At 43.7% G+C, this 576,716-nt stretch overlaps 1 protein-coding gene and 1 non-coding gene across 3 annotated transcripts; one reads left to right on the top strand and one right to left on the bottom strand.

Moving 5' to 3' along the window:
* Positions 1-131,434: 131,434 nt before the first annotated feature.
* TRNAE-UUC (transfer RNA glutamic acid (anticodon UUC)) lies at positions 131,435-131,506 on the top strand. Its single transcript has one exon. It is a non-coding gene; the product is annotated as a tRNA-Glu (tRNA).
* A 37,423-nt stretch (positions 131,507-168,929) lies between these two features.
* Positions 168,930-538,690, bottom strand: GRIN2A (glutamate ionotropic receptor NMDA type subunit 2A). 2 transcript variants are annotated; one of them, XM_065893444.1, is made up of 13 exons: positions 538,634-538,690; positions 536,812-537,243; positions 323,893-324,485; positions 286,410-286,524; positions 254,515-254,720; positions 249,403-249,571; positions 249,137-249,290; positions 244,360-244,485; positions 240,240-240,469; positions 231,284-231,444; positions 207,883-208,070; positions 177,602-177,840; positions 168,930-170,729 (listed from the first exon to the last, which is right to left on the bottom strand). In XM_065893444.1, exons 2-13 carry the CDS (start codon positions 537,223-537,225, stop codon positions 168,930-168,932), a joined length of 4,395 nt encoding a protein of 1,464 aa, XP_065749516.1. In that variant the 5' UTR covers positions 537,226-537,243; positions 538,634-538,690. The 2 variants fall into 2 exon arrangements, with proteins under 2 accessions (XP_065749516.1, XP_065749518.1); XM_065893446.1 differs by lacking the exon at positions 538,634-538,690 and having other exon boundaries at positions 169,193-169,211; positions 169,555-170,729; positions 536,812-537,225.
* Between the last annotated feature and the right edge of the window lie 38,026 nt (positions 538,691-576,716).

Below are 576,716 nucleotides of genomic sequence, written 5' to 3'. Positions count from 1 at the left end.
TCTGAGTTTTGAGAAACAGACAAACCCAATACATTCGTTTGTCTGTTTTTCCAATGCCCCACGAGGCTGATTTTTCTTTAAAGACAAAGAATCACATTGCCGCTTAGATGTTTAAAAATGCTTGTCTCCTTCCTTTTTTCTTTCCTTGTCATTTGTTTCTCTCTGAGCTGGTTGGTGATATTCTCTTTCTCTCTTTTTCTTTTCTTTTTTTTTTTTTTTTGTGGTACGCAGGCCTCTCACTGTTGTGGCCTCTCCCGTTGCGGAGCACAGGCTCCGGACGCGCAGGCTCAGCGGCCATGGCTCACGGGCCCAGCCGCTCCGCGGCATGTGGGATCTTCCCGGACCGGGGCACGAACCCGCGTCCCCTGCATCGGCAGGCGGACTCCCAATCACTGCACCACCCGGGAAGCCCTCTTTCTCTCTTTTTCTAATCATCATCATCGTCGTCATCCTCTGCCTTTCTAGTGAGTACATTTTTCAGGGAGTCATATGGCATAATTTAATACTCTTTACAAATGTACATCCGAAGTGTGGGGGCATGACCTGAATGGATTTGCTGGTGCATTTTTTATTTTCTCCTTTTTCGTTCCTGGATGTTTGCCAGGAAAGAATGAATTGCAGCTAGGAACAAAAAGAAGAGATTTGGAGAATATGCTTTTTCCAGACTCATAGACAGAACTGTCTACTTGGCCTCTCCCGAGGGATGTCCGACTGGCATCTCAAATCCGAGGAGCCCCAAACTAGACCTCCACGCACCTGCTCCACCATATCTTTCCCATCTTTGATGACAACCCCGTCTTCCCGGTTGTCTGGACTCATCTTTGATTGCATTTTCTTTCACACCCCACATCCAGTCTATCAACTAATCCTGTTGGCTCTACATTCAAAACATATCTGGAATCTAAGCAATTTTCACTGTTTCCTCTGCTCCCACTGTGATCTCACTCACCATTACCCCTCACCTGGATTTCCATCAAGTCTCCCAAATCATCTCCTTGCTTCCTCTTGGTCTGTTCTCAACGCAACAACCGGAGGGAACCATTTGAAACATAAGTCAAACTGCATCTTTCTTATCTTTCCTTTGCTTGCAATGTTGCTCCAACTCACTCAGGCGAGAAACCTGATTTCTTACAACTGGTGTCGCGTTATCTCTCTGACCCATTTCTCATTCTCTGTGGTCATAATAACTGTAATACCTAAAGGTGATCACGTGCCAGAGGCTAAGGCTGTAGATGTATTGCTTGCTCAATTCCCATAACAATCTTATAAGATAGGTACTATCGTGATCCCAGTTTTACAGGTGAGGAAATTGAGTCACAGAGCGATTAGGTGGCTTGCTTACAATCTACTTCTTGGGAGTGATGGGCCAGGATTCCCACCCACACACTCTTTTGTCATCCACTATTTTTAGCATCACTAAGTGAATCTTGCCCGCAGCAATTACCACTGTGGTATAAAAGGAACAGGATTTGAGCTCCAGCTTCACCACTCACTAATCATGAGACTTTAGGCAGGTCACTTTACCTTTCTGCATCTTAGTTTTTCACCCATAAAATGGGATTTATAATAGCGTTGGTATTATTATATAATAGGGTGGGTATTATCATCGTGATACGTGAGAGGGTTGGAAAAATGCCTCTCACACATTTAGGATGCCATTAGTACAAGATCTCTCTTTGTCCCTGTCTCCTCCCCTAAAGAAATGGTGAAATGGTATATTCATCCAAGGGACAAGACATTGAAAAGAACATCCTTCTGATGCCAGCTGCCAGAGTACACAGAGATTTCAAGACTCCCAGAAACACAAAGCACTCTATCATTTCAAGTAGCTTCAGGATCCTTATTATGTCTTTGACAGAAGGACATTTGGAGTTTCCTGTCCATGTCCAATAATTCACATTTTCTATGGGGCATATCAATTATGCATCCACTTACTTCTATTAATATTTCAGGCTTCATAAGCATCAGTAAAACATACATTAATTAGAAGTTTGCAATCAGATCATCCTTCCCCCATCTCCTCCCGCCACCAGCCTTATTTCCAAAGCCAAGCATTAGAGTGTATGGTCCACAGCCATAAATTATTGAGTACCATCCTTGCAGGGCAGGGGTGTGCCCCCCCACATCGGGTCAGAACCATTGGTTCAAAGAACCCTGGTAAGCAGTCACTGAGCAAAAAAGGCAACCAAACTCTATTGTTTTTCCTTTTTAAAAAGAAATTAAAATTATTCATGAAGTACGGCTCAGCTGAACTCTTGGATCTCTTTCCCTGACAGCAGGGACAGATTTCCTGGCCAGCACTGGCTGATAAGGAATTTGTTAAATTGGTTAAAAGCGAACATCTCCTCCAGGGGAGGACGTTATTACACTTAATGTTTAGGGAGTCTTGGCAGCCCCTGCTGAGAGGTTGCCAAACAAATTACGTTAGGTCAGTACTTTTGCGCTTGACAGGACGAACAGGTGGCCCACATCTGTACTGTACACATCTCTATTCACCCGGATCAAGTGCAATGCAGGTGTACACTCTTCAGATCTCCAAAGCATGGACTGACCAGCACGTTCAATAGGTCCTCTGACAGCACACGTGCAGTCACCGGGAACAGCAGAATTGGGGCACTGCTCTCACTTGTGCGGCAAGCTGAGAGCCAGGGCACCTATAATCGTTTTCTCCCAATTAGCAGATTAGGCAGAGGACAGGAAGGAGGCTGATGCTAGCTCTCAGAGCGCCCCCTATGTGCTCAAATGCCCACAAGCACAATGAGAACAATGGAAGCGGGCTGAGAGGTTAATGCGAACAAGAAACCCAAGGCAGGACAGCCGGGACACACAGGTCTTAGTGATGGAACCAGGCTTTGAACACACGTCTATCTGGCTCCAAAGTTTTCAAAAATCCTTTCGTTCATGACCCAGATCACAAGATAAAGTGTGATGAGCTTTGTCAGTCAACAAATGGCCAGGGGTTTCTGTTGTAAATCGATCCGTGTTTCCAACTTTTCATGGACAGATAAGTGGTGGTCCTCTCCATTCTAGAAGAAAAAGGATTTTGGTGGCTGCAGGATTCATCCCATGTGCTTCTACTTTTCTTGCTCTTCTAAAGGCTTTTGCTCTAGGAATTCCAACAAAGGCAACGCCATCACCTGCCATGTTCCTCCCTAATGATGCGCTGTCTTTTGAATTCTTGGCTTCCCTTCCCCTCTGTACACAGACCTTGGCTTCAGTCATTCCTGCCCTGAGCGCAAGTCGGATCAAGCCTGAAAGGTCCTTTGCAAATTTAAGAGTTGCCGATCCAACCGCAGAAGCTCGACAGCACTCTGCACCCACCATTAAAGGCAGGGGGTTTCGACAATTGCCCTGTGCCCTGCACTTCGGTTGAACGTGACCTGTGTGAATCCTTTATCAGTTCATGAATCACCCAAGTTTACTTGAAACGTGATCCTCAGTTTTGGTTTCTGACATGCCATCCTTCAGCAACCTGTGCCAACTGGAAAGGATCTGGTTAAAATCCCTTATAAAACAGGTGCTTTTATAAATTGCCAATGGCTGTGAAAATTGGTGCTACCTTTTAGGAAAAAAAGTTGGGACACTAATCAAGAATTCTTAAGACTGTTCCATGCTGTTTTACTCAGTAATTTGACTTCTGTTGATTTATTGTAAGGGAATCCTTCTTCTTTTTTTTTTTTGCGGTACGGGCCTCTCACTGTTGTGGCCTCTCCCGTTGTGGAGCAACAGGCTCCGGACGCGCAGGCTCAGCGGCCATGGCTCACGGGCCCAGCCGCTCTGCAGCATGTGGGATCTTCCCGGACCGGGGCACGAACCCGTGTCCCCTGCATCGGCAGGCGGACTCCCAACCACTGTGCCAGCAGGGAAGCCCGGGAATCCTTCTTATATCCTTGTATTATTTATTGAGTGCCTTCTCTGTGCCAAGCCAGAGTTGACATAGACTTCTCATTTATCCTCAACACTGCCACAGGGCAGGTAAAAATATCGTACCCACAGAAACATAAGGAAACTATAGTTCAGAGAGGTTGAGTCACTTGTCCAAGTCCTTCAGCTGCTGGGCAAGAAAGGATTCAGGTTTCAGCCCCAAACACTTTCCTTTAGACAAATTTTGCCCATGCAGTTGGCCACACTCCAGAGCAATGCTATTTTGGAAGCTCCATTTAATAAATTAAAATGAGTTTTACGGGTAGATGAGTAATTATCTGACTTGAACCCAATTAAAAATTGAGTCCATTCTGCCTGAGTTAGAGGGATTCTTTTGATGAATTCTGGACAAATGGATTTCTCCTTTTAACCAGAACTCCAAAGTCCAGATGGCCAGGCTGTCTTCTGTACAGAGTGTCCACATGGGTTTGCATGACGGACCCACCCACACCCACTTGTCCGCATGACTACATGGCATATATGTGCACCAATCAGGGAAAAGACTCTTGACTCCTGCAACCAGACCTTACATTCTCAACAGCTAAGTTGTTTAATTGGAACATATTTCTTTTCAGAAGTTCAGTGAAATTCAGAGGGCCTGAGCTTTAGAATTTCTAGACCTGAGTTTGTAAACGGGCTCTGTCATTTAGCAGTTGTGTGACCTTGGGCAAGTCACTTCACCCCATCAGCATCGTTTCTTTCATCTATAAGTGATGGAATGAGTGGTCGGGGACTTTGGTAGCAGTTAACAGAAGCTAAGCCTGGGTGTCATAAGGAAGCTCACCACCAGAGGACCAGTGAGTCATTTTCAGAACCATGAAGCAGCTTCAGCTACCCAAATGTCCCAGCAGAACTAGTCGTCATCACTCCCAACATCACTAAGAGCCTTCATGGTCCTCAGCACCGGCCCTGGACATTGGGTGTGCTGTTAGCCTGGGAACTTGAAGGAAGCCAGCACCACAGCCATCATCCGTTTTCAAAATGGATTTCACTTGTCCGCAGTTTCTTGATGCCTACAGCTCCAGTTCCACTTTGGAGTTGGTGCAACAGATTGGCAGAGCTTGGCAGCCACCGAGACCCATGAAAGTGGGTATTTGGCATTTTTATCTTCTGAAGTGGGAGGTGGGCTCTGCCTCAAAAGGTGGGAAAATGTTCTGGGTGAAGAAAGGAGCTTCAGGTGCTGGGTAGCTAAAAAGTGAACTCACTACCAATGTAAATAATCGTTCCCATTGCTTTGTTTCATTCATTCATTCCACAAGTGTTTACTGAGTACCTATTATGTGCCAGGCACTGTGCTAAGGCTGGGCTACTGCTGGGAAATAAAGACTTATTGTGAAGATTTACATTGCTGCTCAAAACAACAATGTTACTGACATGGATTTTCATTTTTTGAGCTCATGGGTTGTGCCAGGCGGGGTGCTGGTCACTTGATGTCTGTTTGTCTCACTGTACAAGTTAATGAAACGTTGTCTCCAAAAGATCACAGTGCTATGATAGCTACAAGATGATACCCAATAGCTGGTGCACAACAAAAGTGAATTTTCTCTCTCCTCAGCCCAACAGTGTCAAACTCTGATCCCGAGAGATTAGATTTTCTTGCTTTTCTTTTAGATATCAATGAGCTTAAAAATCAAAACATGGAAACCTGGCGATTTTGTCTAAATGCATGATGTCAGCTGCTCCAGCTCAATCACGGAGTACCAGCTGCCAAGCAGGTGACAAATGGGATGAAGGGCTCCGGGGCATTGACGTCCTGTTTGAAAAGGCTTGCCGTGTGCAGCCTTGGATCATCTGTCGCCAGACCCCTCCCTGTGCTAAGGGATATAATTAAAGGCACGTTTCTATTTGGGAAGTGACAGACCGAGCCGGCTTTCGGGGCTGCCACATCGGTCATCCCAGCCTGTTGCTATCTTGGGACCTGGGCTCGGAGCATGGTTCTCCCTAAATCCTTAATGCCCTGACACTCAGTTAACTCAATTCTACAATTGTCACAAAAACAATACCCAGTCCTGGGGTTGATGAGAAACTTAGACAAGGCTAGCAAAGCGCCTGGCTTACCATATTATTGCATGATTTTAGTCAAGTCACTTAGCCCTTTGGGCCTCCGTTTCCTCATCATTAAGCAGAGATACCTCTTCCAGCCCATCTCATGGGAACGGTATAAGGCTAAGCAGAGAAAGCAGATATGCCAACACTTTAAAAATTCCCTTCTGAGGATGGAGCTACTCCTTTGCTTGATATAACAGGAAGGGAAAATGCCATCTTGGACTGTGTCTTCACTCCAAAGCCTGCCTCTTGGTAACGGGTGACTTGTTATCTGAGCACCACTTGGTCTTCTGTAAAACAGGGCTCTCTGCCTACCTCTTAGGGTTACTGTGAAGATCAGGTAAGGAGATGCATGAGAAAGTTCCATCAATTATTGTGTGTTCTCCCAACGACACATGGTAGAGTGGTCAAGCTCCCAGACTCTGGGTTCAGACCTCACCTTGTTTCCTCACTGGCTGTGTGACTTCAGGCCAGTCACGTAAGTGACCTGGGCCCGGCCTCAGTGCTCCCCACACTCTGACGAGAATTTGAAACTCCTGGGGATCTCGTATAAAATGCAGATTCTGCTTCGGGAGGTCTGGGCAGGGCCTGAGATGTTGCGTCTCCAACAGGCCTCCAGGGGATGTTGATGCTGGAAGTCTGAGGACCCCAGTCTGAGTAGCGTGGGGTCAGGTGTGGCAGATTCAAGCCTTGGGCCATCGGGGAGTATTCAGATTTGGGAGCAAGTTGACAAATTAATAGGCTGATGTGAGGATCAAAGGATACCGTGAATTTAAAGTCCTGAATCCACAAATCTTGGCTCAGCAAAGCGTTCCTCACATCAGCTGTCATTCACGGAGCCGCTCCTATGAGAATCAATGGGAAGCAACTTTCTATATGTCAGTCAACGTGCTAAGTACTCTGACATGCAAGCATCTTATTTACTTGTTACAACAGCCCTATGAGGTGGGAACAACTGTTCCCCTATTTTGCAGATGTGAAAATGGAGGCTCAGAGAGGTTAAATTATTATCAATCTAACAATTCTTTTAATGGACATGGTAAAGATATTCCCCTTCTTTGGCTTTCTCATCTTCCTCTTTTAATAAAACCACCAAGGGTCTGAGAAGATCCAATCTGTCCACAGCCCCTGTTACTGCCACGTGGGAGCAGATGTGAGGGCACCAGCTATATTCACCCTCCTTTTTATTCCTTCCTGCAGCCACGGTTTCTTTAGCATCCACTATTGCAAAGCACTGTGGATAAAGTAGGGGAAAAGACATTTTTCCGGCCCTCATGGAGCATACAGTCTAGGGGGACTCAGACATTAATCAAAGTAATGCCACAGATAAACAGGATTCCAATTTGTTGAAAGGAGTTATGAAAAAAAAAAGATGTGGGTGTTAAGAAAATGGGGAATTTGATTGAGACTCTGTGAAGGCTTCTGTGTGGAGGTGACGCTGAAATGATATGAAAAAGGTGAGTAGGAGTTAGCTAGTTCAAGGGGAAGGGTAATGGGCACTCCAGCCAAAGAGAACAGCTTGTGCAAAGGCCCTGTGGCAGGAGGAGCATGGCACATGAAACCAAAGAAGGCACATGTGGCAGGGGCAAAGGGAGGTGTGAGCTGAAACTGGAGAGGTGTCGGGATCAAATCCCAGAGGGCTTCACAGAGCATGTCAAGGATTCCAAGGCTTTGTCTAAAGAGCCGTGGGCAGCCATTGCCTATTTTAAGCAAAGGAGGAGTGAACAGATCAGGCACGAATTTTGAAATTGCTCAAAGGGATTAATCAGAAGAATCTGGGAGGAGGAATTGAGCAGAAAGAGAAAGAGGAATGAGGAAACTGTAGCTGTAGTCCGTGCAAGAAAAGATGGGGACCAGGCTGGGGTGACCCAGGCAACAGCAATGGGGAGGAGGGGCCTTCTGTAGAATGTACATGGGAAGTAAAGAAAAATGATGGGGCTTGGTCATGAGGTCACTGCTAGAAGCACAGTAACAAAGTTGGGGGGCTTCCTGAGTATCCCCCAATATTAGGGGGGATGATCCTAGTGATCACCTTGTTCTACATCTTCCTTAGGGTCCAACAGGTCCCAAGAGGGGACTTATCCAATGTCATACAGCTAGATGGGCGAAGGCAGGGTGCAGGACCAGTTCTGAGATGATGTATGTGCTGAAATCGGTTCTCCCTTTAATGATGCTGTTAGAATCTCTATTCTCAGGATTCCAGGTAATCCGTCTTCCCCTCAGCTGTGACCTTTTGCTAGAACCACAAGCAGAAGCTTGAGGTTCAATGCAGGAAGACTTGGGTTCAAACCCCAGTGGTGCTTGTAAGTAGCTGCTCTGGAGAAGCGCTTGTCTATATGAAACTAAGGATGTGCACAGGAATCTTCATTGCAAAACTGCTCTTGGTAATAAAAAAAATTGGAATCTACCTGAAAGTTCATCAGTAGAAAGAATAAATAGAATATGGTATATTTATACGATGGAATGAAACATGATCAGCAAAAGGAATGTATTTACATCAGCCGGAGAGGTAAATCTCAAAGGCATATTGTTGAGTAAAAATGTGAGTTGCCTAAGAATAAATTCTGCATGATACCATTTATGTAAAAAAAATCACAGAGGATACCATATATTTCATGGACATATTTATGAGCATGTGAAATAAAAAAAGGTCTGGAAGTTCTGAGGTTCTTAACATTGTTTGGAGGTGGGAGATTTTTATCTGCACATTTTAACTTTATAAAAGGGAAATAGATTCATTTATTATAAGAAGAAAAACTCTGGCTGTATGATCTCAAACAAATAATATAAACTTTTCTGAGCCCCTGTCTTGTCACTTTATAATTGTACAAATGTTTACTGTGTTGTCTGTGTAAGTTGCATGAGCCCCTCCCTCGGAGGAGCCAGTCTCCTGGACAGAAAATGAGTCATTGAACAGAGAGAACAGACAAGACAGGTATCAGGGGCCCCAAAGAAGGGTCACCACCCAGCCTGGGGTACAGGGAAGGGCCCCCTGGAGACTGGATTGAACTGCACTTTGAAAGGCAAGAAAGTATTAGCCAGTTTCAGGATGGTGGGGACAGGTGATGCAAGCAGGAAAAACAGTGCGCGCTCAGTGTCAGGCTGATTAATTACCATTTAATGTGAAATGAAAAAAACATGCTGCTACTATTCTAAGTTTGTTTTATTGCTTTTTGAAAGCCAACACCATCAGTAGGGCGGGAATTTATATTTAGCACAGCAGGCTGTTTTGAGGAAAGCATCCAGCATATAGTAGGTGCATAACAGATGCTAATTCCCATCTCATCTGGTGTCTCATGTAACCCACTGTAGTGGGCTGAATAACGGCCCCTAAAGATAACAGGTCCTAATCCCTGGAACCCGTTTATGTACTTTATTTGGGATGTGGTTAAGCTATGGGTTTTATGATTAAGGAGGTTATCCTGAATTATTCCGGTGGGTCCTAAATGCAATCATAAGTGTCCTTGTAGGACAGCAGCAAAAGGAGAGAACACAGACACACAGGAGAGGAGGAGGCAATGTGACCAAGGAGGCAGAGAGAGGTTGAAAGATGCTGACCTTGAAGACCGGAGTGATGCAGCCACAAGCCGAGGAACGCCAGCAACCACCAGAAGCTGGAAGAGGCAAGGAAGGATCTCTCCTAGAGCCTCTGGAGGGAGCAACAGCTTGAGTTCAGCCCAGTGATAGTGATTTTGGACTTCTGTCCACCAAGTTTGTGGTAATTTGCTACAATAGCCACAGGAAACGAATGCATCCACCTCTATTATCTGCAGTTTTCTTTATCCTTACTGCATTGTAGCAAAGATAGCCAATAAATGCATTTGCAGTAAGAATGTGAATTCTTGGTCTCCTAGGAGAATGATGCTTAGTTCAATTGAGCATTTCAGACACTAGAACAGCGTTGAGTTCTGGCCATAAGGCCAGTTTGAAATATTTGTTGCATTATCTGGAGGAAACTGACAGCCGTGGGGGAGGTTCCTGGGGTCTTATCCAGGTAAAACCATCATCTGAGGCTGTCTTAAGGACTGGACTGGGATGGAGAAGCAGAGGCATCCACAAGAGGAAGATGAATTCAGCTTCGTGGAGCAAATACAAGGAGTAAGACACAGATGGAATAGAACAAGCCATGACAGATAAATAATTGTTAACGAATGTGGACTGTTCAGCTACTGGGTGTGGGCCATTGTACTAAGAAGCTACACCTGTTCGATCATCACATTCTTATTACTCTTAGGGAAGCCTGTTTTACAAATTAGGGATCTTAGGCTCAGTGAGTCTGCCCAAGGTCACAGAGCTGGAAGGGGCGGTGCCAAGCTTTATACCCAGGTCTTCTGGATTTCAAAACTAGCTTTCTCGAAGTTGGCTGAAGGCTGGGGAAGGTATTCCAGGTGTACCTGCCTGGGGGTCGCATTTCTTACGTCCTTTCACTTTATGTCTTGCAGATCTGCCTGCTACCCAGAAGCCTGATTCTCATGCCAATGTTTTCCAGGTTTTTTTGTTTTTTTAGGTAGACTCATGCCAACCAGAGGTGGTCCAATTATTTCTGGAAGTTCATTTGGGCTAATTCATTAGACTGGAGCTGAGGAGGAGTGAGTGTGGTGTGTGTGTGTGCGCGCACACATGTACATGCACACATGAACACATATTTGGTCTTATCAGCTCCCTTGTCTACGGCTGCGCTAAACTACTGTCTTTTGGGGAAGAACATTGCCATTTGGTGTCAAGCTGATTAATTCCTGCTGCAGCTCTAATGAAAAACCACATTTCTGTCCCAACCTTGTTACCTTCCATATTTTCTGTGAGTTTTTTCTTCTTTATCTAGCTTCAGAATCTGAACAGCTTTTGTAATCTTCGAAGAAGTCTGTAGGACTTTCTTAGGTGACTCTTTCTGAGAAAATGGGGGGGAAATTACATTGCTCCGGCTTCTCACGAATATGAGGTTGTGGGTAGCTCCTCAAATTATGGGCCATTTGAAAGGTAATCTCTTGTTATCATAATTTACTAAATCTTGAGTCTGATTCTGGCAGTTCCTAATGTAGTTCATGGAAAGATCGTCATAGCTAATACCAAATTGGCTTTGTGTCAGTCGCATTTTACATATATTAACTCATTTTAAACTATGCAACCATTCTGTGAGACAGGTACTATTATTAACCCCATATAAAAGATGATTCAGCTCAGATTCAAAGAGGATAAGAAAACTTCCGAAGGCCACACAGCTATTAATGCTAGGATTTGGATTCAGCGGTTCTTTGGAAGTGAAAATAGCTTTATTTATTTATTTTTTATTACACAGAAAATTCTTGGTAATAGTAGAAACTTCAAATAATACCGGAAAGAATAAAAAGACAAAAAAACTCACCGAAATTCCCAGCAGTCCTAAATAACTTATTAACCACTTTCAATATTTTAAAGAGCATATTTCCAGACATCTTTCTAGTGCTTAAAGAAACACACACCTCTGTACTTCACAGGAGCGGGATTATATGATACAGGATGCTCTGTCATTTGCTTTTCCGCCCAGATGATGGTGATTATAATGGACAAGTAAAGCAGAACCAGAATAGGAGAAATATATCCCGCATCAAAGTGATGAATACAAGCTCAGTGTTCTCACAGCCTAAGTGTTAAGTGCTAACCCCGGGGAGAGGGGTGTTGGAGGGGGGGGCCGTATGAGAACAGAAGGAATCTGTGCTAATTCCCTGGGCCTTACTCACTACATTCCTTGACCAGAATTCATCCAACCAACTATCTGTACCACAAACAAACATGTTCCCAGCTGCCCTCTTTCCATGGCCATTCAAGCCCAAATACTATTTGCGTACAGTCTACGCATTGATCATCTTCTAATCAGGGAAAACCGCTTCCAGAATAACTCTGAGCCATCAAAGGCTGGAATCAGAGGTAAAATGATGGGGGCGGTTGCTGTCCATTTGACTCAGATGAAGCCTCCACGTGTTGTATCATTTCTAAGTTGAAGTAGAAAAAGTCAAAAATGACATTAGGGAGGAATATTCATTTAGGCCAGTTCCTGGATTTTTCTGTCTAATGGAATTCCTCTCTGCACACTTATTACCTCATCTCCGAAAAAACTAGATTTGAAAGTAGTCCTGACGGTGCTTCAGGAAACAGGCAATTTTATCATCTCAGGGAGGTCACGTGGTATGACTATCTGAATAACTAATGTCTGTTGCCACGTATCAGGCATCAGGCACTTGGAAGCAGCTTGCATTCCACCCTGAGGACACCCTGGTGTGGTAGTACTGTGGTCATGAACATTGAGTAGGTGAAGAGGCTAAGGCTAAAAGTGGGTGGGTGACCCCTCTCCCCCAGGCTACCCAGCCAGCAAGTGGCAGAGCCAGGAGTTGGATCCAGGGCTCTCTGAGTCAGATCTGCCCTTGGAGTTGCTATGCTGCTATGCTGGTATTGATACATAGTAGGTATCATCTCAACACATTTTCCCTTCCTTTCCCCTTCCATAGGGGGCTTTTAATGAGGAGAAACTTTATGTCTTCATCATCTGATTTCATTTTTTCAAAGCACTCGATTGAAATATGATTGACATACAAAAATCTGTGCATACTATTCGCAATAGCCAAGACATGGGAACAACATCCACTGACAGATGAATGGATAAAGAAGATGTGGTATATAGATATATACAATGGAATACTATCCAGCCATAAAAAAGAATGAAATAATGCCATTTGCAGCAACATGGATGGACCTAGAGATTAGCATTCTAAACGAAGTAAGTCAGAAAGAGAAAGACAAATACCGTATGATGTCACTTATACGTGGAATCTAAAATATGATACAAATGAACTTATCTATGTAACAGAAACAGACTTACAGACATAGAGAACAGACTTGTGGTTGCCATGGGGGAGGGATTGATTGGGAGTTTGGGATCAGCAGGTGCAAACTATTATATATAGACTGGATAAAAAACAAGGTCATACTCTATAGCACAGGGAACTACATTCAATATCCTGTGATAAACCATAATGGAAAAGAATATGAAAGAGAATGTATGACTATATATAACTGAATCACTTTGTTGTACAGCAGAAATTAACACATTGTAAATCAACTCTACTTCAATCAAATAAATTTTATAAAAAACAAAACCAAAAAGCTGTGCATGTTTAACGCATACAACTTGATGAGTTTGGAGATACACACCCATGAAACCAACACCACAATCTATACCATAAGCGTAACCATCATTTCCAAAACATTTCTCTCACTCAATTAATTACCACTATTATTTTGCGGTAAGAACATTTAACATAAGATCTACCCTCTCAGCAAGTTTTCAGCTATACAGTACAGTATTGTTAACTCCAGGCACGACGCTGTCCTGGAGATCTCTAGGACTGATTTGCGTTGCGTAACTGAAACTTTGGACGTTCTGACTCATACTTCTCATTTCCTCCTCCCTAGCCCCTCAGCATTCTATTCTCCGCTTCTATGAGTTACTACTTTAGATTCCTCATATAAATGGGATCATGCAGTATTTGTCTTTCTGTGTCTGGCTTATTTCACTGAGCATAATGTCCTCCAGGTTCATCCATGTTGCTGCAAATGTCAGAATTTCCTTCTTTTTTCAAGCTGAATAATATTCAATAATAATATTCAACTTTATATATATATATACACACACACACAGTGTGTGTGTGTGTGTGTAATACATACACCACATTTTCTCTTTTTTTTGAGGGTGTGTTCATTTTTAAATTCAGGTATACTAGATGTACAATATTATATAAGTTGCAGGTGTACAACATAGTGTTTTACAATTTTTAAAGAATTATATTCCATTTACAGTTATTATAAAATATTGACTATATTCCCTGCATTGTACAACATATCCCTGTAGCTTATTTATTTTACACATTGTAGTTGTACCTCTTAACCCCCCACCCGTATCTTGCCCCTCCCCCCTTCCCTCGCCCCACATTTCCTTTATCCATCCGTCACTTAATTGTCATGCCACTCTTCAGTATTGATGTGCAAATTATAAACGAGCAGTTTGAGATCCCCAATCACGTTACCTGCGCATGGTGCCTGATCTCTGCCCGGGCAGAATAAGACAGCACTGGATCAAATCCATACTTAGCAGCCTTGTTCACCTGTAACTTTACCTCTCTGAACCATTTCTTCATCTGTTAAATTGGAGCGATAACCCCTGTGCCTCCATCAAAGCGTCTTGGTGTGGATTAAATGAGATGATGCATAGTTTAGGGACTTGCATATGGTGGGCGTGAACTAGATGTTAATACTTAATCTCTTTGGAATCACAGAGGCCTGTGCATTCATCACAGGATGGGGCTCTTCCCTGGAGGTCAATGCAACCCTGGGGAAAGGATTTATCCAGCACTGGGGCTAAGGTTAGAAATCAGAGACTCAGAAATCGACGACAAGGCAGTTATGGCCATAACTTCTCCACTTGGTTAAGGCATTCAGGCGCTTGGGCCTCAGTTAACTCACCTATGAAATGGGGAGAATAAAAGCTTCCTTGCAGGGCCACTGAGAGGATAAAATGAGGTGACACTCGTACTAAGCCCAGAACTGTCCCTCAATCTTGACGGCTTCTCTCCTCCTCCTTATAAGTAACTGATCTTAGTTGCCAAATACCTGTCCTGGGATTTGCCCTCACATTTCGTGTCTGCTCCGGGTTAAAGAAAATTATGCTCCTGTCTTCTCGCATATTGGAGCTGCAGCTAGTTCTGAGCCTGGGGATTTAACGTCTTTGCAAATTGCCCGATTCTGACATTTACCGTCCTCTGCTTGTCTGCGGCTGGTTCCTGTGCAGAGAGACAGCTGCGGACTTTGTTCTGAGCAGAGGCCATGCACGCTGCAGCCTGTTTGTGGGGCAGGAGGGAGAGAAGGTCTGGGCTCTCTTTTTTTTTTAAGTCACAAAACTGTCAGTAGTGGGTCTCATCATTGTCTCTCATCTGGGATGCTGTAACTGGTCTCCTGAGCCCATGCTTGCTTCTTCCAGTCTTTTCTCCATACAGCTGCCAATTGCTCTGAGAATCCTTAAAAATGCCCCATCGCATCTTGTTGCTGCTCAAAACCTTCCAGTGGCTTCCACTGGTCTCAGGATAAAGATGAAATCCTTCCCAGGGTTCATAGTGAGAAGGAGAAACTTTCTCTTTCCTCTTTAGTCAAGCCACACTGGCCTGCTTTTTTCAACTTGATTTTGCGTATTTCCTTCCACTACAGGGCCATTTCACATGCTAGTTTTCCTTTGGGTGGAGGTGCATTGGGGCATTTTGGGTTAGAGGAAGAGGCACAGTCAATAAGGTAGGACATGCAGAGGCCCAACGCCCTGAAAACCGCACACGGCCGCCATATGCAATTTAACAGTAGGTTACAACGTACAATTTTATTTTTCCAAATTACACACATTCAGATGCTCAAATCAATATACCTCTTGTTTGCTTGCTCTCACTCTCTCCTTTAAGATTTTCTAATTCATTCTCTTTTGCTCTCTGTCTCTCTGGGTCCCCGTTTTTCTGATCCCCTAAACCTGTACTTAATTTGCCAGTCGAGAATTCTGGAGTCAATCATGGGCTTTTTAGAAAAAAGAAGGAGGAATTGAAAAAGAACAGAACAAGGAACATTTAAAGAAGACAGGAGGTCTCTGGAACAATACCACCATCATCGTCATGATCATTTTTTAAATAATAGTGACAATAATGACAAAATCACCCACATGCTGGCTATATAGAGTGAAGCAGGTTCTTCACTGGATCCTTCTCAGAGCTCTTTAAGGAAGAACTCTTATCATTTTATAGGCAAGAAAAGCTAAAGGTTGTGTTGATGCCCAAGGTCACCAAGCAGCTGGAGACGGAATTCACATTCAGATCACCTGACCCCAAAGCCCAGGCTCTCAACCCAAAGCTTAGCTCAACATGCACATTTGGGTTCCTGAGACCAGGAGGTCCCTCTAATAAATATTAGAGATCCGCTTTGACCTGGAGCCTCGGGTTGCAAGGATGGGAGGATCTCAGACACATCTGAGTTGAAGACCTTGCATGTTACAAAGCAAGAAAGGGAGGCGCTCAGAACAGGCCTGGGGTGCACCGGGGTGTGTGTCAGTTTCCTAGGGTTGCTGTAACAAATTACAACAAACTGGGTGGTTTAACACAACAGAAATGTGATCTCTCACACTTCAGGAGGCCAGAAATCTGAAGTCAAGGTGTCAGCAAGGTTGTTTCCTTCTGCAGGCTGAGGATCTCCTTCCCACCCCTCCTTCCTTCCCTCTCTCTTGTCACAGGGGTCAGATCCGCACCATGGTCTGAAGACTCTCCACACCTACTCCTGCCCTTTTCCCTTTATGCTTCACAGGCATCCCCCCTCAATAAATCTCTTGCACTTCTAATTTCATCTGGGCATCTGCTTCTCAGAGAACTCAAACGGACACAAGAAGAAGATGAGAATAGAGACATACATCTTCAACTTTCTTAGAACCCCTGATGCTCTGAAACTCAAGAACTCCAAGATTGTAATAACCTATAAGGGAAAAGAATCTGGGAAAAAATACATATATACACATATGTAACTGACCACTTTGCTGTACACCTGAACTAACACAACACTGTAAATCAATTATACTTCAGTTAAAAAAAAAAAAAGAAATCCAGGCTTCATGGTCCTCCATCCACGTGGATGCCTGGGCTTTCACTGCATCTGGAGCATGTAGCAAAGATGGCACCAAGGGTAGCTGGCTGGCTGGCTCCTCCCTACCTATTCCCATCCACTGCCTTGCTTCTTCCTGCTATGGAGCCTGGAAAACCTCAATACTCATTTCCCAGCCTTTTTGGGTTGAGAATTGCTTTCCCGATAAAGGAAGACAAGATGAAGCCCAGCTCTACCTCTTTCGCCACTTTTTTCAGCCTTGAATATGGACAAAGTGCCTGGACCCCCAGCAGCCACTTGAGAATGCGAGATAACAATCATGAAAGAAAGATGTAGAGAGTCGCTGAGACCCCAGCCTTGGCAAAATCAAGCCACGAACGAAGAGCAGCTGCTGCTTCACCGCTGGACTTCCTGTTACATGAGAAAAATAGACTTTTGTCTGTGTAAGCCACAGTGCGTCACTTGCAGGTCAGAACATGCCTAAATGATGCAGGTGATCTGACTTGGAATATGTGCTCTGTGGATTTGAGCCAAAGAGCTCCGGCAAGACTAGCCGCACCTTTTGGTACAGGCAGAATTTCACGGACAGAAGGGTCAGCAAGTGCCCAGATCCCTGTGCACTTGGCAGCCCATGGAGAAATACACCTGGACTTGGCATCACAGGGCTGTGGAAGACCCTTCTTTCCATTACTTTCTGTCTTTGTAGGGGATGAGCGAGATATTTGGGCTCAGTTTGTCTCTTCCCGACTTTATCTGATGAGCAGGAAGAGACAAGAGACAGAAGCTGATGTGACAGTGGGAGTTTATAAGAAAGAATATAAAGCATCACTTACCCAAGTGAGAGGGGGTGGGACCCACAAGGGATGGTCCTGGGAAGATCCCTGCAAGGGAAGACACAAAGGATCCAGCCACGCACCCCCGTGTCACGAAGGGGTTAATCTTTTTTTCTATTTAAAAAAAAATTCAAGTCCACTTTCCACGTCCCCCCAAAAGCCCACATCTCCACCAGCTGAAAGTGAATCACCCCCTCACACTCAGAGTACAATTCGATGTCATGTTTTTCACTTAATATCAGCAGTAGTAACACTCGAGCACCAAAAAAGCCCAAGTAATTATACGCCTGTTTTCTCCGCTGTTATTATTTTCATGGAACAAAGGCACCTGTCACGTTAATTATGCCCTTTTTATAAACATCTCCAGCCAGCCAACCAAAAATGCATTTGAGGGGAGGGGTTATGTGTTGGACGGAGAGGATTTGTATGTACAACAGATTTTCAGATTTTCCTTGAGTCCAACGATACCCTCGTTCACACAAGGCTGCCAAACCTTCACCCAGACCATCAGGGAAGATGATTCGCTGAACTTTAAAAAGATGAGATAAAATAAAGTATCCTTGGAGAAACAGAATCAAGAAGGAAGTCAACCAGACCTCCCTACCTGTGTTCAAAGTCACAAAAGTCACAGCATGACATTGAGGATGAGGTTTCCTAAAGAAAAATAGAAAAAAAGAAATGTGGACCTCACAGCTGTATCATCTAGGCATTGTGAAATACTCCTTGACAGGTTTTTTTTCCTACTTACATGTAGAGGCATACCATACAGTAAACGGCACACATCTTAAGCGTACAGTTTGATTAATTTTGGGGGAAATTTTTAATTGTGGGAAAATATATAAATCCTGAATTTGCCATCTTTATCATTTTTAATTGTAGAAGTCAGTGGCATTAAATTACAATCGTGATGTTGTACAACCATCATTACTACTTTTTCCAAAATTTTTCATCATCTCAAACAGAAACTCTGAAACGTTACGTTTGGTGAATTTTTACATAACATACAATGTGTAGCCAAAATCCAGATTGAGATCGAAAACATTCCCAGCTTCCAACTGGCTCCCTTATGCTCTTCCCTGGTTAATGCCTTCCCAGAGGTAACACCAGTCTGACCTCTATCACTGTGGATTAATTTTGCCTGAAACTTAATATTAGTGGAACCAGAGAGTATGTATTAGGCTTCTTTCAATCAACACTGCCCATAAGATTCATCCGTGTCATTGCATGAATCAGTAGTTTGTTCTTTTTTTATTACATGAACATATGACAATTTATTTTTCTTCTCCATTCATTCTCTTATGAACAGACATTTGGGTTTTTTTTTTTTTTTTTCCAGTTTGGGGTTATTAGAAATAAAGCCTCAGACTCATGGTCATAGAAAACAGACTTGTGGTTGCCGATGGGGAGGGAGTTGGGGGAGGGATGGAGTGGGAGGTTGGGGTTAGCAGAGGTAAGCTATTATACAGAGAATAGATAAACAACAAGGTCCTACTGCATAGTTTGGGGAACTATACTCAATATCCTATGATAAACCATAATGGAAAAGAATATAAAAAAAGAATGTATAATATATTTATGTATAACTGAATCACTTTGACGTACAGCAGAAATTAACACAACTTTGTAAATCAAACATACTTCAATAAAAATAAATTAAAAAAAAGAAATAAAGCCACTGTGAACATTACTGTGTAAGTCTCTTAGTGAACATGGATTCTCCTTTTCCTTGGTCATAATATTAGTCTTCTAGGGCTACCATAACAAAGTACACAGACTGGGTGGCTTAAACAACAGAAATTTATCTTTTTACAGTTCTGGAGGCTGGAAGTCCCAGATCAAGGTGCTATCAGGGTTGGTTTCTCCTGAGCTTGTAGAGATGACCCTCTTCTCTCTGTGTCTTCACAGGGTCTTCCCTCTGTATATGTATCTGTCCTAATCTTCTCTTCTTATAAAAACACCAGTTATGTTGGATTAGAGTCCACCCTAATGGCCTCATTGAACCTGAAATCCCTCTTCAAAAACCCTGTCTCCAAATACAGTGACATCCTGAGGTATTGGGAGTGAGGTCTTTAATATATGAATTTGGGGGGACACAATTTAGCCCATAACAGCCACGTACATGGGACTGACATCACTTGGTCACAGGATGAGCATGTATTTAGTGTTAACAGGTATTTCCAGTTTTCCAAAGAAATTGTACCAAAGTCCCACCACTGTGTGAATTCCAGTTCCTCCACGTCCTTGACAACACCTGATGTTGTCAGTCTTTTCATTTTAGCCATTCTGGCGGCAAGGTAGCAGTATCTCATTGCAGTTTCCCAGGTACTTCTTTTTTTAAAAATAAATTTATTTATTTATTTTTGGCTGCATTGGGTCTTCGTTGCTGTGCATGGGCTTTTCTCTAGTTGCAGAGACCAGGAGCTACTCTTTGTTGCAGTGTGGGCTTCTCATTGTGGTGGCTTCTCTTGTTGTGGGGCACAGGCTCTAGGCATGGGGGCTTCAGTAGTTGTGGCACGTGGGCTCAGTAGTTGTGACACATGGGCTTAGTTGCTCTGTGGCTTGTGGAATCTTCCCAGACCAGGGCTCAAACCCATGTCCCCTGCATTGGCAGGTGGATTCTTAACCACTGCACCACCAGGGAAGTCCCCAGGTACTTCTTGAATATTAACTCAGCATCTGATTTGATAGTTCCCCTCGAGTTCATATACTCTCAGAACATATTTTGTGGTCGTACCTTGGGCGCTGTTTAGCTCACAGAGATTCCTGTGGTGCTTTTGTCTACATAAGTCTGGGAAGCGGTGTTTATTCGTGGTGGATGGAGAAATTGTGGGTGATCTAAACTGACATTTTTATACCTTTACAAAATGTCTCAAAACTCCTCAATTTGTGTGTGTTACTTTTCTAAGAAAAACACAGCCTGATTTTTAAAGGGGAGGTGGAAACGTCAGGAAATGTGTCTGCTTGGGCATCCCTGTAGGAGTTCTGGAGAAGTGATTCTGGGGTGCAGTTGTAAGTGTGTTTTCTGATTGGTTTCATTTTTCAAATAGTTCAATCATCAGAGAGACTTGGGGTCACCCACATGCTGTTGGGAAGCTTCTAGAAGAAGACAGAGGATGGGGCTTGATTATTTGAGACATGCATGCACAAGTACAGATATGTGTGTTTGTGTGTGCATATACACATACACATACTTCTTTTTTGAGTGACCTGTACCAGAGGCTGCCCCAAGAATCTTCTCAGCATCTTAATGAGATTGGTGGTAGCACATCAACAACAATACTAATAGCAATAATAATAATAATCACTCATTTATTGATTGATGTTCAGAGAGGTTAAATGACTCACCCAAGGCCACACAGCTTAAAAATGGCAGAGCTAGGGGTCTGAACTCAGATCCACCTGACCCTTACTTGTTGACATCCTACTGCCTCTGTTATGGTCCGGGCTTCTCCCATGCTTTCCCTGCAGCATCCCTAATGCTCATGATTCTGCAAGGTGGTTGTCGTGATGGCCCATTTTACGGATGAAGAAACAAAGGCATTTGCTCAAAGTCATATGGTTAGCTGACAGGGCCGGGATTCAAACCCCGTTGGTATGACTCCTATTTCTATGATTGCTATTATTATTTCTATGATTTCAAGTCTCTCTCAGGCAGGCTTTGCATTATCTTTGAGTGACAGGTCCATCTACCAGAAAGTTCACACTTGCACTGAGCTGAAATTGGCCTCTTTGAAACTTCACACAATTGCTTCCAGCCCACAGCCCAGCATTCGGCACTTAATAACATCTTGTCTTCTATTATGCAGTAATTGTCTCTTGTGGTTCCTCCCTTCTCCCCTGCTCATTTGCCAACTCCTCGAGGGCAGAGGCCAAGTCTTGTAGTCTGAACACCTTGCAGAGTTGCAGAATAAGAGCTTATTAAATAAATACTTGTTGATTGAAAGTTCCCACCAGGATTTCCTCCTGGGGCCTCAAACCAGGTGTGTGGAAGACAGTGTAGGAAGATCGCAAGGGATTTGCAAGTTAAATATGCATAGAGTTTGTATATAATTTGCATACTCCCGCTGTCAACACTCAGCAATTTTACATTTAAAACGATATTGCTCCCCTGAAGGCTGTCATTACTTCAACTCTCTCTTCTTTCCTTCTTCAACATTGTGTACATATCAAATCAGAACATGGGGAGTTTACACCCTACATGTAAAGTGAATAGAACCTAGGTTGCAGCAAGAGAAGGTTAGAGTGAGGTTGCCTGGTTGAGACTTCATTTGCCCTTTCAAGGGTAATTGTCACACGTGTTTACTGGTGCCCTCAGACACAATTACTCACTCTTACATTACTTTTTTGTTCCACCTGCAGTGACATCACCACTGTGTATCCTAGCTAGAAATTAGTCTGCCTTCTTACAGTTGCAAGTGATTGGAACCTTACTCAAAGCAGTTAAAGCCAAGAAAGAGAATTTGAACTCCTTGGCTTCTGTAACTGAACAGTTTGGGGACTTCAGACACAGCTGGAGGTGGAGACTGAAATGATGTCATCAGGGGTTCATCAGAGTCTCTCTTCCCTTTTCTCTACTCTGCTTTACAGTCCCAGCCCAAAGAGCTTCACTTACTCAACAGATGAAGTCAAAAATCCCAAGGCTGCGTCTCATTGGTCTGACCCAGGTCATGTGACTGTCTCTACACCAATCACCACGTTTGGAACAAAAATATACTGATTAGCTAGTTCTTGGGTGAGTCCTTCTCCATGCCCCAACCGTGTGGTCTGAGAGTGAGGAAGAGGAGCTGTCCAAAGAGAAGTCTAGGGGCTTTCATTAAAAGAAGTGCAGGTACAAGCACAGACACCCTTCACCAGTAGGTGCTGGGTAAGTCTGTCTCTCTTCCTAACCTGGGGACTCCTCGGGGGCAGGAAGTTGGGAGACTCCTCATGAAACTACATGTGTAAAAAGGGGTAGAAAAAAAGAAACCTTCAAGGCACTAGAGAGTTCTTCCTTTCCCAACTGTTTATTGAATGGCAAGCATTGGGATGACAAGGATGAGCAAATGCAAAGGTGGTCCCTGCCCACCGTGGGGCGTACAGTCTTGTTGGCGAGACAGAATACACACACCAGACTTGAATAGTAAGAGAGTGATGTTCATATACTAATTGTTGTATGAACAGATTCTTCTCTGCAGCCTAGAACACTCAAGATGATAAAAGAGTAATAAAGTGACATCTTACATCCTTCTCATAAAGCCCTTTTAAACACCTTTATAGCAACTTCTAGGACAGTAGATGCAATGCTTCCCCCACGTTATAGATAAGGGATGGAGACTCTGAAAAGGAAGCGTACCTACAATGTGCCAGTAACCAACCACACTACGTGCCTCTGTGTAGAAGACCCTATTTTCATTAACCTGCCCAAAAGCCTTGCGAAGTGTGATCTCATTTCATAGACGAAGGAAGAGCCCCTCAGAAGTGAAGAAACTAGCCTGACAGCAAGTGGCGGAACTGGGGGCCCAAGTAAGTGACTTAGCATCACACAAAACCCAAGGCTAGGTCAGAACTCACTGCTGGAACTCAGGGCTCCAAGTCCAGTGCTCATCCCCTGACCTAGCTGGGTGCTCCCTGTGCCTTCAAGCCATGTCTGTCATCCGGCGTTACTCTGATCCGTTATTAGTCTGTGACTCTTGCAACTGGACAGATAGCTATCATCAACCTTGACCCCGAGGAAGAACAAGGTTTCCTTTCTGCTTTCCTTGCCAGAGCCTTGCAGCCCTGCCCCAGAAATGCCAACCTCCTTTTCCCCGGGAGTTATTTCTGTCCCCTCCATCACTCATCACTAACCCTGTTCCAGAAGCTGGGTGGTGACGGCGGCAGTGGCGTGCAGCCAGCCCCACCAGGGCTTGGCTGGGTGTGTGTGGCAGCCGAGATCTGGCCTATTTTGCTCATGTGATGAGCAAAGGCCTGCTTGCTATTCTGCCAGTGTGTCGTGAGAGAAAGGGAGGGGTCGAGGATGCCTCTGACATTTTTTGTCTGAAGAACTAGAAGTTGTCGCTGACTGAGATGGGGAGATGTTGGCCAAAGCAGATTTTGAGCAGGGTGGAGTCCAGAGTTCAGGTTTGTATCCGTTAAGTTGAAGATGCTTGCTTGACATCCAAGAGGAGACATTAAGGGGCAAATGCATATGGAAAGAGGATGAGGCTGGAGATAAAAATGTGGGACGCGTTGTCATAGAGACAGTAATAAATGCCATGGGATGGTTGAAACAACTAGGGAGTGGGAGTTTCAAAAAGAGAATGAGTTAGAGGACAGCATGGAGCACTTCGACCTAGAGCACAGGGGGATAAGAACCAGGGAAAACTGAGAAGGCGTAGTGAGTGGGTAGGAAGTTACCCAAGAATCAAGATGGAGGCCAAGCGAAGAAGGGATTTCAAGGAAGGAGCAATTAATTACATCAAATGCTACTGCGAAATTGGGTTCGGTCAGAACTGAGGATTTACATCAGTTTAGCACATCAGATGTCACTGGTGACCTTGGGTGGAGTAGCCTGGTGGGGAGGTGGGGAAGAAAGCAGGAGAGAACGGGCAGAACATTGAGTGGAGACGATTCTTTTTACAGGTTTGCAGTAAAGGAGAGCAGATGGGACAGTCTCTGGACAGACCAGGGATGATTTTTCTCAAGCTGGGAAATATTGTAGCACATTTGTGTTTTGATAGAAATGAAAAGCAGAGGGATAATTTTATGATGCAAGGAAAGAAATGGGGCAGTTGCAGGAATACTCTCCCAGAGCGGCTGGAGCAGGTGGGATCCAGAGGACCACTGGGGTTTTGGCCTTAGTTTCCAAACCCAGGCTCTCTCTACCCTGCCAGGGAGCCTATCCCCATCAACACGGTGCGTTCTTGCCTTCTCTGCTCAGAACCACTGCAAACTTCCTGAAGAATGCTCCTGTGTGAGAGAACAAAGCCTAGGATGGAATACTTGCTATTTCTGCTACCGATAACCATGAATTAGAGAGAAGAGAGAAACAGGAGGTGAGAGAAGACAGCTATGAATTGAGGTGTGCATGCTGTGAGTGCGCTTGCAAAATCACCTTGCTTGGCATGTTTTCAAGGTTGGGAGGCCATTTCAAAAGGAAGCTGAGACAAAATGAACAAACACCACTAAAATACAAGTGGTGGCGTGAGCTAAGAAGTTTAGCAAAGATGTGACGGTTACCACGGCTTCCAACTTAAAAACAATTGGTGTTTAATAGGTTCCTTTCAAGGTCATTCAGGCAGCAAAGGTAAATTGACAACTGGGCAAGGCCTTGGAGATGGAGAGAAGAGAGGACCGTGGTCTTCAGGGAGCTGGAAGGCCAGTAAAGTATTATTAACACGGGATGTTCACAGTACAGCAAGTCATGGATGCACAGAACAGGGTTAGGTAACCTAGTAAATCTGAAGGAGGCAAGGCTTAGGCAAGTGTCAAGGAGGAGTAAGCTCTATGCTGGGAAGTGTAAGGAAAAGTGTGTCTCTAACACAGGGAACAGCATGTGCAAAGCCTACGTGGTGTGAAATACCAAGACACACTAAGACAACACCAAATGTCTCTATACGGATGGAGATGGAACTTTACCCTGAGCACCATGAGGAGCCACTGAAAGATTTTAATTGGGGAACAACTGCAGTGGATGTGTTTAGAATTCAGAACACAAAAGAAGTCAAAAAGCAGTGGTCAGGGGCTTCCCTGGTGGTGCAGTGATTGAGAGTCTGCCTGCCAATGCAGGGGACACAGGTTCGAGCCCTGGTCTGGGAAGATCCCACATGCCACAGAGGAACTGGGCCCGTGAGCCACAACTACTGAGCCTGCGCGTCTGGAGCTTGTGCTCCACAACAAGAGAGGCCGCGACAGTGAGAGACCCGCACACCGCAATGAAGAGCGGCCCCTGCTCGCCGCAACTAAAGAAAGCCCGCGCACAGAAACAAAGACCCAAAACAGCCAAAAATAAATTAATTAATTAATTTAAAAAATTGAGCTAAAAAAAAAAACAAAACCTCAAGCCCTCTTTAAAAAAAAAAAAAAAATTAAAAAAAAAAAAAGCAGTGGTCAGGTTCCAAGGCATTCCCTCAATGAATGAATAGGTTAGCCTATTTATCACATGTTGTAGTTGAATTATAGCACTATCCAGGGTTTGGGGGTCCAGAGGCAGTTATGGGAAGAGGAGGAAGGGTGTTCTGTTTCATGACTGTGTACCATGCCAAGGTCTTGTGCATAACTGTAAAACAACTGTTCTTCAAATTAAGCTTTAAAGAACCAAAGTTTTCCTTTTTTTAATGGAAGCATACTTGATTTACAATACTCTATTAGCTTCAGGTATACAGCATAGTGATTCAGTATTTTTGCAGATTATACTCCATTATAGGTCTTTACAAGATAATTTCCCTTTTCAATGATTTTGCCATCCTGTTTTACACTTCAATGAGAAATGCTCAGTTTGGTGCTAATGGATCTTTAACATAGTTTTGGTTTTTTTTTTTTTACTGCCTACGGTACACTTTGCCTTAGATTGTTTGGACAATGAAAGAGTATCTTAGGATATTCTCAAAATTTGGGGAGACCAATGGAAAAAGAAGGCCAGATTAAGACATGTGGGAGCACAAAGTAGCCCCTTCAAACCAGTGTTCTTCCACCTTGTTTAGCATCTATTTAGAGGAAAGGTGTGTAAGACGTGAGGGAGAGTGAGGCGCTGTCCCGAGGAGCAGCTATCATTTCTCCTGCTGGAGGAACTCAGTCATACGGGAAACTCCAACACTCCATTTAGCCAAAGCAAACAAACAAAAGTGGCCCCCAGTATCTGAGATTTGCCCTCCATAGTGTACACTTTAGTTCATCTGCCCTTCCTACAGTAGGCGGCATCCACTCACTCCGATTTCTCCAACCATCTTCCCACCAACATTGCTCTCTATGACCAGAGTTGTATCACGCATTTCACTCCATCGTGTTACCTCTCCAGGGATGTTTTAGCTTCCCTTAGAGATTAGGGGCAAGTGTCTGCTTGTCTCATTTTGTGTGTGTGTGGCTTAAAACAACGTTTATTTTGTTCCCCAGTCTGTAGTTTGGGCAGGGCTCAGGGTGGACAGCTTGCTAACGCTCCTCCTGGCATCAGTTGTGCTGGCTCAAAGGCTGTGGCAGGAATCATTTAAAGGTTCATTCACCCCCCACGTCTGGTGGTAGGTGCTGGCTGTTGATCAAGACCTTAGGGAGGGCAGCCAGAACACCTACATGTAGCCTCTCCGTGACTTGGGCTTCCTCCCAACATGGCGGCTTGGTCATGAGGATGAACATTCCAAGAGAGAAAATGGAGTGGAAGCTACATCACTTTTATGACCTAGCTATATGCCATGCAGCATCACTTCTGCTACATTCTCTTCATTAGAGGCCAGCCCATATCTGAAGAGAGAGGAATTAGACTCCATCCCTTGATGGTAAGTTACAAAAAATTTGTGGGCACATCTTAAAACCCACCACAGTCCACCCTCTAGCCACGAGTCACTTATATTCCTCCCACATGCAAAATAGAGAAACTCCCCCAAGATCCTACCTAAAAGTTTCATCTATTTAGAGCATTGGGTCCAAGAATCTTGCCATCTAAATCAAGTCCAGGGAATACCCTGGCAGTCCAGTGGTTAGGAAACTGCGCTTCCACTGTAGGGGGCACAGGTTCGATCCCTGGTTGGGGAATTAAGATCCCTCAAGCCTGTGCGTGGTGGGAACAAAAAACAAACAAACAAATCAAGTCCAAATGACGCTCATTAATCTCTCCTTTTAACACATTGAAACCAGGTCTCAGGCTTAGAACCTCACAAGAGGTCGGTAACCCACTAGTATTAAATAAGGTTTGATTGACTGATTGATTTTTATTGAGATAGAATCCACAACAACATTTTATTTTATCTTACAGCTCCCTTCCATTAGTGTAAGAAGTATTGGTTTTCCAGTCCTAGTGCTAATGCTTAGTTTTCTTTCAATACTGCTTTTTAAAAACAGTGATTTTAAAGAAAATAGTAAGTAAAGAATAGGCTAGGTGGCACTTGGATATGGAGAAAATTGTGAGAGTGGGTAGTATAAAGGAAAGAATTACGGGTATTTGTTACAATGTGGATAAACCTCAAAAATATTACCCGAAGTGAAAGAAACCACCTACAAAATGACACATAGTGCTTGAGTCCATCGATATAAGGTGTCCAGAAAAGGCAAATCACTAAGCAGATTAGTGATTGCCTGGAGCTGGACATGGAAAAGGGAAGCGACTTTTTTTAGGTGATGGAAATGTTCTAAAATTAGATGGTGGAGATGGTTGCACAACTCCGTATATCTACTAAAAATTGTTGACTAGTACGCTTAAAACGAGTTCATTTTATGGTATGCCTCAATAAAACTGTTGAAAAACTGTGAGAGCTCATGTGAACGCTTGGAGTTTTTTGTTGTTGATGGTTTTTTTTCTTGTTGTTGTTGTTGTTTTTGCAGTACGCGGGCCTCTCACTGTTGTGGCCTCTCCCATTGCGGAGCACAGGCTCCCGACGCGCAGGCTCAGCGGCCATGGCTCACGGGCCCAGCCGCTCCGCGGCATGTGGGATCTTCCCGGACTGGGGCACGAACCCGTGTCCCCTGCATCGGCAGGCGGACTCTCTACCACTGCACCACCAGGGAAGCCCGTTGATGTTTTTTATTTATTTTATTTTATTTTATTTAGTTTTGGCTGTGTTGGGTCTTTGTTGCTGTGCGTGGGCTTTCTCTAGTTGTGGTGAGCAGGGGCTACACTTCGTTGCGGTGTGTGGGCTTCTCTTCATTGCAGAGGCTTCTCTTATTGGGGAGCACAGGCTCTAGGTGCACGGGCTTCAGTAGTTGTGGCACACGGGCTCAGTAGTTGTGGCGCAAGGGCTTAGCTGCTCCACGGCATGGGGGATCTTTCTGGACCAGGGCACGAACCCGTGTCCCCTGCATTGGCAGGCAGATTCTTAACCACTGCGCCACCAGGGAAGTCCTGATGCTTAGAGTTTGGGAGACATTAGACAGTAACAGTAAGAGGGTTTTCAAATTACCTTCAACATAGCTGCCCACTTTGAAGGACAAAATATGAGAAGGGCCCATCAGGGCTGGCTCAGCAGCATTCTGATCTGCCCTTATTTGTTTTAGAAGCAGTTCAACGTAGAAACATGGCAATTGCTAGAAATGAACAGAGCTACCCACCAGAGCAAAGGCGGGTCCGCCCTGCCCAGCATCAGCTGATGGCATGAACCGTTGTATGGGACAATTTAACCTCTAGGTCTCATGGATTATTTATGAAGGTGACTCACGCCTCATTTATGATAAAAAGAAGGTCAATGTGTAAACAACTTTGAATGAAGCTTCTTTGGGAAAGGAAGAGACCAAGACAACTCAGCAGATAGAGCTTGGCTTTATTTATAAGGACGTGCATCTGTCACTCATGGCAGGGTCTTGGGATCTTGGCACAAATGGACCCACAAAAAGCTTCACAGAACCGAACCCATTTGTAGGTCGAAGACTGCCTGATTTGGACTTTAGTAGATGATTTCTTTGGAGGACAAGATCCATAAGCTGAAAATGCCTGGGAAGCGCACTGGGCCAGAATATGCAGGGTGGACACCAGCATCCCAGAGTCTGATTTGGTTTTCTAGACTTTCCACTAATTGTAGTAATTACCATCTGCGATTTCCTTTATGGGTCGGCAAATGAAGACTCTGAGATGAAGACAGCTGAGCAAATGACGGGGTAGGCCAGCCTCCCTCATGGAAATTCCGTTTGCAGGAGGTCAAACACCGCCCCCTACCCCCAGTGCAAATGGAGGGATGGGATGGGAACGGATCTAGGGTAGGTCATCCCAACTGAGAGTCCAGCCACCTCTGCATTCAGGGACAGGGGTTATTTCCTGCTGCTTTTTGTCACTCAAGCATAGCTTCTTTTTAAAAAAAAAAAATTAATTCATTTATTTATTGAAATACAGTTGATTTACAGCCCTTCAGGTGTACAGCAAAGTGATTCGGTTATAGATATATATTTTTCAAATTCTTTTCCATTATACGTTATTACAAGATATTGAATATAGTTCCCTGTGCTATACAGTAGGTCCTTGTGGTTAATCTATTTTGTATATAGTAGTGTGTATATGTTAATCCCAAATTCCAAATTTATCCCTCCCCACCCTTTCCCCTTTGGTAACTGTAAGTTTGTTTTCTATGTCTGTGAGTCTGCTTCTCTCTGTTTCCTTCTTTGATGCCTATAGGAGAAAATCTCTGTTAAAAGCCACAGCAATCCTTTTAAAACAAGTAAATGAATCCACACTGCTGCTCAAATCCCTCCAGTGGCTTCCCATCTTATTAAGAATAAAAGCCGCACGGTAGGTTCTATATGATCTTGTTCTATACTGCCCACGTACGGCTACTGAACACTTAGAATATGGCTAGTTTAAATTCAGATATGCTGTGAGTGTGAAATACACAGTGGGTGTCTATTCCTGTATTTGAAGGCAATCTGAAGAAACTAATGTGAAAATGCTCATTAAGACTTTCAAATATTATTTCAGTTGAAATGATAATATTTTAAGTATATTGACTCAAATAAAATATATTAAGGTTATTTTCACCTTTAAAATAAAGTGTGGCTACTAGCAAATTGGAAATTACATTTGTGAGTACATTGTGTTTCTATTAGGTGGCATTAATCTAGCCCCTGCTCATTTCCTGACAGCTATACTGGCCTCTCCTTTCTTTGTGAACAAGGCAATCATGCTCTGGGCTTTTGCACATACTGTTCACTAATCTTGGAGAGCACATCACTTAGCACAGATATGGCTCCCTCCTTTGCCTCATCCAGGTCTCTGTTCAAATGTAATTTTATCAGAGACGTCTTCCCTGAAACACACTTTCTGAAGAAGAACCTTAATCATTCCAATTACCTTTTCTTGTTTTATTTCAGTTCCTAGTACTTAGCATTGATGTTACACTGTGCCCTCGATTTGTGTGTTGCATGTAAATTTCACAGGGCAGAGGCTTTGATGTACTCATCGCTGGATCTTCCAGTGCCTGGCATGGACAGGTGAACTGTCTGATCACACAGAGCTCTGTCTCATGAGGGAGACAGAGGAGTGAGCAGATTTCTTCACTGCATTAGAATAAGTGTTATAAGAGGGAAGGATAGCCTGCCAAGGGATGCAAAGGAGGATGCGGTTCTTGGTGGTCCACCTTTCATCCAGTCTCCCTCTTCTTTACTTACAAAATCTTAATATCCTTCAGGTACCCAAGCCTCCCCTGTAGCCAAGTCCCTCACGGGGCAGAGACCCCATCCCCATGTAGACCTGATCTTCCTTGCCAGTGATTTGTTCAGGAGTGGGCATGTGACCCAACTCTGGCCAATGAGGATATGAGGGCTTACTGAGGGGATACTGGGAAGGTCGTATTGTTTCCTAGAAGAGATGGTCTCTCTTTTGCTTCGAGGCATGGTCGTGTATAGGTGTGACACAGGAACTGCTGCAGCTATCTTGTAACAGCTTGAGGATGAAGCCAGCACTTCAGATCCGTTGAATGGAGGGAGGAGAAGCATCTGGGTCTCTGAAGATGCCATTGAGCTCATGAATTGACTAACCCTGAAGCCTGTACTTCTGATTCTCCATGGAAGACAATAAATATCAAAATGTTTAAGTAATTTTGAGTTAGGGTTTTGGTGACATGCAGCTGAAAATTTCCTGGACCTGATATCTGACCTAGTCTTATGGGGTGTTGAGGGAGGCTTCTGTCTCCCATTGTGTTCCCCAAGAAGTAGATTCTGAATTGCAGATTTTCATGCAGGAGATTTCTCAGGGAATGCCCTTGATATCAGCAACTTTGGGGAGTGAGGGAAGTGGAATCAGGCAAAGGAGGAGTTGAACTGTGATGCAAGAGCGCTAAGGCTTCAGATGATTCCTCTGGATGAAGTGAGCTCTGGAGCTGGGACGGCCCCAAGAGTTGTACTTTCTCGAGAGGAAGAGGTCAGGTTGATATCAACCATGTGGAATAATTGTTGGGTGTGGGTTGGCCCCAGGAATGTGGAGTGACTTTGGGTGGGATAGCTGTCTTTGGCTGAAGACATTTCCTGGACAGTGACTTAGGTGAGAGCTGTCAGCCACTTGTATCCCAGTAGCTGGAAGTGAATCTGAGTAGCTTACCACAGCCTCCTAGAGGCGGTGCTATCTAAGCTATGGTCTAAAGAGGTAAGTAAGAGTTAACCCCATGGAGGGCTGGGAAAATGGAGACCATTCGAAGGACAACAAACAGCGTTTGAAAATCTTGGTGATAATAAAGAGCATGGTGCATTCTCAGTGTTGGAGAGGTGACCCTTTTCCTCCCCACCATAAGTGAGCTTCAGTTGGGTTTTCTGTTACTTGCACCCAGTGAGTCCTGACTGGGATGTACAGGTGGCAGAGCCAAGATCTGAACTCTGTCCTCTGTGATTCAAGAGTCCATGAGCTTTTACTCCACGTGTCATACTGTCTCCCCAGTTAACAAAATTTCCCTGAATCTTGAGACACTTGAAGCGTCTCTAGGCAAGATCTTCACGGTGACCACTCTTTGGAAATGAGGTTATATAGGTCATTGCCAAGAGTACTGACTCCCCCGTACTTTTGTACATTTCACCTCTGCTAAATGTAATTTCTGTTTATGAGCTTTTCTTTGTCCCACCCCTGTGCAGCAGGAGTTCCAGGAAGGAGAAGGAGCAGGGCCATGGGAAAGGCTGGAAGGGCCGGCACTCAATCATAGCAGGAGTCCCATAAACTAAGTCCTAATGATGGAAAAAGATTATTTCATTCACAGTAAATCAGTGGCTTGCAGGCAGGGCTTCTGTCACCACCGCTGAAGGCCATATGTGTTTCTGGAGTGAGTTCATCAAGTGAAAGGAACGGCTAGAGACCAATCAACATAATGTTGAGGGAAGCAAACACCCAGGGTCTTGGGGCCCCGTCAGCAAGAGCTGCACCATATTCTGTGGGCTCATTAGCTGAGCACTTTCTCTCCAAAGCAGCCACACTCCCAGGTCAAAGCAAATCAGGTTATAACTGGGGAAAGAAGACGTTGCTCTCTTAAATGTATACCAGGTTCCGATATTTCCCCACCTCTAGATTTTGATCATGCTCTTCTGTCTGCCTAGAGTGCCTGTCCCTCTCCTCTGCTTAGAAAACTCCTAGTCACTCTTCAAGACCCAGCTTGTGAAGCGTTCTTCATTGCTCCCAAGGATGAGTCCGTTGCTTGCACCTTGGAGGCTTCTCAGCAGTTTGCATGGACCCTTTCCACAGCATTTTCTCTCGGTACATAACACAATGTATTATAGTTCTTACTTTGAGCATCTGATTCCCCTCTAGACTATGACCTCCTTTAGGGGAGGGATGTGGGCCATTTGTCTCTGTAATCTCAAGGTTGCCTGATACATGGTATGTCCTCTGTGAGGGTTTGAAGAATGAATAAGTGACTGCGTGAGTATGTGACAGAGTGAATGAGTGTGAAAGTGGACAAATGAGTGTGTGTTGCCTGAATGGTGAGTGAACAAGACGGCAAGTGTGTGATGGTGTGTGTGTAAATGAGAGCCTGTGTTGACTACCGAGTGGGCAAATGAGTGAGTGAATGAAGGAAAGCATATGAGTGGCATCAGATTTCAGAATTCAGTCTTTGTCTCTGTTTTTCACTGAGTTATAATTAACATACTATATGATCTCAGTTTCAGGTGTACAACATAGTGATTCAATATTTTTATACATTATGAAATGATCACCACAGTAAGACCAGTCACCATCCATCACCATACAGAGCTGTTACAGTATTATTGACTATATTCCCTGTGTGTTCATCACGTACCTATGACTTATTTCTCTTAGAGCTGGAAGTTGTACCTTTTTTTTTTTTTTTTTTTTGCGGTACGCGGGCCTCTCACTGTTGTGGCCTCTCCCGTTGCGGAGCACAGGCTCCGGCCACACAGGCTCAGTGGCCATGGCTCACGGGCCCAGCCGCTCCGCAGCATGTGGGATCTTCCCGGACTGGGCCACGAACCCGTGTCCTCTGCATCGGCAGGCGGACTCTCTACTACTGCGCCACCAGGGAAGCCCGGAAGTTATACCTCTTAATCCCCTTCACCTATTTCATCCGTCCCTCCACCTCCCTCCCACTGATAAACACCAGTTTGTTCTCTGCAGGTCCATCCATGTTGCCACAGATGGCAAGATTTCATTCTTCTTTATGGCTGAGTAATAGTCCGTTGTATATAAATGTACACCACACCTTCTTTTTTCATTCTTCTATGGATGGACACTTAGGTTGTTTCCATACCATAGCTGTTGTAAATAGTGCTGTGACAAACATAGGGGTACAGAATAGAGATTACCAAAATGACAGGAAACAAGTGTTGCTGAGGATGTGGAGAAAAGGGAACGCTCATGAACTGCTAGCGAGAATGGGAGTTGGTGCAGCCGCTATGGAAAACAGTATGGAGGTTTCTTAGAAAACCAAAAAAGGAACTACCATACAATCCAGCAATTCCACTTCTGAGTATTTATCAGAAGAAAACGAAAACACTAATTCAAAAAGATATTTCTAAACTTTTAATGGTTTAATTCCTTTACTACCCAGACTTGGGTACCCTCTGTACCCACCAATCACTGCATTGTTTAGCATAATTTCCCTAAGGACTGGAAGACTTTGTTTCCAATGGTAAAGGAGTAGGCATGGAGGCATGGCAAAGCAGGGTGTACTGTAGTTGGAGAAAAGCAAGAACCTCGTGGGTGTTGAGATGATAAAAATCCTGGAAATGGCTCCAAAAGTCCTTATGGTGAAGGTAGATACACCGATACTCCTGGATTCATAAGTTGTTTTTTTTTAAAGGGAGAGATCTTTGACAATAGGGTAAACTCTACGGGCCTTCTTCCCAGAAAGTACGTACAATCACACATAAACACACACACATACATGCATAGTTATGTACATGATTTTAGACAGTTAATGGAGCTCCTTAACCCAACTAAAGGCTACACAGACCCTAACTTGGGGATCGCACATGTCTGTTTCAGCTTACCATGTATTCTCACAATGCAATCCAGAGCCTAACACAGAATACTAGGTCTGTACACATTTCTATTGAATTGGGTTGAATTGAAATTCTCTAACTCGAGCCGAGAAGCAGAGCCATGGACCTGCCCACTTTCTCAAAGTCTCAACTACCTCGGGAATCCTTGAACTACGTACAATGTGGCCCCAGGAACTGACTCTATACTGATGCAATAATCGTTCCAGACACTTTCCATCTTCAACCCTCACCAGGACATACGAATTGTTCCTTCTGAAAGCGTCATAGGGGAAAATACAAGAGTGTAAAATAGGATTCACATCTGGATGAGCAACCAGAGCTCTGTGTAGGAACAACCTAATGAATGGTGTTGCCCTAGGCCTTGTTCTTCAGTGCCACAGGCTATGCAAATAACACCCGAGCTTCTAATCTGAGCGGAGCTCACTAAGCCCCAACCTAGAGAAGACAGCCCAGACCCGTGAAAAAATTAACAGCTGAGATGGTACAGAATTTGGATTCAATTTACCCTGAACCTGGCCCTTCATGAAAGGTGTTTAATTTCATGAATACAGCTTAGAATGTCTCTCTTGTTCAGAAGGATTTGTATGAGGGCATGATGAGTAACTGTCAAATCACTAAGGGGGCAGAATGGCAAAGGTTGAAAATGCCCGTCATTTGTGGTTTGACCAGGGTGCGAAGAAATAGGCATCTTTACCTACTGTAGGAAGGAGTGTGAAAAATGCAAATATTTTGGAGCGCGGTTTGATAATATCTGTTAAAACTGTTGTCGAACCCAAGTTTGTGTGCCCGTTGCACAGTGAGGCCAAATAAACTGAAACCTCAGAGTCTGGAGCAGAGAAACTTATTGCAGGGTCAAGCAAGGAGAATGGGCAACTTGTGCTTAAAAGACCCTAACTTCCTGGGTCTTTTTATAGGCAAAATTTGGGGTGAAGGATGCAGGCTGTTTGTTGGTGGGGAGGTAACATGGTGTTCCAGGAATCTCAGTTATCAGCCTTCTGGTTCCAACCAGGCTGGGGTCTATGTGCTTGTGCTCAGTCTGAGGTCAACATTCTCCACCTGGGTGGGGTCCTTCCTTCCTGGAGAAGAACTCAGAGATATATGGTTATGTACTTCCCTTGAGGAGGGACTAGGATGCTGCTTTATCTCTGCACTACTGTTTCTTGACTGCCTTGCCCCTGTTTCTGCATTCCCTGCCTTTTCTGATTAGCAACTGTTTGAATCTGCCCTTTGGAACTCGGGGAAGGTCAAGGAGGCTGAGTGAAGCCTTTTTTCCTACAAAGAAGAAATGGGGGACACAGAAAGGATTTGTACCCAGGAGCGCCCCACAGGTCCTACTCAGTTTCATTATTAATATGACTATTTCTAGAGAGAACTGAGGAGGGGATCGATAATGGCATCAATACTTAATTTTCACTGTATATACTTTGTACTGTTTGAATCTTTACTATGAGCATGTATTACTTTTATTCACTAAATTTACTTTAAAAAAATAAGAAATTTATTTAAAAAATAAGCACTGATATATTATATTTATTTGTTCATTCATTTACTTAGTAAATGCTTACAGAGCCCTTCTTAGGAGCCGAGGTTTGATCATCCAGCCTTCAAAAACATGTGACCCAACATTCACCCATTGAGAGGATTGAACAGAATGATATACGTTTTACAAAGCTCCCTAGCCACACCACCCAGCAAGCCTCATAGCTCCCAAAGTTTGCTGGGGGAAGAAAATAAGAAAAGAAAGGTGACGATGATGTTTGAGCATCTGCTGTTTTCCAGCCACTGCACTGGGCACTCTGTTTCCCATCCCATCCGATCTGTTCTTCTCATCACTGAATTCCTAGCACCTCGGTCCAGGCTTGCATCTGACAAGCAAATGCAAGATTGAATTTATAAATAAAGAAACAAATCAATTTAGAGGCAGGGTCCCTCTAGGAAGACGGAAAAAGTAGCCTGTGGGAGGGCAGACTCTGCTTCGCCCAGGGCCCAGAGTCCCCACTGAGCTGCTGAGGGCAAGTTGAGACAATTGGCTTTTCTGTTGCTGCCTCTGGGGAGAAGTGTGCAACCACCACTCAAGATGCTTGCCCAGGGTCTGAACAGGAAATAGCAGGAAGTGTGCCCCTAGGAGGCCTGTTTAATATTTTAATATTATGTATTTTAAAAATCTATCTCCAGGACACACTAGTCTGTTTCTCTCTGCTCTTAGTATATGCTTTGAAACTTAAGGGTTTCTGGAACTTTTTCCTCGGTGGGGAAAAGTCTTGATTCTTTTCAACAAATATATACTAGGTACTTTTATTAAGAATGTTGAGAAATCACAACTGATCCTTTCTCTTTTTAGGGAACACTTTACTCCATTTGGGTCTCAGTGTTCATTCTGTGTGACTATGTTTGTTTCTCATAGGTACAGTGGATCATGTACGATGTTGGGGTTTTCTTTTTGCATCAGCGACTAGGAAGCTCAGAACCCAACTGTGCCATCCATTTTTAGCACCGTTTCCATCTGGTCTGTGTAGATGGCTCTTAGCTCCATCTTTTCTACTACTCTCCATGTCCTTTTCCTTAAACTTATTTTTTCTCGTATTAAATGAACCCTATAAAGACCTTTTGGAGCAAGTCAGGTATACCAGTTTCCTAGGACTGCTGTAATAAGTATCCTCTAATTTGGTGACTTAAAACAATAGAAATTTATTAGCTCACAATTCTGGAAGCAAGGGGTCTGAAATCAAGATGGTGGCAGGGCTGGAGAATTTGTTCCATGTCTCTGTCCTGACTTCTGATGGTTGTTGGTAATGCCTGGTGTTCCTTGGCTTCTAGATGCATCACCTCTGTCTCAATTTCCCCATCTTCAAATGCAAAGAATGGATAGGATGTCCTAGAATCTTCTGGTTCTAAAGGTCAGTGGCTTGCCCAGTGGGGAAGGGTTGCTGACCATCATTGGATTTTATGGGTTCATGTCCCAGAAAGTGGCCCTCAAGGTGAAGTGGGGAGGACTATTGGGGTCACATTCTAGATGGGGGCCAGGACAAGGTGTTCTGGTGACCAAGGGATGTGGATCAAGATAAGCAGAGTGATGGGAGGGAGAACAAAATCATCATCAATAGCAATATCCTTGACATCTTTTCCACAGGCTTGCCACACCAGAGGGAGTCCCAGAGCAGCACCGAGTATAGATCCTGGGGCTGGGGTGGTGTCTGTTGTATCCCCACACGACTGCGTGTCTCAGAGCCTGGCATGGAGGAGATTTCAAACAGTATCTGCTGACTGGCAGTCCAGGTAAGTCATACAGATCTGGTTCACATTCTGGCTCCACCTCTTGGACGAATGAACTTTTGAGCCTCTGGAGATGCATCTGTAAAATGGGTACGACATTTGAAACTTAAGGGTTTCTGGAACTGTTTCCTTGGTGAGGAAAAGTCTTGATTTTTTTCAATAAATATATACTAGATACTTTTATTAAGAATGTTGAGAAATCACAACTGATTCTTTCTCTTTTTAGGGAATACTTTACTCCACTTGGGTCTGCCCCGCAGGGCTGTTTAATCCTGGCATCAAGAATTTGCTGGTTCAGAGTCTGGGTTCTGAGGTTGGATGCTGAGTTCCAATCCCACCTCTTGTACTTATCAACTGGTAGGTTTTAAGCAAGACTCCTGAACTTTCTGTGCCTCGGTTTCCTTATCGATAAAAAGGAGATAATCCCACTTCACTGAGTTGCAGGGAGGATAAAATGAGATATGCTCAGCACAGGTCCTGGGTCGGTAATTCTTTTCTGTTCTTTAATAATCTGCGAGGATGCAGGAGGGGCTTCCCTGACTGTCCTACACTTAACGGAAGCAGAGGCAGTGTTGTCCCCTTGCAGCCCCCAGACCCCTGGAGACTCAGGATTCCCTGCTTGCCAATTCGGGAGGCTGGGCAACACCCTTTTAATAAAAATAGAAAAGAAAGGTTTTTTCTTAGATGGGCTGGCTTGCTGAAGAACTCTCAGAAATCCATTAACTCCAGTATTACTGAACATCTGAATGCAATTTACAAGCTATAATAACATCTCTCTAGTTAGCAAATGTTTATGCCTCTCTATAATTTTCTTTTCCATATGAAAATAGACCTGTCATACTAACGTGGTCGGCCAGCTGCCTCTATAATATCGTTAATAAGCAGGAAGGATCATCCACTCTGCAGTCTGATGGGCTTGGTGTACATTTTTGTTCCAAGCGGGCTCAAGGAAGAATGGGTCTCCAGCTCTGGGAGCTAATTCACATGTATCACTCAATAGGTAGAAAATGTGGGACCCGAGAAGAAAGGAATTAGGAGGCAACAGACCTGCTCCCGACTGCCAAGCACAAAGCTGGGCTCATCTATATTGTAATGGTACCCCAAGTTGGGTGGGTGGGTGTGTCAAATTCCCCCATAGGACTGCTTACGAATATAGATTCCTGGGCCTTATCCCAGACTTACTGAATTAGGATCCCTGTGGGTAGTGCCTGGGCATCTGTATTTTTTAAATGTTTCTTTGACCACCTGGTGGTTTGTATGCATTTCAGATTATGGAGAGGCTAAATCGTTATAGCACAGAAGGAAAGACAGTTACGTTTCAGAGGAAATGTTCCTTTAATACAACAGATATGGGTCATTTAAGCTTTCCCCTCAAAGTTTCCTTCCCTTCAAATAACTGGATACTTTAGACTCCCAAACCAGCCTCCTAATTGTATTGTCTGAGGCATCAATTCAGCAAAACTGAGTGCCTACTCAATGCACTGGTGTTTGTGGCTGGAATTGAAGAAAGACGTTACCCCTGCGGAGGTTGCATCTTAGCAGGTAATTACAAGCACCATGAGTGGGGGAGGGGGAGCATGGAGCCCCAGGGAGGGGCGCTGACCTAGTCTCCGGGACACAGAAAGCCGTGAAGAGGGAGTGACAGCTGAGCCGATGAGAAGGACAAGTTAGTGGAGGGAAAGGGGGGGGTGCCAGGTGGGAGGAAGGCCATGTGACTGGGTCCCAGGGCTAGAAGGAGCTTGGAAGGTCAGAGGGGCTGTGGAACTTTCTGCTCTGCTGGCATGTAGCGTGAGAGACAGAAAATGCTGAAACTGCAATCAGACTGCAGAGGGAAGTTGGGTGTCACATTAAGTTCAGACTTTATCCTGAGGGCGGTGGGGAGCCACCCGAGGCATTCAGCGAGGGAAGACCACGGTCATGTTCATGTTTTATAAAGATCACGGTGGCTGTGACGTGAGATATGAATGAAGGGGGCAGACCTCACGTCTGGGAGACCAGCTGGTGGGCTGCTGCCATTGCCCAAGTGAAGGTGAAGGTGACCTGGGCTAAGGTATTGACAGTGCAAGTGGAGACCAGGCGACAGGCCAAGGCACGTCACAGCGGTAAAAGCCACGCTTTGGGTGAGTGATCAGACACCAGACAATATGGGACATATTTAGGAAGCAGAATAATCAAGTGACCCCCCCCCCAGCCCCAAAGCAATGACTATGGCCTCTATTAGTTTTGAGTTCTGATTTTTTTTTTTTAAAGGAAACAGAATTCGGTAGTCCCAGGAGCACAAGAAAGGTTTTAGCTGAAAGTAGAAGAAACGCTTAGTTTTGTTTTGTTTCGTTTTGCTTTGTTTTGTTTTTTTGGCCCTCCAGAGAGCATGCCGGTCTTATTTCTCTGACCAGGGATTGAACCCGTGCCTCCTGCCGTGGAAGTGTGGGGTCTTAACTGCTGGACCACCAGGGAAGTCCACTGATGTTTTTTTTTCATCTAACATTACCTCACATGCAGTTCCCACTCCATGACAGACTTTTCACACACATTATTGAGAGCAGCTGCATAATATCCTGCTGTGTAGATGCACTACGATTTTTAAACCAGCTCTTTTGAGGCATAATTGTTACGCAGAGGACTGCACATATTAAATGTGTACAACTGGATGAGTCTCGACATTTGCAAACACCCGTGATGCCATCAATATGATCAAAGTAATAGACTCATCCAACACTTCCCAGAGGGTCCTTGGGTTGGTTGGTTGGTTGATTTATCTATTTATTTATCTATCTATCTATTTATTTATTTAGAACCGATTCATCTAGCATAACTGAAATTTTATACCCATTGAATTCTCCCGCCCTTCAGTCCCTGGAAACTACCATTGTATTCTCTGCTTCTATGAGTTTGGCTATTTTAGATATAAATGGAATCATGCAGTATTTGTCCTTCTGTGTCTGGCTTATTTCACTTAGTATAATGTCCTTCAGGTTCAACCATGTTGTCACAGATGTCAGGATTTCCTTCTATTTTTTTTTTTTTTTTGCGGTACGCGGGCCTCTCACTGTTGTGGCCTCTCCTGTTGCGGAGCACAGGCTCTGGACGCGCAGGCTCAGCGGCCATGGCTCACGGGCCCAGCCGCTCCGCGGCATGTGGGATCCTCCCGGACCGGGGCACGAACCCGCATCCCCTCATCGGCAGGCGGACTTTCAACCACTGTGCCACCAGGGAAGCCCAGGATTTCCTTCTTTTTTAAGGCTAAATAGTATAATAATTGTATACAGACCACATTTTCTGTATCCATTCATCTGTCGATGGATACTTGAGTTATTTCCATATACCACCACAATATATTTAAACAATCCACATGGCTGCACATTGAATTGGTTCACATATTATTTGTCACTATTATAAAAAATGCTACAGTTATTATATATTGACTTAAATCTTCTCCCATATTTTAGACATTTTTGGAGAATAAGTATTAGAGAATATTAGAAAGTTTCCTTTTTAAAAGAGAAGGTAGACTGAAAGGAGGACTCAGTGCTGGTTTTACTGGGCAAGAGCCTTCTCTCAGTTCAGTTTACTTGTCTGTAGAATGGGTTCTAAATGCGATGATCTTTGAGCATCTACAGGCACCATCATTCTTTGGGGTGGCTCAGACTATCAGCATAGGGCAGCTGACCCTGACCCGGGACTCTTGGGAGGTCATTCCAGTGAGGGCCCCTCCAGCCAGCAGCTCCTTTAATGGCCCAGAGGGAGCACCGAGGGAGCAGAGCCTGTCTAGTACTCCAAGTAGCAGAGGTTGAGAACACAGGCTCTTCACTCAGACATGGATCTGAATCCACTTACCAGCTGTATAATCTGGGTCAAGCTAATTAGCCTCCTTGGGCCTCAGTTTCATCATCTGTAAAATGGTAGTAATGACAGGACTTAGTTTATTGGGTTATAACAAATGAGCTGAACCACGTAAGGTGCCCGGCTGATTTCAAGCAGTAAGTGAAGATCAGCTCTTGTTATTTTTCCCATCTCAGTACCTCCAGTCTTAAGCAGTAGAATCATTACAGTGTCCTGTTTGAGAGCGGAGACCCTGGGGTTCAAGGACGGCTCTATGACCTTGGGTGACCTCTCTGAGCCTCAGGTTCATCATATGTATTGATAAAATGGAGATGATAACACTTCCATATGAAAAGGTGGCTGTGGGGACTTCCCTGGTGGCGCAGTGGTTAAAAATCTGCCTGCCAGTGCAGGGGACACGGGTTCGAGCCCTGGTCCGGGAAGATCCCACATGCCGCAAAGCAACTAAGCCCGTGCGCCACAACTACTGAGCCCGCACGCCACAACTACTGAAGCCCACGCGCCTAGAGCCTGTGCTTCGCAACAAGAGAAGCCACTGCAATGAGAAGCCCGCACACCTCAACAAAGAGTAGCCCCCGCTCGCTGCAGCTGGAGAAAGCCAATGCGCAGCAACAAAGACCCAATGCAGCCAAAATAAATAAATAAATTTATAAAAACAAAAAAAGACAAAGAAAGAAAAAGTGGCCGTGAATTTTTAAATGAGCTAAGCATGTGAAGCTCTTAGAGCAGTGCCTGGTGCATACTGAATATCAGAGCAACACCAGCTAAAAAGAGCGAGTTTCTTCCAGCTAACGCAGACACTGCCCCAGGAGCTGCCACTCGGCTGAGTGCCCACTACGGGTCAGGGACGTTGTGGACACCTCACACACAGTGTTCAGAACCCCCACGACAATGAGTCAAAGCAGGACTTATGATTCATCCCACTTTACAGATTGGGAAGGTGAGGTCCAGGGTGATGACCTGATGAGCCCAGGATGCTGGCTTCAGAGGAAGGAACTCCATCTAACTGCACACCCTGTGTCCGTCCCGTGACATCACCTGTCAGGCTCCTGGTGATTTCTGACCATCGACTCTGAAGAGAGTGGAGACCTGCCAGATAAAGGGTGTCCTTCAAGCCACGATGAAAAATGATCACTTTTTACTCCAAAGAGCTCGGATTCTAATTAATTTACCAGCTTCCTTTGTCCAAGGCTGGTCCAGAAAAAACTGGCTTGATAAGGGACACTCTGTGCCTGAGGGTCAATTTGGGGCTTGGAATCTGTTATATCTTTTTGAATCAGTGCCAGTGGTCTGATTTGCTGTCATGAACTTCCTAGTAAATGAGCCATTTGACTCAATTGCCCGTGAGTGTGCCAGGATTGGGATAAGGGAGACATTACAAAACGAATCCCTGTCTTCTGGAAGGTAAAAATTGAACTCCTTGGCATGGCTTTCATGGATACAAGCTGCCGACAGCAAGCGGAATAAAGCCAAGGAGAAACAAGGAAAAATGAAAAAGGGCCAGGGAAAGGGGCACATGGGGACATTGCTTAAGCTGCTTCGAGTTTTTTTTTTTTTTTCTTCCTCCTAAATTCGCTACTGAAAAGTCCCAGGTGAAGTTGTCATCACGGTAAATAGTTCTGGAAGAGTTTTTGTGGCAAGAGCATGGGTAGGAGAAGCATTTTGTAATTCATGAGGTGAAGCCAGCGCCTCCCATCTGCCACCCCCTCGTCCCCATTTTCTTGACTCTATCCCAGCACCAGGTGTTTTACCCAAGTCAAGGCTCAAAAGTAAGCAGATGCCGGAATCAAGATTCAGATCAGTAGATGCCGTGCAAAGAGCATGGCTTTGGAGCTGGGCTGACTGGGGTTGCATTCAGCTGTGTCACTTACTAGTTGTGTGGTGTTAGATAAGCGTTTATTTATATTTTCTTCTGTATAAACCCCAGATATTCATACTAATCCTTCTGGGTTGTTCTGAGAATTGCACAAATGAACAACATGGATGGCATAGGACTTGCCACACAGCAGGTGCCCAGTAAATGCTAACAAATACCAAAGGATGGACAGGGTCCCAGATTCTAATTTTAAAATGAGGGGGTGGGACCAGAAATTCTCTAAAAGGCTGGCTGCTTCAGTCTCCACAAATTTCATGTCTCCAGACCCTCCTATAGAAAGGACTTTATGAAATACCTCTAAAAATTTGGGAAATCTATTGCCCTTCTACCCCTGAACCTCTTAACTATTTCTCCATCAGTGTCTGCCAGGTTGAGGTCCAGGACTGAAAGGTTGCCAGAGAATGGCTCTTCCTTCTAAATGCAGTGACAAAACGGTTCATTCAGCAGGGGGAACATCCCTGGTTAACTGCTACCCATCCCCCAGGCCCCAACTCACCCATCGCTGCTTCAAAGTGTGGCCTGTGGACCAGCAGCATTGGCACAGTCTGAGGGCATGTTATAAATGCAGATCCCCCTTCCCACCCTAGATCTGCACCCCAGAATCTGCACATTCACAAGGTCCGTGCTGAAGCGCACATACACCTGAAATTGGACAAGCAGTGCCCTGAGCCCTAGACAACGTCAGCTCCCCATCCCATCCTCTCAAGGATCCTGTATGTCTTCTTTGCGGCATCCTTCTCTCCTGTAAACAATTAGCTACAAGTTAACCCTGCTATCTGAAAGCAGGGCTTTCCTATATAACCTTTCATAAGCTGAAATGGCATAAAGGGAAGAAGCAATGATACACCTTTTTTTGTAAAAGCAGAAATCCTCTTGGGATTTCTTTCAGTTAGCAAAAACAAGTACTGTTACCGACTCCAAGCTTGTACTGCCCGCCACATGACAGGTCAGTAAATTGAGAGATGAGTCATTAGGCAAGGAATAGTGACTATTTGGAACCCAGCAGACTGAGAAGATGATGGACTGGTGTCCCAAAGAACCATCTTGCCAGTTTCTTTCCTAGAATGAAGGGGGTGGGGGGAGGGGAGGAGGTAAAGTAAAAAGGCAATAAGTTGTTGCAGATACTTCCTGGTTCCAACCAGACTCCCAAGGGGAAGTGTTAATTGCTTCTTTTCTGCAGTCATTCACAGGTGGGTCAGGTCAAGATGCTTCCTGTGGGTTAAACAAAGGTATTTTAGCTTAATCCTCAGGCATGGGAGGCAGGGTTCCCAGAGATGAGCCATTATGTATACTTTAAGCTACAGTCAGCATCCCTTTAGTGACTAAACATGTAGCAAAACAATAGAATACAGAAAAGTAAAAGAAACCAATCCAATATGGAGTCAGATCTGTTCTTCTCTATTACAGTAGTGATGTAGGTCTTTCATAAAAGCAAAGTGGTGAAAAGCAGTCTTTTGAAAAGTGGGGGATACCTGTGTCTGGTACATTTTTTTGCTTGATTTCAGCCTTTTCTTCCTAGAGAGTTGACTCCTCAAAACCAGGGTCCGGGTTTATCGTGTTCACCTCTATAACCCCCAACTGTGGTGTGATTACTAGCGGTTCTATATTGGTTTGATATGATGTCAAATTCACTTTTTAAAAAAACGGCTAAGAATGCAGTTGTTTTGTTCTAAGGAGGAAATTGTTTACGCTGCTGTGTCCACTGTCGATATCTGTGGTTGTCGACAACCGTGCAGTAGCTCAGCTATTGGGAGCCCTGCTGGGGGCTTATGGATGAGACCACGTGGAGGAGTGACTATGACCAGGAGACCTTCACTACCAAGAGGTTTGACCCTAACTCGAGAGTGTTACGTCTGGGCAAGGCGACGCTTTGCTGATCTAAATAGCTCTCTAAAGACCTTGGGGCATTAGCTCCTGCTTGAGCAAAGCGACTCTTTGTCGGCAGTGGTGAGAACTGTGCAGCAGCTCCAGGAGGAAATCACCTTGCCCGCCAACATCCGTGTCTTTGCTCCCTAGCAACGTGCTCTAGCAACAAGGGACTTTTTCTTTTGCCCCAGAAGCTGGAGTCAGCTTGCGCTTGGCTAAACCCCTCTCCCAAGAACCAACTCATAGAGAGGGTACCCCTCGACTAAATTTGGACTTTATTTCTTTCATCTCCCCCTGGCCTGGAAAAATAGTTCACTGTTAACCTATTATTAGTTTGGAGTATGTTATTTCTTTATTGGCTTATTAAGAGACATTATCCGCTATGCTATCTATTATAATTCTCACAGTGAAACTGCAGTAAATAAATTATTGGCAGAGACAATCTCAGTCTCTGAGCATAATTTACTGCTGGTCCCCCGCCCCAGACCAAACACTAGCACCACAAAAGAAGCCACTTGATTAGTATTGTGGAATGAATGAAAGAAGAAATGAAGGAAGGAATGATGGCCAAGGGCTTCTAAATCTTCATAAGTGGGTAATAAGCAGCCACCAAGACATAAGGGTCCAAGAGGCCAGCCCTTTCCTCGGCTCCAACACAAGCATCACCAGCGCCCTGGGGGGTCTGTCTGAGCTTCATGTGGGTGTTATTGAAACAAAAACGGAGGGGAGAACACCCCCAAATTATAGAAGAGGTTTATCTGTTGAGTCTGGTCAAGGAAAGGCCATGTAGTGATAATACCACTGGCTTGGGGAAAAAAGAGTAGACAGATTTCCTGAGATTTTGTGCACATCACATTCCCTGAGTTTCTCACCTTTGAAAACGAAAATACAAACGTGTGCTCCCCCAAACATCACATGGTGATTGTGGCGGGTAGTATTGTGATGGGGGAAAGATAATATCCCCTCTGCCCTTCTGGATTCTTGGCTGAGACCTCCCTGTAATAAAACACATGAACAGAAGAAAAGCAGAAGTTTAATAACATGTATATCTCCTGTATGCATGGAAGAGACCCAGGAAAACTGAGCAAATGCCTGAAATGGTTCAAGCCATCGCCTTAAATACCATCTCCAGCTAAAGACAAAGGATGTTGGTCGGGGGCGATGGGGGAGCCAGTTTGCGGAGGTGACCAGGAAAAGCATAGAAAACAAGGGTCTGGTTGCGGTGCAGATTTAAGTCATTGCTTTCTTCACTGATAGACTTAGGGTCGTCCTTCTCTTCCTGATACAGAGAGGGAGACGCCCTCACAACTGGAGATTTCCCTTATACGTGTAAACGTCTCTTACACAAGGGTAATCTCCACTCAGCTTTCAGAGCTGCTCCTATATCTGCTGTCTCTCAAAACGAATCAGCCCAAAATAATCCCTCTGCCAAAGAGACACACCCTGGGGTAGTAAATCGTGCTCCCCTTCAGTACACGACCGCGATTCTCCATAATCATGGCACCATTCAGCCATAGAAAGGAATGAAGCTCTGACACATGTCACAACCTGGATGAACCTTGAAAACATGATGCTAAATGAAAGAAGTCAGACTCAAAAGGTCATAGATTGTGTGATTCCACTTACATAAAACATCCAGGATAGGCAAATCCATAGAGACAGAAAGCAGACTGCTGGTTGCCAGGGGCTGCAGGGCGGAGGCGATGGGAAGTGATGGCTGATGGGGGTGCGGCTTCCTTTACGGATGATGGAAATGTTCTGGAACTAGGGAGACGTGATGGTTGCACAACATGGTGAATGCGCTAATTACCACTGAACTGTGTGCTTTCAAATGGGTAACCTTATGCTACACAAGCTTCACCCCAGTTAAAAACAAAAATCACACGACGGGCTTTTCAAATGCCGTCCCTCTACCCCATTGATTCTCATTCTTTTGATCTGAATAAAGGCCCAGACGTTGGTTATTTTTAAAAGTTTCCCAGGATGTTATAATGGGCTGTCAAGGTTGAGAACTACAGGCTTAAAGAAAACTGGTGGGAAGGGTGTGACTATGGTGTCCAGCCCCCCAGGGTTTGGATTCCTCTCCATGTCCTAATTGCTAATTCCCTGAACCTGTTTCCTCAACTGGGAAAATGCAAGCTATAATATTTACCACATCGGAGCTGCTGTTAAAATCACATCAGGGCTTCCCTGGTGGCGCAGTGGTTGAGAGTCTGCCTGCTAATGCAGGGGACGTGGGTTCGAGCCCTGGTCTGGGAAGATCCCACATGCTGCGGAGCAACTGGGCCCGTGGGCCACAACTACTGAGCCTGCGCATCTGGAGCCTGTGCTCCGCAGCCAGAGAGGCCGCGACGGTGAGAGACCCGCGCACTGCGATGAAGAGTGGCCCCCGCTTGCCACAACTAGAGAAAGGCTTGCACAGAGACGAAGACCCAACACAGCCAAAAATTAAAAAATTAAATGAAGGCTCAACATTAAAAAAAAAAAAAAAAAATATATATATATATAAAAAATCAGCTCATGCTGGTAAACACGTGGGCTTGACATCTATTAGGTGCTAAAAAAATTATTGTTACTATTATTGAGTAGATATCAAACTTGATTGTAAAAGTTAAGAACAGCCATTCAACTGCAAGGGAGTGGGATTTTTTTTTTTTTAACTGTAATTCCAGGATGCTGGGCTTTGTGGGGTGGGAATGGGGAAAGAGAAGTAAGATGAAAAGTTATCTAGAAAATTATTTTCTCTGCATATCAGCATGTCTGTATAACCTCGAATGAAAAAAAAAAAGGTAGCTCCTCATCACAGAAAGACCCTTTGAGCTTTTTTTTTCTGTCTTTGGAAGAATAAAATGAAAAAGCAAGCAAAGGGGTCTAGGACTCCTTGGCACTGAACTGGGTTTTATTTTATGGCCTTGAGATGTGGTTGTTTTATCTCTACTGCTAAGAGCCTCAATCTAGTGCATTATGTCCTGTAGTTGAGTTGATGGCAATGACTGATGAATTAAGCTTATTCCCTAGCTTTCATTGATTCTCTAGCTTTACTTTTCCTCCACCTCGATTTCCTGGTTAACCCAGGCTTGCATCCATTCTCTTCTTTCATTGCTTTCCTGGGAGTTGCCTCAGTGTCATGTGGCTGTTCTGACCTGGGGCTCTTACCTCAGACAGTCCCAGTGGATTCTTTCCCAGTTCAGTTCCTTCCTGGCTGTGTGACATCAGGCAAGTTTCTTAACCTCTCTGTGCCATAGTTTTCTCATCTCTACAACAGGGATTCTAACAGTATCTGCCTCGTGGGGTAGTGAGAGGATTTAATGAGATAGTATATTTACGGAGAGCTTAACATAGTCATAAAGTTAGTGCTGAGTGATGGATGGTAGCACTTGTTAGCATCCGTTCAGCTCTGATAGTATGAGATCACCTTACCTGGGCATGTTTCTTGGTCTCTGGCATTTGGGGATTTGGGGGCCCAGGGAAGGCTACCCCAAAGTGTGCCTCAATGGCATATTGATTATTTTGAACTAAAGTTACTTAAGAGAGAGTTGATGTGAGAGGGTCACTCTGACCCCCTTCTCTGTCCTCCTGAAAGCAGGAAATACATCTCCCACTTGAAAATTTCCCTCCATGTACCGGGAGGTACAAAGACATCCGTATCACCAGAGATAAAGAATCCAGTGCTGAGAAGCCTGTATAAACAAACCTCCTTAGTTCTTTACAAATTAACTACCCAAGCCCAAACCTGGCTTAAACTACTTACCAGTTAAGCACCCAAACCCGATTTCTGTGTCAATTTCTCACAAATGTATTTCTTTGTATAAAAAGCTGCCTGCTTTGGCCACTTCTCAGGTCCTATTTCTGTGAGATTTCCAGGCACATTTTCTCTTGTTACTCTGTCTTGTGTCAATTTTATTATTAGTCCAGGCACAAGACCTCTAGAGGGGTTAGGGGGAAATTTCCTCCTCCCAACAGGGATCATGCTTCTTCAGATCCCCACCCTACAAAGCATCCTTCCTTCCTTTGGGAATCTGAGGTTGGTGTCTTGACCTCTTTGGTTTCAATCTGCCCCACCCAGTGGGATGCAGCTGTGTCCACCCCGGACACTCTGCCCGCGCAGAGTCTGTGGAGGACAGTGTGGCTGCTGGGGGGTCTTTTGCCCTGGCCCTTGTCAATGTTGCTCTTCCGATTTAAATTCCATTTTTAATGCCTGCTCTTACCCCCTGCTTTAGGCTGAATGAATTCAATGACAAATCAGTCTTTCCTTGCGTTCAATGCCAAGTGCTCAGGACTGTTCTCTAAGTGGTACACACGGCTGTCTGTCATGATACTCATCTTCATGTAAAGATGACATGAAACGCCCAGACACACGTGGGGCGTTTCTTAGGTATTGGATCCACCATGATCCCGTTGTCCCTCTCCAGGGCTCTCCCAGGGAGGCAGGGACTTTTCTAGGCTAAGTGGTAAGGCCTGAGATATAGGATATCTCAGCAGATATAGGATGCTTTTTTTTGGTGAATCCCAGATCTGGTCTGTTCATGGATTCCCCTCTTCTATTGAAAAGTATTTATTAGCAATAGCAATAGATGATATTCACCAGGCACACGCAATCAGTCCAGCATCCTACCAAGTGGTTTATACTTAGCATCTCATTTAAGTCTCAAAACCACCCCATGGAATAGGCTCTTTAGTTTATCCTGTTTTTAAAATGTAAGGAAACGTCACAGAGATAATATGTACCAGATTAGGTTTGAACCTGGGCTTCTCACCCCAGAACCCAGGTTCTAAAGTATCATGTGAAGCTGCCTCTTCGTAACGATGATCTTTTTGTCCAACCCTGTAGTTTGACAAAAGAGGCAACAACTTTTCAAAAAGGAGGTGTGACTTGCCTGATCTACAGAAAGAGGGACAGCCACAGAGCCAAGGCTGGGTCTCACAATCTTCCTGTATTTTGCCCCTTGGTATCATTTTGCAGCCAAGTTCCAAAGTGACGTGCCTTGTTGTGGCAGTTACTCTTTTCTGCATGTTTCTGAGAATACTCCAGACCCCAAGAAGTCCCCTCCCTCTCTGACTCATTCCCTCCATGCCATAATATGTGGTCCTTAGATCCCAAGCCTCATATTTGGAATTTCAGCTCATTTTTCTAGGATGATATGTCTAAGACGATACTTAAGGCGAGGGCTTGCACCATTTCAGGGAGTGACTCAGTTTTTCTGAGTCTCTCCCATCTATACATGTTATTAAATTTTTGTTTGATTTTCTTCTGTTAATCTGCCTCAGGTCAATTTAATTCTTAGACCAGCCAGAAGAACCTAGCAGTGAAACAGGAGGGAAGGGGGCAGGGCACAACCTTTGAAAGAATGACAGCCCGAGGACGTGACATAAACTGATTAGAACCAAATGGGTCCAAGATGGCGGACAAGTAGACTTCCGCTAGACCGTGAGCCTCAGTATACGCTCACTGTAACACATCAGCAAGCGAAATGACACACCCACAGACGCCATGACAGTTCCAAGGCCGACCACAAAGATCAAAAGTGGGCGCTGGCCCAATTTCTGGAAATCCCCGCCCCTTCCACTAATACTCCTCCCATACATTAGCCTATAAAGTTTCCCACCCCTATAAAAACTGACAACCCCATACCCTGGGGCCCGTCTCACCTTCTGAGATGGCCCACGCTCTGTCTGTGGAGTGTGTTTCTCTCTAAATAAATCCACTTCTTACCTACCACTTTGTCTCTCACTGAATTCTTTCTGCCATGAGACATCAAGAACCTGAGCTTCATTAGGTCCTGAGACCAGGTGTGTGATCTCAGTTGGAAGACTGTGGGTTTTGGCCGGGTTCGAGTCCTGGCACGTGGGTTCAAGTCCCAATCTGAGGTGCACGTTATCAGCAGGGCGGGGAAAAATTTCTTCCTTCCTGACACATGTAATAAGTAGTAAATGCTGGCTACTTATTTTTAACAGTACTGTGAAATGTTTGCAGACTTTGGGGGAAACAGACATAAAAGCTCCTTGGGGGACGGGGCTTGTGTCTTTTATATCTCTTGTATCTTTCCAGCACTCAGCCCTTGACAGCATGGTGTCATGGGGAAATGTGATCATTCTTTCCTGTATTTAAAAAATAACTTGCCTGAGGAGTAATTTTATGAGAAATCTATGCATCCTTGCATTTTATGCCTTGGAGTTTCTTCTCCTGCCTGCTGCCTGGGCTTAATAAAAACAACTGAATAGGAGCAGCATCTGGACAAACTGAGGAGGGCTTTAACTTTCCAAGAACAAATGCAACATCACAGAGCATCTGCCTAGTGTACAAATGGGCAGGCAATTTGCTGCAACTGCTGCAGCTGTGACCCCGCGACCCCCCCGCCAAGACCTGCTGCCCTTCTCAGCTACTGGGACAGGGACGCTCAGGTGTGACACAAGTCTCCATGGAACTCAAAGCCCCATAGAGAAAACAATATTCAAATGCAGAGGAGAGGTGGTAACTTAGCACACCAGGACCTGCCATTAAAACAGATTTGGAGATGAGCTCAGACCAAAAACTTCAAACCCACCATTGTCCCAGAGTCTCTGCTGGCCAGTGCATTTGTGCATGCATTTCTTTTGTTCTTTCCACTGCCCAAATTAGTTCTTTTAGAATCCCTTGCTGTGGCTAGTATTCCCCCACCTCCATGGGACCGAATCCATCGATTTGTAAATCTTAGATAATGCATCTCTTCAAAAACTACTTTGATCTTAGAAAAAAAATCACAGGATAGGGCTTCCCTGGTGGCGCAGTGGTTGAGAGTCCGCCTGCCGATGCAGGGGACACGGGTTCGTGCCCCGGTCCGGGAACATCCCACATGCCACGGAGCAGCTGGGCCCGTGAGCCATGGCCGCTGAGCCTGCGCTTCCAGAGCCTGTGCTCCGCAGTGGGAGAGGCCACAACAGTGAGAGGCTCGCGTACCGCAAAAAAAAAAAAAAAAAAAAAAAAAAGCCACTAGATGAGATGCCATCAGAAATCTGCTTAAAATGATTAAGCATAAATGAAAATTTTCAAATATGAAAAAACTTTTTTTTTTTTAATTACTGGGCTCGGAACCAATTTTAAAACTTTAAGCAACTTAAGTTCCACCGGGCTGGTTCAAACAGCTGCTAATCGGGGAAGGGAGGGGATGCGGAGATAAGGGAGGAGCAGTGGAGAAACAATAGTGCAGCCTCGGGGCAGGGTCCTGGTTTCCCCTCAGGGGACACACATAACAGTATCTTTGAGCTGCTTTGCAGATACTGAAACCCCTGCCTTGTGGAAGAAGTTAACTATATGCTGCCCACAAGCACGTAGACCCCAGACCAGCTGGAACCGGAAGGTTGATGATGCTGACTCCCGCTTACCTCACCACCAACCAATCAGAAGAAAGTCCACGAGCTGATCACGCCCTCCTCTTTGAACCATGACTATAATACTCCTCACTACCCTTTCCAGGTCCGGACACTCAGTTTTGAGAGCATTAGCTCTCTGTGGCCCCCTTTGCCTGGCAAAGCAATAAAGCTATTCTTTTCAACTTCACCCAAAACTTTGTCTCCGAGATTTAATTCAGTGTCAGTGTACAGAGGCCGGGTTCTGCATCAACATTTCTGGGCTTAAACATCACAGAACTTGCTACAGAGGAGAAGCCTGCTCAGTTGGGAGGGGTGCAGCCTAGTAGCTTCAAGCAAAGGCTGTGGAGTTAGACTGCCTGCTTCAAATCCAAGTCCCATCACTTAGCAGCTGTGTGACCTTGGACAAGCTACCTAACCTCTCTGAGCCTCAGTTCCCTCACTTGTAAAATAGGGATAGCAACAGTATTTACCTTTTCAGCTTGTGGGGATCAAATGATATTAATACATTGTCTGGATGTTAATCCGTTGTCTGTCTCATGGTAAGTATTGGCCCCCAGGACGTTAGCTTTTGTTATGCCTGTCCACACTGAATAAGTAACTGGATTAGGTGATTCAGGACCCTGAAGATGTTACTTATCTTCACTTTGGAAAAGTCCTAGGAAGGGCTTAATGGCCACAACCCCAATTTATTCATGCTTTGCTGTCAAATGATAACATCCAAAACAAATCCCAGAGCTTAACACCCAAAGACAGTCAAGAAACATGAAGGAGAACCGTGGTATCCTTGTTTGGGGGAGACCCTAAAGGTCACTTGTTTCTCCCATGATCCCAGTTGCCTGCCCTCATTCTAACAATGGAAGCTTCAATTCAAACGGGTACATTTCATTCAATGAGACCTAAGATTTCCTGAGTGTCTGCCCCGTGATAGGCACCCTGCTAGGTACTTTTAAATTCTTTGTCTCATTAAATATCCTTCCAATGCCATGCACGGTAGGCATTTTCCTCCTATTCCCAACAAGGTGACAGGCAAATAGAAGCAAATTTTCCTATGTTGCACAGCTCATAAGCAGCACATCTGAGATCCATCCCCAGCCTCTTTGCCCTCGAAGCCCTTGTGTATCTCACTACATCCCACTGCCTTCAGGAAAGTAAAATGAGATTTGCTGAACTGAATGAATAACCTTTCCTCCCTCTAGAAATGGAGGTGCGGTAGTCAGAGCCTGGATTTCAGGCGAATGCCATTTTTAACGTCCTCTTCTGACCACATTTAAAGCCTCTCTCCTACAGTCTCCACTTTCCCAAAGGCCAGGGGAGCAGTTCATAAACCGGCATTATCCCATGTGACACGTCCCTCAATGTAGGGGTCAAAATCTTTGGCCTCTGGGAAATAACCTGCTAAAGTGAGTCTCTCTGTGAAACCCAGTGGATAATAAATAGCCTTTTCTTCTTTCTTTGCAGCTCTTGCCTCCTCGGTTCGGCAGATGGCAGCTGCCCCTGCTAAGGGTTTTCTTCGGGCTGCTCTGAGTTTCCCACTCCTTTGAGGAGGAGGTGGGGATTCGGGAGAAGAGAGCAAAGACAGAAGAATCCAGAAGCCTTTTGCCCCAGCTTTGCTGCTTCCTGGCCATGCGACCCCGGGCAAGACTTTTCCTCCCCGAGTCTTACCTGTAACTTGAGGGATAATTTATCCATTCGGCAATAGGTCTGTGGAGGTCTATCTATCAGGTGTCAGGTGCTGTGCTGGGTGTAGGGAGTAAATACCATCCCTGTCCTAGTTGAAAAGTCCCCTTTGCTCATGACAGTAGAGTTAAGAAGAAAAGGAAGAAGAATCGCACAGATGAGCCCCACAGATGGAGTGACACCTGCTGAGAGCGCAGAATAGAGAGAAGGGACCTGGAGGGTGTGTTCGTGTCCCTGAGGTTAAGATGCTAAGGATGAATAAAAGCCAAGACCATGCGGAAAGCATTTTAAGCTGAGAAAACAGCAGGTTCAAAGGCCCTTCTGGGCAGTTATGTGGGGAGGAAATGAAATGATGCACAGAGGGCTGGGCGTGGCTCTGGGGGCAGGAGGAATCTTGACACTTCCTTGACCCAGGTCCTCTCCTTCCTCTAAATCAAACAGACGTGGGTCTGTCTGGGGCTCTGTCCCTGTGATGGGGCAGTCTCAGGGTGGGTTCCATACGTACATTTAGGTCAATTAAGTTCTTTTTTTCTACTCTCCCTCATATCACACAAAATTAATATTAATCAATTTTAATAAAATATTTTATTTATTTATTTTGGGGCTGTGCTGGGTCTTCGTTGTGGCATGTAGTTGTGGCACATGGGATATTTAGTTGCGGCATGTGGCCTCTAGTTCCCTGACCAGGGATTGAACCCAGGTCCCCTGCATTGGGAGCACAGAGTCTTAACCGCTGGACCACCAGGGAAGTCCCTCAAATATTTAATTTAATTTAAATAAAATTAAAAGTAACGAATTAATATTTTTACTAATTATTTATTCTTAAATAATAGCAATAAGTATTAACTTATTTCACAGTCATTTGCACCAGGTAATGTAGCTAGTTATGAACATGTCAAACCAGAAATATATTAATTCTTTTATTTGACAAACATCTATGTGGCAATCTCTATGTTGGATGTGAAGGATGCAGAAATAAAACGACACTCTCCACACCCTCAAGGCATTTGGAGGATTCATCACATGTGAGAATTAAATGCTTGACTGGGAAAATGCCTTTGAACTAAGGGAGCAAAGAGATTTCACAGAGCAGTGTGGTTCCCCGCCTCTACGGACTGGTGCCAGGCTAACCCTATTAGAATCAACCAGAGACTTTATTAAAACCAAAGAGTAGACATTCCTTGACGTTGACTCCTAGAAATTCTCCTTCAGTAGGACTGAGAAGGGGTCCAGGCGGCCGTATGCGACAATACACATGGAGCCTTGCCAAGCAGGGAAGCCCACCCAGGCCTCAGGGTCCTGGGGCCTCAGTATTACTGGGGCTCAATTTCATAGGCTTGGTTGACCATCCTTGTGTCTGATGTCAGTCTCCAGTCTTCTGGAGGTTGAGCTGATATCAGCCTCCACCCTAAATCACATGGTGTGACTGAAGGCCCCCAAGCAAACAAAGACATTTTCCAGGCTTGCCCTTCCAAGGGCTTAGAGATTACCCTTCAGAAGCCGAGGGCAAAGACCACGCCTCTCTTTGGGCAAGGCTGAATTCTTTACTCCACACCATGTGACTAATGGCAACTTCCTGACCTTCTTGAAGCCTCATTTTCCTCACCTGTAAAATAGAAATAAAGAGAACAACCACACATGACTGTCACGGTAATAACCTGAGAGAGTGGATGTGACGACCCAGCACATCATAAGTGCTTCAAAAATGGTACCTATGGTGTTGACGATGTTCCTCAGAAAGCTGTACCTCCAGGGAGGATCCTGGGTAGAAGTCGCATTTTCACTGCTCCATCCTCACCCTTCTTATGCAACATCCATCTCATCCTTCTCAGAGCCAAGTGCCTGTGGGCTATTCAGAAAGCTTCCCTCTTTATCTTGTCTTCACCTAACTCTGTGCTCAGTAGCTGTTTGCTTACCATGGTCCCTGTCCCCATATTTCAATGACAGCTCACCTAACAAAAGGCGTCTCAGAGAAATGGCATCTTGTTCTTCCCCAGAGGAACATTGTTCCCTTTCACCAGCCTAGGTTATCACAGCCCATTGCTGGGCCCACACAAAGGAAGGCTGAATGGAAGACACACTTGGCAGAGGGAATTCTGTCTGAACGGGGTCTTTCTGTTGTCTTAAATGGGTCTGAGGGGCACTTTCAAAGTTCTTCATTCACCATCACGAATGGGCTCGAAGACAGTCTCTGTCTCAGCTGTTTCTCTCCAGTGACAGCAAAGCCCTATCAACTCTCAACATCCCTTCCTTGTGGCTCAGAGGAGGTCCAGACACCTGAGCAGGGAGCTCAGCCCAAGGCTGAGACACAAATGAACACCACACAGAATGGCTTTACTCCGCAGCCCATCCCACAGAGAGCAGCTCCACAAGCTGTCAGAAGGCCCTCCAAGGAGGGGAGGAGACAGGGAAGAAGAAGGGCACAGAGGAGACGTGACCAGCTTTGGAGTCAAGACGGGGCTGGCTTCCCACCCAAGTTCTGCGAATAACTCACTGTGTGACACGGCCAGATCACCTCACCTAAGGCTCGGTTTCCTCGTCTGTCAAGTAGCAATGTCTCATAGCACCGTGCTAAGTGCTCTGCACGGATTATTACATTTGATCTTCACATCAAATGTATGATGAGGCAGGTACTATTACCAGTCCCATTTTATAGATAAAGACACTGAGGCTGAAGAGGTAAGCAACTTGCCCAAAGTCACAGCCAGTCAGTGGTGGAATCAAAATTTCAACCCAGAACTCAATTCACATCCTTTGGTTTCACTTTCACCCATCTTTCCTCATAAACTCTAACTCCTATCAATCCCCAAAGTAGAGGATGCTATGTTGGGTCAAACTATCAATGGGAAGGCTCTGAGACTGCAGGGCTTTTGGCCAAAGTTAAAGGGACAGCAGAAGCCAGTCAAAGAAAGATTTTGTTATTAACCCACGTATGGAAACATACCAGTCCTCAAACTGACTTTGTGCTTCCATATCGATCAGGGTAATTGAAGTTGTTGTTATACTAGATAACTAACGTTAGCTGAGATCTCAGTGGCTCAGACTGCAAAAATTTTTATTACACGAACCCAGATGTATCAAGACACACAGCCTCCATGGGTACTGTGGCAGGGGAAGAGAGTGTTGGAAGGGTCTTAAATGCCTCAACCTGGAAGTGTCATATGTCTGAACTCCAACACTGCTAATCATTCTTACATTTCATTGGCCGGCACTAGGCACATGGTCCACGCCAGCTGCATGGGAGGATGGGAAATGCAGAGGGTTGCTTGGATACTGGAGGAACACTAACAGGTTTGGCCCCAGGCTCTGCAAAGGTCCTTTGATTCAGTCATAACCTGGATCACCTCCAGCCCACACCTCAGCTAGCATTTTTATTCTCTGTAATTTCTGGAAGCTGGTTGATGGAGCAGTTGGGGTTGAGATGCCCTTCAAAAGAGTTAAGTGACACATAAGGATACCCTGGTAGTTTAGTTAAGGTCTCTGGCTCAGGAGGGCAGATATGTCAAGAGGAATGTAGCCCAGCAGTTGAGATAATTTCTGAGCCACTGGTTCTTCTTGAAGTAAGTTGCTCACGGTGGGAGGTGAGAGGACGCAGGACCAAGAGGTTCAGGGAAACCTGTAGGATGCAGGTGGGAAAGTCCAAAGAAAGCAGCTTGCAGGAGAGAGCAGGTGTGTGTGTTCAGAAAAGAAGGAAGTGATATTCGAGGCCAGCAGCAGGTCCAGTTGCAAAAATGACTCCCCCCACCTGTCCTTTTCAATACTTTTCTGAAGGGCTTTAGGCAATATCTGGTGCATAGTAGGTGCTCAACACATAGTGTTGAATTGGTGGGTGATGCATGGACATGAGGCAACCAGAGCCACAGTGCCAGCCCCTGAGCCCAGCAAGACACCTCTGTTAACCCAGGAAAAAAGGGCAGATAAACCCCGATCCCCTCCCTGTCCCAGTCACCCTTGTCCCAGCATCTCAGCTTCACTTTTAAAGGGAACCCTCTTTTGTGGAATCATCCCCATTGCTGCGGATGCGTTCATTAATTTTGCTACTTAAAGATCCAAAATAATAACTTGTCTTTTCCACTTAAGGAGGTTCATCCAACCCCCAAATACGTGTGGTTTTTATTTGTTCTTTTTTCAATTATAAAAGCAATATGTGTTTATTGGAGGACACCCCTCCCCTCCCCTGCCCCCTCTTGGTGGCCGATTTTATGGCTGCCCCAGTACTCAGATCATTCTGAAAGAATCCGCCCCAGGCTAACAGCATCTTCAGGGACTTGAGGAAATTACAAGACCAATGTGAGCATTTGATTCTTGCTCCCCAACTCCATCCTCAGAGTTTCCCCCTTTCTACAAGCAAAGACAGGCAGAGGGTTGAGACATCCACCTGAAGACCCCCTTGGGAAATCTGGTCTTGTTCTTCCGGGATAACAGTCCAGGGGATGTGGGGCATCTAAGCATGCCAACTGGGATTCTGCTGTCAGGGACCAACAATGCTTTTTGAACACTTCCCCCAATTTTTAGAACTCTTCCTTTTAGCCAAGGAGAACAGTTCCCATTAAAAGGACGAAGAAACAAGAAAATGTCATTTACAGATATCATCAGACTCTCCATAGGCAACAGAAATTTTTACAAACATTCTGAAAAGCAGCTAATATACATCCTGAACTTTAGAAATGTTCTTACCTGTTGACACAGTAATTCCACTTGTAGGAATTTATCATAAGGAAATAATCACAAGCGAAACCAAATTTAATGTATGCATCTGTAAGATGCTCAAGAAACCATTATTTGTAATAATGAGACTTTGGTAATAAGCTACAAGTCCAATAGGAGAATAAAATGGTACATAATACTCCATGCGATGGGGTACTATGTAGCTGTTGAAAATAATGTTTTCAATCCTTTTTCTAATGTAGACAAGCACTTACCAGAGCTCTCCAACTTACGAGCTGTGTAAAAAAAAAAAAAAAAAAAAGAAACAACCTAATAAAATAGGGTGGCAACAGAAACACTCAAATGATAACAACACATGGAGGGGCTGTGTTTGATGTGTTTACTTCTTACACTTGTCTCTATCTCCCAAATTTTTTCCAGTAAACACATATTGCTTTTATAATTGAAAAAAGAACAAATAAAAACCGCACGTATTTGGGGGTTGGATGAACCTCCTTAAGTGGAAAAGACAAGTTATTATTTTGGATCTTTAAGTAGCAAAATTAATGAATGCATCCGCAGCAATGGGGATGATTCCACAAAAGAGGGTTCCCTTTAAAAGTGAAGCTGAGATGCTGGGACAAGGGTGACTGGGACAGGGAGGGGGTCGGGGTTTATCTGCCCTTTTTTCCTGGGTTAACAGAAGTGTCTTGCTGGGCTCAGGGGCTGGCACTGTGGCTCTGGTTGCCTCATGTCCATGCATCACCCACCAATTCAACACTATGCGTTGAGCACCTACTATGCACCAGATATTGCCTAAAGCCGTTGAATTTCAATGATGAGTCACAGATTGGGAAGACTTTTTTATAATGAATTTTTAAAAATTGGAATATAGTTGCTTTACAGTGTTGTGTCAGTTTCTGCTGTAGAGCAAAGTGAATCAGCCACATGTATGCATGCATCCCGTCTTCCTTAGATTTCCCTCCCATTTAGGTCACCACAGAGCATTGAGTAGAGTTCCCTGTGCTACACAGTAGGTTCTCATTAGCTATCTATTTTATACATAGTAGGATATATATGTCAATTCCAATCTCCCAATCTGTCCCACTCCCCCCTTCCCTCCTTGGTATCCATATATCTGCTCTCTATGTCTGTGTCTCCATTTCTGCTCTGCAAATAAGTTCATCTATACCATTTTTCTAGATTCCACATATATGCATTAATATATGATAATTGTTTTTCTCTTTCTGACTTACTTCACTCTGTATGACAGTCTCTAGGTCCATCCACATCTCTTCAAATGGCACAATTTCATTCCTTTTTATGGCTGAGTAGTATTCCATTGTATATATGTGCCACATCTTCTTTATCCATTCCTCTGTTTTATCAATGTTAATTTCCTGATTTAGATGGCTGTACGTAGTTATTTAGGAGATTATGTTTTGGCTTGGGAAATACTAAAATATTTGGGAATAATGGGACATCATGTCTGCAACACATTCACAAATTATTCAAATTAGACTACTTCTACAATTTTTCTGTTTAAAATTATTTTGAAATATAAAGCCCAAACACATATTTTTAAATTCTTAAATATAAAATATTTCATATAAACCAAAAGAGGTGCAGAAAATAATTTCACAGAAAAAACCCCAAAAAGGAACCAAATAAAAAGCATGGTAACGTGAAATAAATATTGAGGCACGTAAACATTATAAACAAATTTCCTGGGTTCTAGTCCACCATCAGCCTTCATTAGCTGTATTATCAATCTGAGAAAGTTCCATGAACTCCCTTTGCCTCAGCTTCATCAACTGTAAAATGAAGGTAACATTAATATCAGCAGTCTCCCAGTCTATTTGAGAATTAAGTAAAATAAACCATACAAAGTGCTTATCATGTTGGCTGATCCATAAGGCAGCTCGGATTAGTGTTTGCTGTTTAAAAAAATTACTAATTTTTTTGGGGCTTCCCTGGTGGCGCAGTGGTTGGGAGTCCGCCTGCCGATGCAGGGGACACGGCTTCGTGTCCCGGTCCGGGAGGATCGCACGTGCCGCAGAGCGGCTGGGCCCGTGAGCCATGGCCACTGGGCCTGCGCGTTCGGAGCCTGTGCTGCGCAACGGGAGAGGCCACAACAGTGAGAGGCACGCGTACCGCAAAAAAACGCCCCAAAAAACAAAAAAACTAATTTTTTATTTATCAAGTTAAATATTCTCAGGTAAAATTTTGCATGTCTAAGTTTTGTCAAGACTATTTGAGTCTTCCAACAGTTTTTTGTTTTTCTTTTTGGTCACGCTGCGCAACTTGTAGTACCCTAGTTCCCTGACCAGGGATTGAACCCGTACTCTCGACAGTGAAAGTGTGGAGTCCTAACCACTAGACCCCCAGGGACTTCCCATTCCAACAACTTTTAATCAACAACAGACTTTGCCAGTCAGTTCAGTTTTTGCTGCTATCAGTTTTACTTTCTTTCAAGCGTTCTACCCGTTCTAATTTTTTCCTCGGGTCATTTTGCTTTTGCAGATTTTCAGTGTTACCAAAAAGCTGCGATTCTTCAATCAGTTTTTCTACCGTAACACATTTTACCATGTGCAGATTTAACAGTTGTCAGTTTTAGTTTGTGCTGTATATTTCTACGAGTAATATGTATGTTTAATTAGATAAAAGACCATTGGCATTTTATCCATCTCTTGAACTGGAGAATGCTCGTCTGGAAACCAGATGTGTAGGTATGGCTGTACATACGAGTCAAAATGGCGAGACACGATGCTTGCCCCGCATCCTACCACTCATCTGGGATGAGTTTGAAACACGGTTAGCAACTGATTTCAAGATGCCTATGGGAGATTTCACACACACATAGCAAGGTGTGCAGTGAGAAACAAATGCTCACTGCAGAAAGAGCCCTGGTTTTGAATCCAGTGCCTTGGTCTTAGATCACAGCTCTACCACAGCCCAAGCAGCGTGACGCTGGGTGAGTCACCTGACCTTTCAAAGCACTAGTCCTCTCAGTTGTAAAATGGGCAGAGGGTACTGTTCACTTCTAGAATTTCGGGGATTGAGGGAGATGATATATGGAATGCATTATCCCTGGTGCTCAATGGACAATAGGTGTTCAACAATTGAAAAGTCCTTGACAAGAAGAAGTCCTTGAACCATCGTGGTGATGGGATTGAGCAATCAGATGTTGGTGACTGGAAGCCCTGCCCTGTCCAACAGAACTCTCTGTGGTCATGGAACGTTCTATATCTATGTTGCCCAATAGTGTTCCCACTAGACACATGAAGCCTTGAGCACCTGAAATGTGGCTAGTGTGAATAAGAAACTGAATTTTAAATTTAATATAAATTAATTTAAATGTAAGTAGCTACATATGAGTTGTCTATAGTATCGATCCACATTGTCATAGACCTATACATTTTCAAACTTCTCTCCAACACACATAAGTCCCCCTGAATATATTCAGCTGGAATGAGTCAAAACCACGCGCTGTGTGTCTTTCTGATTTCTGCCCCAGGACCTACTCCAAGGGCTGCAGAAAACTGCCTGGCCCCGGTGCAAGCAAAGCCTGGGAGTACGGGGGATTAACACTCCTAGGGGCAACCCTCAACCACTGGGGAATGGGAGCTAATGGATAAAGACCCCAACCAACCTTTCTTTCTGAAAAAACAAAGGACTCTCTGGGGTCTTCAGAAGGTTCTGCTGGAAAAGGTCAGTTTGAGAAGTTTTGTCATATTCTATTATAGCTGCACGACCTTCACCATGCCACTTGACCTCTTTAAGCCTCGGTCTCCTCATCTGTAAAATGGGTGTAATGAAATAATCGACCTCATCGGATTGCTGGCAGATCATATGGGATGATTCATGCAAAACCCTTTGCACAGTGCTCAGCACATAATAGTTCAACAGGTGCCTGCTGCCATGATATTGATCACCCCTGCCAGTCTCGCAGTTTGGAAATAGGCACAGCTCATAAATACCTGTTAAGCGAAGGTCAGCAAACATGAGCACTAGGAAAAAGCTAACTCTCTTTCCTGGTCCCAGACTGACGTCCTCATATCTCAAAGAAGCAGGAAGGGGATGGCTGGCTCGCAGCAGTGACCTCTAAACTGGATAGGAAACTTAAAAGAGGCAGTGTCACCCTCCCTTCTGCCCTGGTGCCCTTCTGTTTGCTGCGAAGGGAAAACTTTTCTATAAAGATAGGAAAAAGGGGATTTAGTATCCACTCTGATAGGCTCTCATGGTTTTATAAATACGTTCTCTATGGTAAGCAGTAGTTTATCACAATGCTTGGATATGAGTAGCTGCTTTATCAGGTAATGCCTTTTGCTTGAGCAACATTTAATATTTCTGCTACCGGAATGAGGTGTCTGCATTTCAAAGATTTTTATAACCTGAGAAGATTATAAAACCATATATTTTAAAAGGTCTTGCAATTGACCAAACTGAAGGAGGGAGAGTGGGGAAGAGGGTTGCGTCCACATCTCAGACATTCTCTGTGAGCTCTGTGACCTTGGATAAATCACATGGCAGCTCAGTCACATGATTTAATGAAACGACCAAAATTCCTTTAGAAGTAGAAAGGTCTGTTTCCAATGTTGGATTCACCGCATTCCAATTGTGTGACCTTGGGCAAATTATCCAGCCCTTTTTGAATCTCACATTTGTCATTGGTGTATGGAGAACGAGAACACCAACTTAGTAAGATTGCCCTGTGGGTGAACTGAAATCACATGGGCTAAATGCTACAGCATTTGTCACCAAGTGGGTGCTCAGTTAATGTGCGTACATTTCAATTGTCTTTCCCTTCATCCACCCCTCTCTGTTTCCTCATTGTAAAAGTGGGGCAGCTTCTACTTTTCCTTTCAACTCAAAGTAATTCTGGTTAATGCCTGGGGCTAAGTACTAGGATACAGATGGGTCAGGTACAGCCACCTGGAAACTAAGACAGGTGGGCAGGCATGAGGTCTGTGCAGGTGTGAACTTGAAAGAAGGCAGCAAAATCAGAGGAGCACATAGGTGAGTAGAATCAAAGCTACACTGAAATAGCAGCTGTTCTTTCATGGGATATAATGAGTGCTTCAGGTGAGGAATTTCAGACCTGGAGGAGTCAGGGGGAAAGGGAGTTCAGTGGATTGGTCATTATAGATTGAACGAGGGCCTTGTGCCTATCGAGAGATGAGGCATGTGCTAGACAGGCAGGACTTGGAATGGATCAGTTCTTCATCGATAAAGTGCCACAGACAAGACTCACCAACGTGAGGCTACAGACTCACAGAAGAACAGCTAGATTCTTTTGTGCTTGTGCGAGGCCCTGTCGTAATGTGTGTTAACTCATTCCTGACAATCATGTTATAAACACAAGTACCGGTGTTATACGAGGTATAGGAAACTAAAGGGCCCAAGTTTACAGAGCTAAGAAAAGGCAGAGTGGGGATTCAGATCTTCAGGTTCCAGGGACCCTGCTGTTACTCACTGCTTCTGTAAAGCATCAGGGGGACTTGTACATGTATTAGAGCCACAATGGGCTTTGTCTCCGACAGGTCTTTTGGCCCGGGGACGGGTATGGGTGGACCTGCTCCTTTGAATAGATTGAAAACCTGTGATAGATGTCAACATACTTGGCAAATGTTAGCCAATGCTCCTTAAGTTTTAATGTGCATGCAAATCACCCAGGGATTTGTAAAAATAAATATTCTTTTTCTTAAAATGTACATCACATTAGGCTTCTACAGTCAAACTTTTAATTTTGGCTAAGCCAAGTGTTTAATATCTGTCAGTAAGAATATTCTTCTCCTGGGGCTGCTGTAACAAAGCCCCACACACTGGGTGGCTTGCAACAAAAGAAATCTATCCCCCCAGGGTTCTGGAGGCTGGAAGTCTGAAATCAAGATGTGGGCAGGGTTGGCTCCTTCTACAGGCTCTTGTGGAGAATCTGTTCCTTGCCTCCGTTCTGGCTTCTGGAGGCTGCCGCCAATCTTGGGTGTTCTTTGGGCTGTAGATTCATCACTTCAGACTCTGCCTCCAACTTCCCACGGCCTTCGTCCCTCTGCGTGTATTTGTGTGTCCTCTCCTTCTCTTCTAAGAACACCGGGATATATGATTTCATCTCGAGATCCTTTAGTTAGTATAATATGCAAAGACCCTTGTTCCAAATAATAACAAGAAAATAATTTCTGTAAAAAAAGAAAGAGAGAGAGAGAGAGAAAAGTCACCTCCTGAGGTACTAGGTGGACATGCCTTTTGGGGTGACACAATTCCACTCATTATAGAAGGTCTGGGGTGGGGCCTGAGACTGCATTTCTAACAAGCTCCCAAGTGCTACCGGTGCTACTGGCCCACGGGCTCTAAAAGGCCCATGGGTGTATACACACAGTGGAGTATTACTCAGCCATAAAAAGAATGATATAATTCCATTTGCAGCAACAAGAGATTATTATACTAAGTCAGAAAGAGAAAGACAAATACCATATCATATCACTTACATGTGGAATTTAAAATACGGTACAAATGAACCTATCTACAAAACAGAAACAGACTCACAGACGTAGAGAACAGACTTGTGGTTGCCAAGGGAGAAGTGGGTGGTGGAGGGAAGGATTGGGATTTGGGGATTAGCAGGTGCAAACTATTATGTATAGACTGGATAAACACCAAGGTCCTACTATATAGCACAGGGAACTACATTCAGTATCCTGTGGTAAGTCATAATGGAAAAGAATATGAAAAAGAATGTATGTATATATATAACTGAATCACTTTTCTGTAAGCAGAAATTAACACAAAATTATAAATCAACTATGCTTCAATAAAATTAAAAAAAAATACAGGGCCCACAGGATTAATTACTTGCAGGATTTCAAGTGGGTTATATATCACATGGGTGCACACACAGACCTACGATAAGTTCTAACTTTTATTAGCCAAAATCCTAGAACTTTGCAAGAATGCAGAGTGAACGCATAGGGCAGGAACAGTCATAGCATAACCAGGGCAGGGATTTCCTTGGTCCCTGTCCCCCTAATGTGACACTTGCCTAGTAATGACAATGTCTCAACAGGTAGGTCCCTGTCAAAACATGAAAACAGCATGACCATCTTGGTGCCATTGTCTTTGTATTCTTGGGGCTTACAGAAATCTCTCCGCCTCCCAGAATAACTTATGCTGATAGTATTATGTGTTTCCATTTAAAGGGATGTTTACATATATCAGAGTCTCCGTGTTTCTTACCTACACTCACATCAGCAAGGCCACATTTTCATCTGGGAGAGAAGCCAAGGTCAGAGGCGGGCTGTCTCCAGACTGGAATTAGCTGCCTGGGTTCGAATCCTAGCGCTGCCACTTATTAGCTGTGTGACCTCGGGCAAGTTTATTGTCTTCTCTGTTTCAGTTTCCTTATCTGAAAAATATGGAAAATAATAGCACTTATTTCACAGAATTGTTTTGAAGATTTAAGAACTCATATATGGAAAGCATGTGGAGTGATACCTAGTACATAGTAAACACCCAGAAACCTTAGTCATTGTTATTATATTTACCATTATTACGATTATTTTCTTGTAAGCCACTCATGACTCTGATTTAATCCCACCTTCTTATCTGGGTGTTTTTAAATGGAAAGTTTGGTCCAGGGACCGTGATAACAAAATCCATTTCCTCAGACCTTTTAATATTTCATTTCATTTTTTGTATCTGTTGATTTAACTTATGTCTCAGCTCATGCCCAGAAGGATCTGAGACAGAAGAGAGCTCTCTCATCCTAACACTGACTCCTAACACAGGGACTTTTCGGGATTGTTTTCTGACCTTATTCTTTTGCATGTGTGAAACGCCCAAAGACGTTTCATCCTGAGAAGTGCTACACAGATGAGATCAGAGTGTCCCCAAGCCCTTGGGCTGACAGTGAGAAATGGAAGAAATATGGCTACAGACGTTCCCAGAGCTGGTCTGGATGGAGATGTTGAGACAGGCCTTCCCTAGAAACCTCTGTCTTTAGAGGAGCCTGTGGTCAGTGACAATCAGGAGGAGGCCACGTTGCAGTAAAACTACCCAGGAGACACACAGCCCAATCGCTCCTTCCCTCCGGCTAAAATCTCCTTCTAAATTGTAAAGTTTTCTATTTACCCAGCATTCCTTCTTCCAGATAGAACTCTTTGGAAAACAAACTTTAAATCTTGATAAACAGCCATATGATTTTCCATAATAATCAAATCTTTACATTTTTTTTTTTTTTTTTTCTGGCTGTGCCTTGCTTAGCTCCCCGACCAGAGGTCAAACCTGTGTCTGCTGCAGTGGAAGCGCGGAGTCCTAACCACTGGACGGCCTGGGAATTCCCCGCAATCTTTAATATATGGAGCACAAATCATGTGTTGGGCCCAGTACTAGACATCTCACGTATTGTTGGCAGGTGGGAATTTCCCCCTCTACCCCTCTTGCATTCTTGTGGCTGGACTGATAATAAGATAGGAGAAAAAGAAACCAATTTTAACTTGTGCACACTGATGTCTCATAGAAATAAGACCTAGGAAGTGGCCAAAGCAGGCAGCTTTTTAATTTTTTAGACAAAGAAACAATAAATTTGTGAGGAATAACTTAGGTTTTGGGTGTTTAATTGGTGAAGAATCTAAACAGAGTTAGGGCTTGGGGAAGTCAGTTAAAGAAGTGACAAGGTTTGTTGTTGTAGGCTTCTTGGATGAAACTCCCTCTCTCTGACGATAAGGGTGTTTTTCCACCTCCAGAGGGAGGGAGGATACCTTTCGCAGGGATTTACTTCCTGCTTTCAGAGAGACAAAGAGGACGGTCAGAGTGTACCTCTGCATTGGCCATTTCTTAAGTAACGTTAATTCAAAATAATCAATATGCCAATAAGGCACATTTTGGGGTGGCCTGCCCTGGACCCCAATAATATAGTTTCACACTTGATCCTCATAACAACCTCTTGAACTAGACATCATTGCCTTCATTTTGCAATGAGATAAATGAATTTTAAAGAGGATACATACATCTTCCAAGGTCACAGAATTAGTACATGACAGAACCTACATTTTAATCTATGCTGTCTGACTCAGAAACTTTTATGCTGTAATACATACTGTAATACATAATATTCAACATATTATGGATAACATAGATCATAATATGCTATGGATACAGTGTTTTGAAGCTAGGGAAATTACAGGTAATTCTATGCATTTTATAGGATTGTGGTTGTTTCATATTTGCCATCATGCATACTTGTTATTTTTCTAATTGTATTTTAAATGTAGCATATTTCTATAGATATAATTACACACTTTGTAACACTTTAAAGCAACTAATACAAGGCTGGCTTGACAGGAGATGATGATAAAAGATGAGCTTTTCATAAAATTCAAGGCAAATGAATCTGAGTTAACCTATGGATTCCAGAAATCATCGGAACAGGCCATTGGGTTTCACGGTCTCCTCAAAGTCAGCTCACAATGGGTGATGGATGCGTTTATATGTTTGTTGCATATGAGAAATCAGTGGCTAAATGGTAAGAAAATTACCTGTCAGTTTCCAGAAAGAACAGATGTCGACAAACAAGCCATACTGTTGCACAAATTGGGACAACCAGGACTTATTAGACATGTTTTGGACAGTTGCCTTCTCTTGGAGCTAGAAGATTTTATTCAAAACATTTTTTTTGGATTAGTTTCAATCTAGTCAGGTGGACGAGAAGGAAGAAAAGAAACACGGTAACAAACATTCATTGAGTTTTTATCATATGTCAGACAGTGTTCCGGGTGCTTTATATATGATAAAGCATTTACTGCTCATGAAGGATCCATTAAGTAGGTACTATTCTAATCCCAGTTTTATACATGAGAAAAAGGAGGCATAGTGAGTGTGCTGGATATTCTCCGTTTGTCCCTCCAGATTCATTCTCCACCCTTCTCTATTCTCTGATCTGGTGACTGCATTCTATGGACTGCTTGAACCAGGTTCCCTGGCCATCTGGCTTCTGGTTAGGGTCAGCCAATAAGAGGCATCAGCTGGAGATTGGGGTGTGAGAGGGAAGAGCCATTGGAGAGATTTCTTCCCGTCTCCATCCCTGGTGGGCTGTGGGTTGGCAGGGACTGAATTCCTCTCTGAAGACCACAGTCTGTGTCAGGTAGTGCTGTCCTCCAGCTCTTGCTGAATTCTGGAAAATGCTCCCTCATCCTATGCCTGCTGTGATGATGACTCTCCATAGTTGGTGGCCCAGGGTGCTTCAATATCCCTAGCCAGTTTTGCTAAGCCCACCCATACCTTTGCACAGACTTCCACCATTAAGCTCTTTCCCAATCCCCTCTTTTCCATGACTGTCTTTTTCTGGCCATGGCCCTGACAGTTAAGATGAACTTCAGGTACCTTCCCAAGGTAGCACAGGTAGTGAGTAAAACGGGTAGAACACTGGAGGATGAGCAGATTTGGAGGAAATGAGAGGAAAGCTGAATTAGGTTTGGGACCTGGTGGACTTGAGATGTTGGATGAACAACCTAGTAGGGGGTCCAAGAGACAGCTTCAAATAAAGATCTAGAGCTCCAAGAGGGGACTGGGCTGAGGATACAGATGGAAACGGAAGGGCAGCCATGGGATCGTGTGAGATCTCCCAAGGAACACGCTCAGAATAAGAAGAGTAGAGAGGAGAGAGCTGAGTCCTGAGAAAAAGCAACATGAAGAGCAGAGAAGAGGAACTGGAGAGATGGGGGCTTTGGGGAGGATAATAAAATGATGGGTACCTTCAGTCCTGGAAGTCTTGGGATGAGAAGATGTCAAAGAAGAAGGAGAATGGGTAACACAGCAAAATTTCCCTGAGAGGTCAAGGACAATAGGAATTGAAAAGTTTTCATTACATTCTTTTTATTGTGGTAAAATACACATAACATACAATTTACCATTCAACCATTTTAAAGTGTACAGTTCAATGGCGTTAAGTACATCTGTGATGCTGTGCAGCTGTCACCATCTATCTATAGTTCCAGACTTAGTGGACTGAAAGCTACTTTGTAACACATTGTGATATCGGCAAAATGAAAGAATATTAAATCATTGTCCAGAGACTCCAAAAACGGACTCATCTTAAATGGTTAAATGATTTTAAACAAAGACCCCAAAGCAGCTCTTAGGGAAAGAAAAATAAACCTTGATTTCTTCCTTACACTGTACCAAAAAAATCGATTTGAGATGGACTATGGACCTAACCATAAAAATCAGAAATACAAAATTTTAGGAAAAAATATAGGTGAATAGCCATACAACTTGGGAGTGGTTAAAATTTTCTTGAGTAAAACACAAAAAAAGGAGAAAGAAAAAATACTGACACATTCGACTTTATCGAAATTAAATAATTTTGCTACTTAAAAGTCACCATTATGAAAATGAAGCAAGAAAGCATAGATTGTAGAAAAATATTTGCAAAACACATACATGACAAATGACTTGCATCAGAATATACTGTATAAGGAACTCCTGCAAGTCAAGAATAGAAAGATGAACAATCCAATTAAAATTGGACAAAACCTTAGATATCCTCTTACAAACAAATATGCACATTTCAAATGAACACATGAAAAAGTGCTCAACACCATTAGTAACCAGGGAAATACAAATTTAAAACAACAATGGCGTATCACTATACCCTCACCTGAATAGCTAAAACTAAAGAAGACCGACAACACCAAAGTTGACAAAGGTGGGAAGCAACAGGAACTCTCATACATTGCTGGAGGATGTGTAAAATGGTACAACTACTTTGGGAAGAATTGTCACCTTCTACCCAATAACTCAGCAATTCCATTCCTAGGTATATGCCAAAGAGAAATGAAAACATACATCCACCAAAAAACTTGTATAAGAATGTTGAGAGCAGCTTCATAATAGCCCCAAATTGGAAATAACCAAAAGAAGAATTAACAAGGAAATGTAGAAACGGTTTGTAGCATCCTTATTCAGCGGACTAAAAATTAGCAGTAAACAGGAATGAATTATTTATACACATAACGACATAGATAAATCACTTCTATACGCTGGGAGAAACAAGCTGGACACACAAGAGAACATAATGGTTGATTCCATTAAGTTTTGTAACATGTAAAACTCATTTATGATGGAAAACATCAGAAAAATGGTTGCCTCTTGTGGGGAATTGACTGGAAACTGGGGCACAAGGGAACTTGCTGGCATGATGGAAAGCTGTACATATTGACAGGATTACAGGTTACACAGACGTATGCATTTTCCAAAACTCATACATTGTACATTTCAGATTTGTGCGTTTCATTTTATGTGAATTTTACCCAAAAGAAGAATTAAAAACAAAATTTGAACTCTAGTTAATTGGTTTGTTTTCTATAGCGGCATGAGTTAGCAATTCTGAAACTACATTTTGTGTATCCTGGGCTTGAGCAAAAGAGTAAATATTTTGAAGATAATGAGATCTAGTTTTCTCACTGTTAGAAAAAGCAGCTGCAAGTATAGAAAGGGGGAAAACTAGAATGTTTCTTGTGCCACTGGATTAGATTTAGAAGTATCAGTACAAGCTCTTGGTTTTTATTTAATACAGAGATGTGTGTGTGTGTAGACATATATGTATATTCTAGCTCTATCTGCTGAGTAGATGCTATAGCAGCAATGCTATAGTAGCAGCAGTGAGCACGTTAAGACCTAGATCTTGGTTTCCAAGTATCATTCTCTTCTGAAAGGCACTTGGATCATTTGGAGAAAAAAGGCCAAATCCAGGGCTGGGGAAGGGAGAGTATAAATTGAGCCCGGAATTCCTTTTTGTGCCAGAAAGTAAGGAAGTGCTCCAGGATGATGTGGCAGTGTCAAAAGGAAATGGCATCGACATGAAGGAGTTCCTATTGGCTCAATCTAGTACAGCTTGAGTATGGAAATAAATAATGATAATAGATTACAACTCATTGAATAAAACAGGAATCCATGATGTCCATAATGATACAGATGGTAAATGAATAAATAAGCCCATGGAGAAGAAAGAAAAGTTCTGCCTTATGGTTAAATGTCAACTAATAAATACAGAAGGATTGATGGAGTTAGAAAATCACCAGTTAACACTAAACCATTGCTGTGAAGCTTTGGTAAAGGAATGGGATATGTACAGAGTTTCAAAGTATCTATGTACAAATTATTTATTAATTTTAAAGGGAAAATGGTGAAGATACAGAGGAGAAGCCTGGTAGAAATCACATTAACTGAGAGATTTTGAGGACTGTTCTACAAAATAACCCATCAGAACTCTCCAAGAATATAAGGATCAAGAAAGGCAAAGAAAGACTGAGGAACGTTCTAGATGAAAGAAGACTGAACAGACATGATGACTAAATGCCGGATTGGATGGTGGTGTAGAGTGGGGTGGGGACCGTAAAAGACATTTTGGGTAAAGTTGACAACATATAAACGGTGGATTTCACGATCGTATTAAATCAATGATAAATTTCTCAAATTTGATGATGCTGTGTTTACAGAAAAGAACGTTCTTGATTTGAAGAAACACCCGCTAAAATGAACGATGGACACGATAATCTCCAATGTCTCAAATCCATCGTATGTAGAATGATGAATAAAATGGAGCAAGATGTTATGAAAATGGGTAAAGGGTACTGGGATTTTTGGGGCACTCATCTTGCAGCTTTTCTGCAAGTTTGAAATTATATCAAAATCAAAAGTTGAAGGAGGGGCTTCCCTGGTGGCGCAGTGGTTGGGAGTCCGCCTGCCGATGCAGGGGACATGGGTTCGTGCCCCGGTCTGGGAGGATCCCACATGCCGTGGAGCGGCTGGGACCGTGGGCCATGGCCGCTGGGCCTGCGCGTCCGGAGCCTGTGCTCCACAGCGGGAGAGGCCGCGGCAGTGAGAGGCCCGCGTACCGAAAAAAAAAAAAAAAAAGTTGAAGGAATGAAGGAAGGAAGAGAGTGAGAGACCCAAGATATGATTCTGGGAGAACAAGGCCAGGCTGTTAAGCTCTGAAGGTCTTGACTAAACAAGCCAAGGCTGTCCCTGGGCTGGCAGGGGCTGACAGGCAGAAAGGGATGATTACAAGTTTGTAAATCAGAGAGCTGGTGGAAACCATAAAACTGAAAGTTAAAAAAAAAACACATGTTGAGCCGTAGGTAATTTAATTCCGTTGCGTGTATTATTGTGGAGGTTACTTTATAATTACAAGCATAACAAATATGAAGTTATATACTTTGTTATTAAAGATTTTGTGGGGTAAAGAGAAAAAATCAGGAGCTAGAGCTGTAGTTTCTGTGTATGTGTGTGTGCCAGGCACCGGGCGTGTCGTACTTCCCTGGATCTTCCCAAGAACCCTCCCAGGTAGATTTTATCGCTTGCATCTTACAGAGGATTCACAAACTGGCCCCTGTGCACAGTGGGCAAAGACAGAACGAAGCAAGAGGCAGCCACTCCAGACTGGTAGGTGGCAGGGTTAGTAAACAAGGGAACTTACATATATGGCTTTTCTTGGATGGTGAGTAGATCTCCACACCCACCCGCCAGAATCTTAACAGTTTATATACAGGTCTTAACAGGGTTCAGTCATGTAAACCATCCAGATGGTCTCCACACATTTTCTCTCAAGGCCGCATCCTTGAAAACGGCTCCCACTGTGGGAACGTGGGCAGAATGTACATTCCAAGGACGGGGAGGGGCAAGGAGCCTGTGATTACACAGGTCCTGGTCTCTTTCATGTCCTTTCAATGATCTCCTCCAACAAGGAGGGGAATTAAGGCATTGAAAGGTTGTCCTGCCCAAGGTTGTACAGTTAGAAAGTGTTCCAAGAAAACGAAGTGCTGTGGAGAGAATGGAAGAAATGATGGCTTTCAACCTCTTTACTCTCCTCTGGAAGGTAAGCTCCAGGAAGGTAGGGAACTTTGTCTTTGTTCAGAGATCTATGCCAGAACCCAGAACAAACTTCTAGAAGAAATGGTCATAAGTAGCTGTTGAATGAATGAACGGATCCCCACTGGCTTTGGCAAGATCTAGGTCATTGTCAACGTTTGGTAATAGTCATTAGTGGGGAGTGGGCTGAGGAGAGGATGAAGAGTTAGGAAGAGAGGATGGTGAGTAAGGTCAACCCTCTCGAGGAACTTTGTTCGGAAGGACAGAAGAGAAATTGGGTGTTATCTGGAGAGAATGAGAAGGACTTCCCATAGGACCCATTAAGTCTAATTTATGAACCAGTGGAGTGATCCAGTTAAGGTGGAGAAGTGATGCAGGAGAGAAAGGGGGTGCCAGGGTACAATGGGATTCCGTGGCAAGTGAACTTGGTCAGAAGGGACAGAATGAGAGCAGAGAGTACCCGGTGGGAGACCCCAGATGTAAACTATAACGGCGTGTGTATTTTGTTGGTGTCTACTCCTGCAGGAGACACAGACAATAGCCATGACTCCACAAGTCCTGGGGAGAATGTTCAATGTCCCTGGGTTAGAATATGTCATGGAATTCTTCCCTGAAAGTTAAAAGTTTCCTTTAGATCTTTTCCCTGGTAGAAAAAACCCATACAATGTGTCAAGTGCCTCACTGAAACCTCACAGTGTTATGAAGTCTGTTTTATACAAGCCACTTTATGATGTGGAATCTGAGAGCTACAACTCTTAAGTTGCTTTCTAAGTGTTACATAGCTAAGAGTAACTTCCAGGAACTGAACCCAGTTGGTCTGTCTGGGTTCAGGCTTTTCTACTACATCTTGGTCTGTTTCCTTGTTATTTGTTGGCAGCTCCCTGTACCCAGGGTCCAGCTTAGAGGGAGAGTCCCTTGCGCAGCAGTTTGGCTTCAGACCCTTCTAGCCAGCCTGCTTCTACAGGAAAAAATCCCAGAGATGTTGTATACATTTCCCTGCCAACATACTGAGATAGAATAAGACAGGTGCAGCAAGTTTTGATATCACAGCGGTGACAATATTTTTGCTTCAGTAAGATGAACTTTCTTTCTCTTTCTACTGAGAATTTTCCAGATATCAGCACTGCACCATTTAAAATGTGACCTCTCTCAATAGAAAAAAATGAACAAATCGTAGTATGTTCCTTCCTAAAAAAAAAAAAAAAAAAAAAACAACCGAATGACTGCTACATGCAAAAATATGAAGAAATCTCAAAACCAGTATGTGGAGCATAGGAGGAACGCACAAAAGCATACATAGGGTATGATTCCATTTATATGAAGTTCAAGGACAGGCAAAACAAATCCATGGTGGTAGAAGTCAGAAGAGTGATTGGTACTGACTTGGACGGGGACAGCGGTAAATTTTCTGGTGTGTTGGAAATTTTCAATATCTTGATCTCATTCTAGTTTCACAGGGGTTTGCATATGTAAAAATTAACCAGGCTGAGCAATTAAGAATTGTGTGTTTTATAGGTCAATTCAAAGGTACCCTCCCCGAGAACACGGTTTTTGGAGAAGGGTGAACAGCCAGAAAAAACGTGGGGTGGAGAGTCTTCCAGCAAAGACGTTGGATGGACGGGCAGGGTAGATCAGGGAACAAGCAGCAAGGTCTGCAGCAGAGATGAATGAGAGGGGATCTCTGCTGGCCACCAGGCCACTCGAGGAGCCTGGGTTCTTCGAACAGGGTTTGGGGGGCTGTCCACGCCCTCAGCTTGGTCACTGGCTAGACCCAGAGGCTGGCTGGGAGAGTTTTCTTGCTACCCACCCATCTAAGTTGCTGGGAAAGGAGGTAGGCTTGGTGCTCAGAGCTCGGCAGACATCCTGTCCAGTTAAAATACGTGTCTGTGTTCAATCAGCCTTTTCCCTAGGAAGCCGTGGTGCTCGCCCCAAGGGGAAGCCTCAGTTCAGTCCTGTCAAAAGCCTGCACCCAACACACATCCTCTTCCGCACCACCCCCAACCCCCCGCCCCTTCTCACTTGGAGCCCCCGAGGCTGTCGTGGCTGGAGCATCAGTGGATGTCCTGGCTTCTTCCACCTCTCAGAGCCATTATTTGTGATTTCATTAAAAAGTGTTTTTCGCAGAGCATTTCAAACAAAGAGCATTTCAAAGGCTGGACTCATGTCCCATGCAAGGGAGAGAGGAGGGAGTCAAGAGCAGGGGAAGCAGGGAGGCAGGGAGGAAGCAGAAATAGAAGCGAAGGGATGAGAGTGAGAATGAGAGACAGTGAGATGGTGATGTGGGAGGAGGGAAGAAGACGTGGGAGGAGAGAATATTGAGTTTAGAGATGAGATCTGCTTCTCCTTTGCTCTGGTCCTCTCTCCATTCCCCCCTCTAACCTTGGCATCCTCATGTCCGTCAGAGAAGGTTGCTAGGAAGCATGGAAGAAAAAGGGCCAAAGATGGATTGATGGATGGATGGATAAAGAAGATGATGACGTGGTATGTACATACAATGGAATATTATTCAGCCGGGAGAAAGAAGGAAACCCTGCCATTTGTGATGACATGGATGGACCTTGGGGGCATTCTGCTTAGTGAAATAAGTCAGACAGAGAAAGACAAATAGTGTATGATATCCCTTACATGTGGAATTAAAGAAGCCAAACCCATAGAAACAGAGTAGGGTAATGGTTTCCAGGGCCTGGGAGGCTTGTATAGCATCGTAATGTTCCCTGAATTTTTAACCATATTTATTAAGGTTTCTGGACAAGAAACTCACTCCTTCAGCCTCTTTAGAGGAGAGAATAAGAAGAAAAAGATGCAAACCTCGGATACCCTCACCTTAACAACTCCCAGGGGCTAAACAATGAACGGCCCAACTTTGCTTAACTTAAAATCTTCTCTCCCAATTGATGTTGACCATCTCCCTGTGACAAATTGTTCACCGATTACCTGCTGTGTACAGAGTTCTGACATGTTTCACTACGCAGAGGTACAAAAGAAATAAAAGAAAGAACAAATACACATAAAACTGTGTATCAGCTATGACTATAAATAGATGTATTTTTCTACTATAAGGCAAAAACTCCTTATAAAAAACTTCTAAGAACTGTCTTAAAAATCCAAGTGATGTTGTTTGTAAGTGTCTTAAATGACAAAGCTGACAAAAGAAAAATCAGCAAGCGAACCTCAGAAAAAAATCAAAAAGGAAAGCAGAGTTGGCCACATTACAATCAGGCAAAGTTAAAGTTGTGTAAGATAGTGAAAAGAGTCTGGGCTCTGGACTTAGACCTGAGTTTGTATATTAACTTTGACTGATCATCAACTACCTTACTGAAAAAGCTGAGGTTAAATGATACCTACATTTCAGGGCGATTGTGATCATTAAAATGAATGATACAGCATATGTATAGAACTCACTAAATATCTGACTCATGGTAGCTAGCTCAATATAGAGGGTAGTATTTGTTGTTTTTATTATCATTATCTTACAATAGATTTCTGCTCCAAAAAACAAATGCAATAGATCACTGGTGGCTTCAAGATCTAAGTCCTGAAATACATATGAATCCTTAAATTCAAGTAGAGCAACAACGAAATGACTGGCTCTGATTTGTTATAGATTTCCCTGATTGCTCTCAAATAGACTAAACCTCACATTGACAAGACCCCATGTGCTATTGGGCCACTGAAACTGACTGTCTAGACAAGGGGCTCAAAGTCAAATCCATACAGCGATCGAGCTGGAAATGAAAATGAGTGGAGCTGCCTGGGTTAGATGCACGCCTTTGACACAGACATACTCTATTTATGTATTAAATGCATAGGATATATTTCAATTCCACAATACCAAATTATTTTGAAATGTGTGGTCCTCTCAGTCTATATTTTGTTTTACTGTGTTTGATAGGGATGAGTATAATAAATAATTAACCTTTTCCTTCATTATCCTGAAAGGAAAATAACCCAAATGCAATGATAAATGTCAAGGAGCATTTGGATTTAGACTCAGAGAGGTGATAGGGAGGAGTGGGGAGTGCAGCAAATCAGAGAGGACAGATATTGTCAGCTCCAACAGAGGGTTGCCAAGTGAGCCTGGCATTGCTGCATTTCTCAGTCTTCCCAAAGTCACAGGAAATTTGGATTTTTATGCAGAATATTCCAATATTTAAATGTTGTAATTTTATTTTTTAAAACAGTATGTGGGCTGGCTTTCTGTGGGCTAAACAAAATACATTTGTGGACATACGACCAGCAAAGGCACCTAATCAAAATCACCTGCCTGTGGGGACCATCTCATCAAAATCACACAGTCATTCATGTATTCCACACATATCCTTTTCCTACTGTGTTCAAAGCACTCCTGCTAGATGCTAGGAGAAGTAGAGTGGAGCGTTTGCAACTATGGGTTTTGGAATCGGACATCTTTCTTTGGAATCCCAACTCTGCCACCTTCTAGCTATGGTGCCATTAGGCAATATTCCTAACTCTCACTTCATCAATAAAGTGGGGATTATTCCTAACTCTTTAGGTTGTTCTGAGAATTAAATGAGATAATGCATTGATTGTTCACAGTGAATATATATTTTCCGACTGTTCCTAGTGTGGCACAAATAAAGCCTGGCTTTTATGATCACTAACAGCCCTGTGATACAGTCCTGGAATTTTATCCTGCATGTTTATAATCTCCTTCCCTGGACAGCTTCCTGCCTGCCAGCTTTGGCTAGGGCTCCTTTCCTGATAACATCCCCTCAGACAGCTACCACCCAAATTAACACAGCTGATGTAGATACAAATGCTTCTTCTCTGGACATTTCAGCCGTCATGTTGAATTATGGGGCTGAGGCTTCATCATGCATGCTGTCTTGTAATAGGATGCTACATTGGATACCATGAATCACCCAGTTCTGTTAGACCCAATTCATGTCCAACTGCAGAGCTGTATTTTCATGTGTCATGTCTTGTTATATGCATCCTTACTGAGTGACTGAGACAGTGGCTGGAAAACCCCTAAATTCGGTGTCCTGGACTCTGCTGCCATATCAAGGACCTTCTTTTTTTCCCAGCCCTGTGCATCCATTCTCAGCCTCCCCGAAGACTCTGCCTTATTCCTACCGGAAAGTTCACTTATTCACGCCCCCTCTTTCAGCCTATTTGCCTTTTCTTCTTCAAGCCTTCTCCAAATGCTTGCCCAAGCTGCTCTCTCTCTTTGATAAAGAGTTGACGCTGGCTGCACTCTAGACTGGAGAGTTACATCCTCTTGAGTCCTCTTTGCTGCCCTGTGTATTTTTCCCTCTACTCTTACTCAGTTCTGAGGACTTCTAAGACTCTGCTCGTTTTTATATTTCTCATCATTGGGGATAAGTATCGTTTTTGTACTCGATGTAGAGAAAAGTCTAAAATCTCTGGGGTCAGATGAGCATGCATTTGAGAGTCACCTACCTGCCAGCGATTTGACTTTTAGCTACTTCCTTTGCGCCTTGAGTGAAGATTCATCATCTGTTAAGTGAGGTTGTTGATGATAACCGATTCATACCCTTGCAAAGACTGAGTAGACGATGAGATTGGCCATCACCATTTCTGGCACAAATTAGCACTCAACAAATGTTTGCTCCTTCATTATATGGTAAAAAAAAAAAAAGCTTACTAATTTATAGGAAAAAAAAGCTTATTAACATCACGCCATGGGATTTTAACTCTGGAGGGTAAAGACTGTGTCTTAATCGTTTCTGACCCTGCAGGGCTGTCACAGTGCCGAAAGTGTAAAGGAAAGAGGAGAACATTTTGGTCGGGGAGGCACTGCCAAAGATGGGAGCCCACGATGCAAGTTCCTTGTTTCCTGAAGTGAAGAGAGCTCTCCAACCCTCCCACCAGCACCCACGACCTTCCCTCCAAATCTGGTTTGGGTCCCCCTGTAACACTTAGAGAAAAATCTAACCACCTGGAGGGCTTGTTCACACACAGATTAATGGGTCCCACCTTCCACAGGTCTGGATTCAGTAGGTTTCTAGGAGTCTAATAATTTGCATGTCTAACAAGTTCCCAGATGCTGCTGCTGCTGGTCTGAGGACCACATTTTGAGAAACACCGACTTTTTTTATTACCACTCCAGTCTACCTCGGTGGTTCTCAGCCGGTGGTGGTGGTGGGGGTCTATTTCGCACTTCTCAGGGGATGTTTGGCAATATCTGGAGACGTTTTTGGTTGTTACAACTGGTCTGGGGTGGGTGCTCCCAGCATCTAGTGGATAGAGGCCAGGGATGCTGTAAAACATTCTACAGTGCAGAGAGAATTGTGTGGCCCAAAATGTCGATTGTGTCCAGATTGAGAAGCCCTGTCCTTCCTCCCCCCATCCCAGGAAGTACTCAGAAGGATGACATTGGTCTGTCCACCCGGAAGTCAGCTTGCCCCCACCTGCTGCCTTTCCCCTCCCCTGATGCTTCACAGAAACAGCCTAAGGGTCTCAGTCCACCCCAGGGCCAGAACTGTCTGATCACATCACTACCCTGCCTAGAGTCCTCCCATGGTTCCTCACAGCCCTTTTCAAAAAAGGCTGAGACCCTCCCTGGGCCTGCAGGGCCCGCTTGTCTCCCAGCTTCCTGCGCTCCATCCATCCCCCTCTAACTCCTGGCCCCCCCGACTCTACCCTCCAGCCACTCAGATTCTGACGGTGTGAAGCTCTCTCTCACCCTGGACCTTAGCTCATCTGATCCATTGGTCAGGAATGTTTTTCCTTATCTCTTGCTATATTAGTCTGCTAGGGCTACCATAATAAAGCACCACAAACTGGGTGGCTTAAACAACAGAAATTGATTTTCTTATAATTCGGGAGGCTAGAAGTCCAAGGTCAAGGTGTCGGCAAGGCTGGTTTCTTCTCCTTGGCTGGCAGATGGACGTCTTCTCACTGTGTCCTCACATGGTCTTCCTTCTGTGTGTGTCTGTGTCTTAATTTCCCCTTCTTATAAGGATGCCAGTCAGATTAGGGACCACCCTAATAACTTCATTTATTTATTTATTTAAACATCTTGATTGGGGTATAATTGCTTTACAATGTTGTGTTAGTTTCTGCTGTATAACAAAGTGAAACAGCTATATATGTATACATATATCCCCATATCCCCTCCCTCCCACCCTCCCTAACCCACCCCTCTAGGTGGACAGAAAGCACCAAGCTGATCTACCTGTGCTATGCAGCTGCTTCCCACTAGCTATCTGTTTTACATTTGGTAGTGTATATATGTCCATGCCTCTCTCTCACTTCATCCCAGCTTACCCTTCCCCCTTCACCATCTTCAAGTCCATTCTCTATGTCTGCGTCTTTATGCCTCTCCTGCCCCTAGGTTCATCAGAACCTGTTTTTTTTGTTTGTTTGTTTAGATTCCATATATATGTGTTAACATATGGTATTTGTTTTTCTCTTTCTGACTTACTGCAGTCTGTATGAGAGACTCTAGATCCAACCACCTCACTACAAATAACTCAATTTCATTTCTTTTTATGGCTGAGTAATATTCCATTGTATATATGTGCCACATCCTCTTTATCCATTCATCTGTCGATGGACACTTAGGTTGCTTCCATGTTCTGGCTATTGTAAATAGAGCTGCAATGAACACTGTGGTACATGACTCTGAATTATGGTTTTCTCAGGGTATATGTCCAGTAATGGGATTGCTGGGTCATATGGTAGGTCTATTTTTAGTTTTTTAAGGAACCTTCATACTGTTCTCCATAGTGGCTGTATCAATTTACATTCCCACTGACAGGGCAAGAGGGTTCCCTTTTCTCCACACCCTCTTCAGCATTAAGTGTTTGTAGATTTTTTGATGATGGCCATTCTGACGAGTGTGAGGTGATACCTCATTGTAGTTTTGATTTGCATTTCTCTAATGATTAGTGATGTTGAGCATCCTTTCATGTGTTAGTTGGCAGTCTGAATATCTTCTTTGGAGAAATGTCTATTTAGGTCTTCTGCCCATTTTTGGATTGGCTTGTTTGGTTTTTGATATTGAGCTTCTTCTATATTTTGGAGATTAATCCTTTGTCAGTTGCTTCGTTTGCAAATATTTCCTCCCATTCTGAGGGTTGTCTTTTTGTCTTGTTTACGGTTTCATTTGCTGTGCAAAAGCTTTTAAGTTTAATTAGGTCCCATTTGTTTATTTTTGGTTTTGTTTCCATTTCTCTAGCAGGTGGGTCAAAAAGGATCTTGCTATGATGTATGTCATAGAGTGTTCTGCCTATGTTTTCCTCTAAGAGTTTTATAGTGTCTGGCCTTACATTTAGGTCTTTAATCCATTTTCAGTTTATTTTTGTATATGGTGTTAGGGAGTGTTCTAATTTCATTCTTTTACATGTAGCTGTCCAGTTTCCCGGCACCACTTATTGAAGAGGCTATCTTTTCTCCATTGTATATTCTTGCCTCCTTTATCAAAGATAAGGTGACCATATGTGCGTGGGTTTATCTCTGGGCTTTCTATCCTGTTCCATTGATCTATCTTTCTGTTTTTGTGTCATTACCATACTGTCTTGATTACTGTAGCTTTGTAGTATAGTCTGAAGTCAGGGAACCTGATTCCTCCAGCTCCGTTTTTCTTTCTCAAGATTGCTTTGGCTATTTGGGGTCTTTTGTGTTTCCATACAAATTGTGAAATTTTTTGTTCTGTGAAAAATGCCATTGGTAGTTTGATAAGGATTGCATTGAATTGGTAGATTGCTTTGGTTAGCATAGTCATTTTCACAATGTTGATTCTTCCAATCCAAGAACATGGTATATCTCTCCATCTGTTTGTATTGTCTTTAATTTCTTTCATCAGTGTATTATAGTTTTCTGCACACAGGTCTTTTGTCTCCTTAGGTAGGTTTATTCCTAGGTATTTTATTATTTTGTTGCAATGGTTAATGGGCGTGTTTCCTTAATTTCTCTTTCAGATTTTTCACCATTAGTGTATAGGACTGCCAGAGATTTCTGTGCATGAATTTTGTACCCTGCTACTCTACTAAAGTCATTGATTAGCTCTAGTAGTTTTCTGGTAGCGTCTTTAGGATTCTCTATGTATAGTATCATGTCATCTACAAACAGTGACAGTTTTACTTCTTCTTTTCTCGTTTGGATTCCTTTTATTTCTTTTTCTTCTTTGATTGCTGTGGCTAAAACTTCCAAAACTATATTGAATAATAGTGGTGAGAGGAGGCACCTTGTCTTGTTCCTGATCTTAGTGGAAATGCTTTCAGTTTTTCACCATTGAGAACAATGTTGGCTGTGGGTTTGTCATATATGGCCTTTATTATGTTGAGGTAGGTTCCCTCTATGTCTACTTTCTGGAGAGTTTTTATCATAAATGGGTGTTGAATTTTGTCGAAAGCTTTTTCTGCATCTATTGAGATTATCATTTGGTTTTTCTCCTTCAATTTTCAATATGGTGTATCACATTGATTGATTTGCATATATTGAAGAATCCTTGCATTCCTGGTATAAACCCCACTTGATCATGGTGTATTATCCTTTTACTGTGCTGTTGGATTCTGTTTGCTAGTATTTTGTTGAGGATTTTTGCATCTATGTTCATCTGAGATATTGGCCTGTAGTTTTCTTTTTTTGTGACATCTTTGTCTGGTTTCGTTGTCAGGGTGATGGTGGCCTCTTGGAAACTAGCAAAACTGATGACCTATCCTTTTTCAAATAGGAATGAGAAATCATTTAGGGCCACTCACTCTGATCAGAGAGCAGCAGAACAGACAAATCATCATCCACTCAGGATTGAGGCTGACCCTCACTAGCCAAGATCTCAGACATCTAAATCTTCATAAATAGCTTTCAAAGGGTTCACTACATTTATTTTATTCAAGGCAAAGATGGAACTTGACTTGGGGAGAATTTGTTGAAATAAATTGGAGTTTAAAAGACCCAGTTGAGATTTCTCTCATTGTTGGGTCAGTCTGGATGTGGGCACCAATACCAGTACTCACCCCTATATCCATACTAAAGAAGGAGATTGGCCTTAGATTCTTTTAGCTTCTGGAAAGCACACCATACTTGGCTTCAAGCCAGACTCACTCCACATTACAATACTCTCTCCAGTTTCTTCCCAGCGTTGCCACTTCTAGTATTATAATACATAGCCGGGGGTCCCTCACAAAATAGATGCTAGTTTCCACCTTTCCAGGACCTCCTGACTTCAATGAAGACAGAGTTTCCTCCTTCATCCCACCATCTTTTAGGCCCTGTTATTTTACCTGTATCTGAAGTGCCCTTATTTGTCCATTCAGACATATTTATGGTGTCTTTTTTTGTGCCTGGAACTGATGTAGATTCCGGGGTTGGATAGAATGGAGGACCGATTAGACAAGCTCCCTGTTCTCCTGGAGCTCGGGCTCTGCATTATAAAAAAATCATACAATAGAGGGACTTCAGAGAACAAAGAAGGGAAATTTAGGCCCCAGTCAAGACAGCTTTAACATAGTAGATAAGAAGAAAAACACAGGTAGTAAAACATATTTTACAGCACTCAGCTGGGAAAGCAAAGAGGAAAAAAAAAGAATCAATTATGGAAATAAAGGGATTAGTTCTTGAGAAGCATAGAGATGCTTGTTAGAACACAAAGACAGAGGGAGAGGGAGGTGAGTTGTTTTTACTTTATTTATTTTTTTGTCCTTTACCTTAGGTCACTTCAGTTGCGTTTGAATATTAAGCCCATTTCTGGTTAATGGTATTGCAGCTATCAATGGCTGATTTTTGTACTGAGGGAGGTGGTAGAGCAAGGTGGGCAGGAAAGATCGAATCTGGCCTCGCCACTTGCCAACCCTGTGATTTTGACAATTTCTCTCACTTCTGTATACCTTGATTTTCTCATCTGCATGTATTTCCACAAAAAGAGATCCTTTAAAAAGAATAACCTACCACACCCGGCAGCTGTGAAGGACTAAATTAGAAAACGCGTATGAAATGCAACCAGAGTGGTTGCCAAGCGCTGTGAGAGATGATTTTCACAAGTTGTAGATGAACTGTTTACTAATGACAGCTCTCCTGTTTGGCAGTTTTGTTGGCCACACTTGGATACACAAGGCCCTAATTTGTTTTCCCTGCAGGGCCCAAGTAGCACCTTCCATTTCGTTTTTCTCACCTTGACTCTGGAATTTGAGATGGGCAGCTTCTTCTCTGTGGCTTTTCTGTGCTTTATTTATCCAACAGATATTGGTGGAGTGCCTCTTCCTGGGACTGGGGACAGGGCAATGAACTAAAGAAACAAATCTCTGTCTTCTTAGGGCTTAAATTCTAGTGACAGAGAACATGAAAGGCACAAAAACTAAGGTCAGGAGGTGTTAAATGTTATGAAAGACACACAAAGTGTTATTAACCAATAATTGTTGGATATCTGTTAGACACATCAAGGGCTATGGAGGCTGGGGCTGCAGCCACTGATGAAAATGGAAGTGGCCATTACAAGCCGGACTAATGCTGTAATACAAGAGAATGCATAATCTTTGTCTGGAAAATTGAAACTATCAGAGCCTAGAAATTACCACAGGTGTGCTGATCAACCAGGACACATGCAAAAGGTGAGGACTTTGTCCCAAACTCCTGTAAATTCTATCCTCTAATCCTCAGATACGTTTACTACCTTTGTTCTAAACCAGAGATGCAAATTTGCAAGAAGAAGGAGAAGGAGAAGGAAGGAGGGGGAGGCTGCAGCTAGAATGGATATAATGGAGTAAAACTGGCCTTGATCTTTCTAAAAGGCCAATGTGGGATTTTAGTTTCTTCTCTAAGCGGGAAATGGAGACGGTGTTTGCCCCAAATAATTTGAGAATACTGCTTCTTCGTTTAATTAGGAAATTCCTCCAGAAGTGTTTTCACTGAAAAATTCAGTTAAATATAATTTAAAAGCTAAGGAAATCCCAACAGAGGAGGAAACTCAAAGCTTTGGAGTGGAGGGAGCTTCTCAATGCCCTGGGAAGGCTCCCGAGGGACCTCTCTATTTTCTTCCTCTAGGAAGCTCTGCTCTACAGTGACAGTCCTCTCCCAGCCAGCTGCAGAGACCAAAGGCCTCTGACAAAACAGCACGTTCCAGGGTGGTCAGTCTTGCTGGATATTTTTTGTGTGTGTGTGGTACGCAGGCCTCTCACTGCTGTGGCCTCTCCCGTTGCGGAGCACAGGCTCCGGACGCGCAGGCTCAGCGGCCGTGGCTCACGGGCCCAGCCGCTCCGCGGCATGTGGGATCTTCCCGGACCGGGGCACGAACCCGTGTCCCCTGCATCGGCAGGCGGACTCTCAACCACTGCGCCACCAGGGAAGCCCTGCTGGACATTTTGATCAGCCCTGGGAAAAGAGGCCCCAGCAGTGCCCTGCCCTGGTGCAGACAGCTGACCTCCTTTCTCCCCACCAACTTTGTAGCCCTTGGAAAGTACAAAACGGTGCTGCCCTAGCAGACAGTGAGCTGTGAAACGCCTTCAGAGTCAGAAAAACATGGGCTTGATCAGCTCCTCCACCAATTATCAGTGGTGTGGCCTTGGACAGTGAACTTAACCTCTCTGTTTCCCTTCCTGTACGATAAGGGTGTGTCCATAGAGCTTAACCACTAGTATGTGTGTTAATTGTCTGGCACATGATAAGTGATCAGTAAATGATCTCCAGGACCTTTATTATTGACCTCAGATCATGAAAATCCACACAGAGCCTGTGGGTCCTGAAAGCAGAGAGGGATTTCCAGCTTGGTTGAGGATGGAAAGGTGATTAAAGTGAGAAGAAGAGAAGATGTGGGAGTTTGGGATTCCAGTCTCTCTGTCCCTCTGTTTACCTGGGCTCCCTCTCAAAAGTCATTTTAGCCCGCGTCCACCTGTTCTCATATGTGAAATGAAGACTCAAATAAATAGAATTAATCTTTCCCCTCCTTCTCTGAGATTGTCGTCTGACACTCACTGGTGCCATAGGAAACACCTTGAAGTTCAATTAGAACAATGACCTTCAGAGCAGTACTTTTCACCCCGTGGGGGGATTTTCACACATATCATCTCATAGCATGATGATGACTTGATCATGACAAACATTTTTTGAGATCTCATTTTCCAGTTGGATAACCAAGGTCCAGAGCTTCCAAGGGACTTGTGCCAGACCACAGAGAGATGGAGATTCAGACTTGAACCCAGTTCTCACAGCCAAGGTGTGAAGTCAAAATCCCACATGGATTCTCCTCCACAGAACCTGCAGCGTGCCCAACTCATAGTAGGTCCAGACCCATGCTGAAACCAAGTGAGTTAATATCCATGAAGGGCTGTTGAGGGCAAACTCCAGGAACATGGAGGAAAGCCATCAAACAATGTTATGGAACCTACTTTGTGGTTCTGAGGCCAGGAGAGAGCACACGGTGTGGGTGGGTCAGTGCTCACGGGGCTGGTCTGCTCTTCCTCAGTGCAGTTTCCATACTTTGAGAAGCTGCCCATCCTATGTCTTCCTTCTATGCCTTTTGCTTTGATTAACCGCAACTTTCGTGATTTATATTGCCTAATTACCTTCCAAATGGGTTATTCCTGGGTGGCAACCTTATAAGGGGAGGTTTGTGGGTCTCTGGAGTGTCTTAAGTATGATATTGCAAAGCTCCAACTAAACAAGGCATGATCTCCTGATAGCACAAGGCAGATACAGGAAGGGTGTAGCGAGTCCTCTAGAGCAGCTCTGTTCCATAGAACTTGCTGGATGATGGAAATGTTCCACATCTATACTACCCGATACAGTAGTTACTGGTCACATGCGGCCATGGAACACTTTGTGACTGGTGCAACTTGGAACTGAATTTTAAATTTTATTTAATTAACATTTATATGTAAATAGCCACACATGTCTGGTGGCTACCATATTGGACATTGTAGCTCTAGAGTAGTCCAAAGATTAATTTTGCAGAATGAGATTCGAATCCTAGGTCTACCGCTCTCTGCCTGCATCACCTTGGATGTGCCAGTTGGAGCTTCGGTTTTCTCATCTATTAGGTGGGCTTAGTATGTTGTCTTCCTTGCAACTCTGCTGATAGTTTAATAATATGTTGTATATTAAGTGTCTAGAAGAGGGCTTGGCACGGAAAATGGAAGCCAGTTCAGTGAGAGCTATTAATATTACACTTACAGTTGTGTGAATGGGACTTGAGTAGCATCTTTTCCTTCGTGTTAGTGCTATGGGTGGAAGAAGGAATCCAGGACCGTTTACCTGGGATTTATCCATCTAATGTTTCTATGGAGATGATGGAGTGAGGCTGTGAAGACAGCTTACAGCAGAAACTTTCACCTACTTAGAATACATGTTACAGCGTATTGAAGACCAGGAATCTTCTGTGGCCGTGAATGCACCTTAGCAATGTTCTGAGGGGCCATCAGTTCTGCTCACATATCCCTGATCAGGTTTTGTGCCGGGTCATATAGCACCCTGATTGCACGTTGCAGATCAGGGTCTCCATGCCCTTCCTCTACCTGGAATGGTATCTTGCACCGTACACAGCACCCTCTCGTCTGCCTTACCAATTTCTTCTTCTCTTGGAGCTTCTTAAAGAGTCAGTTCAAACACTGCTCCCCTTGGAAGTCTTCATCTATTTCTTCTCTGTGCCCCTTCCCTTGAACAAGTGTTTGTTGCAGCACCTGTGGATGTCTGCATGCCCAACTTCCTGTTAGAGGATCGTATCTTTCAATCTCTAGAATTCTCTGAACCTAGTATAGAACCTGGTATGCAATAGGATCTAAGTAAATATTTGACAAGGCAATCATGATGACAATAGCAAAGATGATGGTGATAACGATATAGTGATGATGGCAAACATTTATAGAGTGGTTGCCATATTCTAGCACTGTTACAAATGCTTTAATAGCATTCATTTAATCCTCACAACTCTACGTAGTAGCTACTATTTTTGTCTCCATTTTACATGTAAGTAGAATGAATATCAGGGAGTTTGAATAATTTTTCTAAGTTTGACCAAGCTTAGAAGTGGATTTCTTACTGAGGTGGCTACACGTCCAGGGTGCTAAAGCACCTACTCTCCCAGGAGATCTGGCCCCTCGCATCTTCTCCCTGTGGGCCCCACCATGAGAATGAAAGTCACCCCGCCTCCTGTTGATTCGGGATCCAAGGGACCAAGACCCCTGCATTTCAGCAAAAAATTGCCAAGCTTCGGAAAAAGCCTGCTTGGCTCCCAAGGGCGGGAGCATGTCCCCACAACCCTTCCCAATTCCCAGGCACTTAACACTCGGACAGCTGCATTGGAATGATTTACAACCACGTCAACTACTTGGTGCTTTCCAGCAAGAAGCTGAAAAATGGCACATACTGTGGAATACCAAGTGCAGAAACCGCTCATGGAGAGCAGCCCCTGGTGACTTTCTGCAGACATGCCTGCCTTTGCCCCCAACCCCACACACACTGTTTACTGACTCACCTGGCCCCGTGGCAGCTCTGCCTCGACTTAGCTCTAAGCAGCAGGGAGGAAAGACATTGAGATCAAGGCTGAGTGGGGTGAAACGTATACCTCGGTGGATTTTGTGTGTGGTGAAAGCTCCCCATGCCTCACGGAGCTTCAGGGTTTGTTCCTTCACATTCTCCTTCTTGACTATAAGAAATTGATTCATTTAACAAATATTTATTGTTCCCCCTTTATGTGCTACATGCTGGGGACACTGGGTTGAGAAAATACCCACGGTCCACCTAGTCTAGTTGGGGGGTGCAGGGGATAGAAGTAAATATTTGCTGTGCTGTGTGATAAGTGTTGTGACAGAATTGAGCCTCGGGTGCTATGGGGGTCGAGAGAGGGGGTCTCACGGTGCTTGGGAAAATCTGGGAAGCCGTCACAAAGGAGGGGGCGTCTGGGCAGTGCCTCTAAGGCTCACAAGACTGAGAAGGCTGGGAGGGACGCCCAGGCAGAGGGGACAGCTTTTGAAAGGGCATGGGGACATGAAAGGATGCTGTGATAACAGGCTGTGGTACCCAGTTACTTAATCAGACACTAATCTAGGAGTTGCCCTGAAGGTATGGTGTAGATGTGGTTAACACAATCAGTTGATTTTAAAGAAAGGGGATTACCCTCAATAAGGTGGGTGGGCTTCATTCAATCAGTCGTAAGGGCTTGGGACAGAGACGGAGGTTTCCTGAAGAAGAAATTCTGCCTCAAGTTTGCGGCATCGGCTCCCGCTTGAGTTTCCAGCCTCCCAGCCTGCCCCATAGATTTCACATTTACCAGCACCCCCCACATCAAGCCAATTCCTTGAAATAAATCTCTTAATACGTATATGTATATCTCTATCTCTAGCTTGGCTCTGTTTCTCTGTAGAACACTGACTGCCACAGATGCCATAAGTGTAGAGATTAGTTTATGCTTCCACGTGGCTGGAGCTTGGGGAATCTGGCTGGCTGTGGAAGAAGATGAAGCTCGTGGAGGAGAAGGAAAGAGACTTAACTCTTTCATGAGGACGATGGGGAGCCATGGAAGGAGTGGGTGTGAGGCAGCTTCAGGTACGTGTCTCAGAAAGATCGTCCTGGTGGCTAAGTGGAGGATGGCCCTGTCACCCCCCTCCGTGTGTCCTGTGCCTCTCCTGCCTCATCCTCTTCTCATGAGATCATCCCAAGGATGCCGATCATCTCTGACAGTTAGCATCGCTAACAGAAGTAATTGTGAGGATGGCTCCTGATTCACACAGACCCAGGTCTGAAGACCAGCTCTGCCACTCACCGCATTGTAAGTTGGATGAGGCTCCTAAACTCTCTAGGCCTCAGTCCCTTCATCTGTAAACAGGGGTACAGCAGCCCGGACCTCTAGGCCATGGCAAGGATGAAATAAGACAAAGCCTGCAGAGTTGTGCTGGTGATCTTTTCACCCTGCTCAACCCTCTCTGTGCTCCAAGAGCGGAAACCTCTCCAACTGCATCACCCTTCGCTCCGTCGCCCTCTGGTTTTCAGTGGGTTTGGCCCTCAGGAACCACGGCAGAAACTGGAAAGTGCGTTTGTTCCCCTGGTCCCTTCCCGCAGCCTTGGGAGTTTCCAAATTAAAAAGCTGTGCTTCTGCTGGGCAGCCCTTTCCCACAGCCACGGCCGCTCCCTGAGCTCCTGGAGCCCGTCCTTCTCCTGACCCTGGAGGCTGAATAGTTTATGGTTTCGCACTCTTGCCAACTCTGGGGTACTTCACCATACACCGTAACCTGACCCCCATCTTTGTAACTATATGCCTCATTAAACTCTCGTCGATTACCTCTTTGTTGTGTGCCCACCACACACTAAGAATCCAATACGTGGTCTTCATGGTTAGCTATTATCACCATGTTGTTATTATACTGATTACGATAAAACCGAGGTACCAAGAGACCATATTAACTTGTTAAGGTCATACAAATAAATTTAATTTAGCAAGAACCCTGGGTTGCTAGCTGCTTTATACCCACAGCAACCCTCAGCAATCATTACTATTCTCAGCTCCATCCATAGGCGAGAAAACTGAGGCCCAGAGAGGTTAAGACACTAGCCTGAATGAGCACAGCTAGTAAAGGGCAGATCCTGGATTCAGACCCAGAACTTTGAGACTTACCCTGTCCTATGGTGATGCCACCTTTTTTTTTTTCCTGCCTGACCCTAAAATCCCACCACTGGTGTCCTGTCCTATGTTCTTGCTGCAAGAGTCAAGGCATCCCCATCTCTTGTGACAGCCGCCTTGTCTGAGGAGATAAAATCAGACTGTGTGTTCATCTGTCTATGAAAGCCAAGAGGGGCTGGGACCTGAAGATGGGTGAATTTCTGCCACATGTGTAATTTATTGCCAGAAGCACCCCCTGGAATCAAATCAGAACATGGTCTCCAGATCTCACCCATCTGCCCTCAATCATTTTGGATTCTGGGGAGGATGTATCAGGCAGTCAGACATGTCAGCTCCCCAGGATGGGGGCTCGCAGGGTCCACCCCAGCCCCACTGGATTGCTGACAGCCCCAGCTGACAGCCTCGGGTACCGGGCTTCTCAAGCAGAAGAGTTTGGGTCAGTGCGGTGCTGTCATCAATTATGGCCCACGGCTGGGCAGCTAGTCATCCATCATGCCTTCGCAAGCCCGCTGGAACTAAATCATCGAGACCCTGCAGCCTATTCTTCTATCTTAGGGTCTGAGATCTTATGGTCAGAATTAAAAGACATCTGTTCTACCCTCTGTTTTGAAATTTCTTTGTATCTAAGTTGTTGGTATTTCTTGGGCTGTAGCTTTGTAAGTGTTTAATGTCGGAATAATGGGACTTTGGGGTTCAGAAAGTCCTTTAGTTTCATTTCAATTTCTTTTGCTTCTATTACATCTAGGGAAAAATTAATTTAACATTGTATTTCTAAAAGTCAGGATACAATGATCCTGTTTTTTATAATTTTCTTTCTGTCTGTTGATCTCCCATCTATTAGCACATGACCTTAGAAAGATGTCTGGAGTGACCTTCATCAAATGTGAACTATGGTTATTTCTGTATGGTGGGATTTGGGGTAAGTTTGCCATTCTTCCTTTGTACTTTCCCACAAAGACACTCATAAAATTTTCTTAAGAGAGAAGGAGGTATATGGAAACTCAGAACTAAAGAGAGGACCCTGAAGATTTTCACATCCAGATGAAGAAACAGAGGATCAGAGGGGGCAATGGATTTATCTCAGGTCACACAGTAATTTGATTGTTGAAGCAAGACCAGAACCAAGACATAGATCTCAGAATAGGTTTTCCCCCAATATTCATTCATTCATCAAAAATTTAGCAAATGCGTACTTGGAAATAAGATGAATCCAATGCAGTCCCTGCCTTCAAGGAGACAGAGAGGGGAATCAAGGCTGATATTGTAATCAATGAACTTATGGAGGAGAGAAAACACAGGGGCTGTGAGAGCACAGAGGAGGCAGGACAAAGCCAAGGCAGGGGAGGAGAGAGAGCTTCCAGGAAGCCCCCTGGAGGAGAAGGTATTAGCAACTGTTGGTTAGATCCAGAGCAAGCAGGGAGCAGGTCTCAGGCAAGAGAACAGCATGAGCTCATCCGTGAATGCAGGAGAAAATCGGAGCCATTTGTCTGCTAATGACTTGTTACCACGTGGTTAAAACACAGGTGAGGTGTAGGGTGGGGCTAGAGGAGGCATCGTGCTGGAGGGGTTGACAGGGGCCAGTCACAGTTCCCTAGAATCTGCTTGGAAAGCCCATGAGAATACAGCTTTGATCTTTTTTACTCACTGCAGCATCCCAAGCACCTATGAGAGATGCTCAGTAGATGTTTGTTACATAAGTGCTCAGCTAAGACGGCATCCCCTCCAGGAAGCCTTCTCCAGCTCCCTCCCCACCCCAGTGCTGAAATTAACCTCTCCCTTATTTCTATTTCATAGACCTTTGCCCATTTATAATAATGTGTCTGGTAGAAGACATCATTTTTTTCCATGTCAGTCTCCCTCCATTTGACCATAGGCTCTAGAAAGAAAGGCAGCACCGATTCCACTCTGCATCACTCCAGAGTATCTGGCACGCAGGAGGTACTCAACAGAGGTCTGATTAAAAGACATCTATTAGGCTCCCCTTATTCCAAGTCTTCCCTCCCAATTTATTTGAAGCCTTTCACTACACCTGGACAGAGTATCTAAAATTCTAAACACCTAAAGGGCTCACTAGTGTCTGCAGGAAAGATCCTGGTGGGATGGAGAGGACCGTAGTGGATATCTATTGGTTCCCCTTGTTCAGGAATCCTTCCCCCTTCTTTTGGTTACAAACACTTTTGTTTTCCTTTGGTGAGCTACTAACTGAATGCAATTTCCGTGGGAATGTCTCTGTCAAGGTGACTCATCCAACCCTCAAATAGTAACATTTTGCGAGAACATATATACAGAAATGATATCCATTGACTGCACTGGAATGCTTGTCCATGGGAAAGGGGAAGTGAAATGGAGAGTGGGATTCAAGTGGAATATGGAATAAAACAGAAGAGAAAAGTTGACATTGTTGCATCTTTTACCAAAAGGCATTAGGGAAGGGAGTTGACTTTAAAAGGATGCGATGGCAGGACCTGGAGAAGCTGGTGGAATCTGATCAAGGACAAACTTTGGCATCATCCAGGGATCAATGGGGCAGCACCTTGCTTCCTAGAGGGTCTATGGACATGTCTTCCATGAGTAAGAGGCTGTTTTCTGAAAGCCTGTGAAGGACTGACCGAAGTAGTTCACTGCAATCTGTGTCTCCTCGGTACTACATGTTCTGATGTCAGGGAGTTACTACCACTCACACTGTTGGGACCAGGAGAGAGACACCTTCCTACTTTGGTTCCATGAGTCACTGTTTCTCAGAACAGAAGGATCAGAAGTCATTAGCAGAAAGCCACTGCACTAATATGCGTTATTTGGTATTACTAATTAGTTCGGGTCAACTTATCATAAATTGTATATAGTTTTAATTTCTTAATCTTTTAAAAGTCCTGAATAAAAGAATGTGGGGACTTCCCTGGTGGTCCAGTGGTTAAGACTCCAAGCTCCCAATGCACGGGGCATGGGTTTGTCCCCTGGTCGGGGAACTAAGATCACGCATGCTGCACGGTACGGCCAAAAAAAAAAATGTAAGTATTAGTATAGATGAGTGGTTGGAGGAGTGAGAAGTCCTTAATAAATATCGTGGTCGAGATTCTGTGGTTCTCCAGCAATTCTACTCCTATGTACCTGCCCAAGAGAAATGAAAATATATTCCATATGGATTTGGGCTTGCACACATGTTACTGAGCAACCTTATCCACAACACCGAAATACTGGAAACAGCCCCAGAGTCCATCAAACATCGAACAGATAAACTCTGTTATAGCCATAAAATGTGATACTACTTAGCAATAAAAAGGAACAAACTACTGATACACAGACACATAGTTGAATCTGGAAAGCACTCGGCCGAGTTAAAGAATCCAAACACAAAAGAGTACATATTACATGATTCCATTTATATGAAATTCTATACAAGACAAATGTGCTCTGTAGTGACAGAAAGCAGGTCAATAGTTGACTGAGGCTGGGGGAGGAGGATTGAATGGGAAGGGATACAAGGAAACAACTGAGTGTGATGGAAACTTTCTGTATCTTGATAGTACAGGCATGTGCATTTGATAAAAGTTCACGAACAATACACTTAAAATGTGAGCATTCTATTTAATGTTAATTATGACTCAATAAAGTCGATTAAAAAGTTGCTGGGGGCTTCCCTGGTGGCGCAGTGGTTGGGAGTCTGCCTGCTGATGCAGGGGACACGCGTTCGTGCCCCGGTCCGGGAAGATCCCACATGCCGCGGAGCGGCTGGGCCCGTGAGCCATGGCCGCTGAGCCTGCGCGTCCGGAGCCTGTGCTCCGCAGCGGGAGAGGCCACAACAGTGAGAGGCCCGCGTACCGCAAAAAAAAAAAAAAAAAAAAAGTTGCTGGGATATTAAGTGAATAGAACAGATGACAATATCCCTCTATTAGGGTGCTAGAATAGCAAGCACTATTCCTCTCTCAGTGGGTTATACTACTTTAAATGATGCTATTCCTTTTATTACAGGCTGCTTGAAAAGATCTAATGAAATAGCATATTGAAAATAATAACAACAATAAAAATAATTATAATGAGAAGGAGGAGAATGGACAGGGCATTTACTGAAGATTTAATATGGACTAGGACCTCTGACAACTCTACAAGGTAGGTACTATTATTAACCTCATTTTACAGATAAGAAAATTGAGGCACTGAGAATTTAAGTGACTTAAGATCACAAAGAAAGTAATAGAGCTAGGGTTCAATCCCAGATAATCTGAGGACAGAGGCACACCTTTAAGCTCTAACCTTTACAGGCTACAGGGCTCTGTATGAGCTGTAAAATGTGTAACTGTCTTAAATGTCTTTACCCAGAAGAAAAATGAAGAATAGAAAATTCACGCATTAAGGCAAGCAAGGAATATGGGGACCCTCATACCTTACAGGTAACAGCTATCTTTAAACTTGGTCACGTGGTCCTTCATATGTTGAGAATGAACAAGAGTAACTTCTATTTTTTTCTAACCTTCTTTATAGCGAAATTCTCTTATTTACTTTAAATCTGCCACCAAAGTTACCATAAAACCAATTAACAAATTAACAAAAGAGATCAACAGTGGGGCCATGAGTAATGGCTGTCTTTCTCTCATGGTGCACAAGGGTAGACAAGATAAATGAGATTGAAGGATGACTCTGATTATCTGGACAAAAGCATGAATAATTATGTGGCCATCAACAGCCCCTGAGCTCCGCATTCATTGGAAAGTCAGTTCTCGGTACTAACACAGTAGATCTGTGCAGCCAGTGTGGCCAGGCTGGTCTCGAACCTGGAGGTGCCCATCTTCTCCTCTGAGGCCAGGGAACTTATGGCATTTCCATGTTGTACTTGGTATGGCATGGTAGAATTGAGCACAGAGGGCAGAGAGGAATGCCCAAGGGCATGGGATGTGTCATTGGCTAAGGACTGAGCCCCCTTCAGCTTCATCCACTGACACTCAGCTCATCAATTATCCCTGAAAGCAGCTGTTGGAAGAAAAGCCCATCTTGGAAATTGGAGCTGGGTCAAACATGTAAAGCTTGGTCATATGTAGTGGTTATAAAGTTCTGGAGCCAGACTGCCCACATTCAAGTCCTGACTTGGTCAATCCTAAAAGGGTGACTCAGGGAAAACAAGTTAACATCTCTGTGCCTCAGTTTCTCTATCTGTATTGTCTAAGTTTTAAATTAAGAGTGCTTAGCAGTGCCTGGTACATAGTAAAAACTCAATAAATGTTAGCTGTGATTGCCATAATCATAGAAATTGGTACAATTCCAAGATGTATCTTCTTCACATTTTGAAGTTCTGAATGCATCTTAAAATTTATGTGTTTTCTATAAATCTAAAATTATTCAAAGACTCCAAACAGCCAAAGCAATCTTGAGAAAAAAAAGCAGAGCTGGAGGCAACATGCTGCCTGTCTTCAGGGAGCATGTTCTATACTACAGGTTCTATACTTCAGGGAGTTTTGTCCTACACTACAAAGCTACAGCTATCAAAACAGCATGGAACTGGCACAAAATCAGACACATAGATCAATGCAACATAATAAAGAGCCCAAAAATAAACCCATGCACTTATGGTCAATTAATCTACAACAAAGGAGGCAACAATATACAATGGAGAAAAGACAATCTTTTCAAGTGATGTTAGGGAAATTGGACAGTTACATGTAAAATAATGAAATGAGAACATTTTCTCAAACCATATACAAAAAATAAACTCAAAATGTATTAAAGACCTAAACATAGGACCAGAAACCATAAATTCCTAGAAGAAAAAGTAGGCAGAACACTCTTTGACAAAATCGTAGCAATATCTTTTTTTGGATCTGTCTCCTAAGGCAAAGGAAGCAAAAGCAAAAATAAACAAGTGGGACCTAATTAAACATAAAAGCTTTTGCACAGCAAAGGAAACTATTAATAAAACAAAAGAACAACCTACTGTGAATGGGAGAAATTATTTGCAATTGATATGACTGATAAGGGGTTAATCTCCAAAATATATCGATATAAACAGCTCATGCAACTCAATGTCAAAAAAACCCCCAAACAACTCGATTAAAAAATGGGCAGAAGACCTGAACAGACATTTTTTCCAATGAAGACACACAGATGGCCAACAGGCACATGAAAAGATGCTCAACGTGATTAACTATCAGAGAAATGCCAATTAAAACCACAGTGAGCTATCACCTCACACCTGTCAGAATGGCTATATTAAAAAACACAAATAACAAACGTTGGTGAGAATGTGGAGAAAAGGGAACGCTCGTACACTGTCGGGGGAATACAAATTGGTGCAGCCACTGTGGAAAACAGTATGGACATTCTTCAAAATACTAAAAATAGAATGATCATATGTACTAATACTTCTACTCTTGGGTATATATCTGAAGAAAATGAAAACACTAATTTGAAGAGATACATGTGGGACTTCCTTGGTGGTGCAGTGATTAAGAATCCGCCTGCCAATGCAGGGGACACGGGTTCGAGCCCTGGTCCGGGAAGATCCCACATGCTGCAGAGCAACTAAGCCCATGCGCCACAACTACTGAGCCCACGAGCCACAACTACTGAGCCTACGTGCCACAGCTACTGAAGCCTGCACGTCTAGAGCTCGTGCTCCACAATGAGAGGCCACCACAATGAGATGCCTGCACACCTCAACAAAGAGTAGCCCCCACTTGCCACAACTAGAGGAAGCCCGCGCACAGCAATGAAGACCCAATGCAGCCAAAAATAAATAAATAAATTTATTTTTAAAAAAGAAAAGATACATGCACCCCAAAGTTCATAGCAGCATGATTTATAATGACCAAGATATGGAAGCAACCTAAGTGCCCATCAACAGCTGAATGGATATATACGTGCAATGGAATATTAATCAGCCATGAAAAAGAATTAAATTCTGCCATTCGCAAAAACATGGATGAACCTAGATGTTCTTATGCTTAGTGAAGTAAGTCAAACAGGGAAAGACAAATACTGTATGATATCACTTAAATGTGGAATCTAAAAAGTAAAACAAACCGGTGGATATAACAAAACATAAACGGACTCACAGATATAGAGAACAAACTAGTGGTTACCAGTGGGGAGAGGGAAGGAGTAAGGGGCAAGATAGGGATTGGGGATTAAGAGGTATAAACTACTTTATGTATAAAATTAAAAAGCTACAAGATATATTGTACAGCACAGGGAATATAGCCAATATTTCATAGCTTTAAATCTATAAGAACATTGAATCACTATGTTGTACACCTGAAACTAATATAATAGTGTAAATCAACTATATTTCAATAAAAAATCCAGAATTAAAAGTTTATTTAGAAATTCATGTACTAATTTAATGTGGTAATGAAGCTCTGACTAGTTTTTTTTTTAATTCCTAATTTTAAAAAAAAACAATGTTACTAAACCAATGGGGTAACTTACACTGGCATCTTAAAATCAAAGTAGCTAAGTATTACTAGGGCCCAAATACATGCTATAGATGAAGAAACAATGATAGGTTTTTGCTCAATGAATGGAGCAATGGCTTTTGCCAATTCTTCATATACACATGCTCTTCTCACCACAGGACCTTTGCACATGCTGTTCTGTCATGTTCTCCATTCTACCTTCTTCACCTAGTTAATGTCTTATCATTCTTTAGTTCCCATCATTTCCTCAGGAAAATCCTCCCCAACTTACCTGTCTAGGTTAAAACTTTCTAATATCACTTGCCATTTCATTATAGCCCTTGTCACAGGTGTGATTTTATATACATTACACAAAACTGAGTTACTATCTGTCCCTTTCAATAGCCTCGAAGCTCCATGAAAGGAAGAGACTGTATCTTCCCTTACTCATCACTGTATCTCCAGCTTTCAGTATGGACTCTGGCATACAGCAGGAGCAGAATAAGTATGCTTTGTAAGAATGAATAAATAAATGAATGAGTTTTGGAGACATCATAGATCCAGTTGCAGAGCCTGGCATTTCAATTTTTTGTGTCCATTTGAATGAAAATTTGATTCACGTCTATTAAATTGCACTAAAACCTAAGCTCCATGAGGACAGGAGTCTTGTCTGCTTTTATCTGTTGTGATTCAGCGTTCGCATGTTTTATATTGTACTATAATTATTTCTGTCCTCGCCACAACTCATCTCTACTACCTTTGAGAGTCACGAAAACAAGTATCATATCCTGGCCCCTTGTACGACAAAGAGTCATAAATCTGCAGCCAAAGCTCAGATTGGTTTCCCAAGCTTCAGCTCAGTGAGTCCATCTCTCACTGACATTGCATCTTAAATTAGACAGTGCTACTTGGCTTCCCCACAGACAATTTAACACGTAGATAATGTTCAAAGTTGGACTCCCTGTCCCCCTAAATCCCCACAGGGCTCACTCTCTGAACAGTGAATAAATGCAGGTTCCTCTAGTACCCAGGATCTCCCTCTCTGTTTTGCAATTTACAAGAAGGCATTACCTCACCCTTGCATGGTATTATCATAGTGGCAGAGGGTCAAGTTTCCAGGCAGCATGAAGAGGTGAAAAGAACATGGGCTGGGTGATCAGTTAGTTTGGGTTCAAGTTCCAACTCTATTCAACACTATGAAAAAGGGGGAAAAGAGTGGATTATTAAGCAGTATATATGATGTTAAGACCTTTTCACATACGATTTCATTCAATTTATAATAAATCTATGGGGTGGGTATTACAGTGCCATTTTAATAACTAGGAAATGGAGGTTCAGAGAGGTGAAACAGTTTACTCAAGGCCACCCAGTTGTTAGGTAGCAGAGATTAGAACCCAGATCTCTCTGACCTCAAAGTGGAGCTCTTTCCTTTAGACCGTCTTGCCTTATGCCCTGGCTGTGTGATATTGAGCAAGTTGCTTCACCTCTCTGATCCTGCATTTCCTCATCTGTAACTCAGATGATTACCACACCTACCTCCAAAAGCTGCCCTGAGGATCCAATGATAATGCACATGAAAGGCAATATATAAATGCCAGTTATCACTGCGCTCAATATCCAGAAACAGGTAGATCAGAAGGAATAAATTCTTTTGTTGGTCTGTTTAAGACTGAAGAGAGCTCTTATTATTCCTGAAAGAGTTATCACAGCTGAAGAAGCAGCCATGCAATTCCTGCAATAAAAGTGTATGTGGGGGGAATCAAAAGGCAACACAACTGTCTTCCAACCCAGGCTGTTTTTATCTTTACCAAAATACAATTTCAGGTTCGATGGCTTATTCTTCGTCTGAAGTATGAGCATTTATAGCCCAGCTATTGGGAGCAACAGCAGAGCGGTTAAATGCTGCTCCGCACACTGGCCCTCCTCCAGCCGCCTGGCAGAGGACTCAGCACACTCCGCTCACAGGAGCTCTGCTTCCCCTAATCGATTTTCCCAGTGTCACTCCCTGCCTTTGACCCCATGCTCTGCCTTTCCCTGTACAGGCACCGGGATGCATGAGAACATATTGTCAACTCTGTACTGTCACCTGTTAGAATGGTCCATCCTAGCCACTAGGTTAGCAGTTGGTGTGACACGCCAGTTGGCCCCAAATAACCATGCTTTTCCCACAACTCCAGCCTCCTACCTTGGCTCAGTTCACCTGTTGGCTGAGATTTGCTTCTGGATGAGTTGCCCCATGATGAACCCGGGGATTGTTCATACACACGTTGCTCAGAAACCCAGTTTCTTTTTGCGGTAGACGGAAGAAAAGAGAGCACATAAACACAGAGGGAAGAGAGGGGAAGAAGCCACAGCACTGCCCTCAAAGAGTCTACAATTTACAAGGAGAAAGAAATGTGAATGGACAAAAACAACAGCAGTTGCTTCTACAGTGCTCGGGATGTGCCAGGCACTGCTCTAAGTGTGTTAGATCACCTACCACATTTAAACCACACGATAATTCCAAGAGGAAGGCATGAGCATTGTCCCCCCATTTCACAGATGAGGAAACCGAGGCTGACTTGACCAAGATCATGGCCAGTAAGTGGTAGAAGCAGGATGTTGGATTTCGAGGGTCTATGCTCTTAGGCACTGCATTATAGCTTCTCTCAGATGATTATAATACAGTGTTGGCCTAATGAGGGGAGTTTTAAAGATTGTTCATGGGCAGAGGCAATCACATGTGCAAAGACCCTGAGGTACCAGAGAGCCTGCACATGAAGGGGGCAAAAAATATCTCATTGCAGTTGGAGCATAACAAGCCATGAGGGAAAAGGAGAAGATGGAAAATTGTGGAGGACATGTGACTGGAAAGGTGGGTTCTGGTTGGGCTGGAAAGAGCCCCGAATGCCAAGTTAGAACCTTGGACTTGGACCTAGTAAAACGGGGATCCACTGGCATTTAGGAAGGGGAGTGACATGAGCAGTTTAGAGCTGGGAATTACCTCTTAGCTGGTAATGTGGAGGATGGACCTAAGACAGGAGGAAACAGGAAGAGGGAGAGAGGCTGTCCCAGGATGCTGACGGAGAACAGAGTCACCATCTCCTTCTGTCTCCTTTTTTAGGAGGGTTATGGGGGCCCCTGAGGATCCCCTTGCCCCAGGTGAGCCCATCGGCCTGAAAGCTTGTGTCTTGGCAGTAGCATGCTAGCATGTAATCAACATCTGCTTATAAACTGGATTGTAAGGCTTCCAAGGAGTGAGATTTGGCCGATGACACCACTGACAGAGAAGCCACTGTGCCCTTCCAAGTCTGAAAAGTCTAATAAGAAACTCAAATTTCTGGACACTGGCAAAGGATAGGAAGCCACTCGTAGTTGAAAGGCATTCTGGAGGGCATTTGGACTTTGCCTGCCTTAAGGAAACTCCTTATCCTCCCCTGGGAGTAGCTTCATGGTGCCTGCCTGCCCCACCTCCCCACAGTTGCAAAGATGGCCTGGACTTGTCATAGAGCTTCATTTCTTCAACTGTGATCACCCAAGGGATGGACTGTACAGGCAAGTAGGAGTGACCAAGGGTTCTGTGAAATTTGACATATGGATGCAAAGTCAGAGAAGGGCCCTGCTGGTGGCCAGCATTCCTGCCCTATGTAGAGAATGAACCTAAAAATGAAGCAACATCAAGAGAAGCAGGACCAGAGATGGAGAACGACAGAGTCTTGATTATACAACCGAGCCTATGGATATAGTTGAGCCTGAAATCTAAGGGATCTATCCGCAACTTACATACTTCTCTTCCCAGCATTGCCAACAAATTAGAATTGAATTTCATTGGCTTATTCCCGAGTCAATCACTGAGCCCAAGGGGATGGAATTTGCTGATTGGCCAGGTTTGAGCCACATGACCCTTCCTGGAGCCAAGGTCTGGGATGTGAGTGGGATCCCATCAGAATCACATAAACTGAAAGTAGGGATGGGTGGCTTCCAAGGAAAATCAAAGTCTTATTACTTATTGTTTTTGGACAGGCAAAAAGTAATAGATGTACTCTACAACCTTTTGCAATACAAATGTTAAGATTACATCAATCTTTCAAACCCACTAGTCCTTGAACTGGGTTGCTTAGAGAATAATTCCACCAAGGTGAGAGCTCTTGGGATGGGAAGTACATGGGAAGTGGCTCTCTTCATTTCAGTCCCTGTTCTGAACCCCATCTCCTTGTCACTCTGCCCTACCAAAAGCCATTGGGTCAGCTAAAACACAAAATTTTGTTTCTGTGAGCCCAAGGCCTCTGCTTCCAAGTTCTCATGACTTTGCCCTTACATTAGCATTCATGAACTCAAACTGTCAGAGAGTCTCAGGTAATTAGAAACAATACAAAAATGCTAATTAGCCCTCTGGCTGTACCCAGAGGATGACATAGGCAGAGACCCAAGCCCTACGTTTGTGTTTCCAGGACTCCTTGAATTCCCACATCTAAGAACCCTTTACAAAGCTTCTTGATGAGAGAAAGAGCTCATAGATAGTATAGCATTGGGTTCAAGGCATTGCCCTTTCAGTACGATGCACTTGTTTGCATGTCAATCTCAACTCTGCCACTTACACATGCTATATCCATCGGCAAATTACTTCACTGCTGAGTCTCAGTTTTCTCCTCCATAAAATGGGAGTAATAATCATCTCTATTTAACATGTTTTTGTTATGTGAATGAAATAATGAATGCAATATGTACAGTACCTGGCACATAATAAGGGTTCAATAAATGAGTTTCTGTGTGTGTAATACACAAGGGGGGAATTATAGGAGGTCAAATATGAAAATTGGGTTGTAGATTCCTCTTGGCTCCAACCATTCCCATCCCCACTATTTGGTGTGGGGCAGTCACACCTCATGTGTGGACCAGTGCAATGTTTTCCTGTCTGGTTGTGGTCCCTTCTCTCTCTTTTCCCTCCAAATCATTTTGCGTTAGTTTCCAAGGATTGTGGTGAGAAGTTACCACAAAATTGGAGGCTTAAAAGAATGTAAACGTATTGTCTCACAGCTCTGCAGGCCAGAAGTGTGAAATCAAGTCATTGGCAGGGTTGGTTGCCCCGGAGGTTCTGAGAAAGAATCCATCCCGAGCCGCTGTCCTGGCTCTGGTGGTTGCCGGCAAGCCTGGTGTTCCTTGGCTTGTAAATGCATCCTTCCATCTCTGCCTCTGTCTTCACAAAGCCTTCTTCTGTCCTTCTGTGTCTTCTCCTCTTCTGTCCATCTCATCTCCCTCTAGGCTTTGCCCTTGTAAGAACACCTGTCATTGGATTTAGGTCCTACCTAAGTAATCCAGGGTAATCTCATCTTGAGATCCTTAAGTTAATTCTATCTGCAAAGACTCCATTTCTAAAATAGTTCATAGTCACAGGTTCTTGGAGTTAGCATGTAGACATATCTTTTATTTGAGGGGGTGGTCACCTTTCAATCCACTATACATCCCAACACCACATCACCATTTCAAGGTCAATCTTCACCAAACACACATCAAAAGGCCTACAAAGCCTTCTCATTTTCCACCTAAAAGTCTTCCAGCCATGCTGGTCTGCCATCCAAGGCTCTCTCCCAGCAGGTCCTGAGCTTCTCCTCCCTTCAGGCACCTGGTTCTGGAGGTGCTGAGCTGCTGGCCCTCATCATTTTCTCATCCTCCCTCTTGCACCGTCCTTTCACCCATGTTCCCATCTTGGGCTCTGTATCACTTTTCTATTGCTCCATAGCAAATTGCCACCAACTTAGCAGCTTAAAACATCATGGGGCTTCCCTGGTGGCGCAGTGGTTGAGAGTCCGCCTGTCGATGCAGGGGACACAGGTTCGTGCCCCGGTCCGGGAAGATCCCACATGCCGCGGAGCGGCTGGGCCCGTGAGCCATGGCCGCTGAGCCTGCGCTTCCGGAGCCTGTGCTCCGCAACGGGAGAGGCCACAACAGTGAAAGGCCCGCGCACCGCAAAACAACAACAACAACAAAAAAAACCATCATGAATTTCTTATCTCACTCTGTGAGCCAGAAGTCCGGGAAAAGCCTAGTGGGGTCCTCTGCTCGGGGTCTCACAAGGCTGCCATCAAGGTATCTGCCAGGCTGTGTTCTCATGTGGAGGTCTGACCAGGGAAGAATCCCCGTCCAAGCTCATTAAGGTGTTCATAGAATTCGTTTCCTTGCAGCTGTGGGACTGAGGGCTCAGCATTTTGCTGGCTGTTGGCTGGAGGCCCCCTGTAGTTCCTAGAGGCCACTTAAAGTTCCCTGCCATATAGGATTCCTCCACATGGCTGCCCACCTCATCAAGCCAGCTAGGAGGAATTCTCACCTCAGGGAGGGCCCTGTCTCCCTTTTAAAGGCTTTTACCTGATTACATCTGACCTATTTAAGATAACGTCTCTTTTAATGAACTCAAATCAAAAACCTATATGAAACCTTAACTACATCTGTAAAATCCCTTCACCTTTGCTCTATCATTTGGCTAGGATGTATCATAGGTCCAGCCCACACTCAAAGGGAGGGGATTGTACAGGATGTGACAACCAGGAGGCTGGACTTCCAGGACCACCACAGAGTCTGTCTGCCTCTTTGAAGTCTGTGCTCCAAAGAGGAGCTTCCCAATCTACCTCCCCCACCAAAGCCATTGCCATTCCTCTCCAGCTGGATCATCTCTCCTTCTTCCTAATTCTTGGTGGCTTCATTTTTAGCCCTCTTACAGCACTAACTGATTTATTTGAGAGGCAGCAACGTGGTACCACACAGGGGTAAAGAACAAGGACTCAGGAGTTAGACCACCTGGGTCCACCCTGGCCCCTCTACTTACTATCAGTGTAACCCTGGGCTACTCAACTTTCAAAGCTCAATTAGAAACATACGGAGAATCTTTTCATGGGGTTATTATGATGATTTTTCTAATGCAGTTAACAGGGTCTGGCTCACAGCAAGGATCTGATATATGGCTATTTTGTGTGAGTCAGGATAGGCTAGGTTATATTGCAGTAACAAACAGCCCCAAACAGAGAAAAACTCAGGGGTTTAAAACAAATGTTTCTTTCTCCCACACGCTGCGCGCCCACTGAAACTTAGCAGAAGGGTTCTGTGCATTTTAATCACTTAGGGTCCCAGACTGATGAGCAACGATCATGTTGAAGAGCGCAGGGGCCGTCTTACCCGGCAACCGAATGGTCCAGCTCAGAAGTGAAATGGGACACGTGCTTTCCACTCATTGGCCAGAATGAGTCACATAATCCCACTGGGAGGACGGGAGAAAACCTCCCAGGAAGCTGAACGGGGGAGACCCACACGTGGGTGCTCATCGTGTAATTTCCATTAAATTACCATGAACCTCATTTCACCTTAAGGAACAGTACGATTTCATCCTCCTTTATCCTCAACAGCACTAGATCACAGTGCCTAGCGCAAGGTAGAACTTCAGGACGATATGTTAGAAAGCCTAACTCTAAAAATAGGACAGCTGCAACGCACATAGAAAAAGACTTGATCCTCTTACAATATAATCTGAGGAGACAAAAAATTTCCATCCACACTCAAATATTTTCCCTGTTCACCTGCTACCATGTCTTATATTTCTGCCATTAACTTGATCCTTTACGGTCTTAAGAGGTGCATTTTTAACAGCCCAAGGCATCGGACTGCCCGGGCAGGGTAAGATATTTACTAGTGCACCGTTTACTCTCTGAGCCCATTACCAGGGCTGCTGTTCAATTCAACCAGCATTTTCTGAGCGCAGTGCCAGGCAGCACACTCAAAGCCTGGTGGGTCCTAACGTGGACACAGTTCTCAAAGAACTCACCATTTAGAAATCTTAGCATGCCAGGCAGAGTCTAGAGAATGGGACAGAAGATGAAGGAGGAAATAATTATGCCCGCTAATAATTATAAAGTGCTTTCTGGGTGCCTGGCTGAGCAAACTTAGACTTGGGAGATTTAATCCTCAAAGCAGCACTAGGAGGATGGAGACTAGAATTTCCTTTAACAACTGGCAGATTGAAAAGGATTTCCACTGCTCCTTCTCGGGATGGGTCTTTGCAGGAGATATTAGTATACTATCAGGACTCAAAAAATTTGGAGCAAGAAGACAGAGGCAATGACAGCATTAGAGTTTTCCAGAAGCTGGTTCTGTTAGTAATCCTGCCTCTGTCACTCACTAGCAGTGTGACCTTGGAAAGTTGCATAACCTCTCTGTGCCCCAGAGCCTTCCCTTGTTAGCGTGAGCTCCTGAGTCCTCGTCTCCAGGGAACTGGCACAGGGTAGGTCCCCAGGCATCACTTCTACCTCCTTTTGCCCCCTCTTCTCGAGGTAGGAAGAGTAGCAGCAGGGGCACAGAGACGCTGGGCAGGCTCCCAGCTGAAAACTAAGACAGTTTTGAATGAATGGCAAATTTCTTTGAATGGAAATTTTTTTTAAATTTATTTTTAAGACAATTTTCAAATAAGTTGAAACCATTATTTTCAGAGGCAACCAATAGCACCGACCAGGACTGGGAAGGGAAGAGATAAAGTTATGGAAAATGCAAGCAATTAAACTCTATTAAAAACCCGTATGTGCTTTTTTTTTTTTTTTTTTTTTTTTTTGTGGTACGCGGGCCTCTCACTGGCTCACGAGCCCAGCCACTCCGCGGCCTGTGGGATCTTCCCGGACCGGGGCACGAACCCACGTCCCCTGCATCGGCAGGCGGACTCTCCACCACTGCGTCACCAGGGAAGCCCCTGTACATTTTTTTAATGCGGAGAAAGTAAGTCCAAGAGTTGACAAGTGAGCAAGGCTGGGCTCCAGCATCTTGGGGTTTTGGAATGAAAACCCTGCGAAGGGCAGAAAATCTGCTCAGCGGCACAATCTCGCCCCGAGCAACACACACATCTGTGCGCTCGACTGTTTGGGACTTGGCGGCAAACAGCAGTGGCAATAATTCTTTGCAAAGGAGGAGGATCAGCAAAACACAAGGAAAAAAAGAGACAAAAGAAGAGAGCACGTGGGATAAGAGGAAGATGGCGGGGAAGGGGTCAGTTTTCTCTGCCTCACGCGGCTTTGGTGGCTTGTGGTAAATGAGTTTCTAATGATGTTTTTAAAAAGCGGGTCTTATTTACTGGGGCTGACGCAACTCCTTCTGCTTCTTGGGCTGTGTGCTGGGGAAGCAAATGAGGCAGGAGGGAGACGGCGTGAACCCGGGGTTTGCTGGTCTCTTAGTCCTACTGGGAAGGACCCCAGGCCATCGCTCCCCCTTCCCCACTCCCTGCACTGGCCTCCGCTGTGCGCCAGCAGTTCTGACCTCAGAGGATCACAGTCCTGTGTGAGAGGGAGGCACAACCTGGCTGTGAGAATCCTGTGTAATCAGTGCTTCTTTGGGTGCCCCCTGTGTGCCAGGCACAGTAGTTTTTGAATAAACAAACAGAGGAATGAATGAATGAGTGAATGGAACACTTGGCGCTCTGTGGGCCCAGGGAGGGAGCACCCCAACCTTTGGAGTGGGGAGAAGGGAAACAGGAAGGCTTCCTGGAGGAGGTGACACAGGAGGATTCAGAAAAGAAGACGTAAAGGGGAGTTTGAGGCAGAAGGGAGGGCGTGAACAAGTGCCTGGAGGACTGTCAGAAAGCACATTTCGGTGTGGGAATGTCAGGTCATTGGATTTAGGAGGAGGGTTTTACAGGCAGGTGTGGGAGATGAAGGATAACCCTAATTGGGCCCTTACTGTGTGCCTGGAACATTTGGTGATACCTAGAGCTACTTTGGGTTATCACAACTGCAGTGGGGGTGGGGTGCTACTGGCATCGAGGGGATGCAGGTCAGGGATGCTTCCAAGCCTCCTGCAGTGAGTGCACAAGACAGCTCTCCTCCCAAACCCTGCTGTATGCTGACCTTCTGCTGACCACTCTCATTTCCTCCTCCTCCTAGCCCCGTGAGGTGGTACATTTATCCCCATTTCTCAGGCAAGGAAAACGAGGCTCTGAGAGCTTCAGTCCCTTGCCTAAGATCATACAGCGACTAAGAGGAAGAGTGGGGATTGGAACCCAAGCAACCAAGCTCCAGCTCCCTGCTAATAACTACAGGAAAGAAATCCATTGGCCACACTGTAAAGGTCTTCGGATGCCATGTTACAGAGTTTGGGCTTGTACCTGTTCTGCAACACACGAATACTTTTCATCTACAGATTTTCCACCTTTTCACGCACTAGCGTAATTTCCCCTGAAGAACCAAATGTTGGAGGTCAAACAAAATTCCCATTTGCAAGCAAAGACAGAGCAGAGACAGAGCAAAGGATCTGTCACTGCATTCATTATGTCGCTCCCTCCCCCGCCCCACGTCAGGCAAGCTCTGGCCTATTACTAAATACACCGTTAAGAGCAATTGCCCTGCTTTATTCAGAAAGAACCTTAAAATATAATTAACGGAAGTCTCCCCGGATGGTTTCAGATCTTCCCTTCTCTGCAGTAGCAATACCAAGTCCAGTGATGTCTGTTACTCTGAGACTTCCTTGAAACCCTAATCATGTACACCGCGCTTTCTCTGCACCTCTTCGCGGAGGTGCGGTATCCTCAGCGCGTGCTGGTCAGGGCTGCTTTTTCTCCTAATGAAGTCACACTGGGCGCTTTCCGTGAACAGCTGGACCGCCGCAGCTCAGAGGAGAGGGAGCTGCCTCAGCCTCAAGACGACCCAGAGCCAAGCTCAGAATATTTGCAAGCCGATGACTGGAAAATTGGAGTTCGGGACGATCGCCCCTGTAGTCCTTAATTGGATGCCAGCTTCAGAGCAGGACCTTCTCATGCTAGAAATATCCCTAGACTTCACCAGAGACTGGTGAGGTAGGAATTAACCTACCCAGGATACAGATGGAGAAACTGATGCTCAAAGAATCCAAGGTGTGAACTGTGGAGCTGGAATGCAGGCACTTCGATTAGCACAGAGTGTAATGAAATAATCACTTTGCGTTTATTTGTTCAATGGCTTTAAAGCAGAAGCTACTTCTGATTCTGTATCCTACCTAGCACAGTGCCTTTGCTCAATAAGACTAAATCAGCCACACAAAGTGAACACATCACAGACGACCCCTGCAGGGATGCTCTTGACTGATTTCATTCATTTTTCTCTAAATAACTCTAATGGGGTGATAGCTTAGAGTGGGGTCCCTCTGCAATTCATTAAGAAGAACAGAGGGTCTGGAGAGAGTCATGTTTGGGTTTGTATCCTGGTTCTGTCTCTCCCAGGCTGTGTTACACAGGGCAAGTGAGTTCACCTCTCTGAGCCTCTCTTCTGCTGCCTATAAAATGGGCATAATAACACCCACTTCACTGAATTACTATGAGAATAAATGAGCCCAGAGCAGAGGAAATTCTTTTATTAAACTTTTAGTACACACTTGAGGTGATCATTTAATTCCCCAATCATTTTTTTTTAGGCTCTTATTCATTTCAGCACTAACTTAAATTTTATTTTCTCTTTGATATTTGAAGAAAGTTGGGCTCAGAGAGGTTAAGCAATTTGTCTGGGGACACACAGCTGGATGGTGACACGGCTGAGATTTGAATGCAGAGCAGTGAAACTCTAAGTTTGTCTCTTTCTGAGGTACCTTGATGCCTTCTCAGAGGGCTTGAGAATCTGGCTTTTTGATTCCAAATTTAGAGTGTTCTGGGGGGAAGAGAGGGGACAAGGAAAATATTTCAAAGAATGGGAAGTAGAGGAGGAGAAATCTGTCTTTTGAAAGTGAGCACTGGTAGGTCTGATTCTGAGGAAAGCTGATTCTGCTCCAGGTCTGTTGTGTCTGGGGTTTTGCCCTCTTGAGGTAGTGAGTGCATCACATCAAATCCCTTCTCTGATGGGGAAGGAGTATAAAACAAGAGAAAAAGTACAGGCAAGATGAAAACAGAAGTATATATTTCCTGGAATTAAACGCTGATATATAGCCTGGAGAGAAAACAGGCTGAGGTGTTAAATGGATGGTCTATAGGAACTTGTACCCAGAATATATAAAGAACTCTTACAAATCAGTAATAAGAAGATAACCTGATTTAAAAATTGGCAAAATATTTAAATAGACGTTTCTCCAAAGATGACATACAGGTGGCCAATAAGCACATGAAAAGATGCTCAACATCATTAGCCATCAGGGAAATGCAAATCAAAACCACAATGAGATATCATCTCACGCCCATAAGGATGGCTGAAATAAAAAAGATAGGCAGTAAGGAGTGTTGGAGAGGATGTGGAAAAATTGGAATCCTCACACATTACTGGTAAGGATGTAAAATGATGCAACCACTTTGAAAAATAACGTGACGGTTTCTCAAAATATGAAATACAGCATTACCATATGACCCAGCAATTTCACTCCTAGGTGAATTGAAAATATATTTATACAAAAACTTGTACATGAATATTCATAGCAACATTATTCCTACTAACCAAAAAGTGGGAACAGCCCAAATGTCTAACAATGGATGAAGAGATAAACAGAACATGGTCTATCTGTACAATGGGGTATTATTCAACCATTAAAAGGAATAAAGTACTGACACATGCTACAACATGGATGAACCTCAAAACATTTTGTTAGGTGAAAGAAGTTTGGCACAAAAGACATTCTATTGTTTAATTCCATTTATATTAATTTTTCAGAAAAGGCAAATTTTTTGAGACAAAAAGTAGATTAGCTAGTTGCCTAAGGGATGAGGGTGATGGAGTGGGAGATTGGGAATGATTGCAAATGGGTGTGAGGCTCCTTTTGGGGTGATAGGAATATTCTAAAATTAGAGCGTGGTTATGGTTGCACAATTCTGTAAATATACTGAATATCATTGAATTGTAGACTTATAATGGATGAATTGTACGGTACATAAATTAAATCTTAACAAAGCTATTAAAAAGGACGACTGGTCCACTGTCCCAGCTAGTAAGGGTCAACCATTGAATCCCAAGCAGTGTGACCCTCTCTCTCTTGTCCACTACACAGCACAGACTTACTCCAGTATGAGGGTAAATCCTAAGCTTACGAGGTCACAGATCTTTTTCTAACGCGGCCCAACAACCCAGCTTGGAAAAGACCAGGAATAACCAGCCCCCAGCTTTGTTGCTGATGAACGTGGTACCCTCAACGGCCCTTGGTGTAGTGTCAGCCACCAGCCAGCCCAGATGCAAGGCGGGGGACCTGCCCCTGATAACACCTCAAGAGTGATCAAGTCAGCGGTATATTCAGCTCGTCTGCTGGATTTGTATCATGGTTCTCCCTGCGAGGCCAGCCATTCATCCAGAATAAACTTCGCAGGACTGGGCAGCCAACTAATTAATTGTTGCATCAATAAAACTCAGGTTTGGCCGTCTCATGATGGATTACATTGTTAAAATGAACTTAACAGCAGCATTAAAGAAAGAAAACAAGGGAAATCAATATAGGAGAACTTCCTCAGCCAGAGTTTGCACTTCTCATGGACCAGATGTCAGTGGTGAGACAAGCACTTATCACAAAGCAGAGATGATGTTTATTAGTGGCAAGACCATCCCTAGTTTACATGCAGGATTTTAAAAGGAGAAAAGCAGAATACTGGAGCCCTAGAAGGAGTAGAATGTGGTTGGCACAAAGCCCAGTCCCTAGAGTCTGTGAGACCTCAGTTCAAATACCAACTGCTCCACTTCCTAGCTAGCCAGGGATTTGGGCAAGCCATCTAATGTGGGCCTCAGTTTCTCTTATCTGCGAAATGGGGATAACAAGGGGACCAATATCTTAGTGTTGTTAGGAAGATTAAATTAGATAAAATGGTGTAACATTGCAGTTCTTGCTAAGAACGTGTTCAGTAAATGTTTGCTATTGGTCATACTATATTTTTCTCTTGTTTAGGTATTTCCAGAAGCAGAATTCTCATCATTTCTACCCTTCTCCGTGACAGGTGATATAGTCAATTGCTCTTTAAATTTACACATTTTTAAAATTAAATTCGCCTCCAAATACCATCACGTTGGGGGTTAGGACTTCAACATATGGATTTGGTGCGGGGTGGGGGGGGACACACAAGCATTCAGCTCATAATGATCAATATACATAACAGATCTATCACCTGCCCCAAATTCATTCACGCTTTCATACCCCGCCCTCTTCCTACCCCCTAATCCTGGCAACCACTCATCTGTTCTCCATCCCTGTAGCTTTGTCTTTTGGAGAATGTCATATAAATAGAATCATACAGTATGTTACATTCTGAAACTGGCCCGTTGCATGTAATTCACTTCTTTTTGTTGCTGAGTAGTATCCCAGTATGAGTGGATGTACCATCCAGTTTATCTGTTCATTCATTGAATAACATTTGCGTTGTTTAGGTTTTGGCCATTATGAAAAGAGCTCCACCTAAATATTCATGAACAGGGTTTTGTGTGAATATAAGTCTTCATTTCTCTAGGATAAGTGTCCAGGAGTGGGAACTCTGGGTCATATGGTAAGTATGCATTTAAGTTCATGAAGATCTACCACCCTGTTTGCCAAAATAATTTCCATTTGCATTAGCAAAGTATGAGAGTTCTAATCAGTTTGTGCGAATCCAGTGTTTGATATTGGCAGTATTATCTACTTTAGCCATCTGAGTAGGTGTTTAGTAGTATCTCATCATGGTTTTAAGTTGAATTTCCCTAATGGCTAATAGCGTTAAATATCTTTTCTTGCGCTTATTTGCCTTCCATCTACCCTCTTCAGTAAAGTATCTGTTCAAATCTTTTGCCCATTTTGTAACTGGATTGGTTTTTGACAGTTGAGTTTGTGAGTTCTTTATATATTCTGGATACAGGTCCTTTCTTTTTTTTTTTTAACATCTTTTTGGAGTATAATTGCTTTACAACGGTGTGTTAGTTTCTGCTTTATAACAAAGTGAATCAGCTATACATATAAATATATCCCCATATCTCTTCCTTCTTGTGTCTCCCTCCCTCCTACCCTCCCTATCCCATCCCTCTAGGTGGTCACAAAGCACCAAGCTGATCTCCCTGCGCTATGCGGCTGCTTCCCACTAGCTATCTCTTTTACATTTGGTAGTGTATATATGTCCATGCCACTCTCTCACTTTGTCCCAGCTTACCCTTCCCCCTCCCCGTGTCCTCAAGTCCATTCTCCAGTAGGTCTGAGTCTTTATTCCCATCTTGCCCCTAGGTCCTTCATGATCATTTTTTTTAGATTCCACATATATGTGTTAGCATACTGTATTTGTTGTTTTTCTCTTTCTGACTTACTTCACTCTGTATGACAGACTCTACATCCATCCACCTCACTACAAAAAACTCAATTTCATTTCTTTTTATGGCTGAGTAATATTCCATTGTATATATGTGCCACATCTTCTTTATCCATTCATCTGTCAATGGGCACTTAGGTTGCTTCCATGTCCTGAAGAGCTGCAATGAACACTGTGGTACCTGACTCTTTTTGAATTATGGTTTTCTCAGGGTATATGCCCAGTAGTGGGATTGCTGGGTCGTATGGTAGTTCTATTTTTAGTTTTTTAAGGAACCTCCATACTGTTCTCCATAGTGCCTGTATCAATTTACATTCCCACCAACAGTGCAAGAGGGTTCCCTTTTCTCCACACCCTCTCCAGCATTTATTGTTTGTAGATTTTTTGATGATGGCCATTCTGACCGGTGTGAGGTGATACCTCATTGTAGTTTTGATTTGCATTTCTCTAATGATTAGTGATGTTGAGCATTCTTTCATGTGTTTCTTGGCAATCTGTATGTCTTCTCTGGAGAAATGTCTCCTTACGTCTTCTGCCCATTTTTGGATTGGGTTGTTTCTTCTTTTGATATTGAGCTGCGTGAGCTGCTTGTAAATTTTGGAGATTAATCCTTTGTCAGTTGCTTCATTTGCAAATATTTTCTCCCATTCTGTGGGTTGTCTTTTCAGCTTGTTTATGGTTTCCTTTGTTGTACAAAAGCTTTTAAGTTTCATTAGGTCCCATTTGTTTATTTTTGTTTTTATTTCCATTTCTCTAGGAGGTGGGTTAAAAAGGATCTTGCTGTGATTTATGTCACAGAGTGTTCTGCCTATGATTTCCTCTAAGAGTTTTATAATGTCTGGCCTTACATTTGGGTCTTTAATACACTTTGAGTTTATTTTTGTGTATGTTGTTAGGGAGTGTTCTAATTTCATTCTTTTACACGTAGCTGTCCAGTTTTCCCAGCACCACTTATTGAAGAGGCTATCTTTTCTCCATTGTATATTCTTGCCTCCTTTACCAAAGATAAGGTGACCATATGTGCGTGGGTTTATCTCTGGGCTTTCTATCCTGTTCCATTGATCTATATTTCTGTTTTTGTGCCAATTAGAGGTCCTTTCTTGATTACATGATTGGCAAGCTTTCACCCTGTCTGTAAGTTTGTATTTTCATTCTCTTAACAGCATCTTTCACAGGACAAAAGTTTTAAATTTTGACGAGGTTCAGTTTATCAACTTGTCTTTTATGGTGTGAACTTTTAGCATCATGTCTATTAATTCTTTGTCTAACCCCAGAATATGAATACCTTCCTCTATATTTTCCTCTAAAATCTTTATAGTTTTGCATTCTACACCTAGATCTATAATTCACTTTAAGTTAATTTTTGTATAAGATGTGATGTGCAGGTCAAGGATCTTTTTTTTTGCACATGCATGTCCGATTTTTCCAATACCATTTGTTGGAAGAGTATCTTTTTCCACTGAGTCTCTTTTTCACCTTTCCAAAATTCAATTGGACACATTTATGTTGGTCTATTTCTGAACTCTTTATTCTCTCCCATTGATCTATGTATGCCAATCCGTTTGCCAATTTCATACTGTGTTGATTATTGTACTTTCTTATAGTAAGTCTTAAAACTGGGTGATATGGTTCCTCTAATTTTATTCTTTGTTTTCAAATTTTTTTGGCTATTCAAGGTCTTTTGACTTTTCACATAAATTTTAGATTTGGGTCAAGAGATTATTTTTTGGAAGGCTTTTCTTATTCTTTCTTTTTTTTCTTTTCCCTATGGCACCTATGTCCATTCAGGTTATCTATCTTATCTTGGTGAGTCTGATAGTTTGTACTTTCTAAGGGATTGGTTTGTTTCATCTAAGTGCTCAAATTTACATGTATAGAGTTGTTTGTAGGGTTCCAATCTTAGCCTTTTAACAGTTGCAGGGTCTGTAGTGTTAGCCCCTCAGTGCTAACATTGGTAATTTGTGTCTTTTCATATTTTTATTTTCCAGTCTTGTTGGAGATTTTTCAAATGCAGTGATTTTTTTCAAAGAACAGCATCTTCTGGTTTCATTGTTTCCTTACTCCTTTTCTGTTCTCAAGTTCATTGATTGCTACCCTTAATCATTTCCTTGTTGGAAGCAAATATAGTAACACTGTGCTCTTTGCCTGGGGATAGCTCGCTCATTATTTTCAGATTTCTTAAAGTGGAGGCTCAGAATATTGATTTGAGGACTTTTTCCTTTTTTAATGTAGGCATTTAATGTTATAAATTTCCCTGTAAGCACTACTCTGTTTCTACCCCACAAGTTGTTATATGTTGTATTTTATTTTCATTTGGTTCCAGATATTTTCTACTTTTCCTTGAGGTTTCCTTTGAACCTCTCTTAGCATCCCATTTTAGTTTATAAATTGTGTTTTTAAAAAATTGAAGTAGAGTTGATGTACAATATTATATAAGTTACAGGTGTACAATATAGTGATTCACAATTTTAAAGGTTATACTCCATTTATATTTATTATAAAATATTGGCTATATTCCCTGTGTAGTATAATATATCCTTGTAGCTTATTTGATACATAATAGTTTGTACCTCTTAACCCTCTACCCCATATTACCTCTCCCCACTTTATAAATTGTGATTTTGACCATATTGCTTGTATAATTTTTTTTTGTAGTGATTTCTTTAAAAATGCTAACTTTTCACAGTTCATTTAGATTCAGTTTTTACCACTTCAAGTGAAATTTAGAAATATTACTGCCATACAGGCCTTTCACCCTTCCTCCTTATGTTGGTATTATTGTCTTATTACATTTACATACATCAAAAATCCCACTAGACAATGTTATTATATTTGCTTTCAATGAATCTATTTTATGGGCATACCCATGGCTTGGGGCTGGACAAAACCCATTTGGTGGGTCAAAACAGAAAAAAAAGAGTGTGAACTATTGGTGAGATCCACCACATGGTTGGTATCTTCCTTGCTGCTTGGAAATCTCTGAATATTTATAATAACTATAGGCATTTCTAAACATCTAACTTTTTTCTGCAATTAAGCTAAGATTTTATACAGGTAACATTAAATGAATTCACTTCTTTTGAATTAAAAAAAATCTATTTTAAAGAACTCAAGAGGAGAAGAGTAGTGTATTGTATTTACCGATTCACCATTTCTGTTGTTCTTCCTTCTTTACCAATATTCCAAATTTCTTTCTGCTGTAATTTCCTTTAGCCCAAAGTTACCTTTAGCAATTCTTTTAGAGAAGATCTGCTGCAACAAATTCTCTTACTTTTCCTTCGTAGAAAAATGTCTTTATTTTACTTTCATTCTTGTAGGATATTTTCTTTGTATATCAAATTCTGAGTTTGACAGTCCTATTTTTACACATTAAAAATGTTATTCTACTTTCTTTTGACCTCCACTGTTTCTGATGATAAATTCATAGACATTTAAGTTTTTCCCTTATAAATAATACACATTTTCCTCCAATGGCTGCATTGAAGATTTTTCTTTGTCTTTAATTTTCTGAAGTTTGACTATGATATCTGTCTGGCTAAGAAGTTTTCGGGTTTATCCTTTTTGAGGTTCACCAAGCTTCGGTACATTTATGTGGGTGTGGGCGACTTTTTCGTCAATTATTACTTGAAATATCTTTTCCCACTCCATACTCTTTCTTCTGTTCTTCATGACATGAATGTATTGTCTCTGAGACTGTGTTCGGTTTTTTAAACTCTTATCTCTCTGTTGTTTGGATTGGATAATTTCTACTAATCTATCCAACTCTGTCCTTTGTTAATTTTCATTCTGCTATTGCATCCTTTCAGTGAGCTTGTTTATTTTTGTTATTATATTTTTTCAGTTCCAAAATTTCCATTTGGTTCTTATTTATACCTTCTGTTTCTTTGCTGCAACTTTTAATAGTTTCATTCATTTCAAGAATGTGTGCCTAAAAAAGCACTGTTTGTCATAGATGCCTTAATGTCTTTTTCAGATAATCCTAACATCTGTGTCACCTGTTGGACTGTCTTTTCCCATGTAAGTTGAGTTTTTCTTGATTCTTCATAACTGAGTAATTTTGGATTGTATCCTCATATTATTTTACAAGACTGAACGTTGTTTAAATCTTATTGAGGATGTTGATAATTTTGTTTTAATGAACAACTGAGCTTGTTGGGTTGAGGCTACAAGTTCCTACTGCCCTTTTCTTGGTTGTTGTTTCAGTGTAACCTCCGCTCTTAAAGCCTTTGCAGTGTTATTTGGCTTTGACTCTTGCGTGAGCCACCCGTTAGTCAGTCTGGGATTTAGCCAGTGGTCTATTTCACTGGAAAGAACCAGATCCACACATATGCAGCTCACAACTGAGCCCAGTAGTTCAAACAACATTATGGAGATGTTTTCCTGAGCTTCTATCCCTCTGTGATCTTCCCAGTACGTCTTGATTTCTTGGTTCCCCCCAGTTTGCTCCTCCATCCAGAAGCTGGGCTTTATTTCCCTCACTGTGTTGAACACTCCCATGTATGGTAGTATGAGGATAGAGGGGAAAAGAGCAAGTTTTTTTTTTTAACTTTCTTGGGACCACAGCTTCTTCAATCAGAAAGGAAATTTCCTTCTCAAGAGCTTTAAGCTCTCTGTTGCTGCTGCTGCCCAGATCCCCCCTTTCCTGTCCCTAGAGCTCGACTTAAAGGACTTCTCCTGGAGCTCTCTCTGTCTTCACTGATGCTCACATCCTGGTTTGGGGGCTACTTTGAGCACACGCTAGGGGATTCCAGAGGAAAAACGTGCTAAACTTATAGATGATTTGGTGGTACTTCCTATTATAGTCTATCCTCCCATCTGCCTGCCACTTTTTACTTTTCAGAGTTCTCAAAACCTGATCCCTACATTATGCCTAGGCTTTGTCACTCTATCCAGCCAGAGAGGCAGGGTACTGTGTACTTACCCTATCTTACCTGGAATTGTAAGAATCCGGCTGTTTTTAATGCAAGGCAATAGTCTTATAAACTAGAAATAGTTATGGGCTTATTCGTTGAAGTCAGGGTAACTCAGGTTTGAAACCCTGTTCTTACTTTACAGGTTTGACCAAATAACTTATGAAATAAGTATTCTCTCCTTTCATGAGGGCTTCCATAAATTAATCCCTTAGGAGCATCAGCTGGAGATTAGCATAAGCGAAATTTGAACCCAGGCCCATTTTTCTCCCAGTACCATGTGCCGATATCATATAATCACTTTATTACCTGCAAGCATAAGGCTTACGCTCTCGTTTCTCAGATAATGGTGCTTGATGGCAGCTCTTAAAGGCTGGAATTGGATCATCAAGTCCCAGTACAATTTTGATCAATAAAACAATAAAAACCTAAGCCAAGTCATTGTTTCTAAGCCTTTGTTCTTTCACAGTGATTTGTGAGGGGAGTCGCCACCTTCTCTGGCTTCGTGCCTTAGAATCCTGACCCATCACTCCAATTTTACAGATATAACCATTTTGGAAAAGAGACAGAACTGAAGTTACTCATGCCAGATGCAGGTAACATGCTTAAGGAAAATAATCTGTATTCTGTACTTGTGAAAAATGAGGGCCGTGTAGCTGGCAACTGAGACTCAGAGAAGAATTCAGTAATTATATGCACTTTACTTCTGGAAGACACCTGCCCCATAGTTCAGCTCCCTTTGAGGCCAAAGGGTCTGATAAACATTGGTCAATTTTAGGAGAAAAAGTTTAATTCACCCAAGCATCTTTCCAACCCACTGGAATAGCTCAGTGACTTGATACCTTTTCAACTGATGTCAAGAAAGTCCTATTACATTCAGGCTACAGAGAAAAGGGTGACTAAGATGACTACGGAGCTAGGATGGAAAGCTCTAACATTATTACAGAAGAGAGTGGGGCTCTGAAGTCTTTAACTGTCAGTGAGTTTTAAAATCACAAATGCAAGGGATAGAGCCCTAAAATAAAAGTCAGGAGATTGTCTCAGTTAGGATTCATTTAGTTGATCATGTTAGAAAGCGTCTCAAATTAGGTTAAGGAGTGGAACAAAAATGTATCGGCTTAAAAATGTATTGTCTTCAAATTCTAGGAGTTGCACTAACTTCAGGCATGTCTCAATCGAGGTGCTCAGCGACACCAGGAGTCTCTCTCTACAAACTTTTCTCTGTATTGGCTTTATTCTCAAGATGACTCTCTGCATATGATGGGGGATGGTCCCCAGCAGCTCCTGACTCCCATCCCAGCTCTTTAACGACCTTATCAGAAAGATAGTCTGCCTTCCTTAATAATTCCAGAAAAAGCTTTAGGGCAGATTCTCACGAACTCTTATTGACTTAACTTGGGTTATATGCCTACTTTCAACCATCACTGTGGTCATGAAGTTGCATTTCTCTGATTGGTCAAGCCTAAATTGTTTGGTCATTTCTATAGATCCCTAGGAAGGACCAGCTCAACCTGAATCACAGTGACGGAGAGGAGAGAAGAGGTGTTATCCAAAGGAAAATGAGGTTTTGTTGCCAAATGGATGGAAAGGGCAATGGATTCAAGGTAAGAAAATAAAATAAAGGGAGAAAGAAAGAAAGAAAGAATGAATGAATTAAGAAAGCAAGCTTATGGTTACCAAGGGGGGAAGGGGGGGATAAATTGGGAGATTGGGACTGACATATACATACTGCTATATATAAAATAGATAACTAATCAGGACCTACTGTATAGTACAGGGAACTCACTCAACTCAATACTCTGTAGTGACCTATATGGGAAAAGAATCTAAAAAAGACTGGATATATGTACATGTATAACGGATTCACTTTGCTGTACAGCAGAAACTAACACAACATTGTAAATCAACTCTACTCCAATAAAATTAAAAAAGAAAAAAAGCAAGCAAGCAAGCTGTGTCTGCTCCATCTGCTGTCAGCACTGGCTCTGGCCCTTACTAGTTCTCTGTGGCCTTAAGCAAATCCTTTGCCTTCTTTTTTTTTTTTTTTTTTTCAGTCCGGTTACAGTTTAATATAAAACCACTACCCTCAAGTGGTTTAAATCCCAGATGAACTACTTTTTCCTTTCCATATGGTTTTTCATTTTAGAAACTGAAGAAAAAGTTTAAAACCTTTGCTGTTTTATTTGACTTCTTGGCGTTTGCTTTAGTTGAGAAATAAGCTTCCAAACTTTGATCGGATTAAGTGCCAGTCCTTACAAAGTTGAAATAAAGGCCAGGATACATAGGCTGTAGCTAAGATACCGTGCAAACATTGGCTGAGATACTGTGCGAAGATACTGTGGCTATACACGTGGCTAAGATACCGTGCAAACGTTGTTTACACAAAAGAGGTCCCGAGTTACAGAGTTAAAATCAAGGCTCTCCATCCTTTAACTTTCTACCCACAGGCAGGTGTGGAAACACCCTGGAATTCCTAGACACTGTTCTTAGGCTACTGCTTGGGCTTGAGATGGTTGAGCAACCTTGGCAGGTATTTAAGCCTCAGTGCCTGCTGTGTACAATGAGTGTCATAAAAATACCCACCGTAGAGAGTAGTGATGAAGAGTACGGCGAACAGAATTCCAAGATGACCCCGTGATTCCCACCTCCTGGCATCCACGCCCTTGCAGAATCTCTTTCCTTGAGTGAGGAGGAAGCTGTGACTTGCTTCTATGTAACAGAACATGGCAAAGGGGATGGGATTGTCACCCCTGTGACTGTGTTATGTTATATAAGGCACCATCTAATACATAAAAAAGGAACCAATCTAAAATTGTACTATTTATTTAAAAAAATAAAATGTATGTGGTCCAACAGGTCCAGCCAACTGGAGCTAGAGAGTCTCTTGCTCATCTTGGAGAATTAAGTTGCTCTTTTATGACAGGAAGGGACCGTGGTAGAGATTAGAGAACAGGTTCTTGGACCTTAAAGAAGTCCCTGGCTGACAGGTAGCAAGGAAACAGGGACATCAATCCTACAACTACAAGAAAATGACTTCCTCCAAATGACCTCAGGGAAATAGGAAGTGAGCTCTTCCCCAGTCAAGCCTCCAAATAGGAAGGCAGCATGGCCCAATACCTTGAGCGCAGCCTTGAGAAGAAACCCTGAGTAGGGGAACCAGCTGACTCATGCCTGGAATCCTAGTCCATGGGAGATGGGAGAGAATGCATGCTTGTTGTTTTAAGCCACTAAGTGTGTGGTAATTTGTTACATAGCAATAGAAAACGAACACAAGGGGTAAAAGAGATTATGCGTGTAAAATGCATAGGCTTAGCACTATGCCTAAGTGCTCAATATTACTTATCCTCAGTATTATAATGAAAGAGTTAGGCATTGTAGGTTCAAGAGAGTACAAGGCTGTAAATCTCCCTGTGTCCATCAGAGATAGCCTTCTGGGTTGGATGGACCCCAATCGGGGGCTATGCTTCCGTACAATAGAGGCCAGCGTTGCAGACATCTATACAGCCAAATGATGACCAAGCTGACGAACCACTTATTTGAAACACAACTTATCATCATATAATTTCAGCAGAAATTAGTTTAGTACAATGGGAACTGATCCAGAGTGTTAGCGTTGGAAAGACATCGAGCTTACCCAATAATGACTGGCGAGCAGGCAAGGAGGAACAGGTGTTTCAAACAAGATCAGGTTTGAAATTCTGCAATTGGGTTCATCCAGGATTTGGAAACTGAGAGAAAGGAAAATAATATGTTATTGAGCACCCGCCAGATAGTCTCAAACATATTTTTGCCTTTAGTATGAGTAGTCTATAGGGAAGAAATTATCTGCTTCATTTTACAGGTGATGAGGGTGAAGTTAAGGAAGATGAGCTCAGAAAAGGTAAGTGACCTGCCCAGGACCCCCAGGGCTAATCCAACCTCTGGATGAATTTGGTAGCTGGGAGAGTCCTAGGCGTCTACCATGATGGGACTGTAATATGTGTATATAAAAGGAATCTCACCCAAAAAGAAGGAAATGAGGAGAATGGATGAGTAAGAACAGGAGCCAAACAACCTTGATTTAAAAACTTTGACACTTGGCTCAACTTGTATCACATAATATGTTTCCGGACTTCCCTGGTGGCGCAGTGGTTGAGAGTCCGCCTGCCGATGCAAGGGACGCGGATTCGTGCCCCGGTCCGGGAGGATCCCACATGCCGCGGAGCGGCTGGGCCCTTGAGCCATGGCCGCTGAGCCTGCGCGTCGGGAGCCTGTGCTCCGCAACGGGAGAGGCCACAACAGTGAGGCCCGCGTACCGCAAAAATAATAATAATAATAATATGTTTCCAAGAAAAAAAAATGTTTAGGGAGATGTATCCTGAACCCCCTAATGGGAGAGAAGAAATAAAAGGCGGACACCTTCTTCGTTTAAATTTTACTGTGGTAAGAACACTGAGTATAAGCTCTACCACCTTGCGAGATTTCTTTCCAGGATACATTCAGTATAGTCGTGTATAGACACTGTGTTGTACAGCAGATCTTTAGGACTTATTCATCTTGCATGACTGAAAGTTTATACCTATTGATCAGCAGCTCTCCGTTTCCCCCTCCCCCGGGCCCTGGCAACCACCATGCTATTCTTTGCTTGAGTTTGACCCTTTTAGACAGTTCGTATGCATGGAGTCATATGGTGTTTGTTGTTCTGTGACTGGTTTAATTCACTTAGCCTAAGGTCCTCAATGTTCATTTATGTTGTCACACATTGCAAGATTTTCTCCTTTTTCCGGGTGGGATAATACTCTATTGCATGTATATACCACATTTTCATTATCCATTCATCCATCAATTGGACATTAGGTCGTTTCCCACATTCTGGCTACTGTGAATAAGGCTGCAATGAACATGGGAGTGCTAATATCTCTTTGAGATCCTGATTTCAATTCTTTTGAATAAATACCCAGAAATGGGATTGCAGGATCATGTAGTAGTTCTATTTTTAACTTTTTTTCTTTAAAATTTTTTAAAATTTAATTTTTAATTGTATATTGGGGTATAGTTGATTTACATTGTTAGTTTCAGGTGTACAGCAAAGAGGTTCAGTTATACGTATACATATATTCACTCTTTCAAATTCTTTTCCCATACAGGTTATTACAGAATATTGAGTAGAGTTCCCTGTGCTATACAGTAGGTCCTTGTTGATTATCTATTTTATATATAATAGTGTGTATCTGTTAAGCCCAACCTCCTAATTTATCTCTGCCCCCGACCCTCCCCCTTTGGTAACCATAAGTTTGTTTTTTATGTCTGTAAGTCTGTTTCTGTTTTGTAAAGAAGTTCATTTGTATCATCCTTTTTAGATTCCACACATAAGTGATATCATATGATATTTGTCTTTTCTGTCTGACTTACTTCACTTAGTATGATAATCTCTAGGTCCATCCACATTGCTGCCAATGGCATTAGTTCATTCTCTTTTATGGCTGAGTAATATTCCTTTGTATATATGTACCACATCTTCTTCATCCATTCATCCATCCTTGGACACTTAGGCTGCTTCCATGTCTTGGCTACTTTTTGAGGAACCTCCATACTGTTTTTCATAGTGACCACACCATTTTGCATTCCTACCAATAGTGGACCAGGGGTTCTAATTTTTCCACAAACTTGCCAACACTTGCTGTCTTTTTTTTTTAATGACAGGCATTTTAACAGGTGTGAAGTGGTGTCTCATTGTGGTTTTGATTTGCATTTCCCTGTTGATTAGTGACATTGAACATCTTTTCCTGTACTCGTTGGCCATTTATATGTCTTCTTTGGAGAAATGTCTATTCAAGTCTTTTGTCCACTTTTTAATCGGGTTATTAGAAAAGCACAGGCAACAAAAGCAAAAATAGACAAGTAGGAGTACATCAAGCTAAAAAGCTTCTGCATATCAAATGAAATAATCAGTAGGATAAAAAGGCAACGTGAGAAATGGAAAAAATATTTGCAAACTATGTATCGGATAATGGGTTAATTTCTAAAAGATACCTTCCATTTTTAGAGTGGGCATTAATCATTTTCTTGATAGCCTCTATATTGATATTTTTCATTCAGATTTTTAAAATTGATCACTTAAAATTGAATGTCAGAGGTTGCTAAGGTCTTTCTTTCTTTCTTTCTTTCTTTCTTTCCTTCCTTCCTTCCTTCCTTTCTTTCCCTTCCTCCCTCCCTCTCTCCCTCTCTCTCTTTCTCTCTTTCTTCCTTCCTTCCTTCCTTTCTTTCTTTCTTTCTTTCTTCCTTCCTTCCTTCCTTTCTTTCCCTCCCGCTCTCCCTCCCTCTCTCCCTTTCTCTCTCTCTCCCTTTCTTTCTTCCTTTCTTTCTTTCCTTCCTTCCTTCCTTCCTTCCTTCCTTCCTTCCTTTCTTTCTTTCTTCTTTCTTTCTTTCTTTCTTTCTTTCTTTCTTTCTTTCTTTCTTTCTTTCTTTCTTTCTTTCTTTCTTTCTTTCTTTCTTTCTTTCATTTTGTATTAGAATGTTTCTATCTCAGCTTACTCCAAACAGGATTTGAGGCAGGTATGAAAGATATATGCAATACTTCAGGTATAATAAATTATAATCAATTAATTAAAATATGCAAACAGAAAACACCCCAACAGAATAAACAATAAAGGGAGAGAGAACCAGGAGCAAGATTTGTTACACAAAATCCACACCAAGGAGTCCTAGACATTTGCTGGAGATTTGCTTCTGTAGCTCCCAGCATCTAGAAGAGGCAAAGACAGTTATGAGTTTCATGTCTATACACAGAAGCAAACAACAGTGGCACTGACCATCAATCATGCACAAACTAAGTACCGGGCTTCTATATATATTACCTCATCTAATCCTCACAACAAAATGCAAGCTAAGTATTATCTTATGCGTTGGAAAATGAAAGAGGTACCCAACCTGAGAGCTGAGAGATAGAAAGTGGTAAGGAGGAAATTCACGTCCAGGTCTGATCTCTCCAAGACCTGCCCGCTTCTCGTTGCACTGAGCTTCACTTCTCCACTATCAGCTGCCCTGCAAATGTACAACCGTCTCTCGTACCGAAAGCCGAAAAGAATTTCTCGAGGGCTTCTCAGAGGGAGGGCCCTGTGTTAAGTAATGAGCGTGGCTGTCAACAACAGCCTTCCAGTGAACACAGAAACAGTTTACGGGTTATTTCTCACCTTGTATTTTGGTCCCTAAATACAAGTGGGTGGCACCATGCCAAGGTAAAGTTTGGCAAGAAAGCGTCCTATAGGGAGATATCCAAGACATGACAGGTCATTGCTATTTTATTCTTTAAACTGATGTAAAGTACTCCAACAGAGAGGCTTCTGGTCAACAGCACTGTCACGGAGGCCCCAGCAATCCTAGTCTACATTCTACCTCTGGCATCTGACTAATGAGCTCCTAAGAGGAGCTCTGCTTCAGTTAGTACCTGCAGGGAGATAATGAGCTGCAGCCTGGACTGAAGTTAATTACCCAGGTTAGAGGCAGAGGGAGGCTGGGCTGAACCCATTTCAGCCACAGGGCTGTCAAGAACAAGAGCGAGACAAGCTGTCGCGAGGAACCTGCAAAAGGGAAGTAGGAACAGTGAGATGTGCTTGGGAGGTTGTGAATTTCAATCAAGCACGGTCTTTTTTTTTTTTTTAAAGAAGATGTTGGGGGTAGGAGTTTATTAATTAATTTATTTATTTTTGCTGTGTTGGGTCTTCGTTTCTGTGTGAGGGCTTTCTCTAGTTGTGGCAAGTGGGGTCCACTCTTCATCGCGGTGCGCGGGCCTCTCACTATCGTGTCCTCTCTTGTTGTGGAGCACAGGCTCCAGACGCGCAGGCTCAGTAGTTGTGGCTCACGGACCTAGCTGCTCCGCGGCATGTGGGATCCTCCCAGAGCAGGGCTTGAACCCGTGTCCCCTGCATTAGCAGGCAGATTCTCAACCACTGCACCACTAGGGAAGCCCCAAGCACGGCCTTAATTAGGACTGAAACAGCTTAAAAAAAAAAAAAATCCTCATGTACTCCCATAAGTACCAGCAAGACACATCACAATCTCAGCCTGATCCTAGATCCTGGTACTCTTCAACCATTTATTAATGAAACATCCACTATGCAGCAGGGCCAGGCTCTGGGAACCAGACTGAACCCTGCTCTCGTGAAGTCTGCTTCTAGGATGTCTGGGCTCTGTCCCTACTCTGGGCAGCTGAGAGAAACGACCTCAGGAAGGGAGGAAGTATGCCCCAGTGGATGGAGGTGAAGGTGTCCAGCTTCCTTGAGTGGCACGCACTTGACATCCATAAGCCTCTAAACCCCAAATTCTGGGGACGAGGGACTAGCCTCCCCATCGTGTTGGTGGGTAGCTAAGGAAGGAATTGGAATCTGGTTCGGCTATAAACCCCAATTCATTCCATAGCATCTCACTGCTCCTTGACTAGACGATCAAGGGATCTAAGTCATTGATCCCGTTCCTGCATTGAAAATGCCTCTCTGGAACTATTTGTAACCTTTTCCTTTCTTGGGAGAATCTCAAATGAAATAAAACCCCTGCCCTTTGTTATACAAATATGACATGATGTTCACATACCAGTGGTTATTTTTACACCAGCCTTGCTTATTCAAATCCCCAGTGAGGAGTAGAGATGGCACCAGCAACCTCAACATCAAAACACAACAGAGGATCCAGAAAACAATGTCGCCAACATTGCTCAAAGCAAACTGTAGCCTCTGAGGTCTGCGTTGGAGGCGAATTATGTCACACTTTGCACCCAACTGAAGAAGGAGACGAGAAGAAGCGTGAGGAAGCAGGTGAGAGAAGGGGAGGCTGACTGCCCAACTGTGGAGGATACAGAAAACCATGAACAGCAGACAGGGCTCAAAAGGCTCGTCTTTCCTACAAGCCAGCCTACTCAGCTGGATATTTCCAAAGCCTCACCGTATCATTGAACTTGGTGAAGTTCCCAGAGGTGCCGTGTGCTGAAGAATATTAATAAGTCAGGGTTACCTGGGTATAACATTATTTGTATCGAGGTTCAATATTCATAAAACACGATCGGTATGGGGAAAAATCTTGCTTTTTTTTCCTGCAGTGTTGACCCTACTTACCAACATTCTGGCAGACATTTGACATTATCTCAAGGAAAATGGCCATGAATGCCCATCCACTAACATAATGAATTTTAATTTTATTTCTTTGGGCGTTTCTGTGGTCCCAACTACTTGCTTTAACATACCTGTGTTATTTCCATTCATCCTTCAAATAGGTGCTTAGGGCCATTGATTATGAAAAATATAGACTAACAAGGCATCTTCAAAGCAGAGTGCTGAATGGAATGGTGGTGCCGCAAACTTTGGGAGCATCAAAGGTGAACTCACCCCTGATCCCTTTTGTTACGTGGGTTGCCACAGTGATGACAGCTTAGGGTGGAAGGAGACTGGATAATGACAATAATAGATACCATTTCAAGAGAACTTACTACGTGCCAGGCGCTATGCTTTCCACCTTTAACCCTCAGAAAGACCCCATGGTCTGCTAAGTTGTTGAGCAGACCATGTTGTTGTGTCCAAGAGGAAACTGAGACACAAGAAGTTATGTGACTTGCACAAAGTCCCGTATCTAGAGAATGACACAAACCAGGATTCATAATCCATGTGGTCTGGCTCCAGAGCTGTCACTGACCTATTGAATATTTGCTGCGTGGAGAAGGTGGTCAGATTTGAAGATGCTTACAAAATGGATGCTTATTTTCCTTTCTGATTCCTGTAATAGGATAAATATGCCGTGAGCCTGTCCCACCCTTTGGAAACCAACGTGGTCTCTTATAATGTTAACCTGGAACCACAGAGAGACATCCATTACTTGGAGGATGGCTCCAAGTACACACAATGCCTTGAGACATGAAGAAAAGTTGGATTCTTCCCTCATAAACTGTTTTGAAGGCAAGAAGCCAGCAAGGCAGAAACCTGTGGGGTTGAGGGAAGGATAAAGAAAGAAGAAAGTATATGTTTTGTGGTTCCATGATGAGCACTTGGAGGCATCCCACAACTCTATGTAGAAGTTCACAGGTATCATCCTTTCCTACAACACAATATCGAATTGTTCAAGATCTACTCAAAGATAATATATGACCATACGACCCAGCCATTCCACATCTAGGTATTTATTCAAAAGAAATAAAAATGTATATCCATACAAAGACTTGTAGATGAATGCTCATAGCATCTTCCTATACCATAGCTCCAAACCAAGAACAACCCAGCTGTCCATCAACAGGTGACTGGATGAACACACTGCTAGATCTATTACCCATATGATGCAATGCTGTGCAGCAATAAGAGGCAATGAACTTTTGATATCTTCAACAGCGACAATGAATCTCAAAAATAACTATGCCAAGTGAAAGAAGTAAGACAAAAAAAGAGCACACACGGTATGATTCTATTGATCTAAAATCACAGAAGATGCAAACTAACCTATAATGACCAGTGTTTTCCTGAGGATGGGAGGGAGGGAGCATGGAGGGGATTGCAAAGGGACAAGAGGAAACTTTTGGGGGGATTCATGTGCTCATGATCTGAATTGTGGTGATGGTTTCACAGGTGGATATGCATGTCAAAACTATTCTAACTGTGGGCTTCCCCGGTGGTGCAGTGGTTAAGAATCCACCTGCCAATGCAGGGGACACGGGTTCGAGCCCTGGTCTGGGAAGATCCCACATGCTGCAGAGCAACTAAGCCTGTGTGCCACAACTACTGAGCCTGCGCTCTAGAGCCTGCGAGCCACAACTACTGAGCCTGCTCTCTGGAGCCCATGAGCCACAACTACTGAAGCCCGAGTGCCACAACTACTGAAGCCTGCACGCCTAGAGCCCATGCTCCCAGCAAGAGAAGCCACTGCAATGAGAAGCCCATGCACCGCAACAAAGAGTAGCCCCCGCTCGCTGCAACTAGAGAAAGCCCGCGCGCAGCAACAAAGACCAAACACAGCCAAAAATAAATAAATTAATTAAATAAATTTATTTAAAAAAACTATTCTAAGTGTACACTTGGAACAGTGTGGTTTACTGTATATCAGTTACATCTCAATAAGGATGTTAAATAAGAGAGTGCATAGGTCTTCTGATGGAGGAAAATGCCAGACCAGGAGTTATGAACCCAGGGGTATGATGGCAGAACCTTAACTCGGAATGATTAGGTTAGAGGAAGGAGAACAAATAGAAGAATAAATAGAACAAAGCTAGGAGACCAGACAGAAGGCAACGCTGTAACCTGGCTGAAGGATGCTGAAGACTGAACTAAGCCAGAGGCCACGAGGAACTGGGGGAGGAGATAGAAGTCAAGGGACAGAGTCCAGGAATGGGTGGTGGGAGCAGTCAGACGAGGAGCAGCAACAAAGGTGCAGTGGGGGACAAATCAGAAGTGCCCCCGTGGTTCAGAAGTTTCCACTGATGCTCTTCATAGCCGGTGAGAGCTAAGTCACAAGAAGATCTGACTGTGGGGACATACAGTTTCCACAAAGAGCTTTGCTCTTCCTTTTCATACTAGAGCTTTTGTGTCATTTAACTGGGCAGTGCAGGCCACCAGGATCACCTGAGCCAGGAGAGAACCCAAACATCACTAGTAATTCAACCAGCGTGCTCTTCTTCCAGTTAATTCCACAGCCTCTTGACAACCTGGCATTCACAGCTCAGAAATCCTCCCAAAGTCTCCTGCCACTCCCCTGCCTCATGCACTCTCTCTGTAATGAACACTGCTTCCTTCCTCGAGAAAGTCTCCCTCACAAAGCAATTGCAATACTGCCAGCTACTCCCCAGAAATGAGAGAGACCGAGGGAGCAGGCTGGGGGCATCCAATACCCCTCGGTAACCAACCACTCCTCAGCCCCTGGAAGAGAACAGAAACTCAATATACCTTATGACCACATCTCCACACAAAAGAAACTCTCTAGGCAACTTGTCTTAACACATCAATGTTACAGATATGTCTCAGCAAAGGAGGGCAAACAGTTCTAATGAAAGTGGGGACTGACACGGAGCTCACACATGACAATGGGTTTGTCATTGATCAACAGTGAAGCAGGGTGACTGACTCATGCCTGTTATGTCTATTGTCAGAAAAAGAGTTTGCACTTCTTTCTTGGGTTCTTAGAGCTAGAAAAGATTTTTGGCGTAATCTAGTCAACCATCAGTGAGTGCAAGGCAAGGCATTATGGAATCCCAAGGAACAATGGTGGAGCTTCAATGCTATAGGTTGCAGGAGATGGAGAGAGTCATGCAGTGAGAGTGGGCAGGCCCCAAATCACCAAGGGACTGGTGTGCTCACCTAAGGAGTTTTAATTCTCTCCTGAAAGCTGGGGAGTGACGTTCTCAGATCTGTGCTCTGAAGGTCACGATGGCAGACTTGAATAAAATGCAGCCAGTTAAGAGACAGGGAGACCCTAAAACACGAAAGTCTGGTCTAATGTCACAGAGATAATTAGGGATGAAGAAAGGGGGAATTCCCTGGTGGTCCAGTGGTAGGACTTGGCGCTTTCATTGCCATGGTCCCAGGTTCAATCCCTGGTCGGGGAACTGAGATCCCACAAGCTGCATGGCACGGCCAAAAAAATAAAAAAATAAATGAATAAATAAAAAATATATATACCAAAAAAAAAGAGGAAGGGCTAGTACGGGTACAGTACGATGCTGGCTGGCTCACCAAGGCCATCCCCTCCAATCTGCTCACCTTCATGGCTCTGTTCTGTGCCTGCAGCTCATCTTCCTCCCTGGTCCTTCCTTGTGACTTCCAGAGGTGCTAATTCATTGGGTGTGCTGCTTCAGGCACTGGCTTCTTCTTGATCAGCCTAAGCCAGGACTTCCTGCATTGTTTCCTTAGCTGGACTCCAAGAAGTGCACCTCTCTAACACCATCCTGTGGCCTAGACCCTCTCAATATTAAATACAGCTACACTAACCCTTCTGTTCCTCCAAGTGCCAGGCTCATGTCTGCCTCAGGACCTTTGCATACGCTGTTACCTCTGCAGAGAATGCACTTCCACCTCACTCTTCATCTGCAAACGGTGCCCCATCCTTGAGGGCTCATCATATATCGTATCTTTAAAGCAGACATTCCTGGTTAACCTCTCCCTCCCCGCCAGCTAAATGAGACCTTCCCTTTTGTTTTCCTTAATAGCTCTTTTCACAGTCTGAAATGATAGAATCCATTACATTCTATGTTTAACAACAGTCCTCCACACTAGACGCCACAGGGCAAGGACTGTGTCTAATTTTCCAACTCTGTATCTGTGGCATTTATCCCAGGGCTTAGCATAGTCTATGCCCAGTAAACATTTGTGTGAACCCTCAAGCCCACCTCGCAGCCTTAATTCTGCTCCTCTCTTGTCTGATACATGCTTAGTTATAGCAGATGCCCTCAAAGCGTTTCTGGAATATTAGAACAGTCCTATTCATAGAAAGAAACCGTTTTTAGTGGACCTTTGGGGTCCTGAGACCTGGGTTCAAATCCCAGCTCTACCCGAGTGGCTATCTAGTGAACGACACTGTAGTCTGTAGTGTAGTATATAGTAAAGTGTGTCAGCACTTAGTAAACAGGAATCGTGTTCCCAGCTACAGAGCCAAAGCTGTGGCTGGACAGGAAATGGCTTCTACTTGGTAGAAGTAAGTGTCTGAAATATTGCCCAGAACTCAAAGCCTTTGTTTTTTCCTGGAAATAAAATAACAGTATAATTCGTTTACACTTTAAAAATAAAAGAGTAGTTTCCTCACTCCCACACTATCACATACAGAAAGTTTAGGTGCAAAGTTTAGGCTGTGGCAAGACACGTCTCCAGATAGTACATTTATGATCATGTGAAGTACACTAACTTACGTAATTGTATACATTTGTGACTTGCATCGGGGTTTGAAACCCGACTCCGCCCCTCCCTAGTTGAAAAACCTCAAGAAATTTACTGCACTTCTCTGAGCCTGTTTGCTCAAATGCAGAACCTCATAGGGTTACTATGAGAATGCAGTAAATGTGTGTATAAAGCACGTGAAGCCATGTCCCACACGTGGCACGTTCAATGTAAATTTCAGTGGTGATTGCTAATCTACTTAGAACAGGGCCTGGCGAGCGGTAAATACATTCTCACATTAGCGGTGATAAATCAACTTTTGCTGAAGTCCATTGGATGAGATCCGGGATATGTGAGAATTGCCAGGACAAGGGCGGGGGTGGTCTCTGAGCAGCTGGGGGCTGTGCTGCTGGCTGGTTCATGAAACCTTAACGGCTCATCATGCAGGCGCTGATGGGGCACTGTTGCTTTAAGAGAGGAAGTCAAAGATGCTTTTCCTTGAACACCACAAACAAGTGAGACCGTCAGTGCTATGGGAGGGGCCTGGGGATTCAGATTTTTATATTTCACTTGATATGACGTGTTCTAACCTCGCAAGTGCAAGTCCATCCCCTCTTTGAGGCATACTTTCACAGATATATTAGAGTGGCTTGTTGAAAAGAAAAATCGAAGGTGCCTAAAGAACATTGAGGTTTTCTGGGTTCTGGCTTCTCAGGCATGAGAAAGTGATAAGGAGAACTAAGACCAGGAGAGCCATTTATCCATTTTACAGAGAGGAAGCTGCAGCCTGGGACGCCACCAGATCACACAGTGGATAAGGGGCCAGGGCTGGTATTTGAACCCAGGTCACTGTGGTCTCCAACTCCAGGGCTCTTTTTTTCTGATACTTAGGAGTCTTTATTTATTGACTTTCCTATTCCCAGAGAATCATTGTCCAACAGCACCATATTTATCTCGGTGCACACATAAAGCTGGCCAATGAACCCTGAAGTCTAAGTCAGCTGGGGGCGGACTACAGGAAAGTGGAGTCCACGGAGAAGAAAGACATGAGATATTTACAACCTCTTTCCTGACCCTGGGTGGCGTTGCCTCTGTATGATGCCTGGAACTGCAGCAGTCATCTTGAGGCCATGAGGTAAGAATAAACCCCATCGGACGCTGGCATACCAAAAAGAGGGAAAGAACATAAATGCTCATCATATGCTCCTTAGTTTCTCAACCACGGAACCCTGCAGAAAAGCCCGTGTCCTTGGATGATGGAAAATACACTAGATCTCTACTATATGACTGCCAATAGGATAACTGACAGAAAAACTACAGAAGAAGTGACACATGCAGTGAAATCTCTCTATAGTCACACAGGGGAGGTCTGGTCTATATTCCACAAGGAGAGTGCTACCCAGTGGTGGAAAACAATCTCTCTCTGTGTCCTTTTTCTAAATGGAAGAAAAGCTTTCCCAGAATATCCCCAGCTGATTTGGCCTCATGGTTTATTGACCATGTTTATGTCACATGCCCCGATTACTATATCAATCACTTGACAAAAGGAATGGAATTGCTGTGACTGTCTTAGATCACTGGTCTTCAATCCTGGCTGCCCCATTAGAATGATCTGATGGTGCTTATAAAACACAGTCATGCCTGGGCTCTCCCCTGTGGACAAGAGTTCTCTCTCCTTGTCCCATAACTTGAGGACTTGATTCTGAAAAACTCCTCTCATTTCAGAAGGTCAGACAATCTCTCAAGTTATGAAACTGACTTTGTGATACCCAGGGTGGCATATACAGTCATTCACTCGACAACTCTTCATTGAGTGTCTGCAACAGGACAGAAACTGCTCAGATTGATAGAGATGTTATTCCAATCAATATGCAGGGAGGTCCTTGAGCTTACGGAGCTTTATATTTTAGTGAAGGGAGACAAAAGAATAAACAGATACCTACAGTAATTTCAAATGGCGTCAAATGCCACGAATAAAGTAAAACAGAAGAATGTCATGAAGAGAGACTGGAGATGGGGTGTCAGTTTATACAGAGAAATCAAGGAAGGTCACTTTGAGACAGAGACACTGGAATTGGGACCTGAATGGCTGCAAGGAAGCATAACATTCTTGGAAGAGGGAGCAGCATTCCTGATTAAGAATGAAGCCTGTGTGTTTGAGGAACACTCATGAGGCCCATGTGCCTGGAATGATGGGGAGCTTGGTAGGAGCTGAAGTCAGAGGTGGGCAGGAGCCTCCTGCCTTAGAAGTTGTAGTGGGTTGACCGGTGGCCCCCCAAACTATATGCCCACCCACAACCTGGAAGTGTGACCTTATTTGAAAAACGGGGTCTTTACAGATGTAATTAACAGTCTTGAGATGATTTTATCCTGGGTTACGGTGGGTCTGAAATCCAATGACAAGTGTCCTTGTAAGATAAAAGAAGAGAAGATACACAGAGGAGATGGTGATAGGAAGACTCATGAAGACACTGGAGCACAGCATCTAGAAGCCAAAGAACGCCAAGGATTGGCAGCCGCCACCAGAAGCTGCAAGAGAGGCATGCAGTGGATTCTCCTTCAGAGCCTCCTGGAGGAACCCAACCTGCTGACACCTTGACTTCGGACTTATGGCCTCTAGAACTGTAAGGGAATGCGTTTCTGTTGTTTTAGGGCATCACGTTTGTGGTAATTTGTTACAGCAGCCCAGGAAACGAATTCAGAAGTCACGACTCAAAGTTGACTCAAAGAGCAGCCACTGTTCTGGTCTGAATTCGTGATACAGGTCAGCACCCTGTCCAGCTCCTGAGGAAGCAGGCCAGACTCCTCCGAGCTTGTTCCCTCCCTGGAAACATCTGCCTCTCCATGCTGAACATTCTAGGAAATGTACAAGAGACCATCATTGTGTTGCAATTCAATTCACTTGAATTCACACTGCTTGAAAAGATTACATCTGTATGTTTGAAAATTCTGTTCAATTGTTGAGCATGTCTTGGCATCCATCGTTGCACTGAGCTTAAATTATCTTTCTGGTATTATCAAAATCCAACAGTAGCATTAATTGTGCTGGGCCCAACTCTAATGGCTTCAAATAATTATTAGCAATTGCTCATTATCTCTTTTGGAAATCCTAAATATATACCTATTTTTTAAGACGTTGACTCATTGGGACTGGAAAAGATACAGACTGCCATTCTTGGGCTAATGTGAATCAGGGCATTGTTCAGGAAAGTAAAAGTCTGTGGGTGTGTGGATGCCAATTTGGAATATTGATCATTTTGATGGGTAGGCTAAGCCTTGGTGGGATATCAAGCCTCTGCTTTCAGATGTGAGGCTCAAAATAAGATGTGGGAGTGAGGAGGGAACTGTTTTACTTTGTTCTCTTAGCCATCTAAGTTTCTCCCAGGGTTGCTTTCCCCTCATTTCTTAGACCCCCATCATCTCGTACCTTAAAACGTTTGAGTGACCTTGACCGGTTGCATCTATGGTTGGTTGACCAGTTGGCTGGGGCTGGATGCTCCAGGATGACCTCACTCACGTGTCTGGTCGTTGGCTGGCAGTTGGCTGGGGTGGAGGTCACGTGTCACCCATCATTCAGCAAGATGGCCTGGGCTTGTTCACATGGTCACTGGGTAAGTTTCCAAGAACAACAGCGAAGCACACAAGACCTCCTAAGACCTCAGCTGGGGACTGGCACGTGCTGTTACCTCCATGACATCCTAGTGACTAAAGCAAATGCTGGGGCCAGCTGGCATTCAACGGGTGAAGAAGTAGACTCCACATCTTGACCAGAGAAACTACAAGGTCACGTGGCAAAGTAACGGATGCCAGGAGTGGTGACGACTCAGGGACACTTTTGAAATCAATCTAGCATACACACATATTATAGATAAGGAGATCCCGGAGCTCAGGCTTGGGAGCACGGCGTTATCAATGGGCACACCACTCCCCTTTACCAGTCCTCATGGGTAGGATCATCTTTGCCTGATAGGTTGAAAGTCCATAAAGAAAGCCACTAACTTCCTCTGCTCCTGAATCACTCAGTCTGCAAAAAATCCTGGGATCTTCTGTCTCTTCCTCCTCCTCTCCTGATCCCTGGGTTCAGTTAGCTGCGGCCAGAGCTCCCCAAGCACAGACACCGGCAGCTTCCAGGGCAACAGCAAAGCTTCCACGGATCGGTCCTCCCTCGCCTAAGTTTTTCTTCCAACTAAGGAGTGACGAGCCTCCCCACGCCATTGGAGCCTCATGTCCTTTCTCCACCCCTTTCTCCAATTCTGAGAGGGCTGAGGTCCCACTCTTGTAAGAGATGAACACCCAGGTCTATGCTCAAAATCAGTTAATGGGAAGAGATGGGGATGGGGTAAAGAGTTGGACCTGATGCTTGAACTGCACTCATTCTTTGTCGCTGCTGGTTGGGAGCCTTTTTTCTTTGCATCTGTGTGAAAAGGAGTCAGGAAAGAGGCTTAGATCTTGGGGAGGAGGGAGAGGATGGCTTTTGGATTTTAACCAAAGGGACCAAAATCAGTCCAGGGAACCAGGGCAGAAACAGACACTATGGTTTCTGCTTGCCCAGCCTCAAGTCCTCTGCAACTTCCAGGACCCCAACCTTCCTTTGGGAATCACCTTCCCAGTAACACACATTCTGTCTCTTGTCCACACAAACAGATTTAATGAAGTTGGTCAGAGCCATTGTGAGTCAGCCCTGGGACTCTAGCTAGATGTCTTGGGGAAGAGAAGCTCTCTTTCCGGTGGTTGCTTAGTGGCTAGAATAAAAGGCTGGAACTCTTGGTGGCATCTTGTCACCTCATAAGGAAAGCACATCTGCAGATGAAGCTAACACAAAGGAAAGCGGGGACCAGAGATAGAGGGAGGTGACAGCACGGAAGCACTTGGATCCATCCATTCCTGAAGCCAGTATTACTGAATTATTCAGATATGAGCCAAGTCAGTCCTCTCTCTTTCCCACCCTTCCCCCTTTTCCTCTCTCAGTTTATGCAAGTCTAAGTTGGGTTTCCAACAGCCCTACCTCATAAGGAAATTCAGTCATAGCTCCATCGATCTTTTTCCAAGATTCTTAATCAAAACTCCTCCTTTCTTCCCCAACTACAAAATAAAATTGCCATGCGTATCAGTGAATGCAGAGTCTGTGGTGATGAGAAGGGGGCGTGGATAAGGAAATCGCTGTCTGCAATTAGCTGTGCGTCTGACCAGCCCAAAGCATCCTACTTCTCATACACTCGCCCCTCACACTCTCGCGCACCCTCTTTCCTCTTGGAATCGAGGTGAGATCAATGTGGGCGTGCAGTGTCCCACGGAAGTCCAGGTTTTCAGTTAATTATCTATTGGGAAGAAGGGGTGGTTAGGGTCTTGAGGTCACCTGTGTCTTCAGGAGCCTGATGCCCTCAGACTGCCTCCATTCCAGGCTTCACTGAACCAGTGTGATTGACATTCAGGCTTTCCTGAAGTACTAAGCCACACACACGCGCGCGCGCACACACACACACACACACACAGATACAGAGCATTGGTGAATGTAATATAGTTGAATGCATACAAAGAAGACTGACGAACAATTTGAAATTGGGTAATATATGTAATATATGTATTCCTTTTCATTCAAATGTCCATCTTCTCCCCCAGATTTCCACTAGCCCATAGCTGCACACAGTCTTGGTAACGCCTCTCTCCTCTCTTTTTATTCTCTTTACCCCTCCCTCTCAAGAGAAGAGCTACGTATACCTTTCTCTCATTCTACACAAGGAGCATCTCTCTCTCTCTCTCTCTCTCTTCCTGAAGGACACCGATATCCACAAGCTCATCTTCTACAGCAAATGGCTCTCCAATGCGTTATTTCAGACACTAAAAGAAATTCCTGGCTAGATCTTAAAAATAATATTTTCCCTTTATATCTTCACAGAAAAATATCAGGTAGGAAACATCCAATGGTGGTTGGTTAGATTATAGGTGATTTTTAAAACTTGTATTTCTAATGGTACAGATGAACCGGTTTGCAAGGCAGAAATAGAGAGACACAGATGTAGAGAACAAACGTATGGACACCAAGGGGGGAAAGCGGGGTGGTGGTGGTGGTGTGATGAATTGGGAGACTGGGATTGACATGTATACACTGATGTGGATAAAATAGATAACCAATAAGAACCTGCTGTATAAAAAATAAATCAATAAAATTCAAAAATAAATTAAAGATTGTATTTCTAACTAAATTTGGGGAGAAGATAGATTACAGTGTTGCATAAGTATCCCAGGCAAGAAAATAAAGAAGAGTAAAACTTTATTTGTAGCCCACACAGTGGTACTAACCAGTTATACTCAGACCCACAGGACCCGGGCTTCTCTGATAATATGCGGGCTCTGAAAGTGACACCTATGGCATCCGATTCTAGCCTCTCTTTCTGGAAGGACTTCAAGGACACTTTTTCCTGCTAAACATTGACACTCAGAGCTCAGAGCGGTTAAGCCATTTCTCTAAGGTCATACAGCTCGGAGGACTCAAATGTCTGACCCTACACACGATGTTCTTTTCATTACTGTATATCTCTATCCAGAGAGCCTGAAGCTGGACATTCAAGGATCCCAGCCTGTGGAGAGAAGGAGATCTGAAGATGCCGGAAAACACTTGGCCAGGCATCATGTGTGATTCTTATGGGGTTCTCTGACATAAATGGCGAGGGTTCTGGTACAGGTCACACTGCTAGAGGGAGGGATCCCCTCACACTTCACCCCCTCTGAGAAGGTACGCCCAGCATTCCTGATCACCACCAGAAACATTTCACCTGTGTGAAATGATGCTAGGAATGACCTTCAGAACAATCCTTCCTATAAAATTATGTGGCTGAAACATGGCCTTTTAAAAACGAATGTGATCAGACTCAATTTGGCTATAGTCATTCAAGACACTGACTCATCAAACCTTTATTAGAACCAGAGGATTGTCGCCATGGTTTTCTGCCTGGGAGTTTACAATCAAGTCCCCCACCCTCAACTCTGGAGCAAAAGCAATGTAAGCTACGGATGATGTGTCTCCATCTGTGGACACATTTGTGATGATGCGTTTGATCGAGGGGGCAGGAAAATAGATCCCACACTGGGGGAGGCAGATAATCCTTCCCCAGATTCTTCCTCCAAGTTCTGGGCTCTATTTTATGTGGAAGACGATTAAGCATCAAATCTTAAAGTGATAGGACCTTGGTGATAACCATGCAAAAGCGGTGGTATAATGCAGCCGCTAAGAACTTGAACCAGACTGTCTGGCTCCTTTGATCATTCATTTCTGCATTTATTATATACCTACTGTGTGCCAGGCACTGTTTTAAGTGCTGGGTCTCTAGCTGTCACTAAGATAGGATCCTTGCTTTCGTAAGGTTCCAAGTCAAGTTGAGGAAGAGAGAATATGAGCAAAAACACAGCAGATGGAAGCGAGTGATGTGAGGAAAGCAAAGCTGGGGGGGTGACAGGGGGCAGGGAAGCGCTGTAGGGCAGGGGTCAGGGAAGTCCCCGCAGAAGTGACCTAGCTAAAACCCGAAGGAAGAGAATGAATCAGCGTGGAAATTTCTGGGAGATGAATTCCAAGCAGACACGGCTATTTACTAGTGTGACCCTGGGAAATTTCTCAACCTCACTCGGACTCATTATACTCATTTATGAAATGGGGGTCGTACAAGGCCATTGTTAGGACTGAATGCCTTAATCCGTATGAAGCCACAGCACAGTGGGTGGGGCTGAACCTTAAGAAACTAATGACACTTGCTATTGACCTACAAAACAGCAACACTGTATCGTTCAACTATCTCTGTTTAATAAATGACAACTATTACTGTTCACCATTCCTGTTTATTGAGCACTTGCTATGTGGTAGGCACAGTCCAGTTTACTGTTTCTTAACATGGTCTCTAATCTCTGCACTTTAACCAAGTACACATCATGAGCTGCACTTTCTAGGAGAGGGAATCGAAGCTCTGAGAGGTGAAGTGATTTGCCCAGGGCCACACAGCCAGTAACTGGGACTGTCTGAACCCAAATCAATGCTGCTTCATCCCACTCCCACTGCCTGGGGGATCCCAGCACAGCCCATGTGCCTAGAAGATGCTCACCTGAGATTTGTTGAGACAATGGAAACTGAGTTCCCTTTCTACTCTGCGATAACCAAGGATGTTTTCAATAACCGTAAAGGCATCCCCAGTCGTCCCATAAACTCATTTCTAAGGTGTCATTTTAAAAAGGCTAAGGAGCTTCCTGCAAGTGACGCTGTCACATCTGAGCTGGGGTTTGTTAGAAGACCAAGCTAGAAATCTCTAAAGTTTTAACCTTGAATGCACTTTGAAATCACCTTTGATTGGGGCCGGGCTAAGTATTTTTTTAAGTTCTCCAGAAGATACTACCGGGAAGCTAGATGTGAGAACCAGTGTCTTAAACAACATGTAACCAGGAAGCCTCTGGCCAGGGCAGCAGGGGATCAGGGCACAGCAGCTTCTTGGCAGGTGGGGGGTTATTCTCTTTAACACACAGGACGTCTACTGCAAGGCTAAAACAAATAGGGACCAACACTCCAGAATGACAGTTATTATTTTTTTCTCTGAACTCTACCCTAAGAGAAAGGTAATGAGGGAGAAAACAGTATAGCCCCCTCGGTCAAGAGGAAGAATATTGACTGCAAACACCTGGATCCTTGCTCTACTCCTTACTTGCTGTGTGACCATGAGCAAGTTACTAAACTTCTCAGACTTCAATTTTCTTGGGTGTAAAAGGTGGATATTGAAGCCTTACCCATGAGGGTATTATTCTCTCTCTCTCTGTTTATATTTATATATATAATCACCAATATATAAAATGTCATTATAGTTATTATACATATGTATATTTACTATATATGTGTAATATATAAATATAAAAATATGTATTTATATATTACAAATATATTATAATAAATATTATAATAAATATATTTGGCAATGTGCCTACCTGATGTCTAGTAAGTATTCAAATAATGCTAGCCTTAATTTTTTTAAAAATACAGCGGCAGTTATGAAGCAGGCCCCCGCCCAGCTGCTGCAGTGGGCGCCTTCGCCTGTTGTTGCCCTTTATCCTCACCACCGTCTTGGAGCTGGCTGTCATCTCTGTTTTACAAATGAGGAAATTGAGGCTCAGATTAGTTAACTGACTGCCGGGATCACACACCTAGGAAGTAGTGAAGCTGGAAATTGGACTCAGTGTCTACTCCACCACTGAGCCTCTCAAAGATTCAGCCTCAAATGTAAAACGGGAAACTACTCCCAGAGCCTGACCAAATACACACGGTGACTCCAGACAGTGGCAAACACCTGGAAGGAACTAAGCTGGGATGCTGGGGAGCATCGTGAGTGCGCTGCCCGGCCTCATCTCCCCGCCTGCGAAGTGCATTAGTAACAGTACCTTGCTGTCGCTTTAGCATCGGGGTTACGCCAAACAATAGGCAAAAGGCCTGAATTCAGCGCCTGGCCCCGACTAGATGCTCAGTGACAGTCTGGGTGGCACATCTTCTCCACATCACCGTATCTCGTCTAGAGGTGGGCACTGTTCAAAAACCCCAGTTCAGGTGACCCTGCCAGTGCGTTCCTTTTCCTTTCCCCACAGGACATTTGAAATGGCCAGATGGGCAGAGATGGAGATTACATATCAGTTCCAGTTTATGGACATCGACAGGGCTATTTATTCACTGAGACCATTTTGCATTCAAAGCAATGATCATTACCATTCTTTTATACTCACCATTACCATCTAAGTGTTTTCCAACGCGTCCGCCTGAACAAAATCCTTTGCACAGCCAAAGGCACGTGCCGTGGGCCAGGGTGGTCAACGGAGAGCAGTTGTGCGTTCCAGCCACACGTCCTTCTTCCCCTTCCTTGGACATGGCATGCTCCATATCTCCACAGTGCCTTTGCACAGGCTCTTCTCCACCCTCTTCACCTAGTTAACTCCCACTCAGCCTTCATTTCATCTTAGATGACTTTCCTGATCTCCTAGTCTAGGTCACGTTGCTTTGCTGTCCTCCGTATTGAACATTTCTAATGCTGTAAAGGAATGGGGACCAGATGGCTGTTTCCAAGGTCTTGCAGGGAAGCACATTTAAAAAAATAGCAACAATCAAAGTGAAAGAGCCCCAGACAAAGAGCTCAGAATTGTTTAGTAAATAAAAGAATGGCATTCCCTCTACGCTCCCGTTATGAAAATGCTGAGAGTTTATTTGAAGAATCCCAGGTCTTTTTGGTTTTCTTCTTCTTCTTTTTTTTTTTTTTACTGGCACAGGAGAGATGAACAGAGCAGAGAAGGCTGGTTATGTGTACATTCAGTTAAGCTGCAACTCACTGAATAAGAAGCCGGAGGAAAAAGAGAGATGGACGTTAGATTGAGCATCTGCTGTGAACCCAAGCATTGGGCTGGGCAGGTAGCACAGTGCAGTGGATAGGGTATTGGTTCTGCAGTCAGGATGCTTTGGGGTCGAGTTCTGGCCCTGCAACTTCTTAGCTCTGTGACCCTGGACAAGTTACGAAACTGCCCCATAACTTGGTTTTCTCAGAAAAGAGGGGAAAATATGGCTACTTCACTGAGTTGTTGTAAAGAATAATAATTAATGAAGATTCAATAAGCAAAAAAGAGCCAATGATTAAAACAGATGGAAAATGAAGAAAGCCTGTAGATTATGTGGTTTAGGAGAGTCTTGTTGAGAAGAGGACATTTACTTTGAGATCTAGACAGTGAATAAGAGCCAGTGGTGAAAGTAGAAGAGGAATCTTAGACGGTTAAAGGCCAGCTGTGAAAGGTCCAATGCATAAAGAAGGCTGATATACTCAGAAAGCTGAAGGACGGACAGTGTGGCTGGAAGGGTATACAATTCAAACAGAGGTTAAATCACATCATGCCTTAAAGGTCATTGACGGAGGTGGAATTCATTCTAAGGGATGAGTAGGAAATAGGTTGAAGAGGACGGCAAGAGCGGAAGCAGAGAGACCACAGTTGTTGCAGTGGTGCAGGGAGAAGTGGAATGAGGTGGTTGGAGGGAGAAGGCAGGGTGGGGCTGTGTGATGGTGCGTGTGAGGCGGAGAGAACAAAGGCTCTCTGCTTTCTGTTCTGAGCTTGAAGGATGGTGGTACCAACCTCTGCAGGGGGAGGGCTGCAGGATGAATCAGTGAGCTTCAGGTTAAGGTGAAGGTTTCAGTTTGGGGGGTGTTAAGTCTGAGATTACAGTTAGATAGCCAATGGAAAAGTCAAGGAGGCAAAAAAGTTTACAAGTCTGAAGCTCTCAAGGGAGGTCTAGGCTAGAAATACGAATTTGAGAGTTGTCAGCCCGCAGCTTGCATCGAATGCCGTGAGGCTGAGTGGGGACATAGGCGGAATACAGGGAGAAAGAGTACATTGAGGAAAGGAGATTGAGCCTTATGGGCTCTGTAATTAAACACACACACGTACATACTCACACACACACCACGGACAATGAACTGGGGGACAAAGCTATTTGAATTCTGCCTCTGCCCTTTACAACCTTGGAAATTTTGTGCAAGTTACCCCCGCCTCTCTGAACCCCCCTTCCCTTACCCACAAAACAGGAGAATGTTACATCCCAAGGTTGTTATGAGGATTAGAAATGATGTGTGCTAATACCTTGGGTGTGTCATAAAGGCACTACAAATTATAGGAGGCTTGGGGGCTGCTTTTTCTCCAAGACCCCTCCCTGATCTCCCAGCCTCTGCCCCCAACTCACACCACATGCTTTCCTAATCTCCTTCCAAACTCCCAGTAGCAAAAGGCAGATCATTGATAACTCTCTGTGGACAGAGATTAGATGACAGCCAGAGTTTAAACAGGGAGGTCACATGATCTATGGGGTTTCTTTGATTTCAGATACTCCTCCACTTTCCTGCCTCCAAGCAATAGCTGCTTATCTGAACAATCTCCAAACTTCTCATGTGGAAAAAAAAATAGACCATTTGGGACGAGCGACTTTCTAAGCTGCGTGCTAATAAGTGGTGTTCTTATTGTTATTATATTTGCTTTCAAATCAGCAAGAATTCTGATTGGACCGTGTAGATGGGGGACAATATTAGCCAGTGGTGTGGAGAAAATAAAAGCTATTCTTAGAAAACCTCTCTTTTGATTAGACCCTGATACTTACTGGGTAGTTGACGATGTCAGTAGATAATCTTGAGGGATGTCAGTAGGTGTTGAGGGGCTGCAGAAGGCGGAGGAGAACGAATGTGTCTGTACGTAGCAGAGTGCTAGCCACACCTCCTCCTGTAGGCCTTTCTCACCTCCAGCCTCTCTCGACCTGTGCTTCCACCACTTGACCCGCACCGGGCGCTTCTTAAATATTGTGCGTGAGGCCAAAGGGAAGGTGATGAAGAGCTCAGGCTCTGGGTCCACACAGGTTGGGCTCAAATGTGGTTTTTCTTTCTTTCCGTTTCCCATGTGACCTTGAGCGAGACACTAATGACTCTGGATTTCCATATCCTCATCTGCAGCCTGGGAAAAGTGATGCCACCTGCCTCAGAGCTTGGTTGTGAGGATTAAATGGGACGATTGTGTAAAAGATTAAGGCTCTTAGTGGGAATGTGGTGTCTGCTCCATAACTGTCCGTTTTTGTCATCGTATTTAGTGATCCTCTTACTATTTAAAACAGGTGCTAATGTTATCTCTCCCCCTTCCCCCTTTCTCCCAACTTACCCAAACTGATGCTCAAAGAGGTTAGAGGATCGCTCTGGAGATACAAAGAAACTGATCTGGGATTTGAATCTGTCTTCCCCATTCACGAGGCTGGTGTTGTTTCTTCTACACCTGTAACCTTGAAAGTGGGATGGAAAACTAATGACCAAGCCACCAGGAAAACTTGTAACTGACTGAAGGATAGTATCCTAGGGTATGTGTGGGTAGAGGGGTGAATAGACAGGCCAAAGAGCCACAGTCAGTCAGCCTGAAGACATGCCCACTGTGTTCAACAAGGCACATACACACGTTCAGCAAATACTGATTGAACTTCCAGAAGTACCACAAACTGGGCCAGACACTGAAATGAGTAAAAGGTGACTCAAGGCACTGCCTTTGTGGAACTTACAATTTAGTGGGAGGGGCTGGTATAATGCATATAATCACCAAATAAATGCAAAATTACAACTGAAATAATTTCTACCCTGAGGAAGTAGAGAGTCCCTGATACACACACACACACACACACACACACACAGACACACACACACATTCACACACACACACCCTGGGTCCCTGACCTAGTCTGAGGGCTTGGAGAAAGCTCTCCTGAGTAATTATAATTGTTATTATGTAATAAGAGTTGTTAATGCTTTTATAGCATTTCTATGTGCTGAGACACTGAGCTTTCTTGTTATGCTTTACATATTAGCCTCACAGCAGCCCTATTATATATTGCTACTAGGGTGCCCATTTTAGAGACGAGGAAACTGAGATCCAGAAAGGTTAAGTGATTTGTGTGCTCAAGGTCATGCAGTCAGCACATGCAGAGCTGGACCAGGCAGTTGGCTCCAGAGTCCGTACTCTTAACCATCCTGAGATCTGAAGGTTGTGTAGGCTTTAACTGGACAGAGGAAGGAGGTAGAGGACAGCACGCCCAGATTCCCTTTTCCGCAGGGAGCTCACAGGGTGCTCGGGACTGAATGCAGCTGAGTGGAGCTACAGCTCAGGGGGCCGGGAACGCAACCAGAGAGTGCGCTGGAGAGAAAGGCGGAGGCGGACCAGGAAAGGCCTCCAGATCACGGTAGAGGCTTTGGTCTTTACCTGAAGAACCATGGATATCCATGGAGAGTTTTTAAACGGGGAGGTCACATGATCTGCATTTATTAAAAGTTCACTCTGGCTGTTTTGTGAAGCACAGGTTGCAAAAGAAGCAGCAGGGAGACCGATGCTGAGAGCATTCCATCATCGTCCAGTATGAGATGATGGAGGCCTGGACCAGAGGGGCAATGGCAGAGTCAGAGAAAAGCTGACAGATTAAAAAAAAAACCCTTAGGAGGCGAAATGGACAGGGACTTTGTGATTAATTGGTTCTGTGGGTGAGGGAGAAGGAGAAGTAATCGTTCCCTCATTGGATCGAGGGCATAGAGAGCTGTTCGCCAAATCCAAGGCTGGTCCAAAGACAAAGGAAGAGGGAGACGTTTGGCAACAGTTTGGGATCTAAAGTGACTCAGTAAGTTATAATTTAACTGGGGATAAGATAAATTCTTGCAACTGGGCCCCAAATAGCCACTGTCCCAGAACATGGTAGGGGTGTTATTTCTAAGCAGAGCACATAGCGGGGCAAGACCTCGGGGTCCGAGTCAACTAGAAATACTGTATGAACTGTCCGTGTGACATGCTCTCCCAAACACTCATATTGTCACAGGTTGTGTCCCCAGGTGACTATCAGAAGACACCTAGGGTATGACATGTACAATTCTGCCGTCATACATTCAAGGAGTTGACAGACCCCACCGTGTCGTGATGGTGTCCAGGGCACTGACAGGGAAACGTGTAGCATTGTCTGAGCATTTGTTTTGTATCAAGCACTTCACACACATAACCTCTACGTCTCCTCCTGACCTTCTAATATGTTAACCCTGTTGACGAGGGGACAGCAGCTCAGATATTTAAGTGACTTGTTGAAGGTGGTGCATCTCGCAAGAGACAGAGAAGAAATTTTAATTTGGGTCAATGTGATTCAAACTGTTATGCTTTTCCCACTGTACCGTGTTGCTTCTCAAGACAAAAGACAAAATGCTAATAAAATGGGAGGATACATAGCTTCGAAAATACAAACTTGGTGGAACTGGATATTTATTTTCTGATACAGATACCTCATCTGTGAAAAGGGGATAATAATGGTACCTACACCCTAGGGTTATTTTAGGGATGAATGATATATTGCCGGTAAAGCACAATCCTGGGTCTGACACATGGTCCTTGAGAATATGAGTTTTTATTACCATTATATTATTATTATCATCATGACTGTTATTGTTGAAAGGGAACTGAACTTAGCCTAGGTGAGTCCAGAAGACAAGATGAAGGCGAATGGGTAGACATTATAGAGAGGCTGGTTTGTCTCAACGGTGCCGGGAGAGACTTTCAAACAGGTGGAGCCTGATCTACTGCGCGAGGAATAGCCTCAGGAAGTGGTGAGCTGTCTGTGACAAGAGGTGCCCAAATCTAGGCTAGACAACCACTTATGGAAACGACACATGAAAGATCTGCTCATCACACTGAGCTATACAACCTCCGTTGGCCCTTTAAGCTGAAAGTCTGATTCTACCTCCCCCACCTGCTCTAAAGTGACAACTTTGGTTGTGACGTGGCGTAAATCTAGGGCGCCTGCTCCAAAAATAGCTGTCCAGTAAGGCAGGAGGAGGAGTTGGGGCTTGTGTACGTCACCTTCCCTTGGATTCAATCCTATGTATGTCACAAGGGCTAAAGAGACAGTCCCCCCGACCCAGCCCTTGACTTTCTGCGGCGTCTCACCTCGGGCAGGTGCCACGGGCTCCATCTGCCCCTGAGAGACCCAGCTTATGGCTGCCCCAAGGGGAGGACCCCTACCTGTAGCCACGGCCTACCTTCTTTAAGGCACTGATCCAGAATTTCAAGAAGTCATCCCTGTGAAGGAGAAGCTGGGCTTCTGCTCGTAAGGGCTTAAGGCAAATTCACCCTTGAGAGCTCTTGAGGCCTCATATAGGGATTAATTGATATTCAGCAAAATGAGAGCCCCTTTAAGATAGGGATTATATTTTATTTGTCTTTTTTTTTTAAGCGCCTTTGCTGTATGTGCTCATTTCTTCTTTTTTATCCTTTTGAAAAATTTTTGGCCATGTTGGGTCCTTGTCGCTGCACACGGGCTTTCTCTAGTTGCGGCGAGCGGGGGCTACTCTTCGTTGCGGTGCACAGGCTTCTCACTTCAGTGGCTTCTCTTGTTACGGAGCACAGGCTCTAGGTGTGCGGGCTTCGGTAGTTGCAGCATGCAGCCTCAGTAGTTGTGGCTTGCAGGTTCTAGAGCACAAGCTCAGTAGTTGCGGTGCGTGGGCTTAGCTGCTCCACAGCATGTGGGATCTTCCCGGATCAGGGATTGAACCTGTGTTCCCTGCTTTGGTAAGTGGACTCTCAACCACTGCACCACCTAAGAAGTCCCATTTTATTCATCTTTGTATGTCTCACATAATACATGCTCAATGAATATCTAATAAATGAACATAAGAGGAAATGAACAGGCATTTGAATGATGTAATTTATTCATTTCACAAATGTGAATCTACTGGGTTTCAGTTCAACTTGGTGTTTACATAAGGATGCAGTTTAATACTATCATTAGTGTGTGGTCATAGGTTTAGAAAATATCTCTAGGCTAGGAAGAGTTTCAAAATTTTGGTGGAGGGGTACAATTGATACTGAAATTTCTGTTTCCAGGGCTTGGCTGCATGCGAGATCTGCTCACATGCAGCAAAAGATGAGAGACAGAAAAAATAGTTGAACCACTTTGGATAAATGAGGTCAGACATACTTGGCCCTCTCCTACACTCAGCTCTCTCCCCCTCTCTCTCTCTATATATATAGTGGTTTTAAAATATGGCCAAAAATTCTTTGATACTCCCTTTAAGAGGTGAAGCTTAATCCCCACCTCTTGAGTGTGGGCTGAACTCAGTGACTCATTTCCCTCGAATAGAATATGATGGAAGAGCTGGTGGTTCACTTTTGAGACTATTTTATAGAAGGTGTTGCAGCTTTCTCTCTCTCTCTCTGTGTCTCTCTCCCTCCGTCTCATCACTCACTTTCCCTAGACAAGTCAGATATCATGTTGTGAGCACTCAGGCATCCCTGTGGAGAGACCCACGTGGTGAGGAACTGAGGGCTCCCTCCAGCAGTCATGTGAGTGAGCTTGCAAGAGCTCCTCGAGCCCCAGTCAAGCCTTCAGATGCCTGAAGTCCTAGCTACCATCTTGACTGCAACCTCATGAGAGACTCTGAGTCAAAACCACTCAGCTAGGCTGCTTTTAAATTCCTGACCCACTTTGAGGTAGTAAGCGTTTGTTGTTTGAAGCCATTAAGTTTTGGGGCAATTGGTTTTTTTTTTTTTTTGCGGTACGTGGGCCTCTCCTGTTGCGGAGCACAGGCTCTGGATGTGCAGGCCCAGCGGCCATGGCTCACGGGCCCAGCTGCTCCACAGCATGTGGGATCTTCCGGGACCGGGGCACGAATCCGTGTCCCCTGCATCGGCAGGCGGACTCTCAACCACTGTGCCACCAGGGAAGCCCGGGGCAATTGGTTTTGTAGCAATAGATAAGTGATGTGCTTTTCATTCCCATCCTTGGCACCAAATTCTGTAGTAGTTAGGGTCCAATTGGATAAGAGCCACTAAGAGATAGATAGATAGATAGATAGATAGATAGATAGATAGATAGATAGATATAGAGGCAGATGATAGATTTGTTGACTTGTTACAGGGATTTGACCTCATGCAATTAAACAGTGTCTGTAAGGTTCTTGTCGTCACATCTACTGGTGAAGACTGAAGTCTCCAAGGAAGGCCATCAGGAAGGGCAGATTGATATGACGGGGAGAAGAAGAGCAAGGGCACTGTGGAACCCATGGAAACAAGCCTGGAACTCGTGATAAGAGAACAGAACTTGTGTCAGTTTCTCACTGCCTCCAACCTTGATGACATGGAGTCCTGCTCGAGAAGCTGACACCCTTGGTCATGGAACTCAGCACACACCTGGACTTGGAGTCCGAGAAGCTGAAGGGGGACTTGGGGTGGGGGATGGTGGAGCAGGTCAGCCTGCGACCCCACCCCAATGAGGTGAGCCAGTCAGATAAACAGCAACATGTATGCACTACCCTGACCTTCCAAGCATAAAAACCAATGACTGCTTTCTCCCTCCAAATCTCCCACCATATCTCTTGTAACCCCCAACCAGGAAGGTGACACAGTACAAATCCAACACACTCTCAAGTGGTCTCATCCACAACCACAGTTTTTTTGTTTGTTTTAAAGGAATCAATGTTATTTCAAACTTTATTTGGTAATGTTCATTCAACAACGCTTTCCAAGGTTACATTATAAAAAGAAAGAGAGAACAAAATTTCAACCAATCCTTAACAAAGGGAGACATGTATCCATCTAAAGCTCTAGCACATCAGATAACAGCCTCAACTGTTAAAGTAAGAGAACATCGTATAGAAAAAATGATAATCTCCTCAGGGAGAACAAAAAGAAAATGTAAGGAATTTCTTGAATCAACTTGGTATATGGGCAGACCTGGCATAGCAACTTAGCTAATTCAAAGTGCTATCAGAGTCCTTCATTAGAGACTGTAGGTGACATGTGGGTGAGTGTACTGTGCTCTATAAAAACAGGAGGAAAATTAGTACTGGAAAATGAAATTAATCAACTTTTTAAACTTTACAATGTGTAATAAAAAAGACTAATGTTTCAAGTCACCCATGGAGGGTCCAAGAGACTAACAAGTTTATAGACCATCTTCTAAACTATTTGAGGCCTCTTATTCAGGACTGAGCAAAAGGGAAGGTCTTTAGTAATTTGAAGTATGAATAAATAACTAAAAATAGCTAACATTTTAGAGTGTTCCCTTTGTGATAGGCATTTCATTCTTTACATTCTCTCTAATTTCTCAAACCTAGAAGGTAGTAATATAATTATTCTGTCTTAGATAAATCAACTGTCTTTGAAAGATTAATTACCTTGTTCAAGGTCATAATGGCAGGAAATGTTGGAGGTTGGTCTACCTCCAAACACCACTCTCTTAAGCCCTATCCTATATTACCACCTGTGCTGACACATGGTAACATGCATTTTGTGGGGCTAACATTAGATAATCCTCCACATCCACAGTTTTAATTATGATCTGTATCTTTCTGACTTCCAAATTATCTCTAGTTCAGTTCTTTTCCTGTGCCTCACACAGTTCATTATCTTAAAAAAAAACACTTTATTGATGTATGATTGACATGTAAAGAGCTGTATATGTTTCATATATACGACTTGATGAGTTTGGGGATAAGTACATACCCATGAAACCATTGCCACCATCAAGGCTATAGACATCCATCACTTCCCAAAGTTTACTTCTGCCCCTATTGTTATTGTAAGAACACTTAACATAAGATCTATCCTCTTGGAAAATTTAAAGCATCCAATGCAGTATTGTTAGCTATAGGTTCTATGTGTAAAGTAGATCTCCAGAATGTATTCATCTTGCAAAACTGAGATTTCACGTCCTCTGACCAACATGTTCCCCTTCCCCCCTCCCCACCCCACTGCCACCCCTGGCAGCCACCATTCTATTCTCTGCTCCTATGGGTATGACTATTTTGGATTCATATACAAGTGAGAACATACGGTATTTGTCTTTCTGTGTCTGGCTTATTTCACTCAGCATAATGTCCTCCAGGTCCATCCATGTTGTCACAAATGGCAAGATCTCCTTCCCTTTTAAGGCTGAATGATACTCCATTGCATGTACATATACCACATTTTCTTTATCCATTCATCCATTGCCAAACATTTGTTTTTATATTTTGTTATTGTGAATGCTGTTGTGAATATGGGGTCCAGATGTCTCTTCAAGGTCCTGATTTCAATTTCTTTGGATATATATACCCAGAAGTGGAATTGTTGGATCATCTAGCAGATCTAGTCTTAACGTTTCGAGGCACCTCCATAACTGTTTTCCATAGTTGTTGCACCAATTTACATTCCCACCAGAAGCGGCTGAACCAGGGTTCCCTTTTCTCCACATCCGTGCCAACACTTGTTATTTCTTGTCTTTTTGATGATACCCATTCTAAAGAGTGTGCAGCGATATCTCATTGTGGTTTTGATTTGCATTTCCCTGATGATTAGCATCTCTACTAATGTGTCTGTTGGATCACAGGTTACTTGTCTTTAAGGGAAACCTCACAGTGGGGAAATGTAGACATACAAAGGGACAAATAACATGCTACAATGGAGAAATGTCCAAAAAATCATGGGAGTTCAGAAAACAGGGCCTCTAACCCTGGGTGAACCGAGAAAGGATTCGTGGGGGTGACACTTGAGCCGGGACGTAAAAGATAATTGTGTATTTGTCAGATGGTGAAAGAATACTCATGAAGAAGAGGAAACAGTATTTTTAAGGACAAAGGTTTGTTTCGGCTGGATCAGCATCTGTGTACAAGGAAGTAGTGGGAGTTAAGGTTAGAGAATTCGTGTCAGCAAGAACAGACCAGGAAACTCCACGCCAGGCATTCCAGAGATCTTGGTCTTTACACTATTAGGTGATGGGGAGTTATTCAAAGACTTTCAGTTGGGAATGACATGGCCAGAATTTTATTTTAGAACGATTCCCATTGCCGGTAAATAGAGAAAGAATTAAAGGTGAGTCAATATTGGAGGTAGGGAGACCTGTTATTAGACTGTCACAATAATTCATGTAGGAGAAGAGGAGAGATGGAAATCAGACAGTGAAGATGGCAAGCAGGAGGCACGTGGGAGGTACAGACAGGGAAATGAACCAAAACTGGAGGAAGGAGAGAGAGAGACGAGTCAAAAGACTGTCATGATTTTGGCCTGGTGAGTGGGAGCTGATGACGCTCTGCTCTTAGAAAACTCTAGAAGGGAAGAAAGCGCTGGTGAAAGGAGGAGGATACATTTGGTTTTGAAGATGTTGCATTTGGGATGCTTTCAAGATATCCAAGAGGCAACTGAAAATATGTATCTGTGTTGTTATTTTACTTATCTTCTTTTAAAATTTATTTATTTTTTATTTTACTTATCTTTAATGAAAAACTGTGAGCTTTACAACCCTGAGCTTTATCCCTTACGGCCAACATTGAAAACTGCTGAAGGCAATACCAATGCTCACACTTCCCGTAAATTACTCTCCCCTGCAGCTTATGATGGAATGTGAGTTGTTAAGACGGTGGGAGGGGATTGGGAAAGATGTAGAATTAGGTTTATGGTTTAACCCATGGTAGTGGCTTTGGGATGCCGTGGATTATGAAGCGTCCTGGGCATGTTGACTGCCCCGAAATAGGCTCGTATCTCCGCATTCCCTATTCTGATGATGTTTGTACGTCTTGAAGCCAGCCAAATATGCTATGGTTTCGTGAGTCAGATTGGACCCTGGCTTCTTTAAGTTACTCTGAGTGCAGCAGGGAGGCCACAGGTAATCAGTCACATTCTTGGAACACAGCATTATAAATTTTCAAGTGGAAGTCTGTGTGCTTTTTCTCATTGTGCTTGGTGATGGGGCCACAGAGTGGGATCTGGGTGCTGTTTGATAGAGAATGACCGCCTCTTCCTTCTATCCTTTACTGTACATTTGTATTCCTGGGCTCTTGTTTGGATGAAAGGCTACAAGCAATCAAAAGTAACAAGATCTCTGAGCACATCTGATGCCACTAGCTCCTGGCGCCCAGCCTCTGAACTGGGGACTGGGATGTCTTATCTGCTTAGGAAGAAATGGAAGAGGAGGAGGCTATCCTTTAGAATGCACGGTTGCCTGCAGTACTGCTGAGTTAAAAAGAACAAGGCTGCTGTTTCTTCCTCAGGCAGGAACAGAGACAAAGTGAGAGAAAGGCAAGAGAAAGAAAGAGAAAACTTCTGGAACCCCCTGGCATGTCAGTGGGTGGTGGGAAATAGGGGACAGCTGGACACTTCTTCAAGGGGGGTAAAGGCTTTCAAATGGCAAGTCATAGCACAGTCTCCCCCTGGCTCCTGCCGGCGTGAACACTGAATGGAACTTTTTGCTGAACCATAGTGCACAAGGCTTTGCATACACAGCCCCAGAAATGTTAGCACCTTGGAGTTTCCAGAAGCAAAAATGTGGACCTTTTCCATCTGCTGTCTAAGGAGAGTAGTAAAGACCTGACACCTACATCCTTGGAACTTTCAGTACCTTGGAGAGCTCAGCAACAAAGCCAGGGGCCACTTTTCTATCTGCTTCCTTAGGGGAAATTCCTGATCTACGACCTCTAATTCTTGGACCATTCTCACCCCCAAGGAGAGATACCCTCTGTCCCCAGAAAAGCAGAGGTCAGATGGTGTGGACTTCCAGTCACTGGAAGTTGTTTTTCTTTGGACACACCCTGAACACAACTCCTAAGTTTTGGAACTAAAAATAGTACAGAAGGAGTTATCTTTTATTGATATATGGTATGGTTGACAACGCCTCTGCACATGCCTAGGAAGCGGGCAGAGTTGGAGCTGAAAATCTTCATTTTGCAGATATGCATGAGAAGACGACGAGAATAAGAGAAGAGAAGTGAAAAGACAAAAGTCATACAGTAAGGATGTGGCCAAGAACTCAGACTTCCTGGCTCTTCTCTCTGCTTCCTGTTTATTTAAAAATACTTACTGGACATTTACAGCATATAAGGCATCAGAGACACAGAGGCAGTTCCTGCCTGTACACTATTGGAATCTAGGTAATAGTGAGCACTAAGTAGAGACGAAAAATCATGGGATATGAAGTCCAGCTGACATGTGCTCACTCCTGGTCCCAGCTTCACAACGACCTGGTCGTATGGTCTTAAGGAAGTCACTTCAATCGCTAAACCTCGGTTTCTGAATATGTAAAATGGGGACTATAATCCCTGCTACAAAGGAGGGCTTTAAAGATTTTAAAAGGGTTTTTACAAAGATGGGTTAGTTTAGTGAACTTTAATAATAAATTTCATCAGAACTCTTGGTAAAGAAGGTAACAGACCCCCCCAAACTCCGTCTCTAGCGGAAGACTACAAGGTCTTCCAAGAGAAACGTGTTTGGTTTTATCCTCAGAATGACAGCACATTTGAGCTTGTCCCTCCCACAGGAACAGAACTGTCTGTTAATTAAGTTTGCTTGGCTGTCTGGTCATCTGGCTTCAGCCAGCAGAATCTTGGGGGAGAAAAAAAGAGAACTGAGCCATTTAGGGTAGCCACGGAACTGGCAGAAGCAAATGTCCCAAGTAACAAGTATAAATTGCCTCCTAATTAGGAAATAATTATGCCCCCAAATGGGGCTACATGGGTGTAAAGGCATCTCACAAATTGCCGATTAGTTTCATAGCAGTGATGGTATTTAGTGCCACTTCAGTTAATGGAAAATGTGTTGGAAATGGCCCATCTTTGGCTGCTCCAGAAAAAGAGAAAAGGCTAGGGAAGGAGAGGCTCCAGAGACAGGGAATGAGGCAAGAGAAAAGAGAAACATTCGTCTTTTTTCTTGGAGCGTGGACTATAGTAAGAGTTTGGAACATGGAGTTAGAATGGGGAAGAATTTTGATTTTATTCTGACTGTAATGCAAAGGTACTGAAGGCTTGAGACCAGGTGAGGGATATGATCTAATTAGTGTCTTTAAAAGATTACCCTGGGACCTAATGAAACTTAAAAGCTTTTGCACAGCAAAGGAAACCATAAACAAGACAAAAAGACCCTCAGAGTGGGAGAAAATATCTGCAAATGAAGAAACTGACAAAGGATTAGTCTCCAAAATGTACAAGCAGCACATGTGGCTCAATATCAAAACAACAAACAACCCAATCCAAAAACGGGCAGAAGACCTAAATAGACATTTCTCCAAAGATATACAGATTGCCAACAAACACATGAAAGGATGCTCAACATCACTAACCACTAGAGAAATGCAAATCAAAACAATGAGGTATCACCTCACACCAGTCAGAATGGCCATCATGAAAACATCTACAAACACTGAATGCTGCAGAGGGTGTGAAGAAAAAGGAACCCTCTTGCACTGTTGGTGGGAATGTAAATTGATACAGCCACTGTGGAGAACAGTATGGAGGTTCCTTGAATAACTGAAAATAGAAGTACCATATGACCCAGCAATCCCACTACTGGGCATATACCCTGAGAAAACCATAATTCAAAGAGTCATGTACCACAATGTTCATTGCAGCACTATTTACAACAGCCAGGACATGGAAACAGCCTAAGTGTCCATCGACAGATGAACGGATAAAGAAGATGTGGCACATATATACAATGGAATATTACTCAGCCATAAAAAGAAATGAAATTGAGTTATTTGTAGTGAGGTGGATGGACCTAGAGTCTGTCATGCAGAGTGAAGTAAGTCAGAAAGAGAAAAACAAATACCATATGCTAACACATATATATGGAATCTAAAAAAAAAAAAAAGAGGTTCTGAAGAACCTAGGGACAAGACAGGAATAAAGACACAGACGTAGAGAATGGACTTGAGGACACGGGGAGGGGGAAGGGTAAGCTACGACAAAGTGAGAGAGTGGCATGGACACATATACACCACCAAATGTAAAATAGATAGCTAGTGGGAAGCAGCCGCATAGCACAGGGAGATCAGCTCGGTGCTTTGTGACCACCTAGAGGGGTGGGATAGGGAGGAAGGGAGGGAGATGCAAGAGGGAGAGGATATGGGGATATATGTATACATATAGTTGATTCACTTTGTTATACAGCAGAAAATAACACAACACTGTAAAGCAGTGTAAAGCACTCTAATAAAAATGTTAAAAAAAAAAAAATATTATCCTGACTTCTGTATGGAGAATGGAGACATGGAGGCCAGAGAAGAAGCAGGTGGATGGGTTAGAAAGCAGTTGCATTTGTATAAATGCGAGGTGATGATCTGGGTGACGGTGGTAGAAGTGATGAGAAGCACATGGATTCTTAATGTATTTTAAAGGTCATGCAGACAGAGCCGGTGGATGGATTGAATGTAAGGGGTGGGGCGGGGTCGGGAAGAAGACTGAAGGATGACCAGAAGGTACTTAGCCTGAGAAATCAGCTCAGTAGCAGTGCCAGTTCCTGAGTTGGGGAACTCTGGGGGAGGATAAGATTTCTACTGGGGCTGGGGGATGGCCCAATATACCTTTTAAGATATTTTGGGATCTGAATGTCTTTCAGATCTCTAGGTGGAGTTACTAATATAGATATGGATATGTGAGTCTAGAATTTATAGGGGAGGTCGGACCCAAATATAAAAACGTAGGAGTAATCGGTGGCGTTTATAGTCAAAGGTCTGGGTAAAAAACAGTAGATAAGATAGAGAGTGAAGTAAACCAAGAACAGATTCCAAGGCACTCCATCTACATGCCCATCCAGCCACTCACCCACCCAACAGCCACCCAGTCTTCCAATTAGCTATTCTCCTATCCATCCAAAAATGCCCACTCTTTGTTAGATGCTGGGCTGGGTGCTAGGATTCAAAGATGAAAAATTATATATTTTCATCTGGATATGAAAAGCCCTGGAAAAGCTCACATTCTAAAGAGAGATAGCACACACTAAGAAGTTTAGTAAAGGCTGCTAAATCATGTGAGAGATGGGTGGGCAAGGGGCTGGTTCACGAAGTCAAGTGTTAACTCTGCTGCTGGGAGAGAGCTTGGAAAGACTACGAAGAGGCTTCCATTGAAGATACAACTTGAAGGAGGATCAAGAGTTGGCGAGGAGACGTGGAGGAGACCAGCATTCCAGGAAGAAAGAATAGCATGAGTGAAGGCATGGAACCCCGAGAGCTCACAGTGTCTTTGGAGAGGAGCAGAGAGACGTTAGGTGCATACGGCACGTGGTAGGAAGGGGTTTGTGGGGATTGGAAGACTTTGTGTGCCAGGCCATGGAATCCGGTCTTTTCCTTTGGGTCATTTGTTTTAAGCTGAAGATTTTAAGTAAAGGAGAGGTAGAGTGAACAAGGTCAGATTTTTTAGAAATGTCATTTGATCTAGGGATGGAAGTTGTCACATGAAAATTAAATCTAGATTTAGTAAGGAGGGACTCGATTATAGAAAAATTATTGCAAGGAGGAGAAAGGGACTATTGCAACAGGGGGAGGAGGACTATTGGAATAGGGGGAATGCTCCGACTATAAGCTCTGCAGGTGCCTCACGAGTCAGGTAAAAAGAGCGCTTCTTTTATAGGGGGGAGTAAGCAAAACTGGACAGAACAGGGTGTGGGGATGTGAGATGAACGGGAGTGGTGGGATTGGATAGTAGCAGACCCAAGAATCTGAGCCCCGCCTATTCCCAGGAGGAGGCTGTGAGCTGGCTCTGGCTGCTCAACAAGCATTTTGCTCCAATTGATCAGTGAGAACAAGAATGTCCGCTAATCGTTTATGAGGCAAGGATTGGGGATTTGGAGGCTCTGTGTCTGGCCTTGGCATGGAGAAGGGGGGCACCCATGGGTCATATCGAAGTCATATGGAGAAGGGTGGTCCTTTGCAGTCAGCTGTTGCCTGGGATACAAAAGGAGAGGAGGTCTTTAACCATCACTCTTTTCCAGAAACATAAGTCACAGGGCTCGGTGAAGTCCAACGTTATCAGAGTCAGTGCTGCAAGTGTGGGAACTGCACAGGAAGATGCGATCCAGGTTAGGGACAGTGGCAAAGCTTGCCAGTAAAACCCTGAAGCCAAGTCCTGTATTCTTCCCAATTCCATGCTCCCCCCTCCACTCCTCCATTGCACAAAGGAGGAAATAAGTGATTTTCCCCTTTGTACAAACACTAAGCCCGCCCGAAACGTTAGTGATGCCCTCAACCGCAGCAGCAACAACAAAGACCACAACTCCATTTCTCATTTTCATATCAATTGGCAGAAATTATCTTTATTAGAAAAATGAAATTCTCCTGTATTTACATTTTTACACGATATGACTGGGCACTTTTGTTGCCTCGGGAGTTATGTACATATCAGTTTGCACACATATTTCAAACCCCATTCCTTAAGACAGCTGATAACACGCTGAACAAAAATAAAAGACGTACTACAAGGAGACAACCATAGTATATACTTCCTCTATCATAGAAAGGTATTAAGCAAACGTATAATTTTGTAGCTATGCTTGGAAATATTTAATACACTTACTAGCACTTCCTCATGCAGTGGATTAAAACATGACAGGTATAAACTGTTACGGTTGGTAAGTGAACATCTTATTCCCAGATGAAAACCACTGAGTAGAGAACACAGCTTGCTTGGGGCTCCTCCATACAAGAGATCGAGCCAGTTCTGATGTGGGTTTTAGACTGTTTGAATGTAGCTGTGAATGGAAACCCTCTGCACAAGGACTTCAAACCCATCCATGTTGGGTTAAAAATGAACTCAGACACGGACCTTTCAAGCTGCTTAATTCAATTCCTTTCTTGTGAGTAATGACCAGCTTGTGTATTATTATGCAACGAGTCTTATAACACGAATGAAAGACGGACAGTTTACCCTCTTTTTCTGGGTGAGAAGGCCATTATTTACGATGTTTATGATCTGCTTCTTTTTCAAGCCACCAATTAACTCACCTAATTCTTTCTGAATATTCAGCTTGAAATATATAGACTATACATAAACATACGCACATTCTATTGTGATATACTACATTGAATTATCCCGACTACATAATCTGGAAAGTATATGCTTTTAAATTTGTTTTAGCAAGGGAATGAACAAGATTAAGATTCATAGTTAAAAACAACTGTTAAAGAAATATTTTGGGACCCTCAGGCTTGGAAGGCATCTGAGCCATATCTAGCCATGTAATTAGTTGTATTGAGTAGCTTACTGAATTTTCTATGAAAATGTTACTCTTGACCTAATTTCTTATTTGAAAAAAAATAAATAATTGACACCCTTTCCCAGGGAAAAATTTGAGAAACATAAATGTTACAATAGCCACTTTCATCTTCCCAAATCCATCAGGATTTTCAAAGATGATCACCTGAATTTGACCCAAAATAGTCGTCTGAATCTTTAGTTTCTACCCTGGAACATTTACTTAATGGTCATGGCCTCAGAGCTGTGTCTACGAACCTTATAAACTAAAGATTAAAAAAAAAAAGATTTGAAAAGTCAATACTGTTCATTTGTTTGAATTAGCTTAACTGAGAATAGAAATAATTCAATAAGTCTTAGATGGCTAATGTAAAAACCTCGGTCGAATTCAAAAGTCTATGATTGTTCTTCATGGAAAAATTGACAATGTTTTTATATTTCTGGACCTTCACTATTTGCTCAGCTATCAATAGTCTTTGATTTGAGCCCTTTAAAAGCTTGAAACAGCAAAATGTCCGATCAATGAGAAGCATTTAAAATGTCAAAGACAAACTTATGTTTGCTAGAGAACAATTAACCTTATTAATTTAAAAGGCAGCTGTGGTATTGGCTACTTGTTATATTAATATCCTTTTGAAGGCTCATCTTAAATCCTTCCCAAAGGTGTGAGAGAGAATTAACTGGAAGAGGTTACGACCCAGGGCTACTGCTAATGAGAAATGTTCTCAGAATTGCAGAAACGCAAACTCATTGTTTCACAAATGTAGCAGATAAGAGGGATTTATGAGTGATAATCTGTTTGGTCTTGTTTGTCTCTATGTACTGATGACACTTTTTCGGAGGAGGTTAATCTGAGAAATGACTCCATTTTCAACAGTTTGGTTCCTGCTCCCTGGAGAGTTGTGTGCTTTGAAATATGGCCGCAGTGAAGAGATACCACTGGCCAAATTGTTCTTTTGAGTGTTCCAGTTTCTGCAAAGCTCAGCATCCCTGGGAGAATGTTGTCATGCACTTGTAGACCCAACAGGATCTCAAAATAGCTATGAAATAATAATAACCTTTCTGTCTTAAGAGACTTTACTGCCAGCTTGAAAGATATAAAGGGCTAGAGCATTTCTCAGGGACCAGGATGACCTTACATTAGGTTAAATGACCCCCAGAGGGGGTGGAATCACAGAACCTCTCCGGGAAACATTCCTTCAAACCCCGCTCAGTTTCCTCATCTATAAAATGGTCCTAATGTGTCCCACCTCACAGTAAATAAAATGCCAGGAGAGAGAGGTGTGGCTTAGAACATGGGAGCGGGGTTCAAGAACGGAATGATGCATCATTGCCTCAGGGTCATCGCGTACACAGTGTATTACACACTACATCATTTTAGGCTCCTAGAAAGCCTGGTGGAAATATTCCAATTGGACATTCTTTAATGAGATAAACCAAACAAGCATTCAGTGGTGCAACAGTTACCTTGACGTCAATGACCAGGAAAGTATCTCTAAGACAATTCGAAAAAAATAGAACAGACTAAGAAGGGAAAAAAAATCTTAATAGCTGCCCCTCAGTCATACTGATTACCAAACTCTTGATCATTTATGCAAAAACTTTATTTTCAATTCCCTGTCACACCTCTGAACCTCATTCTGTCTGCTTGGCAAAGACAAGCAACAGAAGGGTGCAAAGAGCATGCCCTTTCTGAAAATGGGCCACAATGTTTAGGAGAGCGTTAATGGGGGCCACAAGGCAGTGTGTGTGTGTGTGTGTGTGTGTGTGTGTGTGTAACCGCACATATGTGAGAGCATATTGTTTGCATATGTTTAATGGAATTATCCCTGATGTCTACTAAGAAAGAGAAGAGAATAGGCACATGCTAAGTAGAGAAAATAACTCCCCAGGAACCAAAAAAAGTTAAGTGCTGAGTGCAAGCATTCAGGGGAGAGACACATACAGCATTCAAGTCTCAGAAGGGACCGTGAACAGAGGTGGGGTCCCGGGAGTTTTCAACACACCCCAAACCAGACGACGAGGGGTAGGACACCAACCAACTTCCTCACCACAGAGGCTGAAACTCAAGCAATAGCCCCAGGGACCTCAGAACAGAATATCTCTTTTCCTGACTTCTATTCTGACCTCCCTGGAGGAGATCAGGCACTTTGAGACTAGGCCTAATATTACAGATTTATTAGCAGATTCTGTGGCCGATGAGGCTGAAACCAATCTGAGCCTGTTTCCTTATCTGTAAAGTGGGAGCAATCATACTTAACATCCTAAGGTTATTTTGAGGATTTCATTCTAGGACACGCCTAGAATACAGTCTACACTCAATGTAGATACATTTTGATATTTCCAAATTCAGGTGCTGAACCAAGGTGTGTCCTTGGGATGAACAGAGAATCCAACGTTCCAGTAATGTACAGAATAGGATGGACAGAGAAAAAATAAGCTCCCTCTCCACCCCACCATCTTTCTGAAACACACCTTGACCCCTTTTGCCATCTCCTTGTCCCATCTTCTCTCCAGGCACCTGATGTGTTCTCTTTTGCCAGTCACAACACGAGGCACTTGGGACTCAACAGGAATTCTCTCTACTTCCCTCCCTGATACATTTATACCCTGAACTACCCAAAGTATTCTTCACAAGTCAGAAACGAAACCAAACAAAAAAAGGTTTCAGAAAATAGTCTTTTTACATCATGGTCTATTTCCCAATCCTTTGAGGATTTTTTTCGACAACCTTTTCTTAAAGCACATGTCACAAAGCAGGGCTGGGAGGAGGCATGATTTGGCAACGGTTGGAGAACTGAATGGAACCAGATCCAAGGCTGCCTGTGCAAAAACCGAGAAGGGCAAGTCTGTTCACCTGATCAGATGCTCCTGGGTTCCCTAAGTACTGTCTTTGAAGGTTGAAATAATCAAGGGCATCTCCAGGAACAACAACTAGATTCTCTAAAGTTACTTGGGAGTGAGCCTAGGGAAGGGATTGTCTGTCTGTCAGTTTGTTTGTTTGAGCATGGAATCAGATAAATTTTTATCTCCTGACAAAAACTTTATTTATCATTTCCAGTTTTTTCATGTAGTCTATGTTTGCATTTCATGGGTCCTCAGCTATCTTTTGCATTAGGGAACTGAAGTTCTAGACCATACACTACTTATGGGAAGAGACTGTACTTTCTATTCCCTTTGCAGCGCCCCAATCCCAAATTGTCCTTAAAAGGAGAGTGGATACTCAGTCAGGTTCCATCAGCTAATCAGTGTCCTATGTTCATCCCTGGCTCATGAGAAATATAACAATATTATCGCAGTGATCACTGCCAGCTTTCAACTTTGGTTTGAGGTTTTAAACTATATCCCTTATCAACTCTTCCCAGGGAAAAGGTAGGTCCCTAAAAAGAAGTTTCTCTTCTCCAGGACTCTGAAGCAGGAGGTTTTGGGGAGCTTAAAGGAAAACCACATTCAGAGAGGGATGCGTGGGTCTGTATAAGGCAAAAGGCAAAGATAGCCAGGTCAGTTCTCTTAGGTTCTCTGGCTCTGATCCCAGAGGTACTCAGGGGAGCACTCCTGTGAGAAACCTAGGAACGAGTTAGCCTGGAAAGGGGGACCAAGCTAGGAACTGGACCAGGAAGTCTCGGGTTCTAGACCTGACAACCTGCGATCTTATACAGACGACTACCGCCCCTCTGGAATTTCATTTTCTCTTAATTTTCCCATCTCCCTTCCCCTCCCGCCAAACCTTGGCGTAGTTCTATAAGTTCTGGCTTTCTAAGGCCCTTCTGGGCAGGCACCTTTAGCTGATACTATACTGAGTACTTCCGGGCACAGAAAGAGTGTGGGCGGGGGAAGAGGAGGAGTTTAAACAGGAAATACGCCCTTTGATGGGTTTACAGAAATCACATACATGTCCGTACCAGCACTGTCTTCTAGAGTAAAAGTGAGCAGAATACATCCCACACCCCCAACCCCAGATATATATTTTTTTAATAAGGGGCCAAGAACTCCAACACCCAAATCCCACTTGGGCTCCATTATCCTCCCTAGAACTGAGATAAATTTTTTTTAGAAAAACAGTGCCCTCTTTACATAAATATCATCCCATCAATAACCAGAATGGGTTTTCCATGTGTTAATATCATTATCACCATTTAAATTTTAACATAAACTTTACATTATATACAATTTTATTTGGATAATACACTTACTTGTGAATTGTAGTAGCCAAGCATGTATATTATATACGTGTGTACATGAGCATTTATATTCACAGGATAAGTGCATTTGATCATCTCTGATCTCCAAGTGGCAAGCTGACCTCCTCTGATACAATAAGATATGAACAAAGAATAATATAAAGGGATTGAATGGAAAAGGGCAACTGCATATTGGGAGAGCTTTTCAAGTACAGACCCCACGTAACCTCTCATTGAGCACTTAGCAACCCTGTTTACCAAGAAAGACTGGGTATCCAGAAAGGTCTAGTTTTATCTCAAGTGAAAATAAACACTGCTTTTCAAATGAAAATTGCCTTTAAGTCGTATTAAATACCAGCCACTGAGTTTAGCTTTCACCTATTCAGTTTTGGTTTTTGTTGGTGTGGGTCTTTCCCTTGAAGTCCAATTATGTCTACTCTAGCTGTGCTTAATACAAACAGGCTCTATTTCAGAAACAACTCATGTCCCCCTTTTAAGAATTCATACACAACTGTTAGGCACGAAGAAACAGTACAGGGTTTTCATAAAGTTAATGAATATACTCAGCTCTTCTGAAAGATGTTTCGGTTTCTCAACTTAGTATTTATTTAGGTCTTAAACCGCAAGGGATTTCAGTGCAAGCTATTTATTTATATGACAACTGATTATTAAGGCTGCACTTTTTAAGTTTAAAGGAGATAAATTTTTAATCACCATTTAATTAACACCAACTTTTTTTTCTTTTTCATTAGCAACTCCATCTGCAAAGAAGTCGGGGCATTTGTCATTTCCTGAGAAGGATGCCGAATATTAAACACACATCAGTGGTAGACATATCCAATAGAATAAACAATGTACGACTGCATGGCTGCCGTGGATCCTTTGACTAATTTAAGTGAAACTATTTCATTTGTAAACAAGGTGTAATTTTCTTTTTTCTCCCCTGAAAATAGGCGTGAATTGATTTGACAGATTTTGCTGCAATGGGTGAATTTTGATGCTTTCATCAGAGAACCTACGTATGAACACTTCTCAGGCACCTTATGAAACAGGGAAGAGAAAACCGGGTATAAGCCATGAGACAGTGCTGGCTACAAAAATGCAGTGAGATTTGCAAAGGACACAGAGTAATGAGTAGGCTGACTATGATCCTGCGCCTCTCATGGAAGCCTCACTGGCAGAAAAGCAGACCCACTGGGGACCTGCCCTCTCAGAGCATTAAAACTAGAGGTGCCCTAAGAACTTGCAGGTGTAAGGATCACGGAAACAACTTTCCAAAAACCCAAAGGTTTCCCAGAGTAGAGTTCGCATCCTAGAAGGCTCTCCTCATACACAGAATCTTTTAAGTTGGTTGCATGTGCATACCGTCACCTATCTGAGGACTAGTTGGGTCCTTCTCAAGGGGAGAAAACCATTTGGAGTTAATGCACTATCATTACGGATGCCAGTTCTGACTTGAGTCAGAGGAAACTCCGGCACACATTTGGGTTCAGAGATTCTGGATCCTTGGCATCCACAAATCTAAGGACTCAGAGCCTAGACGTGTCAGAGGAACCCTCTGTAATGAACCCATAGTTCAGGGCCTCCTATGTAATTCTTATCACCTCCTGTACTGTAGGTGAGATTTACTGTTGGATGTTATATTCCTGCTACTCTTTCTCCAAAGAACTGAAATGACTTGGACTACCTCTGAATAGCTCAACATCACTACCTTTCACTTGGAAAGTGACCATCCCATCAATGGTTGATTGTCTGAAGTTTGGGATCATCACTATTAAGAGTCAGTGAATTTGTGGAGGAAGGAAATGGTATTTATTACATAGCATCCAATCCTAGTTATTTTTTTAAAAACACTTTAGGCATTAAAGGAAGTGTATACTTTTTCTCACTACATTACTGTCGGTTCTTCCCAAAGCCATGTTTCTAGTTTCTATACCCAGAGAGGCATGGGGTTAATAGCAGAACTAATGCTGTTATTAGAAGAAGGGTTTTGGATCTATGGGATCATTCCAAGTGTAATTCTCACTCTCCCTGGAGATCTCTGCCATATTTGGCAGCTCCCTGGTTTGGAGGACACTGGAGGAAGACAGACAGCCTCTTTAGACTGGCGATGTGCCGCTCTTCTGTATTCTGGGGAGACTTTTCAATTCATTTCATGTCAAGACATGCCAGTCTTGTGAGGAAATGGAGGTGATCCTGGCTGGGGCTGTATAGGTCTAGAATGCAGTGGAAGGGCAAAGGCAGTAAATTCTAAAAAATGATATGGTCACAGGTGTGTCTAAGATTAGAAATTGGGGGGACCATTCCGGGTCTTTCAATCTAGGCTTCTCCGTTCTCTTGAGGCAGTAAAGGTGCAACATTCAAGTGCGTTCCTCCTCAGCACGTAGTTGGCCCCTTCTGCCTTTCAACCTCAAAGACTTTCTCACCCACTGCCTCCCTCTGCCTCTCTACCACTGACCCTGAACTTTACTGCAACCACTTTTCATCGTTATAGGAATATTGTAGGTCAGGTGCACTTTCTCAAAGAGGGAGCCACTCAATGAATCCTCAAGCTCTAAGAGAATTATTCCTGGCACCTGCCCACTCATGGGAAAGCATTGCCTACAAAACAGAACACAGCGTGACTAAAAGAAACAGGATAACTTTTCAACCTGCCATTCTGTCCCCTCCTCTGGGAACGCGAGCAAAACGCAGGAGGAAACCAGGAAATGGTCAGGCCCGTTTACATTAGCCTAGGGCTTCTGTAACATGACACCACAACAGACCCAGGTGCCCTGCAAAATGGGTGGCTACTTAGCTCCAGCATTTCAGGGATATTCATGTATTTAAAACACACTAATTATTGGATTAGAACGATATAAAGTGTTCAATTAATATGGCTGTGGGTTTCATCATATTTAATTTTTAAACTAGAAAATTCTTGTCTGATGAAGCATCATAACAACTGCCTTAATTCTGGGGGGCCACACCGCATGTACCAGGCACGGTGCTAAGAGCTTCTCACGCATAAAGATTCCCTACCCTTCCCCCAAGGTTTACAAAATGCGTATCATCTCATACCATTTATGCACAGGTTTGAGTAGCGTGAGGACGGAGGTGGCTCGGAAATGACAAATGCTTCGAGGAATTTTTCATCTCCCGTTGGTGCTAGTGAGGCAGTTTGCCTCCAACAGAGTGACTGTTTCAGAAGAGAGAAATCACTTGTCCCACTAAAGTTTATCCACAATTTGGAGGCTGCTCAGGGTAGATGCATGAGTGTCTCTCATGTTTTGAAGGCTTTTGATTTAAGGAAGTGGGGCTGGAGACGAGTGTCCAGCTGAATTTCAGGACGTTAAGGAAGATAACCCTACAGCCACGCTGGCCTTCAGCAGACGGACGGCCTTTTATTTCTCAAGGATCGCAGTACACATACGGCTGCCGGCACATGCCACCACATTCACCACACTGGGAACAGCAACACGCAATGAAACGCCACCATGCTGATTCGGGGACTGAACGCGTGATGGTTACTCTGCGGGGGAAGGGTAACAGATACTATACAACCCTGAGTCATCACCAGAAGGGGGAAATGCAAACTTACGTACACAGGAGTCTTCGGGATAACCTACAACGGCCGCTGTGTCATAGACAGAAGATCCACACTTACACGATATTGAAGACACAAATGTGTGAGTTTATGCAGCTCTGAACAAGACCATCGAAGCCAAGGGTGAGAGAGTGTCTGTGAAATACACAAATCGACATCCAAAGGGATTCCTGTAGCTCTCTGCCTGAGGGCCCTTCTGGCCTTTTACTCCAGATGTGTCTTGGAAATGGACTACAGTGAAGCTAGCAGGGTGACCACAAACACACTGATTTGCTACTCCTCGGGGGAGCCTGGAGTTCTGGGGTTGGGCCGGGGCTGTGATGGAAGGCGTAACAATAAAGCTGGACCAGTTATAAATCCAAACTTCCTCATCTCCTGCACGCGTCAATCTCGCTACACTGCAGGTGCATTCTTATCTTATCTGTGTCAGATTTACATGCACACCATATTGCTTGCTCTGTATCAGAGAAACCATCAGGCATTTCTGATGAGGAAATTACATGGTGGACTGGCCTTAATGGAATTTGGAATATAGGAAATCATCACATAACCATTGGCATCCAACGCGTCATTATTGCCAACATACCTAGCGGGCATGTCCAGGAGACTGGCCCTTTTATGGGTTGATTTTTGGTTAAGGACTCACCTATCTGGTATCTGCCACGCTCAGCACACACCTCACAAGATTCCTTGAGTGGAAGACTGTGGCATGGAGCCATGTGCAAAAGAACCAACGAAAAATACCTTCCTAAATCCTCTTGCTCTTTGCGGGGCACTATCGGACATCCAACATTTATCCTCCGGAACGTTGGCCATTACCTATGTTTCCCTATAGATAAAACATTAATGGAAGGTTTTAAACATCGGATTCAATACTAGGCATTTTCTTGTACACGCGTCTATTGCTGCAGGAATTTAAAACCCTGGGGGCAGAGTACATTTTATTCTTATTTGCAGCATAAGGCATAACATGCTCCGAAATATACACATCGCTGTGGCCTCTACTGTCCCTGGAACAGTATGACGCCGTCGACCTCAAGGACGATCGGAGATAGCTGTCATTCACTGCCTGGGATGGCAGCGAGTGTTTATAAGGGTCCGAGGGGCACCTCCCAATAACTAAGCGTTGGTCATCCCCATAGGAGTGGAGGAAAGGGTTATCGGAGGTGTGGTCTGGCAAGAGAGACTTGCTCCGTTTGCTGACCTCCAGACCCTGGGGGAAAAGGGAGCCTTTGTTCCCCGAGAGTTTGCTGGAGGGGACACTAAAGAGACTCCCGTACAAGTTTCCCTCCAGAAGCCGCTCCCTGTCCTTGAGGCTTATGCTCCGGGAGGGCCTGCTAAGGTCCACCTCCCTGGGTTTGTCGAGGATGTTATCGTAGGAATGCTGCCGGCTAATCCTCAGCTTGTTCTTTTGGAACTGGAGGGCGCTGCTCTGTGCCCAGTCCTGCTGGTAGACCTCCTCCTGGGTAGCTGGGTTACCTGTCTCCTGAAGCATCTGGTCTTCGTCAATGTCATAGAGGTTCCCCATCCGCAGGCAGGAGTCGCATTTGAAGGGGGACCTCATGGTGAAGTGGCCTGAATAGGTGGGCAGGTTGGACAGGCAGCTCCTGCAGTGCGTGGAGTTCTGCCGGTAACGGTCGCTGCCCTCGCTGTGAGGGGAACTCTTGTCTTTCAAGGTGAAGTGCTTGGAGTAGAGTTTATACTGGTCATTGTTGGGGAGCCCATCTTCATCGTGCAGGGGGCTCCTGTTCATGGGCAGTGTGGAGTCCCCCTTGCGGAAACTGTCACCATGGTCCTGGTAGACATTGGAGAAGTCCACGTTCTCGGAAAGGGTCATGTTTTCGACAAACTGGGGAGGATCGAGGTGGAAACTGGCCTCCCTCTCCCCATCAATGGTGTAGATCTTGTCCCTGGGGGAGCTCGCTTTGGTTTTCAGGTAGGAGCGCTCGACCTCGCTGCAGTCCTTGGGGTATTTGGAGGCCACTGACCTTTTGAAGTTGTCCTTGGCCTTGTGGTTCTTACTGTTGTCAGGCTCCCGGTGGCACGTGGCCCGGCTCGAAGTTTCTGAGATGTCCGAGTGGGCCACCTCTTCTGGAAGGTACCTAGGACTCTTTAGGGAGTAGCTCCTGTTCTCCACGGTTCCCTCATCCCTCTGGGAGACTGGGTTCTGGGTCAGCGAATCTTGGCGTAGAGATTCCATGGATTTCTTCCAAAGCTGCCGGGGCCTGGAGTTCCCTTTGGATTCCGTGCTCACGGCCACCTCCACTGTGTTAGGGTTAGACTCATTGAGAGTCAGAGGGTGCTGGCCCTGGAACACGTAGTTGTTGAGGTTATCCTTGTGCCTGTTGGCCATGAAGGTTTGCAGTTCATTCATGTTGTCCCCAAAAATGCTGTCTTTCCCCTGAAAGGACCTGTTGTCTGAATATATCAAGTTTCCCTTATCTGAAACCATGTCCATGATGAGGGACCCTCTTTGAATGAAGTCAGCAGCTCTTTTGGGGGAATCCATTCTTGAGGAGTTCACGTTGGACAAGCTGGAAATGTTTTTGGCTGACCGGAGGAGTTTTAACATGTTGCTCTGGGATCCGGTCAGATTGAAGTCTGGAGACTTCTTCTTTTCTTCAATGTGCACCCCGTGAATGCAGCTGTAAATGCCCTGTGGGGAGGAGCACAAAACACCATCCTCAGCAGCAAGGACATGAAACCATTTCACACCTGAACTGTACCTGCAAAGGTGAGACATGACCTTCTTATAGGAGTCCTGGAGAAACAGTGAAATCCGGTCTGAATCCTGATAATGCTTCTTAAATGTACGAGGCCAGTGGCAAAGCGTCAGGCTTACCTTGTCGCTCTGGCACAAGATATCAAGATTATCTGACACTTTTGCCAATAGTCATACATAGAGTTTGAGAAAAAATATCCACTAATCCTCATACAACTCTAAGTGTCTCAGCACCTCCAAACTGGCGTGTAAGGATTTGGTTGACCCTCCCAACACCCCGGTCACCAACCCTTACTTTTATTAAAGTTTCCCAGGATCATCTTTGGACTCTGGATACCAGAGAGTCAGCATACAAGGATCACCAATCATTGATTCCTCTGGGGAATTACTGCTACCCCTACACTGAAGCCATCAGTTAAAGCATGAGACCCAGTATTTATCTGAAGGAAATAAAAACACTAAAAAAAATACATGCATCCCAATGTTCATCACACCATTATTTACAGTAGCCAAAATATGGAAGCAACTGAAGTGTCCATTGATAGAGGAATAGAAAAGAAGATGTGGTATGTACACACAGACACACACACACACACACACACACACACACACACACACACACACACACACACAAAATGGAATAGTACTCAGCCATAAAAAAAGAATGAAATCTTGCCATTTGTGACAACATAGATGGACCTAGAGGGTATTATGCTGAGATAAGTCAGACAGAGAAAGACAAATACCATATGATTTCACTTATATGTGGAATCTAAAACCAAAACAAATGAACAGCCATAACAAAACAAAACCAGATTCAATGGAAACAGAGAACAAACTGGTAGTTGCCAAAGGGGAGGGGGTTAGACAGATGGGTGAAACCGGTGAAGGGGATTAAGAGGTAAAATCTTCAGCTTTAAGATAAATAAGTCATGGGAATATAATGTACAGTATAGAAAATATAGTCAATAATATTCTAATAACTTTGTATGTGATAGATGGTAACTAAAGTTATTATGGTGATTATTTCATAATGTATAAAAATACTGAGTCACTATGTAGTACACCTGATATACAATATTGTAAGCCAATTATACTTCAAGTTAAAACCTCTGGAACAGTCTCTCCCAGCTCCACCCCCCGACAAAAAGAAGAAGACCTGAGACCCATGTGTGGTCAATCAGACATTTTTTGGAGGAATAGACATAGATGGTGGGATAAAAAAACATCATATAGTTTGAACCCCTGGAGCTCCCTTCTTGGACTTTTCACTTACCCACTCAATATATATATATATTCTTTGTGTTTTGGCTGTGTGAGAATTTGTTGAGCATAGTTAGAGTTTTAGTTACTAAGAAGAGTGGAGAGTCCTGATGACACAGTGATGCTGCATTTAAATCCATCCAGGGAACTGAATGACTGAGGGACTCGGGGGTAGCTCAGATATAAGCACCCCCATCCATACATCTCTTGTTTTCCACTCCACCTTCTTCCTGTCTTAAAAATAACTGTTGGGTTTCCCTGGTGGCGCAGTGGTTGAGAGTCCGCCTGCCGATGCAGGGGACACGTGTTCGTGCCCCGGTCTGGGAAGATCCCACATGCCGCGGAGCAGCTGGGCCCGTGAGCCACGGCCGCTGAGCCTGCGCGTCCAGAGCCTATGCTCCGCAGCGGGAGAGGCCACAACAGTGAGAGGCCCGCGTATCGCAAAAAAACCCCACAAAAAACAAAACTGTTTACTTTTCCTTGAAAGTACCTCAGGGGCAGAGCTCTCGATTCATTCTACAATAACAGGCAAAAGAGCGTCAGTGGTGTTGTGATTTGTGCTCCTCCCTTCCCCACTCCTGCCCCCAGATTTTGGCCGCGGTACCTAAAGGGAACAATTCGGTCCAGGCTGCAGGATTTGACCTGGTCCTCCCAAGACTGACAGGGAGCCGGTCCAAGAAGGGGTTTGTTTGTAAAAGGGATGCGGTAGCTGCTGCTGACTTTGGCATAAACTAGTGGGGACTATGGGTCGGTAACTCTGGACTCTTATAGCGGCTCCATCAATTCCCCATGGTGGGGATGCACTGAACCTGCAGGGATGCTCACAGAACTGTGACAGCCTCAAACTGTTTGCACTGCTGCGTTTTTCTTGTAGTTTTCTAGAGACAGTGTCCACTCCGTCGAGGAACAGTAAACAGAAAAGCCTACAGTTGTACATTTGAGCTTCTCTTTCTCTGAGCCCCTTCAACCCCAGGCTGCACGGTAAAGGCTCCCTGAGGCCAAGGCCCTGGCATCGGGCACTTCCCACCTGCTGCAGCCTTACCTTTAGTCTCTTTCTCGATGCTGTGTGGTCTCCTTCCCTGTTCCCTCCCAGGAAGCAGTGTCTCCTCTTTGCTTCCAGGGCTGCTGGACGTCAAAATCATACACACACACCGTGTATTTCACATAGCACCATGCTTTTGAATCTTTTATGTTAACGTATGCCTTCCCTGTCCAATTTAGTAATGTAATAATCTCCTACAATGACCTAGAGGGATTCTGCTACTATGGGTGGAAATCAGTGTGTCTCCTACATGTTTGAATCAGCCAAGATCATAGCCTTTTTTTCCTGTTGCTAGCATTACAAAAACACTAGTTTTTAAATTTTTTCTAACTTTGCAATTTTATTTTAATGAGCTCCCCTCTTCCTTTTAGAGACTTTGAGAACTTGCTTCCACCCTTCGCCATCAGGGCAGTGTGCTCCCGCCCGCCAAGATGAGCTGGTTGTCTCTGTATTTGCAGAGGCCCAAAGAAGTGGCCAGGGAGCTGCGCTATGTTTCAGGAGCAGAGAGGATGGCTGCTGACTGCTTTTTCTCATCCCTGGTTTCCGCTGGGACTCACACAACACAGCTAAGGCAGTTCCCAGGTGCCGATCTGCCTGGCAAAGCCTCGGGAAGGAGTCAACGTGGTGCCTGTACCCCAGGTTTGGATGAAAGTGTTCACCAACTAAGTTGACCCATCTTCCAGATGTGCTGGTGAGGAGGTGGGGTGTGTATTACAGAAGGATGGGAAGAGTCAGAGACCTGGAACCCACTGGAAATAAGCCCCAGCTCCATCCTTTTTTAGCTCTGTGACCTTGGCTGAGCAACTACATCTTTTTGAGCCTCAAGTTCCACATCTGTAAGATGGGAATCATACACTCTAAGGTGGGTACGAGGGCAAGATCTGATAATGCAAGCAAAGCACCTGACATGGAAGGGGCTCCATAAATGCTAGTGGGTGAGCTGCTCAGTCATCCCCGATGTGCCCTCCCTGTTTGTCACCTCACCTCTCTCTCCTCACACTAGTACAAGCACACAGCGCCCGTTTGATCGAAGCTGGAGGTTTGCTCTGGAAAGCCACTGCGGCTTTCTAATTAGATAAGTTGCCTAAATCCTCCCTCAGGAGCCGAATCCCTGGGCTGGAGTTTCTTTCTTCCTTGCAGAGTTCTTTCTTTCCTCCTCTCTAATATTCATATTCCGGCTACCTTTTATGGGTTGTGGAAATAAGATGCCCTCTCGGCCCTATAATGGGCTCAGATGAAATTAGCATTGAAGACTCAATGTACCATTCCAGACAGTTTGCTCTGTTCCACTCCCCACCCCCTTTCTCACTGGGGCGATACTGTCCTCCTTGGTTCCTTGGTGCCTGGGCCTGATCCCTAAAGTGTCTGCTATGGTCTGCATGTTTGTGTACCCCGCCTCCCAATTCATATGCGGAGAGCCTAGTCCCAAAGGTGATGGTATTAGTGGTAGGTAAGTGCTTATGTCATGAGGTCCAAGGTGGGGCCTTTGGGAGGAGCCCTCCTGAATGCGATAAGTGCTCTTGTAAAAGAGACCCCACAGAGCTCCCTCATCCCTTCAACACAAGGGGAAATCTGCACCCGGAAGAGGGTCCTCACCCGACCACGCTGGCACCCTGATCTCGGACTTGCAGCCCCCAGAACTGTAAGCATTACATTTCTATTGTGGATAAAGCACCCAGTCTGTGGCATTTTGTTATAGCAGCCCGAATGCACTAAGACGGTATCTGACTTCCATTCTGCTGGTCCCCATTGTGGGTCAGCCAGAAGCTGTGCAAGCTCTCCTCTGGGCTCGTTGGGAAGATGCCACGGTTTCCACCTCCCTGGCCTCTGGCTTTGCTACATCTCCCATTCCTCACGTCTCTGGAGACAACCGAGGTGGTTCTTTTTTACTGGTGACAGTGAATATTTTTTTCAACATGAAAGGGACAGCGTTGCGGAGAGAAGACAAAAGTTAAGAGCATCCCACAGAAGAGAGGACGCGTTTCTGTAAGTCGTAATAAACAAAGGCCACAGCTGTGGGAGAAACTTGGTTCTAATGTAAAATAAATGACTCTGTGAACTCTGACCTTCACCGTTGGCCGTGCCAGGAGGGCAGGCATCTGAGGTTTGCATTTGTGTCCCATGGGACATGGGGTCCTCTCTCCTCTAGGGAGGGGGAGACAGAAGTTCCAGTTCCAGCTTGTCAAGGCACAACACAGCAATGCTGTGCCCAGTCCCCACTTCCCCGCCCCCCGTCCCTCAAGATGCTTGGAATGGGAGTGAGGGATTTAGTCCATTTCTCATAGTGACAATCCTATTGACTTGGCTTCTTTAATGATATCTCGGACAGAGGGAACACTCTTGCAAAAACAAGCAGGATTTACGAGTGAAGGCAATAGTGTACATTTGCTCATGGCAATCTCAGAATCATTTGGATATGGAAAGCCTTTAGTAACTGGTGCAGAGAATTAGCTTAAAGTTGCCTTAATACCTAGCTGTATGCATGCACGTTGTTATTTCTAAGCAATCTGTGTGTTTAGAGGCCATCAAGCTAATTAGGAAATATGTATTTGCATAGAACTCAAGTTTAGAGTGCCACTGAATGGAGAAAATAAATCCTCCTGACTAAGCCCATGTGTACCTTCTGGATGTCTTAAAACCACCAAATACTAAGAATACACAAGTTCCTCTTTAGATGATTATTTCATTTTCCCAATGAACATTAGCATATAAAATTAGATGTCTCTAACCACATATTTTTCACCATGTTTCAAATCCTAATACGTTAAACTCTTTCAGAGTAAAAAAATTCCAAGGTGAGTAAATGGAAGAAACAGGTAGATAAATAGATGGATGGATAGATGGACAGATGGATAGATGAATGGATGGATGCATGGATGGATGGATGACTGACTGACTGATTGCCAGGTGGATTGATAATGTTATACTGTGTTGGAAGACAAGTGAACGATATGTACATATGTGCTTTTATTGTGATGCAAGTAAGTGAGTAGCTTGTATTTAAAAAGTAAAAATAGGGCTTCCCTGGTGGTGCAGTGGTTGAGAGTCCGCCTGCTGATGCAGGGGACACGGGTTCGTGCCCCGGTCCGGGAAGATCCCACATGCCGCGGAGTGGCTGGGCCCGTGAGCCATGGCCACTGAGCCTGCGCGTCCGGAGCCTGTGCTCCGCAACGGGAGAGGCCACAACGGTAAGAGGCCCGCATATCGCAAAAAAAAAAAAAAAAAGTAAAAATATATATTATATGAGTTGTGTGCACATACTCGTTGTGTAGTATGATTTGTATCAAATCTCTTGTTTTGCTTGTATTTGATGTTTGTTGCTTGTGTAAGAGTGTGGGCTCTGGCTGCTACCACACCACCTGGAGTCAAATCCTGGCTCCAGCAAGGCTGTGTGGTGTTGGGTAATTCCTCTAACCTCATAAATTTGAGTTTCCCCAATTCTGGGCCAATATCAGTACCCACCTCACAGAATTGGTTTGTAGGTTAAATGAAATGATGAGTATAAATTCCTTATATGGTGCCAGGGACATACATGTACCTACAAATATAAGCATTTTCCACAACTGTCATCGTTATTGATGAATTCTGACGCGTGTACCTGTTTACGGCCACACACACGCCGTATCGTGCAGCATGTAACGAGGTTTCCGTGGCTCGAACGTGAGTGCACTTACTACAGCGTGTGTATTCTGTGCTGTGGTTTATGTCGTGTTGAATGTATATTTTGTTTCCTGTTTGATGTGTGTGCATTTTCTCATGGTTCTTCATGCCTGTGTTTCATTTCAGGCTCTGTTAACATCGTACACGCTTTTGTGGTTTGTTAGCTGCGTTCACACACACAACATGGCTTTGCATGTAGATTTCGTTTTGTCACACGTGATCTGTTGGAATGCATGCAAACGTCATAACATCCTACACAGGAATTTTAATAATGTCCTAGAGCATATCTGGGTGCTCATGAGGGAGGCCACAGACTGGCTGTGTTTGGCCCATGTGTTTTTCTATTTGTCAATGGAATTAGTTACTAGTATTCAAAAGTTGAAAGTTTTCACATATAATCAGATGATTGCTTTCTCTTTTAAAAACTGGAAGACCTGATAAGACTGGCTCTGCCTTCCGCTAAAACCATACTCAGCAGGAGTGGAAGACGACTGCCCACTTTGGGTGTGGTGGGTTTTACGCTATGTGTCTTAGTTCTCCACATTCTCCATTGTTCCCTACCTTTGACACCAGCGTTCAGCTGCTATTTTTAGTTTCACTTCTGCTCTTTTTCTCATGCCCGGCCTGCCTTACCTATTCACCTTCATCTCTAGCTTGCAACTGGCTTATGAACACAGAAACTGGTGCCCTTCTGACAAATCCAAGAAGGGCTGATGGGTGAGGGGAGGGTGTGGAGACACCACACCCCCACCCAGGAGTCAAGAATCCCTGATTCTCTGGAAGCCCTGTGCTTTTCTGGACCTGCCTGCCGCAGAGGGAAGTAGCTGCCAGGGGTACTGACCCTGCTGATGGAGAAGAGCAGGCCCGGCCGGTCGGAGCACACGCCCGTGAAGCAGAAGCGCAGCTTCCAGTAGAAGAGGTGTTCCCAGATGAAGGTGATGAGGCTGAGGGCCATGGCGGCCGCCAGCATGTAGAACACACCCGCCATGTTGTCGACGTCCAGCTGGCTGCTCATCACCTCATTCTTCTCGTTGTGGCAGATCCCCGTGAGCCACAGGGTCTCCAGCTCTTCCATCTCCCCTGGACAGAAGACAAGAGCCACAGGCAGTAAGGAGCAGGGCACACACTGTGGGGCGGACACGCCTGCGTTCGGGACAGACACGTGTGATTTATAGCTGTGCAACCTCAGTGAGAGCAACTGAGCTCTCCTGGTCTGCGTTCCCTCACTTGCGGGGTGAAGACAGTGATGACAACAGCATCTATGTAATATCGCTGTAGGAGGATGAAGTGAGATCATGTATAGAGAGAATCTGGCTCAGGCCCTGCCTTTTTTTTCTTGGTCATCATTACTATGTTCTCCCCACCCCTCTTTTCTCTATCCCCGGCACCAACACCCACCCGAGCCTGGAACAGGACATGGGATAAGCTGGCCGAAGCCTACATTAGAAAGACTCGCATTCCCATTCTGACTTCGTCATAGACTAGCTGTGTGACTTCAGAGCCACAGTGATCCTGTCTGTGAAATGGGTATTATAATAGTGTATACCCCCTCGAGTTCTAGGGAGGATATGAGCTCACATACACAAAATTCCTAAACGTAGTGCCTGGCTCATGGTAAGTTCTCCTAAATAGGAGCCTTCATGGGTTGCTGTAAAGGAAGTGCCTAGCACACTGCCTGGTACACAGTTGTCCTCAAATATATTTGTTTCTTCTTTCCTCTTCCTTTAGAACATCCAATATTATTCCAAAAAGTCACCCCAAGTAGTGCACTTAGAGCACAAAGTTTTCCTTGACAAGAAACATCCCAGTTGGCTCTGAATGGTCCCTTGCAAACTAAACACCTCTCCACTTCAGTAGGCAGCTAAAGAAGCAGGTGGGGTTTGCAATGGAAAAAAAAAGTAGGCACGGTTGACATTATTATGTCTCTCTTTTATGCACATTTTATCCAGTTGTCATTTAGGAGGAAATTCTCTAGTCTAAATGTCTAGTAATTATACGAACTATCTAGCAATTCACTAGACTGTGATTCAGGTCTTTAAAAATTATCCTTCGAAAACAGTGAAAATCAAGGAAATGTTAAATGAATAGTATGACTACTTTGTATATACACACGACCTCTAAGACATAAAAGATGTATGGGATTAAGAAATATAAACTACTCTGCATAAAATATATAAACAACAAGGATATATTGTACAGCACAGGGAAATATAGCCATTATTTTGTAATAACTTTAGGTGGAGTATAATCCATAAAAATATTGAATCATTATGTTGTACAATTTAAACTAATATAATATTGTAAATCAACTATACTTCAATAAAGAACACTTGCAGAGGCATGCAGCGGGCGTGGTCTGGAGCTGGGAAGTCGCAGCTGCCGCCGCCGCTGCCACCGTGACGTGCGCAGGTCCTCGCCCGGGTGTTCATACCGCAGCCTGTCAGGCGACCGGTGTTGCGGCCACTGCAGCCGCCCGCAGGACCCTTGGGCGCGGAGTATGCGCCACCTTGGCACCTAGTCCCTGAGGCAGGGACGTCCTGGCCCAGAAAAGAACGCTGTTTAGGTGCGAGCCTAACCACCTAAGTGAGGGCACTAAAGCTGCCTGGGGAAGGGCAAGGCCCGCGTTGCCGAGCTCGGGCTCGGAGCCCTGGATTTGTTTGGGTTAGCAGAGATTATAAAAAAGCAAATACTGGTGAGGATAGAGACCAGTGCTGGCAGGAATACAGGGAAAGAAAAAATCTCATGCTCAGTTGCTGGAGAAATAGGAAAAGGGAGGCATGAAGACAGTTAGAAACTTGTCCTAAGCCAGTTAGCTCAAAAGTGGAAGAGCTAGGATTCAAATCCAGAGAAGTGTCCACTTCAGACTTCATTCTGGGAGAAAGTAGTATAATTTACAAAAGGAGAAATGAGATAACACATCCTTTCCTAGAAGAGCATTTACCAATTCCCAGTCTGTGGTGATTAACTGCTTGCAGGATCTTGGTTCCCAGGCCAGAGGCTGGGCCCGAGCTCCTGTGGTGGGAGCTCCGAGTCCAAACTGCTGGACTAACAGAGAAGCTCAGACTCCAGGGAATATCAATTGGAGTGAGGCCTCCTGGAGGTCTTCATCTCAGCACCAAGACCCAGCTCTATCCAGCTGCCTGCAAACTCCAGGACTGGACGGCTCAGGCCAAACAACCAGTAAAACAGGAATATAGCACCACACATCAAAAAAAAAAAAAAAAAAAAGAAAAAAGAAGAAAAAGAAACGACAAAAAAATATGTTACAGACGAAGGAGCAAGGTAAAAACCTACAAGACCAAATCAATGAAGACAAAATAGGCAACCCACCTGAAAAAGAATTCAGAGTAATTATAGTAAAGATGATCCAAAATCTCGGAAACAGAATGGAGAAAATACAAGAAACATTTTACAAGGATCTAGAAGAACTAAAGAGCAAACAAACAGTGATGAACAACACAATTACTGAAATTAAAAATACTCTACACAGGGGCTTCCCTGGTGGTGCAGTGGTTGAGAGTCCGCCTGCCGATGCAGGGGACACGGGTTCGTGCCCCGGTCTGGGAAGATCCCACAAGACGTGGAGCAGCTGGGCCTGTGAGCCATGGCCACTGAGCCTGTGCGTCCAGAGCCTGTGCTCCACAATGGAGGAGGCCACAACAGTGAGACGCCCGCGTACCGCAAAAAAAAAAAAACTCTACAAGGAATCAATAACAGAATAACTGAGGCAGAAGAATGGATAAGTGAGCTGGAAGATAAAATGGTGGAAATAACTGCCAGGGAGCAGAATAAAGAAAAAAGAATGAAAAGAATTGAGGACAGTCTCGGAGACCTCTGGGACAACACTGAACGCACCAACATTCGAATTATAGGGGTCCCAGAAGAAGAGAAAAAGAAAGGGTCTGAGAAAATATTTGAAGAGATTATAGTCGAAAACTTCCCTAACATGGGAAAGGAAATAGTCAATCAAGTCCAGGAAGCACAGAGAGTACCATACAGGATAAACCCAAAGAGAAACATGCTGAGACACATATTAATCAAACTATCAAAAATTAAAAACTAGGAAAAAATGTTAAAAGCAACAAATAACATACAAGGGAATCCCCATAAGGTCAACAGCTGATTTTTCAGCAGAAACTCTGCAAGCCAGAAGGGAGTGGCAGGACATATTTACAGTGATGAAAGGGAAAAACCTACAACCAAGATTAGTCTACCCAGCAAGGATCTCATTCAGATTCAATGGAGAAATTAAAAGCTTTACAGGTAAGCAAAAGTTAAGAGAATTCAGCACCACCAAACCAGCTTTACAACAAATGCTAAAGGAACTTATCTAGGCAGGAAACACAAGAGAAGGAAAAGACCTACAAAAACAAACCCAAAGCAATTAAGAAAATGGTAACAGGAACATACATATCGATAATTACCTTAAATGTAAATGGATTAAATGCTCCAACCAAAAGACATAGACTGGCTGAATGGATACAAAAACAAGACCTGTACAAATGCTGTCTACAAGAGACCCACTTCAGACCTAGAGACACATACAGACTGAAAGCAAGGGGATGGAAAAAGATATTCCATGCAAATGGAAATCAAAAGAAAGTTGGAGTAGCAATTCTCATATCAGACAAAATAAACTTTAAAATAAAGACTATTATAAGAGACAAAGAAGGACACTACATAATGATCAATCCAAGAAGAAGGTATAACAATTGTAAATATTTATGCACCCAACATAGGAGTACCTCAATACATAAGGCAAATGCTAAAAGCCATAAAAGGGGAAATCGATAGTAACACAATCACAGTAGGGGACTTTAACACCCCACTTTCACCAATGGACAGATAATCCAAAATGAAAATAAATAAGGAAACACAAGCTTTAAATAACACGTTAAACAAGATGGACTTAACTGATATTTATAGGACATTCCAACCAAAAACAACAGAATACACTTTCTTCTCAAGTGCTCGTGGAACATTCTTGAGGATAGACCATATCTTGGGTCACAAATCAAGCCTTGGTAAATTTAAGAAAATTGAAATCATATCAAGTATCTTTTCCAACCACAATGCTATGAGACTAGATATCAATTACAGGAAAAAAACAGTAAAAAATAGAAACACATGGAGGTTAAATAATTCACTACTAAATAGCCAAGAGATCACTGAAGAAATCAAAGAGGAAATCAAAAAATACCTAGAAACAAATGACAATGAAAACACAATGACCCAAAACCTATGGGATGCAGCAAAAGCAGTTCTAAGAAGGAAGTTTACAGCAATACAATCCTACCTCAAGAAACAAGAAAAATCTCAAATAAACAACCTAACCTTACACCTAAAGCAATCAGAGAAAGAAGAACAAAAACCCCCCAAACTTAGCAGAAGGAAAGAAATCATAAAGATCAGATCAGAAATAAATGAAAAAGAAATGAAGGAAATGATAGCAAAGAACAATAAAACTAAAAGCTGGTTCTTTGAGAAGATAAACAAAATTGATAAACCATTAGCCAGAGTCATCAAGAAATAAAGGGAGAAGACTCAAATCAATAGAATTAGAAATAAAAAAGAAGTAACAACTGACACTGCAGAAATACAAAGGATCATGAGGGATTACTACAAGCAACTATATGCCAATAAAATCGACAACCTGGAAGAAATGGACAAATTCTTAGAAAAGCACAACCTTCTGAGACTGAACCAGAAAGAAATAGAAAATATAAGCAGACCAATCACAAGCACTGAAATTGAAACTGCGATAAAAAAATCTTCCAACAAACGAAAGCCCAGGACCAGATGGCTTCACAGGTAAATTCTGTCAAACATTAAGAGAAGAGCTAACATCTATCCTTCTCAAACTCTTCCAAAATATAGCAGAGGGAGGAACACTCCTAAACTCATTCTATGAAGCCACCATCACCCTGATACTGAAACCAGACAAAGATACTACAAAAAAAGAAAAAAAATTACAGACCAATATCACTGATGAATATAGATGCAAAAATCCTCAACAAAATATCAGCAAACAGAATCCAACAGCTCATTAAAGGGATATTACATCATGATCAAGTGTGATTTATCCCAGGAATGCAAGGATTATTCAATATACACAAATCAATCAATGTGATACAGCATATTAACAAATTGAAACATATGATAATCTCAGTAGATGCAGAAAAAGCTTTTGACAAAATTCAACACCCATTTATGATAAAAACTCTCCAGAAAGTAGGCATAGAGGGAACCAAACCTACCTCAACACAATAAAGGCCATATATGACAAACCCACAGCCAACATTGTTCTCAATGTTGATAAACTGAAACCATTTCCTCTAAGATCAGGAACAAGACAAGGTTGCCCACTCTCACCGCTATTATTCAATATAGTTTTGGAAGTTTTAGCCATAGCAATCAGAGAAGAAAAAGAAATAAAAGGAATCCAAATTGGAAAAGAAGTGAAACTGTCACTGTTTGCAGATGACATGATACTATACATAGAGAATCCTAAAGATGCTACCAGAAAACTACTAGAGCTAATCAATGAATTTGGTAAAGTTGCAGGATACAAAATTAATGCACAGAAATCTCTTGCATTCCTATACACTAATGATGAAAAATCTGAAAGAGAAATTAAGGAAACACTCCCATTTACCACTGCAACACCTAGGAATAAACCTACCTAGGGAGACAAAAGACCTGTATGCAGAAAACTATAAGACACTGATGAAAGAAAGTAAAGATGTACTATGCTCTTGGATTGGAAGAATCAACATTATGAAAATGACTATACTACCCAAAGCAATCTACAGATTCAGTGCAATCCCTATCAAACTACCAATGGCATTTTTCACAGAACTAGAACAAAAAATTTCACAATTTGTATGGAAACACAAAAGACCCTGAATAGCCAAAAAATCTTGAGAAAGAAAAACGGAGCTGGAGGAATCAGGCTCCTGGACTTCAGACTATACTACAAAGTTACAGTAGTCAAAAGTTACAGTATGGTACTGGCACAAAAACAGAAATATAGATCAATGGAACAGGATAGAAAGCCCAGAGATAAACCCATACACATATGGTCACCTTATCTTTGATAAACGAGGCAAGAATAAACAATGGAGAAAACACAGCCTCTTTGTTAAGTGCTGCTGGGAAAACTGGACAGCTCCATGTAAAAGAATGAAATTAGAACACTCCCTAACACCATCCACAAAAATAAACTCAAAATGGATTAAAGAGCTACATGTAAGGCCAGACTATAAAACTCTTAGAGGAAAACATAGGCAGAACACTCTATGACATACATCACAGCAAGATCCTTTCTGACCCACCTCCTAGAGAAATGGAAATAAAAACAAAAATAAACAAATGGGACCGAATGAAACTTAAAAGCTTTTGCACAACAAAGGAAACCATAAACAAGACGAAAAGACAACCCTCAGAATGGGAGAAAATATTTGCAAATGAAGCAACTGACAAAGGATTAATCTCCAAAATATATAAGCGGCTCATGCACCTCAATATCAGAAAAACAAACAACCGAATCCAAGAATGGGCAGAAGACCTAAACAGATACTTCTCCAAAGAAGATATACAGATTGCCAACAAACACAAGAAAGGATGCTCAACATCATTAGAGAAATGCAAATCAAAACTACAATGAGGTATCACCTCACACCAGTCAGAATGGCCATCATCAAAACATCTACAAAGAATAAATGCTGGAGAGGGTGTGGAGAAAAGGGAGCCCTCTTGCACTGTTGGTGGGAGTGTAAATTGATACAGCCACTATGGACAACAGTATGGAGGTTCCTTAAAAAACTAAAAATAGAAGTACCATATGACCCAGCAATCCCATTACTAGGCATATACCCTGAGGAAACCATACTTCAAAAAGAGTCATGTACCACAATGTGCATTGCAGCTCTATTTACAATAGCCAGGACATGGAAGCAACCTAAGTGTTCATTGACAGATGAATGGATAAAGAAGATGTGGTACATATGTACAATGGAATATTACTCAGCCATGAAAAGGAACGAAATTGAGTTATTTGTAGTGAGGTGGATGCACCTAGAGTCTGTCATACAGAGTGAAGCAAGTCAGAAAGAGAAAAACAAATACCATATGCTAACACATATATATGGAATCTAAAAAAAAAAAAAGTTCTGATAAACCTAGGGGCAGGACAGGAATAAAGACACAGACATAGAGAATGGACTCGAGGACATGGGGAGGGGGAAGGGTAAGCTGGGACGAAGTGAGAGAGTAGCATTGACATATATACACTACCAAATGTAAAATAGATAGCTAGTGGGAAGCAGCTGCATGGCACAGGGAGATCAGCTCGGTGCTTTGTGACCACCTAGAAGGGTGGGATAGGGAGGGTGGGAGGGAGACGCAAGAGGGAGGGGATATGGGGGTATACGTATGCATATAGCTGATTCACTTTGTTATACAGCAGGAACTGACACAACACTGTAAAGCAATTACACTCCAATAAAGATGTAAAAAGAAAAAACCCTGCAGAGAAAATAAAGGAAATACTCGAAATGTTTGGTTTTCTTTTGAAGTTAGTAATCATAATTATTGGTTTCACATTGCTCTCTTTTTTAGGTTTTGTAAAATTTGTGTATATTGCTTTTGGTTTGTTCTCACTCTTGAATGATTCGGCTGAACACAGAAATCTAAGTTGACAATTATTTTTCCTTGACCTTCTGAAGATGTTATTAAGCGTCCTTCTGATCTGGACTGTAATTGTTGAGAAGTCAGCTCATAATGTATTTGTCATTACTTTCTATGCAATCTGTATTTTCTCTCTAATTGCTTTTGAGAATTTCATTTTGTCTTTGGTGTGGAATCTAGGTGTGAATGTTTTTATTTGTTCTGCTCTGGACTCAGTGTGATTCTTCCATCTGATGATTCATAAATTTAATTCTGCAAAAATTTCACCCATTGTTGCTTCAGCTCTTAACTCTCCCCATCTTACCTTCTTTTAAGTTAATAGACTTTATTTTTTAGAATAGCTTTATATTTAGAGAAAAACGGAGCAGAAAGTACAGAGTTCCCATACACTCCCTCTTTCCATTTCCTTTGTTTTCCCTTATTAACATCTGGCATTGATGTGGCACATTTTTATAATTTATGAACCAAATACATTATTATTAACTAAAGTGTACAGTTTACATTAGGGTTCAATCTTTGTGCTGTACAGTTCTGTGGGTTTTGCCAATGCTTAAGGTCATGTATCCACCATTACAGCATGATACAGAGCAGTTTCAGTGCCCTAAACATCCCCTGGGCTCCAGCTGTTCATCCCTCCTCACTGCTCATTCCAACTCCTGGCAACCACTGATCTTTTAACTGTCTCTACAGTTTTACCTTTTCCAAACATCATATAGTTGGAACCATATAGTATGTAGCCTTTTCAGACAGGCTTCTTTCTCTTAACAAGATGCATTTAAGGCTCCTCTATATGTTTCCCTGGCTTCATAGGTTCTTTTTTTGTTTGTTTGTTTTTTATCTCTGAACCGTATTGCATTGCATGTATGTATAGTTTTGTTTACCCATTCGCTTATTGAAGGACATCTCGGTTGTTTCAAAGTCTGGGCAATTATGAACAAAGTTCTATAAACATTCATGTTCAGGTTTCTGTGTGGACATAAGTTTTCAACTCATTTGGTCAAGTACCTAGGGGCATTACTGCTGGATTGTATGGTAAGACTATGTCCAGCCTTGTAGGAACCTGCCAAACTGTCCTCCGAAGTGACTGCACCATTTTACATTCCCACCAGCAATGAATGAGGTTCCTGCCCATGTGACACATCCTCACCAGGATTGATTAGTGTGTCAGTGTTTTGGATTTTGACCATTCCAATAAGGTGTGCAGTGGTATCACATTGTTTTAATTTTCAATTCCCTCATGACACATGATAATCCTATCTTTTCTTCTTCTGAAATTGTTTAAAATATTCTAGATCTTCTCATTGTATCTTCCAGGTTATTAACTTTGTTTTCATATTTTCCATTTCTTTATTGCTCCATCTGGCAGTTAGCTGATTCCCACAGATCTATTTTCCAGTTCATGAATTCCTTCATTAGTAATATTTGGCTTTATGTTTTAAGTTTTAATCTATTTTAATTGTGACATTCATCTGGCTCTTTTAAAATTCTGCCTATTCTTTTTATGGTAAAGTCCTACTCTTTTGTTATGACTTTTAAAGCTTTGATACATTTAATAATTTCACACCTACATTCTTTCAGATTACTCTCAGCCCCACACCCCATCCCTGCCCCCTTAGTTCTTGGGATTCTGATTCTTCTGTTTGCTGTTCATGCTGACCTTCATGGTGGATTACTTTCTTGTGGTATTTGTAACTTTTGACTATGAGCTAATCTTCAGCAGAGCTGTTCTCCCCCTAAACCCCATGGGATTCCCAAGCATCCTGGGCTACATGTAGGCATGTCCCTACAGAGGGGTCCTGGGTTTGCTTCCGCCATGGTTCCAGGGCCCTTCAAAGTACCAGTTTTCATATAAAATAAATTTTACTGTAATTACTGCACCATTTAAGTAATATACACTTAGATCTCCATACTCATTTGGGTTTTAATTTCTCACTCAGCTTCAAATGGATGGCAAGCTCCTTGTACTTTCTTTGCTTTGATGGACAGTTTTTTCTAGTCTCCTTTTCATGGACTCATTGACAGTCTCAGATTTATACAGTGGTATCATTTTCTACCCTCCTTGTGCAGTTCAGGGTCCCCACGTGGGTGTTAAAGCCCCAGGCTCCATCCCTATTGCCTGTATCCCTGTAGGCACCTCAGCTGAAATGTACCATGAGAATATCCCATTCCCCTCTGTTTCTGACACCTAAGGATTTCTCTTTCTTTTGACCTTGGCTGTGCATTGTGGGTTTGTGTATGTGTATGTGTGTGTGTGTGAGCGCACACACCTTCAATTCTGCATTTTTATGTGTTTGTAGCATCAAGGGGTCCCATATCAGTCAGTTTTCCACTGTGCCACCACCCTTTGTACGAGTATAACTTTTGTAATAATGATTTTTTAAAAGCATGCATATTTACGGGAGAAAAAATAGGAAATGTATCCTCTTATAAATTCTTGACCCACAAGGAAGGGTGCTGGTTGACCAGTGGTGCAGGCAAAGAGGTGGGAAGGGATATCTTGATTTCAATTCCTTTCTTTCCAACAGCCTGCAGTGCTTTCATATAGTCACAAATGTCCTGGGACATTCGGCAATATGACCTCACTCTCCACCCAACACCACAATTGACTCGTCCAAATTCGCTGCCCACTATGTGCTTCAAGATTTACATGATGGCTTCCTCCTCGCCCCAAAACACCGATGCCATCCCTCCAAAAATACTACATGCTGTTGACCTTCTCCCTCCCTTTGGAGTTTGTGAGGACTCAAAAATGGGTCTTTTCACCACATTTTGTCAAATTCCCAGCAAGTCTTCCCTTTGGTGTTGTCCCAAAGAGAGCCAGGTTTGGATGCCTGTAACAGGGTCAGTCTCGGTAGAAGGAACATCATTTTGATTTCTTTCAGGATGTAAATATAAAGATTTTTCCTCTGCCCTTTGTGCAAACACCTCTGCACACCTCTGCACAAACACCCAGGCCCACGTCCTGAAAGGGAAGCAAACGCACATTTCTCAACACCAGTTCCAACCTGTTCCAATCATTTTCCAGCCGTTCATTTCCTGCCTCGTGGCCTTTTCTACTAGTGCACTGAACTGTAGTTCAAATACTTTCTGATTTCATTTTTAATTTACTCAAGTATATTGTAATCTCCTTGAGGGAGATCAGGGACCACATTTTTTGATTTTGATATTTCTCATGGCCTGCAGCACATAGTAAGCATTGGATCCATATTTTCTGTTCCTGTTTCTTTCCTTATATCTCCAGGCTTTAATTGGGCAGCATTGTAAAAAAAAAAAAACGGTCAGATATGTTGGGTGAGTTTTTCTGCCACATAAATAGAGGAGATAACAGAGCAAAAGGGAACTTGCAGTGGCTTGAGAGTGAAAGGCTGGGAAGTCTGCGTGTCCTCAGCTAGGGAGAAGAAGCAAATGTCATTGTTTCCCAGGAAGCAGCCCTGTGCTGCTCTTTCCATGTCCGTTTCTCCCATTACAAAGAGGCCATGATCTTTGTCAATGTGATCTTGTGAAGTGGAGCCGGTAAATGGGAAAATTAAACGTCTTTCCTGAAGGAGACTGATTCTTGCTGGGAGGACAAAAGCTAAAGGTGCTCCTGGGGGCAGAGGGGGCCTGCACAGCTTTGGGTTTGCAGCCAGGGCCATACTGTCTTTCTCTCTCCGGCAGACAGCATTATCTATCTACTCACAAGGTCGAAGCCATGGGTTTCATATTTGAAAAAAAAGAACATTCAAATAGACATCATCCAGCAAATCACAGGAAAGAATGTTTGAGGTAGAAAACACTAGAATAAACTACAGAAGGGAGTACCCTTCCCTGAAGGGTTTAGGGAGTGTGGCGCATCATCCCGTAAGGTCTTGACAGTGACCGGAGGTAGAATTAGGGTCAGACTGCCTGCAATCAATTCGCCTTCAACACTTACTACCCATTTGATCTTGGTTCTGATACCCTGCTTCTCTATCCATCCACTCAACCATTCGTTTATCTATTTCTCTAGTCTTTTAGTTAACAAAGTTACATAAATTCTATTCTGCTTCAGGCACTATACTAGAGTTTTCACAGATTAACCCAGGCAGCGCTCATATCAACGTAATGTGGCTGGTGTCACTGTCCCACCCATTTTACAGATGAGGCACAGAGCGGTTAAGGAACTTGCTCAGCCTCTCTAGCTCCAGGTCTAACATCCACCAAATGCAACACAACAGTATTTACCTATAGGAGTTAAGCGGGGCTGCATGCATACATCGTGCCTGGCACACCTTGATTACTCAGTATGTATCCCTGCAGAGATCTTTATTTCCTGCCTGAAGCCAGGGAACTGGTGGGTGGGGTGGATCACATACCCCTCCCTGAGCCCTTCCCGTTCATGGAGTCTATGATTCCAAGAATGCACATCCAGAGAGAAGGCTTAGCTCTCCAATAGGAACTTGCTATGTCCAAAGTCAGAGAAATCAGTTCCTTCTCTGCCCTCAGACTCATCCTCTGCTTCCAGAGGGCCTGCAGTTGTCTTTCAGATTAGATTTCATTCTATTCTGCGAGGCTGTGTGAGTGCTAAGGGGATTGCTTCGGGAAAGGATTTTATAGCATGGACTAGCCTTCAGACTGCCTCAGCATTCCTCCCCCAAGGTCGGTTGTAAAAAGTCCATTTTGAACCTGTACCCCTTTGGTTTTGTCCAGGAACTGAGAATTTGCTGAAATACATCTTCTAAAATCAGCCCACTCATATACCCTTGCAGGCACACGTCTACATTTTTTTTTTCTTGGTTTCTGGCCAAAGCCCCTGACCCTAGGCAGTGATGGTATGGAAAGGAACAGTGTGTGGGTTTGAGAAGCTGGGTTTGATGTTCTGTTTCATTCCCAGTCGAGGAAGTGAATGCTTTGGGGGTCTCTGAGGACCTCATTGGGTTGTGCCTTACTCCCTCACTCATTCATTCACTCACTCGTTCATCCATTGTAAAAAGAACATTACTAAAGCACTTAGTGCGAGGTCGGCATCTCTGTATTTTCACAGAGATGAATAACACATAGTCTTTGGCCTCTACCAGCTCAGAGTCCTGCTGGAGTGACAGTCCTGCAAACCAGTAATTATGGCAAAATGAGACGACTGAATTTGCATAGGGCTGGAGGTAGCAAGAAACATGGAATGTTTTGCCATCAGAGGATGGTTCAAAATTTGGGAGAAGAAAGAAGCCATCAAAGGAGAGGCCTGAAGGGCAGGAGCCAGATGGCAAAGAACTCAGCTTTTGTGCTAAAGGATCTGGGGTGTCCTGGGAACAGTGGAGCCATTGGATGAGACTAGCTGTATGCCTGGTAGACCCAAGATTCTTCACTTGCTGTCCATGTTTTTGCAGTCCTGGCCTGTAATTGGAAACCACGTGTAAGATTGGCTGTTACAAGACATGGAAGCAACCTAAATGTCCATTGACAGATGAATGGATAAAGAAGATGTGGTGTATATATATACACACAATGGAATACTACTACTCAGCCATTGAAAAGAATGAAATAATGCCATTTGTAGCAACATGGATGGATCTAGAGATTGTCATACTGAGTGAAGTAAGTCAGACAGAGAAAGAGAAATATCGAATGATATGCTTTATATGTGGAATCTAGAAAGAAATGATACAAATGAACTTACTTACTAAACAGAAACAGACTCACAGACTTAGAGAACGAACTTATGGTTACCAGGAGGGAAGGTGGGGGGAAGGGATAGTTAGGGAGTTTGGGATCGACATGTACACACTACTATATTTAAAACAGATAACCAACAAGGACCTACTGTATAGCATGGGGAACTCTGCTCAATATTATGTGGCAGCCTGGATGGGAGGGGAGTTTGGGGGAGAATGGATACGTGTGTATGTATGGCTGAGTCCCTCTGCTCTGCACCTGAAACTATCACAACATTGTTAATCGGCTATACTCTGATATAAAATAAAAAGTTAAAAAAAAAGATTGGCTGTTACAGGTGGGTGAGGAATGGCAAATTTGAACAATGGTGCTATAGTGTGCAAGAAGGTCACCAGTAAATTCTATCCCAGTGATACAGATCTGTCAGGGTCCTCCCCTGGTCTCAGAGGCAGGCAGTACAGACTAAACTCTCCTGCTCCCAGGCTTTGAAGTGACTGGGAGAAAGTCACCTGTAAGAAATTGCTGATGAGGATCCATTGTAAACTGTTATTAATATCACCGCTACCCATAACAATTTACTCTGGATCTACCAGTTGCATGGTATCGTGCTGAAAACTTGGCAATGGCTATCTTTGGGGTCCAGCTCAGAGGTCTCCACCTCCAGGAAGTCTTCCCTGAATGCACAGGGATGTGAGTATGAGACTATGTTTTCTCCTTCCATGACATCTTGGATATCTCCTCAATAGAGAACCTGTCACACTGGAATATAACTGCCACTTGCTTCTAAGTTCTCCCCATTGGGAGATGAGTTTATTCAGGGTGGGGATGTTGTCTTATTCTTCCTGTATCCCCAGTCCCTGGCACAGGGACTGGCACATAGTAGGTGGTCCATAAAACTGTGTTGACTGTAGATGACACAAATCTCCTCTCCTTGATCAGCTTGTGATCTACTGGTCCGAGGATCAGCAAGAGCTAGGGAGAGGAAGGAATCTGTGAAACCCCAGGCAAAGGGGTCAGAATAGTTTCTGAAACACAGAAATCAAGGCTGACTCTTGGGGAAAGCAAGTTCCAATCAAAGATGCCAGTGATAGAGTCCAGTGGTCCCCCACAGAGATGCACCTTCCATCTACAGCCTAAAGGCGTCAGGGGGATGTTGCTGCTGATCCCATTAGGGTTTGCTGTGAACACTGAGAGGGAAACTGACCCCGTTTCAATCCTGTTTCATGTCTTTCCCCAGGGACCGGCCACTTTGGGTTTCTGAGAAGCCCGAATGGAATTGGAAATGGCAAAGGAACAACTTTCTTTGTAGAAAATATAGGGCACCCTCATCAACAGGCTTATGTTCTCAGTGAGAACAGATCCGGTCTCTGTGAGCTCTGAGCTGTGGTCCTGGGAGTGATGGTGGTTGGGGGGCTGCAGCACTGAGACCAAGTCCTTTCCTTACCAGTTGCCCTGGAAGGAAGCTGCTGGTCAGAGCTGGGATGTAGTCTGTGGCTTTGGAACAGAGTGAGGTCAGCCAGACCTTCTGATCACTGACCTTGGGGCCTTGGCTTCGTTAATCCCACGCTCTAGATTAAAAGCCAGATGACCCTGGATCTGGAAATAATGGCATTCCATAGCCTAGGACCTCTGTATCCATGATCTCTAAATTGAACAATTTGCTAGAGAGAAAAAAGTACCTTTGGGGGGAGGAGAGGAATAGTACAAGATTCTGGACACAAATAGACTGAATTTGGAAGATAAATCTCCCTTATTTAAATGTCAGAATATTCCATTTCTGCATAATGCTGAGAAGTCACAAAACCAAAATAAAAATAGGGCTAGGCTTAAATGTACCCAGTTAGATGCAGACACGGGCTGTCTTTGCCATAAATGTTTTAGCACCACCTTCCAACTGAGGTCTCTGCTCTGCGGATGGAGCTCAAGTGTTGCAGAACTCACTGCTGCTTGTCGCCATCTGGCTGAGATTTCATAGGCCACCTGATCAGCCGTGCAAGTTGGTGTTGGGGAATTTTATGCACACAGGTCCCCAACATGTGTCTCTCGAAGAAGAAAAAGGAAAAAGAGGAGAGAGGACTGGGCAACTCCATCAAGCATCAAACAACGTACATGGTCACAATTTTCCATTAGAGGGTGGAGTTGGCGAAATATAACTCTCTGGAGGAAGACTGCAGAAAAATGGCAAGAAGTCCAGGAAATCCTATGTGTACCAAGTCCTTCTGGAGTCAGCTTCACATGCCTAGAGATGGTCAAGTTGCTATAAATTTAAAGGAGTATGCATTTGTGAGCATAAATGGATTCATAGTAACTTTTTGACATTGCACATTTTCTCAATCAATAGTCCTCAAAATCCTATGACTCACTGTGTAAGAGTGTGAGGGCCTTTTAATATCACAGAACGATCCTTGTGTTTTAAAAGGCTGTGAATGTAAGAAAAAAAAAGAAAAAGATAGCAATAATCCTACAACCCGTGCCAAGAAATATCTTCTTTCTTTCAGCAAGTAACATGACATCACTGCCTTTCAGTTCCTTTTTAATTGAAGTGCTATCAACAAGCTCTCTGAGACTGTAAAATCCTTAAGCAAAGGGATCATACCCATTGTCCATTTTATCTGCATTTGCCAATGCCTAGGACAGTGCAGGGAGCTTAGTGGGCACTCAAGACTTGGTTGTGGCTTGAAGGAGAAAGAGAAGGAGAGAGTAAAAAGGAAAGAAAAGAGGAGAGAAAATGGAGGAGCAGAGAGGGAAGAAAGAGGAAAGAGAAGAACAGAAAGGGAGAAATGAAGCCCTTATAGGGAGGATCCTGTACCTGTTGTCAGAGCTATCCACAACTAAAGTAGAAGAAGACCCGGTTTCTCTTTCTGTGGAGCGTGGTGGGGTGACTTGGAGGGCTGGGCTGGGCCCTACGAGAGCTCGCCCATCCCATTTAATGACAGCCTCCTCTCCCTATTAATGGTGGTGGTGCTCCTCTGGCTTCCTCTCCTGTATCCCAAGTCTGAAGTACCAGATGGGGGTGAGCCCATGGCCAGAGGTGCCTGGGAGAGTGTGTGGGGTAGGGGAGTAGTCAGGTTCAGATTCCAATGCAGGAGAGTGTTTGGGACAGACGTGACGATCCTCTCGTCCCATTCCGCTACGATGCAGCTGAAGTCAAGATAAAGAAGCTGGGAATGGAATCTGGGTCTTTCAGCTATTGGCTATGATCATACAACAACAACCAACCACACAGACCCTGAGGAACACGCCGAGAATTCAGTTATACAAGCCTGCTTTACCTCTCTCACGGAAGGCAGAAACAGGGCACTCAGAAATTAAAGGAGGGGGGAGGGATAAATTAGGAGGTTGGGATTAACATAAACACACAACTGTATATAAAATAGATAACCAACAAGGGCCTACTGTATAGCACAGGGAACTCTACTCAATATTCTGTAATAACCTGTATGGGAAAAGAAGCTGAAAAAGAATGGATATATGTATATGTATAACTGAACCACTTTGCTGTACACCTGAAACTAACACAACATTGTAAATCAACTATACTCCAATATAAAATAAAAATTAAATTAGAAAAATTAAAGAACAACAAAAAAATAAATTAGGGGAGCCACATGCACTGCTGGTGGGAATGTAAATTGGCTGTACTTCTTCTGAAAACTTTAGAAGTATCTACTGAAGTGGAGTATATGTACATCCTATGGCCCAGCAGTTGCATTCCCTGGTGTATTCCCCAACAATTAAGTGCCTACATGCACCAAAAATATGTGCAAGTATGTTCAAAGAAGACAAAAATGAGAAACAACACAAATGTCTATCAATAGCAAGTGTATAAATAACTTACAGTGTATTTGTACAATGGAATACCATGTAGTAATGAAAAAACAGGAAGCTATGATTAGTAATGCAGTAATATGGATCCATGTCATAAAAGACACAAGTGAATATATGTTGTATGATTCCACCATTTATTTAAAGTTAAAAACAAGGCAAAACCTACCCATGACCATGGAGGGCAGAATGGCGGTTACCTCTGGGAACGATATTGGCTGTAAGAGGCCATGAAGGACCTTTCTGGGGTGCTGGTCATGTTCTAGGTCTCAATCTGGGTGGCAGTTACACAGATATACAAAAATTTAACTGGGCACTGAGATCTGTGTAATATAATGAATGTACAGTCAGCCCTCTGTATCCACGGGTTGTGCATCCCCGGATTCAACCAGCCACAAATTGAAAATTTTTCAGAAAAAAATTCCAAGAAGTTCCAAAAAGAAAAACTTTGATTTGCAGTGCAGCCGCAATTATTTACATAGCATTTACATTGTATTTACAACTATTAACATAGCATTTACATAGTATTAGGTATTAAAAGTAACCTAGAGATGATTTAAAGTATGTGGGAGAATATGCATAAGTTATATGCAAATACTACTCCATTTATATAAGGGACTTGAACATCTGTGGATTTTGGTAACTGAGGGAACCAAAGGAACCAGTCCCCACTGATACCAAGGTTGACTGTATATTACAGTCCACAGAAGGGGAAAAAAAAAAAGAAGAGTGGCATAGTAGAGAGGTCTAAGGTGTTCTTCCACTTTGGGGGTCAAAAGAGGGAATAACAAGAAAGTGGAAGGAAGCTGACTTTCTAAACAGAAAATAAAAACCTCATTTTTAAAGAAATATGAACTTTTTTAAAACAAAAATGTCTTAAAGGATGAAGGGGCATGAGCTATGTCAAATTCTTCCATATTATTGGAATTATTTAACAAGACATGTTTTACTTTTATAATTTAAGCCAGAGGTCAGCAATCTTTTTCTGTAAAGGGCTAATTAGTAAATATTTTCAGCTTTACGAGCCATATAGTGTCTGTCACAACTACTCAGCTCTGACTGAGTTCGAAAAGCTCGAAAGCAGCCATAAAAACACAAAGTGCATGAATGGATGGGATGTGTTCCAATAAAACTTTATTTACAAAGACAGGCAATGGGCTAATGTGAGCCATAATTTGCAGGATCCTGATTTAAGCAATCAAAAATGGAAATAAAATGATTACAAAATAATATATATATGAACAAGAATAAATCCCAATTTAATCATTGTTATCATCTATGATATTTATTGGGTACCTACTGTTTGATGGGTATATACCAATTATACTATTTAACTTGGTGAGATTGGTGCCATTACAATCCCCAGTTGAAAGAGGAGGAAACTGGCCCTTAAAAAGGGTAAGTAGGGCTGCCCTGGTGGCACAGTGGTTGAGAGTCCGCCTGCCGATGCAGGGGACGCGGGTTTGTGCCCCGGTCCAGCAGGATCCCACATGCAGCAGAGCGGCTGGGCCCGTGAGCCATGGCCGCTGAGCCTGCGTGTCCGGAGCCTGTTTTCCGCAACGGGAGAGGCCACAGCAGTGGGAGGCCCGCGTACCGCAAAAAAAAAAAAAAAAAAAAAAAAAAAAAGGGTAAGTAAATTTCCTAAGGTCATAGAACTGGTAAAAGTCAGTTCTTATATCTGAACCCAAAGCCTTTGTTCTTAACTGCATGCCAAGCTGCTACATTTATGACTTTTGTGTGTGTGAAATGGTACCACCAAAGTTGTAATAAATTACCAGGATATACAAAATGTCCACTAAAATTTGTATGTAAAAATAGTTAAATGCCCCCAAAAGATGAAAAGACAACTCACTTTTTTCCCCCATTTTCACCAGTATTTGAAGGAATTCAAATTAAGGCAACATTGCACCTCCTAAAATATCAAAACAAATGGTAACACTCGATGCTGCTAGGTTATTGTAAAATTGGTCCATTGATTCATTATTAGAAGCACTTTTCAATGGAGACAAACCTTTGGGGCATTAATATGAGACTACAGAGTGAGGCTCCTAGAGATGTTTACAGCCATTAACCCTTCAAAATCTACATCTAAGAGATTGTTACAAATAAACAATTCAAAAGAGAAAAACAATGGGCAGAAAGATGTTCATTCCAGCATTATCTACATTAGGGAAAAAATGAAATGTTTAACGTTAGGAAAATAATGTAATGAATTATGGCTTAATAATGATTATGGTATTTTAGGCAAAAATTAAAATAACTGTGAGGACCAGATCATGTAACGCCACGCAAAAATGTTTAAAATATACTGGTAAATGAAAACAGTAGAACATAAAAGTGTATATAACCAATAATTATACTTATTTAAAGAAATGTGTCTGTAAGTAACAAGGTTCAGAAGGTAATATATAAATTGAAAAGAATTATGTTAAGGTAGTAGGTTGGGGTGATTTTATATGTATATTATATTGCCTTTCCAAATTAAAGTGTTCAAAAAAATGTAGACTGGGACTTCCCTGGTGGCGCAGTGTTTAAGAATCTGCCTGCCAATGCAGGGGACACGGCTTTGATCCCTGGTCCGAGAAGATCGCACATGCCTCAGAGCAACTAAGCCCGTGCACCACAACTACTGAGCCTGCGTGCCACAACTACTGAAGCCCACGCGCCTAGAGCCTGTGCTCTGAAACAAGAGAAGCCACTGCAATGAGAAGCCCGTGCACCACAAGGAAGAGTAGCCCCTGCTGGCCGCAACTAGAGAAAGCCTGCATGCAGCAACAAAGATCCAACGCAGCCAAAAATAATAAATTTATTTAAAAAAATGTAGACCGAGAGGGATTTGAGGTCATTGTTTATCCATCCCGTAAAACCTACATAAGGGTCTGTGACATCAGTGTTTGACTTACCAGCAAACCATTCATTATGTTTTATTTCACCTTTGATGGTTCTCTCAACATTTGACTTTCCCTGGTTTGACTGATTCACTGCTTGTCAGGCAGGAATATGGCACCGCTGACCTTGTTCTAATCCTGGTGTCAGATTGATAATAAACACTGCAACTCTGGATCTCAAGAGACCTATCGGGAAATTCACTGTGAACTTACACAGATGAAAACCCTCAGAGCTTTAACAGAGAGGGAGAGTCAATGGCTCTCCAGGATATTTATGGATTTTATCTGCTTCTTCAGTCAGTGCCGCTCCATTATTATTCCAAATATGTCTCTAGTTAAAATTAGGAGGGAGATAAACAAGTCTAATTTCTATGGTACCATCTGGTCACAGGCCAGTGAAGAAGCAGTTAAGTCCTTTATTGCTACTCTATGCTTAGGATTGACACATTTCTTCCTTTGAAAACATTTTATTTCCGAATGAGTAGTTTGCCCTGGACTTCGTTTTTAGGTCATAGGAGGCTCAAAGTGACTTAGTTGCTGGGCATCAAAATGTTCATTTTAATCATCACCGCCTTTGGGTATATAACATCAAAGCTGCTATTCTGTGTATAAATGAGGTTTGGGTGCATGTAAAAGTCACCCACATAGAGTGGGAGCATTAATGAAATCCATAGGAAAAAATTAGACTCAGTCAACTCAGCAGTAATGGTTTCCGGCCACATGTCCCTGGTGGTTTCCAATGAGACCACATCTGCATGTGTAAGGAATCAGGACAACCATCCAATCCAAATCTGGTTCCAGATCTAATTTAATCAATAGAAACACTGGCTCGTTTTCTGCCCAAATGTCTTTCAGTCTTGCCTGCTTTTTTTTTTTTTTTTTTTTAAATGCTGTTATTATGGTCAATACATGACAACGAAATCTTTGGAAGCAACAAACACTTTCATGTCTATTTTGTTCCTTTCTGAATGAGAAACATTCAAGCCTATTTGACTACTTCTGTTAACAGTCTAACCCAGTATCTCCTATGTTCCTTTTTGTGGTCAGCGTGCAGGCTGACACAGCTCCACACCATTTCTTCCTTGGGTTTTCACAATCACCAAGGTCTCTGGATATGGAAACTCAAGTAAGAGACCTACCTGAGAGAAGGAGGATGAATAAAACACAGGGCCAACATCCAACTTCATAGACTCCAAACGGGTGGGGTCTATTGGCCACTGACATTGATATCCAGTACTTGGTAATCAGAGAATAAGAGGCTTCTAAATACTGTTACTCTAAAGAGTGGTTCTTAAGTCTTATCGTGTATTAGAATCACCCAGAGAAGATGTAAAAATGCCCTGTGGGGTGAAAACTTAGGTATCTGTACTTTCAACAGGCTCCCCAAGTGAGCCTGATGAACACAGAAGTGCCAGAACCATCTTTATAAGTAGGTAAGTGAAGGCAATAGAGCAAAAGCCTTTAATCATTTTTACGTCCCACCACCTGGAGCTTGCAAGCTGCTCAGTTACTCTTTGTTGATGAATGTCCAGAGGGAGAATGAATGAATGAATGAGCAAATGTGTGAATAAACTGGGGGGCTTTGTCTATGGTCCCTGGCCTTTGCTAACTTGATTACAAAGTTTGTGATTTACAGAGTAGACTTGCTCAGCCCAAACTGTGATTTCCACGTTTGAAGTCTTAATTTGATTAAAATACGTTTAGCAAAAGGAACAACAACTTTCTGAAATGCTGGGGATCATGCAGCTCTGAGGACCTCTGTGGGGAGCAAGAAATACCAGCAACCAAGATGGTCCTTGTGAACCTGGAGAGGCTGCTCTGCAAGCCTGTACTGGGGCCAAACACCTGACTCCTCTTAATTACATCCTGTCCTTGTTTCATTCCTTCTCATCTCTTGCTTCTGGGTCCTGAGTTTTCCCCAAACTGCCAGGGTTGAATGATCTCAAAAATTAGGCTGAGCCTTTTCCCATGGTGCCAGTGCCTGGGGCATGGACAAGTCTCCTTCTCCGTGGAAAGATGGAAAAAACATAGGTCACTTTCTCTCCCACCCTCAACCCCTGTCGCCAAGTTATTTTGCCCAGTATCACCTAAAGGCAAACCATGCTGTTCCTTCAGTGAAAGAGGAAGGAACAGAGGCTGGATGCTGACCCACCTGTGTTTAAATCACAGCTTTGCCCCTTCCCAGGTGGTAACGCCTGCCTTATGAGATGCCTGGGAGGGTTACGGCAGATAAAGGAGAAGCAATACAGCATAATGGTTCAAACGAAGGCCCTAGAGCCTGCTTGCCCAGGTCAGACTGGCCACATACTAGCTTGACACATTACTTAACCTTCCTGTGACTCAGTTTCCTCAACCTGTAGACAGGGAGTTGTAATCATAATTCAGGTCACTGAATCACCGTGAGGACTGTATGAAATTAATACATATAAAGACAGATTATTTTATGACCCATAGTTATCCCTCTGTGTTACCTGTCGTTATAAACGTCCATAAAAATAACATAACAATGATAATGGTAACTTTGAATGACTTCCATTTAGAGTCATGGAAAACTGTCTCTTCCCCCTCCAAGTAAGTTCCCAGATTCCCGGCACCTCCTCTCCCACACATCCCCCATCCTTATTTTGGCGTTTATCTCTTAAAATGGTCCAAGGCTACTGGTTGACACAGGGTGTTGCGGAGTCATCTGAGGACACAGGGCCTATGTCATGAAGAACTGATGGCAGGGGAGGCCAGCAGGAGACAGATTAGACTTCTCCGAGGCAGGAGTGAGTCAGCCGGGGGTATGTGCCCAGCTCCACCAAGGAGCCGAGAAGGGGTAGCGGACGGCTGCCAGGCTTGTTCAGTGTCATCTTCAATATGGCTAATGGCTCAGATGAACAAACCAGCCTGCTCTAGATGCCCAGGCTGAATATTGCCCGACTAGTCCCAGCACACCGCTCTCTCTGGTCTCTCCTCTCCCCATCCTGCCTTGCTTTGCCCTCTCATCTCTCCTTTTCCTCCTCCTCTTTTTCCCTATCTCTTCTTCTGTCCTTCCTTTTGGACCATTCTTTTCTCCTTTATCCCTTTATCATTTTATTCCTGCTCTTCTTTCCTTTCTTCCCCTCGTATTCCCTGTCCCTCTTTCCTATCTGCCTCTTTCTTCCTTTTTCCATCTAAATCTTTTCCCTTCCCTCGGAAGAACCTACAATTTCAAGTCTTCTCTGCCTTTCTTGTCTTTCTCCAGACAGTCTACGACCAGGGTCATCATACTTTTTCTATAAAGGGCTAGATAGTAAATATTTGGGGCTCTGCAGGTCCTATAGCTTCTGTTGTAACAACTCAACTCTGTCATGGTAGTGAAAGCAGCCACAGACAATACCTGAATGAACAGATGTGGCTGTGTTTCAATAAAGCTTTACTTTCAAAAACAGGCAGTGGCTGGATTGGAGACGTGGTCATAGTTTGCCAAACCCTAAGGAAAACACTCCTTCTCTCATTCACCTCCTTGATTACAAACCACAAACTCACCAACGATTTATGATCCACTCCGGTTCTAAAAGTCAGGGAATATATAATCTTGCTGATTATCTCTCCCAGAAAAATTGCGTTAAAAAGACAAAGTAAAACAGAGATATTTGCCTACTATAGCACACAAATTAGACAACAGAAGAAGTTGCCTGTCTTACAGTGAATATGGGGGTCAGAGGTTTGGGAAGATTGTCAGACTGAACAGTGATTTAGTGATTACCTCTTTGGGTCTCTTCCCTAGAGACACCTGATGTCCTTCCCAAAGAAGAAAACATCCCCTTCATCAGAGAAGATATTTAATTAATGAAATAAGCCCCCCCAAAGTATATCTGTGGTGTTTTCAAATCCATTCATTCATTTATTCATTCATCCACGGAGTTTTATTTGAGCACCTACTATGTGCGAAGCTCAGGAATGAGTCCTAGGGGAAACGAAAGGGCAACAAGAATGGATGTGAAAGAGTGTGCCCTCCAGGGACTGACGGTGTGGGGCACGGCAGGGGACAGGGGACGTGGAGAGGACAGCAAGGAATAGGCGTCTAGTGTGTGCCAAGCACCGGACTAGTTTCTTGATGTTTGTTCTCACACTCAATCCTTAAACAACTCCAATTTAAAGATGAGGAACCTGGCACTCAGAGAAATAGATCGGCCATGCAGCTAGGAAGTTGCAGAACCTTCCATTGCACCCCTTTTATGTGTTGGTTTGCTAAATGCCACAAGAATGCTGTAAGCATGGAGCTAAAGGAGTTTATAGTTTATAAGCATATCTAGAGCTGTAGTCTTTAAGGAAATGGAGGAGTACATGGGCTGAAGGATGGGTCAGATATCAGAGTAGCAAATGAGTTCAGGAGAAGATGTAAGAAGGGACTCCATTTTTAAATGGGGTTGCATGGAAAAATCCACGCTTACCTGAAAAAAATTCCAAATGGTGGAATTTCAAATACTGTAGGCAGCCGAGCAGGGAAAATATTTAGGAGTGAAGGGGCCTTCAGTGATTTCCTCAACCCACACGCCATACCTTTCCTAAGCCAGCCCTAAGAAGACGGACTGCAAAAGCCACGCAGAGATGTGCCCATCCTCAGAGTGGAAGCGTGGGTGCCTCACCATCCAGGCTGCAGGGGTGTCGAGCTCTCCCTGAGACTCGGATGTTGGCCCAAAATATTAAGCTGGGAAGCTGGATGAGGACAGTGCTGAGGATGTTAGCAACCCATCCAGTGGCTCAGAGCAATTTATGAGAATCCTAATTAGATACACAAAGAACTTCTGCAATCACACAAACACCCTCGACTCTGGCTGGCAGCACGGGGTCTCTCACCATCAAAAGCCATCCTGCGAGCTTCAGTGGAAGAGCCACCAACAAATAAAGGAATCAGGAACACTAACACTGACCCACCCGGAAGCAGGGAGTGGGATTCTCCACTGACTACCACCCCCCCAGCACTCCCCCACTCCAAGACCTGTGAGCATCTTACCCTGGCGTGGTGCTTTCCAAAGCCCTAGAGTCTATTGCTGCAAGGTTCCTTATTGACACAAGAGCAGAGGGTGTGGTTCTTTCTGATTTGTTATCAATTTGAATGAGTCTTTAAGGCTATTGCTTGCAAAGTTGCAGTACAAAAGGGACAAAGGGAACCCAATGCACCTATCCAACTGAAATGATATAGATGGAATCTTGAAAACATTTCATATATGATATTTATCATATATGCCCAAATATGATATAATTGGGGTCACTAGCTAGTTTTAAAACTGGGAGAGTCCCAGCAAAATAGGTTGAGTTGGTTATCCTAGAATACAATATGAATACAAGAGATACATGTGTCATATTTTCCAAATATTTACATATGATATCTATCATATATACCTAAACATAAGTGCAATGGAATACACCATATAAATAATTTATAGAAGTATATGATAGGGCTTCCCTGGTGGCACAGTGGTTAAGAATCCACCTTCCAATGCAAGGGACACGGCTTCGATCCCTGGTCCGGGAAGATCCCACATGCCCCAGAGCAACTAAGCCCGTGTGCCACAACTACTGAGCCTGTGTGCCACAATTACTGAAGCCTGTGCGCCTAGAGCACGTGCTCCACAGCAAGAGAAGCCACCACAATGAGAAGCCGGTGCACCGCAATGAAGAGTAGCCCCCGCTCGCTGCAACTAGAGAAAGCTTGTGCGCAGCAACGAAAACCCAATGCAGCCAAAATTAAATAAATTTTAAAAAATCAATGGTTTCCTTCTATTTTCTCAGCATCACTTGCTTCTGAATAATATTATTATATCATCTTGTTCTCCCTGATATCTTTTTGCTGGCCTCTATACATCGAAAGTGCTTTAACCTCTATGATCTTCCTTCTGACTCTTCAAATCCCAGAATCACATAAAAAAATTACGAAATCAATGAGATTGCTGGGGCCTAAGAGATCTTCTGTTCAACCTCCCCTTTGAAACCAGAAATGCCATTTTTTTTTAGGTCCCAGACTTACTCATTCTTTATGTTCTCACTCAGCTGTCAGCTTTTAGGTGCCAGGGGGATAACAGGGACCCACCAGTTACTTGATGGTCGCTGGATAAGTTAATGAATGGGGCTTTGTGAACTCTGGCCTATTCTTATCTTTGTCTAGATCTTACTTGTTTTCTTTATGACTTATTCTGTCTTTTCATTCTTCCATTTATAAAAAAGCTGATATATCTCATATTTCTCCTTGAGCATTCTCTCACCTACCCAAGATACCAAAGAGTATATATAGGTATGTATATATATAAACACATATATAGTATATATTAACTCATAGATATATATGCATTATTACAAATATGTTCATACTTTGAGATTAGATATTTTAGTTTCATACATTGGCAACCAACTGGACTGTAAGCTCCTTGAAAGAAAGAAGGAAAAGACCATGAGATCACCTTCTTGGAATATCAGTGCCTGAGAATGTGTGTTTCTCAGTAAATGTTGGGTATTGATGATCAATGCTGAAAAGTACCTTTGAGTGTCCGCATGGTGCACTCCACTGTTCCAGAAAGAACACGACAGTTAGACAGGAAAAGGAAGGAAAGGTCTTATTGGGATCCTGTGCGTCTCTTAAGGGAGATCAGTAGCCTGTTTCCTAGGGAAATGCCTGGCAGGCTTCACATAAGAGGTTTCACAATGACCAAACACTCCATTCAAAGTTTATATTTACACAGCTCATTAGGAAAATTTTTTATACTTTCGACACTCATTAGACTTGTAATCGTCCACCGAAGCTACTCTATAACAAGAGATAAACACTCCATTCCAGAGGATGAATAATAATTGGGGACCGCTCAGCACTGTGCTCTTTCCAGGTCTAATTTCAAACATAATTAATCCTGCTGAAGCTGCATGAGATAAGTGAAATATTCACGCAGATGTGTTAATTCATGTATTTACTCCTAGAGAGACATTCAGAACTGGACACGCTTTCCGAGAAGATTATCTTAAGACGCCCCCTGGAGCGACGTCATTTTCTCTCCAATGTCTTTGCCCTCGGGTGGTCTCTAAAGATGAAGCTGTGAAGACACATTTCCCAGTCCAGAGAGTCTGACCAGGAAAGCCGCGAGTCGGGACAGAAAATATCTCCAAGAATCTGGATGCTCTGCTCGTACAAAGAACACACCTCTGGCTTATCTGGATGCCTTTACTTTTTATTTTTTTTAATTTGCCACAAAGAGGACATTTTCTGTTCAGCACCACATTTCCATGATGCTAACTTGACCATATTATCAAAACCACGACGCTAACCTGGCTGTGCTGAACGCTGGATTTGTGGACGGACGACAACGACGAGGAGGGGGAGGGGGAGCAGGGCGATGATGGCGTTGATGGCACTGGGGGTGACGATGGCAACGGCTAGCATTGATTGAACCATTTCTATTTCCAGGTGGCTGTACTTAGCTAGCTCTTTACATAGAACATCTCATTTTGTCTTCATAACAACCTTATCAGGTAAATATTTCTGCATTTAGTTGAAGATGAGTAAACTGAGGCTAAGAAAAATTACCCCTTTCACAGAAGCATTTGTAAATGGGACAATAGATATTGTTCACACATACACAATTACTTTTTCCTAAAGTATCTAAATATCTCAAGCATCTGATTAGCCAACTTGGATAGACATCCTAGAGAACTGAATGAAACAAGAGTCTTACATGATTGACCCCCATCCAGAGTAAGGCCCCTTAAGTAGAGACTGCCACTTACTCACTAGGGGACTCACAAGCCCGCTGAGCTGAAGTTTCCTCCTCTGTAAAATGAGTATAAGCAATATTTAACTTCATAAAGTTGTTAACGAATATTAAATTAAAGAACACATGTAATGTATCCGGTATGATGATTGGCATATTCTATTCCCCAAATATGTTGCTATTTCATAATAGATGCTGCAAGAGTGACAGCAGTGGTAGGTAGGAGTAGAGTTAGAACTGACTTATTTGACAGCTACCCATCATATTTAAAAGTTTCCTGTCAAATGAAATGCATCCTGACACCAACCATTCATCCATGCATGTATTTATCCATTCAATCCTTCATTGACCAGTTACCTGTCATGATCAAGATTTTGTAGTGTTTACTGCTGGAAGCAAGACGCTCGTTTGCCGAGAATTGCACCCCACGTGGAGGTGCTTAGTCAAGCACTGTGGTGGAGGGGTGCTTCACTCCTCTCTGTGTCCACATGCCTTGTCGTCTAACTCCCAAACTCCTCCCACACAAGGCAGAGTATACCTCCAGAGTATACTTTGGGCTTGGCCATAGGATTTACTTTGGACAGAAGGGTGTTAGCCGACGTGGATCTGACAAAGCAGAGACCTGAAATGTGCACGTGCAGGTAGGTGTTTTTTCCTTTGCCTTCATCATAGCCAAGGGAAGAGCTTTCCCCAGGTAGGTGCTGCCCCTTCAGCCTGAGACCCAGAATAAACACAGGTGGAACAGAGACCACAGAGATGACCCATGGTCTTGCAGCATCAGGGGAGCCACCACGGCCTGAAGCAGAGCTTTTCCACTCAACCGGTGCTCCCACGAGCAAAACAAATGCTATTGTCGTGTACCTCCAAGATTTCACAGCAACAGCTGAGCAACACAGCCACAAATCACTATGACACAGCAGAGAACACGGCTCTTGATCTGAGGAAGGTACAAATGCCCTATAGGGAATTCAAAGAATCAGATGCTTTCATTTGGGAGAGAAATATAAAACACCAAAGATTTCTTGACGGCACTGTGAGAATCCAGGGTTTAACTCTGGGAGTAGAGACTGTAAGGCATTATGCACTTTGTTCAAATTCACACCAACCACAGCACTAACCCCTGCCCCTTTCAATACCGTATTTGGCCATGGTGGTTGCCAGACTGTCCTCTACCAGCTCTAGACAGGCGTAGCCTGCCCTGGCACCATCTCCGAATATAGCTTCCACCGTTCTTGAAGGCAGCTTCTGCCCTATGCCCTGAGCTTTTGTTGCCTACTCACACTTACTCAAGTTTTAAGGGTTCACCTGCCATCTCTGCTGCCTTTGCTTTTCCTGTCTCAGTTTTGGCAAGTCCAAGGGTAACTAGCATGCCATGTGAGCCATGAGAGGATTCTAAAACCCATGCTAGGGAACAATGGGCTGCAGTGAGATCACCAACTATGAGTAGAGAAGTACCATCATCCCATTAGACTGTAAGCCCCGTGAGGGTGGAAACAGTCTGTTTTTGCATGATAGGCAGCTGAGAGGTGGACTGTAGAGGAAACCCATGGGATTTCTGCTCACTGTTCCCTTTATAGAGATTGGCTCTCCTTCATTCCTCCATAGGATAACAGTTGGAGCTGTTGTGTTAGTACAACGTAAGCCCACCCCTTATTCACTCCTGATGGGTCCAAGAAAGAGTGCTTGACCCAAAATGAATCAGGAATCCTTCCTCTGGAATTTGAATTTTAGAATTTGGCAAATAGAGATTGGGACTTATTGTAGCCTTGTTACATAATGTCACTGCTCTAGAGCAGAGTTTTTTTTTAACCCTGATACTATTAACGTTTGGGGTCAGATTAAGTCTGTGTTTTGAGATGTGGGGGCCTGTCCTGGGCATTGTAGCATGTTTGCCAGCATCCCTCACCCCTGGCCTCTACCCACGGATGCCGGTATCAAATAGCCTCCCTGTCATGACAATCAAAAATATCTCCAAACACAGCCAAATATCCCCTGGGGGGCAAAATCCCTGCCCCGCACTGAGAACCACTGCTCTACAGAGAGGACCTATGAATTCCTGCTGTTGAGGCCCCAGGACTGTCCTGGTTCTTGTTTTTTTCCTCTGAACCTATTTGCTCAACTCTTTCTTAAATTCACTGAGATAGACACTTCTGCATCCTTAAAATAAACTCCTTTTAATTTACTGAGTTGTCTGTAATTGGTTTCCATTACGAGCAAACTAAAGAATCGTGGTATCATGTGATCAGCACTCGATAAATACTTTTGGTGAGCAAACTCACCACCCAAAGATCTACTGGAAAGCCAGTTAGAAAAGAGAGAGTGTGAGGGTCTCAAGTCCCTCAGAAGTAGGGGGTCAACCAAGGTCTTACCATCACCCACAAACTGGAGCAGGGCCAGGTCAATCTGCCTCTTCCAACGGGAGCCTTTCTGGAGGGCAATTCCATAACCAGTGGTGGCAAAGATGTACCCACTTCCGATGGTCACCAGCTTGCAGCCTTCGTCCCTCCCAGCCTTGTAATTCAAGACCGCAGCATCATAGATGAAAGCGTCCAGTTTCCTGCAATGACAAGAAACCAGGGAGTCACGGGGAAGGTGAGGTACCGTCTCAGGGCCCAGCTCCTAAGGACTGATCCAGCATCACACACTTTCTTTCACATGGGAGATGATGATTCATGACGGCTCCATCCCATCAGCATAAAAGGATCTATTTTTAATGAGGAGATAAAAGCCAGAACCTTTTCTCTCGAAGTTTCAAGAGGCAGTTAAATAAAGACATGAAGAATCCTTATGCCCAAGTGAGTAAACAGTCGAATTTGCTGGTTTGCAAGTGTTTGCCCTTAGCACTCCCAACAGTGAAGAGCAGTGGCCTATTTAGAAAGGTTTGCATTAGAACAAAATAAACCATTAAGGGACAGGAGAATCAGATGGTTTCGTGCAGGAAGGGGAGAGAGACTAAATAGGAATGATGTCTCTTCCTGCCCTAAGAAACATGTTTATGAAACATGTTTCATTTATATTATAAAAATTATTACATAATAATTTTTAGAAACCCAAATAATGCAGAAAATATTAAGAATACAATTAAAATTAAAATTGCCTATAATTCCATAACTCAGAGGCGACCTCTGTTCATAAATTTGTGAACAACTTTCCAAATTTTATATGCATGTGTGTATACACACACCTCATATACACACACACACGTATACACTCCTTTTAAAACAGGGGTTGGTAACTTTTTCTGTAAAGGCAAGATAATAAATAGTTTAGGCTTGGTCTCTGGTGCAACTACTCAGCTTTCTGTTGTAGCATGAAGCTGAACTGTGTTTCCTCAAAATTCATATGTTGAAGTCCTAACCCCCCAGTACCTCCAAATATGACCTTATTTGGAGATGGGGTCATTGCAGATGTAATTAGTTAAGATGAGGTCATATGGAGCAGGGTGGGCTCCTAATCCAATATGACCGGTGTCCTTATAAAAAGGGGAAATTTGGACACAGACGTGCACACAGGGAGAACGCCAGGTGAAGGTTGGAGTTATGCTGCCACAAGCCTCGGAACTACCAGAAGCCAGGAGAGAGGCCCGGACAGATCCTTCCCAAGTGCCTTCACACAGCCCTGCTGACACCTTGATCTCGGCGTTCCAGCCTCCAGAAGTTTGAGACAAAAAATTCCTATCGTTTAAGCTTCTCAGCTTGTGATGCTTTGTTATGACAGCCCTAGGAAATTAACACACAGCATGAGAGCAGCCAGCGATAATGCATAAATGAAGGAATTCAACTCTGTTCCAATAAAAGGTTATTTACAAAAAACAGGTTGGCCCATGGGACATAGTTTGCCAACCCTGTTTCAACTCTCCAAATATAATTACACCACGCAAACCATTTCACCAATGGCTTTCTTTTCTCGTTTAACCCCACACATAGTGAATGTATTTCTATGTCAGTATACAGCACTCTTTTTAATTTTTTGGTACATTTATTTTTATTGAGGTATACCTTATATGGAATAAAGCACTAGATAAATTTTTACCTATGTGTACATCCTTGAAATCACCATGCAGACTGAAGTAGAGAACATCACTATCACCTCAGAAGTCCTGTTTACCCCTCCCAGTCAGCACCCTCCAAAAGGCAAGCACCCAGTAATCCCCTCAAAGGCACGGCTGTGCCTAATTCATGACCTACATCCTTATTGGTGGGCATGTATGTTGTTTCTAATTTTTAAAGTTATTTAACAAGGCTGAAATGATCAACCTTGAATACAGGGGATGGATATCTCAACTCTAATGTAGGTAGGAAAACTAAATGGGAGAGTACTCAACTTCCTGACACTTCTTCAACTTTACTGCCCTTCACTCCCTAACAAGAAGACATACAACAGTGAAGCAAAAATAAAATAAAATAAAATAAAATAAAAGTGGCAGGAAGAGGATGTCAAACGCTGCATCCTTCCAAAGACAGCTGCTGAAGGACTCCCTATGGGAAGAAAACTATTTGGAAGGTTTACAGCTGTGTTCTTCACTTTAATTTTTTGTTTCTGTAATGGTTAGAGATGGGGCAAGACTACAAGGCTTGTCTCACCAACAGAAAGATTCTGAAGCTTTCATCTCAGGGCTGTAGGGCTGGAGACTTAGTTTTATACTCTGAGAGTATTAAAAGGGGATCAGATCATCCAAGTGGAAGAGGGGGAAAAACTGGGCATTGTCAACAGAAATGGCAAACAGAGCTGTCGAACCAAGAGGAAACACCCTTTCTGGACAGCCAGTGATGCTGAGACCCATGCAAATACAGGCTGGGGGGCTTTTAAAGGTTGGTTTGTGTTATGATGGCAGTACGGCATGTGACAGGAGCGGTGGGGGAGCAGGTGGAAGGGATCTGAGTTCTAGTCTACATTTACATCTATGATGGTGCCACCTCGGAAAGTCACTTCCTTCTTTTGCACTGCTGGTTTCTCATCTGTGAGATGAGGTTGTCATTGCGGTCCTTTTGAACTGTGGCATTCTACGGTTCTGCAAGCCAAGGGTCACCTTCTGTCAATCTCAAGAGGGAAACTGAGACTCTGGATAACGTGTGTACCCTGAGGACTTCAGGACAAATGGACAACATGTGTACTCTTAATGAAGTTGGGGTGCTTGCCACCTCAATACTTCATGTTGCCATGGAGATGGCGAGAACCGGGGTTTTATTAACACTTTCTAAGACTCCTGCAGCTCTCTTCTCTCAATTCCTCAAAAACCAAACAAATACACACACAGGTGCGTATAGGTACATTCAAATGTTAAGGCCATCTGTTGGTATTCATGGGGTGAAAGCCCTCCCCATCCTGTTAACCCACCACACACTGATGCATTTCTGCAATGGAAATCTAAAACTGTACCTGGCACTCATACGAGAGTTGTCCAACAGCAGTTTAAATTCATATTTTATGGACAGGCACAGATTTCTGCAAATCATTACCATATTTCATGACAGATCTTCAGCTGAGCAAAAAACAGCCGGATGAGCCCAAAGAAAAAGGGAAGTTTTCTCGGAAAACAAAGTTTGCAAATGCAAGATGCCATCAAGTCAGAGGGAGGACAGCTGCAAAAGCACAGTTAATTCTGAGCAAAGCAACCACACGCTGGCATGTCTGGGTGGCTGGCGGCCACGCTCTTAGAGCGGTACGGCCAGGGAGACTCTCTGTGGTCTCAGGGCCACGTCAGAACCAAAGTGAGGACAACACATGAAGGAAACTACAGGGCCATGTGGACTTTGATTTCTGTCCCTCATTGATGATTCTAGAGAGCTGGGGTCTAAATGCAATGGCCACAGATACCTGCATGTTTAAAAACATCCTGGGGCTTACACAGCTCCCTCTGATAGACAAGGCCATTGTTTGCACAATGCTTGACAAAAGAGCACAGCATTTTACATACATTGTCCCACCGGGGCCTCACAAATGCCCAGTAGGGAAATTTATTATTAATTATTATTTTCTCCTATGTTGTCTATGAGCAGATGAGGTTCTGAGAGGCTAAGGCAGCCTGAAGCTCATCGGCAGTATTTCCGAACTCTGTACACAAACCCTCTATGGCAGGACTGTCTAGGAGAACTTTCTACGATGATGGAAATATTGAGCACTTAACATGTGATTAGTGCAACTGAGAACCTGAGTTTTAAATTTTATTTCATTTCATTAATTTAGATTCCGGTGTAAATGGCCACACGTGGCCGGCAGCTACTGAAGTGGCCGCCATGGTGGCTCCTGGTGGGCGGGGGGAGGTGGAGGGAGCGAGGGCCCTGGGCTCTCCTTGCTCCGACTCAAAGACCTGTGCCTTTGATATCTTTCCCACTGAAGGAAAAATGTTCCCATTGTTGAAAAGAAAAGATGTAAAACTCACTGACATCCTCAAGAGTGGGCTTTGTGTTCAAAGACTTTGAACAAGGCGCCTGTATTTCTGAGCCTCATTCTTCTCGCTGCAAAGTGGAGCAGACGTTACCTGCCCTTCGAGGGCTGTTGGGAATAAAGTGATGTTATATAAGGAGATGTGTGCCCAGTGCCCGGCACATAACAAATGCTCAAGACACACAGATGTGTTCAACTGAATTCAGATTTTACAGCAAAGGAGCTTACAACTTTTATGCATTCTGTGGGACAAATCCAGTCCTGAATACTTTATATGCATTATCGCTTTTCACTGAGTCCTTTTAACTGAGCAAAGATGGATGCACTACTGCCGTCCCCACGGAATGAGGAAACGGAGGCACTGAGAGGTAAAGTAAGGGACACAGCTGACCAGCTTAGGTAAGCGTCAAAGCAGCATTTGGACTTGACGCAGTCTGATGACAAAGGCCACAGACCTAACTACTCTGACCATGTTACCCATAAGACTTGTGGAATAAATGGAAACAGCTCTGTCTACTACTTTGAGATTCAGACTGGGGGTTACAGCTCTACACAAAGCCCAGCGTTATGAAAAAAGTGGAAGGATCAGACCAGAGTCGTCAGTTTTAAAAGATTTGGTGGGTCGTTCAGTTTCATCTGTCTCTTTCCCAGGAGATGCATAGCCCTGTAAGGTCTGGAGTCACCTCCACAGAAAACATCTCTTGCCCTCAACACATCCTATCCTACATGTCTGGGAGACATTTAAGCATAGATGGCCACAGCTTCTGGTTGAGGGTAGGGGGTCAGAAAGAGAAAAAGGCCACCTGAAGCCCAATTTAGACCAAAAGCATTCGGGGGATTGGAGCTGCGATGGTGGGAGACCGAGTGACATCTTAGCCTGCAGCGTAATTGGCAGCACTGGATTTGGAACAACACAGAGATTACAGGCTGGCGCTGGAGCGAAGAGCCCCTCAGAACTCAGAGCCATCAGCTGGAAGCTTGAGGGCTCACAGGGAGGCGACACAGTGATGCTTCTCTGCTTGGTGTTTTCTTCTCCTGCTTTTCAAGGGGAGATCATCTATGTCTCTGCCTTCCCAGCTCCTACCGAGCCACATGGCTGTCACTGGCTCAGTGCTTCTTCCACTGGGTGGGTGAGGCTCAAAGATCCGGTCTGAGAACCGTGATGGGGACAGAGGCCCTGCCCAGCCCGCCTCTCTGCCTCTGCTCCCTACAGAAGGGCAAGCACTTCTCCAAACATTTGTGACAAATGAAACGACATCTCGGCTCCCCAGTGCAAGGGCTGGAACAGAACCGGAGTCTGAAAATTCATGCTGTGCTGTGCTGGCTGTGTGATGTGCCCACCCCCCGCCAGGCATCACGGAGGCTGTGTGGGTGCTGTCACCCTCTCCCTGTCACCCGCAGCCCTCAAGGAAAGCAAACGATAAAAAATGACAGTAATTCAGAATGAGAGGGGGAAATAAGACCTCCCCTCTGCAAATTTGCCAAGAAGCAAAGTAAGGAGGACTGTCATGTGTGCTCCATGCCACTTTAACCCAGCAGTTTCCTGCCAGATTTTTTGACAGCTTTGAAGAGCTGCCACAGCTTTCTGAAGTGTGTAGATCTGACCCTGTTACTTCCGTTGATCTCTCCTGTACCTACACGATGGCCTGAATGTTCACTCCTGGCCCCAAGACTGTTTACCGGCAAAGCTGATTCTCCCTACAAAAGGGGACACCATGGCCCCCAGTCAAGGCATGGCCCCTTTGGGGAAAGGGACTTGTATTGTCAAGTGGCTTGACGTTTCCTAATCAAAAGTTTCCGGTTTTAGCTCATCATCTCCTCATCCATGTTTTCAGATGCTCTCTGGGGGTCTCAGCACATTTAAAGGCTAATTATTTAGTTAAAATTAATTATTCATTCATTAACATTCAAGAAGTCTTTAACTAGACATTGACTTGTTCTGTTGAATTAATGAAACCAGTGTGTGTGTGTGTGTGTGTGTGTGTGTGTGTGTGTGTGTGTGTGTTATGTGTGTATGTTTTGGAAGTCTAGTCTAAAGCATTACTGAGAATTAAGAATCTCTTTGGGGACTTCCCTGGTGGCACAGTGGTTAAGAATCTGCCTGCCATTGCAGGGAACACGGGTTCGAGCCTTGGTCTGGGAAGATCCTACATGCCACGGAGCAAAAAATCCCATGTGCCACAACTACTGAGCCTGCGCTCTAGAGCCCGTGAGCCACAACTACTGAAGTCCGCATCCCTAGAGCCCATGCTCCATAACAAGAGAAGCCACCGCAGCAAGAAGTCCGCGCACCGCAATGAAGAATAGCCCCCACTCACCGCAACTAGAGAAAGCCTGTGCGCAGCGCTGCCAAAACCAGATAAATTAATAAATTAGTTAATTTAAAAAAAAGAATCTCTTTGATGAGAACTGAATGTATTTTTTTAGGGCACATCAAAGCCTCGCTAGGAGGAGGAGCACATCAGCCAGTAATTCAGGCCAGTCAGCACGTTTGGGCAACTGTGGAACAGTGGACGGGGTTCAGGTCCACCTCTGTGAGCTCTATGAATGAGACCCAGTCATGCGACCTCTTCGAGCTTTGGTTTTCTCATCTGTAAGATGAGGGAATACCTCATTCACAGGGCTGGATATTGGATGGATGGAAACGGGAGTGAAGGTGCTTTGGAAATTGCACACCCTGGTGCAAATTCAGGACTTTGCTGGGGCAGTGATGATGTCATTGTACAGAGAAGCGATGGTGCAGGTCATCATCAAGCACCCAGACACAGGGCTATTAGTGGGTGAAGGGCATTCATGGGCCAAGAAGTGGTACCCCTGAGGATACCTTTGAATGTGCCTGCTTGGGCAGGAGACACTCAATACATACAGAGATTGTACCTGACATCAGCACAGGATGGTCTAAAATAGGCTTCAGGAAAATGGCCTAGAATCACATTATGACTCTGAGTTTGTGAATACAAACTTCAAAGTCAGAATTATACCAACACTGATGCACTTTCACTAAGGAAGCATTTTTCAGAGCAAAGTCTGTTACATTAATTTAATTCCTAGATCAATGTCTTGCATAGCATAGTTGAATTGTTTCCAATTTTTTTGGAAACTACTTTCACTGGGATCAATTCTTTTGTGTTGGAATTTTATAAGGATTTGATTCATTGATCAGAATTTGGACCATAATAAATTTTACTAATTTATAACTTCTGCCATTTTGAGTTTTCTTTTGTGGGTATGGTTGCCACCAAGTCCAATTCTTCTGGGTCAAAATTGTTCAGAGAGGCAAAAGTGGCCAAGAAGATTCAAGTCGTCTATGGCTTTGTAGTCAATAACAAATTTCACTCTGTGTGCTTTTTGCTGTTGTCAGTTTAATTTGTGTTGATTAATTCTTCCAGTAATATTCACTGTGAATTGGGTAAAAAAGATGGATGGTGAATATTTACTTTTTAACTGAGAAAATTCTGTGCAGTATCGTAAGACTGAGACAGAGAGAGGCAGAGAAGGAGGGAGGGAAAAATACAGATGGAAGCAGGCTCCAAGGAAAATGAGAAGACAGTGAGAGAGAAAGAGAGAAAGGAAAGAACAGGAAAGCGAGAGTGAGGGAAAGAGACAGAGAAGGAGAAAGAGGGTAAGACAGAGAGGGAGAGAATGAAGAGAGGGAGATGGACTTACAGGGAGAGACTGAGACAAGAGGGAGGGAGAGGGAGGCAGAGAGATGGAGAAAGAGAGAGAGGGAAGAAGGAAGGAAAGAAGGAGGGAGGGAAGGAAGGAGGGAAGGAGGGAAGGAAGGAGAGAAGGAGGGAGGGAGGGAGGGAAGGAGGGAGGGAGGAAGGAAGGAGGGAGGGAAGGAAGGAGGGAGGGAGGGAAGGAAGGAGAGAAGGAGGGAGGGAGGGAGGGAAGGAGAGAGGGAGGAAGGAAGGAGGGAGGGAAGGAAGGAGGGAGGGAGGGAGGGAGGGAAGGAGGGAAGGAAAGAAGGAGGGAGGGAAGGAGGGAGGGAGGGAGTGAGGGAAGGAGGGAGGGAGGGAAGGAGGGAGGGAGGGAGGGAGGGAAGGAGGGAGGGAGGGAGGGAGGGAGGGAAGGAAGGAAAGGAAACAAGGGCAAACATACAGTTTGCCTACTGACTAACAACCACAAAAACAGGAAAAGGTTAAAGTGATACAGAAAATCCCTTCTTCGTTACTGTTGAATTTAACATGGAATTTAACAAACTAACCTTGTCCAAGTTGGTGATAGATAATGTAATGCAATCTTTTAATTTTTCAGAAGAGAAAACCGAAGGCTGGAGGTCTCAGTCCCGGGTGTTCCGCAGAGTCAGTGCTCCCAGACCTGTCTACCACCTGCCAAAGCAACGCATCCTCGAGGCACTGCTGCAGGGCTTCCCAAATCTGAGCGCATGTCCTCAGGTGGGATGTCGGGTCAGAGGAGTACTACTGTGGGGTTTTGGGTAAGTCTGTGCACATATCTAAACCTTCATTTCCCCATCTGACCAGAAGGAAAACAACCTCTCCCATGTGGTTGTACTCTGGTTGAAGGAAGGAACGGCTATAAATTTGCTTGAGGAATTGTAAAGCACTATGCAAATGCTATTCTTTCTTCATGTTACCACTCATGTTCTGCCATAGGAAAAGTATTGATTCCTGCTGACATGTAAATCTTTTATAGAGTTTCTTAGTAGATACACTTCAAGGGTTGGGATCAGAGTAAACATTCTACTGCAGTTATTCCATGGTGCACAGCATATTATGAAAAATGCTCATGTTACAGAGAATGTTTTCTTTGTTCAGACTTTTCCTGAATGTTTCCTATGTGCCAGACACTGCTCTTTGCCTGCATATCTCATTTAATCCTTACAACAGTTCTAAGTGCAAGTTCCTAAGTGAAGAAATCATACTTACCATCATCTTATAAACAAAAAAAACGAGATCTAAGAAGTTAATTAACTTGTCTAAGGTCCCACAGCTGAATGTTAGCAGAGAGGGAATTCGAATCCAGGATGCTGGCTTTTAAGCATCATAACACACTCCTGGTAGTGACAATGATCCTGCTAAACTTGCCACACACTAGGACTGAAAGACAGGGACTCTCAAAGGCCAGAAAATATATGAAAGTGAGAGACTGGGAAAAGAATCAATATTTAATGAAACCCTATATGTGTCTGATACAGTGCCGGCTACTTTCCCTAAGTCAATTCATTTAATTCTCAAAAGAATCTGGGAGACAGGATTTGAAAGATGTGGGAAACAGTCTCAGAGAGGTTATTTAATTTGCCAAAGGTCACACAGTTGGTAATTATCAGAGTCAGAATATGAAGCTAGGTATTTCTCAATCCAAAGTTGATGCTCCGCACCATGGGGTCACTCAGAAAATAAGTCAATCAATCAATCAGTTGAATAAGACTAACCTCTTCTAGAAGGTATAAATACTCTGACCCAGAAATTCTACTTCTTGAGATCATTCCTAGAGAATTACTTGCAGAAGTGCCTAGAGGACTCATCATGGAGTTTTAACGTGCCCTTATTACTAAGAGCTCCCTGGAGGGAAACAGTCTAATAAACTGTGATGTATGTAAACCATGGAATTCTTTCCAGCCGTCAAAGAGAATGAAGGCAAAAGACACCTACAGATATGGAAGGTGCCTCAAACACATTATTAATTGAAAACCAAACTGCGCCTTACTGTTTGATAGCATGAATTCATAAAAGTGCTAACGAAAGATCAAGATGAAAAAAATTAATTACATGGGACTGAGAGAACTGATGAGGATGATTATAATTTTTGTGACTTTCTGTTTGAATAAAAAAAAATCCCACAAGGACTCAGAGGCAAAAAATATACAAATCAATTTTCACTGCAAAGTAAAGGAGCTGTTAGAGTGGAGGATTACTGGACTGAATGTCAATATTATGACACAGTATGAGTGTGTTTCGTGTTTGGTAATTGCAATCATTGTTGCTTTTGTTGTGGCCATCCATTTACAATGCCAGTGTCATTGGTGTCAGTCTATTTATTTGGTGTCAGTCTATTTATCTCTTGTAAAAATAAAATACAGTGTGTGTGAAAAAAAAAAAAGGAATCTACCTGCCAATGCAGGGGACACAGGTTCAAGCCCTGGTCCGGGAAGATCCCACGTGCCGCGGAGCAACTAAGCCCGTGCGCCACAACTACTGAAGTCCGCGCACCTAGAGCCCGTGCTCTGCAACAAGAGAAGCCACCGCAGTGAGAAGCCCGTGCATCGCAATGAAGAGTAGCCTCCGCTCACTGCAACTAGAGAAAGCCCATGTGCAGCAACGAAGACCCAACACAACCAAAAAAACCCCCCAAAAACTCATAGAACTAGCTTAAAATTTTTCTTCTCCTTCAATTCTCCACAATTACATTAATTTCCTTTCTGATTTTTATAATTTTTTTCTGCTTACTTTGTGGTTATATCCTCTTCTTCTTATTTTTTCCTAAGGTAGATGCTTGCATTATGGTTTACCCATCTATTTTTTTACCAGTGTATTTGGTTGATGGCATAAATTTCACGGTAGGCACTGCTTTTGCTACATCTCACAATATAGCTCAAAATAAATTTAATTTCTCTTGAAAAAAAAACCCACATTATTAATTGAAAACCAAACTGTGCCTTACTGCACAGAGTTTGATAGCATCCCACAGAAGAAAATTTTATAATTATGTGTGAACATATAAATATATGCAAATGCATCTAACAAAGGTCTAGGAGAAACGGCATGTATATCAGACAGATAACAGTGCTTACCTGGTGGGGGTGGGGGTGATTTGGGATTGGGACGTGGTCAAATGGATGCTTATTTATCTGCATTTTTTACAATGAGAATATATTTTTTTAATGAGAAGCAATGCAGCATAGTGATTAAGGGCATAAATGCTACAGCCAGTTCAAAACCCAGCTCTGAAGCTTACGAGCACTTGCCTGGCAAGGGATTTAACCTCTGCATGACTGTGCAGGGGGGCCAAATGTGCCGTCCTAAATTGTGTCTCTTAGGCATGAAGACTAAGTTAGGCTGATTATTTTTAAGAAACGAAGACTCAGGAAGCCTTTCTTTTTACCTCCTCCTTACCTGCCTAAATAACTTAGATGAAGGGTCTGTTCCCGGAATAGAGCTACCACCAGAGATGTCTGCAAAGAATACAGGCTAAGTGTGTTGGGAGAAACCAGGCAGGGCCTGGAGATCAGACTCCTCTCTGTGTCCCACTGTCTCTGCCGGTGCAGCAAACATTTATTTACCAAGCATTTGCTCTTCCATTTCCATGTGAACAGCTTCCTCCCCTTTGAAGTCTCAAACTCCCACCCCCAACATCCTCGTTTGTCTTTAGCTGAAGACGGTATTTAAGGTGAGGCTTGGGCCATTTTGGTAAGTAACCCAGTTCTCCTGGGTCTCTCCCACGTATATATGTTATTCAAGTTTTGTTTGACTTTCTCCTGTTAATCTATCTCCTGTCAATTTAATTCTTCAACCAGCCAGGAAAAAGCTAGAAGAGTAGAGTAAAATTTCTCCCCCACTCCCAACAATAGTTTCTCTGTGTACACAGTGGAGATGCTGGATGTACCAACCCTCATGGGGCGGTTGTGAAGATTAAATGAAGAATTATAGGTAAAGTGCTTACAAGAGCGTCTGGCACAGAGCAAGGACAACCAAGCAACTGAGATTAGGAAGCAGGGATGGACACTAGCTAGCAGAATAATCGCATTGCCCAATGGTGGCGGTCTACACCCAGGAGCCCGTACTGCATTCACGTGCACTGGGCATTGGGGTGCACTACAAGGTCACTCCCCACAGCACACGCTCGGGTGGAGCGCTGGGGGGTGAGGCCTCCCCCACAGACCCCGGAGGAGAGCCTTCTGCGGCAGTGCTCACATCGGACACCTGTCGGACACTGGTGCCTAAGGGAGTGTGTTGGGTTGAATAGTGTCCTCCCAAAATTCACATCCACCAGAACCTGGGAATGTAATCTTATTTGGAAATTGGGTCTTTCCAGATGTAATTAGTGAAGGATCTCAAGACAAAATCATCCTGGATTTAGGTGGGTCCTAAATCTGATGACTTAGAAGAAGAATCCCTTATAAGAAGAGGAGGGACTTCCCTGGTGGTGCAGTGGTTAAGAATCCGCCTAAAAAAAAAAAAATTAAAAAAAAGAAAAAAAAGAAAAAAAAAAAAGAATCCGCCTGCCAAGCTCTATTTACAATAGCCCGGAGATGGAAACAACCTAAGTGCCCATCATCGGATGAATGGATAAAGAAGATGTGGCACATATATACAATGGAATATTACTCAGCCATAAAAAGAAATGAAATTGAGCTATTTGTAATGAGGTGGATAGACCCAGAGTCTGTCATACAGAGTGAAGTAAGTCAGAAAGAAAAAGACAAATACCGTATGCTAACACATATATATGGAACTTAAGAAAAAAAAAATGTCATGAAGAACCTAGGGGTAAGACAGGAATAAAGACACAGACCTACTGGAGAACGGACTTGAGGATATGGGGAGGGGGAAGGGTGAGCTGTTACAGGGCGAGAGAGAGGCATGGACATATATACACTAACAAACGTAAGGTAGATAGCTAGTGGGAAGCAGCCGCGTGGCACAGGGATATCAGCTCGGTGCTTTGTGACGGCCTGGAGGGGTGGGATAGGGAGGGTGGGAGGGAGGGAGACGTAAGAGGGAAGAGATATGGGAACATATGTATATGTATAACTGATTCACTTTGTTATAAAGCAGAAAGTAACACACCATTGTAAAGCAATTATACTCCAATAAAGATGTTAAAAAACAAAAAAAAGGTACACAGACAACCCCTTCTTTACCAGGCTTGAATTTTATATTCCTTCTCTTTTAGTTTGCATATTCATTTTATTTCTTTCAACAGAATTTTATTTTAATGTGTTCTATTTTTGTGGCAAAGTCTTTTATTGATCACTCTGTCATACTTCTCTGCAATAAATATATGTATATAAATTCAAAAAAAGAATCTGCCTGCCAATGCAGGGGACACGGGTTTGAGCCCTGGTCTGGGAAGATCCCACATGCTGCAGAGCCACTAAGCCCGTGCGCCACAACTACTGAGCCCACGTGCCTAGAGCCCATGCTCTGCAACAAGAAAAGCCACCACAATGAGAAGCCTGCACACTGCAACGAAGAGTAGCCCCTGCTCTCTGCAACTAGACAAAGCCCGCGTGCACCAACAAAGACCCAACGCAGCCAAAAATAAATAAATGAATGTATTCGAAAAAAGAGGAGACACGCAAGGAACAAGGTCATATGGAGACAGAGGCAGAGATTTGAACGATGCTGCCACAAGCCAAGAGGCCCCAGAAGCGGGAAGAGACAGGAATTTCTCCCCAGAGCCTTCGGACGGAGCGTGGCCCTGCCAATACCTTGCTTTTAGACTTCTGGACTCCAGAACTGGGGGAAAATACATTTCTCTCGTTTTAAACCCCCAAGTTTGTGGTTATTTGTTATGGCAGCCACAGGGAACTACCACAGTGGGGAAAGCTGAGGCGTGGTATCCGAATTCCTATTGCTCTTCCGCCTGCATTTCTCTCGATGGAATGAGGCTGGACTTGCTAAGGCAGAGGCTGCTGTCTAGGTCCCAAGCACTCACCACGGGGTATGGACAGCATCTCCCAACCTGTGCTAAGGCCTCCCATGGCCTGAGCTAGCCCAGCACCGGGAAAACTCACTCCTCCCCCTGCTGCTAGAGCAAGAGAACACACAGGGCTGATGCTTTAACACCGAGACCATTTTAGCACCTGGGTCAGTGGGAGCTTGTTTACAGTTTTCACAGTGGAGAGAAAGGAAGCACACTACTGAGGTTTTCCAAACCTGAGCCACTGATGGGCAGGAGCGCCAGCTTCCCTGGTTCTACCTCCCCACCCGCCCCCCAGCCTCATACGCCTCATAACAAAGGTTCTACCTCCCCACCCGCCCCCCAGCCTCATACGCCTCCCAGAATCCTTCGCTTGTCAGGACAAGCAGACAGTTAGATGTCATGAGTAGAAAGAGATGCTGGGCGGAGTCTGAACAGCAGCTCTGCCAATCACGTAACCTTTGAACAAGTTGCTTCTGCTCCTTGAGCCTCAGTTTCACCTTCTGCAAAATGGAGAGAACACCTATTTGGCAGAGTTGAATCAGGATGAAATGAGATGACATACTTGGAAGTCTCCATGTGCATCTGACAATCAATAAGCAGAGGTGATTCCTAAGGAGACAAGGAGATGGAATCTGCCAGGGAGCTCCTGCTTGTTCAGTCTCTCCAGGGAGAATTTCCTAACCACGTGTATCTGAATACAAGGAATACATCCTGTTTTTGGTTGGTTTTCCTCTGTGAGTTCATTTTTTTTCTCCATTTCAATGAAAGAAGAAATATTGACCGTTTTAAAAGCAGTATCAAGACTTTCAAAGGAAAAAGAGACATTTTGAATTATGAACAGAATTAGTTCTTGGTTTTGTATAATACTGCGTAATTAGAAATAGGCTAATTGTGCACTGTTACGGGAATGTTCATATTCAGTATTTTAAGTTGTGACTCAAAGCACAGGCTCTGGAGCAAGTGTGACCACAGATGAGCTATTTTAATCTCTCTGTGCCTATTTCTTCGATTGTAAATCACTATCTCGTAGGGTTGTTATGAGGTTTAAATAAGATACTGCAGGCAAAGCATTCAAAACAGTACCTGGCACATAGGTAAGCTCCCATTAAATGGTATCTATCAGTTTGAAATACCTCTCTTAGTTCCCAAAATAATTCAGGCAGGTCATTCAAACTGCAGAAGAAGGTTTAAACATATCGATAAAGCAATTTGAGTGAACTGAATTCTGAGATGGAATAGCAGGTAAGGGCTTAGGGAAAGTCTGAAAGCAGATATTCAGGCCATAAGCTCTCCGCAGTTGCTAACAGAAAATCATAAATTAAGCTCTGAATTATGTAGAAACCCAAGCAAAAAGAACACTACGAGTAGTTACAGGACTTGCGTTGTCCACAAGATAAAAGAACCTTACAGTGAAGCAGGACAATGCTGTTTACTGTACAGAAGTCTGAGAAATGAGGTAGGATGACATTGTGAACAAATTGGTACAATAATGGTATCAGCAAGGTTTCTGAAATAACTATTTCTTGGAGGGCCCTCCAATGCCAGACAAGGTATGATGAAAATGCATAGCAGTAAAAGTTAAATTAATTAATCTTCCTCTAGCTCAGTGAAATATCTCCTAGTCATAAAATGTGATAATTGTCCAACAAAACCATACAGATTTAACTGAGAAAAGTCAAACAGATTTGCATGGACACCGATTCAGTGTGTGTAAACTATGAACATGGGTACAAATCCCCGAAGAAAATGCAGGAAGAACTGAAGAATTATGTTCAGAAGAAACTTTTTTTCTTCTTATTATAAGTAATACTTTTGTTGCAGAAAATGTGTTAAGTACAAAAGGGGTAGAAAGAAGCCCACAACCCTCATCATCTAGCAATGTCTCTGATAACCTTCGATGTATTTCATTTCAGTTTCCTTTCTTCTTTTCTCTTTCCTTCTCCTTCCATCTTTACAGAATTGGGATCCCACTTTATTCAACTTTTCCCCCATTTTTTTCTATTTTTAATACTTTATGGGTGGCCTGGAACATCCATTAATATAGTTTTAATGGAGTTTCACAAGAGGTAATTTCAAGTACAAAAAAGATGTCTCTGCTTCCTTGAGGTTTTTATTAAGGGTAAAATTCCTACCTCTCTGATGTGGTAGCAATTATTTCTGAGCTTAACTTGCAGTGTGGGGGTGGATCTCAGAAACCAGGTCACTGTAGATCTGATGTCCTCTGGAGACGACGCTATTCCAGTTAAGAGAACAGCTCACTGAACCTTGAGGTCTACAAGGTTCTACAAGGTTCGGTGTTATGTTATCGAACTCAGCATCGGGAAATGAACCCTCTGAGTGGGATTCTGCTTGACTGACAAAATATAGCTCATAAATCGTGCTCAGATGGCACCCTTGAAAGAACTTGCTCTGCATGGCCCCTCAACATCAATGAGCATCCTTATGTCTTCCTGGTCTACCTTGGCAAGTTCAACATCCCTGGACCAGTTTCCTTTGAGGATGGAAAGGATGCTATGATCTTATCAACTCCCAGATTGTCAATTGATAATTATGTATTATATAATACATATATATTATATACAATATTAAATATATATATACATATATATAAAATTTGCCTCCACAAAGAATCTCTATGGCATGCAGATTACTTCAAGCTGAAAGCAATCAGGGCCCAAAAGACTCAAGAAGAAACTCTGACCTTCCTCCTAACTGCCTGAAAGAACTAGATTGAGGGCCTGTTCCCAGATTAGAGCTATCAGCAGAGAATACGGTGGGCTAAGTGTGGTGAGGAAAACTCTAGGCAGGGCCTAGAGATCAGAGTGTACGACACTGTCTCTGCCTGGTCCAACAGGTGTTTATTTACCAAACATTTGCTCCCCATCTCCATATGAATTGCCTTCCTCCCCTCTGAAGTCCCAAACCACTACCCTCAACATCCTCTTTTGTCTTTAGCTGAAGATGGTATTTAAGGTGAGGGTTTGGCCATTTTGGAGAGTTACTCAGGTCTCTCTCATGTATACACGTTATTAGACTTCTGTTTGATTTTCTCTTGTTAATATGCCTCACGTCGGTTTAATTCTCAGACCGGCCATAAGAATCTAGAAGGGTAGAGGAACATTTCTTCCTCCCCAATAATATAATATGTGACTTCGGTCTCCATTTCTCCCTTGAGCTCTGACCTCATATATCCAGCTGCCTCCCTGGCATTGCCAAGTTGGGAAGCAAGCCCAACTCCTACAGTCAATAATTCTACAATGTAAGTTCTTAGTTAAATAGCGTGTTGGGTAATTAGTTAACCTTGTAGAGCCTTAGGTTCTTCATCGCTTAAAGTACCCAGCGCCTAGGAGTAATAGTACACAGCTCAAAGGAATAATAATACTCAGGTCATAGGAGTGATAGTACTCAGCTCTGAGGAGTGTTCTGAGGATTAAATGAGATTATGCATGTGAAGCGCCTGGAGCTGCATCTCACAGATTGTTAGGTTTCAGTCAATGCAGAGATGAAATATGATGATGTTGTCCCGAAGGCACTGCCGACTTAACTCATCCAAACCTAAATCTGTGTTCCTCCACGCCTCTGCCCATTCTGAGCCCTTCCTCTTCTTGGTCCTGTCCATTCCTCACAGAACACCATCTCTCAATAGTCAATGAATTAATCTCTCAAAACAGGGATTCCTCACCCCTACAGGCTTGGAGAAGCTGTGTCTTAGAACAGGGGTTCAGTGCTCACCTCTTCTATAAAGACAGTTCTGACACTTGCCAATAGATGTGACCACCCTCATCCTTTGATTTTTACAGACACATTACACAGTTTGGGCCTTGTAGAAAAATGCCTACTGGCAAAAGGCAACCCTCCTTTCCAATTCCTCTCCCAAACTACTCAATGTAAATGAAGGCAAAAGACGCCCGTCTGTTTCCCAACATTGTTGGGCTGAAAATGAAATCAGACAGGGGACTGGGGGGCCTGATGCCGAAAATTAAAGCTTCTAAAGGAAACTGGGACTTTTTCATAAATTTATATACACATAATTGGACATGAAAACCAGTTAAAATAAAAAACATAAACCATCCCACTATGTCTTCAAATATTAGCCTCTTCAGAGTCGTAGGAATGTTGATTGTTTAATTGAAATCCGGCATAAGTGCTATGCTTGCAGTTTTGCCTACTTGCCAAAACTGCTTGGAGAACATCAGCTTCTGATGACTGAGCGTTTATAAATCTAAATCTGTCCCCACTCGTTTCAGCTTCAGTTCCCTCTTCTAAAGCAGATGGTCCCGAAATTCGATTAGTGTGCATCAGAATCACCTGAAGAGCTTGTTACCGCATGCAGATTCCCAGGCCCCTGCCCCAGAGATGCTGGTTCTGTTGGCTCAGTGGGGCTCAAGAGTCCACAACTTTATCAGCACCCCTACTGATTCAGACTCAGGCTACGCTTTGCGAAACGCTGGTGTAGAAGCCTGGGGTCATGAAATGCCCGTCCGCCTTTGGTTCGGGAGAACCCCACATGTCAGAACAGACTTGTTCCTGGAAAACCTTACCTATCAGTGTTTGTACAACAAACATTCGGTGCAAATCCTATTTTCTCACTGATTTACTTGATATTTTCTGGGATACTTTATCTCCATTTATTACACATTTCAACAAACAATGATACTTAACAACTTAGTTTCAAACGACACTTAACAACTCAGTTTCAAGTTTCTCTGTCCCTATGCTCTTAGATGATTCTGCATCCCGAAGATAAGCTACATGTTTATATTGGCTGGCTTACTCTTTATACACATAATTTATTGAACTCTTTTAGAATAGTAGTTCTCAAATTTTAGCTTGTATCAAAATCACCTGGAGCGGCAGCATGCTTGTTAAGATGCAAATTCACAGGCTCCATCATTAAAGAGAAGGTCTTGTGTTGGGTCCAGAAATTTGCGTTTTTACCAGTAACCATTTGATTCTGGTAGAGTTGGTCCATTGGCCAGGCTTGGAGACACCCAGCTTTGGAGAATTATTCTAAATCCTTTCTGCAAAAACGACAGCTGTTTATAATTGTGGTTTGTCTGGATTTTGTATTTTGGAAAGTTCTAAATAAGTGTTCGAGTGTTGACACAAGTAAAAGAATCTCAGAATTATTTCAGAGATTGGAGAATCCAGCCCTTTCACTTTTTAGATAGGGAAACTGAGGTTCAGAGAGGTGACATGACTTATCTAAGGCCACAGCTAGCTAATGATAGAGCCCAGACTCAAACCAAGCTGGGACTCTCATTCAACCATAATGCAAAATCCCCCGTGTCCCAGACTCTTCCAGGAAGTTACAACCCATAAAAAAGCTTCCCCATTTCACTGACCCTGGTGTATACGAACATATATTCACTAAGCCACAGATATCACTGAGACTTGTGGGTGGAGGGGTAGGACCCAGTAGCTGAGCTACATGCTCTGGGATTTTTAAGCCAAGCCTCACTGGATTTAAGGGTATTGGGGGTAGGAATATCCTGAAATTCAACAATTCAGAAACACATAGGGTACCTCCTCCCTCTACCTTCCAGAGGGATAGAAACTTCTAGAGATGCTGTACATGGTGAAGGAAGGGAATAACTATTTTTTAAAGCTGGAGTTTATTATTATTATTACATGAGAAATTTGTTTTATTATTCCTTACACCCTCATGATATTTACTCTTGTAAAATTATTTCATAACACATTTCATATTTTAAAGTAATGTATTTCATAATGAAAAATTTTAAAAGCAAATGAGATGGGAGAGGGAAAAGGCAACTATGAGTGTGGTGTAGTAGACACCTGAAAGACAGAAGTCTCAGGATGATGAGCAGATACGATCAACACAAAGAGTTTGTCAGATCTTGGTGCAGTTCGTTGGTGGCAGTTCTTAAATTTTGGTTCTCATAATCATTTGAGAAGTTGTATTCATCTCTCATACTCTACACCAAGAAAAATTTCGAATATTAAAAATGCCACCAAAATAGAAAACGGGAGAAAATTATTTTGTAACCTGAGTGAAAAGGATTTTTGAATTACAACTCAAACTCCAGAAGCCATAAAAACGATTGATAGGTGTGACTACAAAAAACATAGATCTCTGTGGAAAAAAATATCTACAAGCTCAAAAGACAAGCTAACAGCAGCAAAAAAAACTGGGACAGGGCTTCCCTGGTGGCGCAGTGGTTGAGAGTCCGCCTGCCGATCCAGGGGACACGGGTTCGTGCCCCGGTCCGGGAAGATCCCACATGCCGTGGAGCGGCTGGGCCCGTGAGCCATGGCCGCTGAGCCTGCGTGTCCGGAGCCTGTGCTCCGCAACGGGAGAGGCCACAACAGTGAGAGGCCCGCGTACCGCAAAAAAAAAAAAAAAAAAAAAAAACTGGGACAAACATTTGTAATCACATCACAAATAAAGGGCTCATTTCTCTAATAGATAAATTAATAAGAAAAACCATCAAATCAACAGAAAAAAATAAGGCACACTTTCAAAAGAGGAACTGCAGAAGGCTTTTCATTACATTTGGTAAAAATCTACTGATAACAAGATGGTGCATATTAAAAAATATTTTGTCACGTTTTACCTATTAGCAAAATTTTAGAAGACTGATGATACACTGTGTTGGCAAAGGTTTTGGGGAGATACGTACCCTCATTCATTGATGGTAAAGGTGAATTTCCTTGGAAGGGAAATTTCTCAATGTCTGTCAAAATTACTACCACGTGTAGTCTTTGACCCAGCAGTCCGAGAAATTTATTTGACATTGGATGTGACACATAGGTAAGGATGTCCACTGCAGTATTGTTTGTAACAACAAAAAATGACATCCTAAGTATCCATTAGTCGGAGACTGACTAAATACCGTATGATACACTCACACGATGAGACTATAAATCTTTAAAAATTAACTCTGTAGCTATTTATGCTTTGATAGAGAAAGATCTGGAAGGACACACAGGAAAGTAGTAAATGTGGCTACTATGGAGGGTACTAGGCGAATAAGGAACAGTGTGGAAGGAAGGCTCTTCACTGTTTATCTTTTTATATACTACTTTTTGATTTTTGAATCATGTAAATGTACTATCTATTCAAAATTTAATTTAAATAACTTAAATAATTCACTGAGGAACCTGTTAAACATGTAAGTGTTTTCCCCTGATATTAACTCCACTGAGACAGAATCTCCAGGAATGTCCTCACCCCTAAGGGTGCATGTAGTTATTTCTTAAAAAGAAAAGACTCACACCCCTTTAGCTCTAGTTTCGGAGTTTAAAGTAATGTGTCATGCATCCCCCTCATGGGAGATTGAATATAGGGTAAGCCCACCATCTGCCCAAGTTTGCTAAGATGGATGTTATAACTATTATATGGCTTCCCGAGAACAATTTGTATAATTTATGGCCAGGGATGGTTTCTATTTCTCTACTCCTTTTTGTTTGCATTATTTTAAAAAAGTGAAAAAGAAAGAAAACAACCCATTTTGTGCTCTGGGTGGCAGATGGATGAGGAGGGAAACAGCCAGCCTTCAAGCATTTTTTCTAACTATTGTCATCACATTTATGCTCATGGTTTGTCCAAAGCAACAGTATATATCATGAAAAGACCACAGTGAAAACAAACAGAAACCCATATCCATGGCTAAGCTGCAAAGTCATCAAAATTTTGTCTTTTCTGGTATCTACTAAAATTGAACATACCACATTCTATAGCTCAGCAATTTCCACTCTTAGGTATATAACAAGAAAAATGTACTCACTTGTACAACAAAAGACATGTAGGAGAAAGCCCTTAGGAGCTTTACTCATAATAGCCCCACATGGGACACTACCCTAACATTCATCAAGATTAGAAAAGATGTGTGCATTTTGGTATATCCCCACAGTGAAATTCTACACAGCAATGAGAATGAAAGAACTGGAACGACACACAACGATCTCACCAACAGAATGATGAGTCAAATAAAGACAAACAAGAAAGAAAACATACGGTATGATTTTATTATACGTTAGAATAACAGGGCAAAAGAAGCTACTGCTTTAGAAGCGAGGATGATCCACGAAGAGAGTAACTGGAAGAGGGGTGTGTGTATGTGTGTGTGTGTGTGTGTGTGTGTGTGAGTGTGAGTGTGTGTGTGTGTGTGTGTGTGTGTGTGTGTGTGTGTGGTGGGGGGTTGTAAGGATTGGTGACATCTTGTTAATTGAACTGGATGGTCAGATCAGTTTGGACAAAGTCATCCAGCAGTATACTTAATACTTGTACTTTTCTGCATTTTTTGTTATGCTTTTTAGTAAAAAGTTTTAAAAAGTCATTCCAAGCCAGAATGAGCAGTGTGTGAATGAGTTTTAGATAAGAAATGGGTTCAGCTTCTAAATAAATGCTGTCCCAGCCCTTGTTGAGATACCAAAGAGATTCCAAAGAGACTGAAATGACAAAATGTCATTGGCCAAAGCTCCTGGAAATTATGCAGAGATCCGGGCTTAATGGTTTAGAGGGGCCCCCTCTGCCCCACCAGACACAAAGAAGCAGCAAGGCCTTCGCAATGGGCCTGCAGAACAGCCCACAGGAAGAAGCTGTGCATTAATTGGCAAGGAGAATGCACTACCTCCCGTTTTACTTGCCAGGGATCCCTGACAGTTGAGATGGTCCACGTAAGTAAATTTTCTGGATAAGCAAAACTTTCCTTAATAAACAATCCTTTCATTTAAAACAGAATCTTTTTTTTTTTTTTTTTTTTTTTTTTTGCGGTACACGGGCCTCTCACTGCTGTGGCCTCTCCCGTTGCGGAGCACAGGCTCCGGACGCGCAGGCTCAACGGCCATGGCTCACGGGCCTAGCTGCTCCGCGGCATGTGGGATCTTCCCGGACCGGGGCACGAACCCGTGTCCCCTGGATCGGCAGGCGGACTCTCAACCACTGCGCCACCACGGAAGCCCCAGAATATTTTTTAATGGAACCCTTTCAAAAACACATTTCACACTTCCTTGACTTTTCAAAAAGTTGAAGAGTCCATGGAATAGAATTTAACCTTTACAGCAAATAACAACACTAGCAATTATGTCCTATCTCTGTGCCAGGCACTGTCCGAAATGTTTTACATTACATTACAAATTTTCTCTCTTAGTCCTCATAAAACTCCTATGAATTAGGTCCTATCATTATTCCCATTTTATGTATGAGGATGAGAGTGACTGAAGAACTGTCCAAGGTCATAAAACAGGTCTTCTGTTTACAGCTTCAGTTATTTCGTGTCTGCTATCCTCCACAATGCCAACAGGTAGACGGAAATGTTAGCTGTACCTTTAGAGAGACTGAGTTCTCAGCTTTTCTCTCCGTATTTCCTTTCTCCTTCCTCAATGTGACACTCTTAGATTTCACAGAAAGCTACATGCCATAAACTCCTATCTAAAATCAGATGAAAACTTACAGTACTTTGTTTTCACCACTTTAAATAAACTCCATCTCCTTAGATCTCCCTATTAGCTAAAATATCCCATTGAGTTGGACCAACTTCTTTATCAGTTTAAGAAACCCCACTGGTTCTCTGCATTTCAAAGTGTCCTGGATTTGCTTTTTCTTAACACAGTTCAGAAGGAAGCCTGTGATACTCATCAGATTAGCAAAAGCAGCCATAAACTGGGGGCCTTCTTGACTTCCAGCTCGGCTCTCGAGAACATACAACAGTGGGGGCAGACAGGCACAAAGGCAAGGCTTGCAGAGTCATTTTCTGTAAGGTGTGTGGACGGGCAGGCCTGCAGAGCAAAAGAAACCGTCATCCTTACCCTGTTTTCAAGCTGACCAAGGCGTCCTCTACTCCCTTCTGATTAAATCTGGTCATGTACTGATGCATGTAGGGGTAGTTGTTCCGAATGTTTCTCTCCGTACTGCCGTTGGGCACCGTGCCAAATCGAAAGGGAGGGGAATAGTCGTGAGGTCTCTGAAACTGAAGAGAGACAGAGAAAGAAGGAGGAGGAGGAAGAATCAGCCATCATTCTGTCTTGCCTCAGGTGTTACACATATGCACGCGCTAGCACAGGACAGTAAACACCCACTCATTTTTGTGCTTCCTTTCTACTTAATCACACCTTCCACTGGTCTGGGAGCTCCAGGAAGTCAGAAACAGTGTCTGTCTTCTTCCTTACTGTTCCTCAGTGCCCAGCATAGGGGCTGGCTGGGTGTGCAATAGGTATCTGTTGGATGGAATTTTTCATCTCCATTATAGAGACCAGCCTAGTCCTAGGCTCACAGGCAATGCTCAGGAAATGCTGATTAAGCTGGAATTAATGTATGACTTCAGTTCATTCATCTGCCTTATCGTGAAATTTTCTGAGATCCTCACCAATCACTCCCTTCTCTGGACCCCATTTACAATTTCTTTCACCTCACCCAGAAAATGAAAAAGGGGAGCAGAATTTGCCACTCCTGAAATACGCCTCTTTGGCATACGGATTATCTGGGGGCTGGTTATTTTTTAAGAAGCAGCAGACACAGGAGAAACTCTGAAAACTGAGTAGAAGTTAACTCTTTTGGAAGAGGCAAAGTCTTATATTCGTGAGGGTGTCTTCCTCTCTGTATCTGGAAGAGGATGACTAAATCTCTAAAACTCTTATCCATGGAAAAGGCAGCAACTTAAATCTGCATCACTACCATGCCCTTACTTACTGTGCTCTTCCTGGTCTCCTCCCAGAACTGGCCTTTCCTTCTCCCCCCACCCCCCATCACGCCTCCCATTACCCTACATCTTTCTTTTGTCTTCAGCTGAAGACAGTACTTAAGCTGGTGGTTTGGGCTATTTCGGGGAGTTACTCAGTTTTCTTGGGTATCTCCCATATATACAGATGGTATACATGTTTTTCTCCTGTTAAATCTGTCATTTATTATGGAGGGTGGGGGTCTCCACCAAGAACCCGGAAGGGTAGAGGGACAATCATTTTTCTTCCCGTACAAAGACTCTATGTCATTCACTCACCCTCCAGCCATCATTCATTCATTTGCTCATGCATGCATGCAATACTTATTGGGGTCCTAACACATCCCAGGCATAATGGCAGGTTCCATGAACGTTTCTTGAGCTGAAGTCCATACTAACCATTAGCTTCCCGGTGATGCCCATGTCTGGTATGGCCTCTTGAGCCTCCATAAAGGCTCACTGTCCATGCTCTACTGGGTTTCCCTGATTGGCTGATGTTTTCTGTGAAGGGGGTCAGAACAGGCCTCCCCAGGATGTGCCACTTGGATCATGTGGTTGCTTTTTCATTCTATGAACGTTGTGTACTGCATTGACTTATTTTCATACGTTTCATCACCCATGCATTCTTGGGATAAATCTCACTTGGTCACGGCATATTTTTCTTTTTATATGCTGCTGCTTGATTTGGTTTGCTGGTATTTTGGTGAGGATTTTTGCATCAATATTTTAAAAAGATACTGGTCTATCATTTTTTTTCTTGTGATTCCTTTGTCTAGTTTGGTATCAAGGAAATTCTGGCCTCAGAGAATGAGTTAGGTAGTGTTCCTCCTCTATTTTTCTAAAGAGTTTGAGACGGATTGGTGTTAATTCTCCTTTAAAACTGTTTGGTAAACTTCACCATTGAAGGGGCTTCCCTGGTGGCGCAGTGGTTGAGAGTCCGCTTGCCGATGCAGGGGACACGGGTTTGTGCCCTGGTCTGGGAAGATCCCACATGCCGCGGAGCAGCTGGGCCCGTTCTTTTATTTTTGTGTGTGTCTGGTACGTGGGCCTCTCACCGCTGTGGGCACCCTCATGGACCCCCCCCACCCCCGCCGCGGAGCACAGGCTCCGGACGCAGGCTCAGCGGCCACGGCTCACGGGCCCAGCCGCTCCGCGGCACGCGGGATCTTCCCGGACCGGGGCCCGAACCCGTGTCCCCTGCGTCGGCAGGAGGACTCCCAACCACTGCGCCACCAGGGAAGCCCAAATTTTTCTATTCTTTTTAAAAAAATTTTTTATTGGAGTATAGTTGATTTATAAGGTTGTGTTAGTTTCTAGTATACAGCAAAGTGATTCATATATATATATATATATATATGGATATATATATATAAGAATATATATATATTTATATTCTTTTCCATTATAGTTTATTAGAAGATATTGAATATAATCCCCTGTGCTATACAATAGGACTTGTTGTTTATCTATTTTATATATAGTAGTTTGTATCTGCTAATCCCAAACTCCTAATTTATCCCTCCCCCAAGATGTGCCACTTTGGCACATGATTTATTTCTAGCTGAAGGCAACTGAGACCCTGTGGGCTCAAGAGGAACTTTCCCTGCTCTGTTAGAGAATTTAAATTGGGGGCCTTGCCCATAATAAGAGTTATTACCAGAAATAACATTTTATGACCTATGACAGGCAAACATTTAATTACTGAACTTCTGCTCTTCTCATCATCCTGTAAATTACCCTCCTCCCCTCTGGAGCCCCAGGCCCCTAGCCTATTCCTTAGCTCAGGATGGCACATCTACCTCATTTTACCTTTCTGTCTCTGAACCTCTCATAGATGTGGGGTTCCCGTATGTATGAAATTAAGTTAGATTTTCTCCTGTTAACCTGCCTCATGTCAATTTAATTCTTAGACCAGGCAGAACTATCTAGAAGGGTAGAGAAAAGTTCCTTTGCTCCCCATCTGTTCACACCTTCAGTGTTTGGGGCAACCTAACCAGATTGGGAGTCCAGAGCACTAGGTCTAAGTCCCAGAAATACAGTTAAAATCTAGAGGCAGCACAAGGCAATGGTTACAAGTGTGAGCTCAGCCTCACAGGTTCCAAAGTCAGGTTCTATCCCTTACAGACCGTGGGGCCTTAGAGAAGCCACCTGACTTCCCACTGCCTCCACTTATTTTCCATCTGCAGAGTGGGAAACACATGAGTACTTCCCTTGTGGGGTCAATGGGAAGATCTAAAACTACAACTTTTGTCAAGTAATTAGAATAGTACCTGCAACAGAGTAAGCACTCAAAAATAAAACTACTCTTACTCATCATTTCTGCCATCATCGTGGGCAAAAAAAGTAACCTGGGCCTCATTTTTCTATGAAATATGGAATTCTGGAACTAGAAAGTGATGATTATAATGACTAACATGTTTTGAGGATTTGCTGGGCGCCAGCAATGTGCTGAAAACTTTACAAACACTGGCTCATTTAATACTCACAACAACCCTGCCCGGTAGCTAATCTTTGAGGCTCCATTTTACAGATGAAGAAACTGAGGCTCAGAGAGGTTCTATGACCTACTTAAGATTACGCTCCTTGTAAACAGCAGCCCAGATTTCAAACCTAAGGTCTGAACTCTATCATTCCTCCGAGACCATTACTAGCGACCTCTCCTCTTTTAGAGGTGAGGACCTTGAGACCCAGAGAGGGAAGGACAACCAGCAAATCTCTGGCAGAACCAGGGCTGGGATCCAGAGGTCTCTCAGATTTCCACATCAGCATGTCTTCCACGGAACTGAGAAGTGCCGGAGGAAGCGTCCAAGTTTACCCAAGAGTCAGGCTAATCAAAAACACTATTCTTCTTTCTAGACACACACTTCTTTTCACTGTTAATTAAACTTTCCAGTTGAAGATTGCTCCCCTTAAATTAGGCATGCTGCTGCCTAATAAGCAGCCATAACTGGATTTGGGGGAAGTGGCCATGCATTGTCCCAGTGAGATCCTCCTGCTGGGCACCTTGTGTCGGGAGCGTGTGTGTATGTACAAGTGTGTGTTTGTGAACAGAAAATGCTCTTTGCACTCACTCAGGCAAGCAGTGCCTCAACTCACCACCTAAAAGGGGGAGGCACCAGCCCAGTCCTGTTTGCACAGCAGCTGTCTGCTCAGGGGCACAGAGGCAGCAGCACTGCTCATAAATCTAGTCATTGTTGCAGCCGCTCCCCATCTCCCGAGACATCTGATGGCCTATCTGCCTAACTGCCTTCCCCTTCACTCACCATCTGTAGCAGAGGAGACACGCAGCTCTTTTAGATTCCCTTCCTTCCCTGCGTTTGCTTTGCACAGCGATAGAGACAGCGATTCAGCCTCGGTGATGAATTTCCACACCTTTCTGGCCTTGACTGTACCCTCACCCACACTAAATTCAGGCTGGCACCCAGACCTAGGAACCTTTCCCGCTCAACTAAAGGCTGTCAAACTTTTTAAAGCATGACTCACAATACATCTTCCATCTCCACCCTGTAAAGACACACTTTCTACTTAGGATATATTCTGATGTAATCCATGGTGATCTACTATTTTAATGGGCACAACTCTTAAATTAATTTCATGACTCCCTAAAGAGTCATGACCTACAGTGTGAAAAACAGTTAGGGGCAAGGATGACTCATCGCTGGAATCCCAGGGCCTAGCGTGGGGGGCACACTCTGTGTTTCTTAGGGGAATGATTTCTGATGCAACTTTCTCCCAGGGAGTTCCATGTGCAAGCAGGAAGAAACGAATGTGGGCTCCAGTGCAGGAAGGGGTGGTGCAGAGGTCTGCCCCATCAACAAGACCACAGGGCAACGTAATCATGAAGCCCAGTGTCAGCAGAACTCCTCACAGCTTCTCTCCCAAGGTCGCCCTCATGGTTCATATTAGCTGGCTGCACCTGGCCTTGGGCGTTTCATCTGCTACTTTGGAACTGAGACATTCGGGGCATTTGCTTAAACCCTCTGAGCCTCTGTTTCTCCATCTGTAAACTGAAGACTGCTTTTGCAATTATGGCATCCCCTAATGCTTGATAAACATCACCTCATCACCTGTTGTTACCCAGCATGACTTTAGTCAAATAAAGGATCCAGTTTCCCTCCAATGTAGAGAACAGAAGATCAGAGGATTGTATTCTACACTTTTTTTCCATTTGGTATGTGGACAGGTCTGAGAGTCATTCCAGCAAATAAGTCATAGGAAGTGCATTATGATGGACGGAGTAGAGATACAGGTCTGGGAAGTAAAACTTCTAGGAAAAATGTGGCAATTAATCAGGACATTTATTTATTTCTCTTATGAACCAAAAAATACACAATTATTAAAAATATCTACCTTCTGTGGACATAAGTAAGGAATGTCTGGTACTAGAGCCCCTGTTTCTAGTAAGGTCTTCTCCCGCTTGTGAGCTCCACGTGCTTCTGGATGTAGCGTCAAACTGCTGTGGTCCTCAAGAGGAAGGAGAGGCTCAGAGGCCTCCATTCAACTAATAAGAATGGTGGACAAGGCTCACCCAGCACAACTCCCCGAGAACACATGTATGGGCTCATCCACAAGGTACATTCCCTGAACTTCCTCTATTGCTGTCACAAAAGGCCAACTCAGTGAAGTCATATTTCAGACCCCAGAAGTGAGGAATGGTTCGAATTAGGCAATAGTGATGGTCATGAGGAGGGAGTGGAGGGAGATGGAGAGGGGAGGGGAGAGGTAGTGGAGGGGGTGGGAGGAGGCTTGAGGGAAGAAATACCATCTATAATAGGATTATCTACCATGTGCCAGGCACGGTGTGAGGATTATTCCTAATCCTCATATCAACCTTGCCAGAATGGTATTAAACCCCCTCTATCAGGAAATTAAGCTGTGGGGATACTGACACACTGAAGGCCATACAACTACTATACGGCAAGGTCAGGATTTGAATCCAGATCCATTTGATCCCTATGGTGTTGCTTTTTCCACTACATTAGTCTGCCTCCCAGGGATGGATTTCACCAACCACAGTAACACCCAACATTCTGGAAAGGGTCGCCACCAACATTCCAACTTCTTTAATAATTCCTAGGGGAGCATCTACCCACGAATTCACCTACGCGTAATTTAACCCCAAGCTCATCTGAGCACACCGTGGGCTCCAAAGGTGCTTCTTTCACAGCAAGTATGCAAATGGCTTAAAAATATTATAAACCTGAGCTGTTACATGGGTATTCATGATAAAAAGAAAGAAAGAAAAAAAGAACACTTGTATACAGTATTAAAATAAATTGATTCAATATAGATTTTTATTTTGCAGACTTTCTTGTTATATTTGCCATTAATCTTCTGGGGGCATTTAGCTTATGTACTCTAGGAATTTTGCTGTTTATCTAATTGTATCAAACATTTAATTAAAAGAGCTATCTGCTTGCTGCTAACACTCTGAGCATGGAAACTGAGCTGTATCTCATGAGGATATGGTATCTGTTACTAGATGTTTCCAAATCAGAGAAGGTCAGTCTAATTATTAGTGTTTCTAATTAGTTTTCCCGCAAGCAGTCATGTTATTAGACCCAGAACTAGGTAGCAAGGGATTTTCCCCCCCTTGCTATTGAAAATAGCAACAAAAAGCAAAATACGCTGCCAGCTCCTTTCTTGAAGAATCTTCTCATCCAAAACTTGGGTTCCCACTGCTTCCAACGTATCTCTGGTCACTTATTCTAGGAACTGTACATTTGCTCCCATGACGTGATGGAATCGCATAACAGTTACAGGCAACCGGGCACATTCACATGTGCAGCCTCCTTCCATCCTTACCACAACGATGATTCCCGAATGTTCAAAGAGGAACTAGGAGGCCCAGCAAGGTTACACAACAATAAAGGCATCACACAGCTAGTATGCGGCAGAGAGGAAAAGGAACCCAACTTTCCTGACTCTGAGTGTAGGGCTTTCTCTGCTGCCTCCCAGATGCCATGTGCTTTAGGTGAGCCAAGGAATTGGGTGAGCATGATTTATTAGGGAAGGGCTCCAGGAGAAACCAGGAAGGACATGGGGGAAGAAGGTTAGGGAAGGTGAGGAAGCCAACCAAGGGTGTGATTATGAGCAAAGTCTCAGCCTCAGCCTGATCCTGGCAGGGAGCTCTGGACCTCTGAGTTTGCCTAGAAGCAACAGAACAGCTGGGCTTTTGTACTCTCACACTGGTTAGCCATTGGTTACAGGCAACTGCAAGATTTGGGGGACATAAAAATATCCAGGCATTTACCATTTCAGTGCCCCAAGGTAATCATCCTCTGAAGGTCCCTGGTATGAACCTTTGTCAGCAAAAGTGAGGCTGGGCACACAGAACTGAGAAAGGGATCCGAGGCCCCAGGCAGGGTGCCCGCAGCATCCAACACACCGTGCATTTCCCGTTCGATCAACAAGTGTGCACTGAGCATCTACTAAGTGTCGGATAACCCTGACATCCCCTTCCCCCAAGTCAATTTTAATCTCATCAGTTTTACAGCACTTATTCCTGCCTGGAATTTTCTTCTCCATTGCGTTTACTTGTGTGTCGTTTATTTCTTCCTACTGGAATTTAAGTTTCATGGGAGCACAAGCTCAGGCTGCCAAGTTCACCATGGTGACCAGGAAGACTCTCCCAAGGGGTGACCGTTTCCCTAAAACCTGAAAGTCAAGGAGAAGCCGGCCATGAGAATAGAGGGGGAAGAACATTCCAGGCAGAGGACACGGCAAGTGCAAGGGCACTGTGGTGGAAATACACTTGGAGTGTCTAAGGAACGGAGAGAAGGCCTCAGCAAGCAAGAGGGAGGGGACATGGGGGGATGGGCCAGATAATACAGGGCTTTGTCGCCATGAAGCAGAGAGTGGCATTTACTCGAGTGGCATTTCCAAGGAGGAGCCATCAGAGAGGCCAACTGCTCATAAGGTTGGTGGCGCTCTTGTGATAGTGACTCACTCCAATCCCTCACCTTCTCTCTGATGACAGGCCTCTCTGTACCTCTTTCAACCACCGTGTAAGTCACAGATAAGCTGTTAAGTCTTTTCATGGGCTGATTTTCTATTCAGCAGTCTGTTGATGAATGCTGAAAGGATATATGTAGACTCATGCCAATAAGACATGATACCGAGATTTTATAAAGAGACAAATTATCCCCACATACACGACAGAAAATCTTTGCAGTGCTGCAGTCCCCACGCTGCTGAGCTTAGCAAGTCAGGGTTTGTTTCCCGAAACTAAAATTTCAACAGGAAGATATACCCACTTTACCTCTTCCTCCCTGTAGGTTTCTGAATAGCTACTCACACCCTGGGAACTTCGTTACGTGACAGTGGAGAATGGAGAGCGCAGGTGTTAACACTCCCATCTCCCTGATGTGGGAAGCACAGCCCCAGGAGGGAGGATTGAAGGTGAGTCTGAGTAAAAGGAACCGGTGGGAAATGAAAAACCTCCCTGCTCCTTTTGCGTCCCTTGAAGAAATTTCAGGTGAGTCAGGAGTGCTGGTGATGGGGCTGATTGGCTACATGGTAAAAAGGAGCTGTCAGTTTTGTCTCTGGGTAGGGCTTACAGAGGACTTCTGTTTTCAAGTCAGAGAATCCAAGGCATGGAGCACGTAAGAGACTCATACAAAGTCACAAAACTAGGAGGTACCTACAGCCGAGAGCATCTCACTTCACCCAAAGTTTCTCCTGATCCAAGGCTAATGGATCTCCCTCAACATCATACTCTCCTTGGCAAGATGAGCTCTAGTCTAAGCTGTAACATGAGTCACGGACCTCAGGAGGCATCAACACAGTCATGTAAGTGTGAGAAACGACCACTGGGGGAAACTACGTTTCCAAATTAGATCTAGGCACTTTAAGACTTAGGAGCTAAGCTTAAGCTTCCATTCCTGAAACTTTTAGAAATATGCCCATTTGAGTTAAGAGGGAAAAAAAATCCTCTGGCTTTGTGCTTTAGAGTTGATGGGTCTGGATGAGAGTCTGATTTACTTCCTCTGAGGGGAGAACGTTTAAGATCAACCCCTCAGGCAGAGATGAAAGCAAAGTGACCTTACCTTTTTGTCACTGAGGCCAGTCACTTGGTCCACAAACTCCTCCTGGATCATGAAAGCAGCCAGATTAGCCGTGTAGCTGGCCAGGAATATGACGGCAAAGAAGGCCCACACGGACACCATGATCTTGCTGGTGGTCCCTTTAGGATTCTGGACGGGCACGGAGTTGTTAAACACCAGGCCCCAAAGAAGCCATATAGCTTTTCCAATCGTAAAAGAAGGCCCATGGGGTGCTGCAAATGACAGGAAGGACATTCTCAGTGCCTCCTCAAAATGCACATTGGTGAGTGTTTGATACTATGCAGTGGCTCCAGCAACACTGAAGGCTGCCAGAAGACGGACTTATATCATAGTGTGTCCCATCACTGCCCCAGAACCACAACCACAATGAGTCCTTTTTTCTTTAAAAATTAGCATTCTTCCCACATTTCTATATATTTGGCTTTTTGCCACATTTCTAAAAAGACAAAGAAAGAAAGAAAGGAAGAGAGAGAGAGGGAGGGAAGGAGGGAGGAAGAAAGAAAGAACAAGAAAGAAAGAAAGAGAAAGAAAGAAAGAAAGAAAGAGAGAAGAAAGAAAGAAGGAAGGAGAGAGAGAAAAAGAAAGAAAGATAGAAAGAAAGAAAGGAAGGAAGAAAGAAAGAAAGAAAAAGGGAAAAAAGAAAGAAGGAAGGAAGGGAGGGAGGGAGGGAGGGAGGAAGGAAGAAAATGGTTATGCAAAACATGGGTTTGAATTAGAAGTAGTGTTATGACCTGTTTTAAATGTGGATTTGATTTCCATTTGGGGAAGCAGAGCCTTACAAAAACATGTGCATGGGGGCTGCTTCAGTATTCGTCAGATGTGCTTTCGTATAAGAACCATGCAGTTCAGAGGGACTGGTGCTTGATATTCTATTCTGATTGTTCCTAGCCATGGCTCCTGTTCAAACTCAGATGTAAGATATGCACAATGTAGGAATTAAACCAAACTAAAACACTCTCCAAATGGAGACATTAAGGAACAGAACAATAGAGCTTAATTCTTCTAACACTTCACAGATGGAAGACATTTGGTTGCAGGGTCATGGAAAATGAACTCTGATATCACAGCACTTTTTCTCCCTCAGCGTATTCTTAAAATGCTTTTTTTTTTTTTTTTTTTTTTTTTTTTTTTTTAAGATTCTTAAGTGTTCCTTGCAACAGACTTAACTAAAGAGGCAGAACAACATGCCAAAATTTATTGGGCTGGGGAATATGCAGGCTGTAAAACACACATGTTAGAGCTTTCAAGTCTGTTTTTGTGCAAGGGGAAAAAAATCAATTTATGCCCTCATTTCATGGGAAAAAGGGTCTTCCTTTAACAGAAGGTTTTTATGTCATTTAAGTAAATGAAGATATGAAAAAATGATCTACTTAGACTTCAGTTGGCGATGCACACAGAGTGGGCAATAAATAAAGTGGCAGCAGTGAATCCAGATTGATGGAAGTTACGAAGTTCTGGGCAGAGAGCCTAGTTGGGAAGCAAGCTTTCCGCACATGGGAGGCCAAATTCAGGCTATCGCAATACTTACAATATCCATATACAACACGTTAGAGAGAAGGCAACTAATTCTATTATTCTCAGTTTCAAGCTCTCCTCTTTTTCTTTGCCTAATTTTATGATCTTCTGGGCTTGTTCCCAAGAGGCTGAGAATTCTTAGTAAAAAGTAGAGTCAATCCAGTAAACTTCATGAACTACTTAATTTTATTAGGGATGCATGTTGATCAGAAGTGATAGCTATTTGGGAATCAGAAATGGGCAGTTGCAGGGAGCTGTCCAAGACATTTGGGAATTCCTGATTCATGAAGACTATTACTGGGTCATATAATTTTCCCCATAAAGGACAATGAGATGTAACAGAAAGCTATTTTGTGCAAGGAAATAAGTAGCTGTCATTTCCTGAGGGTTTCTACATGCGGATGAGTAGAAAACAAAAAGCCTCCAGGTGATGGAAGGAGTTTGCATGCTAGGTTCCTTCCTGCACAATCGTGTGTGCTTCAGCCAAAGGAGAAATTATTGCACGTGGTGGCCTTTGGATAGCTTTTTATCTTCCAAGATACATTTCAAATGTATCCACTTCTTTCCATCTCCATTCTCTCCATCCAAGTCCAAAGCACTGCAGTTCTTTTTCTTGGAAAACTGTACCACCTTCCTAACTGGTCTCCCTCCTTCCACTGCTGCCACCCCTCCCATCGTCTTGATAGATAGATAGAAAGTGACCTTTCCACACCATACAGGTTTGTATTCTGCCTCTTCCCTGCCATTGTATTTTGAAGAAAATCTGAAATGCTTACCACAGTCAACAGCCTATCCCTCTGACTTCATCTTATACCACTGTCTACCTCACTTACTCATAACTTTTGTTTCTTGAGCATATCAAGATTGATCCCATGGCAAGGCCTTTGTATCTGCTGTTCCCTCTGCATGGAATGCTTTTCCCTCAGTTTTTCATAGGACTGAATCCTTCTCATCTTTCAGGTCTCAACTCAAGCGTCATCTCTTCCTAAAGCCCTTCCCTGCTTGACCATCATACTTAAGAAGCGCCCATATCCCATCACTTCACTTTGGTTTTTCTCCCTTCTTCTTGAGATTTATTACAATCTGTGATTATTCACTTATATGTTTACGTGTTGTCTCCACAACTAAATTCGCTGTTGCCCAAGGATGAGGAAATCTCCATCCCATTTACCACGTTAAACCCCTGCTCCGGTACCAGGTACTCCGGAAATATTCATCAAATAAACGCACGAATTCACAAACAACACAAGCTCTGATTTTGCAAACGTAAATATCTACTCTCCTGCAGTATGATCACCCATAGAACATTGCCTCAGGACCCACTCTGTTGGAAAGCTTCTTACTAGCTAATTACATTACCCATTTAGCGAAATGCTGGCAACTCTCCCACTTAAACACAACATGATCACTTGTGGCATTTTAACTACGTTTTGTTGACGGCAGGTGGTTTATGTGGTAACCACCGCTCTTCAGTGGTTAAGAAGAAGCGGGAGGATTTCAGTAAAACTAAGTTCCCAATAGATTCCTGTGACCTGCTGGCTCTTTCCAATACTGAATCTTCCAAGCAAAAAGAACATATGGCAAATTAAAGTGCCTTGTTTTTGAATAACTGTACCTTGAAGATCTGCCGTCTTCCATCATCTAAAGTCATTTTTCAGGAAAGAGGTTTCGTCCTGGCACCCTTCTGATACCATCTACTTAGAATGTGTTGTGCATTGAGAAAAATTCACTCAAAATTGTGTAATGTGTTTATGTATATGGTTTGTGTGGGAGCCTCTTAAAAAGTTATGGCCGGGCTTCCCTGGTGGCGCAGTGGTTGAGAGTCCGCCTGCTGATGCAGGGGACACGGGTTCGTGCCCCGGTCCGGGAGGATCCCACATGCCGCGGAGCGGCTGGGCCTGTAAGCCATGGCCGCTGAGCCTGCGCGTCCGGAGCCTGTGCTCCGCAATGGGAGAGGCCACAGCAGTGAGAGGCCCGCATACCACAAAAAAAAAAAAAAAAAAAGTTATGGCCAATGAATGCATCCCAATTGAATTTTCTACTTACTGATTGCCACTTTATCAAGTACAATGCACTAAGGTCAGGCACTGTCAAGAGGAAAATGTAAGTGTTTGGGGAAAGTCACCATTTTATCATATATTTATATATTTATCATCAAACGAATGTGAGCATGATTTGGTAGTTTGGAGAATGTTCTTAGCCTAGATTCTATAAAACCATTTTCTTTGCATAGACTGAAGTTGAGACTCACTAGTAGTTTTATCATTTGTTTTGATGCACATTTTAACAACTGCCAGAAAACTTTTTCAAATATGCTTTCTCAGCAAATATCAGTAGCTTTTCGCTTAACTACTGACTCCACATTATAGCAAGATTAAAATGTCTCATTATTAAGTTTTATCCTTCTTTTCAGTAGAAGGGAATAACCCATACTTGTATGGCACTGCAAGTAATATCAATGACCCAGCATGATTTATACGATGGTACAGCAAGGCAATATAGGATAATGTGTTCTAAATCTGAACTCTTCATTGAAAGTAAATTACATAGCATTGACTTTGAATCATGCTTATGAAGCTAGTCTCACCTTTCCCTTTGGCTAAGTTTCTGTTGTATCCAACAGGACTGAAGTATTCAAATACGAAAACAGCTATGGCGGATACAATGAGCAGCATCACAAACATCATCACCCAGACGGAGGCGCTGAATGGTTCTGCAGGTAAACAGGCCGGAGGATGGAAACATGGTCAGTGAGCGCCTCCTCACAACCAGGGCTAGCCGGAAGCCTAGAGGGCCATTTGCAGACTCACTGAGAAACCCACTCTGATGTGAATCTGATCATTCAAAAGAAGCTAGTCATTGTTTATTCATACATTTAAATCATTCTCTACTCTACAAAATATTTGAGGTGTTTTATAAGAATGCACATCATAGGATAAAAACAGAAAAGCATACGACATTTTACAAATCAGGTCAAGGATAATAAAAACAAAATATAATGATAAGACCAAGGGAGAAAGTTAAAATGCAAACCAAGAGGCTACAGGGTCCCCTGTAATTATAGAATCATCCAGGGGACCAAAGCTAAAGAGAAACAAGACTAGATTCAAATAGTCAAACATAAGGCACCTGCGAATCAGCATGAGTTTTATTTTCATTTTCATCTTGACATGCTGGAGGGAGAACGTGCAGGAATTCTAGAAGTAAAGGGAGAATTATAACCTGGTAGAAAAGGATCGTAAAATCGTGGGATTGACAGGAATATTGGAATGTCATAGTCTGCCCCCAATACTACCACTCTCTCCATTTCACCTACTGCTTTGGACAGATGGGATCTCTACAATTTAAAAATCTTGTCGAGGTTGGTAATGGTTAAACGCAATTGACAAGTCATCTGAGGATATTACATTCACACGAGAATTCAATGAAAATGTATCGTTTAAAGATAGAGGCAAGGAAGTAGTAGACGGATAGATGGTTATTTCCCCTAAAAATAGTTTTCATCAGTTCATTTTCATGTGGGTGTCTCAGAAGGGCAGGCCAAGACACAAGGTTCTAAATCTTAGATCACTTTAGAAAGGTAAGAGATACTATGTAAAACAAATTAACATTTTTATTCAAACTGATTGAGGACATGAAAGTGAGCTGAAAGGAGCTATTTTATCCACGTATGACATAGATTTGCTAGAAAATCAACAGAGACTAAAATTTTTTAAATGAACATAGCTCCACCTGATTGCATCACTGGGAAGAGACTGCCCTTGGACACCAGTGAACTTATAATCCTTTTCGTCATGAGCAAACATTTTCTAAGAATAAAATATAAGAAGCCCAATAATACCTCTCGAATAGTACACATTTTATTATTTTTAAATTGTTTTTTTTTCTGATGAAGCTATTAATAATAATAAAGAACTAGGCTGATAGCAGGCCACCTTTTTATTAAAGTCTGTGACTACCTAACACAGCTAGAGTTCATCACAAATTCCAATGTAATGAGCTTAATATAGAATAAGAAACTAATATGTCCGAAGCTTTAATGATATTGGATAATTTTAAAACCTGAAGGAATACTTTGTAATGCAGTTTTGATAGTGCAAATACTTTAAGAAGCAACAAGTACCAAGACAACTTACTTGACTTAAATAAGCCAAGATGAGCTCAAAGAAACCAATGAGACTAAAACTGAAATTTATCTTAGTTAAATTTAACTTGAGTGCAAACAATATCGTGTCCCTGAAATCAGCAGTTTGGTAGTAAGGTGTATCCAGGAGAAAGAAATGAATAATTAGGAGATTAAAAATTACTTAATATTCAAAAATAGAGATGCTAAAGTAATTCTCCAGGTTGGATGTGCTGATGGCGTAGTATGTCTCAGCAGAGGAGGATCCCTGTAACGAGTAAAGGAGCATTATATACATGTAAAGTATTTGGTGTGTGCTTTGCACACTGCATACACATAATAAATGAAATGGAATAGCTGCCGGGTTCCCTGGTTAAAGCCAGAATTGGTGGTGGTGGTGTGCTGTCCAGGGTCCTGAAAAAGGCGTTCTAGTTTAAAACACGCACACTTATTAATCTGATAACTCCTTTTCTCTGCAGGTTATGATGACATTATTAAAAATATTAGGGGAAATCCTTACTGAATTCTTGTACTCACATGTCAGAATCTGTAAGCCTTCAGTGGGCTTCACTGGGCACTTGATGTGTCCTAGTCACTAACTGGTCAGAAAATCAGATGGAAACTGATCAAGAAACTGATCCCAGATGTTTTCTCACTTCGAAGTGACAACATCTGTCCTTTGACTTGTGAGGATGGCAGAGCGATTCTGCTGTAGTATTCTGGTTTTAGTAAGTTAGGTACCTATGAGTGCCATGAAGGATGGCTATTCCCAGACACCACACACACACACACACACACACACACACACACACACACACACATACACACACCCCACAACAAAGAAAGTCATTAGAACAATGATGAGCTACTGTCTGTAGTGTCTAAGATGTGACCCAGAAGTATTTTTAGATAGCTCTGGATTACATCCTCTACTGGACAGATTCAACAGATTCAACATCTGTCTGTGAAGGAACTTTAATCTAGAAGAGACCCCAGCTCAGCACTTCTTTGGATCAAAGACTCCAACCTACTTGGAAAGTCTTAAGAATTAACTGAATATTGCCAGAGACATCATCTCTGTCCTTGAAGGGTCGCTGGTTACATTTTGATACAAAAGCTCAGAGGCATTACCTGCAAGTGTTTCCGATGTGAGTTAATGGATTTTGCAGAGGAGAGAGAATAGGAAATAATGAAGAGCAATGCAATCAGATTTTGAATGTTTGGCTCTTCCAGATGACTGAGCCAGTGAATGGAAAAATGTAGCTTAGCATGGTTCATTATGACTTTCAAAACCTGCAGATAATGACCGTAAATAAGGGGGTGCACAGTCAATCGAATAGGGATGTAATTTAGTGACTAGGAGAAGTATTAAGCCTTCTGTGTAAAAACAGCTTTAAAAATAGCTTCCTCTGGCTACAATTTATTTTATTCTTAAAGATACAGTAGGAAGAGTAGGGGGAAAAGAGGTTTAGCTAAATTTAGCAAAAAGACTTGACTTTTATGGAAATGTTCTACTAACACAGATAAGATAAAAATCTAGGGAAACTGGGTTGAGGCCAGATTCAGTATCAGTGACTCATATTTATGAGACAAGTCAATGGAAATATTTTTCCCCTTTGATTGAACTGGACGAAAAGTTCTCTCCAGCTCACTAAGAAGATAAGTGGACAACTTTCTCTTTCCATTTCTTCCACGAACTCCCTTCCTCCAACCTCTAGGACCAAAGATCTCTGTTAAAGGTTCCAATAGGGAACGGGGAAAAAGATGATTAGGAGTGACTATGAGTGAGAGTATATCCAATAATTATTAACATTCTGCTTGTGTTGTCAATATCAGTAAGCAGTACTTTTCATGATCCAGTGAGGCTCCCTTATTAAGATATGGGCATCATTATCCACATCAGACACAGGCACAGAAGGAACATAGTGAGGTGTGTATTTGTCAAGGTCCACATTACTCCAACAAAGGTTACAAAAATTGAAGCGAGTGCAAAATCAAATCCAGTGAGTGGTAAGGATTTCAACAGCTTAAATGGATTATTGAAAATGAAAACAGTAAATCCATATGTCTCTGTGAGTAAGGCAGTATCCAAAATCCTGTTAGCCAACATTTCACTCATGAGAATGAAGCATAGAACACTTCACTGGATGCTAACACCACATATAAATGAAGACAGTGGAAGAGTAAGGCTATGGGCTTGGAGCTGGCATCCCCAAATGGGCCCTAGTCTGCAGTTTTAGTTCTCTAATAAACAAAGTTTTTTTGTCTTTGGAAAAATGTAAGAAATTCAGTTGACCCTAATCTAACTGTTTTCACTCTCTCCTGCAGTTTCCTTCTAGGGGTCAATGTTTGTCTTAACCTTCCCAATGTGGGACAAACCCACTGACGTGGGAATGCCAAGGGGAAGTTAATCTGAATCCCATGATCTTCAAGACAGTCACTATCAAAAACTATTTATGACGACAAAACACTCAACACAATGATTTCCTTTAAAGAAAAAATTAAAAATGCTTGGCTATATTCCATGCAGTTTCAGCTACACCAGCCAAGCTACCTAATGCATAGCTGCTAAAGAAAACCAGACGATAGAAAAAAAACAGAACTACCTTGCTTTAAAAAATAAAAACCTTTTGTGTAAAAACATAAATCTAGGAAACAGTTAAAAGGAGAGTAAGAAGAATTTCTTCTCTTATAAACCATTCAGCTTAAAGGATAGTCACATTTAAAATATGATTCCATTAATTTTAAAACAGTGTATCCTCTTCAGACTGCTTCTGTTTTGTTTATTGGAGTACTGGTATAAATCATTGCACAGTCAGCATCATTTTCACTCTTACATGCAGTAAATAAATGACTGTCATTCTAGTGAGGGATGGAGGATGGGTATATGGCTGCTAAATAAAAGTTTATGAGCTGATTTAAATTCACTGTGGACAGACAGGTTTATTTTTTAAATGCTTTCAAGGCTCTAGGCAATGTATCTACTAATCTATATTCTGCACTATCAAGGACGGTATCTGAATATGTGACTGTATTTTTAGCAGCTATTTCCAAGTTAAAGATAAATGAAAGATGTTAACGGGGGGAAATTTTGGGTAATTCAATGCAACATGCTTTCAATATGCTGACGTGGTTACCTAGAACTGAACTAGGTCCTATCTGGTCCTGTCTTTTGAGCAAACAAGACAAAATACCTATAATTCCTCATAGGGAAGCAATAGTGACTGTGAAGTTCACATACCTAGGAAAGCAGAAGGTGACACAGTGCCGTTGCTTCTTGAAACCATGACACTGATCCCTGTCTCCACAAAGGGCACAGAGAAGTCCACCACTTCAGAACGTTCCTCATTGATGGTGAGTGAGCCAACTGCCATGACTGCCCGTTGATAAACCACCTGGACACAAGGCAAAAAGAAGAACCGTCCCTTTACTTATCCTTCCCGCCATCTCTGAGGACCTTGGGCCCTAAGTCTGAATGAGGGCCCTTGGGATGAAAAGATAACTTACCTCACCAATCATTCCATTCCACACATTGTTAACTTTCTTGCCATGCTTCCCATTAGTCACCAGGTAAAGGTCATAGGTAAACTTCACTGTTCTCGAAAGCTTCTTTAGGATATCGATGCAGAACCCCTTGCAGCATTTTTTAACATTCATGCCCTCATTGGTTGAATTGCTGTAGAGAAAATCCCAAGATGGTAGAGTATTAGTACTGGAAAATGTGTTCAGTCATTATCTACACTCTTCTACTATTTTTCACATGGGAAATAGAGGCCCAAAATGAGGAAGCGGCTTTTACAAGGAGGTTCAGTGAGTTTATGACAGCAAAAGTAGAAAGTGTTCTTAATTATGACAATAACCATGACAACAGGTAACATTTCTTGAGTAATTACTATTTGCTATGCACTGTGATAAATGCTTTCTACTAATTGTTGGATTAATCTTCACAACATTTTTCTTAATTAGGTAGTATTCAGATCCCCATTATACAGATGAGAGTTACTACGTCTTATTTTTTTAAAGCTTATAACACATACAACCTCTTTAGATCAGAGTTTAGTCATCTAATCTAAACTGAATTATAAAAACTTACTGGAAAATGGAGGAGAGGAAGATGTGAAATTCTCAGAGCAAGGAGAGTTTTGCTTTATCCTTTCACTGAAAATAGAGGTTGGCAACCAAAGGGAAGAAGAAAGGATGCCTTACTTACTTAGGAAAGACACTCTCCTTGCTGAGGAAAACTAAGAATTATCAGCTAAGAATCAGGAGACCTGGGGTCTACTCTGTGCCTGAGTCTGTGGACTTAATGTCTCTTGATCGAGTCATCTCGCAAATGAAGGCTCATTCGTAACATTTTCCCTCCCTACCTACGTGGAGGAAGTGTGAGAGGTGACACTATTAAATAGCAATGTCCTTGATCAGGAAAAAGCCCTATTAACATACAGAGGGCATTGCTGTCGTAAAACCTATCATAATCTACCAAGGTTACATTTGTTGCTTTGTGTCAGCCACTCTGCTTTATTTACTTGACAAAGTCACACTCAAAGGACACTCAGAAAAACCAGAAATGCTTTTAAAAGGGAAGGAAACAAGGGTCTTCCCAAGTGATAACAAAAACTATTTAAACCACTGCTACAGGAAGATCAAGACCTCTCTGAGCATTGTACTTGGTTCCACCTTGCCCTGGGGCATCCATTAGTACCATGGTCAGATGCTGAGTCACGTATTTCATAGGATATGTGCTGCCTCAACATTCCATTGTTGACACATCTACATACTGAATTGTTATCTAAGCACTAAAATGATGTTTATCTAACATCATTTGGTCTGTGTTTCCACATCTGGAAACACAGACCATATTGGGAACTTTTGTTGGTTGTTAACACAAACGTGTGCGTGTGTGTGTGTGGAGGAGGGGGTATGACAACTACCCAGACATCTGAGAAATGGTGCCCATGTAATCTCTCTGCTCTCCACCATCACCCAAAAGAAAGGGAGACTCATAAAAACAAATATGGGGAAAGGGATCCAATAAGTCATCAATTCTCTGGCTGTATAATTTCCCAGTGTGGCCAGTGGATGTGCCTTGCGAGTCAGACAGAGCTGCTTTAAAATCCTGGGTCTGCCCTTGACAAGCATGGAAACTCGGACGGGTCTCTTCATTCACAGACCTCAGTTTACTTATTCGTGCATTGAGAAGGCTGATACTTACCTTGCAGGATAGTTGGAAATATTAAATAAGGTATCTAAAGCACCTCTCACACAGGTGCTTAAAAATATATTTCCTCTCTTTTCACCAATGATTTGACAGTTTAGGGGATTAACTGGCAGTATAGCTATTTATCCTTACAGATCAAAACAGGTAAGTTTTCCTCAATTTTCTCTTCACATCTTAACACTCAACTAACAGGTAAGAAGAAAAGTCTGATTTCTCAGCCCATTTCCTACTACCTGATTTTTTAGAAGAATGATGTGTGCCCTCAAGACCCCACCATTTGCCAGAAGTGAGAGACAAAGGGTTTTCCCTGAAAGAATATCACCAAGAAAACAAACACAATCATGTTGTCCAACAGGAATCCTTTTTGGAACCAATCAGCCTGCCTCAAAGATGTTACCTTTAGGAAATGCAGTTGATCTAAACTGTGTTAATGCTGGGATGACTGGATCCTAGTAATTTTCTATTGCTTTCAGGTAAATCAAAGACTTTAATTTCACCTAGAAGCACAGTACAATTCTCATGTCACCAAGTGGGAAAAGGAAAATTGCAAGCCACCCCCTCCCACAGGAACCCAAATTGTGAATCTGAACTTGTTAATCTGTTTCTATTCTTCAGTTGAAAAGTCAATTCTTTTAAAGACAGTAATTTATTTGGAGGTTCATTTCCTCCAGACCAGTGTGACTCAGGACTTGGTGATCTATTGTTTTCAGCTCCAAGTCTTCTGATTTTAAAGACTTTAATCTCCAACGACTGAGTGTGAAGCGTAAGATGCCCTACTTGATTGGCCCTGTTGAATCAGAGAAGATATTGTTATCATAAAGGAGGTGCCCCAGTGGGGTTATACTCTTTGCTTTGTGCCAGCCACTCTGCTTTCTTAATCTGACCAAGTTCTGCTCAAAGAACACCCACCCAAGTCAAAACCTTCTTTGACAACTTTTCCATATTACCCCTTCTGTCATTCCCCCAGTTCATCACTTCCAAGTACTGTACTAGGCTTCCTTCTGTTTCCCAAACTCGCCAATCTCTTTCCTCCCTCAGGGCCTTTGCACCTGCTCCTCTAGCTGGGTGGCTCTTCCCCAGTTCTTCACATGTTTGGCTCCTTCTCCTCCTTTACATGTCACTTTACATCTTACCTGTGTGAGCTGCAGGAGCCCCACATACCTCAAGTGACTCCCTTATCACACCACCTTATTCAGATCCTTCACAGGGTTTATCCTAAGTGGAGCTGCCCTGTTCCCTTATTGGTTGAGTAGTTTTTTAACCGTGTGCACCCCTTGACTGCAAGATCCTTCCCGGTTCATTGACGCATCCCCCATGCCCAGCACTGTGACTAACACAGAAACTATGTTTCATGCGTATTTATTTATTGACTAATCTATTCAGAATTTCAACCCCAAAGAGGCTGATGACTCCAAAAAAAGCTGATGATTATTTACTGAATAATCCATAAGAATTTCAACTCCAAAAATGCTGCTTATTGATAAAAAAATTTCTCCAAACCAAAATGCACCTTCATAATACACTTAGCAATCATATTCTTAAAAAATTATCTTTGGGCTTCCCTGGTGGCGCAGTGGTTGAGAGTCCGCCTGCCGATGCAGGGGACACGGGTTTGTGCCCCGGTCCGGGTAGATCCCACATGCCGCGGAGCGTCTGGGCCCCGTGAGCCATGGCCGCTGAGCCTGCGCGTCCGGAGCCTGTGCTCCGCAACGGGAGAGGCCACAACAGTGAGAGGCCTGTGTACCGGAAAAAAAAAAATTATCTTTATCCAAAGCACTGAGCCATGGGGATTTGCATCTTGTATAATAAGAACTTAGGTTGGAATTTGGAATGTGGGAGGAAAAGTATCCATTCACCCTCCGTTCAAGTTTCATCAACATTGGGGTGTCATATTCTATGCTTGTCACTGAAGACACAAATATTAATAAGCCACATTCCCTATATTTAGGCAGATAATACTCTGGGGGAAATACAGACAAACTGTAAGCCATAAAAACAAGTGAGACAGTTTAGAGAGTGCTAGAGAGTGCTATGACTAGAGTGCTATGACTAGAGTGCTAGAGAGTGCTAGCTAGAGAGTGCTATGGACTGAATGTTTATGTTCCCCTCAAATTCATATGTTGAAACCCTAATCCCCAATGTGATGGTATTTGGAGAGGTAATTAGGTCACGAGGGTGGAACCCTCCTAAATGGAAGTAGTGCCCTTATAAGAAGGAGCAGGACAGCTTGCTTCCTCTCCCTCTGCTCTCTACCAGGTGAGGAGAAGACAGCCGTCTGCAAACCAGAGGGTCTCCACCAGACACCAGATCTGCCAGCACCTTGATCGTGGACTTCCCAGCCTCCAGAACTGTGAGGAATAAATGTCTGTTGTTTAAGCCACCCACTCGTGGTAATCTGTTATAGCAGCCTGAACTGATTAAGACATAGAGACATAGCCAGGGTACTGTGGAAGTAGGGAGAACTAACCTAGCTTGTGGAGGGAGTGCTTAAGAATTAAAGGGCAAGCAAAAATTGTCCAGGTGAAAGGAGGCAATCAGAAAATACTAAGGAAAAAAAAAAAAAAGATTTCCATCTAGCGGTAGGCTTTTTCCTTTTGTGAATCCTCCACAAGGGTGGTATTTGTGTTTATGTTTGCATTACAAAGACAAAATTCAGGGCCTTGGACTTGGCCATGAAGCTTTATGTATCTCCAAAGGGTTTATAGATTAGGGAGAAGCCTTCATCAGGGGATCTGATAAAAAATGTCAGTTCCTCTTCAATCATAATAAAAGAGGAAATGACTTAGATGCAATGCTGGTTTGTTGCTGGTGACCTAGGAGATCCCCAGGAGATCAGCTCCACCTTAAGCACATCAGAAAGTCACTTGTAAGGTGGATGCTGACCCCAAAATGGAGAGAAGCTTTGAAAATTCTGAAAAGTTTGGATCTGGGAAATAGAAGAGAGGTGGAAGGAAGTGGTAGATATGGTTTGGGGGAAGGAGCAACCAGAAAAATACAAAAGAAATAATTATTCTAGGAAATATTGAAGGGGAGGGTTGACTTACCATACTGGTTAAGAATATGGTGGTGGAGTCAGATGGACAAGTGTTTGAGTCCTGCCTCTTCCATCTACTAGCTAAGTGGCTTTGAACGTGCTTCTTAATCTTCTCATCACTCAGTTTTTATCATGTTTTAAATGGGCAAAACCACGCGCCTCGTATTGCCGTTGTTGGAATCAAATGAATGCAAACCACCTGGTGTAGTTCCAGGTCTTTTAAAAAGTCTATTTTTATACCCACCTGTTATAATAGAGTATATTTTATATTACATTCTATTATTCTTGTAGAGACACCACTGTTCTCAGTGATACAGGCTATTGTAAAGGATTGGGCACATTCAACTGACAGCATCCCTGGACTCACTTGATTCTGATGAACTTCCGACATGGCACAGTGTTCCGCACACACGTCTCAGTCAGCGGGTCTATGTCTTCCACGATGACAAAGGGGGCCTCCTCCAGTGTGACGATGCTCAGATGGTTGTCGTCTGGCTCACAGTCCGAAAAGGACTTGTACCTGGGCCACACGGCATGCCTCAGGCTCAGGGTCTGGTTCTCCCACTTGCCCACCTGGTATAAAGAGAAAGACACACCTGTGCTTTCCGGCACCACTGGCTTCCAGAAAGGTGAGTCCTCCCCCGTAAGAGGTATGGGAGAAGAACCCCATCATCTTCAGGGCTTTTCTGCTACCTACCTCAACGTACACTTCTGTTTATATGCTAAGAAAGATGAGGACAAAGGGAAAGCAGAATACTGGGCCGCTCCCATGCCCTGGACTCTCCCCAGACTAATAAATACGGGGGTGGTGACAAAGCACTGATGCCGTTGGAGATCCCCAAGTGATTGTGATGTTCTGCCAGAGCTCAGGCCCACTAATGTCATGAAAAGAGCAAGGACTTTTAGAATCAGAGGTCTAGGCTTGAACCCCCAGATCTGCCACTTACTAGCTGTACAACCACAGGCAGGCTTTTAATCACTATGAACATCTGTTTTCTCATCTGTAAATAGACACAATTCCACCTACTTTATAAGGATGTCGTGGGAATTAAATAAGGCAATTCGAGAAAAGCATATAGGGCAGTGCTCAGCACGTAGTAAGGACTCCAAACTCTCCCTTTTAAGTATAGAAGAGAGTCAGTGAGAGGGAGAGAGATTTTTAAAGTGCTAAGAAAAAGAAAAAGAGGAAAGGGGAGAGGAAGATGAAGTCCAAGGGCAAAAAAGACGGAGGACTGGCAGGAGAAACAAGGGGGTAGAGCAGGTGAGCAGACGAGAAGCCTCCCTTCAAGCTCAGATACGGTTCTATTTGAGTTGAAATTAAGGTGAATTTTTCTTAATCCAGCACAGAGTGGAGACTTTTACTGCTTACTGTACATCAAGACCTGTCAAAGCAGAATCGATCGTGTTCCCTCTGAGCAGCTGTCGTCATCTTAGTGAAATCAAATTGAAGGCTGTACGTTTTGAACCTTAATTTTATTTGACAGCTTCTTGGCACTCTCACACACACACTGGGAGAAAGCTGCCCCCAGCACTGCACTTTGTGCTTCCTCCTCCCGTTCCCAAGTGCAACTGCTCGACACCACAGAGCAGCGCTTTATTTGTAACACAAAACTCAAGGAAAATACCTCGTCTGAAGAGCTAAGTGCCAAGTCCAGCCTTGTCTGTGTTCATATGACCCACTCACCTCTCCTCCTGTAATGTGTCACCAGAAATGAATCTCAGGCCCTTGAAGAGAATTCAGACCCGCTGGACACCAGGAGAGGTGATAGGTGGCGGGAGAGAAGGCAATCAGTGCTCTGGAAGATGACATCATCATTTGGACTGGAAAATGTTTGCTGCTTGTAGAGAAACATGCCGTGTGGCCAATTACAAAACTGTCCAGCTTCACTGATACCTTCCTTTTTAAGTTAGGAAGGGCAGTAATTTGGTCAAGCAAACATGTTCATCTCCTCAGGCTGTGATGTAACATAGGCTGGAGAGAATGTGGAGCCCATCAAATTCTTAATTCATTAAACATAGATTTACTGAACACCAGCTATGTGCGTGCTGACACCAGCCCGGGAACAATGAGGGGTAAAACAGAACGATTCCTGCCTTGTTGGAACCATCAGTCAGCTGCCGGACAAAGACCAAGCCAATAATAATAAACATGCAAATAGATAAAGAGATATCCAAGCTCTTCCTTTTGGAACATGTTATACCCATCTCTTTCTTTTCCATCTCCCTGAGAAAACTCAAACATAGCCTTCAAAAGAGCCTGGGCAGTTCAGTGGGTAAGACAATGGCTTTTGGAGTCACACAGAACTAAGTGCTAATCCTGGCTTCATCCATTAGCTGAGCAGCCTTGGGAAAGTTGCTTAACCTCTCTGAGCTTTGCTTTCTCTATCTGTAAAATGTGGATTGCTACAGGATATGCTTTCAGAACTGTAGTGAGATTTGAATGAGCCAAAAATGTCCTTGAAGCATTGAGCACAGAACTTAACATGTAACATACGTGGCAGCTGCTATTATTTTATTATTGTAGGTAGCATTTAAGATACAGCTCAAATATCACCTAATCTGTAAAAGCATTCCTGTCTTCCCTGGTAATAGAGAACTTTGCTCCCATCTCCACCACAGCATTTGATGTTATACTTAAAATAATGTCACTTTTGGGCATGTCTGTGTAGTCGGGAAATGTGCCAATATTACCACTTAGTTTAATCCTACAAATTCCACGTGGTAAGGATTATTATTCCAGCGTCACAGTTCAGCAAACTGAAGCACAGAGAGATTATGTAAACTGCCCAAACTTGCACAGCTAGTAAGTGGTGGATCCAGAGCTATACCATGGAACTATGCGGATCCAAAAGTGCTTTCCCACTAGTGTTTCTATTAATTGATCTGCAGTAATCATGTTATTGCTCCAAGACCCTTTCTTCCTTGCGGAGACAGCTCCTAAAGTCCCAAGGTAACATAAATAGAGGCAAAGCCCGTTTAGCCAGCAGAATCTTTGGTGATGTCACCGACCATGTCACATACCCTACACCATGGGAGGCAGGCAAAGGTTCCAGCCCAAGGCTGACTCATGGAGAGAGAGGCTGCAAAGGTTTATGAGTTCCCAGAGTGCAATAACTTCCTAAATCTCCTCTAAGTTCCTCTCTCCCTTCCCAGCACATCTAAGTAAGCACCCATGGGTCAGCCAAGGAGGGTGGAAGCAAGTGGTGGGTGGGAAAACTTGATTAGGAGCTGAAGCTGCTGTGTAAACATTGCCCTAGATCCCGAGAGCTCTTACCTCCTTCTCTGAGTCTGACAGGCTCCTGTTCCAAACGCCAAAAATCTCAACTCCAGGATTTTATATACCAGATAGGGGAGAAACAGACATCCTTCGCTTTCCCCTCCTATGTTCCTATTTACAAAGGACTATATAACTGGGTCTGGAGTCTGTAGACAGGCTTAATAGAGACTTGTTTACTCCATAAATATTTACTGAGTGGCTACTAGGTGCCAAGCACTGCGCTAGGCACTAAGGGTACTGTAGTGCAAGCAGCACAATTTTTACTTGCAAGGAATTTTTATGTTAATTGGAAAGACAAACATGAGTCAAATAACCACATAAAAATATACATCGTACAAACTATACATCGTACAAACTGGGAGAAAGAAATAAAATACGGGTCTAAGGCTGGAAAAAGGGGGAACGAAATCACATAAGTCTTCCCCAAGAGGTGGCACTTAAGCTGAGACTGGAAATCCAAGATGAGTGGATGAGGGGGTAGAGGGAGCAGAGGCAGGAAGAGCCCTCCAGGCTGGCAGGGGCCAGATGATGCAAAGCCTTGCAGGTCCAGTTAAGGAGTTGAGATTTGCCGTAAGAGTTAATCTAGTCTGTTATCCAGAATGGAAAAAGAAATGAAGAAATCATCATGAACATGGGTCCATATATAACTTTCCCAAAAGTGGAAGCTTCTTGCCCCCTCCATTCTTTTTTTTCTTTTTTTTATTATGGAAAAATTTTAACTCATACAAAAGTAAAATACTAGAATGTATCTCCATCTTCCCATTATCTAGCTTCATTAATGACTAACTCATGGTCAATCTTGCTTCATTTATACTCCCAACCACTCCTCCCATATTATATTGAAGGAAATCTCGGACATCATAACATTTCATTCACAAATCCTTGATTTGATTTAAATACCTAATTTTCATTTGCTTAACAATATTATACCTCAACAACCTATGTGTTTGTGTATATGTTTCACTCATTAGATCGTGATTCTTCAGTCTAGCAGGGATATATATATATATTATATTATATATATTAATATATATGTATATTAGTTGGTTTCTATGTCCACAGCTTCTAACTCAGGGCCTGGCACAGCTGGATAGCTGTTGCTGGAATGAATGAACACACCACACTTAGCAGAGTCTGTAGCATTCGATGACAGTGGTTTGTGTCTGCTAATCCCAAACTCCTAATTAATCCCTCCCTCTCTTTCCCTTTGGGTAACCATAAATTTCTTTTCTATGTCTGTGAGTCTATTTCTGTCTTGTAACTAAGTCATTTGTATCATTTTTTTTTAGATTCCACATATAAGTGACATCATATGACATCTGTCTTTCTCTGTCTGACTTGACTTCATTTAGTACGATAACCTCTAGGTCCAGAGATTATTAGGCACTATTCTTAGCGCTATTTTCATTCTTATAAACACCCTATACACAAGAAGAAGCTGTGGGCAGATGATTTTTATCTCTATCATGAATTTTGGACTTGAAAACAGTCCCAAATTCCCCCAACTAGGCTGTGTGGGAGAAGAAAAAAAAATCTTTATCTTCAAAATAAACTGGATTTTGGTGATAAACCTTTAAATGTTTTCAGCAAATAAACTGAAGTTTTGAGGACAAAGAAAAATAATTGACCTCTAATGGAGAAAAGTGATTTTGTTAAAAGAAGTGGAGAAAGGGGAAATTAACTTTGTCATGATTTTTTAATCTGTTCTTACTAATAAAATTTAAATGCTGTGCTTTTAGAAAGCTAATTCCCTCTTCAGCTCCTAGGAAGTGTTTTGTGACAGAGCAGTGATTACTTATCAAAACGTTCAGCCAATATTTTCTCAGAGGAAAAGATAATTTCATCTCCAGAAACTGTCATAAGTTAATATTCATCCCTTAAGGTCTGGTTAAATCCATAGCGATGTCACAGAGGCTGCAAGAGGCTGGAAGAAATGAGGTTAATAGATGTTTGTGACTCTCCTTTCAAAGAGGTATGAGTGCTTGACTGTATTTGATCTATTCATGAAATGCTTACAAGAGACAGTTAAAATCACCTCACAACTGCTCTCTCCCAAGCCACTCCCTAAAAACGTATATCTAAACACCAAAATCATAGATCTACCTCTACTCAAATCCTTCCATGACTCATACTGCCCACAAAACCAGTCAGATTCCTCTTACATTAATGGACTCTAGAGTATAGGTCCCATCAACCTCGATACACTGTCCTCTCTCTCTTTCTATCACTTTGTTGATTTCTCTTTTGCACACCCTATACACACCCTCACACTGAAACATATACATCTACACCTTCAAACACACATACGCTTACACCTACACATACTCACACATGTATGTACATATATATGTATGTGCATATGTGTATACAGTTAACCCTTGAGCAACGTGGGGTTTAGGAGCACTGACCCTTCGTGCAGTCAAAAATTTGTGTATAAGATATAGCTGGTCCTCCATAACCACGGTTCCTCCATATCTGCGGATTCAACCCACTGGGGATCATGTAGTACTGCAGTACTTACTACTGAAAAAAATCCATATATAAGTGGATTCAAACCCGTACACATGCACACACATATATATATCATATATTTATATATCTATACATAAACACACAGCTACACTCATACCTACCTGAATTCACAATACACACATATATACACTCACCTCCACACACGTACCACTACACATACACACATGCCTAACACACACCTACACTCACACCTCTACACACACGTACAACACTAAGCCACGATGATGCGTACACTTTTCACTCTCACCACACACCCCCTGAATGACACCCATTTCCCCGCCTTTGCCTGCACTACTTCTACGTGAAATTCCTCTCCTTATCATCTCCACTGACTGGAATCCTACCCACTCTTTCCAGGTACAGCTCAAATACCGTCTCTCCCCTTCGGCTTAATACTCCAGCTGGAATGCATTTTGTTTTGTTTTGTTTTTTGTTTTTTGCGGCACGCGGGCCTCTCACTGTTGCAGCCTCTCCCGTCGCGGAGCACAGGCTCCAGACGCGTAGGCTCAGCGGCCATGACTCACGGGCCTAGCCGCTCCGCGGCATGTGGGATCTTCCTGGACCAGGGCACAAACCCGTGTCCCCTGCATCAGCAGGCGGATTCTCAACCACTGCGCCACCAGGGAAGCCCTGGAACGTGGTTTTGAGCATTCTCTTTTTCCCTTGAATTCTCTCGCACGTTCATTCATGAGCTCAATACACATGCGTCCAGGGCTTTACATTGTGCCAGCCACTGCAGGAGGCTCTGGGGCTACAACTGTGAACAGTGCAGGCTGGTCCCAGTGCTCAGACTTTCTAGTCTGGTTAGAGAAGAGGAGTTAAAGCACACTGGCCATGAGATAACGTGAGCTAATAAATGCGGTAACTGCCGTGCTGGGGTGGGCACAGGATACTACTGGAGCAGAGAGCTTCCTGCTCTGCAAGGAAACCAAAGATGCTTCTAAAGGAACTGACTTCCAACCATGAGCCATACCAGCATGGCAGATGGAGATAGGGATTACTGAAGAGTTTTAATCAGGGGAGGGATACAATCAGTCTGACGTATTAGGACACTTCTTCCCAGTGCAGTGCAGAGAAAGGGTTTGTGTCTAAAAGATTCTGAAGGCAGAGTGATGGGTCAGGAGGCAGCTGCATTAATCTGGATGAGTCTGGCATAGGGCCGCATGGGGAGGGGGCATGAACTCACAGGATCCCAAAGTGGTGGAATCAATACAACTTAGAGACCGATTGTGTATCTGTATGGGGGTGGGGATTAAGGGCTCAGTTTGCCCTGTATTATAGAATCTCTGGCCTGGCCAGCCTTTCACATAACATGACGCACATCGGCTGTAGTACAGTGTTCACCACATTCCAGTTCAATAAATGTTTGCTGAACTGAACTCAATTCAGAAGGCAGCACTGGCATCAATTTTTACTTAGAATTCAAAGTTAAAAGAGGAGAGTTGCCTGTTTACTCAGATCCCCTCCTTGGAGACAAGACAATAGGGATTGTAAAATTAAAAATCAGAGATGAAATTTATCAAAACCGACAATGAAAGCAGAGTTCACGCTGCCTGTGCTCCAGCTTGACTGGCCCTGGTTAGCTCATTGAGTGATTTCATAACCAAGGGGGAAACAGGTCCTAAAACAAACACTTCGCATGTGCAAAACACCGGAAAACATTCCAGATAATAAGCAGGGATTTACTCCCAAGGTGGAGAAAATGCAAGTAATTAACTCTTCAGGAAGATGAATTTCAGGAGAAAAACAAAGCAAACAGGAGGCCAATTTCTCTCCACCTGGAATATAAAGTCTTCTAAAGGACATAAGATAAATGTCCATGAAGGAAATTTAAATTGACTTAAAGTCCGTATTTAGCATAAATAGGATCACCGGTTAGCATCACTTCCATGCCTCTGCATGCAAATGCAGAGCTGATAGCAGGCTTACACATGAGTAATTTTGTGTCTTTGGTTGCTGCTCGAAGCCAAAAGTAGATCTGAATTTGATTGACCTGGAAACTACAACAGAGATGTCTGAGCCACAACCCTGACTTGATATTAAGTTGAAATGTGCTCTATCTGGAGTAGTTTGCAGTTGAGTCGTGATTCTTTTGTGAACCAAAACCCGATCTAAAGTTCGTTCAAGACAGCTAGGGTCTGCTGAAACCAGATGTCACATTGCACCCCAGATTTCCCCTGCATGGTATATTCAAACAAGCTTCTACAATAAAACTGCTGAAAAGCGAATGTGGACCAAACCTACTTTATCTTCAGTGCCATGGGGTCTCAGATGGCCACTGGCAGAGTGAAACTAAGAATTGCTTTTCAGGTGTTAAAGTAAAGCACCTGCTTCCTTTGCACTGTCTTAAATGCGGTTACTGAAGGTAGTGGGATTATGAGACTTTAGCAGGAATAAGAACCTCTCCTTGGGGAGAGGAATGCAGACTCCAAGGGGAAAGAGGGGGAAGGGATAAATTAGGAGTATGGGATTAACAGATACACACCATTATACATAAAATAAACAACAGTGATTTACTGTACAGCACAGGGAACTATATAGGTCAATATCTTGTAATAACCTATAATGGGAAAGAATTTGAAAATACACATACATAAGTAACTGAATCACTTTGCTGTACACCTGGAACTAACACAATACTGTAAATCAACTATACTTCAATTAAAATAAATGAATGAGTGGATGAATGCAGACTCCTAGATCGCTGGAGTGTATGCATCAGTAAATGTGGGATGAGGCTTGGGAACCTAACTTTTTAACCAGGATCCCAGCTCATTCTGTTCTGGGTGATCGAAGAGAAGCACCTAAAGGATCCTACGTATGGCTACCAGCAGGGTTAAACGCAGCGTAAGGAAAAGGTGGGAGTCTTTCTTCTTGGGTTTCTTGTGTAACCAGTAGCAGTCGCCAGCACATCTAACTGAGTTGAATCAGCTGTTGGAGCCTTAATTAAATTCCTCTCAGTTGAAATTTCAGAATTGCCTGATTGTTATACAGCTCACATTGGAGCAGTTGATTTCTTTCTCCTATAATAACTGTTCTCAGGATAATCTAATATCTTTATGGATAATGGCGTCGGCTGTCTGAGGACTCAGCACTGATCTGGTAATCCATGGAGACGTGTTTTGATCACCGTTATTTCCTCGAACAACCTGCCTATTGCTTCCATTCTCCTCGAGGTTCATTCAACACGAGAAGAGCTCGATGCTCGTTCAAGCTCAGATTTAAAAGTGGAAGTCTCTGGAACGATGAGTCTCCCTTTTCTTCAGAAGTTCACTTATTATCTTCAGTTCTACAAAGTTCCTCTGTTCCCAGGTCCCTGGGGATGGAGAGAAGCTCTACTTCTTTGGTTTACTTTTAATTATTTATGTGATCTTAAAAAGTGATGTGTCCTGGTCATTAGCTAAACAGTTAATAGTGTTTTCTTTCTCTCCTTTGGCTCCATGTTGGAATCATTTAACATTAGAGACTTGAAAAATCAGCAAAAAATAAAAAGGAGCCCTCTCACAATTACTAATTAATTTTTGAACCCTCTCCTGGGAGTCCTTCATTATGTAACTTCTTTATCAGTCAGCCCTCCAATGGGCTGTAATAATTATTAAATAATGAATAAGTATAATAACTGGCATGTCTTGAGACACTGTGATCACCCCAACATGCACTTCCTCCTTTTACCCTCACATCCCTGTAAGGAAAAGGTCATCATTACCCTCACTTTACAGATTGGGAAACTGGGAGCTGACGTGAATTGCCCAAGATCAAAAAAGCAAGAGAGAGCATCTGGAGGCTGAGCTCAGGCCATCTGACTTGAGAGACTGGGGTCATCACCACTGTCTGATATTCCCAAGGTGGCCATCAGATTTGGTCTGGGAAATACTAAGGCAAACAAGGGAAATGAGGGAACATTCTACGGATCAACTGGAAAGACCCTGCTGCGAGTAGCGATGCCCCGAGGAGCTGGGATACCTGAGCTCAGCCTCCCCAGATGCACGGCCTGTCCCCTTTGGAGAGGGGCAAGGTGCTCTTTCCCTGTGAAATACAGGAGGAGGAGAGAGAACAGCCAGATGCGGCTATCTTGTGGTTTTCTTTCATGTTTTCCAGTTATTTCCTCAGTGTACCTGTGACTTGATTCTTCTAAGGACCTTGAATTCCACCCTGGGTCATGTCTCTGACAGCAGCGCTGCAGTGAGCCCTTGCAGGCTTGAGGCTGCTAACATCGACATCCAAAAGGCGATTAGAATAATAGACCAGGGAAAAAATCAGCCGCTCAAATGTGAACTGCATGACAATTAGGTAATTTGGGGATTTCAACCAAGAGGAATGTAATTTAGGGCTCTAACAGCTGATTAGACTTTTTCTTCGCCTCTGTGGTAATCTCCATCCACTACGTAAGGGGCCTTAGAAGGGAGGATTCCATTTGCCTCTGTCACACGTTGTACCTGAGATGCTGATGGCCAAGACGATGTGACTCTGTTTACATTGCTGCATCTGTTATCATCAAAATTTGGACTTAAACTTGGTTGAACTCCTGAAAAGGCTGTTGCCTTGGCGAAGAAAACCAGGAAGGCTATAGGTCTGCAAAAACACTTCAGGAGGAGATGTGAAGGAAAATGGGATAAACACAGGACCTGGAGTGGGGGGGGATAAGCACCTAATATTGGACGAGATCTTGACCTAAGGACAGTCCTCTATTATAATAGTAGTGATAACCAGGGTTATTTTTTTAACACCTTTGCAAAGACAATTTAGAAATACGGAAAAGGTTTTTCTTTTGACCTTCTAATGTACTTTTCTGAGTAAATTTCAAAGATCAGTGTAGTTTCTACTTGTAAGATAAATGAAATACCATTTGCAATCCGGCAGAGTAAATAGCTCTTTTTTGAATATTTACTTGAAGGATATTTAGCAGCTCTTTGCTCCCTTGGCAGAGTTGGTAAGAGTTAGGAGGTAGTCAGGAGCCCTCCAGAGCTGGGCTGATAGCTGAGAGGGCCCTTCATTCATTGGGATTATCAAGTCATTCTTACCAGCCCGAAAATCATGACAAGGCTGGATATGAATACAGGTGTGACTCCTCCTCTTACTATTGGGCAGCTTTTTTTTTCCCATGAAAACCTTGCAAAGTGGTAAAAAAAAAAAAAAAAAAACTGGGGGCTGAGTGTGTAACAGTTTATAAAAGGAGATAAGTTCCAGGTAATTAAATTGGAGACTAAGGGAACAGGAGACTTCAATGCATCAAACCTGACAAGGGATAGAACGGGCCAAAGGCTCGTTGATTTCCTCACTCAGCGTTATGTAAAAAAGCCAGTTCCATTTGGATCTCAGCCTGAACATTCAAAGTTAACCTCATTGACAGTGTCTGCAGAGTTTTAAAATAAGGTTATAAGACCTGGGGGTATTGATCAGTTGCAAAGTATTTAATTCTCTCACCCGTGAAAAGTTATTGGGTTGTGAAAGTTGAAGGGTTTGGAACACTTGGTGTCAGGTCTCTGATGGGCATTTGTTCTTTCACATCTGGGGCAAAATAATACATTTAAGTCTTTGAGATGGACGTTTTCCTCCTTCTAAATGAAAGGGCGAGCCAGGGGTTGGTGCCTGAGGCCTTGTTGGTTATTAAAAAGATGCTAAGGAAAGCGCTTGTGCATGGGTGAAATCCATCCCTGGGATGAAATGCACCCGGATCAGAATTTCAATTCTCCTTAAATAAGATGGTATTTTGACAGTCATTTTTCTTTGCTCAGCTCGGGCCCCAAACTACTTTGCTCCAGGCTTGTCTGAGCCCTAAAGTATTCCAGTGAGAGGATCCTTTGAAACACTAAAGCCAACAGAAGATTTAATGGTGAGGGAACAGTAATAAGCTTAACCACAGCTTTGCCCACTGTTAAAAACATGATTATTAGAAGGCGGTGTAGGAGACAAGGATCCTCTTGGGATGGGCCAGATAAGACTTGCTATTTCAGAAAACTGAGCCTAAGTAGCCCTCCACTGTCAAACCAATTTTATTCAAACTGATTATCCTCATCTTGGACACTATTTAACAATGCCAGAGCCCCACAGAGTTACTCGGATGAAATGAAAATCTTGGTGACCATCCAGGGAGCTACTTGGCATTTCTTATTGAGTCATACTGGCAAGCTCATAGTTCAAAAGAACCCTAGACTTGGAGTCACAAGACTCAAATTCAAGTTCAGTGATGATGCCTGTGAGCTATGTCACCTTAGTTAAATCAAAACTTTTCAGATTCACGCAAAGTATAGCCAAAGGTAGAAGCCCAAGATCCCTGTTGATTCTGAGTGTTAACAACCAATAAGCAAAGCTGTTCTCTAGGTTTTTGGTCAGTTAAGGTTGGATTACATTGACTCTTTGGTTAATCTACTCAACAAATGTTTACTGAGTGCTTACTATGTGCCATACACTGTCCTAGCACTGGTGATACAGCAGTAAAAGGACTCTAAGCTGGGGACTGGGAAACCTTGTCCCAAGGGCCAGTGGTTTTTATACAGCCCATGAGCAAAGGGTGGCTCTTATATTTTTAAATGGTTGAAAACAATGGAAAGAATAATATTTTGTGACATGTGAAAATGATACGATATCTGAATTTCCATGTCCAAAAATAAAGTTTGATTGGAACACAGCCATGCTCATTTCCTTATATGCTGTTTATGGTTGCTTTCACACTAAAACAGCAGAGTTTGAGTACTTGCCATAAAGACAGTATGGCCCGCCAAACCTGAAATATTTACTAGCTGTCTTTTGTATAAAATGTTTACCAAGCCCTGATCTAAGTCTCTGTGTGTAAGCAACCCACCTACTAATAGGGAAAATAAAATACAATGCTCTCAGAATGTTATAGAATAAAACAGAAGATGACAAGTGCCAAAAAAGGAAAGGTGAAGTAGATGCAAGGGAGCATCAGAAGTAGAAGAGGAGATCTGGTGAGAGAGGGGAGACCTTATGAGAGGAACGGCAACTGAGGGAAGTTGTAGAACAGGCAGAGGAGCTGAAAAATCAGTGTGGAGAGAAGAGACTTCTAAGTTGAACGAATAGTGTGGACAAAAGCATAGCAGTTGAGCTTAAGGGACATGTTTGTGGACTAGGAATTTGCCCAAATTGGATGAAATACACAATGTACAAAGGGGATGAGAGAGAAAGAGGAATAAAGGGATACAGTGGGACAAGATTATAGAAGCCCCTGGATAGTAAGCTAAAATTGCTATGTGCACATTGCAATTTGGTTGCATTTGAGTTCAAATTGGCAATTGGCCTTGGGATTCCTTGATGACTTAGCACTTGGGGATAATATTGGTGATTTCATACACGTATGGTTGGTATTTATCAGCTCCCACATCTTTGGGAATTGTCCTATTTTTAAATGATTGTATCATATCCTTCATAAATACATTCATATTTGCCAGACTATCTGGATAAAGTTAGAGGTCAGTTTATTGACCTCCTCTCCATAGGCCACCTCCAGTCCACGTTAGCCACTCATTCCCATGAGGGGAAATTCACTTAGAATTGCTTGATTCAATGATTCTCAATTTAGAAAAACCCACAGTGCTCTCACACTGCTATTCTCATGTCTCTTCTCCAACATCATTTTGGCCATGGTCCCAGGGGCCCTCTCTTTCCTCCCAGTTGATCTACTCATTCATGACTTCACCTCCTCCCCATTCCAACCCAGACCTCTTCATCTACCACATCAATACATGTTCTGCCATATCCATAACTATCCTGCCCCCACTTTGTCTTCCTGTCACACCTCCCTGGTACCACCTTCTGCCAACTCAGTCAATCCAACCACTTCCTCACCTGAAAACCACCGAGTATAGGTGGAGAGAACCGCATAGATGAATACTCTTTTGAATGTAAGGACCCCGTCTCTGACCAAAAATTCTTTTCCCTTTTCCTGATTGGCCATCTTACATTCCCTAGGAAGTATTTCAAACCTTCACACCTGTCCATGAGAAACTGCAACTCTGACAGCTCCATCCTCACTTCCAGCTGCTGAATCTGCCTCTGATTTCACAGTCTATCACAGACAACCTGCATACCCTACAAACTTACCTGCCTTGGCACACGTCTTCCTTCTCCCCTCCTCCACTGATGACAGAGGCCTCTCTCCTACTAATCCCATCATCTGTGAGCAGGACACAGTCCTCTTTTGCACCAACCTCTCCTCTAAAACTGGCTTCAACAAGATCGCCAGTGGCCCTCTCATTACTAAAGCTAACAGGTGCATCTATTTGACAATGAGACCCACTCCCATCTTCCTTGAGTCTCCCTGCCCTAGACAGTCACGATCCTACCCTTTCCAGGCTAGTTCCTACCTCTTTGACTTCGCCAGCTCCGCCAAAATGCAAGCTTCTCTTTTTGTTGCACACGTTTTACATGTCCTGACCCTCCCTCCTGTCCTCAGGCCTCCATGCTCAGGCATCTACTACTCACGCTTCTGTTATCATCTCTATATTGACCATTCTCAGACATGGCTGTCTTTCACCAGCTCCTCTCTACTGCCTCCAGGAAACCTCAAACTCAACAGGCTCAGAGCAGAACTCATCATCTTACCTTCAATTTTTAAAAAAAATGCACAATTTTTCTCACGTGTGCCTATATGAGTTCTTGAAATCTCAACCTTGGAAATATTCCTTAATTCACCCCTCTCCCTCCACCCCCATTTATATTCCATCAATTGCCAAGCCTTGATAGTTCTAATATTTGAATTTTCCTTGTCCACTTCTTTCTTAAGTCAGACCACCACTCAGTCCTGGTCTCCTGTCACTGGTTTCTGCCAACGCCTCCAGACGTTTCCCCCTGCCCCAGATAGCATTCATCCCAGCCTATCCTCCAAGCTGCAGCCCAAGCCGTCACTCTAAATAATAGCTCTGCATATGTGATCATTCCACTCTCCCCCTTAAAGCCTTTGGATGGTTTCTCACTACACTTGGAATCAAGTGAACATGCCTGGCCGTAGCCTAAATGATCTATCTCATTCCCAGGCATCTCTAGCTCTCTGCATTCACGCCAACCTCATTTCTGACAGCCAAATCCCTGTTCTACCCCTGCCCCCCCCCACACAGGGATTCATGAATCCCACAGCACTAATCATAGCCTTCTCAGTACATTGAGCTCCCCTCTCGGTGGCAGGTATCCATACACACTCCTCACCCTGCACAGAAAACCCTTTCCCACTCTCTGCCTGGCACCCTCCTACTTGCACTTCAGAACTCAACCTAGAGAACAGCTCTTCGGGGAAGCAGTCCCTGATGACCCCACAAAACTGGCCGGGTGACCTCCTCTTTGCTTATCTCATCAAGTATTATAAGTACCCATACACCCTCCTGTCTGCCCCAACAGACTCACTGAGGGTGGGGACTGTGTTCTTAGTATCCCTTACACCCAACCCAGTGCCCCTTACAGAGTAAATACATAAACGTTTAGTAAGTAAACAACTGAATAAATCAATATACCAACATGACTACCATAACTATGATCTTCTTGTAATCACAACTTTATTTGTCTTCTTCTGGTAATATGTACTGAAAAAAATGTAGATTTCGGAGTTGGCCGAACTCGAGCCTGAATATCAGCTCTTATGCTTACTAGCTGTGCAACTTGGCTACGTTTACTCGTTTCCTTCATGGGCCTTAGTTTCCTCTTTCACCCAGTAAAGTGGGTATGATAAGAGCAATCATATTGTATGATTGTTGTGAGAATTAACTAAAATTAACATGCCTACAAAGCAGTTATTACTCTGTTTGCCACATGGTCACCATTGCTCAACCAACATTGGGTGTTTTATTATATACAGGGCTCTTGTAAGAATTACATTAATTCCTTTATGTGAAACTCCCAGCCTGGCCCATAGTAGGTATTCAGTCAAGGTTAATTCCATCCCATCTACAATGTGCAGGTCCTCTTGAGATTGAAGTTAAACTCTAAATGTAGGGCACAGACTATCTCCAGAACAGGAGAGAGCAAGGCATCAATTTTATCAAAACTCCAAGCCCAGGTCTTATATACCAAGATGTCATTTAGGAAATGCACTTGCTTTTTTCCCCCAAAGGGAGACAGATAAGTTCTTCACTTACTCTCTGTATATTAGATAGAATTGATATTGCCTATTAATATAATTCTGCACACAGAGAAGGTCTTGCCAAAAGCAGCCTGGTGTTACTTTAGCTCTATCAATAAATCCAAAGGCCTGACAATTATTTTTAATTCCATTTGCTGGCCTGAGGTCATGCACAATTAATACATACTATTAATTTCATAACTATAAATGTAACCCAAGCTTTCTTGGATCCTTATGCCCCAAAATGAAACCTTATGAATGTACTTTTGAGTTCTCAACTGGTTAAGAAGCTGTATTGTGGGAAAAAAGAAAAGAAGTAGAAAAAGGAAATTTCAGATAAATTTCCAAGACACATTTGGAAGAATCGTCCTGGCCAGAGTGCTAAATGCCATTGTGAGGTTAATAATATAAAATCCCCAGAATTTGTATAGCCCTTTGTGGGTTACAAGTTGCTACTTATTATCTCATTTCATTTGGCCTTCATTGCAGAGTCACACAAAGGTGGAGACGTTATTACAACTTTTCAGAGCAGTAAACTAATGTTCATTCAAGTAACGTGGACCAGATAAGGACAGCAAATAGGTGAAAGAACTAGAGACAGTTTTCTGACTGCTGGCCCAGGACTTGCTTAATTGCCTATATTTCAGTATTCAACTCCTTACACGGGACTCAAAGAGAAAACAAATACAATGATTCTTTAATATGTTCATCTTTAAACTTGAAGCCCAACTCCTCTGAGAAAAGAGAATGCCAGCAGTAGGCTTCCAGAAACCCACTCAAAATGCAAAAACAAACAAACAACAAAAACAACAAAAAACCCTTGATAATTGTCATTAAAAAATCCATACTGTACTTTGCATAATGGTTCCCATTTGTTAAACTTTTTCTATTACGTACTAGGCCCTTTGCTGGATATTTTACATATGTTATTTATAATCTTCCAAGTTATGAAGTGGCTGGGTGACCATGTTGCAATTAATTCACTTCTCCAGCCTCAGTTTTCTCATCTGTAAAATAAAACTAATTATGAAATCTACCATTTAGGGTTCTGGTGAACATAAAACATGATAATGTATGTAATATGTTTGGCTCAGGGCCTGTGGCACAGTCAATGCTCAGAAATTGTTAGGCTCAACATCATCCTCAATGGTGAAAAACTGAAAGCATTTCCACTAAGATCAGGAACAAGACAAGGTTGCCCACTCTCACCACTCTTATTCAACATAGTTTTGGAAGTTTTAGCCACAGCAATCAGAGAAGAAAAGGAAACAAAAGGAATCCAAAGTGGAAAAGAAGAAGTGAAGCTGTCACTGTTTGCAGATGACATGATACTATACATAGAGAATCCTAAAGATGCTACCAGAAAACTACTAGAGCTAATCAATGAATTTGGTAAAGTAGCAGGATACAAAATTAATGCACAGAAATCTCTGGCATTCCTATACACTAATGATGAAAAAGCTGAAAGTGAAATCAAAAAAACACTCCCATTTACCATTGCAACAAAAAGAATAAAATATCTAGGAATAAACCTACCTAAGGAGACAAAAGACCTGTATGCAGAAAATTATAAGACACTGATGAAAGAAATTAAAGAAGATACAAATAGATGGAGAGATATACCATGTTCTTGGATTGGAAGAATCAACATTGTGAAAATGACTCTACTACCCAAAGCAATCTATAGATTCAATGCAATCCCTATCAAACTACCACTGGCATTTTTCACAGAACTAGAACAAAAAATTTCACAATTTGTATGGAAACACCAAAGACCCCGAATAGCCAAAGCAATCTTGAGAACGAAAAACGGAGCTGGAACAATCAGGCTCCCTGACTTCAGACTATACTACAAAGCTACAGTAATCAAGACAGTACGGTACTGGCACAAAAACAGAAAGATAGATCAATGGAACAGGATAGAAAGCCCAGAGACAAACCCACGCACATATGGACACCTTATCTTTGATAAAGGTGGCAGGAATGTACAGTGGAGAAAGGACAGCCTCTTCAATAAGTGGTGGTGGGAAAACTGGACAGGTACATGTAAAAGTTTGAGATTAGATCACTCCCTATCACCATACACAAAAGTAAGCTCAAAATGTAGTAAAGACCTAAAGGTAAGGCCAGAAACCATCAAACTCTTAGAGGAAAACATAGGCAGAACACTCTATGACATAAATCACAGCAAGATCCTTTCTGACCCACCTCCTAGAATAATGGAAATAAAAATGAAGATAAACAAATGGGACCTAATGAAACTTCAAAGCTTTTGCACAGCAAAGGAAACCATTAACAAGACCAAAAGACAACCCTCAGAATGGGAGAAAATATTTGCAAATGAAGCAACTGACAAAGGATTAACCTCCAAAATTTACAAGCAGCTCAATAACAAAAAAAACGACCCAATCCAAAAGTGGGCAGAAGACCTAAATAGACATTTCTCCAAAGAAGATATACAGACTGCCAACAAACACATGAAAGAATGCTCAACATCATTAATCATTAGAGAAATGCAAATCAAAACTACAATGAGATATCATCTCACACCAGTCAGAATGGCCATCATCAAAAAATCTAGAAACAATAAATGCTGGAGAGGGTGTGGAGAAAAGGGAACACTCTTGCACTGCTGGTGGGAATGTGAATTGGTTCAGCCACTATGGAGAACAGTATGGAGGTTCCTTAAAAAACTACAAATAGAACTACCATATGACCCAGCAATCCCACTACTGGGCATATACCCTGAGAAAACCATAATTCAAAAAGAGTCATGTACCAAAATATTCATTGCAGCTCTATTTACAATAGCCCGGAGATGGAAACAACCTAAGTGCCCATCATCAGATGAATGGATAAAGAAGATGTGGCACATATATACAAGGGAATATTACTCAGCCATAAAAAGAAATGAAATTGAGCTATTTGTAATGAGGTGGATAGACCCAGAGTCTGTCATACAGAGTGAAGTAAGTCAGAAAGAAAAGGACAAATACCGTATGCTAACACATATATATGGAATTTAAGGGAAAAAAATGTCATGAAGAACCTAGGGGTAAGACAGGAATAAAGACACAGACCTACTGGAGAACGGACTTGAGGATATGGGGAGGGGGAAGGGTGAGCTGTGACAGGGCGAGAGAGAGGCATGGACATATATACACTAACAAACGTAAGGTAGATAGCTAGTGGGAAGCAGCCGCTTGGCACAGGGATATCGGCTAGGGGCTTTGAGACCGCCTGGAGGGGTGGGATAGGGAGGGTGGGAGGGAGGGAGACGCAAGAGGGAAGAGATATGGGAACATATGTATATGTATAACTGATTCACTTTGTTATAAAGCAGAAAGTAACACACCATTGTAAAGCAATTATACCCCAATAAAGATGTTAAAAAAATGCAATTGTTAGGCTCTTTGTTCTCACTATTTGGAATTATTATATATCAGAAAAACAAACTGCGTGCTTTTCCCACTTGCGTCCTCTACCTCCCACAGCACTGGGTGATGTCCCCTGCATTTTAGAATTTGATTGAGGAATATAACAGAACTTAGTGGTCAAAGCATGGGTTTCAGAATCAGAAAAATGGGGGTTCAAAACTCGGTTCAGATTCTTGGAAATTAACCAGTTCTTTGTATTCTTTAGTTTTCTCATTTATAGAATGGGGATATTAATAGTACCAATCTCATAAGATTTTGTATGAATTAAGAGAAATCATGTATCTAAAGCTCTTTCTGACATACAGGAAGCATTTAATAAATGTCAGGATAAATATCCTTACAGAAACCCCATGGGGTAGGTATTACCATTGGCTCCGTTTTACTGATGGAGACACTGATTATCTGAGAAATACAAAGAATGGCAACTTTTCAGGGTTGACTTGGGTCTCAGAACTATCAACTCCTATGAAATTGATCAAATACCCGTCTCCTAACTGTCTCAGCTACTAACCAGTGCCAGGCTCAATGAAGCGGGAACGAGGGCATCAGCCCATTTCTGCTGACAATGGTGCTGACCTGGCTTTGCCTGCATGTACCACTCCCTTATCTTTGGACACTGATTTGGGAGTTGGGCTCTGGATTAGACACATCTTTGTCTCCAACTTCTGTCCTGATTGATTTATAGTATAACTGGATGGGTGTCCCACATTTTTGAATCCTCATCCATTTTCAACGAGGTGACAATTTCTGAATGCAAAGGTCAGGGTGTCATTTTGGTAATGAAACTCAAATCCTTCTGTGTTGATTCAAGGCACCAACTCGAAAGCATCTGTGGAGAGAGATGTGTACAGTCCCTGCCAAGGAACCCTGGTCAAGTTTCTTACTCTGTCTGAATCTCAGCTCCTCACTTGTTAAAACAAGGTAAATGTTCCTGCTTTTCCTCTAGGAAGGGTGGTTGTCAGGATCTCTTATCCAAATCCAGTTCTTGCTCTCCTTTTCTACCTCGTATCTGCCTGTCCTGTTTTCTTCAAACACACTTTAATCATGGAAAGAAAAAATATGCCGTCAACTATAATCTGCTGTGCATGTGGAGGCCAGTACGGTGGGGAATGATATGAAGATCAGGATTCTCCCAACTCAGATTGTCTGTTTCAACTTTAAAGTTAAAAACAGCATAATCAAGGGGACATTGTTTTCTTCAAGTCATTTTACAACTCCCTTCAAGGGAATGAGAATTGATTCTCTTGTCTTTTCCCAACTTCAGGATTTTTTCCTTATATGCATTTCCAATGGAGTCTTTATTTGCACACTGAGAGAAATCAAGATGATTCCGCCCCTACCTCCTTCCTTCTCAAACAGGTCCATTCCATCTTTCTAATTTGCAGAATTATAATTCAAATGGAAGGAAAACAGACTCCAAGAACTCTATAGATATGATTGCAATGAGTTTTAAAACACATTTTCAAAAGACAACGGCTACAGATAACGAACGTATGAAGGAGTAATGAGGAATGAACACACAGCATATTGTAGGCGTGGAGGGCAACTGACAGCTTTAAGTTGGCAGAGGAATGCTGACTGGTTTTGCACAAAGATGCGAGAGGCTGATTATATGGCAGACTTTCATGCAACTCAGTAGAATGTTTTGGGCTAAGATCAGGAAGAGATGCCTGGTTCAGTGGAGAATCGTGTACCTCTAACAGTCCATCTTGCAAATACTGAGAGCATGTCCACCATGCAGGGATGGGGGCTCCCAAGGTAGGTTTTCATAATTAAAGCAATCACAACCTTCACTATCAATATACAAAGAACCCCCAACTCTACCATATGGTGTCGTCAAAATAAAATTGACTTTATCGTCTGACAGACCTGAGCTGAAATCTAGAAGTTGCCACTTACTTGCTTCTGTAACCTTGAGCCAGTCATCAATCTTCTCAGAGCCTCATTTTCTTTATATATAAACTGGGGAAGGCATGATAGTACTCATGTCAATATCTGTTTAAAAGGGGTCAAAGTAATGAATATAAAGCCCCTAGGCTATAACTAGGATGCAGAAATTATTATGTTTTATTATTAATTATTTTTAAAATGTGGGGAAATATATCAAGGTATCAGATAGCCAATTTTCTCGTCTTCAGCATCTAGAAAGCACGGTAAGTCTTTCACAGTTTAGAGATCAACACTCAGAATATTCAATCTTTTTCTATCTGCCTTTCTCTCTGGCCCAACCCAGGCTCCAAAGCCAAGAAAAACAGCGTAGTGGGAAGTGCAGCTTCTGCTGCCAATAGCACAGATGAGAAAACCAAGCTGCAGCTACAGAAGGCAGCCTGACACAGCCACCTGTAGCCAGAAGCAGACTGCTGGGGTAGAGTACTCTTCACTGCTCTGCCTCTTTTCTTACAGACAAATGTCATTCCTGTCCGCACCATCAGCATGTAAATGAGGGAAATAACAAACATGACAGACACAATGCTAAGAAAGTAGAGAGCAGGTCCAGACAGCAAATCACGGAGGTCTGGTGGTTGTAGGTGGGTGGGAAGCAATCCAGCTACAGCTAGCTAACTGGATAAATTGTGAAATGAGGAACAAATAATAAGGGGCTTCAAATGTTTGTGATTCAGTTAATAAAATGGGCCAAATGATCTTCACCCTTTAGATAACTCTTCTTCATCCTTTAGGACTCAGGACATATGTTAGCTCTTTCGAGTAAGCCTTTTCTCATCTCTTTCCTAATACCCAGGCTGGGTAGGTGTCCTGCAGTGCCCTGGGCTTACCTCTACTATTAACACCCATCTATGTTGCAACTGAAAGTTCATTTCTCTGTCTCTCCCACTAGACTGTGACCTTCCTGAGGGCAGGGACACTGTATTATTCATTTTGGCTTCACCCACACCTACCCCCAGCCTGGCACAGAGTAGGTACACGGCAAACAGATCAGCAGTGGGTAATTGCGGGGGGCGTCGAGAGTGGCTGACCAGGTGGATGGATGAAAGTTGGTTGGTGAGATGGGTTGATGGATGGATAGACGGACGGATGGTTTATTATGTAGATGACTGATCATTGGATGATTGGCTGGGTGGACAGATAAATAAACATATAGATCAATCACATGGGACATTCGTTGTTAATAATTAATGTATCCTAAAGAGTAAGATTTAAGTCTACACAAAGGGCTAGGTATTGTCATTCATTCCCTCCACTCAACCTCCAAGGAAGATAATATTCACAAGAATCTCTAGGTCCTTTATGAAAATTCCCATCATTCATCCTGGAAACCGTGTCAAGTGGCGGAATGAGCACCAGACTGGGAGACTCACAAGACCTAAATTTGAATATTTTCTCAGCTATTGAAAAAATGTCACTGAATATATCCAGGTCTTCCCTACTCAACAATCAGAGAATACCACCTACATCATAGGGTTATCACTGTAGCTGAAGAGAAATAATAAATATAAAGCCAATGTTGTAAGGTTTGGCTTGTAATAGGTGCTCAACAAATGCTTACCATTTATTTGCCTTATATTCAGAGGATGTCTAAATTCAGTCCCCTTACTCTACTCACTTTCAAAATTATTTTAGAAATTTTGTATCTTTTCCCCGAAAGAAAGCTTGCTTGGAGCACCAATATACCAATCAGATAAAGCTTTACCATCTCTGGCTATAGCTGGATCTTGTCTCATTAACCCCTATCCAGTCAGAGACCCCTGTGGCACTATGAACAGGGAACATAGTTAGAAAAAAAACCTTTCTCCTAGATAAAGGAGGAAGTCTATTCTATGTTCTGCAGCATTGAGACTAAAGCCTGGTGTTCATCCTCTCATTCTCTCCTTTCCTCCCTTCCTCCCTCCCTCTCTTTCCCCTCTATCACAGGAGCTCAGGGCTTTGCATTCACTTACAACACAGAAGAGTTGATGACCCAGTCAGAAAAAAAAAAATGGTTTTCATCTGTCTGTTCAGGAGTTTCTAGAAATACTTCCAACTGAGAGGCTCTTTGAATAATTTACTCATCTGAGATCACTTCAATAATCTATTCACTCATTTTCATAATTGATGGCAAGGCAAGCTGTCAAGGGTACAGCTTTTGTCTTACATTTATACCATCTGTCAGCTTAATTATGCCCCTTCACTCTCAGACAGCTTCCTTATCAAACTGGGTTTGTGAGTTGGGTAGAGATGGATACTCCAGATGACATACTGGTTGATTCTGGTTCTATTGTAATACTGTTTATGTTCAAATTCTGCCTTCACCATTATATGACCTTGGGCAAGTCATTCATTCCATGCAGCTCTCAAGTTCTCTCCCATAATATGGAGCTCTAATGGTAACTGGAGCTGGCATCTACTGATCATCTACTATGTGCCAGTCAGTGTTCTAAGCACTTGACATAATATTTTGTTTAATTTTCCCAACAACCCTATGAGGTAAGTACTACTAAGTACCTCCGTTTTATATGTGAGAAAGTGCAGAGAATATTGTGATATTTAAGTGAGATAACGTATTGAAAACACTCTGCTTGGTGTCTGGCATATAACAGGAGCGTAACAAATGACAGCTGCTGCCATCATGACCCCCCGTCAATCAACAGAACCATCATCATCATTGCCATCAATCATCTTTGTCATCAACATTCCCATCAAGGCATGTTCCCATAGAGATGCCTTTTCTATGAACTGCTTTTTTATAAATTTCAGAAATCTAGAAAACTATTAGCAGACTATTGCCTTGCAGAAAAGCATGGTTCAATTGCTGTTCTTTTTGGAGTTAGGCTTATATTACAACTGCAAGAAAGAAAGGAACGAAGGAAGGAAGGAAGGGAGGGAGGGAGGAAGAAAGGAGGGAGGGAGGGAGGAAGGAAGGAGGGAGGGAGGGAGGGAGGGAGGGAGGGAGGAAGGAAGGGAGGGAGGGAGGAAGGGAGGGAGGGAGGAAGAAAGGAGGGAGGGAGGGAGGGAGGAAGGAAGGAAGGAGGGAGGGAGGGAGGGAGGGAGGAAGAAAGGAGGGAGGGAGGGAGGGAGGGAGGAAGGAAGGAAGGAAAGAAGGAAAGAAAGAAAGAACCATGCAAGACAGAAACAGATACACACACACACACACACACACACACACACACACACACACACACACGCACACACACGGAGGTGGCATTACTCATTTCAGTTTGATGTGTTCATTTGCTATAGACCTATTGTACTTTCCCCACTGTGACCTAACAAATTGTACCGTGTAGGTATTTAAAACCGTCACTATGCATGACTCTAGGGAAGTCAGAGGATAATTTTAAATCTTTTGTAATGGCTTAATTTTCCCTCTCTGTGGCTTACATCATTTGAGAAACTTAATGATCATTATATAAGGAAACAAATTAAATTTCACACAGCTTCTGCTAAGGTGGTGATATTACCAAACCCATTTTACAAAAGGCCACTTGATTTTAGCTGTGGGTTTTGGAGAATAAAGGAAACAGAGAAAGGGAAAGAGGGGGAGAGGAAGGGATGAGAGATGAACCATGTCATTTACAGGCATGACAAATTTCTTCTGAAAGTGCTCAGTCCAGAAATGCCTAAACACAAACCCATGCCTAAAAAAATTTTTTTTTTAAATCTTTCTGACTTCTCTCTTTCACAAATCTCTCAGCAAATCAGTCAGTGCCATGTGCTTTCAGTTCTGTTGCTGAAATTTCTCAGATGCCATTGCCACTGTTCTTGTTCACACCTACATTCCCTTCAACCTGAGCTACTTAAATAGCTAGTCCCTTAGAAAATTTCCCCAAGATCCATGCCAATCACCATTTTATTTTTGAAGAAGTAGTTTAGTTTTCATCTAAGAGAACAGGCTATGGGGTTCTTATCCTGGCTTTGCAACTTATTAGCTCTGTCATCTTGAGCAAGTTATTGAATTTCCCTGGGCCTTATTTATCCCTTTCATATGTAAAAGAGGGTAATACATCACAGTGTTCATGTGAGCATTAGATAAGTTTATATATTTGAACGCTTAGCACCCTGCATGGTGTATCATCAATACTAAACGAGTAGTAGCTATTACTATTATTATTTTTATGTTGTTCTCCCATCTCAAGGTCTTCAACAGTACCCCAAAGGTGACTGGATAAAATCCCACAGTGTATAATTCAAACTCCAGTATGGTCCTTCATTCCCATATTTTCCCTTTAAACAATCTGCTTTTGTCTTCTATTGCCATGTAACAAATGGCCTCAAACATAGCCACTTGAAACAATGCTCCCTTATGACCTCACAGTTCTGTAGGTCAGAAGTCCAGCGGGGCTCAGCTGGGTTCTCTGCTCAGGGTCACATGAGGCCAAAACCAAGCTGTCACTCAGCTGGGCTCATAGCTGCAGGATCTGGGAAGAATCCACTTGCAGACTCATTCAGGTTGTTGGCAGAGTTCAGTTCCTGGAGGTTGTAGGACTGAAGCCCTTGTTTCCTTGCTGGCTGTTGGCCAGAGACTAAACTCATCTCCTAGTGGCCACCTGCTTCCTTGTCATGTGGCCCTCTCAATCCTCAAATCCAGCAGTCAGACAATTCCTGCTTATGCTCAAATCTCTCTGACTTCCTCTTCTGCTATTAGTTTCAGAAAACTCTCTACTTTTAAAAGGCCTACGTGTAGAGAACAAACCTATGGACATCAAGGGGGGAAAGGGGGGGTGGGATGAATTGGGAAATTGGGATTGACATATACACACTAGCTAATATGTATAAAATAGGTAACTAATGAGAACCTGCTATACAGCACAGGGAACTCTACTTCACTTTGTTGTACAGTAGAAATGAACACAATATTGTAAAACAACTATACACCCCCCCCAAAAAAAGGGCCCATGTGATTAGGTTAGGCCCAGCCTGATAACACTCCTTTTGATTAACTCAAAGTCCACTGAAAAACTCCTTTTGCTATCTAACGTAACAATCACAGAAGGCATATCTCGTCATATTCACAGGTCATCCTCCTAGAAGAGAGGATTATAGAAGAGTGAGGGTCATTGGGGATCATTCTTAGAATTCTGCCTACCATACAAGCTATGTCTCAAACACATTGAACTCTTTCTCAAATGAGCCTTGAGCACGCTTGCCTCTGGACTTCGGCTTTCAATGGTCCTTCTGCATGGAATGGCCTCCCCACACATGTTCAGAAGGTCTCATCTGAGACCCTGCTCAAATTAGAAGTCCTCTGTAGAGATGCCCTTGATCAGCCAGCCTACATGTAATATATCTCTTCTCCAAACATCACAGACTTTTATCAGAGCATCTTCTGTGGCACATTTCATACTGTCTTGCAATTACGAGCATCTCCTCATGCCCTATGACACTCTAAGGCAGGTACATGTCTCATTGCAACCCTCAACAATGGCTTGCACATAGTAGGTACTCAGGAAATTTTGCTTGACAGAATAAAAGTGTGAATACATATGGGTTATATACCCCAAATTCAACCATCTCTGCTTAAGGGGGACAGATTTAACTAAAATACCAGTTATTTAATAACTCAGTATTTGTTGAGGACACCCCAGGTGATAGGAACTATACTACATCCATAAACATTTCACTTGGCGCTGTTACTGTCTCATTCAGCAGAGATTACTCTAGGTGCTACAGGACTCCAATTTCCTTATTTCCTTTTCTCCTGTACCACTGCTCTTTAGCATTGCTACTAAGCTGTGTATTCCAAAGGAAGAAAGAGGGACAAAGACAGGAAGCAGGAAATCTTGATAGCCAGGATGACCTAGATGAAACCATTTTTTCAAGATAACAAAGAGTAAATCCATGTCCTAAAGCAGTAGTTCTATATCTTTAATGGGCATTGCTAGGGGAGCTTATGAAAAAGCAGAATCAGAAATGATTATTCTGTAGGTTCGAGGTAGTGCTAGTACCGCAAAAGTCTTAGCACCTTTACATCTTTCCCATGGTTACTCTGATATGGGTAGCCCAGAGGACCACACATGTAAAATGACCACACTAAAAGCTGTTCCTCATTTGGGGAAGTGCGTGAAAAAAAAATCCTTTCGTTCTCGTATCCATTCTCTAAATATTTATTGAGCCACAGCTATTGAGCACCAGAGATACAGTGGTAAAGGAAAAAGTGAAAACCTGAAAACAGACAGTATTCTCTCAGTGCTAGTCACAGCCAGAATTCATGGCTTCATCAATGCACTGCCATCGTTTTTCTAAGCAAAGCGAGCACATAGTAGAAGCCATAATATATTTCTGGCTGCTTGCAGGACGTATAAACAATGCACTTCAGTTTTAGCAATTCGCGCAATTGTTCTATCAATTGTAACTTACTGGTGTCCTCTCAATTATAATTTTCCTCCGTGATTTTCTTTAACGTAATCATTGGAGTATGTGTATGCAGATGCCAAGTATAATGTGTGCATAAATATTTCCATCTTTTAGCAGGATGAACCCTTTGGCAGATACCTGATACCATACACACACACATACACACAAGCAAACACACACACTAGAAATCTTCTGCACATGAGTTCTTGAGACTCACCAAGCCATCTAGGTTAAATGTGGTGGGAAAGTGATGGAGGGGTAGTTAAAATACAATGATTTCGAAGGGAGGGAGTTATGACACTCTCTAATTAGAGACCCCACCATGGGAAAACTGCACCCCATGCATACACCATTGTGGGTGAAAGTCTCGATAGATCTGGTAACACACTGATATGCCACAGCCAGAACTGGGGATCGATCTTAGCTTTTTCTAAGATCTCCTTTATCGTATCTGTACTAGGAATTCTTTAACTGGCATCTGCTTCATTATGCACAAGGCACAGGAACAGGGTACAACCCCTTCTTCAGTGAGCCAGATTGGAAGGTGGAACTTCTGTAGAACAAAAAAGACGGCCTGTGTGACGTGATAAATGCTTATACCCCAAGTTCCAACTGGTTGGGTTTGAGTGAAATCTGCTGCATCCAGTGAGAATAAGGAGGTGGGTGTCACTCTAAGGATAGGAGGAACTCCCTTAATTTCTCCTCTAAAATATTCCTTTCCCACCAGCTGTAATTCAGTACGATGTAGGAATTAGGAATGCAGCCTGTGGGGTCAGGCAGTCCTCCATTCACATCCTGCTTCTACCACATGCAGGATCTGAGGCAGGTCCCTGGCTTCTCTGAACCTGAATTTCCATTTATGAGGCAAGGATAAGAACACCTACTGTAGATGAGTTGTTGAAATGCCTAAATGAGCTCATGGACATAAAATTCTCAGCACAGTTCTTGGTATAGAGTAGCTCTTAGTAAATGGTGATTGAAGTCAGCATTACCAGCAGATTGTATAGAGGTCCTTCCAGGCATTAGAAATAGCACCTTGTGGGCTTCCCTGGTGGCGCAGTGGTTGAGAGTTCGCCTGCCGATGCAGGGGACATGGGTTCGTGCCCCGGTCCGGGCAGATCCCACATGCCGTGGAGCGGCTGGGCCCGTGAGCCATGGCCGCTGGGCCTGTGCTCCGCAACGGGAGAGGCCGCAGCAGTGAGAGGCCCGTGTACCGCCAAAAAAAAAAAAAAAAAGAAATAGCACCTTGTGGTACAGCCAAAGAAACATGTGGAAGGAACAGACCTTTCTCTGATGGGGCTCACAGTCCACGTGAAGACGAACGTGCAAGCAAATAATTATAACGCAAGCTGCTGACACTCTTAGGAGTTGGTATACAGGTTTGTACAAAGTGGAAAGGACACGGCCTGATCTGGATTATCCAGATGTAGAATCAGTGGAAGGGGTGCCCTTGGCAAAAAGAGGAAAGTGTTCAAAGAGACAGGAACTGAGACAGAAGAATGAGCAGACGACAAGTGCCTATGAGGGCTTGGAGGATATTGGGAGGATAAGAATGGAGCTTTCTGTGCTGGGACACAGGAGAATAACCATATTTGAGAGAAGAAGATGGTGACTTTGGCTTTGGACAAGATGAAGTGGAGGCCTATGGGCTGTCCGTGTAAGGGAGTCCTGGTGCCAAGTCTGGAGATCAGGAGATCTGGGCTGGAGAGAGGGATCTGGGAGTCATCACAGTGTGGAAAGCAACTGAGATCAAGGGCACCAAAGAGAATGCAAACGGAGTGGTGAGAATAAAGAGGGAAGCAGACGCATCAGAGAGACGCGAATGGGGCCCTTCATTCAGGAGGACGTAATGACGGGTCTCCCTTTTGTCTTCTGGGGCATCTGTACCATCTTTAATTAGAGCTTCTCTAGAAGAGAAGAGGGTTGTTTTACTTTAATATTTATGATTTTTGTCCCATTCATGCTTGAAGTCAAAACTGCTTTAAAAACCTTTCTTTAAATCTCTCTCCCTCCCCCTCTCTCTTTCTTTCTCTCTAAATATATATGCTTTTTAAAACTACTCTGTATGTATGTTATATGCATGTGTGTATGCACACGTATTTGTTTCATTTTTGACTGGTGTAACCCTAAAATGGTAAATAGAATTATTCCCAAAGCATTTTCCCAAGTAGTTAATAAGACGATTCACCATGGAGAGATCCAATCTTTTACTCAATGTCCCCACCCTCGTGAAGACTTACCCATTTGACCGAGTCAAGTCCACCCCTCTCTCCCCAGACATGGCTCAGTCATGAGCTACTTGAGGAGAGGGGTGGTATCCCATTCATCCTTGCCTCACTCTGGTGCAGCTTGGAATGTTGGCCAAAGAGTTGGCCCACAGAGGGTGTTTATTGTATTGGCCTGGGCTGCCAATTGGCTTGTAACCAGGGTATTATTTTCAAGCATCTCTGGGAAGGCTTGGACCCACTAAGCTCTAATGCAGAGCAAAGCCATCGAAAAACAAAAGGAGAGGCGGAGGGCATGGAAGTCCCAATTTACAAGAGGAAAGTCTGCTCAGACCTGAGTCCTGTGTCTGCTGAACACAAGCGGGCACTGTGCACAGCACTGGACTAATCCACGCCAGCTGCACACAAAGGCCCAGCGGAAAGCAAATGTCCCGCTAAGGGCTTGTCATGTTTTCCAAGACACCCTCATGACATGCTGCTTCTAGTGACTCCACTGAGTGACCTCAGAGATGAAAAGAAATCTCCTGAGTCCCAGAATAACAGCTCCCTCCTTCTGCAGACCTTCCCCTCTGCTGACCGGCTGTACCAGCATGTGCTGCTGGGGGACGGCTTTAAGGATAACATGACTGGTATTTACCGGCTCCATTGGCTTCCTCTTTCTTCGAGACAGAAGCACAAGGAGTTATTTCTGAAGCACTGGATCCCCTGAGCGCTGCGAGAATAGACCAACTACAGGAAGATTTGTACATTCTAAGCTCAGCTCCGCAGCAATTCCCGGAGCTGCCTTTTTGGGAAATTGCTATATTTCAACAGAAATTTGAAGGAGGACACACAAAATATTAAAAGGGTATTTTCTGTATGTGGAAATGAAGCCTATCAAGGGCCGCCTTCTTTTATGCAATGTTATCACCTGCATTACAGTGGCCTCCCTGTAAACAGGCTCCCTGGTAAATGAGGTATGTCCAAAGGCAGCACAGAGAATCCACAGGTGTGAGCCAAGCCTGACCCAGGACTGGTTAAATCCAACCAACGAGAATGATTTTACAGTTCCAAAAGTGATCCTCAGACTGTGTAACTTCAAAAGGTTGAAAAATAACTCCAAAATGTAATAACAAAAGGCAGAAAGGCTCAAGTTCTCTACCTCTTATTATGGACAAGAAAAAAATAACTTGCATTTTGACTTTCCATTTGCAAGAGGAGAGAGAAGCCAGAATTTGAAGGATGAATAAAAGAAAGTAAGGATACAGGGGAGCATTACAGGAAAGAAAAAGAAAAAGCATGTTCAAAGTCCCAGATACATAAAGGAACCAGCTCAGACATGGAGATGTGAGCCACTTAGGACAGTGGGCTACAGGGTTTACCAGAGGGAAGAGCAGAGGTAACACCCGGGGACAGAATCCAGTGCTTTCCTCAAGCATCACAAAAGTGCACAAAATCCCAACCCATCCCTCTCCACACACACACCAGAGTCTAAGTTCCATGAATCAGAAATTGTTGTTTTGTCTCTCCTGTTCACTGATAGATTCCAAGCATCAAGAATAGTGCCTGGCACATCGCAGGCACTGAATAATCATTTGTGGAATGAATGAATAAACCAAGTCGTCACTCAGAGCTTGGGTGTACCGCCTAAAGCAAAAATCAAGTAAGCGTTCAATAAACAATGGCTATTGTTGTCATAACTAGTACTCATGTCAGGGAGTTAAGTATGAAAACTCAGTAAACATTGGTAATTAATTGTGCAGGGTATCTCAATTTAGATACAATGGCATGCAATGAAACAAATCTTGTGTGATAGTCTGATGCATTTTGACAAATGTTCAAGACAAGGAGTATTGCCGTAACTCTAGAAAATCCCCTGTGTCTTGTGTGGTACCTCAGATGAGCTTTTCCTGAACATTGATTTTTTATAGTTATTATATATGTTCTAGAAAATGTGCTTTACAAGAAATACAACCCTCTCCAATCCATGATTTGCAGAAGTGATACATTTAAGTTTTGGAAATGAGTTGATTCAAAGCAAAAGACTAAGTACATGAAAATACAAGGGGTTCATTCATAGGGCAAAATGTGTGAAGATCGCACCCCATTATGAGGTTTAGGCAAACTGGTGTGATCATTGCCAGATAGTGAACACTTGCTACTGCAATGATGTGACCCAAACTTCACTGCTTTTAAATTACCTTAAGTCTTTCAGGGACACTACCTACTCAGATTTGAGAACCCAACACAATGAACAACACACAACTGCCACAGTTCACCCAGGGAAAGCATCTCCATCTTACAGTATCTGTCTGCCTTTTTCCATCAAGGGTCATGGAATGACACGTGGAGCTGCTCAGAGGGAAATACTCTGGGAAAAGGAGTAGTTTGAGTTCCCTTGCTGCCCACACCTTTCCTGCCTCCCCTGTATTCGGCACACAGAAGGATGCTCACCTTTTCCCATTCGCGGTCCTTGTTCAGCACGATGACCACCAGCCTGGGGTGCACCTGATAGCCTTCCTCAGTGAAGGACAAGTCTTTGCCATCCCATGTCACATTGACCATAAATCTAGAGAGAGGAAGAGAAAAACAAATGTTTAGGGAAGAATTAAAGAGGTTTCAAACAAATAAGTGGATGCCACCATCAGCATAAAACTGAGAAGGTGTAAACTCATCACAAGGAGCCTCTATCTGTGGAAGCATCAGTACCCACACAGGCTCTGCTAACTTCCATGCACTCCTTTTCATGAGCCTGTAATCAATCCCAGAATCCCCACTCTTGTATAGGCATTAGTAATTTATTGCAGAAAGCACAGGGGATGGAACATACTTGTCCTGCCAGACTATAGACTTTTGTTCAAATGATCTTCTTACAGGAGGATCTGAAAGCATGTTTTAACAAGCTTCCCTAAAGGAAACTGCTTGTTCATAAACCACATGGTATACAACGTCAAAGAAATGACATCCCATTCATTCATTATTCATTCAACTAATATTTATCAAATATTTGCTACATGTCAGGACTCAGCTAGTTGGTTGGCAATAAAGAAGAAACAGACATGATCTCTGTCCTCTTAAAGCTTATAGTCTAAGGGAGAGGACAGGTATTAATTGGTTAATCACCGTACAATGACAAGTGCTACAATAGAGGGGGCGGCGGGGTGTGCTATGTGAAAGTGAAACAGGGGTCAGGCAAGGCTTCTATAAGGAAGTGCAGCTTGACCTGAAGGATGACTCAGCATTAACTAGATCAGAAAAGATGTAAGCACATTCCAGGCAAAGGGGACAGCATGTACAAAGGTCCTGTGGTAGTGCTTATGAAGGGCTGAGTGCAAACCAGTAAGGCCAAAGCAGAGAGAGACAGGGAAATGGGGTGTGTGGTGTGGGTGAGAAGGTAAATAGGGGCAGACAGTGCAAAGCTTTTCAGGCCATGTTAAACAGTTTTATCTTCATTTTAAAACAATAGAAAGACATTGAAGACTTTAATCAAGGAGGTGATATAATCAGACTTTTCTTGTATCAGTATAATATGACTTAAATGTGTACAGAATAGGTTTGCGGGGGACCACAGTAGGTAGAGGGGGGCTGGTCACAGTGCTGTTATTATTCAGGTGAGAGATGGTGTTGGCTTTGGTCCCATTGTGGCCCCAAAAGAGGAGGAGAAGGAAGAGTAGGAGCAGCAACACAAGTGGAGAAATACTGAGCAGGTATTCAGTGATGGGTTAGACATGAGGGTGGGGGAGAGAGAGGCGTCAAGGATGGCTCCTCGATGTCTGCCCTATACAACAACTGTGCAGTTGTCTTCGTCGCAAGTGATGTCTGTCTGTCTTACAGTACTCTTATCTCTACCTCCCACACCCCCGCCTCAAACCACGTCGCCTGTAGTCACGCTCGGCTCTGATGCAGAGCAAGACAGAGCTCATTTCCCAGGATTTGGGAGGGAGGCTTCTCAGGGGTTCACATCTCCTTGCAGCGTGAGAAAAATATGATGTTAAAGACGTCCAAGAAAACACACCACTTAGCAGACACTCAGTAAATACAGTATGGTGGTTAGAAGCATTCAGAGACCAACCCAGAAAGACAGGGTACCTCAAAGTCACAGCATATTTTTGCATTATATTCCTTTAACAACAAAAGTAGCTAAAGAAGTAAAATATTAAGGAAGAGGACTAGATTACAAAAATAATTCCAAAAAGAGAGATTGGCCTAACTGGTCACATGTCTGCCCCTGGACAGCCACAGTGCAGAAGACCTGACTGTGTCCTATGGGGGAAGAATCAGGTCTCCAAGGACAAGGTTAAGAAATTGGGGAAAAGGCAAAGAACATTTTTGTGTATCCATTCAATGGACTGTTTTGAGTCCTTAAAAAAATCACGTTTTTGAGACAAGTTAATGGCATGAAGATAATGCTTGCTATTTAATGTTAAACAAGCAGAAAAGAGGATAAAAATAGGGTTTGTCTATGCATGGAAGGATCCCAGGTACTTTCCATTTTCTTTTGTGTATCTTTGTATTCTCCAAATTTTCTGCAGATAGTTTTTATTTTTAACAAAATACTGTTTAAAAACAGAAAAACCAAACACTGCTATTCTAGAAGAAGCAAAGGGTAATCACGACTCTATCTGGTGCATCTGAGGCATCGCTGATCATTTCCTAGGAAGATAATTTACCGATTCAACAACAATTTACTGAATGTCTATTGAGTGTCAGACCTTATGGTGAGTCCCATAAATACAGAAATAAAAAACACAGTGCCTGTGGCCCCTCTTACATCCTCACAATTCAGTGACATAGACACATAAACAATGACAGTACAGAGAAGGCCACTTGTGCGCCAATGCACAGTAAGTATAAGTCATGAGAATGTAGAGGAAGGGCCCCTAACGCAATCTCTGCAACGTAGGGAGGACTTCCTGGGAACCTTCAAGAGTAAAGAGGTTGAGGAGAGGCGGAGAAGAGCATTCAGAGCAGAGGAGTCATCTTAAACAAGGAAGAGTCAGCAAAGGAAGTGACACGCTAGGGGAAATAGCTTAGTACAGCTGACAGGCAGTGGGATTTGTCTGGAGAGCATCCCTTAAGCTAGATCATAAGGGACCTAAAGGTCTGGATTTTGTTCAGATGGCCATGAGGATCACAAAAGGTTTTAAGGAGAGGAGTGATTCACCGCATGGAGGAAACTGCAAGGCCAAGGGCAAAGACCCATGAAATGTCACGATGGAACACTGTCCATGGAATTTCAGCATAAAAATTGCAGACGAAGCCCACCAGTGGACTTTACCTGGGCTGGCAGGAAATCTGTAACCAAGTCATTCTGTCTCTGCAGTCCAAAACTCATAGTTAGGCCTGCTGATTCATCGAGGGTTTTAGTTTGTTTGTTTGTTGTTTTTTATTGAATCCAATAAAAGCTCTCAAGCCAAGTTTTGATTACACAATAATTTGAAGTGAATAGAGTTCACGTTGGGTCAATCTAACACCCCAAATGTGGGTGAAACTGAAAAACTTAGTCCATTAGCAAGAGGTTTGAAAATACCCAATTTGATATGTGTTTGGAAACGGCAGACCAGAGGACGAACGCTTTGGGTTTGACTTGGACCCCTGGCCCGGGGAGAGCCATTCACAGGGTTATGTGGTGTGAACCGATGTCACGGTCACCATTTTAATCTAGGAGCTAGCATGCCCTGTTGAGCACCCAGTCTTCTTCTGATATGCCAGCTGAATCTACTTCAATCTCCCTCTTCTTTAATTCCCCATCTCTGTTTCCCCTGCTCATTTCCTTTTCTCCCATTTTGTAGTGAAATCAGATGGAGTTAGCAGGGACATTATTTAGATGCAATCCATCTTCTTCAGATTATATGGAAACAACTATATGGAAATTCTCACACTCCACATTGTTCTGTGTTCCTTTAAAAATCAGTATTCTGGACCAATGAGTCTACATACTCTATGTTAATATTGTCTATTTTCTTCCTTCCTTCCCTCCCTCCTTCCCTTCTTCCTTCCTTCCTTCCTTCTTTCTTTCTTTTCTTTCCTTCTTTTCTTCTTTCCTTCTTTCTTCCTTCCTTCCTTCCTTCCTTCCTTCCTTCCTTCCTTCCTTCCTTCCTCCCTCCCTCCCTCCCTTCCTCCCTCCCTTCCTTCCCATTAAAAGTCTTCAGTCCCCTGGGAAGGAAAAAAAAAAAAAAACCTCTAACAAGAATATTTGCTGAACAGTAATTTCATTATGAAGTTGGCAGGGAGCAAGTACCCATTACCTTCAATTCCCCCATCTAATTTCTAGGAAGGATGATCCGTATTTCCACAGGCTTTCTTCCCACTTAAACTTACTCCAGAGCAGAATTCTTTACCCAGGGAAAAACCATTATACACCCCACTGCTTGGTCCCCATTAACACCTGCTGGGCACTTGTATTAAACAGTAAAATCTTATCACTGTTTTGTTTATCTCTTGAAAATTGATTACAAAACTTTTAGTGACCAGATGAAATATCAGAAATTCTGGCTGCTGCTAAGCTTCGAATTACATCTTCGATGTTTCCACCAGGAGCAATAAACACATGAAGACATGCTGGCAAAACCTGGACATGGCAGAGGCTCTGATGGCTTGCAGAGGGTCCACTTCTGTGTTATTATCGTCCATTGATGGTAAGGTGTCAAGTTGTTGTTGTTTTCTTAATCAGTGAAATACATAACAGAAAATATGTAAATTATGTGATGCACATACCTACAAATTTCCTTTGGTGTCTACAGCCTCAGGTGTATGAAGCTGAAGTACAGGTGAAAGAAACATTTCTCTACGGCTTGCATTTTGTGCCCTGTGAAATGCTGGTGTATGGGGATCAGAAATAACATGGAAAAACAGGTGGACTGTTTTCCCTATATTATGACTGCAAAGAAATTGGGCCAGAATTATCAAGGTCTTTCTAGATCTGCTCTAATATGGTAGCCACCACCAACCGGTGGCTATGGAGTACCTGAAATGTGGTTAGTCTGAATAGAAATGTGCCATAAGGGCACGACATACTGGATTTGGAAGACTTTGTATGAAAAAATAGTGTAAAAGATCTCATAAACAATTTTATATTCATTTAATGTTGAAAAAATTTAGACATTGTGGTCGCAGTAGGATACATTATTAAAATTAATTTCATCTTCTTTTTACTTGTTCACTCTGTGGCCAGATAATCTGAGATGATAAGTGATTACATTGTATTTCTACTGGACAGCTGTCCTGGACCATCTTTGGTGTTTCATCTTGTTTTTTAACCAGCAGATGGACGGTGTGCATCAGGAAGGCAGGGACCTCTTATGCCTTGTTTTGTATTGTATTTTTAGTGCCAAACAGAGTGCCTGGCACATGGCTGGTGCTAAAATAGATAGGCGCAGAGTGAATTAAAGAATGAATTGCTATTGCTAGCAATTGTTGGGATCAAAGCCTGCCTCTGTTATTCCCCAGCTGTGTCACTTGGGGTCATATATTTAAAATTCTCTGAGCTTCCACTTCCTTCTTTGTAAAAACAGATCAGGTTAAACCGTATGAAGTAACCATGATGGTTTCACGTGGTTTAACCTAACAGATCCCTCACTCCCAGGTGTGTGGGTGGAATTAGCAATAGTGCACATAAAATGTCTGGCCCAATGCCTGGTACACAGATGTTGCTTAAACAGTAGTTAACCTTTACATAAAGTTTCCATGTATTTTTTTTTCCACCCTGTCATATTTCCTAACACCCCACCCCAAATGCAACTTCATTCTTTTAAAGCCGGGCTTATTGCGGCCATTCTGGGTACTCATTGCCAGGATCCTTCTTTCTTTTTGTCAAAGGCCAACGATATATGGGCTGCATAAGCTCTTTCAACTATTACTTAAAGTGTCTCATTCCTCCAGATTTCTATTTTCTCTCTTTTGCCTCGTAAGTCTCCTTTAACTTTCCAAATCTGATTATTCACAATGTTCTCTAGACATATTATTATTCACTATTTCCCTTCAGACTATAATTCTCTTACTGTTTCATAAATGCCACCAGAACCCATTCAGTGTGTCTCAATTTTCAGTTAATTTTCCATCTGCTTTGCTATTTCTCATGTTCCCCAGGCCTTTTCCTGAATCGCACTAGCCCTTAAATGCCTCCTCAAACTGCTTTAGTGTCACCATTTTTTTCATTTGTCATTTAATTTACATGCTTTTGGAAAGAGTCACTGTCTTCTTTACCCTTTTTCAGTTCTCAAGACGCTCTCATTTTTACAAAATAGTTTGGCGCTTTCCGTCTTCCTCTTGGTGGTTTGAAATCCCTTCCACTTTGATGTGTTTCTCAGCACCCTCTCATCCTCTATTAACCATTCCCTTTCGGGCACAAATCCTCTCTTTAGAGCAAACTCATGGTTTTTCGACTCCCAACTCCTGCACCACACCTTCCCCGAATACGCTCTCACACCATTTCTTTTCAGCAAGTCTCTTAATGAGTGTACTTTCCTCTTTGCCCCGGTTCTTAACTTCATATACTCATCGGTGGTTTCTCATTTCCCCTGAGTGATTACCAAAGGCATGACCGAAGAGCTGAGACTTAAATGTCAGGACAGAACTGTAATAACTCCAACACATAGATCTGCATAATCCAGGCTAGCGTAATTCAAAACGGACTGAGAAACTGCAGCATAATGAAAAAGAAGAAGAAGAAAAAAACCCAAAACAAAGAAACAAAACTGGGTTAAAAAAAGAGAAGGGAGTATTTACTCTTTCTCAAATTCCATTGTGGCCAATTCAAAAAGGATAATAATCATGTTAGTTGTCTTGGCTGAGCAACACTAATTGACAAAATTAGAACAGGAGTGGTAAGCTCCAAAAAGGCAGGGATCTTTCTTATGATCACTGCGATTCTAAAACACCTAAAAGAGTGTCCTGCAGTACGAGCTTAAAAGTATTTGTTGAATAACCGAACAAATGAATGAGCAGGCATTGGCTGCTGGGAACTTGCTCTTTCGACGTTTCTTTCCTGTGCAACAACTGTAGAGAAGCAATTCTGCAAGACGACTGTTTAGTTTGGGAATTAGAACGCCTGGGTTAGCATGCAGTTCTGTGGCTTCCAGTGCCAGGTAAGTCTCCTAAGTTCTCAGGGCATCCATTTCCTCTTCTGTAAAAGTCAAGTTATGATAGCCACATCTCTGTGTAATTATAGGGATCACATTAGATGACATTTGGTGAGACAGGTAAGTGATGGGACCAGCAGAGTGCTGGCACATAATGGTGCCTGGTAAATGAAGACAGCGGGGGTAGTAGTAGGTGTCACGGTTTCACATATTTATCTTTTTTCCTTCTAAAATTTGAAATTAAAAGGCTTTCTCTTAGATGCTCGAGGATCATTTTGACTGCTAATCCCAGTTTTCCAAGGGAGGCAATGAACCCTGTAGGCCCCTACCCCAAGCTAATCTGATTACTCAGAGCCCCAGGTACCCCTGGACCAGGCTATGATGCAAGAGTGCTGACCCAGGTGCCAGCCTGCCCTTCATGACTCCTGGGCTTCCCATCTCTGCTTGGTGAGCACACCTGAGCCAAAGGTGACTTTCTGAGGACATGCCCACCAACTATCTTTTGTAATACAATTTCTAAGTTTAAAACATGGAGTAAGTTAGGGCAAAGCTTTCTCTGTAAGTGTGACCATTCTATCTACCCCATCACTAGACAACATGCTTGACCCATTTGGCCAAAGGTTTGCAGTGGGAATAGGATCTATAGTAGGATCTAAGATGCATGCCCTAATTCTACTTTATCAGGAATTATTGGAAGCCTGAGTGTCCATTAATAAAGCGGTTCTCAGGATCTCTTGCTCCTTATATGTGTGGTTTTTTCAGGAACATGATGGGGGATGTGGAAATTCTTGAAATTCTGGATAGTATTTTGTAACACTATCAAAATAGTACTGAACATATCACCATGAACCTCTAATGGCTCTGCCTCACCTAACCATTTGGAACTGGCTGGCACAGGCGTCAATGGATTCATCCCCTGCAATGAGCATCTATTCCAAGAGAGCTGGAAAAAAAGTAGGCAACATGACAAGCAGTTTCTATGAACTCCCTGGATCACTTGTGTCTATGCTATCAAATTATTCAGGATCTCAAACAGGCAGATGTACATGGATGTTGACTCCTCACCTTCCCCAAATGTGCAGAATGAGACGGTGTGAATCAATTCAAAGTGCAACTTTATCCAAGAATCACTGGGTATCCCCCCATCCTGGAACCTTAGGCCCCATGAGAAGAGGGGATTTGTCTATCTTGTTCTCGGCTGTTCCCCCTTTCCAGAACCTGGAACAGTGCCTGGCAGAGAGAAGCTGTTCAGTACATATTTACTGAGGGAAGGAGAAGTCTCAGGAGGTCTCTATCGTATTCTCTAGCCCTCTGACAATGAGCCCCACTTTCTCTATCTGTCCAGAGCGCGTTCACCTGTGCTCAGTGGGTCTCTGGGGACCCGCAGAGGTAACTAAGGCAGAGGAGAAAGGCTGGGGCCCAGGAGATGGCAGATCGTGGGGCTTCTCAGCCTCCATAATCATGTGAGCCAATCTCTCGTAGTAAATGTCTTTCTCTATATAAATATCTTACTACTTCTGTTTCTCTGGAGAACCCTGACTAATACAACCTGATACTACCATCTGCCAGAGGAACTGTGAAAATAAAACACAAATCTGCAGTGAATACGATGCAAAGGGGTCCCCCCTGCGCTATTCATAACCTGCACAACTGTATCACCTCTGCCGGCTTACAAAGTACTTGAGGACAGGAGTACATAACTCAGTACTCTGAACTCTAGGAACATTGTCAGGTAGAGAGAAGAGCAGATTAGGGATTTGCAAGCTAGAGTTGAGTTTTAAACCCTCCATTATTGGCGCTGTGCCTTTAAGCAAATCATCCAACTCCTCTGAGTCTCACCTCACTCCTATGTCAATGGGGTAAAACACCACTGTCTTAGTCTGCTCAGGCTGCTGTTACAAAACACCATAGATTGGGTGACTTAAACAAAAGGCACTTATTTGTCACAGTTCTGGAGACTGGAAGTCCTAGGTCACGCCTGGGCAGATGTGAATCCTGGTGAGGATTCTCTTCCTGGTTTACACACTATCTTGCTCTGTTCTCACATGGCCAAAGAGTCAGATCTCTAGTCTCTTCCTCTTTTTTAAGGACACTAATTCCATCATGAGGGCCCCACCCTCACGACCTCATCTAACCATAACAACTTCCTGAAGACCTCACCTCCAAATAACATCACACTGGGAATTAGAGCTTCAGCATGTGAATTTTGGGAGAATGCAAACATTCAGTGCGTAACAACCACACAGCGTTAATGAGAAGTTTTACGGTGCTAGGGCTAAGAGGTAGGATTGACATCTGTAAGTAGTATGAACAACTATCTCAGTTTTCCCAGAACTGAGGGATTTCCCGGGGCATGGAACATTCAGTGCTAAAACCAAGATCATAAGTTATGGACCATAAATTAAGAGTTTGGTCCAGTAAGCAACACCTCAAAGCACATCTATCGAAAGGCCTCAAATTCATTTCTTATCAAACACATCCTCAATTCAAATAAATACTAATTGAGTACCTATACTATACGCCAGCAACATGCAGGAGATAAAATGTTAAGTAAAAAACTTGTGGTCCTTCCCTTGAAGTCACTTACAGTTTAGGGAGAAAGCAGGTTTTCTACAATAATTCCAATAAATGGTAATATATTTGCAACTAAATTCCCTGATGCTAGAGGAACATTAGCAGGGGGACCTAGTCTATCAGAATACTGATTAGTCTTCCATTGCTCCATTTCTACTTGCTTTTTTTCTGGGCAAACACCAAGTTGAGCTCTTGGAAGGAATCAAAGACTCTCATGCTTTCCAGGTATGAGACAGGACAGATAACGTCAAGGGCTGAAACGGACCAGATACAAGATTATAGAGAATGATGAAAAGCCCAGCTAAAGGCATTCAGTAAATTAATTTAAAAATAATACTGTAAATGAAATGTAGCATATCTACTAACCACTCATTTGAACTCTCTGTTCTAAATTCAAACTTAGGAATATTCATATTCCTTCCTCCAGCAAAAACCCTGCTTCCTTCTATGCCCATATAGCTCACAAGATTGCATCCCTTGGACCTAATGGAACTTAAAAGCTTTTGCACAGCAAAGGAAACCATAAACAAGATGAAAGACAACCCTCAGAATGGGAGCAAATATTTGCAAATGAAGCAACTGACAAGGGATTAATCTCCAAAATATACAAACAGCTCATGCAGCTCAATAATAAAAAAACAAACAACCCAATCAAAAGATGCACAGAAGACCTAAATAGACATTTCTCCAGAGAAGACATACAGGTGGCCAACAAAAGCATGAAAAGATGCTCAACATCACTAATCATTAGAGAAATGCAAATCAAAACTACAATGAGGTATCACCTCACACCAGTTAGAATGACCATCATTAAAAAATCTACAAACAATAAATGCTGGAGAGGATGTGGAGAAAAGGGAACCCTCTTACACTGTTGGTGGGAATGTAAATTGATACAGCCACTGTGGAGAACAGTATGGAGGTTCCTTAAGAAACTAAAAATAGAACTACCATATGACCCAAAAATCCCTCTCCTGGGCATATACCCAGACAAAACTATAATTCGAAAAGATACATGCACCCCTATGTTCATAGCAGCACTATTTATAATAGCCAGGACATGGAAGCAACCTAAATGTCCATCAACAGAGGAATGGATAAAGAAGATGTGGTACATATATACAATGGAATATTACTCAGCCATAAAAAGGAACGTAACTGGGTAATTTGTAGAGACATGGATGGACCTAGATAGAGACTGTCATACAGAGTGAAGTAAGTCAGAAAGAGAAAAACAGGTATCGTATATTAACACATATATGTGGAATTTTAAAAATGGTACAGATGAACTTATTTGCAAAGCAGAAATAGAGACATAGAGAACAGACGTATGGATACCAAGGGGGGAAGGAGGGGTGGGATGGATTGGAAGATTGGGATTGACATATATACACTACTATGTATAAAACAGATAACTATTGAGAACAGACTGTATAGCACAGGGAACTCTACTCATTGCTCTTTGGTGACCTAAATGGGAAGGAAATCAAGGAAGAAGGGATATATGTATACGTGTGGCTGATTCACTCTGCTGTACAGCAGAAACTAACATAACATTGTAAAGCAACTACACTCCAATAAAAAAAAAAAAAAGATTGCATCCTTTGTAGGGTGGCTTACTGACACACAATAAGTTCCCTTATTTAGAAAAGCAGCAACTCCCCGCCCCACCCCCCCCACCCCCCCCCCACCCCCCGCCCACTATATACACCAGACCATCTATTCTTCTCCTCTCCTTTGGCCATAAAAAATAGATCCGGTGGGAGAGGGAAGTGCACCCCTCCCAAGCTGCAACCATCAGATTCTCTTTTCTGGAATTTGAAACTTGATGGTTGAGACAGAGACCAGAAATTATTTGATCGGGACCAAGGTGATAGTAAATTTCCTTCATCAGTAAATGTTGCCTCACCTTCTGACCTTTCCAAACCGTGGCTGCTTAATATTTACTTCGATTTTTCAAGATACCCCAGTAAAGTCCCAATGTGTTTTCTATCATTCCTCCTTCATTACCTCCTTTTGTTTAATTAAGCTAGTCAGAGTTAATTTGTTACTTACTACCTAAATACTTTAAATAATACATTTCACTTGGGCTGTTAAAAGATCTTACCTGGTCTCTAGACTCGCTGTATATCATCCCTTACACTCATTTGAAGCCTGCCTGCCAGATAAATGTTCCTAAACCTCAGTTCCGATTATATACACCTCTGCTCAAAAGCCTGAAATGGCTCCCTAATGTCCAAAGCTAAAATCCATGCTCCTTAGCCAACTTTAACTTTCAACCTTACTTTCTAAAACTGCTCTTTACATACCTTGCATTGGAGCAGACCCAAACACTTATGGTGTCCTTGTGAGTTCCCACTTTTTGGCTATTTGTTCCTACATTTTCTTCCACTGGGAAAACAGTAAAAGCTGATGTTTCTTGCTATGACCATTTCTTGATGATAGATTTTCCCCTACCTGGCCAATAGGAGTATCTCTGGCCACAGCGATTGGTTCAGGGATGGGCACATGACTCAAGCTCATCCAATCAGAATCCTTCTCTGGGAATATTCTGTTGCAGCTAGAGAGAATACCGCCTCTCTTAAGGAAATACCGTGACAAAAGTATGTGAACCCAACACCTATTTAAATGTGCTCTTTCCCATCTCAATGGGATGAAACAGTGAGCCATAACAGAGAGAAACATGAGAGAGAAAGGGAAAAAGAGTGAAAGAGAGAGAGAGAGGGGTTTGAAGACATCATTTGCACCTGGATCAAGATATGGCAGATAAGACGTACACCCCATATATGCCTTTCCAGTAGAATAGACCAATACATCCTTTTGTTTTTGTTAACTTAATGAGAATTGGTTTTCTATAATTTAATATCATAAAAGTCTCAATGAATACAAAGATTTTTCTCCCCTGAATATTCACATATTCAGACTCCCCAAAACTGAGCACAGAGTTCACCTCTTTCCAAAATGTTCACTGAGCTTCCAGCCTCAGCTCCCTCCTTGGAACGCTCACCACTTCCTCTGCAGCTCCCTTTCTACCTCGTTGCAGAGTTTTTCACACACTTACAAATCATCTCCTTTGCTGGAGGGTAAACTCCCCCAGGGATCAGGGGCCTTGTCTGAGTTGGTGCCCCACGCCCTGCACCCTGAGCACAGCGTCCAGCGTATGGTAGGTGATCAGTGGCCGTTTGCTGAATGAACAGGATCAGATTTTCATCTGGCCAGAGCTGGAGGCCTCAGCAGCACAGAGAATGTTCCGGGGTGCTGGATGACACCTCAGAACCATCAGGACAGGGTTAAACATGTCCTGGCCTAAACAGCAGTCTAAATGCTCCCCAGTCTCATAATGAAACTTGACAGCCCTGTGTAAATTCAGCAGTAATAATGTTTCACATCCTGCCATGGATTTCTGGTGTGGAAATCTGCCCCCCAGAAGACTCAGCTCCGCAATCCTGCCCTGCCCTGATAGTCCTATCTTCTCCCATAACTGCTAGATTGCTTTCCTGATGGGAAAGAAAATAATGTAATTATTTCCTAAAGAGCAAAGAAGAACTGCTATATCAATGATGGCTGGGTTTTTTAAATAAATAATAGAAATAATAAAGCTCTTTTTTTTTTTATAATTCCTCTTCCTATTGTTTACCACATCCCTTTAAAGGATTAATTTTACAACTATGGGGAAATAATTGTGGGGAGAGTAGGGAGAAGAAAAAGATGAAACAAAAGAGTAGTAAGGAGAAAAAGAAGGAAGAGAAGTTAGAAAGAAGGAAAAGTTGGGGGGAAGGGAGAGAAAGGTAGACAGGGAAAGGAGTGGAGAGAGAAGCCTGGGAAAAGGAGGGATGACATTTTCTCCTACTTGAATAATAAAACAAAATGGAGTTTGAAGCAGAACAGCGCCCTTCAGGAAAGCTGGAAAGCACTCTGTGGGAGGAGATCCTCACAGCAGTAAGATGAGCAAGAGAGAGAGGCAAGATGGAGGGCGTCCAGAGCTGGTCGCGCAGCAAGCAGAAAGGGGACCAGCGGGAAGAGGTCCCATGTTGTGGTCTGGCACCGAGCCCTCCCTGGTGACACTAGAAAAGTAGGTCAGTTTCAGAGCTGGCTGGGGAATGAATGGCCAGCCAGGAACAGTGGTGGGAAGTGCGAATGCTGAGTGAGAGGTTGACCTACGCACAGGACCTGGGAGATGGGGCACCTCCCTAGTGCAACGGGAAGAATGAAAGCCAATTCTAGACAGCACCATCCAACAGACTTTTCCCAAGGATAGAAATTCATACATCTGTGATGTCCATTACGGTAGCAGCTCGTCACCTAGAGCTACTGAGCTCTTGAAATGTGGAGAGTGTGACTGAGGAACTGAATTTTCCATTTTATTTTAATGAATTTAAATTTAAATAGCCACATATGGCTAGTGGCTGCCATGTTGGACAGCTCGAGTCTGAAAGCCGTGTGGATCACATTCAAGAAGGAACTGATTGCCAAGAGGAACCAAAAGGTTGTTTTGTGAAATGTCATAAGTGTACGTTTCAGGTGGCACACAGATTCGTTTCGATGGTGCATGGGTTAACTTTATTTGTAGGATTAAATGTGTTTATTTTAATATATATTTGAAAGTGGAACTAGCATATCAGACACATTATTTCATAGATATCATTGCTTAGGAAGAAACTATAATGAAATTTTATCTCTAAAAATGTAAATCAATGTAAATAAAAAGTACTGTGTGAAAAATATCACAGTGGGTTTAGAGTTATGAAAAAAGTAATAAACATATTCATATAAATGGAATCATACGGTGTGTGGCCTTTTGGGTCTGGCTTCTTTCACTTAGCATCATGTCTTCAAGGTTCATCCATGTTGGAGCATGTATCGGCATTTCATTCCTTTATGGCTGAATATTATTCCATTCTATAGATATACAGATTAAGCTTATCCATTCATCTGTTGAGGGACATTTGTTTACACCTTTTGGTTATCGTGAGTAGTGGTGCTATCGACATTCATGTACGAGTTTCTGTTTGAATATTGTTTTTAATTCTTTGGGGTATATAACTACGAGAGGAATTGTTTGGGGTAATGAAAAAGATAGAGGAACTAGTTATCTGTGGAACCACTATCTGGAACTAGACAGTAGTGATGTTTGAACAACACTGTGAATGTACTTATTCCCACTGAATTGTACAGTTTAAAATGATCAATCTTATGTTATATGTATTTTAACATGATAAAAAACTGGTTTTAAAAAAGTAACAAAGAAAATCAGTAGTTGGCTGAATAAAGACTGAGCTAATTCAAAAGATACAATAAGTAGTCTGAATTGGGATATGAGGTTTATCAGAGATCCCAGAGTTTTTTAGATCTAAGCTTCTATCCAAGAATCATTTCTACAACCACTCTGGCAGAAAGGTCAGCCTAGACACCAAAAGCACAAGAATAAATAAGTGGGAGAAAAATCTTTGAAAACGATATACCAGATAAGGCGTTAATATCAAAAAAAATAAGAAACTCACACAGCTCAATAGCAAAAAGACTAATAATCTGATTTGTAAATGGGCAAAGGACTTGAATAGATGTTTTTCCAAAGAAGACAAACGGTCAACAGGTACATGAAAAGATGCTCAACATCACTAATCATCAGGGAAATGCAAATCAAAACCACAAAGAGATATCACCTCACACCTGTTAGAATGGCTATTATCAAAAAGACAAAAAAGACAAGAGATAACAAGTGTTGGCAATGATGTGGAGAAAGGGAACACTGGTGCACTGTTGATGGGAATGTAAATTGGTACAGCAATCCCACTTCTGGACTGAATCCTAAGGAAAAAGGATCTGGAAGAGGTGTCTGCACTCCCATCTTCTTTGCAGCACTATTCACAACAGCCAAGACATGGAAACCAACTAAGTGTCCATCTACAGAGGAGTGGATTTTTTTTAATGTGAAATTTAAACACACACACACACACACACACAAAACGCACGCACAATGGAATATTATTCAGTCATAAAGAAGAAGGAAATTCTACCATTTGTGACAATATGGATGGCCCTTGGGGTATTATGCTAAGTGAATTAAGCCAGACAGAGAAAGACAAATATCGTTATGATATCACTTACACGTGTAACCTAAAGGAAACCAAGCCCGTAGATACAGAGAACAGACTGGTAGTTGTCAGAGGCATGTGGTGGGGAGTGGCCAAAATGGGTGAAGGGGTCAAAAGGTACAAATTTCCAGTTATAAGATAAATAAGTTATGAGGATATAATGTACAGCACAATGACTATAGTTAACAATACTGTAGTGCATATTTGAAAGTTGCTAAGAGGTAAATCCTAAACATTCTCATCACAAGAAGAAAAATTTCATAACTATGTACGGTGGCAGACATTAATTAGACTTATTATGGTGATCATTTTGCAATATATACAAACATCGGATCCTTTCGTTGTACACCTGAAACTAACACAATGTAATATGTCAATTTTACACCTTAATTAAAATAATACTCATCTCATACGGAGTCTTAAAGAGCAATGCACAGAAAGCACTTCGTACAGATCCTGAAACATAGTAACTGAAGAATAAACATTAGTTATCACCGGTATTAACAGGCACAATGAGAGGGGGGATCTGAGCCAAGGGACAAAGTCTACTGAATTCCATACCTACAGGGCAGCAATGGCTGTGGGTGGAACATTCAGCACAAGTGGGTAGAACATTCTAAGGCAAAGAAATCAATGGACCAAACGGTCTCCACGTAGAAGGGTTTTAAGGTTATTTATCTAAACTGACAGAATGGCCTGCCTTCACACTTGACCCCAGCACACTGCCGAACCCCTCCCTGACAGACAGCTGCCCAACTGCTGGGCGGGCCCCAGTGTCTGAGTGCTACCTCCCCACTTCCTAGGAGGGTCCCTGTCACCGACGGGTCCAAGTAAGTGTTTAGCAAAGACTTCCTTCCACTGAACCAGAATTATTTCCTTGGAACTTCAACCTGCTGGCTCTAATTCTCCACTGTAAGCAAAGGAGACTAAAAAAACTTTAAAACTCTGAAGACAAGTATTATTGTGTCCCCCTTGAAAGTCTCTTCCGGGGATTCTTCAGCCATTGCTCATGTATATTAGACACAAAGACTCCTTTCCATTCAAAAGCACACCTGTAGATTCTTCTCTCTTTTCTCCAGACAGAATGTGGGATTTTCGGAATATGTTCAGAAGGAGACCCTATCCCAGGAAGCTTTGTGTAAAGATTGATAGGCATTCACTACAATGAGGTAGGCAATCCTGTATTTCAAGTCAAAGAAGTAATCGAAACCAGTTTCTTTATGTTTCCCCTCTACCTGGGAATTATTAACGATGGTATGAAATTGGGAGTTCAACATGTGCCAAGCCCAGTGCTGCGTGCTGAACGTAAGTCACTGCATTTCACACCCCAACGAAGCAGCTAATACAGTCAGTCAAGAGAGTGTTCACACGTTTCAGAAACTGGGTCTCATATCCCATAAAGGAGCTCTGTTCTACGCTTCATTTGCACTTCACTCATAAAAACGCTCTTTGGTAAGAACTATTTGATGTACAAGGTTCCTTTGTTTTAGCTTTGCCTTTAACTAAGAGGTTACGTTTGCATTTCCCATCTCAGTCCTCAAAGCCTACTGAACCTGTGGAAGGCAGATCACATCCGTGTGGGCTTGAAGTTTGAGAAAACATTTTCTCCATCTCCTCTCTGGGAGGGCTCCTGTATTTCATCCACTGGGGTCCTTTCTACTTGCAGCTGATTTTCAAAAGAAAAAAAGGAAGGAAAAAAATTACAAAAATCCATTCTGTGGGGGCATTGTAACCAAGTGTGTGGAAACAATTCAGAACAGAGGCTCCTGAGAATCTATGATTTATAAGAAAAGTAGAAAATCGTTCTTAGTCCAAAAGATAATGCACTTCCAATATTAACGTAATAACAGAGACTAATTTCTTCCAGTTGAAGTAGAGCCAGGAATCAAAAATGCCAAATCATCATTTAAAAATGGCAAATTTTAGTATTTCTCTCCTTGACAGAAACACCTAGAAAGAAAATAAAACTTTACAGAACTGCCAGTTTCCAACATGCCGGCAGCCAAGCCCAGCGGATGCACCGACAAGAAAGGCAGACCTAAACCAGCACAGCAGGGTCACCATGTGGCAAACGGACAGCCTGCCACCATACTGGTTTCTATTTCAGACAACAGAATTGTCCAACACTGTCTAGTAGAGCTAACTCACCTAGCTGTGTGGCTGACAGGTCTGCACCTGCGTTCAACATCAGATCTGGCTTCTGAGCAGCACCGTCTAACCCAGTCCCCACCATGGTAAACCACAGTAGAACCTTTTCCCCACCTACAGTCTCAGCAACCAGCTCCAGCGCATACGATCAGCTGTGGCACAGAAGTTAGGTTCACTGAAGATGTATAAATGGGCCCAGAGTGAAAGGAACTGGAGCCTAAGGGGCTTTCAGATCCAAAGCTGAGGGAGGAGCCTGTGAACTGAACTTGCCGTGAATGCCGTATTAGCTCCATCACCTGGATCTGTCAGTAGCAGTCAGGTCAGCCCCCAAAGATGCAAAGCCTCAATTGGAAGCTGAAGCGTCACGCTGCAAAGGCAGCTAAGCAGCAGGACAGCCAACGGCTGCATTTCCCACATGCAGGGAGGTGCATATGTTTCCATTTATTTGCATCCTATTGACTATGCAGAATTCTTAAGAAGGCCAGTGGAAGAAGCTGAAACTGACAGCAAAACACGAGTCAGGAAAATAGGAATCAACTGGTTAAGAAACATATCAAAATTGGGAAGCTGGAACGGAGTCTACTATCCTTAATAACAGCAACACCCTTCCTTAGGAAGAATAGCATGGACCCAGGCAACCATCCAAACATTCTGATTAAAGTAGAAAATACACATGAACAAATTTTTCTATGATGGCAGCTTTGCAGTCTGATTATTTTTCAAGGCAACTGCTCCAATTACTTGCTTGTCTTTGCCTACGTGGTAAGAGACAGCATCCTAAAACTTTTACTTTTTTCTTTTTTTTACCAGGAGTCACAGCAGAAGTGTGCTCAATGCGACAAATTTGTGTGACTCCTATAAAACAGAAGTATGTCATCACTAGAGGCAACTTAAGTGGTGATGACAAGTACTGGATTTGGAGTTAAACTGTTAGGGTTTGTGGACTCTCCCTGCAACTTTCTGGTTAGGTAAACTGGGGTAAGTGGTTACTTCACCTCTTTGAGCCTCAACTTCCTCATCTGCTAAATGGAGATATAACAGCACCTACTTCGTGAAGTTGTTGTGAGGGTTAAATTGGTTGATAAACAGAAAGAACCTAGCACAGTGTTGGAGAACTAGTTATTAATCAACATCTCCACTTCCCCCCTGAGATTGCTGAGAGAGGTAGAAGAGCATCACATCTTCCAATCCTCAGCTACCTTTATCTTCTGGATCTGGGAGGCAAAAGAATTAGGTCAATGGCTTTGTGTGATTTGATTGTATCACATCACCTCTATGAGCTTTATTATCCTTATCTGTTAAGTGAGAATAATCTCATGTGACTCATAGGATTGTTATGAAGATTAAAGAACATTTTGTATTTGAATCTAAAAAGGTCTATACAATACTATTGTAGTAACTATTCATTATGTCCATGTTGAAGGGGAACCAAGCAAAATGATGGTCCTATTAGCCACAGATCCTCCCACAGAGACCAAAGCTTCATGGCAAGTCCTTGGAAAAAGAAAAATGGAATGTTACATTAAAGTGCCACCCAGCTTCTCACGGGGACAAAGAGGTTGAGACTAGGAGCCCTTCATACACCCTAAATTTGCAGGCGTTTATAAATTGAGGTTTCTCTCATTCTTCCCTTATTTTCATCACCTCCTGGTGGAAAGGAAGGTTCTAAGGTGAAGCCATTCAGGACAAAAAGGCACAGCTTTAAGAGCTGCTGCCATAGCAGGACAAGAGCAATGTGCCTTCCGCCATGTGGATTAACAGAGACACCTAGTGTTCCAGGGAGAGCCGGCCCGTGACGCAACTCTGACCAGGGGATGGCTCAAGTCAACAAGCACTGTCCACCCCCAGCTCTTCTTCCATCAGCGTCCCTTTTGCAATATCATGAATGTGGTTCTCCCTCCCCCACATGTCTCGTATGGAAGCTCTTCAAATATCTCCTCCAGCTTTAACAGGACAGGGATGGGGTTGGTGAGATAATGTTCGAAATGATTCTCTTCTGGAGGATTAAGTCATTGATGTGAGGAGGTGATCAGCATCCCTTGGACAGCCACTGCTCCATGGTCTTTCTTGCCCTTCGAATCCTCAACAGCCTGTTCTTCAAGGGCGGTGTGACCTAGTGGTCAGAAAGACCTGAAACTGAGTCCACCAGGATACCATTTTTTTCTCATTTCCATATAAACTTCAAAGTCTTTCCCATCTCAGGCACTTGGCACACTCTGTTCATGTCTTTGCCTGGCATGACTTCCCCTGGCTCTTTGCATGTCTAGTTCTTCATCCTCCACGAGATGCATGCTCTCTGCACGCCTTGATGTTTTCCATCTCAGTGCCTACTATCTTTCCTTCTCAGCAGTCATAATATAGTGTAATCATTTTATTTATAATCATTTATAAATATTTTTGTCTACAATAACAGCATTTTGTCTCATTTTGTCTCAATTTTCTCTACACTCCCTATTAGACTGCATCCTCATGAAGATTGGGACCATACTCTTGTATTTACTGGTGTATCCCCTGCAGGGATTGACACAGAACACTAGATAAATGCTTCAAATGAATGGACAAATGCAACTGTGACTCTTGCCCATTAATGATATGACTTTGAAATGTCACCTAACTTTCCTGAGTCCCATTTTTCTCATACATAATATGAGGATCTCACCTGCCTTATAAGTAGTTAAGAGCACTGGAAGTGGCAGGCACTGTTACTCTTCCGCATCAGTTTTAAGATGCCCAACTTTTGTATTTTATCCTTTTTAAAATAAAGATCATTTTATAATCGTTGGAGTCTTAGATTATATAAAATATGGTAACATCTCACTCTTATGTAGGACTCAAGGTCTCCTTATATTAAAAAAAATATCCTCTAGAAAGACATGGTTATGTGGCTCTCTGTGTCTATTTACTGTATAGGAGCAAGTCAGCATCAATACTAATGCATTCTATTCCACAATTTCACCACTGCCTCCCTCTCATTTCCTCTCTAAGGACTGTTCCTCCCCAGTCTATTAGTTAATGAGAATGCCTTCCTAAATTTTTAAAAATCTGTTTTTCTTTCAAAAGCCCCAAGGAGCTAGAATAATTAAACTCACTTCATTATTATATGCAGAGCAATCCTGCCATCTAGGTGGCATTTTTGTTCCACTTTCTTGGTCATTCTGAGAATTATATTATTATACAAGAACTAAAACGTACCATACCCTGAGCCAAATGCTTTCCATGCTTTATTTAATTTTCACAGACTCCCCACTCTGAGAACCAGCATTATCTCCATTTCACAGATGACGAAATGAGGTCTAGATGGACTTAGTTACTTGTTCAGTGTTCCACAGCTAATAAGTGGCAGAAAAATCTAGAATTTGATTCCAAATTCTGTGGGATTTATCAGACTGGAATCCTCCAAAGACTACAAACATAAACCAAGCACAAATTATGCCCATCAAGGAGTCTTCTGTATGGAAGTAAAGAGTCATAGTTGTCTGGGTAAAACAATCTAAGATTTTTATTTATAATATCCCCTTGTTGGTCAAATTCAGCTTTAGAAAAGCAACCACATTAAAGGGTATAATGCATCAACTATTTAGCATAATATTACGGATTAGCTGCCAAATATGCATATTCATCAAAGTTCTTTTGGTTGTCATTAGCAGAAGCCAACTTGAACCAACTTAAACCACTAAGGAAGTCTGGTGGTTAATATCTGAAAAGATCAGTGATAGGGTGGACTTCAGGTATGGTTTGATCATGGCTCTGGCTTGTTCTCCATACCATACTTCTCTAGTTCAGGCCCATGTATGAGTCACCATTATTCTCAGCCTGATTTCTTCCATGGTAAAAAACCGGCAGCAGAAATTCCTGGCCTCACATCTGAACAATGACCATACAACAAATAGTCCTAAAGTTCTCTCTGTTAGATCAACTTAGATCACATGTCCATTCCTGAACCAACTGCTATAATGAGATGGATGGGATTTTTTTTTAAATTGGCTGTGGCCAAATAGTACTCACCCACCACAGCCTTCATAATGGGAGAAGAGAGGAATGGAAAATCACCTACGCTCCACACTAAGCAAAGCCTGTTAGTAATAGGAAATGAAATGGCACAGGGCAAAGAAAAAGCAAATGAGGCTCCAGATATAACCTGTGCAAGCTCAGGGGTCACTGCAGCTGTCTACCTCACTCCCCTGCTAAAACTCTCCAGTGGCTTCCCATAACACTTGAAACAAAACCTGAAACCTTCACCATGGCCTAAGATCTTACAGAACTTGGTCTACCTCTATCCCCTTACCCTACCCTATTTTTCCTCCCACCTCATGTCAATACCAACATGATATTATGTGTTTATTCACTCATTTTTGGTCTCCCCTCTAGAACAGGAGATTTAGGTGGGGAGCCTTCGTCTGTTTGGTTCACCACTGTGTGACGCTGTATGACACACATACTGTGGGACTGAGACAGATATTAAGTGTTGCATACATGAAAGGGTAAATGAATGAAAACAAATGCATGTATTCATGAATGAATGAATGAACAAGTGAAAGAATGAGATCCAGGCAATCAGTAGATGAACATGGGTAACTGATGCCAGGGGATTGTTTTTATTCTCTTTGTTTTGTTTCGTTTGTTTTCACCTAGTTGGCTGAAGACAAACACTTTCTCCCAGTCCTGTGTTCAGTGCTCAGAGTCTATTTAAGAAATGCTCTGTTTTGAAAGCAGAAGATTTATTAAACTCAAGAATTATAAATGGTTTAGAGGCATGCATGATGGCTTCCTCCCCATCTCCTATACTGAGTGGAAGATGTTTGCCAATGGTTTAGCCTTCCTGCATATATGTGAATAGAACACTTTAAAAAAATCAAGGCAGGGCTTCCCTGGTGGCGAAGTGGTTAAGAATCCGCCTGCCAGCTCATGCAGCTCAATATTAAAAAAACAAACAACACAATCCAAAAATGGGCATAAGACCTAAATAGACATTTCTCCAGAGAACATATACAGATTGCCAACAAACACATGAAAGGGTGTTCAACATCACTAATCACTAGAGAAATGCAAATCAAAACTACAGTGAGGTATCACCTCACACCAGTCAGAATGGCCATCATCAAAAATCTACAAACAATAAATGCTGGAGAGGGTGTGGAGAAAAGGGAACACTCTTGCACTGTTGGTGGGAATGTAAATTGATACAGCCACTGTGGAGAACAGTATGGCAGTTCCTTAAAAAACTAAAAATAGAACTACCATACAACCCAGCAATCCCACTCCTGGGCATATACCTGAGAAAACCAAAATTCAAAAAGAGTCAGGTACCACAATGTCCACTGCAGCTCTATTTACAATAGCCAGGACATGGAAGCAACCTAAGTGTTCATCGACAGATGAATAGATAAAGAAGAGGTGGCACATATATACAATGAAATATTACTCAGCCATAAACAGAAACAAAATTGAGTTATTTGTAGTGAGGTGGATGGACCTAGAGTCTGTCATACAGAGTGAAGTAAGTCAGAAAGAGAAAAACAAATACCGTATGCTAACACATATATATGTAATCTAAAAAAAAAAAAATGGTGCTGAAGAACTTAGGGGCAGGACAGGAATAAAGACACAGACGTAGAGAATGGACTTGAGGACACGGGGAGGGGGAAGGGTAAGCTGGGACAAAGTGAGAGAGTGGCACGGACTTATACATACTACCAAATGTAAAATAGCTAGCTAGTGGGAAGCAGCCGCATAGCACAGGGAGATCAGCTCGGTGCTTTGTAACCACCTAGAGGGGTGGGATAGGGAGGGTGGGAGGGAGGGAGATGCAAGAGGGAGGAGAAATGGGGGTATATGTATATGTATAGCTGATTCACTTTGTTATAAAGCAGAAACTAACACACCGTTGTAAAGCAATTATACTCCAATAAAGACGTTAAGAAAAACCCTTTTGCTTTCCAAAACACACAAAAAAGAATCTGCCTGCCAATGTAGGGGCCACGGGTTCAATCCCTGGTCGTCCAGGAAGATCCCACATGCCGCAGAGCTACTAAGCTGGTGTGCCACAACTACTGAGCCTGCGCTCTAGAACCCACAAACCACAACTACTGAGCCCATGCGCCTAGAGCCCGTGCTCCGCAATGAGAAGCCCACACACAGCAACTAAGAGTAGCGCCCGCTCAACGCAACTAGAGAAAGCCCGTGCCCAGCAACAAAGACCCAACGCAGCCAAAAATAAATAAATTCATTATTTAAAAGTTGGATCCTATTACAAATAAGATTATTTAAAAAAGAAAAATCAAGGCAGGTAACCCCATTATGACCTGGCATGCACCCAGTGTCAAAATTAAATATTGGCTTCCCTCTTCCTTTCTACCTTTTACTTCCTTCCTTCTGCCTAGTCAGAATTACTGAGATTCCCTTGCTGACATTTTTGCTCAATTCTTTGCATCCAATTAATATTTACTGGCATTCCTCAGGGAGGCACAAAATCTGAAGGGACTCATTCTAGAACTAATTTAAAGAGAGTTGATGACTCTACAATTGAGCTTTTGACTATTCTCATAAAAATTCTCCCAAGAAAGATCAGCTTCTCCCCTTTGTTCTCCACTTGCTTTATTCTTGGCAATGCCAAATATCAATCTCTATGATAATGACAATAATAATAACTGATATTGATGGTGAGGATATTATTAACATTTTCAGGAAGGTTTTGTGGTTTATAAAATGAAATCCCATGCATCACATTTTTGTGATAAATTAATTTCTAAGAAAAGCAAAATGACTCCCGCCCACAACGGGAGGACCTTTGTATGCACTTTACGGCAATGTAAGACCTCTAGGGTCTCATGAAAGCACACCTAGGATGTCCTCTTTCCCTGAGAGGCCAGAGTATCAGAGGATCAGATGCTAAAGTCAGAGAGGCAATCTTGATCCTGATTCTACCATTAAGTGACACTGGAAAAGTCAGTCTTCTCTCTGAGATTTTTTTTTCTCTAGCAAAAATGGACTTGTGAGAATACAAGATAATGTGTGTAAAAATTCTTAGATCAGAGCAAGCGCTGTGTTAGCAATTATATGATTCACTCATTCAACACATATTTAAGTGTCTACACTATTCTGGGTACTGGTGTACCAGTAAAATGGACAAAGTCCCTGGAGTTCATTTTCACGATCATCGTCACCACCGTCGTTATCACCACCACCACCACCACCATCGTCATCCTCATCACCACATTATCATCATTAATCACAAAGGACCTAGAAAGAAAGAGGACTGATTCCGTGGAGCAACACATCTGGGTCTGGAGCAAAGAAAACTTAGGCTTAGCGTGTCTTTGCCATTAGCCAGTCTCTCGTTAATGAAAAATGAGCCCTGTGTCTTCCAGGCCTCACTTTCCTCATCTGTAATAAAGCATAGAGAATTTACATTTTAATGTTATAACACCAGTTGAAAATAATTTCTTACAACTAATAATATATTTTATGAATCTGAGCCATAAAAAAGAAAAATCCGATTCGAACCATAGACTTCACGAGGTTTAGATGATACACTGACATTTTCAGCAACAGTCCTTCACAAGTAGCGTGGGTTCCATCAGACTCCCGCATTTGCTGTTTATTTGACAAATTTCAGGATCTTGTAGAAAAGCTGGACACCTACCCCCACCCCCTACCAGAACAAATGTTTTCTTCCAGTTTTAGAGGAACATCTACAGATTAATCCAATCTGATGAGTGGGAACTCTCTTTAGGTAATTCAATAAGTTCTTGCCTTTGGGCAAGCCACTTGGCACAAACAACTCAAATTCTCACCTGTAAAGTTGAACAGAGAAGTAGATTTATGACCTAGGGCCATAAAAAAAGACCACTTAGTCCCAGAGGTGATCCTTGTAAGTGAGATATCGAAACTTCCTGTCATCACTCATTTGAACATCTACCAGTCTTAAGGTTCATCAAGGTCTTGTTTTGGCAATGCTTATAAATAATGATGATTATGATAAAAGTAATAAATACACATCTTATGATAAAACAAACACTGAAAGAGACTATGGAGGTAATATGAATAAGTAGTCCAGGTGGGGACTAAGGTGAACTGGGAAGGCCCTTCTTGATCTAAAGGTCATTTCCCATGTCCAGTTGACCATCTCCAGGTAGGAGGAAGGTTCTGGTACAAGATGGCAGCATAGGAGGCTCCCAAACTCACTTCCTCCTATGGGTACACTGAATCTACAGCTATGAAGCAATTCTTTCTGAAAGAAATCCAGAAACTAGCTGAGCGAACTACACATCAAGTGAACAACAAAATACCCACATCCAAACGTGTAGGAAAGGCTGAGACACATTCTCGCCATATACTCTACCCCCAGCACAGCAATATACAATCAGGTGGGAACTTACAACTTCCAGCTTCTCCCTGAAGAGTGAAGGTTTGGACCCAACATCTAGAGTCCCAACTTTTAAGACTTCCAGATAGGAACGTCGGATTATCATTATCAGCTTTTCATATTTTTCAAGATTAGCTAAACATGTAATTTTTTGTGAAATTTTACAAGTTTTAAATGTTGGAATTTATTCAACTTTTGAAAACAGTAAAAACATTCAAGTCAAAAAAGACATACCACAACTTCAAGTCAACTTGCAAGCTTTTAAAGTAGTGTAGTGGAGTTTAGATCCAAACAAAACTGGATTTGAAGTCTGGCTTTATTTTGTATTAGCTGTATGGCTTTGGTCAAGTTATGTAACTTCTCTAGTCCCCGGTTTCCTCACCTGTAATATGAGTTATGATCTATAATTGACCTGCTGGTAATCTATCCAGCATCCATTTCCCTCTTCCTCATTCTTAATAGAAATCACATTTGTTGAGGCTTCATGTTTCCTATAAGAATCCATGGGACTTGGAGGAATGGAAGCTTACCCCCATCTCAGTTCTAAGAGTAGGTCTGGTTTGGTGTAACTTAATCCTATTTGCCTTCTCAGGGATTGGGTCAGCTGTCCAAAATTAAGCCGGTCAGTACATGGCATTTTCAAAATGGTTATTATTGGCCCAAAGATGGGCACATGACCTAATTTGGCCATGAACAAAGAAGTCGTCTGAGATGTTGCTGACAGCAAACTTAAGGTCATGAAGGAAGCAGTTTGAGAACAAGGACTATACTCCTCAAAGGGCAGAGTCAAGTTCATATCCTAAGGAGAAAAGTATAAAGCCATTTAGAGGTCTCTTTGTGTAGGAAGAGGATTCTTACTAACCTCTAGTATTCTGTAGGCATGAAACACTTTTACAGTTAAAGTATTGTATGTTGTGATAAATTGTGTTTAACTTTCACATAATAAAATACAGAGTGTGAAGTTTTTATTATTATTATTATTATTTTTTTTTTTTTGCAGTACGCGGGCCTCTCACTGCTGTGGCCTCTCCTGTTGCGGGGCACAGGCTCCCGACGCGCAGGCTCAGCGGCCATGGCTCATGGGCCCAGCCGCTTCGTGGCAAGTGAGATCCTCCCGGACCGGGGCACGAACCCGTGTCCTCTGCATCGGCAGGTGGACTCTCAACCACTGCGCCACCAGGGAAGCCCCGGAGTGTGAAGTTTTTAAAAAATATTTCCGTGAGTTGAATTGTCCTAAATCCCAAATTACAAATGTTTGCATTTCATTAAATTGAAACTAAATTTAATATATGTTTATGATAAGATCTTATATTTGAAGCTGTCATTTAATTACCTAAGCATCCAATAAGAGGATGTTAGATTCTAAACAACCAAAGGGAAGAGTTTAACAGGACAAATTCTTTGTTATTATCCAAGAAGAGATAATTATGAAGTTTAGCTGTGTGACTGCATATGGATTTTAAGTAAATTATTATGACATTAATTTATCTTGAAAAAAAAAAGAGCAGAGTCAAGAGATCACAGGGGAAAGAACCAGAACCTTGAGCATACTGCATCTGAAGTCCACCCTGTGTCTAGAATTCCAATCAAATAACTCAATCACATAACTGAATTTAGTTGATTATTACCTGCAGCAAAAACATCCTAACTCATACCTAAGGATAAAAGATAATGTATTTAAAGTGACTGGCACATAGGAGGGACTTAATACATGGTAGGTTGTATCATTAGAGTATTTTAACATTTCCATTACATCCGATTTAAAAATATATATGATTCCAACTTATACCTCCTCCCTTTTCCCATTTGGTAACCATAAGTTTGTTTTCTATGTCTGTGGGTCTATTTCTATTTTGTAAATAGTTTCATTTGTATCACTTTTTTAGATTCCACATGTAAGTGATATCATATGATATTTGTCTTTCTCTGTCTGACTTACTTCACTTACTATAATAATCTCTAGGTCCATCCAATGTTGCTGCAAATTAAACAACAAGGTCCACTGTATAGCACAGGGAACTATATTCAATATCTTGTAATAAGCTATAATGGAAAAGAACCTGAAAAAGAATATATGTATTCTATATATATATTTTATATATAAAACTGAATCACTTTGCTGTACACCAAAAAATAACACATTGTGAATCAGCTATACTTCTATCTATCTATGCTTCCATAATGTAACTTATGAAACTTGAAGTTTCCCTTCCCCCCCAACACATAATGATGTATTAATTAAATTGTTGAAACTTCCTTTTATTAAGAGGGATGGAAATGAAAAGGAAATGAGCACATTTCTCAGGACAGCTGTCCTCCACTGTGTAGGAAACAGTGATATATGTTTATTCCTTGTGTTTGGATAGGATTTAATCAAATGATGCAAACCCTCAGGAACTGGCTATGGGGATTTGGACAAGAGTATACCAGACATCAGCAGATCAGCCAGTTCATTCACACACTTTGAGGCCTGTGTAGAAATGTGGCTGGCCTCCCCTGCCCACGCAGAACCCAGTTAGCATCACCAAGCTGACAGTGATCCTCTGTCCCTGCGATCCATGCCAGGCTTTGAGGCACCAGGAGCCTGCACAGGGGCTCAGTCACACCTGCAGGCAGGCAGCATCTACACGGAGGCAGGAGAAGGGGGGAGCAGGAAAGCAAGAGGACAAAGGCAAAGAACAGGTGGAGAGGCCCGTTCTGGCTGGCTGTCTAGCTCCCACCTGGAAGGAATGACAAGGAGGGCTTCTGTCCTACATACGAGGAGGAGGGGTATAGACAGACACCCTTCCAGGAAAGCAAAGGACAGCTTATAAATGAACTGGCCCTTCACACCCTGCCATATGCTCCTCTCTTGTGGTGGAAAGGATTTTTAACTTGTTTTGTGTGGCATCAGATGTTTTCCAGATCATGTCAAGAATGAAACAAAAGCAGAGGTTTTTTTCCCCCTTCCTGAGTATGACCTCCTCATCTCTTCAGACCCAAAGCTTGGCTTGCCACCTATGTCATGGATCCAGCCCAGTATGGTATTGGTTTCCTTTAACTCAAAGCATTCACTGCTCTGATGATTTGCTTGGCAGTTCATCATGTGATAAAATTTTACTTCTTCCACATATTGGTTAAAACTTCTGGTCAGATTATTTAACTCTCCTAGGTTGCACTAAGCCCAGATAGATTAACAATGCTTGTAGATTATAGATCTTTGGAAGGCCCATAGCCTCTATCATGATGTCTAGCATATAACAGACATTGTACAGACACCCACTAGGCTCCACAACAGAATCAAGGCTGAGAATAGAGTCTCCAAGGCAAAAAAGGCAGCCGAAATTCACAGCCCAACTAGTTTCCTCCAGTATTCTCCTTCCCCTCAGGGATTATTTACCAATTAATGTTGAAGTTCCTTAAGGTTGGAACCTGATCACTCTTCTGAGTCTTCATTCTCCCCTAGATGATCTCACACAATCCTGAGGTTTTAACTGGCATCAGTAAGCTCAAAACCTGTGTGTTAGATTTTCAGCCTGAACTCAGACTCTTTTCTCCAATTGCCTACTTGAGATTTCCACTTGGATGTCTACAAAGTATGTTCAACTGAACATGTCTGAAATTAGATGCTGTTCCTGTCTCACTCTCCCCCAATTTGTTTCTTCTCCAATTTTGTGCAAGGTACCGCCATCTATTCAGCTGTACAAGTGAAGAAGTATTATTGAATCTCTTCTATCATTTCATATCCATCCATCACGTTTTGTTAATTTTACTTCCAAAACATGCATAAGCCCACCCACTTCCCTCTGAATCTATAGCATTACACAGATTTAGGTCTTAATCTCCTAACTGGTCCCTGTGCTTACACATTAAAACCCCTTGCTCCCAATATACTCTCTGTTAGCAGGCACCAGAGTAGTGAAAATGGTGCTTTTCTTTGCATAATCCTTTCACAGAAGAAAGCTGCAGCAAATCATTAGTATATGTCACCAAATTAACAAGTTTCAAAATGAAAGCTTCCCTAGTATTCAACCCTGGAGGAAAAAGATCAATACGTATTTTTGTTGGCATGCTGGTTCCAAAATCCAAAGATTTGAATCTGGCCTAAGGCAAATTTGAACAATATTTATGCTTTATGTGTGACCCCAAAACAACCCAAACCACCTTTCCTTCAAGGTAAAGGCACAGACAATTTCTGACCCTTTCAAGTTGCCAGCACTGGGTTTCCACCATTTGTCGAGCTATTCATTGGATGCCAATTGGAAATGATTGACTTGCATCGCTGGGTTGGCATACGGTGCTCTTGACTTCCAGCCAAAAAAAGAGAGGGCGGTGTTCCAGGAGAGATGCCACTAACAGAGATGATGCTGAAGAGAGGCTGTTGACTTCACTCTCAGGCTGAACACCCAGGGAGCACAGCCCACCTCTCGTGGGTCCATCAGGACACAAGAGGTATCAGATCAAGCTGTGCATCTGGCCAAGGGAAGGGGGAGAATGAACATCTGCAGGGTGCCAACTACAACCTAGATGCTTGGCTAGGTATATTACGTGCATTTGAGTGTCACCATAATCCTGTATGGTTGGAATTATCTCTGTATATAATCAAGGAAATGGAGGCTCAAAGAAGTTAAGTAACTTGCTCAGGATAACCCAGATAATGAGAGGGTTTGAACAAAGCACTATCCAAAACCACATTCCACGAAGTCGCACAGCCTCGTGGAATACGCTTTGGGTTCTTAATGTGGTACAGGCTGCTGGATTCTCTCACTGCATATCTCTTTGAGACTCAGTCTTTTCCCCCTTTCCTGAGTCCAGACTCCCAATCAGATTTATAGCACAGGCCCAGAGGATGGCTTGGTCTCCTGGGTACCTGGTGTCATCGCCAGAAATGTTTGTTGAGCATATGCTGATCCCACAGATAAATATTTGCAGAGTTATTACATTCACCCAGGGAATTTATAACTCAGAGAATTATAACTGAGCAGGCCTCTTTATTGGCATTAAAAAAGAAACCAGGGCTTCCCTGGTGGCACAGTGGTTGAGAGTCCGCCTGCCGATGCAGGGGACACGGGTTCGTGCCCCGGTCCGGGAAGATCCCACATGCCGCGGAGCGGCTGGGCCCGTGAGCCATGGCCGCTGAGCCTGCACGCCCTGAGCCTGTGCTCCGCAACGGGAGAGGTCACAACAGTGAGAGGCCTGCGTACCGCAAAAAAACCCCACAAAAAACCAAAAACCAACAGTGATAATTCTGATTTTCAAATACAAATATGCCAACCAGGTTCAGATCAGTCTCTTAACGGGTCATTAAACCAGGAAGTTTTCCTATGGATATTTCAGAAAGGAAGATTGAAAAAAGTATCAATGTAAATTGGACATGAATTAAATTTACTCGCACTTATTTATCTTCCTTCCATTTCCCTTCCTGTCAGGGTGATAATTTACAATGCTGTTGCTTCTTAAAGCAGAAGCCGGACTTTATAAATCAAGAAGTTAATGTAAAACACATAAATGGTCAAGCCAGGTACCATCAATTAAAACCAAATAACTTCCCTTTAATAGTAATTCATAGCTCTCCCGAAGAAGATGTTCTTTTTCCCCTGGTTGGGGCTGTAGATCCACCTGAGCGCTTCTATTTGACTTCCAGCACAGCGACTGCCACATCCTCCTCCACAACTGAAAGGGGAGCCGAGCCATAGGACACAGAGTCACAACTCAGTCGGTAACAAACAAGATTGAAATCTACCTCCATCTCTCACTTCCCTGTCTCTGTACAGCTTGCAGTATAACAGGTATAAATTAAAGTAATCATCATCATCGTAAGAATAAGGACTTCACAGTTGTTTGTGTAATGCCTACTACACGCCAGGCACAATGATAACTGTTTTACATATATGCTTTCATTTAATTCTCCTACAGTATGAAGAAATGACTCTCTCTCTCTCTCTCTTTCTCTCTCTCTCTCTCGCTCACACACACGCTCACACACACACACACACAGACACATGGGCATTTTAGAAAAAAAGCCTGAGTTCGGAGTGGTCAGTAACTTATACTTGGTAAGTATGTGGCTAATTCAAAACCAAGCTGGCACTCAGCCTGTGAACTCTTTTCCACTCTTTTCTCTACCCTTCTTCCCACTGGCCACGCTCCTCCCAAGCTAATCCTTTGGCAAGAGCGTTTACGTCTTAAAAACATCCACCTTCTCCCTTCTGTGACCTCCTCCTTAATAAATGTAAGAGTGGAAGAGGAACATTTTATCAACAATGGTAACCATCTACAGATTGCTTTCCATATGCCAGGCTCTAGCCTACAGGACAACAGTTTTCTTATCCCCATGTTACATCCGAGGGAGCAGACTTGGAGGAATCAAGTGACTTGCCCGAAGTCTTGAAACTAGGAGAGTTCAGATCAGGGATTCAAACAAGGCAGCCTGTCTCCAGCGCCCACACTTTTTTTTCATCAAATTTTTTTGGCTGCGCCCCACGGCTTGTGGCATCTTAGTTCCCTGACCAGGGATCAAACCCGGGCCCTCAGCAGTGACAGCACAGAGTGCTAACCACTGGACGGCCAGGGAACTCCCAAGTACCCACACTCTTGACCATGATGTCGTGCTGCCTCCGGAGGGGCCCCATCCGCTAGTGAACCGGAGACGTTCTTGGGACGGAACTGGACAGAGCAGCCTAGGTTCCATGCCAACAAAACAGGTAATGGTTTACCTTCACAGATCCAGGAGTTGCCAGCGATGTGCTCTGTGCTTGGTGAAGGAACAGATGTTTAATAACTCTGCAGTAGCAAGGAGGCGGTTACATAACATGGCTGAGCTATTTTTGAACTTTGGAAAACGCTGACTGCTCTTTTCAAAGTGCCTTCTGTAAAACCAGAATATTAAACATAAAGAACATCTCCCCTTTTCCCCACTTTTTTTTTTCTGAAACAAGAACAGACACAGGTCCATGGTAGGATCATTAACCCGGCAAACAGACCCTTTGTACCTGGTCTATCACTGTGAGCAGTAAACCACTGTGACAATATTTTAACTATACAAACTCTGTGTGTAAGATTACAAGTAACGTCCATGAGGGCCACTGAGGGACACACCTAGTTAGCCCCAAGATGTAGAACTCAACCAGTCAAAGCAGGACCCCCGATCCCTCAGCAACTCACCATGAAACCATCAGGCGTGACTTCACCTGAACCTCTTCTGAAGCTATTTGCATCCTTCCTACTGCAGAGTGGGAGTGATGAGAGCTATTTGTTTTCAGATGCTTTGCAAAATGAGACTTTTTAAACCAGCTGAAAATGTAACTTTTTAAAGCTTTAAGTGAGAACTCCTAACTCAGGCTGATGGGTCCGAATCAGGCTGCATACACATGTGTTCTCTGCCTTCAGCTACCCAGACTGAAGATTCCTTACTGTCAACAACCTAAATGTCCATCAAAGGGGACTGATTAAATAAAAGATAGAACACATACAACAGAATACAAAAAAGCAACTAAGATGAATACACTAGTTTTATATGTGTCCTCATAGATCATGCTTGAGCCATAGGTTGAGGTAAAGGAAATTCCAGCACATTAGATACCACTTACGATATTAAAAAGAACTACCCATTGGGTCTAAGGTTGCACTGATTCTGTATCAAAAGTACAAAACATGCACATGGATTTAGATACACACCAAATTCACTGTGGTGTTTTTCTCTCTCATGGAGAGAAAGGGAGAAGAGTGGGGCTGGGGAGAGGTATAATCAGGACTTCTACATTATCAGTAATGTTTTATTTCTTTTAAAAATTTGAAACAAATATGACATGTTCACTTTGTTCTTTGGAGTGAGTATGGGGGTGGGTGTTTCATCAGACTCTGTACTTTTTTTTTAACATCTTTACTGGATTATAATTGCTTTACAATGGTGTGCTGGTTTCTGCTTTATAACAAAGTGAATCAGCTATACATATACATATATCCCCATATCTCCTCCCTCTTGCTAGACTCTACTTTTTTTACTATTCTTTTCTTTTCTATGTTAAAAAAAGTCCTTGTTGCACTTCCCTGGTGGCGCAGTGGTTGAGGGTCCACCTGCTGATGCAGGGGACATGGGTTCATGCCCCGGTCCGGGAATATCCCACATGTCGTGGAGCGGCTGGGCCCATGAGCTGTGGCCGCTGAGCCTGCGCATCCATAGCCTATGCTCTGCAACGGGAGAGGCCACAACAGTGAGAGGCCCGCGTACCGCAAAAAAAAAAAAAAGCCCTTGTTACCTGAGTTTGTCTTTAGACGAATTTCCCCCGTCTTCATCAGACTGTACATTCTTTGAGAAGTTATATGTTAATTCATGTATGATTCCAGAGGCTAGCACAGGGTTCGCTGGATAGGAGTGATGGATGGAGGATAGAGATATAGTGCCCTTAATCCTTTTCTTAAAAACTGCCTCTTGGGGCTTTCTCCAGCTCCTGGTCCTTGTCTTGCTTCGCAAGGTCCCACTCTTTCCTGGGTGGGCTTAAGGAACACTGTGCTAGTGGGGAAGTGTGGCGAAGAACCCACATACTGGTTGAGCCCTACACACTGTGGCTGAGCGCCACCAGTGCTCCAAGGGTGGAGAGATGTTTCATTAAAACCAGGCGGTGGGGGCTTCTGGTGGCGCAGTGGTTGAGAGTCCGCCTGCCGATGCAGAGGACATGGGTTCGTGCCCTGGTCCGGGAATATCCCACATGCCGCGGAGCGGCTGGGCCCGTGAGCCATGGCCGCTGAGCCTGCGCATCCAGAGCCTGTGCTCTGCAACAGGAGAGGCCACAACAGTGAGAGGCCAGCATGCCGCAAAAAAAAAAAAAAACAACAACAAAAAAACCAGGCGGTGGATGACGGCTTACCACACTTAATGCATTACTTCTCTGGGGCTGAAATACCACCTACAACATTGCTGCATTCAAAGTATAACTCCTGGAAAGAGCACACCAGGATTTCACAGGAGTAAAATTTTTTTTTTTTAAGGAGTGGAATTCAGGGTGGTCACTGGAAAGAGATCTGAATGTCTTGCCAATTATCCTTCTCAAATTCCTCTTCCTGTATATATTATATTTCAATTGCCCTACAATTGAGTTATGTTTCCATCAGAATTATACGAATATTCCAGCTGCAAGGCACTTATTATGGGAAGTGAGAATTCATTAGTGCAGCCCTTGTCTTTGGGCTGGCAGCAATCCTGCCTCTGTAAGACACTCCCGTGACTCATACCAATTTATCCTAGTTCCTTCCTGATACCTGGACAATTACTAAAAATGCTGAAAGTAGCAACGTAGAAACAAGATCATTAAAGAGGGAAAGAGGAGAGAGGAAGGGAAAATTTCAAAGGACCATGATTTCTTAACCTAAGAGTTCATTTTTCGGATAAATGTCAGTTTCAGGTAAAATCTTTAAGCCTCCTCCGTCACACACACACACACACACACACACACACACACACACAGACACACACACACACACAGACCCCACTAGCTGCAGACCAGAGATTATCCCTGAACTGTAGCAGATTCAGAGTCCTAAAACCTTCCAGAGACATTTTAGAGTGACATGTTACTCTACTGATAATATACTCACCTGGTCTGCTGACTATAATTTCTGATGACCAAAGCAACTTCACTGCTCACTCTGACAGTCATTAAATAATTGCCAGGTGCGAGGCACCTATGCTAAGGGGCACTCTTCATGCATCACCTCATTTCATACTCAGGACAACCCCTCAAACATTGGTTCTCAATGCATGTTCCCCAGACCAGCAACATCGTCATCACCCAGGAACTTGCTAGAATTGCAAATTCTTAGAGCCCACTCCAGAGCTACTGAATTAGAAACTCTGAGCATGGGGCCCAGCAGTCTTGTTTTCTCAAGCCCTCCCAGTGACCCTCATGCATGTTGAAGTGAGAGAACCACCACCTAGGCAATCCCTGGTCCAGGAAGATCCCACATGCCGCAGAGCAACTAAGCCCATAAGCCACAACTACTGAGCCCATGTGCCACAACTACTGAGCCCACGTGCCTAGAGCCCGTGCTCCACAACGGGAGAAGCCACCGCAATGAGAAGCCCACGCACCGCAACAAAGAGTAGTCCCCGCTGGCCGCAACTAGAGAAAGCCTGCGCGCAGCAACGAAGACCCGAAGCAGCCAAAAATAAATAAAAATTACCAAAAAAAGAAGAAACAAAAACAAAAAACACCCCATCATGTTGCAATGAACAACTGAGGCCCAGAAAGGTAAAATGATTGTCCAAGTCACATGGAAAGTGGACAAGACGAGATTTGAACCCTAACAAGTCCAACTCCACAGTCCAGTCCCTTAATCATGGTGTTACACTGCTTATCTGAAGAACGAGCATGGATTAAATCAACGAACATCAGGCAAACACACGCAAAATGGGTGCAGGAGTGATCATTCTAAATCTCAACAGCTGAGCCATAATCATGGCCCACAAAGAACAATGACACTTCTCGGAAACATCAAATTTAACTTAAATGTCCACCAAGATGGGAGTAGTTAACTAAATTATGATACAGCCATATGATGGAATACAATGCAGATTTAAAAGTGATGTCTGCCAAGATTTCCAACAGCCTACAAAAACACTTAGGCCATGGGCTTCCCTGGTGGCGCAGTGGTTGAGAGTCCGCCTGCCGATGCAGGGGACACGGGTTCGTGCCCCGGTCCGGGAAGATCCCACATGCCGTGGAGCGGCTGGGCCCGTGAGCCATGGCCGCTGAGCCTGCGCATCCAGAGCCTGTGCTCCGCAACGGGAGAGGCCCACGTACCGCAAAAACAAAACAAAACAAAACACTTAGGCCATATGAAGGGAGGAAATTCAGATACAAACTCTGAGACTAGGAGCACCAGTGTGGGCACTTTCCCCAACATGTAACGTGTTGGTGAGGATGTGGGAAGTCGAGTGATTTCACAAAATGCTAGTGTGAACATAAAATATATAGTTACTTTGTGGGACAATCTAGCAATAGACACTTAAATTTTAAAATGCACTTGTTCCATGACCACAAAACTCTACTTCTTAGAATCAACCCTAGAAAAACATTTGCACGTGTGCACAAAGAGACAGGTAAGGATGATTATCACTGCAGTTTAGTTTCTAATGGAAAAAAATCTGAAACAACATAATCTCTATTATTATGAAGATTGGATAAATAAGTCATGGTATATCCCTATTGAGGAGTGCAATGTGCAGATTACAAAGAACGCAGATATTCATACATACATATCGATATATACACATACACATGTATATCTACATATATGTGCATATTCACATGTATGTATACATACATTCATACATGTGTATATAGATAGGCATGTATATACATACATATATACACGCATACTTAAGATATAGCTATAGATAGAGGACGGATAGATAGATAGATAGACAGACAAATAGATCTCAGGTGTAGGTTTCCAGCGTATACTGCTGAGTAAGAAAAGTAAGTTGCAGAAAACCAAGGACGATGTTACTTAAAAACAAAAGGAGATGAAAGGAGAGGAGGGGAGAGAACAAGCCAACAAACCCACAGGCACACACACAACATTCTCTATTTTCAGTGCACATTTTCAGCAATGAGTACATATCGTTCTTAGTATTTAAACAGACAACAACAAAACTCTGATTCCACTTTGGCGGACAAGCAAAGAGCCCCTCTTACTGGTGCAGCGTGTGCAGTGGGACCTCTGGCTTCTCCATCTGCCCGTAGCAGCTGGCCTTGGCCTCGGGGATGTAGGAGAACTTGTCCAACATGGAAGATGCAGCAGTGGTCAGGATGCCCAGGCCATCCCTCACCCTTGCCTCCAGGCTGTAGTCCCAGTCATCGTAGGAGACAGAAATAAGTCCCGATGGAAACTCTTTGGGGATGAGCTCCGTATTCCCCGAGACCAAGCTGGGGACGATCCAGAAGAAATCGTACCCAGTGAGGCCGAGGGAGCGGGCCTCACTCAGGATGAGGACGGCCTCGTCTTTGGAACAGTAGAGCAAGATGACGGAGGAGTGGATCTTCTTCAACTGGACTTGTGTCTTTGCATCCTCGAAGGACGTGTCCAGTGTGATCACGTTCTGCATGTCCCAGCCCACAAAGCTGTTGTCCACCGTGGTCTTGATGAAGCTGATGAAGTCCCTGTAGCCAGGGAAGATGGTGGTCACCAGGGAGAAAACATGCCAGTCATAATCCTGCATGATCTTCAGCATGACGGTGACTTGCTGCTGGATGGACGCTCCAAACTGGAAGAAGGTAGACGTTGGATCCTGCCAACAGGTAAAAAGAAAGCAAAACAGAGGATGAGGCCGAAGGCAGTTTATGCACAACCATCTGCCTTTGTTGGCTTAAAGAAGCTCCTTCCTAGAAGTGGGGGAAAATAAATCCCACATCTGTTCATTCACAGACATTCCGGAGCACCTACCGTATGCCGGACTCTGGAACAGATACTGGAAACACAGGGATGAGAGAGGTCCCTGAACTTGGAGCCCACAGCCCGGAACAGTGAAGGACATCTGTTATTTTGCCAGCTTCACTTTTCCTCTAGTTCATCTCACCACCACCCCTCTGGGTTCAGATGGGTCCAACAGAATGAACTCTATCTGGCCCCCAAGCTCATGACTGGAAAATGAAGCCGACAGAAATAAAACAACAACAGGAAATAGAAGGAGGTTCCTGATGACATACTTGGGGCATCTGGAGTCAGTCGTGCCTGGAGCCATTTACTCTGGACCTGTTGGTTATGTAAGCCACAAGTTCCATGTTCACTTAAGCCAATTTTAGGAGTGTTTCTAAAGTCTTGAACTCTAGATTCACTTGAACTCTAGATTCCTGTGTAATATAGAGTATGATAAATGCTAGGTGGACATCTCTTTGTTCAATCAATAAATATTTGTTGAATGCCTAATTACATGGCAACAACATGTTAGAGCTTGCAGAAATGATGATTTATAATACAGACAGACATGGCCTCTGCCTTCATAGATCTGGAAGGAAAGTGAAGAAGGGCAACGTCTATGGACTGGGGGCTGAGAGAGGCATAAGGGGGTGTTGAAGGAATATCCAAGTACAGAAGAGGGGAAACCAGTGGACAGTATAGTCAGAGAAGCCCTGAAGATACATCTTGAGTATTCCAGGAACTGGAGATAAATGCATGATGGCCTGTGATGTAGGGGGGGTGAGATGATGTTGAAGAGCTTGGCAAAAACCCCATCACGTACAGCCTCAGAGGCTATGTTAGACCTTATTCTGAGCATAAGGGCAAGATGCCGAATGTTCTTACACTGGGAAGTGACACAGTTACTTGTGTTGGGTTAAAGGGTCTCTAACAGTCCTAACATCTCACCAAGTCATGATCTGATCATGAGAACAAACTTCCATTTAGAAAAAAAAGTGGGTGGTGCCCACAGTGGCACCATTTCCAAACTACCTTCACACTCCTTAACTCGTCAAATCCTGTGAGGATCCTATGAAGCTGGTATTGTTCGTTGGGGAAAATGAGGCTCAGAATGCTCCATGGCTAAGTCAGCATCCAAACTCAGGTTCTGGTTCCACTTCCAGCCCCTCTCCCAACATACCAACACAGCCTTCCTGGGATCACTGAAGATCTGCATAGAGTAGGCGCTTAAACCATGTTGTGGACCCACTGACATGGTGCAAAAATGCCAACTAAACAGAAAGTATGGCTCTGTATTATAGCAAAACAGGATTTGACAAATGCATATTTTTTTCTGGGAACTGAAAGAATTCTCAAAGGGTCCTTATCATATTGCAGCCATGCTTGCATTTTGCATTCTGTATGTACCATGTGCATTTAATACACCCTCAATTGTACAAATATGGGGATTCCATTTCGTTTGTGTGTGCGTGTGTACGTGAAGAGTGGATGATTCCATTCGTGTCTTTCAGAGCAACAGTCAGTAGCTGTGCATGTCAAGTCTTTCAACAAGTCTGCATAATCTTCCCTGTGGATGCTCACTGACTAGAAAGTTTTATCTGAAAGGGCTAAAAGCTATCGTTCTTAGAAACAACCCCCTTTTCTAAAGTGCATGGAGTGTGGGGGGTAATCTGAGTGCAGCACGGCCTGAAGGCAGAGACAAGAAACAGGAATAAGTGCCTTCTGGGCCACTTCCAATGTTACAGTTCTATGAATTTTACCTATAATTAAATCAATTAAATGGGGTAACATTTAAAGACTTGGGATAACTATCTTTTCCCCCACAGTAGCTTTTGGAGAAATCCAATATTCTTGGATTGATTAATCACTTTAAATCACGCCTCAACAAGGTGGTGAACTGCTTAAGGGCAGAGATTTTGCTGGCCTCATCTCTCTGTCCCCAAAATCTGGCAGAAGTCTTGGCACACGACCCATCTGGAGATGGAGGGTGAGGGAGTGCACGAGTGAATGAATGTGTGAGTGAAGCTCAAGAGAAATGTCCTTGGTGTAAACACAAAGTGAAAGGGGAGATTCAGTATCCAAGGCTGTATTTTTTTTATATGGCTCTCGAATGTCATGTCCCAAAAATTAAAACTTTCAACATTATCATCCCCCTATCCTGAGGAACCACGTCACCATCCAAGGCCCAGATATATTTAGTGTGTACTTTATTGATAAGGAGGAGAATATTTAAGTCCTGTGAGCCTCAACAGCTGCCCATAGAGCCTCATTAAATACCCCGAAAGGCAACAATATAAAGAATCCACGAGCAGAAGGTGGCACAGAAGTGAAGTCTCGAGACAATTATAGTCATCAACCTCAAGCACTGTCAGGTGTCTCTTGGGATGGGACTGAAAAGTTTCAAGCTTACTTACAAAAGAAATGTAATCATTCCCATGGAGCAAAGATGCCTCTGAGGAAGCCGGTCACTCGACTTACATTATGACTGCAAAAGGCAACGGAATCAGCATCTTGCCCTGAGCACATGAGGAACGGAGAAAGTTCTCAAGTGGACATATGCTAAGGGCACAGTTGGAACCCAATTAATAGGATCTCTGAGACAACCTACTACCAGTTATCCCATTTCTTTGGGATAACTGGTATTGGTGAAGAGGTGGAGGTCAAACATGCTAGATGTGGGAGTTGGTGGTGTTTGGGATGCTCCAACATCTCTGCTCTATGTACTATGAGTTAGACATTATTATATCCATGTATGTGTACCCATGAGCACAGAGCAGAACCGTAAGCAAATGCAGCCTTATCTGGCTCTCTACGTAGAGAACGGAGGGCATGGCTACACATTAAACTTCAGAAAGGAGAAAGGTAATTATAGGGATAGCCATTCAATAGCCAAGAGCTGCCTTGGCACAAGCCCCCTGTGAAAGACTATGTACAAACCCCTTGCCCTGTGCCATCCCTACTGTCCTGCCCAAGCTGAATCTCTCCTGTTACCCTCTTCTGATCCCCATTAATCTCTTTCCCCCAGAATGGATAGCAGTGTAACTTCTGGGATCAGACTGCCCAGGTGCCAATCCAAATTGCGTAGCCTTGGGAAGAATCACTTCATCTTTCCAAGCCTCAGTTTCCACATCTGTACAATGGGTATAGCAATGGTAATAATTGTACCAGCTAACATGCCAGGAGTACTTTGTAAGAGTCATGTGGCTCAACACTTTCTACGTTGTATCTCATTTAATCCCACCCCCAACAATCTTGCTAAACTGGTACTAGTATTATCCCCATTTTACAAATGAATAAGTAGACTGTGAGGTAGAATGATTTTTTCAGAATCACACAGGTAGCGAATCAGGTTTGCCTGCCTGAAAGATTCCAAGCTTTTCACCCCTCACTACCCTATTGCCAATGATAGCACTTCCTCATTAAGTTGTAAGAATTAAATGATCTCTCTGTATAAAATCACCCAGTGCAGTACCCATCAAATATCATGTGCTCTACAAACGTACGTCACTATTATTTTCACCCACTATTATTCAATATTTTCCCCTGGGTCAGGAGTTCTGGTGTCTCACATCAGGGGTTTATGATACCTGTCCCTCTAAAAGACGTAGTTCACTCCTGACTTGAGCATCTCAACAACTCGCCTTGTTCATGGCTGCCTGATTGAAATCCCTAAAGCACAGCTTTAATCACACCACTCCTCTCCTCTATAGTCACCAGTGGCTCCCCTAGACCTATCACATTCAGTTCAGACTCTCTAGTTTACCCCTCCATGCACACCAGTCAAACTTCATGGTTGGAATAACATGGGCTCTGGGGTCTATAAGACCTGAGCTCACGTCCTGGTTCTGCATTAACTAGCCATGTGACCATGGGTAATTACCTAAACTTTCTGGACCTGAGTTTCTTTGCTTATGGAATGGGAATCGTGAGCACCATCCCATAGAGTTGCTGTGACGACAGGATGAACTAAAGGAGTAAAAGGCTCATTTATCCATGTCTGAATCCAACAGTTTAGGGACCCCTCTCCTCATTCTCTGTCCTCTAGACCACATGGACACTGCCACAAACCTAAGGGGATCGGATCCTTATCCTTTTTAAAAAATGGTATCTCCAGATCTACTGACATGCTAATTTCACATTCCCTCCTCCCTCCTCAAACCAGCCCATTCATCCTGAGCCCAAGGGAGATGCATGGGAAGGAAGTGATGAAGTCACGCTTTGGAGAGAAAACATCGCCAATGTCCTTTATGGACCTCATGCAGTTACCCTACACCACTTTCATTTCCATTGGCATCTGAAACTTAAGCTTCCCAAACCACTGTGGTGTACACTGTATACCCCTTGGAGGGATGAAAGCAAGTAGTTATTTGCAAAACATAATTGCACAGCGAGGCACTGAAGAGGCTCACGTTTAGCTCTCGGATTTTCTAAGGTGGCTTTAGGGACTGGCAGGAGGTGATGGGGGGAGTTTGGCCACACTCCCAGGACCTGGCATCTGACATGCCAAATGGCCCTTTGTTTCAAGGTCCTGCACGTTCTTCCCGGTTCCTAGCTGGATAGCAGAGGCTGACCCTCCTGCACTTACCTCCTCCTGCCATGACAGCCTGCCCTTTCGTGGTCAGATCAGTCTGACCACCTCTCGCACCGGCTTCCTTGGCAGTGTGCAGCCGGAGGAGAGGAACAGATTTCAGACACCCACTTTGGTTCTGAAGCAAAAGCAGTGCCCTCCCCAAGCTCACTGCTCTGCAGAAGCAGAACAAACTGTTTTAAACACAGAGTCAGGGAGGAAGGCAGGTGTGGGATTCTGGGTGTCTGCTTTCAACTCTGTGTTCCAGTCCCGGGATAAGTGAGGTTCTAGAATTTGCCAGACCTTGCTGAGTCCCCAGGGTGAGACCTGACTCCACGGGTATCAAGGTCTGATGTTTAATAGAGTCTAAAACCAACTTTAATTTCACTTACCCATTTATAAGGCTATAAAGGACACCCACACTCATTATCCCTTTAATTCCAACTACCTAAGAGATGAGGTGTTGCCGGTGGTTATAACCCTCATGGACGGCATTTCTCATAAAGACACAGGAAGAGAGGCTAAATGATTTCCTTAAAATCCACATGGCCCCATGCGACAACAGCTCAGTTACTGCAAGATGTCATCCAATGTTCCTTTGCACACACCAGTGGCTTGCACTCCTGGCTGCACAACAGAATCACTTGGAGAGTTCTAAAAACAACACCAATGCTCGTGCTCCATGCCAGTCCAACTGAAACTGAATTTCTGTGACCTGAGTACATGAACTCCAAAGCTGATTTATTTGTTTTTCTCTGTCTCATCTCAACACCAGGATGAGCGTTATTCAAGTTAGCATCTTCAAAGCCTAGCACCATGTCTGACACACAGTAGGGGCCCAGGAAATATTTGGTGAGAAAATAAATGAGCAGGAAACTCATCCCCAGGAAGCAAGACACAACTGGCCGCTGCTGTCAACCCTGCACCCTTATTTTAGTTTATTTTCCTCTGCCTGTCAGGGTGAGCACCAGAAAGAGGATAACATCACAAGGGACCCAACAAAGGTCTTGCAGGACTCCTTGGGAATTTGCTTTTTGCCTTGCTAAGCCCTGATGTACCTTCTGTTACTCTTATTGTGTACTAACTGAGCTTTTAAACATATTTGATTTCATTTTTCCATGGATGAGAGGAAAAGTAAAAGTGTCAAACCTGATGAGTCTGAGGATTCAGATGAATAGCATTCTCACATACATATAAGCGGGATCCGTTTCACTCGAGGATCTTTATCCCCTCATCAGCCATCCTCCACCTCCTCCATTATCATCATCATCATCACCCATGATCATCACAGCCATCAAATCCACCCATCCTCCTCCTCCTCATCATCATGGTCATTATCAAAATTAATATTAATTTGGTCTATTCTGTAGTACAATGTGGCATACAGTAGGAAGTATTATTATGACCCCTTTATTACAGATTAAAAACACAGGCTCAGAGAATGTAACTTGCCCAACCCACATAGTACATGGCAGAGGGAGGATCCCAGACTAGGTGATCCAAATCCAAAATCTGGTTGCTTAGCTACTGGGAAATACTGATTCCAGGTATGCAGAACAGGAAGAAGTGTGTGTGTGTGTGTGTGTGTGTGTGTGTGTGTGTGTGTGTGTGAGATGAATATCACCACTTAATCTTTCTTGAGGCACCCAACTAGAAAAGAAAATCCCTCAGAAATGGGCAACCAGTAGCAATGATCTCACATCAACTGTCAATCAGAAGACTGGAACAGAGTGGGGAAGTCATACCCAGGTGCCATTCCCCAAAAGCACATCAGTTCCATCACCCACAAACACAAAATTCCACTCCAAGCAACCTCCACTCATTGGACCATTTTATGATTTGTGTTCTACTTCCCATTTTGCTTCTCTCAGGAGCAAATCCACTGGCATTCGTCTGAAATAACCTAACAACATCTTTCTCCGCTCTATCCTCCTCTCTCTTCAAATGAGAAGTTTAATCTTAGGTTTCCAGTGACTATTGGGTTCCCAGGTAGGGGAGCTGTCCAAGGTAGCTGAAGTACTTTGATTCAGAGACCAGGAGAACGCCTGAGTTAAACACAGGCTTAACTCAGAGTCCGTGCAATAGTCTCTTAGACTAGAGTGGGAAGGATGGGTATTAGGCAAGACAATTACAAAGAAGAGCACTATGATTTGGGGTGGAGCAAGGAATGAGCCACACAGAGCTACCAAGCCTTCAACCTCATTCTATCCTGGGTTTCCAATATAGCACCTACTGGTCACATATGACTATTTACACTGAAATTTAAAATATAAAATACAATTAAATATTTGGCTTCTCAGTGACACTAACCACATTTTTTTTTTTTTTTTTTTTTTTTGCAGTATGCGGGCCTCTCACTGTTGTGGCCTCTCCCGTTGCGGAGCACAGGCTCCGGACGCGCAGGCCCAGCGGCCATGGCTCACGGGCCCAGCTGCTCCGCGGCATGTGGGATCTTCCCGGACCGGGGCACGAACCCATGTCCCCTGCATCGGCAGGTGGACTCTCAACCACTGCGCCACCAGGGAAGCCCACTAACCACATTTTAAGAGCCCCAAAGTCTTTAAACTTTAAAGCTGATGCTCTCCCACCCCTACCAGGCCTACCCCTAAAGATGCCAATCCAGTTGGTCTGAGATGGAATCCAGGATATTTCTAATTCCCTGGGTTAAGTCTAATGTGCCAGGATTGAAAACACTAATCCAAGCCTTCAGTATCCAACCCTGTAGCTATGTATCAATTCACCTGGGGAATTTTTTGTACCTTTAGATTTCCAGGCTCCAAGCCATCTGCACTGAATCAGAATCTCCGTTAAGGAGCCTGAGGTTATGTATTTGCCCCTGAAAGTGCTGATGAACAGCAAGACTTGGTACTGCCAAGTCCAACTGCTCTATTTTCAAGGTGAGGAAACTGAGGCTCCAGAATCTTGGATGACTTGTTCCAAATTTCACATAAATCAGTGGGACAGCAGTAACAGACATGGTGGGTCTCTCACCTCCTAATTTGGTGCTCTCTTTGCTGTGTCATGATGCCATCGTGTGTGAAGTGTTTTCTGCAAAGTGAACCCACAAGGGATGGGGCATGTGCAGGAGGAACATGGCTTTGCTGACAGCTTGCCTGGGATCTGCTTCTTACTGGAAGTGGGTATTTTAACCTAAGCCTCTATTTCCCCATCTGAAAAATGGGAATGATAATAACAGTCACCACCTTAAAGGGTTGCTGTGCATATTTTGAGAGGTAATGTACATAAAGCACTTGGCACATAGGAGGGGCTCAGTCAAGTTGAGTTGGTGTTAGTGGTGGAGATGGTAGCCTTGAATGTCAAGCCCCAAGTCTCACATCCACTACGGGTTCCTTACTACCCCACTTCCTACATATTCCTAACCTTCTGAGTTTCCAGCACCTTGATCTTTACAGCCCAGTCCTCAGCCCTGACTGTGTGTGGTTGCCTAGTTGCTGAGAAGCATGCATTTCGCCTGCCCTTCAGACTAGAATTCTTGAGGGCAGGACCCCACGCCCTTCTGAGTCCTCCTCAACACCTTGCATGGCACTAAGCCACAGCTCTGGGAATGAAACTGGGAGTAGCATTCGGAGTCTTCAAGGCTGCCAGTGGGCAGAAAATGAGACTAGTAGTTTAAGTATTCAAGTATTTGACTTGCCAGGACTTCTGCTCTAGGAAGAGACATTCATCTATTAATTGCCTTTCATTCATTTGGTCACTATAACAAACTCCTACTATGTGCCAGGCATTGTTCTAGGGAAGGGAATCTAGGGAAGGAGGCGACGAAAGTGAAGATCCCCACTTTTACAAAGTTTACGTTCTTACGGGAGGAGACAGACAAGGAAGAAGGAAATCAGTAGGATGATTTCAAGGAAATCAGATGATGCAGCAGTCCAGGGGTGGAGTGGAGAGGAGCACCCCTTCCGATCGTCTGCTCTGATACGTCAGAGCTGATCAGCAGAATGTGAAGGAGGAGCTGTCAGCCAGACAAAGCTGAGGGGTGAGGCGGGGGTAAGGAGAGCCATCCAAGCAGAAGCAACCTCATGTACAAAGGGAGGAAAGGGAACAGGAGGAAGATCAGAACAGCTGCAGTTCAATCAGCAAAGGAGAGGGTGGTGAGATGAGTTAGGACAGGAAGCAGAGGCCATAGCACACAGTGAGAGCTCTGAAGATCACGGCAAGGGGTCTGGATTTAATTCCTAGATCAATTGTTTTTTAACATCTTTTTGGAGTATAACTGCTTTACAATGGTGTGTTAGTTTCTGCTTTATAACAAAGTGAATCAGCTATACATATACATATGTTCCCATATCTCTTCCCTCTTGCATCTCCCTCCCTCCCACCCTCCCTATCCCACCCCTCTAGGTGGACACAAAGAACCGAGCTGATCTCCCTGTGCTATGCGGCTGCTTCCCACTAGCTATCTGTTTTACGTTTGGTGGTGTATATATGTCCATGCTTCTCTCTCGCTTTGTCACAGCTCACCCTTCCCCCTCCCCATATCCTCAAGTCCATGCTCTAGTAGGTCTGTGTCTTTATTCCTGTCTTACTCCTAGGCTCTTCATGACCATTTTTTTTTTTTTAGATTCCATATATATGTGTTAGCATATGGTATTTGTTTTTCTCTTTCTGACTTCACTCTGTATAACAGACTCTAGGTCCATCCACCTCACTACAGATAACTCAATTTCATTTTTTTGTGGCTGAGTCATATTATTCCAAACAATTCCTCTGCTAAATGCACCATTAGTATCTCCCAGCAGGGCAGCTGGGAGAGGATCTGGGACTTTGGGGACGTTGGAATTTCATGTGAGCTAGCCCTGTTCTTCCCTTTGGAATTCTGATCTGTGCCAAGTGGGGAGCCTCCCTTGAAGATGCAGTAAGGCACATAAATGCTTGCTATATTGTTTAGTCAACTGGTACCCTCACCTTGAATACTGTGGCTAGGACTCCCACGTCTGCCTGGGCCTTCCAGAGCTTGTCCCAGTTCATCATCCAGAGTCAAGCCCTCCCTCTAACATATATCGTAATGCTGGAGGAGAGAATACACACATGCACGGAGAGATAGTCCTTGATTCCAGCTGCAACTAGCTTAGGACAGCCCAACATCCTCTACACTCATCAGAACCACATGGTGATTGCTGCTCTTGGACCCAGTCCTGCTTCCTAGATCATTAGCAGGGCAGGCCAAGAAGAGACACCTGCTGAGATTCAGGCCCTTATTTCTATGCAAGCACACAGCAAAGGCCCAAGCTGGCTTCACCTGGGGTTCTGTCAAACTGCGGGTGAGCATCTGACTCAGGGCTTCTAAACAGGGTCATTAGCGATTATGGATTGTCTGAGGCTAGGTCCAGCCATCCTCACAGAGAAAGCCAGAGAGAAATTCTACCTGATCAGATCATTGAGTCAGGTCTCCAAGGAGCTGATAAACCCAAGTACATGAGAGCATCGTTTTTTGGAGGTCCCAACTGTAACTGGGCTACTGAACTTTCTCTGTGTACCTGAAGCTATTTTTTTTCAGATTCCTTTTCTTAAAGAAGCACAAGCAGCCTCCCTGAGCCACATCATGGGTAATGTGTCATTCTGGCCACTGAGCATCTGTTCTTCCTTTACTGGTCATAGTGAATTTCCATGGGGAGGCATCCTTTCCCCTTTCTCAGTCAAACCAATTGGCCCATCCAATTCTCGTAGTGCCATCAATTAGTTCAGGGGTAGGAACATGTCCTAACTGGTACAATCAGAGTGATTCTTAGGATTTGTGCAAAAAGTGACTAGGAAAAGACAGTTTCTCTTATTGTTAGATTTGAACCTAGAAGGATGTTCAGCCAGAGTTTCTGGCAGCCATCCTGCCACCATACACCATCCTCAGAAGGAAGTCATCAGAGCCAAAGGCAAAGGTGAAAGATGGAGAGTTACGAAGTCCTGACATCGTTGTTGAGCACCTCGTTCAAGCCATACCTGAAGCCAATACCCTTGTTGTCACTGTATGTCCCAATTAATTGCCAATTAACTACCTGATTTTACTTAAGCCAATTTGAATTAGCTTTTCTATCACTGGCAACCAAAGATTTCTGACGTCACTTTAGCTAGGGAAAAAAATGGAGAATAACGTGATTCATTCTTTACTCATCTTCTGAACTTAAATCAGAAGAATCCAAGCTACAGAGTGGAGCGTTTCCCTTCACCATCCTTCTCTTTTCTGATCCTGTTTTTTCCCCAGGGCAGCCGCCTCTCTCCACATATCTCTCCCTTCCTTGCATGAGCTATTCATCATTCCTTTATTTTGGGGGTGTTTTGTTTCATTTTTCTTTCATATGCTGCTGAGATTGGTTTCCTCTCAGAGAGTCTGACAGCCACGCTGCCATGACCCAGACGAAAGACATGACAAGTTGCCACCAATAATAATCGCTTGTCATTAAGCCGTTCCAGTGAGGAGAAAAAGCAAACAGGTCCCTTTCATTAAGTTCCCGTCTCTGGCTGTCACACACAGAGGGGACTGAAGGAGGCAGATTTATTTTTGGAAAAAGGAGAATCTCAGGTTTTCCCACAACACTTGGTAGGGGCAGGCCCTGGAGGTAAACATTATAGTAGAAATGTCCTCTTCAAAATGCCCCACTGTTCCCTAAGAAATGCCTACAAACAACTCTGAAAGCTGAGCTTCGAGAGGAAATTGCGTCTTCCTTTGGGGATCTGGATGTGCATGTTATTAAATGCACAGACATTGACGCCAAATAGACCAAGGGTTCAAGTCTTGGCTCTTCTTGCTAATGTCAGGGTCTTGGGCAAAACATGTCCTATCTTCGAGCCTCCATTTTCTCATTCTCAAAATGGAGGGAATTTTAGTCCCTACTTTAAAGAGGCTGTTGTGATTGAGATAATGCATGCATAGCTCTCAGCACATACCAAGAGCTTGATTAATGAAAGCTGGGATTACTGTGGCTGTTGTCATGAGGAAAAAATCAACCACAATGACGACAATGAAACCCAAGCCCCAAAACACTACAACCCACGAGCATAGCATTAATGAGAATACAAACAGTTCCCCTGTGGCTCTTTCCCCCGTTTCCTAAACGTCCTAATAATGACACCACCCCTTCAAAGGAGCTCTTACTGTGCGCCAGGCATGAGCTGAGAGCAGGTGACAACTCATCCCAGTGTTAAAACTGAAAGTCCCACATCCCTGGAGGCCCTTAGGTCCTGGGCACATCAGGATGACTCCTCGGCCAAGCAGAGAGCTTTTAGTGCATTTAATCCTCACACTAACCTTTCAGGAAAGGTATTAATATTTCTATTCCCATTCTACAGTTGAGGAAGTTGAGGATATAGAGAGATGCTTCTTTACTTTAACGAGCGTAGGAACCACTGCGGGCTCTTGTTCCGCTGCAGACTCGGACTCAGTGGTTACAGACTGGAGCGTTGCTAACAAGCTCCAAGTGACACTGATGCTGCTGGTCCACGGACTAAGCTTTGAGTAGCAATGCTGCAGCGGTCGGTCATATGTCCAAGGTCCCCCAGGGTCTGGCAGAGCAGAGGTTCAGACCTACAGGTCTGACCTCAGAGCAGGCTGCAGCCATGATGCCAGGCGGCCTCTGTCTTCCAGGGAACAGTGAGGAGGGATGCAAGACGGTGTCTGTTGTCTGACATCCTCACCCCTGTGTGTTTCCATCGGCCTTGCTGGCTGAGACAGCCACATGTCACAGCCTGTCCGTCCCATCATCTTATCCGACAAAGCACTTTCAGGGAGAGGCTGTGAGCCACAGCTTACTGTGCAGGAAGGAGGAAGACAGGAGGCGCCGGGAGAGCCGCCCCGCTCCCAGGTGAGTCCCAGGCGAGCACAGAGAGGTCGCTGTCATTCAGGCGCTGCCCACGCCCACCTACTGGTGGGAACTAACTCCCCTGGGATGCAGCCGCCCCCTCCTGCATGCTGGCCCTGCTGCTCTCACACTAGAGTGAGTGGCTGAGTCCCTCTGAGCCTCCGTGTTTCCACCTATAAAATGGACCTAGTGGGACTCTGGTTTCCTGGAGGGGTGCCCGGCCATCTGTGACGTGGTGACTCAAAAGAGCTCTGTTGCAGGGTGGGGACAGGTGTGCCACCCGTGGGTGGAGAGCGAGCCCTTGCTGCCTCCGCCCTCCCCTCCTCCCCCTTCACCCCCAGGGCGCTCCCAGAGCACACTGTCCAGGCCTCAATTGTTGATCTCGTCACCAGGCATTCAGAGTGTCGACTTAAATATCTGTCTCCACGCAACTAGATTAATGACAATTCCTCTCTTTAGGAACAGCACCAGGCCAGCTCCTGTACACAGTGGGGCTCAGAACACAACACGTGGGCTTCCCTGGTGGCGCAATGGTTGGGAGTCCGCCTGCTGATGCTGGGGACACGGGTTCGTGCCCCGGTCCGGGAGGATCCCACGTGCCGCGGAGCGGCTGGGCCCGTGAGCCGTGGCCGTTGAGCCTGCACGTCTGGAGCCTGTGCTCCGCGGCTGGGGGGGCCATAGCAGTGAAAGGCCCATGTATCGCAAAAAAAAAAAAAAAAAGAACACAACACGTTAGCTGCAGGTGTAAGTCAGCAGCGGGGTGGGAAGGAGGGAAGGAAGGACGGAAGGAAGGGGGTTGTGGGTAAGAGAGAGGGAAGGAAGGACGGAATGAATATTCAGTGAGAAAGAGTGGCTGACTCATGGGCGTGGCCATGGAGTTGGGAGGCAGGGTGTAAGTGGGTCCTGCTGGAATGCGGGGTGAGATGAGGGAGCTGGGAGGCAAATCTGAGTGTCTGAAGTACAGGGATCCTTTGCTACCCGAACTCTCATGATCTGAAGCAGAAAACAAATTGGCAGTGGGGAACTGGCCTGCTATTCATGTTGTCTGAACTCCTGCTACTTGCTCTCCAGAACTCAGGAACCAAACAGATTCAGACAAAATGATAACCCTCTCTATCCAAACCCAGGAACGCACTGTTTCCCTTCCCAATCCCTACCTCACTCCCAAGCCCCCTTTTCTGCCCTCTCTGCCATCACAGACCTTCAGCAAAAGAAGCCAGACACCAAAGACAACCTACTGTCTGACTCCATTTACATGGCATGTCCACAGCAGGCAAATCCATAGAGACAGAAAGCAGGTGAAGGGTTGCCAGGAGCTGGGGACAGAGAGGAATGGGGAGGGACCGCTAATGTGCATGGGGTTTCCGTCTGGGGTGATGAACAGCTCTGGAAATAGACAGTGGTTGTATGACGCTGTGCAGGCAGCTGTGCCACGGAATTGCACACTTTAACAGAATTACAATGGTAAATCTTGTTATATGTATTTTTACCACCGTTTTTAAAAATACCAAGACAAATAAATAAAGCAAGCAAGCAGGGCCTGCAGCTGAGGCTGGATGCTTCTCCTAGGTCCCTTCAATCTTGCAGCTGGTGTGAGGGGGTCCCTTAGTGAGCCGTCGGACCTCACGGTCGCTTGAGGCACTGACCCAGCTGGAAGCAAGGGCCTCCTGGGAGTCTAGTAGGGTGCAGGTGGCCCTCCACGTGTTCCTGCCCTTCTCGGGTATCCGAAATCCCCCAGCAGCCCTGTGGTCATCAGTCACCCCCGACTTCATGGAACATACACTTCAGTGGCTGTGACAACAGGCTTCTCTAGACAGGGCTAGCAAGCAGGCTTGGTTCTTCTGGTTCTTTAACACACTCAAGCAGGATGGTATAATTGTTTTGCAAGAGTACAGACCCAGTAGAATTGCAGGAGGTGACCTGCTGCAGTGGACGGCACACAGGTTTGCGGCATGAGACACACCCGCGTTCAAACCTCTATTCTGCAGCAGACCAGCTCTGTGGCCTTGAGAAACAGACTCTGCATCATTAAGCCTCCATCTCCTCTACTGTGAGATGGGAAAAGCAATTGCCACCGCCCTGGTGGATTAGATTAGGTCCTGTACGCAGACCTGTCAGCACAGCACCTGACCCACAGTGGCCGCTATCTACTGCTTAATTTATTCCATGCTATTCCCTTTCCCCACATCAACTGATTTAATCATTAGCACAAGCCCATGGAGTTGGCGGTATTAATGTCGAGGTGAGTTAATGTGAATTCTGTTGGATTCCAAAGCCCTTGCTCTCCACCGCCGGCAATGTGCAGCCTCCTCTTCATCAATGTTTGCCTTCTTTCCTGTGGCATACATTCCGATATTGCCTAAAGACCACCCCTTCTCAGCACAGTGCTGGTCACTGCAGTCTTCTTCCTCTACAAGTAATGTTTCCACAGCAGATGTACGAGCCCTGAACTAATGCCAAGTTATCTAGCAACCCTATCTACCCCATTTTACTTGGGTATAATATTCTGCTTACTAGTCACTTCCCTGTGAAGCTAACAGAATACAGAGTTTCCTGGACCGTATGTAGACCTAGGCATCTTAAGAGCATCGGGCTTATTCATCTCTCATACCCTTGGAGACCAGTGGACCAAACACAGAATACCAGAGGCCTCTTTAACAGGGCAATGCAAAATTCTCCTGTGCACCGTTATGTACAGGCACACGACAAAAAGGTAACATTTGTTTGTTCCCTCCTGACAAGGGCTAAGTGAAGACCTATTTGAAGCTCAAAAAAAGAGTATGAATTAATGTGACCAGAGTTCATCATCACAGTTGAACTCCAAGCGCAAAAGGAATTAGGAACGGAAAGAAGGGTTGAGAAGGGAGATATTTTAACAGAAAAATTGATGGGTTGAGTGTTCTCTGGAGAAGTGACATAAAAGGGAAAATTGAATGTCAGCTTCCGAAAAGGGTTCCAAATTACTATTTGAAAGGAGAAAAACACAAGTGATGATGGTCCGTTTGTGTTCCTGCTCAGCCCTGGCGCCTCCCAGCTACAACCAGTGCAGGTTCCACAGGACCCCAAGTCAGCTCTTCAAGCTCAGGGAGGTCTGTCCTCTCCAACATCACTGAACACAAAAAAGACTCCTGTTTCAGGGTCCCAAAGGCAAGGGGAGCCCTGACACACTTCGCCCACTGACCGTCCAGCCCTTCACCCCCATGTATTTCATACTTTTTGCAACCTTCATGGAAACGAGAAATCAGAAGGCAGTTCTTTCTTCCCATTTTATATATGAGAAAGTTGAGGCTTGGGGTGGGGGAGGCTCACTGACCTCCTAGACTCACCCAGAGAGAGAGAGAGCAGAGCCATGCCCGTGATAGACCTCCAATGCTGAAGAATGGGGATCCTCAGTTCTTCACTCTGGACATCCCTTTTTCTTTACAGAGAACACATAAAATTTAATTGTGGCCTGCTCCTAAGAACATAAAGGAAGTAATGGTCAGCAGATTGAGGGAGGGAGGGAGGGAGGAAGGGAGGATGGAGCGACACAGAAATGGAGTGAAAAAAAGAGATGAGGAGCTAAGGTTTTTTGTGGTTGATGAGAAGAATCCATTGAAGAATCTTAAGCAGAAATGTGACATGATCAGATTTTTGTCTTCTGAAAGGACCACCCCGGCTACAGCACAAAGAACGCCTTGGAGGGAGGAGAGAATAGAGGCAGGAAGAGCAGGTCAAGAAGCCACAGAAGCAATCCCAGAAAAGGAGGGAAAGATGTGAACTTGGATAGCGGCAGTGGAGATTAAAAGGAGGAGGAAGATTCAGGAGATGCTTAGGAGACAGATCCTATTGGCTTTGGCAACAAACAGATGGGACTGGTGGGGTCAGGGGTGTGGAGAAGAGGGAGGACTTGAGGAGGATGGCCAGGTGGGGAACTGGTGCGGGACCTTGCTTTCTTCCTCTCAGTTGTACCCCTGCCACCTAGCACCATGCCTGACATAGAGTAGTGGCTCAGTAAATGTTTGTTGAATGAACAAGTGAGCAAGGTGGACAAGCAGGTACTGGGAGGAGAAGGGGGAAATATACATGGAATGCAGCTAGGGACTGGATGAGTGTGAGACTTCCATGTCGGAAAGCCTGGCAGGCAGCGGGATACGCAGGCAGTGCAGGAAAGAGGTTAGGGCTGGGGTGTGAGATTCAGGAATCGTCCACCTGCAGGGGGTTGACAGCTGTGTTGACATCTCCTAACATATGCAGAAAGAGAAGAGCCTTGAAGGCTTAAGGAAAACATCAGAAAGCCTGAGCTAGCAGAAAGAGAGATACATGGAAAGGAGACCGAGTGGGCATGCAGGTGAGGTACAAGGAGAAAGCAGGGGAGTTTGAAGTTTTAGAAGCTAAGAGAGTAGAGAGCTTGATGATGGTGGGAGGGATGGGAGGCCTCCAAAGTGTCCAGGAGGACACAGACTGAACAGGATGGCTGCACAGGGCCCGGAGAGGGTCACTGGGGGCTCCAGAGTGAATGGAGGGGGTAGAAGCCAGACCTCAGAGCATCCACAGGAGTGAAGGAGACAGTGGAAGAAGCACAACACTTTCTAAGCAAACGATGCTTCTTTTCAGCACAAAGGTATTTTGAGGCCAAGAGGAGAATCCCTTTGATGCTGGAATTCAACATGGGGTCAGGGGGCCCTTCCCCCTGCCTTCTTCTCTTTTCCCATCCACCAGGTCCTCCACACCTTTCCTCCCGCGTGGGACAAAGAAACACAGGACAACACAGGAAGTCCCAAAATAACTCCCTGCATGCTAAAGAATGATGAACTGAATGTCTTCCTTTGTGTATAATTCCGAAATGCATGCTTGTGATAGACCTCCAATATTGAAGAATGGGGTCCCTCCCTCAGTTCTTCACTCTGGGTGTCCCTTCTTTGCAGAGAACACATAAAGCTATGTCCTCCCCCCAAGAACATAAAGGAAGTGAAGGTTGAGCACAGTCAGCAGATTGAGACAGACAGCCACGCGGACACTCTCTGGAATCGAGAAGGCTGCTCTTTGCAACTCACACACTCCACATGCCTTTCTGCTGCCTTCTTCTGGGGGGTTATTCCAACACCCTCTCCTTTGAACGGGACAGAGAGAACAGAGTACCGAGGGCCTACTGAATACTCAGCTCATTAACAACCCACAAAGGTGCTTCTTTTTCTAAAGTTCATATGACAACAGTGATCGGCCAGTCCTGGCATAAAAATGCCAACTCTCTTCATTTTTAAAAATCCCTTGCCAAGCAAGACTTTCAGGGTACAAATTAGAAAAACAGAGGCACTGGAGGTACAAAAAAGTTGGGATTTTAATGAGCCTTCTGCCTCTAAATGAATCTATCTGCCCAACACGCAAATTCTCTCCACACTCAGGTGAGATGCATCCATGAAGCAAGACAGACTGTGAGACGAGCCCCAGGATTCGCTAATAGTCCAAGCCCTCCTTCTTCCAGGCCAGTGTCCTGTTTGCTCATCTTGGCAATGAGTGGTAACTTTGTAGCAAGTGGTGGTAGATTTGCTCCATGGTTATTATGCAAATAGTGACTGTGACAATGTGGTTTCCCTCACCCGGGATCACAATGCACTCATTCTGCAGTCTGTCTGGTTGGGATTGGGGATGAGTTTGGTGTCATCCCTGTGAGCACTCAATAAATCCTTACAGCCAATTGCCTGAGTCAGAAGATGGTTTCACCCTCTCAATACCCGGAGTTTATCTCTACTCTGGCACTGACCACTCAGTGTCAAATGGCTCCTAGGACAAACGACACAGACCACAGCGTGGCCTGTAGATTCCAGAAGAGTCTGGGCCCTGTTGCCTCTGCAGGCTCGAATCAGGCCACACGTGGGCTTGCTTCCTCCCCTCCCTCTTCAGTGACTTCTCAGCCCCGTTATGCTCACCACAGGGCCTTTGCTTGTGCTGGTCCATCTCCCTTGGGATGCTCCCTCCTTCTCAATCTCTCCCTCATCCTTCATTTCACTGCCAGATCATCATTTTTTCAAGGGATGCTTTCCCTGATCACCTTGGTTAGGTAAATTTCCTTTCTTCTGTGCTCTTTCTTGCATTTTCATAGCACTAATATGGTTGTAATATGTATTCATAGGCTTTTTTGAGTGTGTGTGTCCCCCACTGCAACATTCGCTCCATAAAGGCAAGAACTATGTGTGATATTTTATTTTGTTTTTTTTTTCTGCTTTGTTTTACTAATCACTGTATCCCTAGCACACAGAGAAGACTGATTCAGTTTTTGATTTTGTTTTGGTTTAGTGGCTTCTTTTTTTTTTGCAGTACGCAGGTCTCTCACTGTTGTGGCCTCTCCCGTTGCGGAGCACAGGCTCCAGACGCGCAGGCTCAGCGGCCATGGCTCATGGGCCCAGCCGCTCCATGGCATGTGGGATCTTCCCAGACTGGGGCACGAACCCATGTCCTCTGCGTCGGCAGGCGGACTCCAACCACTGCGCCACCAGGGAAGCCCTACTGGCTTCTTTTGAATGAGGTCAGGAGTCTTGCCCAGGTGTGTCCACGTGAATTAGGTCCTTGAGTCACACAGCACCGAGGAAGACATTGCTGATTCAGATTCTATCTCCCCCTCCAACTTCAACAAGCCAGGAAGCTTAGTAGCCTGCACAACCTTTGCGCAGAAATGCTGGGCAGCTTGTGTATCACACTGACAACTCTCATACAGGCACTGAGTTTGTTCCTACCATCACTTCCACATATTTCCTTAACGTTGTCTGTGTCATCCTGGGAAAGTTTTTCTGAAGGTTTTCTTGCTCCAAGTGGTGATCAGGATGCAGAACTAGGGCTTTTCCAATATCATCTGATGCTGGAATGAGGAGTTGGAACAGAATCCATTGTCCTATGGGCTTTGTTATGTCTTTCATTTTTGTTTTTGTTGTTGATTTTTGCTCATTTTAATTTCTAAATTTTTTAAACTACTTTTACCAATATGCAACATAATGCCCACATTTAAAGCAAAGATGAATAAAATTTTGGATTCTCAAGGGCTCTTTATAAATCCTGGTTTCTGGGGGGTGTGTCTTGGGAAAGTCACTTCAGTTCACTGGTCCTCAGAGCCTCAGTTTCTTCATGGGAATAACAAATAGTGCCAGCTTTACCAACTTCCTAGAACTTTACAAAGGACCAGATGCCAAGTATCACTTAACTGTGTCTTTCTTTAATTCATTTGTTCATTCATCCTACTATTTATTCATCTCTGTACCAGGCACTGTGCTGAAGGCTGGGGATCCAATGGTAAATAAAAACAGCCATGGGACCTGCACCTACAGAGCTTATGGTCCAGACAGGAGACAAGCATAAATCAAACTGTTACATGAATGTAAAATTGCTACTACTGACATTCAGGTTTTGAAGGAAAAGTTTACAGTGCTTTAAGAACCCAAAATGAAGGAAACTGAATAATCTAGATGGTCAGAGATTTCCCTGAGGAAGGGATGCTGGAGTAGGCGTGACCTAAGCAAAGAGGAGAAGGAAGAGTGCCTCTCGTGAAGAGGGAGCTTCATGTGCAAAGGCCTTGTGGTAGGAAGCAACTGTGATGGTCTCAATGGAAGACATCAGGGTGAGGGTGGGAAAGACCCCTTCCCTGCTTATAAAACATATTTTTATCCCTTTATACATATAATAGGCTACTACCTTTCTCTTACCTCTCAGTTGCCCAGGAATCTTTTCACAGTTTCTATTTAATCTCTTTCAATAATTCCTTGGCTGCTAATCAGAGGAAAGGTGCTAATTACCTTATTAGCACTCCTCTGCTTCTCTGTGATCACAAAGTGCTCTTAACTTCCTCTAACCTGGGAATACCATTTGCCTGTCACTCTGGCCCTGTGTGCTCCTTGCCTTGGCCTGTTCTCAGCACAGGGGACCAGGACTACCTGGCACCAGACTCTCGTTTTATTCATGGGGAAGATGAGTTAAAAAGACTGCCCAGGGTCAACTCATAAATGGTGTATCCAGGATTGAACTGCAAACCCAGGGCTGCTTTTGCTGTACCATGCAGCCACTGCTTGCCCCATGGGTCACCCAAAGAGAAACAAGGTCTTTCACTTCTAAAAGCACTCCTCAGCGTTTGGGTTCAGACACTGTGGTTTCCTTCAAGGAACTTTCTTTTTCATGCCCCGCATCGTGAAGCTCCACTTCACCTTGTAAGACATTATCAGGAACAAAACTGCGATCCACAACTGTACTCTGCTTACACTGGGCAGCCGGAGTAGCAGAAATGAAGAGGATAAACACCCTGAGAGCAGTTCCGAGACCGAAGGAGACTACTAGAATGATACAATCACATCATACCTAGAGATGCGGCCAGAATTCTCAAGCACAGGAAAGGGGGCAAAGGGATGGGGCAATCTCAACTCCTTAACTGAATGATTTAACAACCCAAAGATGACCAGTGACAACTCTGAAGGGCTAGGTGGCTCAGAGAGGTAGTCCCTGGACCCCTTTGAACCTCATCTGAGAACTGTCTGTAGACCTGGGCAGGAGAACATCACCTGAACCTCTTACTGGAGGTTCCAGCAACCACACTCTTAGGTTCCAGAGTGTGACATGACTCACCCTCATGAGCAACATCTGCCAAGGAGATGAAGATCCTCCCCGAAGGCCAGGTCAGCTCAATTTTCGTATTGATGGTGCGTGCTTCCTGTCTAGTGTTTCCTCTCTAGTCTTTCCTCTCAGTTACACCGGGAAGGAAGAGCAGTGATAAACTACATTAGGATTCCAGCTCTGCTATCTCCAAGCTGGGCCACTTTGGGCAAGTTGCTTAGCCTCTCTGTGTCTTGGATTCCTCCTCCGTCAGTGAAGATGACAACTGTACCTTCTGTGTAAAAGGCTACAAGTATTACAGGTGGTGATGATGTGAAAGCAGCTGGCAAGCAATGAGCTCCCCATACATTTAGTTGTTACTGAAATTGCCATTATATATCATCCAGCCCACCTTGAACTTACTACCAAACACACCCTCCTTGAAAGTTGGCTTGCCACAGGACTATGGCTCCCCCTTGCCAAACTGGGCAATGTTGAGCTTCTAAATCCATATTTACTGGCAAACCAGACTGTAAGTTGCCAAACTTATTATCGATGACCCCTCACACCTATCAACGACCACACACACACTCACATGCAAACACACGCACACATGCACATGTGCACACACACATATAAGTTCAATTCCACGCCTCCTCCCCGCCCAGCTCCATGCTTTTACTCATGGTCATCTAGGTCCCTATTCCCAGAGATTTTATCTGGTGCACTGCCTGAGGTGTGGTACAGGAATCTGTATTTTTTCAAGCAGATTCTGAGTCACCTGGTCCTCAAATTGGCCCTAGCACAGACCCAAGGAATGGAAGTATTTTGCCAAAATGAACTATCAAGAATTACAGTGAGTTGGGGGAAGAATATTTGTTATGTAATAGGTATCTGTTGCATATCTTAACTTTCATTTCAGATTACAAGCTACGTGAGGGCAGAACTTAGAACTTGAATAGCTCATAGTACCACCTCTTCCCAAGTCGCATAGAGTAGGTTCTCAGTAAATATCTAAAGCATAAACTCCCCCAACAGACTATAAAGTCCATATAGGCATGGCTTTGCCCACTGTTGTATCACCTGCATAGACGTACAGGAGGCGATCGAAATATTTTGCTGAATGAATGAATAAACATAGAGGAGTTGGTACTGAAAAGGCACAAAAAGAAAAGAATCAGTGCTAATTTATGTTCATACAGACAAATGTTCAACCTATGCCCCACAGCATGCATTTTTATAATTATCTTTCCATCAAGCCGCTGAAACACTGCTAGGAGCAGTGTGGTCTGGCTCTATACTGCCCCATAAGCACTGTTTCCATTCAAATGTTTGATTTTGAGCATCACAAGGATGAGTAAACATCTGGACCAGAGAAACAGGGTGGATTTGCATTCATCTGTTGCAGCGCTCTGAAATCTGCCTCAAATAATTCACAGCCTTCTAGAAAACATCCCAAGAGATATACAATCTCTTGTCCAACCTCCCAAGAGATATACAATCTGGCTTCATTTGCCCATCCCTGACCCACCCCCCAGCTCTCATCTCTGAACCTGGGGTGAAATTACCTGACATTGCATCTCCTCTTTCTATTTCAATTCCTCACGCTCTGCACCTCCCCCAATAAGAGCTCTTAACAGGCTTGCAGGTTCCACCTGATTCTGAAAATCAAGTTATGGCACTCTGGTTTTCGAATCCCTTCAATCTATTTGCAGAGCAAGCCTCCTTAGTATTTTAATATGCAACCAGAGCTCTCGGTATGTGATATCCAAACTTCTCTCCTGTGATGTGTATTCCAGTGGTCCCTGCTCCAATCTGTTACCCAGGATTCCTGCTGTACTACAGCAAGGAGCCCAGGGAATCTACAGGGAATTGTGGATGGTGTTCTTGTGATTTTCTTATTTTATTAATTAGAAAAGTAGCACAAAGCAGCAAACCTAGGAATTTATTAAAGGCACATAACCCAGCAGTGTTAAGGGGGCAACAGTGTGGCTTCCTGGTTGGGACCCAACTAACCTGGCTCAGGTAGGAGACAGTAGACCCTAAGGGTAAGGAACACAGCGAGGCTCAACAATGTCATACAGCAAGTAATTCATAAATATCAGTTGAATGAATACTGAATGAAAACATCACAACCACTGAGTTTATAACAAGCCGGAAAAAGAAGTTACATGAAAAAGTAAGATATAATTTTGCAGGTGTACCGCGATCATAACTATATTAAACAAATAATACACTATACATAGAAAATAATACAAGAAGATAATATACCTAAAAATATTAATAGTGATTGTCCTGGGGTGGTGGCACGTGGATGCCTTTATGTTTTCTTCTTTCAGCTTTTCTGTATTTCTCAAATTTTCTATAATTAACTTCTGTGTTTATTTTTTAAAGGAAAAATCAATTAACTTTAAATATAGCCCAGACAAGTGAGGGGAATGTATTTGTTGGAATCAACTAACCTATCACTTTTTGATCATATGACATGTGACTTGGACCCAATATGTAAGTCTCTGGGTCTCAATTTCCTGATTTATATACTAGAGATAATAATATCTACCATTCAAGTGAGTTGCTGCTGTTGTTGTTTTCATTTACATAAGATAATGAATGCAAAATGCTCAGCTCTGTAGTGCCTGCTACATAGTAAACCCCCAACATACGTAGGTGGAGTAGCACTTGTCATGAACTCATTTACTTAATAATCCTTCATTAATTCTCTACTATGTACAAAGAACCACTTTCTCACTGAAGCTGTAGATCATGAGGAAGGCATTCCAAGCCTGAATCACCAGATACCATTGAGATGTCAATAAGGAACCATCATCCATTGGAGGCCCACCCGCCAGGCTGGGAACTCATCTAATGATATGGGAGTCACAGGTGAAATGCAGCGGTAAAGAGCATTCTACACTCAACATTATGGATGAACTTCAGAAACATTATGCTAAGTGAAAAAAGCCAGCCACAAAAGAAGGCATACTATACAATCCCTCTTACAACAACGTAACAGAACAGAAATTTTATATAAAGTTCAAGAGCAGTCAAAGCTAATCTACACTGATGGAATTCAAAAAGGTAGTCATTTGGGGGTTGATGGGAAGGGAGCAAAAGAGGACTTTCTGGGGCACTGGAAATGTTCTACATCTTGATCTGTGTGGTGATTTCACAGTTGGAAACACATGTAAAAATTCATTGAGTCATACATGTAAGATGTGTGCATTATATGTAAATTATACAGCCATATATACCTCCATAAAGTACTGGTGGAAAAAATAAAAGACTCAAACAATTACTGCAGGTTTATTAACTCTCAGTCTCTATATGTTTATTGGGCACCTGCTATTCATCAATTCATCCATTTAACAGATATTTATTGTGTAACTACTATGTGCCAGGCACTGTGTTAGGCACTGGAACACAGCCATCATGGACAAATCTCCCTGCTTTCATGGGGCTTGCATTTCAGTAGGCTACGGGCCAGACACAGTGTTACATCCTGGTGAAAGTGTTAGAGAACCGTTGACCAAAACCACCCACCTTGGCCAGGCATGGCGATAACCGCTTGCCTGAGTTGTCTCACAACAGAAGGACCCGATAAGAAATGTGGTGCTGCCACCGAAAACTAGCTGGGAGAGTTCGGGAGGGGCCAAAAGAGGGAAGAGATGACCAACCTCCCAGAGCCCTTCTTGCTGGAATCCATCTTGGTTGAGAGATGCATGTGCCACCAGGAAGGACCCTGAGTCACCAACTATGGGCCAAGCAAGATGACTGGCCAGAGACAACCTGGAAACTAACCCCATCACGATAAAACCCGAGACTGCAAGCCACGTGGCAGAGCAGTTCTCCTGGGTTCCCTTACCCTGCTGCTCTCTGCTCGGGTGCCCCTTCCCAATAAAGTCTCTTGCTTTGTCAGCACGTGTGTCTCCTCAGACAATTCATTTCCAAGTGTTAGACAAAAGCCCACTCTCGGGTCTTAGAAGGGATTCCCCTTCCTGCAACAAAAGAGAGGTAGTGTGATGCAGGAACTGAGAAAACTCAGTCTGGTGCGAAGACGGATGCAGTCGGTACCATGCTGTGTGCTAAGTGCTGAGATGGGGTGTGTGGACTTCTCTGGTGCCGTTGATGCACAGGAGGAGGGGGCCCTGGGGCATGACTGTGAATTTAGAGACATACACAGCCTGAGAGTTGAAGGACATGGCAGAGCTCCCAGGTGGATCTTGGGAGGAGGCAAGAGCATCCTCAAAGGCATGGGTGCAAAAGTAGAGCTGCATGAAATGTCAGGGGATGCTCCGAGATCCACGTAGGGTTTGATACTGTGGAGCTGACGTGAAGTCTGTGGCTCTAGAGCCAACGGTCCAATCCTGGGTCAACCACTCCATAAATATGTGACTTTGTGCAATTACTCAGCCTTGGAGTCCTCTTCCTCCCCAAAATGTGACTAATCCTTAGTAGTTAACTAAATAGTTTTGAGGATTTAATGAGATCATGGTGTATTAACTTCCTTTTGCTGCTGTAACGAATTACCACAAACTTGGTGGCTCATTAAATAATACAAGTTTATTATGTTAGAGTTTTGGAGGTCAGAGTCCAAAAAAAAGTGTCTCTCTGAGCTAAAATCAAAGTGCCAGCAGGGTTGCATTCCTTTCTGGAGGCTCTAGGAGGAAATCTGCGCCCTTTTCCAGCTTCTAAGCTTCCAGAGGCCACTGAGTTCCTTGGCTCGTGGCTCCTCCTTCCTCCACCTTCAAAGCCAGTAGGGTAGCATCTCTCTGACCATCCTTCTGTCTTCACATCTGGCCACAGCCTGGAAAGCTTCCCCACTTTTAAAGATTCATGTGATTAAATTGAGACCGTCTGGATAATCCAGAATAATCTCTCCACCTCAAGGTCCTTAACCTCACTCACAATGGCCAAGTCCCTTTTGCCATTAAAGTAACATATTCACAGATGTTAGGATGTGGACATCTTTGGGGAGCTGGTTTTCTGTCCACACACACATCATTACTTGGCACAATGCCTGGCTTACAGTACGTGCCTCGGAATGGTTACTTACTATGATATTACTATTGTTATTATTACGGCAGATTCAAAGGAATATGAGAAGAAAATGCCAGAGCCTCTGGGGTCAGGAGGCAAGTCTGAACCAAATCAGTTGTAAATCCTGAGAATGCTCAGGTCTTAAGAACTGCTCCAAAAGATACACAAATCTAGAGTTCCCATTTGGGCAAAAGTTTCTAATAAAAACTTTCTCACTAAACACTATCTGTTGCATGCTCGTATGCTGGCAGAACAAACACTGCGTGATGTTTCAGCATTTCCATACCAACAGCTAGAACAGATTCCCCTCCTAATTCTGTGTCATATCAACCAGGGGTCTAGTCTGGCTCATAAACGGCTATCACCTGGTGGTGGGTGATCAGTGTTCTGTAAATCATTTGCAAAGAACTCCTGGAAACTGGTGGGGTGGAACCAAAAATGATCCCAAAGGTTGCCTCAACTTTATTAAAAGTTGGGCAGCTAGAAAGCCAGAAAACTAAACATAAAGTATATTGGACTGGGGCTATGGAATAGAAGTTCTTTGGATGGCTAGTAAACTTTCTCCCCCATTTTAACCAGACATGGCATAGATTTTGACACTGTTTAACATCCCCCCACAGTAGGTGAGACTGCCTGCTCCATGAGAGCAAGGAAATCAGCTGTCACTCTCCCGTGCCTAGTTAAGTGTCTGGCACATAGTCGGGATCCAATAAGAAGTGTTAAAGAATGAAGGAATGAATGAATGAGTGATTGAATGGAAAGAGAATGACTGATGGGAAGATGAGCAAACCAGTATCACAACCAAGGGTGATATTTAGATTCTAAAGCAGGGGTTGACAATCTATGGCTCACTGGCCAAATCCACCAAGCTGACCATTTTATATGGCCCCAGAAACACAGCCACACTCATTCCTTAAAGTATTTATTGTTTGCGGCTGTTTTTCCACTACAAGAGCAGAGCATGTAGCCTGCTTGTCTGCCAAACCTAAAATATTTACTAACTGGCCTTTTACAGAAAATGTTTACTGACCCCTGCTTTACAATATATATGGTAGCTCATCAGAATAATCCTGGGATCTTTTATATGCAGCTTCCTAGGCCTAGGATCTGAATTTTAACTAGTTTCCCAAAGTTTGAGAATCCTTGCACTAAAAGGGTAGTGACTTGATTTCACTAGGGCAGTGTTCTAAATGTTTAGATTGGGCCAGAATCACCCAAAAAGTTGGTTAAAGACACAGATTGTCAGGCCCTGCCCCCAGAGTTTCTGATTCAGTAGGGCTTGTAGGGGACTGAGCATGTCCACTTTCTAGGCATCTCCCCAAGTGATGCTGTGCTGCTGGTCCGAGGAACACACTTTTGAGAACCACTGCACAAGGGTTACCCAATGCCCATCACTGTTTAGAAGTCACTCGTGAAAAAAAAACAGTCGTCTCTCATGTTCCACATGTTAGCAGTAGATTCTGGGTTGAGTATGTCCGACATTTGGAATTTGGAATGAATTCTTCCTGCAATGCTGTGGCAATAAAGAATATGAACTGTGAATGCATTAGGAGGCCAAGGAAGCAAGCTGTCAGAGAGAAAGGCACTGTGACTGTGGCATTGGTGACTGTGGCTGGAATACTTTCTACAGTGTTTTATCACCTACAAAGTTGATTCCTCATCTACTATCTCATTTAGACCCCAGAACACCCCTGTGGGGAGGCATTATTATGACATAATCCTTGCCCCCATTTTTTAGAAGAATGAGGCTCAGGGGGTTAAAAACAGAGATAAGTTCCTCCTCCCTCCACTGCACTCACCTGTTCAAGGACAATCTCTCTAAGCCCCGTCCTGCTTTGTTCTTTCTTTTCTCTCCTCATCTACCACCTCTTTTCCTCTATTGACTCTCTTACACTTGGCCTCAAACCTGTCCAAGTCTCTCCCTTCCTAAAAATACACCCTTTGAGGCACTGTGTCTTCTCCTAGATAACAATGCCATCACTCATCTTCCCTTTTTCTGCCCAAGGGCAAGCCATCCACACTCTCCAGTGGGACCACTTGTCCTCCCTTTTGCCCAAAGAGCAGTCCGGTCTCCCACTGTGCCTCCTCAGCTTCCACTCACTCCTCAACTACCAGCTGTTCCTAGTCCTTCCTCCTCCACGGAAACTCTGCTCGGTGTAGCACTGTCCGATAAAATACAATGCAAGCCACATAGGTAATTTCACATTTTATTGTACAAACAGGTGGAATCAATTCTAATAATGTATCTTATTTAACCCAACAGATCCAAAATATTATCATTTCAAGGTGCCATCACTATAAAAACGATTAATGAGGTATCTTACATTCTTCCTTTTTCATAGTAAAGCTGAAATCCAGTGTGAATTTTACATTCACAGCACACCTCAGCTCGGTCTAGCTGCACTTACTCTGCTCAGTAGCCACCTGTGGTCAGTGACAGCATAGGGCTCTGTGTTCAAGATGACCTTCTGGTAGACAGCCCAGGAGTCTGTGTCTGGTAGACATAGCCCACCAGTCTTTCAGACCTGGTGTTAGTGAATCTTTCTTCTGCCGACTGTTACCTCTTTTTTCCTCCTTGCCCACTCTCCTCCATTGTTTTCCAAGACACTTTCTTCTCCTTGTACTTCTCCTACATTCCTGATCATTCCTTCTCATGGGCACCTCTTCCTTCACTTAACTCTTCAAGAGTTGGTGTTCCCGAAGGTTCTGTTTTCTATCCTCTCTCAGTGCATCAGTTACTTGGAAATGTTATACATTCCTTATGATTTTAACTATATGCTGATGGATCTCAAATCTATAATTCTAAGCCTGATCATTCCATTTGGCTTCTGTATACAAATAACTGGGCATTCAAGGTACCGTATAAGCCACTTGAATTCAACAGACTCTAAAACTAGGCTTATAATCCACCACCTGAACCTGCTCAGTGAATGATACATTAATCTATGGGCCATCCAGACCAAAAACCCTAGAGCAATGGTTCTAAACAGGGGGTGATTTCCCCCCCCAGGGGGACATTTGGCAATGTCTGAAGACATATTTAGTTGTCACAGCTTCAGAGGAGAGAATGTTACTGACATCTAATGGGTAAAGACCAGAGATACTATTAAACATCCTATAGTGCACAAGAAAACTCCCACAACAAAGAATTATCCAGTGAAATTGGATCTTTATCTTATACCATTCACAAAAATCAACTTAAAATGGAACAAAAGGCTTAAATGTAAGACCCAAAACTGTAAAACTCCTAGAAGAAGACACAGAGGGAGAGCTTCATGACACTGGTCTTGGCAGTGATTTCTTGGATATGACACCAAAGCACAGGCAGTGAAAACAAACATAGATAGGACTACATCAGCCTAAAAAGCCTGTGCATAGCAAAGGAAAAAATCAACAGAGTGAAAAGGCAACCTCCAGAATGGGAGAAAATATTTGCCAACCCTATATCTGATAAATGGTTAATTTCCAAAGTATGTAAGAAAATCCTACAATCCTAAATAACCTGATTTAAAAATGGGCAAAGGACTTCAACAGACATTTCTCCAAAGAAGACATCTCTCCAAAGGCCAACAGGCACATGAAAAGATGCTCAACGTCACTAGTCATCAGGGAAATGCAAATCAAAACCACAATGAGGGCTTCCCTGGTGGCGCAGTGGTTGAGAGTCCGCCTGCCAATGCAGGGGACGGGGGTTCATGCCCTGGTCCAGGAGGATCCCACATGCCGCGGAGCGGCTGGGCCTGTGAGCCATGGCCGCTGAGCCTGTGTGTCCGGAGCCTGTGCTCCGCAATGGGAGAGGCCACAACAGTGAGAGGCCCGTGTACCACAAAAAAAAACCACACAAAAAAACCCACAATGAGGTATCACCTCATACCTGTTAGGATGTCTGTCATCAAAAAAACAAAGGATAGCAAGTGTTGACAAGGATGTAGAGAAAAGGAAACTCTGGTGCACTGTTGATGGGAATGTAAATTGAGGCAGCCACTACAGAAAACAGTATGCAGGTTTTGCAAAAAAATAAAAAACAGAATTACCATATGATCTAGCAATCCCACTTCTTGGAAACTGAACAAAGTTACTGAAATCAGGATCTCAAAGAGATATCTGCACTCCCATGTTCACTGAAGAATTTATTCACAATATCCATGATATGTTGACAACCCAAATGTCCATTACCAGATAAATGGGTAGAGAAAATATGGCATATACATATAGCAGAATACTATTCAGCCTTGAAAAAGGAAATTCTGCCATTTGTGACAACATGGATGAACCTGGAGGCTGTTACACTAAGTGAAATAAGCTACATAACAGGACAAATACTACATGATATACCACTTAAATGAGAACTCTAAAATAGTCAAACTCACAGAAGCAGAGGGTAGAACAGTGGTTGCCAGGAGTTGGGAGAGGGGAAATGGGGAGTCGCTGTTCAATGGGTATATTCAGTTATGCCAGATCAATAAGTTCTAAAGATCTGCCTACAAGATAACGCCTATAGTTAATAATACTGTATTGCAGACTTAAAATTTTGTTAAGAGGCTAGATCTCTTGTTAAGTGTTCTTACCATAATAACAACAAAAAAAGAATTACCCAGTCCAAAATGTCGAGTTCCACTGTTGAGAAACACTGCTTTAAAGCCTTTCCACTCAAAGAGTAGCCATGGACCAGCTGCATCAGCATCGTATGGGAGCCTAATAAACATGCATCTTCTTGGACCCAGACCTACTGAACTAGAATCTCTAAAGTGGGGCCCAGAATCAGTGTTTTAACAAGCTCTCCAGGTGATTGTTACGTACATTAAAGTTTGAGAATCATTGCTCTAGGTAGAGACAACTTTAATGCCAAAGACATCCATTGAGTTCTTGTTCTGTGTAAGCAACAGAATAGTTGATACAGAAAAAGAAGTTCAAATTCAAAGTTTGAGTGAGCACATGACTTCAGCCTTCAGGATCCAACCTCCTGGGCCCCCAGGTGAATCATTGAACTCTTTTCTCCTTTATTACACTATTCCAGAAGAAATTAACCTATAAAGTTCATGGTCCAAAGCAACAAGTATACGATACACAGTATGCTTCTTATTCCTGGAGTTCAGAGTGGATTTCTTCAAGTCTGAAACTAAGAAACAGAGCAGTGCTTGCTGCATTGCCCATTAGAGAGACTGGAGCAGAGACTAATGCAGGAAAATCCTCAACCCTTTTCACCCTGTTAAACTCAGTTTATATTTTAAAACATGAAAGAAAGTGATCTCGAGATATGTGGATAAAGATATAAGCTGGATATGCTAAGGAAAAGAGGCTTTGACGATTGCTGAATTTCACTCAGCTGCTGGCGAGCCCTAGAAAGAATTAACCTAGAGGGAAAACAAATCTGGAATCCAGTTCTGGTTCTGCCTTAACTGGGTGAAATTTAAAAAAAAAAAAATCATTCTAGCTCAGGAATATATATTAAGCATCCTTGATGAGCCAGGCACGAGGCTAGGCTCTGGGGATATAGTAAACAAAGCAGTCAATGTCTCCAACCTTAGGGAGGTCACAGCCAGTGAACTCTCAATGGGAGAAACATTGGATGTATCAAATATGGTTCCTTCCCCTGAGAAACTCAGACTAGGTGATGAGGAAGACAAACAGATCTTACAATTGCAGGACGATGTGGTAAATACTAAAGTATGGAGATGGAAAGGTCATTCCCTCTGGGAGACAGAGGAAGGCTTTCTCAAGAAGGCAAGGAGTTGTGCAGATAGACCTTTGAGAGAAGCAAGACTGGAGGGACACTGGAGGAAGGAGGGGACAAGTTAGAAGCCATTTCAGAGGTCCTGTAAGGAGATGATGAGGGCAGGAACAAACGACATGGTGGCAAGGATAGAGAGGGGCAGGCAGGGTCAAATGGGGTGAATTAAAGGTGGCTACAAATTTCTTGCTAGCCTCGCCTCCCCTCCGCCAATGGCAGATGGGTCCTTTCTCCTCCTCTTGAATCTAGTTGGTCTCATGACTGTGTGGCCAATAGAAAGTATCTGAAATAAAGAATTTATTGGGTGGACTTAATATGAAAATGGAGATGACATTAGAAAGAATCAGAGAACTTCAAGATAGATCAGTAGAAATGACTCAATATGAACGAGAGACACTTTAAAAAATTAGCAGAGCAAGGTCTCTGAAGGAGAGAAAATGGGATAGAAAAAAATATTGGACAATGACAGCTAAAAGCTTCCCAAATTTGGTGAAAAACCTAAATTCAAAAAGCTCTGTGAACCCCAAACAGAATATATGTGAAGAAAACCATGCACATCATAGTCAAACTAATGAAAATCAGAAGAAAAACAAAATCTTGAAATTAGGAAGAAAAAAATGACATATTATATACAGAAAACGATGATTCAAAAGTTTCACAGGTTTAACAGAAACTATAGAGTCCAGGACACAGTGGAATAACATCTTTAAAGCACTGAAAGAAAACTCCTGAATTCTGTATTGGGTGAAAACACCTCTCAAGAATGAAATAAGTAAAAAGAGTGGATATATGTATATGTATAACTAATAAACTTTGCTGTACAGCAGAAACTAAATCAACTATACTCTAATAAAAATTTAAAATAAATAAAATAAAATGAGTCTTAGGTTTTGAAAAATAAAAAAGAATGAAAACAAGTTAAAGACTTTTTAAATAAAAGAAAACTAAGAGAATTCATTGCCAATAGACCAATACTTCAAGAAATGCTGAAGGAAGTTCTTCATGCTGAGGGGAAATAATACCAGAGGGAAACCCAGATTCTTTCAGGAACAAATGAAGAGCATTAGAAACAGTAAATATCTGGGTAAGTGTAGAAGATTATTTTTCTTCTTAATTTAAAAAATACATATGCATATGGCTGTTTAAAGCAAAAATTCTTACATTGTCTCCTGCAAGTTTTAATGTATATAGATTCCGTGGACATCACACCACAGCCTAAAGGATAAAAGCAGTAAAAGATTTCTGCATTTTACCTGAAGTGGTACAATATAAACTGACGTAGCCTGTGAAAAGCTAAGAATGTTTCATGTAATCCCCAAGGCAATCGCTTTAAAAAGGCAAGAAACATAGCTAAAACCAATAAGTAAATTAAGATGGAATTCTAAAATATCTTTAAAAAAATGTTTAAGGTAGGTGTGGCCGGCAGAATAGTCCCCAAAGATGCCCATGCTCTAATCTTTAGATCCTATGAATATATCATTACATGAAAAAAAAGATTGCAGAAGTAGTTAAGGACATTAAAAAAAGGAGATTAGCCCACTGAGCCCAATGTATCACATATCCTTAAAAGCAGAGAACTTTCTCCAGCTGAAATCAGAGAGATGTGGCAGAGGAGTCAGACTCACTGAGTCAAAGGGTGAGAGGGACAAGACCAGCCATTGCTGGAGGGGGACACATAGGAAGCCTGAGAAGGAAAGTGGGTGCCTCTGGGAGCAAAGACCAGCCCCCAACCCACAGACAGCAAGGAAATGCAAACCTCAGTCCTGCAACCCTTACGTCTGTGGTCATTTGTTACAGCAACAATAGAAAGCCAATACAGAAGAGAGAAGAGAAGAATAAAAAATGGAAGAAATACAGAAGACAAAGTAATAAAATGGTATATCTAATCCATACACATCCACAGTCACATTTAGTGGTACTGGACTAAAGGGCAGAGATTATCAGAATGGGTTAGAAAAAGCAAGACCAACTCTTTGCTATCTTTAAGAGATGTACTTTAAATATAAATATATAAAGACAGGCAAATTGAAAGTAAATTAATGGAGAAAGATACCACACAGCCAGTGAGCGTTACAAGGCTGGAGCGTCCGTAGTAGCATCAGATAAAACAGACTTCAAGACAGAGTGTTTACCACAGGGACATTTCATAATGATAAAAGGGTCAATTCATCAGGAAGATAGAATATTCATAAATGCTTATACACTTAATAATAGAAGTCCCAAACATATGAAGTACGAAAAGGAGAAAACAGACAACTCCATAATCGCAGTTTCCCTTCAATCACAGATATTTGGGATTACTTATTATTTGTCTATAAATCAACTCAACTTTTAAAGTATAATTAAGCTATTTTAAGGGAAATTTTATAGCTAGCATAAATAAGAAACTCTGTCACTAACGTAAGTTATCACCTTAAAAATAAAACAAACCATATTCTTATATCCCAGCATTAGTGCATGCCCACTCTGTGAGTCCACGTTCTTTCATGCTGGGGCTATACTACCTAAAAGCATCTTATTCACCTGACGCATTCCACATTCTGGGAAACACTGATGCAACCCAACTCTCTCATATGTGCCAGGGAGATTAACTGGTCTCGTGTCACAAAACAAGGGACTATCAGACGCCCCGTCTTCTGATCCTTTGCTAGAACCCAACAGAAAACCCAAATCCAAAATCCTGAACCAACTCAGAGAGTTACATGTGTATATTATACATATTTTTAATTCTCTACATATTATGATGTTTTGACATCCTTAAAAGCTTTTCTGACTTTTTAATGGGAGAAATTGCACCTTCTGGGGCTATCCAATTCTTAGATATGGCAAGGACTCAGGAGCACACCCTTGATGCAAACAAAACCAATCTGGAGCCACACAGCCTCTATCTGGCCCATAAATTCCAGGAGGCAATATTGCCTTAATCATCCCAGGACCAGGTGCTGAGCAACTACACACCACCCCCATAGTGTAGAGCCCGCCAAAATTATTCAAAGTAGCTAGTCCCAAGCTGTTTTACACTGTCTTGCCTTTCCCTTGGAAACCCCAATAAAAGGTCTGTCCTAAAATTTTCATTCCTCCCAGCTTCCGCTTCCCAACCAAAACCAGGTGCTCTCCTCCCTTGGACGTGCTGTGTCTCTCGTTTCAGGAGAACCATGAATAACATGAAAGTTTTCTTTCAATGGCACTGGCATTCCCATGTCATCCATCAGTCATCTTTATAAATTAAGACCCAGACCCAGACCAGTGTGCTGAGAGCAGTCAGCATCCAGGAATACTCAGAGCCACATTTGTTTGTCCAACACGACTGATGTCATCAGCAGATTTACAGAAAACTGGGAGGGAGTACTCTAATTCCAATAATGGAATCTCAGGCAGGTGCTCCTACACCCCCACCTCATAGGAGCCTCACAAAGGATGCAGGTCCTCTGAAGCTGTTCAGCTGGTACGATTTGCTAATTCATCCCTTGGAGGGAAGCCACTATCCATCAGGTGGCCGGCCTGGCAGCACACTGGGTGAGGAATAAGATCTCGAAAGCCATGTGTTATCAGGGAAAGGCTGCCACATTAATGGAATACAAAATAGTTTATCTTGCCTAGGCTCCGCTCATTGCTGTAAATGAACTTCGTCCAATTTTGCCTCTGCTTGCAACAACAAAGAAGGAGTTAACTCTCTGCATTCCCTAATTGAGCACGGTGATTAATCCCTAATCAACCAGTGTGTTACATGGCACCCATTCAACATGAAGCTGGCCTGCAAGACCCCAGTTTCAAACCTTAAACAGATCTGGATTTGAGTCCTTGGGTATTTGCTAATTGATTGATTTTAGGAAGTTAGTTAAATCTCTAAATAATTTTTTAATCTGTAAAACTGAGGAAATATTATTTACCTCATTCTAAGTGAGCAAATTATAATAAAAATTAATAGCATTCACGGCATGTCATCTGCCAGGTATTGTGTAAAGCCCTTTATGTGTCCTGGAGCAGGTATGTAGGCTGTAAAGAAGAGCTGTGTGCACGTCTAGCTGCTCAGTGTATAGAGCACCACCCACTCCAGGGTTGAGAGTTGAAGGCAGAGCTCAAGCACATGTTTGGGCAACTCTGCCACTGAATTTTAACTACTGTAGCAGAGCAAAATTTGCCACCCCCAAACGTGCCTCTTTGGCATGCGAACTGCTTCAAGCTAAAGCAATCAAGGCCCAAAGATTTGGGAGGAACCTTTGACCTTCCTCCTAACTGCCTAAAAGGATTTAGATAGAGGACCTATTCCAGAAAGAACTGTCACAACAGATAATTATGAACTCGGTGTATGGTAGTATATGAACTCGGTGTACTAGACAGGAAGGAACCTAGCAAGGCTGGTTTGATCAAAGTCCTCGCTCTGTCTGTAGGTGGCCCAGCAAACATTTGTTTACCAAACATTTGCTCGTTTGCATCTTCCTGTAAATTGCCTTCCTCCCAAACCCCTATTCTCTTCTCCTCTCAGATAACATGTAAGCGTCAACTGCCTGACTAGTCCTTGGGTCCTTTATTCTTATGGAGCCCCCGTACATATGCAATTAAATCTGGTTTTCTCTTGTTAATGGGTCTCATGTCAATTTAATTCTTAGACCAGCCAGAAGAACCCAGAAAGAGCAGAGGAGAATTTTTCCTTCCCCAACACTAGCACATATGTAAATGTTCTCAGTCGTCTCTCTATCCCTCATCACATGCATGTGCGCGTGCACGTGCGTGCGCGCACACACACACACACACACACACACACACACACACTTCAGTTCAGTCTGTTGACTTTCCCCAGGGAAGTAGACTTTGGTGAATATATACCTCTTATAATCTCAGTCCCAACTATGAGCAAACTGAAAATCCTTTCTAATTCACAAAAGAAGGAGCTTCTCAATTATGTTGATCCTGGACCTTGACCACAGAGGTATCGAAGAAAAAAGAGCTTTGGCAAAAACAAGGCAGCAATGGTTTGAGAAGGCAGTGGACTTGGAGTTAGAATTTGGATCCTGGCTCTGCTGCTTATGAGCTGCGTGAGCTTGGACACATTCTTCACCTTCCTGAGCCTCTTCTGTGCAACGTGAAACAATTGGATGCTACATTTTTTGGATGCTACATTTCTAGAACACTGCAAAGCACCAACCACTCACATTTCAAAGCATCCATGGAGAAGCTGTGTGATTCAGGGAATGGGGCTGCACGGGCCTGGTTCAGCTTCTTGTCTGTGTGAACTTGAGCAGGTCTTCTAACCTCACTTAGCCTCAGTGTGCTTATTTGTAGAAAGGTGATTATAATTCCTAGCCTGGCAATTCCTAGAGAGTATGCAGAGCGCTCCACAGGTCTTCTCCCCCTCCCCCTCCTCCTCAAGAAAAGATCTATCCTCAATGACAACATCAAATTTCTCCCACTCTGTGACCTGGGTCAAGTTCACCATGAAAACAACTGTGCCAGTAGGAACATTCCTCCAGAAGGCTTTTCATTACTTTTCTCTTTGGAGAAGAGAAAACAGGGAATCAAGAGTAGGCGTCTCTCAGAAGATGAAAGCAACTCGCTTCATATTCTGAGCTGCCGAGCCGATGCTCCACCGGAACCAGTGATGTCTTAATCTCTGTTCTGATGACATGATGTGGCTCTGGTTCTCCATCTCAAATGGCAGGTTACTCAGTGAGACAGAGGGAGAGCAGCAGATGGATGTGACAGTAAATTCTGCTATGTACCCACAGACACTTGTAAGACATTTAAAAAGTTGTACCCACATTTCCTACTCCTACAGCAAAACCTGTGAAGTAATGCTGACATCGGTTTGAGAAGCAGATGGAATCTCACTTCTTTTTTCAACACAAGTGCCTCCTGTTGGTCATGCCATGCACAGCGTAAACTGACCTCTCTGGTTGTAAGAAGAGTGAGGCAAGAGGAGACTAAGACTATTGACAGGTTTAAATACAAAGGTTTATAAGAGACTACTACAAACAACTCTATGCCAATAAAATGGACAACCACGAAGAAATGGACAAATTCTTGGCAAGGTACAATTTTCCAAGACTCAACCAGGAAGAATTAGAAAATATAAACAGACCTATCACAAGTAATGAAATTGAAAACTGTAATTAAAAATCTTCCAACAAACAAAAGTCCAGGACCAGATGGCCTCACAGGCGAATTCTATCAAACATTTAGACAAGAGCTAACACGCATCCTTCTCAAACTCTTCCGAAAAATTGCAGAGGAAGGAACACTCCCAAATTCATTCTACAAGACCACCATCATCCTGATTGATACCAAAACCAGACAAAGATATCACGAAAAAAGAAAATTACAGACCAATATCACTGATGAACATAGATGCAAAAATCCTGAACAAAATACTAGCAAACAGAATCCAACAACATATTAAAAGGATCATACACCATGATCAAGTGGGATTTATCCCAGGCATGCAAGGACTGTTCAATATACGCAAATCAATCAATGTGATACACCATATTAACAAACTGAAGAATAAAAACCATATGATCATCTCAATAGATGCAGAAAAAGCTTTTGACAAAATTCAACACCCATTTATAAAAACTCTCCAGAAAATGGGCACAGAGGGAACCTACCTCAACATAATAAAGGCCACATATGACAAACCCACAGCAAACATCATACTCAATGGTGAAAAACTGAAAGCATTTCCACTAAGATCAGGAACAAGACAAGGATGTCCACTCTCACCACTCTCATTCGACTGTAACAGGTTTTAGTTTATCTGCTTGGAGGAACACCAGTTCTGCAGTCCGATGAAAGGAATCCGAGCTTCTGTTCCGTAACTTACTAGCAATGACACAAGAGGGCTGCCTTGGTTCTCCCGTCTATGAAATGAGAGGAGCAATAAGGACAGACGACACGGTTATTCTGAAAGCCAAATTAGATCGAATTCGTTGGGCCACTCTCCCCCTCACTCACTGTTCCCTAACCACAACAGACCTCGACAGTTTCCAGACTGTGATCAGCTTTCTCTGGCCTCAGCGTCTTTGTACTTGCTGTTCCGTCAGCCTGGAATGCTTTTCCCCTGACTCTTCCCATCTTTAGTGGCTCCTTTTCATCTTAAGTGTCATCTGCACTGAGACATCTTCCTTTTCTAGAGAAGGGTCTTTGCCCATTAGTCTTTACCATGGCTCTCTGGTTTTTTTCTTCCTCCATAGCACTTTTTAAAATCTATGATTAGTTTTTTCTCCTGTATATCGGTGTCTGAAGCTGGGGTCTTTTCATACTGTATCCTCATCATCTGGTGCCGTACCAGGCATCTAAGCAGTCAATAAATAGTCACTGAATGAATGAATGTATTCAAACACACTTGGGAACTATAAAGTTCTGTATACATAGAGGAGACATCTGATATATGTATGTATGTATACGAATACACACACACACACACACACACACACACACACCCCACATAGAAAGTGAAATCTGATGATATTGCTGTTAGTATCCTTATTAATGCCCAAATTGTTCCATCTCTGGCCACTGGGGACTTCGGGTTGGCTTCTGGGTTCTTTTGACCTTCAGTCTAACTGCTTTGCTCTCTGCTCTGAAATGATGCTCCAGGAAGGATCAGCCCCCACACCTTGAAAGAGCTACTTTCTCAGTGGTTTCTCTCAATGCAAAATAGCATTTGAAACCAAAATCTGATTCTAGAGGCGCTTATTGTTACGAGGTTGACTAGTATTCCAGAGTATATGTATTTTAAGTTAAAATACATCATAAGTTCATCCTGATACCTTTTATTCAAGTTCAGGATTCAATCTCACAGATCTCTTTTTTCTCTTATGACAAAAGGCTCATTCTCCATGTCATCAACATAATTACTAATTTTCTTTATCCCACACTATACGCATACAAGTCTCAGAAAAACAATATTATTATTACTATCCCTGAAAATACTGAAAACAAGATTTTTTGCTATTCCTTTTGTCCTTAGGATGCATTATTCCACCTCGTATATACAAAGTTCTGTTTTCAGGTCATTTGGAATAGTTCTTTTCTGTGTGGTTATTGCAAAAATTAGATTTACTTGTTTTACTTTACTTTTAGTACTTAGGAATTGCTTTTTATTTCATTTCTCATAATTAGATAAATATTTAAATATTTCTAAAATCAAATCTATAAAAATAGTATACGTTCAAAGAAGTCTAGCTTCTACTCCACTGTATCCTATTTCCTCCTTCTTTCATAGGCAGCCACTATATTATACATACATATACAATGTGTGTGTGTATGTGTAGATAGATAGATAGATAGATAAATAGGCAGGCAAAGACTCTTTCACTATGTAATTCTCTTATTTTTTCAGTACCATTATTCAGTGTATATTTTCATACGTAGGATGATTTATCTTTATATTTTGAGGGTTACTGTTAAATAATATGCCTCTTATAGGTTGAACTGTATCCCACACCACACCCCCAGAATCCATGTTTAGTCCTAACCCCTCTTACCTCAGAATGTGGCCGTATTTGGAGACAGAGTCTTTACAGAGGAAATCAAGTTTAAAGTGAGGTCGTTAGGGTGGCCCTAATCCAATATGGCTGCTGTCCTTATGAAAAGAGGGAGTTTGGAAACAGACACACACAGGGAGAACACCGTGTGAAGATGAAGGAAGAGACAGCTCAGGGTGATGCTTCCACAAGCCAAGAAGCACCAGGATTTCCCTGATAGGCTTATTCTTGATGAGACGTTCTTTCAGCTACAAATGCACACACACCAGTATGTGTGCCTTCCCTCACATGTACACTCATGTGTTCACACACACACACACACACACACACACACACACACACTCTAAAGAGTAACCTGACTCTCCATGAGGTTCTGCCAGAAACTAAATTACTGGCAAAAGTTGCCTGATTTGCCCAACTCTGAGTATGTTCCTCCGGCAAGTGGGATAGCTAGATTCCCTTGCCATCAATAAGAATAAACCAAATGGTGTTATTACAACATCCAGCTATGGGGCCAAATAATTTACATGTTCATTTCTATATGGTATGGAAAGGGAAGAAACTTCAATTTATCCTTCTGGTTCTTATCTGTCTTCATCATCAGAAATGATTATGAGTCAGTGTTTTAAAAGGAAAATACATTGAAATGAGGTCATTATCTGGCTAAAACCATAGGTAATCACCATCATCTAGATTCTGGCAAATGGAGGGTTCTTAATCATTTGGCCGGAGTAACAACTTTGAAGGAAAAATAGCAGCATTCATCTTTCTCTGGAAACAGAAATCATCAACACCACTATTCTACCTGGGTACCAAGATACACTGATAAGAAAGAATATTCTACAACCAAGAAAAGAGTGCTTATGGAGAGGTTGTAATAACATGGGAAATGTTTAAGTTTAGACATTGGGTGAATAAAAGCAGGACACAAATGCGCAAAAGACGACTGTTAAAAGATACTCATGAGGAAAAAAAAAAGTTGAAAAACTATACATTGAAAAACAAAATATTATGGTAGTGATGGGATTACAAGTGATCTTTTTCTATTACATTCCATAGTATTTTCTATTTTAAACAACCAAAAGATTTTTTTGAAGAAATAAAATGTGCTAGTTTTTTTAATTGAAGTATAGTTGATTTACAATGTTGTGTTAATTTCTTCTGTACAGCAAAGTGACTCGGTTATACATATATATACATTCTTTTTCATATTCTTTTCCATTCTGGTTTATCACAGGATATTGAGTATAGTTCCCTGTGTTATACAGCAGGACCTTGCTGTTTTTCCATTCTATATATACCAGTTTGCAACTGCTAATCCTAAACTCCCAGTCCATCCCTCAATATGCTAGTTTTGTCAGTTTGTCCTGCAAGATCTAGATATCACTCTTCCTCTTCCAGAATCCCTACAATCTCACATAGGGATTTTCCGTGCTCCAAACTTTTAGAGTGCGGGAGGCAGTAATTTGATAATTTGGTGAGCATCAGAATCACCTAAATGAGCTTTTTAAAGGCATATACCTGAGTTCCACTCCAGCCCCACTCAGATTCTCTGGATATGGTGCCCGGGAATCTGTATTTTGAACCAGCATGTCTGGTGTTATTGGTGCAGTTGTTCCATGGACTCCACTCGGAGACATTGTATTAGGGACTTGACTTTTCACTGGGCACATAATTTGGTGCCTGCCACCAGGTTACTAATTATGGAAAAAACAGCCATGGCTTGTCCCAGAGCTCTCAAAACTTTACTGGTGAAAGAACAATAAAGATGACCCAAACACATGCTACCTCTTCCTTTTTAAAAAATATTTGTTATGTGGTTGCGTATCATAGTCTACTCACTTCCATCTGTAATTCAGAAGAAAAAAAGCAACTAGAATAATGTCATTTTCTTTGTATACCATTAGGCACTCCTGTGGAATTCCGCCTATTCACTAAGAATAGTATCTACCTGATAATGGCTACTTTATACCTTGGCCAAATGCAGCAAAAATAAATGAAGGCCTATGAAAGTAAACAAATATGCCCACACATATTTAAAAAGCAGTATACTAAAAATATCTAGTCACCTCCACCTTGAGCTAAGCTGAGAAAATAAAACCAATGACCCCAAATAGAAGCAAATGACTAGACATTCAAGTTGCATACATTTGGCTTAAATAAAGGCAAAGAAAGAGAATTTCTCACTTACATGATATCTGTTTACTCTACTTACCCAGTTCAGAGATAATGGTCTTAAATAGTTCTAGGAGGATCCTGGTGAACTCAGATCTAGGTTGGGTAGATACACCCATTCTAGAAGGGGTAATTCCCAAGCATGGAACCTATTTCCTAACTATCAAAAGGTTGCTCTGCAAAAGTCAATGTCGTTTCAGACTGGGGGCAAGGAGTTGTGTCTGCCCAAGAGATGAACCCAAAAAGTGCAAGGCTAATACTAAGAACGGTTTACCTGAATCATCTCTAATTCTCACAGCAACCATTTTGCAGACAAGAAATCTGAGGCTTATAAAAAAAAATACACCCAAGATGCAGACACTGGTTTCTCTGCTTCTGAAGTCTGCATGTCTCCCACTGCACCACCTGACGGAGGCAATGGAAGAATACCAGGTGCAAAGAGAAACATGGGCCTGTCGGCAGCAAGAATCAACATGGAAGGAAGGAGATGCCAAGATGTTTTGGGTCTGTGTCTCCACTAGACATGGAAAAACAGAGGCCCTTGTTGTAAATATGTATTTGTGTGTATGCATGTCTCACAGATACATTTTTAGTAAAATTTTAATACATAAGAACAGTGGACAAATCATTATGGATTACTACTCAATTAATCTTTTACAATTTGAACATACCCATGTAACCACTTACCAAATCAAGGTACAGGACATCACCAGAAACCTCCCTCCAAGTCTATTCCCCCTAATGGTTATCTTCTATCTCCTCTCTCCCTCTCTCTCTCTCTCTCTCTCTCTCTCTCTCTCACATACATTTTTAACAAGGAAAAAGAATAAAGAACACTTTACACAATACCACAGAGCCCCACAGTACTCCCACTTTTTATATAATGTAGCCCAAGATCAATAAGAATCCAATGTTGTCAACCAGAAAGATGAGAAGGAAGAAAGGTATAATCAACAGACCTATCTAGCTAACAGTTTTCATCCTATAACTAACCAATATTTTCCCTTCAAGTCAATGTTGAAAACTTAATATGTTGGTCCATTTCTCTGCTTAATAAGGAGATGATATCTTGATGCGTGTTGAATCTTGATGTGTGATGCTGACCTTGGCAGGGTTTTGGCACCATCACCCTGAACGTCAATAATCCTTGCCCAAAGATCCATATTATAGGGTTGAGGTAAAGATGAATGCTGATCGTAGATTCTGCCTAGCGGTAGAATTTTGAAAATGTTCTTTCTATTGGTATTTCTTTTACCTGTCTCTTTCTCATAAAGGTCAAGTGTAAGGGAAATTTTGGCTAACAGAGCTTGTAAGGTAGTTTGGATAATACAGTTTTCTTGTTTTAACAAATGACCTGATACTTACAAGATGCCAATGTCCTCATTAAAAAGAAAACGGAAAATAAGCAGATGTCTGGCATTTCTTAATGAGGCACTGCACTCAGCACATTACAAGAGTTATCAGATTTAATGCTCCCAATCATGTAATATCAGGTACTATTAACTCAGTTTGCAGATTAGGAAAATACTTCCCAAAGAGGAAATGATGTCCCCAAGGTGGAGAAACAATTTAATCTTGGTCATCTAACCCCAAAGTCTAGCTCTGAATTACTAAATGATCCAATTGGTAAAATAAATGATGTGATTTCAAGTTGTAATCATGGTTCTTAATGTGAAGGCCTCTCAGATGATAAGACAGCTTATAAAGAAAGCTGGAAGAATGAAGAGAGGGATAAATCTATCTAGAAGCTCTGGGAGTTTATGTCCCCATGTGAAGATGGAATAGGGATGAGATATTCTATTTGCTCAGCAGAAAAAGGGCCAGCTGCACTCTGCCAGTTCACTGCAAACTGTTTATGTCCCATTTCTTTGAGCCATCAAAGGTAAGAAACAGGGCTTTCCTGGTGGCGCAGTGGTTGAGAGCCCGCCTGCCGATGCAGGGGACATGGGTTCGTGCCCCGGTCCAGGAAGATCCCATATGCCACGGAGCGGCTGGGCCCGTGAGCCATGGCCGCTGAGCCTGCGCATCCGGAGCCTGTGCTCCGCAATGGGAGAGGCCACAACAGTGAGAGGCGTGTGTACCGCAAAAAAAAAACAAAAAAGGTAAGAAACAGGTCAATATATTTCTCAGTGCCTGAAGTTAGGGAGAAGATATCTATGGCTAAAATAACCTGCCCTGCTTTAGCCTCTTCAACCAGAGGCAAAGAAAAGGACCAACTAACTCATTTATTGTGAATGATGTTCTGGATATTTGCTGATGCAGAAGGTTATAAGTTGTTCTTGATTTCATACAGAGGTTAGCTTTGCATCAACCAAGGCTAATAAATCAGGCCAAAGACGAATCAAAGCAACCACGTGAAATGCAGTTCACAGGGAAATGTTGATACTGAACAAATCTGAGACAGAGAGGCAATGCTCGACTGAGTGACAGTACATAATAGGAAATACAACAGGAGCTATTCTCGAGCCCTAATACAACTCTTTTCAATCTTGCTTCCAACACTATATTTTCCTTCAGTAAGTAATGATGATAAACTCTCATAGTTTTAAAAAAATTGTTTTGTTTTCCCTAAGAATTGAGACTCTTCCATTTCAAACCTCTCCTGTGCGTGGGATGTGTCTTCATCCTGTATTGAAGGTGGGGAACCAAAGACACAAGAGTAATTGGGTGACCTCCTCAAAGGCACCCAATCACTCTGTCAAAACGGAGAACTAAGGCCAAAACCTAAATCTGCCCCATCTCCACTCCCACCTCCTGGTAAAGACCCCAGGTACCAGGTCAACCGGGGCAAGAAACCTCAAGGTACATAATGCGTCCGTGTAGATGCTTGTGGAAGCAAAGGGCTCAGCAGCTGTTCTCACTACTGTCCCAGATTTCAGAAGCATCACTGCAGCCTCTTGGTTCTGCCGCATGCTCATGTCGACTCACTTGCAAAGAGCCATTTGCTGCCTTACAGGAAGTGCAGATGGATACTTATTCTTGAACATTCTGGAGCAAGGGAAGAAGAAATTCACTACACGGAATATGATCCTGTGTGCTATCATCTCACATCTTTGGCACAAATACTCAGCAATACCCCACTTAAAAAAACAAAACGAAGGGACTTCCCTGGTGGTGCAGTGGTTAAGAATCCGCCTGCAAATGCCGGGGACACGGGTTCGAGCCCTGGTCCCTGGCCCGGGAAGATCACACATGCCACGGAGCAACTAAGCCCGTGCACCACAACTACTGAGCCTGAGCTCTAGAGCCGCGAGCCACAACTACTGAAGCCCATGTGCCTAGAGCCCGTGCTCCGCAACAAGAGAAGCCACTGTAATGAGAAGCCCGTGCACCACAATGAGGAGTAGCACCTGCTCACTGCAACTAGAGAAAGCCTGCATGCAGCAATGAGGACCTAATGCAGCCAAAAATAAATAAATTAATTTAAAAAAAAAAAAGAAAACTCTCGCTCTTCAATGACGAGATTCATTTTTTTCCAATTCCCAAGGCAAACTGCTGAAGAGAGCCTTGTCCCTGTCAGAATACAAAACCCATTTATCAGCTCCTGGAGAGTTTCTTTCTGTTATTTGAGGAGGTAACTTGAGTTACCTGTCTCATCTCGCCTGTGCCCGTGCTTTCTATCTCCTTCTCTCCGAGGCAATAAAGCAAAATGTCATTGTTCGGGGGATGGTGGAGCCCTCCACAATCCCAGGTGAGAGGTGGAATGAGAGGGTCTCAGCAACGGGATCCAATCAATTAGGAAGAAAACATTGTCTTAACTAAGTTCTGTCCCAAGGATTGACGTCCCCAAAAGGCTAGCCTTTGTGTGTCAAAGGAGTGGGGAGACTAGAGAGTTGATTCGCTTTTCTAAATGCAGGGGCAAGAAGAGGGGACTACTGACTTCTATCAAAATAGACAGAGAGCAAATAGAAGAGAAGACCACAGACAGGGGAGGATTTGAATACAAATGGAAACCACCATGTATAACATCGAGAGTTTCTGGATAAAGTTTCGGGCCGGGGCACCTACAGCACCGCACACACGAAAAAATTAAGCAACATTCTAGGCTCAGCATCTGCATGTCATTGGATTGTCTTTATCCTGAAAATGTTTCCTATTGCCTCCAGCTGCTGTGGTAATGGAGGTGTTCTTGGCCAAGATCTTGATGACAATAGATAAGCAAACAAACAACCTCATTTCAGCTAGTTTTATAAGAAGCAGATAAATGTAAGCTGACATGACAGTGTGTGACAAAGAAGGGACACCACCGGGGACTGAGCTGGCAGTACAGATTCCCAAAAGGTCCAGAGAGATGGGCTTCAAGGAGCTGAAAAATCTCCTGAGATTAGAGAAAATGAAAACTATTATATGTATGTGCATGTTCCTGTGAAGAGAGTCCTTGGTTTTCAACAAATTCTCCAAGGTATCTTTTCCACCTTACAAAAGGTTAGAAATAACTTCAAGGGAGAACCATGACAAGGCCACTCTGAGGACCCAAATGATAAGAAGAAACGGGCATGTGAAGACTTGGGGAGGGTTGGGGAAGGGACAAGGGAAAGTAAGGCTAAGCTGATGTAGGTGATAAAGAAACAGTCCAGAGATTTTGAGGAACAAACAAAAGATGAGAGGTTTTTTTTGTTTGTTTGTTTGTTTGTTTTTTGCAGTACGTGGGCCTCTCACTGTTGTGGCTTCTCCCGTTGCGGAGCACAGGCTCCAGACGCGCAGGCTCAGCAGCCATGGCTCACGGGCCCAGCGGCTCCGCGGCATGTGGGATCTTCCCGGACTGGGGCACGAACCTGTGTCCCCTGCATCAGCAGGCGGACTCTCAACCACTGCGCCACCAGGGGAGCCCAAGACGAGAGATTTTTAAGCAGGTTCATGGAAGGGAAAATGAGGAACTAGGATTATTTAAAGACTTTCTACGTGTTCACCCCTCAGGAGGTTCAATAAAGACTAGAATTTTGTTGTCGTTGTTTTGCTGAGATATCGTGAGGAAGTCTCACTCTTTCCAAACACACTGGCACCGATTTGGGGGGGCGGGGAAGCTTGAAATTATGTGAGCAAATGAAGAAGGGCTTCAAACCAGTCCGACCCAGAATGAAATCTCCCAAGCAGATAAACACACCCAAGGTCCTGGTCATCTGATATCAACACTTCCCACTTCCTTGTCTTCTCCCCACCTCCAACACACATACATACACACACACACACACACACACACACACACACACACACACACACACACACACACCATACACGGTGCCTATAAAGTTAATGATTCTTGCATTCTACATCTCCCAGTCAATTTCCTTTGAGTGGTTCCCCCAATCCTGTATCCTCAGAATGCCTTTTCAGTGCAAGGGGTAAGTGGTCCCTATGACCCTAACTGCCATTTACAGAGGGATAAGGGAGTGATGTGTGTAGAATTCTCGTGGCACCTTCAATGGATCTAAGATATAATGGGGGAGGGGCTTGTAGGGAGGTAGAGAAATAAAAGAAACAAGGACAGTTGGAAGTACAGTGAAGAGTAAGCAAAGAGGTAAAATAATCGACTAAGGAGGTAAAATAACAGACTAACAGGAGGGACCAAGAGAGAGCAAGGAGTAAGAGGGTTGAGACAAGGAAGGAAGAGAACAGAAGGCAACAGAATGAGAAAGAAGGGCTTAGAAAGGAAAGAAAGGAGACACAAGTGTGGGAATAAAGTAATAAAAGGATGGAAGAAAAGGATGCCAGAAAGGGAAGAAGCAAGACGACCAAGAAAATGGCAGAGTGATGCAAGGTGGAAGGTCCTCTCCAACAATTACATTCAACTGCATCATCATTTGCGTCTTTCTGCCTTGACGACTCAGCTGCAGAAGGAGCTAGCCTCAGTCTCTTCCACGATGTTGCACTGTGTGAACGCACTTCTGCTCCCACTGCTATGATGCACACTCCCTGTGCTCTCCCAAACAGAGATTCTTTCAGACTGAGGCACACAAGGAAATTGAGTTCAACTAAATGCAAACTGAACTTCAGAAGACCTGCTACTACCCATTACCATAATCAATAAGAGAAAAAATTAATTGCCTGAGGCCATGGTGTGGAAATCCAACTAGACATCTTCTCCCAAGTGATCAGTCCTTGAGTGGATTTTGGTGGGCACACCTGTAAGTAATTTTCTAAATTCATTTGTCTACACAGAATTTCCTTTGTCAGGATTTGTCATCACGTATACATAATTGTTTTAGTTGTTGTTGAACATCTGTCTCCCCCAGTGCACTATAAACTCCATCCATGGAAACAGGCCATGCCTATTTTTTAATTCCCTAGCATTTGGTGCATAATAACCACTCATTAAATAATTCTGATGGACGGACCTAGAGAATATCATAGTAAGTAAAGTAAGTCAAGCAAAGAAAGACAAATATTATATGATATCACTTACATGTGGAGTCTAAAGATTAATAGAAATGAATCTATATACAAAACAGAAACAGACTCACAGACATAGAAAAAAAACTTATTGTTACCAAAGGGGAAAGGGATGGGGAGCAGGGATAAATTAGAAGTATGGAATTAACAGATACAAACTACTATACATAAAATAGATAAGCAACAAGGATTTATTGTAACACAGGGAATTATATTCAATATCTTATAATAACCTATAGTGGAAAATAATCTGAAATATATATATATATATATATATATATATATATATATATATATATATATATAACTGAATCACTTTGCTGTACAGGAGAAATTAACACAACATTGTAAATCAAGTATACTTCAATAAAAAATAATCATAATCCTGAAGAATGGGTAAATGAATGGGGGGTGAGGATCCCAAACCAGAATTCACAGTTCTTAACAAGGGAAAAAATACTGCTCATTTTTCTGGTCTAATTCCTCCACCAGGTTTTTTTTCTTAATCATAAAATTATTTCTCACGCATTGAATAGTTAACTGTTATGAAGTTTCAAGCAAAAGACACCAATCTTTACACAATTCCTTAAGCAATGCTCTTCCATTCTTTTAAGCAAATCACAATTTTTTTTAATCACCACCGTCTTCAAAATTTATCATACTGACAACAAAGAAAGAACAACTTGATTAAGCTTGAAAAACTTTCTCTAAAATCGAAACACTGATGGCCGAGTAAGACTCAACACAGTAGCTTCATCCTGAACTGGCCTCTAAGACGTCCTAACACTGGAACAAACCAATAATCACCAGCGTTTGAGATGTTATGGTTAAATTCGGTTTATCACAATGGGGAGAAGATGGAGTCTGAAAGCCCTCGCTCTTCAACACTCCGCACACATGCTGTTCAGAACGCTCCAAAGAGTAGAGTTAATGTTGTGATGAACAATTTCACCCAAATTCCACCCCAGGGCCTCTCTGCCTCACCGTGGCCTTCTCCCTGTGACTTTTTCTCAGCATTGTTGGTCTCTTTCTCTCTTTTTCTTGTTTTCTTTCAATTCCATCCATTTATACGTACACATTCAATATATGAACATATTCTCCTGTGGCAAATCCAAACAATGATCTCTTGACCTTGATTCCTTGATCCCTTGACCATCACCCCTAATCCCAGGGCAACTGCTGCAGTGTTATAAATTTGTTGTGTTCCCATCCAAACCTCTGCCTGTGCATTTATGAGCCTATATTTATATACAGAATTATAACATCCTGTTTCATAACTTTTTACATAAATAACCAGATATGCTTTTTGTTCTATAACTAGCTGTTTTCACCCAAAGCAACGTCTTAGAGACCGCTCCATATCAGTATAAGACCCTATTTCGTCCTATCAAGTTCTTTTTTCTCATGGTACAGGTGAGTTACAGACCTACATGTCTGGTTATTTTTGTTGCCATTGCTACACGCCACACCACGGATGAACCTCAAAAACATGCTAAATGAAAGAATCCTTACACAACATTGAATGATTCCATGCAGACCTGCTGAATCGCAGAGTAGATGCTCTTTTGATTTTAATAAAGAACAGCAAATTGCCCTGCAAAACCTTACTTCTTTTCTCTGTGTTTGTATTACTTGTAGTATTTGTCTTTCTATGTCTCATCCTCAATTTATTTCAGTATCCGTCTCTCCCTCTTCCTCCCTCTCTCGGCCCTTCTCCCTCCTTTATCTCTCTCCTCCTCCTCTCTCCCTTGCTCCCACCCTGACCTCTCGAGGCTCTATTTCCTTTTCAGGATTGTGGGGAACCCCTTCCGACCTTAGTCTCCAACTCCACGGATGGTTCTGATGATAGTCACCAATACTCCCGCAATTGCCGCCCCCCCCACCCCCCAATTCAGGTGTTGTATCTGTTCCAATGACATGAATGGCTTTCCCCTTCCTGCTGCCCAGGGATGAATTCCTAGATGGCTACCTGAGGAACACAAACATACTGGAGGTGTGGGGGCGGGGGGCAGGCGGTCTGAGCATAAGGATGCCTGGAATCCTTATCCCTGCAGTCAGGTCAGAGCCAATGGAAGCACTACATCCACAGAACAACCAAAGTTAAGTTAGCGATTCCAATGTATCACAATTCCTATGATACGAGTTGAGTACTTCCCTCAGAACAGCACAGAACTTTACACTTAAGGCAGCCTCCCAGGCAACCTGATGGTCCAGGAAGGACGTTTTTATGTCTACTACTTCCCAGCCGCGTTAGGGAGGTAGCAGAGAGCAGTGGTTAAGGGCCCAGGTTCAGGTATCCGACTGCCTAGGTTCAGATCCTGACTCAACTGCTTAACTAATGAAGTGACCCTACGTGTATTAACTTACCTCTCTGAGCAGTATTTTGTCGTCTTTACAATGAAGGATTGATCAAAATTAAGCAACAATATATACAATACAATGAGCACAGGTCCTGTCACAAGACGTATTACTTTCCATTTGCTGCTGTAACAAATTACCATAACTTTAGTGGCTTGAGACAACACACATTTATTATCCTGCAATTCTGGAGGTCATAGGTTCTAAATGGGCTTCACTGGGCTAAAATCAAAGTGTCCACAGGGCTGTGTTCCTCTGGATGCGCTAGCGGAGAATCCATTTCCTTGCTTTTCTCCAGCTTCTAGGATTTACCACATCCTTTGGGACACGTCTCCTCCCAGCAATCTCATTACTCCGACTCTGCTCCTTCTGCCTCTGTCATCATATCTCCTCCTGTCTCTGACCCTGATGCCTCCTTCTTTCACTTCTGAGGACCCTTGTGATGACACTGGGCTCCCCTGAGGAATCCAGGATAATCTCTCCATCTCAAGATCCTTAATTGAATCACACCTTCCAAGTCCCTTTTGCCATGTGCAATAACACATGCACAGATTCTGAGGATTAGGACATGTACATCTTTGGGAAGCCGTTATTCTGCCGACCACGTGTGGTAAGATTCATGTATTAGCTGCTGCTGCTTCTTTTCTACTCCTACTAGCACAGAAGAAGAAAATTTCTTGTCCTCCTAAAAGGAAAATGAGAAGCATTCATGGCTCAGCTATCAAGAGAGAAGGTAAAAATCCAATATCCTTTCATTAGAATTCCTCTAAAATTACTTGATACAACATCTCTTTCCTTTTTCACCAATGGGCCACTTGTTTGAAGTATCAAGCACTGAGTTATGTTCCTAAAGCTCTATTAAGTGACCCTAAAGTCCTTGAAGGTACTTTGGCATGGAATATTGAGAGAAACAGGGAAGAGAGAAGCAGCATTCTGGATACGTTGGACAATCTTATCTACACAGATTTCATTTTGTTGAGGAGAAAGGCAAAGATTATTCTCCTTTATCACGCTTCCTTTGTTTTGGACAGCATCTCATGAGCACTTTTTTCCTCTTTCTCTCTCCTTTTTCTACTCTTTCCCTTCCCTGCTGCCCTGCTCACTCCCTTCTCTCTCTTTCTCCAGAAATGGATACAATACTGGGTATCTTCAGCTTTTCATCCCAATGGCTTTGATCCTAGTCTTAGTTGCAACACAAAAGGCAGACTTCACAAGTGACCTCCAAACTCCTGTTGGCCCCAGAAGTTTGTCCCGTCACTTGCTGTATCCATGATCTGCAGGCAAGGGATCTGAATCCCTGAGAAAAATCCATTTAACAGAAAAAGGAATAAAGTTGCTGTGATGTGAAGAGCAGTGCACTGGGGTCAGCCCACCTTAGACTTGAACCTCACTTTACTTGGACAAGTTACTTTTCCTTTTTTGGCTTCAATTTCCTTGTCTGTAAGATCAGAGGCTGAGTGTTATGATCTCATGGGTCTCTTCCAGCTCTGAGATTGTGATTCTATCAAAAGAAGGTCTATCTAAATCAAGCGTAGAAGAGCAGAAATGGCATAGACTCTGGAACCAGACAGTCCTGGGTTTGAATCATGGCCTCATCACTTACTAGCTGAGTGTATCTACCAGTTAGGATTCACCTGGTTGCAAATGACAGAAAATTCAAACTATCTTAAACAATAGAGAAGATACTATCTGGGATTAGCAGATGCAAACTATTATATATAGAATGGGTAAACAACAAGGTCCTACTGTATAGCACAGGGAACTGTATTCAATATCCTGTGATAAACCATAGTGGAAAGGGACATAAAAAAGAAGGCAAATCTATGTATAAATGAATCACTTTGCTGTACAGCAGAAATTAACAAAACATTGTAAACCAACTATACTTCAATAAAATAGATTGAAAAAGTAAAAATTAATTTTTTTTAATTTTCAGAAGAGATATTATCAGCTAATGTGACTAGAATGACTGGTGACAAAGATGGCTTCAGGATTATTTTGAGTCGTTGGACCAATGATGCCATCAAGATTTTGTCCTTTCCAACACTCTGTTCTGCATTCCCTGTTAAAACCACGCTATGGACACAAGACAGGAACATGTCAATCATTCCAAGAGCAACATGCGTGCTCTTCTGTGTCCTCAGTAATAAGAAGAGGGTCTATTCAGAAGGTTCTCAGAAGCTCCCCCAAGCAAATATTCTCCATTCTCATTGTTCTTAACTGTGACTCATACTAATCAATAAACCATTTGCTGTGGCCAGTGAATGGGAATTGTTCTGATTGGTTTAAGCCTGAGTTACACGGCCTGCCTTTTCCAAAGGGCACGAACTGCATGGGGTAGGGGTGGAAACCCAAAGGAAAATTATGGCAATTACCAAAAGACAGAGGAAGAATCTGGGGGAGACAAACACTGTGGCCTCTGAGAATATATTTAACCTCTCTGAGCCTCAGTTTACTCATCTATAAACTAGGATAACACCTACCTTTAATTAAGATTAGATACAATGATGCTTATTAATCATTTTTCCCGGCATATGGTTTACCCTGGCAGCCGTTTTCCAATAAAAGGTAGCTGCTGTTATCAACATTGTTATCAATACTATTATCACTATAAAATTAACATATCTTCCCTTGGGTCTTCCCAAGTGAGCCTTGAGAAATCTCTCAGATGGCCTCACATATCAGATGAGCTTACAAATGGCATCAAATAACCAGATAAAGAATGTTATAGGACGAGGAGGGATCAGGGTTCTTGGTGCTTTACAAGGAGCACTGTACAAGTGTTGAACTGATGGCCCTTAGTAGGTCCAAGCCCTTGGGAATTCAGTGGAAATCAAGTTTGGGAGGAGTAGAATTATCCAAATAGATGCCCCACAAGTATAACTCCAACCAAGGGGTGGGATGACGTAAGAAATGAAAACATTACTTCAATCTGTGGAAGAATTTTCTTCCAGGGAGAATTGATTACAGAAGGAATAGTTATGTGGGAGGGCAATGAACACTTCATCTCTGGAGACCAAATAACCAGTATCAAGACATAGAAAAGAGACATTTACAGATCAGGTGGGTAAGGGAGGTATCAGCGTAGCCGTCTATACAGCACCTTCTTCCTGTGAGCCTGGAACTCCATGAGAGAAGTTATAAACTCAGTTGCCCACCAAAGTCAAGCAGGTAACAAAATTGAGCAAAATAGGGTTGATTTAAATACCAGACCGAGATGAACCAGAGATTGCCGCCCCATCCCCAGGGGCAGCCACTACTCAACGCCAGCTGTCTGTGGCCATAAGAAACAAAAAAACAACCTTAATGTTGCCAGATCTTTCCATATTTCAAAATAATCTAGAAGTCAGGGTTCTGTGTGAAGTATTCCTATTTTAAAAGTTGGAAACTCACACTTAAGATCTTGTGTAGGTCAAAGAGAACCCATTTGTGAACCAGAATTGCCCAATGGGCCCACCATTTTGTGGCCTCTCTGAGAAAGGTTATTTCTCTACGGAACACCATGAGGCCTTTCATTCATGTCAAAATTCACCAACGTTTTGTAAAATGTAATAAACTTTTAAACAATAACTACTAGAAATATCTGGCATATTGCCAGTGAGTGAGTGTGTAGCTGTGGTGACTAACAGTTATGGACATTAGAACCCAAAATAGCTCTTGGTGCCTGTTTGAGGGGAAAGAGAACATAAAGTAGTCAAGTAAAATGAGGACCACATTTCTTGGAGGCCCCCATCTGTATTTCTGTATGGGGAGTATAGAGTCCCTGATCCTCCATCCGTTTATGAGTGGTCCAGTCAAGATGTAGTGTAAAACCAGAAATACTGGCTTCTAATTCCAATGCTGGAGGCATGGAGTGATCAGGAACAGAGTGGAATAAAGAGAAAAGCCCATGAGGAAGGTATAGACAGTAACAATTATCATAGAGGGATTTCAGATAAGAAATTTGTTACAAGAAAAGGAAAAGACATCAGAATTAGCTAGGAGAAATTAAAGAACTAAGTTTGTGAACTCGGGAAAGACTGCATAGACTTTCCAAGCCATTAACAAAAAGAGAAAAAACGAACAGGAATGGCCATGGAATGGTTTGCATTATTTTGGCTACAGAAGACAGAACCAAGAAGACAGTGGGAATATACCAAGCAGATCTATCTGAGTTCTTGGACAAGGCTGAAATTGTACATGCTCCCACTTCTGGTTGCCTTAGCAATGAGACTCCTACTTTATACTAAGGACATCAGAGTGAGTAAGACCCCATGCAAATGAAGCACACGGTAATTAAAGGAAGAGCCACATGTAGTCTAGATAAGGCCATGTCAGAGGAAAGTCTAGGGAATAGTTTGAGTGGGCTTGTGCAGCAAAGAATGGGATCATCAAAGCAAAGAAATAGTTATGAATTAAGAATACGAGCTATTAATAAAAGGGATAAATTCTTGAGAAAGACTGTGAGTTCTACTGACTTGTTGGTTCTCCCACTGATTTTGGTCAAGTCCTCATGGATAACAGATCGTGTGGTCACAATCTCCACTGCCTCATCTGATCCATTTTTCTGTGTCCCTCCTGGGAAGAAATCATGGAAAGGGAAAAGAAGGTGGTTTCCTTTCCTAGTTCCCTGTGTGTGCTGCCTCACTGTTGCCCATAAAAGGGAATCAAAGTGAAGCTGGAAAAGTTTCACGGAGAGAGCTGTGCCTATACAAGGGAAGAGGCCAGTTCTGGGATGTATTAGCTTCTTCTGGCTGCCATAACAAATCACCACAAACTTGATGGCTTACGGTAACACATATTCATTCCCTTACAGTTCTGGATGTCAGAAGTCCTAAGTCAGTTGCTCTGGGCTGAAATCAAGGTGTCAGCAGGGGTGTACTCTCTCTGGAGGTTCTGGGGGGAAATCCATTCCCTAAATCCATCTCTAGCTCCTAGAGCTGTAGTCAATGCATCCCTTGGCTCATGGCTTCTTCCTCTATCTTCAAATCAAGAAGCATAGCATTTTCCTTCAGCCATCAAATGCCTTCATCTTCTCCTTCTCCCTCTGTTATCCCCATAAGGATATTTGTGATTATATCATTGGGACCCTCTGAATAATCCAGGATAATCTTCCTATCTAAAGATCCTTAGTTTAGTCAATCTGCAAAGTCCTTTTTTCCATATAAGGTAATATATTCACATATTTACAGAGTCCAGAGATCATGACATGGATATCTTAGTGAGTTATTATCCAGCTTACAACATGGGGCAAGAGAGCAGAAGTGGAGAGGAAAGTCAATTTTAAGAATTGTTACTTAAAGTGCATTATAAACTAGATCCCCATTAATGTTGTTGGAAAGATACAAATAAGAGGAAAATTTCTTTTTAATAACTGTTAACTGTGTGTCTCTGAATTTGACATGGTTCTGAGGCTGGACCACAAGGGACATTGGCCAGTATGTAGGTTATAAGCACTAATCAATGAAAATAATCATTTGAAAAAAATCACAGCCAGCAACATGCATCACTTAAAGTAATCATCAAGTAATTACTTCTGTGCAAGCACTTATTTTAAGTAAGTCTTGATGCATAAAGTAGCAGGAAATCTTTAGATATCAAAAGCTACTACTATCCTGAGCCAATGTAATCTCAAATGTTGATTCCTCACCTTCTCTCTCTCTCTCAGAGAGAGATTTGTACTGGTAAACTTGGGCGATTACATGAATTAACAAACATGGATATATCCTTTTTTATTAATCACATTACCTGCTATTTCCCATCCTGTGACATAAGTGACTGAAGTGGTTCAGATGGGAAAAGTGGCAACCTGAAGGGTACAGACCCTTCCTAGATAAAGAAGCCACTACTCACATCTGTCTCATTACTGCTGTTTCAAAATGCAGTATCACCAGAACTTTTAAATTTTTAAGAGAAGCCAAAAATCTAGAATTTCATGTAGTATTTCCAGATTTTAGAATGTTGGGGGCTAAATCAGGACACTTTGCAGGCCAAATAAAGCTCATGAAACCTGTGACTTGACACCTTGCAAACTCCATTATAAGTTGTTAAGTACTTTTGACTTTATAACCTGAGAACAAAAGGGGGAAGGTTTCACTCAGTGGCAGCATGATATGGTTGTATCTGTATTGAATGTTTATCTCGTGTGCGCACCTACATATACACACCTACACAAACCTATGATTGTGTGAATGAATTAGTTTTGAAACCATAAGTTCTTAAAGGATAGCTTTTAACCTCATCTTACAGCTTTGGCCAACATCAAATTCTTTTCCCTTCAGTGAAGATCTATGTAGGGCTGCAGGTTGTTGCAATAATTACCTCCTTCCTGTGAGAGAAGACAAGCCCTCCAAATGCAGTGTAACCAGTCTCAGTGGACAATCTAAGCAAAAAGGTCCCAGGACACCATCCCAATTGCCACCAGAGAGGTCACTGGTCACATCCTCCCAGGCTAAGGTCAAGGCTTGCATGGAACTACAAATAAACAGTTTACCCAGATTTTAAAACACAGTTTTTGAAAAAGCAACCCCAAAGTCCACATCTACAAATAAAACATGTGAGCAACAAAAACAATGTTTTCAGATTGTGGGAAGAGCTGTGTGCAGGAAAAAACAGGGCAATGAGAGCGAGTGTGATGTAAGGGACAGGCAAGAAAGATGTGGCACCCCTGAGGAGGTGACATCTGTGCTGTGGCCAGAAGAAACCAACTGCCTGCCACTTAGGGGCTAAATGTTCTTGGCTGAGGGAAGTAGAAATACAAAGGCCCAGGGTTAGCAATGAGCCTGTATATTTAAGAGGCAGCAAGAAGGCTATGGTTCCTATACTGAGATGAGAGGAAGAGACAGGGATTAGGATTAAACTGGAGCTATGGGCAGAGGCCAGGTGAGAACATCGGAAGGCTTTACATTGGCAGGTCTTAAGCTGGAAGTGACTTAGTCTTATTTACATTTTTAAAAAGCTTACTCTGAAAGTCATTCCACCTCTTTGAGCCTCTGTTGCACTCTCTCTGAGATGCAGCTAATGTTCTTGGACTCTTCAGAAAGTTCAACTTGATCCTGGGGAGAAGCATCTGACATACAGTAAGCACTCTGTGAAAGGGAGCTGAACCTGAACAGGTTGGGGAGCGAGATTGTAAGAACTCTACGAGAGAAGGCAGGGGCTGCAGGTAATGGAGGAAAACGGATCTCTTGAGCCCTGATGGCTCCCGCTCCTAAGAGAGACTGATTTCATGGCCGTGTCTACCCCCTCCCACGCTTTGGTGTCTCCTGCCTATGCTGCAGCTGTGCCCCAACTAGCATCCTATGCTGGCTTCCAACGGGAGAACTAATTTGCATGTATCGTGCTGAGAAATCCATCTTCTAACGCAAACGTAGCAGGTTAGCACACAAGGAACGGACTGCCAGTGACCCCCGGGGTTACCAAGATAGACTTCTAGAAGACTGAAGCGTGCGCAATAACACCCCCCTCCCTGTGTTCTGTAGAGCCAAGAAAGTGGGTGGGCTGTTTCCAGCAGTAACAACCGAAATATCAAATACCCACCCCATGAGAATGGGGATTCCTCTCTGGGCACCCATTGAAACAATTAGGCAATATCTACTCAAAATAGCAAAAGAGATCACTTGCTGCAAGTAATAAATCTTTCCTCCTCCAGCTCTTTGGCTTGATTATGTCTATTGGCTCAACAACCACCAAGAGGTGAACCCAGTTTTCAGGGTTTTGGTGCTCTGGCCAGGTGTCAGGCCTGAGCCTCTGAGGTGGGAGAGCCAAGTTCAGGACATTGGTCCACCAGAGACCTCCCAGCCCCACGTAATACCAAATGGTGAAGGCTCTCCCAGAGATCTCCATCGCAACTCTAAGACCCAGCTCCACTCAATGACCAGCAATCTACAGTGCTGGAAACCCTATGTCAAACAACTATCAGGACAGGAACACAACCCCACCCATTAGCAGAGAGGCAGTCTAAAATCATAATAAGTTCACAGACACCCCAAAACACACCACTGGATGTGGTCCTGCCCACCAGAAAGACAAGATCCAGCTTCATCCACCAGAACACAGGCACCAGTCCCCTCCACCAGGAAGCCTACACAACCCACTGAACCAACCTTACCCACTTGGAGAAGACACCAAAAACAACGGGAACTACGAACCTGCAGCCTGCGAAAAGGAGACCCCAAACACAGTTAAGTTGAGCAAAATGAGAAGACAGAGAAATACACAGCAGATGAAGGAGCAAGGTAAAAACCCACCAGAGCAAACAAATGAAGAGGAAATAGACAGTCTACCTGAAAAAGAATTCAGAGTAATGATAGTAAAGATGATCCAAAATCTTGGAAATAGAATAGAGAAAATACAACAAACATTTATCAAGAAACTAGAAGAACTAAAGAGGAAACAAACAATGATAAACAACACAATAAATGAAATTTAAAATTCTCTAGAAGGAATCAATAGCAGAATAACTGAGGCAACAGAACGGATAAGTGACCTGGAAGATAAAATAGTGGAAATAACTACCACAGAGCAGAATAAAGAAAAAAGAATGAAAAGAATTGATGACAGTCTCAGAGACCTCTGGGACAACATTAAATGCACCAACATTCGAATTATAGGGGTCCCAGAAGAAGAAGAGAAAAAAAAGGGACTGAGAAAATATTTGAAGAGGTTATAGTTGAAAACTTCCCAAATATGGGAAAGGAAGTAGTTGATCAAGTCCAGGAAGCATGGAGAGTACCATACAGGACACATACAAGGAGAAACACGCCAAGACACACATTACTCAAACTATCAAAAATTAAATACAAAGAAAAAATATTAAAAGCAGCAAGGGAAAAGCAACAAATAACATACAAGGGAATCCCCATAAGGTTAACAGCTGATCTTTCAGCAGAAACTCTGCAAGCCAGAAGGGACTGGCAGGACATATTTAAAGTGATGAAAGGGAAAAACTTACAACCAAGATTACTCTATCCAGCAAGGATCTCATTCAGATTCGATGGAGAAATTAAAACCTTTACAGACAAGCAAAAGCTAAGAAAATTCAGCACCACTGAACCAGCTTTACGACAAATGCTAAAGGAATTTCCTTAGGCAGGAAACACAAGAGAAGGAAAAGATCTACAATAACGAACCCAAAACAATTAAGAAAAGAGTAAAAGGAACACACATATTGATAACTACCTTAAATGTAAATGGATTAAATGCTCCAACTGAAAGACACAGACTAGCTGACTGGATACAAAAACAAGACCCATATATATGCTGTCTACAAGAGACCCACTTTAGACCTAGGGACACATACAGACTGAAAGTGAGGGGACGGAAAAAGATATTCCATGCAAATGGAAATCAAAAGAAAGTTGGAGTAGCAATTTTCATATCAGACAAAATAGACTTTAAAATAAAGACTATTACAACAGACAAAGAAGGACACTACATAATGATCAAGGGATCAATCCAAGAAGATATAACAATTGTAAATATTTATGCACCCAACATATAAGCACCACAGTCCATAAGGCAAATGCTAACAGCCATAAAAGGGGAAATTGATAGTAACACAATAATAGTATGGGGACTTTTAACACCCCACTTTCACCAATGGACAGATCATCCAAAATTAAAATAAATAAGGAAACACAAGCTTTAAATGATACATTAAACAAGACGGATTTAATTGATATTTATAGGAGATTCCATCCAAAAACAGCAGAATACTTTCTCCTCAAGTGCTCATGGAACATTCTCCAGGATAGATCATATCTTGGGTCACAAATCAAGCCTTGGTAAATTTAAGAAAATTGAAATCGTATAAAGTATCTTTCCTGACCACAACGCTATGAGACTAGATATCAATTACAGGAAAAAAATCTGTAAAAACTACAAACACATGGAGGTTAAACAATACACTACTAAATAACCAAGAGATCACTGAAGAACTCAAACAGGAAATCAAAAAAACTAGAAACAGGGCTTCCCTGGTGGCACAGTGGTTGAGAGTCGGCCTGCCGATGCAGGGGACACAGGTTTGTGCCCCGGTCTGGGAAGATCCCACATGCCGCGGAGCGGCTGGGCCCGTAAGCCATGGCCACTGAGCCTGCGCATCGGAGCCTGTGCTCCGCAACAGGAGAGGCCACAACAGTGAGAGGCCTGCGTACCACAAAATAAAAACAAGAAAAAACAAAAACAAAAAAAACAGAAACAAATGACAATGAAAACACAATGACCCAAAACCTATGGGATGCAGCAATAGCAGTTCTAAGAGGGAAGTTTATAGCAATACAATCCTACCTCAAGAAACAAGAAACATCTCAAAATAAACAACCTAAACTTACACCTAAAGCAATTAGAGAAAGAAGAACAAATAAATCCCAAAGTTAGCAGAAGGAAAGAAATCATAAAGATCAGATCAGATATAAATGAAAATGAAGGAAAAGATAGCAAAGATCAATAAAACTACAAGCTGGTTCTTTGAGAAGATAAACAAAATTGATAAACCATTATCCAGACTCATCAAGAAGAAAAGGGAGAAGACTCATATCAATAGAATTAGAAATAAAAAAGGAGAAGTAACAAATGACACTGCAGAAATACAAAGGTTCATGAGAGATTACTACAAGCAACTGTATGCCAATAAAATCGACAACCTGGAAGAAATGGGCAAATACTTAGAAAAGCACAACCTTCTGAGACTGAACTGGGAAGAAACAGAAAATATAAACTGACCAATCACAAGCACTGTAATTGAAACTGTGATTAAAAATCTTCCAACAAAGAAAAGCTCAGGACCAGATGGATTCACAGGCAAATTCTATCAAACATTTAGAGAAGAGCTAACACCTATTCTTCTCAAACTCTTCCCAAATATAGCAGAGAGAGGAACACTCCCAAACTCATTCTACAAGGCTACCATCACCCTGATACCAAAACCAGACAAAGATGTCACAAAAAAAGAAAACGACAGGCCAATATCACTGACGAACATAGATGCAAAAATCCTCAACAAAGTACTAGCAAACAGAATCCAACAGCACATTAAAAGAATCGAACTCCATGATCAAGTGGGGTTTATTCCAGGGATGCAAGGATTCTTCAATGTACACAAATCAATCAATGTGATACACCATATTAACAAACTGAAGGAGAAAAACCATATGATTATCTCAATAGATGTAGAAAAAGCTTTTGACAAAATTCAACACTAATTTATGATAAAATCCCTCCGGGAAAGTAGGCATAGAGGGAACTTACCTCAACATAATAAAGGCCATATATGACAAACACACAGCCAACATCGTCCTCAATGGTGAAAAACTGAAACCATTTCCACTAAGATCAGGAACAAGACAAGGTTGCCCACTCTCACCATTATTATTCAACATAGTTTTGGAAGTTTTAGCCATAGCAATCAGAGAAGAAAAAGAAATAAAAGGAATCCAAACGAGAAAAGAAGAAGTAAAACTGTCACTGTTTGCAGATGACATGGTACTATACATAGAGAATCCTAACGATGTTACCAGAAAACTACCAGAGCTAATCAATTAATTGGGTAAAGTTGCAGGATAGAAAATTAATGCACAGAAATCTCTTGCATTCCTACACACTAACGATGAAATATCTGAAAGAGAAATTAAGGAAACACTCCCATTTACCACTGCAACAAAAAGAATAAAATACCTAGGAATAAACCTACCTAAGGAGACAAAATACCTGTATTCAGAAAACTATATGGTAGAAAACTATCATATAACTGATGAAAGAAATTAAAGATGATACAAACAGATGGAGAGATATACCATGTGCTTGGGTTGGAAGAATCAACATCGTGAAAATGACTATACTACCCAAAGCAAACTACAGATTCAATGCAATCCCTATCAAACTACCAACGGCATTTTTCACAGAACTAGATGAAAAAGTTGCACAATTTGTATGGAAACACAAAAAACCCTGAATAGCCAAAGCAATCTTGAGAAAGAAAAACAGAGCTGGAGGAATCACGCTCCCAGACTTCAGACAATACTACAAAGCTACAGTAATCAAGAGAGTATGGTACTGGCACAAAAACAGAAATATAGATCAATAGAACAGGATAGAAAGCCCAGAGATAAACCCACACACATATGATCACCTTATCTTTGATAAAGGAGGCAACAATATACAATGGAGAAAAGACAGCCTCTTCAATAAGTGGTGCTGGGAAAACTGGACAGTTACATGTAAAAGAATGAAATTAGAACACTCCCTAACCCTGTACACAAAAATAAACTCAAAATGGACTAAAGACATAAACATAAAGCCAGACACTATAAAACTCTTAGAGGAAAACGTAGGCAGAACACTCTATGACATACATCACAGCAAGATCCTTTTTGACCCACCTCCCAGAGAAATGGAAATAAAAATAAATAAATGGGACCTAATGAAACTTAAAAGCTTTTGCACAGCAAAGGAAACCATAAACAAGACGAAAAGACAACCCTCAGAATGGTAGAAAATATTTGCAAATGAAGCAACTGACAAAGGATTAACCTCCAAAATTTACAAGCAGCTCATGCAGCTCAATATCAATAAAACAAACGACTCAATCCAAAAATGGGCAGAAGACCTAAATAGACATTTCTCCAAAGAAGATATACAGATTGCCAACAAACACATGAAAGGATGCTCAACATTACTAATCATTAGAGAAATGCAAATCAAAACTACAATGTGGTATCATCTCACACTGGTCAGAATGGCCATCATCAAAACATCTACAAACACTAAATGCTGGAGAAGGTGTGGAGAAAAGGGAACCCTCTTGCACCGTTGGTGGGAATGTAAATTGATACAGCCACTATGGAGAACAGTATAGAGGTTCCTTAGAAAACTAAAAATAGAACTACCATACGACCCAGCAATCCCACTACCGGGCCCATACGCTGAGAAAACCATAATTCAAAAAAGTCAGGTACCACAATGTCCACTGCAGCTCTATTTACAATAGCCAAGACATGGAAGCAACCTAAGTGTTCACTGATAGATGAATGGATAAAGAAGATATGGCACATATATACAATGGAATATTACTCAGCCATAAAAAGAAACGAAATTGAGTTATTTGTAGTGAGGTGGATGGACCCAGAGTCTGTCATACAGAGTGAAGTAAGTCAGAAAGAGAAAAACAAATACCATATGCTAACACATATATATATGGAATATATTTTTAAAAAATGGTTCTGAAGAACCTAGAGGCAGGACAAGAATAAAGATGCAGGGCTTCCCTGGTGGTGCAGTGGTTGAGAATCTGCCTGCTAATGCAGGGGACACAGGTTCGAGCCCTGGTCTGGGAGGATCCCACATGCCGCGGAGCGACTGGGCCCGTGAGCCACAGCTAGTGAGCCTGCGCGTCTGGAGCCTGGGCTCCTCAACAAGAGAGGCCGCAATAGTGAGAGGCCCGCGCACCGCGATTAAGAGTGGCCCCCGCTTGCCACAACTAGAGAAAGCCCTCGCACAGAATCGAAGACCCAACACAGTCCAAAATAAATAAATAAATAAATAAATGATATTTTTAAAAAAAGAATAAAGATGCAGATGTAGAGAATGGACTTGAGGACACAGGGAGGGGGAAGGGTAAGCTGGGACGAAGTGAGAGAGTGGCATGGACTTATATACACTACCAAATGTAAAATAGATAGCTAGTGGGAAGCAGCCGCATAGCACAGGGAGATCAGCTCGGTGCTTTGTGTCCACCTAGAGGGGTGGGATAGGGAGGGTGGAAGGGAGACACCAGAGGGAGGGGATATGGTGATATATGTATATGTGTAGCTGATTCACTTTGTCATACAGCAGAAACTAACACACCATTGTAAAGCAATTATACTGTAATAAAGATGCAAAAAGAAAAGAAAAATTCTTTGGGAAAAAAAAAAAAGCAACAGCCTCAATTAGAGATCATGATATGTGGAATCAAAAGAAGTAGGGTTGGGCTTCCCTGGTGGCGCAGTGGTTGAGAGTCCGCCTGCCGAGGCAGGGGACACGGGTTCGTGCCCTGGTCTGGGAGGATCCCACATGCCGCGGAGCGGCTGCGCCCGTGAGCCATGGCCGCTGAGCCTGCGCGTCCGGAGCCTGTGCTCCGCAACGGAAGAGGCCACAACAGTGAGAGGTCTGTGTACCGCAAAAAAACCCAAAATAAACAAACAAAAAAAAACAAGAACTAGGGTTTGGGTCCTGATTCTATCCAGTCTGTTTTAGCTTCCTGCCCTTGGGTGCGTCATTTATCAATGCCTTTTTTTTTTGAGGCAGAGAGAGCAGTACTCAGTTTTTTGACTGCGTGGGGGTCAGCGCCCCTAACCCTGGCATTGTCCCAAGGTCAACTGTACTGACAACGAACAATTTGAAATACAAATTGTCAAATGAGGAAGGCAAGTTGCAGAACAGTGTATAGAGATGACCACCACGTGTGAGTGAGTGGTATATTCATTTACTGATTGAGAACACTTAAGGTGCCAGGCACAAGGGACACAGCAGTGAACAAAACAAGTCCTGGTTCCATGGTGTTTACAATCTGATGGAGAAACACAGATAATACACATGACAAAAGGTTACATATCAGGTTGCAATAAGATACAGGTCCCATTGTAATGCTTGAATTTGGCTGAACCACGTGAAATCGCCAATATGCGACCACTTTGACCTATAACAAGGTAATTTCATAAGGTCTAACTTAATACATACACAGACAAAATGATGTAAAAGAAACGGACAGTGGTTCCTCCAGGAAGGCAGATTAAGGAAGGGAAATGCTTGCTCTATCCATGGTGGGCTGACTAATTTTTTTTATCACATGCATGTACTGCTTATTCAAAACAAATAAATATTTTTAAATATATAACTGTAAGAGCACAATAAAGTCGGCACACAGAGAGAGGCAAAAGGTAGATAAGGATGGAGTGAGGATTAAGAGCTAAGAGGAGGCAGATTTTTTTTTTAATGCAAAAGTAACCAGGTGACAGTAGGCAGGTGACATACCATAGAAGGGTTTGCTCAGTTCGAAGCCATCAAGTGGCCATTTATTTTGATTCAACTCAGTCCCTAAGGATAGCACAATTCCTAGACACAGATCAGGAGAAGCTAGTGGAAACCGGGGAGAGACCTGGATGGGACGAGATGCAGTGGAATCCATACCTCGACTCACCAGCATACCTGCCCCAGGTGATCCTCGTGGGTCTTTCTTATCTGCACTCAATTCACCGATACAAGCACGGATTACAAAAGGCCACTTCCCATCACCACCCTCCATGTTCTCAGAGTCTCCCTTAAATGAGCAAAACCTGCCAACCTGATCTTTCCTGAAGGAAATGAATGCCAGTGTATCATTCCAGCACAGAACAGAGAAGCTAGGTCACATGGCCAGAGGCAAACCCAGCAGGAAGAGATCATATGGCACAGAGATAACCAAGAGGCAGCCAAACACATAAAGACTGGAACTGAGTTTCCTAAAGATGTCGGCCTGGCATGGAGTGACCACTTATTTTGGGCCAGACACAGGCCCCTCTGCTCTCTCTGAGTGTCCCCTCTGAGCAGACACGTATAACTTTGAACTCAGCTCGAATTCCTGCTCTCTATGTCCTAGCTCTACGTCCTAGCTTTGTGCCCTGGGGCACACTGATCAATATCTCTGAGCCTCCATCCTCCAGGGAGATAAAATAAGGGCTACCTGGCTAGTGTCCTTATTTTATTATTAATTATCTAGCTGTTCATTTTGGTATATATGTCTAGCTTTTTATATTACCCTGTAGGCTTATGCAAGAATAAACCCACCTACGGGAATTCCCACCTGCTTATTTTTCTGAGTCCTTTTCTGAGAACTTTCAAGATCAGAGTTTGTTCCAGAGACAAGAGTGTTTAGTCTTTAGAAGACTGAGTGCCTACCTCTGAAAATTATTGTAAAATTAAATGAGCTCATGTGTTTAAGACAGTTCCTAGCACATAGTAGGTTCTCAACAAATGCTTCCCATCATCATCATCCATCCATGAGGACCATGGATATACAGCATTAATAAGTGATGACTAAATGAAAGGGCAGACCTTGAACCCCAGGTGGTAAAGGGTCTTACCTTGTCTGTCTAGGGCTCTTACCTTGGTCCCCAGGGATGACATGTATTAACACTGAGCTAATCTCTCAGCCAGGACTGCCACTTTGCATAACTACAGGGGGTAGCATTCATACTGTATTCCATAAGCATAGTCTCCCACTGGCATCTGGAGTTGAGCAACATGGCAGCTCCCGTGTGCTAAAGTTTCAGGTTTGCTGGGTAATCACTGTAGCATTGTTTTCATGGTATCCCACCCCACCTCTTCATGGCCAGTATGCCCAGCCATTAATGCCACACTCTTCCTTGGCAACTGCCACCCCCGCAAGAAACTAGGGAGATGCCCACCTACCACTCCCCACTTTTTCTGGTTCATGAATCAATTTGAAATTATAGGGAAATATTTGTGCCTTTACTTTGAAGATGGTTCTTATCATTAATTGTAGGTAAATGTTAAACTAACTTTTTCAGTGCTAAAGTTATCTGCCCAGGGCCTTATGCTAGATAGAATTCTAGGTCTGGAGGTGAGAAGGAACTTAGAGATGCTCTAGGCTTCCGTCATTTGTTTTAAGAGAATTTGAGTCTCAGAAAGGAAAATGGACTCAACCAAGTTTGTTCAGCTCATGAGCAGCTCTTTGCTATCAATATCTCCAGTCCACCCTTAAGTACTTAGCAAGATGCCAGGGGACCTACGATTGCCTGGGCCTCGATTCTAACAATCATTTCAAGTAAAAAGGTACTGCTGACATCAGTATCCAATCCTTCTCCTGCTGGTAGCAACATTCTACTTCCTTTCGGGAATCACTAACTCTCCCCAGTCACATTGGTGAGGGCATTAATCAAGGCAGTTGCCCTCCCCAGGTCAAGGTGGGACCGAGATAAACCAATCAGACTCATTCCCTTCATTGCAATCAGCCCATGGTCAGAGCTGATTCACCCTGGCTGTGTGCTGAAATAACTGCCCATCAGATCCTGCTTCCTAGGTCCCCAGAGAGACCGTCCTTCCTGTTCTTGCAGAGACATGCTTTTCCAGAGCATCCCTGAAACCTACCATTGAAGTATTTTTCAATCCAAGTTACCCAGAGTTGGTTTTTTCTCCCTGCTCTCCTATTGCAGAACCAGAAAGCAGGTATCTGCTTTGTGATGGGGTGGTATTCACCAAACATCCTTCAGGGCTGGCTCACCATCATGCCCTCCAAAGCCACTTAGCACCTATTGTCTGGACCACACATGTAAGTACTTAACCACCCACAATGCTATATTGCTCTGACTTTCACTGTAACACTTATCTCTGAAGACAGACAACAATCTTCCTGAAGGCCAGAGACCACATCATACTGAGAGATCTTCCATCCCAATGGATAGTGGTCAGCTATGAGGTGTGACACCACTAATTTGTTAGAATTCCAGTTCAAACAGTGGCATTTGTGATTTTGGCTTTTTTGTAAATTATAGCACATTCAAAGTCATTTCTACAATCACATCATTCTTGTGCACCTGTGTTCTGAGATGTTTTCTTGAGTGGGAAAGAAATGGAAAAGACTTCTGTTTTATGCTTTGTCTTCCATATTTTCTAATCCTGTAAAGAACAGAGCATGTGCTCAGTAATGTGTTGACTTGAATTGATTACATGACATCTTGCAAGCAATAAAATCGTATTTCTAAAAAACTTTTAAAATTCTCCCTCACCTCCTTTTCTCCTGGTTCCAGTCCCCCAAGAAAGAAAGCTTTTATTAATACAGATAACCCTCATTTATATGCTAAACTCATTTCTATTTACAGAATAATTGTAGGAAGACTAGTCATCTAGCCAAGGCTTTTAACTCAGGGATCACAAATGCAAATGTCTACAGTGGAGAGACAGTTAAAGAAACCACATAAAGCCCATTCAGTAGAGTCTAAGAGGGTGGCCATGTGGGTAGGCAGAATATTGGTCCCCAGATAATGAGGTCCACATCCTAGTCCTTGGAACCTGTGAATATGTTACCTTACATGGCAAAGGGGACTTTGCAGATGTGATTAAAGTAAGGATCCTGAAATGGGAAGATGGTCCTGGATTTTCTGGGTGGATCCAATGTAATCACAAGGGTCCTTAAAAGAATCAGAAAGGAGTAAAATGAAGAATGGAGTCAGAGAAAGAGATTTGAAGATGCTATGTTGCTGGCTTTGAATATGGAGAAAGGGGGCCACGAGCCAAGGAATGCAGGCAGCCTCTAAAAGCTGGGAAAGGCAATAGAACAGATTCACCCCTAGAGCCTCCAGAAGGAACACGGCCCTGCTGACACCTTAATTATAGCCCAGTAAGACTCATTTCAGACTTCTGACCTATAGAACTGTAAGATAACAAACTTGTGTTGTTTCAAGCCACTAAGTGGATGGTAATTTGTTAGAGAAATAGGAAACTAATACACCCAAGTATCAGCTTCAAACAACTGTTGCAGTTCTGGAATGCTGATCCAATTTGCCAGTTCTTCTAGTTTTTAAAAAGCAACTCAAATCTAGATAGTTTAATGAAAACTAATTTGACTTTTTAACACTCTGAGCCCCAGAGAATATCTGTGGGCTAGATTCAGCTCACAGGCTGCCTCTCAACCTCTTCTCTACTCCCGTGAAAGCATTCTCCTTGTGTTATCATGGAGAATGGTCATCCTGCTTCTGCCTAAACATGTCACATGATGGGAGCTGACCACTTTCGTAAGCATCATCCCAACGCCCAAGAGCTTTGATCTTTCGAAGGATCTGCTGTCTCTCTCCCACAGAATAGTCCTTTAGATGTCTGAAGACTGCTTTCACGTGGCCTCTGCCATTCTTCTTGAGACCCTTCCTGGAATCACAGTTCTCTCTGCTCACATTCCGAGTTTTCTCATGCCCTTCTAAAATGTAGTGACCAGTACCAACCAGCATCCCCCTGCATCAGGACCAAGGACTCAAAACCATGGCAGCCTCTCTTCTGTATCTTCTCAAATGCAGATAATATAAACTATGCTTCAAATTTTTCAATCTTTTCCTAGGTAAAGACATCTTGTCCAGCAAAGAGAAAATCACTCAAAGTGACCGCTATGTGGTTTGGCATACCACCCCCTCCAGCCTCGTTTCTCCTCCTGGAAATTATCAAGCTCTTGAGTCAACTTCTACTCATCCCTCGAATCTTGCTCAAGCACCACTTCCTCAAAGAAGCCCTCCCTGACCAGCTACAAATCTGGGTCAAACTCTTCTGCTGAATGCCCTCTTCCTTTAGAACACTCTCTCCGTAAGTATGCACAGTTACTATGGCTAGCCGTTTAATGTCTGTGACCCCCACTAGATTATAAACTCTGGGGGGGTAGGGTCTAAACCTATGTTTGCTCATCATCCTCCCTGGTGCCTAGTCCAGCTAATAAATGGGTGGGTGGGTGAATGTGTGGGAGAATCTAACTTGTCAATATTCTGCCTTATTATTAACAGAAATGGAAGTTTCGGCCTACTAATGTCATTTGGTCATTTTTTTCATGGATGAATACCACCAGCTTTTCAACCTAGCCCTTGTGGAATAAATTTTGTAAATGATATGCGAGACTTCAGTCCTTACATCACTTGAATGATAACTTTATTCCACATTCTAGGTCGGTGCCTATATTTGAAGCTTGGTTTCACTGGCCTTTATGTTCTTTCCTCCTGGCTTTGGCATTTACTAATCTGTTAAGAAAACCTTGGGTCTTCAAGCAGTCAACAAACACAGCCTGAGTGGCTACTATGAGCCAAGCCCACAGGGCAGCTGAAGATAAGCAAGTGAATAAAGCATGACCCCTGCCCTTAAAACACTCACAATCTAGTAAGAGAGACAGAGACATAAATAGATGACTGTGTAACCATGTTAACTGCTATTATTAAAGAAAGCTGGGTTTTGTGGGAATAGCAGGGGTTAACTGGTGAGAATGGGACAGGAGCCCCAGACAAACGGAAAAGCATTACAAAGGCCTGGAGGTGTCTCGAGAAGTGACAAGTATTTTAAGTGGTTGAAATATAGGTGAAAGTGAAGAGAGACAAGCATAGAAGGCTATGAATGGAGGGAGTTGGGCAGCAGATTAAGTGACACAGATTTTATCCACAAGTAATGGATTATTAATAGGAGCATGACATTTGCATTTCAGAAAAAAATTCTAGTGTCTATGGGAAGATGCACGGATAGAAAGGTAAGAGGGCATTTCAAAGGGTGTTATAACAGCCCAAATGAGAAATAATTGGAGTCTTATAAAGGATAGGAGGGAAGATAGAGACAGAGAGCCATAGACTTGAAAGATCCACAATGTTTATAAAACAGACCCAAGTATAGAGACCTGTGGCATGCCACCAGAGACCTGCTTCCAGGTGACTTACTTCAAATTAGTAGTGACAAATTAGTAATGACTAGCTTACTTAAGGAAAAAAAAAAAGGACTCCCTGCTGATTCTGAAAGCACTTCAAATTTCGAGTATACTTACATTTGGGAAGTTGCTTTGCCCTGTGTACGCAGTTTGCACTAGATTAATTTGTATGCATTTAACATTGCAGCATACGCTTACTCTCAAGTGTTTTCACCTGCTCAATCATCCATTCACTATATTCCTTCAACAAACATTTACTGAGCACATACTATTTACCAGGCCCTGGTAACTGCAGGGGACGGGGAGGTAAAACAACTCTGTCACTGCTCTGAGGAAGCTCGTGGTTGATGTAGGAAATGAGCACCCATGCAGACCCTCACTCAGTAACATGGTGGGCATGCCTTGGGAAAAGGAAGCCCAGGGGGTCACAGGGGTACCTAACCCAGCCTATGATAGGGTAGGGGACAGTCAGGAAAGACCCTTTGGATATTTGAGAGCTGTTCAGCTTCTCAACTGGACGGCGGGCTTCTCACGCTGAGTGTTCCCTCCAATCACCCCATGCGATGCTCAACACACAGCTTGACAGGACAGGTTCAGACCTCTACTTCCTGCACACTGTATTTCCACACATGCATGGGAAAGCAAAGGACTCTTGCTCCAAGGATGCGCTGCATCTAGTATTTGTAAGGGGCTACAGCTATGCGCCAATCACAAACCCATTTCAGTGCACAATGCAGATGGCAGACAACAAATCATGCACCTTATGAAGGCAGGGAGCCCTCTCCTCCTTGGTCCCTGCTGGGGCCAGAGCGTCTGGCATAGCGACTATGAGATGAATAACCAAGAGGCTGGGAGTTAAGCTGAGCTGCAGTCTTGCAATAATTTCTCTCCCCCTTTGAGTGATTATGTTGCTCTCCGCCACATTAGGGCAACGTAGGCTTATGCATCTCTGACTCAACCAGAACCACGCCTGACCCCACCAGCGTCCCTTACACAAGGCAGCAGGATGGAGCTGGTCTGCCAGACGAGCCTTCCACACCTCCCCTGCTGAGTCTTCAAATATCATCAGTCATACTGGAAAATGGCCCCAGCCCACTGTTGGTTAATGGACCATGATGGGTGAACACAAATGCAGGAAGATGCCTCTTTCTGTCCTCGCAGAGGTGTTTCTGTGGGGGCAAATGAGGTTGTGTCCAGAGCCAATCATGAGCACGTACGCAAGCCCGAAGCATGCCATGAACTTCTCCTCTTTTGGCCACAAAGTAACCAGGGGAAGATGAAGAAATGGCCATCTTTAAGAGGCTCCATGAGGAAGACAGACAAGTAAATAGACAATGATCACATGCTGTTGAAAGTGCTGGGATGGCACCATCACAAGGCATCTGATGAGTCTGGGGGTCACAGAAGCTACCTGGGGGAGACAATGCCTGACGGCAGGACTAGAAATTACTTCTGCACAGGGTATGATCACCCAAGTGAATGGTCTAGAGCCAAACAGCCTAGGTTAGCATCTTGGTTCTGCCTCTTTCAAACTGCGTTAGTAGCAAGTTACTACGATTACTCTGAGAAACGTGAACGGTATCAACTCCTAGTTCATGGGGTTGTTGTGTGGACTGTGCACATAAAAGGCATGAGAACAAGCTTGGGATCCCGTGGGTGCTCGGTAAACACTGGCCATTAATTATTACCAGGGCTGGGACCAGGGCAAAGTGAATGAGATTCTTGCTTTGGGTACAAAATTTAAGGTGTCAAACGACTCAGCACTAAAGATAAGAGTTTAATGCCACATTTTTACAAATCAAAATAAATGCAGGAAAATCCATGGTGAAAGAAATATCAGAATTTGAAATAATGACAGAATCTGGCCCTGCACTTGCCTGACCCGCCTGGCTGGCACTGAGTTCTGGTCCTGTTGGATCCTCTTTTTATTTAAAAATTCAATATATAGCTCATCATAGAATTCTTTACATTAATTTCTGTCCTTTTAAGTACTGCATTAAAATAGCATTTATTTTGATAAGTTTTTGGCGCCCCCTTGAATTCTGTACCCGAGGCGAGTGCCTCACCGGCTCACCCAGTCCTGACCCTGATGCATTTCTTTCAAATTTTTCTGTTATACTACGAATATACGTCACATTTATAATTAGAAGAAAAGGTAAGATGACAATTTTAAAGAGATGAATTGTTAAAAGGAGACTTGAGCAGGAGGCACTTCAATCAGCTTGGGAGGCAAAGCAAAACATGTGGGCCATTTCAATCACAAAACCATAAAACAGCACACGATAAAGTACCTGCTAAGTGAAACATCAGTGGATGTTGTAAGAATTCTGATCAAGGGGAGAGAAAGGAAGGCTGGTGTTTTCTAGAAAGAGTCAGAAGAGAAGGAGGTGGGGTTCGGGAGGTAGCACCAGAAGGCACACATCAATCCCATCATAGCTGACATGCCTTCCAGCCCCTGGAGAACAGCTCACCTAAACGTGGAAGGGACAGCCAGCGCTTGTACACTGTGGTGGTCCAGGTCTCAGCTCCACCCTGCAGCCAGGTGAGAGGATCCTGGAGGCTGTTCAGGCTGTTCACCTGGGGGATACTTTCACAGAGGGAGTGGGGAGCCTCTGGGCCCGCTAGCGCTGAGGCTGCACGAGGGGAACTCAGTCAGGGAGGTGGCCGTCCTGGCGCTGCGGCGCCCCGCTCGGCCCGCCTGTCATGCATTCGCCCGTAAGCAGCGTGCCCAGCTCTGTGCTGCATCGTGAAGAGGAGCAGGAAAGAAACTCGCCTCTCATCTCCGGGCTGCTCTGACTGTCCAGGTCCCAGACTCGTAAGCACAGACGCTTTGGAAACCCTGATTGTCACAAACGAGAATACATCCAGAGCTACAGCTCCAAACGCTTGGTCTGGGCACTGGCTGGGGCCTGCATTCAGTGATTGTGGACTATACCAAGGCTCGGACCCCACTTTTTCTCCCAAGTCCCTCCAAGCCCCGACAAAAAAATTCCATTTTTAAGAAAACATGTTTTTAACAAGATCCAATGAGATGGGACGGTCCATTCTCTGATAAGGCCAAGGAAGTATGGATCTCTGAGAAAGACCTGGACCCCAATTTAAGCTTGTGATCTTCAACAAATTGCCAGATCATGTGTCTCAGTTGCCCCAACGATGAAAAGAGGGGAATCACCCCACTGCTGATACCTTATTGGTAAAACAGGGAGACTAACAGTCCTTTCCTGTGTAGCAGGTATGAGAATAAAATGAGATAGTGTAGGTAAAGCAAGCATTCAGCACAATGCCTGGCGTATGACAAGTACTCAATATATGAGAGCTATTGTTTGTTATCATTTTATAATCATTGCTGTCATTATTATTGTTATTATTTGGTTGTAAGGATTAGAATTAGATCACGCACGTAAAGCATCCATCACAGTCTGGCACGCGGCAGGAGCACGGTAAATGGTAGGTATTGTCATAAAGATGGCCTAGAGGAAATGGTAAAATCTGCGAGGCATTTCAAAGAGGAAAGCTAAAACAGTATTTCTAAGCAGAAATCCGTGGGCACACTTTAATGTAAAGATAAAACACATTTCTAATCAGCATTATTTGCATATAAACAATTTATCTACCCAAGGCAAGAAAAGAATTTGCTCTCAAGTGGATGAAACCACCCCTACCCCATGCCCCAATTCCCTTTTTGCTACACATTTGCTTGGCAAATGTTTTCTTCTGAGATTGCAGCCAGGTCAACTTCAGCCCAGGCCAGAAAGGATTCAGAACTACAGGCATCGGGAGTAGTGGCTCCTGGATCTACCTCATACTGACTTCCAGGCCGAGCTGGAAATTACCTTGCAGAAATTAAAAGCCTCTCTAGCTCTGGGCTCACAATCTGAAACCACAAATTGTACTTTTTCCCCATGGGTGGCTGGTTCAGAACATTTAGTCTCCGATCTTAAAGGAAACTTTTTAATAGACTCTCCTTTGGGCCAGAAAAGGGTAAATGCTCAGTCTAGGAGACAGGCCGGTCAGTGTTGTAAAACAGTTCTCTGTATTTTTCTACATGTTTGCGGTAGTGTGTAAGTAACGAGGAGAAGAGAGAGAAGCAGGCTCATGCCAGCCAGGCTGCTGAGCTCAGTGATGCTGTAATCACAAAACCCTCCACAGGCTGGTTGGTCCAAGCCCTGCTTCCCTGCCAGTCACTTACGATGTATACAAACTTCCCTACAATTTCAGATGCAGCTTCAGCCTCAAGGAGCTGCTCAGACATTTTCTTCCTGCCCGGGCACCGACTTCCTCATTCTTTTCCCTTCCCACCATCCAGCCAGGGGTCTTGGGAGTGCATGAGGACTCCCATTGAATCAGGCCTTAAGCAGATGGGCTTCCAGGGTCTTGTAGGAAGAAGGGGGCTTTCTCTGGGGTACCAGAAGAACAACAAGAGCCCTGAGCTGGGACTCGAGACACTAGTACTAGATCTGGCTCGTGAACCCAATCTCTCTGGCCCTCAGCTCTCGGTCAGTAAGAAATGGAAAAAATAGGGAATCATCCCCACGTGCGTCCTTTAAAAGAAGGTTTCAAGTGAAATAATGGACATAGACACTCAAAGGCCACCTCAACCCTGGCTACATGTTAGTACCACGTACAGTACTTTTAAAAAATTCAGATGCATAGGCCCCACCCCAGAACAATTAATTCAGAGAACTTTCTGGGGATGCGATGTGTGTGTAGGGGTGGCAACCGCAGGGCAAGAGAAAGAGGATGTAGTGGAGAAGCAGTGTGTGTGTCTCAAGAAGTGTTAGCTACTCAGAGTGTGGTCCATGGACCTGTTATTATGGGTCCATGACAAGGGGAACAGGAATTGAGAGTTAACTGTCTAGACATGTTTATAGCAATCTGGCATTGCTGCAATGTCCAAGTATTATAAGATCATTTTTTTCTAATAAATATTTTTATTGTATTTTACAAAAGTACCTGACAATAAAGGATTAATAGGTTTTTTAGAAGTGTATCCCACCACTGCTGCTGTTTTAGAAGCACTGGTGTAGTGAAGCAGGACCAACCTTGAAGCCAGGTGGCCCTCCACTGAAACCCAGGCTCTATCCTTCATTCACTGCATGCACTTCCATGCTCACTGAAGCTCTCTGGGCTCAGTTTCCTCATCCAGAAAATGGGAATCCTCATACCTGCCCTGCATTATTTTTCCAGGTTATGTAGAAAACACCTTTCACGGTGTACGTGACCAATAAACATAAAATTGAAGGTCTGCATATTATGATTTCAGTACAAAGTAGGAGTTTAATGTGTAGGCACAGAGTAGATGCTCAATAATATAAGATTAGAGTTTTCCGTATTGAGTTTCTGAATAGCCACGGAGAACATGGACTCTGGAGCCAAGAGATCAAATGTGCTTACTAGCTATTTGATATAAGGCCAATTAATTAAGTATTCCAATACTCAGTTGCAAAATGAGGGTAAATAATTACAGTGTAACCCACGATGTTGTAAGAATGAAATAAAATTAAGTACATATAAAGCACCATGCATAGTGCTTGACCTCTATTAAATGTTCAGTAAATAGCATTATTTTCCTCTCATAATCATCATCATTATTATCCTTGCTACTCTCATGCCAGGTATAGCAGGGATCACACCTGTGTCAGCCCCAGCAGAGAGGACCACAGCTGCAGAGTCCAGACACGTCACTGAGCTACAGTGGGTCTCGGTCAGGCCCCTGCACTTCTGTAGCCTGTGCATGATGCCACTACATCCCATAAACTTCTCCCTCTTACCTCTGAGTATGTGCTGAACAGCCTACCAAGGCTTCAGACTCATTAACATCTAATCAGTCCTAATTGGCTGTGATTCAACAGCCTAGGCTCTGGAAGAAGTCCACCAAGGGGCAGGTGGCTGCCAGAATCCTCACAGAAGCATACCCACAGCCTATGGGGACCAGCCACTAAGTGGGTGGGGGAAGGGAGACTAGAGTCGGGTCCTCTAAGAAACCTGTGCCTTCCCAGCTCTAAGGTATGCAGGCATTGAAAGACGGATTACATGAACAGACTGACCAAGCATGGATCCATTCAACACAAATTTATTGAGCACCTACTACATTTCAAGCACTGTCCTAGGTGCTGGAGATAGCCCTCATTGAGCTTAATCTTGTGGGAGAGGTACAACAAAAGGCAAGTGAGGGCTTCCCTGGTGGCACAGTGGTTGAGAGTCCGCCTGCCGATGCAGGGGATACGGGTTCGTGCCCCAGTCCGGGAAGATCCCACATGCGGCGGAGCGGCTGGGCCCGTGAGCCATGGCCGCTGAGCCTGCGCGTCCGGAGCCTGTGCTCCGCAACGGGAGAGGCCGCAACAGTGAGAGGCCCGCATACCGCAAAAAAAAAAAAAAAAAAAAGGCAAGTGAGTGCACTCATTAAAACAATGGTCAACATTTATTGAGCACCTATTGTATGTCAGGCTCTGCCCTCCTAGAAGCCCTTCTGGATGATCCTATAAGGTAAGATCTATCATTATCGCCATTTTAGAGAAGAGGAAAATGAGGTCCAAAAAGTTGGCCCAAAATCCCAGCAGTTGGTAAGAGGAGAAGCCAGGATTCTCACCTCAGCAATCTGCTGCAGAAAGAACAACCACTAGACACTGAGATGGTAGATTCCAACTGAGTTCTCCCAAGCTAACCTTATACCACACTGTAAACAAACAAAATGATGATTGCCAGATGCTCCTGGTATTCCAGTTGCATTCCAAAGCTACAGAATGAGGTATTTCCAAATCAGGAGTAATTCAGCCAACTAAGGCATTGGCTCCATAAACACCACGAGAAGCCAAGCAGAATATATTGGACAGATGTCACACTGTCTACTGGCAATTTTCTATGGTACTTGTGTCTGTGCTTATCTGGGTCCGTGTAAGTATGGTTTCCATAATGACTCTTCAAAGTCAGTATTATGATTACAACTTTATAGATGAGAAACTAAGGCTGGGATTTACTTAGAAATCTGGCACAGATCTTAAACCAGTAAGGGGGCTTACCAGGATCGGAACACCAACATGAGCCCATTTTCTACTATTACCACTGATGGCGAGAACTGAAAAGTCCTCAATTACTGTTGATAAAGGAAATAGGTATGGTGGAATTAAAGGTCCCAAAAGAGCCTTCTGGTACTTCCTCTTGCCCTGGTTCAATGATCTCTCATGAGATGAACGTTTTCAGTGTATGTTGATATAAATGGGCATTCTTGTCTTGCTAGTTAAACCTGCAGACAGAAATAATACAAGTGGCAACAGATCCACTCATTTCCATAGGCCTTCCAAAGAGGTCATCAACATATGGCATCTCAGTTAATCCCCCAATGGCCCTGGGAGTGAGCACTGGTGTAATTTTACATACAAAGCAAATGAGATCCCAAAACAGTGATGACATATTTATTAAGCACAGGCCTTATGCCAGGCACTTTGCACGTTACGCCATTTAATCCACTCGTGTGAAGCTGTCACGGTGCTCACTGTTCAGAAGAGCAGGTTGGGGCTCAGGGAGGTTAAATGACTTACCCAAGGTCATATGGCAGGTCATCAGAGCCATAATCGAACCCAAGGGCCTGCTCTCAACCACCATGGCATCCAGCTTCTCCCCAGGACAGACAAGGGCTCACACTAAGCCCATCAGATTCCCATCAGATACCTGTCCATTCATTTGGACTTGTCACTCATTATAGACTCTTGTGAAGACTCTGCTGATGCCATACACAGTTCAAAGCAAAGATGTGCTTCAGACTCAGATAGCCTATGTCCTCACTGCCTCTTTGCCTATTTCCTGTTGGAAATCACATAATATGCTATGGTTTTCAGACTCTTATTTTGCAATCCCATTCAAGTCACGGAGTTAGAGTGATATCAAGATGAGGACACTAAATAACAGTGGAAAGACCCTCGTTGAAGCATAACCCCCCACTCCTCACTCACTGAAGGCAGGCACAATAGCTCTCCCCCTGCTTAGCAATGATTTTATGTCAAGTAGGTGTCACTGAGTGGCATGAGAGACCACCTGTAGACACAGAAGAGCTATTTGGTTGGTTGGTTGCTCATTTTTTGAAGAAATGAAATGAGCTTTTAATTCAAACACAGTCTCCCACAAAATAATCCAAGAGTGAATGAGCCATGAGTTTCAGGAGTTGACAGTTGAAGTGGAGAGAGGCTGAGGAAGCCAAGAGATATGGCTGGGGGGAGAAAGTGAGAGGAGGAAGAGGAGAGGGAATGAGGAGGGGAGAGGGGTAGAAAGAGAAATGGGAGCTTATGGAGAGAAGGGAGGAGACCAGGGAGAGAGAGTGGAGGAGGAAATTGAGAGATATGCAGAGAATTAGAGGGGCTAAGAAGGAAAGGTAATTATTAGTGGTACAGCTGAATCATAAAACTTTCATGTCTATAGGAAACTCATGGCTCTAGGGTTTAACAAAAGGTGTTATGTCTCAAACCTGCCAGACTGGGGAAGCAGCAGGACTCCTGGAATGTGTTAAAGCAGGGAGGCCAGTGTGCCTTCTTACTTGACTCCAGGAAAACAATTTGCGCCAGGGGTGAAAATAAACACGCAAGCCTCTTGGGAAAGGTTCACCCAAGAGTACTGACAAGAGCCATCCCCCCAGCGTGTCACCCTGCAGTGAGAGGCAGGCTAGGGAATGCACAGGCTCACAGGCGGAGATACAGCCTTGCTTCAGAGAAATCTTGCTGCAAACCCTGGAGGCTTCCAGACTAGGGCTTTGGACAGAGTTGCAATGATGTTGTGTATCCAAGGCAGTGGAAGTTTCCTCCAAAGGAAAAAGGGAGGCAAGTGGCTTAAGCAAGTCTGGCAAAGCAAGCTTGGCTGCCAGAGTCCTGGAGTCAACCCTCAGCAGCCTCTCCGCCTCACACAACCCTGTCTGCTTCCACATCATCACTGTTCTCAGTCCAACCTTCTTCCTGGTTATAGAAGCTCTGTACACCCACCACAGAAAAAATACGCAAAGGCAGAAGGATGCAAAGAAGACTTCCAGAATCCCCCACCCAATGGCAGCCACTAGGACAAAGGACTGCTTGGTGATTGAGAGCAGGGTTCAAATCCAGACGTAGGTTCTCACTACCTGAATGATTTAGGGCAAGTCACTTCACCTTCCTGAACCTCATCAGCATGACAGAAGTAACAAAATGTGAAAAAATAAAACAAAATCCTTGATGCACTGTCTACCATGTACAGGAAGCTATTGCTATTATATATTATTGTTATTTGAGTGGATTCTATCTTTTTTCTCTGCATTTGAATGTGATCTGTGCAATGTACCCAACACAGCCAGAAGGATTTTTCTAGACGGTTTGGGGGGAGGGGGAACCTTCCTAAATTCAATCTTCAGATCACTTTGTCCCCTGATCCAAGAAGAGCATAGGACCAGTCTCTGACTCTCCCTTTCTATCAACCGAAGAAACTGGTGATGCTCCACTCGGCACATGGTCAAGCCAGGAGGGACTACAGAGAACACAGAAAGCAGAGCACCCCCAGCAGACATGGGCCATGACAGCTCTTAACAATGATCCCAGGAAAAACCACCAACTCCACTCAATTAGAGACATGTTGAAAAATAACCACATCTGTTCTTCTCTCTCTTCCCTCCTCCCACCAAAAAAACTGCAGAACTGTGAAAGCAGGTCATTTCAGGTTCTTCATATCAGCTGGAGGAATCTCCAGACCTTTGCACATGCTGTCCCCTCACTTATGATGCTCTTCCTCAGGCTCCTGGTGGGGATCAAATCCTCTCCTATGTGACTGGTCTGTTCTCAAATGGCTCCTTCTTAGTGAAACCCTCTTATGACTCTATTTAAAATTGAAGCCTCATTGCACCACTACCCTAACCCTCTATTTTGCCCTTCCCTGCTCTGTTTTTTCCTAGGGCTTATCACCAGCTGACATATTACGTATCAATACTTTGTCTCCCCGCTTCACACCCTAGATTGTAGCCACAAAGAAGACAGAAGGTTTTGCCTGTTTTGTTGACTGCTGTATTCACAGCATTCACAGCCTATAGAAGTCTCTCAAATAGTATTTGTTACATGAAAGAATGAGTTGCTCATATCTGTCCCCAACCCCTGGCATATGCATGAAGGTGTAAGGGATATTAAAAAGAAGTCATCCATATTACAGATGAGAAAACTGAGACCCAGAGAGAAGGGACTTGTCCAAGATTTCTCAGCAAAGTTTAGCAGTTCAGCCGGCAAGAATATCAATGTGTGTTAGAATATCAATGTTAGAATATAATGAATTTCCTCTCCAAGGAATGTTCTATCTTGCCTTGTCTCGGAAACAACCTCCATAATCACAAGAGCAGGGTAGGAGCATGGCTTCCAGTCCTGGGTCTGCATTGATTAGCTGTGTGAGGTTGGCCTGTCTCTCAGTGATTCCACCTTGCCACCTCTAAAATGGAACAATAAATCCTGCCCTTACCACCAACCAGAGCTGCTCTGAGCATCAGTAGAATATTTTGGCTTCCATGGTGAAAGGCGTACCTCGTGAGACAGGAGGGGCCCTTGTGGTGTGTTACTGGAAGTGCTAAAGTTCCAGTGGGGGCTGGCCCAGTGCCTCTGTGCCTTCCCATTCAGACACTCACCACCACGAGTCACAAGCAAGGGATGCCATCTCTTAGTAAAGAACAGAACCAGAGATGCTGCTGCACCCATGAACAAAGCACTCTGTCTGCTTGTTCTCTCCTCCCTCCCCCTAGGCATTGTGCCTTGAACAGAGGACCTTTTCCACCCTCTGTCTGTCCCCACGGCCTTGGCCTGGACAAATCTCTCCAGGAGGCATCCCCTTTCACATCCACTCAGCTTCCCCCAGAGAAGCGCAGGTGGTTGGGAACTATTACTAAAGGATCTTGCTGATTTTCTGGTTGTCTGTGGAGTCACTGGAAAGCCATCATCATAGCTGGCGACTGGCATTTGTCCTCTGTATGTCCCACGCCACACGTGTGCTATGGACTACAGCACGTAGTACCACTCACTCCTCGCAACAACTTTATGAGGCAGGCACTAGTGTCATACCCACCTCAGAGATGAGGAAATTGAGGCAGGATGTTTAATTAAATTCTCCAAAGTTTCACAGTAAGCAAGTGTCAGAGTGATGATTCAAAGCTAGGCATCCAGAAGGATAAGAGATGACAGCTATCTGTCCAAAATAAACGTGTGCTCTCCCCTTTACATAAATAGTGTGGTGCTATCACTGGGAGGCAGCTGCCCAGCCAGGGACTACATTTCCCAGCACCCCTTGCTGTGTGTGGCCACGTGACTAGTTCTAACCAATAGGATGTGAGCCAGCATTTTTAAGAGGTGAAAAATCTTCTCTCCTTCCTGCCTCTGCCTCCACTGGCTGGCGGTAGAACAGTCTAGAGGATGGCAGAGCCCCAGATGGTAGGGACTGGGTCTTTCATTGCCCCACAGTGAGAAACTGCTTGCTGATCTGCATTGGACCATTGGATGAGTGAGAAATAAGCTTTACTGCCAAGTCAGAGGTCAGCCAACTTTTTGTGTAAAGGGCTAGACAGCAAATATGTTCAGCTTTACGGTTCGATTCATATAGTCTCTGTCACAATGACCCAGCTCTGCCCTTGTAGCATGAAAGCTTCCTTAGGCAATCTGTAAACAAACAAATATAGCTGTGTTCCAACAAAACTTTATTTACAAATAAAACAGACAGACAACCAGACTTGGCCCTGGGCTGTAGTCTGGTAAACCCACTGAAATTGGGGGTGGCTGAGTATCTGTCATTGTAGCTAATGTTAATCAAGTAACATGGGGTAGAAGAGTGGAATGATGATAAATAGTCCTCATTGGTCCCCCGATCATCCATGACCATACACACAGGAAGGGATCTCCCAGTCCCAACCCCATCTTCCCTTCCCAAAGCCTGAGCGGGCCATGAATCCAGGCCACAGTCTTCACTGCCTGTGTAAAATCAGAAGAGGACATTTCCTAGCCTAATCACGCATCTTCCCAAAGGCTGCAGTCATGTAGATTCAAATGAAAAACAGCATTTTAAAAAGAAGACAGATATGCTGAATAAAACATTAAATAGAAAAACCCAATGCAGCACTTAAAAGTTAATGCCCCAACATTTATTTTGGGGATGAAGCATATGTCTCACCTCATCTGTGATTAAAAGGTTCCCTGCCTTATTCATGCAATGGCTTTTTTCATTGTTTGCATAATGCAGCCAGTCAAAGTAGAAATTCCACAGAGGCTGCTGGGTTCTAGAAGTTTACTGTTGGTCACGGAAACGGATCGTGGGCAAGGTGCTATGCCGGACAAGAGGAAACCATTTCAGACACTTTCCAAGTCATCTTCACGTTCTTGGGTGAATTCTTTTAACCATTAAATATTATACAATGGCATTTCTCTTGTCACTCAATATTACTGTCAGTTCTGGCAGAAAATATAATAGACACATTCTGGGTTTCCTTCCCCCTTCTCTGCACCAGACAGTGATGTGACTGCATTAGCAGCATCTTTACAACTGACATGCTGCCCTTTTGGGAGGCACTGAAGTGGTGTGGCCACAGCTTTCTCCAGCGATGTGCTCAGGCCTCGCCATTGCCACGCGGATGCGGTGGGGGTGGGGGGGTGAAACCCAGAGGGTATTAGTTGTGGTCTCCTGCCTGCACTTTCTCCTACTGTGGGTAATTGAGCTGGCACCTGGAAATCCACACATCCTGGGAAGGTCCAGCACAGGACCTGGCATTTTCAGACGGAAAGGTTTTTGTCATGGATACTTACTACTTGCATTCTGTCTTAAGCATCAGGCGTTTTTCCTTTTGGCCTTTTATACTGGTGAATTACAGAAGGGCCTCTCCCATCTTTCTCTTCTTTCTAGCCTTCCCCCTCCTCTTTCTTCACTGATTCTCTGCTCTCAGGCCAAGAGACATTATTTAGAAACTTAAGTGCAGGGTGATCATCTATTAACTCAGCAAGCAGTTATTGACATCTACAATCTCAGATACTGTTTAAGCCTCAAGGGAGTTAGCAGTGAGCAAAATACAGTCGATGCCATCAAGGTACCTACATTCTAGTAGGAAAGACAATAAACAGGTTTATAATTTGTCTCCAAAGATTTTTTTTAAGTAAAGCCTATTTGGTTTTATGTCTCATCCACTGTTCTGCGGGGGCTCTACAACAGTGGCTGCTGACATAAAAATATGCTAACATTCATGAGGCCAGGGAGACATCTGAACTTGGGAAGGTGGTTTGGGTCCCTGGAATTAGAGGAAAAGATTTCTTCTGTCACTCAGTTCACGTCATTTCCCAGCTCTCCAGCTTTCAATGGCCTCTCGTCACTCCCTGAATAAAATCCGAATTCTCAACGTGGCCTTCAAGATCCCACATGAGCTGCTTCTGCTACTTCGCTGAATACATCCTCTATTCCTTCTCTCCGGCCCACTGGCTTCTCTGCTGCCCTTCAAAGACACAGAGTCTGTTCTCACCTCAGGGCCTTTGAACTTGCTGTGCCCTCCACCTGATTGCTCTTCCCCTAGACATTCATATGGCTGCCGACCTCACTTCAAGAGGTCTTTCCTATCTAAACGGCAGCCAATACTTTCTATTCTTTGCCCTGATGCTATAGACTGCGTGTCCTGGGGGACAGTCATATGTTAAAGTCCCAACCCCCAATGTGATGATATTAAGAGGTGGGGCTTTGGGGAGGTAATTAGGTCATGAGGGTGGAGCCCTCATTAATGAGATTAGTGCCCTTATAAAAAGGCATTAGAGAGCTTTCTCCTGCTCTCTCTCTCTTGCTCTCTCCCCCATGTGAGGACGCAGCAAGAAAACAGGAATCTGCCAGCCAAGAAGAGGGTCCTCCAGGAACTGAATCTGCTGACACTTTGATCTTGGACTTCCCAGCCTCCAGAGCTGTAAGAAATAAATGTTTGTTGCTTAGGCCACCCAGTCCATTTGTCAGAGCAGCCTGAACAGACTAAGACACCTGCTTTCAGTGTTTCTTCTCAGCCCACACTGCTCCATGACACAGTCTCTATGCATCTGATTGTCTCCGCCGTCTGTCTTCCTCCACTAGGGCACCAGCTATCTCAGGCTGAATGAGGAATGCCACCTAGCAGCTGTAACTTACTGCACCCACTCTGCTCCCCTCCAGTCAGTTTTCCATGTGGCTGTCAGAGGAGGCTTCTGGAAGGTAAATCAGATGCTTACCACCGCCTCCCACCATGGTTTGGAAATCTTCATTGCTTTCTCTCTGATCTTAAGACAATGATGCAACTCCCCAACATGGCCTGCAAATCCCTGCATGCTCTCACACCTGCCCGCCTTCATCCTCACCCTCCAATCTCCAGAATCTCCAGCATTTGCTCAGACCTTCATTTGCTCCAGTCCTTCCTGCCACAGAGCCTTTGCCCAGATTGTTCCCACCTTCTGGAACACTCCTCTCTCTCCCAGCCACCCTCTCTGAGTCTTCATATCAAAGTTTCAGTCCACATCCTCAGGCAATCTCTCTGGCCTCTCTGAGTGGGTCAAACCCCCAGCATGTGCTCTCATAGTCCTTGTGCTTTTACAGTACTGAATACAGGGTACTGGATATTTGTGGGGGTGACACATTTTTCATATCTGCCCCTCCTCCTCTAGACTATACGCTCCAGGTGAGCAGAGAAAGCATAGTTTTTACTCCTATTTTTACTCTCAGAGCCTAGCACACAGTTAGGTTTTCAAGAAATACGTGAACAAATAACTAAATGAACATGACTTTCAAATAAGCTACTTAAAGCTTTCTGAGCCTCGGGCAATGACAGCTACACCATAGGGATGGAAGGCCTCCATGAGATAAATTATGATGATGCTTCGTAAATAGAAATGCGCACAATCTGTACAAACTAAGTGGTTGTTTAAGTACTTGGGCCTGCCCACCTCTAGGTCTCTCATCTGATCCACTGAATTCGAAAACTTCCACAGACATTTTAATCCAGATACCACATCTGCTGAGTTTCTTTAGTAGCCTTTGCACTATTAAAAGTCAGTATCTCGGGAGATTGGGATTGACATATGTACACTAATATGTATAAAATGGATAACTAATAAGAACCTGCTGTATAAAAAAATAAAATAAAATTCAAAAAAAAAGTCAGGATCTTCTCATCAAATCAGCAAGTTGGGCATTTACTATGTATTTTAAGTGCTTTATATAAATTAACACATTCCTCCCTGGCAACCTATCAATCTCCCCATTGTACAGATGGGGAAATTGAGGCATGGAGGAGAAAGAGAACTTCCCAGTAGACACACAACTAGAAAGTGGTGAACTCTGAGTGTGAACCCAGGCATTCTAACTACAGTCCATGCTCTGAACCATCCTGCAGCAGCGGTAAAGTCACACACAAATGACAAATGAGGAAACTGAGGCCTAGAAAGATTTCATCACATGTTCTGCTGACTCCCAGCTGAAACTCTGAACACCAGGCCTCCACTTGCATGAAAGAGACCAAAATCCAGTGTCCTTGCCCAGTGAGGAGTCCCTTGAACCCATCATCACGTCATGTCCTCCAGCACACCAGGCTCCCAGGACACCCGAAGCCCCAGCTGGGCTGTACCTAGGGGTGCAGTTTGCCCTACACTCCTGGGCATATGTTTATACCTGTAATGGATGAGTTCTGGTGACCTTCTCAGGTGCATATACCTGGTGCCCTTAACCTGACATGCCACCTTTGGGCTGTAAGTCAATTCCATCAGCATCTACCAAGATTCTACCACATGGAACTCTGCAGAGAGCAGAGGTTACAGAGTGAAGCTTTAGTCAGACAAGCCTGGGTTCAAATCATTCACTTACTCATTCATTCATTCATTCATTCACTCATTCATTCATTCTGTTAACAAATATTGTGGAGCCCTGGCTCTGTGATGGGGCTGCTCATGCACTCGGGATACAAGGTGAACCCAAGAGACAGGGGCACTCAGAGCCTGGTGGGACAGACAGACACCAAGACACTAAACACGTAAGAAAATTGGCAATTGTGCTACACATTCAATGATGAAAATAAATAGGGAGATATGGTAGGATAAAACTGAGAGTAGAGGGTTGGAGAGGCCTTTAAACCAGGGCCGTGATCTGCCCCTGACAAGTTTCACGCCTTTGGGCAAGTCTCCTAACCCCTCCAAGCTACAGTTTTCAAATCCATGAATGGGGATGGTCATATCTACTCCATATGTAAAATGCTCAGAAATGAAAGCTCTGCTTTTGTTAAGCCAGGCGCTAGGTATTCAAATGTAAACAAGACATCATGTGCAATCCGCCCCATTCCTCCTGACGCAGCCTTCTGTGCGCTGAGTCCATGCTTGTTCACTGCCCACCAAGACAGGCACATCCTGCAGCCCTGTCCAGCCCAGCGGCCAACCGTGAGAAAGGCAGACAGGAGGCATCTTCCTCCTCCCACCTTGCCGGGTCACTGAGCAAAGAGGAGACAGAGGCAGATGGGCCCACTTTCTGCCTCTTTTTTATTTTTTCCTATTGCCCCAGGCACAACAACCAACAAGAAACACTGGCTGGAAGAGCTTGCAGGATGGGCCAGAACCTTGGCATAGATGGATGGCTTCCTGAAGCCAGGCTGCCATGAGAGCCGAGATTAGTGGAGTAAAGGGCAGACAGTTCTACATGCTATCTGACCAAATCATACTGCTCCCAGAGACAATGGCCCATCATTCTCTGCCTTCAGGCTGGGTTGGTAATCAGGGGAGCTTAGCAACTTGGGTCAAAACTGGCTCAGAGATGACGGAACCAGGCTCTGGGGAGAAGAAGCCTGACTTGCTGGCTAATGGGCAAGGTCAAGAGATAAAGGAGTCACTTGTCTTTTAACAGCCCCAGGTGAGAGAAAACTGAAATATCTGTTCAGGAGATTTGTTAGCCCTTGGCATTCTTTTTTTTTTTTTTTTTTTTTTTTTTGCGGGCCTCTCACTGTTGTGGCCTCTCCCGGTGCGGAGCACAGGCTCCGGATGTGCAGGCTCAGCGGCCACGGCTCACGGGCCCAGCCACTCCGCAGCATGTGGGATCCTCTTGGACCGGGGCACGAACCCGTGTCCCCTGCATTGGCAGGCGGACTCTCAACCACTGCGCCACCAGGGAAGCCCCTTGGCATTCTTAAAGAGCCCCAAGTTCAAGGTATCTGCACCATATGCATACAGACATATATTTTATATACATATATAGGCACATATATATGTATATACTTACACACATATAGTTACACATACAGACACGCATATATACGTGTATACATATATAATAGAGACATACATAGACACATATGTAAACATGCAAACAGAGAGATATACAGACACAGAGAGACACATTCACATATATATGTGTAGAGAGACACACATGTATGTACACATAGATGCACGCATGTACTGCTGATATCACATCACATTCACTCTAAAAAAATCTTCAGTGGTTCTGCATGAAGAATAAACTTATCCTAACCCTAAAACCCCTATAATTTGACCTCACCCTCCTTACATACAACCATGCCCTTCTTTACCACTTGCACTTTTCTTTTCATATTCTACACTGGTGTTTTCCCAGCTTCCATCATTCCAAAACCATCTTTGTGATTTTTGCCTTATCTGCGAGCCACCTATGTTATTAGTAACTTAATATTTTACAAATTAAGTTAGTTTTCACTTAATTTATTTTGAAATATAACTTTATTTGTAGCACCATAAACGTAAAACCAGTGTCATTCATCGTGACATAAAGGCAGCTACAAAAATAAATACAATGAATTACAAAATAATGCTGGTGAATTCTAGCGGGAGCAGGAGCCTGAAGAAAACCTTTAGCCAGAGACTTACTTAGAGATTTTGCTAAGAAGGGAGAAAAGCTGGTGCTGGAGAAATGATACCTCCAGCTAAGGCTTTCCCCTTGACACAACCTGGAAAACTGGAAGATAACTAAAAAGGGGGTCTGTGATTCAGTCCATTTAACTTGGTGTTGGTGTGACCCCTCCATTCATCTCAAGAAGCACCAGTATTCAGCCCACACTTTGAGAAATACTGGTCGAGTATTCAGTGATTTGCTGGCTGGGAGCATCCCAACAAGGTTCAGCCAATTTGAGTGTCACGCATACAAATCACACGTGGATGCAGCATCCTAGCAACTGTCCTGAAACTCCTGCCAGGTCTCCCCATTAGGCATAACTCATCCTGGCTTTCATATCCCATACAACATAACATCTTTGGCTTCCTCCTCACTTCCCACTGTGTGTCTGTACTTACTTTTTCTCACACTGCTCTTTGTATATGTACTCTACCCCTGGGCAAACCAGATTGCTCCATTTCTCCTAAATAAGCCTCATGCTTCCACACCTCCCTGCCTCTGCTCCATCTGAAATGTCCTTCCCCGGCTCCTCCCGAAGCCCTACCCATCCTTCAAGGCACATCTCAGGTGTAGCCTCCTCCGTGAAGCACCCCCTGCCTTCTCCAGGGTCTCCCACACCTAAGCCAGTGACTCTCAAATTTGAGTGTCCATCAGCGCCACCTGCCAGATGATGCTGATGCTGCTGGTCTGGGGACCACACTTTGAGGACGACTGCATTAGGCAATCAACAGATTTCTGTGGAATTTAATTTCCTTTCTGCCTCCTGCTTCAGGTGAAAGTGGTGACTGAATGGTTGTTAGGTTCCCCACTAATAACCCCTCCCTTGTGTTACTGAGAGCAAGAGGTCTCTCTGAAATACACGAGGCCCTCCCCCTTTTTAATCACTCTGCTTACTCTGATTGTAAACAGTTCCTAAGACTGATGTGGCAAAGAACCACAAACTGAGTGGTTTAAACAAAAGAATTTTATTCTCTCATAGCTCTGGAGGTGAAAAGTCCAAAATCACCGTGTCGGCAGGGTTGGTTCCTTCTGAGAGCTATGAGGAAAAATCTCTTCCATACCTCTCTCCCAGCTTCTGGTAGCCTCAAGTGTCCCTTGGCTTGCAGATAGCACTCTCCCATTTATGCCATAATAAAAACATTAGTACTTACTATATTTAAAAAATTATATGTGTCTCCACATCATCTTCTCTGTGTATGTGTCTGACTCTGTGTCCAAGTTTCCCCTTTTTATAAGGGCACCATTCATTTTGGATAAGGGTCCATCCTGATGACCCTATTTTAACTTGATCACCTCTGTAAAGACACTATCTACATATGAGGTCACATTCTGACGTCCTGGGGGTTAAGGACTTCTACATATATTTGGGAGGGGGACACAGTGCAACTCCTGACACCCTGTCAGGTAACCTCTGATCCCTGGAGGATCCCCACTGTGGAGAAAAACAACTCACTTGCCTTGATGACACATCATCTCATAGATGTCCCTCGTCACCAATCCAAGCATCAGAATTTGGGCTACTGGAGAATTCTGCTCTGGTGAGCAAAAGTGAATGGCTCATGTCATTATGCAATGTGCTGACCTAGCAGGTAATTTAAATGAAAGGGCACTGGTAGCCATGAGAAACGTTGGATACACATCTCACCAAGGCTTTTCTTCCCGTAGCTTTCTTCATGAAATATAAAAACAACCCTGTTATATAACCACATTCCACCGCATTGAGTTAACTAAATGGATTTGAAGCCCTTCTATGGAAACACAGTGATGGCCTCTCCACGTGCTGCATTAACAGCCTCTACTCTGCCTCCGCACAGGCCCAGCCCTGCCCCGCTCCATCTCACCTGCCTCTCAGTCTGCAGCCTGGTCCTTCTAAAAAGCTTATCTGACCATGGCACTCCCCCGCTTAAAACACTTTAATGCTCCCCCTTGTCCAAACTCCTTAGCAGGGTATTCAAGGGTCTTCATTATTCTGCATATGACGACGTCTCGATTCCCATTTCTTAGTTCACCCGCCACCTAGCCGTCCTCCCAGGCAAGCCCAGCATCCTGCAGCTTTTCTCAGTCCCCATCACACTCCCTGGAATGCCTTTCCCTCCTGCTCTGCCTGGACCAGGGCACCGCTATCATTTGGGGTTGGGATAATCCTGCCTTGTGCAGGGCTGTCTGTGCACTGCAGGGTGATCAGGGTGGTAGGTAGCAGGGTGCAGTGGGTAGATGCCTCCCTGGCCTCTACCCACTAGATGTTAGTAGAAATTCCTCCCCACCTCCAGTTTTGATAACCAAAAATGTCCCTAGACATTGTCAAATGTCCCCTGGCCTAGATAATTCCAACTGATCCTTTAAAACTCAGGACAGAGCTTCCAGGAGGCTCTCTGGCCCCTCCTCCAGGTTGCATGGTGCAATGTCCATGTTTTACCACATCGCTCACAGCGCAAATTCACTGTGCGTTTACTCTGGGTCTCCCCCAAATTAGCCTGGACCACGTCTGCTTCTATTATGTGCCTCTGGTGCTAGCACAGGGCCTGCCTGGGAGGGGGCCTCCCATTCTGTTTGTGGATCAAGTAAATGAAAAAGCAAGTGAGTGGAAAAGAGAGAGGAAGCGGGTGGTCCTGCCCCCTGGTGCCGGGACATAACGAGGTTTCCCTGAATCCAGCATGTTTTCTCAGTTGTTCTCACACTCACCACTCAAAGGTGAATATGAATAAGAATGTACAGACACAGAAGGAGCATATATGACTCACACTCCAGCCTGGCACCAAATCCGCTCTCCATCCCCGGGGTCTCAGATGTTGTTTTGTTAAAACCACACTCTCTAGGTTTCTTTTTTAAACCTTAAAAGATAGACTTTTTTTTTTTTAAGGCAAGAAAGCTTAAGTCTTTTTTTCTTTTTTAACATCTTTATTGGAGTATACTTGCTTTACAATGGTGTGTTAGTTTCTGCTTTATAACAAAGTGAATCAGTTATACATATACATATACCCCCATATCTCTTCCCTCTTGCGTCTCCCTCCCTCCCACCCTCCCTACCCCACCCCTCTAGGTGGTCACAAAGCACGGAGCTGATCTCCCTGTGCTATGCGGCTGGAAGGCTTAAGTCTTAAAGACGTTTGCTAAAGCTAATCGTCCCAGAAGCAAGGATGGGAGCCAGGCTTACCAACGCTGCCACCTACAGAGCAGCGGGGCACCTAAAGCTGAGTGCAGCAGAGGGAAGAGGCTGGAGGGCCAGGGGAGGGGCACCTCCAGAAGGGCCAGGGCTCAGCGCAAGGGCCCAGCTCCTGGCTCCTTGGCCAGTGGGAGGAGAATGTCTCTGCCAAGAGCTCTGAGAACCCGGCGCCAGACAGAAAGCGGTCCCTTCTCTCAGCTGCGAAGGAGCTGGGCTGAAGGAGAAAGAAGTCCTTTCTCCACAGGCCACACACTCACAGCACACATACAAACTCACATACATTCACACCACCCACACACCCACTACACATACACAAACACATACACCATAGGCAAACCACATGCATTTCCCCCGCACACAAACACACACACAAATAGGTGCTTTTACACCCTCACACAAACACACAACCCTACCTACAGCGTACATACAAACTCACAGACTCACAAATACACACACACTCACAAACACACACATTCACACCACACACACTACGCATACATAAACACATATCACAGGCAAAACATGACACATTTTTGCACACACACTCACATAGATACACACACATACAACACACTCATACATCTGTGCCTCTAATTCTCTTTACATCTGCCTCTGTCCCTCAAAAAGCCATTCTGGAGACTAAGATGCAGCTGTGGGGAGGATGCAGCTGTGGGGGAGATGCAGCTGTGGGGAAGATGCAGCTGTGGGGGAGATGCAGCTGTGGGGAGGATGCAGCTGTGGGGAGGATGCAGCTGTGGGGAGGATGCAGCTGTAGGGAGGATACAGCTGTGGATGGGGGATACAGCTGTGGATGGAGGATGCAGCTGTGGGGGGGATGCAGCTGTGGGGAGGATACAGCTGTGGGGAGGATGCAGCTGTGGGGAGGATGCTGCTGTGGGGAGGATGCAGCTGTGGGGAGGATGCAGCTGTGGATGGGGGAGAGACTGGGAGGTCCCACAGTGCCCCTGGTGAAGCATCCTGACTGTTTGGCAGGAGCAATCTCAGGCTGAAACGTTCCCTTGTGTCTCAGGTTTGGGGAGGGGAGTTTTCTCTCTGCTTCCTGTAAGCCCTTCCCAGCCTCTACCTGACAGCAAACCATCTTGACAAAGTAACCATGGCTGACTCACTCCCCTCTCCCTCCAATGTGCACTTCCCGTACACAGTGCTTATCTGAGTGGGAGGAGTTCCAGGTGTTAATTAACAACAATTAATTTTTACTTCAATAAAACTTATCACTTTTATAATAAACAAAAAGCAAATTTAAAGACCTCACTTCTTTCACAAGACTGTTCCAGTTTTACAAGTGAATTTTTACAAGCTAATTGTTCCAACAACCCAGCCTACAAGAGGTATAATGCAGAGTAGGAATTCCAGGGGGAGAGGTATGCAAAGTTAATCTTAATAAATTTTGAATCATATTTTCAAAGCACTGGGTGGGGTGTGGGCCTGATAATTAGGGAGAATATTCACTAAAGTTTCAATAAAATGACAAAATCTTTTGTAAAGAGATTACTCACTCTGCTGTACCTACTCCCTAAAGCTAAATTATCATATAAAAGCCTGACTTTGAACAAGATAGCCAAGTTTCTTAAGGCAAGACATTGTCCCCCAAGTTCTCTGAAACACAATTATCCCTTAGGCAAGCACCTGAGTGGGGCCTCTTACTACCTACAGGTCCTCTGGGGGATCACTTTTAACACCTCTGAGCTTGTTTCTTCATCTGCAAGATGGGGATAATATTGCCTGCCTCCCAGGAGTGTTATAAGGATTAAAAGATACACACACACACATACACAGAATGTGGTACCTATCAGGTGCTCAATAAATGCTAGCTGACAACTTTGGTATGATCATGCTGTTCCCCAATGTCAATCCCCATCTCTCCATGTGTAACTCTGACCTTTTCCGTGGAGCTCAGTTCAGATCCCACTTCCTCCATGAAGTCTCTCCGTGAACGTGCTCATTGGAAGTAAACCATTTCCGCCTGTGATCTACACCCACCTTCTGGCACTTTATCTGTCCCTCTCCTGGGGCCCATTTAGCTTCTGTATTGTAATGTCATCTCCAGCATACCTTATACTCCCCCTGTACCGTAACTACCAGGGTCCATGTCTAACTCATCCCTGTGTGCTCCTCAGCACCCGGAACAATGAGATGAACACAGTGGGCACTCCGGTGGGCTGTTTATGTTAGTAACAGTGATAGCATGGCAGACCTGTGGTTGGTTCCCCAACATGCATTCTACCCCTGACCTGAGAAAATTGTTCTCAGACAATATGGAATTTCTGTTGCACTACTCATTTGGTAGTTTTTAAATATGTCCACAAATTTTTTACACTCCTCCCCCTTCAAAAGGTGGAGCCTGATCCCCTCCTGTGCGCTCAGTGATTCATTTCTAATGAATGGAATGTGGCAGAAGTGAAAGTAGGTGGTTTCTGAGATGAAATCAACAAAAGCACTGTGGCTTCCATCTGTCTCTCTTGGATCACTCACTCTGGAGGGATCCAGCTGCCATGAACATGAGGACACTCAAGTAGACCCATGGAGAGGTTTTCAAAGTGAATAAATGAGGCCTCCTGCCCACTGCCACTGGACTGAGCCATCTTGGCCACAGATCTTCCAGTCTCAGTCCAGTCTTTATATAACTGCAACCTTGTGAAAGACCCCAAACCAGAATCCCCCTAAGTTGCTCCTGCATTCCTGACCCACCAAATCTGTGAGATAAAGGTGCTTGTTTCAAAATGCTAAGTTTCGGGATAATTTGTTATACACCAATAGTTAACTAATACACTCCATTGGTACATAGTTCAGGAATTTCATCCAATCCTGCAAAGCTGTACAGTGAGAGGAAGCTGCTAAGGGAAAGGTGGCTTCTAGGGAAGGCTTACTTACTCACTCCTAAGGGGCCAGAGGAAGACAAAGTCTCTCTTGTGCTACCAGACATTTGTGGCTGGATGTGATGCCCCAAACCTCAGAAATCATTTTGGTACCAGCCTATGAGTGAAGCCAACAGCAAGGACGGTAGGGTAGAGAAAGTAAGCAGCTGTGTTCTTGATGATGACACTGAACCACTGAATCTACCAATTCCAAAGCCTGATCTACTTCAGAGTTTCTGGTCATGTGCGATAATAAACTTATACATACATTCTCTTACTTGTAGGTAAACACATCCCAACTCATTCAAAGAGTTACATTTAATGGGCTACCTGCATTTTACATTAAGCACTATCTATGGCACTTCCTGCAGATGATTTCTAATCTCTCCAGGATCCAACAATTTGGGTATTCTCATCCCTATTTTAAAAATGAGGAAATTGAAGCTCAAAGCAGTTGAATAACTTGTCTCAGGTCACATAGCTAGTGAGAGACTGGATTCAGTACATGCCTGTTGAACTCTAAGTCCACATTCTTTCCAACACACCACGCTGACAACGAAAGTGTCATGCTGAGATAGTGCCCCAAGATTCACTCAGGAAGACAGCCGGGACTACATCAGCAGCAAGTCCAAACCTTAAATGCTAACTCCTTAGCTTTGCATAGAGCCATACATCGCCTTCTGCCATGTAGCCTCCCAAGGCTGGACAGGTCTTGACGTGATTTTCCACTTCTCACTGTATAAGGTATTATTTCTCAATATCCTACAAAGGCACCACCAACCTTCAATTATCTCAGCTGGGAACACTTCTGCAACCATTCTAGCCCATGGTGTAGGCTCCCTGCTCTGAACCCCTACTGCACTGATAACCGGAACCATACAGTTTAATGCTAAAGGGTTTTCAAATTGTTTCAAGCATCCAAACCTGCCCCCATCAGCCCAGCTGTCTGCTTCTTAAGAGCAAATCCCTGTGCCAAATTCTTCTCTTGCTCAGCTCCTGAATCTAGGTATCAAAGTATTAGGCATAATGTGGGTGCCTAATATACAGTTTCATCTTGTCTGATCAACAGGCAGGGGCTGCAATATTATTTTTGAAATCATGTCGATATGGCTTTTTGCTGCATTGGCAAGTTTGACCTGCCTGCCCGCTTTTATACCTCTTCTTTCCTTCGTGCCTTTGCTCAGTCTTTGTGAAGTCTTTCTTAACAACATCTCAAAACCCCCAAATTAAGTCACTCTGCTTTTAGACTATCATTGTGTTCTGTATATATCTTTAATAAAACAAGAAACTTAACTGCTTTATGATTAACTGCTCTTGAAAAGCTCTTGGGGAATCAGCTATGTAAAAAAATCACATACTTTCAAGTCCCCAAGTACCAACAGTTGGTATTAGTAGAAGTTCAATAAATCTATTTTTTTTTTGAGATATAGTTGTTTTACAATGTTGTGTTAGTTTCTACTGTACAGTGAAATGGAGTTCCCTGTGCTATACAGCAGGTTCTTATTACTTATCTATTTTATACATATTAGTGTATATATGTCAATCCCAATCTCCCAATTCATCCCACCTCCACCCTTGCCCCGCTTTCCCCCCTTGGTATCCATACGTTTGTTCTCTACATCTGTGTCTATTTCTGCCTTGCAAACTAGTTCATCTGTACCATTTTCCCAGATTCCATATATATGTGCTAATATATGATATTTGATTTTCTCTTTCTGACTTACTTCACTCTGTATGACAGTCTCTAGGTCCATCCACATCTCTACAAATGACCCAATTTCGTTCCTTTTCGTGGCTGAGTAATATTCCATTGTATACATGTATCACATCTTTGCTTCCATGACCTGGCTATTGTAAATAGCTATGAACTTTGGGGTGCATGTGTCTTTTTGAATTATGGTTTTCTCTCGGTATATGCCAGGTAGTGGGATTGCTGGGTCATATGGTAATTCTATTTTTAGTTTTTTTAAGGAACCTCTATACTGTTCTACAAATAAATCTTGATGAAATGGATGAATACATTTATGGTTCAAATGATACCCAATGTCTGCTGTGTTTCTGTAACAGTTATCACAGGTCTCAGCCCACTATATTGCAATAGTATGTTTGAAATTGTCTTCTCTTTTGGACTGTGAGTTTCCAAGAGCAAGGAATGGATTCTCTTCACCATTGTGTCTCTAACCTCAAGGCAAGCATTTAAATATTTGTACATAAATGTGTGACAACTGTCATGTTCAGTTAAGCATTAAACAGGTTACCCATTCCCCAATCAACGACCAATGGAATTACTGAGTAATGCAAAGAAACTGGTCTTGAATTAAACATTTACTATACATAATCACCTGACAGAAAATGGTACAAAAATTACTCTTCTGAGAAACATTTTTTGGGCACCATTAGTTGATGTCATAGTCTTCTTCAAGTTGGCAACAGCTCCTTGCCAATTGGCCAAAGCTTCCCTTGGTGCCTTGCATTGCAAGGTTGCAGACCTGACTCAGGGATTTCTGATAAGGTTTGGCCTATGAAAATGTATCCCAGGAGTTCAATATGACAAAGGGGCATTTTAAAAAATACAGACACCAGTAATAGTAATAATAATAATAATAATAATATAGATACCCTCTCCTAGGAAATTATTTCTTTCCACCCAAAAGAAGCAAGTTAAAACCACTCTTCCTTCCCTTATGTTCACCAGGGGTCTCTGGCTAGTTCACATCATTTTGCATCACAGGCTTCATCTCAGGCCTCTTGGAAACTGGTCTGCACAGCTCAGGCTGCAGAAGAGAGAGGTTCAAAGCGGGGCACAGCTTCACCATCAATTAATCCTGACTGATCTCCTGCCAGAGGTGACATCCTATCCTCAGGGTTTGGCAGCAAGCCTGATGGAGATAAGAAATGCCAGACTGGGTCAGACCAATGGCATGTTCAGGCCATGGCACTGTGTGGCAGAGGCATCCAGAGATGTTTTGTAGAAAAGAGCTGCACATGTCTCCTATGACATTAGTCACAAAAAATGTACAAAAAGTCCTTCTGCAGCAGATCATCTTACTGGTCCTTCCAACTTCTATGCCCCTCCATCTTCCACGTTGATGGAGCTTCCATTTTGTTCAGATGTCTACCTCTCCTCCATGAAGCTCGGGAATAAATCCTTTTTGCCTTACACTAGGGTTTCTCCACCTCTGCACCACTGATGTTTTGAACCAGATAATTCTGTTCTGTGGGGACTCTCCCGTGCATTGTAGGATATTTTGCAGCATCCCTGGCCCTTGCATGCTAGATACTAGTAGCAACGTCCACACACACACCTAGTTGTGACAACCAAAAATATCTCCAGACATTGTCCTTAGGGTAGAGGGAGACAAAACTGCCCCCATGGAGAACCACTGCTCTAAACCAACATGGTAGCCCCATTGCCTTAGCCAGTGATTGGTTGGTTTAAACCAATGAGACCCAAGGGAAGGGCACCTTGAGGGCTTCTAAGAAATGTTTTTTCACTCTTAAGAAGCTATGAAATAGAAGGCCCCTCTTCTTTTTCTGGTTGCTGACATGTCTAGATCTGACACCTGGTACTGTAGCACACATCTTATAAACACCCTGAGGATGCCAGCCAACAAAAGGGATGAAGAAGATGAAAAAAATTTTTTTTAAGTCATGGCTCCCCAATGTGACTTAACCAACCCAAGGGCCGCCATACCGCAAGACTTTGTTACATGAGGTAACAATGTCCTTATTAACAAAACATATCTGAGTTGGGATTTCATTACTTGCAGCCACAATCATCCTAACTGATACATCTTTCTGTCTTCTCCATAACCACCCACTTTGCCTCTCTCACTCGTAAGTAGATCAAAACATCACCCTTAAATGCACTGAGAAGCTGTGTGGGATAAAGAGCCCTGGATTCTGAGTCAGACAGCGCTAAGTTCAAGCAGCAGCTCCACACACACAGCTCTAGCATCTTCAGAAGTCACTTAATTTCCCTCATCTTTACAACTGTAATCCCATCAATTCTGCACTCCTTTGGGATTTTATGACGATCAAATGAGATAGTGCATATGAAAATGCTTGGTGAACTCTAAAGTCTTCACAAGTACCATTTCATTTTCAGCCCCTTCCACCCTTTGAAGAGCGGCACATCTACAGTCACCACCGAACAATCAGACATTCCACTAAGATGGACAATAAATATTAAGCGTGTGTAGATGAGGTTCCCAACCTCAGCACTCCTGACATTCTGTGCTGGGCAGTTCTGTGTTGCGGGGTCTATCCTGTGCGCTGTAAGATATTTAGCAGCATGTCCGGCCAGTCATGACAACCAGAAATGTCTCCAGACACTGCCAAAGGGGGGACGTTCAACCCTGAAGGACAAAACTGCCCCTCACTGAAAAACACCGGTGTAGACAATGGGGACATACAGATGAAAAGATTTATTCCATGACTTGAAGGAATTTACATAAACAATCATTTTTTTTTAAACTGTAGAACTATCACAACCATTATTAGGTAGCAGATAGATCACAGATTTAGATTCAAATGTAGGTTCCCCTCTCTACTTGCCTGGGGCATTACTGTCTCAGTCTCAGCTTCCTCATCCAGAAAATGGGGATGAGAAAGCCTACCTCTCTGGAGCATCTTCAGACTTAAATAAGATAATGAGTGCAAAAAGCCTAACAAAATGCGTGGCATACCATTAGTACTTAATACATGTTAGCTTTGCTTATAATTGTGTTCCTGGTTCAAAGATTATTATCTGGTTTTAGGAATTAGGACCTTAGTTCCTGTTAGCCTTCCTCACTTTGTTCCATTGTTTTACAGACTTGAGTCCCACACCTGATGTAGATGCTGTTGGTTCTCCACTGAAATGCCCTCAGATCTTCTTACCATTTCAGCAAGGCCAGCTTGACTTCCAAGAATCAACACCTGCATCTTTGTTAGAGAGCAACTGTGCAGATGTTAGGCCCCTCTTTGCCTGGACACTTCTGACCCACCATGCATACTCCACCCTGGAACAGCCTTTAACTGATGCCTAATGGACACGGGAGTATAAATAGCCCAGCTACCTCATTCCTCAGTAGGGATAATTCTCAGGCATGTATTTTGCATTGATTCCTAGAACTTTCCTGCAGGAATAAGTTTCAGTTGCCCACCAACTTCCAAACACAGTCAACAACAGCAAGAAGGAGGCTTCTCCCACTTGCCCCAAGCACAAGCCCAGCCTTCGTTGGTGAAGACATATGTGGGGATGTGTTGCTTGCAAACTGCCTGGATTTCTGAACTTGAATGAATACTCAAAAACTATACCTGGATAGATCCGTACCTGCTGAAAAGTCCCTCCGTCCTGGGAAACAGACTGAGACATCAGTGTCCCAAATGCTGAAATACCCCAGCACTGTGCCCTGCAGACACGAGTGTTCCCCAGGTTATGGAATGGGCAAGCAATAGTCCATACCCCCTTGGGCTGGTGCTCTAAGTGGCCCAAAATATCTCAATCCATAAAGACTTTCTCTCCTCACTTCCTCTCTCCACTTCAACCTTGTAGGGTTTTTGTTTCCCAAAACCTGTCTACATTGCAGAGGGGTGACATAGTTAGATGGGTATCTTATAAAGACTGCACTTGCAGCAATGTGGACCTCATAACAATGCATTTTCATTTCTCAGATCACCATCAAATGTTAAAAACAAAACAAAACAAAACCTCTTTCATTTGTGCTGAGAGATCCCAAGCTACTTGTTTTACTGATGACTTCAGTAGGAAAACTGCAGAATCATAATGGACTGAAAAGATAAGTCCCTAAAGGACAAGAATTGAGGCCAGAAGATATCACGCACACCGAAAACAATGTTGTCAGGAAATTCGTGAGGCTATTAAATCTTACTGTGGAGGAAAATAACACAAATATAATCCTAATGATAGATGTATTCTCGTGATGATCTAAGCTATTCCGCATATGGAATAGGAGAGAAAAGGAAACTAATTTTCAAAGAACCTATTACATTTAGTCTTCCCCTCAAGACCTGCGAGGTGGACAAAGCTAACACCACTTTAAAGTTAAGACTGAGGATCCACTATGGAAAACAGTGTGGAGGCTCCTCAGAAAATTAAAAGCAGAACTACCACATCATCCAGCAATCCCACTTCTGGATATTTATCCAAAGGAAATGAAAACAGTGTATTGAAGAGATAGATGCTCTCCCATGCTTATTGTAGCATCATTCACAATAGCCAAGATGTGGAAACAACCTAAGTGTCCACCAACAGATGAATGGATACACAGAATGTAGTTTATCCATACAGTGGACTCTTATTCAGCCATGGAAAAAAGGGAAATCCTGCCATTTGCTACAACACTGATGAACCTTGAGGGCATTATAAGTGAGGTAAGTCAGACAGTGAAAGACAAACACTGTATGATATCACTTACATGCGGAACCTAAAAAAGCCAAACTCATAAAAACAGAGCGTACTATGGGGTGGGGGACTGGGGAGATGTTGTTTAAGGATACAAACTTGGAACCAGTACATAAATAAGTCCTGGAGATATAACACACAGCATAGGATTATAGACAACAATGCTGTATTATAAACTTCTAAGTTGCTAACAGACTAGGTCTTATTGTTCCCACCACAGAAAAGAAATGATAATTATATGAGGTGACAGAGGTGTCAGCTCACACTACGGTGATAATCAATATTGCAATATATAAAGGTAGCAAATGAACATGTTGTATACATTAAACTTACACAAAGTTATATGTTAATTATTTCTCAATAAAAATAAACTTAAAAATATAGGGCTTCCCTGGTGGCACAGTGGTTGAGAGTCCACCTGCCGATGCAGGGGACACGGGTTCGTGCCCCGGTCCGGGAAGATCCCACATGCCGCGGAGCGGCTGGGCCCGTGAGCCATGGCCGCTGAGCCTGCGCGTCCGGAGCCTGTGCTCCGCGATGGGAGAGGCCATGGCAGTGAGAGGCCTGCGTACCGCAAAAAAAAAAAAAAAAAAATATATATATGTATATATAAAATAGACTGAGGAGGTTGAGCCAGGTGTATCAGATCAGAGCTGGAATTTAAACCTGGATAAGTACGAAGCCTGTGCTCCCTGCCACCCTCTTGCTAAGTTCTACTTATTGTCCAACAGGAAGAGTCAAGTTGGAAACAAGACACCAGCCCAGCTGGCTCACCATCTGCCTGAGGGGACAGGAATGACACTGGCTTGCCCGGGAGAGGAGTGGGCAAAGACACAACCTGTCTCACAGTTGGAGGGGAGGGCAAGGTCACCCAGGGCTGGCTGGTGGGAAGGACCTCCTGGAAGGCGTGGGCCACGTGCTAGATGTAAAGAAGGGTTTGTTAAGGCAGCAAGTCTCCACCTGGGAGCTTCTACTAAATGCAGACACTGGGTCCCATTACCAGTAAAATCAGACAGGGGGTCTGGGTGAAACCTGAGAATCTGCACATTGAACAAGCCCCACAGGTGATTCTGATACAGTTCAGGGCCACGCTTGCAGAAAGAGTAGATGGGGACAGGTGGGGTAGAGGCATTTCACCTGGAACTTTCCAAATTCAAGAAAATCAGATGGACTGGGACAGGTGGTTTCCATAGGTGAGTAGCAGAGGATACCACTGAAGGGCTCATTTGACTTAGAGGACTTTACATGTCAGGCTAAAACGAAGGTAATATATATTTATTGAGCATCTGCTGCATATCAGATTCTCTAGGCATTTTGCATATATCGCTTTAATATTCACAAAAATCCTACAAGGATGTCCCATTTTAATTTAATTTGCCCAGAGACAGACAGCTAATAAGAGAAGAACTGGGATCAGAGTCTGAATGTTTGTACCTCTAAAGCCTGTATTTTTCCTGCTATATCCCATCTCTCCTATGGACTCTAAGCCACAAGCCGAGTAGAGTCACTGATGTCTTTGGAGCAGGCAAAGCAACAAGTTCACAGGGAATTTTAAGAGACCAAAACTTGCGTTAAGTTGGATTGGCCTGGGGAGAGAATGGAGCCAAGACTAGACCCCTTGACCTCATCTAAATTGTACCTCCTGTAGTACTGAGCAGGGCCAGGAAGGAGTGGAGCCAGAGGTCTCCTCAAAGAGTTCTAGGTAAAAACCTCAACCTCATGCCCTTAAAAGACAAAGGGTGTTTTAATCTAAGCTCTGAGCCAGGTCACCTGTTTGCCTGTATGCTATGCTAGTCTTTGCATCACCTAGAATTCTAAAGAGAACATAATTGCTTATGCGGCAACATCTGAGAACAGGGGTAGAGAGGTGAGGGGCCTGATGTACAGAGTCCCTGGGTGCAGCTGTCTGAGAAAAGCTTCGTGTTCCCTTCAGCAGGGGTGGAGGATGAATTTGGGATGAGCAGAGAGAACACAAGGAAATCGGTTAGTCCCTGTGGCAGTAGTCCAGGTAAGAGATGATGGGTAGCCCAGTGTAGGGCAGCCGGCAGTGGGGGTGAAGAGACATGGACTAATTCTGTAGGTAGAACTGAGACCGTCAAGTTGAAAGGGCAAGGATTTTCCTGCACATTTGGTAACTGAGGAGGAAACTGAGTCACAAGTGGTCAAATGACAAAAGGTACTTGGCTAAATGACACAGAAATAACTCAAACCCAGATCTCCTGACTCAGCCATGGTGGACTGAGCTCTTATTCTGGGGTGAGCATGCTGTTAGGGTTAGGGGTACAAAGGAGAAGACTATAAGGCAGTGTTGCACACAAAAAGGGGAGAACAAGGAAACTTTTGAAGGTGATGGATATGTTTATTACCTTGATTGTGTTAGTGGTTTCACAGTTGTATGCATATTTCCAAACTCATCAAATTGTGTACATTAAATATGTACAGTTTTTACATATAAATTACACTTAAATAAAGCTTTTTTAAAGATTTCTTTGATGCGGACTGTTTTAAAAGTCTTTATTGAATTTGTTACAATATTGCTTCTGTTTTATGTTTGGGGTTTTTTTTGTTTTTGTTTTTTTTTGGCCACGAGGCATGTGAGATCTTAGCTCCCAGACCAGGGATGGAGCCTGCACCCTCTGCATTGGAAGGTGAAGTCTTAACCACTGGACCCAGGGAAGTTCCCCATAGAGCTTTTTTTTTTTTTTAAAGCAGTGTTACATAGTAGTTAGGAACCAAGGCTCTGGAGCCAGGCTGCCATAAGCCTACCTACTATTTGGGTAACCTTAGGCTATTCACATAATCAGTCCCAAGTCTCATTTATCCCATCTGTAAAATGGACACATCTCATAGGACAATAGTGAGGATTAAATCAGATGATGCATATAAAGTCCTTATATTTTACTTCTACTTAACACTGAACTGGCAGTCCTTGTCTGTGTAATCAGTCAAGAAAGATTATTTAAGAAATAAGAACATTAGAAAGATAAGAAAATATTAACATTCACAGACAATATGATTGCCTACATGGAAATATCTAGGATAATTTACAGGTAAATAATGAGAACTAATAATAAATTCAGAATATTTTCAAAATAACCTCCATACACAGAAAACAATAATGTGCCTACACACCAGTAACTATCAAATAGAAAATGTTTTATCTACGGCTAGAGCTATCTATCCCACTGAAAATACTTTTAAAAAAATTATAAAGCACTCAGGAATGTCAAAAATATGTGAGACAGCTATGAAGTTTTAAAACTTCACTAAATGACTTAAGATATGTCCCAAACAAGTGAAAAGGCTGTACACCATGTCCATGAATAGGAAGATTTCCTATCAAATGCTGATTTGCTCTATATTAATCTATAAATTCAATACCACATTAATTAATGAAGGTAATCAATAGAATTTTTTATAGACTATGACAAACTGAGTGCAAAATTTACAGCTAAGGATAAAGGCCTATGAAGAGAAAAGGAAATTATGATTAAAACAAACAAGACAGAAGGACTTACCCTCTCAGAAATCATCTTATTATAAAGCTACATTAATGCAAAAAAACCCAACCAGTACGAAAATGGTATGAGGATAAACAAATAATCCAATGGAACAAAGCAGAGAATCCAGAAAGAATTATATCACTGAGGAGTTGTTGAAAACTGGGAGAAAATGGTGAGATATTCCACAAATAGTGCTGAAGTCATTGGCTCTCCACATGAAAAGTAAATAAAATTAAATCCTTATTTCACAACACATACAAAATATATTCCAGGTGGAATAAATATCTAAATGTAAAAGGCAAAACTTTACATTCTGAAGTGTCTATCTTTATGTCACTGGGGTAGGGAATATATTTTTTAACATGCAAAAAGCAAAATCTATTAAGAAAAAGTTCAATAAATTTGTATCTGTTAAAATTTTTAATTTTTTAAATTATGAGACCCAATACATAAAATTGGAAGACAAACTGAAAGCTGAGATTGTAAAAAAATTCTGCAATACTTTTAATAGATTCAAAAATTAGTATCCATGACATATAAAAAAATACATTCAAATCAATAAGAAAAAAATGATCACCCCAATAGAAACGAAGACCTAAATGGCCAACAGACGTGAAAATATGCTCTACTTCCCAAGTAATAAGATAAATGCAAATTGAAAACAATAATAAGATTCCATTTCACACCTATCATATAAGCAAAAATGGACAAGATTAATAATACCAAGATTTGAAAAAAATATGAGAAAGTTGGGTCTTTCCTTCTTGGCTGTGGGAGCATAAACTAGCTCAGTCATTTTGCAGAACATACTGGCAATCTCTAGTGATACTGAAGATGTCCACATCCTATGACTCAGAAACTCTACTTACAGGGATATATTCTTTTTTTTTTTTTTTTTTTTTTTGCGGTACGCGGGTCTCTCACTGTTGTGGCCTCTCCCATTGCGGAGCACAGGCTCCGGACGCGCAGGCTCAGCGGCCATGGCTCACTGGCCCAGCCGCTCCGCGGCATGTGGGGTCTTCCCGGACTGGGGCACGAACGCGTGTCCCCTGCATCGGCAAGCGGACTCTCAACCACTGTGCCACCAGGGAAGCCCACAGGGATATATTCTTAAGAAACCTCTCATATGTGTAAGGATGTTCACTGCTTCACTGTTTCTTGTTAAAAAAAAAAGAAAAGAAAAAAGGTACCCAACATTCAGTTTAAGGGTAAGTAAAAACCGTATACATCTGTACAATGTATGCTATAAACTAGAGCTATATTTTTAAATATAGATGAATCTCAATAAGATACAATTAAATTAAAAAAAATGAAGAATATATACAATGTAGTATGGTTTATAAAGAGCTTGAAAATACGAATACAATATACTCTTTAGGTTTGCATGAGCATATGGAAAAACATGCTTGTCAGCTTCGGGTTAGTGGTTTCCTCTGATGAGAGAGAGAAGGGAATGGAACCAAGGTAGCAGGATTTGACAACACCTTTATTTTACATTTTAAAAATCTGAAATACACGTGATAAAAGTGTTAACATTTGTTAAATCTGAATGGTTGGTACGTGGGTGCTTGTTATTTTATTTTCTTTGCTTCTCTGTACGTCTGAAATATTCTAGCATTTATAGATCTTTTCTTTTAAAGGACAAAGAAAAGTTTTCAACCACAATGATATGACTCCTCTGAGACTTCTGAGTTCATCAGAGATATCTGGACCAACACTAATGAATGCTCTGAGCAGACAAAGCATCTGAGAAGATCTTTGGCATCTGATGAAGTGAATCCATCTGGCACCAACATGCAAACCTCTTATTAAAAGAGCATTGGCAAACTCAATCACTTACATAGACAAAACCAGAATCATTGCCTTGCAATTCAACTAAGCCCTTCCCTAGACAAAATAAAACCTTCAACAGAAATCAATACCCAAACTTTAGAATCACCAACACTATAATATTACCCCGTCCAATCTGAAAAAATGAAAGCAATTGTACATGCCTAAGGCATATTTATCTAACATCATGTTTAAGATTTTAAAATATACTGAGATATGAAATAGTGGTGTTTGTATATTTTTTATTCCCGAACAGCGGGAATTATACCCAACATGTTATTTCTTTCTTAGAGATGTTTCAGGCACCAGAAGCACATTCTAGGCTGGACATAGACCCAGAGTGGACGGTGCGTCAAGTAAATTCACACATATACCCTTCTTCCCTGGAAGTTCACAGCCTAAGAGAGCTGTCAGTAGTCATTCCAATGAACAGAAATTGTGCAGAGAAAACCAGATAACAAATATTTAACAAGCACTTCCTAAATGCAAACTGCCATACTAGGTAATAAAGAGAAGATAAACATATATGCCACGAATTCTACTATGATGTTTATAATCTAGTCAACTCACCTATACATTTATCCAACCAGCCTATCATCCATCCCTCCACTCACCTTTCCTCCCATCCAACTTTCCACCCTCTATCCCTTCAATCCTACATCTTTCCACTCATCCATACAACAACCCTTCACCCATCCACTCTTCCACACTTCCAACGACCTTGATCCTCCCTTCCAACTCTCCATTCACCTACTCAACTACCTTCTATTGCTCCACACATCCATCTCGTCGACTCTGTAACCACCTGCACTGGGTTGAATAGTGTTCCCCCCAAAAGTCATGTCCACCCAGAACCTCAGAATATGACCTATTTATTTGGAAACAGGATCTTTGCAGATGTAATTAGCTAAGTTAAGATGAGGTCATACTGAATGAGAGTGGGCCTTATTTCAATGACTGGTGCCCTTATAAGAGGAGAAAACAGAGACACACATACACAGCAGAATGTCATCTAACGATGTCAGAGATTAGAAATGATGCATCTACAAGTCAAGGAAGGCTAAGAATTGCTGGCAACCACCAGGAGCTAGAAGAGGCAAGGAAGGATCCTTCCCTAGAGGCCTCAGAAAGAACACAGCCCTACCGATACCTTGATTTTGGACTTCCTACCTCCAGAACTCTGGTAAAACAAATTTCTGTTGTTTTAAGCCACCAAATTTGCAGTACTTTGTTTTGGCAGCCCTACGAAACTCTTCCCACCAACCACCCCTCTCCGCCTCTCCAAGCCCCAATGGGTAAACCTTCCAACTAACCAACCCCCGAAGAATCCACCTCATCAACCATTCATTCCATCCATCCATGGTTTATTTAGAGTCTACGTGCCAGGCATGGCTCTGAGTGCTAGGTATACAATGGTAACAATGGCAGTAGCAAAATGTCATGGGTTTTGCCTCCCATGCATGCTAATATCCCCATTAATATCACCAGACTCCAAGTATAAATATAATCTAAATAAACACAATGGGCTTGCTGAGAAAATTGAGCTTCAAGGCAAGTTCCCAAGCCATCCCTGCCACCCACAACCTATTAGTGGCACTTAGGCCCTTTCAATATAGAAGCCCTGAAGCCTCCACTAGGTGATAAGCTGTCTCTTCCCCAATGTATATATGGACATTATACAAATAATCATACAAATAAATATGTATTTACAAGTTGTGCTAAATTCCACGAAGGATAAAACTCAGTTCTATGAAGAAGACTATAACACTGCAGGGGCCAAGGCACTAATTATGGTTGGGAAGGCTCACAGAAGTGAAACATCACCTCCCAAAGGGGCTTAATGCAGGATAAGGGATTTACTGGGTTTGCCAAATAAATGAGTAAACACTAGACACTCTCAGAGCAGTAGGAGCCCAGTGCAGGCTTCAAAGGCTTACTGGATAATTGGGATTTAAGTAATTGGTGCTTGGCGAGGGAAGGGGGGTAGGGGTCTACATTTAGAATGGTTCTCAATAAACAAAAGTACAGAGGTCATTCATTCATTCCAAGAGATCTTGACATTTTTGTGCCAAGGACCGCTCTGGCAGGCTGGTGAAGCCTTCAGATTCCTTCCCAGAACAAAGCTGTTAGATGACTGAAAATCTGCCGAATTACAAAGGAAACCAATTATATCAAAATACTGTCATAACAATATTTTTAAACAAACTTGTGATATGTATATAAGCTCCCATTGAAATGTTAGATAACAAGATCTATACTATGTTTACTAACTACTGTCATTTCTAAGTAATTTGATGAAAGTAAACAATAATTCTAAGATATCTGCAACCATGGTAATGTGATATGAAAATATAAGTGATTTCTCTTCGTAAAAAAAATCAGAGAACTGCTCAAATTAGTGTGGTTCGTTGCTACCATTCAAAATCAAAGGAAATAAAATTTTCAGTTATGCGTGAGTAAAAATAGGTAATTTTCCCACTTTCAAGTTTACAGACCACTGAATTCTTTCCACAGACCCTTAGAGGGCCCATGAACCCCAGGATAAGAACTCCTAATTTATCTGCTTAAGTCTTTATACACTGATTCATTCACTTATTCCCTCATTCGTTCCCCAAATCCTGAGTGCTTATGACACACTTGACAATGTGGTAAGTGCTAGGAACGCACTGGGCAAAAAGACAGATGTGGTCTCTGCCCTCGTGAGTTTATATTCTAGTGGGCAGGAATAGTCAAGAAGCAGGTAAATAAACAAGACAGTTACAGACTGAGATAACTGCCAGGAAGGGAGTCCACAGGGCTATATGGAAGAGATAAACCATGGTGAGGGGACTCCCCTGGTGGCGCAGTGGTTGAGAGTCTGCCTGCCAATGCAGAGGGCCTGGCTTCCATCCCTGGTCTGGCAAGATCCCACATGCCATGGAGCAACTAAGCCTGTGCGCCACAACTACTGAGCCTGCACTCTAGAGCCCGCATGCCACAACTACTGAAGCCTGTGTGCCTAGAGCCTGTGCTCTGCAACAAGAGAAGCCACTGCAGTGAGAAGCCGAGGCACTGCAATGAAGAGTAGCCCCTGCTTGCCGCAACTAGACAAAAGCCCACGTGCAGCAACGAAGACCCAACACAGCCAAAAATAAATAAACAAATAAAGAAATAAATAAACATGGTTGGGAGAGGGGAGGTACCCTTGGCATGACAATCCATGGGAAGCAAGCCACGCAAGAGCCTGGGGAACCACAATGCAGAAAATTCAGAACACAAAGGCCCTATGACCAGAGAGGAGCTTGCAGAGGTAGAAGATGAAAGCAAAGATGGGGCAGCTGCCAGGTTATGCTGGACCTCATAGACCCTGGGTCACTGGGGTCGCACTTTAAGTCCAGGGGGCAGTACTGAGGCAGCTTAAGCAGGGGAATAACAGGATCTGATTACATTGTTTTAAAAGATTTCCTTGGATGCTGAGTGGAGAATGGATTGTAGAGGAACAGATCGTTGGCAGAAGCAACAAGCTTAGAGGCCAGAGCATTCACCCAAGTGAGAGGCAATGGTGACTTGGGTCAGGGCTGGGTCAGGGTGAGGTATCTAGGGTACAAAAATTAAGGAAGCACTCACTTCCCAGCTTGCAGTGGGGGTGGGCAGTTTGAAGATATCTTTTGGAGATAATGGGCAAGACAGAAAAAAATGTATTCTAAGACTGTCTAAAGTTCAGTAGTGAGTAATAATTTTAGGAAGGAGCTTACACAACAGACTGTGGAGGGTATGAATAACAGAGAAAGGACTTTTGACTTTCTCCTATAGCTAATAAAGAATCACAGAATTAAATAAAACTTTATACACTGTCCTGACAAAAGGCTGTGGAGCTCCAGCAGCTCCTTTGGACCATGAAGCAACTTTGATGATGCAAACCGTGCATTTAGGAACAAAAGAGTGTACAGAGGAGTCTAGATGTATGATGAAGCCACTCTGCCAGCCTGAACCACACACCCCCAGACTGCTTTAACCCAGGAGGAAATAAACTTCTATTTTGCTTTAGCAACTCATTTCCAGACCTGTCTACTGGCAAACACAATTCCTAAACAATGCAGAAACTGGTCCACAATGCTTACTAAAATCGAAATGAATATAGATTCCTCTATATACTCATTTCCACTCATTCACTCCCATTTAAATACAGTCGACTGTGTGTCTCACTTTGGTTGACTAGGTGCCATCAAAAGGAGACTTTTCTCCCGTGTTGTTTCTGAAAAAGACTCTCAAATCCAGTGAAATAACTCTGGAGCAGAGAGGTGGTGTGATATTATATGTCATTATAAACTCTAAGTGCCTCTTCTGACTCTGAGAAGGCTAGCAGTGGCAAAGGCACCAAAAAGTCACCGTGATGAACAGAACATGTTGGAAGCTGGCTGAGGAAAGTAGGAACTAATGAATGTCGGCTCCGACAAATGTCAACTGTCAATCAAAAGTGAAGAAAGGGGGGCTTCCCTGGTGGCCCTGGTAGCGCAGTGGTTGAGAGTCCGCCTGCCGATACAGGGGACACGGGTTCGTGCCGCCGTCCGGGAAGATCCCACATGCCGCGGAGCGGCTAGGCCCGTGAGCCATGGCCGCTGCGCCTGAGCGTCCGGAGACTGTGCTCCGCAACGGGAGAGGCCACAACAGTGAGAGGCCCGCGTACCGAAAAAAAAAAAAGTGAAGAAAGTAATGTGTTGGGCTTCCCTGGTGGCGCAGTGGTTGAGAGTCCGCCTGCCGATGCAGGGGACGCGGGTTCGTGCCCCGGTCCGGGAAGATCCCACATGCCGCGGAGCGGCTGGGCCCGTGAGCCATGGCCGCTGAGCCTGCACGTCCAGAGCCTGTGCTGTGCAACCGGAGAGGCCACAGCAGTGACAGGCCCGCGTACCGCCAAAAAAAAAAGAAAGAAAGGAATGTGTTTCCTCCAAAAGTAGTGAAGGGGACACCTTAACAAACAACACAAAGATAACTCCAGCTCGGCAGCAAAATGGAGTGTGTTCAGCTAGTGCCTGCCATTTTGCAAAGCTGTAAAATCAGCTTCTCTGCAGCATCAGAGAAGTGCTGGAAGGAGCTTTTGAAATCATTTTCCCACTGCCCCCAGTATAAAGTGAGGCGCTTGAGTCTCAGACAGGGTAATGGAAGTTGATTCCCAAAGGCACACAGAAGATTAGTGGCCGGGATGGGATGGGAATCTGGGTCCCATACACACTTCCTTAGGGATTGTTTAGAATCAGCTTTTATCTAAGGCAGGGGTTGGTAAACTTTTCCATAAAGGGTCAGATAATAAATACCTTGGGTTTGCAGGCTACAGAGTCTCCTCTGAAACTACTCAGCTGGATTTGACCCGTGGGCCATGGGTTGCTACCCCCTTACCTAAGGCATTGTATCCACGTGATCCCCAGACCAGCAACATCAGCAGCATCTAGAACTTGCTAGAAATGCAAATTCTCAGTCTCTCACCTCCAAACCTAATGAATCAGAAATCTCAGGGGTGATATCTAGAAACCTATTTTCACAAACCCTCCAGGTGATTCTGACACACACTAAAGTTCAAAAACCATCGAGGTAGAAGCAGAGCAAATCACTGTCTCACATACCACTTCTAGTACATGGTCTGGTGTGTGGTTCCTAGTAGTCACCTTTGACAGCAACTACTAGCTTCCCACCCCAAAATCTGTTCTCTTCTGCTTCCTTATTATACAATCCCCAGTCTCAGTTGGACTTAAGGCTACCCAGAACAAAGCCTACATTCTACACTTTTCAGGTGCACTTGCAGTTAAGTTTAGCCATGTAACTAACTTTTGACCAGTGAGATGTAAGATAAGTATATGTGGCAGCTCCTGGGGACCTCCATTAAAAGACAGCTTATATATACCTATTGCCTCTTTCTCCCCTTTTCTCTGTCCAGCTGTCCAAAATGTAGGCATAATGGCTGGAGCCCCAGCAACCATATTGAACCATGAGGTGACCGGGGTGGGGGCATAGAAGCCATCCAGTAAGGAACAGGAGAGAAGAAAATTGTGTCCTTTCATTGTGTAGCCACCTTACAGGCATTGAGCTGTCCTCTGCCAGGCTTCTTTCATATGAGAGTGAAATAAAATTCTGTCTCACTTAAGCCATTTGTGTTAATTTGAGTTTTCTGCCATAAAGTACCAAACCTAAATCAACTGGTCCAGCATCCAGTGAATATTTTTTGAACGAATACATCAGTTGCAAGCAAATAAGACCTGGGTCTCAAGTTACAGGTAGATTTGACTAGTAGAAACAATTCTTCCAAACACAGTGTCCGTAGGGGCCAAAATAATAAAAAGAACCACATTAGGTGGTGAAAACATTAGAAACTTCTATACATATGGTAGCCTTCATTTCTCACATTGCCCAAAGCCTAGCTGGTAATGGAGCAAAAGCCCACTTCTCAGGCTCCCCCAGGAGGCAGCCACCATATCCATGACCCACAGTCACCTCTTCCTCGAAGCCTTTCCTAATCAGAGCAGGCCTAGCGTTCTGGGGGTTTGCCATCTCACAGCGAAATGTATAGGATTGTTCTGTCCTGTTTCATTCGATTCACACTGATGTGTCATCTTGCAATGTTTCTCAAGTTACTTCTCAAGCAGAGTGTTTTTCTTACCCATGGTAGGCTCTCAATCAATACCTGTGGAATTGAACTCACTTCACTGGTGAGTGTCTTTTTCTCCTGCCAGAACAGAAATGTCTTGAGAAGCTGGGGCTGACTTTTCTATTTTTCAAACAACCCCCCACTAGCCCCAACACCGTGCAGGAGCCCTGCACCTGCAGACACTCCATGAATACTGGTTAGTGTGTCCCAGGCACTTCCCCATCTCTGCCCATTTTGATGCATCAGGAAAAGCATCAACCCTGGCCCCTCCTCATTCTCACTTTCTAGGGACTGAGACCTGGCCTGGTTCCCAAAGCCCAGAAACAGAGATCCTCAAACAGCTTCAGTGAGGACCTTATTTATCAACCAGAGAAAGATGAACGGTTTTGCTCCATAATATCCCAAAAGCAACACTAAACCAATGCTTACTTCTGCTCATGCCTTCACATTAGTCCTTCTCAAGCTTTTATAACCCATGCCTCCTTGATAAACATTTTCTCATCAGCTTTACTGAGATATAAGTAACATACAATAAACTGCACATACCGAATGTATACAATTGGTAAGTTTGGAAACATGCATACACTCATGATGCCATCACCACAATATCAAGGGAACATACACGTCTGTCACCTCCAAAAGTTTCCTTGTGTCACTCTGAGGTTTCGTGCGTGTGTTGTTTCGTTTGGTTTATAGTAGGAACGCTTAAAATAAGATCTACCCTCTTAAATGTTTAGCACAATACAGAATTGTTGACTAGAGGCACTACCCTGTACAGCGGACTTCTAAATGAAGTCATCTGACACAACTGAAACCCATACCAATTGAACAAGTCCCATTTCCCCCTCCTCTTGGCCCCTGGCAACCACAGCTCTATTCTCTGCTTCTATGAGTTTGACAATTTTAGGTGCCTTGCATAAAATTTGTCTTGCAAAAAATTCGCCATGCAATATTTGTCCCTCTACGACTGGCTTACTTCACTGAGCCTAATGTCCTCCAGGTTCATCTATGTCATCACAAATGACAAGACTTCATTTTTAGGGCTGAATAATATTCCATTGTATGTACATACTGCCTTTCCATTACCCATTTAGCTTGATACATATTTTTAAATTTGCCTTTTCCTCTAATGGTATTTCAACTTTTGAGATGAATTAATATTGCAGCTAAAACGTATCAAGTCATGTCATTGTTCAGTGGGCCCTGCTATCACCACTCCAGGAATATTATACACATATGTCTCAAAAGAAAATCTTTGCTTCACATGCTAATCTCTGACTCTTGCTGGCTCAGTCTCTGTTTGGACTCCACACACTTCGGTGAAACACAAATTACTATTTGATCCCTTGGACTAAACCAGGGGGCAACCTCCAATACCTCACAGCAGGATTGATATCCAGCCAGTAGCTGATGGCTGGCATCCATTCAGTTGGCCAGTGCATCCATCCAGACTGACCAGCACCTACACCTGACCAATTGTTAAACTTTTTGAATATCACTTACCTACAGAGACCAGAAGGTAACATAAATTGGAAATTCCATAATAATTTAAATGAAAGAGAAGGGTGAAGACCATGCAAAAAATTACATGTAAATTCATCAAAGTCTGGTGATAACATATAAGAAGGCTCTCCACACAGCATCTCATATTTTGCATCTCATACAAAGTAGGAATTTAATAAATCTCCGGTGCTATTGTGAATTCATAGATGCCAATGAGTTCTGTGCTTTACTTTAATGTAACCCACCTGCCTGGCATTACTTTGGAGAATTATTAACCGTCATTATATAAATATGTCCCTTCTGCCACCCACCTAGGAGCCCACTGTGTGGAGGTACCCACATGAGAAACAACTTGTTAGCACAATAATGAGCCTAAAACTCAGAGTGTCTACCCTTATGACTTTCTATTTAGGGCTCCTTGTTCAAACCAGAGTTTTCTTTCCCCATCTATGAGGATTTAATACGAATGTCACAGAGGTCTCTCTACTTCAGGCTAATCACTACCCATCTCTCCAAGGTGCCTCGAGGAGCCACCCACCCCCAAAGGGTATTTAATGTATGTTTAGATTGCTGTCATTTGCTCCCTGTGTGACTTTGCACAAGTTACTCAACCTCAGTTTTCTCATCTGTAAAACGGGGCTAATAATAGCTCCTACCTCACTGGGCTTTTAAAAGGATTCAATGAGATCATGGATATAAAACCCCCTGTATGGAGCTTGGAATGTAGCAGGTCTTCAGTAGCGCTAATGATTGTGGAAGATCCCATTGGCCACCAGGTAGAATGCTAAGCTGGAAGAACGATGGCTACATCATTTACTCAAGCCCCATCCCACACCAAGACTAAACTAATAGCATGCTGTTAAGTTACCTGCCCACACCTTAAAGTTTCTTCCTTGAGAGAGAGCTTTGGGAAATGGATTTAGACATCACGGCTTCAAGAAGCAGAAATCATTCCTCCTTGTCCTCCTGACACCTCACACTCCAGCCACTCACACTGCAGCCCCGTGTTAGGAGCTAAGTGGAAGCGTCCTTCAGGCTTTAGAAAGCAGACGCTGCTCTGTCCTGACACAGGACTTCATCTCTCCCGGCATCAAAGCAGAAGCCTGACAGCCTTTGAAGTTTGGGATGTGTCTCCCTCTCTGCCTCTCGGGGGTCTTTACTTCTGCTGCACTGCACTTCTAGGAAGGGCTAGCTGTGCACTGGCTCACGAAGCAGCCCCCAGGGTCTTTCCCAGACTTGGATCCTGTCTGTCTCATTATGTCCTTCTTCTGGAGAGATCACCTACTTATCTCTCTGTCATGAAAAGGAGAGAGGGAAGGAGCAGCAGAGTCTCAAGGTTAGCCAGTGTTCGTGCAGTACAAACGGCCTGCTGAAGGTAGCTGTGCTGAAGGAGAGCATGCAAATACAGGGGGTAGCACAGCAGAGACAAACTATGGGCCTTCTCATTTTCCTCACTGAATAAGACCTCACTCACAATCACTGACTCTGTTTATAAAATGATGAGCCTCCAAGGGACAGGTGTTCTCACCCAGGATACTATCACTCGGAGACCCTGGGACAACTGACTGAACCGTGTTAAGCCCCCTTCCCAATGTCTGTTACACGTGATCAGAAGGCCAACCTCACACGGGATTGAGACAATTACACGAGAGAATGTGTGTGCAGTGTCCACCGCAGTCCTGGCCACACAGTAGGCACTTAGCAGCTCTTGGCTTTCATACCGATTTACAAGGCCAGCCCATCACAGCAGCACTATCCACAATAGTCAAAAGGTGGAAACAACACAAATGTCCATCAGCAGGTGAAAGGATACACAAAATGTAGACCATCCATACAATGGAGTATTATTCAGCCTTAAAAAGGAAGGAAATCTGGCCACATGCTACAACATGGATGAACCTGGAGGGCATCACACAAAGTAAAGTAAACCAGTCACAAAAGGATAAATACTTATGGTTTCACTTAGTGGAGGTACCTAACAGAGTCAGATTCACAGAGACAGAAAGTAGAATGGAGGCTCCCGGGGGGCTCAGGGAGCGGGGAATGGGGAGTTGCAGCTTAATGGATATGGAGTTTTGTTCTGGGAGATGAAGAAGTTCTGAAGATGGGTGATGCTAAAGGCTGCAGAATGATGTGACTGTACTTAATGCCACTGAGTAGTGCACTTAAAGGATATTTAAATGGTTAAAAAGCGGGGCAAGTCCAAGGAGTCTGAGACAACCCCTAGACGTTGGCAGGGAACTGGGGGACAGGGGAAGCATCAGGGCTCTCTCCTCATCGTCCACTTTGAGCTCTAAAGCAATGGGAACGTGGCCCTCACCAAAGTACTCACTCAGAAAACCAGAAAAGATGCAGATACCTACAGTCATGATTGGGGGATGCAGACCACAGTCAAAGCTGGAGAGGTGGTGTATTCTGAAACTGATGACCACCACTGAATGCTTACTAGGATGGCTCAGGCCCCACCCAAGCAAATCAATTACAACCCAAAACTCTAGCCTAGGGATCCTCAGGCTGATTCATGAAGGGCGTAAGGAGAGGCACTTCCCTCTTCAGAGGAGGAAGAGGAGGATGGAGGCCGAAACCGGCTTTGCCCAAAACCAAGGAACTGTCGCTACGTTAGCAGGAGAGATCCGCGTGGGTAACAATGATATGGAGCAGGTGCTGGGTACCAGAAACTTCAAATACGTTACCCCGAATTGCTATAACAATCTTAAAATGTAGGTGCAGCCATCCCCCACCTCCCTGGGCCTCAGCGTCCTCTGAATAGTGCTGACCTCACAGGGCAGCTGTAAGGGCTGAGTGAGACTACCCACGAGCATGCAGAGCACACAGGTAGCTCTAAGGAAACTAGCAATGGTCGCAGTAAGCACACACAACTCAGCCTCTGCCCTCTTCTAAGTTGCCTGCTGGGAGTGAACAACTCTCCACTCAAATGCATTTGCTGTGGCTAGAAGGAAGGATGAGGATTGCTATGGAATCCCTGGCTCACTCCTTCCAGGAAGTTTTCCCTGATTACCACCCCTCCACAACACTGGGCCAAGGGGTCTTCCTCTGGCTACTCTAGCCCCTGTGTTTCCCTCTGTGCCGGCACGTGACACCCTGTGTTGTAATGTAATGATTGTTGATTTGTGTGTCTTCCACAAAAACACCTAGAGAGTGGGGACAAATCTGTGCCCAGCCCCCAGCACCAGCACACATCCTAGCTCATAATATGCTGGATGGAAAGACAGCTGGATGAGCAGATGGACAGATGGATGGGTGGGTGGATAGGTGGGTGGATGAGAGGATGGGTGGATGGGTAGATGGATGGGTGGATGGATAAATGGGTACATGGACAGATGGATGGATGGATGAGTGGATGGGGTCATGGGTGAGTGGGGAGATGAGTGGATGGATAAGTGGGTGAATGGATGAGTGGATGGGTAGATGGATGAGTGGATGGGAGGATGGATGGAGGGAATGGGTGGGTGGATGAATAAGCCAAAAAGGGAGCCCTACCTCTAAGTGGATCTCCTGGCTAGGAACTCACCCGGATTTTTTTTCTCTAACGTACACATGCCTCTTTTCTATTCCTTTCTCTCTCTTCATCCCTTGTGCTTAAAAAGACACTTGCATTTAGGGCTTTTTCTCTGTCAAAAAAAAAGGTGGGAAGTAAATTTTTACTTTAAATCCACATAAAACACCCAAGAAAAATTCGCACTCTGTCTCTCAATGAAGAAAGGCTAGGAGGCCAGGCTGTTCCAGCGGTGGAGCCACAAGTCTGTTTTGACAAGTTATCTCCTCATAAACATACTAGTTTATCTCATGCTAAACATTCAGATGTGCTATCTCGGCAAAGGGAAAACATATATTGCACGTTTTCTAGACAGCCTGTGAGCATCCATGCCAGTGACACAAGCATCTGAAACACGGGGCTGACACTAAATAAACCAGAAAAGCAAATGTTTGTTGCAACACTCGGAACTTCACCATCCGTTTGCTTCATTGCCAGAGTGATGCACAAGGAGGACTGTGGGAAATGATGGGGTGAGGGAGAGTCCACGAGAAAAACAGCAGCTCTCCGAGAGGATTGAGATGGCGAAGATCAAAGTAGAGGAGCACAGGGAAGGCTGAAGTTATCCACAGGCCAAGCCAGCGGTTCTTAACTGGAGGCTGGCTTGGTCCCCAAGGAACATTTGGCAGTGTCTGGACACATTCTGGTTGCCAGACGTTGGGGAGGGTGCTACTAGCATTGAGAGGGGTAGAGGCCAGGGATACTGCTAAATGCCCTACAGTACACAAGACAGCCCCCCCTCCATTACACAACAAAAGATTATTTGACCCAAACATCATAATGCCAAGGTCAAGAAACCCTAGGCTAAGCTCGAGCAGGGTGCAAGCCAGCTACTCAGTAGCTGTGTAGCTGCAGCAGGTGAATCCAAATCTCTGAGCTGCAAGATGAATCTTGTAGCAATCAGTGGGATAGAGTAAATGAGAGGATAGGTGTGCAATGAACACAGCACGTGTTCAGTGAATGTTAGCCTCTTTTACGCACTCCTCTCTGCCCTCTGCTTTCGTGAAGCTTATTTATTCTTTAATTCACTCGATTCTTGAACTAATATGCATTGAATGTGTACTATGAGCCTGGACCTGGGCACTGGGTATTCAGCAGTACAGAAGAAAGGCAGGATCCCTGCCCTCATGGAAGCAATGAAAAAGGAGGGTTTATTTGGGGGTGTGGGTGGGGGAGGGGTGGTGCCAGGAAGAGGGAACAGAATATACAAAGACTCAGAATACATGGGGTGTGTCAGAACAGGCAGCCTGGTGGCACTCAGCTGGCAGAGGGGAGAGGGATGAGAAAGGCAGGGCCTTGCAGATCCTGAGAAGGTACCTGGGTTCTAGCCGAGATGTCATGAGATGTCTCCTTGACGGCTATTAAGGAGAGAAGTGACCCAGCTACAGTGGGAAGGATGGATTGGAGAGGGATGAAGGTGGAAGCAGGAAGACCAGTTAGAAGGCTGTTCCAGAGGTCAGGCGGGAGATGGTGGTGGCAGTGGAGGTGGGGAAGCATCTGAAGGAGAACGACTATAAATTGCACTAGGCTGGGTATGTGGTTAGAGAGAAGGGAATGGTCTACTGCTCCATTAGGGTCAGGCTGTGCAATCAAGGTTGAAAGACAGATAAGTGACACTCAGGGAAGAGATCAGTGCACGATTTGAGGTCACTGGGAACAGGCAACACACACACTGGGCTCGTGTGGTCCAGCGCTTACTTGCAGAAGAGAAGTGAGAACACACAAGATCCAATACCTCGCAATAGGCTGGTGCCCCATGGTCCGGGGTCCACCCCGAAGTCCATGCAGTGGTGTGGCCGCATGAACCCCACTTTGTGCTGCAGTGGAAAGGTCCCAATCCTTCCCCGCCGGGAACAGATACAGCGATGGGGGCTGGCCAGGTGCCAATACAACACACACGCTTAGGCAAAACAAGGAAGTCCACATCAAGCTCAGAGCTGGGAAAGGTATGCCCAAGCGAGTACATATGTCCAGCACAGGCTACGAGGTCTTGTTATCTCTTTGCAGGAAAACATTCGAGGCCCAAGGCTGCTCTTAAGCAGCCATGCAGGGGTTACGCAAGCTGCATACAACTGCCTTTCCCAACAGGGAAAATCTAAGGACAGCTCCCAGCTCCCAGGCTTAAGCAGTTGGGTGGCTGGTGGGTGCAATTATTAAGGAGAGAAAGACTTGGGAGGAGACAGTTGGGGGCAGGAAGCAGAGGAAAAACAGTCAAGAAACACTCAATACCTGTGGGTTCCCTCCTGCCTGTCCACTCCCCACCCCGCCTCCTCCCTTTCTCAAAGCTCAATGACAACGTTCGTAACTGCAATCTTTCTCTTCTCTACCTGAGACACAGACAGAAAGGCTGTCACCTAGGGGGACCCCCAGCCCTCCCCTTGACACAGGCCCCAGAGATGCCGGCAGTGCTTTCTCGACACCCCAGCAGCTTCCACGCTACCAGGAGGCACCTCCACTCAGGCCCCCCTACATCTGTTTACCAAGCATTCCTCTAGCCCCACCACTCACAGTGTGGTCCATGACCAGCAGCAACTGCATCTCCTGGGAGCTTCTTAGGAATGCAGAGTCTCAGGCTGCCCCTCCACTCTGCTGAACCAGAATCTACATTTGAACCATATCCCAGGTGATTCATGTGCACGTGAAAGTTTGAGAAACAATGGTCTACAGCTCAGAAGGCAGCCAGCCATAACATTCCTGTATGGTAATTTTTTGTAATTACAGTAAAAAAAAAAAATGCTACCGGCATGGCCTGAGATGACTTGTTCCTAAACTTCAAGCACCACCTGGCGCCCGAGATCCTTGTGGCACTGAGATATTTATGAATTTTTCCCCTTTGTGTTCCATGATCACCGATCATCAGATTTTCTGGGTGGCAAATTTTTAGGTAGGCACTTCTTTTCCCTCTACTCCTGTCTGGACCTCGGTGGCTCCTCATTTAGATTTTGTGAACTGGCTGTAAATCATTCGGCAGCGGGGTTAGCCAGCTCTGCAGGCCACCTCATACACAGGTCATCTGGACCCGATGGTTTATAGGAGAGACGTGTTCCAAGTGCCCCCTTCTCCCTTGTCTGCTTTTCTCCGGGGCACTTTCCCCTCCAAGGAGTCAGCTCCCTTTGTCTGTTCTGGTTTCCTTTTTTCTCCTCCTCTCCCCACTTCTCTGTGTTTGGGAGAGCAGCTAGCATCCACATGGCAACTACTTGGGAGCCCTGCCCTGGAGATCACAGGACTCTGCACCCTGCCAGAGTAACCACTGTCATCTATCCAACACTTCCCTGGCCAGCAATGGGTGGTATTGATCAGAAGGGAAAATTTAGGGTATTGAAACTGGGAAGTCAGTCTAAATAATACGTACATAAAACAACCATGCCTCACACATGGTTGAACATTGAATACTGTTGAATGAGAACTTGGGGTGTGTGGCCAGACGTTTTGTAAAGGTATTGGGTTGGCCAAAAACATCGTATGGAAAAACCCGAACGAACTTTTTGGCCAACCCAATATAATCATGCAGACTTGGAAAATTATAAACTTGCAAATGTTGTAAAAATGACATCAGTAGAAATACAATGTAGTGTATTTATTGGCTTGAGGAGAATGCCTCACTGCCAGTCACTTGGATGCAGATCCAGGAGAGGTTGGGGGGAACAGTAAAGAGTCTACACCCTACAATTGCAACAAGAGTCAAGCAGGAGAGTTCACACCACTCCTGGTGTGAACCGGGCGAGGCATGGGTCGTGCTAAGAAGATGGGCGTGTATCTCTTCTGGGTGCCCTGACACCCAGAAAGCCTCCTCCGCACACTGAGATATTATATTGAGTAAAAACTTCAAGTGCATGAGACGACCAGGATGGGGCCCCAAGGTGTGATCATGTCTGTGTCTTTAGAGAGGAAGTGACGGGGAGTTTGGGCAGGTGTTGTGTAGAGAACAAACGATGAGGTCTCTGAGGGCAGGGCTGGGGTGGAACAGGAGTGGGGAGGCTGAGCCTGTGTGCGGGGGAACATTTGGGACAAGGCACCTGGCCGTCGTTTCTGTAGCTGAGCCGGTCCCAAGCACCTGCCCTTCCTGTCAATCTTGCTGCTTGGAAGGCAATCCTATAGGAGAAGGGGAGAGGAGCTGACACCAGCCGTGGAGTTTTAAATATCTTACATGGATCATCTTAATTCTTAAACGATTTTCTTTCTTTCTGAAAGCTCAGTCACATTTATTTATTTATGTTTAATTTTATTTTATTGTGGGAAGAACACCTAACATGAGATTTACTCTCCTAACACATTTTAAGTGCACGATGCAGGACTGTGATTGTAGATACAACGCTGTACAGCAGGTCTCCAGAGCTTATTCATCTTGCTCAACTGAAACTTTATGCCATTGACTAGTGACTCTTCATTTCCTCCTCCTCCCCCCGCCCCCGGCAACCACCCTTCCACTCTCTAGGCTCAGAATTTGACTATTTTAGATTCCTCATGTAAGTGGAATCAAGCATTATTTGTCATTCTCTGTCTGGCTTATTTCACTTAAGATAACATCCTCCAGGTTCATCCACGTTGTCCAATATTGCAGAATTTCCTTCTTTTTTTTTTAAGGCTGTATGTATACACCAGATTTTCTTTATCCATTCATCTGCTTAAGATAATTCTTCAGTACTTTTATGTGTTTTTTTGTTTTTTATCTTTTGGCCACACCACATGGCATGTGGGACCTTAGTTCCCTGACCAGGTATCAAACCCGAGCCCCGTGCAGTGGAAGCGCAGAGTCTTAACCACTGGACCACCAGGGAAGTCCCCTTCAGACTTTTATGTATTCCCATTGCACTGATGAGGAAAGACAAGCTCAGGGAGGGCCAGTAGCTCACCCACCCAAGTGGGAGAGCTAAAATTCAAACCAGGCCACCCGATTCAAAGCCCACACTCTTGACCACTCTGTAGGACAATCTTTTCCAGAAAGGCCCTGGTGCTACAGGTTCAGGATCAGAAGGTGACAGTCCCTCTATTTGGGGGGCCTGTGACATCAATGGCTCCCTTAATAAGTCCAGGTCAATCCAGCAGCATCATGAGAGTGAGCAAAGACGCCTCAGTCTGTGTCCTGTGTGGTCAGCCAACCCCCGCTGTAGCGAACTTGGAGATGTGTGCACATTTCCACTCTTCCAATTCTGTGCCCTCAGTGTGCAGCAAGAGAATATAAAAATAAATTGCAGCACGGGGGAAAGAGAAGGGAGTAAACTACCAAATCCAGCTGACCTGAGTGGGTTAGAGGGCTCAGCAAAGGGAAACAGCACATGCAATGCGATGGCCTCCAGTCCCAGGTGGTTATATAACCTCTGGCTCTAGCCTTAGCTGCACCTTGGAACCACCTGGAGAGCTTTAAATACTACCGACTGATGCCTGGGTCCCAGGCTCAGAGATTCTGATTTGACTGGTCCATGGTATGACCTGGATGTGGAGAGGTTTTAAGCTTCCCCAGGTGATTCTAATATGTAGTCAAGTTTGAGAACTGCTGGGATCTCAGATTTGGGTGGGAAGGCTTCTAGGATAGGGCAGTGCCTCTCAAGATGTGGTCTGTGGACCCCCAACAACTGAATAATCTGGAGATCTGGTTAAAAAATGCACATCCCTGGGTCCTACCCCCAGAAATTCAGATTCAGCGTTACTGGGGAATGGCCCAGGAATCCTCATGTTTAATGGCACGCTTCCTGGGTGGTTGTGAGACACTCTGAAGTTTGGGACCTTCCAGAATTGGGTGTCGTCAGAGCCTGCAGCTGGTTTTTATCAAGGCAGCTGTGGAGAAGCAGGAGGAAAAATGAGCTAAGATAGAGGCAGAGGCAGGCTCAGGGAACTCGGGGACAAGACCCCATAACTCTTGAGCATTCCTGACACCTAGAGAGAGATGGAAGGTTCTTGTAGGCAAGGCCCAGGGGAGACAAAAAAAAATTTATAGACTGTTGCCTCTAAAGATTCAAATGGGCTGTTTCATCACATGCTGAGGTCAGGTAGGGGTGGTCTGGGAAAGGGATCCTGAAGCCAGGGGCAGTGATGGTGACCACCAGAGTGATCACCAGCCTCGACTGACTGCTTGACGGTCCTTGTCCCTCCTCCCCTCTCACCGAGTCACGGGTCTGACAAAGCACAGAGGGCTGGTCTGTTCTTCCCCACCCCCAGAACCAGCATGGCACTAACAAATTCCTAAACCACTGTGATGGCTGAGGATAAAAACGTGGGCTAGAGGGGGAAATGGATCATAAACAACAATGCTAGGCATGCTTCATCAGAATTAAAAACTTTCCACATTAAAAAACACTCTCAGAAAGTGAAAAGATAACGCACAGAATGGAAGAACATATTTGAAAACCATATCTGATAAGGGTCTACTATCCAGAACATATAAAGAGCTCTTACAACTCAACAATGAAAAGACAAATAAGGCAATTAAATAATAGGCAAAGGACTTCAATAGACATTTCTCAAAAGATGATATATAAATAATAGCCATTAAGCACATGAAAAGATGCTCAACATCACGGGTGATTAGGGAAATGCAGATCAAAACCACAATAAGATGCACTTCACACTCACTATAATAGGTAAAATTAGCAGAATGGAAAATAATACATGTTGATGAGGATGTGGAGAAAAAGGAACCCTTGTGCACTGCTGGCAGAAATATAAAACGGTGCAGCTGGTGTGGAAAATAGTCTGGCAGTTCCTCAAAACCTAACCATAGAATTATTATATGACCTAGCAATCCCACTCCTAGGTATACAACCGAAAAAACTGAAAACATGTGTCCATACAAAAACTTGCATGTGAATGGCTTATAGCAGAATTATTCACAATAGCCAAAAGGTGAAAGCAACCCAAATGTCCATCAACTCATGAATGGATTATGAATGGATAAACAAAATGGGTTATGTGCAAACAATGGAGTATTATTAGCCTATAAAAAAGAACGAAGTGCTGATACATGCTATAAGGTAGATGAACCTTGAAAACATGCTGTGTGAAAGAAGTCCATATATTTTATGATTCCGTTTATACGAAATTTCCAGAACAGAAAAATCCAAGAGACAGAAAGTAGATTAGTGAGTTCCAGGGGCTGGGGCAGAGGTGTACGAGGAGGAACAGGGAGTGAGTGCTAATAGGTACAAAGTTTCTTTGGGAGTTTTTGGAAACGTTCTGGAATTAGACAGCAGTAACAGTTGTACAATATGGTGAATATAATAAAAAACCACTGGAGATGAAAAACTTTAAAATTGTATACTTTATGTTATGGGAATTACGTCTTGATTAAAGATTTTTAAGAGAAGTTCTTAAAACATTAAAAAAAATACTAGATATCTGAGCTAAGTTTTATACATATATCAAATATCGTGTTTCACTCTTAAAAGAATCCTCTGAAGTACTACTGCTGAGAGACTGCTCTGGAGCCAGACCGCCTGGGTTAAAGTCTCATAAATTCAGCATCTTGAAGAGATATCTGCAACCCCATGTTCACTTCAGCACTATTCCCCAGAGCCAAGATATGGAAACAACCTAAATGTCTATCGATGGATCAACGGATTTAAAAATGGAATAGTATTCAGCCTAAACAAGAACGAAATCCTGCCATTCGTGACAACACAGATGAACTTGGAAGACACTACGCTGAGTGAAATAAGCCAGACAGAGAGGGACAAATATTTCATTATCTCCCTTACAGGCAGAATCTAAATAATAATAACAAAAGCCAAACTTACAGGAATAGAGAACAGAATGGTGGTTACCAGAGGCAAGGGTGTGAGGGGAAAGGGAAGATTGTTTAAAAAGAAGAAAGAAAAAAATGTTAGTTGCCAGGGGTTAGAGGGAGGGGGTCATGGGAAGTTAGTGTTTAATGGGTACAGAGTTTCCATTTTGCAAGAACAAAAGAGTTGTGTATGGATGGTGTTGACGGTTGCACAGCAAAATGAATGTACTTAATAACACTGAATTATACACTTAAAAAGCAGTTAAGATGGTAAATTTTATGTTATGCGCATTTTACCACAACAAAAAACTGGGCAAAAAAAAAAAATCTCAGCCCTGACCTTGCTGGCTGGGGGGGCTTTACCTTGGTTACTTCATGTCTCTGCACCTCAGTATCCTTTTCCATATATTGGAGAAAATAATCGTACCTTGTGCCTGGCACATAGTAAGTACCTAGGATGTTGACTATTGTTATTTTCACAATCACACACAATCAGATTAGGAAACTGAGACCCAGAGAGACGAGCTGTCTAAGGTCCTGTAGCTGGGCTATGAACCAAAGTCTCTAGGCTCCTAGAAGGACAGTGAGGAAATTCAAGCCATCCCCTTTTTCCCCCTTTGTTCCGACAGAGTTCATTCTGAGACCCATCTGCAAAAGTAAGAAATGTGCCCGTTGAGCTGCCCATGAGAAGGCACAAAAATGGGAACGCTGCCCGTGTTCAGACACAGAACTGACCAGACCTTTCTCCCAGCCTCACACCTGGGATGTGAGTAAACAAAGTAGGTGGAGGATCCCACCCCACAGGCCTTCCTCTGAGTCACCAGCAGGAAGTTCCTCCTTGCTGCCTGGCTTTGCTTCCCCTCTCTGCTGCATTAGGCACTGCTAAGCTTTGCAAATTGACTCACTCTGGGATCCAGGGGGCTGTGGAACTGGGCCTTGACCCAAAAACCATCCACAGGAGAATGTTCTACGCAGCAAGATCTGCTGCCTCCAGCCCACAGAACCCCAAACCACGTACCAAGTTCACACCCAGAGTGACGGAGGTGGGGACCTGGAAGCTGCAACAGGAGTTCGGGCGGCGGTGGGGGGGGGGGGGGGTCTGCCGTCAGCTATTATGAGGCCGGCCAACGCAAGGCAGGGCGGAGAACAGGGGTCAGCGGACATCCTGAGAGCAAGGACCTATGTCATGGTCCTTGCGTGAGAGATGAGTTTGGTTTAAATTTGGTTTCAAACTACATTCATGTCACAGACTATCCAGAACTGTTTGGGGTGTGGCTCTGAGAAACACAAAGAGGAAAAAGGCTCTGGCCTCCCAGGGCTCAGAGGCTGGAGGAGAAAGAGCCGTGGGACTGAACAAACACAAAGTGTGAGTCTGGAAGAGTCCAGAGGACTGTGGGCTCCCCGCTAAATCCAGATGTAAACATCCAACTGCCTCTTAGCGCCTCCAGCTGGATGTATGTGCCGGATGGCAGAGGAAAGCCTCCCAGACAGGCCCTAATCCCTGGAACCTGTGAGTTTGTTACCTTACGTGGCAAAGGGGAAGTTGCAGCTGCAATTAAGTTAAAGCTCTTAAGATGGGAAGATTATCCTGGATGATCCTGATGGGCCCAATGTAATCACAAGCAAAGGGTTCCTACAAGCAGAAGACCTCTCCCAGCTTTGGTGTGAGGGAGACGTGACTGCAGAAGAAAGGCACAGAGAGATGCGATGTTGCTGGCTTTGGAAGTGGAGGAAGGGGCCACGAGCCAAGGGAAGCAGGCAGACTTCAGAAGCTGGAAAAGGCTCTCCCCAGAGCATCCAGAAGGAACACAGCCCTGCTCGCACCTCGACTTTAGCCCAGCGAGACCTGGGTCAGACTTCTGGCCTCCAAAACTGGGAGATAAGAAATGAAATGTTTCAGGCCACTAAGTTTGTGGACATTTGTTAGGGCAGCAGTAGAAAACTAACACAACATCTGATGAGCATCTCAAATCTACCATCTGTCTCGGTCAATAGCAGTTCCAGGTGCTCAGCCTAGGCACTTCGGAGGCACCTCTGACTCCTCTCTCCCGCTCATGCCTGGAATCCCATCCATCCACCCCACTCTCACCGCCGCCACCAGCAGCCTGTCCATGCCACCGTCCCCTCTCCCCTGGATGACTGTCCCCGGTTCCACTTGTGCCTTACACTTCAGTATCAACACAGAGGCCAGCACAGCAACCCTGTTAGTCCGCCTCCCTTATTTTACCCAAAACCCTGCAATGATTTCCCAGGCAAGACCTTACTCTGTCCTGCAAGGCCCTTCACAGTCCAGCCAGCCTCCAGTCACCTTTCTGCCATCAGCTCCTTTCCTTCCCCAGCCGTCTTTGTCTCTTTAGTGTTCCTCAAACACACCCCAAATGCCCCTACCTCAGGGCCTTTGCACATGAATGGTCCATCCCCTTGCCTGTTTTGGGCCTTTATTCAGATATCATCTCTTCAGTGAGGCCTTCCTTGACATCGTATTTAAAGCTGCAGTCTCATCCTTGACTTTCCTTGTCTCCAAGGTGAACATATTATTGTCCAAACTGAGATGGTTCTGAAACAATCAGTAATTACCCTGAAATAGCACATTTAAACTGGGACAGACCCCAAACCCTCCCTCCCTGATTTTTCTCCATAGCACCTGCTACTTTTAAACTACATATTTTACTCATACATCTTATTTATCATCTGCCTCTTCCCCTCCTCCTACTCATAACAGCAGGGATTTCTGTCCACTTTGTTCATCTCCCCAGCACACAGTAGTTGTTCAATAAATACGTGTTGGAGGAAGGAATAAATGGGCCTCAGAAGAGGAAGTCTTAACCCAAAGGGTTGGTCACGTTGCTAGGGAAACCACTGACCGAAACCATCTGCCCTGGCCAGGCCCAATAGTAACCACTTGTGTGAGTTTTCTCACAACAGGAGGTCCCGGTAAGGAACGCAGAACTAACAAGCTACCACCAACTGGAATAATTCGGGAAAGGTCAAAAGGAGAGAGGAGACACCAGTCCATATGTCCTACCAACCTCCCAGAATCCTTCTCACTGGAATCCATCTTGGCTGAGCGATGTGTGTGCCACCAGTAAGGACCCTGAGTCAGAATGATTGGCCAGAGACAACCCGGAAACTAACCCCATCACCATAAAACCCAAGACTGCGAGCCACGAGGCAGAGCAGTTCTCCTGGGTTAAGACTCCACAGCTCACCACCCGGGCGCCCCTTCCCAATAAAGTCTCTTGTTTTGTCAGCACGTGTTATCTCCTCCAACAGTTCATTTCCGAGTGTTAGACAAGAACCCACTCTCAGGCCCTGGAAGGGGTCCCCCTTCCTGCAACAATATCAGAGATGGCTTTTGGAGAAGGTAATACCTTGAAGGGCAAGCAATAAGATAGTCATATGGTAGAGGAGGAGGAGAAAGAGAGGACGAAAGGACAGGTCAGTCTAAGAAAAGGGACCAGCTAGGCAAAGTGTGGTGTTAATAAGAAAAACAACCACCAATAGCAACAGTGACAGCATCACTATCTCCTGGGTGCTTTGCTCTGGCCTTGGCATCTTGCTAGGCGTTCATCATGTGCTGCCTCATTTAATGCATGTAACACACACACATGATGGATGAAATGCAGAGATTAGGTAACTTGTTCAAGATCATGCAGCTGGTAAGCAGCAGGCAGGGAATTAAACCAGGCAGCTTGACTCCATGGATGAAACAGGTCGAGGAGACGGAGAAAAGATACTGTGGAGAAGAGAACAATCTAAGCAAACACATGGAGTCTAAGGAAAGCCTCCAAAAACTAGCAAGGTTTGAAGGAGCCGAAGTACAGTCAGGAGACTTTGGGGAGGGGGGAGCTAACCGTGGACGGGGCCCAGGTCTCATGCTTTTGCAGCTTCCAGGACCCCCGCCCATGTCCAGCATTCTGAGTCTCTGAGGACTGGGACACTGTATCTAATAACATCCATGAGATTTTCCGAAACGTTCCCACGTGGCCCTGAGTTGAGGGGACTGGCTTTGGTCTCTGGGTTGTGGATGCATCCAGCACGTGGATCACCCTCTGGAAGACTGGGTGCTGTCCATCTTGGTGAGCTACCTTCTATCCTCACAGAGCTGCCCATCCCGTCGTCAAGTGAGCTCCGTGATATGGTTTCATACATGGAGGGGGCAGGGCAAGAGTTTCGCTGTGGGTGAGCTGACCAGTTAACACAACTCAGGATGTCTGGCTCCTTAGCTCTGCAAACCTCCAAAGTGTGAGCAGTCAGGCCTCCTCCAATATCCTTGAGCAGGGAAACGTCCACTGCAGTGGAACAGAGGCTAGGAGCTCAGGCCCAGATCAGACAGCTCTGCCTCTGGCTGTCCTTGTGATCCAGGATAAGGTATTTATGTCTCTAAGCCTCTGTCTCCTCATCTGTAAAATGGGGATGTGGTAGGAACTGAATAAAACTGTGGTGATGGCTTCATCAGTTTATGCATATGTCAATACTTAAGTGCGGTTTATTGCAATGTCAATTAGGTCTCAATAAAGCTGTAAAAATGCACATTTTAGTAACAATAATAACGGCAATAATGATTATAAAGTGATTAGTCTAACGCCTGAAACATCTTCATTAAATGTAAGATATTTTTGGTTTATTGTCATTAGTGGGATGGGGCCAGCACAGCAGAGTTTCACCTGTCAAGTGCTGGGAACTGTGCCGGGGAAATGACAGCCCCATCTAATCCTCATGACCACCCCATCAGTCAGTGTAATCCCAATTTTGCACAGGAACAAAGTGAGACTCAGAGTCCACATAGGTAGAATGTTCTAGAACAAGCATGCACTAGTGGCAGGTGAAGCCAGGCAGAGGAGAAGAAAGCAAATCGAAGGGGAGGCAAAAGGAGGCCCTGAGAGGGAGACAGCCGACAGCATGAGGGAATTCTCTGAGCTCCTGGGAGGAGGGGATGTTGGGCCACAGTGATGTGCCCGAGGAGGACGCAGCCTGCATCCTCAACTCTCTGCTCAGTCACTACTGCCCTGCAGAGGCACCACCCCAGGTCCAGATCTGCTCCCTTTCTCTGCCTGCAGCAGCTGCGGGGAACAAAGGCACAGCCCCCTCCAGCCGACAGAGGGGGCTGGGGTGGGCGAGGGGAGCTGTCCAGGAGCTGATGCCTCTGTTATCTGTGCAGAAACCTCCCGAAACAGAGCCCCTGAAAGGGGCCGGCATTGAGCGACTCTCAGGTCGAGGGTGCATTGCAATCACAAGTGTTAAGTTGTGCGTTCTGCATCTCCGGTGTCTTTCCCCTTCACCAGCCACGGTAATGACAGTAATAACAATAACCACACAGCTTTGCACTCATGGCTTCATCCATTCTAACAAGGAGGCATCAGGGATATTCCGCACCTGTGTGCCTCCTCTGACCGCCCAGCGAATATCTACGGAGGACTTGCCGGGTGCCAGGCTCTGTCTTAGGGCTGCAGACACGGAGGCAAATAAGACATACAAGTTTCATGGCTTTGGGAGCTTAAATTCTAGAGGGGATCCGTGGGGAGGGGCACATGGATAAAAGCAGACAGACAGTCATGGTAATGTCACAATATGATAAGGACTGTGAAGGAAATGAAGTGTTGGGCTAGAGAATGAGAGGAGAGAACTCACTGGGTGGACAGCAAAAGCCTCTTAAAAAGCTGGCCGTTAAGCTGAGACCTGAAGGATGAGAGCCAAGGCAATCATGTTTCAGGCAGAGGGAAGTGCAAAACCCACAGGGAGGAAAGAGCTTGGCACGTTCTGGGAGGTGACAGAAGGTCACTGGGTAGCACTGTGATTTTTAAGTGTGTTCATATCAGGTTCAACTCCTGACACAGCTACCTACCGGCTTGTATGAGCTTGAGAAAGCTGCTCTCTGTGCCATAATGCTCACAAACAAGGGTGATAATGGAATCTAACTCATGGAATGATTGGGAAGATTAATCTAGTTGATTCACGTGAAGTGCTTAAGACACAGCATATAGTAAGTGCTCAATAAATGTCAGCTATTATTTTTAATCATTCCCCTGCCTGGCTACCAGGATTCAGCAGCAAAGAGTACATTCAGGGCTGAGCATTTAGATCAGATTCGCCTCTGCAAGATCCCACGTTGCGTTTCTTGCTGGGGTTCTCACTCACAAGGCAGTCAGCAAATATTTGTTGAATGAACAAATAAATGAATGAGTGGGCTTCCTGGTTCCCTTATCTCTGAGCCACTGAAATGCACTGTCAGGCCTCCTTAGGATTAGGTTTCCTTTGTAAGCAATGTGATCTGGCCTGGAATTTTATGTTCCTGGAATTCTGCAGAAAAGAAAGGTGGAAGGGAGATGACTATTAACCACTGTCTCTGCAAACACCAAGCCATCTGCACCCCGTTACCTAAGCACAGACCTCTGTGGGCGCCGAATTTCAGAGCCCTGAAAGTTGGAAGGGATTCCGAGCTTGGATCCCTCAGGCTAGGCTATTCTTGGAAGCTGAGTGCCATGCCTGCCACAGGGAGATGAGTCATGCAGAGGGTGAAGGCTTGATGATTTCTCCATGGTGGCAGCTATTTATCAGGGTACATCTCTAGACCACAGAACACAGAACGTGAAAGGAGGGATGGGCTTCTGACTTGATGCTACTTAAAACATGATCACCCCCACCTGCATCCTTGCATCGTAACCAGACGATAACGCTGGGACCCTCTCACCATGCAAACTCCCACTTCAAGGAGGTCAAACGCTGTCCTTTGACATACTGTCCCCTGTCATATTTGAACAGCCCTTGGAAGAGCTTGTAAAGTGGTTCCCAGCCCCCTCTCCACCCTCCAAGCTTGGGCAGCCCATTCATCAATTCTTATCTTGTGTATCCCGTCCCCAAGAATTTCTTTGTCTCTATTACATCTAAGATCTTGGAAGATCTTGTATTGCAGAATTCACCCTTGCTCATAAAACGTGAGCTGTGCCTGAAGGCAGAATTACAGAGGTCTTATTTCATTTTGTTTTTGCAAAGTCCCAACTGTGAAAGAGAGTGACATGCCATAAACAGTTTAAACGCCAATAATATAAATAGCTGCTGTGGGGCAATTTCCTCAGATTTCACAGGCTCTGAGTTCACCATGAGGCAACGGGACCCACTGCTGAGCCTTTGCACACTTATTACAAGGGACAGCGAGTGGGGATGGAGTGGGAGCTGTCGCCCCGCATTCCTGGCACCTGGTTAATTCCGCTTGCCTGGCTTCCTTTGTTCTTCCCGAACTGCCTAGAGATGTTTCTCAGAAGTCAGCCTCAGCTCACACTTTCTGAAGTTCTGCTCCTTACATATGCTCCCAGAAAGTTGCTCCAAGTGAAGGCAAGTTAATTAAAAACCATATTCAATCAAACTGTCACTTTATTTATGAAAAAGTGTCGAGTGGCTGGAAATGGCAGGCACAAGCACTGAAGATTAATGCTCAAAATTTGTTCTGATTAAAAGTACGATCGAGGCATTAAGAAAGCAAGCACCGTGAACCCAAGGGGCCCTTAAGCCCCACATTCCTCCATTTTCAAATACAACTGAGGACAGTTATAAATACAAATAGAACTTCTCTCTGCCCAGAAGGCAGAAGAAGACACAGCGTCTAGCCGGAACTGGTTATTTTGGAAGGGGAACATACTTCAGACGTGCTTAGGAATCTCTCCCCACACCTGCCTGTTTCTTAAACGGTGCATACTCCAAATGTGATGTTCCCTGGATCTGAGTCATACTGTGGAACTGATATTAAGACAAGTGGGAACCTCAGAGACACTCTCTGACCCTACTCCCTCATTTTTCAGATTGGGAAGCTAAGACCTATGGACAGAAAATAGCTTGCAACAACATGGATGGACCTTGAGGGCATTATGCCCAGTGACATAGGTCAGAGAAAGACAAATACTATATGATCTCACTTATATGTGGAATCTTAAAAAAGAAACAACTTGAAGTCATAGAAAGAGGGGTAAGATTTGTGGTTACCAGGGGTGGGGGGAAATTGGAGGAAGATGGTAAAAGGTACAAACTTCCAGTTATGAGATAAAGAGGTACTGGGGGGTATACACTGCTGGGTGGTATATTTGAAAGTTGCTAAGACAGGAAATCCTAAAAGCTCTCATCACAAGGAAAAGAACGTTTTTTTCTTTCTTTCTTTTTTTTTTTTTGTACCTATGAGATGACAAATGTTAAGTAATTGTGGTAATCACTTTGCAACATATGTAAGTCAAATCACTATGCCGTACACCTTAAACTTATACATTGCTGTATGTCAATTATCTCAGTAAAACTGAAAGGGGAAAAAAAAGAAAGAAAATGAAAGAAGAGGACCTGGAGTCAGAAGGTCTAAGGTTAGCGTCACTTCCAGAACTTGTCAACGTCCAGAAACCTTATTTTTCCACAGAGCTACGAATCTGCTAGTCTATTTTATCCAGCAGAGAAATCAGTTCTGACAAAGCCCACCTAGAAATAGGTGGCTTTTACCTGCCTCTGCAAACAAGGGATGCTTCTCCTGTATCCAGTGGTTCCACTTCACCCAGACTTGAAACATCCAAAATGTCATATGGTCACACCCACCTCCTCTTAAATGAAATTATAAGAGGGCTTTAGAAAACAGCTGTTCTCCAAGCCCATAAGCTGAATCCAAAGATCAGGAAGAACAGTATAGAGTCTCTCACTTGGATTTGGCTCACCAGCCACAGTAGGCAGAATTCTAAGATGACCAACAATGACCCATACCCTTGTATGATCTCCTACCCTTGAGTATGGGTGGAATCTGAATATATGGGACATCACTCCTGTGATATTACACTATGCAATAACAGCAAAGAGGTTTTCAGGTGTCATTGAGGTCCCTAATCAGTTGACGCTGAGTTAATCAAAAGGGAGATTATCCTGGGTGGGTCTGACCTCATCAGGTGAGAGCTTTAAAAGTGGGCTGAGACTTTCCCTGTGCTCAGGGACTGGAAGCAGTGAGAAAGTCAGTCTCTTTCTCGCTCTCTCTCCCCCATCCCTCCCTCCATTGCTGGTTTTGAACAAGGAAGGCTCTGTGAGTTCTACAGCCTCGAGGACATGCATCCTGTCAACAACCACGTGACCTTGGAAGAGTCCCTGAGGCCAGATGAGACCCCAGCCCCAGCTGACACCTGGATGGCAGCCTTGTGAGACCCTGAGTAGAGAATGCAGCTAAGCCACACTCAGAATCCTGACCCACAAAATCTGTGAAATAATAAGTAGGTGTTAGTCACTAATCTGTGGGTAATTCATTACACAGCTAATATACAAGCCAAGAAACAACAATTCCTAAAGAGGTCAAGGTGGGGGTGATGTCAGTGGTAGCTAAATGAGGAACTAGCACTAGACATTCTACCATGTGGGCCTCCTTTAATAATAATAAACCAGAAAAGACTTCAAAACCTAACTGGCCCATTTCCTTTGCCTGTCATTCACTTTTTGAAAGTTAAAGGCCTCCATGGGCACCCTGGGCTGACGTGATCACACCATGATTAGATAAGCTTCCAAGTGCTAAGGAAAAGAGGACTCTGCCGGCATAGGAGGAACAAGTTGCTCTGAGGAAAAAAAAAAAAAAAAACCATCTTTTCAAAGGAGACGTTTGAGTCTCAAACCTAAAAAAACAACAACTTCAGCCAAGAAGAAACTCCCACTATTTGGCATTTGCAGGAGCTGGATGCAAAAGGGAATTAGTTCTGGGTGTGCAAATCTCTTGACAGGTGTGCAGGGCACAGCGATCCTTGTGTTAATTCCCACCATCCCAGACCCCAAACAGGTGCTAGTGCACATGAGAATGAGAAGACATGCCTGGCTGCTGGGAGATGGGATTAAACGTTACAAGACAGTATTTAATTAAGTGCTAAACTGTTGGTTGCTGGGTTTAAGTGGTAACCTTTATGTAAAGCCAGTTTGATCATGGGACCCTTCCCTTTCAGAAATTACTTGCATGGTTACCCAATGCCATTAAGATAAAAATCTAAATTACTGGACAAGGTGTACATAGCCCCTTATGCTGTCCAACGTGCCCTCCTCTCCACCCTCATCTTTCACGATTCCCCAACCTGTATTCTGTACTGCTGACTCACCAAACTCTCTCTTTAAGCTGCTTCCCTGCACCCCCTTTCCTACCTGGACAGCTACTGTTTGTCTTTCAAGATATGCTTCAAGGTCACTGCCTCCAGGCAGCCTTCTCTGACTCTTCCTATGGTGTGTTAGATATCCCAGGAGAGCCTGAGCTCAGTCGCTTCATCTGATCAACGGGGATAAAAACAGAACTTTGGTTGTAAAAATTAAATAAGTTAACATACACCAAGTGCTTTAGAACCTGGCAACATGTCATCGGCACATAACAAGAACCCAGTGAATATTTCTGTTGTTTGCTGAGCACCTACTCAGTACTGAAAGCCATGTGGACAGATAAAGAGTGCAAAACAGGCACAGTCCCTGACCTTTTCCCCAGCGCCTTAAGAGTGGGGCTTGGTACAGTTCCTCCTATAGGGCAAGCCCCTTTTCATGTCAGTCTAGCAAGGACATGAGTCCTCTCCTGGAATCTGTCGGTGGGACAAAAGCCTTCCTGGAACCCTGAACCTAACATCCAGATCATTAAGACCAGAAATAAGCCCTGGCTTCTGACCTCACTTGGAATCCCTATTTAAAGGAAGCAAGAAAAAGGGAGATGTGACAAACACGCCTCCTGAGGAGAATATTTCAATGTCCCGGTAAAATCTTGTTTTGGAATTGGATGTTGTGTGCATGCTTCACACGACCACATCTTCATCTCAGCGGATGTCACGTCCTCTGGGGAAGTTTTCATAATCTCTGATCATTAGGAATTAACCTCTCCTCATCTGACTTCTCTAGAATCTGACTCTTGTGCACTTTTCTTCCAAGACTTCATCACCAGCTGATGCCTGATATATTTATTTGTTTGTTTTAGGTCTCCATCCTCTGAAACATAAGCTCCACAAGGGCAAGGATTTGGGTTTGGCTCATTGCTCTGTAACTAGGGCCTAAGTCAGTACTTGGCATATAGTAGACACTCAATAAATATCTGTTGAATGAATGAGAGGTGAAGTAACCACTGCTTTGATAGCACTTCCTATGCACCGAGACCCGTTCTGAGTGCCTTACGTATGGTAACTCATTCAATCCATACACCAACGCTGTGAGTTAGGTACTGTCATTAGACCTATATTAGAAAGGAAGAAGCTGACGTATGGAGCATATCAGTTACTTGTCCTGTCATGCAGCCAGTGAGCTACAGAGCAAGGATTCAAACTCAGGCAGTCAGGCTCCAAAGTTTATGCTTTTAACCACAACACTAGAACGAACAATCAAATGAATGAATGAATGAATGAAAAATGTTAATTTCCTCTCAATGTAAAGTCTAGGGTTATACTGGGGGGTATGCTCGTCTGCTGCCCATGTATGTCCTGGAACATTGTAACCTCTACAGGAAGCAAAATCCTATGCCTTGCACACAGTAGGTGCTCAGGAAGTATCTGTTGAATTGAATCACACCTGAGTTAATGTTTCCGGATACTCTAAGTACCGTTTCATGCAAATCCCCAGCTTTCCTTCCCAAGGAGACTCACTACGGCTCTGTAACAAATTGCAACACTGCTGACACTTACCGGGAGCTTTTGACAGTAAGCAAATCAAAGCCACCATGCCTCACGGTGGCACTGCCACCAGTTTCTGGGCCATGAGTGTTTGGTACATGTGGATAATGAGTTTGGAGGAGCAGTGATGCCGAAAGAAATCATTGCTTCTTGAGCCCTCTGAATTCTCTTATTACGCTGCCCAGGAGAGTAGGCAAAGCTACAAACACATAAGACATCTGTGGCAAGAACCAGCAGCTTCCTGGCCAGACTTAACTGCAAGTGAGCAAATCCCACCATCCTCGGTGGCTCAGAAGCAGCTGCCAAATCATGGTGGGTCCCCAAGAGAAGCTACACCATGCAAAGGGGAGGAGTGGCTCAGAAGAGGAGGGAAGCAGAGAAAAAAATTCTGGCTGCGTATCTACCTGGGACAATCTGTTTTCTCAACAGCAACAGAGGACTGTGTACCAGGACCAGGCAGGCAAAGCGTGGGCATATGCCACTCCTGGGTTAATCCACGGGCCGCGGGGAAGAGCAAGCAGCACTGCAAGGCTGCTGAGCTCTAAAAATACTCAGCACATTCCCAACGTGGCATGAGTGGTAAGCTCTTAGCGGACAGGAATCCTGCCAAACAAATGCCTAACTGGACACTCCAGATTGAGTCCCAAGGCTGGGGCCTAGGGAAACGGGGAACCCAGCTAGGGAAGTGGTTTTCTCTTGAGCATTGTCAGAGAGTGATGAAGCTTTAAGAGATTGGTGTGTTTGGACTGCCAGGGATTGAGGGGTGGGGAGAGAGGAGAGAAGAAACCTGCTGCTGCTATAGCCCTGGAGGTCAGGATCATGTAGGGGTTAAAGCCACAGGCTCTGGAGCCAGATTGAGTCCACTTAAATCCTGGATCCATTACTTAATAATTATGTAGCACTAGGGGGAAATTTAATCTCACTGAGCCTCAGTTTCCTCATCTGTGCAAAGGGAACATTAATAATAATCACCACCATCTACCTCATCGACTTTCATAAAAAATTTAGTAGATTACATTATTGTTCAAATATTCACTGCCCCTCTCTGCAGGATCCCCCCTATTGGGCAACTGGAGTCCCCATTGATGCCAGGCTCAGAGTCAGTGGAATGTGAGGTGTGCCACTTCCAAGAAGAACCTTAAGACCCATCTCATGGTCTACACCCTTCTCTTTTATCTCTGCCATGAGACTAGCAATGACGATGCAGATAGAGGCTGCTGCTTCAGCCTGAGTCCTGGCTCTAAGAGATAAAGCAGAGCCACAACTAACCTAACATGAACTATGAGCAAGAAATAAACCTTTGTTTTGCAAGCCATTGAGATTTGGGGGTTGTTTGTTACTGCAACATAAAAAAGCTTAAACACCAACTGATACCAGGATTAGATGAGATCATCTGTATAATACACTTAACACATATCTAGCATTTCCTAAGCATTCAGTAAAGTTTATTTATTATTACTAATATCAATATCATCATCACTGGCTCTCACCCTGTTTGGAGATATCACGTACCTCGTTGAGAAGCTAATGAACGCTTTTACCCTCTCCCTTGATAAATGCACACACAGACACAACTATGCATCCACCCACAGGTGGTTCACACATCCAACGCTCACAGCCCCTGGCAGAGGTGCCCAGGTTGAGAAACTCATCTTACTATCCTGAAGTAGGTTCCCTAAGCTTCAGCATGGAAACTGCCACCACAGACTCTCTGGGGTCACATCAAATGTCACTGTACTCTACCCACACCCACCCCCAACCCTCAACAGACACTGGGGGGAATGGTCTCCAATAGCTGCAACAAATAAGATTAAAGTAAACAGCAGGGGAAGCATTCAAATAAAAATAAAGGCAGTTTAGTAGGGAACACCATGCTCTCGATGAGATGGAAGGGGCCCTGTAGCACCAGCAACTCACTTTTTCTCTGTAGCAGAACTTTGGGGCTCAGATTGGATTCGTGGTTCTGTAAGAATTTTAGGATTGTTTTTTCTATGTCTGTGAAAAATGCCATTGGAATTTTGAAGAGATGGAAACATCCTCAACCTGATATAAGGCTTCTACTGAAAACCCACAGCTAACATCACACTCAATGGTAAAAGACACTGCTTTCCCCCTAAGACCAAGAACAGAGCAAGGGTGTTCACTTTTACCATTTCTATTCAATACTGTGCTAGAGATTCTAGTCAGTGAGATTTAGTAAATGAACATAAATGACCTGATTAATTAGTTTATTAACTAAAGCCATCCAATCCAGGTGGGAAAGGAAGTAAAATTTTCTTTATTCATAGGTGACATAATCCTATATGTAGAAAATCCTAAAGAATCCATAAAACACTAATTGAACTAATGAACAAATACTATAAACTATATTTAGAAAAGTCCATTCACATTAGCATCAAAAGGAATAAAATACTTAGGAATAAATGTAACAAAAGAAGCAGAAGATTTGTACCCTGACAACTACAAAACATTCTCCAAAATTATTAGAGAAAATCTGAATAAAATGAGAGACATTCTATGTTCATGGATTGGAAGACCATTAGATTCAATACAATCTCCATCAATATTCCAGCAGCAGGGTTTCTTGTAAAATTTGACAACCTGATTCTAAAAGTTGTATGCAAATACAAAGGATATGAAAGAGCCAAAATAATTTTGAAATAGAATAACAATGTTGGAGGACTTACACTACCCAATTTCAAACTTTTTATAAAGCTGCAGTAATCAAGAGAGTGAGATATTAAAGTAAGGACAGACATACAGGCTGATGGAACATAACTAAAGGTTCAGAAATAAACCCTTATATTATGTCAATTGATTTCTGACAAAGATAACAAGACAGTTCAATAGGGAAAGGTTAATCTTTTCAACAAATGATGCTGGGAAAACTTTAAATCCATAGGTAAAGAAGTGAACATAAATTCTTATTTCAAATCACGCATAAATATTAACTCAAAACGTTAAGTGCTGAAACTATAAATCTTTAAAAAAAAAAAAAAGATTAGAGAAAATCTTCGTGACCTTGGGTTAGGCAAAAAGTTTGTAGACACAGCACCATTTTTTTATGAGCATAAAAGGGGAAATGGGTAAATAAGACTTTATTAAAATTAAAAGCTTTTGCATTCCAAAATACACAAGAAGAAAATGAAAAGACAAGCCACAGACTGGAAGAAAATATTTTCAAATCATTTATATGATAAAGGACATATATATTAAGAAATACATAAAGAACTCTTACAATTCTATGATAAGAAAACAAACAACTCAATTAAAATATGGTTAAAAGGCTTAATAGATATTTCACCAAAGATGACCTACAAATGGCTAAGTACATGACAAGGTGCAACATCATTGGTCATTAAAGAAATGAAAATTAAAACAATTAGATATCACTTATATACTTAGTAGAATGGCTTACTAAAAGGACAAGTAGGGCTTCCCTGGTGGCACAGTGGTTAAGAATCCACCTGCCAATGGGGTTCGAGCCCTGGTCCAGGAAGATCCCACATGCCACGGAGCAACTAAGCCCATGCGCCACAACTACCGAGCCTGTGCTCTAGAGCCTGCGAGCCACAACTACTGAGCCCACGTGCCACAACTGCTGAAGCCCATGTGCCTAGAGCCCATGTTCTGCAACAAGAGAAGCCACTGCAATGAGAAGCCTGCGCACTGCAACGAACAGTAGCCCCCGCTCACTGCAACTAGAGAAAGCCCACGTGCAGCAATGAAGACCCAACGCAGCCAAAAACTTAAAAATTAAAAAAAAGCAAGTATTGGCAAGGATATAGAAAAACTGAAACTCTCATACATTGCTGTGATGGAAATGTGAAATGGTAACAGCCACTTTGGAAGACAGATTGGCAGCTCCTACTCTTAGGTATCTACCCAAGAGAAATTAAAACGTTATGTCCACACAAATTCTTGTACATGAATGTTCACAGGAGTATTACTTATGACAGACAAAAAGTGGAAGCAACTCAAATGCCCATCAGCTGGTGAATGGTAAACAAAATGATGTATATCCATACAATGGAATACTATTTAGCAATAGAAAGGTATGAAACGTTGATACATGCTCCAACATGGGTTAACCTCAAAAACATTATGCTACGTGAATGAAGCCAGACTCGAGAAACCATATATGTGAAATGTCCAGAAAAGGCCAATCTACAGAGAAAGCAGATCAGTTGTTGCCTGGGGCTGGGAGTGGAGAGATGACTGACTACAAACAGGCTTGAGGGAATTTTGTAGGAGTGATTAAAAAAACGTTCTAAAACTGTCTTGTGGTGCTGGTTGCAAATCTGCATACTTACTAAAAAATAACTGAATTTACAAGTAAATTTTATGATTTGTAAATTATGGATCAATAAAGCTGTCAAAATAAAGTAATTATGCCCCCACCAGCCCACCTGATAGTCTAGTCACAGACAAACACTGTACCACCAACCTGGTCCTTTCAACAAGAGGTAGAAGAGTTTGGTCAGAGGCGTGGTGTTTGAAGTGGGAGAGGTTCTAACCTCTTTCTCTCTGAATAATCCTGCCCAAGCAATATTTAGGAAGAGTTTAAAAAAAAAAAAAAAAGTGACACAAACAGCACGATAGTGTCAGTACAATATCTACAAGCATATATTTTTAATCGCTTCAATTTTAGAACGGGAGTCTTTACAGTCCAGGAAAATCGGTCTTTATGCTGAATAATAAATTTGCATCTCAGCAGAAAGGAACTGTCCTGTGAGACCTTCCTACGTAGCAGTAGTAGTTAGGCCACCCGGGGACAGCAGCGCCTCCTGCGCCTCCAGGCAAATGAGGCAGCAGTAGATGGAGACTGTCGTGTCTTCACTTCTCTAGAACGTCAGAACAGAAGGAATGCTGCTTTGTCTGATAAAATAATAGCTTCCCAGCACGAAAGGGAAAAGTAGAAATGGGCAATTTTTTTCTCTCAATAATTTGGCCTTCAATAATAACTAACTGTTAGGAACTGCTTACCATGTGCCAGGCACCGTTCTAAGCACTTGTGTCTTAACTAATTTAATCCTCATAACAATCCTATGAGGTCAGTTCTTTTTTATTCCCCTTTTAGAGATGAGGAAACGAGCACAGAGAGGTTAAGTGACTTGCCCAAGATCCCACAGCAAGTTAGTATAATGGAGTTAGGATTCAAATAAAGCAGATAACTTTTCCTTTTTTTTTTTTCAGATAACTTTAGAGTCCCTTCTTTTAAGCCCTCTTCCTCTTGTACTCAAAGGCACCAAATAGCAAGGTTTGGGGAAAAGAGAAGTAAATTTTAATGCCATCTTCCCACCCTTCTGAGACCCTGAGAGGAAGAAAAGCAAGGAGCTAAGAGTTACGGTTTCTTTCCACCGCAGGCAGTATCTGTGTCATAATGGCAGATGGCGGTGGGATACAGTTGTTCTAGCAGCCTGCAGGTCCCAAAGGAAACTGTATCCTTTTTTCTTGCCTGGTCCTGAAAAGAACAGCCTCTCTGTCAGAAGATCTCAAGTATCAGAGGCATGTTGCAGGTGTGTCTCCTGTTTCTCATCAGGCCTCCCCATCTACTGGACCACTGAGTTCAGTCCTGACTTGTGGGAGGGGCCGGGCACACAGCTAAAATTCAATGTCATTCCTCCTTTTGCCATACAGCACTGACACCTGAGCTCAAGTGACTATAATATAATTAAGAGGCATCAACGGGCTTTATATTTAAAGATCTACAGTCTCTGGCTATTTTAGGGGATACCCTAACAACCAAAATAATGGGGGGAGTCTTCTGTGGGAGATTGCAGCCCCGTCCCAATTCTTCACTCCTTACTGTATCCCTTATCATGTGATTCTGGGGTCCCTTCCATGGAAGGAGCAAACAGGTCATATTTCGCCTCTTCTTTCCTTTGGTTTGGTCACATGACTTGGTTTGATAAATAAAGTGAGGCAGGAGTGACAGTGGACGGGTTCAGAGCCTAGGCCTCAAGAGAGGCCCCGTATGTTTCTGCTTGTTCTCTTAAGCCACGATTATTATCACGAGAGCAACCTCCCCTGATAGCTGCTGCCTTTTCAGCCGAAGTCACAGAACAAACACACCAGAGCAGACCTGAGCCCAAAGCTCAAAGAGGAGCTAAGCCAGCCATCCGCATACTTGAAATGTCAAGGAGCTTGCCCAGCCAAGATCTGCCAACTCCTGCCAACCCATAGGTGTGTGAGTGATAACAGATAATTATTGTTTTTAGCCTCTGAATTTTAGGGTGGTTTGTTACACAGCAATAGTTAACTGATACACTTTGTTACAATGTGGCTTTTGCCTAGGGGGCCCAAGACTCCAGAGAGGGGATGGTCCTGGGGCCCTCTGACCACAGAGCTCATGTATTTTGGCTTCTCTCCTTCTATAAATGAGAAATGTGGCCTAAAAAGGAGGACGGATGAGTTGCCCAGCGAGTGAGTGCTAGAGGTGTGGTGGAAACCTAAATCTCCTGTCTTCCTAGCCCAGATTCCCAAGATCTGAGGCCCAGATGTCAGTCAAATAATCTGAAAAGTCAAGATCTTACTGAATAGTGTATTAGTTTGCTTGAGCTGCCATAACAAAGTACCACAGCCTGGGAGGCTTAAACAATAGAAATTTCTTTTCTCACAGTCCTGGGGGCTCAAAGTCCAAAATCAAGGAGTCAGCCAGGTTGGTTTATTCTGAGGCCTCTCTCCTTGCCTTGCAGATGGCTGCCTGCTTGCTGTGTCTTCACATGCTCTTCTCTCTGTACACCTCTGTGTCCTAATCCTCTCTTCTGAAGATACCAGTCAGATTAGATGAGGGCTAACCCCGAGGACTTCATTTGAACTTAATTACCTCTTTAAAGACCCTATCTCCAAATACAATCACATTCTGAAGTCCTGGGGATTAGGATTTCAACACACGAATTTGGATAGGGCACAATTCAGCCCATAACAAGAAGCTACCCTCTGCTCGGCACTGTGACAAGTGTGATGCAGGGGGCACATTATAATCAGGGACCCAGTCATGCTCTTGATTGGCATCTCCCCCACAGCCCTTGCCACATTAACCTGTGATGGGGTGAATGGGTCAGACCCCTGAAACAATGAGACACTTACACGTGAAACAGTTAGGGGAGAGCAGGGTTTAGGTCGTAAAAAGCACAGGACTTGGAGTCAGGAGGTAAGGGCTGTAGGCTCAGTTCCGTCACTCACCTGGTATGTGACTTTCTATAAACTTGACCTACATCAAAATATACAGTTTAAAAAAGTATACGGCAGGGCTTCCCTGGTGGCGCAGTGGTTGAGAATCCGCCTGCTAATGCAGGGGACACGAGTTCGAGCCCTGGTCTGGGAGGATCCCACATGCCACGGAGCAACCAGGCCCGTGAGCCACAACTACTGAGCCTGCGCGTCTGGAGCCTGTGCTCTGCAACAAGAGAGGCCGTGATAGTGAGAGGCCCACACACCGCGATGAAGATTGGCTCCCGCTTGCCACAACTAGAGTAAGCCCTCACACAGAAACGAAGACCCAACACAGCAAAAAATTAATTAATTAATTAATAAACTCCTACCCCCAACATAAAAAAAAAAAGTATATGGCAGGTCCCATCTCAGACTAATAAAATCAGGTTCACTAGGTGTGGAGCCCAGGCACCCATGTATTTGTTTTTATTTTTGTTGTTTAAGCCCCTCAGGTTATTCTAACATGCTTCTTGGGTTGCGAACTCCTGTGGGTCTTAGAAGAAAATTATATTCTGACATTCTCTGAACTGGTGAGCAGCAGGGTGAACAGTCTAGTGCAGTACAGCTCACAACACATCCCCAACCAGCAGCAGCATCACCCGGGAAGTTGTTAGAAATGGAAACCCTTGGGCTTCATCAGACAAAATGAATCAGACACTCTGGTGGAAGGCCAGCAACTGTGTTTTAACAAGCTTTCAAGTGGGCTGTTATGCCCACTAAAGTTTGAGACCCACAATCTACACTGCTTCTCAATTATTTGAAAGTGACTAATAGTGTTCCTCTTTTCATTATTAGTTTATTTTTAATTGTGGTAAAAAAAAAAGTAACAAAATTTATTATCTTAACCATTTTAAAATGTACAATTCAGTAGTGTTAAGTATATTTACATTGTTGTTGCAATGGATCTCCATTTTCACCTTGCAAAATGGAAACTCTATACCCATTAAACAACTGCCCATCTCCCCCTCCCTGCAGCCCCTGGCAACCACCACTGTACTTTCTGTTTCTATGAACCTGATGACCTCATACATGTGTGATCATACAGTATTTGCCTTTTTGTGATTGGATTATTTCACTTAGCATAATGTCCTCAAGGTTTATCCATGTTGTAGCATGTGACAGGATTTCCTTCCTTTTTTAAGGCTGAATAGTATTCCACTGTCTGTATATACCACATTTTGTTTATCCATTCATCCATGAATGGACACCTGGGTTGTTTCCACCTCTTGGCTACTGTGAGTAATGCTGCCAGGATCCTGAGTAAGCAACTTCAGTTTTAATATGTACACAAATCACCAATGAATAGTGTTAAAATACACAGTATGGGTAGGGACCTCCCAGATTCTGCATTTCTAACAGGCTCCAAAGTGATGCTGATGCTGCTGGTCTGCAGACCACACTTTGAATAGCAAAGGTCTAGACCCAATGAGAAGAGAGAAAGGAACTCAGAAAAGTTTTAAATCGGTGTAGACATCAAGCCCCAGATCACCTTCCCTAAATGTCCCCAAAGGACAAAGTCCAGGAACAACAGTGAAATTGTGGATTTTACCTCCACTCTTCCAAGCCACGCCCGATATCCTCTATCCTTGCCAGACACCCCGTCTCTTTTACTTCTCCTGCAGGTTAGCACCGCATGCACAGCCCTGCTGCCACCACCGCTAACTCACTGAACTAACCTCTCTCTCCTACATCACTCTCATGCCAGGTCCCCGGAGCCTGGAAAGAAATAACCAATCTACAGAATTAACTAATTCAAGGGCATCTGCTAGAAAAAGGCTGAAACGCTTTCCCAAGTGTGAGGCTGTAATAGTGGTACTAACTGTGATGATTTTTAGGTGGCTGGTACAAGGATACCGAATTAAATAACATCAAATCACATCGTGAGAAAGCGGCTCCCTTTCAAGTCTGTTCCAACCCTCCTGAAAACGTCAAGGAAAATGTCCCAAACACCATACAACACTTGCTAATCTCCCTTTTTAAGAGATCAGGCCTGGGGCTCAGAGCCTTAGGCAGGCAGCAGTCTCCAGCTAGAAATAAAAAGCACTGTTTGGTCTTCGTTGTATTTATTTTTGCACTTACTTTCTATTTGTGGGAAGTGATACTGGTTTTCCATTTATGGTTCTGATGCCAAGTTGCTTTTTTAAAACAAATGTACTTAAATTTAAAAGGGAGTGACTTAAAACACACATTAAACAAATAATCGTAGAGGAGATGTTTAAAGTTGGAAATCTTAGAGGAGGAGGACTCGGGCCTCTTCCCTGTGAAATTTTCACATCACACATATCATCTTGGCGTCTTGCAGACTGCATCCTCCATGATCAAATCTATGAGGCATCAGGGAAGGAACAGAGCCTCCAGCCAAACTGGAACACTAGGTCCAATAGAGGGGCCAGTAGAACCAGCTTTCGCCCTTCCTTCTGGTCCACGAAATCTTTCTGAAACTCAGGGGCTAGAAAGGGACCCTGACCAAGTCTGCCACTGTGGGAAGATCCTGGATTCTGTGGAGCCAGACATGGGCAGCAGTGGAGACAGGAGATGGCTGATAAACGTGGTTAGACCCTTAAGCTGCTCTTTCCTTCTTAAACTCCCCCATCCACAGGAATCTGGATCAAAACAAAGAGATTTCTAAAATTCCTTGCGCATCTGACCGAAGATTTCCTCCTTGACCTTAAAGACTTATAAAGGGCATCATTAAGGGTAATTATAAAACCATTATGAAAGTCAACTACCTATTTTGAGACGATATTCAGTATAAAAGATACTTAATTATCACAGAAGCAAACAGACACAAATTGTAGCAAGTGTTATTCAATCACAGGAAAAGAATTTACTAGTCAGGAGTGATAGTGAAAGGAACAGCAGGTGCAAAGGGCCTGCATCGGAAAGAAGCAGACGAGCACGTGGGGAACTGCAAGAAGGCCCACAGGACTTGTGCAGTGAGTGGGGGGCAGGTAAGAAAGGCAGGTGGAGAAGTAGCTGAGGTCAGCCAAGCAGAGCCTCGATGATCATAGAGACAATTTTTATTCTAACCACCATAGCAAAGGAAGCCAGCAAAGGGATTTAAGCAGGGGAGAGACACAGATTGTATTTGGAAAGATCCCATGGGCTTGCTTCAGTGGAAAGAACAGGTTTGAGAGAGGAGCTGAGATGCATGCAGGAGGGCAGCCTGAGGACCTGCGGTTGTCCTGGCGAGAGATGCTGAGTGCTGGGCACAGAGGTGACAGTGGAGATGGAGAGAAGGATTTCTACTGGTTGTATGATGTCGGCCAAGTCACTTCCACTCTCTTTCACTTCCTCATCTGTGAAATGGGAATAATAATGCCCACACCTCTCAATGAAATGAGAGGACACATGGAAAGCACTTGGCCCATTGTGAGGATTCGATAAATGACAGCTATTGTTATAACGATGATCTTCTCTGCACCTCTCCTAAGACCCTTGTCCATTTTTGTCTTTTGAAATGGTTGTTTGTCCACACTTCTCACTTCATCTGCAAGGCCTTCTGCTCCTTGAAGGGATGGTCCCTGCTGGGTTCACCACATTGCAAAGTAGATTGCTGAGCAGGGTGACCAGCATCCAGAAAGTGTAAATAAATATTTGTGGACAGAACCGACTTGAACGGCCCAGCTGATGGCACTCAGCTAGGCTCCCTAATCATTTGAGTTTGTATCCATCACAGACGTGCTGGTCTCCAGGAGGTACCATTCCGTGGAATCTTCCTTCAAGAAAGAACGTATTGTTCTTGAACACACGTCACTGACAGCTTCCAACTATAGCCTTCAGGATCGGGTTCAGCTTTGGAGCTGAGGCCACACTCTTCTGAAGTGATGCCCAACCAGTGACTGAGCATGGTGGAGGTACCGGGGCCTGGCCGTTTCTGCCCAATGTGGGGTTTCACTATCTGTGCGTTGTGGTCTGAGACTGTCACTTGCCCGATCCTGCTTCCTCCCTCCCTCATTTTATTTTCCACAGGCATTTACACTCCCTCTCCCTGCTCCCTAAAACCTCTTGCACTCCTGAGTCCCTCTGCTTCCTGGAGGGTCCAACAGGCACACCTTGGAGAGAAGAGGAACTAAAAGCTACTACCTGAAGCAGCATATAAAAGAAACAGAGATAAGCAACTCAGAGCTGTTTGCTATCTCAAAGGATTAAAAACTCCAAGAGCTATGAAAGAGAATGGTCTAATTGCGGTGGCTCAAATTACCAGGAAGCTTTCTGAATAAGAGCAGATGTTGGGGTTCCAAGAAAGATTGCTCCCTGGTTTTGGCCGGAATCCCAGGGGTCATTCGGGCCTGTGATTTAGCCTGTTCTCCTCTCCTTCTGGCCAGCACCTCTCAATCCATTATTTTGGATACCAATTATAAACCCAGGACAAGAGCCTAATCTTCCAGCAAGGACAACCCAGGGATATCAGTCCACTTTACCTCTCCTTGCCTTGAAAATCAGTGTGGGTCTCAAGCTAAAAGAAATCAAATGGAGACAAGAAAATACACACTGCACCAATCAGGATGCAATTTGCAGACATTTTTCAGAGCAGAAAATGTATGAGAAAATGTATACAGAAAATGCATGCAGAAAATGTACCTGAAGGGCAGTGATCAATCATTTCAGCCATCATGAGACCAGAATAGATACAAAGAGAATCACAGCCACAGAGAATTCTCACAGCCAATTCTAACAGGGTGTTAACTAACCTCCAGAATATTTCTTCTTAAAATCCAATGGCCAAGGAACTTCCCTGGTGGCACAGTGGTTAAGAACCCAGGGATGTCAGTGCAGGAGACACGGGTTCGATCACTGGTCCTGGAAGATCCCACATGCCGTGGAGCAACTAAGCCCGTGCACTACTACTGAGCCTGAGCTCTAGAGCCCACAAGCCACAACTACTGAGCCTGAGAGCTGCAACTACTGAAGCCTGAGCGCCTAGAGCCTGTGCTCCGCAAGGAGAGAAGCCACCGCAATGAGAAGCCCACGCACTGCAACAAAGAGTAGCCCTGCTCACCACAACTAGAGAAAAAAGCCCACGCGCGGTAACAAAGACCCAACGCAGCCAAAAATAAATTAATTAATTTTAAAAATTTTCAGTGGCCATGGTTCTAGAATTGGGAGAGGGTATAAGGAGATGCTAGTTTAGGCAGCTGAAGAGATACCTATCTATATCATGGGACTGTTGCCCAAAGTCCTAGTAACCTCACAGAACCTGAAGGACAAGAAAGTTCATACACACCCATCAAGCCTAGTGCAAGCATCCCTGCTGGATTCTCTGTGACATATGCTTAACCTGCCTGATGACCCTCCAATGACAAAGGACTCAAACCTAATGAGTCTACCCATTGCTCTTCCTTATTCTTTTTGGAGACAGATTCTGTCTCCTCTGGACTCTACCTCTTTAGATTCTAGAGCAACACAGAACATATCTGCTCCATGTTCTACATGGAAGCCCTTCAAATAACTGTATACAGCAAGCTACCAAATCCTCTCCCTTCCCCATCTTTCTCTATTCCCAGAAACACACACACTTACCCTTCCATTGATATTCTTAGTGAACCATTTCCAGCAGCCTGCACCTCCCCTAGTCATCTTCCTCTTAACAAGCCCAGTTTATCAACATCCTTCTTAAAATATGGAACCCAGACGTGAGGATAGCCAATGATAAAAATATTTGTGAGATGGCTTTAAAAACCATAATATGTTAGGCAGAAGCAAAGGAATTTTTCCCCCTCTCTGGAACCAAGCAAAATTATAAACTACAGTTCTCTTAACACAAACTAGTTTGAAAAAACTATTAAATTCATCACTGTTCATTCATTTCACAGATCTGTGCTGATTCTAAAACTATGGCCTAAGAGAAGGGCTGGGCATATAATGGTAAATAAACTCAATTCTTACCCTTTAGCAATCAGTCAAGGCTCAGTCCATGGCCCTCTTCTCTTCCCACAATTTTATCTCTCCCAGGTGATCTTATCTATCTTCAAGGCTGAAGCTTCCCGAATACTCACCTGCCACCCAGCTCTAGATTGCTTCCCTGACATTTCTATCAGGAAGACTTGCAGCCTCCTCCAACCCAACGTGTTTTAAAAAAACTCATTACTTTTCCCTCTTCAGACTAACGCTCCCCTTCAGTGCATGGCACCACTACCCTCTGAGATGTCTAAGCTGAAACTCTGGAATTCTTGCCACCTTCCTTTCCCTCACACCCTATGCCTGGTCACTCTACCTCCGATACACTATTTATATCCATCCATCTACTATTCTGTTTTCTCTCCTGGCCTAACTCCCTGTAATCTCTTACCTGGACAAGTTCAATAACGTCTTAGCTTTTCTTCCTGCTTCCATTGTTGCCTCCTGTAATTCATTCCCCATCCAGCAGCCAGAGAGTTCTCTTAAAAAAAACAAAAACCTGTTCATGTCTATTTACTACCTAAATAAAACCCTTCATGGATCTCCCCAAAGTAGCCTATTTTCCCCTGCATGGCCTCTTCTGACACCACCTCTTCTAACAACACCACCATCATTCCATTCCTCTACTCCCATTCCTGGATCTTTAGTGTATAATCATTCTGGCCTTCCTCCAGTGCTTTAAAGAGCCCATAGTCCTTCCAACCACAGGGCCTTTGCACATGCTAGAATGCTCTGCTTCTCTGCTACTCCCTCCTGCAACCCCTGTCTGTCTTCACCTAGCTAACTCCTCATTACCCTTCAGAAACAATTACTATCTTAAAGAAGCCTTCCTTGAGCACTGCCCCCACCCTGAGGGCCCCTCTGATAGCAGCCTATAATTAGCAGTCATTGCAATTTTGGCAATTATAATTATATAATTTGATGCTTCATTCATTATTTGGTGTTTTTGTCCAATGAGACTGTAAGCTTAATAAAGCCTGAGACTACACCTGTCTTGCATTCCTACACATCCCTCATTGCTAGCACCTTGCACTGTACAAAACAGGTGATCAATAAAAGGATAACTTGGGATGCAAAGTCAGAAAATACAGATATGGCTGTATTTTGACAGCCATACATGGCAGATGTTGACAAGGAAAAGAAGTATGACTGAATTCCATCAAAAATGGTTCTTCTGGAAAAGGTACAAACTTCCACTTATAAATAACTACTAGGGATGTAATGCACATGATAAATAATTAACACTGCTGTATGTTATATATAAAAGTTATTAAGAGAGTAAATGCTAAGAGTTCTCATCACAAGAAAAAATTTCCTATTTCTTTAATTTTGTATCTATATGAAATGATGGATGCTCACTCAACTTACTGTGATAATCACTTCAAAATGTATGTAAATCATATCATTATTCTGAACACCTTAAACTTACATAATGCTGTATATCTCAATTATATCTCAATAAAACTGGAAGGAAAAAAATGGTTCTGTGGAGTACAAAAACTGGGTAAGGAAGTTTGAGTTTAAACTTTTCCTTTTAACCAGCTTAGGTATATAGACAGACACAGCCTTGATTAGTGATTCAGACATGGTGTGAACTATTTATACTTTAGACTCTCAAAGGAATTTCACCAAATATAACGTTCATTTTTCAGAGCTCCTAAAGAAATTCTCTTTCCCCATCCTCTTCCAATCCCCAGAAAGAAAGAGAATAAGAGATGGGTAAGAAGGAAAATACAAGGAAGGGCAAAGTGGGAAGAGAACCCACAACACAATGTTTGCTTGGACTTCTGTTTTCTTTTGTTCATTTGCCAAATACCTTGCATGACAGTACCGCTCATGCCTTCATCATTCTGTACTCCCACTGTGGATGAGACTCAATAGTTTTGTCTGTTTTGTCTACTGATGTATCTCCAGCACCTCAAACAGCAATAGATACTCAATAAATATTTGCTAAAAGAATGATTTCAGATGTGAGCACTGCATAAGGATGAGAACAAAGTCTTTTCAACTTTTTATCCCCAAAGTTCGTGGGAATCCAATAAAAAACTACCGGAATAAATGATTTGATGAAGTAATTAAATAATAAATATGGAAGTTACATTAATTCTGCTCTGCCACTGGCTTTCCATTTGGTTAAACGCATTCCTTTGTTTGGGGAGCATACATGAGTGTGATTTTACCAAGCTGTAAGGAGGAATGGTATCATATATTTTTTTTTCCAATTACTGGATTCTTTGGGGCACCCACATGACAATGCCAAGTTTCTACACTGAGTCCTGATTCCCTAGTGGAAAAGTGCAAGGAATATCCATAAATAAATAAATGCCCAGCCTTAAAAATCAATACAATGATCCCTGGGTTCCAATCAGGTCAACATTTTAGACACCACTGTATATTCAGGTACTCCACTAGGTGCCAGGAAGAGAAACGGATCAGATTTCCACATCCTTCATGAGATCAGAGTCTATAAGTAAGACTGGTGAACAAGCTAAAATAAGATAAAATAAAAAGACAATACAATGTGATAAACGATATAACAGAGGCACCTGCTAAGTGTCAACGGGGCACAGAAGAGGCATAAAATAAAAGAAGCCTAAAGTAAACTTTTAATTAGTTGCCAAAAAAGTCTTTGGTCTTCTCTGCCAAGATTAAGGCAGTGCTGCTCTAGGTCTGGTGCCTGTAGTCGTGGTCCCAGAGGAGCCAGAGTTCATCCTGAATCTTTTCCATGGATGGAAGCCCCGAGAAAGAGTTTAGTGGAAGAGAGAAGGTTCAAAAGGCCTAAGGGTCTTTACCCAACAATGCTGACCGGGGCAGTTAAAGCTTGAAGCCAATTCCCCAGAGAAAAAAAGCCTTGCCCTTTAGTGAAGCTGCCAAAAACCTCCAAAGTTAAGTTTGTACTGTGTCTTTCTGCAGACACAGAAAAATGAGAGGGGAAATCTAAAGGTCATATCAGGGCCAGGAGAGCTTTCAATCCTGGGCACTAAGACCAGCTGACCCAACATTAATAGATATTAAAAATATACAAACATAAGGAAACCACATTTGAAAATCACAATGGGAGGGTTTAGATGCATGTGAAACAAGTTATATGATAGAGCATTTGGCAGCCATTATAAACATAAATAATTTTAAGCACATAGGAATTCCTTATGACATTCTAAATAAATAAAGCAAAATAACCAGCCATTATGTTAAAATTTTTGGCACCTATTACATATGGAATCATGTAAGGAAAAAGACTTGTACCCCCAAGCTCTCTAGACAACATAGATAAAATGAGGCATGCATAAATCCCCACCTGAAATATGCAAGATGATGAACATTGTAGGGAAAGAAATTAGTGGAAGAGGTTTTTTTGATTTGGGGGCTTTTTAAAACTTTTTTTAAAATTTTTTAATTAAAAAAATTTTTTCCCGGTTAAAATAATTTTTATTTAAAAATAAGAAAAACCCTCCAAATACCAGCACCTTAACACCACCATGCTGACCCTACCATCACACATGGCATTGCTATAGCCTCCTGCTCTGTGGCTGATGCTAAGTGCCTTGAGGGTAGGGAGCACGACTAGTCTGTCTCTGAATTCCTGGTGCCTGGAAGCAGCCTGAAACCGAAAAGGTACTCAGATGGTGGCACAGTGGTTAAGAATCCCCCTGCCAATGCAGGGGACTTGGGTTTCATCCCTGGTCCGGGAAGATCCCACATGCTGCCGAGCAACTAAGCCCATGTGCCACAACTACTGAGCCCACGTGCCACAACTACTGAAGCCCGCGTGCTGCAACTACTGAAGCCTGCACGCCTAGAGACCAGGCTCTGCAACAAGAGAAGCCATCGCAATGAGAAGCCCACGTACTGCACTGAAGAGTAGCCCCCACTCGCCACAACTAGAGAAAGACCGCGTGCAGCAAGGAAGACCCAACACAGCCAAAAATAATGAATAAAATGTAAAAAAAAAAAAAAAAAAAGGTGCTCAGATGATGTTTGTTAGATGAACAAATGTGAAGGCACAGGAAGAAATGGAATTTTTTAACAAAGTAAAAGGGCATTCCAAGAAATGTTGGGAAGTTAGCTCCTTCACTTCCAGAGAAAGAAGGAGAATAAAGCAGGAATGCAAAATACTCTTGTGAACAGCAATCCAACGGGCAGAGTGGGAGATGGGGGCACTCCTGAAGGGAGAGGAAGAAGGTAGGAAAGATGGGCCGTGTATAGAAAGCTAAACCTACGCATCACTCTTTCCTCCTCGGAACCTCCCAAGGTAGACACTGCCTTCATTTCCATTTTCAGGTAAAGAAATTAAGACAAAGGAACTGGACTAAAAACATAACATTCACAAATGGACATGTGGAGATCTGAAAACAGGTCAGTTGGCTTCGAACTCAGAAAAGTCTACCCCTAAAGGGACTTTGAGAAGGTAGTGAGCATGGTGTGGGGTGGCAGGAGGCGGGGGGACCAGACTTTCTTATTGAAGGGATGTTGAAGTACAAGCCTGTGTACTTCAATCCTAACCACACAGAGGGAAGTTCTCTCTGTACTGGGAAGAGCCAGGCAGGAAATCTCAGCATGAGCCTATGGCCTTGACTATCCCCTGCTTCATCACTACGTAACAGGATAAGTTCATGTCAGAAGATGGAGAAGAAAAGAAAGGTGGATCTGCTCGCACCAAAGGAAACCAAGGGGTATAAACAACGACAGCAGCCCCCAGAAAACATGATACATACAACCTCTTTCCTGGAACTCTGGTATGGAAACTACCATGAGCCAACTTTAAATTCACTGCAGGGTGTTGCACGGGGAGTACTCATGGGGACCTGCTGAGTCTGCCTGTGTCCTGTAGCCTTTGACTAAATGCCCACACTCCTGCCAGCCCAGCTTAGCCAGCAGCCCAGCACCATCTCTGGAATTTGCAAACCAGAGCCAAAGGAAGGGGGACACGTGTCTGTGAACAAGAACTGTTATTTTTTCCGGAGTTCAGAAGATCCCTGAAAGTCCTGTCCCTCCCCGGGGGATCCTGGCAGTCCAGAAGATTCCTGAGACGAAAATTAGCAGCTCATCTGAGATGAGCAGGTGCCAGCTGAGATAACCAAGGCCTAGATTACTGAGGATATTTTTTTGCTCCTGAGCTTCAGGGTACCAAAGTCACAGGCACCGATTTAATAAACAAGAAGAAGAAGAATCAGGGCTTCCCTGGTGCCGCAGTGGTTGAGAGTCCACCTGCTGATGCAGGGGACACGGGTTCGTGCCCCGGTCCGGGAGGATCTCACATGCTGCGGAGCGGCTAGGCCCGTAAGCCATGGCCGCTGAGCCTGTGCGTCCGGAGAGTGAGAGGGCCGCGTACCGCAAAAAAAAAAAAAAAAAAGAGGAACCTATGCTGAGAAAATCATGAGAAATATAAAAATTTATGTACAAAGATGTCTATCACCATGTTATTTACATTAGTAAAACTTTCCATGAAAACAACCAAAATATCCAACATTGGATAAGTGGTTAAATAAGCACATGATGATATGATCTCATTAAGGCATTAAAAATGATGCTTGCAGAGAATTTGATAATAAGTAAAAAAAAAAAAAAAAACGCAGACACGAACTCCATGTTTAAATTTTTCTCAATTATCAATATACATTTATTGATATATATTTATATGTTTCTGTATGTGTGTACATAAATACACACACACGCATACATACATATACACACTGCTATGGACTGAATATCCTGTCCCCCCAGAATTCATATGTTGAAAACCTAACATACAAGGTGATGATATTAGGAGGTGGGGCCTTTGGCAGGTGATTAGGTCATAAGGGTGGAGCCCTCATGAATGGGATTAGTGCCCTTATACAAGGGATCCCAGAGAGATCCTTCCTGGTTCTGCCTTGTGAGGACACAGGGAATACAGCGCCATGAATAAGGAGGCTTGACCTCACAAGACACCAGATCTACCGGTGCTATGATCTTGGACTTCCCAGCCTCCAGAACTATGAGAAATAAATGTTTTTTGTTTATAAGTCAGGCAATTTATGGTATTTCTGTCACAGCAGGTTGAAGAGACTAAAGCACACATATACACACACCAATGTACACATACATAGAAGAAAACTGAAGGAAAAATACTTTTGTGTTTAATACACGTGACAAGATTATTGATAATTTTAATTTTATTCTATATTCCCAAAACAATGGGCATATAACATTGGGATCAGATAAAAATAAATACAACAAAGATTATTTTCAGTTTTTTTTTTAAAAGAAGATTCGTTTTTATTTATTTATTTTTGGCTGTGTTGGGTCTTCTTTGCTGTGCACGCGGGCTTTCTCTAACTGTGGTGAGCAGGGGCTACTCTTCGTTGTGGTGCGCGGGCTTCTCCTTGCTGTGGCTTCTCGTTGCAGAGCACGGGCTCTAGGTGCACAGGCTTCAGTAGTTGTGGCTCATGGGCTCTACAGTGCAGGCTCAGTAGTTGTGGCGCACGGGCTTAGTTGCTCCGTGGCATGTGGGATCTTCCCGGACCATGGCTCGAACCCGTATCCCCTGCATTGGCAGGCGGATTCTTAACCACTGTGCCACCAGGGGAGTCCCTATTAAAAAATTTTTAAAAGCCCATCTCATGACCTTGAAGAGTAGGGTCTTGAAGAATGAAGAACACCTTAAGAAGGAGAATTGGTTCAATCATCAAACTACACCCCAGGACTTCATGGGACTGTGCTCTGCAATGCCGATGCTGAAATACGGTCTCAGGAAAGTCCCACAGGGGAACCGCTTGGCTACTTGATAGAGAGTTGAAGGGGTTGTTTTCAATTTGCCCAATGGGGTATGGATGTGCAAAGCCGAGAAAACTCCAGACGTGGACGTTCCAGCCTGGATGAAATGAACCAAATCAAGACAAGCAGAGAGCGGAGGCTGCCGGCCCATCGCCCACAGAGTAATCATGACCTTTGAAAGCCGATTGTGTAAACGTGGGAGAGGGAGGTGGAAGATGTATCATGTGTCCCCAGCAGTCCCCAGGCACCTGCCACATGGATCCCAGGATGCCCACAGCTAGTTTGTTTTGGGGAGTTAAGAACACTGCCCGCTCAACCAAAATAAGAATGACCTCTGCAAACAGTTACGCATCCACTGATTCCCCCAACAAGTATTTCCAAAGCCTAATCCAGACCCTGTGCTCAAAGCTGTAATGATCTCACCCAGGAATCACAAACTAAAGTGTCCTACAGGAGCCAAGAAGAAGCAACAGTGGCAAAATGGAGAATTCGTGCTTCATTTGATGGGGCAAAGTCAGCCCCCACCCCGCCCAGGCATCAAACCTGCACATTGTTTTTAAAACTTTTTTGTTTAAGTATTTCTTATATAAAAGTAAGGTTTTTTTTTTTTCATTTAAAAAATCCCAATTTCCAGTTTTCCCTGAAAAATTGGACAAGCTGACAACAATGGACCCACATTTCCAGGTAGCGTTAATCAGTTCACTTGCCTTTTTTTCATTTATTTATAATTCTCAGCTGGTTTCTTTAATTTTTTGAGTTTGAAGCCCCTACTACTGATGTTCCCTTCTGCTTCAAATGTAGGGCTTCCAATCCTCTGTTGGAATTGTGTGCAGAGGAAGAGTAACCTAGCCCTGAGTGAGAGTCTAAGAGGATTTTCCTTTGAATAAAGCACACAGACTTTGAGACTGTTGTTTGCATGATCTAAGATTTTTTTTCTCTCAGCTTACTTTGTGATTTCCTTATAGGTTCAAGATGCCGGACAACTGGTCTCCAGAAACACTGCCAAGTCTCTTTATTGAAGCTACTTGTTTTATCACCAATTTAGTATTTGTTTGCATATGTGTTTTAATTTGTAGGTAGTAGGAAAGACACTTGAAAATGTCTCCCAGAGACAGTAGTTCTTCTTTGTGTTCCCCCATCAAAAATGCCAGAAATCTATCTTAAGGAGGATAAACAGAGCATCCTGCCATGTGCACACCCCGGGGCGGCTCCCCCTGTAAATCATCATCTGAACCATCAGGCAAAGCTGCTGGGGTATCCATATTAGTTACCACAGTCTGGCAGTTGTGCCCAGGTCAACAGCACCTTGATTTTATTATGCTGCAGGTGAAATTCACTGCATACCTGGTATTCCTGAGGCCTGACTTCTGCAACTGGATCCTAAGACTGGAAACGTCTTGTGTTAATACTGGGTCACAGGCATTGAGGGGAGACACAGTTTCCCAAAAGTATCATTTCATATTCCAAGCAAATACTGAGGGTGGGAAATATGGGGCATAAATACTTAGTACTCTTTTTTGCTTTTTTTGAGAGTGACTGGAGGAAAGGGGAATGTCTCCGTTTAGGCTTTCTCTAAAGCAGACCCTGAGATGAGAAATCATGGGAATGTGGTTTAGCTGGGAGGTGACCACAGGTGATGTAGTAGGAAAGTAAGACAGGAAGGGGAAGGAAGCCAACACAGGTGCATTAATGGGAGGGTTACTGCTGCAGCAACTGGGACTCAATTCCACAGGGGACCTTCTGACACTCAGTGGAGAACATGCCTCAGTATTGTCTCCTTGAGCCACGAGGAAGCCAAGATATCTATACACCAACTTCTGCTCCCCATGGCTGAGGGTGGCTCTGGGGAGCATTTAGTCCCTTCCACTTCTGGTCTGCCATATGCAGGAGCCAAGCACAATCCTATGGCCAGAGAAAGCCCTAAGGCACAGAGGTACCCATGCTCAGGGTAAGGAGCCATCATTGTTTGGGGAACTGTCCACCTAAGCTTCATATGACCCTCAGGGTGGTCCAAGACGTTATGGGCAGGACACCAACAACATAGCTAAAAGGGATATTCTGGCTCACCCAACTTAAAAAAAACAGTGGTAAAGCTGACTTCGTGCACAGCTGAATTCAGGGCCCAAAATCTGTCATCAGGACTTAGGTACTCTCCTTCTTTCTACTCTGCCATCTTCTGGTTGGCTCCAGTCACTGCCTCCAAGTGGAAGGAAGATGGCGGCAGTAACTTTATTCCCTACATCTTTTTAGGTCCCCTTATTAACTGGAAATACCATCTTTTCCCCCAAGAGCTCTTACCTTTAGAGATACATACTGAAAAATATATAGATGAAATGATACAATGTTGAGAATTTGCTCCAAAATAATCCACTGTGGTTGGTGACATAATGAATCAAGATTGTCCATAAGTTAATAAATGCTGAAGCTGGGTGGTGGATACATGAGTTTCCTCTGTGTATTATTATACTGTTACCTCTATTTTTGTGTATGCTGGAAAGTTTTAATAGTAAAAAGTTAATTTGGGGGGCTTCCCTGGTGGCACAGTGGTTGAGAGTCCGCCTGCCGATGCAGGGGACACGGGTTCGTGCCCCAGTCCGGGAGGATCCCACATGTCGCGGAGCAGCTGGGCCCGTGAGCCGTGGCCACTGAGCCTGCACGTCCGGAGCCTGTGCTCCGTAACGGGAGAGGTCACAGCGGTGAGAGGCCCATGTATCTCAATAAATAAATAAATAAAAGTTAATTTTGAAAAAAGGATCTCTTTCACTCAAGTTTGAGCTAACGTCTGATTTCATCGGCTACTCCTGGGCCACTTAACCATCCCTGAACTATTCACTGTGACCAGGGGAATATAATCACCCCAGTGGCCCAGGCCTGAGCCATATGCTCCACTTCTGAACTGGGGGAAATCTCCACAAGAAGCTCAGGGGCCACAGCAGGGAAGGGACTTAAAAGAGGTTAATCAGATACAATTGCCAGAAGAATGTTCATGACTGTGAGGTGCAAAACATAGGGTTCCACTGTATAAGAGGACTGGAAATAGAGTGGACATCGGGTATCTCTGCCCATCCAGCACCACCTTCCAGGGATTACAAAGCTTTTTGCAACAGCTTTCCAGGTTTTCCCTAAAGAACTGTCCCTCTCTACCTCTCAATCCATGTGCATTGGGAACCCCTCGTTCCAGCAGTGCACATGTGACCTGGTCCAGCCAATGAGAAGGAAGCTATTGGTGACTGGTGCAAGGATGTGCACATGATACCAGACTGGCCAATGAAACTCAACCCTGTGACATTCAAGCCCCTGAGGTGGCTCAGCTGAATGATGAATGTCTGCCCCTGCCGGTGACATCTTTGCCATCACTTGAAGAGAGTCCACCAAAAAATGTCTGACATAGAGGAAAGCAGAACCAAGAAACGGGGAAAAAGAGGTTCCTGATCACATTGTCGAGCATCTGTACTCAGCCCTGCTGGAGACCAAATACCCTGAACTTTTTAGTTATATGATCAAATAAATATCCCTTTTTATCTTAAAGCTCTCTGAGTTGTACTTGTGACACTTAGATCCCTGGCTAATAAAGTATGATCACCCCCAATGCGGTACTTGGAGTCCGTCCTGACCTGACATCGGCGTAGAGCTGGGGGTACAGTTCTACGAGCACATATGTTGTAATTTTCAGGTTAACAAGTAAAACCTTGTTTGAATGTGTGCTTCTAAAGGTGTGAACAATATTGCTCATTCTTTCCTGCCCTCTGCAGACATTTACTGAATGCTTTATATGTGCCCAACCCTGTGCTAGGTATTGGGGAAAGAGAAATTAACTATGTACCATCCATGTCTCCAATCCTGGTAAAGGAGAGAAGAACTGCAAAGAGAGACAGACTGCTGAACGCAGAGACCTGGCTTCTTACCCCAGCTCCCACTCTAACAGCACATAGAGGAGGACTCTATGCAAGACTCCCCCCATGTTGAAGAAAGCACTCTACATCAACAGGCTCCTAGGGAATTTTCGTGACCAGAGAGTATCACAGAGTTTGAGTCAAGATGAGCAATTCAATACTGATTCATTCTGTCTGATCAGAAACCATCAGGAGTCTAATTTTCAATGGGAAGTGAGCATAAATAAAGTGATATCCAGGCCGAGGCTCTTAAGAAGAGGGCATGCCTTCTCCTTATTCTTCCTTCTGCTGATTGGAAACAGAGGACAGTGAGATCTTGGGGACTGTAAGAGCCACAATGTGGCAGAAGGCTGGGTCCCCGAATCACCATGTGGAGGAAAGCCGTTCACCAGTCAGGAAGACTGTTACATGAACAAGAAACAAACTTCTACTGTGTTTAACCACTGAAATTCTGGGTATTTTTTATTACAGCCTCTACCATTATCTTTACGTACTTTGAATTAGAATGTGTTTCACCCATTCCTCACAAATGGATATCTTTGCTGTTCTTCAAAACCAAGAGGAAGGGATGTTCCAGCTTTCTTTGATCAGCTGTTCTCATTAGTATTTTCTAGGAATCTGTTAGTGCCTACAAGTCAGAGTCTGTGCCTTATTCATTTCTATAGCTTCCACACATTTCACAAATAGCAGATTTAACAGGAAAGGAAATAACCTGTTCAAGGAAGGAAGGAAGGCTTTCTTTTTGTCTAACCCAGTGCTAGGGGCCATTTCACCACAGAGGACATCTGGCAATGCCTGGAGACATTTTTGGTGTCACAACCGGGGATTATTACTGGCGTCTAGAGGGTGGAGGCTAGAGATGCTGGAAAACCTCCTACGATACACAGTACAGCCCCCACAATGAAGAATTTCCTGCTCAAAATGGCCATAGTACTGAGGGTGAAAAGCCCTGGTGTAACCTGAGGTCACCTCCCCAACTTGATCAATTAATCACTTCATCGCTTTTTCAGGCCTCCTCCTCTTACTGAACTCTGCTGGGTCCTGATGCCAGTGGACACTTTTCTCAGCTTCCTAATTCATGAAACATTAATTTTCTGGATGTGTCTTAGAATTTTCCTCCTGATAAAAGTTCTCTCTTTTTTAATTCATTAAGTGAGAGAGAGAGAGAGAGAGAGTGTGTATGTAGGTGGGTGGATGGGTGGGAGGTGAGCAGACCAGAAAGACTCCACATTTAAACACATGGGAAAACAGATCTCCTGTCTGAAATACATTCATGATCTCTTTTTTCCCCCTCCCTCTTCCTATGCAGGTGTTTTGGGTTGCCAAAAAAAGAGACCCATCCCAGTTAGTTCAAGGAAAAAAAAAAAAAAACCTGTTTATTTGTAAGGACACATGCAGCCTGCCACTGGAAAACCTCTGTATTCTTATCCTCTCTCTGTCTCTGTCTCCCCCTCTCCATGTTCTCTTATTTCTGCCTCCCTCTGGAGTCTTCACCCCACTGTCCCCACCCACAGACTTCCCTTGATCAGCTTCTGGCCGCATCCCTTCAGCTCCCATATCAACTAGGTTAACTGGAAAATCCTATCCGATTTCTAACACAAAACCCCACAGTCAAGTTCTTTTCAAGCCCAGCCACAAAAGTCATTGTTCATCAGACGGTCTGTGGATTGACTGCACTTCAATTAGTGCAAAACCCTGGTCAAACCAGCCCTGCAAAGGAAGAAGGGACGAAGCCTCAGGAAGCAGGTGCTATGAGCTGGCAACCATGACAACTGGCCTCCCTGGTACACTGTCTCTCTCACATGCTCCTACCCTTCGTCCCAAGTGATGACAACCACGGAGCTAAACTGAGCTACCAGCAGGACAAACCTACCTCCCAGGCCCAAGAGGTCACCTAATCATTTTGCCCCTTGTATGGGCTTGCATCCCTGCTGAGGGACGGTCGCCCACCTTGTCTGGGAATACTTTTTTAGAGGATCCCAACTCTTGGTCCTCAGTCTCAGCAGCTGCGAAGGGGAAGGAGATGGGGCTTTTCAGAATAACATTTAGATTACCCCACAGATAGCTTCCTCCCCTGGAATCGCTCACAACAACAGCATCCACCATACGCTAGGGCCCACACGTCTCGTTCTGGATCCCTGTGACTATGGAAATCAGGCAGCTCTCAAGAAACCCTGGAACACAAAGGCAGAAGCTCATCCATTGCTATAACACCAATGCAAGAGGCTTTCAATGCAAGCGCAGTCACAGCTGGGTCCAGCCGCACTTGGCGGGGTTTCCAGGCCACTCTGACTGAGTTGAAATCATTATGCTGTTTCTTTCATTGCACAGGAATGTGGGGGTCTCTCTAAACTATGGCTCATAGCAAAGCACACAGGCAAACATGACGAGAAACCTGTTCTCCCTGGGAGAGGAGGGAGAGCAAATGCTGAAACTTTCGACACTTTAATATAACACCAGCCTTGGCGAATTTTACTCAATATGAAAGATTTCAAATAATGGGAACACTGTCAGGCAAAAAGAGAGGTGAAAAAAGCAGAATGTGCATAACATCTCACATAACCCTAAAAACAAGAGGGAAACATGGTTTAATTAAAATAAAGTAAAAGGTTGCTTCTAGGCTCCTGGAAACCCTTTTCAGAAAAACTTCATGTTAGACGAGGCTCAGTCCAGTCCAGCTGGAGTTCATTCAATGCCCTTTCTTTTGGACGCTACCAGCTGTGAAATGGGTAAACTATTGACAAATATGTTATTTTTCCAACTGCACCCACACTCAAGAGCTTAAGCAGCAAAATCCTCTAATAATATTTGGCCCCAAGTCAGAATGCATTATACACTTCCTGTAGCCAGGGCCAAAAAGCTCAGAAGAAACCTTGGCACCCTGCAAAGGTCCCTTTTTAGCATCAGCTGTCCCCTTGGCAGTTTGTTAAAGCTGGAGGAGTATTAATCCAAGTGAAATCTCTTTCAGGAGATTCTTAGTAAGGAAGCTCTAAGACGGGGGTGGGAGGGGATGGCTGCAAAGTGCAGGAACACTGCAGCAGGTTAGGCTATTCAGAAAGAGCTATTTTCTCCCAAATCCTGTAATTGCCTGGAGCATGTGATCTTCTTGAAGGTCATTAAAGACATGCTGCTATCAGATTCCTCCCAGAAAGTTTATGCTTTGATTAGTTTCCTGATGCTTATTTCCTAAAAGGCTCTTTTTGTCCCTCAAAAGAAAAAAATGAGGAGCATTAAAATTTTTTTAAAGGAATTAGATGAATAACCTGCTAAATGCAGCTTGGCAAGATGAAAGGAAACAGCAAAGATGAAAATGGTGCTGGCCTTCTTGGGGTCTGCTGCTAGATGGATGATGCATGGTCAGCATATCCCCTCCCCGAAAATGAGGCGCCTCAGAGGTACATGACATCAATCATCTTCTATACCACCACTCATCTTTTGACTGGAACACAACCACATACATCGTTGGTAAACCCCATGTAAGCTTCCTGTGGCCCTTGGGGCGTTTATAGATCCTGAAAGGTTAAAACAAAACCAACAAAAAACCACCTCTCCTTGTCTGTAAGGATTCAGCTGTCTAAGGGAACGCCTACAAGGACTCAGTGAGATAAAGAAGTAGAGCTGAATAACTGCCCAGTGAGTGACAATGATTAAACATATATACAGCTCACAATGCCAGTGTTTCAAGTCAAAGAAGGAAATCAAAGTATTTCCCCCAACACAATAAGATGGAGCCAGTTTCTCTTGGATCAAAGGCCCCCTTTGTCCTCACCATATTTGCAGATGTGTGAGTCACAGGCAGACCAATGCGGTCATTACCTTCCCCATCTGTAGAGACGTTATTTGCCAAAGCTTCACCTGCAATCTGGACACCTTCAGCCATCCTAGCTCAGGGGCTCCCTGGTCACTTAGATGTAATACTATAGCAATAGTATCCTGCAGACAGCAGCTGCCTCTTTTTATTATTTTTTTTAAAGCCCTGGATCAACTCTGTAAGCTCATTTTGCTTTTATTTTTGTTGAAGGTACTAAATTAGTCATCACTCATTCCCCCAGCAAAGGAGGCAACGGCTCGTTAATGCCATAATTTGTAAGATACTGACATTGCAGGCTGTCTCCGAGAATCCACATGCCCTAAATCTCCAGCTTTTGACTTCGGGAATATCACACTTATTTCACAACCACACAGCTTCTGGAGCAGCATGTCTCAAACTTTACCACAGACTCGAATCACTGGGAGACTTTGTTATATGTAGATTCTGACCCAGTCAGTCCGGGGCGGGGGCCTGAGCGTTGGTATTTCTAAAAAGCTCCCAGGGGATGCTGAAGCTGCTGGTTCCTGGACCTCACCTTGAATAGTGAGGGCCTGGGAAAGCTTTACTTATTTAACCAGTTAGTAGATAACGTGGTGGTTGAGCCCTCAAGCTCTGAAGTCATATTACCTGGGTTTATAGCCAGTCTCTGCTATTTACCCTTTCTAACTTTCCTTGTGCCTCAGTTTCCTCATTTGCAGAATGGTACGCAAAATAACAGCAAAAATATAGAGTTGCCATGAGGATTAAATGCAGCAGTAGGTGTAAGGCTCTGAGCACGGCACATGGCACATAATAAACAGCCAAGATGTGAGCTGTTGCTGCTCTGGTTTCCTCTCACAGGTCCCCTGGGTCCACCTCCCTCCCAGCCAGAGGAAACCCAGGAGAGTCCCCAGAGACAGAGGATGTGAAATTGAAAGTTTCTAACCCTTACAATGCAAACTACCAGCTTAGTCTTTTTAATAAGAAAGGTCTTGTCAGCTCATTCTACCATCATAGTTTGAGAAGGGCTGTGTATGCATGTTTTCCAAAAGCCAGGCCGTGTTGTATGGTGGAAAAAGAATATGGGTTTTGGAATCAGGCAACCCAGTGTGCAAATTCGTCTCTGACAGCCTCTATTTACTCACCCGTAAATGGGGATAATAAAACCTACCATACAGGGATGCTGTGCGGATCAGGGATAATGTATGCAAAGTGCCTGCCCCACGTGCAGTAGGCACTCAATAAATGGAAGCTGTTATTATTATGTTACCATCAAAATTCCATATGCACAATGACAAGCAGGAGAGGAAACCAACAAAACTGGCAACTTAGCCTGGATAATGCTTTGTTCATCCAGGAGAACAAAAGCTATTTGCTAACTTGAAATGGATGATAAATGAGGACAAGACTGCTCAGTGCTTGGGTGCAGAGCTTTTCCGTGGCCTTAGATACAGGGGATTGAAGTTACTGGATGCAAGAGGTTTTTCCATGTGGCCCACAATATTGTGAAGTTGGCCACGTGTCAGCTGCTCTACTAGACATTCAGTGGTGACCCAGACAGAGGTCCCACCCTCAAGGAGTGCCCACTTCATGGAGGAGATACAATCACATAAATGAACAGATAAAAGTTAGAGCTGTGTAAGGTTCCTGAAGGGCAGGCTCCTAAGAGAGCAGTTAACAGGATTCTCACAGAAGGCCTCTCCGAAAAAAGATATTTAATCTGAGTTTTGAAGGATAAGAAAAGGGCAATCAGGTGCAGAGCAGTGGAAGAGCATTCTAGGCAGAGGGAACCGTGAGTGAAAAGGTTCTGGGGTTAGAAACAAGAAGGAGGAGAATGGTAGAAAATGAAGGCAAAAAAAGCAGGTAGCAGCCCAATCACGCAGGGCCTGGCGGTGAGGACACTGGATGTCATTCCAAAGACCATACGATGCCAATAAACAGGGGATGCCACACATCTGTCATACAAACCCTAGATTGAACACTGAGCAAATCAAGCCCCACGGTGGCTTGAGACCATGGGGTCAGGACTTGACTTCTGAAAGCCTTCTGCTTCCTACTAGAGACTGAAGGTCTTTGACCCTGGGGGGACACCCCCCCCCCAGTGTGGAATTTCTTAAAGCCTTTTGGATTCATTGCCAAAACGGCAGGGGAAGCAAAGAACATGCGGCTTTACCTGGAAGTACCAGGAGGCACTGGATAGAGACACCCCAAACCTTTGTTAGGAGAAGTCAGAACCTCCAGAGACAGTGCTGAGTAAACACACTATTGACCAGCCTGTCCCTCCACCTCGGGCTCTGCACTCCTAAGGAATAAGTAAATCCCAGACATAAATTGCCCCCGGCAGCCTCCCTCAATTACACAAATCCAAGACATGACAGGGAGAGGCAGAAATTCTCCTCCAGTGAAGCCGAAAGCCGAGAGCAAAGCAAGAGAGCTAAAATATAATCCCCATGCCGCGAGCAGCCAGAAGGAAGCAGGGCTTCCCGAGTACCCTGGTCCCCAACTGCTTAGCTAAGTCTGTCTGCACAAGGCTGAGTGGCCAAGAGCAAAGGAGATGCCTTAACAACTAAAGGGATGATTCAGGCACCCAGGGACAGGAGAGGGAGGGTACCTTCTTCCTCTGCCAGGAATCTAGGCATAATGCAGGAGGGGGCAGGAGACGGGGTAGGAGGAGGCTTGAGGCCAGTCTTTCCCTGTCCTCAGCTCACTAGATAACAGCGCGAGTTCTCACATACTCAGAACAGAGGAGGTCTGACACATTCACACCTGCAGGGGAGCCGGGGTGAGGACAAAATACAGACAAGGAAGCAGCCAAATCGCGGAAGGGAGGGGCCCAGACCTCCCTTCCCCTGCCACCCCATGATTCCCACTAAAATGAAGTAGGAGGCCTCTGAGAAAGCCCCTTCCAAGTGCCCTGTTTTGCTTCCTTTCCTGTGATTTTGCTTTCCTTAATTATAAAAGTAATTTGGAGTCCCTCTTAACACTTCTGGGTTCTCTGATTGTCTTGGTTATTTTAAATATTTTGTATTATTAGTGGCTTTCAACATTTTCTCGGGGTTTACTGACCTTTGTGTTTTTCTCCTCTAACCACCTGTTAATTTTCCTAGTCAGTTTTTCTTTTGGTGCATTTGCCTTTTTCTTAATTTGTAAGTAATCTTTTTATATGAACGATATTAACCCTTTGACAAACTGCCAACTTTTTCCCCTCCCACTGGCTGGTTTCTATCAATTTTTATGGCATTTCTTGAATTCTCTGAAAGGACCACAAAGCAGCCATCTAATTCTGCTAAAAATATTCTCTGCCTTTGAAACAGGGTTTCTAGAATCTCCGTGAATCATCTGCTCACATGCCCAAAAATGTCTCAGAAATCCTTTGCTTTTATAAACCACACCATTTATAAACCAAACCTCTGGCACCAATCTACTCTTTTTCTGCCTGTGTAGAGGCTGTGACCAGATTTGGGAAACTTCTGAGTCACACTCTGAAGTGCTGAGGTCACCGTAAACAAAGGACAGTCTCTTGATGGCTTGGAGATGCCCTCAGTCACTATAAACACCAAAGTTCACACTCGTCTGCCCCACTCCACCTCTTTCGTTCACCTCCATTCCTTTTAGTCTAAAAGACTTCCTGACAGCAACAGGTGCCAAGCATCCCTCACAGAAACTTCGTATCAAAACCTGACTGCACGGGTACAAGACGGAGGAATCCTTGATGGTGTTTATTGACTATACGCTCTATGTGAATCACCTGTGAGCTGTGCCATCTGAAAAAACGGAGCTCTTCATGCTCATCATATGCTTTCTCACCCCCATACCTTTTGCAGGTGATCTTCCTCTACCTAAACAACACCTCCCCACTTCCATACGTTACCCAGGCTGGCCAACTTCTAATCATCTTTCCAATCTCAGCTTAACCATCACCCCCTCTTCACCAGCAGCCAGGCTGGAACAGACACCCCTCCACCAAGAACCCTTAGGATCATTTCTAGCACAATTGTATAATTACGTATAATTGCCTGTTTACCTGTCTCCCCGGCCCTTGAAGGCTTGAACTGTGTCTTTCACCACTGTATCCCCAGCAATGAGCGCAGAGCCAGGCTCATGGCTCACAATCAGTACATATTTGTGGAATCAATGGATCATTTCAAGTGTTAGAATAAGAAAAGCAGGGGGCTTCCCTGGTGGCACAGTGGTTGGGAGTCCACCTGCCGATGCAGGGGACACGGGTTCGTGCCCCGGTTCGGGAAGATCCCACGTGCCGCGGAGCGGCTGGGCCCGTGAGCCATGGCCGCTGAGCCTGCGCGTCCGGAGCCTGTGCTCCGCAACGGGAGAGGCCGCAGCAGTGGGAGGCCCGCGTAGCGCAAAAAAAAAAAAAAAAAAAGTGGGGGGGGTTAGCCCCATTGCTATCTGCAGAGGTCCATACCAGGAGTATGTATAAGAGTATTTAGCTCTTATACAGTGAAGAATTAAACCTTTCCCCAAAAGAGGGTTGGGCTTTCCTTTGGCTTCTCAGTAAACCCTCGGAATGTTTTTGTTTGCACAGGGGACTTGAATAACACTGGATATAATCTAACAGTGGGATTTAGGGTGGGGGCTTTGAGTTACATAAATCAGCTCAACTGGGGACTGAAATCACTCATGTAGGCAGTCAACCATAGACCCAATACTTGGAGCATCAAGGCTTGGCAAGCTTCCGTGGTTGCCAGTACTGCATGCTGTTGTCACACATCCCTGCTGGGAAAGTAGCACCGTCCGTGACTCCACGGGAAGAAGACAACTGGAAGTTTCCATGTTTGGAACTTTCCCGGACTCTGCCCTATGTGCCTCCCTTGGTCGCTTTTAGTCTGCATCCTTCACTGTAATAAACCATATTACAGCTTCCAGTGAGTTCTGTAAGTTTCTAGTGAATTATCGACACGGAGGGTGGTCTTGCAGAACCCAACACTTGCGACTGATACCAGATATGAAGGTGGTTTTGTGGACTGTACTCCCTCAACCTCGCAGTTCCTCTCTCTTAAAGACACTCTGAGGGCAGTGGCTGTAATAAGAACTCACCTGGAAAAAGTGAACCATACAGGACAGGCCCGATGTATGGAATGTCAAGACTGGCAAAGCCATCACTGTGGACGCCTCATTCATTGAAAGCAGCCTTGGAATGCAGCACGCTCCTCTCCACTGTCCCACCCCCCTGGACGGAGATGGGCAGCACTCTGCAGGCAGGAGGATGAATCACGAGTGCCTACTTGCTGCTCCCCCTCTCCGACAGATGACTGGGCAAAAATAGAAGAGAATTCCTTCTCTATAAATATCTTTACATGCTAAATGTCTCTAAAAAGCACCATGTGCCGAGCTAGTCTGTTAAGAAACAGATGCAGAACAGATGCAAAGGCCCATGAGGTAGCTGAAAAGTTAAAGAATTTTTATTCAACGAGAGGCAGAAAAAGTTTCTTGGGAGCATAAGTATGATCAAGGCCGCCCAAGGCAACTGGAGAGCTATGGAAAGTCTGGCTCCCGGCTTGTAACGTAGCATTTCTTACCATGTCGTTTTCAAAGCATATTTAAGTGTGTGTGTATGTGTTCCCTCCATGGCCACTCTTCATCCATTCATTTAACAGATATTTACTAAGCACCCATTATGTGAACAACTCTCTTCTTAGGATATAAGATACAGGGGTGACCAAGACTAGTAAGTTCCCTGCTCTGAACGGACACACAATGTGTCCCAATGGAAGGAGTCAGATAAAACATAAACAAAATAATGTTTAGATAGACCTATGCTACAGAAGAAAATAGAGCTGACAATATAGTAATGCTGAGCATGGAGGCCACCTGAACTTGAGTGAAAGGCCTGTGAGAGGCAGCAACATGGAGATAAAACTTGAATCATGAGAAGAAGCCAACCACTGGAAGATCTGGGGGAAGAAAATCCCAGGCAGAGGGGACACAGAGGTGGTGCTCAGGATTGCTCCAGGAAGAGAAAGAAGGGACCAAAGAAAAGGAGAACAGGATTTGGTCTGAGATGTGATCAGGAGATCAGGGCAAGCCTTTTAGGCCATAGCAAAAAACTGATTTTAATTCTTGGTAAAATGGAGAGCTGTAGGAAGGTTTTAGTAAGGATGAGTGTGATTAGATTTATGGGTTTTGTTGTCGTTCTTAATCACTCAGGCAGCTAGGTCATGCACTCATCGTAGGATATCAAGGCTGGAAACAGAGCCCACTTTGGAAGTTGTTGCGCCACTGACAGTGGTTCACATGGGGAGTCACGGGGAGCCGGAGAAATATTTTACGGCTACGTTTTGAAGGTAGAGCTGGCGGCACTTGCTGAGGATTTGGACACAGCAGTTAAGAGAAAGACACATCAAAGATGACTCCTAGGTTTGTAGTTTGAACAGCTAAATGGAAAGTGGGGTCATTTACTAAGATAGGAAAGGTAGAAGGAGGCACAGATTTGGGGACACGCTAAAGGTGAGAAAATGAAATTCAGAAAAGCCACACAGCCAGGAAATGGTGGAGGCAAGGTTTGAATGCTGGTCCCTGGGACTCAAAATGACAAGGCAAGCTGAATTTCCAAGCCTGGTTCAGAGAGGAGTTGAAGGAAAAATCACATCAGTCCCAGGAAAATTCAGGGCATGCCACACAGCTGATCTATTTTCAGCATCCACTCCTGTGAAGGCTACTTGTAGAATCATATCATTAATAGAATTTTTGAGCTAAACAGATCCTTAGGCTCAAAAGGACACCTGCATCTTTGCAAACATGATTCACAGAACATTCCCTGAGTAAGCAAATGGGTCAGGCTGCTGAGTAGCCTTTGCTTTGAATGGAGCTCCGGACACAGACCCATCTTCCAAACCATCCTTTCCGCTTCCTCCCCACTGTCAAAAGAAACAGGACATTATATAAACCTTCTGAAATGCCAAAAGGAGGAATTCTATATTTAACTCCCCTCCCAGCATCCAAACATGACGTGTCGGAATGTTGAGGATCCAATTCAACAATATTGAGTAACAAGGAGATAACCCAGGGGACTCTCCCCTTCTCCCTTCTCCTCCAACTTCCTGTCTCCAGCCACCCACTGTCATATCTTCATTAAGGAAGTTCAGAAGCGGCTGGCGTGGCTCAGGCAGATCCCCGAAAAAGCAAACAGCTGGGGGAATTGAAAGGATTATGCTAATAGAGATGCTGTTAACACTGACATAGCTACCAGGCAGCTGGAACTCAGAGCCAATCGTGGGCTCTTCCTCCCCTTCAGCAATCCCAAGAAGAAGTGTGGGGACTAAGGAATGAGAGGGAAGGAGGCAGCTTTATAAAAACCAATGCCCTCGAGGCTGGAGAAGCACATGAAATGGAACTTCAGCTACTGCATCTCCGAAGCTGAGACCTTAGTTAGAAAGGTGCTGATAAAAAAAAGTCACGTCTGTGAGACTGCAAGAGCTGGGATGATGGCAGGAGCCGATCAAGAAGGCATGCAGTGAGGCTCCTGAATACACTTACTGAGCAGCTTGCATGCTGTAGGCGATCAATAAATATTAAACACAGAGCCTGGTGGAGAACAGGTTTTAATGAGACCAGAAACAGCGTATAGAGTGGGCTGCCATGGTGAAGGGCCATGGAGACGCTAGGCAACCAGCCTCATCTCTGCAGGTCCCGTGTCCTCGACTCTCCCCGGGGTGTTGTGTTCTCAGTTACAAAAAGAAAGCAGGGCTTCCCTGGTGGTGCAGTGGTTAAGAATCCGCCTGCCAATGCAGGGTACACGGGTTCAAGCCCTGGTCGGGGAAGAGCCCACATGCCGTGGAGCAACTAAGCCTGTGAGCCACAACTACTGAGCCTGCGCTCTAGAGCCCCCATGCCACAGCTACTGAATCCCACATGCCTAGAGCCAGTGCTCCACAACAGGAGAGGCCACCACAATGAGAAGCCCACACACCACAGCGAAGAGTAGCGAAGTAGCATGCACTCGGCGCAACTAGAGAAAGCCCGCACACAGCAACAAAGACCCAACACAGCAAAAAATAAAAATAATTAATTAAAAATTAACTTATTTATAAATTAAAATTAATTTATAAAAAATTAATTAATTAATTTTAAAAAAGAAAGAAAACCAACTCAAGGGAAAATTCATGGGGATGTTGGAACCTGAGGGAGCCCTCCCTGGCATGGCTCAGGTCTACTGCTCCAGTCTCATCATGAATGGTGCTTCATTCAATCAAAAAAAAAAAGGAAAGGGAGGGAGGAGAGGAAAGGGAGGGAGGGAGGAGGGGGAAGGGAGGGAGAGAGAGAGGGAGAGGGACAGAGGGAGAGAGAGAGAAAGAGACAGAGAAAGGAAGAGAGAGAGAGAGAAAGAAAAAGAAAGAGAGAAAGAAAGGAAAGGAAAGGAACGAAAGAAAGAAAGAAAGAGAGAGAAAGAGAGAAAGAGAGAGAGAAATCCCCAGGACAGAGCAATAAACAAGAGAAAGACTGAGGGGACCTCTACCCTCAGGGAGTTTCCAGGCCCCTAGGGGGGCAACAAGCATACTGGAATAGGAAAGTACCTCATGTTATAAACCCACAGAGGAAGAGCATTCATTCCAGCCGAGATCAGGGACGACTTCCCAGGAGAAGTGGCTTTTGAACAGGAAATGAGGAATCATAAGAGGGTAGCCAATTTAAGAGGCAGAGAAGAGAGGCCCACATGGGGAACATGGTGTATGCAAAGGCTTGGAGAATCTGCTCTTCCCTTTGCTTGTAACATGCTTGCGCCCCTTATCTGCCGTGGATCCTGTGTTCCTCCCCCCAATACCACTTTGCCTAGCGTTCTATAACAGGAAGAGTAATTCATCATTGTTATTAGTATTCTGATGTTTTGTTGTTACTACTGCTACTACTGTTATCATTATTTTATTTATGAGCACTTAGTATGTGCCAGGCACCATACTAAGCATTTTACCTACATTATCCTCTTTTTAGCCCCACGTCCCTATAAGAAAGATGCCACTATGACCTCCATTTATAGGTGAGGAAACTGAGGTCCAGAGAGGTGAAATAACTTGCCCACAGTCACACAGTCAGTAAAAGTGGCAAAGTTGGATTTGAGCCCAGGTAATATGACCCCAGTGCATCTAAATATCTGGTATACCACTTTCCACTAGGTCATCACACGTACCATATGTAGCAAAGCTTCACACTGAACTATGTCTTCATGGCTTTCCAACCTACCCTTCTGCCTACTTCACATCCTTCAGCATTTATCATTCAAGAGTCCATAAACATTGGAACCAGCTGGACGTGGGTAAATCCCAGACTTACTAGCTCTATCATTTTAGGCAAGCTATCTGAACTTTTAATGCCTCAGTTGTCACAATCACAACATGGGGATAATAATACCTACATCCTGAAGGACTGATTAAAAAATTAAACAACATAATATATTTAAAGAGTGTAGCAGAAGGCTGGCCCACAGATGGTATTAGTTTCCTATTGCTGCTGGAACAAGTTACCACAAACATAGTGGCTTAAAACCCTGTAAATGTATTATTATCTTAGAGTTCTGGAGATCAGAAGTCTAAAATGGGTCAGCAGGGCTTCCTAGAACTTCCTTCCCAGCCCTAGGGGAGAATCTTGCCTTTCCAACTTCTAGAGGTTGCCTGCATTCCTTGGCTCATAGCCACAACACCCTAAGCTCTGTTTCCACTATCACTTCTCCTTTGACTCTCACACTCCTGCTTCCCTCTAAGTACCCTTGTGGTTACACTGGACCCACCCAAATAATCCAGGATAAGCTTTCCATCTCAAGATGGGAAGAGTTTTAACTTAATCACATCTTCAAAGTCCCTTTGCCCCAAAAGATAACATATTCTCAGGTTTCAGAGATCAGAAGGCAGATATCTTTGATAGGCCTTTATTCTGCCTACCATAGTCCACTCTCTGGCCCCCAAAGATTCACATCTGTCCCACGGGCAAAGAACCGTCACCCTATCTCCCACAGTTTCAACCTGTTATAGCAACAACTCAAAATCCAAAAATCTCATCTAAACCTCATCAGCTCAAAAGTCCCAAATCTTATCATCTCAATCATCTAAATCATGTATAATCCATCCTGGAGCAAAATTTCTCTCCATCTGTGGTCCTGTAAAACTAGGAAACAAATTATCTTCTCTCAAAATACAATTGTGGGACAGGCATAGGATACCAGTTATAGCCATTCCTGATCTAAAAGGGAAACAAACAATGGAAAGAAAAAACCTAGTTACCACACCCAAGTAATTTTGAAATCCAGCTAGGCAAACATTCGGTTTCAGGTGTGGAGATAATCCTCTGTGTTTCAAGACTCTGCCTTCAGAGTAATCCATCCTTTTTCACGCGAGGTAGCATGTGTTTGCAGCCTAGTAGTTTAGAAGTATGTTTCTTGCCTGTAGAATTCTGGGAGTGTGGTCTTCTTTCATTTCATCCTCTCTCTGTTTCCTTCAGACCAAATGGGCAATGTTCCCACTAGTATGAAATTTCAAGAACCTTGTGGGTCTCCTGTGTATTTCATAGGGATTCATTCCATTAGACAAGAGGCTCTTCCACAGACCTTTTCTAAATATTCCACTCTATCCCTGGCTTCTGTTTAGATGGCTGAGAGTCACACGCCTAATCTGTTTAAAGATCCCACAGTATGATCAAATACTGTGACATTTTGATCATTTCCAGGCACTAATAAAAGGTTATCCAGTCACATCCTTGGCTTTCTCTCCAGAGCAGCTTTCCTGACTGTGTCTCCTACTTTTAGTATCTTTTACAATTTGGATAGGCTGGGAATTTCCCAAGTCATCCTTTTTGCTTAACAGTCCTTCCCTCAATCTATCTCTTTCCTCTAGCATTTTACTAAAGGTAGAAAGAAGAAACCAAGCTGTACCTTCCACACTTTGCTTGGAAATTTCCTCAGCTAACTATCCAAGCTCACCGCTTACAACTTCAGATTTCCACACGCCTGTAGAACACAATTCAGCTAAACTTTCTGCCACATTATAATAAGGATTCCCTTTCTCCAGTTCCTAATAACATATTCCTCATTTCCATCTTAGCTACCCCCCACTGGTAGCACCTTTAACATTTCTATTTCTACCAGCAGTCTGTTGGTAACGATTCAGGCGTTCTCTACGATGATATATGTTCTCTCCATGATGCTCCTCACTTGCTCCGAGTCCTCAGTGGCAGAGGCGTTAGCATTCATATTTCTACTAACAATATGTTCAAGAAAATCGAGCCTTTTTCTATGATGTGTCTTAAAATTCTTCCAGCCTCTGCCCACTGCCCAATTCCAAGGCCACTTCTACTCTTGCAGGTATTTGTTGCAGCAGCACCCAACTCCTGGCACCAAAATCCGTGTAAGTCAGGGTTCAGTCAGAAACACATCAGTGGCAGATATATATTAAGAAACTTATTACAAGGAATTTGCTTACATAACTGTGGGGAATAGCTAGACATGTCTGATATCTGTAGGCCAGGCTGGAATTCTTGGGCATGAGCCAAAGCTTCTAGCCTCCGGTGGAATTTCTTCTTCAGGGAAGCCTCTTAAGCTGCACTCTTAACGCCTTCAACCGATTGACAAGCCCACTCAGACTACCTAAGATAATCTCCCTTAAAGCCAGCTGATTACAGACTTTAGTCACAGCTACAAAACAACTTCACAACCACACCTGGATTAGTGTTTGACTGTATAACTGGCAAATGTAGCCTAACTAAATTGAGGAAGAAGACTGACCAACACAGGTGCGATACATTATCAGGCTACATTCCTAACACTCAAGACAGCCTCTCGTGCATTTCTATATCCCCTCCCCCAGGTCCCAGGTCCCAGGTCCCAAGTAAGAACACGGAAGTCAATTGAGTAAGTTTACAAGTAAATGGGCTTATCCTTTCATCATTACTTTTCATCTCCCTCCCCTGCCCCTCCTGCTCCACCACCCAACCCCACGGATTCTGAAGGCTCTCTGTTGTCCTTCCCTTCAGTGAGTCCATCATCAACACTTTGGGAAGACAATATTGTAAACACTGGAGTATAATAATCCACAGCACAGACCCTATAATCCTGCCTCTCCAACAGATGAAGGCTAAAACAATAAGAATCCAAGAATAATTCTCTCTCTAGCCCACAACTAGGAAACCAAGCTCACATATCAATAAAAAACTTCAAAGGTGAGTTTCACTTGCAACTAGATTCTAACGAAACCAGTTCTTCTTCCAAGAAAAGCAAAATGGTTAACTCAGAATCACCAAATTAGGATGAAAGAGGCACTTGACTAACCATAGCCAACTGTAGACCTGTTATCCTATCCATGCTGTTAGACAAGGACTGAAGGTTAAAAACACTGATTAATAATTAATAAACTATCTCCCCAAAAAAGAAACTAATTCAATACTTTTGCTGCAGACATTCCAGGTGACCTTTTGTTTCACATTTTTCTTCATAATATTGGATAAACTTAATCTGTCAGTAAATGCCTTGAAGGAATGAGTTCATTCTACCTTCAGAATGATGATGACTGATGATGATGTGATGATGATGATGGTGATGATGGTGGTGATGGTGGTGATGATGATGAGGATGACGATGAGGATGATGATGATAGCAGCTACCCTTTATTGGGACTTACTTCGTGCCAGGTGACTGCGCTAAACACCTTACATACAGTATTTAATTTGAACATGATGATAACCTGTCATACTTTGAGTTGTCCCAGCAGGAGACACTGACACAAAGATTTGAATTTCCAGTCACCTATTTGAGAAATGATCGCAGGAAACACTGGTAGGGAAAAAGAGAAATGAGACCGGGAAGGAAAAGGAAAAAGTAAATGGTGCATTTTTAGGCAAGTTACAACTGTGGGCGACTGAACCTTATTATCCCTGGGGACATTGGGAACCTAGCATAAAATATTTACATTATAGTTGTTGCACCTAAGAGGCAAGGGACTGGAGTAGTTATCCACAACTCCCCATCTATCACTGGCTGCTTCCAGCACCTTCACTCACCCTGAAGGTGGGCTGAACCTACTTCTAGAGTCAGAAAAGACCTCACAGACAGTCATGTGTGTTCATAGTCAACAGCCTTTGATATACAGACATGAGGACTGGGGGGGATATGGGCAAGCAAGCACCAGCAGCGCATGCTACACAACCTAGTAAGTAGGTTGTATTAGTCCCATTTTAGAAAAAAATTGAGGCTCAAAGAGGATAAAGTAACTTGCAGAAATGATGGAGCTGGATTAAAATCAGGTCTCTCTGCAAAGAAGACATACAAATTGCCGACAGATATGTGAAAAATGCTCAATGTCACTAATCATCAGGGAGATGCAAATCTAAGCCACAATGAGATATTACCTCACATTTGCCAAGATGGTGATTATCTAAAACACAAAAGACAACAAGTGTTGGTGAGGATATGAAGACACTGGAACACTTGCACACCGTTCGTGGGAATGCAGGATGGTGCAGCCACTATGGAACAGAATGGAGGGATTTCTTTAAAAATAAAACTACCATATGATCTAGCAATCCCATTTCTGGGTATTTACCCAAAAGAATGGAAATTAGGATCTCAAAGAGATATTAGCACTATGTTCTCTGAAGCACTATTCACAATAGCCAAATGTGAAAACCACCTAAATGTCTATCTATAGATGAATAAATAAACTGTGGTATATACATGCAACAGGATACTATTCAGCCTTTAAAAAGAAGGAAATTCTGCTATATGTGACAACATGAATGAACCTTGGGGATGTTATATTAAGTGAAATAAGCCAGTCACAGAAGGACAAGTACTACATGATTCCGCTTTCATGAGAAATCTAAAATAGTCCAACTCATAGAATCAAAGAGTAGAGGAGTGGTTGTCTGGGGCTGGGAAGAAGGGAAAATGGGGCATTTCTTTTCTTTTTTTGATGTCTATTATTTTCCTCAATTTTTAAAAAAATTTTTACTGGAGTATAGTTGATTTACAATGTTGTGTTAGTTTCAAATGTATAGCAAAGTAAATCAGTTATACATATATCCACTCTCTTTTTTTTTAGATTCTTTCCCCATATAGGCCATTACAGAGCATTGAGTAGAGTTCCCTGTGCTATAAAGCAGGTTCTTATTAGTTACCTGTTTTATATATAGTAGTGTGTATATGTCAATCCCCATCTCCTAATTTATCCCTCCCCCACTTATCCCCTGGTAACCATAAGTTCGTTTTCTACATCCATTGATGTCTATTTTTGGCAAATAAAAGTTATACACATTTAAGGTACACAATGTGATATTTTGGTAAATGTATACACTGTGAAATGATTACCTCAATCAAATCTATCCATCACCTCACATAGTTACTATCTGAGTGTGTGTGTGTGTGTGTGTGTGGTTGAGAACACTTGAGATGTTACTCTCTTACCAAATTTCAAGTGTATAATACACTAACTACAGTCACCCTGCTGTACATTAGATCTCAAGAATTATTCATCTTATAACTGAAAGATCAATCTCTCTCCTTTTTCTCTACCCCACCCCCCAGGCTCTGGTAAGCAGAAGCCAGAGATAGAGAGTATTATCTAGAAAAGACCTACGGAAGAGCCTTTTGTCTATTCTGTGTGAGACACTACATACCCTCTAGTTTCCTCCTCTATGAAATGGGGATAATCACACAGTTGTTGAAAGGATTAAATGAGAGAGTATTGTGCTTATAGCACAAAGCACTTGCTGAATCAATGCGAACTTGTATTATAATCACAGCTCAACCAAAAAAAAGTCATTTGTTTCATCCTCAGAGCCTGGGATCTGCCTGTCAGAGCCACATAATACTTGTCACAAACTCCCAGGTACTAGATAGGACTTCTCCCCCCTCTGAGGGGCCAGCTCCTTGAGACTGTGGCCTGTACAGCCTGAGGTGGTGGGAAGAGCCTTGGATTAAGAGCAACAAGCCAGAGCCCAAATCTGGTCTCTGTCAATGCTTGACCAATCTACTCTAAGACCTCAGGTCTGTCATTACCAAAGTGGACACAGCCCCTTCCTCATGGCAGTAATAAAAATTTTAAACTCTGTAGATAACGTTTCATGAAACAGTGCCTTCCTTTCATCAAGTCTAACTCATGTTAGTTAGACTTATCATGGTTTAACAATGCAGATTCAGAAGTTAGAGAGAGCTGGGTTTGAATCCAGGTCCAATCACTTACCAGCTGTTTGAGTACTTTGTTTCACTTCAGTGAGCCTCAGTTTTCTCATCTGCCAAATGGGGCTAAGAATACCCAAAGCATCACAGAGTTAGCGTGAGGATTAAATGAGATATTTAAAGCACTTGGCACAATGCCTGGCACATAATGAATTTGCAGTACATGCCAACTATTTTTATATTTAATATGCCATCATTATCAGAATGCTTTGAATATAGATGTGCTTAAGGACAGTTTGCTGAATGAATGAATGCTGAGAAAAGAACATCATCAGCTCAGTCCTGGCAGTGCCTGGATTTCAGAATTCTTCATATGGAAGTTCTCCACTAGGGAAACAAAAAGCCTCAAAATTAAGAAAACTGAAAGAAAATAGAATAGGCTTGGCTAAATTGTCTAAGCCCAGTCGTGTGTGAGATACCTCAGAACACTTGATGGAGAAAACAGATCAGCCTGAGTCCAAACTGAGATCATGAGACAGGCCTGGGGGCCTGGAATCTGCGGAGGCCAGTGGACCTGGGGGTCCAGGTTGCCTGCTCTCAAGAGGCAAGATCTCCAGCTGCTTAGACTTCTCCTTAGATTCGCAGAGCATCTTTCCATGTCATCTATCAGTGATGGGAGGTCGGGGTGAGCATCCCCCAGGGATGGGACAGGTCTCTATAATGCTCTCCCAGGTGGGGAGAGGCAGGGGACACTGGCTCTTCTGAAAAGGCCTGGGGAAAGGAGGGTAGGTGAGAAAACTTACTAAAAGGAAAACACAAGAGAGGTCAAATCAAAAGCCAATCTGATGTATTACTCAAGTGCAGATTCTGATTGTCTGTCTGGGGCAGGACTGACATTTTCCACTTAAACAAGATACCCCAGGAAATAGAGACCCTGCTGATCCAATGGCCACACTTTGAATACCAAGGCTTAGACATTAGTCCAGTGTTTCCAGACTGCCTTTATGAGAATTACCTGGGAGTACCTTGTTAAAAAGGCAAATATTCAGCCTTGAACAAACCCACTGAGTCAAAATGAGTGGTGGTTATGGCAGCTCAGAGGGATACCCCAGAAGCTGTATGTTTAAAAAGCAATCCCTGGTTATTTTTAACATGAGGGAGATTTAGAAAACACTGATTGTCAGGTATAGGTATAGCAAATTCAAATGCCCCAGAACCAAGACAGGTGACACGAATGATCTAAACTATCCAGGTAACAACAGGATGTACTGGGGACTGCAGTAAACTTGGAACAGCCCTCCTCAGCGAAAGGAGGCAGCTACTTTTCTGCTCAAATGAGATGTTGCCATGAGGGAAGTCAGGCTGTATGTTTCTAGAGCTTTTGATTTTTTAGCAGAAACTCTAGATTCAGACTTTTCAGTGAACTACCTTCATGTTTTTTAAGGCTCCTGCAAGAGCAAAACAAACACATCTGCAGGCAACCATTTGTAACTTCCTGGGGTCCAGCAGATGAGAAATAGGGATCTGTGGCTGCCGTTGAATATTTCAAAAGGCCTGGCAGAACTGGAACTCTGACCTGTAATCAGACATCCACAGCCAATCAGTATACTCCATCCCTTGGCCACAGTGACTGGCTCAGTTATGGGCACATGATCCAGAGGAGTCCAGCCAGGATTAGCCCTGGGTCTTTTGATGGAGCTACCAGGAAGGAAACGCTGCACTCACTCTAGTTTCTCTGGGTCATTTAACTGGCAGAATGTAGGACAAGAGCTTCTGGTGGCCATCTTGCCCCACTGGGAATTGGGATGAGGGGATATCCCCTGAAAATGAAGTTAATACAGAGAAAACCCAAGCTGACATATGGGAGAGACCCATGACTCCTGGATTTACACAGGCTCGAAGACAACTCCTGGTATTTTCAGTTACATCACTCACCTTGTCTGACTTGGTAGAACTGTCATTGGTTAATAATAGCTGCAAAACCAGATTCTTTTCGTGCTGAGATTTAGACTTTACATATAATGTTCATTTGCACTACAGTGTGTCATCCTCAAAGCACATCTATGAGGTTAAGCAGGCCACGGGCTATCTTCCACACTTTACAGATGAGATACCAGGGCTCAGAGGGGAGCGATGCCTTGCAGAAGGCCACACAGCTCCCCAACGGCAGGACAGGGACAATAAATCTAGTCTTACGACTCTGGTTCAGAGGGCTTTCCACCCGCTCCTCCCCTCCTCCACCTAGATGCGTCCTTCTCTCCTATAACACACAACAGGGATGCGTTCAGGGGGCCTGGCTCCAGCCCCAAGCTCCACTGCAAAATTCTTCCAGGCTACTTATTCTGAGATATGGGAAAGAAGAAGTGTACAACCCCAAATGCCCATTTCCTCACATTCCAGAGAGCAAAAGGGCACAAGCCCCACAAGGAGCTACCGGAAGATTTACTGAGTCTCAAGGAAACGACAGCAAAGTTCTACAAAGAAGGCAGAGCCCAGGGTCAGAGTCAAGCTGGAACAAATGGAGCTCCACTGCGCAAGTTCAGAAAAGGGAGTAAGTTTTTCAAACAAACAAATAACAAGGATCCAGGGTTACATCAAGGCAACAGCCCTGACTTACTTCAGCCACCCAGGCTCATGTTCAATCAGTTCAACAAACCGCAGGCGTCCAAACCTCTCCAGATCCCTCCCTACTTCCCACAACCCCTGCCTCAGAATCAGGCACCCTTGCTATGATCTCACTCAATTGTATTCCCATGTAAAATTCTCAGGTCCCGTCCCTTTTCCAATTAGGTACTTAATACATCTCGATCCTTGTGCCACCACATAATCATTTAAACAGAACACTTAATTAGCTTCTTGGATAAAAATAACATGTAATTTGTTTGGTAATTATATGTTTCCACAACTGCTGAAAGCAACTCATTATAGGAATTTGGTACACTTAGGATACATTACCTTAATTCTATTTTCTGTTTATTCAATTATATCTGTCGGTCTTAATCGTATTATAAATTGTGTTGAGCTGGTGAAGGTGACTATAAAGTGGCTGTTCCTTAGATTTCATGGTTGGTTTGCGAGTTCCCAGTGTTTGCTCCAGGCTCTGACTGGCTCTGCCGAAATGGTAAAACGAGGACATGCCAAGACCCTTCACACGAACAGAAAAGAAAGTCGTCAGAACTTTCTGCCGAGGGCCTCCTTAACACAGTGTGTTCCAAGGCAAGGGTACACGGACACATTTTCCTTCAAAGCTTTTAATAATTCAGTAGTTATTCTAATGTGTATGAGAAAAAATATAAGTAGCATTTCCAAACCATAATTTCAAACAAATTGTTACCCGGAATGAAACTTAAGTAGGTATTTATGTTTAAAAACATTGAGTCAATTTATGGGCAACTGATGATATGAAAGAATTATTACTTTTTTAAATGTAATAGCAAAATTATGTTTATGTTCAATAAATGGAGTCTTTCTCTTTTAAGATTCTTACTGAAATTTTATCATAAAATGATACAATCCCTGCAATGCATTTTAACATAATCAAGGGGGTGGGTATAAAGGAGGAGAGTATTAAGAAAACAAGACTGACTGTGAGTTGAAGCTAAATTAAGGGTCCATGAGGGTTCATTATATTTTCACTCTATTCTTGTATGTTTGATCATTTTATCATAATAATTTTTAAATTGAGTTAATTTAAAATATTTGATTGAATAATAATATAGGTTGGGGTCAGCACACTTTTCTGTAAAGGGCCAAATGCTAAGTATTTTAGGCTTTGGGGTTCTACAGTCTCTGTGACAACTACTCAATTCTGCTGATGTAGCAAGAAAGCAGCCACAGACAGTCTGTACAAGAACGGGTGCAGTTATGTTCCAGTAAAACTTTATTTACAAAATCAGGGGATGGGTTATATAGCTTGTAGACCCCTGAGGTAGATAATACACTGATATGGCAAAGACCATGAGACGGCAATATAGGAAGGTCTGTAAGAGGGAGAGAAGTACTCAACTCTTGGAACTCTGAGATTCCCTCCTTTGGGATAATAAGAGACCCAACAGAGACACTGAAACGAGGGAGTCAAGGATGAGGCGGGAGCAGAGAAGCATATCACTCTTCCATTCATTCAACAACATTTTATAAGATCCTCAGGAGGAGGACATCATGTCAGCCCACATCAGGGGATGGTGATTCCTTGTCATCCGCAGCTCCTGCTGAGACCAGCTCACACACAGACACCCCTTGGTTGTGCTGAGCCAATGGGAGAATGAAGGCTCCCCGACAGAGTGTAAATTGGTAGCGCTATTTCCGAGTGAGTGTTATTCATATTATTGTTCTGACTCTGGAAGTCCACTCACCTTTGGGTTTCTGTCTAGAGGTGAAGGAGAGGAGCTGGGGCGGTGATTCCAGGGGTTTCTAGGCACTAGCCTGAATCACAGAATCCACAGTTCATAGCCACACTTGAGATAAAGAGTTTCCCCATTGCTGGTGTCCACCTGCTTGTGGAGACACTACATGACAGTGACACTGCCAAGCTGCTGATAGAGGCAAGAGGTGAGAGACCTCGACACCAGAAACTGCATGAGAAATGACAGCTGTATATGGTCATCCTCGTGATGACAACCACACGCCGCTCTCAAGTGCAACTGCAAAGCCTAGACCCTCAACAAAGACGAGGCATGCTGAAGTCTTCCCTAGACACCTCCCTTCCCTCCCCGTTGGGTCACCCAGGTATGATGCGGCTCTGTCATTAGATAATCAAACACCCCTCACTCGACAGAATACTTATTAAGCCCTTAATATGCACCAGACACAGTATTAGGAACCAGAGAGACTGAGAAGAGTCCATTTAGTCCCTGCCCTCTAGGAGCTCACATTGTAAATCAGTGGTCATCTAGGAGCAATAATATTACCAGAAGATACATGGCCATGTCTAGAGACCTGTGTGGTTATCACAACCAGGGGAAGGGGTGCTGTTGGCATCTAGTGGGTAGAGGCCAAGAATGCTTCTAAACATTCTACGGTACACAGGATGGCCTCCCACAGCAAAGAATTATCCAGCCCCAAATATAAAAGCACCAAGCTTGAGAAACCCTGTTCTCCTAGAAGAAACAGATTTTAAACAAATGACCGTATGAAATATGTAATTATAGAAGTGTGTGCAGGTACAACTGCAGCAAAAGGAAGAGATCAACTCCGAAATATAAACACAGCTCCTGCCTTAAAAGCAGAAATGAAAATCCTTATTTGACCCCCATAACCCCTCTAGATAATTCTCCATTTCTTTGTTCCCTTTTATAGCAAAAATGATCCACGAGTCATCTACACTGGCCACCTATACTTCATCATTTACCATCCTCTACTTCACCAGCTGCAGGCAGGTGTAGCCACTGCTGCACTGCTGAAGGGCTTTGTGGAGGTCTCTCCACTTAGGCAGATCCGCTGGCCAATTCTCAGCCCTCATCCTACTCAACACTGGATGCCGTACGTCCCTCCTTTCCTTGCCTTCCTAGGCACCATGCTGCCCTGGTTTTCCTGCTACCCTCCTGGAGGCCCCCTCTCAGCCTCCTTGCTGCTTCTTCCTCATCCCCTGACCTCACACTAAAGGTGTCAGGAGTTGGCAACCTGTGGGCCAGATCCAGCCCACTGCCCAGTTTTTGTAAATAAAGTTTCACTAGAACTCAGTCATGCTCATTCATTTACGTATCATCTAGACTGCTTTCTCTCCACAACGGCAGAGTTGAGTTGTTGAAACAGAGACCATATGGCCCACAAAGCCTAAAATATTTTCTGACTGGTCCCTACAGAAAAGTATGCTGACGCCTAACCTAATTATTATTGTATTTAATCATTCTTTTTGTTTAATTGACTATTTTTTTTACTCATTTTTATTGGAGTACAGCTGCTTTACAATGTTGTATTTGTTTCTGGCTGTACAGCAAAGTGAATCAGTCATAGGTATAATGACTTTTCATTGTAGAAATTATCAAATATACAAAAGTAGAAAGTTCTATGACATTAAATGCCATGCACATGCTGGGAAGAGCATCTCCAGCCTAGGCTCTCCCCCGAGTTCCAGATTCACTTATCCAGCCAACTTAATCGACATCTATATTCACTTGGATGTAAAATGACATGATAATGCGGCCAAAGCAGAGCTAGAGGCATCCTCCGCCCCACTACATCTTCCCCATCTCAACAAACAGCAACTTCCATCCACCTTGTTAACCACATTAGAACTCTAGGGTTCTACCTGTTCGGGCAAACTGTGTGACGAATGTACTGAAATTCCCTGTATTATCTCTGCAACTTTTCTATAAATCTAAAATTATCCCCAAATTCAAAAGTTTAGTAAGTAAAAACCCTAGAAGTCACTCTTTCTCTCTCATTCTTGACTTCTCTTTCTCTCACTCCTCATATCCAATCAGTCAGCAAGTAAGAGTGGTCTACCTTCCAAGCATATCCCAAACCTGATCATTCTCACCACCTCCACCAACACCTCCTAGCCCAAGAAGCTCTCCTGGCTTGTCTCCCACCTGGATTATTGCAACAAGGCTTCCCAGGTGCCCTCTTTTCCCCTCTTCACTTCCTTCTTCTATCAACAGAGCAGCTCCAGTGATTTTTTTAAAACATAAATAAGGTCATATCACTTCTTTGTTTAAGCCCCTTCAATGATTTCCCATCACACTTTGGAATAAAATCCAAACTTCTTTTCATAGCCCACAAATCCTATGGGAGCTGCATCTGCCCACCTCTCAGAAACTGTCTCCTCTCACTTTCCATCTGATCTGTCTGCTCAAGCCACCCTAGTCTGTTCCCCAAACATGCTAAGCCTGCCCACCCCTACCCCAGGGTCCACACACTTGCTGTCACCCTCTGCCCATCCTCCACACAACTCGCTCCCTTACTTAACTCAGAGAGGCCTTCCCTGGTCAGTCTGTCAAAAATATGCCAGTTCACCGACCCCCAGCCTCTCACCTTGCTCTGCTCTATTTCCCTGCCTACCACTGATGGCTACCTGAATTTATCTTATATGGTGATTCATTCTTTTATTATCTGTCATCCCCACTAGAAAGTAAATTCCCTGTTGGCAGGGACCTCATCTATCTTGTTTATCACTGCACCTGGTTGCCTTGAACATGCCCGGCACATGGTAGATGCTCAAATACCTGCTGAATGTTATGTGCTGAGTGAACAGAGAAGTCAAAGGAAGCTCCCAAGAGGAGATGACCATTGAGCAGAGGCACATAATGTACATATATTCATTTCTTTGGTGGCATAGCAACCACCACTACCATAAATGCCTTTGGGGAATCCTTACTCTTGCCATCTACCATCTTTTTTTACAATTTTTTATATTGAAATATATTTGATTTACAATGTTGTGTTAGTTTCAGATGTACAGCAAAGTGATTCAGTTATACATATACATATATCTACTTTTCCAGATTCTTTTCCTATATAGGTTATTACAGAGTATTGAGTAGAGTTCCCTATGCTATACAGTAGGCCCTTGTTGCCATCTACCATATTGGTGAATCCATTAAATGGCTTCCCCTGGTCAAGATCTGAGACAGCCTTTTTAACTTCAAACAGCATGTTCCTGCCAAGAACTGTGAGTAGTTTCTGTTCCCCTAACTCCAGGACTTGCCTTGGCCCTGCCCCTTCAGCCTCTCAATCTTATGAGCTCCCCTCTCTTTTCCTGGCCAGAGAATGTGTCTGGTGCCTATAGTGAATAACTGTTCCTGACTTTACCAGTGGGTGGGGAGGGGCCTTCTAGATGCAGGTAACAACTTGTACCAAGGCACTGAAGCATGACACAAAAGGAAATGATGGGGCATGAAAATCAAATGTTCCTTCAAGGTACACATATGTTACCCCAAAATTCTGGGACTCCCTAGGGACTCAATTCAAAAATCACAGAGCTATTTTCCTAGAACATCTCTTACCTACAGGAAAACAGGGCATTTTGTGCAAGAGCAATGTCTGGCCAACATCATCAGCCTCCATATTTGCTTCCTTAAAATGAAATCAAGCCAGCCAACTAAAAGCTTCCTCCTGCCTTTATCATAATTACTATCACAGCCATTACCATCTTGTGTTTGTCCAGTAATTTCAGCTATTCAAGGAACATTAATATACATGTTCCTCCAAAGCCTCTGAGTTCAAGGCATTACAGGTTCTTCAGGTGGAAATACCAACCTGTTAAAAACAAACAAACAAAAACCCTCAAAGTCATCAAGGCAGCCCAGCTTCTACTGACCCCCAACCCTCCTCATCAGAGACTGCAGCTTTTATCGAGGCAGGTGCAGGTGAGACATTCATTCAAGCCAACAGGAAGATAAATGCTGAGCCTGCACACTCAGAGCCTTCTGCTGACTTAGCATCATGCCAACAGAGATGCTGAACCTGTCACTCATCCTGAGAAGGAGTCACGGCGTGCCTGAGCCAGCCGATCTCAGATATCTTCTCCCCGGCAGTGGCCACCAGGAAAGCTGGTACAATGGCGGTCTGAGCAGGGAAGACCACAGGACTGAGCAAGCCATTACCGGAAAATCAAGACACCTGGCAGATCCAAGAACATGGCTGGTCCCATTTCCATTTGCCCCAAATTAGCATCGAAGTCAAGAAGAGTTAGGGTTAAAATGCAAACACCCCACGCCTCAACCACACCATCTACATATGGTTCCCCATACACACCGTGTACTTGGCCGCCTACATCTTTATTCATGCTGTTCTCTCTGGATGGATAAGCCCAGGCAAATTGCTTATTTTTGCCAAAGTTAGCATTTAATATGGACATAACTATTGTTAAACGCCATGGATCCCATGTGGCAATCTTTCTCCCAGCTCCACAACTGAAATCTTTCTCATCCATCAAGCCTCTTCTTCCTCCCCACCAGCACTCACTCTGATCTGATTCATTTCCCTGTGGTCTCAGCAAACTGTTCTCTACCGTATCATCCTTCTTGGCTGGGTGTTCAGTTCACCACTGCCTTTATCAGATAAACTCACTCTTCCTCTAGTTAAATCCATTTCATCTTCTTGGCAGGCAATTGTGCTGAAGTCAGCACTCTCTCCACAGCCAAACTCTAAAAGATGCGCAGCCTTCCCTTTCCTTGGTCAACCAGTCCACAAGTATTGGATGTACTGGCCATCCATCACTTGTCAGGCACTATTCTAGGTGCTGGGGATACTCAGTAAAGTAGATAGACCTGCCCCTGCCTTCTTGGAGTGTACCAGGGAATCAGGACAGTGATAAAGTCATTTCAAGTATGATAAAGCCATGAGGTAGACACAGGGGTAAACACTTGTTTTCCTCTTCATATGAATTTTATAAACATTTTACGGTTAGAGTGACTTACTTGTTTCTATCTTGTTTTGTGGCTGGAACATAAGATCCTTGAGGGAAAAGCCCTCAATCAAAGGACAGGTCAAAATAAATCATGTAGCCAGAGATAAGTTCAGTAAATTGACTCTAAGTCCTCTAATTGAGAGACTCCAATATCAAACAACCCTTATTTGGGCTGGTTAGATATGTTCTGTTCCTACAAAGGTGCACTTGCCTAAGTCTGCCACTTGGGCAACTGGAATAGAAAGACCTCACAAATGCACAATGTCCTGGAGTTCAAGATGTACATTCAACGAGCACTGCCTGGTTACCAACTGGAATAGAAAGACCTCACAAATGCACAATGTCCTGGAGTTCAAGATGTACATTCAACGGACACCGCCTGGTTACCTACTGGAATAGAAAGACCTCACAAATGCACAATGTCCTGGAGTTCAAGATGTACATTCAACGGACACCGCCTGGTTACCAACTGGAAGAGAAAGACCTCACAAATGCACAATGTCCTGGAGTTCAAGATGTACATTCAACGAGCACCGCCTGGTTACCAACTGGAAGAGAAAGACCTCACAAATGCACAGTGTCCTGGAGTTCAAGATGTACATTCAACGGACACCGCCTGGTTACCAACTGGAATAGAAAGACCTCACAAATGCACAATGTCCTGGAGTTCAAGATGTACATTCAACGAGCACCGCCTGGTTACCAACTGGAATAGAAAGACCTCACAAATGCACAATGTCCTGGAGTTCAAGATGTACATTCAACGGACACCGCCTGGTTACCAACTGGAATAGAAAGACCTCACAAATGCACAATGTCCTGGAGTTCAAGATGTACATTCAACGAGCACCGCCTGGTTACCAACTGGAATAGAAAGACCTCACAAATGCACAATGTCCTGGAGTTCAAGATGTACATTCAACGAGCACCGCCTGGTTACCTACTGGTTGTGAAACCCTGTGCTGAGTGCTGAAGGGTCTTGGCACGTGCTGTTTCCTCCACCCCAAGTGCCCCTCCCCCATATCCACATGGCTCCTTTCCTCTCTCATTAAGGTGTCTGCTCACATGTCCTTGTATCAGAGAGAGGTTCTGTGTATTCATTAATGCTGTCCACCAGCCACTCCGGTTCCCCTCTTTCCAGGCACAAGGCAGGAGAGCACCTTCCTCTCCCCTTGAGTTACTTGTAGCCAATCAAATGTGTGCTGAAGCCTCTACAAGCTAGTACCTGACTCATCACACCCCTTCTCTCCCACCCATGACAATCAGCCACACTCCATGTGTCACAGGCCCTGTCCATCTGGGTCTCCAAGTGGAGGGATGTGGAACAGAGCTCCGAGTTGACCCTTGGATGGGTATGTTGCATGAATGAGACATAAGTCCCCATTGTTATAAGCCATTAAGATGCAGCATAACCTAACCCATCCTAGTTGATGCAGCTTTTCTGAAAACCCTATGCTGAAGGGCAGCTCCTGTCACTCTCAGCCTCTTTACCCTGCTTTTATCTTAGCGCTTACCACAATCTAACATTACATATGTGTCACAAGTTCATATTTTGTCCCCATCCTCTTGAATGTAAGCTCTCTGAGGGCAAGGGCTTGTTCTATTCACCCAGGATCCCCTTCAAAAGGATACAGGAGGCGCAGTACGTATTTATGGAATGACTCAACGAACACACGAACGGAAATAGGTAAGAATCGTTCCTATTCTCAACAAAAATATCCTTAGCTTCAGAATGCTGAAGCTGCAAAAGCACAGGAAAGGCACCTAATCCCATGGAGGGCAGTGGTGAAAGTTCTCCCAGAGGGATGACTTCTGAGATGAGTTTTGAAGGGTTCCAGAGAGAGGCAGGGCCGCAGCACGGGCAAGAAGCCAGGTGTATTGAAACAACTGGAGCACTATTATCATTATTTTATCAAGCCAACAAGGACAAGCATTGTATAAAAAACAAAAGGGGAGTTTTGTGATTGAACTGATTTAGAAAACAATTTAAACACATTTTAAAAGAGGTCTATAGGGCAGGACTTCTCGAAGTCTTGAATGGGATAACATGTGTTGTAAATATCCGAGGGTTTCCTGACATTCAACATCTTCTAAACTTGTTTTGGCTCAAACTCTTCTCTGGAGGGAACACCTCCTGGGACTAATATTCCTTGGAACTCTCTCTGAGAAATGCAGGACTAGAGGAAATTGTAATGGGGGGAGCGAGTGGAGGCTGGAGGTTACAGAGGTGGCCAGAGATCAGAAGTCAGGGTAAGAGGGTTTGTATGGCCAGTAGTTTTACATTTCATCTGAAGGCAATGTGGTGTGCAAGTGTGCACTGAGGATCCCCCATCACAGAAAAAGGATGTCCTTGCTGGTCCTTTCAACAGCACCATCTGATGGACCAGGAGACCCATTAACAGGGAGTCAGGAAGGAGGGTGCCCTCAGCAAGTCCTTGAACCTCTCTGAGCCTCATCTTCCACATCTGCTTAATGGCTTGAGTGAAATACATCCCTTCTATGGTCTCTGTCGATCATTTTGTTCAATAATGCAACTTTGATGCCGTCAACGATTATTATGTTGGGTGTCTAAGGTACCATCTTTCCAAAGGCTCAAAAGATTTCAAAAGACAGTGAATAATCACGCAGAAAATCCGTTGTAAGTGGTAGAGGGACCCTGAACAATAAAAGGGATGGTGTAGCCTTGAGGCCGGGAGAACTGTCTGCTTTCTGTTCCTGCACACACACACCTGTCTCCTTTCCCCTCAGGGAAGCTCCTGCGCCTTACAGTGATTTTCAACACTCTTGTCACTCATAGAATTAACTGTTTCATGGCTCCGCCCAAATCTTCTGATGCAAAGAGCAAGAGGGAGGGGATCACGCCACAAGGCTGAGCTGCCTGCCTTATCACGTGTGGTCAGCTGTGTAGCAGAATATAAATTTTCAAAACCCAAACGATTAAACTGTCACTTCTTATTAGACGAAGAATATTCAAAGACGCAACCAGTAAGAGAAGAAAAATAAGGAAAGAAAGTATATTTGTTGGAGCAAGTGCAGCTACAGCTTTCCCACTCCTGGTCTACGCTGGCAACACAGCCTCTCGGGCCGGTGGACACAGATTTGCTTTTTCAAACCACATATACCAGGCACTGGGTGGGGGCTGGGGGGAGACGGAAATGGCTACAGCAAGGATAAAGAGAGGAATAAGCTCAGTCGTATGGGAGGACATTCTGTCTGTGGGGCACAGGAGGCAGAGGAAGGCAATTGCTTCCAAACTGAGAAGTGGAAAACACACCTTGACATTCAAAATTCAAAGGACCTAAGACAAAGCAGGGCTAGCAATGACCCGTTCTGCATTTGTATTTCTTTTTAGAGTTTTCAGGGTTTCCATAGGCTTATCACGTTTGATCTTCGTAAGAACGCTGAGAGGTACATCGACCAAGGTGAAGATCAACACAGGTGAGGGTGGAGGAGGGAGGGAAGAACTCAGTGACCGAGTCAGAACGAGGGGCAATGTGGAAGGAAGAGCAAGATTCTCGAGTTCACCTGATGAGGACAGTACGGGAGACAGAAAGAGCGGGAAGGGGATGAGGAGCAGAATGCGGTGATTCTTAGGTGCCTGGCTAAGGGTTTAAATTTTACCCTGGAAATAATGGCGGTATCACACCAAAGCTTCAGGAGTGGAGATTAATATGCTCAAAGCTCCCCTTTGGTGGTGTGAGCGGTGGTTGATAGTGAGCATATGGGCAGGAAGACTGGAGTCAAGAGTCCAAGTGAAAGGTGATTGGGACCCAGTGACACAGAGAGGAAGGTGGTCACCTAGAGTCAGGTAGTTAAGGAATGGACAGATCCAGAGGACCAGATGTGGTACCAGAGATGGTTTGTCTTACACAAACAAGGCACGAAACAACATTAAAGCACATAGGATAAAACCCTGATTCTCTTTCAGTTGTTCTAATTAGTTGATGAGAAAGTCTCATTTCGGTGCTAATAGATCTTCAACACCTTTCTAACACTTTCTAATGCCCTTTTGAAATGTTAAGCCTTAGTAGGAAATAGCACCTAGTTATATTTAATAGCACTTCTGTGTTTCCTCTTTTTTATTTTTCTTTTAAGATTTGTGTGTGCGTGTGTGTGTAAGAGAGATTTTGTTTGTTTGTTAGTTTACTGTTGCCATCTATTTATGGCAGAGGAAACTGGTTTCTATTTTTTGTATTGATATAGCATTTCCTTTTAAAATTTATTTTAAGATGTAAAGAAAAGCACTGTAGGAAAAAAAGTAAAAAACAAAAAAAAGGTCAATCTTCAATAAGTTAAATGTAGCATTACCATGTGACCCAGCAATCTGTTGGGCATATACAGGTGTTCAACAACAAAACAGGTTGAAAGAATTGAAAACAGGTGTTCAACAACAAAAAATGGTACACAAATGCTCACAGCAGCACTATTCATAATAGTCAAAAGGTGAAAACAACACAAATGTCCATCAATCGATGAATAGCTAAACAAAGTGTATTTATACACAGTGGAATATTATTCAGACATAAAAGGGAATAAAGTACTGATACATGCTACAACATGGATGATCTAGATCTCATGTCATGGCTGTGTGGCGGACAATTTGTATTTTTGATACCACTACTTAGAGGCAGAGGTATGGTCAGGGAACAGAACCTTTCCTACATGCAACTGAACCATAGATTTTGGCTACCCTAATGAATTCTTTCAACCAATTACCCTAACCCAAATCAACCATAAAACTTAATAGATTCGTTTACGAGATAAAAGTTGATCTCAGTGTATTTTGGAGAAATGCTCAAATTACCAGAGAGCTCATTATTAATTCGTTCTTCCTCTTTTCTCTTCCCCAAGTATCCTGAATTTCTTAACTCTTTCTTCCCATCCAGGTCCAAGAGCAATGGGGAATCTCTGCTCGTGAAGAATCTGGCAGAGGCACATTAATTGTTCAGACAACTCCCCGTGAGGCCATGTGTGAGCTACATGAATCATCCCTCTCAAAGAGTATTAAGCGCCTAGGTGCGCAAGCGTCTGTGCCTTTTGCAATCTGCTTAGTGCCCTTACTCAGTCTGCCGCAGCCCTCCTCGGCTGCCAGTGAAGCCAATGGAAAAGGATTAACATCCTCGCACACAAAGTTCTGCTGGGGCTTGACACCAACCCCCAAATAGGAGAACAGATTCCACTGGATGCTGGCTAGATAAAGAGGCAGGAACATCAACTGACACTTGTCTCCTTAGAGCTTCGAAGGTTTTGTGAAACATGGGGCCCGAAGTGTAATGAAGACTTCACTTGTTAAGCACCTACTGTGTAGATGGTATTGCACAGTGAGCAGACCTCAAAACCCAGAACCAGGGTTCTCATCCAGGGAACATTTAGCAGGTCTGGAGACATTTTGGTTTGTCACAACCGGGGCTGCAGGATTCCACTACCAGAATCTAGTGGGAGAGGCCAGGGATGCTGCTAAACAGCCTACAATGCACAGAACAGCCCCCCCCACACACACTCCAGCCACCACATCAGTAGTGCCGAGGCTGAGAAACTCTGCCCGAGAGCCAAACTAGAACTGGGTTCAAATCCTGGCTCTACCACTTACCACCTGTGTGCGTTCAGACACACACCTTAAGTTCTCTGGGCCTCAATTTCTTCATCTGTAAAATGGGGATGATAATGAAACCTACTTCGTCGTGCTGTTGTGAGGATGTGAAATGTTAATATGTAGGATATATTACTGTTAGCATAGCAGGTTCTACTTTATGTGCCAAGCAAGGTGCTATACACTTTTCACAGGTAATTACTGGTCTTTACAACAAACTTGCAAGATTGGTATTGCTATTCATGTATTTTATAGATAAGGAAGTTGAGGCTTAGGATAGTTAAGTGACTTGCCCAAGGACACAGAACTAGTAAGCTGAGGAGCCAGGTTTTGAGCTGTCTGGATTCAAAGCACATACTCTCACAGGATTTTCCAACAGAGGGATGCATGGCCCAGCAGTACACACACCGAGAAAATAAATACAGTAGAACTTCCTAGAGCATCACTTTCTCGTGACTCCTTGGTGAAGGGAAAAACGGACACATCTATCTGACAAGTCACTTTACAATTATTTTGGCTTTAATACCATCATAGTTACATTATGAGATGGGCTGCATAATCCCCATGAATTTCTACGATAAAGCACAGAGAGAAGGCATTTGGGGCACAGCCTGCCCTCCAGGGTATGTTTACCAGACATTCCCCCTGTATTGGTTTCCTAAGGCTGCTGGAAAAAATTACCACAAACTTAGTGGCTTGAAGCAACACAAATTTGTTCTCTTACAGCTCTAGAGGTCCAAAGCCTGAAATGGGTCTCACTGGACTAAAATCAAGGTGTCAGTCAGAATGGCCATCATCAAAAAATCTACAAATAATAAATGCTGGAGAGGGTGTGGAGGAAAGGGAACCCTCTTGCACTGTTGGTGGGAATGTAAATTGATACAGCCACTGTGGAGAACAGTATGGAGGTTCCCTAGAAAACTAAAAATAGAACTACCATATGACCCAGCAATCCCACTACTGGGCATATACCCTGAGAAAACCATAATTCAAAAGGAGTCATGTACCACAATGTTCATTGCAGCTCTATTTACAATAGCCAGGACATGGAAGCAACCTAAGTGTCCATCATCAGATGAATGGATAAAGAAGATGTGGCACATATATACAATGGAATATTACTCAGCCATAAAAAGAAACGAAATTGAGTTATTTGTAGTGAGGTGGATGCACCTAGAGTCTGTCATACAGGGTGAAGTTAAGTCAGAAAGAGAAAAACAAATACCGTATGCTAACACATATATATGGAATCTAAAAAAAAAAAAAAATGGTTCTGAAGAACCTAGGGGCAGGACAGGAATAGAGACACAGATGTAGAGAATGGACCTGAGGACATGGGGAGGGGGAAGGGTAAGCTGGGATGAAGGGAGGGAGTGGCATGGACATATATACACTACCAAATGTAAAACAGATAGCTAGTGGGAAGCAGCCACATAGCACAGGGAGATCAGCTCGGTGCTTTGTGACTACCTAGAGAGGTGGGATAGGGAGGGTGGGAGAGAGACACAAAAGGGAGGAGATATGGGGATATATGTATAGCTGATTTACTTTGTTATACAGCAGAAACTAACACACCATTGTAAAAAAATTATACTCCAATAAAGATGTTAAAAAAAAAAGGAAAAAAATATAAAAATAAAATCAAGGTGTCAGTAGGACTGTGTTCCTTCTAGAGGCTCTAGAGGAGAATCTGTCCCCTGGCCTTTCCCAGCTGCTTAAGGCTGCCTGCGTTCCTTGGCTCATGGCCCCTGCCTCCACCTTCAAAGGAAATCACTCCAGTCTCTGCTTCTGTCATCCTATCTCATCTGACTCTCACCCAAGTCTCCCTCATATAAGAATCCTTGTAATTACACTGGCCCCACCAGATAATCCAGAAGAATATCCCCACTTGAGGATCCTTAACTTAATCATATTTGCAAAGTGCCTTTTGCCATAAAAGGTAATGTATTCACAGTTTCCAGAGATTAGGACATCTTTGGGGGACTGCTGTTCTGTGTGCCATACTCCCTAAGGCTATTGGAGTACAACTATTTAGGAAGCACTGACGTCCTAGAAGTGTTCTAGGAAGGATCCCAAGACAAGGACTCAGTTCCTCAATGTAGGAGCCCCGCTGCCAGGACAGAAACCTTACAATGAGAAGAACAAAGTCAGTCTTAGAGAAGATGGGGGTCTGGGCTCTGAGCTGGAGCATCTTAACTCCCTCCCAGTACAGGAGTAGAATTAGAGCACTAAGGAGGCTTGGAATTAAGCTTGAAGTACCACCCAACCTCTCTGTATTGGTTTGCTAGGCCTGCCATAACAAAGTGCCATAGACTACGTGGCTTAAACAAGAGAAATTTATCTTCTCACAGTTCTGGAGGCTACATGTCTGAGATCAAAGTGTCAGCAGGGTTGGTTTCTTCTGAGGCCTCTCTCCTTGCCTTGCAGATGGCCATCTTATCCCTGTGTCTTTATACGGTCTTTCCTCTGTGCATGTCTGTGTCCTAATCTCTTCTTCTTATAACAACACGAGTCACATTAGATTAGAACCCATTTTAACCTAAATATGACCTCATTGTACCTTACTTACCTCTTTAAACACCCCATCTCCAAATACAGTCACATTCTGAGGTACCGGGGGTTAGGACTTCAACATATAGTTTTTAGGGGGACAGAACTGAGCCCATAACACTCTCACAAAATAAACTCCAAAATATCCCAAGTTCCTTCTACCCTCAGATGAAGCCAGAGACATGCCTCATTTCCCTGGAAAACATTAGGATTTGAAAACCTCTACGCACCAGGATGGGGAAGGAGAATTTCCCATTCTAGAGGAGGGAGGAACGCCACAGACTCTACACAAATCAAGTACACAATCCCACTAAGGCACATCCATGGCCATCTTTTGAAAGTTGATCTTTAACAAAGCTCATTTATGCTTGGATTATTTCCAGTAGGTTACAAGTTTATTTTTGTGTTTCTGCAAGCAACCACATCACACCCCAAAACCAGAGACTGAAACAGATCCTTTCATTTAATGCCAATGAAAACAGGAGTTGCTTGGGAAGGTCTTGCCCTGGAAGACAAGGAGCAAGGGGGTGGGAGGTGGGCACCGGACGCAAAGCTGGCTTCAGCTCCCATGCCTGCCTCTTATCATGGGAGGGAGGCATGCTTGTGGAGTGCAGGTGGACAATTAACTCACAGGAGAGAAGGGAAGAGCACTGGGCTCAGAGGTAGAAGTAGAAGAAAGCACATTTCTATCCATATTTCAAGAAAGGGAACTTCGAAATGTTTTCAGCCCCACCTCCCCATTTCAGGGCATGGCTTGACATATGGCAAAGGAGACAGCCATCCTCTTTCCTGTCCTGGAAAACCACTGCACACACTTTGGCATAAAAGACATAAAGAGATCTCACTGCTACTCTAGTGTGATATCAAGCTGATACATACGGGTACAACCGAGATGGTTATTAACATACTGAAATGCCTAGGTTCTGATTGCCACAGCCTTCAGGGCCTTCAAGTCCCTCTGCTACTCAGCCCCTCCCTCAGGAACCGCCCCCCCCCACCCAGCCTTCTCATAATCAGTCACTAGAGGACTAATGCCTGGCACAACAAGAGCTCCAGGATATTATGAAGGAGGAGTCTGCTGTGATTTGTCACTGACTGTCCTAATCCATCCAGGCTGCTATAACAAAATACCAGAGACTGGGTGGCTTCTAAACAGATATTTCTTTCTCACAGTTCTGGAGGCTGGAAGTCCAAGATCAAGGCACCAGCAGATTCAGAGTCTAGTGAGGACCTGCTTCTTGATTCCCAGACATAACTCTTCTCATTGTGTCCTCACATGGCAGAAGGGGGTTAGGGAGCTCTCTGGGGTCTCTTTTATAAGGGTGCTAATCCCATTCGTGAGGGCTCCACCCTTATGACCTAATCACCTCCCAAAGGCCGCACTTCCTAATACACTGGGGGCTAGGTTTCAACATAGGAATTTTGGAGGGATGCAAACATTCAGTTCACAAGAATGATCATGCTGTACTAGTGGTTAAGTACTTTGAAGATCCTCCACACCTGTTAATATCAACCCTAAATCCCTCGTACTTTCATTTAAAATTCATTTCACTGCACCCACCCCTGCCATAGAAACAGAGAACATCTATTCCCTGCCACCCATGCAATATCCCTTTCAGATTGCAGGGCACTTACTGTCACATCCTTACTCTGCCTTCACTTTTCTAGAGAAAAGAACAAACCGTGGCTTCACATCCCCACCGTGCACCACAAAGCCTGTGACATGAGCACATCTCCAGCCAACTAGGACATAGTTCTGTACCTCACCTCCTGGCAAATCTTTACAGTCAAGTCCCACAAAATGATTTTCTGCTGGGAAATTTTACATTTTAAAGCAATTCTTGAAACAACATTGATAAAGACACACCGGTTGAGCAATGCCTGGTGACTAAGAATGAATAATCAAAGAACTCCCTGCCAGGCTTCAAAATATTTGTTATTTTTTAGAAATTCAAATTATTTCACTGTACTTTATATTGGAATCCATCATTTTCTGAGGTTTTCCATTTACACAATGAGAAACATCAAAGAGGTTAAGATGTGCAGCACCTAGGGAGTATAAAAATGTGACATGACTAAATTAAATATATTTCACAGAAGGTGTCATAAAAGACATGCAAATTAAAACAATGAGATAACATTTTCACAGAGCCAACTAGAAAAATTTTTGTTTCAAGTGCTGGCCAGAGTTAGGTGACAGAGATACTTTACCATAGCTACTTGGAAATGTCAGTGGTCCAATCTTTCTGGAAACCAATTAGCAGTAAAGGACTGTTTAAAAAAATAACCACAGCTAATATAAAAGTAATCTAATAAATGCACATGTTATAGGATTTGTGAGATTCAGAGAAGTATAAAGAAAATAAAAATCACCTTTGATCATCACATCCACATCCTCATCATCCACAAACAGCTGCTATTAATACTTTGATATATACCCTTCTGGTCTTTTTTTCTATATTTTATATACAAACACACATATAAAATATACATATTGATTATATAACTTCATACATAGCTTTTAATTTACTTAACACTGTATTATGTAATTAGTATGTAATTAGCATAACAAATTATTTGTAAGCATTTTTATCTGCTACATTTTCTATTCTATGGACACATCGTGATTTATTTGATAATTTAGATTTCTTCATATTTTTTGCTATTAAAAACAACACCTCGGGCAAACAGCTTTACAAGAAAAAAAGAAAAACAGTTTGTAACCATGTGTAGGGACGAATGTTAACTGGACTTACTGTGGTGCTCATTTTGCAATATATACAAATATCAAATCATTACATTGTTCACCTGAAACTAACATAATGTCAATTATGCTTCAATTTAAAAAAAGAAGAAGAGTAAGTAAGGAGGAAAAAAAACGAGTACCAACTACCCAAGGCGAAAACCAACAGCAATTAACTAAAGTGCAATTTGACCTTAAAGCTTGGGTCTTCACCAAAGCCTGCCATTTTCAAAATCCTGTTGGTGGAAGCCATGCCCATCGGCTGGCACTAGAGCCACACCAATCATATCATTTTCTACAGCTCACACCGACCTCCCATAGTTCTGGCTCTGTTCACTCATCAACCAACACTACATTTCCTCAGCCCCACAAATAGCTTTACAACAATTCACTTGGAAAATAAGGGGTCTTTTTTCCTTCAGCCCTAAGACTATAGACATACAAAACAATATGGATTTCAAATGCCACTCACCCTTCCTGGCAAGAATTTCCTAATGTGGAAGAGACAAGATAAAGCAGGAGACATTCCGCTGTTTGTGACAACAGGATAGAAATCGGCAAAAAGCTCAATGTTTTGATTGTGAGAACTGCTGTCCAGAAGAGAATTCAGGAGTTGTCAAAGCATCACTGGAGGCTGGCAGCCTTGAAAGACACGTTAAGAGGAGGGAAGCGGCCTCCTCCGCTCCATGGCTCATCCTCTGCCACGCTGGATGATGACCTGCAGGGCAGGCACGTGGGTCACGGCCTCTCCTGGATCAATAGTTGTTGACTTTGACTCTAGATCACAGCCCTCTAGGGCATCTTCCCTGACGAACCCCCTACCCTCAGACCTCTGAACGAGGTACTCTTCTATATATTCTCACAGCTGCCGAACCGTCCCAACCATCAGTGCATCACTCTGGGATTTAACTGCAAGTCTCCTCCAACTAGATTGAGTTATTAATACATCGAAGCAAATAATGTGATCACAGATATTATCTACAGAACATTCGGGCCCAGGTTAACAGGCTCAAAAAATGTTTGAAGCATGAACGTGTTCATAAACCAGTAAGTAAATCAATTCCAAGGAGCTTAGGAATGGGTTTCTGAGGGTCTGTGTGCCCCTGAAATTGCACATAATATTGAATGCATGCTCTTGAATATGCATTCCTCTGAGGAGGGCCCATAACTCTCATTAGCCTATAAAGTGCTCGTGACACCCCCCCCCCCCGACCAAAATCACTCCACATTATCCTAAATTCCTTGGGTGAGTAGGCAGGCCTAGCTTTGAGCATGAGTTTTTATTTTGCTTGAGAAAAATAGGCACAGCTGGGGACCAATTTAAAGTGACTAACCTCTTTCAAGTCAGTGAGATTTAAAAGAGGAAAGGATCCTTGTACCATACCAACTTCAGCAAAAAAGTACAAAGGGAAACAAACTACCATTCCAATTAACATTTTTCCTCTTTGAATTGGTAACATGGTCACCTCCATGGAGAGAACAGGGCAACTGAGGATCTGCCGTGCATTCATTAAGCAAATATTCTTTCTCTGAATGATGCACTGTATTCTTTGGAATTTTTTTTACTCTTCACGTGAGTACCTGTTTCTAATAAATGAATAATTAGAAAGAAAACATATCCATTTCCATCTCATGGAAAGTTGTAAAATTTGAACAGAAAGGCAAAGCGTTTGGAAAGAATTTGGGGTTGTGTTTCTTCCTTGGGAGATGTGAGGGGAAAACAGAAAAGGCGGATAAACAATGGAATAGTACCCAGAGCAATTTCAGCCATAAGCAAATGTTCAAAACACAGGGGAGTACAACAGACAAAAAAAGGATAATTACCCAACTGAAAAATCAGAGAGAGGTCTGGCTATCTCTTTAGGGTACAAAAGTATTACCACAGTAACAGGTGCAAAAACATGAATATACTTCAATAAATAATTATGACTAACTGAATGCAACTGCGAAAACTTCCCTTTTCAAGATCATTGGCAATTATTCTAAACATCGTCTTCTGAGATGTGCTTCTTAGCCAAACACATTTCCACTAGTAAATACGACGCCGGCTGACCTACTTATGTTTATATTTATATATGTGTGTGTGTTGATATATACATAGGTTTTCTGCTTTTCAAATATGGTCTACCCTTCAGAATGATGTAAAGTCCTTTGGGGATTTGAGGTGATGATTCAGGGATCATAAATTCCTCCCCCATGCCGGGCACATCTATACTGAATTACTCACACTTACAGAAAGTGAAGATGTTGGTTTTCAGCCAAATCCAAGGCCCTGAAGTACCAGGATTTGGGGGTTTTAAGAGGTGGCCCGATCCAATCTCGCCAATGTGAGTCTGACTCTCTATCCTGCTCCTGGCAGTCATTCTCGGCTCAGTCAGGTCCAACAGATACATTATTCTATGAAACATCACAGTCTTCTATTAGAGACCTAATTGCCAAAGCTTATTCTTCATAACAACCTTATAATTTCATCCTCTGGAATCAGTTCTTTCCCCAGAACAAAAAAATTCAAGAACATTAAGACTTAACCTTCTTAATTTGTAAAGGGGTTGTAATACCCCTTGTAACAGCCCATGGGGTATTTGAGCACATCTCTCACGTCCTCTCTGAGATTTCTCTTCTCCAGGCTGAACTTTCCTAAATATTTCTTCTGAGACTCTTATCATATGTTATTTAGATACTACAAAACCCTGGAGGCTCTTCCTCTGGGCACACTGAAGTTTTTCAACATTCATCATCAAATATTACCCCCAAGAACAAAGTCAAGTCTACAGATAATGGTGTTAGTGTTGCTAGAGACAGCATCTGGTGTACCAGCTTAGCCACTGCTCCTACACCTCTACTAACAGAAGCAAATTTTGCTCCAGTGGCAATTATCCATTCTTAGAGAAGAAACTTTATTATTAATCTCTATCAGTGATGTTCAAGGGGTAGCACATGACCCAGTTCTGGCCAATGAAATATAAGAGGAAGTCTGCTCTGCTGAAAGGATAGAGGGCCTAGAAGAAAGCTTCTTTTCTCTCTCTTTTCTTCCTTTTATGAATGCTGGTATGTGAAGATGTGATGGCTGGAACAGAAGCAGCCATCTTGTGACCAAGATGAACCAGCAGCTGAGGAAGGCAAAGTAGAAGAATGGAAAGGACCGGAGCCCTTGATGGGTTACTGTGATACTAAACTAGACCTGGGGCTCCTCGTTAAACAATAAAACTAAATGTCTTAATAGTTTAAGCCAGCATTGGTCAAATATTCTGCGACTTGGAACAGAAGGCACTCCTAACAACAGAAAAGGTATAATGGAAATATTACCTCTTTGGATTTGAACATTATATTTCTGGAGATGTGGCCTTTACTTTTTTAAGATCCCTATCACTCCTTGGGACCTCCTGAGCATCTGGTCAATGCAAAACAAATGAGCAACTAAACAAAAACCCTGTAATTGAGGATCACAGTTTCAAATGCTTGCAGAGACAATGCAGTTAACATAAATATGTGAATCTGGCTAGACGTGAGATAACAGGGAGCAAGGAGGGCTGTAGGGAACTTGAAAATGCATACCTCTCCCAAAGACATTAAAATTCAAGCATTTTAAAGTACTATGCTGGTGAAATAAAATACTAATGCATCTATGAGCCACATTCAGCAGGCAGTCCACCAGTTCATGACCCTTACAAAAATCAATCTCAAGTGAGTTGGAAAGTCACATCTCCCCCTTCCTGTAAGAATGTACATCCTTCTTAAACCCTTCAGTGCAGTCTGTAGTATGGGTTCACCATTTCGTTCTGGAAAGACAGTTTTGAATTTTAATTCCATCATCCAACATCTTAATCATTTCAATTAAGGCAATCAGATTATTAACATCAAAATCTATTGCCCTCTTGAATCTAAGCCCCTTCCCTAAACCAACTGGATTTGCAATCATTACCTTGAAAGGATAACAAAATAAGAGCAAAAGAATAAGATCACAAGGATTCTTTAATCAAATATCTTTGGGGCTGCCAGGGTCCTCAGGCTATCTCAGAGCCACTTAATCCTTGGCAGAGAGAAAATGAGAAACTATATATGTCCACACCCTAAAGCCCTAAGCCGCACTGCAAACATGTGTTCCAATTGGTGTAGTTACTTACGGTAAAGGTCACTGAGACAGTCTCCTCTCACAGTCACTTTCACACTGGCCACACTTAGTCTTCCGTTTGCCAGGATAAAGCTCAAGCAAGTCTTAAGAACTCAAAAAAAGCTTCTGGTTGTCCCAGTTAAGAAAATATGAATCATTTCATGTGGACTCTCCACTTCTAAGAGCTCTATGAGAGTCATTCCCAGTTTCTTGCAGGGAACACCCTCACATCACCACATCACCCTTCAGGCTGTTATAATATTATTATAATATATAATATACGATAATATGATAATATTATTATCATTTTATTATAATAACCCTTCTGGTTATTAAAAAGTACATGTACTTTGGAGAAAAACAAAAACCACACAGTTAACAGTAGCATTCCTATAGTAAGTATTTATTATGAGTCAAGCACTAAGCTACATATTCTATATCCAGTATCTCATTTAAACCTCACAACTCTAAGAAGCAGGTACTATTATTGTCCCCATTTTAAAGATGAAGACACTGAGGCTCAGAGACATTAAGGAACTTCCCCGTGAGCACACGGCACCTGAATTTAAACCCAGACATTCTAACTCAAGGTCCAACTTATAATATTAACCGTGCTATAATGCCATTTTTTAAAAGATGAAAACAGCCATGAATCTACCCCTCAAAGATAACTACAGCTCACATTTTGGTGTGTTTCTTCCCAGTCTTTTTTTGAAGGTGAGAAAATTTTCAGAGCTAGAAAGAGGCTTAGAGATAATATCTCCCTAAACTCTCATTTCACAGAAGGAGAAGTTGAGGTAGAGAAAGCTGAAGAGCCTTTCTCAAGGTCACACTGCTTGCTGTTTGGAAATGGAATTTAGGTCGTCAGATTTGTTGTCCAAGGTATTCTGGGGTCTTCTGACTTGAGTTGGTTGATAGTGGCTTCCTAGAGGACCGTGTTGAGAAGGGTTTAAGGCCTGTGGCCGAAAAGGACAAAATGCTACAGTAGGTCAGTGATGGTGGCCGTGAAAGTAGTGGCACGGCCGTGTGCACACCCCAAATTTGCCACCTCCCAAGGAACAGTCCTGGGAGAGAAGAAGAATGATCAGAAAAGGCCCTCTTAACAAAGACCACCTACTTTCTTCACCAACATCAGGGGTCTCAAACCCCAGTGCCTTCAGGACCAAGTCCGTAACATAAATGAGTGAAGTGGGCAAGTTGGAGCCTGAAGAAAGGATGAGCACCAGCCCCATCTAAGGAGGGAGGGATGCTATTCATCTCCAGCAAGCTATCACCGTGGGGAGAAGGAAGCCCAATGTTACCAGGCCTTCTGATTTTTCCAAAGAGGCATGAAATTTGGATTTTTTTAAAAATGTGATATCACCTAACTTTAAAATGCTGGCAACTAATTCAAATTTAAATAATTAAGGGGGAGAGCAGAACAAACCAAACACATTAGTTAACAACATTATAACTGTTCCTTTTCATGATGGCCTTATCAGAAGCCACCAACACCTTATTACAAACCTGAGACCCTCTCTCTCTCATTTTCTCTCTTTCTCCCCCTCGCTCTACCTAGAGAAGCACTTTCCATCTGAGGCTACCAAAGAGAAGATGAACCCTCCAACCCCACCAGACCACATCTATCAAGGGTCCAAGTGATTGCCAGTGACCCCCGAAGGTAATCACGTGGGAAGGTAATCATGCCTCTCGGGGTGATGCCTGTTGCTCTCCAATGCCTTCTGTGAGGAGGAGTGGATGACTGCATCTGACACACCTCCCCACTCTCCCAGGAACTACCCAATGCCTTTAGAGCAGGAGCTGAGTGAGCTCCACCAACATTCTGATGTGCAGGTCTCCCCTTTCCATGATCTTTCTGTGTTTAATGGGAAGGCCCGTCACTCACATAAAAACTCAGAGCTGCCAGGTTACAAGAGCACCAACCTCCTGCAGATGAGCTGTTACTCAGCAATGCTACACAGGCCTTTCGTATGGAAGCCCCCAATTTCTGTTAATCCCCAGGATGGCTAGTGATTATGTGCCCACTAGAGAGGAGAGGAGACTTGGCACACACCTATGAAATCAGTCAGCATTTAGGAACAAACACTGCATGGAAAGCCCTGACCCACAGCATGGTAAAAGTACTTCCAGAAACTGCAGTAAGCTGGCATCGAAACCAATGACTTGATTCATTCAACCACCAAATATTTACCAAGAAACAAATGCAAAAAGCAAGATCAGTGCAAGGTGCCAAAAAGAACATACGTGTGGACCATAAATCAACCTTACTAAAGGTAGAAAAAAACAGAACAGTTCAAATAACTGTTGTATAAACAGAACATTCTGCAGCCATTTAAAATCATGTTTTAGAAGTTTATTTAATGATAAGGGAAAATTCCAAGAATACATAATCAAGTTTGAAAAAAAATAAAAGCAGGTTGTGAAATATGACTGGGTCAAAATCAGAGTGAACACATTCAGTAACCCCCCTCTTCCGCTCCTAAGGCATAGAATTTATAGATAAATCTTTAGATATGTCACAATTTATATAGTGCTGCTTGAAAATAAAGGAATCACAGATCAAAAATGGAGGAGACTCCCTAAAAATAAATGAATCAGAAGATGAGGCTCTACAATTTCAGGAGGAATCAAAGTCTGTGGGGGAATGGGTCTGATATGAGCCATGGGAGCAGAGGTCCCAACATCCACCCAGGGGAGAAGGGGCAGAACTGGACAGAGAACCATGCTGCTAGCTGTGAATAAGGATGGAACGTCTGCAGCATCCACCACAAGTCACAGCCACAAGGATGCCCCTGTATGCACGGGGCCAAAATAAAATCACCTACGTGAGACGAGGACCTAAGCCTGCATCACAGAGTATATAGAGCAGAAAGAGAGCTCTGAGCTGAGCTGTTGACAGGAGCTCTGGTTTACAAGCACACACGCTTACAGATACAGGGCAGAAGAAGCCATAAAACTGCCTTGAAAATAAGTGCACAAACAAAAATTAGAGAACATATGAGGATATCCAATGATCAGACTCTACAAAATGGAAGACTTCACACCGGAAGAAGAGAAGATGCTAGAGCAATCAGAGAAGGACTTCGTAATAAGTATTTTTTAAATCCTCAAAGGCACAGAGAAGGGATTTACAACACAAAGTGAAAAGAGTTTTTCATAAAACAAAACTAATCAAAAGCAGGAAGGTATGAAAAGGGACCATTATGTATCTTAGAAATAAAGCGAACCATTGTTGAAATTTAAAACTCCACAGATAGGCAAAATAATAAACCAGACACAAATGAAAAGAGCTGGCTAACTGGAATATAGAATTGAGGAAACATAGCACAAAGATATCAGAGAGAGAACTTAAAAAAATGTTTAAGATACATGGAGAATTGACTGAGAAACTACACAGAGAAAAGAAAGAATGTTAGAGAGGAAACATCCAACAGATAATGGCTGAGATTCTTCTAGAATTCAAGAAAAATCTGGATCTTCTAAGAAAGCCCAAAGGATTCAATGTACAATAAACAAAACAATATGTACATAAAATACAATCCTGAATTTAAAACTAAATACATAGAGCTTAAAAGGAAACAGACCCAAGTGTCCACAGTGGTTACCCGTGGTGATAAGATTTAAAGGGAGATTTTTATTTTCTTCTTTAAGTTTTAATATACTTTCTAAGTGCTCTATAATGAAAAGAATTATTTTTATAAACTGTCTGTGTTGGAGGAATATCATTATTTCAAATATACATATTCACTTTTTAAAAAATCTGTCCTCAAGGAACTTACACTCCAGTAGAGGAGATGAGGTATGTATAGAAATAATATATAAAGCAAAACCCACACAGTAACTGACATGGATGGATGTAGCTAAAATGTAAGCCTTACCTTCTCCCCCATGAAGCAGTTAGGAATAAGGGGGAAGGGGAGGAGGAGGTGAGGACACTCAGCAGAAATGTATAGGTCTAGCATCTGCGCTTGATTTACCAGGGGCTGGTACTACAACCAGAGTGCATTTCATGTGAACGGGACCAAAATGGCCAAACCAAGATAACATTAGAACTTTATCTACATTAAGCATTATTCTCGCCTCTAAACTAATTATATTTCAAGATCACCCAGTGACAAAAGCAAAAATTAACATCTCCATTATAAATTAACCATAGAAATCTGCCACTTAGCACATTTTCTATTATTACAAAGCTTTGTTCTTTTTTTCAAGGGTCAAGAAGACTGAGGAAAAGGTAAAAATTGTGGGGAGAGGCTCACTTTAACTGATAATCAAATTAACTGTCATTGTAATCCACAGGGACACTATCATGTTACCAATTTAGATGTGCAAACAACACAGGTATGTTCTGGGCTTTACCGAATGAGCATCATCTTAAGAGGGGACAGAGAGGTCTTACCGGTTTGGGGAGATTCAGATTCTGTGGCCATAACACCACTGGCACACCCAACCAAACAAGATGGGAGTTTTAGGCAATGCCCACGATGCTCCTTCAGAGCCAAACAAACTGCACTCAGCATTCAGCTCCGCAAGAAACAGGTGGCAAAGGCACAAGCCAACTCAATGTGTTACTAATGGAAGGAAGGGCTGTTCATATCTCAATCTCTTTCCTTTTTTAACACAACCAGGTTTCTCAAAATACCACTCTTTAACTCAACTCCTCTCACCATCACCTGTACATCCCATACATGGGACCTAACATACACCCAATGTTATCCCACTGACTTCCCTGATTCCCTGCCATCAAGACCAGCTTGGAAAGCCCCAACGATAATGAGGAATATCCAGTTCCTTTCACCATCTTTGAGCCAATGGACCCTTTCATTCCTCTCCTCTCCATCCCTCTTAAATCCCTCTCTAATCTTGACCTCTCTGAAAATGTCCTTTCTCATCTTCCTCTTGCCCTTTCCTGATTCCCTTTTTCTTCTTTACTCTTAAGTGGGGTCACACTCTTGTCCAATCCCCATAAGGCAGTTTCATTCTACAGGAGGGGAAGATGCTTCCACCCATACTCCCTGGACTTCTCAAAACTCCCTTCCTAGTACCCCCTTCAAGGGAGAAGCAACTGCTGGTCTAGTAGGTCAGAGCCTGACATGGACAGGGTCACTGCATATGAAGGGGATGCTCAGCTATAAGTCCACTTCTTTTCCTACTTCTTTGCCTACAGTTGGATGGCTGAGTCAGGTAAGAGCCTGAGCCCCACACCTGCCAGCCCAGCCTTAGCCTCAAGTCACTTCTCCAATTCATTTTTTGCCATATTTCTCCAATGATTGCGCTGGGCCCTAGTCTATTCAGAGATTTCACTTTCAAATTTGGCTACTGTTTTTTGGAGGCTGTTGCTCCTTCCGTCAAAACTTCAGAAGGGAGACGGAATTGGTGGTAATATTTAAATCCCAAAATCACACTCCAAAACACTGCTGGACAATGCTATTCTTCTCCTTCTTCAGGCCTTCATCAGAAACGAGAGGACCAGAAAACCAGAGATCTAGTTCCATCACACACCAGGTGGTCTTAGCTACGCCTTTAATTGCTCTATGCCTCGGTCTCTTCATCCGAAAGTTACAGGATGCTCTAATGGCCTTGCCAGTTCTGAAATGGCCATATATCAGTGGCAGGACATGGCTGTTCCCTATTTTTTTTCATCCCAGAATGGAGCCCCCAAAACTGAGAGATGGCTGGGAAAATACTCAACCAAACACAGGAATTCTGCTAGGCTGAACGTTTAATAAGACACTGCATCAGCTGTGTGCTTCGGCTGAACGTGCTGCAGCCCAGGAGACCTGAAAGAATTAATACGGTTCCCAAAGGAGCTGGTGGGACTTGCTAAAGCAGAAGCAGAATCCGATTTGATGAATGTAAAAGCGCTTTGAGAGTGTCAGAAGAAAAGTGCTATGACAAATGTCTGCTTGCTCCATTAGGACGTCTCCTGCTATCTAAGGAACATGCTACAAGAAGGTCTCAGGTCTGGGGACCACGGCACACAAGTACACTCACCCTTCTCTTCCTGATTCCCTCCATTTCTTTCCCGGGGCTTAGATAGAGGCACAGAGCACCCACAACACCAACCCTTCCCTTTTTTCTCATTCTTCACCTTGCTTCACCTTTCCCACCTGCACTTCTGTACAATTCTCAAACTGGGCCCTCAAAACATCTCAGTCAAATCTTCAAACCTCTCTCCCCTCTTCTCCACAGAAACACTCCCAGCTGGTCCACAGAAAGACCCTCCCTCTCACTCTAAGCCAAGAGATCTGGACATACCTTCCTTCATTCTGACACCCTCCGACTACCTTATCAAAACCCATCCTTGGGAGCCAACCCCTCCATCTGAGGGCCTTGGAGCCCCTGTCAGTCCCTCGCAAGAAACATGTAGGAAAACACCAGACCCTCCATGCTCTGGGTCTGCAGTCAGTTCTCCCACTCACGGCCACTCCCCTGGAGAGACACGGTCCTGGGTGCCTTTAGCCCAGGGCTTCTCAAACTTTCCACCCTATTTCCCCTAATTGTAGAGATCTATGGAAACATGACATTTCTCTGCCTTTTTCTGCTTTACCTAAAAACTTTGCATTTTATTCTACAACATCCCCATGTCTGATCCTTTAAAGATAGTTTTAGCTGCTTACCACCATAGGGGGAAAAAACAGACACTTTCCACAACACAAACAGGTAAAACCGATATTATAGGAATATAAGCCTTATTGTTTCACGTGCTCCCGAGCTCATCTCTGTGCACTATTTGGAAATCTCCAAGCATTCCACCACCCCATCATACTTTTGCATTTCCTGAGTTCTTCCTGGCACACCCACGGTGTCTCTGAGTGCCCAACTTTCAGAAGCAAGGTAAAAAGCACTTCCATTCAATTCCAGGTTGAAGAGGCAGGACCTGGCTCTCACCAGGGTCAGTGGTCACAACCCCCTTTCAGATTAAGACAGAGGTCAGGGGCTCCCAAAGACCTGCGGTGGCCACCATATGACTGGCACATGCTCCAGTCCTGGCAGCCCGTCACCTCCCAGCCTTACCTTGTCAGCCATGATCATAGATGAGCCCCCGTGGATGCCCAGGATGGGGATGAAAGTCTGCGAGGAGATAAAATCCAGCATCTGGGCCACGGCCTCCTGGTCGGTATCGTCTCCAAACACCAGGCCGTGGATGCGCGCCCCTGACATGAGGTCACACACGTGCGTGATGAGGCTCTTCGGGTCCGTGCGGTTCATCAGCAGTGCTACCACGTTCAGGTCCAGGGGCAGCCCTGCTGCCTGCTCGGGGCCCCAGAGGTTTCGCAGTTCACGCTCCGTCACGTCGTGGCTGTGACCCAGCAGCACTGCGATGTTCAGCGCCGGGGGACCCTTCTCCGCCGCCGCGCCCTGCGCCGGACCGCGCCAGACCAGAAGGGCCGGCAGCACCAGCAGGGTCCAATAACCCAGTCTGCCCATAGTCGCCACTTACGGTCCCTGCAAGGTGGAGAGCAAGAGTGAGGTCCGCGGTGTGCGAGGGTTCTAGACGGAAGGATTTACCGACCCAGCCCCTTGCTCTAGGAGCCAGGTATAGAAAGCACCCCAGCGAGAGCTGTTGGAGTCACTGAATCCATTCCCCATCCTCGAACCCATCCACGTCCCTTGACCCATCTCCAACTCTATCCACAACTCCAATCCGAGCTAATTCTCCGTATCTGTCCCTAAATCCATCTTCGCATTCAGCCTCCTCTCCATCTCCGACTCTACCCACATCTCCCACCGCACCCGCCAAGTGGGACCACTTGGATCACTGCCCCTGAAAGTAAGCTCACACCCCGCCCCCTGCTCACTGGGAGCAAACTACAAGCCAGCCCCGGCATGCGGAGGCTACAGAGCGACTCCGCAACCCTGCTCCCGCTCTAAGCTAGTTGGCTGACCCCGCCCCCTGCGAACCCGCGGGGTTCAGCACCCACCTGCTCCACTGGACACCCGCAGCAGACCCCGCACCTCTCCTTCAGGGTACACCCTAAGCACATGGAAGTGAGGACGCTCGCTTGTGTGCCCGAGAATCCCGCGTGCCTGGGGGAAACTGAGGGTCTGCCCCACCTTACGCAGAGGGGCCATGAAGCGATTTTCACTCAAGTGCAAGCAGCCCTAGGACCAGCCCCCTACACGCACGCGTGCACACGCGCGCGCATATGTGTACACACACACTCTCTCACGCGCGCCATGTGCAATGCAGAATTCTGGAGACCAGGCACGTTCCCCCAGCAGGCCGACGCGTGGGAGCTGGCAAAGAACGTGCGTGGGGGGGGGGGGGTGGAGGGGCGGGGGAAGCTTGGCTCCCAAGAAGCTCTCCGACGGACGTGAACTGTACAGCGCTCCCCCACTCACCACCCCAGGCTTTCCACTTCAGGTTCTGTTACCAAGTCTTAGGTGCACGTGGGCAGTGGGCTGCACACCCTTACAGGCACGCGCGTATTTCTGCGCACATCCGCAGGCCGCAATAGGGGAGCCCACGGCCATCCGGAGTCCGCACACGTCCTCAGCCAGTGCACATACATGTACCGCGCCAAGTGCACAGCCGCGCCTGTCTGCAAATACCAGCACAGTCGTGCACGCGTGCACTGGCGCGCGCCCCTCGGGCCGGGCGCTGCTGAAACCAGGGGAAGTTAGGGCGAACTCGCACCGGCCTCGGCGTTCTTCGGCTGAAGCACCGCGAGCGCGGAGCCGCAGCGCCCCCTGGTGCTCCTCCCGCGCCTTGCTACCGGTGCTCCCTCTCCCGCTTTCTCTCTCCCTCTTTCCCCAGATCTTTCTCCCGCTCTTCCTCCGGTCGAGTCTTCCTTCTCCCTGGCCCACCGAGCCTAGGTCTCCCGCTGGGACGTACCTGTAGCCGGAGAAGGTCGAGGATGCAGTGGGGCGCGCTGCGCGCACGAGCATCTCGGCTGCCTCAGCAGCCACCGGGTTTAGCGGGTTACCGCATGCTGCGGCCCCCGCGCGCTCCACTGGCTGTCCCGCGCTGTCCGCATCGCCCCCACGGGGGGCGGCTATCCCAGCCGGAGGCTCTGCATCAGGGCTCTACCAGGGCAGAGAAGAGACGGAGAGGGAGGGTCAGCCCACGGGCCGGGGGAGAAGGATGGGGGGACAGGCTGCAATCTGCAATGCTCACAGCCCCTCTGTGCGCACAGGGGTCTCGACCGGAGATGTGAAGCTGAAGCTCCGTGCCCGAGACGCCCCCAGTGCGGATCCTAAGACCCTGTGGCCGAAATGGAGAGCTCCACTCTGGGGCGCACAGGAGAACCCGAGCCCCAGGTTGGCCACCCTCGAGAAGCTAACACAGCACCTCTACCCTCACCCCCTGCCACCTCCCCGGCGCCGGCTGCTGGGAGTTGTGCGGCCAGGAGCTGCTCAGCAAGGGGTGGTAGGGAAAGAAAGAGGAGGGAATGGGGGTTGAGTGGGGGGGCTGGCTGAGTTTGCGATGTGCCGGCAGGGGGAGAGGGGGAGGGAAGGACTCCGGCTCCCGCGGTACCGGATCCCCGAGGGAGGTGCGATCTTTCCCACGCAACGACCCTCTTGCGGTCCTGCCGCCCCCTCCTATCAAGGCCTCCCACCGTCCTCTTCCCAAAGGGGCCGCCCAGGCCCCGCGTCCCGCGCCGGCACTCACCGCAGCCTCTCTCCACATAGTTCTCAGCAGTGGCCGCCCCTGGTCATCTCCAGGGCTGATGGCTGCGGCCGCGACTCTCAGCGCTCACCCGACCCCATGCTCTGGCTAAGCCCTCAGCGCCTCCCTCCAAAAGCCTGAGCTCGGCTTCCTGCCCCACTCCGGACAGTAGCTGCCCGATCCTCTGAGCGCGCCCGAGAGCCCTCTCCGCAGCCCAGGCTCCGGGCTGGTGCGTGTGTGAGGGCGAGTGTGTGTGTGTGAGTGGATGTGGGAGCGCGCGCGCGCGCGCGTGTGGCCGGGGATCCCCGCGGTCCCCGGCTGAGAGAGGTGCGCGCGGGGGAAGGCAGCTCTCTCTAGCCCTTAGCTGCGAGGCCAGCTCCGCGCCAGGCGTTCGTTCAGCTTCCGACTCCCCGGCGGGAGTCCGGAGAGCTCCTAGTCACCCTGGTTCACAGCACTGGCAAAACCGGGCTCCCGAGGCGTGCTTCTGCTGCGGTCGCCTCAGAGGAAGAGGAGGAGGAAGGCAGGGGCGCCCACGCCAACTTGGGGACTTGTTCTCAGTCGGCGAGACGCAGCAGCCCCCGCGAAAGCCCGACAGGCTTGGAGCTCAGGCGGGCCAAAGAGTCTCCCGTCCGCAGCCGCCCCCCGCGGAGGCCGGTGGAGGCAGACCTCGCAGTCCCCCCGCAGCCGCAGCGGCGCAGAGAGCGGCCACCGGCTTCCGGAGCGCACGGCGGCGTTAAGGCCAGGATAGGCGGCTGGCTGGAGGCGGGGGCGCCTGCGGAGGCGCGCGCCGCTGTCCTTCGTGCTGAAACCACGCTCTCCGCCCGCTCCCGGGTGTCTGGTGCGGCTGAGGAATCAATTATTCAGATCTTCGTTACCGCTTCCTCCTCCCCCAGTGCCTCGCGCTGGGTACAGCAATTCCCCTCCACGCACAGGCGCGCCGACACACACACACCACAGAATCTGCTCCAATGCTTCTCCCTGTGCCTCGCCACCCCCGAACAGGAACCCACTCCTCTGATCTCAGAGAGCCAGAATCCTAAAACTAAAGACAGCTCTATATACTCCACTTGCTTCTTTCTTGTTTTCTAAGTTATACCAAACCAAAGTCGCCCTGAGGCTGTCACTTTTAAGCTACCAGCAGGGGCAAGCCAGAGAGCATGGGGCTGCCTGGGTGCGTGGGGCCTGGCTGGCTTGAATTCTGGTAACTGGGTATGAAAAGCAATGCCAAATAAGGACCTTTACCCCTTTTAAACTCAATTGTATCTCTCCTTCCAACACTCTGCTTTTCTCCCCTCAGGCCCTGGAGGGAAAGAGGTCTTAAATTGTACGGGGTTTTGCAATCACTGTTCTAACCCTGCATCCTCCACTTAATCAGCCTGATTGCTAATCCGGAAAATGGGGAGGACAGTAAAAAAAGATCAACTTCTCAGGGCTATTTTGAAAAGAAAATGAGGTAGCTCTTGGTAAAGGAGCCACCAAGGTCCAGCACATAGTAGGTGCTCAATAAACTACAAGGTGGCCTGAGACGGAAGGGACTCCTTCCAGGAATGCAGATGTGGCTACTGAAATGGAAATAGCAAAGAAGCACAGTTCCTGGAGACCTATGTGTTTATTACTAAGCTGGTGGTTGTATGTTGAGTTCTCCAGAGTTTTATCATCCAAAAGACAGAGAAAGGATGGGAGAAATACTGGAGGGTAAATTAGAATGGGGAGTTGTGTGATATAAGACAAAGAATAGGAAAGTGTTCCATTTCTTGAGGCTGTAACTGGGCTGAGCTGGGTTAGGCCCATCCCTTGGGTGGAGATGATCATTTCTTGGACTTTGGCACAGGTACAGGACCCTAATTTGGGGACTTACAGGGAAGTTAGGCTTTTTCTATTTAAATGAGGTATAAATTATACACAATAAAATGCATATCTCTTAAGGATTCAGTTCAAATTTTGAAGTTGTATGCATCTGTGTAGACCATCACCAAAAACAAGGTATAGAATATTTTCATTACCCCCAGAAAGTGCCCTTGTGTCCCTTTGTTGTTAATGCCACTTCCTCCCAGCAGAAACCACCAATATGATTTCTTACACCATGTACTAGCTTTGCTTCTTTTTAAGCTTCATATAAACAGAATTCTACATTGTCTATTTTTTGATGACTGACTTTTTTCACTTAACCTAATGTCTGGGAGATCCATCCATGTTGCTGCACGTAACAGCAGCATTTTCCTTTTTATTGCTGAGTAGCTCTCCATTGTATGAATACAGCACACTTTGTGTATCCAGTCTCCTATTGATGGACATGTGGGTTGATATATGTGGAGCTTTTTAAAACACTGATGCCTGCACCCACTTCGGAACTTCTCCATTACAATCTCCACAGGTGGAGCCAAGCATGTTTGTTTTAATTCCATAGATGATTCTGATGATGCCCCGGTTATTAACCACCGTGCTTTCCATCCTTGTATATCAGTGCTGACTCTAAAATAGTCTTTGATGAAAACTACTGAGATGGAAAGTTTGAAGTTATTCGTGACCAAACTTGCAGAAAGGTAGATCAAACAGGTGTCATGACCTCTTTTGAATAGAGAAAGAACCCAGCCCTTCATTTGAAGGAACAGTCTAAGGAACAGGCAACTGGAGTCGCCCCAGGCTGGACATCTCCCCAGTGTGGAGAACCACTTAGGATCAGGTACCTAGAACTCCATCACATTGTGGATGGAGACTGTAACAGTGTATGTCATCATGACCACTTTATCCTGTGCTGTGATGAAAAGCTAAACCCACCACACAGCTTAGGATGTTGAGTAGGATTTTCCTACTTGAGACTTTGAGATGGAAAACCTTCATAGCAGCTATGCTGACAAAGGCTATGTCCCCAAAAAAGGCCCCCAGTCAACAATATTCTGCAGTCCATTTTGCCATTTGCTTTTATCACATTATTTACATCATTAAAGTAACTGAATTAACCTAGTCTGGTCTTAAGGAACAAATTGTTTTAGTTGTTCTCAATTCAATTGATTTATCTTCAAACGCTCAACTAAAGAAATGACCCCCAGGGTTGCCATTTGCTTTGAGCCACTTAAACACTGGTTAAAAATCAACCACCATAACACACCATTGTAAAGCAATTATACTCCAATAAAGATGTTAAAAAAAATTTTTTTAATAAAATTTTTTTAAAAAAATCAACCACCATATCATATCTATGGGAGAGAACTAAAACAAGCCAATCATTGATTATGCATCTCAGAGGAACTCGGTAAAGAATTATAGCATTTTGAAGCTAAAGACCTTTAGAGACTATCGTGTATGGTGTATTTTCTGTTTTCAAGTAAGTCTGGGGAAATCTGCCTACCTGAGTAACTTTAAGGTGAATTCTTATTAAAGATCGGAGATGTTTTGCAGTTTAAAAAAATGTTTTTATTAGTCTGGCAACATTCTAAAAGAAATTAATCATGGAAAACTATTACACATAATAGCTGCTACCATCCGCGGGAATGCGGGAATACTGTTTCTTTGAATACTTTTTGAGAATCAGTGAGCGGCCCAACACCTTTATTTTGCATATGGGGAAAGTGAGACTCAAGTGGGACTTTAGTACTAGGAGAGACAAAATGCTAAAGACAAAATTTGGAGCAGGATCCAGAATTTTTGCTTTAATTGTCTGCTGTGTAAAATAAAATGTGTGTGTGTGTGTGTGTTTGCATCCTACAAGGTTATTGGGATCAAGGCAGTATGAGAGAGAAGGATAGAGCAAAAAAATATTTGGGGGGTGGGGGAGTGGAGTAACCTAAACTCCAGACTAGCCACCACCTTTAGGCATTGTTTTGCCACTGGTGATCTACCTTCACCGTCCCTCCAAATTCCAGCCTATGGGCACCAACACTTGAGCTAACCACGGTCCCGGCCTTCTTGACCTTGTCTTTTTAGTAGTGGCAGATGTCCCGTGCCAAGGCAGACAATACTAACCAATTCAAGTGGTTCTCTCAAAGTTTAGATTGACCTTCACAAGCTTGCTCAGTTCAAGGTGTTCTGGGTAGCCCCATCCACTGAATAAAGTTGACTCCAATTTGCCATTTCTAACTTAGCAAGTTCCCAGAGAGTCCTGATTTCAGCACAACCTGACTCTGATTCCCTGTATTTCCTTTACTTTCTCTCAGATCCTAATCTCCATGTTACCTGGTGACCCTAAGGACTTTCTCCTCTTTAGACCTCAGTTCTCCCATTTATAAAAGAAAGGCATAGACTAGCCAGGATGACCTCAAAGCTGCCTTCCACATTTGACATTCTATGATTCTGTGTCTTTTCTTGAAGGTCTTTACCCTGAGATCAACCAAGGCACTAGTTAACCCTTCCATAATATCTTAACCAAAAGGCTGAACTTCCCTCTCTGCTTCCATAACCCATTAAGGGAAATAGTTCTAATCAAAGGGCAAGGCTTTTTCTAAACAAATTTACTGCTAGTCTTGAGAACTAAAATGAAGACAGCAGCAAAAGATTCCATTCCTTGTTGATCTTTACGCAAAGCAACCCAGTGTCCTCCCTTATATCAGAGGTGGCTAGGAGGCACCAAGGTATACCACTGAGAAAAGGATACTGTCCTATAATCTACCATTTTGGGAAAAGTCATTAACCTCTCCAGGCTTCAGTTTCTTCATCAGTAAAATGGGAGTAAAATCACCCTACCTCCCCCAGCACTGCAGTGAAGTTCCTGAAAGGCTATGTCTTAATGCGGATCGCTCCAAGAGCAGTAAAGGTTCTGCACCAATTCCAGTGCCGGGGAAGAGGGGGTAGTTCCCACACTACCAAGAAATTCTCAGACACCAGCTGGGTGTCCTACATTTCAAATCAATTCTGGCACTGTCTACCTGGAGACAGCATCAGATTCCACAGGTTAAGGTCTCTGAACCCCAAGACTGCCCTCTACTGCAGATGCCAATGGCAAGTTCAGGTTGTTATCTGTGCTTCAGACCAACCGAGGTTCTCATGACCCTCTCCTTGGGTTTGGTTAATTTGCTAGAGTGTCTCACAAAACTCAGGAAACCAGTTTACTCACTATATTTACCCGTTAGTTACAAGGAATATTAAAGGATATGAATCAATAGTCAGATGAAGAGATACATAAGACAAGGTATGGAGAAAGGGCGAGGAGTTTCCAGGCCCTCTCCAGGCACACCGCTCTCCCCACAACTCCACGTGTTCACCAACCTAGTAGCTGTGCCTTTGGGTTTTATGGAAGCTTCCTTACATAGGCATGAGAGATTAAATCACTGGCCAGTGGTGACTGAATTCAATCTCCAGACCCTCTGCCCTCCCCTGATAGCCAACCCTCTAATCACGTGGTTGGCTCCACTGGCATGTAACCAGCCCATCCTTAGGCGCTTTCCAAAAGACGCCTCATTAACCCAACAAAAGACACCTTTCCAATCTCTTCACTTAGGAAATTCCAAGGGTTTTAGGAGCTCTGTGCCTAAAACAACAAAGACCAAATATGTATGTCTTGTTATAAATCACAATATCACATGCAGACCCTGAAATAAGAGCTAAGAACCTTGATTTATCTGGGAGGTGATCCAGGAAGCCCAGGAGGAAGTGGGAAAAGAAGAAGCCAATCAAGGGTGTGTTAACAGGAGGGTGGCACCTGGGCTCAACTAAGTCCCAATCTAGCTGAAGACCGGCTAAGAGACCGTGAAGACTATGCCCCCTAATTATCCCACTTGGTGGCAAGGAATCAGGGGACTCATCCACCTCCTCATCCTTCATTGGTTGAAGGATTATCACTAGTAAGGGTCACACACAGCCTCTTATTATGTCTTCTTCTCCCAAGCCCAGCCCTTTCCCTACCCATGAACTCTGTTGGGCGTGAATTCCAGTAGAGGTTGCCAGATATAAAGTCACTACAAATTATTCCTTTGTGGAGGGTGGGGGGACAGTCCTTGGGGACCCCCACTATCTGCATCATAAACTGGTCAGGTCCAAAGGCGTCTGTCTGGGTGCCCTGGGCCCTTTGAGCTGGCAGTTGGGGTCGGGGGTGAAGAGTTAAAAGAAAGATGACCCAGTTGCTGAGTTCTTCCATCGGTGGAATAACTCAGGGCCTCAACGATCCCACTTGGAGCAGTTCGTGGTAGTAAAACAGGATTGTCTAGCAGTGGAGAACTGACTCTGCCCAAGGACACCACTAGGAATAGGCAGAGCTAGGACTTGAACCATTTGTGTCTGGCTCCGGAACCTGCACTTTCAGCAAACACATTATCGGCCCAGGTCACTAGCTTGCTGGTCCTCTTTAGATACAGGTCTTTTACCCTCTCTGCGGTTTATTTTCCTCCTCTCTTGGGGTACAAGAACGTCAGATCAGCAATTGCTAGTATTCTAACTTATCATAGCCCCTTCTGTGAGCCCCTCCCACACACAATCCTGACCGAGGGAGCAGCAGAAAGTGGCGTTTGCTCTCAGGTTAAAAGCGGGAAGATGTTGGGGGTCTGATGCTCATCCTCAGCTTCTCCTCATCCCCTCCCCAACCCCACTCACACCCACACCACAGCTCCTGACAGAACTCTGGGACCTGGCTGATGAACACATTGTGAAAATGTGGTTCAACCCTGCAACACACAGAAGAAGAAACTGAAGACCCACAAAGAGCAGGGGACTGAACAGAATTACTCAACAGTAAGAGACTGAGCAAAGATTAGAATCCAAGACTCAGGAGCCAGCCAGGCTTTAAAAAATGGACTCTGAACCCTGGCTCTGAAACTTACCAGCTGCATGACCCTGGCTAAGTCCCTCAGCCTTTCTGTGCCTTAGCTTCCTCACCTATAAAATGTGGCTAATAATAGTATGTAAATATGGGGGTGCGTAGAGTACATTAAATGAGACAATGCACACAAAGCACTTAACATAGTGCCGGCCACAGGAAAGGTTTGACAAATGTTCGTTTAACGTGTCAGATAGGGCCCTCTGGGACTAAACAAGAAGTTCCCCTGGGATGTTCTGTCTCCTGACATCCTGACACCTTCCCTGGGCTGTGTGCTGGGGAGGTGAGGCCCGCAGGGTAGAGGAGGCAGCCATTGGCCGCCCTGTTCTCCAGCTCAGTGCGTCCCAGATGGTGCCCGGCGGGGAGCTGGCTGGTGATGCGCTGGCAGATCCTCCCTTCCTTGCACACTTCACCAAGCCACGTGGGGCCCAGGAGCCTCGGGCTGTAGCCCGCTCTGCCAAGGAGGCTGGCTGCCCATCCCGGACTGGTGGAAGCCAGGTCCAGGTGAGCCCCGGGAGCGGCCTGTGCCTCCAGCCTCCAGAGAAGGTACAGGTGAGCCATTTGTCCAGCAGCACCCACCCAACCTCCTCTGCAAACCCCCACCCCAGCTTCTCTCTGACAGGGAGAGGGAGGGGCTTCACCAGAGGCCAGCCTCCACTCCACATGACCCGAGTCCATGCCTAGCTTAACCCTTTGTCTGAAAGTGACAGCTCTTAGACGACAACCATGCGGCGGAAGGAGAAAAACCAACCCCTCGCTGAACACGTGAGAAGTCAGTTTCTTCATCTGAAAAAATGGAGATGATGATAATTTCAGCTTCACAGAGTCATTTTGGGGGTTAAAATGATATATTGTATTCAGTGACTGGAATAGTGTATGGCCACATGGAAATGTTCAATAATGTTAGCCACTATCAGTGTCTGTATTGTATTCCTATGTGTATCAATACGATAGCACAATGGTAAAAGCACAGACTCCGGAAGCCTTCTGCCTAGACCCAAATCTCGGATGTAACCCTTCTATTTGGGTGGCCTTGGGCAAGCTGCTCAATGCCTGAAGCCTCAGTTTCCTCACCTACGAAATGGGGATGATATTTGTGGCTCCCTCCCTGTCAGGACTGCTGCGAAGATTAAATCAGGCGACACTGAGCTGCTCAGCACAGCACCTGGTACATAAGAAGAGATCAGTAAGCAGACGGTATCATTACTATTAATGAGCATTAGCACTGTTGCCCAAGGTCACACAGGCAGGACTGGAATAGGTGTTTCCCGACTCCCTGCTCCAACACTCGCTGCTGCCTCTCACCCAATTAAACTTCCTGGCTCTGCCCTCCGAGTCACTGTTCCTAAAAAAGAACTCCATTTTTACTGGGAAGTCACAAAATAAATTGTCGCCAAGTCCAGCGGTCAGATCCAAATTGCATCAAGAACATTTCTCTTCATTAGGCAAAGCCAAGGGTCTGGGCTACAGGGAGAGGAGGAAAGACTGACGTTCACCAACCAGACCCGGGCGCCAAGGGACCTGGCAGGAACCACACTTCTGCACCTGCCTCTAGTTGTGCAAGCATGGGCAAGGCACTCTGCCGGCCTGAGCCTCAGTTTCTTTCCTCTTCTGCAAAACCACAGTTGTGTGAGAATTAAATTAGGTAAAGCATCTGGCACATGTGGGGTCTTTAATAAATGGTGGGTATTATACTTCCCAGCTTTCTTTCTTGAATGAAGTTATTTGTGAGGTTTGGAGGTTTTGTTTTGTTTTGTTTGTCTGTTTGGAGTTTTGTTTTGTTTTGCTCTTAGTGAAAAGGTAAAGGATTTTTGTGATTTCTGCCTATGGATGTGTTTCTGCTGTCACTGGGGTGGGAGAGGGGGACCCACAGCCCCTGGGGGACAGCTGGATCTCTTTCCATTTGAAGAGATGGACCAGGTCAAGCCTAGTGTATCTCTGGGACGAAGGGTACTGGCACCCTGGAGCCTGGGGCCCTGCTTTGGCCAGGAAGGAATCCTCTCCTTTGCTTCCCACTGGAGCTGTTGCTCTGTGTCACCCATACCTGCCCAGACTGAGCACAGAAACACACGTGCTCACACATTAACATAACCACCCACTACTCCCTGCCACCTCAGCCCTTTTATTCATGTTTTAAACAAAAGGTAATATATGTGCATGCCAAAACCCTGCAGTGGGACATAATCCCTCTTCTCTCATCTGTCTCTCTCTACTGTCCCCTTTTCTCCTCCCTCTCTTCTCTCCCCGCAGCCACCTAGCTTCCCACCCTGGAGGCAACCACTATTGCCACTTCCCCATCAAGAGGTTGAGTTTATGAACCCTTGAAACTAGGTGGCCTTTTTTACTCCCTTCACCAATACAGAACAGCAGAGGTGTTGCTAAGTGACTTCTGAGGCTAGATAAAAATGCACTGTAATTCCGTCTTGTTCTCTTGGGACATTCACTCTTGGAACCCAGTCACCATGCCCAAGCATCCAAGGGAGAGCCTGACACAGAGAGAAACCAAGGCCCACAGCCCACGACCCTGGCAGGGTTTCCTGCCAACAAGCACACCAACCTGCCAGCCAGGTGCATGAGTCATCTTAAAAGTGGATCCTGCTCTCCCCGCCACGCTTCAGGCTGCTGAGCTCTTCCAGTGACTTCTCCGTGCGACTCAGGCACAAAAATGCCGACTGTCTCAGCGGTCGCGTGCGACTGAGGTGGCCAGAGCAGTGAGAAACCGTGCAGCCAGGGCATCCGTGACCAGAGAGAGGAATCCCCGGAAGCCAGTCGGGAATTGACTCACAGTTATTAGACTCTCAGGGATGGGAAGGAGCTCCCGGGAAGACCTAGAGGCGGTGAGGTCCTTTGGAGTCAGTCCGAGCTGAGGAGAAAGAAGCAGAAGCGACAGAAAAGAAGACTAAGGATTCCGCCTTCTATCCCTACCGAGGAGGCAGTGGCCAAGAGACTGGGGGCTGTGTGTTTTGCTTCATCCACAATGTGCCTCGCGTTGCATGGAAGTTGTCTTGCTGCGGGCAGGCGCTCTAATAGCCTGGTCCGTTCCAGGACCCCCTTATCCTTTCAGGGGAGTCTTCAAGCAGCAGGCACCCTAATGGCTTTTAAATGCCTTACCCGTGCCCGCATGATACCCTTCAGCCTAGTCCTCAGTTGGAAGGAAGACAGAGGGATCCTCACCTGCTCTGGGCAGCAGTTACTGGGGCAAAGTGAACCGTGGAGCCTTCGGAACACACAGGGTGTGGCCCTGGCCAGAGTTCCTCCGTTGCTTCCACAGCAACTTGCCTGTTCACAGAGGGTCCCAAGGAATGAGGAGAGGAGGTGGGGAAAGAGATGCCCCTGGAGAGCCCCGTACGGGCCAGCAAATGTTGTGGTCTGAACGCGGGTTGGAAAAGAATTTCCAGACACAAGGCAGAATGTAAGGAAGACAGAATTTATTAGAGGGAAGGGTCGCTGCCAGAACAGCGGGCCAACTTCCTAGCAGTCTGGGAGAGTCAAGCCCGAACATACAGTATTGATCAGCTTTTATAGCCAGAAAACAAAAGAATGGTCCGGGGTGAAAATTTTGTTTACTGATTGGCTGAGGCACATACACCTTCCTTCTATAGGGTACGAGTGAGACAGCCCAGATGCCTTTCCTTATTTGAGACAGGTCCCGTTGCCCAGGTGGGTGTTGCCCAGGTGGGCTCAGGAATTTCGTAACCATCTCAACATGGTGGAGAGGACGATTAAGAGTCCAGTAGGGGGTGTAACACTGCAACTTTCTCATTCTCTGTCCTTGAAGCATAATTGTCCTTGGAGCACCACACTCATGTCATGCTGATGCCACTGTTTTCTGTAGTAAAGCTCTAAAATTCAAAAAAACAGTGGATCCTCCAGTCCCCAGCTGAGCTGCCCCAGCAAAGACAAGCCATGACTGCTGAACCCTGCCCTAGTTACAGATTCCTCAGCAAACTAATTGTTGTTGTTTTAAGCCACTAAGATTTGGGGCAGTGTGTTACACAGCAATAGACAACTGATACACTGCATTTCTGACAAGCCTCCCAAGTGGTTCTTTTTTTCTTTGTTAAGTCTTTATTGAATTTGTTACAATATTGCTTCTTTTTCATGTTTGGTTTTTTGGCCACGAGGCATGTGGGATCTTAGCTTTCCGACCAGGGATCAAACCCACACCCCCTGCATTGGAAGGCAAAGTCTCAATCACTATACTACCAGGGAAGTCCCTCCCAGGTGGTTCTTAATGATCAGAAGTTGAAACTTCGGGATAGATTACCCTCTGTCATCTCTGTGAACTTGGGAAGGACCTTAGTGAGCCATCCCTGTCCGCCACAGGGCATACTTCTGTTGATCTGCACCAAAGCCACCTTAGCAGGGAGACATCAAGAATTCCCTCCTCTACCATGGGGTTGATGAGAAAAACCTGGGCCTCTTTTGCACACACACGTTTGCACCAACATTTCCCAAGAATGCCTAGAGCTCTCCCCACTTTTGGGTAAGCAAAGCCAATTTTCCATCCATATTTTCAGATGTATTTGTTACCTAAGCAGTAAGCAGCCTTGAAAATTCTTAGGTAAATAATACAAGTCCAAGAACTCCCATGCCAGTGGCCACAGGATACAGGAAATGACAGATCTCTTGGGGCTGCTCAGGCACAGTCATAGACTCAGCAAGGGAACCGGCTCTAAGGAGTGTGTGGCCACTGCCTCTCTCAGTAGAGCAGGAAACTAAAGACAGGGCAGGGCACCATGATAAAGCACGAGAACTTGAGTTTGAATCCTGGCTCTGTGACTTACTACCTGTGTGTCTTTGGGCAAGTTGCTTAACTTTTCCGAACTTCAGTGTTCCACTATGCAAAGTGAGAAAAATAATAGCTTCTTCACTGGGTTGCTATTAAGATAATGCATGAGAATCACCGAGCACAGGGAAGAATTTAGCATATACTCAGCAAATAGTAAGACTTACTGTGTTTTAACATGTGTCATTATGACGTGCTGCCCAGATAGAAAAGAGGCAGAGTGGAGAGGTGGGGGAGGCCCTCAGATGGAAGTCAGGAAACCTGGATTTTTGTATTGGTTTTGCTGCTCACTTGCTCAGATACCTGAAGCAAGGTGGTTAACCAAGCATTAGCTGTGAAATGAGGTAGAGGGACCAGGAGATGGTCTCCAAGCTTCTGTACATTCTAGCTTTCTCCTCTGAAACAATCTCAAAAACCATTAAGCCAAGAAAAGGAGGAATGGTTGGCTCAGAGAAGTCAAAAATGGTTGAACTGTCAAACCTCAGGGATGCAGTCAGATCCCAAGAACAACTGGAAGCTGCGTCTCACGTGTCTCTCTCCCTCTCACTTGCTCACTGTATTCACCTTCCTCCCCAAACTGTCTTCCTCATAGTGAGAGAACATTCATATCAATGCCTCCTGTTCCTAGTTTGGACCTAAACCCACAGGAAAGAATGACTCACCACCCTCTTTCCCCAAGTCCAAATATCCCAGGGCAACCTAGGTCCACTGGCAAGGCCTTGATCTATCAGTCAACCGTGGCTTCGGGGTCCTGCTGGAACACGACAGCTTTCCTGGGAACTGCATGCTACCTACCTAGACAGTGTGCACATTTGAATTTGCAACTCCTGCAGTACACCCTGGAGAGGAGCTCTTATATCTCTGTCGTTACTCCCACTCTTATCCTCACACAGTCCTTATACCAACCTCACAATGGAAATCGAACTGACAGCTTTAAATCAGATATAATACAGGACACTTGGGCTCAGGGAATCCGGGTGCCATAGACAAAGACACACAGCCTGTCCACGGAAGAGGCAAATCTTCCTAAGAAAGGTGCTTGAATGTCCCCTTCCAGTGTTCTGGAAGGAACCTTCCAGAGGAAGGTGCTTGAATGTCCCCTTCCAGTGTTCTTTCCTAAAACACACTATGTACTGCCTGATTTTCCAGAATACTCATGAATGAAGACCCAGGAATGGAATAGTTGGTGAATCCACAGGTCCTTTACCCTGGTAGCTGTGGAGCCTCCCTTTTGAGGGCTGCTTTCTGGGTCTGATGTCTCCTTGCCTATAAAAAACAGACCCAGGGACTCTCAAGCCCAGAAAAGGAATAGCACAACTTCCTAGGACCCTTCCAATCTGCTAAGAATGGAAGAAAAGGAAGCAGAAGGAAACCCTAGAGATGCCCAGAGCAGCTCCAAGTTCTGACAGAAGAACAGGTTTAATCATTGCAGACACTACTCCATCGCCTCCCTGCAGACCTGTCCCTGAGCATCATGGGGAATCTGCTTCCTGGTCATCATGTAGCATCCCCAGGGGAGGCAGAGTTGGTTTCCCTGCCTTCCTTCTTAGTTTGCAGCAACTCTTCCAGTTCTTTTCTTTTTTATTATTTATTTGGCTGCACCGGATCTTTAGTTGCGGCACGTATGATCTACATTGCGGCATGCGTGTGGGATCTAGTTCCCTGACCAGGGATCGAACCCAGGCCCCCTGCATTGGGAGCGTGGAGTCTTAATCACTGGATCAACAGGGGAGTCTCTCTTTCAGTTCTTTTAATACCGCATGGCGGTTAAGCTTGCTGGCTTGAGAGCTGATCCACTTGACAATTGGGCCTTGGCAAGTAATCTTACTTGTGTGCCTCATTTTCATCATTTATATAATAGGATTGATAAAAAGAGTATTTACGTCACAAGTTTATTATGAGAATTAAATAAGATAGTATAAATAGTATAGTACAAAGTGCTGACTACCATGCCTGGCACCAGGAAAATGTAGTTATTACTATTGCTTACACAGTTGGGAGCATGGCTAGAAACTACAGAGGGGAGTATTTTTTTTTTTTTAAATCACATTGTTTTTCATATTACAAAAGCAATGCAACCACAAAGAAAAGGTAAATACAGAAGGTGGGACCTTCAACAGAATAACTGTATGGGTCAATGTGATGGATACAAAGGCAGGGCTATGTTATGCTCCATTTACAGAGAATTAGAGACGTGACAACCAAATGTAATGTATGGCCCTTAACTGGATCCTGATTCAAACAAATCTATTGTTAAAAAAAAAATTTTCTGAAGGACAATTGGAGAAATTTGCATATGGATTATGTACAGGCAGACCAAGGAGATATTGCTGGTTTGGTTCCATTGAAATAAAGCAAATATTGCAATAAAGTAAGTCACACTAATTTCTTGGTTTCCCGATGCATATAAAAGTTACATTTTTGGGCTGCCCTGGTGGCGCAGTGGTTGAGAGGCCACCTGCCGATGTAGGGGACACGGGTTCGTGCCCCAGTCCGGGAAGATCCCACATGCTGCGGAGCGGCTGGGCCAGTGAGCCATGGCCGCTGAGCCTGCGCGTCCAGAGCCTGTGCTCCGCAACGGGAGAGGCCACAATAGTGAAAGGCCCGCGTACCACGAAAAAAAAAAAAAAAGTTACGTTTACACTATACTGTAGTCTATTAAGTGTGCAATAGCATTATGTCTAAAAAACAATGTCATACATTAACTAAAAAATACTTTATTGCTAAAATATGCTAATCATTATCTGAGCCTTCAGCGAGTCATAGTAGTAACATCAAAGGTCACAGATCATAGATCACCATAATAAATATAATAATAATGAAAAAGTTTGAAATACTGCAAGAATCACCATAATGTGACACAGAGACATGAACTGAGCAAAAGCTGTTGGGGAAATGGTGCCAACAGACTTGCTTGATGTAAGGTGGCCACAAACCTTCAATCTGTAAAATATGCAATATCTGTGAATCACAATAAAGTGAAGTGCAATGAAACAAGGTAAGCCTGTATTAGATAACATGAAAGAATTATTCCTAAGTTTGCCAAATGTGGTCATGGTATTGTGGTTAGGTAGGAAAATTTTAAAAAATTTTTTTAGAGATACTCACTGAAATATTCAGGGATAAAATATCATGATGTCAGTATCTTTAAAAGATTTCATCCAAAAAAAAAAGATTAAGCAAATATGGCAAAATGTTAACTATCACTAAATCTACGTGACGGGTTTATGGGTGTTCATAATACTAGTCTATTTTTGTGTGAGTTGGGAAATTTTCATAATAAACAAAATATGCTTATTGTAAAAATTAAAACCTACATAAAATATACTGAAGAAAATAAAATAACTACCCAGACTCGCTACCTAGAAAAATATCACCAATAATGTTTTGATGTATCTCCATCCTGTTTTTGTCTGTGTTTAAAATCACCACAATCACAAAGCATATGAAATTCTGCAGTCTGCTTTTTTAAACTTAAAGTAAGCAGTAATTTCCTTGTCATTAAAATGTCTTTGCAAATATCTTTTTTTTTTTTTTTTGGCCGTGCCATGAGGCATTCAGGATCTTCGTTCCCCAATCAGGGATCGAACCTGTGCCCCTTGCATTGAGAGCTTGGAGTCTTAACCACTGGACCAACAGGGAAGTCCCTGCAAACATCATTTTTAATGGCTACGGAATGTTTCTCTGAGGGGATGAACCAGAAAACTTTTAAGTTCCTCCAGCACAGAGCTGCAATTATAATTAAAATAATGATGATGATGAAGATGAAGATAATAATGGTGGCTAATATTCATTGAGCACTTATTATGTGCCTGGAGCTTTAACACGCATATTCTGTTTTCATCTTTGCAAACCTGTGAAGTAGCTGCTAGTATTATCAACTCTATTTCACAGCAGAAGAAACTGACACAGAGAAGTGAAGTGACTCATTCAGGGTCACACAGCTAGGAAGGAGCAGAGCCCAAATGCATGCTCAGAGGTACAACTATAAGCTCAAAACTTTAATTTCATTCATTCACCAGACATTGATAGGGCACCTGCCCGGGGTCAGAGCTGGCTTATGGCCCACACTGGGATTACGGTCTACTGCAGGACTGCTAACAACTTAAATTCATCAAACTAGAGGTCACGAGAGCAGTGATTCCTGGGGCCTGAGGCTTCAATGCCTGCATTCCTTCTCTACAGCAGATGAATAAGCCAAATGTCAGACTTCCAGTAATAACTCTTCCTGGGATCCCTGGCAGCCAGAGAGAGGGTGGGGGTGGGGTATAATTTATTATTGATAATTAATGACACCAGAAACCTTTTAATATTTATATTATTCTTAGCCCTGACTGCCTGCACCGACACTAATAGTTTGTTGTTAATGAGACTGGGAGCATTTTAAAATCAAGTTAATTGACATTTTTACAGTGTTCAGCAGGCCCTAAACACAGAATTTCATCTAGGGAGCTGCATGTAAGCTACTGGAAGGGATGGGGCCCCATGTAGCCTGGTGCAAAGGGAGGTCACTGAGAAGCAGCCAGAGGAGGAAGGAGCCTCACATTTCCCCAGCTGAATCTGGGAATTCTGTCTTATGGCTCCTTCCTGGACCTCCACTTGGTTCCCAGCCTGGAGGGAGCCCTGGAGGTTCTCCCCACCCAACTCTGGGTGTTCCACCTAACTCTGCAACCTTGGGCGTGGGACTTTAACTGCTCGGTGCCTCAGTTTCCCCATCCATAAAATGGGAATAACAATAGCCCTTTCCTCACAGGGTTGTTATGAGGGTTCAGTGGGTTAATTTATGTAAAGAACTTGGAAACGCACCCAGTACTTTGCTGCTATTAGTATTGTTATTGTTCATAAAATGAATTTTATAAGATTTACATGGTGGGTCTTAACACTATTTGCCAAAGATTTGAGATTACCTCCCACAAGAAGATTTTTACATCCCCATCCTATCAAACTCAGTAATGACTATGTGACTTTGGCCACCCATGTGCAGATGGAATTGACATGTGTCACTTCCCAGCAGATTTAACAGCCGACACATTATTCACTATGTCTTTTCTTTTCCTCTGCCATAAGACCGGCACTGCTCCACATAGAGTTTCTTCCATCTGCCAGGTCCCAGTGTGAAGATGACATGGAGCAGAGCCACTGCCAACCCGCGATGGACATGCAATGTGAGAAGGAAACGAACTTTTTCAGTTGGAGGCTACTGAGCTTTGGGGGTCGTTTGTTACTGCAGCAAAACCTAGCTTATGGAAAACTGACACAGGACCTTTCCTTAATACACTCTGGGTCCAATGGGGAAGACATGATAAACAGAGAAGAGCTGTGTTGGTAGAGGGCAAAGGGGCCGTGGAAGTCCCAAACAGGGACACCTGATCTAGCCAGGAAGGACTGAAAACTTTCCTTCCAGTCTGGGGCGGGGGCGGGGGTGGGGGTGGGGGGTGGGGAGAGAGTATTGCACAACAGGATGATACCTAACACGTATTGATCACTTACTCTGCTCCAGCTAGTCTTTACGTGTTTTCTCAGCCTTCAAAACAGCCCTATGAAGTAGTTTTTACTGTTATCGTTTATTATGATGACTCCTATTTTTTAAATGGGGATATTAAAACTTTTAAAGTTTAAGTAACTTGCCCCAAGTCCCATATGGAGGACTTGGACCCATATGTAAGGGTTTCCACCCCATTACACTGTCTCCTTATAGGTCTTCCCCTTCCACCTGCCTGAATCATTGGGGGCACAGCGGGAGTAGGCTCATTAAAATGAAGGTTTAATGATTTGCCACAGCAGGCAGAATTCTCAGATGTCCCCTGTGATCTCCACCCCTTGATGTTTCGCCCTGTATAATACCCTCTCTTGAGTGCCACCAGCGTTGGTGACTTGCTACTAACCGATTGAATATTGTGTCTACAACTGGGTATCTTAATGTTATCTAGAAAGCAGGAAAGGAAGGCTACAACAGTAACTGAAGAAGATGCAACGGTCACTCATATTAGCCAGGATGGGGACAGTTTGGTCACTTTTGTGGTTCGGACATAACAGCAGAGTGATCTCAACCCATCACAGCCAAGGGTGACCGTGTCTGGTGCTGGTGATCTGTGAAATCATTTCTGTTCCATAGGAGAATACCAGGCCACCTCCCAGCTATCAGGGGCTCCTTTTCTCCTTCTCAGAAAGGTTCAAGGTGAAGAACAGAGGAAGATAAACCTGGAGAGGGAGGCAAAAGCCAGTTGCCTAAGGGCTTGTGCCTTAGAACCTGGCCTCTAGGAGGCTGTTAAAGAGACAAGGACTAGCTGGTTGGAGGTCTCTCACTCCAACCTTGGGTGGGGCAACAGAAGGGATCTCTCCTTCCTCCCCTTCCCCCCACTGCTAGGACCTAGCATCACTTAGGACTCAATTGGGGAATTACAACCATGTTGTTGTCCGAAGTCAATGACAACCCACCTTAGGAATTTAAACCATGACCACCCAGCTGGGCTTTAGATCTCCCCCTCCCCCATACCTGTGACTAGTCATTGATTGATTCATTCATTCATTACTTTATCTAATATTTATGAAATGCCTACTGAGTGTCAAGCAATACACTTGGGCATTATTGACAGAACAGAAAACAAGACCAACTACTGTGTCGACCGACCGAGCTGTTTTCAAAAAAATCACTTTTCCCCAAATCACATGCTTCCCTCTTCTAGCCTGCACTGCCCTCTCTCCATCCTATCCCTACCTGGAATATCACAGCTATCCCCTGAGGTTCATTTCAGAAGCCTCCTCCTCCATGAGGATGTCTAGATCCTTCCTGACCAATGGCCATCTCTCCCATAAACCCTTTCCTCAAAATCCTTTCATACTGAAAAGTGCTACAATGTAGAAGAAGGGTCTGATAGTCTTGATACTCATTGGGCTTCAAAGACAAATGGCCTGGGCTTCCCTGGTGGCGCAGTGGTTGAGAGTCCGCCTGCTGATGCAGGGGACACGGGTTCGTGCCCCGGTCCGGGAAGATCCCACATGCCGCAGAGCGGCTGGGCCCGTGAGCCATGGCCGCTGAGCCTGCGTGTCCGGGAGCCTGTGCTCCGCAACAGGAGTGGCCACAAAAGTAAGAGGCCTGCGTACCACAAAAAAAAGACAAATGGCCTTTTCCAAGGAGAAGAGAGAAAGGGTACAAACGGGTGATCAAGGGCTGGGGGACTTTACTCCCTCATGACTATGAAGAGACTTGACTATACTGGGAAGCCTCAGAAATTCAACTGGAAGTACCTGCCCACCAGGGAGCAGAGACCAAGTGAACTAGATTGAGGAACTGCCCACCTGAGGACTCCATGAGTTGGAACATAAGACTCAGAGTTGAAGAGAAGGACTTTGTACATTCTTCTGAGCTAATGACCATTTAGTCTTAAAGATTATTATTTTTGGCCACCCCGAGGGTTCAGAGTTGAGTTAATTACATTCAGGAATCATGGTGGTTGCAGGGTCAAGTTTCTGGTATCCACACAGGGGTCTGGGCAAGCCAACCAGACAAGTTCAGGTCACGCCCCTGAAAGCTGAGACATTCACCTGAGGGTTGGGGCTCCCAACACACTTTTAACAATTTCCTTTTCTGCTTATTTAGCCCAGGTTGGCTTCTGTTAAGAACTCCAATGGGTACCTATGGTAACCTATGATGGAATAAAATTTATGTTTTGAGGCAGGACAAGAAAATTTAAGCATAACATACTCCATGCCCATATTGGGCCCTCCCTAACGTGCAGTGTGCATCTGAATTATACATTAACCAGACCTCTTCAAGGCAGGAATGCCTGCTCAGCTGTAAAGATCAACGTTACCCTTCTTCTTATGCCAGCAACGTAACTCCTTAGAAGTTAACATTCCTTTCCCAATCCTGTAAGGGGTCGTGGTGACCAGTTGTTCGCTTCATACATGCTTATCTGGACTACGTATCTTTGGTGAACTTTATGTCAAATATCAGTGTGCCATTCTGATGTATGATCCTTTGTCTTGATAATAACTGTGTAAACGTATATAACGACTTCTAACAAGTGAAACAGTCTTCAGAATTTTCTGAAAGACTCTCTCCCAGGTTATAATCCTCAGGTTGGCTCGAATAAAATTCTCTATTTCTTCTTTAGATCGACTATTAATTTTTTCGTCAACACCCACAATCCACCTACTCAGGGCTAGTCATTATTAACTCTATGGTGTTCAAATTTCCAAATCTTTTCCTGGTCATATATGAATTAATACTTTTTCAAAAAAGTGGAATCATATTTTATATAATGCTGTAAAACCTACCATATTTGAACTCACCAGTTGTTTGACATGTTCAGCTTTTTCCTAGTAATCCTCTATTTTTAAATAAATTGACTGTTCCAACTAATCCTCGTTTCCAGCACTTAGAGTAGAACTATTTGACTGATAATGGATTATAAAGGAAAGAAAGCTCCTCCCTACCCCCCCCAGTTCTTTAAGGCACACAAAATATCAATGGCTAACCACGAGGGTTTTGAGTATCTACTATGTGTCAGGCACTGTTCTAAATCCTTAACATGTATTATCTCATTTAATCCTCACCAAAATCCAAGGAGGGTGGTGAGAGGTGGGTCATTCTCCCCATCTTCCAGATGAGGAAGTTGAGACACAGGATAGATCCAATGCTTGCCCAAGGCCACACAGCCTGTGAGTACCAGCGCCAGGATTCAAACCTGGATATTGTGACAAAAAGTTCTTGGCACACTGCAGCAGGAAGAATCCGCATCTCTTGTGGACGCTCAGAAATATCCGCATAGGAACAGCTCTTAGGCAGCCTTGGCCCCTCCAACATTTGCTTCAAATACCTGGTAAGGTCTGACTGTATACTCCTCTAAATTTCTTACTACCCCTGCCATTCCCTTCCCTTCTCCTCTCCAGGACTAACTCAGTAATAGAGACAGCTGATACCAGGCATATGTGCCCTTATCTAAAACCTGTTGCAGGCACTGGTAATCAATCATTCTCTTTTTTCTGATGGGTCTTAACTGATCCTCATAATCTTTCTTAATACAGTATTCCAAGCACCCTCTATCAATCTATCAAAGTTGACATGTGAGCCTCTTTGCCATCTCTACTCTAGACTTTCCAGAATAGGAACTGTACGTTATTCAACACTTTAATAAAAATTTTAAAAATAATATCAACAACAATAACTAACATTTTGTATGCTTTTAACATGCTTCAGGCACTGTACTCAGTGGTTTATGTGTATTCTCTCCTTTAATCCTTACAAGGGAGATATTTATAATACCCATTTCTCAGATGAGAAAAGTAAGGCAGAGAGCTTAAACAATGCATAAAAAATTATACTGCTACTAAATGGTGGAGGCAGGATTGCAAACTGTGGAGTTTGACGGACAACATACTGGTAACCACCATGCGACATGCCCCTGGCCCCCTTCCAATCTGTATCTCAAGGCTCCATGCAGTGCGGAGCATGTGATAAGTACACAACCAGCATTTTGTAAATGAATGCATGCACACGTAATGAACTGACTCAAGGTCTGGCTCCAAGGTGGAGGGCAAGGTGAGATCAGCCTCTGAGGGGGCTGGGCTGTGGGAGACAGTTTCTGACTCAGACCCAGCTCCCAAACCGGGCAGGAAGAACTGCCTCCCTGCTTCTACGCCTGAGATTCAAACCTTCCAAGATTATAATTATCCCGCTCGCCCCGCCCACGGCCCTGCTTCTCCATGGAGCCACCGCTCACGGCCTGGGGGCTCCGGAGGAGAGGGGGCGGTTGGGGGTTGGCAGAAGGGGGGGGCCTCAGGGCTTCTCTTAGTCAGAGAGAGGGAGGGAGGAGCAGGAAGAGGCTGTAGCCCTGGAGTGGGGCAAGGAAGCCACGGAGTGAAGGACCCACAGGTCACCAGGGATCCCCTCGCACCCTCAGTTGATCCGGGAGGCGGGGCACAGGCAGCGCGGGATTCAGTGGGCGTGGCCCTGAGAAGCAGTGGGGCCTCAGGCGTTCATTTCCTCTATCCCGGCCTCCGTTGCCCCATCCTCATAGTGCCAGAGGAGCTAGATCATCTCAGGTCCTCTGAGCCAAGTGTTCTCTAACTGGCACATTTCTTGTTGTAAAGGAAACAAGTTTGCATCACCCTCCATCCACCCCCACCCTCTCTCTCAGCTTGGATCCAGCTGGCACTTTGGTACAGACTTCCTCTGCCCCTCAACATCATTTTCACCACCCAGTGCTTATGTCAGTTACCTACGGCCATTAGTCAGTTTCAATCCCTCCCCCACCAGGCACTTACAAGGAGGCCATAAGGACCGGCACCAGAAGTTATTTGGGTGTGTGTTTTAATATCAATAAATCATTCATTATGCATTCTCACCTTCGTTTGTGGTCTTTATGGCCACCCTATGGAAGGCACCCTGCAAATGCTAGTGGGGAACCTCATGGGCTTTGCAATCAAACAGGCTGAGTTTGATGCCTGGTTCCCACGCTTACCACCTGTGTGGCTTTGGGTATCCCCAGGGTAAATCCCCACTTCCCAGAGCCTCAGTTTCCTCATACGTCCAATGGGGGTTGGACAGGTGCAGAGGTAACAGGCATATGTTACTCAATGTACAGTAAGTATTAAATGTTACTTCGATTATCACTTTCCCAAGTGCTAAGAGTTGTTTCCTACTCAAGACTAGGCAGGTACGCAAAGGGCCCCCGAGGAACAATATCTTGTGAACCCCAAGGTGCCCCCTTGAGCATCTGAGCACACAGCATGTTACAAAGAGGTGAATAAACACCTGCTCAAAGGGAGGGGAGCAGGTGACGTGGCTATGGCTTGAAGCCCTGTCCCACCTCATGCTTGAAATGTCTACCCCTCTGAGCCTCAACCTCCTCACCCATACCGTGGGGTACTAACAGAACCTAGCACAGAGGCCGTTCAGAGTTGAGATGGGAAGCATCTAGCACAGGGCCTGGTTTATAGTAAATAACTAATGTCAGCTGTAGCTATCATTAAAGGGGAGACGTTAGCATCTGGACCACCCAATGGAGCAAACAATCAGGCCACATTCAGTGCTCACACCCTGTGTAAGTGGATTAAGAAAGAGAACAGCAAAGGAGAGAGGGGTCCTCTGGGAGCACTGGTCTAGCCCGAAGTGAACCTGGAGGGGTGGGCTGCCAAGAATCTGTAGCTTTTCTAGCATTTCCATCTGACCACAGCCAGCTGCTCTGCATCTCCTTTTAGGCTAAAACAAAGGGAAAGAGGAAGAAACCACAGCAAGAGAGATCCATGGTGGACACAAGGGAGAATTTCCTGACAACAGTGGAAGGCATGGAATTGCAGGGTGAGGGCAGTGAAGCACCGCTGTCATCCTCATTTCTGAAGCAAATCCCTCGTCCCTCTAACTCCTCTTGACCCACCAGCTTCAGTGGCAGCTGCGTGTCTGGATCCCATGCACCTGACACCATCCCTCCTAGGCTCCCGTGTCCCTCCATGTTTCTGTCTCAGGTATTTTTGCAGAACTACAGACGTTCACCCTCTTGTGTCTCCATGCACAGAGCAGCCTGGAATTGCAGAGGAGTTACACCCGGAGGCAACCATCAACCATCATGGATAAATGCCCAGGATCCCGTGCTCTGGAGGGACAATTCTGAAGTACATTCTAGTGGCTCCTCAAAGGGTCCCAAAGGCCCCAAGGACCAGGTGTCCACAGTTCAATAACACACCTTTTATTGGCTTCCTCCCTCTCAGGACACACCCCCTACTCTCTCCCTCCTGGGGTCCTCTCCCAAATAAAACACCAGCACCCATGTCCTTGTCTCAGGTTGAGCTTTCAGAGGAGCTTCAACCAGTACATAAATCTATAGTGACATCACCGCTGTACCTGCTCCAAGACACCCTTGCTGACCTCTCCCCCAGGCCACTTGATCCTAGGTCTCCTGCTCTGTCCAACATCTGTGGGGCATCTGCACAGTCAATCCCATCCCATCCCACTGTCACAGTGATTTTGTGAGCTTGCTCTGCATTAAGCTCCAAGATACTTCCAACTGAGACAGTCTCCCCATCATCAGAGGGGTCTAGTGGCTCAAGGCACCCCTTATTTTTTTGCAGCTGTGATCATCGTTGTCAGCAACACATGGGCTCCAGTGGCCTCTGCACTGACATTTTGCTTTTCTAGAAGGTAACAGTGCTGCGTAGAAAAAACAAAGTTGAGAATTAACTTGATTACCTGATTCTTAACTATTACCTGTGGATTCAATAAAGGAATAGTTACGTGAATAATGACATACTCAATAGACTACTCTGTAGCCATTTGTGATTTTAAATATTTCATTATAATAATAATTTTTACTGAGCACTTAGTATATACCACACACTGGGCTAAAAGCTTTTACATGCATTTTCTCATTTAATCCCCACAACAAGCCTATAATATAGGTACAGGTATTATTATCATTATTGTTGTTATTCCCATTTTAAAAATGAAGAAATTGAGTCTTTATAAAGATCGTCAACTAATGCTCATAATGTAATATTGAGGCAAAGGGTAAAATGGCTTATTCAATATATGTCAATTATGTTTAATTATATATATGAAAGGAAAAAAGACTAAAAGGTAACATATTAAAATGTTAGCCATTGTTGTCTCTGGATGATGGGATTATAGGTAACATTCCTTTCCTCTGAGTATAACCTGCTTGGTGATTATGGGCAATTCACACCTTCAGGTTGGGTTTCTGCTGCTCTCTCTTCTCCATGAGATGTAGGTTGGGTCTCCACGGCTCCATCTTCTCATCCATAAGAAACAGATGCCAGTCCCAAAACCCTGAGAGCCCTCCCAGATGAAACATCCCAGGACTCTCCAATTTCAGTGTCAAGAGAGGAAATTACCAGGAACTAAGGCCCAGCATACCAGAGAGGCTGCAGCAACTATGCTGGGTCAGATCACTGAAAGGACTCACAAGACTCCAGCAAAGCAAGAGTCATGAAAGACTTCGTTACAAGCAAAGGATGCAGAAAATAAGAGAAAGGAAACTCAGAGCAACTTTAGGAAGATCCATCATGCCCCTCTTGGTCACACAGAACTGGCCTGGTCTCGGGATCACGAACCACCTAACTGTATGTGGGAGATCTCAGCCTCAGGGATGCCAAAGCATAAGTTCCCATGAGACATTTGTTCGTTTTGCCTCCCTCTGGTCACAAAGACAAAACTGGGCTGAGTAACTGGCACAATAAACTGAAACCAGGTGCACACCATTCATCTACATTTTTCCAACAAACTGTGCAGCAAGTTCGTACACAGCACTTCCAGGCGGTTTTGGACTTCGGACAGCACACTATAAAAATCACTGATTAATACATCCCATCCCTTCTTGGCCAAGTCCATGGTTCCAGTGTCTCTGGAGATAAGCACAGAGTTACACAGACCAGCTGCAAGTTGGCCCTATCCTTACAAAGGCTGACAGTGAAGATCAACCTTCCGGCCCCCTGAAGTCACACCCAGCCATGCTCCAGATGAGAACAGGACCAGTTGTGTAAGAAATCTCCTGTTCATGGAGGAAGCACTTGGATATGTCCTCCTGAAGCCTGAGTCCAGACTGGAGAGTCTCTTTCAGTCACCACTGACCCTGATCCTGGCAAAGTGGGAGTGAGGGAGGTGAGGATGGAGACTGTATTTTCCTGCCTCCTTACCACTCCCCATAAAAGCCCTCTGTCAACATCCCATAGTCTGACAGATAGAGAAAGCTTGGGTTGGAGGGGGAACCGACCAACCTGCATTCCATCTTCATTCAATAAATATTTATTAACTATGCCCCCTGTGTCAAGAGCTGTGCCAGATGCTATAGAGTCCATGGGACTAGGCAGAGCCCATCCATATTTACATGGGATTTACAGTCTAGTAGGGGAGACAGGTAACAATATTCAAACAGATATACAACTTCAAATCCAGGCTGTTGTGACAGAGAATAAAGGGGGTTAGAACCTGCAGGAGATGAGGCCAAGAGGGAGTGACACTCTCTAAGGGACTGATGTTTAAGCTGAAACCTGAAGGACTGACACAGACCAAGAGTGAGGGGAAGGGCATTCCAGTCGGAGGGAACAGCATCTGCAAAGACCCTGAGGCGGGAATGCTTGGTAAGTTAAAGGAAGGTGATGGAAGGCTGGCATGACTGGAAGGCAGTGGGAAGCGAGGAGAGAGATGGGAGATGAGGAAGGAATGATGAAAATGCTGGACCCTGCAGTCACAGTGAGGAGTTTGGATCTTATTCCAGGTGTGATGACATCATGAGTTGGGTTCTCCAAAAGCAGAGCTTGAGACAAGGGTTTAGTGCAGGTGGTTTATATGGGAGATGATTTCAAGAAGTAGGAATGAGGTTGTGGAAAGATTTGGAAGGAAAAGCCATATACATGTTCACCATCAAGATGACTGCTAGGGTTCCTTGATGCTGCCAGGACTTCTGAGAGGCAAGCAGGGAGCCTCCCAGAAATTTCCTCCTAAAGGAGGGAGGGTAGCATATTTATCCACCAGCTCCCTTCCCCATTGGTTGATGGCTGTTCCCTTGGCTCTTTTCTCTGCACTTCTGCACTTTTGCATAGGTTGAGCAGGTTCTGGCAACATCTGAAAAGGCCCCAGGGAAGAAAGCAGAAGATGCTGGACACAGTCTTCAGGTGGACAGCTGTGAGCAAGTGAGTCTCAGCTCAGAGGAGGACCATGGGGATAAGATGCAGGCACGGGGGACCTTTGCCGCCAATAGGGAGTCTCAGAAAGTCTTTAAGCAGGAGAAACCCATCTGATATGCAAGTGAGATGGTGCCTGCCTAGCTGTGCACACAAAGGAACAAGAAGAATCTGACATGTATTAAGCACCTACTGCATGCACCAGTACTGGGAGCTTTATACCCATTATCTTTAACTCTTCACAATAGGAATAATTCCCATCTTATGGATGTAGAAACTGAGGCTCAAGTGAGCAAAATAATTTGCAGGAGGTCTCACAGACAGGGAGCAATGGAGCTGGGAGCCCTTAGCAGCCCCCACTGCTCTTGTCTGAGGCTGCATGGGGGCCCTGCCACTGTGCTCTTGTCTGGGAGGCTTCACTCCCATAGGTTCTCTCCAGCACTATGGAGCCAGCTCTCAAGAGCCCCCAGGCCCTGCATTTTGACTTTCTGCCCCTGCAGGTGCTTGCCTCCCCCACATGCAGAACTGTGCCGCCACAAAGACTAATTATAAATGCCGGGTATTTATAGTGAGTTTCTCCACCCAGTGCTTCCAGCACCTCAAAGGAACTATTTACAGAATCCTCCCAGCACCTCGGAGAGAAAGGCAGAGCCTAGGAGGAGAAACTGAGGTGAAGAGAGTGGGCTGATGTCTCCCAGAGTAAGGACCCTCAGCCAAGGAGGACTTGAAGGGTGTCCTCTGAGGAAGCTCTGGGATTTGACCAGACAGCTGTCAGGGAGAGAGAGAGAATGAGAGAAACAGAGAGAGAGACGGAAAGAGAGAGAAGGGGAGGGAGAGGGAGGGGAAACCCATGACTGCACACTTGCCTGTGGCCACGGACTGGGCCATTTCCAAGCATCAGCCCATTTCCTCTGAGCCTTGATATTCTCATCTGTAAAATGGGGCTATGATTGTACTGTCTCCCGGGCTTGTGAGATTTAAATAAGCTTAAACAGGTAAAGAACAGAACTTGGCAAGGAGTAAACCTCACTAAGTGTTAGCTGTTTATTGTTACCATTATTATCATCCTCATGACTAACCCAGTAAAGCAGGTAAATGATATGCACTGGGTGTGAACTTCAGAAAGTTAATAATAACAATAATTAAGATTTCCAAGTGTTTCCTCTGTAATGTATGGTTGTGCCATGAGGCTATTTGGGAACCAAATTAATAAAGGCAAAGGTAGGTGGTTTCTTGATGCCTCCACTCAGACAAGAGGAAAAAGAAAAGAAAAAAAAGGAGATGGGCAGGGGACACACAGAAACTTGTTTCTGGTCCGATGCTTATGGTCAAAGAACAGTGACCCACAAAGCACGCGACAGATGAGTTGGGAGAATTTCCTGAGACAGGAAATTAGGACAAGATCTTTGGGGGCTGCTGCACACCCAAACCTCCTGCCTTGTAACAGGGGCCAAGCCAAGAGCTAACTGTGGGTCATCCAAGGGGTCAGCTGTCCGCTAGGTTCCAGTGCCTAATCGACAGGACTCTAGAGGTTACACAAAAATGTGCAAAATGGGGCAATTACCTCCCACTCTGCCAAGACACAATGAGGATTAAATGAAAAAATGTGTACACGTTTCCTGGTACATGGTGGGTTTTCCAAAAATGGTCACCACTATTAGAGTCCTGAGTTTTCATTATGATTTGTCTCTTAGCCAGTCTTTAGCATTTTTATATACTCCAACATAATTCAAACTCTAAAGAAGGATATAGGCAGGAAAAAATAAAAGGATCCTCCTTCCTTCCCACTCTCCACCCAAAATGACACTGATATTGTTGCTACTGTTTTTGTTTTCTTAGTAGAGGCAGAAATCCTCAATCCATAAAGTCAAGAGTGTGAGTCCTCTCCTGGGATGGGCAGTGACCCTGGGCAAGTCACTTTCCCTCTCTGGGAAATGGCCTCTTCTGCACACAGAGGAAGCTGGGCTAGTCCAGGTGTTCCCAAATTGGACTAGCAGAATCTCAGTCCCTGGGAAATTTGAAAAATCCCAATGCCCAGGCCACACCCCAGGCCATGAATCAGGTGGATCCCAGGCATCAGTGTGTTTTAAAACTCTCTAGGTTGTTTCAGTGAGCAGCTACGGTTACAGGGGACTAACCCAGGACCTCTAACTTCAGTGTGCGCACACACTGCCCTAGGTCTGGGCAAAAATGTAGATTCTGGTTCAGCAGGTCTGGAGCAGGGCCTGAGGTTCTGAATTTCTAACAAGCTACCAGATGATATCTAGCTGCTGATCCAGGGATCCTGTTTGGAGCAGGGAGGGACCTGACCACTGGTTGAAAAAATCTGTTAGCCTTGGAATACTCTCTTCAAAGAAAATTTTGCATGGTTGCATATTTAACAAAACTGGTCTGGTTGGGACTTCCCTGGTGGTCCAGTGGTAAAGACTCTGTGCTTCCATTGCAGGGGGCATGGGTTCAATCCCTGGTCGGGGGGAACTAAGATCCCACATGCCGTGCGGTGCAGCCAAAAAAAAAATGGTCTGGTTGAAGTAAGGGATCAGAAACAAGGATCTCACACTCAGACTGACCCCCAACCCTCTGTTAGGCAGAATCATGCCCCCCCCAAAGATATCATATCCTAATCCCCAGAACTTGTGAGTGTATTCTGTTACATTGCAGTGGGAAATTGAGGTTTCAGGTGAAATTAAATGTTGTTAACTAACTTTAAAATAGGGAGTGTAGTGTGGATTATCGAGGTGGGTCCAATTAATCAGGAGTCCTTAAAAGTGGAAAAGGGAGGCAGAAGAGGTCAGAGTGATGATGTGTGTGAAGAACTCAACCTGCCGCTGCTGGCACTGACGACAGAGGCAAGAGCCATGAGCCGACGAAGGCAGGCAGCCTCTAGAAGCTGAAAAGGATGAGGAAACAGATTCTCCCCTGGAGGTTTCAAGAATACCACCTTGATTTTAGCCGAGTGAGACCTGCACCAGACTTCTGACCTCCAGGACTGTAAGGTAAATTTGTGATTTTTGTAAGCCACTCAGTTTGAGTTAAGTTGTTACAACAGCCATAGGAAATTAATAAACCCCCTGATGCATCTTCTGTAAAGATCTAGATCACTGAGAAACAGCTGGGCTAGGTGACCTTCATCACCTGGATCCATGGGGCTGAGATGTTCTAAGGCCCCCACACAGCTACCTCCTAGGCAGTGAGTATTCCAGGGCTTGCTGACACATCCTGGTCTGGTGGTATCAACTTTCCTGGAATTCCAGAGCCCCTACTGCCCCCCTTTCCGGCAGGAGGGGAACCCCTGGTAGCCTCCTCAGCAATGAAGAAGTTATTTTCAGCTGAGCAGATGAATATTTCAGCAATGAGCAACTTGGAAGTGTCTCCTGGCTCCCCAGGGGTCGACCTCTGTTCCTCTCCTTGTCATGTACCTGGTCAGATTTAGCCTAACACCTGCCCACTCCCCACTGCCATGGTACCCAGAGCATCTCCAGTCCAAACAACCAGCCCAGGGCAGGACAGGCGCTGGGGAGGAGACCCCAACTCTGCCCCAGTCTGGTCTCCCCTACCCCAGAGGCAGGGTATTGCACTGTTCTGTAGGAGAACAGATGGGTGGAGGTCTTGGGGGTGGGGGAGAAGGGTCCTGGAACCGATGAAGTCTCAACAAAAGGCCAAAACCGTGCTTCTCAGCCCTGCTACACACTAGATTCATCCAGGAAATGTTTAAACTCCTGATGCTCAGACTGCTGCACCCCAAACCAATTAAAACAGAATTTCTGGGTGGCCATTTTTTTTTTTTTTTTTAATCTCAATGTGCATTCAGGAGTGAGACCACTAGATCATGGTTCTCAGAGTGTGGGTCACAGATCGACAGCATCAGCATCACCTGGGAGCTTGTTAGAACTGCAGACTCTCAGGCCCCACCCCAGACCTGTCGAATCAGACCTTGCATTTTAACAAGGTCCCCATGAGAGTCCTTGGCACATTAAATTTGAGAAACACAACAGCGGAGCATTATAGGCAAGACTGCTGGCTCTGGGGCAGACTGCCTGAGTCTGTGCAATATCTCCACGGTCTCACAGTCATGAGGCTTTGGGCAAGTAACAACCTCTGAGTTCCTCCTTTTGACTTTCTCCCACAGCCCACAGGGGAGGTCAAGTCAGGAAACCTCAGGGGCCCAAAATTGTCCAGGGAGACTGGTAGGAAAATCCAGGAGAACCCACAGCCTGTCTTGGAGAAAGAGATTCGGGTGGATCCTAAAGCTGAAACGTTTAAGAGGACCTCCTGAAGAAAGTGAATACGAAATTCTAAATGTAAAATCGGGTGCATTCGGAAATGGATCCCATTTAAAGCGTTCTGCCCTCTAAGTGAGTACCCTCATCCCATCCTACGTCCTGACTTCCAGTTTCAAAAAAGTAGTCTCGGTGTGTATATAAATGGATTTACAACCTTGGCCTCAAGAAAAAAATTAACCCATCCGTAGTAGCTGAAAAATAATAGAGGCTTCAGGATATTCAAGAGAAGGATTACAGAGAGTCAGCACTTAACTGAAGCTCCTCCATTGATGTCATCAGAGAGCTAGAAGAACGTTGGAAAAGCCAGGGCTTCAGAGGGAGAACCAAGGCAGCTCTCCGAAGAATCTTAAAAACAGGAACAAGGATTTCTCAGTTTGCAGGGCTCTCTGGAAGCGGGCCCTTTCAGATGAAGGCAGTCAGGCTATACTTAGAAAGAGACGCATGGCGAAGAGCAGTTCTGTTACTATAAATTCATTTCCAAAAGCCAAACATATGCGTGTGCACACACATAAATACCATATATATGGAGGAGATAAATGGGCATATGACATTTAGCCCTTCCTAAATTGGGAGATATATAAAATTACTTTTTTTTTTTTTTGCTAGTGTGGCAATAAGGAAGGAACACATCTAATTCCAATTAGATCGATCTGTTAGAGAGTAATCTGTATTCCTGAGTGTAGTTCATTCATTCATTCACTCGTTCAGTCTGCAAATAGCTGAGAGCTTCCATGTGCCAGTGATACGATTCCAGTCTTCATAGGCCTGCAGTCCAGTGCCCACATCTCAGAGTGTGGTCCTAGACTAGCAGCACTGGCTTCTGTGGGAGCTTGCTAAAATGCAGATTCTCAGGGCCCATTCTACACCTACTAAATCAGAATCTGTATTTTAGCAAGATCTCTCAGGGACCCATATGCACATTAAGGCTTGAGAAGCACGGATCTAGTAATAACCTAATTTCTAAATTTGCTCAGCCACAGAAGAAAGTTGCCTGCATTACAGATTTCACACATGACCCACAGATAGGGTGTCATTAAATGGAAAGATTAATAAAGCTGGCTCTGTCCAACCCAATCACTACCCCCAGCAGTGCAGATTATGAATCTAAGACATTGCTGATTTACATCATTGCAGAAGACCATGGAAATCAGCAACAGCAATAAGGGAAACTGGGGAGGTATTACACAACCCAGTAATGGGTTTCATGATTCATCAGTGCCCATGAGTCTGGGGACGCTCTCAGGAAGGAGGAGATGGGTTCAAGTTGCAGGGTAAGAGGGTTTGGAGGGAGTTTCTTGGTACAGAAACTGGAAAGTGTCAGATTCCAACTCTGACACTCAAGCCCACTAATGGATGGATTGGCTCCAAGATCGGCAGGGTAACAGATGGAAGTGGAAGGAAAAAATATCATTTTCCCCAAACTTGCTGAGTCCGATGAAGATGTTGGAAGATTTGGATGCAGCCAGCATGATTAATCTTACCAACTTTACCTTGAGTTTCATTTTTGGTGGGGGAATGGCATCAGCTTAAAAGTTAATTACAAGCAAGAAACAAATCATGCAGCTGATGTGCACATTACAAACAAATTAAGTTCTTAAAATAGGCAACACACCACTTGGAACAATGGTTTATGAGTCCAAGGGTGTATGAAAATAACTGTTGAAGGTGAGCAAACTAGTAGCTAAGATATGTGAATTAAATGAGGGCAAACTGCAGATATTAACCAAAAAGGAGAAACATGGTCAACCTCTCATTTTGTAAACAACAAGCCAAGAGGAATGATCCAGGATTCAACCCCCTGTGGAGAGAGGAGGGAGGCTCCTGATAGAAACAGGGCTCCCCAAATATGTAGAAGCAGCCGGAGTGCTGGGAATCAGGGCAAGAGGAGGGGCTGCCAGCAGGGAAAGCTCAGCTCAAAGCTGGCAGGCAGCATCCCACCACAAAAGGGTAAATTCAGAGGTGTGTGGGAGAGGAAGTTTCAGTTGTAGAAAGATAGAAATTAAGTCCAAAGTCTTCATCATGAAATGAGAAAACCAAGCACAGGGAGGGAAGGTAATTGCCCCAAATCACACAGCAGGTGTTACAGCCAAGACTTGAACCCTAGTCCCCTCCAGGTTATACTTCCCTCTCATTCAGCAGGGATAACAAATTCATGTGCCTACAGAGTCAGGCAGGCAGTGAAAATGCAAGATGCTGGCCTGATGTGGGAGATTCTAGGCCAGCACTGTCCAATACAAATCCAATGGGAGCCAGATTTATAAATTAAAATTTTCAGGAGGACGTCTCAATTTGGACTCGTCACATTGCAAGTGCTCAATCGCCACATGTGGCTAGTGGCTACCTCAATGGATAGCACAGCTATAGGGAGAGGCGGGGAATGTTTAAAAACTGGAGATGGGATGATCCATCTACAGGAGACAGCTGCCACAATCCCAACTAAGAGGGTTAAGACCACAGCATTGTGCTACCCAGAACACATCGGAGAATTAGAATGTGGGCCACCAATTTTACAACCTCTGCCTTACACTGAGCTACCCCAGAGAAAGAGCAGCTTCATTAAATAATCGTCTTAAGCATCCTTAGGAACCTAGTTATTGTCAACCACCTCCAGTGACAAGTCCAAGTCCCAGCTCTGTCACTCCTCCATTATTTGAAACTTGGTGAGTTCTCTGAGCCTCAGTTGTCTCATCCAAAATGAAGCATCTCTTTCATGGGCATGTTTTAAGGGCCCAATGAGAAAATTAAATGGAAAAGCAAGTCGTACACGTCAACATAACACACAAACATAACGATCGCTACTGGAACATTCTCAGAGAATAGGGCATGGCATAATGATGGCATTTGAACCTCACCTGCCGCTGTCACTGGAATCCCAGGCCCTGCCCATCCACATCCTGTCCCTGAAGCTTGGAAGAGCCTTCTTCACTAAGAGTTTTCTGCCTTTCTGGTCACCTCGTACCCAGTACAATCCACACCCGCCTGAAACCCTGGACACTAATTCACTTATTCATTCAGCAAACACCATGGAGCATCCATTTTGCTTCAGGTTCTGGGAACTGAGACTAGAGAGTGTAGTAGACACCATTGGTGCTCCACCCACCACTTCTACTAGTTCTCTGTGCTCATTCCCCAGCTTCTACGTGCCCAGTTCACTCCCACTACCTTCTTGGAAGGACTGTCTTTGAGCTGCAGGATCCCCGTCACTCATATCTCAGAGCTGTAGAAGTGCCTGTGAGCTGACATCCCCAATGACTCACGGGGGCAGGAATGTATAAGCCCAGCCCGCCTTGACTTGAGGTGGGTCAGACTCTAAGAAACCATTTACCCTCCAGAGCTCCCTGCAGGATGAGGCTATGGCTAGACTCGGTCTGAAATCTCATCTTCGACTACTTTCCTTTCCCTATCCTGCTTCCCCATCCCCTTGCTGTCAGTTTTCTCCTCGGAGTACTTTCCTAATAAATCACGTGCAATGCATCTGCATCCCAGGGTCCGATTCTGGGAGAACTTGATCAAGGACACAAATATTCTTCTTACACAGTCCCTGCCCTCAAGGAGCTCTCCAGCTAACTGGAGAGGCTGACATCCACAAACCTGAAAACGCTTGATTTGCCAGGATTCCTTTTGGAGAAAGTGCTATATTTGTTTGGAAGGATGTCTTAATAAATTCACTGGGGGCAAAATTGATTACCTACGGGCATGAGTGCTGCTGGTGCCAAGACCTGAAGAGAAGAGGATGAAATTGCCCTGCATGAGACGATGAGAGGGATGTGTTTGTTCCCCAGAGCAGAAAATGAAGGAGCATGCCAGGCATGGAGGGGAGGCCAGGAGCAGTGTGATGTGTTATATGATGCCTCTCAACTTCAGCATGTTAGCAAACCAGCATGCAGGCACAGGGGCTGGGAATGGAAGAGCCCACGAGGAACTAAGCCTTTGAGAAATCATGGGGAGGGCTTTGGACCATCTGAGGCCATGGAATCAGGGACATTTGCAGCAAGTTTGAAAGCTGTCACCACTGCCCACCAGGAAGATGGCAGTAGCCTCCTAAGTGGTCTCCTGCTTCTATGTCTGCCCCCTCCTACACTGTCAATTCCCCACCAGCAGCCAGAATGAACTTTTGAACTGCAATTAGGTCTTGACATCTAAATTTATAAAGTCCCTGAGTCCAGGTCATGTCATGCCTCTGTTAAAACGCTCTGATGGCTTCCCATTGCATTTAGAAAAAAAATCCAGAGTTCTTATACTGGCCTTCATGACCCTGTAAGATCCTTCTTTCTGTTCCTTGAACAGATCCGTCTTGCCACCACCCCAGAGCCCTTGCACTGGCTATTTGCTCTGCCTAGACCACTCTCTCAACCCCCAGATCTTCCTAGGGCTAGGTGCTTCTCATCATTCAGTTCTCAGCTCAACTATCACCTCCCTACTCAAGTCTTTCCTTACCATTCTGTGTATTTTAGCACCTCCCCCTCAATCTATACCACGCAATTCTGTATCAGTTTCTTCAGAACATTTGCCGTCCTCTGAACTTGCACTATTGGTTCACGTGATCACTTGTATATTATCTCTCTGTTCCCAGAATATAAGCCTCATGAAGGCAGGGACTTTATCTTATTTACCAATGTGTCTACAGAATCCAGCACATAGTTGATGCTCAATAAATACTTGTTGAGTGACAAAATGAGCTTCTAAGGGACAAGGGAGCCCTGACTGGCATTTGGATGGCATAAACAAGTGATACTGACATAACAGTGCATAAAGGAAGGATGTCCCAAGTTCTGTGAGAGCAGAGAGGAGTCAGAGAAGGTTCTCCAGAAGAGAGGCTATTTGAGCTGAGCCTTGATATGCTGGCCTTTGCTTTGTTCAGAATGCTCTGATTTTTCCTCAAAAGCACAAAGCTCCTTCTGATTCAAGCCTCTCATAGATGCTGTTCCCTGTTTCTGGGAAGCTCTTCTCCATTCTTTACCTGGCGAATTTCTGTCCATGTTCCAGGTTTCAGCTTATATGCCTCTTGCTCAGCCAAGCATTCAATCCTTGACCCACTCCCATCCAAATCAGTTCTCCCTCCAAGTATCCTATCTTCATCATTCTTAGCACTTACTCTGGATATTCTCTGTTTCATGTCTGGCTCTCCCCATTAGATTATTAGCTCATGAGGGCAGGACTATGTCTTCTTCACTGTTGTATCCTCAGCACCTAGGTTTCTGCGTCGCATAGCACATAGTAGATGTTCAATAAATCTTTGTTAGTGAATAAGTCAGTGGGAGCCCACATGGAAGAGAGAGGAGAAGGACATTCCCAGCGCAGCTAGGAGCATATGCAAAGTCAGTAAGCCTTGGTGCATTTGGGAAGTCATACATCATTCAGTGTGCCAAAAGAATAATGTGTACATGGAGAAAAGGCATAGGACAGGGTAAAAGAAGCAGGGAGATGTGAGGCCTGGATGGGATTTTCCATCACCACTGTTTTCCCTGCCAGTTAGACAGGTCCCTACACTTACTGTCCCATCTGCATCTTTGAGTGATGAAGGAAAAGAGTGGGTTTGTTTTCCAAGGTCTCTTGAGATAAGGGAAAAATCTTGTGAGAAATCTTCCATGTGCCAAGAAGGACAAAGATACAGAATGAGGGAACAGCTAGCTACTCTAATGAATCGCAGGTCTCCATGGGTCTGTGCCAGCAAGATCAGGCAACACACTTGCCTCAGAAGTAGAGATCCAAACAAAACCCAAACAAGTTTAGGTCAACTCGAGTCACTTTGAATCATCTAGTTTTCTCCCGTGATGATAACTTTCTGAAATAGTCTATGTTGGGGAAAGATGATTGGATGGAATATGTTCGAAGTGAGGAGATTCTCGGGCAGGGAGATTTATGTATTTATTATTTATGTATTTATTATAACTCCAGTGGGAGAAGATTTGGGTCCCAAGACGCCTACTGTAGTGATCATCAGCACTGTTCTGCCAGATGTTTTCAGTTTCCGCCTCCCTAGCTCATGGTGGGGTAACACTTCCTGAACCCTTTATGGTTGAGTGGGGCACGGTGACTAGCTCCACACAAGGAGTTGTGAGATGAGTGATATGTGTCACCTCTGAACTGGGGCATTTAAATGACAATGTAAGACCTTCCTCAGCTCTCTTTACCTTGGTCTTTCCCCAGGATACACCATTATTTCTGTTTAACTTCCCTCTTCTCTCTCCTCCCCTCCCCTCAATCTAGGGAGAAGACTCACTCATCTTAAACTCCAGTTATTGCAACCATTTGGAAATTCTTCTGAATCCTGTTAATTATCCTAGAAGCTGAGATGTTTGAACACTAAAGTCAAGCACTTGTAGACTTTCTTCTTTACACTGTCCCATATATATTTTTCTCCCTCCCCCTAGGAAATAGCCCAGCCATCTGTTTAGACTGGGGTAAGGGTCATGGAGAGAGAATGGAATGAAGAGAAAGTACATCAATTAAGATTTCAAAAATACTGTTGATCAATTTTCAAATTCACTGACTCTTTCCTCTGTCATCATTACTCTGTTAACCTCTTGCTGTGAACCCTTTGCTTGGTTGTTTTATTTTGGATATTGTTTGTTCTAGAGCTAGAATCTCCATTTGTTTCTTTCTTATTCTTTCTGTTTTTGGCTGAGATTTCTTAACGTTTCATTTATCATGAGCAGATCTTCCTTTACATCGTGGAGCACAGTTACAACAGTTACTTTAAAAATCCTTGTCTGCTAATTCCAACGCCTGGGTCATCTTGGGCTCAACCTCCAGAAGACTGTCTTTTCTTTTGAGAATGGGTCACATTTTCCTATTTGTTTGCATTTCAAGTAATTTTTGGATTGTATCCTAAATATTTTGAATGTTATG

This window comes from Phocoena phocoena, chromosome 15 (assembly GCF_963924675.1).
Source record: "Phocoena phocoena chromosome 15, mPhoPho1.1, whole genome shotgun sequence".
In the NCBI taxonomy this organism is placed as follows: domain Eukaryota; kingdom Metazoa; phylum Chordata; class Mammalia; order Artiodactyla; family Phocoenidae; genus Phocoena; species Phocoena phocoena.
This window is presented reverse-complemented; position numbering and strand designations above follow the sequence as displayed.

What these genes read in the sequence shown, in the direction of transcription:
- GRIN2A (XM_065893444.1), bottom strand. Translation starts at nt 537,225, where the DNA reads ATGGGCAGACTGGGTTATTGGACCCTGCTGGTGCTGCCGGCCCTTCTG. An exon ending in CTATGATCATGGCTGACAAG is followed by an intron (nt 324,486 to 536,811) that starts GTAAGGCTGGGA and finishes ACCTGTTGGCAG; the next exon opens with GATCCAACGTCTACCTTCTT. An exon ending in GGAATGGAATGATTGGTGAG is followed by an intron (nt 249,291 to 249,402) that starts GTAAGTTATCTT and finishes CCTTGTGTCCAG; the next exon opens with GTGGTTTATCAACGGGCAGT.